This window comes from Callionymus lyra, chromosome 14 (genome assembly GCF_982586985.1).
Source record: "Callionymus lyra chromosome 14, fCalLyr1.hap1.1, whole genome shotgun sequence".
Classification (NCBI taxonomy): Eukaryota; Metazoa; Chordata; class Actinopteri; order Syngnathiformes; family Callionymidae; genus Callionymus; species Callionymus lyra.
In genome coordinates this window covers 15,804,095-16,361,547 of record NC_141831.1, presented here as the reverse complement: position 1 = coordinate 16,361,547, position 557,453 = coordinate 15,804,095, and the positions used below count along the sequence as shown (strand labels likewise).

Genomic DNA, 557,453 nt, shown 5'->3' with positions numbered 1-557,453 from the left:
CAACAAGCTAAATAGAAAGTCAATAATCTCTTTATGACGTGTAAACAAATTTAATAAACATATTTGGTTTTAAAAAGGCAAAAATATGTGATAAAATGCGATTTATTTTATGCTGTGATTTGTTTCCATTTTAAGTTTTGTCATCCTTTAAATAAATATATTGTTTTGTTTACTGGAAACATGATCATCTCTGACTAAGAGATTCAAGTAAGAGAAACTGTATCTGTGACGTTGAGTCACTTCAACGCTGATGAGTTTTGTCTTCTGGCTCAGCTCTTGAACAGGACACCATCAGCTGAAGCTGCTGTAGACACACACGTGGAAACAGTGAAGCTTAAAAGCTCTCGGTTCATTTCAGAAATGTGACACTGAGTGATTGTGTTGTGAAACGTAGCGCGTTGGACGTGGGCGAGGGGGGGGGGGTCAGGGTCCTCGTCGCACAACGAAACTAAAACCAGAATCTACTGATTTATTATGAGAATAAACAGGAGCGACAAACAACTCTCACCTCTGGCTGCTGAGCGCCCGACAATTATCCTCCTCATCAGCGCGGTGTCAGTGGAAATGCCGTTAATGGACGCCGACCACTCTGCCATGTGAAAATGGGATCTCTGACTCTCATCAGCCGACGCCGCGTGCCAACGGGAAACTGGAGATGAAATGATTATTAAACAAGAGGGAACGGAGGATGGTTGGTGTGGCGTCGGAGGTGGGATGTTATGTAAGTTTTACAAGTGTCTCCTTTGAGCTTCGTTCTCCTCAATGAGGAACATTTCTTCACCTGTGACTTTCTAGGAATTTCAACGTCAATCCTTTTTCTTATCGTCGTCTGTAGCTTCCGAGCTCAACACACTTTAGGAAGATTCAGTCTCTGTTAACTTTTGGGTCATAATATCATTTATATACATATTTTATATTCATTTACTGATAAAAATGCACAAATAATTAACTATAATAAGAATAAACAAACCAGCATGTGCTTTAAAAAGTAAATAAGGAACACGGTTACTAGAAAACAAAAATAAATGACAAATAATATTAATGCTTAACCCTTGATCTTTAAAATATATACTTTATTGAATATTGTTTTGATTGTTTAAGCGCTTTGTGACCCTGGTCTGGAAAAGCGCTATACAAATAAAAATTACTTACTTACTTACTTGTGTTATATCTGGGTCAAAGTAACCCGAATGCCCAAAAAAACAAATTGTACATATCATTTGTCTTTTCGGGCCTTTGGGTCACCGTGACCCTGAGATAACACAAGGGTTAACAAATCATAATATTATTTTAAGTAAGCATGGGGAATTGTTAATCATACGGAATTAATTAATAACAACAACAATAATAATAATAATAATAAACAAATCAGCATATTTAAAAAAAAGTAAATATATAAAAATAAAATGGAAAATAGTTACTAACACAACATGAATAGTGACAACACAAATATATATTTCTATAATGTGTCATATATTTTTAAATATAGAAATTGTGGTGTTTATATTTAAATAAAGTGTGTTTAAAATAAAATAATTAGATATTTTATTTACAAATATTTCTGTCTTTTTGTTTTCTTTCCCATTTTGGCGTTGCAATTACACTTCTGGCCGCTAGATGGCACCAATGATTACATCCTTCCTTGCTAAAAGAACAATGGAATCTCGCGAGATCCCTGAGATGACTGAGGACGAGAGGATACAGCAGGCTGCAGCTGCTTTAAGCAATGTTTTTGGGGTAAATATTCGTCTTAGAATTGGAATATAGTTTGAAGTTGTTTGTGAAAATGTTACCCATTTAAAATTAAAACGTCATTTTATTTGTATTTTGAATTTTTAAATTTAATTTTCATTCTTCTTCATTCATGTTTATTGGTTTATTAATACAAAAAAAACAAAAAAAAAACCTTTTGGACTTTTCTATTTAAGTTCAACAAAGCGGCAGTAAATAAGTTGAAGATGTTATTTTATCGACCACGACTGCTCCTGCAGCATAACCAAGTATTTTCTTTGACGTATCGACTACAAAAACCGACTCGCTCGCTCTGATCCGGCACGTCAAGCGTGAGTCGTCTAATTCGGTTCAGAGTGAAAAAAATCCATTAGATCTGGTTATTGTTGGCTGTCTGTGTTTTCCCTCCGTGCTCCTGCGCTCTTGAACAAACCTCATCAATCTCACAACAACAGTTTGGCTCTTCGGAGACGCTCGACTGAACTTCACACACTCCAGCCTGCAGCCCAGACAGGGCAGCAGATCTGTTGTGTTGTTTAGAGAACAGAAAGACTCACAATTAGGCAACAAAAAGACACTTTTTTTGGTTAAAGCTGCAGCCTCGAGAAGGTGCGTGAGCCTCCCAGTTCAAAAGAGTGTTTTATTGATTTATTTAATTGTGCTTGTCATTGCTTTATGTTAAAAACATACATTTCAGTTCAAACTTTCGAGAATGTTCTCACTATATGTCCTATACTTTACTCGTATGTCAACATTTTATTTGTTTTTGATGTTTTAACGCATATTTTATGGCACTTTTTATTATTGCTTTATTTAGTTGTGTTTTTCCTTTTTTCTGTTAAAATAAACAATTTTTACATTAAATATTTAAAAATCTTCTCACTATATTTCCTATACTTTACTCTCATATCAACTTTTAATTGACTTTGATGTTTTGTTTGTTTTTTAAAATGTATTTAATCGTGTTTTTCCTTTCTTTCTGCTCAAAACACAATATTTGGATTAAATATTTTCATATTTTCACACTATATGTCCTACACTTCACTTCTATATCAACCCTTTATTTGACTTTGATGTTTTAGCGCATATGTTATGGCATTTTTTGTGTGTTTTATTGCTTTAATAAATTGTAATTTCCCTTTCTTTCTGTTAAAACATAATTTTAAGATTAAATATTTGAAAATGTTCTCACTATATTTCCTCTACTTTACTCTCATATCAACTTTTAATTGACTTTGATGATTTAAAGCATAATTGTTGTCACTTTTTGTGTGTTTTATTGCATTATTTAGTTGTGTTTGTCCTTTCTTTCTTAAAAAAACAAACATAATTTTCAGATTAAATATTTGAAAATGTTCTCACTATATTTTCTTAACTTCACCCTCATATCAACCTTTTATTTGACTTTGATGTTTAAACACATATTTTATGGCACTTTTTGGTTGTTTTTAAAATGTATTTAATCGTGTTTTTCCTTTCTTTCTGCTCAAAACACAATATTTGGATTAAATATTTTCACATTTTCACACTATATGTCCTACACTTCACTTCTATATCAACCCTTTATTTGACTTTGATGTTTTAGCGCATATGTTATGGCATTTTTTGTGTGTTTTATTGCTTTAATAAATTGTAATTTCCCTTTCTTTCTGTTAAAACATAATTTTAAGATTAAATATTTGAAAATGTTCTCACTATATTTCCTCTACTTTACTCTCATATCAACTTTTAATTGACTTTGATGTTTTAAAGCATAATTGTTGTCACTTTTTGTGTGTTTTATTGCATTATTTAGTTGTGTTTGTCCTTTCTTTCTTAAAAAAACAAACATAATTTTCAGATTAAATATTTGAAAATGTTCTCACTATATTTTCTTAACTTCACCCTCATATCAACCTTTTATTTGACTTTGATGTTTAAACACATATTTTATGGCACTTTTTGGTTGTTTTTAAAATGTATTTAATCGTGTTTTTCCTTTCTTTCTGCTCAAAACACAATATTTGGATTAAATATTTTCACATTTTCACACTATATGTCCTATACTTCACTTCTATGTCAACCCTTTATTTGACTTTGATGTTTTAGCGCATATGTTATGGCATTTTTTGTGTGTTTTATTGCTTTAATAAATTGTAATTTCCCTTTCTTTCTGTTAAAACATAATTTTAAGATTAAATATTTGAAGATGTTCTCACTATATTTCCTCTACTTTACTCTCATATCAACCTTAAATTGACTTTGATGTTTTAAAGCATAATTGTTGTCACTTTTTGTGTGTTTTATTGCATTATTTAATTGTGTTTGTCCTTTCTTTCTTGAAAAAACAAACATAATTTTCAGATTAAATATTTGAAAATGTTCTCACTATATTTTCTTAACTTCACCCTCATATCAACCTTTTATTTGACTTTGATGTTTAAACACATATTTTATGGCACTTTTTGGTTGTTTTTTAAAATGTATTTAATCGTGTTTTTCCTTTCTTTCTGCTCAAAACACAATATTTGGATTAAATATTTTCATATTTTCACACTATATGTCCTATACTTCACTTCTATGTCAACCCTTTATTTGACTTTGATGTTTTAGCGCATATGTTATGGAATTTTTTGTGTGTTTTATTGCTTTAATAAATTGTAATTTCCCTTTCTTTCTGTTAAAACATAATTTTAAGATTAAATATTTGAAAATGTTCTCACTATATTTCCTCTACTTTACTCTCATATCAACTTTTAATTGACTTTGATGTTTTAAAGCATAATTGTTGTCACTTTTTGTGTGTTTTATTGCATTATTTAGTTGTGTTTGTCCTTTCTTTCTTAAAAAAACAAACATAATTTTCAGATTAAATATTTGAAAATGTTCTCACTATATTTTCTTAACTTCACCCTCATATCAACCTTTTATTTGACTTTGATGTTTAAACACATATTTTATGGCACTTTTTGGTTGTTTTTAAAATGTATTTAATCGTGTTTTTCCTTTCTTTCTGCTCAAAACACAATATTTGGATTAAATATTTTCACATTTTCACACTATATGTCCTATACTTCACTTCTATGTCAACCCTTTATTTGACTTTGATGTTTTAGCGCATATGTTATGGCATTTTTTGTGTGTTTTATTGCTTTAATAAATTGTAATTTCCCTTTCTTTCTGTTAAAACATAATTTTAAGATTAAATATTTGAAGATGTTCTCACTATATTTCCTCTACTTTACTCTCATATCAACCTTAAATTGACTTTGATGTTTTAAAGCATAATTGTTGTCACTTTTTGTGTGTTTTATTGCATTATTTAATTGTGTTTGTCCTTTCTTTCTTGAAAAAACAAACATAATTTTCAGATTAAATATTTGAAAATGTTCTCACTATATTTTCTTAACTTCACCCTCATATCAACCTTTTATTTGACTTTGATGTTTAAACACATATTTTATGGCACTTTTTGGTTGTTTTTTAAAATGTATTTAATCGTGTTTTTCCTTTCTTTCTGCTCAAAACACAATATTTGGATTAAATATTTTCATATTTTCACACTATATGTCCTATACTTCACTTCTATGTCAACCCTTTATTTGACTTTGATGTTTTAGCGCATATGTTATGGAATTTTTTGTGTGTTTTATTGCTTTAATAAATTGTAATTTCCCTTTCTTTCTGTTAAAACATAATTTTAAGATTAAATATTTGAAAATGTTCTCACTATATTTCCTCTACTTTACTCTCATATCAACTTTTAATTGACTTTGATGTTTTAAAGCATAATTGTTGTCACTTTTTGTGTGTTTTATTGCATTATTTAGTTGTGTTTGTCCTTTCTTTCTTAAAAAAACAAACATAATTTTCAGATTAAATATTTGAAAATGTTCTCACTATATTTTCTTAACTTCACCCTCATATCAACCTTTTATTTGACTTTGATGTTTAAACACATATTTTATGGCACTTTTTGGTTGTTTTTAAAATGTATTTAATCGTGTTTTTCCTTTCTTTCTGCTCAAAACACAATATTTGGATTAAATATTTTCACATTTTCACACTATATGTCCTATACTTCACTTCTATGTCAACCCTTTATTTGACTTTGATGTTTTAGCGCATATGTTATGGCATTTTTTGTGTGTTTTATTGCTTTAATAAATTGTAATTTCCCTTTCTTTCTGTTAAAACATAATTTTAAGATTAAATATTTGAAGATGTTCTCACTATATTTCCTCTACTTTACTCTCATATCAACCTTAAATTGACTTTGATGTTTTAAAGCATAATTGTTGTCACTTTTTGTGTGTTTTATTGCATTATTTAATTGTGTTTGTCCTTTCTTTCTTGAAAAAACAAACATAATTTTCAGATTAAATATTTGAAAATGTTCTCACTATATTTTCTTAACTTCACCCTCATATCAACCTTTTATTTGACTTTGATGTTTAAACACATATTTTATGGCACTTTTTGGTTGTTTTTTAAAATGTATTTAATCGTGTTTTTCCTTTCTTTCTGCTCAAAACACAATATTTGGATTAAATATTTTCATATTTTCACACTATATGTCCTATACTTCACTTCTATGTCAACCCTTTATTTGACTTTGATGTTTTAGCGCATATGTTATGGAATTTTTTGTGTGTTTTATTGCTTTAATAAATTGTAATTTCCCTTTCTTTCTGTTAAAACATAATTTTAAGATTAAATATTTGAAAATGTTCTCACTATATTTCCTCTACTTTACTCTCATATCAACCTTAAATTGACTTTGATGTTTTAAAGCATAATTGTTGTCACTTTTTGTGTGTTTTATTGCATTATTTAGTTGTGTTTGTCCTTTCTTTCTTAAAAAAACAAACATCATTTTCAGATTAAATATTTGAAAATGTTCTCACTATATTTTCTTAACTTCACCCTCATATCAACCTTTTATTTGACTTTGATGTTTAAACACATATTTTATGGCACTTTTTGGTTGTTTTTTAAAATGTATTTAATCGTGTTTTTCCTTTCTTTCTGCTCAAAACACAATATTTGGATTAAATATTTTCACATTTTCACACTATATGTCCTATACTTCACTTCTATGTCAACCTTTTATTTGACTTTGATGTTTTTGCGCATATGTTATGGAATGTTTTATTGCTTTAATAAATTGTAATTTCCCTTTCTTTCTGTTAAAACATAATTTTAAGATTAAATATTTGAAAATGTTCTCACTATATTTCCTATACTTCAATTTCATATCAATTCTCTTTTGAATTTGATGTTTCAACACATATTTCCCAAACATTTTTGTGTGTTTTATTGTTTTTTTAAATTGTAATCACCCTTTCTTTCGGTTAAAACACAATTTTCACATTAAACTTTTGAGAATGTTCACACTATGTTTCTTGAACTTCACTCTTAAATCACCTTTTTTACTTGACTTTGCTGTACAAGTTGATTTGAATCTCAATGTTTGATCAGATCACTTGTGATTTAGTCCATCTTATCTGACTCTCCGTCTCATCCTCTGCCAATATTCTCTGCGACATGTGTGTGTGTGTGAGTGTGTGAGTGTGTGTGTGTGAGTGTGTGTTCTCGATCAGATCAGAGACTCAGCTGTCAGGAAAGTTGCTCTCACAGAAAGCTCTCTAAATCCTCCAGCAGGGAACAGAACCCTCCACCTTGCCTACAATCAGAGCGGCTGTAAATTACTTTTCAAGTGAAGGTCACAAATGGAAGTCTGGTCAGCTGCAGAGCGGAGATGAACGCGGCTCCCCACATGGACTACTTGAAAGGGAGAAGTGAAGTCAGATTTTGCTGTTTTGCTTTCTATTTTCTGTAGATTTCTAGTGTCCATGCTGGAGATGAGATCTTCCCCAGGAGGAGGAGTTTGGGTATCTCTGGGTTTTGTTCACTAGTGATGTACGGATGGTGATGGTCAGACAAATAAGTTAAATTTTTTTTTAAAAAAGTATTAATAAATGGTTATACACAGTCATTATTTTAAACATTTATAAAAATGTAAATGTGCTTCTTATGCTACTTCCATTTATTATATTTTCTTTTAAATCATGTTTTTAATTCAACCAAAATTATTTTATATCTACTTAGGAAGAGATTTTTGTTGACTTTTAATAGATAAACAATAATATATAAGTATATATTTTGATTCCTTTTTCTTTAGGTTAATTGGTGTGTATTTTAAATCTTTAAACTACATTAGATCAATATCATTATTATTAGGTCGTTTTTACTCTTTTAGTCAGAAGTAGAATTGAAGAAAAAAATCTGTTAAAATAAGAAATAAAAGACTGAAATATATCTTAAATCATTAGATTAAATAGCAGTTTTTCCGTTAAATTTGATAATAAATATGGACATATTATGACGCTGTTAATTTATAAAATACACATTTATCATACATTAAAAGAAGGTTATTATTGAAAATCATTTTGAAAATATGTAGAAAAAAAAGGAAAAAACACAGCAAATTATCATTAGTAAAATAGGAAATGGGTAAAAAGACAAAAACGTGGCAAGAAGAGAATTGTGGCCTAGAAAAATGATGGCAAAAAAACACCAAAAAAACTTCTTGGAATATGCTAAGGAAGCCAAAAAAACTGAAATGATTTTAAGTGAGAAAAGAGAAAAGATTTATATTTATTTATCATAATTCTTGAATGGATTTTTGTTCTTCAAGTTTTATCCTTCATTGTTGTTTCTCTCTCTTGATGTTCTCATCTAGACTTGGCTGCCACTCGTCGCCGTGGAGATATCGGCGGCCATCAATTTATATATATATATATATATATTTTTTTTTTTTACAAAAAAGCCTCGGCCGCCGGAGCAGAGTGACATTTCTTGTCTCGGTAATCACTCGCTCAAATCTGGCCCCTCGACTCGGGCGTTCTCGGGAGGATTAACGCTGACAGCTCGACGTGAGGCTGGAAAACAGAGTGCCACTGCTCTTACGGTTGCCACGGTAACAGACTCATGCTGCAATTAATCTTCATCAGGACCGCACGGTTCTGTCACAATTCCATCCTCGTCCTCTACAATTCCCCTTTCACGGCGCACCTGTGACGGGCAGGTGAGCGACGTGACAGGTGGACCAGGATTCAGATAAAACTCCAGTCTGTGTTGACAACAGTACTTTTCATATTCTTTGTGATTCACTGAACTCTGGCGAGGGAATCACTTTTGTTGTACATGTGACTCAATTTTTATGAGTCAGTCGTACTTCCTGTCTGAAGTCACATGGGGATAACTTGTGGTGTGTCCCACAAGTGCACTTCTGCACTTACACTTAATGTTTTGAGTACACAAGTGCGTCCAAACAGAGAGTGTCCGAAAATGTAGTGTGTACTCAAGTGTTTGATTTGAGACAGTACTACCCTGTCGATATTTGCGCACTGCGTAAGTAAGTACATTGTCTTACAGTGTACTGTAAATCAGTGCACATAGTGCGCGATTTAAGACACAGCATTGGTCTGTGATTCACTCCCACTTCCTGTCTAGCAATCAAACTTCTTGTCTGATCACATGACTCCTTTCTTGTCTAACAATTCGAAGGGTTTATTTAAAAAATGTCTTAGTCATACATGTGTGTTTTAGTAAGTTTATTTTTATTAATAAGTAATGGTTGAAATATAGTAAAAAATGAGGAGGAAAATATATTTCAAATTACATTGTTGGCATTAAGATTTGAAATATAAACTAATAAACATGAATGAAGAAGAATGAAAATGAAATTTAAAAATAAAAATTAAATTACGTTTTAATTTTAAATGGGTAAAATTTTCCCAAACCACTCTAAACTATATTCCAATTTTAGACAAATATTTGTTTTACCCAGAATAACCCAAAAAACATTGCTTGAAGCAGCTGGAGTCTGCTGTGTCCTCTCGTGTGTGTTTCTTTGTGTTATTATTGTTGTTGTAAGTAAGTAAGTCATTTTTATTTATATAGCGCTTTTCCAGACCAGGGTCACAAAGCGCTTAAACAAAGGTCAAGGTTAAAGGTCAAGATAAAACTGAGAACACAACAGGAGTTCCAGAAAATCAAGGAAAAGCCTGAACAAATAGAAACGTCTTAAGATGTTTCTTAAAGGAGTCAGTAGACTCCATTGTGTTGTTTTGCGGTAAAATTAGTATTTTCTCAAGATATTTACGCCGGTATCTGCTCCGAAAACGTGGCGCCCTCGTCCGTTTAGCGACGTAGCTCTAGACGTAGCGTCATCTACGTCACTAAGATGGCAACCGTTGAGGATGGAAAGTGTCCATCGATCCATACTCAATTTCTTTGGCCGTTTGAGTGCACCGACTTAGTGCGCATAGCACACTGCTCAGTGTGAATGCACTTGTGTACTCATCATAGATTCGACTTCCTGTCTACAAGGATGCAACTGTTTTTATGCAACTTTTTTTTTATCCACCGCAGGAATCTAAAGTTTGTCCAAGAAGTCCGGCTCAATAGTTTCACACTTCCAACACTCTGTCGGATTCTAATGGAGGTTCTGGGGAAAAGCGGCCGGACCGTCGGTTACGTGAGATTAGATCGGCAGAGGAGCAGACAGAGGAGCTCGACTTCTCACCTCGATAAGGCTTCGACTGCCGAGGAGAAATTATAACCGGGTCTGATCAGCAAGATGTCGACGTGTGCGCTGCCGAGATAAGAGCCGCGAGGTCGGGTTCCATCCTGGACTCTCTCCTGCTGGTCCAGAAAACAACCTTTAACCAAATTAAGGTTGCTTGTCATAACAGTTGAATAATACAACAGTTTAATTTAACTGAGTGTACTGAGAGAGAAAAAACAGAACAAAGAAATATATATATTTTTAAAGGATAATAGGATAAAGGAGTAAAATTAAATAAAATAAACATGGTAAAAATAAGTATTTTGTCAAAAATCATTAAACATGAGTTATTTTTTAATTTTAATAAAAAGCCCCAAATGAATTATTTTTATACGTTTTCAAAAATCAGAGATCTCATGAAATCCTATAAAAGTATAATATTTGATCTTTTTTTTATTGTGAGGCAAAATTATACGTATGATATAAATGAAAATGTTTTTAAAAGCAAAGGAAAAAAAAGCTAAACATATGCAAAATACACAGTTTTTTTTGGTTTACAATATAATAAAATTAAAAATGTGAGAAAATACATAAATCTGAAAGTATAATTGTAAAAGTAAAATAAAAGCAAATAGTGGATTTTAAAATAATAAAGAAAAAAAAGAGCTGAAACAAATAAACATAAACATATTCAGTCATAAAAAAAGCCATGAAGAAGAAGCAGAAAAAAATAAGAAACAAAAAGTAGAAACAAATAAAAATGAAAACTGAAATGAGTGAATATCTCTGTAAAACAAAAAATAAATGTATATATGGCGTAATAAAAAAGTTGGCTACTGTTATAAAAAAGACAATAAAGCACAGATGAAAGTTGTCTAGCGAGCAACACGTAAAAGTTTGAGCTCCACAGAGTTATCGTGGAAAGGGACGTAGAACTCTGCTGGGATCCATAAATCACAGCGAGTCGGAGCTGGTTTGTCAGCGTTTGAGTCGTTAGAACGGGTCGGGAGAGCAACGGCGGCGCTGGGAGACTTTAAATGGGAAGTAAATCTGTGGTGCTGGCAGCACGTGGCCCTGGTGGAGTAAATATTGGCCGGTGAATGAATCAACCATGACCCGAGAACGGGGCGAAGAGGGGGTCTGTGTGGATCCACCATGTTAATCAGACGCCGCTGTGACGACGAGCGAGCTCAGAGATTCAGACCTGAGCCTCCATTGGGCGGAACGACGGGTCAGACGCGCGATTCCTCCCCCTTCTCATCATTTATTCATGTGAGTCCTGCAGGTGCAGCTCGTCCTTGAGCGTTATTTCGTCATCACCAGGTCGACCAGGTTAGCCGGGGCAACAGAGAGATCCTCCAACATCTGGTCTTTGTCTCACTGCGAGATTTAAATCTGTCCAGATGGGTTTGAACAACAATAGACAGAATATTGACGTGTTGAAAAAACCTTTTTTTCTAATGTTACTTTACAATATTTCAGTAACCTGGAAAGTATATTAGTATCTTCAGATATTGTATCTCCAGATATTTGTATCTTATGACATGTGTTATTCAGATATCGGTAGCTCATTGCATATTAGTATCTCCAGATATTAGTATCTCTAGATGTTTGTATCTCCGGACATTTGTATTTACAGATATTTATGTATCTAGAAATTTGTATCACAAGATATCAGTATCTCCAGATATTATTGTATCCAGATATTTGTATCTTTAGATATTTGTATCTTTAGATATTTGTATCTCAAGATATTAGTATCCCCAGATATTTCTATCTCCAGATATTTGTATCTTTAGATGTTTGTATCTCCAGACATTTTTATCTCCTGATATAAGTATCTCCAGATATTTCCATCTCCAGATATTAGTGTCTCCAGATATTAGTATCTTCACATATTTGTATCTCCAGATATTAGTGTCTCCAGATATTTGTATCTCCAGATATTGGTGTCTTTAGATATTTGTATCTCAAGATATTTGTATTTCCAGATATTACTGTCTCCAGATATTTGTATCTCCAGATATTAGTGTCTCCATATAGTAGTATCGCCAGATATTTGTATCTCCAGGTAATTGTATGTCCAGATATTAGTGTCTTCAGATATTTGTATCTCCAGATATTAGTATCTCCATATATTTGTATCAGCAGCTATTTTTATATACAGATATTAGTGTCTCCAGATTTTTCTATCTCAAGATAGTAGTATCTCAATATATTAGTATCTCCAGAAATGTGTATCTCCAGGTAATTGTATGTCCAGATATTAGTGTCATCAGATGTTTGTATCTCCAGATATTAGTATCTTCAGGTATCTGTATCCCAAATATATGTATCTCCAGATAATAGTGTCTTCAGATATTTGTATCTCCAGATATTAGTATCTCCAGATATTTGTATCTCCAGATATTAGTGTCTCCAGATATTTGGATCTCCAGATATTAGTGTCTCCATATAGTAGTATCGCCAGATATTTGTATCTCCAGGTAATTGTATGTCCAGATATTAGTGTCTTCAGATATTTGTATCTCCAGATATTAGTATCTCCATACATTTGTATCAGCAGCTATTTTTATATACAGATATTAGTGTCTCCAGATTTTTCTATCTCAAGATAGTAGTATCTCCATATATTAGTATCTCCAGGTAATTGTATGTCCAGATATTAGTGTCATCAGATTTTTGTATCTCCAGATATTAGTATCTTCAGGTATCTGTATCCCCAGATATTTGTATCTCCAGATAATAGTGTCTTCAGATATTTGTATCTCCAGAAATTAGTGTCTTTAGATATTTGTATCTCCAGAAATTAGTGTCTACAGATATTTGTATCTCCAGATATTAGTATCTCCAGATATTAGTATCTTCAGATATCTGTTTCCCCAGATATTTGTATCTCCAGATATTAGTGTCTTCAGATAATAGTGTCTTCAGATATTTGTATCTCCATATATTAGTATCTCAACATATTACTATCTCCAGATATTCATATATCCAGATATAAGTATCTCTAGATATTTGTATCTCCAGATATTTGTATTTCCAGATATTAGTGTCTCTACATAGTTGCATCTTAATATATAAGTATCTCCAGATATTAGCATCTCAACACATACGTATATCCAGATATTCATAAACCATATATTAGAATCTCTAAATATTGGTATCTCCAGATTTTTGTATATCCAGTTTGTGAAGCTATGAGTGTCTTGACATATTAGTATCTCAACATATTAGTATCTCCAGATATTTGTTTGTAAATATATGAGTATCTTGATGTATTCTTATCTCCAGATACTCATTACTAATTTAGGTTAGTTATATATTAGTATCTCGAGATATTGATGTCAAAATATTACCAGTGAATCCATTTTCTTACTTACTTTTCACCAGGTGCTAGAGCTGGTTAAAGCTACTCCCAGCTCTCCGGGGCATAAAGCAGGGGAACACACTGAACAGCCAGGGAACTCAAATTGATGAACAACCATTCACACACACTCACTAAAGTATTTCATGTAGTTTTGAAAGATCAGTGAAACTTTTTTGAGGACGAAACCTTTAGTCGGAATCGTATTCGCAACCGTCTTGCTCCGAGGTTATGGCAGCAACCCCCCTCTAAACAACCCCGCCACTCTTAGTGTCAGGCACGGCTGGAGTTCGCGACCCCGCCCGGCGCCCGTGCGCGCCCACAGATGCGCACGCCTGGCGCGGAAAAGGTCACTTCTATAATTAAAGGTTGTTTTTTCCCGTCAGCTCGACTTTATTAGATTAAGAATGCAGAGTGCGACAGTGGCGCGTGACAAAGTTCACTTCTGTCCGCCCGTCGGTGTTCCCGGTGGGAGCGCGACCCCGGGCGCCCCGACACCTCCATAATAGATGTCGACTAAATGGCAACAGGAAGACGCGGGGCAACCTTAAGCTCGCCCCCGGGGGAGGGAGGAGAGAGAGGCCGCCGTTGTTCGGAGAATTATTATGGATGGCGGCGGAATATTTCCATGATGGATGACTCGCTGGAGACGGACGACTATCCTGCCGCTGTTGTGCGCTCGCTAATTAAATGACAAATCGTCGCGCTGGAAATGTGTGTTTGTCCCCAGAGTCGCTCCCCAAAACCTTTTCTCTCCTCCATTTGTTACTTGTCTCTCCAGCTCAGGAAGGAGCTGAAGCACCGCCCGTTTAACCCGACGTCGTCTTCATCCATTTTTTATCCATTTTGACGTCTGTTTTCATCCAGCTGTGACGCGTCACACGATTCTCTCAATTAAGAACTCAAGGGATTGAAGACAGGAAATACAGTCCTGTGTGTGTTAAACCTGGTTAATAATGTGAGCGAATCATACCTGCCTTTGAGAATTAGTATTAACTTTAAATTCTTTGACTTGACTAGTTTTCCAGGTGTTCTATACTTCCCCGCGCCCTGTACGTGTCATGTCTACACAAAATTAAAAATACACATATTTTAAGGTGATAAAAAAACGTATGTATTTCCAGACTTTCTGATTCTTTTTTTTTTTAAATAGCCTTCGAAATACAAGTCATTAATTGGGATATTAAACTTCTGAATTTCATAAACTAATCGTTATTAATTGAGAAAATAAATACAATTATTAGAAGAAAAAAAGAAAGAAGAAAATACAAAACCTATTCTGAAGTTTTTTACCCTTGTGTCATCTCAGGGTCAAGGTGACCCAGAGTCTTGAAAATAAATGTGTTTGAGGTATCCCTTGCATTGTCTCTGGATCAAGGTCAGCAAAACAGTTGATATATATATATATATATATATAAATATATACACAAATTAAATAAATAAATACAAATAAAATGACGAACAAAACTTTAATTAATTAATGAGAATATTGAATAGAAAACAAAAAGTATTTCTATTTGGAATATATTTGGCCAAAGACAAAAACTTGAACCGCATGATCGCCTCATTTTTTTCAGCACTAACAATGTCTACTCAGAGTCACAGCAACAAGGTTATTGGTTCAATTCCAGATTTCAAACATACAGAGGTAATTGATGATCTTGGTGAGTCTAAGATCTGTCCTTGCCCCGAGTAGCTGGGACAGATTGCAGCCTCCAAATAAGCAGATAAAAACAGGGACAGTTTAGTGACCAAGGTTCCCATCCTTGGTGGTGGAAGATCTATGTGCTCTGATGGGGACTTGATGGACTTTTAAATGGACTTGATTTCAGATTTATCCTCCGACCTCCGACCTGATTTAAATCTACAGCCTCCCCGGACGGGAACACTTGTTGTCTGGAGGACACGTTGAGAGTGATTCTCCCGAACGAGGCAGCCGTCCCACAATAACTCCGGCCGGTTAACCCGCCGTGATGAATGGCTGGAGAGGAAGAGACGGCGAAGAGTCGCCGCCGCAGGGACACAAATCAACTCCTCGCAAGGACATTAGACGGTCAAGAGGGTCGGATTTATTTCCGACATACATCAGGATTACCAGCAGCCGGACGTGAGCTCACTCGAGCTAATGTGATTGAACTTTATTCACGTGTGGAGCCCCGGACTTTAGAAGGAGCCGTGAGAGTTCTGTTTAAGTCCTTGAGGGCAACAAAAAGCAAGAGTTTCTCAAAGTGCTGCTGATTCCTCTGACCTTGTGAGCGACTCTGGTTAATCATTTAGTCACTTGGCATTTGCTTTCCACACAAGCTATGAGTTTACACCAAAAAAGGAAAGCAAAACATGTTTTTTTTGGTTCTCTATGATACTTAGAACACATGAACAAAGCCACAATTTAGAAATGCCAAAGCCCAGAGTTGGCAGAAATTTTCATATGTTTTTATTTCGCTTTGGAACAGACCTTTTAATGTGAACTACAGTGTTTCCTCGTTTATCACTAGGGTCACAGGATTACCTGCGAAAAGTGAAACCACAAAGTAGCTGCACTAAATTAATTTTGCAATTTACGAATTTACTTTTTCTATAAATTCAATTGTTCTATTCACTATTGAAGACTTTATGTGCAGTAATGATGATGATGATGAGGATGAGGATGTTTGTCATTTGATGATGGTGATGGTGTCGTTTCACGAGGCACTCGGTCAGGTGGTGTAAATTCTATGGTATGGAACCCCAGGAAAACATCCAGTGGAAAGAAATAATAATATCTATTAACAATATCATTAAATGGCTATGGGGGAAATGAATGAACGGAAAATGTTGTATATTAACGTTTACTTACGTATATACTTAAATACTTATAAATGTATATTTCCAAATAGTGAAATTAACTTAAACTCTTTTACCGAATGGTCCATTTTTTTTCTTTTACCTCCTAGTTGTTTCCTTTCACCTAGTTGTCATCCTTCCATGTACTATATATGTAGATCAGTGCCTTCAGAATAAAAAGGTTGAATTCGTTTTTTTATGGATTAAATCAGGGGTAGGGAACCTGGTCCAGAAAGAGCCGCAGTGGGTGCAGGTTTTTGTTCCAACCGATCAAGCATGTACAGTTTAACCAATGAGGTTTCAGCTGAACAAGCAACACCAGACTGACAATCAACTGATTATGGTTTGAACGAAAACCTGCACCCACTGCGGCTCTTTCTGGACCAGGTTCCCTACCCCTGGATTAAATGATACAATAATGCTATCTTTTGAATATGTAAATGTATTTTTTACATTTATAGTTTGATATTCTAATTCCAAAGTTTTTATTTTGATTTATTGTAGCCCTTGAAATTTAATACAAAATGTTGGTATAATAGTCAATACCGATCGGATACAGAGCGACTTGATGGAACTTTCAGCCAATCATGTAACACGTTGGTGATCATGTGATGACTGTGTTTTATTGACGTAGAAAAAACAGCTAGCATTTTGAGACCCCAGACGTCAAAAAACATCTTGAAATTATACATATTGTCTGGAAAATACCTTAATCGACACGCCTGTGCTTCATGTTGTCATTATCCCAGCATTATTTATTACACTGTAATATCTTATTGTTGATGGTTATTAAGGCCAGAGAATCCTACAATAAAATAAAACAATATCTGATAAAATTACCTAATTTATATATATGCAAAGAAATTCCCACGCATGTCAGGTTCCCTTGAAACTGGTGGGGTCGACTAGTGCTGGTGCTACTTAAATAGGGAATGAAGTCAAGAGGTTCTGTTTAAAACACTCGATTGAACACAAATATCTGTCTAAAATATGCAAAAGTTTGTTCCGGTGGACGACTGGAACTAGTAGAGACTTCGCTAGCGTGAGATTTCCAGTTTCCTTGAACACACCTTTTGACGCTGGAAGCCTAGGAGTTAAAGATGTTCACCTTTGTGTCATCTCAGGGTCAAGGTGACCCAAAAGCCCTGGAAAAAAAATGTGCTTGTGTGATCCCTTGTGTTGTCTCTGGCCCTGAGATAACACCTGAGATAAGTGTTGCAACAATGTAGCACAAGATATCTTTCAAAAGTTTTGACGTCCCTTTAGCAACTGTGTGTCCTACAACTCTCGGTCGCCTGGTTTCCACCTTCATTTCATCCCCTAGTGGCCACTTTTGAGCAGCATTTGACACGACTCTACACTGGACTCCACACCCCTGTCAGTTCCGGTGAGTGGCGGCACTGTTGTTCCCGAATTCTCGCTCCATCCGAGTGACAATTGTCTGGATGGAATCCAAGTACAAGTGTTTTTCAGCCGCGGCCCCTCTGGGGAAATTTCGCTCTCAGCACCCACCAATTCCCGCTCCGGCTGAGTGAAATGGCTTTCCGGCGATAGTGGGAGAGTAAATTGGCCACCCGGAGCTGAGAAAGCTGTAAATGCTGTTATCGACTTGATCGCACCCTTGTGATGGTGGAGGAGTGGAATTACTTGTTTTTTTATTGTGGATTGCACCTCCGGTCGCCGGGTTGGGGAGGTGCTTTGATTTGGGTCTGAGGTGATTAGCGACGTCTTCTCTGGATAACAGAGTTAAGTGATCATCAGTTCAGGGGCCACTCCGTGAATATATCTGCACTCGTGTGGAGCCTCTCAGCGTGAGCATGAGTGCGTGTCAAGTGGAGGTTTTTGATGGTTGCAGCAGGGCTCCGTGGTGACGTCGATGACCTTCGTAGCGACAAGTTCAATTTCATTTTTCCGGTGACTCATATGTACTGCGAGCTACAGATCATTCCGTCATCACTCAGATCAGTTCCAATCAAGTTTCCTCATGTTTCCGACTTACAATCAATCTGTACATTTGTATGTTCATGTCGTCTGCAACGAGTCCCCCAGTTCTGTTACGGAATTAACCATCCATTTATCATCACTAGAAAAGTTTTATTCACAGCTAATTAACAACCTTTTATGAAAGTTTTGTGCACTTTACAATTCCTCCTGGACCTTTTTAAATGTTTAATTTGATGTATTGTAATAAATAATAATCTACAGCAGGGGTCCCCAACCCCCAGTCCGGGTACCGGTACCAGTCTGTAAGACATTTGTCATCGGGCCCCACAGATAGAAAAAAAAATGTATTCATTATTACTGCCTAAAAATGTATTTAGAAAAGGACAAAAAAAATGTTCTCACAAGTTTTATAAACAAAACTTCTGTTTCAGAGTCTTCATTCCATATAAATTATGTCACAACAAGATCTGGAGCTTGTAATCCATGCTTTGGTGTCTTCTCGTTTGGACTATCGTAACAGTTTATTTTGGTGTCTAAACAAGAAGGAGTTGTCTCGCCTGCAGTTCATACAAAACTCTGCAGCGAGAATTCTGACCCGCTCTAGTAGAAGAACTCACATTTCCCCAATCTTTAAAACTCTTCACAGGCTGCCAGTTTCTGCCAGGATCAATTTTAAAATTCTGGTTCTTACTTTCAGATCTATTCATGGTCAGGCTCCTCCTTACATCACTGATCTGATCCGGACCAGAGGAGAGAAATCCTTCCAGGCTGTTGCTCCTAAGCTTTGGAACGATCTTCCTCTCCCTCTGTGTTCGATGGATCTACTGACTCCTTCAAGAAACATCTTAAGACATTTTTATTAGTCCAGGCTTCTCCTTGATTTTCTGGGACTTCCGTGTTTGTCTTATGTGTCTTGGCCTTTTAAGTATATATTTTAACTGTGTATTTTTTGTGATTGTTAAAGTTCTTTGTGACCCTGGTCTAGAAACGCGCTCTAGGTCCTGTACTTTGTCTCAACAGGGTAGTACAGTCCCAAATCAGACACTTACCGAAAATGACTCGACAGCTTCTTCTTCTACTACTTTTTAACGCTGATTGCAAACAGCCTCTGGAACCCTAGCGCTGACACTAGACAGCGATTTTCACCGATTGAAACAAGTTATTAAATTGTGTTTCACTTTGTTATTACTGTTGTTGTGTTGTTTTGTGGTAAAATGAGTGTTTTCTCGAGACATTTACGCCGGTACCAGCTCCAATAGCGCGTCATCAGTGACGTAGCTTCCGTTTAGCGTCATCTACATCACTAAGATGGCGGCCGTTAAGGGTTTCACACTCAATTTTATTGCCATTTTAGTGTGCCAATTGAGTGCTCATAGTACACTATATTTTCGCACTCACTGCTCATCGGGACGCACTTAGATTTCCGGCAGCCATGTGCCATAAGCAGGTCCAGGAAAACACTGTTAACTGCAATCAAACAAGGAGTGTAGCAGGAAATGACATGTCAAAATAAAATGTTTCCAAAATGAAATCGTTACTCTAACCATGACGACCAGAGTAAGGTTAACCAGAGCTCCCACAACTACTATGATATGTGGATCTAGAAAGTTATTTTGAACTGCCAAGAAATGTACCCAGTATCTGTTCTTTGTGCCATTATTAACAATTCTTTATTTCAGCTTTACTCTGGTAAGTGTGTGTTTTGAATAATCAGTAAAGCTAAACAACCACTTGTTATAACGTACCAACTACTCTAGGGACTAGTTGGATTCGAACCTTGAACCCAGGTATGTGGAGGAGCCGACGCCACAAGTGCTTCTTATCATCAACAGAAAATATGGGAATTTGTCGATTTCACATTGAAGATTCACTTTGAAAATTAAAAACCAGACTTCACTAATTACCGAAACGTTCTATTTCGAGAGCCGGCGCTGCTGTGCTCCCCCGACGCCCCGTTGAGGGTTCGACGGCTTTTTCGGCGAGTTCTATTCGCCCGAAGGATAAACGCACGCGTCCACGTTTCTATTCTGAGGTTTGTAATCTGGAGCGGGAATAAGATGAGGGAGCCCGGAGCCCGAGGCGGAACGGTTCCTCCTCCTCGTCCACCCGAAGGCCTCCAAACACTGGCGGGGGGGGAACACGGCTGAGGAACCAACTGAGGCTCCTGCACTGATTCTCACCACAGCATCTATTTTTCAGTGCCGACGCGGTCATGTGGATCCTCAGGCAGAAGGTTAGGAAGGTTGTGTAGCGAGATATGAATCATTTATCTTGGAACCAACAAATCTTTTGTTTCTTGATTTGTTCATCTCAGCCTGATTTCGAGACTGAAGAAGTTCATCATAAGCTTTTTCTAATTGAGGATGGACGGATGGATGGATGGATGGATGGATGGATGGATGGATGGATGGATGGACGGACGGACGGACGGACGGACGGACGGACGGACGGACGGACGGACGGATGGATGGATGGATGGATGGATGGATGGATGGAAGTATAATGTAAGATTTAGTAGATATAGAAATTGGTATAATAGTTTTAATTTTAGCTTTACTTTCTTTTTATTATGCAGGAAGTGACAAATGTAATGTACATTGGCGTTAGGGGAAGGGGAGGTAGAATGGTAGTTTTGAATTAGCGTTAGTACACAAAGGAAATTGAATTCCAGTTTGTGTAAACAGTTTTCAGTGGACAGGGGAAGTTGAATGTTGGCTTTTGAAATGAGCTTTACTTAATATTTAGTTGACAGAAGAAGTAGAAAGTTAGCTTCAACATTAGGTTTGCCTACTTTAATGCTTGCTTTACTTAATTTTCAGTCGAAGGATGAACTTTAGCTTTAATGCTAGCTTTACAACAGCTTTAGTGGACGGATCACATACAATGTTAGCAATACTTAATCTCTAGTAGAAAGATTAAGTAGAAGGTAAAGTATATACTTTATTGAATATTGCTTTGATTGTTTAAGCGCTTTGTGACCCTGGTCTGGAAAAGCGCTATATAAATAAAAATTACTTACTAACTTACATTTACTTGATCATTAGTTTACAGATGAAGTAGAACGTTAGCTTTAATGCTAGCTTTACATTAGCTTTAGTGGACGGATGAAGTAGAAGTTACCTTTAATGCTATCTTAACATTAGCTTTAATGGACAGATGAAGTAGAACATTAACTTTAGCTTTACTTAATCTTTAATGGACAGATGATGTTTTACTTTAGCTTTAATGCTAGCGTTAAATCTGCTTTAGTAGACAGATAAAGTAGTATGTTAACTTAAACATGAGCTTGCCTTAGTCTTTACTGGATAGATAAAATATAATTTTACCTTTAATGCTAGCTTTAAATATGCTTCAGTAGACAGATGAAGTAGAATGTTAGCTTAATTTAATATTCAATTGGCAGATGAAGTAGAACCTTAGATTTTATGCTAGCCTTGCATTAGCATGGGTGGACAGACGAAGTAGAACGTTAGCTCTAACATTAACCTTACTTAATCTATAATGGAAATATAAAGTAGGCTTCAGTTCAGCTCCAATGTTATCTTCACATCAGCAAAACATTAGCATTTTCATTAGCTTTACGTTAGCCTCAACTTCAACCTTACTTGATATTTAGTGGAAAGATCAAGTAGAACTTTAGCTTCAACAATAGCTTGACATTTAGCTCTAATGCTAGCTTAACGTCAGCTTCAGTGTACAGAGGAAGTAGAACGTTATCCCAGTAAACATAAAGAATCCAGCAGTCAATCCTAACATGAATCAGTGATATTATCAGTGACTTAAATCCAGCAAACATGACATATTTTCTACAATAAAAAAACACGTTTCTTCCTGAATCTTCCAAAAAAACTCAAGTTGCTGAAATATTTATCTGCTTTCCCCTCAGATGTCACCGCAGAGACTCACCAGAACAGGAAGTCGTACACGCAAAATCAAGCGAGTTAAAAAGGACGTTGTTTTTCTCCTTTAATGTTCAAACGTTTCTGTCAGTACCTGGAGAGCTCACAGCTGCTGTGATTGTGTTTGTGCGTCTATATGTGTGTGTGTGTGTGTGTGTGTGTCTCTGTTTGTGTGTCAGGATCAATACTCGTCCTGCAGGGGGCTCCACAGGGGAGGGTTTGAAGAGCACCGCTGTGTCCTCCTCTTGCTGAGGGAGGTAAGACACCTCCAGCTCGCACATCAAACGCCGTTTCCCTCAACTTTTATCAAGTTTGGACTCGCACCAACAAAGTGAACAACAACAAGCTCCAGCGAATCCTTCGGAGAGTTTAATATGGAACTCAGAAGCAAAAACGCAGGATGAGTTTCTCGGCAGAGAAACCTCCTCTTCAGATAGTGACGCGAATGAGTGAGTCCTTGTAGGAGTCTCGGATGATTCAGAACCAGAGTTTCAAAGATTGACAAATGTGCGATTCAGTGAGTAATGGGTAAGTTTAGTTGGTTCCTACCCAGCAGTCCCTCCTGAATCGATCGGAGCCGCCGACGCTCCGACAGGAGGATCTCACGGCGCGACCGCCGAGCGCCGTCGGGCTCGCATTAAATTTTAAAGCGCTGGGAGGTATTCTGCACCCGAGGTGTTTCTCAGCTTCTGGCAAACCAGGTGACCCGGGGGCCGACCGAGAACACGCCGGAGGGATCCCGCGACTCATCTCGCATGAAACGCCTCCGGGTCCACCACGGGCGGACGATGTGAAGTCGGCCATCTTGTCCCCGTGTCACCTTCTCTCAGGAGAAAAGAGAAACTCTGGCTGAAGTCCGGTTACTGTCACGGTCCTGCTGATGAGGTTTTTTCCTTCTGGGTAGGACAGAAATCAAACATTCCTCACTCTGGATCTGCTTCATGTTTTGAATCCTATAGGAGTCATTTGACTTTTCAGTGGGCGGGGCTTAAGCACATTTTTCTAATGTAAATATTTCAATGAAAAGAGAGTTTTAGAGAGACTTAAATCAATTCATTAGTTACCCTTTAAGTAAACCTTAAGTTACTGGGCAGAAGGTCCGAGTTAAATCATATATTTTAATATTTTAAATTAAAATAATTTACAAGTCAGATACATTATTTCCAAGTAATAGAAAGAGAGTTTTAGAGAGACTTAAATCAATGCATTGGTTGCCCTTTAAGGTAATCTTAAGTTACTGGGCAGAAAGTCTGAGTTAAATCATATATTTTAATATTTTAAAGTCAAATAATTTACAAGTCAGATACATTATTTCCAAGTAATAAAAAGCAAATGAGCAAGGGAGTACTGTGGCCCTAAAGTGCATTGCATAAATATATATATATATATATTTTATTTTCTCCAACAATATCTTATATCTCATGAAAACTAAACGAAAAAGGTGAATAAACCAGGAACAAAACAAGGAACAAAATAATTGAATCCAAGGGGAAACATGGAATATTACCATAAGAAACCAATTAGCAAACACATGAAATTCTTTGATCTGACCCAGCGGTCTGTAGATATGCTGCAGGTGGTTGAACTCAGCTCCATCCGTGTGACTTTCGACAAGTTCTCGCTAAAGAGAAAGTGAAATATGAGAAAATAAAACCAAAATTAAAGGGAAGCTTGACAGAAATGGTTAAAATTCCCTTTAATTGCATGTTGAAAATTAGGTTTTAAGTAAAGTTGGCTTGATGTTGACAGATTGGATCCTTAAACGTTTGTAAATGTGTTCATATTGTTAATGCCAATGCTTAAACTTACTACACTCTTATTTTCACAGATAAGATTGCTCTTGAGGAGCGTCAATTAAGGGACCGTCAAGGAATAATTTGGATGGAAGAAAAAGTGAAATGGACTATTAATGGGCAAACAAGGTGGTGACCACAACTTTTGAATGTTATTTTTTATTAAAACAGGTGTATTTGAAAGTATTATTACCATATTTTCCACACTATTAGGTGCACTGGATTATAAGGCACACCTTCAATGAATGGCCTATTTCAGAACCATTTTAATACATAGGGCGCACCAAATTATAAGGTGCATAAAACAGAAGATACTGCAGTCAAACGTTTGACTGGGGTTGCGTTATGTATCCACTAGATAAAGCTATGATAAAGCATGGTAACGATGTTCAAATGATGTTCAAAAGGCTTCAAGCAGCAGGTCTTTGATTGGCTGTCTTCGTGGCAGACATCTATCTTGCGTTTAAGTTTTATCTACCATCCATCCATCCATCCATCCATCCATCCATCCATCCATCCATCCATCCATCCATCCATCCATCCATCCATCCATCCATCCATCCATCCATCCATCCATCCATCCATCCATCCATCCATCCATCCATCCATCCATCCATCCATCCATCCATCCATCCATCCATCCATCCATCCATCCATCCATCCATCCATCCATCCATCCATCCATCCATCCATCCATCCATCCATCCATCCATCCATCCATCCCTCCATCCATCCATCCATCCATCCATCCATCCATCCATCCATCCATCCATCCATCCATCCATCCATCCATCCATCTCGAGCGCGTGAGACTGGTATTGTGAGCAGACAAATGTCGAGCGAGCAGCAGTGAAGTTGAGCGCGTCTATGACAGCTAGAGCGTGCGTGTCTGACATGTAAAACGCACGTGTATGAATGGTTGAGCGCGCAGCAGAGTGATTTTGAGTGTACAACAACCAAGACACACTCGCTCAAACCGGTGGCAGTAATTTTACTCCATAGCCGTCTGCCATCATGTCACGTGCGTGGTAAATCCCACCCCGTGATGACGCAATGACTTAATCCCGCCCACTGTGTGTAAACAAGTCACCCACCAGGTAATGTTCATATATAAGGCACTCCGGATTATAAGGCGCACTGTCGTTTTTTGAGAAATTTAAAGGCTTTTAAGTGCGCCTTATAGTGCGGAAAATACGGTATATCTGTAAAATGTTACAAAAAATCTTTTCAGATCATTGGGATTGTTTGTTTATTCAGGGACCATCAGTGTTGCTTTTCAAGGTTTTTTTTCACATCCAAACACCGGGGGTTCAGCAGGAACAGCTGTGGTTCTCCTCACCTCTGATGCCGCTTCTGTTCTCCATCTCATCTGTGATTCTGAAGTTGCCATCCGTGTGGAATCCATGGGAGGGTAATTTGGCGGGTTAATGTGCTGACATGCTCTTATCTCTGCTACATAGAACCTTCTGATGTTCTCAAAAGGCAGATTTCACGCCGCGGCAGATAAGCTAACAAGATTCGGCTTTTGTTGTTGCCTCACTCGCGGCCACCAGACTCTGATCCTGACGCGCTGACGGCTCTCGTGTTCTCCCAGCGAGGTGTGACGAGTTTGTCCCCAATCTTCCGCCGGGGCCCGGGAGCTGCTTGCCGAGCTGCTAAACGGATTCGTTCTGGTGACAACTTTTCACTTCAGGGAGAAAAAAAAAAGAAAAAAAAAAGGCGAGAAAACGATCAAACAAATCTATGTTTTAAAAAGAAAAGCCTGAAGGTCATGTGCTCTGTAGGAATCAAACGCAGCGTATTCTCTGCTCCGAGTCTCAAAGTAGTCTTTGAGTGGTTGAACGTAGACTGTCGTTTTGTCGAGTAGTTCTGGGAGCTTTGGATGACGCAGCCGTCGTGTCCTCGCCAGGAACCGTCTGAACCACGACATCCTCCCACACCTGCTGCCTGGAGTCCTCCGAGACTTCCAGAAAGTCTTCCGGAATCTTATCCCATCTAATCACATCGGAGAAGCAGTGAAACAGAAATAAACTCTTTCTTTTCAGGAGCACTACATCTCGACTTCAAGGACTACAGGTGATTTTTTTCCGTGACACTAAAACTCGCAGAAAAGTGAAAGTGCGGAGCACGAGTAAAACTTATTTACTAGAAATGTTTCCAAAAAAAAAGTCCAAACTGTTGTTTATTTTCAACTTCAATTTTGTATTTTTTTTTTCCTTTTAATGATTTCAATTTTAATGACAACTTAAAAACTCTTACAAAGTCCCAAGAAATTAGTTTTGAAACCCAGATTCCTCAATGACGGTTTGGTGTCTCCCTAGGATGCGATTTGGAAATGAAACCCTGAGACTTAAAACACTGTGGCTCGACCTCAAACCAAAAAAATAAAACGTTAAAAGCAGCTCTATGAGATTTGTAGTCGAGCGACGCCAGTGAACTCAAGTGGCAGTGTTTGGCCTGACAGGAGACCACATTTCCCATGAGCACTCGCTAAATGTCGCAAAAGTTGCCATGTCCCGGTTTGAATTTAAAAAGATGTTTGTCCTGTGAGATGATGACGAAGTTTTTGTATTTCAGTATTTTATATATTCTTTTCCCGTCAAAGCTCTAAAACATGAATCAACCTAAGAAAACAAAAGTATAACTATTTTCCAAAAGTCCTCCTATTTATTTTCTATTTATCAACAACTTTTTGTTTCAAAACCACACTCTGTCAATTCTCTTTTTCCTTATAAAATGTACAATAAAATTAAAGTTAGCTTAAAATGTAATAAAAAAAAAAGTTCTTCTTCAGAATTTTTGGAAAGTTTTCTTTTCGGCATGGATTTACTAAAGTATTTATGCATTAAATAGAAAGTCATAATACATTTAAATTTATTGATCACTGATTAAATGTATCAAAGTTTTCGGGTTCCAAGTTTCATGGGGCGAGAGGCGGGGGACACCCTGGACAGGACTCCAGTCTGTCGCAGGACACACGAAAAAAAGACATGCAACCATTCTTACACTCATACCTAGGGACTCATAGCTATTAAAATTAAAAATGAAATCTTCTTTTGTGTCAATCACTCCGTCCTGCTCTCACCTTGCTTCCAGGAATAATTAAAACACTTTTGCGAAGGTCGTCGGAAAAAAAAAAGTTTCCTCTCCCCACGTCTGCCGGGACTAGACTCTGATTTCCTCCCTCTGGTGTTGGCAGGACGAGGCAGAGAAGTTTGATAAACTCTCGTCACGTCAGCGCGAGACAGCGGCGGCTGATGGAAGTGACGCGGCGACTCAAGTCGTTGGACAGAATGAGGACGACGACGACTGAGAAGAAGACGACGAAAAAACACACGTCGACAGTCGATCTCCTGGAATTTCAAGAACTTCAAGACATCCGGCAGAAAAGGAGCTTTTTATATCTTCACCAAAAGGTCATTGAGGACACTTCAGTTAATTTTCTCATTTTCTTTTTTTGACTCAGTTCGAGTCTTTTCAAATTATTTTCAAGGTCGATTTCACAGGTCGCAGTTTTTTTTTGTTGTTGCACGTTTTTGGATTAAAGATGATTGGATGGTTTCAAATGTGAGTTTGTTTGACGGACAGATGATGAGACGACCATCAGGTCTGACCCCTGAGGAATCGATTGTTTCGCCACCTTCTTCTTCTTCACCGAAACGACTAATCCTGCAGGAGCATCGAGCGAAGCTTCGGGGAGCAATACCAGCGCCGGCCCGTCCTGCAGTTGACCTCACCCCGCGGCGCCGCTGCCCTCTGCTCCGCCGCTTCCAGCTGAGTCATGCTCCGTGTCCAGACAACAGCCCGTGGTCAGTTCAGGGAGCCAGATGGCTGCTGCGGCTCCGGTGCATCATTTATACGTTCGACCTTCAACTGTCTCTTCGGTTGATCGAGGGTTCAGTGAACAATTGTGGGGTAAAGATGTGACTAGAAAGCAACAAGACGAGACTTCACAAGTTGATATCACTTGTTTTTATAAATCAAAGAAAACTATAGAATAATAATTGAATGATTACGGAATTGTTTAGGCTGAAGGTCTACATTTTTGTATTCTGGTCAACTGCGCACATCATTCATTCAGTTATCAAGACTAACTAGTCTAGTTTAACACGACAAAAACTGATTATAGTTTAGTATGGGTCAAGTGTTTTAGTGTCAATATAGTTTTGAAATTGCATATATATCAAATACATTTTGATTAAGGGCGTACGGTAAGCGTGGTTGCCTTACAGCAAGAAGGTTGCCAGTTCGCTTCCGGGTCGAAAGGAAGACAACGAAATAAACAGAGGTAATTTGGAACTTTGGGAAATGGGAGGATGAGTGTGTGTGTGTTAATGGTTGTGTGTCTTCGTGTGCCCAGCGAAAGACTGGCGTCCTGTCCATGATGCCCCCTGCCTCTCCCTTTGGGGTTTTTCAGTGACGTCAGTTTTTTTTGTCAATATTATGCATTATATAATAATCGTTTCTTTTCGTTACATTTATGATGCATCTTCCCTATTTTCCTCAAATGATAAATGTTGATAAAAGGATGCAGGATGTTCCAAAAAATTTAATTATTTTGGCAGTTCTTGTTGAAATAACCTCAAGTATTCACCGTATGTATAGAAACAGATCAATATTTTATTTTAAATCTTTTATTTTTGTATGTTTTCAGGTTGACTAAAGACTAAAAAAAAATCACTATCTGGCAAATAAATGTGGACTTGGGGAAGGCTGGTTATTTAGGGTTAAAGTATCTGGAATATCAGAAAAGAAAGTCCAACAAGTTTGGAAAAAACTCTTGCTAACCTCCAAGAAGCCTGTGAGTTTGAAAACTCTGATTCCTCGAATGACGGTTCGGTATATCCAGAGGAATCGATTGGAAACCCATGCAGCTCATTCAGGCTTTAAAAACAGAGGTCAGTGAAACATCAAGAATTCTACCACAAAAAGACAAGTTCTAGAAAAACATCCAACTATTCATATTCCAAGACTCAATGTTTTTCTACACATTCTGATACAATTTGAGGTTATTGTAACAACATTTATCCAAATAATTGCCTTGCAAGATGATGTTAAAAGTCTTTGGACATCCTGTATTTCAGGAATGCTCTCAGAATTGTAAGTAAGTAAGTAAGTAAGTAATATTTATTTATATAGCGCTTTTCGAGACCAGGGTCACAAAGCGCTTAAACAATCAAAACAATACTCAAAAAAGTACATACTTTAAAGATCAAGATAATACTGAGAACAACACAGGAGTTCCAGAAAATCAAGGAAAAGCCTGAACAAATAGAAAGAATTGTGCCTATCAAAGCTCAAAAATAGATTAGATTAGATAGACTTTACTAATCCGTCTGGAGATCCCCATGTTGTGGGGTGAAGAACTTAATTTGTCACCACAGCCACGAGAAAATGAATTTGTTTTAACGATTTTTTTCTTATCTTTTTTTTGCTTGCTTTAAAAGCAACAATACACAAGTTTAATAATTTTGATTCTGGCGACCCAACGTGCCAGAAAAGTGTGACTGTAAAACCATCAATGCTCTGGTGCGCCATTAAATGAAGCAATTGTAAGAATAAGAGTTTAAATGAAACTACTTATCAGAGGGAAGGAAATAAATAGTGGCGAGAATCGAAACTGATCTAAGAGCTGGAAAAACAAAAGGCACGTGGAGAAGAAAGTTTAAACGTCCTTGTCTGGGAGCAGACTGACTGATCGCTGCGAAAACCACAAATCTAAAGCGACTATTGATCGCTTCATCAGTCAGAGCTCCGGCTCCAACGATTCATTCCAATGAAGAACAATCGCTCTCCTATTAACCGCATTGATAGACGTTTAATTTCGCAGAGTCTGTTGCTGCCGCGGAACCAACGGCCGAGCAACGTGAGTGACTGGTCAAAGAAAACCAGGAAAAAGAGTAAAGAAAATAGAGAAAATACATTTAAAGTAAGTGGTGGACTTAGGTGTTGAAAGGGTTAGAAGGCAGGTTGGAGAAAATTGTGACAAAGGAGTTGTAATAAAGACCCATTAAAACGAAATGTTCGGTGTATGGGAGACAGCTTTAGGGCATTGATGTGTTTATCGAAACATATTTTCAAAAATATCAAAAACTTGCAGTTTTGCTACTGAACTGCATGACACTCTAACCATTAAGAGCCCAGATTGAATTGAATGATACAGATTATATAGAGATTTAACAGGGTATATGTTACAGGTAGTGGTGGTCTGATGAAGCTTCATGAAGCAGTGTCATTATTTTCAGAGACCACTAGATGGTGGTCTCTGCAATTTTCCCTTGTTTTGAACAACTGTTGTGATTGAAAATACATCGTTTTTTAAACTGATGGCGCCACCTACTGACCTCTAAACAACATGACACTGCTTTATGAAGCTTCATCAGTCCTTCACTAGTTACAGGGTATATCAAAGTGTCACAGGGTATATATACTGTATATGTTACAGGGTATATCAAAGTGTTACAAAGTGTTACAAAGTGTTACAGGTTATATGGAGTCAAGTCAATGTGAAACAGTTCTGATTTGGTGACCACCTGGCCCGCATCCTGCCCACAACATTCCCACAACACATGTAATACACAAACACGTTTTTTGCTAGGTGAACCAATATTGACTGATGGAAAATCTTTCCATAGCCTTTCTTCAAGTGTTGGATCCTTGCACCGTGTCCCTCTGGTGCTAACTGAAGATATTCTGGACACGCAGACCAGGCTATCCTGTCTCTGGTGACGGTGAAACCTAACAGGTTATAGAAAACTGCAACAGGGTATATAGAAGTGCTACAGGGTATATAGAAGTGCTACATGGTATACAGATGTGTTACATGGTATATGAAAGTGTTACAGAGTATATGGAGTCGATACTGGGTATATAGAGATGTTAAAGGTTATATAAAAGTGTAACATGGGTATATAGAAGTGGCAAAGCTGGGAGAGGGCTACAATATTTGTGTTTCCAACTGTTGCACAGGGGTGTAATAGTATCACAAAACCTAATATGTTTCTAATAAAGAGGTGTTCTTAAAGTCAGATGTTGAAGACGAGACAGCGGGTAGTTGTACTTGGTCATGTAGTTTGGCTGTGTTTATTAAGTACAGTAGTTTCTGCACTTTGATTTCAAACTGACTGTCATTAAGCCAATAAACACAGTTGTACACATCAACATGTCGACTTCTTACTCCTTGCAACTAAAAGTTGAATTGATTTCATGTTATAAAAGACGACATTTAACTCTCACTTGTTACTATTCTGAAGGATAAGACTGAGCGTAATTTCTGGTAAAAAACAAAACAACGCCCCAAGAGAGTCTGCCGTCAGTAGACACATTCAAATGGTTTGGATAGTGCCAAACTCAAGGCCCAGGGGTCCAAAAACCAGGCAGCTAAAACATTTTACACGGCCAAAAGAAATCTATTAATATTTGAGGCATATCAAAAACAAGTTTATTAGAGAAGGTTAATAAAAGGTTGAAGGACAGAGAATGTTGGATATATTAGGAACACAGAAGAGGATGATAATTGACCACTTTTCTTTGCAAAAATTCCGCCTGCAAATGATAGCTGGTCATAATGTTACTGCCAATTGTATACGGGAGAAAAGCTGAGATGTTGTTTTGTTTCAGCGACGGCACAGATTTGAATCCCTCCAAGTGAATGAAAGTCTGACAAAACAACAATGGGGAATAAAGTTCGGAGCTCAGGTGGACAGAAAAACACCCAGAAAACATAATAAACAATAGGCTTTGTGACGGGGGAACGAGGCTCAGTGGTGCACAAGTGTCTTTCTGAGATAGACGCGTCAATCTCTTATTTCAGTTTTCAATACCTGAGCAGAACTACAGTGAGGGCTTGATAAGGTCAGAGGTCAGGTTACAGTGTTAGCTTGTTAAACATGCAGTGTGTGTGTGTGTTTGTGTGTAGGTGTTTTCATTTACATATTTAGCTTCACATGCGTAGGCAGGAAAGTGTATTTCGGAAACACAGCCCACATGTAGGCTGAGAGAATAAATCCCCAAGAGAGTTTTTTGAGTTAGTTTAGATGACTCGTGAAGCATCTGTTTGATCACATGACCACATTGTAAAGACTCATTAAAGAGTGAGTCATCTTCAAAAAACCCTGCACAAATAGGAATGTCTTAAGATGCTTCTTGAAGGAGTCAGTAGATCCATCAAACACCGAGGGAGAGGGAGATCTTTCCAAAGCTTAGGAGCAACAGCCTGGAAGAAGCGTGTTCAGGAACCATCAGTAGATTCTGATCCTCAGACCTCAGAGCCCGAGCTGGGGTGTAAGGCTGGATCAGATCACTGATGTAAGGCGGAGCCTGGCCATGAATAGCTCTGAAAGTAAGAACCAGAATTTAAAAATTGATCCTGAAAGAAACTGGCAGCCAATGCAGATGGATCGGAGAAATGTGAGTTCTTCTACTGGAGTGCACTTTCCCGAGTCAGCCGACAACATGATGTCACTGACACTTTCAGTACCACCTTCTCCAAGATCTTGTAACAAAGGTCACAAGCATCTTAAAATACGAACAGCCAATTTTACACTTCATCTAATGTCATGAGCATCTTACTTTAAGAGCAACTTAGCTTACGAGCATCTTGCATAAAGAGCTTGAGTGTCTGTTCAGGAACAGACTATGTGTCGCTGGAGAGTCACAGCAGTTTAAAACGCGTGATGTAGAAACAAAGACATATATCAGTCGTACTATACTCAGGGGAAATGTATTATTAAATCCAAAAACAAGACCAAAACATATGTTTCATCATAAAAGACAAGTTATTGTCATAGAAAAATTCAGTTTCAGTTATTCCAGCCATTCTAGATCGTGACACTTTCTCATTGAGGTCAATGCGTAGGCGATCCATACAATGACTTTCAGGGAAGTTGCATTGTGCATCCTCCTGGTTTCCACGAAGGTATGTGGAGCTACCTTGTACCTCTGGTTCACCAAGATCTCCCCCAATGACTGAGTACTTTGGTTAATCTTGAAGATCAAGAAGCCATCTGGGTGATTAGTTTAATCAAAACTTCATAGACAGCACCACTGGGATATGGGAATTCTCATGACCGGTTGTAACTATATTCAAAGTCTTTTGCCCCCTTTCTTTGCGACACATCGGGCCCTTGGATACGCCAAATTTGAGGAGGACCTTGTCCATGTTATTAATATGATCCGGTGTCACGTTTTGTTTAATGACTTCTTTCGTCAACATACAAAAGGCAACTGTCAGGCTTGGATTGGAAGTCTGCTGGCAGGTTTTCCAAACATCGTTACCCATGCTCCGATTGAGAGGCGTTGCGTGAAGTGGTGAAAGCAAGAATCATCTTGTTGGCAACTACGTGAGCGTGGAGATGCAACCTCAACAAGCATTTATTTGCGCAGCACGTTGTATAATCTCAACGTTTGGGAACTTGTTCTTCCGGCTGCTACGGTTCGAAAAACACGGTATTCTTGTAAACTCCAGTAACTCCTTTATTGTGATATAACAGTATTTTTCAAACAATGGTTCCTTAAAGATTTCCTCACATGGATAGAGAACGTTCCCATATGTAATTTGTTCATTCATCATGTTTATTAGCCCAGTGACTCGCCGACACTTCCTGCCAATACATTCTGGCTCGCCGCTCCTCCGAACAATCAGAGAAGAAATGAATAATGAGCACAAAGCAAAGACAAAGAGGCTTTTAACAAAAGAAGATTAGAACAAAATGACGTCGGAGGGGTTTGAGAGGGTGGCGTGAAGAGGGGGGTGCGTACGGAGAAGGAGATAACGGCGCCTGGAGAAGGTTCTGGTGGCGGCACCATCGGGCCGGCCGAGCCTCTTGATATGTAAATGCGCTGCCGCTGTGCGAGCGTTTGAAGACGGCTGAGGAATGTCGTGCAGCGAACGGCCAACAAAGCATGAAATATACATTACAACTTCAGGCATTGTGGTGGCGGAGGAAGGTGTCAGGCGAGCACACTCTGACGCACGGATGTGTGTCGAGCCTCTCCATCTGTCACGCCAACAAGTCGTCTGAAGGACAAACAGATCCAGAGAGAAGAAGCAGCGAGATTTGACAACCCTACACGCCTGAACCAGACTCGCTCGCTAGCTTAACCAACACAAACATTGTGTTTACTCAAAGCCCGAATAGCTGTGATGCTGACGACTACACAAAAAAAAGAAAGCTGTGGGTGGAGTAAATAAATAAAAATTGGATTCTGTAGGTCGTAAGTCAGTATAAAAGTTCAGTAGTTAAATTTTATCTCGACAATTATAAACACTTACAAAACTTCAGTCGTCCATAGATCTACTTCCGTGGTGTTCCACAAGGCTCCGTTCTTCTCTCCCGCCACATTCGCCCACTCAGGTCAGGTTTTAGGAGAAGAAAACACCAGCTGTCACGCCCACCTCAAACAAGACTCACAGAAATGATCCAGAACTGGTCGGCTGGTTCAGGAAGTACTCGTGCGTGGGCGGAGTTGATGTGGCGGCACCGGCGGTGACTCTACACCCGTCTTCTCTGCGCAAACTCTTGACTATTGCACTTGTTGGTCATCGGACGTTCCTCTTCGGCTCTCACTGGTTATAATGTGTCTTCTGATTGTTAATCTTCTGTTACTTAATCCATCCTTTTATCTTTATTTCTTTCAATCCTATCTCACTCACTTGATCCACCCATCTATCCTCCAACCTTCCATTTCTCATCCCTTCCTTTCCTTTCATCATTTAATCAATCTTTTTATCCTCCACTCATTCAACAATCCATCATTATATCCATCCATCGACCCTCCTATGTTTTCCTCCATCCTCATTTCCATTCACCCTTTTATCAATTTTATTTCATTCCATCCATCATTCTATCAATAATTCTATCATTTTGACATCATTCCATTATTTCATCGATTCTGATATCCTTCCTTCCATCCTTCTATCCCTCCATCCCCCCTTCTTCCATTCCATCTATTCTTTTTTCTTCCCATCCACTTATCTATTCTTCTGCCTGTCTATCCTTCTATCCTTCTATTGATTATTTTATATTCCATCCACCCTTATTAATCCTTTTATTATTACATCCATCCTGCTTTCTTAAATTTTTTCCTTTTCCCTTTCATCCATCCTTCCATTCATCCTTCTAAACTTTCATCGATAATTTTATATGTTATCCTCTATTCTTTCCTTCATCGATCTTTCTCTCCTCCGTCCACACTGCTACCTTTAGACCATCCCTCCGTACTTTCGTCCTTCCTAGCCTTTATCCATCCTTCCATCCATCATGCTATCTTTCCACCCATCAGTCTTATATTTCATACATCTATTATCATCATCCATCCTTTCCCTCCATCCTTGTGTCCTTTAATCCATCTACCCACACTTCTATCCTTCATCCATCTTTCTGTCTTCCCATCCATCTCATTCTTCCTCTTTCCATTTCTCCACCTTTCAATCCACCTAGTTACCCATCAAACTTTCCTACCCTCCCACCATATAATCCTCCTATGAACCGTTAATACAGCTATATCTTCCTTGCTCCCTTCTTCTTTCTATACGTCACGCCATTGAATGTTTTTCATCAGTTCATAAGTGAAAGAATTCAAGAGACCAAAACACAGACAACCTTAACTTCCTCCAGACATGTGTCGCCACTGCTTCTTTTTCACAACATATATAAAAGTTTCAACATGAAAATGTCTGTGGTTTATTATCTCCTCGTATTTTAGTGAAGACCAGATCCACGGCGTCAGCACTTTTCCACATTTTTAAGATACCATCTTCATCAAGACTCTGAATCCATCTCATTATTCACCACCTTAGGAGAACGTTCCGTTGATGAAAGTAAAGGGAAGAAAGCAGAAGAAGAAAAGCTTCACAATTATCGCAGATTTATTTTTAAATAACCTCATTAGCTGCTTGTGACGCACAAAGAAGATTTCTCAATGCATCATACCTGGAAGAAAAAATGACTTTTGTTACTAGCTCAGCAGAGAAAAATATATCACTTAAGCACATGGTGACATAATGTGTCAGTATTGTTCAACATTGTTGGATCAAAAGGTTTTCAAAACAACTCAGGAGAACTCACCAGTTGTCACTGGTGGCCTTTCAACACATTAAAGTCGCTATTCCAACTATTCCAACTCCCCATGGTGAGGACGAGCACTCAACTACTCGGAGTGACACTAATAAATAGGAAATAATTCTTGTTTATAAGAAAGTACTGTCTTTTTTATCTTCATTTTGCCTTCTATTTTGCTCCATTTTCCACACAGCTTATGTTATATTATAAGTGATATCAACCTATATCTACTTATTTATTTATTTGGAATTTTTTTATTTTCTATATTTGCTATTGTGTGTGTTAAAAAAAAAAAAAAGGCAAGCAAAACTCTGTTTAGCCAAAAAATGAACTGATTAAACAAATCACAGTAAAACCCTGCTTCAATGTTTTTAAATACATTTGTATTTTGCAGTTTTAACTTTTTCCCAGTACTTTAAAATCGTGTATGTTATGTACTCAGTGTTGCGCAAATTGCATCTTGGCCCTTGAAAAAAATGATCTACTGATATTAAAAAGACTTTTCGGGTGGAGCGAGAGAGCATTCTGTGATTCTTTTTTTTTTTATTTTAGACGGACAGTAAAATGACATCAACATTAAATAAGACACCAAAATGTTTTTCTTTTCGGATTGGTTACTACTGTTGTGTCATTATAGTAGTGTGTACCCATCCCTAACTTTAAACTCAACTTTATTTAAAATACAAAGGTATAACTCCCCATCATGTACTAAAACAGTGTACAGTAAATCAGGCGCAGTGGCGTGAACGAGTAAACACTGTTTCTGGATTAACCAGAAAAAGAAAATATGTCATCTGTATTCTCCTGGGAATTGTAAAAAGGAGACAAGGACATGAGCACCTTCACTTGTTGCTGTGAAAAATGATGTCTCACTCTCAGCTCTCAGGAGGAAACAACTGAGAAAGTAGGCTGGAGGAAAAAGTAGCCGTCGAGAACCAAGTCAGCTGTGGGTTTAGTTGCAAAGATGGCGTCGACTTTTATCGTAATGAACGACAGCAGTCGCATTAAGATGTCTCTCCGCGGCTTCGCCCTGTAATTCAATCTGTCCATGTGAGGCAGGAAAGTGCCTCCGAGTAATTACGGCGTGACAAATAACAAGCCGGCCCGACTTGATGTGCTTTTAGCTGCTTATTTTCCAGCACTGCAAATTAGCGCTTGTGTTCAATCGACCTTTGAGTTTAATGGTGCGAACACAAGCCTGCGGGGTTGACTCCTCCCCCCAAAACTGACTACCCGAGACTTTGATAAACTCCTCGATTACAGTCGAGTTTCACAAAAGTCGTCCGTCAGTTTTCTTCAGGCTAAGACTTATGAAGTGAACTGATTTGCCCGGGAAAGAATGAATCCAGGAGCCTGTGTCGATTTAAAAACATTGCTAACATTAGTTTCTGAAACATTGTGCATATGACATACAGAAAAGTAGGTAAAATAGATACACACAAAAATAATACACTCATTGCGAAGTATGTTGAAAGTGTTAAAGTGTAAATTTAATAAAGTTATTACTTAATAAAGTTCTCTCCCGTCGGAAATCTCGCCACACAAGATCACGGTTTAAACTATACATTCTGACATCACTCTGGTGGAGGTGTCCTCCCCTAAAAGCCCTAAATCAGTTAAGTACCTACATTTTTAGCCTGAAACAAAATAAATATTTATGTAAACATGGTGAGAGTTACTTCTGCTTTAGGTGTTTTTGTAATGTGCACATTCAGCAGCAAACCTTATTTTTGTTATTCATTTTTAATGTACAAAACAGGAGTTTTAGGGGTAAGTTTGAAATTTACGTGAGTCCTTGAATGCAACTTGTGTTTTTGTGACCAATCAGAGCAGAGTGGGCGTGGTTGCTTGACCGAGACTTCTTCTCAGTTTCTAATGTAAATATCTTTATTAAATGAGAGTTTGGTGCAAAAAGAAACATACTGATGAGTATAATCGAGGTCCTAGAACAATTTAAGAGACACTTCAGCACATTAGGTGCCCTTTATTTAGAGTTGGACCCGTTATTTGTGAGCCGGTTCCACAATAATAACAGCATGGACAGTGACGATCTTGAGACCTTTTCGGACTCCTCGTTGCTGGCCCACTCAGACGAAGATTTACCTACAGAATGGCATCACGCACTACCAAACGCATTTCAGTTCTAAAGTGTCCATGAGAAAAAAATCTGCAAACCCACCTCCTGTCTGTTCTCCATTACCTCAGATTTACTAGGCACCTTCAGCTCTTGCTGCAACTTTGTTGATGGGTCGTGTTTGACAACTTTTTACAGATTTTTGTCCGTTGTAAGCTTGAAAAAGGCTAAAGGCATCCGTCCTCTTGTTTGAGCAATATGCTGCGCAACAGTAGCTGGGTTTGTTATTTCCGTAAGAATAAAAGGAGTGAAAACTTGTACGACAATGTCCACAAAAAAATTGGAAAACAGGAACCAACTCCCATAACAAGTGTGACCTCTGCCCGGGAACTTTTGAATTATTAGATTACAGGAGAAAACAGGCAAGCTCTCCCAGCGGGACACCCAGGGGAATCAGAAAACTTGAAAGAACAATTTGGCCGGAAGACCCGACCCCCTGGGCGGGGAAATGGATTTAAATATCGCAAGCTTTCTACAGCTCGAAGGCTATTCTGTCATGGACTGTCAATTTGTTGAGTCGCTGGAAGAAGGAGCCCGGTCGATCGTGAAGGAAGCTTTTATTTCTTTTGCTTGGAAGTGGTAAATAAACGACCGGAACATACTCTGGATCGTTCCTTTTTCTCCAAAAATTCATCAACCAGACGTCTAGTTTGACCTTTTTTTTTAATAGTAAAACTATTTTTACATATATGAGACTATGTTGTCTGGGTATGTTCAGACTGTAAAGAAGAAAAACATAATCATTTTGACTTATTTGACTTTTATTTTTGTGTTATTCATTAAAGAAACAAAAGATGTGTGAATGCATTTTCAAGCATAGTTTGATCATCTGTCCGAATCTTGACAATGAATCTGGACAGGAAGTTTTTCGGACTCACTGAGTCACAAGAACCTCATATTTGAGTCAGTTGGTTTGAGTCGAGGCGCTAACAGGAAGTTGTTTGTCACATTTATAAAGAAAACTTGGAAAAATTGTGTTTATTCATTTCAATGTAATCACCAATTTGTATAATAAACCAATAAATTCCCTGAACATTTTATTTTGAGTTTATTTGAATGCGAAAGACAGGAGACAAAAAAACTAAAATGATATAATAAATTCATTCAATAATGTAAAAACAGTTTTTGATCAAATGCAAAGAACACATGTCGTTGCAGGGATGAAAATAGAAATATTTCAGTGAGATAAACGCGAGTTGCATCCAACCGTCGGGCGTGAATCACATGTTTGTGTCGAACAGCTTCTGTCAGCAGAGACGTCGAGCTCCTTATCAGCTGCTGCAGCTTCGACATGTGCACCGGCCGAGATTCAGTCACAGATGAGGAGATTAAAAAAAACTGTCTCAGGGAAGACGAGAGAGAATTCTTCTCCTGGGGGTTGAGGGTCGAAGGTCAAACATTATCAGTCAGTCATAGATAAACACATTTGGTAAATCGCCGACACACTCAACAAATAAAAACACGTTGTTACGTCAAAGTATGATCATGAAAAAAATGGTTCTATTGCATTCAAAAATGTACTTAGTATTTATCATTAATTTACATTTTCACATAGCACTTATTTACTTTTCCCCTCCTTTCTTGTGTGTAATTTTTCGGGTACATATTAATCCCTCAAAACATTTTTTTTAAGTTAGTAGAAGAAATGTTAAAAAAAAAAAAACCTCATATATACAAGAATAAATTTGTAGTTTATTTAGCTTAATAAAGGTCACGGCCTAATAACGAATGTCCTTGTTTTTTTTTTATCCTCTTTCTTTTTGCTTGACGGCCCCTAACAACATTCACAGAATTTAATGTGGCCCTTGAAGAATTATAATTGACCAACCCTGCTCTGTAGTGATGATTGAAGGATTCTGACTTAAACCGTTTTTGAATAAGACAAGGGTAAATGACTTCAATATTTGAAAATACGAGTCACACTTTTGCGTCTTGCTTTAGTTTCTCTCCTTCAAAATAAAAGCATAAATATACACCTTCCAATCAGGGAGCACAGAAAAAAAAAAAAAAAAACGTCCCTCAAAGTTTTCTTCCGAGCAAAAGGGAAGAAACTTTATTTTAAGGTGTGAACCTGCTCGGCAACAGTCCACTTCCTTTCCAGAATAATTACCCAGTGTTTGCCGTGGGAGTGACGCGCACGTCTTCGCGCCGCAGTGGTGCAGATGGCAACGTATGCATAAGTAAACAGCACCTTGCACCCCCGGGGCCCCCCCCTAAAAAAAACACAATGCTGAGCTAAGAAGTGCGCGCCGTAATGAGCGAGCAGACGGCGGCGGAACAGACATAATCAAGGTGGAGGTAATGATGCTAAACACTCGCCCACGTCGCCTCCGACAATAACTAATTGTCACAAACGGCGACAAAGGCAGGAGAGGGAGACCACAATTAGTTCACACACCAGCAGCCAGAGATGATTACAGCTGTGTGTGTGTGTGTGTGTGTGTGTGTGTGTGTGTGTGTGTGTGTGTGTGTGTGTGTGTGTGTGTGAGATTCCAGAATCAATCAAGTGACGCAAGTCATTCGAGTCAGTTTGATAAGAGTATGGCTTAGTTATGAATCATTATAATGACCTTGATAGGAACAAGGTATAAGCAATGACATCACTTCCTGTTTCTCTATTCCAGAATAATAGCTTTTGTAAAAACTAATTTGCTCACCGAACCGGAAATGACTTTTATTGTGGTGTATCGATGCTGATGCGTCATTTCGGTGGTTAAACCTGGTCAACAATCCGAGAGAATCGGGCCCACGTAGATTTACTCTGTGCTGAGTCACCATGACTCACCAAGATTCAGGACCACTTCCGGTACAAACGTTCTGAGATAATGGAGAGTCAATGCTACTTCCTGTCTGTGAGTTTGAAAACCTTAAACTACTCCTGTTGATTATTTGCAACTATTTGGATGTTTGAGTCAAGAGGATTTCCTGATTCAGAGCCACTTCCTATGGGTTAGTTTAGGAAAAAAGTTGTAGGTCTACTAGGACTGCAGATTTCTGACTCACAGGTTAAATTGGAGAGAATAAAGATGCAGTCAACTGTGACAGCAGATGTTTGAGGGTTAATTCAGAAACACAGTTCTAGTCCTTTGGGACTGCAGATTTGTGAATCATGGGTTAGTTAAAAACACTCATGGGTTATTTAGAAAAAAGAAGTAGTCTAATGGGACTTCAGATTTGTGACTCAAGGGTTAATTAAGAAAATAGACATAGTCTACTGGGACTGCAAACGTGTGACTCAAGGGTTCATTTAGAAAATAGACATAGTCTACTGGGACTGCAAATGTGTGATTCAAGGGTTAATTTAGAAAATAGACATAATCTACTGGGACTGCAAACGTGTGACTCAAGGGTTCATTTAGAAAATAGACATAATCTACTGGGACTGCAAACGTGTGACTCAAGGGTTCATTTAGAAAATAGACATAATCTACTGGGACTGCAAACGTGTGACTCAAGGGTTCATTTAGAAAATAGACATAATCTACTGGGACTGCAAACGTGTGACTCAAGGGTTAATCTAGAAAATAGACATAGACTACTGGGACTGCAAACCTGTGACTCAAGGGTTAATTTAGTAAATAGACATAGACTACTGGGACTGCAAATGTGTGACTCAAGGGTTAATTTAGAAAATAAACATAGTCTACTGGGACTGCAAATGTGTGACTCAAGGGTTAATTTAGAAAATAGACATAATCTACTGGGACTGCAAATGTGTGACTCAAGGGTTAATCTAGAAAATAGACATAGTCTACTGGGACTGCAAACCTGTGACTCATGGGTTAATCTAGAAAATAGACATAGACTACTGGGACTGCAAACCTGTGACTCAAGGGTTCATTTAGTAAATAGACATAGACTACTGGGACTGCAAACCTGTGACTCATGGGTTAATCTAGAAAATAGACATAGACTACTGGGACTGCAAACCTGTGACTCAAGGGTTCATTTAGTAAATAGACATAGACTACTGGGACTGCAAATGTGTGACTCAAGGGTTAATTTAGAAAAAACACTTCATGAGTCCAACTATCATCGTGTCAAAACTAAGATCTCAAAGTCCCTCTTCTGTGGATCTCACTCATCTACAGTCGGACCTGCACTCGTCTGCTCCGTCAGTCACTCACGGCCTGTAATATTTACGACCTCACCGGAGTGTTGGAGGACATTATTCGTCTCTGACTGTTCTCCGCCTCCTGCTCTCGCTGCTTAAGTGAGACTTTACATCACCGGCGAGGAGACGTGAGGAGCTCCATCATTCGGATCCACCTGCAGAGTCCGGTCTTCTGTCGGCTTCACCGACCATCTTTGACGGATCTTGCTGTTTTTTTTTACTTAATAATGCAAAAAAAATGAATTTTGAGACGACGCTTTTCACAAAAATGTTAATCATTACAAATAAATATTTGATAAATTCTAGTTAAATAACTAAAATATGCAACAAATTATTGTATTTACTTAGATTATCTGTTTCTCACAGCTCTCATTTTTTGTTCGGTGGGAAAAAGTGAAGTTATTCTCCAGTTGTTAAATAATGTAACAGTGTGTTTCTGAGTGTGTTAGCGTGTGTGTGTGTGTTTGCCCCTCGGCTATAACTGTTTGCTTCATGGCAGTTTATTGTTTGTGTGTGTGTGTGTGTATAACAGGTGAACAGCACACACACACACACAAACACACAGTGATGTATCTGGATAATAAAAATCTGTCTCTTGGATCGTTTCTAGTGTTTTATCAGTTTATGAGTCTAAAGCGCTGAGAGGAAACAACACACCGCTTACACCTTCTTTCGTGAACAGCGCCCCCGCAGGTGAACCGAGTTACTGCTGCATCAATTGAACTTGACCTACGGTGGCCCCGAAGAGCAAACCACAGTTCAAAAACAAAACACAACATCATTAGAGTACATTTTTCACAACTTTTTGGATGAATTATCGGTTAAAAATATATCAAATATACTTATATCATTCAAATATGCGCAATATGAATGAACTTTTAAACCATCTGAATTGCATATAAAGTAAGGGGAGATTTTTAAATAACAAAACCTTTATCATTTATTGTGAGGGGGTGAAAAAAAGGGTGAAGAAGAAACCCATATATTTTTTAGATTAGCTGATAGACTGCTGACCTTTGAGTTAAGCTGAAATTAAAGACATTTTTAGCTTTTTTCGTGTCATTGTAAGGGGGCGCAAAATACGTACAATTTTCCTCCTGGAATGTCAAGGTCTGCCGAAAGAAGCAACTTCTCAAAAAGAAAAGATTTCACGTTAATATTTTTAGACATAATACAATGATGCAGAAAGCTAATACATCACTGATGAAGACAAAGAAGAATTTTGAAACAATTCTCAAGACTCAAAAATGTATACGACAAGTCAAACTCCACTAAAAACGATTCATTTTAAGTCAAAGAATATTTTTTGGAAATAGATATAGAGATTTCTAATTATGAGGGAAAGTAGATGAAATTGTGTTTTATAAAAAGGAAACTTTATTAGGTACAGATTCAACAATCGTTAGAATAATGGTTTGATTTTAACATGATTTTCTTTAGAAAAATAGCTGAGACAACGGGATTTAAAAGACAAAATGATAAGAATTCAAATTAAATAAAGATTAGAAAATTGATTATGAAATGATTACATAAACAAATGCAAACATGCAGTTTTTAAAACCAAAATGTCAAAACTAAGTTTCCCATTTTCCACATTAGATGTGCATCCATTCTATTTATACACAAAAAAACGTTAAATTGATTTAAAATTCATGTTATTACTTGATACCCAGTACAAACTCGCCAACACATCCCTGTGTGATGTTCAAAACAACATGTTTTCTAATTTTTACCAATTAAATCTAATAGTCCTTCTTCTAAATGGGCGGAGCCTACAACAAAGAAAGCAGCCTATTGGTTCCTTTTCTAACTAGTGGTGTGGCTGGTCCAATCAGCTGGACTTACACAAACTTTCTTTTCTGTCACCGTGTAGTATCAATAAAGATGTAAATTCAAAAATGATTCAGTCCATCATGTCGCTAACCTGAGTCACACGTAGGTCCTCGACGTGTTCCCAGCCAGAGCGTCGCACCAGAGTGAACCCAGTAAGATGCAATTTCATCGACAGTCGACCTCATCAAGACGACAGCATCTCGAGAGTCTTGTTATCGCCTCCTCTGATTGGCCGGCCGTCGTCTGAGACCTCGTGTGAGTCGGAACCGATCGCACATGAACCCTCGCGTCCGGAAAAACGAGCAGCAAACATACCCGGGTGAGTCATCTACTGACAAGATCCACACGCTGATAATGTCTTTTATTATAATGAACATAAGAAGTCATGTGACCAAGACAACTCTACGGTTCAATCAATCTTTATTTAAACCTTTTCATTGACACTAAGAAAAAAAAGAGCAAGTTTATATATAAAATATACTATACTATTATATAAATATATACTAATATATATACAATATATATAAATATAAATATGGGTACTATCCCAAAGTTTTGTTATAAATCGTGGATGCTAACTCTAGCAAAACCACCTAAGTTTTTCCTATCATATCAATATTCACCTTCATTTTGATCTAAATCCCTCTAAAAAAAATTCTATTTTAACTGCCGACATCAACAAAATTTTGTTTGTTGTATCCCTTGACCAAGAGAAAAACAAATTTTCCTTCGGGCCTTTGGGTCACCTTGACACTGAGATAACACAAGGGATTGAACCCTTGAGTTAATATGCTTCAATGTTATTAAAATACATTTTTATTTTTAAAGTTTTTACTTTTGCAATTTTTAAAAAATTTTTTTTAAGGTGTATGAAATGATCTCAGTGGTGTGTAAATTTGGGACTTCGGGTCACATTGACCCAGAGGTAACGCAAGTCATTATATTAAAATGAACACTAATTTTCAAGTAAAACGGTTAAAATTGGAGTCCGTTTCCGTCGCTCCAACACGACGTCACGTCCGGGTCTTAATACTTTGCTTTATGGAGAAAAAAGGTCAAATGCAGAGTGTACAGGTCGTTTATTCGCCGCAAACAAAGATACAAACTTTTACGATCGATCGGACACGCTCTTTGTCGGCAGCTTTTCACCTGGTCTCGAAAAGCGCTATATAAATAAATATTACTTACTTACTTACTTTACAGGTCAATAGCTCCGGGAAAGATGGTCCAGAATGATAGAAATATCTCTATATTTAAGGCAAATTTGCTGACCGAGAGGTCCTCCCCCCTATCGCCCTATTGGTTCCCTCAAACTCCTCCCACTTTGCTTCCTTTTCCAATCATGCAAATGCTCTTCGGTGGAGGTAACTGTCGCCTAGCCCCCCCGTCACGGTCGTGTCCCTGCTTCGTTCTTTTGATCCACGACCCAAGGTGTGAAAAGGGCAGAAATACACGTTTGAATAACCGTTGTCGTTGACTACGTCTGTTCCAAGCTTGCCCCGAAAACAGTGTGTCAGTCTGGAGTGAAATGTTGACTGTGAATGTGTATTCAAACGTCCAAGCTCCTGGATGAAGCCAGTAACCTATACTTTATATTTTGATTATCTTTAAGCATTAATTTAAGTTTGGCGCATACGTATAGTGTATAATAATTTCCAATCCAACACAAGGAAAGACAATGTCCTACTTATAGGCCGTCAGAAAAATACAATTGTAATATAACATGGGCTTTAAAATCACATATTAGAAATGTTCATATTTATAGAAAATGTCCAAACAAATCTTTGTTTATTTAAATTTCAGACACAGAACATCTTGAAAACTTCCCGTAACGTTTGTCTCGTGTTCCTCCTCCTGATTTTCCGGAACATCGTACTGAAGCGTCGAATCACTTCAGAGTCATTAACACATGTTACGACTCATCATCTCACAGACACAAGTTCCTTTCAAGTGCGTGGAACCTTCACGGCTCCACTCCTGCTCTCTGCTCCGCTCCTCAGCGATTCTTCTCTTAAGTGGCTCATCTGGATGCAAAGCCAGGCGCTTTGGTCCAATTACACACTTGCACTGGAGCAGAGTTAAGCCGGGGAAGGGTTTAAGAAATTACAGTTATTAGATTACCACGAGCAAAGTTCAGTTGAAAGGCTTAAGCCGACACAGTTCACATGAGAAAAGAAGTTCTCCACGTGGCTCTCACCGCGCACTCCAGCCTCGACCTCCTCTAATCCCTGTGAAGAATTCACTTTCCACATTTTTAATCAGCAGCTCTGCAGCACGACCAGACCTATTATCTCATGATAGCTGCTGTTGGTGGGAGTCCTACATCCAGGGCTGACCCGGAAAAAACGGAGTCTTGACTCAGGCTGAGACGAAAGCTCGGTCACGACGGAGGAACCTGGAGTCGGGCGGGGCCTCACGACTGGCTTCTCTTGTATGAGCAGATGTTCTACGATGAGCTTCTCGTCATGATGTGACCTGGAGTAGTATTTTTGTATTTTGTATTTATTATTTTATCAAACTCAAATATGACTCACTTAAGTTTTTTATTTTTTAGGTAAATTTTCTTCAACAAAAAAGAAAAAAAACGAGATCATATTTAGAAAAAAAACGTTATTTCATAAATCTCTATGTTTTATGAAAGGTTAATACGTATTTCATTGGCATACTAAAGTTAATTTAATGTTTTTAACAATATCTTTTTTCTCTTCGCTCCTTTATTTTTTGCTTGACGGCCCCTAACAGCAGTCACAGTTTATATGTGGCCCCTGAGGAAATCTACCTTGTGACCCTGGTCTAGAAAGGAGCTTTAGAAAAAAACATTACTTACTTACTTGCTTACTTACTTACTTACTTACTTACTTACTTATTAACTTACTTACTAGCTTGCTTGCTTGCTTACTTACTTACTTACTTAATTACTTACTTACTTAGTTACTAACTTACTTACTTACTTACTTACTTGCTTACTTACTTACTTACTTACTTACTTACTTAGTTACTAACTTAGTTACTTACTTAGTTACTTACTTGCTTACTTACTTACTTACTTACTTACTTACTTATTAACTTACTTACTAGCTTGCTTGCTTGCTTACTTACTTACTTACTTAATTACTTACTTACTTAGTTACTAACTTAGTTACTTAGTTACTTACTTACTTACTTGTTTACTTACTTACTTAATTACTTACTTACTTAGTTACTAACTTAGTTACTTACTTAGTTACTTACTTGCTTACTTACTTACTTACTTACTTACTTACTTATTAACTTACTTACTAGCTTGCTTGCTTGCTTACTTACTTACTTACTTAATTACTTACTTACTTACTTACTTACTTGATTACTTACTTACTTACTTAATTACATAAGTCAGTAGAGAGAGAGAGAGAGAAAGAGAGAGTAGAACATATACATTTTTTCCGACAGCAAACTATTTTGTTTGGTGTTTATTATCGTATTAACTGTAAATAAAATGTATTACGTTTTTTGTTTACTTCCATTTGTAACTTTTGTAAAAAAATCTTGCCCCTCGAAATAAATGGAGAAAATATTTAAAGGAAAAGGTTATTTTACACAAAAGTGTTATAAATATGCCATTGAAAGGTTTATTTTAGTATTTAGGGTTTAATCTGGAAAATACGGTAAACAGAGAAAAAATATAAAATACAAAATTAATATTTATTGGTTATTGTTGACATAAAAAAATATATATTCTATTCTATATTTTTTTCAGGGTAATTGTTATTTTATTCCAAAAAAAACATTTTAAAATATGGAAATTTAAAAAAATCAACAACATCTTCCGTTTCTAAATACATCGCCAAATACTCTGAAATAATATAATACAAATTCATGAATTGTTTTCATTTTTGGTTGAATTCCCAATGAGAAAGTAATTAAAAGCAGCTTCTTCCTGATAACACGATGAGGAGCAAAGCTCAGAAGAAATGACCATCAGAGAGAAACTAAAAGAGACGAGTGCAAAATAGAGGAAAGTCAAGTCTCTCTGCCTATCTTCTTCTTCTTCTTCTTCTTCTACTTCAGCCTCCTCAAAACTCTTCGGAGGAACGTTGACGCCTGATTAGAGCCAGAAATGAGACGGAGCAGCAGGAAACCTTGAGGTTCCTGCCGGTCTGCTGGCGGTGATGAACACTCACCTGCTCGCCTGTCAAGCTCAAGAGCACTTTGTCTTCTCAACTGTTAAAGTGAAGGAAACGCTCCAGCGACGGAGTCAGCGAGTGAAACTGTGGATACCATAAAAGTTGGATTCCACAGCGAAGGTCATTTCTGGGACTTTTTCTGTGGCGGTGATTAAGGAATGGATTGAGTTTGTTTTCAGGCCCTTGGGTCACCTTGACCCTGAGATGTCACAAGGGTTAAAGGAAATGAAAATAGAACCAATGAAATAATTATCTCCTCAGACATATAAAAATGAGTTTTACATTTTCATAGAGCAGATTTATTTATTCCTTCCACTAAACAACAGCCTTTAGGCTGTTGAGACTGATAACACATATTTAATTCAAAAAGTATATGTAGACAGATGTAAACTCAATACCAGGGGTGTGTATTGGAAAGAATATGACGATACTTTGCAGGGGCAACGGCACGATGTATTGCAATATATTGTGATACTGTAACAACGAAGATATATTGGTAGTATTGTCGAGTACTTGACTTTGGGGTTGCAGAATTTACAGACCAAAATATGTCCAAACATCAGCTTTAAAAGCAGCCACCGTCGACTGTATCCGCTCGTCCTCAGTCATCGTCACGATATTGCGGGATTTCAATGTTCCTTAAGCTGTGGAGAATGTAAGGACTGCTGCCATCTAGTGACCGGAAGTTTAATTGCAACACAAATACACACAATCTGGATCTACAATCGATAACAACTATCTACAATGTATGAACCAAAAAGGAGGTATGGTAACACAAAACGTGGTTTTCAAGGCGGAAATTAACATTTTCTTTACATTCTTATCTTATATACACGTTACAAAGATTTATGGGTGGCAAGGATAAGTCAATTCTGTGGAGACCTCGGCTCCTGCAAGGGTTTGAGCGATATCACCTGCTGTCAGCCATCTCGCTCAAAGTGACAGTTCGTCCAAAATTCAAACGTCACTCGTTTGCTACTCAACCCTCATGTCGACTTAAATATTCGGCCATTTACATCTTCGTCCAAAAAACAACAAACTGAGAAACATGGTGTTCGTCTGTAACGTCCATCTTGTATTGAAACATCAACATGAATTGTTCTGTAAAAACTCAAACAAGTCTGTATTTTAAGCTTGTTTTTTAGGGGAAGCTGCTACACCATTAGCCCACACGGGTAGGAAGTACAATGGGATAATATAGCGAGTCTACAGTCTACACAGGCATTGTGATGTTTACCCAGAATACTTCCTGTCTGTGTGGGATGATGGTCTAGCACACATGTGTCAAACCGGTCCAGTAAAGGGCCGGGGTGGTGTAGGTTTTTGTTCCAACCAGTCAAGCACACATGAGTTAACCAATCAGGTGTCTGAAGACAGTAATCAATTAATTGTCAGTCAGGTGTTGCTTGTTTAAGCCGACACCTGATTGGTTAACTCATGTGTGCTTGACTGGTTGGAACAAAAACCTGCACCGTCTCGGCCCTTTTCTGGACCAGTTTCCTAGCAGCTAGCCTAGCAGCATCTAATAACAAGCTAATAACAAGCGTAACATATAGACTTGTTTCAGTTACAGACGAGCAGTACGGTGGTTTTTGTATATTTTTAAGTGTCTTTTTGGACGAAGATAAGCCGAAGACAATTGAGCTCCAGTCGCTTCATTAAATATGATAATACTTTCGGCCAATATACTTCTAAAGGGAACAGATTACTTTGAAAATAATCCGATAACAGAATAATAACAGAACCTGTAGTGTTACCGAATAGTACGTAAAACTGACATAAAAATGAACATATAGTGTAGTATAAAATGATAAAGTTTGTTCAAGATAATATTCTAGTAAAACTGAGTAAAATATTTATACCGACATCAATTGATCTCAAAGAGCAAATCTTTCTCACATCCCTGAAAACTCTTGGACGTGTTTTGACATATATTTTTAGATCTTCCACAGCGAATGCAATGGAGTGGACACAATGGTTCCACCGACTCTTCTGACATCTTCTCTCCGGAGCCACGCCGGGCGTTTAATTACAGCGACCCGCGGAGGAGGAGGAGGAGGAGGAGGAGGAGGGCCGAGACTCTGGAGTGTCTTTGACCCGGCGCTCCACATGAACCAGCGTCTCTTTACAAAAGGAAAGAGGTATAAATATTTCAAGTCCAATAGAGAGCTCTATAGGATCGGCGCTCATCTTTAATTCATCAAAGAAGATGAAGATTCTCTTGCTTGCAGTGCTCTAGGCTCGCAGGGGTCCCTCGGCTGCAACCTGTTTCGTTCCACCTGGTTTTCCTGATCCCAGGACGGACGCTAACATTAGCCACATGTTCAGCAGGACTCGTCCCGCCCAAGTGCCGGACTCGGAACCCTGGACCAAGAGCATCTTCCTTGAGATCCGGGAGGATTCTTCAGAGAGTCTTCAACAAGCCGTGGTAAAAGATGGACGAACCAACTCAGATCAACAGGAGCTCCTTCGTCCTTTTCTCGACAGATTTCTTGACTCGAGTGAAAACTCCGATAGATGGAGGATCAGTGCGTCGTCATAGAAACAGAGGCGCTCGCTGCTCTTTGGTACCTCCCTGGAGTCCCGTCTGCACTTTCCTGCCACAATATAAAAGGCCAGCGGACAACTAATGATATCACTAACCATCCTGCTTCCTTGGCGTTCGGCTGCTCGCAAATAAAATCCCCCGAGTGGCTCCGCCGCTGTAAACTGCTTTCATGAGATATGAACCAGCGCGAGGGGGGAAATAAGCATAAAATGAATTCATGAATAAGTTATTCTCCAGGACTTAGTGGAAGTTAAGAGTGATGTGGCTAAGTCGCTGCTTTGACTCCTTTTTTTAAAACTTTTTTTGAGGCGAGTATCAAAATGTAATGGAAGTTTTTCAATGGATGTTGTTGAGCAGAAGCTGGTTTGAGTCTCAAGTTAACCCTTGAGTCATGGCTCGTCTTGTTACCCATTGATGCAGATAAATGACCTCTTGTGTGTCGAGGGGCAAAAATCTGAGAAACTAGATTTTCTCGTTTCATAAAATAATATAAATGATGAAATACTGATGAAATGAATGAATATTTTATTATAAGATGTTGTGTTTTATATATGATCAGAACATTGTCAATTTAAATTACTTTAAGCATGAAAAAACTAAACATGCAGAAATATACCCTTGTTAACAAAAACACATATTAAATGAGAAAAAACAAATTTACAGTTTGTGCGAAAAAGTCTGGGAACCCTTATCTAAAATCCATGACCTTTTTGGCTTATTGTTTTTTTTTCTTGGTCAGCCACATATTTATTTATGTTCCTCACACATAACTTAAAGCTTTGAGATCTATTATATATATATATATATATTCTCCTGAAATATATACATATCTTTGATTTGACAAGCAAAAAACGGCGTTTGTGATTTTTGTTGTTGTCTAGGCTGGTCAAACCTTTGCAAAACATATAATAATTGATCATAAAAAAAACGTTTAATTGAAAAAGATTATACATAAGAGTAAAATAAAACAAATATACTTGATAAAAAAGGTAAATTTGTAGAAAGGGAAATGTAACGAAAAAAAAAGTTAAGTTTAACTGGTTTAATATTATTATATGGCTGTTGAATGATTAACCAGTACTAATAGTAGACAATTTAGTCCTTTTTTACAGGCAACATTTTTACTTTATGCAATTATCAGTTTGACTTTTTGATGTAGTCTAGTGGAAACATAATTCCAGTGTAGTTTTCAACATTATATTACAACAAGTGTAAACAGACACGAATTATTAAACTAAAATCATGAATTTTAAATATTTAACATTTTAACAATAACCAATTTTTCCCTCCTAGACCAGTTTAAAAAGTCAATATTTAGGTTTTTAAGTTTGTAGCTGCTATGGTAGGACTTCAAAACTTGAAACTAATATTTCTTCATGCGAGTCAAAGACTTATTACTCTGTCCAACTGAATTAAAATCACTTTACTTTAAACCCTGGCACTAAAAGCATCTGATTCCTTGCAACTCCATGTACACTCCTTGTCCCACCCCCTCTCAGTGAACTTGGAACATATTTTCTTGGTAGATTTTTACTTCAGACCATTGAGGGGATTGGAAACTTTTAGGAGACTCAGACTCTTAGAGTTCAGTATATCTGTTTCAAGGGAGGGAATGTATACCTTGTGTTATATCAGGGTCAAGGTGACCAGAAGGCCTTAAAACATCTTGATCCAAAAGCAACACAAGGGATGAAACAATTAAACTTGTTTTTGGGACTTCGATCACCTTAGATAATAAAAGGACTTAAAATAAACTATCATTTTTTTCAACCTCCTGTTGCCGCATATACAAACCTCCACGATAAGCAGCTCTCAAACATCATAGGCTGCTTCGTGACTCACGGGTTAATGCACAGACGTGAGTCAGACGTGAGTCAGCAGTGGTCAGTAGCATTCGCGATGAGTCAGCAGAACAGAGAAAAGTATAAATACCAACTCTCTCACCGAAACCCCGCACGGGCTCGAGATGAGTCGAAGCTTTTCATCCCACATTCTCTCAAAAACAAGCAAACAGACTTCAGCACAAACTTCCCGACTCAAGAGTCGCCTAACAAGAGTGAAGCGCTCGAAGACGGGGGATTGGGTTGAAAAAAAAAAAAAAGGTTCCCGCGACTGATCTCCCACTGAGCTGGAGGTGGACGACGGCGGGGGAAGCTGCACGCGCCGGTGTCGGCTTCGGTTGGAGCTAATGAGGAAGACTTCCTGACAGGCTCCTGCGCCACCGCTCATACATATTCAGCAGGGTGTTGGTTTGTGGAGCATTAACCCGTCTTCACCCGACGCCGCCGCTCAGAGAACAGCGTGCGAGGAGGTTAAACCCGAAGATGCTCCACATTTGTTTCCCCTCGCCTGCTGTGGCACGAGTGTCTCACGGCGGAACCGGTGACTTATGACCCCATAAGAGCCCCGACGGAGCCTGAATGAATATTTGTTCTAGGCCTGAAAACAAATGTGTTTGAGGTATCACCTTGACCCAGAGACAACACAAAGGATACAACAAACACGTTTGTTTTCGACCCTCGGGTCACCTTGACCCTAAGATTACATGGTTAAAGGAATGGCAGGGTGTCCATCTTTAAATAATGATAATAATAAAAGAAAGTAATTCGTTTTTTTTAACTTTTAAACTCAGATTAATCTTTATTTTCTTCGACCAAGACGAGTCAAGATGCTTCATGAAGCAGTGTCATTATTTTTAGAGCCCACTAGATGGCGGTCTCTGCGCTATTTTCACTTGTTTTGAAGAACTGTTGTGATTGAAACCACATCCTTTTTTAAACTGTTGGCGCCACCTACTGACCTCTAAAAAAATGACACTGCTTCATGAAGCTTCATCAGTCCATCACTAGTCCTACCAGACCATCTTAGTTACACCTGATGAAGAGCCAAAAACAGATATATCAGGGTTTTCAAGCAACCATCTTTTTTTTCCACCTCTTTTGAGACAGATGAACACTTTATGAAAAGGAAAATGAAAAATGTGGAAAGTGCTGAAATGAAAAACCTAACCAGTATTCAGAAATATACTCCAGTGAAATATAAATAACCTCAAAGACCATGAAGCATCAAACCACAAACATAATATCCTCATTTAATATAATAATAATAATAATAATGTACACAATGGATGGTTTTAAATGAAACTGATGAAAATACATTGTTAGCATTCAATATAATTGATGATAAATAAACAACATTACATGAATTTAAGAAGAATTGTTTAGGAATAATAGGATAATAGGAAAAATATAAAAGGATTGTTCTCTCTGCTGCATTTCAATCTCTTAGTTTACAAGTATTATTACAGTTGAAAATGTTTGACTATAGTTAAAAAATGGTTTGACCAGTCGATAGTGGATTAATTACAATTGAAAATGATTTGACAATATCAAAAAAAAAGTGGTGTATCAGTGGAAAAGGTTTAATTACAGTTGAAAAATTAAATTTAAAACATGTTTGTCTATTAAAAATGTATAATTTATGTTTAATTCACATTAAAAATATGAATCTTTTTCATTGATATTATTATTGTATTAATGAAATGTATGACATTTATTTAATAAATTAGTTGATTGTTTATTTATAAATGAAGAAAAATGATAAAAGATCAAGAAAAATTGGCTTATAAATCAAACTGGAATTTTTCTAGTGAGTCTTATTAAAGTGTCAAATAAGTCATTTTGTTTTTAAATGTTACATTTTCTATTAGAGACTTATTTGTGTAGTGATGTTCGTTTACCATGTTTGAGTGACGGTCAAGTGTTGGTTATGATGTCAGAGGCGCAGCGAGGGGTTCCTGCCTCACCTGCAGCATCACAAACCGAGCGGCGGCGAGGAGAGAGTTCTCAGCAGCACGCTCAGCAGCGTTTATTTAAAAATGGATGAAAGAGTGCGGGACGACCTGAATTTGGAGCCATCATTCATGTGAGCGCCACATTTGTCAGGTTACCAAAACATTTGTCAGATCCGCGCGCTACAGCGAGCCGCTAATTTGGTGCTCCATCAAAATTTGAAGATGGATGTCAGGAGCTGCGGGGGTCTGGCTCCTCCATCCCGGCAGAACAATGTGCGTGCGGAGGCCCCGGAGGTGCTCGCTGACATGTTAACTAGGACTGTCACATCCAAAATTACCACTTTTTTTCTCTCTTATTCATTTGAGTCATGAGGTCATTTGTTCAGCTGCTAACATGGTTTAACGATGCAATGATCTGATAAGCTTTTTTTCAGGAAGAAAAGGATTGATATAAATCACTAATCAGCAAAACAAAAAAAAAGTTTTAACTTTTACCTTTAAGGTGTCCCTGAAAAAGTGAGAACAATAGTCGCTAATAAAACCCCAAAAACAGCTTTACTGCCCTCGGCCTGCACAGATGTCGACTCATAAATAAAAGCGAGGACAGAATGGAAACTTGAAAAAGTGTTCACAGGGAGCAGCTCTGTTGAGGGTCAGAGATAAAATTGACCTCTTTGATGACCTTGGCTAGAAGACTTGTCCTTGGTACCTGGGTTACCTTCAGCAGATACGCTGCACCTGTCGGGTACATGAAACGGTAGAATACGCTCAGAAAGTCAGGAAAAATACAATAGAAATTGGACGTAATCAATGAGAAAAATAATCAATTATTAAAAGAATAATTAATTTTCCCAAACAAACTCCATTGTATCATCAGTTTGTGCCTGTTGGTACAAAACTCTCTTTCTATTGAAATATTTACATTATAAAATGATCTTAAGACCCGCCCACTGAAAAATGCTTGTTTTTTCTCAAGCTAAAATCTTGAAGATGCATCAAAGATAAAGACAAAAACTGTTCTTTGTCTTTATCTTTAAGACTGTGTAATTGTGTTCTTTCTCTTTATTTCTCTTGTTCTTATTTTATCTTGATTTATTTTTGATTTTTTATAAAAAAAAATTGCTGTATGTATTGGCTATTGGAAAAAAACAATTTCCCGAAGGAGACCTCCTGAGGGATCAATAAAGTTTTACCTTACCTTACCTTACCACGCCCACTCTGCTGTGACTGTTCAAACATCTATGTTTGTCACGCAGCATCATTAACCCAGGAAGTCTCCACCTCCAAGGGACTCGTTGTATAAACAAAGCAGGACGTGATGAGAGCTGGATAGAGGAGGAGTGAAGCCATTATTATGCCATAATAGGCTCTGCTCTCGTAACCTCTCGTTCGTTGGGATTTTAGAAGGGGGAGAACTTCATAAAGTATTAAGTTAAAACATGGTCATGATGAGGGACTTACTGCATCTTGGAGAAGAATACTTTGAAACATGAGAGTGAGTCAAGAGAGTTGGGTTTTCGCATTAGTTGACCATATAATTCCGAAAATCCAAAGCAAAGGGAGGAAAAAATATATAATTTAGCTCAACTAAAAGCAACAAAATTGGCAACTATAAAGAAAAATGTTCAATAAAACAATTAAAACATTCAACCATGAAAGATGTGAATGGACACAATAACCTGCTGTTCTTCGAAGTCAAATAAAAAATTAAAGTACAGATTAATTTTATCACAGGTGGAAACCAGAGAGCAAGATACATAAGCAGACCATTTAGATTGAGAATAAAAATGACAATTGGTTGAATAAATTAAATAAAACTTGATTTGTGTTAAAATCATCTTCCTTTCTCTGGAATTTATTCCATCCAGAATTTTGCAGACGACACTACAGAGTCACCCAGACGTCAAACTCTCAATGAGACTGTTCACCTCTCGTGACTCTTCTAGGAAGTCACTCTGCACTTATAAATAAAGAGTCTGAGTCAACAACATTAATATCATTTCGGAAGCGGCACGGGTCGACTGCAGGGTCTCGGAGGCGGCCCACGTCCCCGCCGCTGTCGGCTCCAATCAGCACCAGATCCATTACGTGACGCCGACTGCCGCTTATCCTCATGAGCAGATGCTTTTTGGCTGCGGGGAGATTCTGCCGAGACACAAACAACGTGGGAGTCGGAAGCATTTGGACACTGAATCGATAACGTGAGATTCTTCTGCACGTCTCCGTCTAGCATGTTGCACATCAGCGTCAACGAGACTGAGTCGGTGGGAACCAGCTTCCGCATGAAAAAAAACCATCTCCGCGTGGACTCGCCTGTCAGAGCGGATAAACCGAAGCGACCGCAGAATATTCCCGCCGTCGTTCCATTATGATCTCCTTTCACTGCTGTGGTGATGTTTCCGATCCTGGGACGTTCCGCTCCAACATGTTCGTGGAAGGATCAGAACGACATCCATTCGGCACGTTGTCGGCCCACGACGATCCCGAAGGCCTTGAAGGAAGTCTTCTTTGAAGGTCGCGTAATCTCGAATTTTGAAAGCTTGTCTAGTAGGTCTTCACTTGTCACTCAACATCGTTTCCAAGATCATCAGATGTTAAAGCCAGTGACATTTAAAAAATCCTATGTACCTACAAAAAACATCATACCTACATCAACCTCTCTACTTAATGTGTATGTATGTCTATTTGCCATGAAAATTTCTAAATGTTAATCTTGAAACAACATTTTTGTTATTTTATTGTAAATTTACGTAATTTAAATGCTAATCTTCAAGGTATACAAAGAAACCAAGGGTTCCAGAAGCTAGCACTGTTAGCCACTAGCTAAGCTAACAAGTCCACCATTAAAATGTCCTTTTAGTTGAAATAATGCAATATTATTGTGTGTTTTTTTGTGCGTTATACGAGTTAAGTTAACTTCTAACTATATTTTATTATAACTATATTTAAGTTTCTTAGTCGAGCAAATAAATTAAAGTGTGTGGTGTGTGCTTCAGACCTTGGCTCATACAAGGGTTTGTTTAATTTGAGGTGGTTAGGTTCAGCTTAAAATATGGTATTTAACCCCGTTGTTATCTCTGGATCAAGGTGCCCCGGTGGCCAGAAAACAAATGTGTTTGTGGTAACCCTTGTGTTGTCTCTGGGTCAAGATGAATGACCTCCACCACTGCATGTGTATTTCTGGAAGCAAGGGATGTTATTTCATCTTGACCCAGAGACAACACAAGGGATACCACAAACACATTTAGGATCAAGAGAATCCTTTTAATCATGAAAAGATCATGTTAAATGAATGAGCTCAGTGTTAATTCTAGCATAAATGTTTTTTGAAGAAATGGAACAAAAACCCCTTTTCTAAGGCTCATGGGAGCAACGCATTAAGGATCATGGAACCACCATGAGATGTTTGACTGCACCCTGACACTTCCAGTGCTGTTCCGCTGGTAGATAAAGGATAGAAACGACTCAGATGGTCGCTGCCATCATCTGAACCTCTTAACTCCTAAATGGATCTCAGAAGCAAATCTCTGAACGCCCGACGTGATCGATAAACACTTGCCGCAATAATCTGCCAACCTTTCGGCCGCGGCAGAGCACCACCTGCGGTGATAATCCCGCTTTTCTATCTCGCCGTGTTTGAGTCTCAAATCCATTTAACGGCTCCACTTTGATGCAGCGCGGCGCCAAGGCCTTCGCCAGAGTGACGGATGAAAGGGATTCCTGGAGTCACTCGCTCTCATGCTGTCCCTGAGTTTCTAAGCGCAAAGATTGTCACAGTTACACGTCCTGCGAACGAGAAGACAGTGACTTCTCGCTGCTCCTGGTTGAGACAAAAGACCGAAAATCCCGGCTCTACCAGTTCAGTTTTACAGCAGGAAGAGTTTCATCAAACTGTCTTTAAGTTCCTTAAGAGTAAATTAAAAGAAAATGGAAGAAAATAGACCAATTGGTTGAAACACCAGTTCCACCACACACAGTTCCATTGCCTCTATTTTTAACCAGTGCGAACGTTGCATCAAGACAATCCGACCAACAAGAAGCAGCTGCGGCTGATTCTCCAGCTGCAGCTGCTGCAGTCGGAAGTCAAGAGTTTGAAGATCGTCTTTTCATCGCATTACATTTAGGAGATGCTGCTTATTCAATTTTGTCTCTCTGAGTGGAGTCTCTTTCAATTCTATGTCGGGTCACACTGTAAGAAACGCAGATGGTTCGGCTTTTCTCAGCTGATTCATGGTGATACGTTTTAATCAAACATCTCTCTCACCTCCTCACGCAGTTAGTAGTCACATTTAAAAAAGACACAAAATAAAAGTTTGGATGACTTCAGTGTTAGCGGTTCCATTAGTCTAATGTAAAACGTTCGAAAACGCAACCGTTTAGCAACCATATGCTACGGTAACTCCACTCCAGTCTCTGGGCTGCGAAACACAAACACATAAATTCAGCTCAGTGCTGCACAAGCAAGTAGTAAAATAAAAGCAACTAGTTTAAAAAATAATCTATTTTTTGGACTTATTCTACAAGTCCATATTCTGCCACATATTACCTTATAAGGGTAGCGGGGGGCCCTAGAGTTGGGGGAGACCCTGGACAAGACACCAATCTGTCGCAGGACACACAAGACATACAACCATTCATACACAAATTCATACCTATAATTTCCCCAAATTCCCATTCAATCTGTGTGTTTTTGGACTGTGGGAGGAACCTGGAGTGCCCCAGAGTAAACCCATGCAACACATGGAGAAAAAAACCCTCAATATATTACGCCTTGGGAGTGAGACTGTGTTGGGAGAACATACCAACAGACACAGAAAGGCTCTGAGTGTAGAAGCAGAGCGCATAGTTGGCTTGTACTTTTACTTGAGAAGACTCTATTTTAGATTCTTTACCACTGGTAACTGAAAGTATACCAGAAATACTGACATTGCATATTAGGTTTAAGATGGATGGTGTTTGGTTACAGTAAGAAAGTGTCTGTGGGTTTACAGATGAAGTGAGGAAGTTGTGGTCTGGGTTGGGTTAAGAGATAGTGCTGGAGTTTAGGGGTTATGTAGGCTCAAAATAGTGTATTTAACCCTGTTGTCATCTCTGGGTCAAGTCGCCCAGAAAACCCAAAAATGTGTTTTGTGGTATCCCTTTTGTTGTCTCTGGGTCAGGGTGAACGACCTCTACCACTCCATATGTATTTCTGGAAGCCAGGGACGTTGTTCACCTTGACCCAGAGACAACACAAGGGGTACTACAAACACATTTGATTTTGGGTCTTTGGGTCTCCTTTACTTAGAGAAAACTTGGCTTGGTTAGGTTAGGGTTTTGATTTAGGGTGAGGAAGGTAAGAGTTGGAGATAAGGGTAGGATTTAGGAATACTGTTAGAGCAGGGTTATGGCGGTTTGGTTACACTAAGGCGTCTAGGGATAGGGTAGTGGTTCAGGGTGACAGAATGCGTCAAGAGACAGGTTAAGGGCATTAGGGTGCAGTTAGGGGTTAAAATGTAAAAAGAAACAATTTCTTTAAACTTTTATGACCTTGTGCATTTTAGTTATTATCCAAAAAATCTCCTGTTGGTTCTCCAGTATAGTTTTGGATCTTAAACCTGGTCAAAAGAACGATGAACAAATATAATCTCATGAGTTATAGATGAAAAGATTCTCAGTTCAAATCTCACCAGTGTCCTGTGCACAAGCAGACTGTTTTTGCTCACACAAACACACACCGCCTGCCGATTATCCGGCATAAATAATCGACCAGCGTAAATGTAAACAGGCCACCAGTTTTGCTCCATTTGAAAGGCAACTACACGCGGGGAGGAAAGCGGTGAATAATAGATGAGAATGAGCTGCTTGTTTATCATCGCGAGAATCCTTCTAGAAATGTTCGTGGAAACACATGCAGGGAGAAAAAAAGACACTGCAACCTTCTCTTTAAACATCATAAAACCGGTAGTTGAAATGCTTGGTGATGTTAGGGTGACATCTGCCACATTCACAAAAAAACGAAGATGCCTGAAGCTAAAATAGTTTCTTCATTCAGACCTCAGAACGACCCCCCACCTTGTGTCGAAAGTTTGAACAGAACTTTCTGTCAGGTCTGATCAGCGCCACAGCGACAGGATGATTATCAGTAGAGCCAAGTAGAATTGAAGGTTTTTAACATTCTGCAAAGATCCGAGGACCCGGCACGGTGCCCCAGGGTTGTGGCGGCTGTCACACTCGTCGATCCACAAAAACATCAAAATGCAGACCCGGACGTTCTGCCAAGTTTTTCTCGCTCGCGGGGCTTTCGGTCCTGGCGCGAGGAAGAGTCGGTTTTGTTTTACAGTCAATGATGCCAAGTTAACGTTGTTTTATGTAATCAGTAGTTCAACCTTTTCAAGTTCAAAAGATCTGGGATTCAAATGGAACTGGTTCAGTTCTGGCATCAGAGCCAACACGTCCAATTCTTATCGAATTTCTTTTTATTGCAAGTTGAAGACTTCCTTTCAGATTACGATCCAGACACCGACACATCTAAGCTCTCACGACTGCACGGATCCAACTAGACTCATTATAGAGAACTTTGTTACTTTTATTTATTGTTGATTTTAATACTTGAGGGTACATTTGTTTGGGCAGAAATAGCTCATCAGAGCTTGACATAAGTACTGATATTTAAACATTTATTTTTTATAAAAACCAAACTTACTTTTCTACATTCATAGAAAACAATTGAATTAAAACACTTGTTAAACAATAAAAGGTTGATCTATACTTTTGGTTTGTATCATCAATCACTCCTTTCGCTTCCTTATTACTTTATTTTCTCCTACGTCTTTAAATCTCAACAAACGAGTGGTTACGAGAGCATACTCTGTTATGATGCAATCACGGCTTCACTCCTCCTGCAACCAGCTGTAATAAACCCGCTTTGTTTATACAATGAGTCCCTTGATGGTGGAGACTTCCAGGATTGAAGGCGCGTGGTGACACACCCTGATACTTGACCAATCACTGCAGTGGTTACAATAAACAAGATTTAATCTACAGAAAGTGTTCAGTGTTTTCAGTGGGCGGGGCTAGACGGATACAGTGAGAGAACATTTTTTTTGCGGTTTTGTTATTCAGATGTTTCTTCTTTTTCTTTCTTTATTTGTTTTCGTCTTTTCTTTACCACGATACTCAAAAACATATTCAAGTACTAGTATTTGAATATTTGAAAGTTGGAAACATTTTTTTTTTTTAACAACATGATAAACTTTATATTCATATACTATATGGATGGATGGACCTTGAGGGTACATTTAATGTTTTATTTCGGATTCTCCGGCAGCAATAACACACACCCATCCAAACAAACAATCAAAATAAATCAATGAATAAAATAAAATAAATACAATCAACACATACAAAAGATATAAAAAAAACATAAATGAATAATAAAGAAAGTAAAAGTGCATGTTAAGCATGAGAGAGATCTATTTAAGCATCTTATGGCAGAAGGTTCTGCAGTGCATGGAGAGGAGTCTGTTGCTATGGTTACTCTATCATAATAGTTTTATTATTATTATTACTATATATCTACTATTATTCGGCTACTACTACTTCTGCCACTATAAATTCTCATACTTTAACCGACGAAGCAGACTTCAGTTAAAAGCGTCTCTACATCTTCCTTGACAGAAGTGGAGCATCTAGAGCGCTCGTCGCCACCAAAGCCCGCCCGTCTCGCCGCTCCATTCTTCAGGGTTAATATGCGTCGCTGACTGAAGCTGCCGGCGGAGAGAATCGATAACCTGATGGAAAGTGTTCAGGACACCGCGGGGCGTCCTCTCCAGCCAGGATGATCGAGTCTGATGGGTTTTTATTATATTTCCGGTGTGCCGCGGCGTGCTTTCGCAGCAATTAAGGCCACCAGGCTTTTACCTCGCAACCTGCGGACGACAACATGTGTCCTACACTCTGCGTGAGCCACATCTGAAGCAGCCGCAGGGGTGGTTACATGTGAGTCGTTTACCTGGAGTCAGAACTACAGGTTGAGGTCAGTCCCAGTATAAGCAGATGTTGTATCGAGTCGTTTGGATCTGACAGTTCAGAGGCTTCACAGACAAAACCTTTCCTGCTCTTGCTTGTGTTTATTATTTCTAGTAAGGGGTCTTGTTCCTTAGTGAGGGAAGAATGAGGTGGTAGTTTGGACCTAAACAAAGTGCAGCCCTTTGACTGTATTTCTGTGGCCATTATGAGGTCAAAGATCATGTAAAAACGAGAAAAACATTTGTATTTATTTCTACTGTTCATATCTAGGCTCTAAACATGACTTTAGGTCTTTTGTTTTAAGAATTTTGGCTTTTGCTTTTGTCAGAAGATTTACTCTTGTGCTATCTTAGGGTCAAGGTGACCCAAAAACAAATGTGTTTGGGGTGTCCCTTGTGTTGATGAACGACCTCAGCTACTGCATATGTATTTATGGAAGCCAGGCATTGTTTTTGGGCCTTCGGGTTTCCTTGACCCTGAGAAAAGACAAGGGTTAAATAGATTTGAGTAAATATAAAATAATGTTTGAAAAAAAAAGTGCTTTGATTTTGCAGATGTAATTAACAATAAAATCAATTAAATCATACTTTCTGCATATTAGTCTTGATTTTATAGTTTTTCTCCCTCATTTCATTCTTGACGGCCCCTTACAACAACCACTGTTTCAAATGTGGCCCCTGAGGAAATAAAATTGCACCCCCACTGTGGTAGATGGACAGATGCAGCATCTTGTTCCTAACTCTCACCTGTAGGGGTTGACAGGTAACGTCTTCTTTCCGTAATTTGCAGAACATCATCAAAGCCAACACTTGTTCGTTCATCAACCAGTTCTAATTGACACTACAACCACTAGATGGTGGCAGAGACACCAATAACACCATCAACCGAGATCATTCCCAGGTGGTTTATAACTGTGATGTAATTGTATCTTCAGGTTACATCACTCCTGCTGAATGACTCTCGATCACTCCCCCCTTGGGTCGATGCTAACGCAACTTCAAAGACCTGGTTAAGGGTCTCCTGGGGTTCTCCACCTGGTCCAACTCTGAATGAACCTCCTCATCTGCAACATCTCAGGATCTAAACCAACACACAGTGAAACCTGCGACGAGGAACAGAATTAGATAATCCGGGACGGCGCTCCGGAGGGAAATCCGTCTTCTATCGGTGCGACTGCAGGCTCAGGTTGATCAAATTATCTTCTCCTACATTGTCTGCCGCTCTGTAGTTCTCTGATATCGCCGGAAATATTGAAATTCGTGGAAAACATCTTCTGAGCTGAGCGGGTCCTCTGAGAGTTTCCTTATCGGGGAAAGAAATACTTGGAAGGCGGTTTTGGTATGCTGAACATGGCTGCCTAAAAACACATTATTTTTTTTCTTTTTCCTCTTCAACGATTGAGGTGAACGTTCCAGCACAAGGATTATCCTGGAGGAATCTGATCCCGTTTTTTATTTTTTATTTTTAGTATTTGACTACTTTATTTTTGTTGAAGAACCTCGTCGAGACGTCGACTGAATTCTTTGATTTGGGAGTCACTCTTAGGTCGGTGGAGGAATATTTTTCCACACTTTATTTTTATGGTGTTTATTTTTCCAAGGTCAATCTTTTTTTGCCCTTAAGTACTTTTATTTCCCCCTAGCGATGGTGACCTATTAATGTTTTTTCCATCAAGTTTTCTTTCTTAACTTTCTGAACATTGTATCTTCAAAGGTGTATGTTTGGCTTTTATTTATTTTTTCGCATTTACTTTCGAAGGTTCTTGTTTTGTGCAGTCGGCAAAACATTTAATTCAGTAATTATGTTGGTTAGATTTGAAGCTGATCTCTTCCATTTTCTCTACTTTTAAATATGATTTTACAAAATGTTGCTATGGTGACCTCTTTATTTCGTGATTCTCTTTTTTCAGGCTCTTTCGTTTACTGTTATTTTACCTTCAGATCAAACATCTTTTATTTAATAATGAAACATGTTTGACTCTTTCCTTTCCTTTCCTTGTTATCTCGGGTCACCTTTAAACAGAGACAACACAAGGGATACCACAAATGCATTTGTTTTCGGGCTTTCGTGCCACCTTGACCCAGAGAAAATAGAAGAGTTTAATTTTATTTTTTTAAATTTCTTATTAGTTGTTACTGCATTTACAGTACATTACATTTTTTCATCAACTAATCCATCTTAGATTTAGCAACAATAAAATATATTAAACAGTATTTTTTTGCCTCTTTTTGGAAATAGAAGATTCAAAACGTGTGTCAATGAAGCAAAAATAATAACCGAGTCTGTGTCTAAACGACTTTGAGTAGAAATAAAAGGGTCAATATTTGTTCACAGGAAAATCATCTTTTCACCATCAAGCCTCACTACGTCTGACCCTGGCTCCGACAGAAGACAAATGTGCAACTAAAAGCCGAGCTTGTTCACCGCGGCAGCATCAAGGTCCTCGGAGGCAAGAGCTGGAAAACATCTCTGCGGGACCGATGTCCAAGGCCGACCTTGCAGGTACATTGAACGTTTAATCTCAGACGGATTCCAGCTGATGGAACGAACAGGACTCAAAGGGATTTTTATTATCGTCGTCATGGAGGAAGCACTTCTGCACCAACAGGGGGTGGAAGCTCCGCTGTGTTCAGAGATATATGTAACATTATGAACATCCTGGATCTGCGATTTCATTGTTAAATGTGACCTAAAAAAACATGTTTATTTTGTTGACGTCGCTATAAGTTAATGGTTCAAGGGGCTCAGGTTGAGTCAAAATGATAATAATAAAAGTGAACTTTAAAGTGATTATTTTGAAATGGTGTGTTAATTTAACAACTGGATGTTTGATCCTGAACTGTTCTTTGACACTGAACAAATAAAAAGTTTGGTTTAATTAAATGCATTATAGAATGTTTTCAGGTCTGACGAAGCTTCATGAAGCAGTGTCATTATTTTCAGAGCCCACTAGATTGCGGTCTCTGGACTATTTTCATTCATTTTGAACAACTGCTCTAATAAAAAATATGTTTTTAAACTGATGGCGCCACCTACTGACCTCTAAACAACATGACACTGCTTCATGAAGCGCCATCAGCCCATCACCAGTATTAGAATAGTTAAGTGTAAAAATATTACTTCAATGTATATCCTAATTAATTTTACTACACTTTACTAACCCAATACAATTATTTACAACAATATGTTTTCAGTATATTAATATAATTATGACATTTAAGGTTATGTGTTCTTTCTATTGTCTAGAGTCTAGACTACTGTCTACTAGAAGTGCCAACGATATTTTGAGAAATTCCTGTTTGTGCCGCATGTTAGCCTGTTAAAAACAAACTTAAAACAAGTTTTCGCAAACAATTTTCATGTCGAGGCTTCAATACAAGATGGACGTTTGGACGAGCATTTGGATGTTTTTAAGTTTTTCCTTTTGGACGAAGATGAAGCAAACCTATCAGCTAGCCTAGCATCATCCGCTAAAACAATCTCAAATATATACTTGTTTAATGTTTTTTTGGAACAATTCCTTATGTCAAGGCTTCAATACAAGATGGACGTTACAGACGAGCAGTATGGATGTATTTGGATGTTTTTAAGTTTGTTTTTTTTGGATAAAGGTGAACCTGAGCTTTATTAGCACATTAAAATGAACAAACATTTTTGTCTATAACTCTGAAACGGAACTGATTACTGTAAACAAATATAACCAACCCTTAAGACATGAGGGCGAGTGACTTTTATTTGTGCTTAAACAACTTATTAATTCTCCACCCTGGGCTCAATACAAAAATGATATTGTACATCCTTATGCCTGAATAAAAAAAACGAAAATGAAGGTTCGTTGTTTAGGTCAGATTTTCCATCAATAAAAAAATGAATATGTAAAATCTAGACCCTTGACAAGTTGGAGAGACTATAGTTCCCTCATTTGGAAATACTCAGTATTTCCCTGAAGAGCTAGAAATGGTTTCATGGGAGAGAAGCGTCTGGACCTCTTTGCTCTGGCTGCTCCTCACTCGACTTGACCTTGGAGAAGCGATAGCAGATGGACAGATAAACATCGGCAGAAGTCGGACTTCGGGGCCTAATCGAGTCGTCGCCCGAGTCCAAATATTGTGAAACTCTGATTCCACTTTATTTAGACTTTGACGGATTTTTTTCGTATTTTAATTCCAGAGCAACTTTCTAAAACGGCCATCAGCCATTTTGTGATGGTGTCAGGACAAGAAAACTCTTCAGTCCTGAAGGAGCTGATATCTCTATATCTGCTGACCTCATGTTTCCACAGGGAAGCTCCGCCGGTTAAAAAAAAAAAAGCACGGACTCCATTATGCTGCTAAAGTAAACGCCGTCTCGTTTCCAGCTGGCATTTTTACGTCTCCCTCGCTCAGCAGTTGATGAAGAGTCGCTTGGCTGTGGTTCCGGAGCCGCTGTTGGACCGGCGCCTGGCCCGGGGAGCCAGAATGGAATCACAGCCCGCTGAATAAATCTGTTCAAAGATGGAGGTGACAGACGCTCGTATCATCCGCAAACCAGCGAGGAGCTGACGGCAGCACAATCAGTTTCGCCACAGTTGGCGTCGTTTGCCCTGGCAGGATGGAGTGTGTTTATCAACAAGAACAACAGCAATAACAGGTATTTAATGGCATCAGAGAGAGGAGGCCCACGACAGGTGATAATGAAAGTGTAGATCTTAATTCCACAGTATGGAGGGATAAATATCGCGCACACAACTTCCTGGGCAAATGCGTGAAAACCTCTCGACCAGGGGTGAAAATCCGAGTCACACATGGAGACCATTTCTTTTTAACAGTTTTAGTCAAAAGCCGAACAATATCTTTATTAAAAAACTGTCTTTTCATTTTCTGAGGCTCAACCTATGTTTAAGGAATTTGATGATAGTGTCAGTTGAAGAAGGACAAATGTATATTATAAACATCATTTTTGATCAATATTTTAATGGAATAAAATGGTTTGTTGTTTGACAAAAATAAAGATTTTTTAATGACAAATATAAAAAACATTGGCCATGCCGCAAAATTGATTTGAAAATTTGGGAAGAATAAAAAAAAGAATACATGAAAATTAATAAATATATATATAATAAAAGGTTAAACATTGGAGAAAACCGATTAGATCATAGAAAAGGTCACCATGGCAAATACAATTATATAATAAATAAATAAAAGTAGCTGAAAAAATAGAAGAATAGAAAATCTTACAGTAAAGTCACTTCCTTCTTCCTCCTCTTTTTCTTTTTGTTCAGGCATTAATTATATATTTGTATTATCCATTACAGATGAAGCTTCATGAAGCAGTGTCATTATTTTCAGAGTCCACTAGATGGCAGTTTTTTCCTTTGTTTTGAGCACATTTTCTCATTGAAAATACATAATTTGTACACTTATGGCGCCACCTACTGACCTCTAAACATCTTGACACTGTTTCAAGACGCTTCATCAGCCCATCACTACTATCCATCACCCGCCTGGTCTCGCCTGAGGGTTCTTCAGTGTGGGATCTCAACTAATAGCACAAATGCTTAATAAAATGTACGTATAAAAGTATGTCGCACACAGACAACCCTCTCTCCTGCACAAGTGATAACCTCTCAAACCTCTCAAATCTATTAGACACACAACAACCTCTGGTCCACAGAGGAAAAATATACGACACTCTTTTAGAAAAACGATCCGTTGTTGAACAGCTTCTCATCCTTGGGTTTCGACAAAAGACACCAGACTTTTTAACGTGAATCGCACTCGTTTTTTCTTTCGACTCCTTCAGTCAAAGGGAACCTTTTAAGATCGTATTTAGTTAATTGAAGGGAAAGTAAAAGCCTCGGAGCGGTTTCGGCTTCCTGGAGTTTATTTTCCGTCTGAATGAGCTTCAAAACACTCAGCAGAGATTGAAAACGCCGCCACACTCGCCCCCCGACCGCTGGGATCCGATCACGCGCTCGTGGAACGGCGCCGGGCTGCCCTTTTTTAAACAGCACGTTAAAGGATTTGACCCGAAAACGTCCACACGAGGTCCCCGGTGACCCAGCAGCCGTCGTGTCGGCGACAGCGGGGACGTCGAGTCGCGGGTTAGATGTAATTATTCAGTCGGAAAGGTTGCGAGTGGCAAAGTCGCAGGACCCCCCGGGGGGACCCCGAGCAGACATAAGCCCTCAAGTCTGCGGCAGTTTCCTGGTTTGGCGTCGGATCATTAACGCAGAAGATAGGATCCTGAGACGAGGATGGTATCCAGGGGAGCGTCACGGTTTCTGTTGTGAACCTTCAACCAACGACGGCGGTCGGGGGAGGTGAAGCTTCAAGACGAAAAATGGCCATTTTAGCTTTTTTTCGGGAATGGTGCAGTTCACTATATCGCCTGAGTGGCAGTGTTGAGCGAATGATTATCAATTATTTTTTATAATCATCTCATTAATATAGTTTCGTGTTCAACTCTTCTAGCTTCAAAATAATGTTCCACGCATAGATTTGGACGTACTCACGATTGGGATTTTCCCCCGAAAGAAAAGAAGAACCAGAGAAAGAATACATCGACTTTATTAAATATAAAATATACTTCTAGTAGAAAAAACAGCTTCAAGTTTGTTTTTTTTTGAAGTGCAGGAATCAAAAGAATATCTTAGAATCCTCGGCGTGAAAATGTGCTTCTTTAAAGTTCTCTGTGAAAAAAATACAAAAAAAAGATTCCTCCAGTATTTTTTTTAAGGCAGTTCAGAGTTCAGCCGTGCAAGTTTGACAGAAGGAGAAAAAGAATCTGATCCTTCTGGTCCCAAAACAAGTCGGTGAGCTCGCAGTCCTGCAGACGAAAGAGAGGACGGAGTCAGACGGTGAACGAGTCATGCTTCTCTTTCTTTATTGGAAATACACGGTTTTTGAGCATCTTAAAAAGTTCTTTATTCACCATATTTTACTGGAGCACCAGATTATATGCGCTCTTTGATCAAGTATTTTACGCGTTCCTTTTATCAAATACGTAAAAAAGCGAAAGCATAGACAACATTATTAAACTTTAAAAAAGAATATTGCAACAGAAAATGTAAAAAAAAATGTGAATTAATAAATAATGACTGGAGAAAAATTCATGATTCTATAAGTGTAGGAACAGTGTAAAAAAAAGCAATTCAGAATTATAATTTTTTTTAATTGTCTCCAACAAAATCTTTGTAAATATGTTTTAAAAATGAGGATTAAGGAAAAAAAATTGTATAAGGAAATAATATGTCAGATATTAAATATATATAGTTTTCTTGTGTTTAGTTTTTTTATATATATATATATTTTTACAAATTGTGTTTTCATTTTAAAATAAAAATTCAAAAAGCATTTTGCATATTGATGCAACAAACAATTTAAAAAAATTAATTACGAGACAAAAATCCAATTAAACGTTAATTTTAGTGGAACTATTTAGCAAAAATCTCAATTTGCTGAAAAATAAATCTACGAGAAGTCGTACCTGTTCTCCGTCACTAGGTCCCGCGGTACGATCGGACTCTGGATGTGGAGGTTCTTTCTCTGACTCGATATTTGGGAGGGGAGCTGAGTGCTGCCCCCACATGGTCACATGATCGCTGAGTTTTCACCATCCAATCAAAACATCTAGAAACACAAAATCACGTTAATTAAAGACAAAATTTGACAGTGTTTTTCAGGGTGAGACTCGCCTGCAGGTGCCATCAGTCGCTGCCTCGGTTGAAGCGCTCCAGCACGGTGGCGTTGGTTCTCTCGAACAGCCACTGCTGATTCAGCGAAGACGCGTCGCACGTGTTCATGAAGACTCGCCGCTCGCTCGGGGTCGCGTCGATGCAGCTGTTGCTCACCGGGTGGTACAAACTCTTGTCCTGCAGAAAAACGTTAGTCCCGTCAGATGACGTACTCACTCTCGCTAGCACGTTAGCCACACGTGCTTTAGCCAACGCGGCGTGACATGAATCCATTTTCAATGTCGTGTCACGACGTCGTTTTGAAAAAGAAAACCGTTTCGCCGACAGGTTCACTAAACCGGATCGCAGCTGTGATGAAAGACAACAGGCTGTTCTTCACCGTCGCTCTCCTGACGCTCGGCAGCTGGCAACGTTCGCTCGTAACAATTAATGATTTGATCGTTAAGAAGAAGAACTCACCTTCCTGTACCTCCACAGCTGGTTCCCCTTCATGCCGTGGCAGTCGTACAGAGTCACGGGGCTGCTGTGGGACACGGCGTCGAAGCAGACCTTCCTGGTGTGCATGGGGTCGCCCACACGGATGTCCTCGCGCCAGCCCAAGGTCAACACCTGCGGACGATCAGAGTTCATGGACGGTTCCTATAATATCCTAATAGGAACTGCTCCACCATCTTGATTTTTTTTATTTGTTTTTCCTTTAATTTTTTTCATTTCAAGTACATTGGTGCCTTCCTAATTTTAATGGTTTAATTTAACATTTAAAATGTTGAACCTTTACGTTTTTTAATAATTTAATTCATATTTTCCTTATTGAAATAATTAAATGTGTTGTTATTGAATATTTAATTCAATCATATGTCATGGTTTTTGTTTTATTAAAACAGAAAAACATGTTGTAAATTCAACATAAAATTGTTGAAAGTTCGATCAAGTAGCTCTGTATTGACTATAAGCATATCTATCAGCTATCATACCAACTTTTTTTATATTAAATTCAAAAGGCCAGGAACTGAACTACTTCATTTTTGATTTATTGGAATTACAATTCCAAACTCTATGTGTAAAAACATTATTTTGTACTGAAAGTATTCAAGTTTTTATTTAATTATTAAAAAAACAAACAAATCCAACCTTTCAATATAGAAATAATTGAAGTTAATTGTTGCAAAAAAACAAATAAATGAGTAAAATGTTCTTTATCTTTAGACTTAGATTGTATCATCTTGTTCTCTTTATTTCTCTTTGTTCTTTTTCTTATTTTTATTTTCATTTTTATGAATAATTGCTGTATTTCTGTGTCTAATTGGGAAAAACTATTTCTCGAAGGAGACCTCCTGAGGGATCAATAAAGTTCTACCTAAGGTTTCAACATTTGAAAAGTTAAATTCAACCATTCAGTATTCTAATGGTGCTGAGATACTATTATTTTGTTTATTCATTTATTATTTTTTTCTCCGTTTCATATTTTTGTCACTTTTTCCACCAATTATGTCAATCTACATACGAGTTGGAGGACTTTCCAGGGTGTCCCTCCCCCCGCCCTGATTAGCTAGGACAGCTCTGAGCCCGACACTAGAGGAACGATGACGTGTATCGACGAGTGAAACTCACCTGCCCGTGACTCCAGCTCACCTCCCCTCGTCCCCTCACACAGTTCTCCATGCGGATCGGACTCCCCGACACAAAGTGTTTAATCTCCATGCACATGCCACTGCCCACATTCCGGATCTGCAAGACAGAGACCGGATCACGGAGGTGAATATGATACGGCCTGATCCTTAATGACACAACCGTGGGAGGATCGAATGAACGGAGAAGCAACATTTGACATCGTGAGCCTTAAAATCTCCGCAATCCACCTTCAATGAAACGGACTCTGTTGCCATGGTTACAACACATTTACATGGTAATGAAGACCTCGTTAAGAAAGCATAAACCCGGTATCTCGTCCACGGATTCAAGAAGAAAAAAAAAAAGTGTGGAATATGAAGGCGAAGATTTGATTGAATCCATTGATTTTTTATTGACATCCACATGTCACTCAGTACCACACGGCTAATGAAGGATCGAGTTACTTCCTGTTCTGCGAATTCATAGTTTTCACGACTGGAATTGGACTTTTATTGTGTTATTGTTAATGTGTTGGTGAAGGAAGTTTAGAGTTTAAAAAAAAGACTTAAAACCTCACAGAAAATAATTTACATTATAGAGTAAAGGGAAATGAAAAGTATTTTATGAAATGTTAAGAAGGAACAGTGATAAGAAAAAGTCAATAAAAAGTAAATTTTACGAGAAGAAAAATGAATAAAAATAGAAATTTCACCTTATAGGGTAAATAAATCCCCTCCTCCCCGTCTACTTTTTTTTGTGAAATGCTTAATTAAAAAATAAAAACACTGGGTTTTGAATCAAAAATGCTACAAAAAATACATTAAAATTAAACGGATAAGAAAAAAAAGATCCTTAAAGTAATAATTTACATTGATGTTTAAAGGGAAATAAATAAATAGGTAATGAAGTTTTACGAAGGTACACTGTAAAAATTGATAAGAAAAACAACAAAAAAAACAAATGAATAACCAGACTTGTATATTGTTAGTGCTGCTGTGTATGTGAATGAAGTTAAACCTGGTCAACATTGTGAGAGACTTTGGTCTGTTCCGATTGTCATCAAATAATAGTTTTAAATGACAATTTTCTGCTCATGCTAGTGATAAGAAAAGTTAAGATAAGGTCACTAGCGCGACTGTACGTAAAGGATAAAAAGTCACTGGATAGCCAAGAAACAAACTGCACCTCTCCCCAGGCGGCAGCAGGGGGCTCCACTGGCGGGTAGTGCTTGGGCAGGTCCCAGGCCACCTCGCTCATGAACCACTTGAAGTTCTTGCAGTTGAGTCGAGTCCTCAGCTCCTTCTGGGCCGTCATGTCTCCGGCCGACAGGTGCCGGTACTCGGGCCGGCGCTGGTACACGTACTCGGCGTACTCGTCCATCCACACCTCGGCGACCCGCTTCAGGTTCTGAGCGAGGAGACAAGAGAGAGAACAAGACGAGTGATACCAGCTCTCTTGTAAGACTCGGGTTTGCACTCAGAGGGATGCGTTTGCTCGAAGACTTCCTGGATCTCAAGTCGACTTGTGACACGACTCCCCGACATCTTTGTGTGTTACAATGAAAACAACATCGGACGGTTGTGTTGACCGAGACTGTTTGTGTGTTTTCTGCATATTATCCGTCTATGTAAATGTAGTTTGTGCACATTTAAAATGAAAACTAATGTAAAGATTACACAAAACAACAAAAAAATTACACAAAAAATATTTACAGTAAAACATTTGCCGGAAAATATATTAGAAAACATTAGAAATAAAAGATATAATGAAATTGTAGTTTATTTTCATTATATATTTACTACTTAAAATAGTAGAAAAGTATAAAGTACAATTGGAGAAAATGATTGACTAAAGAAAATTAAATAGTATTTAAGGATATATATTAAAAAATAAAAATATAATCTGATTTTTAGGAAAAATTAATAAAATACATTAACAATTAGAAGAATAAGAAAAAAAACATAATGTGTTAAAATATAAAAACTCATTTAAAAAAAATATGAAGGTAAGATAAGTGAAAGTAAGCAAAATGAAAATATGTTTCGTGTGAGCATTTCTAGACGTGCTTTTAGAAGCGTGTCTTTTCTTCTATGCATCTCGGACACGCCTGCAAATACTTGTGCGAGTGTTTGTTGTGCACAGATCCCTTCAAACATCTTTTGCACTTATCACAGCGTGTGTTTTCTGTGTTTGTTCTGAACATAGATTTATGTGTGTTCACTGTTGCCTTGGCGACCTTGTCCGGCGCAGAAAGACGGTGGATAACGAATCGAAAACATCTCTATATATATTTAAATGTCCATTTTCTAAAGGGAAACGGCGACGGTGACAGAACAGGAAGCTCTTGTGTTTCGTCGCACGGGAACATAAAACAGAGCACATCTTTCTTCAGACTGTCATTTTCACAAACAGGAAGCAGCATCCTGACACGGCTCCCACAAACACAGGGCCCGTGGGTGAGCGAGTCTTTAATCACGACTTTCCCTCGGCAGCAGAGCCGAGCGCTCGCCGTCATCAGTATTCCTGCTGCGGCGGTGAAAACTGTTGATCAGGGCGAAATGGTGCCAACGCCACACTGAGCCAACTTGAGTCCAAATCCAGAGCGGCCGCCCCGAGACTCTCCGCCGCGTCCCAGATGATTAAGCTCCAAAGACAAAATTCTCATTTGTTCTCTGAAGAATGGAGGGAACAATGCGGCTTAAGCGACAAGAAAGAAAGAAAAAAAACCACTGCCTTTTTGTTCTCAGAGGAGCCCGAGAGAGAGAAACTCTGACTAAGATCGAGTGGTTTGACGAACATCTATCATCTATAGTTGGATGACTTGAGTTTGGGAGATTCCCATTAAATGAAAGAATAATTTAACAATTAAATATTAGGAAAATAAATATAATTTATTTAAAATGTTTCATACTTTTAATACAAAAATTAAAAAAAAAGTTAAATTACTCTCAGTTTAAAAAAAAAGTGGGCCCCAACTCAGTACCAGTCCCTGAGGCATTTGATACCGGGCCGCACAAAATCATTGTGGATATTCTATTGATTATAACCCTCTGAAATAATTTTTAAAAAAGGACAAAATTGTCTTTAAAGTATAGTTATCGTGCGGCTCTTAGCTTCAAAACGCTTGTTTGAGTCGAGTTTAATACAAAATAAAACCTGTTAACTAGTAAAAAATAGTAAAACATAAACTCTTAAGAACTAAATTGTCCAGTGAGACTCCTCTTTTCTTTATCACATTGTTAAAACAAGACACATTCAGACACAATGGCACCAAGTTAAAGCGAGGAGACACACACATACAGAACACCATCGTCGGCATACAATCAAACACACATGAATGCAAACACACAATCGTATTGTTGTAGCCGGTCATGGGCTCTTGCGAGATGCACAATTTGTTTTTCTCCTGATCAAGCTGATATACTGAGGTCCAGGTAAGCGTCACTACAGTTCGTATTAGATCGGTCAGATATGAGGCACAGTTCTCCGATGCCTCTCCCAGGATTTAAGCTTGATCAAGAAATACTCAAAATGTCAGATTTTTTACTTCATAAGATGTTGAAAAAGGGTAAGGAAAGTTCACTTTCTATGTGAACCAATTTTAAAATGAACAAGTCCAGTTCATGGTTCTTCTTTTTCAAAATCAAATCGAAATCAAATTATACATCAAAGTCCTCAATTATTACGTCTGTTTAAACGTTAAAAATATTCATCAGATTTAAAATAAGATGAATAAAATATAAGGAAATAAGTGACTCTGACATTTAAGTGGGCATATAAAAATTAAATAGCCCTTTACGTTAACTTTTAGGTTTATTTCGTCTATTCAGTTTAAAAAAGGGTGTGTTTTGTTCAAGCAGAAATCCCAGGGGAGGCACTGGAAACTGTGCCTCATACATGTTTGATCTACCATTAAAAAAACAAACCCTAACCCCTCCCCCATGAAGTCAACCATTTCTTTTTATCCTTAAATAAGTAAATTAAAGCAGTTTTTTTTTTGATCAGATTCAGTTAATTCTTCCTCACTCGCAGAAAAAAACATTTCTTCTGTGTTTCATCAGTTTCATCAAAGTCTCACCTTCGCCAGGCTGATTCCGCCGGGGATTTTGTAGGGGACGTACTTCCTGTAGATGTGTCCTACCCTGGAGCACGGGATGTCCTCCATCCGCCCACCACACATCCACACCTGCAGAGAGAAAACACAAGTGCATGACTTCCTACAGAACAGAAGTGAGGACGGAAAGTCTGACTTCGAAGAGAGACGAACTAGTCATAGGTGGACTTATTGGTCTGTGGAAGTCATGGTCTTTGAAAATCAGCCATACTTTTCTCTCTTTCCCAGTTAGCCTGGAACCTCGGTTACCTGAGATATGAGACCATCCATCAAAGTCTGGTTCTCTGCTGCAACTAGCCATGGGACAGTTGTATCCGAAGATAACAATTGTCAATATCTATCATTACACACATTCAGAATGTAGACTTTAACGTAACCTCGGAAAACATTATGGAAACTGTTCTCTCAACATCAAACTGAGCGGAGAATTCAATCAAAATAGTTGTCTTGCTAACGGCTAACAGCGCTAGCTGCACTTCGCCGAATGTAACCATCACGAAAAAACGGTATATTTTGATGATACGACATCAATTCTGTTTAATAAATACTATAATTTGTAATAGCAAGTCAACTTGTTTTATGCTGGGAAAACATTGAATGTTGGGAAATAGATGTAAACATTTATGTCTTCTTTATCAAATATAAGGCACTTGGTCACAGTTATAATATAATATTCGGGGGAATTTAATGACCCTTAAATTCCATGTCCTAACACGGACCTCCACTCCGCTATAGAGATAATTAATGTACCCATTAGCACAACGATGCGAATGGGTATTCAATTTTGATTGTTGCGAAACGATAAACCAGTTTAGAGTATGGCTGCTCAGCACCTAAAAAAGGTGATGGTGCAAGTCCAACATCATGGTATTTCATCACGTGTAGTCCAGGTTCTCCGCTGCCAACTGAAGGATAAATATCATCAATAAAACAAGGTGAACTCACGGCGGTTTAGAGACGCGGCTCACACTGAAGTGACTGTTGAGGTTTGAGACGCGTCTTGACCAGTTCAGGTGCAGCAGACTTCACTCCAGAGCCATGAATAAAACAGCAGCCGGGCTCCGAAGGCTGTAGTTTATTTATTTAATAAACCTGACGTGTCTTTCCATAAATAAAAGATGGAGACAGAGTAAAGATTCGCAGCACGTCAGTGTTTTTTATGAATAATGAGACCAGAGTGACGCCTCCTCAGACTGACGGTTCTAGAGAACGGGCCTGTTTGACCATTTAATAATTTTAATTGAGGATTAAAACAGTGGATTTAAATATAATAAAAATAAATACATTAAAAAAAATGAGGCTAGAAGAAAAATGTACTCTTAATAACCTTTGTTTCTGAAGAAAGAAATCAAGAAATCCAGGGAAAAGAAAACATAAAAACGTAAAGATGAGAGGATAAATTACAAAATACAACAATTTGAGTTATATATAATTAAGTAAGGAAGACAGAAAAACAAAAAATAATAATTTTTAAAACTAAAATTGAAAAGATCTTATGAAAAATATGTCTACAAAAAGGGTTTGAAAATTATGACGTACAAATGTAAAAGAAGTGTGCTCAAATTGCCAAAAATATAAAAACCCTTTTACATGAGGGAATAAATATAAAATAAATAAAGTAAGAAAAATAAATAAATTTGACGTGCTGTCAGGTATGACCATAAAGAAATGTGAAGATTAAATTAAATGTTTACAACAATAAATAAATATTTAAAGTGATTGTACAACAATGAAAACATATAGAATATAATATAATAGAAAATGTTTATTCATCCCCAGAGGGGAAACACACTTTTACAACAGCACAGTTGAAAAAAATAAAGTGCAAGGAAAAAATAAATAATAAAAGAGATAAAAAAAAAAAAAACGATCTTAAAGATATACAAATTATTTAAAATATTTGAAATGTAACACTATTAACAAAATAAAATAAAAATAAAATACAATAAAATTAAATAAAATTAAATAAAATTAAATACAATAAAATAAAATAAAATAAAATAAAATAAAATAAAATAAAAAAAATAAAAAAATAAAACACACAAGAAGAAAAACACACTACGGATTAGCATCAGGATATTTAAAGTAGAGAGTTAAATATCCTGACACCAGTTGGGATGAAGGACCTTCTATAACGCTCCGTCCTACGTATGAAATAAAATAACATATATTTGTACTTAATTCTTAATTATTTGTAAAGACAAAAAACAAACATTGACATGAAAGTACCAAAAAATATATCTCACGATCCAATGTGACCAACAAGCCAGGATTTCCCAGATTTGGATATTCATTGAAGTCATCATTAACAAAAACTACCAGAGGATAATGATGGTCTGATGAAGCTTCATGAAGCAGTGCAATTATTTCTAGAGCCCACTAGATGGCGTTCTCTGCACTATTTCTATTTATTTTGAACACCTGTTCTAATTAAAAATACATTGTTTTTAAACAAATTGCGCCACCTACTGACCTCTAAACAACTTGGCACTGCTTCATGAAGCTTCATCAGCCCAGCACTACCAAATAAAGAACTTCCTCATTCATACATTGAGATCTAAACTATGCTGAAAGAAACTTGCACCAAAGTTCGTAGAAGATTTGATCGTTTTATGCGTTCTTGTTTTCCAGCTGGCAGAAGATTACCAGCAAACTTTCTTGGCACTTCTCAGGAGCTGTAATTACTTCTGCCCCACAGTCTGGAGAAGTTGGTGGAGCCGTTTCAATAATAATCCTGGGCCACGTGTGTTTGCTCGCACGCCTCGCTCCTCGCCGTGCGAGCGCGCAAAACTGCACGTTCCCACACTGGCGCGTTGGCGACACGGCTTCAGATTAAAGTATCAGTAGATGAAGTGTTCTACACCCGACGAGGTCCTGGCAGCGGTTTGTGGTGAGGATTAGCAGAAGAGCTCGCTAATCTTCTCACCTCAGGAGACCATGCGGCCGCCTTCGTTGGCTGATGGGAATCTGGCTGGAAAGTAAATTGAATATCTGAGCGAGTAAATGAGTCCTCCGCCTCCGCCGAGCCCAGTAGAAGAAGCAGCCGCCTGTTAATCTGGGCGGAAATAATAACCTCTTAATGATGTCGGCTAAATTATTTGGGAGCTTCAAAGCAGGATTTGGAAAACTTTAAGTTTCGGCAGTTAGAGATTTGAATCTTCTTAGAGGGTTTCTCTATCTGGTGACTCGAGTTAATGACTCGCTTAGACGGATACACATTCGTGCTGAAAAGATCAGACTGGACGATATTGAAGCAATAAGTACTTCCATTCATTTCTTATTAAAAAAAAGGAGCGTTTCAGTGTGAAGATCCATTTCAATAGAGTCCAGATGGAAAAATAATTCAACTGGATATTTAAACTTCACAACATGATAAAAACTCTGAAAAAAAATGAGTGAATTAATCAAATACAGATTAAATATCTGACATTGAACTGAACTAATATTTATTAATGTCCAAAATAGGTTCTACCTCGAGTCTCAATCAAGTCTATGGGAACTAAAATTAAAATGCATTTTTAGACTCATATTATCCCTCAATTACTTGTTTTGACTTCTTTTTCTACACCCAATTCTTTGCTCACTCCCTCTCAGTAAACTCATCGTCATGTTAAACAGATTGATACCGTCGTGTTCACTTTTTAAACCCGTTTAAATTGGAGCAGAATCTGATCCAAGCCGATGTTCTCAGGTTTAGATTTTCTAGATGGACAAAATCTTTGAGGAGCAGCGGTAATTCAAAATTTGTCTTCTTCCGTTAAATCAATTTTCCATATCAGTCATTCTTCACTGCTTGTGCAGCATTAATGACGTGTTTAAATGTTAAAAAATTCGATTTAGCATGACTCACCTTGAATGAGATCTCGTACTGTTCTCCGCCCCAGATCTCCAGCCCTGTGTCGTATCCTCCGAGCTCCCAGAACCACTTCCTGTCCACGGCGAACAGTCCGCCGGCCATCACCGGAGACCTGCGAGACACCAGAGAGCTCTTTAACATTCTTACATTTCAAAATGTGTTAGATGAGTCAGATATGAGAAACAGGTCTCCAGTGCCTCTCCCAGGACTTGTGCTTGATCAAGAAACCCTCAGATTCTGAAAATTCATCTTGTACAAAGATCAGTGGAGAATTATGTACTTTTAGCATTTCGATATAGAAACATATATTTATATACATTAAAAGGGGGCCTAGAATATCAGCTCTTGCACTTCAATCAGCTCTTATTAGAAAAAACAGTAGCTGCCGTATTTTCCCCAGAAGAGCCTCTGAGGGGTGAAATCAGAGAGAGATGTTTATCTGGGTGACACACTTCCTGTCGGCGTAACGGAGACGCCAGGAACAGCGGAACCAATTAACCTCCTGCGGGGAATGGCGGCTTCTGTCGAACTCGCGGCTCGTTAGCTCTTCCACCTGATCGTAGCAGCTGAGCAGCCGAAAAACCAGGTCAACAGGTGGCGACGTTGAACACACGCACCTCCTCTCCCTACATCTGATCTTGACCTGGAATGTCTCCCTTTGTTCCCCTGACAGCGAAGACTACAGTGAGTGTGAACATTTGCTTATCAATCGATGAACCAAAAACATTTAATTTCACCCCGAAAAATTTGAACTACAGATCTGTTGTCTTTAAATTGCGATAAATAACATACATAGTATACATACAAAGGAAATACTTTAAAGTATAAATATAACTGTTCAAGGTCTTTTTATTAAACTTTTTAATTTTTTGTTTATTTTCTTTCCCTCACCAATCTTATCTATTGAGCCTGTATGACTGAAAAGATTTTTCCAACGCCTTTGATCTTTCAGTCACATTTAGAATTTTTCAGAGGTCAACTGGTTTATTTTCTTTTCGTGGACATGTTAAAAAAGGTGCTATGACTAAATTAATCTATCCTTTTTTCAAAATATGTTATTAGAAATTACTGATTTTAGGGTTCAAATGTATTAATATACTTTATTGTATTGTATTGTATTGTATCCTTTGTCTTTGTTATTTTTCTTTGATCCATGTTCTTTATCTTTAGATTTAGATTGTATCATCTTGTTCTTTCTCTTAATTTCTCTTTATTCTTGTTCTTATTTTATTTTGATTTATTTTTTTTATGAAAAATTGCTGTATTTTCTGTGGCTATTGGAAAAAAGCAATTCTAATCAATAAAGTTTTACCTTACCTTACCTTATTGAATATTATTTTGATTGTTTAAGCGCTTTGTGACCTTGGTCTGGAAAAGCGCTATACAAATAAAAATGACTTACTTGCCATCGTTTTTCCTGCCAGTCTAACACAACAAACACTTTCCATCACTCCCTCCCTTTGTCTCACACCCTCTCAATGAACTCAGTGCCGCGGCTACTTGTGTTTATCCGCTTTCCAATAAGACCGAACAATCAGGACCAGGCGAGTCTGATCTCGTTGCCACTACTCACACAAAATGACTTCCTTTTGTCTCACTGGGGGGGGTCTAAAGTTAGTGTAAGGTCAAAAAGGGGGATCGAAGAGGGATAGTTGTACCCTTATGTAACGTGGCATTATAAGAAAATAAATTAGGTGCAGTCTAAATTAAAATCGAGTGAGTCATCAGTGCCGCAGTGAACTATTTGTCCTTCGTTGATTGAATGTATGCTTTTAAAATGGCAGCCACGCCAAAAAAAAAGGAGGTTCATTAATCTCTCCCTCCTGCAGTGCCCTTCTGTTGAGGCCATGATTGCTTTGTTTCAAACTTTTTGTGCGCTTCAAATAGCTATTTTTAAGAGAGGTGATTGATGGCAGCGGCTTCATAATAAAAGTGTCTGCTCCGCGGGCGACTGGGACTCCGACTGCACTCAGACGTCCGTCATGTGTTGCTAAAGAGTCTGCCGTTGTTGTCTCGCGCAGACAACTGAGAATTCGAAAAAAAGGATTTGATGTTTCTCTGACTCGGCGCTGAACTCATCCGTCGTCACTCCTCCCCTTTGCTAGATGCCGTTTTTTTCCTGAAATAGATGACTCGAATCAAACTGTCAGGAAGCGCTCGGTTCAAATCTGACGTTTCACTTGAGAAAACATTTTTGGTTTTCAACCTCTCGGGGTGTTGCTTGTTTGCTGCCGTTGTAGTGTCCTAGCTTAGCGTTGATGACAGAAGAGCCCCAGTTCTATCATAGTTGTCCAACCAGAAATGATCAATTATATCAGGGGCAGAAATGTTTAACCCATGGGAAAATTGCTTTTATTGAACAGGAAGTGTAGACAGAAAGCTATGTTTGTATCTCATATCATTCCTGAAAGCTAATTCTGTTGTTGTTCCCTCCTTTAAAACCGACCTGACCTCTGATATTCTGGTTGGTTTTCCTCAAAAACCTGATCTATCGTCCCATCTTTCATTGACTTCTCCTCCAACCGAATCGGATTTCCAGCTGGTGCGCAAGCTAGCGCGAGAGAAAGTAGAGCACAAACCACCTGTACAGTAGAATCGGACTCTTGCTGTCCAGGTTTGTTGCTACTTTTCGTTACAGTGACAAAACAACAATAAAAAAAACTCATTACTTGTCGTCTACTTCTCTTTACTTCTTGGCTAGCATGCGCCTCCATGAACACGCCCACTAATGACTTAAGGTAAGGTAAGGTAAAACTGTATTGAAATTGTTTTTTACCACTAGCCAGCAGTTTTTCATAAACAATAAAAAATGATACATAAAAAATAAAATAAGAAGAAGAACATAAAGAGAAAGAACAAGATGACACAAAAAAGTCTAAAGATAAAGACAAAGAACATAGGTCAAAGAAAAACAACAAAGACAAAGGATACAAAGACTAACATAGAACAGAACATCCAGATACTCTCACTCCACTCCTGCCCCCGAACTCAGAATTGTACAATTTATTAGCCCGAGGAATGAATGAGTCCCTGAGTCTATTTGTTTTGCACCTGGGTAACTTCAAGTCTGACAAAGTTTTTGGACTTTGAGGTTAAAGAATTGTTCTATTAAATTTGACGTCCAACTTTTGAAGTGAGTTTTTAACATGCAGAGACTCCATATATGGTCATCCAAGAGATACTCACACCGAACCCTCCCTTTTCTCGTACAAGTTTTATTCCGCGTAGTGTTAAAGAACTTGACAGACTTCAGAGCTGCAGAAGGTTCTGAGCCCTGCTTACAGAATATGGACCCAAAAAGTAAAAACAGAATCCTAAATGTGTGTTCGTCTTTGATTTTCCCAGTTTCGCTGAGAAAGCACAAACGTGTTGGAGAAGTCGCGTGTTGACAAACTCTCTAGGATCCGAGTGGTGAAGTGGCGGCTCCAGAAGGTTCTACTGAAGCTCATGGCAGTGCGAGCTCTTCACTCCCCCCTGCAGCTTCCAGCAAGAAGAAGTTAAAAAGTAATGAGACTTTGCCTGTCAGCCTCTTTTCACCTCCCACACACAGCAGTGGGGTGTGGAGTGTGTGTGTGTGTGTGTGTGTGTGTGTGTGTGTGTGTGTGTGTGTGTGTGTGTGTGTGTGTGTGTGTGTGTGTGTGTGTGTGTGTGTGTGTGTGTGTGTGTGTGTGTGTGCCGCAGTCACTTTCAATCCATAAACCTTCCACCAGATGTGGGCGGAATATTCCTCACGAATTGAGATAAAATGATTCCGAAAATCTTCAAGTCTTGGATTCATTAAAAAAAATAACACGCCACGTGCTCGTACCGAAGTTTGTTCGTGGCAACAGAACAACTTCCTGCTGTCTCTTAGGGTTTCATCAAATAGGTAGGTTGGGGGTCTGAAGTTAGTGTAAGGTCAAAATCAAATCATACTTTTACTTGATGTAGAAGTATTAAAGTAAGGAAGGTAAATTAATTTATGTGGGCACAAGGTGGCGCAGTGGTAAGCGGAAACCTATTCAGGGTGTCCCCTGCCTCTCGCTAGGGGTACACAAGGATAGGTTGTGACCCCCATAAGGTAATAGGCAGCAGAAAATGAATAAATCCATGTTTTTCTGGGCTCTAATTGGAAGGCAGTGCTGCAAATTGTTGCCGAAGGTCAAAATGTTTTAGTGTTTGACTCTAAAAAAGTCTCAACAAACTTGTCTCTTGAAACAAATTAGTGCTTCTGCCCAAAAAACTTGTCGCATCGCCCGCCCAAATATTGCGGCGCATCAGTAGCTTCCAACCTATAAATTGCACTGGTGGGTGCTGCATTAGCTTTTGCTCGAAAATAGAAAGTCATGGAGAGAGCGGGGGCCAGGGGAGCCAACACAATATTACACACTAGTGAGCTGGAACACTCACTCAAACGGTTGACTCGGGTCGTCTCGGTGCATCTCCGGCGGGATGGGGATCCTCTTGTAGTACATCTCCCAGTCGAAGGCTCCCCTCATGGCGTCGCCCGCCTGCGTGTCGTAGCCGAAATTGTCGTGGTCGATGACGTCGATCATCGGACACACGATGGTCTTCCTGTTCTGGACGATCCGGTCTGAGGAGACAAAGAAAAATAAATCTCGTTTTTGACTATTAGAATATAAATACATTATTTAATCTAGATTTTATTAAGTAAAATGTAATTTTTAACCCTCGTGTAACCTCAGGGTCAAGGTGACCCGAAGGCCCGAAAATAAATGTGTTTGAGGTATCCCTTGCGTTGTCCCTGGGTCCAGGTGAACGACCTCCACTACTGCATATGTGTTTATGAAAGCCAGGGAGGTCGTTCACCTGGACCCAGAGACAACATAAAAGCAAGTCTGGTCATGTGGATTTAATTTTATTTATTACAGTTTTTTAAAATACAAATCACTATCTCAAGTTAAACTTGTTTTCTAAGAATTAATTTTAACATTTGTGCCCAGTCGGTTTCTTTTCGTTTTATCACACAGCATTTTTCTTTCTGAGTAGTTATTTTCCCTTCAAATAAAGAAATGTATTTTGACCTCCCCTATCTTAGTGAGGTCATATCCTTACTGCCGCTTCTGAAATGAGTATTTAATGTAATTTTGTTGGCCTCATAATAGACTGTTTTTAACCCACCTTGGCATTTTGTTTAACTATTTGGATTTGAGGCTTCCAAGGCTAAGCTTAAATTCACATCTGAGTTCTATGAGAGGGATGAGCCGTGAAGTCGCTGGGCATGATGCGACATCAATGCGACAGTAAAGCGTCTCACCCAGCAGGGGGGGCAGCCAGTTGGCGTTGGCCTCGCAGTGAGAGTCCAGGAAGGTGATGACTTCTCCTGTGGCTGCCTTGGCCCCGAGCAGGCGGGTCCGGATCAGACCCTCCCTCTTCCTGGTCCTCAGGATTTTGACTTTGGGAAGCCGCTGCATGTACTCCTCCAGCGCCCCCTTCAGGTGCTCTGTGGACAAAGACACACAAAGACTTAACTTTTCCTGAACTGAAATATTCTGAAGAAGAATCAGATGATAGTCAAGTGATGGAAACAGGGAGTGAATTGTCGTAAGTTGTGTATGTGTAGTCGTGCGTGTGTTTTTTTGATGCTAATTTTGCGTGTTTTAAGTATGTTTTTTGTTATGCAAGTAAAATGTTGCATGTTTATGTGTTCACGTTTCTCAAATGTGCTAATGTCTTTTGAGATTGTTTGTGTACTAGTTCGTGCCTATTTGGGCATTCTCTCTCTCCCTGAGGGTGTGTTTCAGCTTTGTGTATTTGTGAGTGAGTGATTTCAGCATTGGGTTTTAAGGATGCGTGAAAAAATGTTGCGTTTGTAGCAGTGGTAGTAGTAGCAGTGTGTTTAAAGCAGTTTGTGTGTACGTGCGGGCCTGTTTTTTAGGACTTTTTTTTTACTTGTATACCAGTTTGGTGCAGGTGTGTTTTGATTTTCTTTGTGTGTTCCAGGATGAATGTTTGTGTGTTTCTGCTCCTGCTGTGCCAACAAAGAGGACTAAACGTGACTTTTGGGAAAAAGCTTTGTGTGTATCCGCAGGTTCCTAAAATAGTTGCTGCTGGAGTCGGCAGCCTTAAAAGATAATTTGGGTTATTTCTGTGCTCTCATGTGTGCGTGATGCAAACACAACTCGATTTCGGGTCTTGCTAACTCGTATCTTTGATGCAGCAAATCGTGTTTTAGCTCAAAACTACAGGAAAGTCTACTTCTGGGAATCGTGGATCGATCGGCTAGGATGTCAGCGTGTGTCGAAATCACTCCTCGGATCCGTCAGTGGAAAAAAAGAAAAAAGGTTTTTACTCTGACTGCCTTTCCAAAAAAAAACGCTTGTCAGCCCAGAAACAGAAAGAATGTGAAATAGCGACCTTTTGACCTCCGTTTCTGGAAGGAAAAGTGTGAGGGATATGACAGGGAGCAGCAGGAGTCTCTGGCAAACTCAATGATAAAACAAAATTCAAACCAATTTTGATTTTATCGTTATTAAATGTCTTTATCCGTCTAGATTGGTCACCACCAGTTTTTGCTGCGTCTCTGATCCGTCTCAGCAACAGCGAGCTCCACAGTGCATTTGTGAGGCGTAAGTATTGCCATAACTGGACCACAAATACATAAATCCAGCTCAAGGAAAAGAGGAATTAACAAAATAAAAGCCCCTTGTTAAAATTCAACAGTTTGGAAAATGATCGCATTTCATTGAAGAAAAAAAATATTTAAGTATGTTTCTCTTCCTACATTTTTATTTTAGGTCCCAAAATACAATTTGGGGTCATTTGAAAAAACGCAACACGGTGAAAACACACTGCAACACAAAAGCAGTTTAACACAAGTGCAATTCTTAGGCGACACAATGGAAAAAGGACACAAAACCAGGGCAAATACAAAGCGATAGAAGCGTTAACACAACACAATGCAATATAAATACAACTCAAAGCAAATGCAAATATACGCAAACACAATAGAATACAACACAAATGTGATGCAAACAGTAAAAGAAAAGCAGAAGTAAATGAATGCAGCAAAAAGATAAACAACGCAATATAAATGCAACACAAAGAAAATGCAAAACAACAGAATCACAATGCAATGCAAGAACACAAAAAAGCTAATGTATAAGCAATAGCAATACAAACACAACACAATTTTCCCGCAACACAAGGCCAACGAAACATAAAAGAAAGTCAACTTAACGCAAATGTAATTTAAAGGCAACAAAACAAAAACAAAACAGACATGCAACACAAATGCTGAATGCTTCACTCTTAATTTGGAAACCAATTTCCACTCAACCAAAGCATGAAGATCAGAGCCAGTCAACACTACTGACCTACAGTTGTTAAAGGGAAATTAAACCTCAGTAACACAGCAATCGATAGAGTCCACATCTAAAAACGTTTCAATCTCAGCCCCTCTTTGTTAATCCATCATAGCATCCGCGACCTTGATGAAGCCATAAACGTGACCTTGCTACAAGGACAAAAGGTTCTCCTCTAGGTTGCTGTCAAACTGCAAATAAAAAGCCGAGCCCTCCTCCACGCGTGCGATAAATCAAACCTATGAGAAAACGACCACTTGAACAGACTCTTCTCAACGGCCCGCCGCTGCCGCTGCGCCCACGGGACTAATGAATCCTGGAGAGAGAAGATTTGAAGGTGACGGAGGAAGATCTCAGGTTTTTAATTAAGATCAGATCATTTTCTCTGAATAAATTGGAACACGGCTCAGACTGTTTACCGAAATCGAGGAGGCAATTAATCACGCTAATGAGAGGCGGCCGATGTCGGCAAACACATTAGTCTTTATTAGAATGTGAGGCGGGGGGTACTGGGGGGCTACTGGGGATGTCGGGGTCACTTAACGGTGACGAACGGAAGGATGGGGAAGGAAATCAACAATGTTAACAAGACAGACATCGGCCTCCTTTTGTGAACGGACTTCGGCATCAGCTGGAGGTTTGTGGAAGTCTTTTAAAGGTCAAGCATTGTTTATCCTGGAACCTCCTCTAGTGATCCCTCGATTCCTCTCCCCGTCTTTTATTTGTCGAACAATCAACGTATCTCCTTATCTAACATCCCCTTCTGTGTATTCCATCTTATTCATCTACTTTCCTCCGACATTTAATCTCTCCAGGGCTTTGAATTGGCAAGAATCTGGCGATACGATACGTATAGCAATACAGGGTCCACGATAAAATATATTGATGTACTGTAGTAATAAGGATATATTTGTAGTATTGTCAAGTACTTGACTCTGACGTTGCAGAATTTACAGACCACATGACTCTTGACAAAGACGTATCTCCTACTTTTGTTTTAAAACCAAAATATTTCCAAACATCAGTTTTAAAAGCTGCTGGAGTTGACAGTATCCTCTTGTCCTCAGTCATCTCCGGGATCCTCCTTTGTTCCTTTAGCTACGGAGGAAGTATTGACTCCTGCCATCTAGCTGCCATAGTTGAAATTTCAACAGAAAAATTAACAAATGTTGTTAATATAAATATGATAATTTTTTTTCTTTCTATTTATGTATAATGAAATATGAACATTAAAATAACTCTTCTAAAATTAACATGTGATATGAAATCTAAAAGAATATAATAATAAGAATCCTTTGGTTATGCCCCTACATTTCTCATCTTTTCCTCTCCTGAACCTTTTCACTCATCTCCTTAATCTCCTAACTTATCTGCTCCTCCTCTAACTGTCACCCTTTTCCGTCTCCTTATCTCCTCTAGACCCTCCACTTGTGCCTCCTAAACCCTCATCTCCTAAAGGGTTGTTCTCAACATGTCTTCCACTCAAACACCCTTGGTTTATCTTCAGTTCAACATCCTCATCTCTTATCTTAACTTATCTTATCATGCCTCCTAAACCCCCGACCCTTCTCCCAAACCTGCTCACTCTTATCTCATCTCTTTATCATATCTCTTTAAGTCCTGGGTCTCCAAAAACCCATCAACTTATCTCCTCATCTTAAGAAGTTTCCAAATATAGAAGCATTATCCTAAAGACATCTCCTGAACTCCTGCGACCGACATTATCTCTTCATCTAGTCAACTGTGGATTTATCTTTATGTGACCTGAACCATAGTCTCATTATCTCCTAAACTCATCTTCCCGTGAATAAAAGGAGAAAATAAGAAAAAAAAAATGGAGAGTGTATAGACGCGAGGACCAAGCAGCGGGGGTCTATTTTTAGTCGTGCAGATTAATCCCGCGGCTCTCTGGCGAGCCACCGAGCGCTGGCTCATTTCTTCTCTGGAAATATTGCACTGGCCTTGTGAACTCCGTCACATGCTGTCAGTCTCCGTCTCAATATTCCCTGCTTTTCTCCGAAAAATAATCAAAAAATGCTGGAAGGGCAGGTATGACGTGGATGGTCACAGGAGCGGACAAGACTCATCCGTGTGGATTTCTTCATTGAATACGAACCTTGTTTGAGAGCGAACGGGCGGTTTCGGGCCGAACTGAAAATCCACAGGATGTGGATAGAGGACGACATGGATGGTGTCCGAGGTGGGAGGGGATGTAGGAGGTACGACAATGGTCACGCACTTAAAAATGAACATATTTTTGGAATAAATGGAGAATTTGTGAACTACAAGAAATAGAGCGAAGACTTCTGTGTTTCCTCCTCACTAACTCTTCGACTGAGCCGGGGCTCTCTCTCCATTTATTCTCTTCATCACTCTAACCCGCTGACTGTCGAGTTTAAATCTGTGTCACCTGCTGTAAGTCGATCTTGCAGACGGGCAACACATCACTCCTTCTCCCCATGCACCTCCAAGTCTTTGTGGATCAAGCTCCAATCCTCATCTCTACAGTCATCTTCAAGCCCCACGATAGGCCCACCGGATTCATGATATCTTCTCTAACCATCTAGACTTCTACTCTGCTCCCTACTGTTCTCTCTCTCGTCTCTCTCTTCTTCCATTCTCCTCCTTCTGTCCCAGCCAATAGGAGGGGAGATAAGGGGGATCTGATGTCACTGAGGAAGGTATTTGAGTATTTGTAATTTGAGGTCATGATAAAAAGTGTTTTAGGAATCTGAGTACTTGAAGAATTTCACTTTAAATAGTTGGCGATTTCTTTCCTGAAAATTAAAAAAAAAGAAGAAGCTAAAGGTTCTCTAAATAAATATTTTCGCAAGGGCACAAATTCACTGCTGCGACTACACAAATCACAAACTTTCTCGCATTTTCTCCTCCTTGACAAGACTTGCTCAAAAAAACTTACTTTAACAACACTAATGTAAGTAATAACAGCTCCTTGCAGCTCACAAGAGCAACAGTCAAAAGTACAAACTGCCTCAGAGGCAGAAACCTCAACCAGAACCAGACTCTTAAAAGAAAATAGTATATTTGAGGAGCTGGTAATCGAAGGTATATCAGTTCTGAACCCTCATGTAACCATAATGAAAATGAAAAACATTCGAAGACAGTGAAGACGTGCGAGTCCTGCAGCTCCGCAAGATTGACGAGAGATCTTTAGCGAACGCCTCGTTTAGCTACAAACCCTGACGCTGCTCTTGTGTTTACTTTTATGTCGGAGAATAAAAAACAAAAACGCAAGTGAGTTAAACACTCCAGTTTCGACGCCGAGCACGCCACGCACGACTGAACACGCAAGCTGGCAGCAAATAACAAGACAGTGAGTGTTGTTTACGCGATCCGCCGCCGCCGCCACCAGCACGCGGGAGCCGCCGCCGCCGCTCATCGACTGGCAACATTCAATTAGCTTCTTTTGTCCTCCGCCGTCTCTCAATCTATCCGCACTCGTCTTTCCGTCACACTTCGCTGAGAGCCATTAGCTCTTTATGCCACGCGGTGCATGAATAAACATGACTCATGCACGTGCTCAGTGCGACTCGTCGCTCTCACTTCCTGTCCGCCACGTGACACATGACACGGGCTATTCAAAAAAAGCTAGACCAGAAACCTTATTATGACCACGGTTTTAAAAAGATTTTCTTTAAGAGATCTTTTTTTCGCTCCATATATGCAAACATAAGTCAAAAAACTTCTTCCAAGAAGATAAGAGGCAACAAACTTTCCCAACAGACCTTTTGGCTCCAACTATTTGATTTTTCTTTAAGTTTTGAAGATTCGGTCAAAAGCCTGACAGCACAAGTCCCCGCGGTGACTGAAGATGACGCCGGCTGTGACAGATTTAGGACTTCTGTGAAGCAGCAATCGCTAACTAGACATGTCACCCCCCCCTCCTCTGAGCCGCCGCCATGTTTGCTTTTCCCAAACTCGTTTTCTTATTCTACTTCTTTTTCTCTAGCGTGTAACAAGTCACCGCTGATTCTCGCCGCCTCTTCTGGCCATAAATCCGTGAAATGAGTCGAGGTCCAGAGGCTGAACTCATCACTCACGCTCATCCAGTGCAGCGAAGCATCCAGACGCTCGCCCGCGGCGTCGCGCCCGCAAACAGGCCGACAATCTCCCGTCGTGATTGTTGGACAATGAAAAAACGTGACATTCATCATCTTTGTGACACATCAATGACCTCCTGAAGCCTTTTTATTGCTCCAGAAATGTTAATACGATTTGATGTTTCTGGATAATAATGGTCCGCAATGTTGCCCTTTCTTAATGTTGAACACACACAGATGTCTACAGGTTTAGTTTGAATCAAATAAAATGGTAGGCTGAGAACAGGTCTGCCCCCTAATGGTTTGGAGTTCAATTCCTTTTGATTATAACCTCGACTTTTAAGGTTATAATGAATTAACTTTGGACGTTTCAAAATAGAATTTAATATTTTAAACATAATATTACCAAACGCAATAGGGATTATGATCAATTAAAAAAAATATGATTTGTATTTATAATTTGCATTAAAATATATAAGGATTTGAAGTGATAAATAAAAGGATTTACAAATAAAGAGAAATAAATAAAATTAGGGATTTTAGCAACAAAAAAACAAACACATAATAGGGTTAAAAAAGAACATTATCACCCCCAAAACTACGTAAAAAATTATATATATTCAAGGTAAAAACATACAAAATAAACTAAATATAGGGATGAAGGCAGAAACGTACGGAGCCCAGGACATGACATAGGAAAAAATTGATTTGTTGATTATTTTGTGGCCACGAATTAAACTTTTATGGCCACTATTATTATTTCTTTCTTTACTATGTAATATCTGGGGTTCCGTAGAAATTAAATGTTATGTAAAACAAACAAACAAACAAATCTTTATCTAATCTAATCTGTAACTATAAGAAGTTATTTGTGAAAATGTATAAAGACAGAAAAAATAACTATTTATCCTGCAATAATATAAATTAAATTTAAAAAATGTAAGTTAAAAAAAATGAGGGAAATAAGATATACCCACACACATGATTGACAAGGACGACCACATAAATCGAAGGTCACTGCATTTCCACAACACTGTCCTTGCTCTATAAAAGTTTGACGCAGGTGGTCATAATGCAGGGTTCGGCGAAGAGCTTCATTTAGATAAGTAGATAAGTAAACGCGGGGTCGTCGCTAGATAAGTAGATTAAAAAGGATAACGGGATAAAAGGTGGCATTAAATAATTGGATAAGAAAAGACAGAGTTTTAATCCGACGCGAGGATGAACAGAGACAAGAATCTCATTTTTAGATGGGCGGAGATGAAGAGATAAGTCGAGGGAGAGGGAGCAGATTGAAGAACGAGAAGGGACATTCGCTTAAATTCACTGCTAAGGTCTCAGCACCGTTGAAGAATCCGACTGCGAGTCTGAGAATGTACAGAACAGATCAGAGGAATGAAAAAGGACGGGTGACCGCGCCGTGGAGCTGCTGCCGGTCACTTGTAGTTACGAAGGGAAGCGAAGAGATCGGCTGTCAGGGAACTCCAGCTCGGCTGGTGGAGGCTGACACTGTTCCTGCAGTCCTGAGGAAGACTTTGAAGCTTCCAACATCTTGCCAGTCCCAGCAGCTCGTCTTCTACCGCGACTCCTTGGATCCAGTAGGAGCAGGTTCTTGTAAAAAGTATGTGCTTCGACGTACCGTGCTGGTGGAAACGCAACTCAAACCGGGTAGAGTTGAGTCGAGTAAAGTATGGTTAAGGCGAGGGAGTTGAAAAACGGGCCATAACATGTAATGGATACGGACGAATACCATGGCTGGGTTGGATTATTACATACTAGGGATTCTACCCAGAGAAAGATTCTCTCCAATCTGGCAACACCAGCCACTACGCACACTTATGTCGTCAAACAAAGAGAAGCAGGTAAAGCTTCAGCCGAGACACTCGACAAAGTATCTCAAGGACTCCTTCTAAAAACATTCAAACTAATTTAATGACAAAGTCGATATTTCATATAAACCTTGTCCTTTAGGGTTTGGAATTGGATGTCCGGATCAAGGAAACTTGATATATTTAATCATATATACAGTACATATACACTTAATGTCACTTAATTCATTGTATTTTATTCATCTCGTTTTATTTAACAACACAACATCACATAAAACATCTGACGATAAGTGTTAAATTGTTGCTGATATGACGATGAAATATGACACAGATGTTTAACTGATATAATAATTGCCGTCTGTGGTTATATATGGGCTGTTGCAATAATCGAAAAGAAGAGATTTTAGCAACGCACTATGAAAAAAACCGAACTATGAACTAGTTTAATCATGGAGCAGTGAACTTTACAAAAATTTGAACTAGAAAGTGAACTTTCCCCAACACTGACATTCAGTTGCCAATGACAAAGTATAGAGAGACACTAGTGGGAAGCAGACTGACTGACTTCTGTCAGAACAAACACTCTTCACATCAACTCTGATAACTGTAGGAGTCAATTTTTCGCAAGAGGTCGAGGGAACTCTAAGAACTGTTGCAGCATGTCGGAATATCCACGTTCCACTTTTCTCTCAGCGGCAGTGCGACGTGATCGGGAAGTTAACCGACACACAGCTCCGAAGCTAAACGGCAGAAATGAGTTTTTACCCGCCGGCGAGACGCGGGGTCTACCAGCTATCTCCCTGAAACTCCCCCAGGCCGCCCAACGGAGCTGCAGGCAGCCGCTCGTCTGGCTTCTGTCTCTGGGTGTTTGGAGCCTGGCAGTGACGCTAATGCTCTTCTTGATCTTCCTGTTGTGCAGTCGTGTCTTTAAAAACATCAGCGATTACCCCCGACTGTCAGTTCAGAGTCCACGTGTCTTGATCAGGCCGAGGCTACTTGAGCTAGATCCTGGAACACTGAATCCATACTAGCCTCTCTTTTGAACCAAAACATCCAAATGAAGCTTAATGAAGCCTCCAGAATAGCTAGCAGTGTGTATCCCATTCTCTACCTTTGTCGCTGAAGTCGTCCACCAGGATGATCTCGGCGATGAGCTGCGGCGGCGAGCGGTTGAGGACGCTGTGGACGGTCCGGAGCAGAGACGACCAGCCCTCGTTGTGGAAGGGGATGATGATGCTGGTGTTGGGGAGCTTCTCGGCGTAAAGCTTCTCTCTACAGCTGCAAGAGAAACAACCCAGTCAGACTCAAATGAAAACCAAATGTTTTTTTTTCTCAAAAACGACTTCTCTCTGGTCTCAATCTTGTTCAATCTTTAGCTTCTAGCTTCTTCTTTTTTATAACTTCACCTGGATTTCAAATTATGAATCAAATGATGTTGTTGTGGCAGTGGGCGCTGTTTGAAGAGCAACTAATGCATTTCCTAAATTGATTTTCGGAGCTCTACTCCACTCATCTCGAAACTTCTTGTTTGCCTAGATTTAAGACCGAGGAGAAATTTAAAAAGGAGTTACTTCAAAAATACACTTTCTTTATCTTGGAGAGAAAGAGTTCAACATTTGAAACATGTGAGTGAGCCCGAATGCCTAATGTTCTTACTTTTGTTTATTTTTTTAAGAAAAGATGATACACATTCTTATGTAAAGTTAGTGTAGTTTATTTTGTTATTGGCGATTTTAGCGAGTATCAGACTTTTCTTTATATCTTTGGAGTTTTTATTTATTTAAAATAGCTTCATTTTTTTTTTTTTCCAATTGATTTCCAAAATAATCACCGATAACATTTTATTTCGTCTCTCAACGTTTTTTTCCCAGATATTTGTTGCATTTACTGTAGTTTTTCTAGTGATGGTCTGATGAAGCTTCACGAAGCAGTGTCATTATTTTCGGAACCCACTAGATGGCGGCCTCTGCACTATTTTCCTTCGTTTTTGAACAACTGTTCCAAGTACAAACACATCGTTTGTTTTTAAACTGATGGCGCCACCTGCTGACCTCTAAACAACATGACACTGTTACATGAAGCTTCCTCAGCACATCACTATCCCCCATAGTTACACTTAGTTTTTTCCCTTATTTTTATTTATCTTTGCCCAAATTGTTTTCAAATGTTTACTTTCCATTCTGTGCTACTGGAGATTTAATCGTTTATATTTTGAAACGAACAATCCGCTCTATCGTTTTTTCCTTTTCTTGTCGTCTACTCGACACTTCAGTGCTAAGATGTTTGAAAAACTAATTTTGCTTCATTTGGTTTGTGCGGCGCAGGAGAATCAGTAGACGAGCAGGAGAGAGGGACTAACAAGAGGAGGAGGCGGTGCTGAGCAGCAAATCAAATAAGGAAGACTGTGGAGGAGAAAGTGGGTCAAACAGAACCTGGGTCTGAATGTCAAACTGTAAGTGGAGCACGGATGCAAACGAACACACCGGGGTTGTAATCAGATTCTCCTCCGACGGGCTTCTACACGCCTCACCTTGTACGCCATCATCGCGCCTCGATCCCTCGGGAAGCTAATCAGGAGAGGAGAGTCATGTTCCGACGGCGGGAGAGTGAAGTGTCAGTCGATCAACGTCCGACATCTACTCAGATATAAGGGGTGAGGGGGGGGTGACTCCCCAGAATTCCAGCACAGATGTTTAACTGAAGACGGTGTCAACGGCAGACGCTGTTGTCAGGGCGATAATAGTGAATCTCCTACACCTTAGAATTTTTCATTTAAACTCAAACCCAAGTGGTCCATAGAAAAGAAAATCAGAAATATATAAGTATATTAAAAAATGAACTTTCTTTTATGTCTTGATTTATGTCTTATTTAACCCTTCTATTATCTCAGGGTCAAGGTGGCCAAAAGGCCCAGAAGCAAACATGTTTGTGGTATCCCTTGTGTTGTCTCTGGGTCAAGGTGAATGACCTCTGTCACTGCGAAAGCCTCAAGTCATTGACCTTGACCCAGAGTAACACAAGGGATACCACTAACACATTTGTTTTTTGGGCCTTCCCTAAAATAAATCATTTTATTTCGAAATGTTCATTTTAAAAATATATATATTTCTCCATTTTATCTAAGAGAATATATGATAAAATGAAACAAATAAAACACCTGTAATCTTTTAATTTAAAATAAAAATAAATATTTCTACAATATATATATATATTTTCAAATCATAAATATTTAACTTCAATTAAATATAAATATTTTAATTTTCATTAAATAATGGCTCATTTATTAAAAACTATTTCATTAAAAATATTCAATATTACACTGTTTGAAACAAGTTTCAAACAAGATACCTTTCGAGTCAGGAGATAAAAAAAAAAAGGTAAACTTTATCTGCAACTATATCCGACACCCTTGAGTTGTCGTTCCTGCTATTATATCTTATTTATGTTATTTTCTCCATCTCCCGCAGTAATGGTCACGGCAGCCAGAGGTCAAGGAAGGTCGGCTGTTATACTAGCGGATGAAAAGAAACGAGGCGTTTAGGGACGACGAAGGAAGGAGCTGCTTTCCGGTCAAGAGTCAAGGCAGAGGACTCGACTGATTCAAGGTTTTGTGTGCGAGCGAAAACGACGCGAGACTCTGAGCTTTTCTGATGTTCCTGTGTGACAGTATCACTCTCTCCAGCTCTGGTTGTCATGGAGACTGCTGCGTCCATTGATACCGTCCCCCCCCCGTCCCCCCCGAGAGGGCTTCTCAACAGATGACACGTCCTCTTCAACCATCATCCAGAACATGCGGGGCACCGGTTCAGACCTGTCGCACAATCACTTCAACTGATCGCATTTCAAGCAAGTCCAGGGTTGTGAGCGGTTTTCTGTCTGAACTGTAAATATGAAAAAAAAAGGTTCTTGTCTCACTTGTGCTAGCAAAACTCCCATGATGCCTTTCTACACCCTGCTCTATTTCGTGACGGCTAATTAGTCGCTACAATACTGTGATTCAATTCTTTGTTGCTGGGTCAAAAGCGCTCAACGGATGTGATTGGTTGGCTGGGCGGCAAAGCCTCATCAGATCCCCATTACTGAGAAGGTATTTGTGACCTAGTAACTGGTTACTTTGAAAGTCACAAGTAACTTAAAGAAACTAAGGTACTTTCCCTAGTAACTAGTTACCTTGAAAGACACAAGTAACTTAAACTAACTAAGGTACTTTCCCTAGTAACTAGTTACTTTGAAAGTCACAAGTAACTTAAAGTAACTAAGGTACTTTCCCTAGTAACTAGTTACTTTGAAAGTCACAAGTAACTTAAAGTAACTAAGGCACTTTTCCAAGTAACTTTGAAAGCCACAAGTAACCTAAACTAACTAAGGTCATTTTCCTAGTAACTGGTTACTTTGAAAGTCACAAGTATCTTAAAGAAACTAAGGTACTTTTTCTAGTAACACAATCTCAATCACTTCAACTGATCGCATTTCAAGCAAGTCATGGGTTGTGAGCGGATTTCTGTCTGAACTGTAAATATGAAAAAAAAAAAAAAGGTTATTGTCTCACTTGTGCTAGCAAAACTCCAACGATGCCTTTCTACACCCTGCTCTATTTCGTGACGGCTTATTAGTCGCTACAATAATGTGATTAAATTCTTTGTTGCTGGGTCAAAAGCGCTCAACGGATGTGATTGGTTGGCTGGGCGGCAAAGCCTGGGGGGAGCTCATCAGATCCCCATTACTGAGAAGGTACAGGTATTTGTGACCAAATACTAAAAGGTACTTTTCCTAGTAACTAGTTACTTTGAAAGTCACAAGTAACTTAAAGAAACTAAGGTACTTTCCCTAGTAACTAGTTACCTTGAAAGACACAAGTAACTTAAAGAAACTAAGGTACTTTCCCTAGTAACTAGTTACCTTGAAAGACACAAGTAACCTAAACTAACTAAGGTACTTTTCCTAGTAACTAATTACTTTGAAAGTCATAAGTAACTTAAAGTAACTAAGGTACCTTCCCTAGTAACTAGTTACTTTGAAAGTCACAAGTAACTTAAAGTAACTAAGGTACTTTCCCTAGTAACTAGTTACTTTGAAAGTCACAAGTAACTTAAAGTAACTAAGGCACTTTTCCAAGTAACTTTGAAAGCCACAAGTAACCTAAACTAACTAAGGTACTTTTCCTAGTAACAAGTAACTTTGAAAGCCACAAGTAACCTAAACTAAGTAAGGTACTTTTCCTAGTAACTAGTTACTTTGAAACCACAAGTAACCTAAACTAACTAAGGTACTTTTCCTAGTAACAAGTTACTTTGAAACCACAAGTAACATAAACTAACTAAGGTACTTTTCCTAGTAACTTTGAAAGCCACAAGTAACCTAAACTAAGTAAGGTACTTTTCCTAGTAACTAGTTACTTTGAAACCACAAGTAACTTAAACTAACTAAGGTAATTTTACTAGTAACTGGTTACTTTGAAAGTCACAAGTAACTTAAAGAAACTAAGGTACTTTTTCTAGTAACTAGTTACCTTGAAAGTAATGACTAACTTCAAATTAGTAACTTTTTAAACTTTTTAATCTATTAATGTAACTTACCCATCACTGGACATAAATAACACAAATGAAATATTTAGTAGTTTCTACACACTGTACTTTCCCGACAAACATAACATCTGGAAGGTCTTGAAACAGATTGAAGGTCGAATCCCATAGGACCTGTTTTCAAAGTAACCGACTCACTTTGCGTGTCTGATGTCCGGCAGCGAGCGGTTGAGGGAGATCCGGTCGCTGATGTAAATGTTGAAGCCGTTCTCTCTGTAGGCCTGATCCACCTGGTCGGCCTCGGTCAAGGGGTACGGCTTCCCCTGCTCCCCGTTACCTGCACACACACACACACACACACACACACACACCACACATCAATTATCAAGCACAGTTAATAGTTTCAATTACACATTGGGAATAAAATACTGAGAATATATTTGTGATACATTAAATAAAAGGCTCATTTTACACAATCAGGAAGCGTTAAACTCTCTCCGACTCGTCTGCAGGAAGAGACACGATCTCTCCCACATCGATAATCCCACAATTATTGTTCAACTGCCAAACTCAGAGTTTAGGTCTCGGAATGACGCGGCTAAACTCCGATTACAAGGCACGGAGGGGAGGTTTGTGAGTCGGGCCGCGATGACGTGAAGAGTTGCTTCTCACCCACTCGAGCCGCGTCCCTCCTCATGGCCTCGTAGTCGTGCCAGTCGTTCCTGCGGACGCCGTCCAGCCCGACCTGAGTGACCTTCCTCATCTGGTTCCAGCCCTGATGGACGAAAGCAAGACGACACTTAAATCACTGACACACACTTGTCTCTTTTCCTCGTTGTGTCGATCACCCTGTTAGTCTTGTGTGTGTACCATTTGTGTAGTTGTTGGTCTTTGTCGCAACTATTGTCTGCTTTTTATTATTATTATATATAAGTATTTGGTTTTATATTGGTTTTGGTTTTTAGTGCATTCTTACTATTTTTTTGTTGTTTATCTTCAGGTGTGTGTCCTGTTTTGTGCTGCTGTTTGTTACTGTTTTGTTGTTTTTGGAAGATGATTCTATTGTTTTTTTGGGATTTGTTCGTTTTGTCCAACAAAATTGGATTTTTTGTCATTTATTTTTTTTATTTCTATATCTTGGATTATTGTTTTTTTTTTTTTTTAAATCTTTATTAACTTGTCGTTCATTTTTAAGTCAAGAAAATATAACGTTTTTTGTTGAAAAGCAGTTTTTAGCCTCCCATTCTTCTAAAGAAAGTTGCATGAACTTTAAGTTCAGACTAATTCACAGTCAACAAAAAGGTGAAAGCTGCAAACAAAAAGGAACATCGTCAGTAAAAAATAAATTTAAAAAATGAAAGAAAAGGGGGACAGTAGTCTTGAAATCAAAATGTATTTGAAAAAGAAATATTTGTATTATTATTATTATTGGTTGATTTCATTTGTTTCACAGAACACATTTTATTCTTCGGTTATGTTATTTGAAAAACGCATTCATGGAGAAAAAAAACTCACTTTTCTTTCAGTCAATGAGTCTCACAGAGGAAATAAATCAACTTCACTGCGACTCTCACCGCTAACGACGAGCTCGTACTTAAAGTGCATCCGTTTGTGAAATTCTCCCCATTTACAAATTACATCCAGTGACTCAAGCGGTCGTCGGATCAGCGAACAATTAATGCGCCGCGCAGGAGGAGGGCAGCCAATTAGCGAGACCCCGTTAATGATGCAGGAAACTTTTTGTTTCTTCTTTTAACCTACGATTCACTCGCTTGGTTACTTTGTTTGGTTCATTTCTTCTTTCGGCCTTTGATGCGCCTTAATATGAACATGTTTCTCACATCACTTAACAGCATTTTGAAGGTCATTTCAGAGACAATCACAGCAGAGTTTCAGATCTGACTCGGTTTTAATTGAGTCAGTTTTATGAATTAAGGCTTATGATATTTTTACCTACTTCTGGTTAAAGATAGTTTGGTAAATACACATTTTGTCCGACATAAAACCTTGTTTGGCCCCTTGAATGTTTCACAAATCCTTATATACTGATTTCTCTTTTTAATGTTCATAAAGAATATGTTTTCCGTGGCAAAAATGTTTTGTTCATATATTCATTGTTTTAATATATACAACTTTAATTAATAAAGTAATAAACAATTGAGCTTTTTTGCATTTTTTTTTAATATATATACATAAATAAAACCTCTACAGTTCGAGTTTAAATAAATCAATTTGCAACTTACTAGGGTCAGATAAGATAAGAACCTCACCCTCATACATACATCATACTTGGATATGTTTTTTACTTTACTTTATCAGCTTTCACTGTATCTTATTTTAGATATTAAAATACATTTTTGGGGCTTTTTTAAAATCGTAGTTATTTTATGCTTAATATTTCAATAAAAAAAATATGTGTAAAATATATGTTTAAAATGCCTTTGTTCATGTTGGTGTAGCAAAGTCTGAGGACGAGAGGATACCGTCTATTCCAGCTGATTTTAAAGGCGGACTTTTGGAAATATTGTGATTAGAAAATTATAAGTAAATCTCAGTGTCTCATAAACAGTTCAAGATTTTTTTTCATCAAAATATATTCGTAAGATGAATCTATCAACTAGTATTGTGAGATAATTATATCATCAGAGCCGTAACCCTTAGCAACACATTTGTTTTCTCTTCGGGGGAGCGGTGCTTATGAATCTCTCTGGTCTGAACAAAACTCTCATCCATCTCTTATTAATTATTTCTATTCCTGGGTCACAAAACAGGCCAATACAGAACCTCCAACATTCTGTTCACTCCAACTTCCTCTCAGGCAAAACTCGTAAAGCGTCCATGTTTACAATTGGAAGTTTTGTCGAACATCAGGCAACGTGTTGGAGCGAGCGTCGGCTTCTCTGGCTGGTCATCTCGTAAATGTGGACGACGGGAATGAAAAAAAAAAAAAACGTTGGCAGCAGCTTTGGTTTCAACAGCTGCCAGTCTTTCTCAGCCAAAACAACGACGACATAAAAATCAAATGTGCTCCAGCTGTTGAGCGGCTCTGCAAGTCAATATTTGCTCAGATATTCTTTGATGAATGCCCAGATCTAACCCAAACACAAATAAAATTGTGTGGCCCTGGGGCCCATACAGTCGTCTGGCTTTATTGAGTTGGCCCTCAAATGAGAAAAAAAAATAAAAACCCACATAGTTCAAGTCTACAGTTAGACGACTTTATTATTTTTATTTGCATTACTCACAATTAAAACTTCATCAAGTCTTATTTGCTATTGTCTATAGAATTATTTTGCATTTGTTAAAGATTGAAGTGTGCCAATTAATCACATTTATTCAGATTTCTTTCGCTTTTAAACCAACTAATATTCACTTATTTACAATTTTCCACTGTTATTTTCGTTTTTTTGTATATTATGTATAAACTTTTATATGCAAAAAGTAGCATAACTAATGATAAACCATTTTCTGATGCATTGTATTTGAATAATAATAATTACATGGACAATGTAATGTACAAATTTTGTGACCACATTGGAAATATATTCTCTCACCACTGATCTAAAGGAAGTTGAACCAAAACAGATGAAATAAGAAGAAAGTGAGTGACAGTAAGCAAATATCACTAATTGACATCATAATGAATAGAAATGAAGAGATAAGAAGTGAAATGAATGCGGGATCGTTCATTATGTTTTCTCACAGATTTCCCATCTAACCTTCTGTTTCATTTTACGTGCGTGTGTCTAAACAGGCGAAGACAATATTTGTGTGAGAAACAGATTGAGATTCAGAGAGAAGATAAGATTTGATCGCGGCTCACAAAAGAAATTGAGCACATTTGCCTGCGAGCTCCATCTGTCTGCTGCGCACACACACACACACATATACACACACACACACACACACACACGGGAGAGAGAGGGAGGACAGAAAGGTGTGAGACTGTCCACAGATATAAAGAGTTTCTTCACTTCTGTTAACAGTTACGTTTAATTTCCATCACACCTAAAATTATTAGCGTTAGAACAATGAAGTCAAAGGAAACTGAAAGAAAAGAAGGTAAAAACTACAATCAAATTGTAGATTAAACGTTGAAAAAAGCACATGTTGGTTAACTAACTACTACACAAACAATATAAATATATATATATATATTAAAATACACATTTTATGCATGTTTATTCCTCCTTTATTATTGTTTAGTGATGATTATGTTTAGTTATCCTTGACTCTTGCCATTTTTCATCAACTAGAAAAGCTTTGTTCATGTTTAATAAACACAACCTAATACTGATTAATCTTAAGTTATTTCCTAACTAATCTTATCTAATTTTGTTTTTGTCAAATTTCGAAGTGGGTTAAATGTTTTTTTTTCTAGTTAATTTATGTATTTTATTGATCAAACAGATCAATGTCAAAATCTCAGTGAGATATTAAGTGTAGACCAAAAACTAAATCACACAAGTGGCCAAAACCTTTTACCAGTGAAGGATCGTGTGTTGAACTAAATATATATTTATTCGTCTGTAATGTCAAGCCTGAATTTAATATGGTATTTGCATTTTTTGGAGGCTCAAATATTTTTGACTTACTCTGGGTTTTACAAAACACGTCCACTAGTTAGAACCGTCATTGAAATCTCTGTATAATTGTTAATCAATAATCTCTGTCCAGTATCTTATCCTAATCACTGGCATCTTTATGGGTCACCATAGCAACGTTAAAATTAAAATACTTCGATTTAATTATCCGATGGTCCTGAAGAAAAATTACTTGGCGGGAAGGAATATGAGTAATCATTTTTGAATCACAAAACTATGTTGATTCTGTATTCGACAGAACTGCACCGATTTTGTATCTATTCTTTGTTTGTCTTTCACTTAATTTTATTTTTAGCATTATTATGGTTTATATTCCTAAACATTGTGTGTAGAATCAAAATATCAATATATATTTTTTCATACATTTATAATTAACATGCAAATATTCAAAACATTTTTTGTGTTGCAATTTAACTTCTGTCCGCAAGATCCTGGCAGTGACTGAGAACGAGAGGATACGGCCGAACCCAGGGGCTTTAAAATCTGATGTTGACATATTTTGATTTCAAAACAAATGAAAACATTTAAGACTTCAGTTTCCTTCTGGAATCCAAAGTCAATCAGAGGAGAGTCATTTAGTCCTCTACAGCTAATAGAACAAAGAAATACAGCAAGATCCAAGTCATGACTGAGGACAAGAGGATACAGCAGCTTTTAATTCTGATGTTTGGACATATTTTGGTTTGTAAACAAATAAAAGCAGTTACGACTTTGTTAAGAGTCATGTGGTCTGTAAATTCTGCAACGCCAGAGTCAAGTACTCTGGCAATACTACAAATATATCCTTGTTCCTACAGTATCACAATATATCGTATCGTTCCCCCTGTATCGTGATAAACCACTGGCCAGATTTGGCCTTGAGTTGAACATGTGAAAAACTTGTGCTTGTATCTGTGGTGCCACATGTTGTTCCACTGTAAGCTTCTGTGGATACAAGCATCTGCTAAATGACTGGTTAGACTTGAGCGAGGACGCTGATGCTTTAGCTGAAGATATTTTGAGCTAAAACTTCCATCCTTGTTCTCTGCAGGCACCTGGCTCCTCACCAGCTGCTTTCTCACCAAACAAAGCCCCGGCAGGGTCGCCCGCCTCGTCCACACCCCTCGAAAAAGATCCAATTCAGGCGGCACAGCAGGGGGGAGCAGGTTCAAATAAACCCAGCGAATGGAAGGCACGCTGCAGGTTTGTGTTGTGAAGCGTCGACGGCGTTCCTCCTCTACGCCGTTAAAGTGTCTTTTTTTGTTTTTATTCTACCGCGGAACAAAAAGAAAGACGACAGCGAGTTGCTGACGCCCCGCTGTGGCCCGCGCCGTGACCTTTCTAATGACGAACATCTCGGGAATCTACGATTCACGCTGGCAGGAACACGCTTCCGCTCAGGGCGCTTATTTTTTTTTTTGCATCTATAGTCAAGGTGTGACGGCGTAAACAAGCTAAAACCAGCCGCCGCCGCCCTGAGCCCGCGCTTTATCTCCTTCACCTGCTTAATCATTAATTACCAAACATTGCATCAGAACACACTTGCCCGACGAGGGAACGATGAAAAGTGGCGACTTTCGCCGGCGTGGAGGATCCATTAGGTCTCACGCGGGCCTTTTAACGCTCCATTCAGCTTCTCCTCTGATGTTTACTAAGTGCATGTCCCCAGGTGAGGATAAAGATTATGAATGAGTCTCACTTTGAAGTCGCAGTATGGATCCATGCATGTGTGTGTGTGTGTGTGTGTGTGTGTGTGTGTAAGTGTGTGTGTGTGTGTGTGAGGTGACAGATTGCTGCAGCGAGAGCGATAAGAGATTCACAAACACGCCACAGTCGGAGTTTGAGGGATCTGCTCTCACAACAACATCGGCAGGTTGCTGAACTCCTCTGCGAGAATCGATGGAAGGTCAAGCGCTGTTTTGGGACGTGAAGATGTTTGAGATGTCTGGACCTGGAGAAATCGCTCATGACGAAATGACTGCGTGCTGTGTGTGTGTGTGTGTTTGTCAGTATTTTCAATGCTTGAGTTTTATGGTTTCTGCAAAAGGTATCAACAAAATACAAGTTATTTATTCATTGCTAATTCCGCTAACAGGAAGGTTACCGTATTTCCCGGACTATAAGGCACACTTGGAAGCATTTAATTTTCGAAAGAAACGACAGAGCGCATTAAATTCAAGAGATCGTTATATATTTATTAAGTTGGGTTGTGCTTAATGACCTAGAAGTATTTTTGTGTGGTACCCAACGTTAGTGATGTTGTTTAGATGTCAGTAGGTGGCAAGTATAAAAACAATGTATTTTTATTTAAAACCATTGATCAAAACAAAAAGGAAAATACTGCGCTCAACAAGCTCTGTCAGAATGTTTTTATTCGACTGAACACTATGACACTGAAGATGAAGAATTTGTGGACAAGGAATGAACTGAAAAAATGTGTGTATTGGGTTGTATTTTACGCTTTATAACGATACAACTTTGAGTGTTATTATGATTTTACGCTAACATACGATTTAGTGATATCAAAGAGTGTTACAAATAAACGAAATTGTTGTTGTGAACGCGTCTAAAAAAGTTTGACTGACCTATCAGACTTTTCTTGTAATCTGGTGCATTTTGCCAGCTGCTATTAAGAGGATTCAAAAAACCTCTGATTGTTTTTGGATTTCAGAAGGAAACTGAGGTCTTAAATGCTTTTTATGTGTTTTGAAATTAAAATATGTCCAAACATCAGCTTTTAAAGCCCCTGGAGTCGACTGTATCCTCTCATTCTCAGTCATCGCCAGGATCTTTGGTCAGAAGTCTAATTGCAACACGAAGACACTCAATTTTAAAAGAAAAATACACACTTCTTTAAATATAAACCATAAAAGAACTGTAATGAAAATAAAATAAGATTTAAAATGTAATTTAAAATTTTTAAAAGTAAAAAATTCTGTGCTGTTGAATACGGTTAAAAAAAGCAAGTAAAAGTAAGTGTTCCGATATTTAAGCTAGAACATTGTTTTGTAAGAACCAATCTTGAAGCAAAGGCATATAACTAGGATTCATAGTAATAAACACTCAATATAATCACCAAGAACTGATCTTTGTCTGGATTAAACCGGATTTATTTTGTTTTGGGACTTTTTCATAAAGGCCAATAAAGCCAAACATGGTTGAGCGCCATCAATCAAACAACTTTATTTATATAGCACTTTAAAAACAACAAACAGTCGATACAAAGTGCTGTACAATGACATGAAAGTGCTAAGAAAGCACAGTTAAAACACACAAAGATTAAACAATATCAAATAAAACAAGTAAAAAGCACAAAAAACAGCTCCATGTTTCATTCTCTGTTAAAAGCCAGAGAATAAAACTGTTGTTCAAGACGATATTTAAACTAAATTACAGCTCTGTAGCTCAAATATTAAGTAACAGCCTTTGAATACTTTTATCCATTAGTCGCTTTTGTGGCTGAACAATGAAACTTTTCCCAAATCAATTCATTTTGTGAACAACTTTTCAAAAGCCAATCTTTTTCTTAAGAGTTTACATTATATTTTATTTATTCGAAGAATACATGACGATGACAGGGTTGAGTAAAGTGGACTTTCTTAAGCTTGCGCCAGCAGAGCAGATTTTAAAATAAAAAATGTAAGAAAGCTTGTTTTGTTTTCGCCATGTTTGCTTTATAGTCAATGCATAAATAAAGATTTATTGAACATTAATATTTTGAACACGAGAGGTTTTTCTGTGCTGGAGTCTTGGGAAAAGTCTTGTAGCAACCTCTTAAAATTAACTGGTCATGTGACCTGGTGCACCAAGAGTTTCTATGCAACTTTTAATAAGGTCTGAAAAAACTCTCAAAGAAGGAAAGTGTGTCAGTGATATTCAAGGTTTTTTTTATAAACCTTTTAAAGTTGATGGAAGATCAGCTAGCACCGGACCAGTGTTGATCACCACCTCTCACTGTAAGGAACCGGCTGCAGCAGAATGAAACTTTTTTTTTTTTCCTTTTGTTCAGATCCTCCACAGATGAATCCACTACATCCCCCAGAGAAGCAATTATCGGCCTTCACCGCTCTCTGCTCCACCTTCAGCCAATCGGAGCAGAACATCTGTAACTGCTGTAGAAAGCTTCAGTCCAGTGAAAAGATCCAGACGGTTTTAGGTTCTCTAGAGATGTGATCGAGGAGGCACATGTAGTCAACATGGGCCTTTGATGAGAGGCAGCATCTTTCATGATGTTCTTCTTCAGTAATAAAACAGAATATAAGTAAAAAGAGCTGAGCCAAAATACTAAAATTAAACACTCAAAATAATAAGATCTCTCGTATTTTCCGCACTATAAGGCGCACTTTAAATCGCCTTTAAATTTCTCAAAAAACAACAGTGCGCCTCGTAATCTGGAGCGCCTCATATATGAACATTACCTTGTGGGTGACTTGTTTACAAACACTTTCACGACTCTGCGCCGACTAAGCTGACACGCCGTGGGCGGAATTACGTCATTGCTATATCACAGGGTGGGATTAACGACACACGTCACATCATGGCGAACGTCTATGGAGTGAGATTACTGCCACCGTTTTGGGCGAGTATGTCTCGGTTGTTGAACACTCAAAATCACACTGCCGTGCGTTCAACCAGTCATACACACGCGTGCAACATGTCATACACACGCACTCTAGCTGTCATAAACGCGCTCAACTTCATTGCTGCGCACTCAACATTTGTCTGCTCACAACGCCAGTCTCACACGCTGCTGTTTTGAAGCCTTTTAAACATCATTTGAACATTGTTAACATGGGAGTGAACAGAGTTGTCAATCAGATAAAGTCAAACTTTATAAGCGTTCTGTTTTGTTGACATTCCCTTTGGCACAGCTTTATCTAGTGGATGTATAAGCAACTCCAGTCATAGTTTGACTGTATCTTTTATTCAATGCCCCTTAATATCCGGTGCGCCCTATTTAAGAAAACAGTTTTAAAAAAGGCCATTCATTGAAGCTGCGCCTTATTCCGATGCGCCTAATAGTGGGGAAAATACGGTAGTTTGACAATAACCTAGAAAAGGAAACTCAGTCGTCATTCAGAAGAGATTCCGAGCACATCCACTGCTCCTGCAGGAGAAAGCAGTCGAGCACCTCGTACCCTAGATCAGGTAGATGAAGTACTATAAGGAAGTAGAACTAGAAAGTTTTATTCCTTTAGTTGTCTCCGGGTCAAGGGGAACGACCTCCCTGGTTTCCAGAAATATACATGCAGTGGTGGAGGTTGTTCGTCTGGACCTAGAGACAACACAAGGAATACAACTTTCCAGTTCTACTTCCTTATAGTACTTCATCTTATTCCTGAGCACCTTCTGTCTTCGACCTTCATCCTCAAAACTTCTTTCGGTTCATTCATCTTCTAACCTCAAACTTTTCTTCCAGTTGTTGACTTTCAAACTTCCACTTCTCGTCAGCAGTTTCGGCAGCAGATTCGAAAAAAAAAAAAAAAGGCTCTCTCACTTTATTCTTTCTTTATAACGAGGACACACATTTGTCAAACAGTAGCTGAGTTTTTCCTTTGTTCATTTGTTAGCCAGATTTTTTTCACTGAGCAACAAACAGACAGATTTCCTTATATGATTCTCTACAGGGTGAACATGTGCAGGTGGCTCTCGGCAACACTGCAAAAGTGCAGCTACCGCAGACCAACGTCTCCCTGAAGAAGTCATTATCAGAGTCCAGAAAGGACGGACGCTCCACCTGCTCCCACTTATGAGCTCCATTCAAACATCCACAGACAGCAACCACTTCTTCAAACACCCACAGAGAGCATCGGAATGTTTTCTATCCCAGTGGTGAGAGAATCAATTGAAGTCGAGTTCCTTTTCCACATGACTTATGGACTGGAGGAAATATATTTTGGTCTTTTAAAAATAACAAAATGTGAACAATTGTCAAAATGTATTCAACCAAATACATGATGTGACTTACCTATAGTTTAAATATACATAATATTTTCTCATTCTCATGTTTTACAACAATTTCACCATTAAATTATCACATATTAGTTAAAAAAAAAAAAGAATTAAAATGATGCTCTAAACCTTTTGATTTAAAAAAAGTTAAGTGTCCATCCTGCAGTTTTAAACGACTCCACCCAACACTGACATGTTCTGTTACAAAGACACTTTTTTTTTAGTGACATCACAGCCCTAAGATGACATGAATCAAATATTGGCAGGAGCCAAGATCACAAGCAGACAACTTCTCACACAATATGATTTCATTGCTTTAACAACTTTGAGGTTAAACTAGTGGCTAACAGTGGAGGTTTGTTTGAGGTCAAATTTGATACCGCGTTATATTGTATTTTTTTGGAAGAATAGAAGGTAAATTATATTGTTAAATTAATATAAAGTGTGTGTATGGGTGACCTGCGACGGACAGGTGTCCTGTTCCGGGTGTCAGGAGGCTGGGAAAAGGCTCCAACACTCCCGCGACCCACATAAGGGAACACCGCAAAACATGAATGTATGGATGTCAAATTTCACACGGAAAAAGAAGAAACAATGTTAATTGTTAATTAATCAATAACATAATAAATGTCACATTCAGGATCTGTGTCGGGTACAGGGGGATATCCCAACAGGTGCTAAACTAGTTGCAGGAAAGAAAAATTAGAAACTGAAGACGAATGTAGATGTGGAATATACTATAGGTTGAAAATTAAGATTTTTTTGGAGCAATTGTGTCAGTCAAAGGAAAAAATTCGGATTGTGACGTTCCAAAGATCCCTTATCAGACACAAGGGGGGGCTTTAGAAGAACTGCCACAACCAGCCAATAATTCCAGAGGAGTACCGAAACACTGGCTCATCCTTCGCTCCATCCCTCCCCGGTTTCAAAGTCTCGCCTCCGCCGCCTCCTCCTGAACCACCAGGAAGTCAGGAGGGAGCTCTTCTAGTCCTGGTCGGTGTTATCACCTGTGAACAGCCCACAGCAGCTTAAAGCTTATTAATAAACTGCTTTGAAGGATGTTGGGAGTATAAACTCTGCGGAACATTTGGCAAACCTGGCCGGCTGACAGAAGGTTGTTTGGTTCTGTGGAAGGAGAGTCGGATCGTGACATTTAAAGTATCCAGGTAAAGTTCAGACGGTCTGTTTGGACGTGCGGCGTCAGATCATTCTGAATCAACATCCGAGAAGGAGACACAGCCCTTTCTGAAGTTTTCTCTTGGAGACTTCCAGTGCAGGTATTTCATTCATTCATTTTTTTAGCAGCAGCTTAACCATCTTATGGAGGTCATGGTGGAGCCTTTCCCAGTTCCTTTGGGGGAGAGGCGGGGGACACCCTGGACAGGACGCCAGGGAACACAAAGACACACAAACATTCAACCACACACACTCATACCTATAGACAACTCCCCTTGGTTCCCAATTAACCTGTGGTTTCCTCTCACAGTCCGAACACAAACAGAGTGCCCGGAGTAAACCGACAAAACACTCCACGCAGAAAGGTAACAAATTGGCTCCCTCGATGATGCAGGTAAGAAATATATATCATTATTATTGACCAGGGTTACATGACTGCTCAGTAAACTGATTATTTCATTAAAAGTTTATATTTTAAAGTCATTGATCAAAGAAAATAAACACAGTAATTCAACTTCTCTGATTTATTTATTTATAAAATAACAAATTCAATAAAAGGATCTTTGTTTATTTATTACAATGGAAATCACTGAATTGTATATAATCCTTGAAATTCTAGATTACATGTGACAAACATGTTGCCTGGGCGTAAAATCCAGCCCCCCTAAATTATTTAACATGGCACGCCAGATACTTGTCTCAAAATCAAAGTATATTGATTCATGTTGATATGGGGGACCTAGACATATGGATTATGGATGTAATCAATAAGAGTTAAAACGATGTTAAAATTATTATTTTTTAAATAAAAAAGGTCAAAAACAGAGAGAATTAAGATTATCTGAGCATCATAGAATCAACATTTTCTATCAAAATCAGAATCATACGAACTGCTGTGAGGTTGCAATTTTTTTGGGCCCCTTGTCTCATTGAGTTTGAAACCCCTGATCTAGATCAATAAAGGATGTTGGTCTTCGAAAACAAATTCATTAAAATGTCTGACACCGTCATGTCCAAAGTCCGACAGATGAGCATTCGCAGCCCCTTATAGACGAACTAATGTGGCCTCTGTATTACCAATTAAGAGAATGCAAAATGCAGAACTATTCTTTTATTATGGAAAATGTCATTTGAAAAATTGCAAGAGCTTTTTATGACATAAAAACACAACATTAAGTCAAGCTGCTAAATCTAAAAACTCCTAAATAAAGATTTTTTTCCTCAATATTGTGTTGAACTAGTTAATTATAAAGCTATAAATGATAGTGATTTAATGGTAATATGTCAATTAAACTCATTTTCAATTTGTCTTTATCTTTTCTCTCTCTCTCAGTCTCTCTGCCGTCGACTGTTCTCGCAGTTTAACTTCTCAGATAAGTGGCACACAGAACTTGAAGCATCAATGGTATGCGTTGCTACGATCACTGCCGATACATCAGATCCCTCGCTATGAACTTTCCAGCAGTTCCTGAAAGTAACGAGGCCAGTCGTTCTCTGCTGGAGAGCAAATCAATATTTAACAAACAATCTGTCGAGATGATGTTCGTTTAGATTCCATTTCATCTGCACCAGAACTCGCCTGGTTTTCGCTTTGTGTTTAATCCGCTGTGATCTCTCTCCGACACTTCTGTCGGCTTCATTCCACGACGACAGACTGGCGCCGACCGAGAACAATCCCTTTTACAAGCCGGACCGATGAGGGGAAAGCCGGCGCGGGATTAGAGCATCGATTGTACAGCGTCTCCAATGAAGCTGTAATGAGCCACCGGGAGAAAAAACCCAAATCACAGACACCATTTGTGCTGATTCACGGAGAGTCACGGAGGAGAGACGCTCGGAAATGAATTAAAAATGGAACAAACAGCTCTTGAATTTTAAAGTCCTGTATAAATGTTTCATGATTGAATCAAACGTTGATTAGATTAGATGGCAATCAAATAAAGAAACATTTAAATGTAATTTGTGTTGAGGTTAAAGCTGGAAATATTGCTGTAAGAGAGCGATACTCTCCATGTTAGACATCTATATCGTAAAAGGTAGTTTTTCCCCGAGACACAGTGAGGTCTGCAATCATGCACCACCAAAATCGAACCGGCAAAAGTTTGCCAGTAAAAACTTCCATTTCGGATTTTGTGGCAGGTATTAATGTATAGCTAAAAGGTGCTTGCTCACTTCTTTATTGACCATAACCTAACTAGCTAACTAGCTTCAACTATGACGGTGCTCCAAGTTGCGGAACTGGCATCACTACTTGCAAAAGAGCATTTGAACATTTATTTCTGACTAAATGTTACGTTTACATCTCTTCTTAAAGTTTAAGGCCTAATCAGTGGTATTTTAAAAATTGTGCCATTTTGTAACTGTCCAAAATTCTCAGTTTTCTACAGGTATACCAAACTAGAGAAGACCTCTCGTTATGCCGATTTCTCATTTTGTCTTCCTGGTGATTTAAAAAAGTCTCTGCTTTTTTCACGGTCAAATTGTTGGCTTAAATATGAGTGTGTAAGAGTGATTGTGTTCGAATCTTCTGCTCTGGACCTGAATAACTATTTAGTTTGAAGTGTCCTTCATATATTTTTAGGGACTGGAATAGCATCTCATCTCAAGAGCATCTTAAGTTAGAAACACAATCTTTTCAGGACAAGTAATGCTCACCAAACCCAAATTCTTGCGTGTCTATTCATCATCTGCCATGAAGAAATCTACCAAGCGAATGATCAGCGCTCCAATATTATTGCACGCATTTCAAAAGCTAAGCTTTGATCAACAACTTCACATCCAACAACTCAAAATATTGAATCAGGAAATCAAAATGAAACAGATAAAACTTCCTATTGAAAGCACCTTTACGCATCAGCACCTTTGGGTGTTTTGCTCTCAGAAGAGACGTTCTGCAAGTGAAAAACTGATGCTTCAGATCAAAAGGCGTGAAGCACGCACACAGGGAACAGTCAAAATGCTGTTGTCTTCAAACTCAGAGACATTTCTCCCTAAATGTGTAGCATTTCAGAAGTGGAAGGAAACCTGCAAAAACGAGTCTCCAGTGGGTGATGCGTTAGCGGCAAAACATCTTGCAAGTGAAAAATTAAAACTTGAGTCATTTTCTAATCACCCTCATGTCGTCAAAGGATTATTTTCAAAGTAATCTGTTCCTTTTTAGAGTTATAGGCGAAAACATTTATTCATTTTGATGTAGAAACTGAAGCCGAGATGCGTTTTTGTCTTCATCTTCGTCCAAAAAGACACTGAAAGACATCTAAATACCTCCATGGTGCTCATCTTGTATTGAAGTATTTAAAGTCTATATTTAAGGCTCATTTTCAGCAGAAGCCCATCAGTGTAAATCTTGAACATGCACACTGACACTTACAATGGGTTTCAATGAGGAATAACTTGTAGCTGGAGCCCAAAGACTACAAAGACAACCGAGCTCCCGTTGCTAAATTAAAATGACATACATTATTTCTAAAACTCTAAAAGGGAACAGATTACTCTGAAAATAATTCCAACCCTCAGATGACATGAGGGTGAGTAGAAAAGGAGAATTTTAGGTGAGCTATTGCTTCAACTCTCATTCCCGACGCTGTCCAAGGTGCTGAACTCCACCCAATACATTCTTAGAGAAACAACCTTTGAAAAAAATCCTCGTGCTGACAACAGCAACAATTCCCAGTCGCTGAAATTAATCATGTTCATTTGACGCACTGGCAAATATCTATTAAAAAGCTGGAAACGATTAATATTGACTCACGAAGAAGTAGAATAATTTCATCTGACTACAGGCGTCGGAGCTCTCCGCGGTGCTGAACATGACTAGTTTTGAGTCACAACCCTGAGAGATAATGATTTTTGAATCTGCTTCAGAGAATATAATTATGTTTGCCTTGGTTTTAAGATGCTTTTTTTCCATCTCACGTTTTAGTGAAATTAGCAAATCAATATCTTTCTCAAGGACATTGAACCAATTGTGTTTTTTTCTAATGAAGAGTACAATTCAAAACAAAATAAGAGCTGGAACAAACACTCACACATTTCAACCTCTGGATATTTTTGGAACTGTGGGAGGAAACCAGAGTTCAATGCAAACACTGTGAAAACATATAAGGATCGAACAGAAAGGAGAACACATAACTTAGTGAATGTATTGTATAATGTATATTAATAACAATAAATGTGCTAATGATATTGATTCTATTATTAATCATTAAAATTACATCTTTAAATTATTTTGATTTCTTTTATATAATTAATACATATGTTTAGACATAGTTCGCCCTTAATTATGATTATTTTATGATGAAGCTTCGCAAACGATGATTTAAATTAATTGAATTTAGTAAAGTACATTTTTTAGTTATAGCTCTACAACCCGAATACAATCCTTGTTTAATGTTCTTTCCTTTTTGTTAATTATGTTAATATTAAAGTTATTCGAAATGTCATTTAAACTTCCATTACAATAATCGTTTTTACCTAAATAAGTAGTTAAAATTGTTTTTTTAAATAGCTTAATTTCTTGACTTAAACAAGTGGTTCTTCATCATTATTGTAGCTCCAGTGGTTCTGAACTCTCACCATCTTGGACTTGGAATCATCAGAATCATCTGATTTGATTCAAGTGAATCCTCTGTGTGAGATACTGTGTCGATCAGGGAGTTAATTCTGAGGTTTCCATGAGAAGAATCTGCCGTCGAGCCAGGTGTGGAATCCAACTCAGACTCTGAGCCAGAGAACCGTTGCACGAAAGGAATACTTAACTTAAAAGAAAACAAGGATTCAAAAGTCACACCGATGTATTGTATTTGTGTGTTTGCATAAACCATTCATTTTAATTATTATTTGTTATTTACCACTTTTTTTTCTATTGTTATTTTGATATTTTAGTTGAAAATAATATTTCTAAATCAAGTGATAATGTTTCTTCCTATATAAAGTGTTGATGTTTTAATCTCATTAATAGCTGTATTCATGGTTATCAAGTATCCAATAACGATTCTTGTTCCATAAAAACTGTTAAAAAATACAAATACATTATTAGATAGGATGAATCTGAGACCATCATCATCATCATTTATAACCATTTTTCTAATGTTCAAGCTCAAGATTTCAGGCTCCTCTGAGTCCAACAGAACCATCCGACCAACACAGCCGAACCAAACCAACGGAGACACCGAACAGAACCGAGCCTGTCTCACCTGCAGCGTCGATATTCCTCCGGAACCGTCCGATACATCCTGCGAGTTGTCAAAGACCCGGTCCCGGTACAAAGACCACAGTCCCACGTTCGGGAGGAAAAGCAGAACCGCCACCAGGAGCCCCGCGAACTGGAGCAGCCGCTTCTCTTTCCGCCTCATCGTGTCCGGGGGGGAAAGTGATCGAACCGACGGCGAGCGAGAACCGAACCTCTGCTCACACCAGCCGACTCAAGTTTCTGGCTGACCAGAGGCTCCAGCTTTTAAAGGAGAGGGGGGCGGGGGGAGATGTCCGTGACGTAGTTTCCGAGTTTCCCCTTCAAAATAAGATGGTGTTGCGTGACATGTTTATGTTTGTATATTGTATTTTATTTCCATTTTAAATGCAAATACCCTTATAGCCAAACAATAAATATACTGTAAGTATATTGTTGTACATTATTATTGAATTGGTGAAAAAAAAGCAGTTTCTGATTTTGATGAGTGTAAACTACTTCCTGTGGAGTCATCTTAGTTTGACTCAGCAGTTATCAGTGATCATTTTACATCTATAATGATTTGCTTGCATCTGTGGGACTCAAGCTCTTTCTTAGAGCGTGATTCATTATCAGTCTTTGTGACTCAGTTCAGAGATGCTGCTGACATCCTGTGTAGAATCATTTAATGCCTGGAAACACGAGGGATTCGCTCAGATCTGTATGACTCAGAAAGCCTTGATGTCAGCCTTGATGCAGTTCACCGATCCCATCGATTCACTCGCATCCTGTTGAGTTTACAGTGGGATTCACGTTTATTTTAGCACAAAATGAAGACTCATCAAAACAAACTGAATCACTTGGCTCTGAATTACAAAATCGCTCGATAAATGTTCGTAAATGTGGCAAAACCATTTAAAAATCCGCACTTTTCATCTACACCGAATGTCTTTTTAATGCTTTTCTTTGCTTTTAATAATTCAGCAATATCTTAATTTCCCATAATGCCTTCTGTTTTATGCCCTGGCAGCTGCTTGATGCTGGTTTAAACGTTTTTACGACGCTCTTCCGTGCTAGCGGCGCTGAATAAATAATCACCGTGGACACTTCAGGAACACATCAGGAGGACGGCTCTTCCATCGCGTGTTCTTCTCTCTTGGAAAGTTTTTCAAGCTTTAACGAAACGTGAGAGGAGGCGAGAGTGATGTCTGGAGCTGAACTACTGAACTCTCGGATCACTTTAAATTTTAACAAAGTGTTATTTTTATACATTTAACTCTTGAACTGATGATTTATTTCAACGTGGAGGTGGAGAAACTTGAGTTGTCGGCTGTCTCGCATCAATATTTGTCCACCTACCTCGACTGCGGTTATCGTCCCCGTCATGACCCGTTCGCTCAGAACCGACTCGGCTAAACACCTTTTCAACAGGCGGATAATACAGTCTGGGTTTGATGCTGTGAAAATGACCTTGATCCCTTTTTCCTGCTCCTCTGTAAAGCCTGTGACGAGTCGGCGACACGAACGGTACCAAGTTATGAAGCTGGAATCTGCCGAGCGATGAGTCGCGGTCCGATTCATCCATAATTCATGCCGCAGGACGCTGAACAGATTGAAGTGTCACAACACTGGAAGTCTCTGCTCTCTGGGTGTCCAACAACTCAGGACTAACCGAGTGGTCCTGCTGCGACACGACCCACTGACTTAACAGATGTCACATCGTAATCCACCCTTCCACCATCTGAACAAAACCTTATCTGTACATTAGCTCGACAGCCATGACTTTGTGAATTTGTTGAAAAGTTCCATACACCTGTTGGTTCTGAGGCTGTTGACCATGTTTAACGATTCAAGAACAGAATTTTTTTTTAAGGAGGGTACAGAGCGTGCAGGAACCAAAATTTCCAATTAGTCACAAAAACTAATGATGAGTGACCAGATGCAATACTAATAGAGTCAGGGACTTCCTTCCTCATTCTATAAGACTCCATAATTTTTAACTTGGGGCAGGAGCGAAGTGAAAAGATTATGGCATTCTATGTAAATCTTCTATCCTTTTCTTTGCATTATTTCCTATGATCTATATTCTTTATATTTCTAAGTTATTTTGTTTATACTTTTTTCTTGTTCTTGTTTTTATGAAACGAGCGATTTAATAAAATCCATTTGTCTATCCCTCCGTCCGTCCATCCGTCCATCCATCCATCCATCCATCCATCCATCCATCCATCCATCCATCCATCCATCCATCCATCCATCCATCCATCCATCCATCCATATCCATCCATATCCATCCATCCATCCATCCATCCATCCATCCATCCATCCATCCATCCATCCATCCATCCATCCATCCATCCATCCATCCATCCATCCATCCATCCATCCATCCATCCATCCATCCATCCATCCATCCATCTATCTATCTATCTATCTACCTATCTATCTACCTATCCATCCATCTAAGTAGTGCCAAATTACCCGCATGGGAACACAATGACCCTGGTCTGGAAAAGCACTCTACAAATATAAATTACTTACTGACTTACTTATCATTGTTCTACCTCATGATGCTGGAACGTTGGAGCTATCATGACCTGTGGGGCAGCAGCGATTGCAGAATGAGTTGCAGCAGCCTGATGATCATAGTAGGCACAAAGAACACAAAAAGAACATTCTGCTTCCCTCTTGTTCTTTAACTGTGTTGTGGATCCTTTGATCCTAGAGCACAAAGAGTGCTCAATTTACCCTCAAGAATTTATTCAAGGTCACTCAACGATGGTGACTAGAAGAATCGATAGCGCGGCGCTGGTTTTTAGCATAGTAACTCAATTCGGGTTTGTTTTATGACCCTGCATGTGAGAGAGGAGGGGATTATTGGAAGTTGACCTATTGCAAACATGAACACAAACATGAAGCCAAAGAAGCCTACAGAGCTACTTTAGACAGACAGACAGACAGACAGACAGACAGAAAGACAGACAGACAGACAGACAGACAGACAGACGGACAGACAGACAGACGGACAGACGTATTAAATACAGTATTGTATACAACACAGGAACATAATCTGGTGTTGTGGAATACATTCATTCATTCATTCATTGACAACCGTTTTATCCCGGGGTCGGGGTCGCGGGGAGACTGAAGCCTATCCTAGAATCATAGGGCGAGAGGCAGGGGACACCCTGGACAGGACGCCAGTCTGTCGCAGTGCACACGAAGACATACAACCCTTCACACACGCTTTCAAACCTAAAGACAACTTCACAAAGATAAGAGTCAATCAACCTCTGTATGTTTTGAGACTGTGGGAGGAAACCGGAGTGCCCGGAGTAAACCCACGCCACACGGGGAGAACATACGAACTCAGAAAGGTTGCCTCGGCCTGGAATCTAACCAGCAACCTTCTTGCTGTAAGACGATACAGTATAGAATAAAATAAATAAAATATAGAAAGATAGATAGATTGACTTTATTAATCCCTTTGGAGATCTCCTTCAGGGAAATTGTGTTTCCAGTTTCGGTACAGCAAGTTTCATATAAACAAGAACAAGAATAAAGTGCAAGTATAAAGAACAAAGTGGAAGTGGTGACAAATTGAACAAGGATCAAAAGAAATGGCGCAAAGAAAAGGATGAAAAGATTTTATATGTCATGCCATATGATATATGTCAATACAATGAAATAAATTGTGACTTTTATTTTGAAGGAAGACGAGTAAAGTCTGCACATAAATGTTAGATTCGTAGTTTGGTTTGATCATTCCTGCTTCGTGATCTCGATGTTCTATTGTGTTGTTTCTTTGCTCCAAATGTTTGATATATGCAGTTTGACTTATAGCATTGCTGGATTAATGGCTACGTTTCAAAGATTAGTTTTCATAATTAACCTTGTTAATGTTAGCCTTTAGTAAGACGTTTATCACTTCAGACCCACAGACGGTAAAACTGGTTCAAAGGAAGTTCATCAGGTATCGATATGTGTGTTGCATCATGATTCTCATTAGAGCAGCAGCTTGTTAAATGCCCCGCAGAGGCAGAAGTCTCTTCTGGCAACTTTTGTTGAGACTAAACAGATAAATGTGAGCAATTAGTTCTTTTTCAGCTTCTATATGTGAGCCGATCGCCCGCAGGAGGAATTAGGAAGATCTTATGCTGCGTGTTTCCATAAATTTCCATAATAATCGCTGACTGGAGATTTTCACACCAGTGACTGCAGGACGGTCGACCTCGTTTAATCCGGGTCTGGCGTTCCGTCTTCGCTTTCTGTTTGGGATTTCGCTGAGATGATGACATCGGTCAGATTGTGACTGGGATTCATCGCCATGTCAGTGGAAGGTGTCACATTACAAGTGCTGCACTGGGGCCACTTCACTAATCTAAGACATGTTTTGACCTTTTTTATTCTCAATTTTAGTTTTTCAAACAGGCAGATTATGAGGTTTAAACATGACCATAAACCCATCAGTACTGTATAGTTCAGCGAACTCATTGAACCAAAACAATACTAAGTTTTAAGTTTCTTTTAGCTTGATCAGGAACCAACAATTATGTGAGATGTCTGCCTTTGTGTTATTAAAGATGAACCCATTCCTTTTCGTCCTCTGACATTGATGAAACGATCAATACTTGTGTGAGACGAGCATCTGAGTTTGAATTCAACTGTGACGTCGTAATCTCCGTCATTGGAGGAGCACTTTGTATTCAATCACCGATATCCACCATGCGACTTAAAAGTCTCCTGATGAAGCTCCTCGGGCTTCGGCGCTTTGTTTCTGTCACTGGAGGACGACTCGATACACAATTCATGTGTGCCCCTACTTAATGCCACCAAATGTCAAGAAGTCGTAATTCACCAGAGAAATTCCCGCCGCAAAATAAAATTAGGCGTGACTGGTGAGCCGCGTGGAAAAGTGGTTGAGAAAAAAAATAAATAAGAAAAGGCCTTTTTATATTTTCACTTTACTCTTCTCATCTGATGCTTTCTACGTAATTGCTCTGCTTTTCTGGCTAAATCTGCAACGAGACGATCGATCATGTGGCGTCGAGCGTTCACAGCAGCAGATTTGTCAGAGAGGACGCTCAGCAGCTCTCAATATCCCGTGAGAAAAGAGAGGTTTTTTTGTATAAATTACGAGAGTGTTTTTCATGAAAGGCTTTATAATCTCGAAGCTTTCTAAAGGTTTTAAAAGAGTTTAGAAAGTGTTGTAAATAATCACTATCATTGTAAATATAAATCCTTTTAATTATTTGAATTAACAATTTATGGAACGACCTACATAAAATACCACCTCAGGTATTGATACAAAATCCAAATACTTTTTGCCTTATGCTTCTAATACCACAAAACAAGCAGGGTTTTCTATTATATATAAAAAGGAGTGATGGTCTGATGAAGCTTCATGAGAAATTGTCATTATTTTTAGAGTCCACTAGATGGCGGTCTCTCCACTATTTTCCTTTGTTTTGAACAACTGTTATAATGTATTTTTAAACTGATGGCGCCACCTGCTGACCTATAAACATATGATACTGTTTCACAAAGATTCATCGGCCCATCACTATTTCAAAGTAACCTCGCATAAGATTGTATATTTATTTAATGATATGGTAGGCTATATTTTTAAAGAGAAGCTAAGAGAAGTCATTTTTTGTAGATTGGAAGTCCAGGTTGCAATCGTTTACTGTTTTTGTTTTAATTAATGTTACTTATTATTTATAATTATTATTATTTTCTTTAGGTGATGTGATGACAATTTCTTAATCCAGTTGAATTTGAAATATTTTGGGAACATTGGCATGTTTGTGTTATAGGGGTTTAGGACTTTAACCCTTGTGTTGTCTATGGGTCGAGGTGGACGACCTCCACCACTACAGATGTGTTTCTGGAAGCCAGGGAGGTCGTTCACAAGGGTTGACCTTGGATTAAAGTCAAAAGTAAATCTTAAATTTACTTGATTTAATCTTGTAATAATATGTGTTTTTTATAGGTTAAGGCATTACCACACAATATGTCTATCCCTTTATAATAATACGTTTCATCTATCATGTTAAATCTCTTTCTTTGTGTGTCTCTAATACTCTTATCAAACAACAGAAAAATGCTAAGATGAAATGTAGTTAACATGCAATTCTTTTTTAAGCATTTTCTTTGCCTTGTGACTGTGCACACATGCACACCTCCACATCTCTCACTTTTGACATCCTACAGAAAACATTAAACTCACCGAAAAAATATAACCACAGCAGCCTTTGTCAGCACGAGGTTCTTCCGAGATACGAAACCACAACTCTTCCCATACCTACTCCCACCACCCACCCCCCCCACATCCCTCTCTCCCTGTCCTCCCCCGTGCAGCTCCATAATCCACCTCACCCACATAACGATGAGGAATTGCAGCCGCTGTGTATTTTTTGGCAGCGGTTGTTGTTTGTGTGCATAAAAGTGAGTTCCCAAAGTCATTTTTCTTGAGTTTGTGTCGTCTTTTATGAGCGCCAGAGGATCGGTCCGTCTCCCTGATGTGTGCCGAGTCATAAAACCTGCCAGAGAAAAAGATGCAATGGTGTTCCCAAATGTTTTTTTTCCCAGAAATTCTATCTCAGCAAGTTCTATGTAGAATTCATACTCATGACCCGCCGAGGTGAGAGCTCCACCGCGCCCGAGACGATGCGCTGATTGTCTCTCTTTTGCTTCCGCTCCATCTATCATGGCAAATAACCAATTTCCTGACCTTCCGATGCCAATTTTTCTCCTAATTTCCATTCAATCAAAACTCCTTCATTACCCGCCTCTTTCCGTCCCGTCCCCTGCACTCCGTTCTAACTTATTTGCCGCGAACAAACATCGGCCTTGATGAGTTTTGGCAGACGGAGCAGCAATTTTGTGGACTTGATGAAATGAAGAGATGGAAAACAGAGATGATGGTTCACAGCAGAATGGCCTTGAAGATGCAGGAGACAGAAGCACTTTAGCTTGTTTCCTTAAAAGTGTCCTGGATGACTTCCAGACGGTTCCGTCTGACTTTACACTCGAGCAATCAAAAACGCAGATGGATTATCCCGTGAAGGCGCTTGTGTCCAGTCCGTTTCCTAAGCTCTCCAAATTGTAGCATGTATTTAAAAGTTATGTATATGTAAATAAAATTGTAATGAATGACTTAATAATGTTTTAAAAGCAAAAACTAGTACATTTCTGTTTGTTTGTTTACACCAAATTGCTACATTCACTCCAGAGTGTTTCGTTGTGTCCCAGTTAAAAAGACTTCCTGTCTTCTCTTAAATGACGTTAAAAATGGAGGTCAATTATTAGAACTCCCATGATGCCTTTGGCCGGATCAGATTTGTTGGCTGGGTGGCAAAGGATTATGGGAGCTGCTTAGGTCAACGTTTCTGAGAGGATTGTTGATTGAAGGATGGCACATCACATGTAACGTTGAGATGGAAAAGTTTAAAATAAATGTGTTCAATAATACGGGAAAAAATAAAACGTCAACAAGGGACCCTGGTCTAGAAAAGCGCTATACAAATAAAAATTACTTACTTACTTAATTACTTACTGTATGTACTATTAATGTATACTTTTAAGTCATTTGAAAAATATATCAATCATATAATCGACTTTACAACATTGAGTATTATTGTCTGTTAAGCTACAATAAAATGTCCAGAGTTATTGGTTAGTACACAAGAGTACAACACAAGGGCTTGTTATTACATGATACCAAGCAGTTAATTGGCTCATACAATGGTGTAATATCTGTTACATTCACTCCAACAGTCAGCGTCAGCTGTCTCTATAATATCCAACGTTCTTAATCCCCAAGTGGAACTGAACGTTCAAGCAGCTCTGCAGGTATATACAGTCTATATAAGATCCAATTAGGTGCTATGTGCTCAAATTTAATTCAGTTTTTTTTCTCCTCTTCCACATCCTGACTGCATGCGTTTCTCCTGGGATCTCATCCACGTGAAAGGAGAGCAAAGCGATCGTTTCCGTGTTGACGGAGAAATATAGACGGATCTGAGGTTCAACTGCTCCTTCCACTGGAATATTTGTGCATTTCATTATTCCTCAATCTCCCAGCAGCCGGAGATTTTATCAAAGAGTAGCTTCTATATCCTGCCTGTGCGCGTGTGCGTGTGCGTGTGCGTGTGTGTGTGTGTGTGTGTGTGTGTGTGTGTGCACTTGAAGAGAGTTACTCGCTTCGTTGCTGCCATCTGTGCAATGACATTTGAAGGAAAGAGGCACTTTGAGCAATAATACTGTCTATATTTAAAGTGCTGGGTGAGATCCACATCTTCTCAGGCTGCTAATAACATACACGACATCCAGATAGTCAACAGAGGATTAGTTAAGATAACATGCTGTATGATATGGTACAGAAAATAAATGCAAATGAATTGTTTGATCATCATGTTGTCATATTATCAAAGGGGGACATTATTGCTAAATGAGTCTCGCAGTAGTACGTGAGGAATCTTATTATAGTAAAATAAGACTCACACTGTAGTTTAGTCTAATGAAGTTAGTTTGAAACATTACTTTTACAAAACAAGTGGCATGATAATACATCATGAGTCTGACGATAGTACATGAGTCTCACTATAGTACATGAGTCTCACTATAGTACATACTGTAAGTCTCATTATAGTACATGAGTCTCATTATAATACAGGAGTCTCACTATAGTACATGAGTCTCATTATAATACAGGAGTCTCACTATAGCACATGAGTCTCACGATAGTACACGAGTCTCACTATAGTACAGGAGTCTCACTATAGTACATACTGTAAGTCTCATTATAGTACATGAGTCTCATTATAATACAGGAGTCTCACTATAGTACATGAGTCTCATTATAATACAGGAGTCTCACTATAGTACATGAGTCTCACTATAGAACAAGAGTCTCACTACAGTACATGAGTCTCACTATAGTACATGAGTCTCACTATAGTACATGAGTCTCACTATAGTACATGAGTCTCACTATAGTACATGAGTCTCACTACAGTACATGAGTCTCACTATAGTACATGAGTCTCACTATAGTACATGAGTCTCACTATAGTACATGAGTCTCACTATAGTACATGAGTCTCACTATAGTACATGAGTCTCACTATAGTATATGAGTCTCACTATAGTACATGAGTCTCACTATAGTATATGAGTCTCACTATAGTACATAAGTGTCACTATAGTACATGAGTCTCACTATAGTTCATGAGTCTCACTATAGTACATAAGTGTCACTATAGTACATGAGTCTCACTATAGTACATGAGTCTCACTATAGTTCATGAGTCTCACTATAGTACATGAGTCTCACTATAGTACATACAGTAAGTCTCATTATAGTACATGAGTCTCATTATAATACAGGAGTCTCACTATAGTACATGAGTCTCATTATAATACAGGAGTCTCACTATAGTACATGAGTCTCACTATAGAACAAGAGTCTCACTACAGTACATGAGTCTCACTATAGTACATGAGTCTCACTATAGTACATGAGTCTCACTATAGTACATGAGTCTCACTATAGTACATGAGTCTCACTACAGTACATGAGTCTCACTATAGTACATGAGTCTCACTATAGTACATGAGTCTCACTATAGTACATGAGTCTCACTATAGAACAAGAGTCTCACTACAGTACATGAGTCTCACTATAGTACATGAGTCTCACTATAGTACATGAGTCTCACTATAGTACATAAGTGTCACTATAGTACATGAGTCTCACTATAGTATATGAGTCTCACTATAGTACATAAGTGTCACTATAGTACATGAGTCTCACTATAGTACATGAGTCTCACTATAGTACATAAGTGTCACTATAGTACATGAGTCTCACTATAGTACATAAGTGTCACTATAGTACATGAGTCTCACTATAGTACATAAGTGTCACTATAGTACATGAGTCTCACTATAGTTCATGAGTCTCACTACAGTACATGAGTCTCACTATAGTACATGAGTCTGACTATAGTACATAAGTGTCACTATAGTACATGAGTCTCACTATAGTACATAAGTGTCACTATAGTACATGAGTCTCACTATAGTACATAAGTGTCACTATAGTACATGAGTCTCACTATAGTACATAAGTGTCACTATAGTACATGAGTCTCACTATAGTTCATGAGTCTCACCATAGTACATAAGTGTCACTATAGTACATGAGTCTCACTATAGTACATGAGTCTCACTATAGTTCATGAGTCTCACTATAGTACATGAGTCTCACTATAGTACATACAGTAAGTGTCACTATAGTACATGAGTCGCACTATAGTACATGAGTCTCACTATAGTACATGAGTCTGACTATAGTACATAAGTGTCACTATAGTACATGAGTCTCACTATAGTTCATGAGTCTCACTATAGTACATGAGTCTCACTATAGTACATAAGTGTCACTATAGTACATGAGTCTCACTATAGTACATGAGTCTCACTATAGTACATGAGTCTCACTATAGTACATGAGTCTCACTACAGTACATGAGTCTCACTATAGTACATGAGTCTCACTATAGTACATGAGTCTCACTATAGAACAAGAGTCTCACTACAGTACATGAGTCTCACTATAGTACATGAGTCTCACTATAGAACATGAGTCTCACTATAGTACATAAGTGTCACTATAGTACATGAGTCTCACTATAGTATATGAGTCTCACTATAGTACATAAGTGTCACTATAGTACATGAGTCTCACTATAGTATATGAGTCTCACTATAGTACATGAGTCTCACTATAGTATATGAGTCTCACTATAGTACATAAGTGTCACTATAGTACATGAGTCTCACTATAGTTCATGAGTCTCACTATAGTACATAAGTGTCACTATAGTACATGAGTCTCACTATAGTACATGAGTCTCACTATAGTTCATGAGTCTCACTATAGTACATGAGTCTCACTATAGTACATACAGTAAGTCTCATTATAGTACATGAGTCTCATTATAATACAGGAGTCTCACTATAGTACATGAGTCTCATTATAATACAGGAGTCTCACTATAGTACATGAGTCTCACTATAGAACAAGAGTCTCACTACAGTACATGAGTCTCACTATAGTACATGAGTCTCACTATAGTACATGAGTCTCACTATAGTACATGAGTCTCACTATAGTACATGAGTCTCACTACAGTACATGAGTCTCACTATAGTACATGAGTCTCACTATAGTACATGAGTCTCACTATAGTACATGAGTCTCACTATAGAACAAGAGTCTCACTACAGTACATGAGTCTCACTATAGTACATGAGTCTCACTATAGTACATGAGTCTCACTATAGTACATAAGTGTCACTATAGTACATGAGTCTCACTATAGTATATGAGTCTCACTATAGTACATAAGTGTCACTATAGTACATGAGTCTCACTATAGTACATGAGTCTCACTATAGTACATAAGTGTCACTATAGTACATGAGTCTCACTATAGTACATAAGTGTCACTATAGTACATGAGTCTCACTATAGTACATAAGTGTCACTATAGTACATGAGTCTCACTATAGTTCATGAGTCTCACTACAGTACATGAGTCTCACTATAGTACATGAGTCTGACTATAGTACATAAGTGTCACTATAGTACATGAGTCTCACTATAGTACATAAGTGTCACTATAGTACATGAGTCTCACTATAGTACATAAGTGTCACTATAGTACATGAGTCTCACTATAGTACATAAGTGTCACTATAGTACATGAGTCTCACTATAGTTCATGAGTCTCACCATAGTACATAAGTGTCACTATAGTACATGAGTCTCACTATAGTACATGAGTCTCACTATAGTTCATGAGTCTCACTATAGTACATGAGTCTCACTATAGTACATACAGTAAGTGTCACTATAGTACATGAGTCTCACTATAGTACATGAGTCTCACTATAGTACATGAGTCTGACTATAGTACATAAGTGTCACTATAGTACATGAGTCTCACTATAGTTCATGAGTCTCACTATAGTACATGAGTCTCACTATAGTACATAAGTGTCACTATAGTACATGAGTCTCACTATAGTACATGAGTCTCACTATAGTACATAAGTGTCACTATAGTACATGAGTCTCACTATAGTACATAAGTGTCACTATAGTACATGAGTCTCACTATAGTTCATGAGTCTCACTATATTACACAAGTCTCACTAGAGTACATGAGTCTCACTATAGTTCACGAGTCTCACTAGAGTACATGAGTCTAACTATAGTACACGAGTCTCACTAGAGTACATGAGTCTGACTATATTATGAGTACATAAGTGTCACTCATCGAGGATCAACTGGACGACCACGAGGAAAGCGCTCTCAGCCAACATGGCCGCTAATGAAGAGAAGTGGTGATGAAGACGGACGAGTGGCTCACAGGTGCACTGATGGAGAGTCCTCCGTCACACATAAACAAACTCACATTAAAGCAGCTCGTGTGAAGCGTAGCGCCGCCGGGCATGAATCAACGTATTGATACGATATTGGAGCTTCTTAATGAGGCGCTCCTTGTCTTCGGTCCTGACTCACCACATTCATTACGAAGATTAGTGAAGCCTCCACTCGGCTCTATTGACGTGCGGGACAATGGACCTTTCACTGCCCGGCCACACTGTATCAACGCAGCTGACCGGGGCCGGGCCGCAAATTGTAATTGATAAAGCATTAGAGCGCCGGATGATTCAGCTTCTGTCCCATCCATTACACAAAGTAATCAGAGTAACAGGCCCGGACAGGCCCGATTCATGGCCCACTAAAGATGGAGCGTCTCTGGATTCAAGAGTCCGATGGGGCGAACCTCTGGAGTTTTTGATGAGACAAATGCTTTTGTGAAAAGGAATATTTTTTAATAACCTTCACAGATGTCTTCTCTTGTTGCCATGGTGATGTTGTTGCCTCATCTTTGCCTGATTAAAAAGACAAACATGTGCGAGTGTGAGTTCTCGGTCCGAATCCTCGCCCCTCACCCATCAAAGCTTCTCTCCCTGCAGCTGCTGGACATCCGGACTCATCAGGGCTTCTTGGAGCTTTGATGCGGACCGAGGCGGCGTCCTTTGCATCTCAGTCAGAGGTCAAGTTTCCTGGAACGTCTACGCCGGCGTTGAATCATGATTATGTCATGAATCTGGAGCCTTAAAGCTGAAGAGACGTTCCGGGGAGCGGTTATGAAGTTTCCTTCAAGGATGGGCTTCAAAGTGGAGAAGGGTGGACGTCTCAGGGTTTTGTTCTTGAGTGATGTGACTTATTCATCTGATCTGTTTGCATTATAGATTTATATTTATAGACATCTGGATGAGGTAGAAGTCATTAATAGTCAGCTAAGTTTTTGAAGGTTAACTTTCAATTTTCATTGAAGAATGAGGATTAGCTCAATATTGAGCGGCCCGAGGGCCAAATGTGGTACTTTGAATGGAATCCTTGGATTGGTTTGTCTCCCTTCACTGGTAAGATATTTAAAGCAATTTTAAAATGATTTATCTTGATATTACAATTTGATCAGGGTTAGGGTTTGATTCGATCGTTCCAAAGCTTAGGAGCAACAGTTGCAACTAAGAACCTGAGCCGGGGTGTAAGTCTGGATCAGATCACTGATGTAAGGAGGAGTCTGACCATGAATATCTCTGAAAGTAAGAACCAGAATTTTAAAATGAATCCCGAAAGAAAATGGCAGCCAGTAAAGAGTTTAAAGGATCGGGGAAAATGTGAGTTCTTCTACTAGAGCGGGTCAGAATTCAAAAACATCAGAATGTCCACAGGATGGCAACAAGGTCCAAAACAGTATATTCCAAAAATAGCAATCAAGTCCAGAGTCCATTCTCTCAAAAAAGGTTGGAACAGCAAGCAGGTAGAACGTAGCAGAGTTACAAATTTACCAGGTGGGAATGGAAACGAGCTGACAACTGCTGGCTGGAGATCAGCCCCTTATATCCTTAAAGGCTGATTGGTTGATCAACAGCAGCTCTGCAACTATACCAACCACTGTCAGGAACCGGGCCCGTCAACTGTCAAAGAAAAAGAAAATGGCAAAGCAGGAAGTACCTTGATAAAATAAAACAAAACAGAAGTGGATCGTGACATAGGAGGTCGTTCATCTTGACCCAGAAGCTACATAAGGAATACAATGTTTTCGGGCATTCGGGTTGACCCTGAGACAACAGAAAGGTTAATATAAACATTTTTATTTACCTGAGGTTTTGCAAGATCTTGTTAACATTTAACATAATATAATGAATAATAACTTCATTTAAATATTAATAATAATAACCCTTTTTTTAAATTTTCACTTTTTTTAAGTATCTTATTTTGCCTCAGTTATACTTTTTTGCTGCAATATGTATAAATAAAATATGTTTGATAGAAATATAATAACAGCTCGAAGACAATGGGACTCATAATGACAAGAAAATTCAACAATCAAAATTAAGTTGAGGATATTCACCAAAAAAAGAAAATATAATCGAATGAAAGAGTAAGAAATTCAGGCTGTTAACTCATGAATCACTTTTCTGATTTGTTCTCAAAACAAAGTTAGGGTCGTTTTCGGATGTCAAGATCCCAGCCCGGGTCTCCGTAGAGTCCCTGGATCATGGGTCGAGCAGTAGCTCGCCTCTGACTCAACATGAAAGATTCATGAAGCAGAAAAGTTCCTCTCTCAGGAAAACGAATTTTCTCCTCTGTTTGTTTTTAATCTGCTGCTGGTTTTCTCTGCTTGAGTAAATTTGGACTGAAGGTCGCCGTGTTTGTTCTCCTGCTCGATATTCAAAGATCTATTAGAGTTTCTGTACAGTAGCCGTAGACTCTGTGTGTGCTGAGTAATGAAGGTCAGCTCCTCGGGTGGAAACGCGAGGGTTTATCTCGGAATTGCAAATTTACCTGAGGCAGGTCGGAGGTCAGCGGAGTTAGTGAACTTCAGTGCAGGGGACTTAAGAGCAGTCACTCAGGAGTCAAACATTTTGACTTTTTTTTTTATTTTCGTCAAAATAGATGCCCTTTGATATAGCCATCATTCTTTCCCCTTGTGGATTAGGAAAAATAATTTGCTCTAAATCTCACTCATATTCTACTGACCCTCATGTCGACTAAGGGTTGGGAGAATTTTTTGGATTAATATTTTTGTAGTTATTAAAATGTATATATGACGGTTGCAAACAACACATATTTTAATTGTCTTCATCTTCTTCCCAAAAGACTCACTTAACAAAATCCAAATACCTCCATAATGCTCATTGGTTACATCCATCTTGTATTGAAGTCTTGACGAGAGAAATTGATCCGAAAAAAACCATATAAGCCTGTATTTTATATTGTTTGTAGCAGAAGCTAGCATGCTACATAGACAGGAAACACAGAAGAGCAGTGTGGAGGTATTTGTATGTTTTTAAGCTTGTTTTTTTGGATGAAGAAGTTCAGATCTGATCGCAATCGTCACATTTTACTCACCAAGATTTTTATGTTAACATTAGCTGTCAAAGGTCAACTAATGTGAAAACCCAACTCTCCTGACTCACATGTTTCAAATGTTGTAGTCTTCCTCTCCAAGATGCAGTAAGTCCCTCATCATGACCATGTTTTGAACTTCGGCCGTCTGAAATCTTGGCGAAAGAGAGGTTTCGAGAGCGGATGCGCTTCACTCCTCCTCTAAACAGCTGTAATAACGCCCCGCTTGGTTTATACAACGAGTCCCTTGAATGTGGAGGCTTCCGGGATTGATGATGCATGGTGATAAACCTTGATGTTTGACCAATCACAGCAGAGTGGGCGTGATTATGGTAAACAAGATTTCATCTCCAGAAAAAGTGGACGAGGCTGAAGCATATTTTCTAATATAAATATTTCAATGAAAAGAGAGTTTTGTACAAACAGACACATACAGTACAAAAGAGTCCAAGATCTATTTAAAAGACACTTAAATCAACGCAATAGTTCTTCTATCTCTTGAATTATATTAAAGGTAAAAAGTAGGTATTTTATTTGTTTTTATCACAATATGTGTATAAATATGCTTGTGACAAGTCTGTTTTATTTACTTCCTTAATGAACGTGTGGATAATAAGCAAATCACACTCGGGTCCTGAAATATAATCCCATGATTAACGGGATTTGTATATTTTTCCGTTTTGGTTCAGATTGTTTTCTCTGGAGAAAGTTCCTTAATTTGTTCTTATTTTTAGATGAAAGGACTTTACTTTAATGTATAATTAATGCAAAGCGAAGATTTGTTAAAGAATATTTCTGCTGCTATTTTTGTCTTTCGGACTTTTCTGGAACCAAAGCGAACAAAATCTGCTGCATAATGAAAAACACTGAGTCTCCCCATAATCCTCCAGAGTGTCTGACGCTGAGATGCTAATTGGTCCCGGTCCAATCCAGTGTGTGTAGGTGTGTGTGTGTGTGGGTGTGTGTGTGGGTGTGTGTGTGTCATGATGATGAAGCTCTCTGGGACCTGAAACTAAATGAGCACATAATTAAAGCTGAAAGTTCAAGTTCAATATTTTACTTCAGAGTTTAGAACTGTTTAAAAATATATATATTTGAAGTGAAAGTCATTTTTTAAAGCTTATATAAATGTAATATATTATTTTCTTGAAGTTAATTGGATCATCTTTCATAGCGACCTGTGATTGGAAGCATTTGTATCATCGCCAGTGCTCGGATCTTTATGTGCAGCAGGACAGTGGAACCGCTGAATATGAAACGCCGAATCCGTCTCATTGTTCCTTTGATGGATTTCAGCATTAATTAACAATAAAGCTTCTCTTTCTTCCTCAAACATGGAACCTGCAGACATTATTCACCGAGACAAGCCTGCAAAAGCGGTTTGAAAGTGTCTAATATTTCTCTCTGAGGACACCAGAGGTGATTTGTTGTGGCTCGTCAATATTAATGACTCGGCTTCTGTTGTTCCCGCGCTCCTTTATTAACTCATTTAAATTGCACTTTCAGATGTAGAACTGATCAGCGTGGATAATAAATTCCGACGGCGGCCACTTAATATGCTGATAGATTACGGTCCGGGATAATGGATGGAGCCCTCGTGTGAGGATCCACTGCAAAGATCACCGGGAAAGTTTTGCATCAATCAAGCGCCCCTGAGTTTTCCTCCGACCTCGGCTTTCCTGTCTTCCTGGGATCAGCGATCGGGACGTTTAGTGGCTGCGGTCTGATCTGATCAGCATTATGCTAATCCCCCCGTCAATGCCAAAGTCCAGAGTAATGCTTTTAGTCGAAATAGAGGAAAGAAGGCCAAGTCTGAGAGGAGGAAACACAAACTCTTCTTTCACCTTTTGTTAGTTAATGTGCCGCTGACATTGACGAAGAACTAAGGTGGAACCTTCAGACTTCCGAAGACAGATCGGTGACAGCATGTGATCAGCTTCGTGGTCTCTCCTGAGTCTGGGATTATACCAAGTAACTTCTTTACAAGGTGCTGAGATGAAGAACAAGTAAAAAGATCTGAGCAAAAGCACACCAAAAATAAGAAGAAAAAAAAAACGCTCAAGTGAATCTTCCCATAGATCAGGGACTCGGACTAACTTACTGACTTGGGTTAACAGGTGAGCCAAGTTAGAGGTGACCTTGGACAACTAGTAACTCGTATGAAAAGTAACTCAAATTTTGAGGGACTCATTTAACAATTGAGTCTGTTTAACAACTGACTCAAGTAAATAGGTAACTCATAATAAAAGAGGACTTAAGTAAAGATATCAGGTTTACAAGTTACCCTGATAAACACCTGACTCAAGTTAACAAGATATCAGGTTAACAAGTGACCTCGGTAAACATGTGACTCAAGTTAACAAGATATCAGGTTAACAAGTGACCCTGGTAAACACGTGACTCAAGTTAACAAGATATCAGGTTAACAAGTGACCTCGGTAAACATGTGACTCAAGTTAACAAGATATCAGGTTAACAAGTGACCCTGGTAAACACATGACTCAAGTTAACAAGATATCAGGTTAACAACTGACCCCGGTAAACACGTGACTCAAGTTAACAAGATATCAGGTTAACAAGTGACCTCGGTAAACATGTGACTCAAGTTAACAAGATATCAGGTTAACAAGTGACCCTGGTAAACACGTGACTCAAGTTAACAAGAATCAGGTTAACAAGTGACCCTGGTAAACACGTGACTCAAGTTAACAAGATGTCAGGTTAACAAGTGACCCTAGTAAACATGTAACTCAAGTTAACAAGATATCAGGTTAACAAGTGACCCTGGTAAACACGTGACTCATTAACAAGATGTCAGGTTAACAAGTGACCCCGGTAAACACGTGACTCAAGTTAACAAGATAGCAGGTTAACAAGTGACCCTAGTAAACACGTGACTCAAGTTAACAAGCTATCAGGTTAACAAGTGACCCCGGTAAACACGTGACTTAAGTTAACAAGATATCAGGTTAACAAGTGACCCCGGTAAACACGTGACTCAAGTTAACAAGCTATCAGGTTAACAAGTGACCCCGGTAAACATGTGACTCAAGTTAACAAGATATCAGGTTAACAAGTGACCCTGGTAAACACGTGACTCAAGTTAACAAGAATCAGGTTAACAAGTGACCCTGGTAAACACGTGACTCAAGTTAACAAGATGTCAGGTTAACAAGTGACCCTAGTAAACATGTAACTCAAGTTAACAAGATATCAGGTTAACAAGTGACCCTGGTAAACACGTGACTCATTAACAAGATGTCAGGTTAACAAGTGACCCCGGTAAACACGTGACTCAAGTTAACAAGATAGCAGGTTAACAAGTGACCCTAGTAAACACGTGACTCAAGTTAACAAGCTATCAGGTTAACAAGTGACCCCGGTAAACACGTGACTTAAGTTAACAAGATATCAGGTTAACAAGTGACCCCGGTAAACACGTGACTCAAGTTAACAAGCTATCAGGTTAACAAGTGACCCCGGTAAACACGTGACTCAAGTTAACAAGCTATCAGGTTAACAAGTGACCCCGGTAAACACGTGACTCAAGTTAACAAGATATCAGGTTAACAAGTGACCCCGGTAAACACGTGACTCAAGATAACAAGCTATCAGGTTAACAAGTGACCCCGGTAAACACGTGACTCAAGTTAACAAGCTACCAGGTTAACAAGTGACCCCTGTAAACACGTGACTTAAGTTAACAAGCTATCAGGTTAACAAGTGACCCCGGTAAACACGTGACTCAAGTTAACAAGATATCAGGTTAACAAGTGACCCCGGTAAACACGTGACTCAAGTTAACAAGCTATCAGGTTAACAAGTGACCCCGGTAAACACGTGACTCAAGTTAACAAGCTATCAGGTTAACAAGTGACCCCGGTAAACACGTGACTCAAGTTAACAAGCTATCAAGTTAACAAGTGACCCTGGTAAACACGTGACTCAAGTTAACAAGCTATCAGGTTAACAAGTGACCTCGGTAAACATGTGACTCAAGTTAACAAGATATCAGGTTAACAAGTGACCTCAGTAAACACGTGTCTCAAGTTAACAAGATATCAGGTTAACAAGTGACCCTAGTAAACACGTGACTCAAGTTAACAAGATATCAGGTTAACAAGTGACCTCGGTAAACATGTGACTCAAGTTAACAAGATATCAGGTTAACAAGTGACCCTAGTAAACACGTGACTCAAGTTAACAAGATATCAGGTTAACAACTGACCCTGGTAAACACGTGACTCAAGTTAACAAGATATCAGGTTAACAAGTGACCTCAGTAAACACGTGTCTCAAGTTAACAAGATATCAGGTTAACAACTGACCCTGGTAAACACGTGACTCAAGTTAACAAGATATCAGGTTAACAAGTGATCCTGGTAAACACGTGACTCAAGTTAACAAGATATCAAGTTAACAAGTGACCCTAGTAAACACGTGACTCAAGTTAACAAGCTATCAGGTTAACAAGTGACCCCTGTAAACACGTGACTCAAGTTAACAAGCTATCAGGTTAACAAGTGACCCCGGTAAACATGTGACTCAAGTTAACAAGATATCAGGTTAACAAGTGACCCCGGTAAACACGTGACTCAAGTTAACAAACTATCAGGTTAACAAGTGACCCCGGTAAACACGTGACTCAAGTTAACAAGATATCAGGTTAACAAGTGACCCCGGTAAACACGTGACTCAAGTTAACAAACTATCAGGTTAACAAGTGACCCCGGTAAACACGTGACTCAAGTTAACAAGATATCAGGTTAACAAGTGACCCCGGTAAACACGTGACTCAAGTTAACAAACTATCAGGTTAACAAGTGACCCCGGTAAACACGTGACTCAAGTTAACAAGCTATCAGGTTAACAAGTGACCCCGGTAAACACGTGACTCAAGTTAACAAGATATCAGGTTAACAAGTGACCCCGGTAAACACGTGACTCAAGTTAACAAACTATCAGGTTAACAAGTGACCCCGGTAAACACGTGACTCAAGTTAACAAGATATCAGGTTAACAAGTGACCCCGGTAAACACGTGACTCAAGTTAACAAACTATCAGGTTAACAAGTGACCCCGGTAAACACGTGACTCAAGTTAACAAGATATCAGGTTAACAAGTGACCCCGGTAAACACGTGACTCAAGTTAACAAACTATCAGGTTAACAAGTGACCCCGGTAAACACGTGACTCAAGTTAACAAGATATCAGGTTAACAAGTGACCCCGGTAAACACGTGACTCAAGTTAACAAACTATCAGGTTAACAAGTGACCCCGGTAAACACGTGACTCAAGTTAACAAGCTATCAGGTTAACAAGTGACCCCGGTAAACACGTGACTCAAGTTAACAAGCTATCAGGTTAACAAGTGACCCCGGTAAACACGTGACTCAAGTTAACAAGATATCAGGTTAACAAGTGACCCCGGTAAACACGTGACTCAAGTTAACAAGCTATCAGGTTAACAAGTGACCCCGGTAAACACGTGACTCAAGTTAACAAGCTATCAGGTTAACAAGTGACCCCTGTAAACACGTGACTCAAGTTAACAAGCTATCAGGTTAACAAGTGACCCCGGTAAACACGTGACTCAAGTTAACAAGATATCAGGTTAACAAGTGACCCCGGTAAACACGTGACTCAAGTTAACAAGCTATCAGGTTAACAAGTGACCCCGGTAAACACGTGACTCAAGTTAACAAGCTATCAGGTTAACAAGTGACCTCGGTAAACATGTGACTCTAGTTAACAAGATATCAGGTTAACAAGTGACCTCAGTAAACACGTGTCTCAAGTTAACAAGATATCAGGTTAACAGGTGACCCTGGTAAACACGTGACTCAAGTTAACAAGATATCAGGTTAACAAGTGATCCTGGTAAACACGTGACTCAAGTTAACAAGATATCAGGTTAACAAGTGACCCTAGTAAACACGTGACTCAAGTTAACAAGATATCACGTTAACAAAATGACTCTGGTCAAAAGTTAATCTGAAATTCTGACCTTGGCGACATCAAATTTCCATCCGTCTAAAAGGTGAGCTCAGAGTTTTTTGAATTAGCAGGTTCTTCTGCGTGAGTCAAATGAAAAAGCACAGGTGGAATAAAAGCACTTCATCAGTTGAAGTCATTTGATTTCCCTCACATCAGGAAGTGACAGGAGCGTAACCTTGTCTAATTTGACGGTTTCTTCTTCTGATGTGAAACAGAGTCTCTGTTGTTGTTGTTGCTGCTCTTGTCTCACTCTGGACGAGCTCATTGCTAAGTGGCTCGCCGAGGGAACATTAAATCACGGCAACATTCATCACCATAGTTACGCGAGTCGACGGAGAATCAATCACCCTAATGGGAACGTGAAAGCTGCGACTGCACGCGTGATTAAACAGGCGGGATCTTCGCGTCACTCCGCGGGTGGTCTTCACCGGACCTGTTGTCTTCATCCTTCAGCCACCGAGTAGTGACGCTAACAGCTAACAGACATTGGAATTGAGGGTAATATTGTTGAATCCCACACACCTGATTGAGTCCCTGAGCTGGACAGGAATCAATGAAATACCCTGGGCCCTGGGCCGAAACTCGACTTAGGTTGTGGATTTTGAACATTGCTTTTGTTGTTTTAGTTGCAGGGAAGTCTCAGTGGGAACATCTTTAATAGTTAAAAAAGCAGCTACATTTTTTCGACTAACATCTCTTGACCCATCCTCGGAGCACGGCTGCCTTCCCGAAAAACGTCTCTTTCCACATTTCCCTGGCCTCGGGAGGCGAACGAGTGTGGGAGGAAAACTGACACACAGGCGGTAATTTCGTCTTGTGAGGCTGAATGTTTGATTTCACAGCAAGGGTGTCAAGCAGAGCAGTCAAAATCTCATGTTCTGCTGAAGTGAATGAGGCGTTCAGGTGCATCTGGGCCGCTGCGGGCGTCCAGCTGTGGGAACCCTTGGATCAGGATTCTCTTTATTACTGATGAAATATCACAGGAGCTGCACACTGAGTCCAGGGTCAAGTTACTGTCACTGGTGATTAAAAATCAGGAAGTTTAATATTAACCATGAAAATAACAGTCATCCCCATTCAGGGGCCTCAGAGGGGCTTCAGAGAGCAGACATCCATCCATCCATCCATCCATCCATCCATCCATCCATCCATCCATCCATCCATCCATCCATCCATCCATCCATCCATCCATCCATCCATCCATCCATCCATCCATCCATCCATCCATCCATCCATCCATCCATCCATCCATCCATCCATCCATCCATCCATCCATCCATCCATCCATCCATCCATCCATCCATCATCCATCCATCCATCCATCCATCCATCCATCCATCAAATCCATCCATCCATCCATCCATCCATCCATCCATCCATCCATCCATCCATCCATCCATCCATCCATCCATCCATCCATCCATCCATCCATCCATCCATACATCCATCCATCCATCCATCCATCCATCCATCCATCCATCCATCCAATATACGTTGTTCTTGTTCTTGTTTTTATGAAACTTGCTCTGAACTGGAACCTCTTTTCCCGAAGGATTTCTCCAGAGCGATTAATAGAGTCCATCCATCCATCCATCAAATCCATCCATCAAATCCATCCATCCATCCAATATACTTTGTTCTTGTTTTTATGAAACTTGCTCTGAACTGGAAACTCTTTTCCCGAAGGATTTCTCCAGAGCGATTAATAGAGTCCATCCATCCATCTATCCATCCATCCATCCATCCATCCATTCATCCATCAAATCCATCCATCCATCCATCCATCCATCCATCCATCCATCCATCCATCCATCCATCCATCCATCCATCCATCCATCCATCCATCCATCCATCCATCCATCCATCCATCCATCCATCCATCCATCCATCCATCCATCCATCCATCCATCCATCCATCCATCCATCCATCCATCCATCCATCCATCCATCCATTCATCCATCCATCCATCCATCCATCCAATCCATCCACCCATCCATCAAATCCATCCATCCATCCAATATGCTTTGTTCTTGTTTTTATGAAACTTGCTCTGAACTGGAAACTCTTTTCCCAAAGGATTTCTCCAGAGCGATTAATAGAGTCCATCCATCCATCCATCCATCCATCCATCCATCCATCCATCCATCCATCCATCCATCCATCCATCCATCCATCCATCCATCCATCCATCCATCCATCCATCCATCCATCCATCCATCCATCCATCCATCCATCCATCCATCCATCCATCCATCCATCCATCCATCCATCCATCCATCAGGGTATGAAAATAAATTGGGGTCAAATGTTCCTAAAACAAAATTTGAATTGTAAAACAATCCAAAGCATGCTAACTATTGGCCGTTACAGAAAATACAGATTTGTAAAAAAAACACCACAGAACTTTATTTCAGTATTTAGTTGTTGCTCACACCTGCTGCCTCTGTGCCTGGTTCCTGTTGCTGTTGTTGTCCATCAGGTCGTCGCACCATGTGGCTAATTTCTCCGCTAATTTGGTTTCCTAGGATGAAAAAAAAAAGGGAGAGTCGCCTTTGATTTAGTGAGCGATGTGTGAAATGATGCGACTGTGACCCATGTGTAGGTGAGGATGTTCGCGGCGGTGTGTGTGAGTCAGCGCCAGCGGGAGAGTGTGTATAAAACCCTCACAGCTGTGTCACTCGGCTGCACACACACACACACACACACACACACACACACTGGCGGAGTAAACAACAGCCAGCGGACCATATGTCTCCCTCTCACTCCCTCACATCATCCAGATGTCACCTCGCCAAGGTTCGCCCCAATCGTAACCCGGCATGACGGATCGAAACTTCTGGAGGGGAAATATTGGTACTTAATGTTCCACAACAGGTCGTCGATCAGAACAGGACGTTTCCCATCAGACGACTGGTGGTTGAACTCATCCTGGTGAACATTTCGGGAAGTCAGTCTGAGCAGGTGAGTGAGAGCATGAATCACTGTGAAGAAGTAACTTGGTGGTGCAGGATTAAACCTATAGGAAGATGATGATGAATCAAATCATCCATCCATCTCTCCAAAGGTCCATTCATCTATCCATATATCTACCTATCCCTAAACCCGTCAAAACCAATTCATCCATCCATCCGTCCATCTGTTCATCCACCTATACCTAAACCTATCTGATCCATCATCCATCCATCCATCCATCCATCCATCCATCTCTCTAACACTCCATTTATCCATCTATACCTAAACCCATCCAACCCATTCAACGATTCAGCCATTTATCCATCTATCCATATATACACCTATCCCTAAACCTATCTAACAATCCATCACGCCATCCATCCATCATCCAACAATGTATCCATCCAACCATCCTTCCATCCATGCAATTATCCATCCATCCAACCATCCATCCATCTGTCCAACCATCCATTCATCCATCCATCCATCCATCATCCACCAATCAAACCCATTCATTGTCTCATCCTTCCATCCTCCACCCAACCAAAGCATCTATCCATTCATCCATCTATCCCACCATCCATCCATTTATTCATTCCTCCATCCATCCATCATCCAACAATGTATCCATCCAACCGTCCATACACGCATCCATCCATCCATCCATCCATCCATCCATCCATCCATCCATCCATCCATCCATCCATCCATCCATCCATCAATCCATCCATCCATCCATCCATCCATCCATCCATCCATCCATCCATCCATCCATCCATCCATCCATCCATCCATCCATCCATCCATCCATCCATCCATCCATCCATCCATCCATCCATCCATCCATCCATCCATCCATCCATCCATCCATCCATCCATCCATCCATCCATCCATCCATCCATCCACACATCAAAACATACATCCATCCGTCCATCCATCATCCAACCAATGTCTATAATCAGCTCAGGGGGGGTAGATCGTCGGTCTGTCGTAGGATCTATACAGACAAACAATTTTTACTACACTTACAGTTATTATGTAACCTGTGCATGTATTGACAAGTGTGAGTAATGATGGTTTTTGTAAGATACAGATTCAAGAAGAAAACCGATGAGATGATTGATGAGAGAGTAACAGTCGATGTGACAGAATTGAAAAGGATGTACATCACCCGGATGTTCAATGGTGTCAACTGCTGCACAGGGGTCGAGCAGGAGCGCCACCGTGATGTCACCAGCAGCGATTACACACCACCGCGAGCGGTAAAATCACATCGTTGGCACTATAAAAGAGCAATTTATGACAATTGTTCTTTTGTATTCCTCCTCATTCTCAAGTCTTTATCGCTCTGAAGAAATTGCTGTCATTTATCGTTCTTTGCTATCCAGTCATTGTGCTGCGCCAGTCGTTTCTCCCGAAATCTCCGGCTACATAAAAGCTGCTTTAGCTGAGACGGAGTATTACATCTCCTCTTGAAGTCCAATCTTCCCGCAGCGCTAAAAGCGGAGACGCAACATCAGTAATGTGTGTGTTATCTGGCTCGGCGTCGTCATCATCTTCCTCCCGCTGAGCTGATTTACAACAACGCCGGCGGCTGCAGGAGGCTTTGAGGGATCAATGGCATCTTACGGAGCATTTACATTAATATTTACGTCCACATTTACATTTATATTGCACAGTCCAGATGAGATGTGGAAAATTATTGTTTACAAATGATTCCTGCAGTTTCCAGACGCTGTCAGAGACCAACTCAGAGTGATGAGTTGTTTTAACGGTTATTAACACAAATCTGTTTGTGGATGGACGTCATGCAAACATTGCCTCAAAAAAAGAAGAGACAACAATATTATTTTTAAGAAATATGTCAATAAATCGTCCAGTGGTGATGATGATTGTTTTTCCAAGTGTTCCTCTCATTATTGGTGTACTCTGTGTTCTTCTTCTTGTGCTTTTTCTTCTTCTAACCGAGAACACATACTGAATACAGTTGTGTTATGGACCAAGGTTATTTTTTCTACGCAGTGCGGGAAGTAGAATACATGCATATTGATCAGAGGATTCACAATGAGTAAAAAAAAAAAAAACATCACATTTGCAGAATGATACTAAAATACAATTTGTTTTTTATTTTTGTTGTGTTGTCCGGTCAATAGGAACGTTTTAGGCAGCCATCTTGAATCTTCATTTCTTCTTGAGTTTCAAAAATAAACAATATTTTCTAACTTTAGTAGCCTTTAACTGAACTGAGGAATAAACATATACCTGTGAATATCCACCAAAACTATCTATGGAAGTATATCAGTCACATTAGAATATTAAATAGTTGAATTTGAAATTTAAAATGTTTCAATTGTCTATTTTAGTTTAATCATTGCAATTTTGCAAAGCTCGGATTCCTTTTTATTGAGGAAATAAATTACATAATTAGCTTTTTTTCAAAATGAATTATACAACGTAAGAATGATGGTATAATAGTGCCACCAGACAATACCAAAAGAGTACCGAGCTTTTTGATTGAACTTTTGGCCAATCAAGCGTCAAGAAAATGATCAGGTGACGCCATTGGAGTTCAATTCATGTATCGTCCTGGGTTCTCAAAAAGTTTCCGCATTTGACTCTTTTCCACAGTTTTCATGTCTTAATTTGCTTTGGGAAAATAGTGAATGTTTTTTGCAGACAACTTAAGTCACAGAGGAAGAATTTATTTTTCTAAATATTCAAACTTTTTAATTCAAATATATACATATATACAGAATTTATTTTTAAATATACAAATTAAATTATTCAATACAGAAATCCACAAAATAAAAATAAATATTTAATAAATATTTAAAATAATGTAATACTTAAAAAAAAAAGAATCAACATTTAATTAATAATAAAAAAAGAACAGGTAACTGGTTACTAGTATGCCCGGTTGATGTAATTAGCACATTCCATCTATTTAATCCAGCGAACTTCAGAACACCAAATCTTCTTTTCTTTTCTTTCCTTTGAGAACTGCTACACATTTATCAGACATTTTTGTGAAAAGTGGGCACAGAGGTTCATTTACTAGTAGATTTCTGGTGGGAATACATGGAGCTACACATATGGCTTCCAGGAAAATGGCAACAAAGTGCAACCAAATAATTGTAAATTTAGGGTACTAATGACGCCGTGGTACGTAACATGGTACGTAACATGGTCCAGAACTGGCATAAAAATGGCAAAAAGATTTTGTGTGACTCCGGGATTAGTCTTCGTCTTTGTCCGGAAGTCTCCCTCTCATTCACTTGTCAAACTCACCAGCCTCCTATCCTCCGCATACTCTCTCTTCAAATCACTATATCATCAGCAAACATCAAAATCCAGATTTTACAAATTCCCAAACGTGACGAAAACCCAATGAGTTAATGTAAACCTACATTTAAATCCCTGTTTTTACCACTGGAGCTCACCTCACCACACATGTGCTTCACCAACCTCATGTTCTTCTCTGGTGGTTACCTTTTCTGTTCTCTTTAAAATATTACGATCTGGCAAATTGAGGATTAAAAACCTCCACGACAATATCAACATGCAGACAACGTGACTGGGAGAGAAAAGTTTCCTTAAAAACTCTGAGGTTCTGCATATTCAGGCTCTGTGAGCAGGCACCCGGGTGGCTGTGAATCAAGAACAAATCCAATCCGAGCAATTCTAATCCCTGACACGTGAAGTCATGAGTCACATTCAGGAGATGCTTTCGGGGTCTAGGTGCAGAAACCAGCTGCCGGACTCTCTGACTGATGTTTCAATCTTTGCAGAGTCACCGGTGTGTTCAGGAGAAGCAGACATCTGCACAGCTCATCGGTATTCAGATGGTGAACCTCCCTCCGGCTGCATTTATAAATATTTAATGATCCGGGGCCGCCACCACTGCACTGTCCGGTGCTGATAGATATTCAGGGTGAAGAAGGTTCTGGTGAGAGCCGAGCGGGCCACGGTTAGCGATGCACCATTAACCCACTCCTCAGGACGCTGGAGGACTAGGAAGAGGAGGAAACCCGAGTGACCAGGAAATCAATGAAACACACATTAGCGCGTAAGAGTCCAGGAAGGAGGATGTCCACAAGGCACAACAGGTCGAGACCCAAAATTGAATGGATTCACCCTGTTATGCAGAAAGGCTGAATGAAAATGCACAAAGAGTTTCAAGAGTTTGGTTTTTCACCAGTTTATTTAATTCAACTTTTAAACTGATCATAGGTTGGCTTTTATTGAAAACACATGGATCATCCGTTTATCATCAAAGAGTTTATTTTATTTTTATTTTTATTTTGTTTATACTGTCGTTATATTCAGTTACTGTTTTGTTATTTAATGCTACCGTCCTCTTCTGTGTGCTTTTTGGTTTTTCTCTATTCCTTCTGTGCTACTGGAAAACAGAAATTTCCCTGAGAGTGTCATCTCAAAGGGATCAATAAAGTGCAGTCTAAGTCTAAGTCTAAGTCTAAGTCTATAAGCACAACCAGAATCATAGTTATTTCAAATTGTATCCCTTTTTTTCATTTACAGTGGGCTGTGATTTCCTGGAAATGAAGGGCTCAATTCACGCCATAAATCCGGATGTTCGGCCTCTTGGTGCTCCAAACTTTACAGAAAAAAAATTCAAACTTAGCTCACTTCTCTCTTTTAGAGGCAAAAACTGGTCATTCCATGTCAAAGTGACCCAGCTAAAAGTTCAGCATGAACTTGGAAAACCTATCATCTGGTCAAATATCCGCACACTCAAACAGATAGTGACAGAAATGTCAAAAGGGCAGCTAGTTACAGCTAATGGGTTGTAGTCGAGTGATGCTTAAAGAGCCCCCCCCCCCCTTAAAACAGGAAGTAGCCAAATATCACCAAATAGAAAGTAGGCCAGTGTCAAAGAGGAGGAAGTAGCTGTGTGTGCCCCCAGCAGAAAGTATTGACTAAGCAGGATGGAGCTGAGTACCGACAGAACAGGTAGTAACCAAATGTCACCTGAGCAGGGAACAGCTCAGAGTCACCTAACCTTAGGGCATAGTCGTATATATAGCTGAAAGAGGGAGTCCCTATAATTGAGTTTTGCCTGGCCAAGGTGCCTGGAGCAGGGGTCGGCCAACCTGCGGCTCCGGAACCACATGCGGCTCTTTCCGCCGTATAATGTGGATATTTCATATAAATGTTTCGTAGAGTTGCTCCAGTGATGCGTGAAAAACTGAGCAGCACTCTCATTCACTTTACCTTTTATTTGACAACAAAGGTGTTACGGTACATGAAATTACTTCACCTGTCTCAGTCTTAAAAGAACAGTAACACGCAAAACGCACACAAAAATATTATTTTAATTTGATCAGAAATGTAATAAAATGATTAAGATAACTTCTACTACTCTGTCTTACATCAGGGAATAAATGGAACTGTATTAAATGATGCATGTAAACATCACATCAAAGCAGGTTACAGTCTAATTGTATTTATACTGGATTAAAAACAGATTTTTTTTACCAGGAAAATCCACCTTGCCCCAAACTTTAGGGTCCTGAGCCAGCAGTTGAGAATCAAATGGAGTAGTTGACAATTTTCAATGCCGCAAATTAAACATATTGTAAATGTATGGTTTAAATACAAAAACGACATTTGCTTTCAGAGGTAAGATATCTAAGCTTGACATTATCACTATTTACATCATCTTATTAAAGTCAAAATATTAATATGTGTACAGCAAAGAAAAGATGTGGTTAAAATGTAAAATATATCCTCTTAGAGTCACAAAATACAAAAAAGAACATACATCAAAACAAACGTGATTCAGTTCAATAGGACACAATGCGGTGAAAATACAGTACAAAACATTGTGAATGCTTAAAATAATATTCAATATGTCGTACCATAAGGAACTAGCCCAGTTTTGAAGAAAATTGAGGTAACCAAGTGTTTCCAAAACGAGAAGTAGACGAGTGTCAGAAACATGTCACCTGAGAACAGGAAGTTGATCATCGTTACGCGAACTGGAAGTAGCCCAACAAAGTGAGAAGTTCAATTCAAGAAAATAACTTTTTTAAACTATGTGTTATATTTGATATCAGCTTCTCGGTGCGTTGGTAGTGAGTCAACGCGCCCTCGCATCGTTCACACTTGTAGCGTATGTCGGCTCGCGTCGCTCTGTTGTTATTATAGTTTTTCCACGGAAGATTTTATTGGAGCCGAGACGACACATGGGAACAGCAGATTGTGTGAACAAAAACTGAAGCCCAAACCACCCACCTGTGAAACAGCACGGCTCTGTTCGCCTCCCGCCACCTACGGCTGCTCAGAAAACACTTTCCGTCGTGTTCCAGAAGCTCTCGGCTCGCCGTGGGCCGCTGTCTCACGCTGAGCTGTGAGATTCAATTAGTGCAGTTTTAATTGAGCTTCTCTCTTTGGAACAACAACAACTGATCTGGTTTACACAGCAGGGGTCCGGTCACGTGACCGGGCGACGTCCACTGAAAGTGGAGGTTTTCACAAACGCCCCCTGCTGGTCCACGAGAAAAAAGGAAGCATAAACGAGGAAAAACAAAATCTCCCCGCAGGAGATTAACAGGAAGTTAAAAAAAAAAAATGTAAATGGTGTTGCGTAAAGCTCCGAGGGGTCGCTGTTGTTGTCGGGATCCCACAGGTGTCTTCAAATTAAGATGTTTCATGAATCATCAGTGAGCTAATGAGACGATCGGAAAGCAGAGGAGAGGATGTTGAAGACCATCAAATGGAGATGCATAAAGACGGGAAGAGGGAGGATCTAAAAAAACTTTTTTTTCCCTTTCACACTAGAAACCTCTGAGGCTCTCGGAGGCTCCCGTCTGATGCTTCACTTAATTACAGCTACAAAGATGATTATTTCTCCCTCTGGAAGCAAAAAGGAAGAAAAGTATCTTTACATGAAATGTTCACTTCATGTGGGGAATGGAAAAGGCTGATTAGAATTTGATGGAGTCCTAGATTATAATCTGGATCGTTTGTGAGTGCGACCAATGTTTCTTTTCTGCGTTGCCTTTAGTTCCTCTGGTCTCATTTTCAACTAGATGATGATATCAACGTAATTAAATTACATGATAATTAATGTAGAGAAATTATGAAGGGAAATGAGCTGCTTGGCTCTTTGGTGATTGGCGTCCAACCTTACCTTACTTTTAGCTTGTTTTATCTTGTCTTTTAACTGCTTTATTTCTTGTTTTTGATTTCGAAAACCAAATAAATGATGTGACATTTTTAGATTTTTTTTAACTTTAATCACTAATTTTGTCTTTTTCTAGGAAATAATTATACATATATTAAATAAATTAATATTTATTTACGTTTAGTTTTTATTGTTAAAACTGGTGATTAAATGATCTTTAAAGTTGCTCTGTGTTGCCATTCTGTTCATTTGTGTTGTTGTCTAGCTCTGTTGTTATTGATAATACTATTGTTCACTATCTTCTCTTTTTTAACTGTGGATGATTTAACAGATTGATTATTATGCTGTTGCCCTAAAGTAGATCTCATTATGACGTCTTCCGTGTCTTCAGCAATTCCCGAAAAACACTGAGTCATCTTTCACCCCTTTCCTGTGACTAACACATCTTTATTAGGAAATAATTGAGAGTAGTACAAAGTAGTACAAATAATGTTTTGACTTTTAGTTACTTTACTTGCAATCATCAGGGATTCACTGGATACCAATAATGGGAGTAACACTTTACATTGATAAATGAAGCAAAGCCTCTTAAATAACTTGATTACTTTTAAAAAACAACTTTTATTCTGATCATTTTTATTTACTCATAATTAAATGATACTGCTCAGTCGTCTCTGAGTGACTCAAAGTATAAACACAACTGACACTACCATAGTGTTTATGCTGCTTAGTGGGTCAAGTCTTGGAGGTTCAAGTACTGGAGGAGGGGTTTGGTTTCTGAAGATACTTTCAGGAAGTCTTAGTGTCTCTAACTTCAATTTGACATTTTGACCACGAAGAAAGATGTTGCTGCTTCTGCTGTTGCTGCAGGGACTCATCAGCTGCTATGCTCAAGGTACTCAAAATAAGATTTGTCTAGTATTGTTATTGGTAAGCCACAATATATAAAATATTAAATGAATAGTAAATAAAATAAGTTATGATAAATCACTTCCTAATGTTTCCTATTTTGCTCTTTTTGTAATTATTTGTGTGATAACCACTTGTACTGGTATTTATCTTTAATATTAGTTTTAATTTTGACATTAAATCCTGCTTGAAAAAATAAGAATAAAAAAATCAGATTATCAATATCTTACTTATAATTGTTTCAACATAAAGAGTGTAACATTTAATCGTAATTTCTTTTTTTTTAAAAACATTATTAAAAAAATATAATTTGCTGTCCTTTATCTCATAAGTGATGGGGTTAAAAAAAAATCAAAGTTCAGCTGCATCGGAATGAGAGACATTTGTTTTGTTGTCACAGGTTCAAATAAATCTGGGTCAATTTAAGACACAACTTTTGATGAACAACTTCAAAAACTAAAAAGAAGCTCACCACCTAATGTAAAAAAAATAAACATTTTTACAAGGAAGTGGGAGACTAGATCCCTGTTTGTGTGTACACGCAAGCGTGTGTGTGTGTGTGTGCGCGTGTGTGCACGTGTTTGTGTGTGTGTGGTCTAGTAGACAATGTGTTTCCTGACTTTTTGAGGTTTAAACGGTAATGTGGAGAACTTATAACTGCACGTTTCTGAGTTGAAAAACACCACACAGAAACACACACACACACACACACATGTACACACATCCACACCTGCACTCATCAGGTACCGCTTGTAACTGCTGTTTCTCTCAGGTTCAACGAAATAGAAGACATCTCACACACGCTTTAGACAAATAGTTTCTTTAATACTGTATGTGTAACCTATTTAAGATTTCCCTTTAGTACTTGATGGATTTTTACGCGCATTTTTTAAATATTTATATAACAAGTCTGAAAAGAAATGTAAAAAACAAAAAAAAACACAATTTGCCTTTGTTATTATCATAAGTGTTGCTGTGTCACTAGAGACATGAATTCTGAGTTTGTTTTTTCTAAATATATTTATTTCTATGACAGGACATAAACACCTCATAAGTAGTTTAGATTTCTAAGGCATTAACGTAACTTACTGGGGGAGGGATTTTTTTTTCTTTAGGGTAGTATATACAATATAAAAAAAAATAAAAATACATCTCAAGAAAATGGAAGTTTTATCTCCTGAGGAACCTTTCCAGTACCTGCTTTATTTATTGACAGACCTCAGTCATCTTTCAGAGACTCAGACTAGAAGCAAAAGCATTTTTTTACTATTAGAATTTTAATGGAATATTTGTCCATACGTGGATCATCCTGTAGGTCAAACAATGTCAATATCAAATTGATGATTTGAAAGTTTTGCGCCTGCGACTGAAGCAGAAGTGAATCCGAGTCCTGATCCTTACGAAGCTCCAGCTTCTGTTTATTTCTAGAAAAACTGCTGATGAAGTCCGTCGCTAACAAACACGGTTTCACTTCTCGTTTCGCTCCGAACAGAAATGCTCTGATTGTGAAACGCAAATCTAAACTGTCACATGAGCGGTTAAAATCTGGTGAGCCAAGCGTCACTCATCCTCAGGGATACATGAGTTTTTAACTTGGATAAAGTCCTTCTAGAAACTGAAGTTTTTCACTTCAGTCGTCTTCACTACAGGTAGCCGGGATGACAACCTGCCTGTTTCAATGACAATGGGCGCCGCCCGAACCCCCGATATTGCTGACTTGACCAAGGATGAACAGCCAGAGACACAGTGGAGGAAGGAGGTTCTGACACTGCTGACACAGCTGGTCCAGGCCCAGAAGGATGAGGCCACCAGACACACCGAGTTGGCCGAACTGCTCCGCACAGTGGGAACTCAGGTGTGTTCAAACCACTTGACTCGCTTCCTATTTCGGTTTTCAACCAAAAAAAAAATATTTTCTCTTAGGTTTCAAAACAGAAACATCAGAAAGTATTGGTACTGCATTGTTAGCTCTGGTTTGTACAGTACCTCAAGACACCTTTTTAAGTTTACAGCTCAAGGGTTCAGTTCAGTACCATTAGGCCGTGACTCTATCAGTGGCTGATGATTGTTAAGCATTGAGAAAACTAAGTTTTAGCAAAGAAGCTAAGTCAGGGTTAAAAAGCATTTTGACCCTCAAAAACTTTCTCAAGTTACTGTAAAATATCTCTGTCCTAGCATCTGACGTGTTGTTTGGGTCTCCAGGGTGCCAAGCAGGTCCAGAGCCTGCAGAGTATTTCCCGTCACCAGAGTCTCCTGGTTGAAAACCACCAGGCTCTGCTGCTGCAGACGTCTCGCATTGCCACTCACCTGCAGGACCTGAACAAGAAACCCGCAGCACCTACCGACATCCACCAGTGAAAAACGCAACAGCGTTCATCACAATCCGTTAATCAATATATCGCCAGTGATTCAGTTCTCAGATGCTAAAATTGGCCTGACATTAGAATCAGCTGATTCTTGTTGTTCTGTGCTTAATCAACTTTCCTATTCAATAAAGTCATTTCTGATAACTCCTTTGTTTGGTTATTGATCCTTTTCAACCTTTTGACTTAACATTTCAACAGTTCAACTTCTCAACCGTGTAGGCAATCTTTAAAACTGTAAACGTTATCTTTTGGTCGACAACTGGAGGTTTATTCACACCTGGACACAGAGCAGAATCACCTGCACATAACTGTAGACCTACAGAAGGTTGTCAGTGAAATCATTTCCTAACAATGTGTGTGATTGGATAAAAATCAAGGGTTTTTGAAGGCAGTAAATGAAAGCTATCTGAGGATGTCTGTCAGTGCGTGCATGACAACTAAACAGATCCATCAATCGTTGGATTTATTGGCAAGTGTACTCAGCTGGTATTCTTCTGCTTCCCCTGTCGGTTTCAGGTCCCCCCATCATCCACGTGAACTTCCACCTGCTCCAAAACCAGACCGAGTTGGTCCTGAGAAGCGGGTCTACCGTCATCATCATGTGTCATGGCAATGAATCCATTGCCTGGTCGTCCACAGCCATCATCCCTCTTTACCTGTCCGAGCATCAGAGCGCCGCTGTGGTTTCAAGGTCACAACCGAAACACACAGGGACATACAGCTGTCGGTACACCAACCGGAGCTTACCTCACCTGACCACCTGGATACACCTGTATATCAGCGATGGAGGTGAGTTGAAATTGTGTGTCAATTATTGAACCCCTGGGGTTCTCTCAGGGTGACCCAAAAGCTCGAAAACAAATGTGTTTGTGGTATCCTTCGTTTTGTCTCTGGGTCAAGGTGACCTTGACCCTCAGATAACACATTTTCACAAGACACTGACACTACCTCATCTTATGTCTCATGTCTCTTTCATACGTCCTTCAAACTGTTCAAGAGCATAAACTCGAACCATGCCAGAAGTTCCTCAGGTATGATTTATCATCCATTTATAGACATCTTGACTTTTTCTCCTAGATGTTTCCTCCGTGCTTGTGACACCTTTAGCTGCCATCTCTGTCAAAGAGGACAGTGACGCTCTACTGCGATGCCTGGTCACAGACCCAACAGTGAAGAACGTGACCCTCCACTATGGGAGTGTCACGCATGAGGAGAGTCTTCCTCCAGGCATGAACGTTACCATCGATCCCAGGAGAGGCGCTCTGATTCGTCACGTTCAAATGAGGTTCAAAGGGCACTACTTTTGCTCTGGATGGAAAGACGGGAATCGTTTCACATCTAAAGCTCTGGAGCTCCGGGTGAAATCTAGTAGGAGTGAATTAGCCTTTCTGACCGTTGCTACATGTAATGACTAAGCGTCTGTCCGCAGGGCTGTGTCTTCTCCCCACACTCTCCGTCTCTCAGGACACGTTTGTTCATCTTGAAGGCGAAAGATTTGAAGTCACCTGTCGGACGGATCACCCTTTACATTCTTACACAGTCGCTTGGAAGTACCCAAACTCTGAGGTGCGTCGTTGCGGCCAAAAACCTTGAGTTAGGGGTTTTTATTTAAAAGAAGGGTCTAACGCTGTGAAATCTAGGGCCCTTTTATAACACCATATAAGACACAGAGACCCGGCAACCATCATTTCTCTCACCTTTACTGATATCTTTTAGATAAAGATTAATAGGTGTAGGTAATTGGAGCTCCATTTGACACATTCCTGGCAGGTAGGGTGGTGTTGTGCCTATCTCATTTCTTAATTATCTTTCTTATCTTGTTGGAGGAAATCGGAGGGCTTAGAATAAACCCACCCCATGCATTTCTCTAATATATTCAGACTTAAACAGTAAAGTGTCCTGAGATAACTTAGTTATGATGACAGACTTTAAATAAAAATGAATTGAATTGAATTGAAATTGAATCGATAACTTTAAAACTTACAGAAAGAATGCGGGGTGCATTGTAGGTGAATATAATTTACTCTCCTAATTTCAATACATCAAAAAAATGCAGATGTTAATGTTAAACATAAGCCAAGCTACCATTCTGTATAACTAATAACTCCTTGTTTTCCTCAGGCACTTGTAACCACCAGGAGCCAGCAGTATAGCGGCCATTTGTACATCAATGACACTCTGACTGTGACATCTGTCACTACCCTGCACAGTGGAAAGTACATTTGCGCCGCTGAAAACGAGTGCGGGGTAGCTACTTCAACTGTACACCTGAAAGTCATAGGTAAGTACCCACAGTACAGTAGTTATTGAAGGGTGGCTGACATGAGGTTTCAATGATCCATTCATTCTCAGAATTGTCTTTATTCATCAACAAAGTTGGTCATGTTGTATTCAATTGATGAATAAGTGTAATTACTTCTGTAACTATCTGTAATTATTTAAAAAGGAATACTAATGTATTGCCTTGTTGCACTATGCGGTATCCAGAGACGTAACATGCAGACTTTCTCTTTGCTGATTCCATATCAGCATAGAATGATGGACACATTACACAGTATATTGTTGTTCCATACGTTCCTTAGTCTTATCTCATTTAAAAAACATGCCAATCATTCTAAAAAATATGAATACAGCTAGAGAAGAAGGGACAAAGGGAACTATGGATTGTACTCTGCAATCCAACATTTCACTGCACACATTTTGTTAGGAGTTGCTATAGAGGAATATTTCCACTTGAAAGTACACAAAAGTAGGTGCTGAAGCCAATGGCCACAGCTCAAAAATGATCACAACATAGCAGCTACAAAACAGCACTGAGTATCAACAATGTCAACATTTTGGTGGGAGGACTAAGCTAATAAAATGTGTATAGATTTTTGTTGTTGGTAGCTTTGCTCAGTTATTTGGGCCCTGCCTGTTTTTGTTTGTAGTTTTGCCCATTTTGTCACAAGAACAGTAATTATTCCTTCTAATGCCATCTTGGTTGAAAATCATGTTACAGTGTTTTTAGCTATTTCTCATTAACAGCGTTTCCTGTTCCTACTAGCTCACCCGTATCTGCGGATGTACCTGCAGCAGCGCAACACTAGGACGACTGCAGCTAATGAAGTTAAGAAGGACACTGATCCGTATGAGATGAAGGTGCAACCCGAGGTGAACTCCAGCAGTGACGGGGAAGAATGGATTTTAAACGTTAACACAAGCAGCCTGTATACCAATGCTAGCATGAACGGCAGCAGCAGGGTTGAAGTGTTTGAAGACAGTGATTTGACGATTACGTTCGTGATGGAAGCGTATCCACTTATCACAACGCACCGTTGGATGACACCCAACCACGTCACCAACAACAAGAGCGATGTCTACCAGCAGACCTACACTGATGGCTACAGGTCAGTATCCTTCAGTGTATTTTAATTTGTATGTTTATCCGGAAGTGCTTGTACAACCGCAGGTCGGAGGCGAGTCTGGTGCTGCGGCGGGTCCGCTCAGAGGAAAGAGGTCGATACTCGTTCCACTTCTCGAACGCTTTCTTCAGCGGAGTGCATCACATCGACCTACGAATTTATCGTGAGAATATTAGAATCTAGCCATTCTTTCTAATCTAGATTTGGTCCAAATGTTCCAGATATTATTCATGTGAAATTCAACAACACAAACATTCTGTCCAGGTTCACCAAATACAGAAATTACTTTGGAAAATGACACGTTGACTTGCAGCATCTTTGGATATCCATCACCCACAGTTTTCTGGTTCACCTGCACTGGAGTTGAGGAAACGTATGTACCAAATTCTGCCCCCTATTGGCCAAAGGAACTTCAGTCAAAAAAATATGCATGTTGTTTTTTTTATTAAAAGGTGCAAAGATGTTCCTGAGCATGAAGTGTACTGGACTGATGTGACCTCGAATGACCAGGATGTCGTGATGACTCAACTATCACTACCAACTGCTGATGATGTCATCGTGAAGTGTGTAGGAAACAATTCAATGGGAGAGTCTCGGGGTGTCTTTGTACCGCGTGAGTTTGATGAAGAATGAATCGGTAGCTCATGCCTATCCTACAGTTGGTCATAATATATTTCCCACAGGAAAAACAGCCACTCTCTTCACACCTGTCCTTTTGACGGCCGTGAGCTTGGCTGCCATCCTCCTCCTGCTGCTGTTGGTCGTGTCCTACAAGTGGAAGCAGGTAATTATTTTAGAAAATCTTCCTTTTGGCTGTTCACTTGACTCCTTGGACCTTTTCTTTTTTCAGAAACCCAGATATGAAATCCGGTGGAAGATCATCGAACAAAATGATGGCAACAACTACACATTCGTGGATCCCACTCAGCTGCCGTACAACCAGAAGTGGGAGTTTCCTCGAGACAAACTCAGACTGGGTACGATGGTAGTTCCCAGAGTCTACTTAACAGACTGACTGCTTTGGATATGTCAGCACACAGTCTACTTCAAGCTCAGACCAGATGACATAGCTACTCACTGAGAACAATGAAACCAGTCAGAAATATGCTGATAACGAAAGAAGAATCATCTTAATAAATGACAACTATTTTCATTTTACACCGTTTGAACCTTTGAACCTTTACAATTACAGTGTTATAAGTATAAAAGGTACCATCATTTCAAAAAGTAGACATCATAGCGATTCAATTCATAAGCTTCATGTAGCAGCAGCAACAATTTCATAACCCACTAGATGGCACTATCTTCCTCACTAGAAGTTGTAGCTACAAAAAGTAGTATTGAAAATGTATTGTGAGTTAGTACCGTAGTAAATGGTTTTTGATGGTGAGGAGAAGTATTAATCAATCAAGTCGTAGAATAAGTATTCGTAACAATTGTATTATATGTAGTATGTTGGAAATAAATATAGCAATAGTTAATAAAAATAAGCAGTAACGGATAAACAGAAATGGTGGTAATGCAGTAGTAATATTTAAGTAATACTGAAGTATAGTAGTAGCAACTGAAGTAGAGAAAATATTTGCAGCAGTTATTTGATTATTTAGCACAAACAAAATAAGCAGAAGTATCAGTATTATTTGATGAGGTTATATATGTGCTCATAGTATAAGCATATAATTAAAAAAAGAAGAAGTATTGGCTCACTAGTACAGCAAAACAAGTATTATTTGGTTCATAGCAGTGAGTTTAATGACAGCAATAGTAGTATGTGTATCAGTATTAGTGTTGTCATAGTAGAATTGTGTTTGGTAAACCTCATGTTGATGTTCATCCTCCCTTAGGTCCTGTTTTAGGATCTGGAGCTTTCGGGAAAGTTGTTGAGGCGACGGCGTACGGACTTGGCACCAGCACAGCAACTCGAGTAGCTGTGAAGATGCTGAAACGTAAGACAGCGTTTTTACCTTCATCGTCATCATCTTCATCATCTTCTGCTTTATCATCATCTTCAACATTATTATCTACTTCAAAATTTCCATCATCCTAATTATTATCTTCTTCATCATCTTCATCATCTTCACCTTCATCTTCACCTTCACCTTCACCTTCACCTTCACCTTCATTTTCTTCTTCATCCTCCTCATAATCTTCATAACCTTTTATCATCTTCATCATTCTGATCCTCATCTTTATCATCTTCATCATCATCTTCAACACCATCATCATCATCATCATCATCATCATCTTCTACTTCTTCTTATAGTCATATTCTTATTCTTCATTATCATGTTCTTCTTCTTCAGCACCTTATTCATCTTTATCTAAATCTTAATCTTCCTCTTCATTATTTTTTTAAACTTCATCCTTTTTTTCTTCATCTTTATCTTCTTCTTCATCACCTACTTATTCTTCATCATCATGTTCTTCGTCTTCTTCATCACCTTATAATTCTTCATCTGCAACTTCTTCTTCATCATCATCTTCAGTAATATAATATTTTTGTTTGATTTCTGTTTTCGTGTATTCATGAACAGCTAGCGCTCACTCAGAGGAGCGTGAAGCTCTGATGTCAGAACTGAAGATACTCAGTCATCTTGGTTACCACGACAACATAGTCAACCTGCTTGGCGCCTGCACACAAGGAGGTAACACTGTTGTTAGCACTGTGACACGGCTGCATTTACACCTGCCCTATGTCAGGACCCATGTTGATGATCACCGAGTACTGCAGCCACGGTGACCTCCTCAACTTCCTGCGAGGTCGTGCACGAGACTTTGTGGCCTCGTTCTTAAGTGTTGATGAAGGGGAGGAGCCGACGGGTTACAAAAACATGGCCGTCCAGCTGATCCGACTGAGAAGGTTTTTTTGGGGGATTGTGTTAAAATCCAGCATTCTTGTGTGTGACATCCCTGCGCCTCTGTTTCAGCGACAGCGGGATCTCCTGCTGCTCTGAGTATCAGGAGATGCAGCCCATGATGGGTCCATCGCTGAAACAATCATGTGAGTCAGGTTGATTTTCTGTCAATCTCTATTTAGTTGTAAAGGCTGATGAAGCTTCATGAAACAGTGTCATGTTGTTTAGAGGCCAGTAAGTGGCGCCATTAGTTTAAAAAAATGTATTTTTAATAAGAAGAGCTGTTTAAAACAAAAGTAAAATAGTGCAGAGACCGCCATCTAGTGGACTCTGAATATAAAGACACTGCTTCATGAAGCTTCATCAGACCATCGCTACTATTTAGCAGTAAGCTTGTTGGCTATTTTACTCTGTTTATATCTAGATTTATATCTTAAAAGTATATTAATGATATGCACATATGCACCATATTGAACTGTTTGTTTGGTTTTTTTTTGTCCTTTTTTCCTTGAAATAAGAAAGACATATACGACTGAGAAGGTGGAATGTTAAACTGCGGAAAAATATATAATTATATATGAATTAATGGAAGCTGAGTTGATAAAATGAACCAGACACAAAAAGTACCTGTTAGTGTGTCACAGTCAGTTAGCGATAGCGTCATAGATCACATTTCTTGATTCACAATTGAACTGTTATAACCTCGCTCTAAAGACAACCATTTTTTTGTTTCAGGTCGTCGTAAAGATTGTCTTTCCGTCATTGACCTCATGAGATTCTCCCTCCAAGTTGCTCAGGGTCTCGACTTTCTCTCCAATCAAAACGTGAGCACGTTCACATGTACCTCACCCAAGTGTTGCGACAGTCGACTGACTCTTTTTGTCGCCCAGTGTATCCACAGAGACGTCGCGGCGAGAAACGTCCTCTTGACGGATCGCCACGTTGCAAAGATCTGCGACTTTGGTCTGGCGAGGGACATCCGTGATGACGACAGCTACATCGTTCAGGGCAACGTGAGTGCGAAGGTTTGTTTGTTGAACCAAGGCTTTAGCTTCACTGATGGTTTCACGTTTATGGTGATAGTCTCGTCTCCCGGTGAAGTGGATGGCGCCTGAGAGCATCTTCCAGTGCATCTACACTGTCCAGAGTGACGTCTGGTCTTACGGCGTCTTGCTGTGGGAGATTTTCTCTCTTGGTAACCATGGTTACGGTTCAAAAACCATGAATTTTTGTTCACACTGCTTCTTCCCGCTCAGGTAAGAGCCCGTACCCGAACATGGCCGTGGACACCAACTTCTACAAGATGATCAAAGATGGCCGCCACATGGCGCAACCAGACTTCGCACCGGCTGAAATGTGAATGTTCTTCAACATTCCCGCTGCAGATTTTTACAAGAACTAAAATAATTTTTTTGGTCAGGTACCAGTTGATGACCCTCTGCTGGAATCCGGAGCCCACTGAAAGACCCACGTTCAAAAGGATTGGTCAGCTCATCGACCAGCTCCTCCCCTCCAACAATGACACGTCGCCAAGCCAACGACACCAGGTGGAATTCCGAAATTTCAAATTTACTTGAAAAGTTTTGACAGACGTAGGAACTCAGTTTTAGAAAGTTGAACATAAGCTCATCTAAGTCTGGGTCTGAATCTTTTCTTTACCGTATAATTGAATGTCGAATTGGAGAACTTACTTTGACTTCTTCCTGTAAAATTACAAAGTAGTTATCGTATATGTCCAATAAAATGTTGTTTTTTCACATGTACTATGGAGTTCTGGGAAAGTTTTTTCCCTTTTAACTGAAATTCAAGGCTTTTTTATTGTTGGATTATTAACTCTACAATAATATTTAAAACATGTTTTCGAATAGATAAATACACTTAAAATGTATAAAGCAAAATATAAAATCTTTAAAAATGTAGACAAAAATAAACTTAATAACGTGAAGTATGGGGAAATGTATGTAATAATACCTTTTTTTTCTCAGGCAACTTACAAAAACATCGATGAGTGCAGAGAAGAAGAAGAGCAGGAAGAGGTCGAAGGTCAGGAACCCCTCAAAGGTAAAACTATGAAGATGATGTAAATCCTCCCGACTGACCAGCTCTGATCCTCCAGACTGTCACGATGAAGATGAGCCAGAGGAGCAGGAAAGAAAGGAAAGAACGACCAGCAGGAAGAACATCTACCAGCTGTCATGATGGAATGGATGGAAACCTTCTAAACCATGTTTAGTTTAGTACTAACAACACAAGAATCACAGGACAGATCGTCCTGCTCGGTCAGTTCAGCCACTGCTGTCTGTCCATCAGGAGCTGGACTCCGACAGAGCTCTTTAACATGTTGTCAAATGTTATGAGTTCAGGTTCTCCTACTTTCCAATCAGGTCTACATCAACTGAGACTTGGTTTCTCAAAGGAAAATAGAATTATTTTTAATGTTTTAAATACATTAAATACAAGTTTTTGTTGCATTGTCATGACATCAGCCATTATATGGACATTCAATCTTTATCATTTTACTTTGTTTATTATATAACTGTATGACATACCACTCCTACATATCATTTTATAACATTTTTTTTATTTGATTTTCGACTTTTTATCGGTTTGATCTCATTTATTTGTTTATTGATGACAACATTTGATCTCTTGATTTGTTTAAGCTATTTCATTATGACCTTTGATCTCAGAATTGTAACATTGTATAATCGTTTTCTTTTTTTGAATTACTGGGATAGTAGGAAAAAAATGTGAAAAGATCTGGAAAGTTCTTCAGCAGTTCATTGTGAATTCTAAACAGGGATGAAGATTCATTCAGCAGGGGGCAGTATATGTGTTGTTAATGATGTGTCATATATTTGATTGTGTGTGCCATTTTTTTTAGTTTTCATATCAGTCTTAAGCAAAGGAGTTTAAATAAAACAGTGTTGTTGTTTTTTTTTTGTTTTTTTTTTAATGAAATATGTATCTTTATGATGTTTTGTTCAGCCAAAGTCCAAATCGGGAGCAGTCGTGGTCCTGTCACTTAATGAAGATTAACAAACTAATAATTACGAGATAAGACGTTGTTAGAGATACAAAAATCTTTTATCATTACATGTCAATTCAGCATTTACACACATATTGCTCTTTTTCCTTTAGATTCTTTCACATTTTAGTTGTTGATTCAAATGTATTTACTTATAGGTTCAAAAGTTCAAAACAGTCTATCAGAAACTTGTGTTTTTACTACATAACTTTTGTTTATGGCCATTCAACATGTTAAAGTATTAGGGGAAGTAAAATAAAAAACATCCTACAGTAAATCAGATTAAGCAGCAATCCAACTTTACAATCCTGTCTAGTTTAGTTATTCTGCAAAAAGAAGTATCGCTTCCTTCATCCATATTCATCTCTGATTTATGAAATCGTAGCCATTAGCAAGGCATTGGTACTCAATGGATATATACATACAAACATACATATATATATATATATACGCTGGTTTGTGCAGTATTGACACGTAAAAGAGCACATATCTCTTTAAGAACGAGGTGTAATTGAAGGAGAATGTTAATAATTTCTCATCAGATATAGGTTATCTTGTTGATAAATACTTTCTTCTCTATAAAAGCTCCTGAAGTGCAGGAGAACTAAAGTCTCTTGAGTCACTCCGACGACAGCAGCAGGTAACATTTCTTCCTCTAGCACAGTTTTGACAGGAAACCAGAATCAAAGTTTTTTTCTTAATCAGATTAAAGGTTGAAACAAAGAAGTAGCAAGCTATCTTTTGACGATGAGAAGATGTCGACTTAATAATTAGATTTTTCTTAAACTGTGTAATAAAATGAGATAACTTCAGCAGAATGAGCCGTAAGAGTCGTTTGTCGACGCTGGAGATCCTCCTCTCCGTCGTGTCCTTGCTTCTCCTGGTTTCTTGCATCAGTCTCATTGTGGTGACCTGGTTCAGCCTCAATCCTCCTGGTGAGTTTTTACTTCCATGTCCACTTCACCACGAGCTCATCCTTACGTCTGACTTGTCCTCATAAGCTGCATACAACGCGATGGTGCTTGAAGGCACCCTAGTGATCACCGATGGAGCCAAAATCTCAGAGGAGCTGAAGAACTCCAGCAGTTCAGAGTTCAAATCCCTTGCTTTCGATGTGGAGCACTTGGTGAGAGTAGACGGACTACAGCGATTGGTGGACCGTCATTTCTAGCTGACATGTGATTGGTCCATTGGTCTCACGCTTGACTCGTCAACAGGTGAGAGCGGCGTTCAGCAGAAGCAACGACTTCACCTCGAGCTTCCTGTTTTGTCAGGTGTTGTTATTCAGGGAGTCTACATCCTTCACAACGAATCCCAGGTCAGACATTTAAGATCGACGTCTAAAGATTCTAAACGTCATCTCATCTTGTTTATTATAAATCCAATCATTTCACAAGTTTATTTTTCATATTAAGTTTTAGAGAAGGAATGTGCTTGACTTTGTTGATATTTGCTGAACTTTGTATCAAATATAGTTGTGTTATATTTATCAATGACGAGAGACGTATTCATAGTCTGTATTGATCAAGAAAATAAAAGAGCGTGAAAAGGTACGTAGTAATTTAAAGGCTAGTTTTTTGAAAATATTGCTGAGTCACACTGTTGGGGGCGGAGTGATGTGTTGGTAAACAGGTCAAGTTGAATGTTAATGCTGTAATGTTGAAGTACACTCAATAAACACGGAGCAAAGCTTGTGAATTGAGTCGGGAATTTAACGTTCTTAGAAGACGTTACATCATTAAAAACTGATTATTCAGTCAGGAAGTCAGTCAATAAAAATCCAAGTTGATCCGGATAGTCGAAATAAAACGCTGGGGCATTTCAATTATATCCCATCTTCACATGGTTGGTCCTCATTAGTTACTAATTTGAAGTTTTATTATTGTTGAATTTAATCTAAAGAAGTTTCTAAAAAAAAGCCCCTGATAGTCAATTATTTGTGTAAATAACCCCGTATGTGAAATAGGTTTCTCTGATGTTGTGTTCAGGGTGGCCGGCGTGAAGGTCAATTTCAATCTAGGGTTCAACGAAGGGGTAGACGATGAGAAAGTGGAGCAACAGCTGAGAGAAGGCTTTCAGGACGGGAAGGGACTGGTGGTCAACACAGACAGCATAAGGCTAACAGGTAAAACTAGTAGGTGGGTAACCTGGGGACTCATCAAACATCAAGGTTGCACTTTTTGTTTCAGGGAATTCGGGAGCAACGACAACAGCGGTAGCGACCACAACAGCGAGAACGACAACAAGTACTACTAAAGGTTGATCAGATACTCTCGGTTTTTATAGCCAAGACATTTCTGCAGGCAGAATAGATTTTTGTTCGCTTGCATCCCAAATCTTGATTTTTGTACCAAAAAAACTAACAAAAAAGTGATCATAAATATGGAGAATAATCGTAACTAGATTGTCTAATATTGTTTTTCACGTCAGTGGTTGATCTTATTACCGGAAAAAATGAAAGGATATTGACTTACGGTCTCTGTGTCCAGGCCCCTGCCTTCCTCATCAGACGTTCTGTGCTGATCGGTCAGAATGCATTGATACCGAACGTCTTTGTGACGGGATCCTGGACTGCACCGACGGGTCAGATGAGACCACGTCCCGCTGTGGTAGGTGGTCATTACTGACAATCCAACACTGTGCTATAATGAAGAATCATTTGTCTTTCATTTTTAGCAATAACCTGAACCTAACTTCATCGTTCTTACTTTTCACATCTATCTTCTTCATGGACCTCATCAGTTGTCTTTCTCTTCTTAATCTCCAACTCTAAAGCAGTAATTGTGTACTATGTTTGTCTCAAAACTTTCCAACGTGTCTCATCTCTGATCCATTCTTTTCATTATACAGGAATTTTTCGTTTATTCCCAGACATGAGAACTAAAGGAAAAAGCTAATCAAAAATTAAACATGACTTATTTTGCAGTTTGGTCAGTTGAAGTCTTCTACCATCTTTACTTCCATAGCAACAGCATGTGATGGTCAGTTCCTGCTGCTCGGGCCAAGCGGCTCTTTCGCTTCTTCCCATCAGTCCGAGGAATACAACGTCAGCGTCTTCTGTCGTTGGATCATCAGGTTCAGACTTTTTTCCACAGTTTTCTCTGTAACATGAAAAGCAACAAACAGCGATACATTTACAGGGTTGAGAGAGGATTTTCCATTCAGATAAATTTCCTGACCTTTGAAACGGAAGAACTCTACGATGTTCTAAGTTTTTATGACGGAGTCGGGGAAGAAAAGCAGCTGAATGGTGAGAAAAACTCACCTTTCACGTATACCTCTCACACACTGAGGTTGGTTGTCTCTCAGTCGAGCTCTCAGGCTCCGCCCATCCCGGTACCGTATGGCTCCTGGCCAATGAGTCCACTGTGGAGTTTTTGTCCGATGACTTCAACAGTCTATCTGGATTTAACGCCACATTCATCGCCACTGACCTCTCCGGCCTCACAGGTGAGTGTCCACTACAGAGTCTAACAGAGACAAGTGTGGTCTTTCCTGCCTTTTTATAAAGATTCAGAAAAGTATTAAATAATAGCAGAAGATAAACAATGAATGCAAACGGAACAGTACTAGATAAAAGTATGTTTTGGTTTTCAGATGAACAGAAAGTCAGCTGCACCTATGAAGACGGTTTCTGTTTCTGGCGGCAACAGCAAGACGATGATGGAGACTGGATAAGAACACGTGGAGCAACATTCCCACCACTGACTGGTCCAAGCGGTGACCACACATTGGTTAATAAGTCAGGTATGTAGGACTTTACAGGCGGTTGTTTTGAATGGATTGATTAATTTAGTATTTTCTCAATCCCAGGTTTCTATATTGTCACTCCACCCAGTCCCGGCCAATGGCAAAAGAGCTTTAGGATCCAAAGTCCACCGCTGACTCCATCGCTTAACCCTATGTGTTTGAAATTTTGGTACAGTATATACTTTTTTATTTGTAACCACAAGTCTAGAATACACACTATACAACTGTTTTTTCAGGTACCATATGTATGGGAAGGAAGTCCACCAGCTTAAAGTCCTGCTTGTTCAAAGGTCCTCCACGAGTGTTTTGTTCCAGAAGGACGGCAACTACGGTGACAACTGGAACTACGGTCAAGTGGCGTTGAATCTAACCGACGAGGCTTCGGTCCGTGACTTCATATAGATCTCAACTTGCTCCAGACATGGCATAGTAAGCGATGCACTTTGTTTGACAGGTGGTGTTTGAAGCTTTGAAGAATGGAGGAAGGTTGAACGACATTGCCCTCGATGACATTGTATTGACCGCTGAACCGTGCGGCCCCGCCCCGCCGGAACCAACCAATGTGCCAATCCCACCCACCATGGCACCGATTCCACGTAAGAACTACATTTCCTGGATCTCACAAAGTCTTTATAAAAGTTGAGGTGGACTTAATCACTTCCAACAGAGTTTCTTAGAAGCATTGTGGCACGATGCCGTAATGATCTTGGATAATGGGAGTTTTGTGGTAATTTTTCCTTAAAAAGTGGTATCCAATGCCTTTTTCTAGCCAGGTTTGCATTAACCTTGGAAATATGCAGCTAACAACTTTTTTAATGGACCTGAATAAAGAAAAGTATTTTTTTTCTTGCAATCATGCAGTCACAGTTAAAGCAACATTAACTCACTTTTCAGGTATAGCTGGATCTGAAGTAAATAACAAATTGAAGGTGGTGTTTGTAATTTTGAAATTCTTAACCAATAGCTCTTTGTATAATCCTTGATTACTACATTTTTCCAGAAATACCTAATAGGTAGCCTTCGCCATATACACCGAATATGTCTTCTGTCCAAAGCTGGCAACCCGCGTTTGTGGCGTTCCTCTGAAAGCAGATTCAAATTCGAAAATATTTAGAATAACTTTAATTTTGCCAAAAACTGTCCAACCTAACTTTTTGAATAAAAAGTAAACTCTAACATTTGACTTGACGTGGCCCAGTGACTGGTCTTAAAGGCCTATTTTACCAAGGATTAATAGCTGAATACCAGTTATTGAAAGGTGGGGTTTAAAGAGCCTCCCTTTTAAAACAAAAAATGTTTCACATTCAAACATTTGTAAACTTAACTGCTGTTTTCCGACTCTACAGCAGACTGTGGCGGACCGTTTGATCTTTGGGAGCCGAACTCGACATTCAGCTCACCGAATTATCCGACATCTTACGGTCACAACGCCCAATGTGAGTAGTTTTTACAGGCAATCTTGGAAAAATGTATTTAAAATATAATTGGTTGAACTGAATCCTCGGTTCCTGCAGGTGTGTGGACGCTGCACGCACAGCCGGGTCGCAACATACATCTAGAATTTCTGGATTTTGACATCGAGACCAATTATGATGCAGTGGAGGTGCGAGATGGAGCAGGGCCACAGTCGACTTTAATGGGTATGTTTTTTGAGGGTTCCTGTTCCTAATCCTATTGTTCCTTTTCATTGCATAATCTGTAACCTTCTTCTGTATCTGTTCCTCAAATATACTCATTTGTCTTCCTCCAGCGGTTCTGACAGGAAGTGACCTTCCTTCCCCTGATTTGTTTTCGACAACCAATCGTATGACAGTTCTGCTCTTTACGGACAAGTCAGGTTTCAAAAAAGGATTCAGAGCAAACTTTACTTCCGGGTTCAACTTGGGGTCTCCAGGTGAGCTGGGACATCAGACATTGAAGTGTTAATGTTGCTGATGGGACATCTGGTGTCGTCAGCTCCATGTGCCACCGGTCAGTTCCAGTGTCGGACCGGAGAATGTATCCATGGTAACAGCGAGTGCGACGGGCAAATCGACTGTTCTGATGCTTCAGATGAAGCCGACTGTGGTAAGGGTCGTCCGATAACTACATATATGTTGGTTACAATATTGTCTTTGATTTGGGGCCAGCATGTGAAGGAACGTTGAAAGTGAGCCTTGGAAATGTCATCTATGAGGAACGGCTGCTGTTTCTTAAATCAACACTGCAGACACTTGCCTCATCCGACTGTTAGATGCAACGGTGTAAATGTTCATTAAAACTAAAGGGACCCCATCAAATCAGAATCTCATATGCATCTATTTATAAAATAAGAGAAAGAATCCTTTGTGTTTTTTTTCTTGTCCTGGAAATAGCCTTAGTGGAAAATTCCAGGTTAAAGTTTGCCCTATATGAAAGCCAGCGGGTCACACAGTACGTAAGTAAGTAAGTCATAGTTATTTATATTTATAGTTATTTATATCTCTAGACCAGAGTCAAAAAGCGTTTGACATAGTTACAAATTTAAAAACTCTAAAAGTCCAAGACATAAGACAAAAACGTGGTAAAGTTATGTAGTGAAGCAACATTATAGTAGCTAACAAAATTAAACCATCGTAAAAAAGTTACGTTGTGCCACTAATAGAAACTTAAACTTTAATACTATTAACTTTGTTGTGTAAAAATGCTGTTTTCAGGATACATTTCTTTTTTTGCAAGTGTTTTTCCAGATTTGTTTTTGTGGTGTCTGTCAAGAATAATAATAAAAAAACTGACACACACAAAATAATCAATAGAAAAAAAGCACCATGGCAGCCATTTTACGGATCATAGTTTATAGTTTTCTTGTATTTACATAGAGGAAATTAAACTAGTATATGACGTTTATTTTATTACAGAGTACTCTTAAGCTTTAACGATAAAATGTTTAAAAAAAAAGTTAATGATGTTAAAACACGTTTCAATTTTAAAATAATCAACCATGTGTCCTTTAATGGTTTCATGTTACGTCCACTTGACGGTCTTTTCTTTTCTTTTCAGTTGAGCTACGACCTGAAGGCTCGGACCGTCTCAAATTTCAGCTCGTCTCATCGTTACTTCCTGTCTGTGCTGACAACTGGAGCCAAGAGTTGTCCAACTTCACCTGCCAGTACCTGGGATACAGGTAATCGTTACCGAACGTGGCAAGATTACAATCATGTGTGTCAATATGACTTTTAACAAAGTTGACAGAAAATTGTATTTTGCCCATTTGGCAAATGAAATACTTTTGACTAACATATGAAAATATATCACTAGTTAGAAAATAACATAAGAATTATTGTAATGTATCTCGGACACATCGCAAGAAAACAAAAAATGTGTAATTTTTGAAAGAGAGTAAATTGAAACAATTTCATTTTCCTGAATCCGAAGCTGAGTCATGAAACATGGAGAAGGGGTGAAGCTTCTTGGAATATAAGGTCACTGGTTTCATTTTGGGTCGTGCCAGATGAAACTAGAAAGAGAAAGCTAACATTGAGTCATCTTAGAATCCGAGATTATCTGATAAATAGCCAGTGAAATAACACATAACTGCAGCTTTACTGAAATCACTGGTGGATGATCGTCATCCTTGACGCTTCACTTGCATCGCATGTCCCCACTCAGGTCAGGAGAAGCTACTTCGCTCCCGGCTCGTCCTGAAGATCCTCCTTTCACGATCGTCACGGTCAACAAGAACGGGAGCTTGGATGCCAGTGCCAGGTACTGAGCACCATGAAAACCAGAGGACGTGATTAAAAACCTTCTTTTTCTTTTATAAACAGCAAAACGTGCAGCAGTGAGAAAGTGATATCTTTGACCTGTGGCAACAAACGTGAGTATTTTTTTTAAAATCTATTTTCAATTTATAGTTTAGTTAAGATGTATTAATTTAAGGAAAGACTAAAAAATAAGTAAAACCTTCAAATTAGTATTTGTTTATTGTAGAATAATAAAATATCAACAATAAAGTTTTTATAATTCCATGGAATGATAACACCTTAATATCAAAATCCTAATGTTATTTATACATAGTACATATTTTTTTCATCATATGAAGCCTTGAATTTTCTATATTTTGATTTGAGAAATTTTATTGCACACCTCTGACAAAATCATATGTTAAGTCCAGCTGATAAACAAATGTAAATCAAATTAAAAGAGAAATATTAGTATGGGAGAAAAAGAAGTCTCAATATTTATAAAGGTATATTTGTTTCTTTAGTATTCCAAAGAAAAAAGCTTCTGCAAAATAAAAAATAGTCACTTCAATAAAAACACATTATGAATCAAAGAAAAAAAAAAGTTTGTCTCTTAATTATTCAACCATTTTTCATATGTATCCATTATTCAAAGAAATGTTCAATCAATTTTTTATTGGGATAATAAAGAAACAAAATGTACCAAAATCAATTTATTAATAACATGAAAGATTTTCTTCGTTTCAGCGTGTGGTGTGAGTTTTGTAAAGAAGCCCACAAGGACAGTTGACCAGTCAGAAGACGGTAAGATAAAGGAGTCACATAATCGGCTTCTGGGTTAACTTGAAGTTCCTGATCAGGTGAAAGAGTGGTGGGCGGAGTGGATGCCCTGAAGGGGGCGTGGCCATGGGCCGTCTCGCTGCACTGGAGGGGTCGCCACGTCTGCGGCGCCTCGTTGATTGACAACGAATGGCTGCTGACCGCCGCACACTGTGTCTACGGGTGAGCGTTACCATGACGACCAAAAAGCTTCCAAGTCAGTAACAGGTGAGGTCGTTGTCACAGGAAGAACCTGCACCCGCAGCTGTGGTCCGCAAAGTTGGGTCTCCACTCTCAAGTGAATGAGTTGGAAGCTCAGACGCGACAGATCGACCAAATCGTCATCCACCATCTGTACAACCGACTAACCAAGCAGGCCGACGCCGCCATGATGCACCTGAAGACGCCGGTCAACTTCACTGGTCAGCAGCAAGACTTAGTGAGACAGTCAGAAACTAAAAAACAGTGTGTTGTTTATGTGTGTGTTCAGAGTTGGTGCAGCCAGTGTGTTTGCCAGAAGAAGGTGAAGACTTCCCTGCGGGACAGAAATGTTTCATCGCTGGATGGGGACGCGACACAACAGGTAAGACATCCCATCTGTCTACTCGTCAATCACCTCTGAAGCTTCTATATCTGTCTCTCTGAATTTTGCTACCTTGTCTGTCCATTTCAGGTTCTACTGCAAACATCCTCCAGGAGGCCCAGGTTCCTCTGGTGGCTCAGGATCAGTGTCAACTCCAGTTACCGGAGTACAACATCACCTCCATGATGATGTGTGCAGGGTACCCAGAGGGCGGCGTCGACTCTTGTCAGGTATCAAAGTGAATAGACTCGAGCGATAGCTAGCTAGCTAGCAGAGAAACACTCTTTCAAGGTAGCAGAGTAAATAGATTTAGAGCTAGTTAGCTACCTAGCAGAGAAATACTCTTGAAAGTCAGCAAAGAGAGTAGACTCAGCACAAGCTAGCAAAGAAATACTCTTGCAAGTTATCAAAGTGAATAGACACCCCGTTAGTTAGCCACCTAGCAGAAGAATACCGTAGCAAGGTAGCAAAGTGAATTGACGCAATGCTAGATAAATTTAAACTAAATAGACTGAAATAGTCAATAAACTGAATATACTAAGCGCTAGTTAGTTAGCTAGCAAAGAAATACTCTTGCAAGTTAGCAATGTGAATAGACTTAGTGCTAGTTAGCAGAGAAATACTCTTACAAGCTAGCAATGTGAATAGACTTAGTGTTAGTTAGCAGAGAAATATTCTTACAAGCTAGCAATGTCAATAGACTTAGTGTTAGTTAGCAGAGAAATATTCTTACAAGGTAGCAAAGTGAATACTCTGCGTTAGTTAGCTAGCTAGCAAGCTAGCCGAGAAATGAGGTAGCAAGGTAGCAAAGTGAAGTAAGCTAGCAAGCTAGCAAAGACATCTTTAGTTTTACCTGCATATGTCCTAATGGAAGCCACTGTTTCAGGGCGACTCTGGGGGTCCTCTGATGACGGTGGTTGATGGTTACTGGAGCCTGATTGGTCAGTTTTCCCATTTCTTAACATCAAAAATCCACCTCAAAACATGCTGACCTCTTATTGGCTCCTGGTAGGTGTGACATCATTCGGCAAGGGCTGCGGACTCCCCGGGAAACCTGGGGTTTACGCCCGAGTTTCATCCTTCGTCTCCTGGGTTGCAGACACTCGACGCTCCCTCTCCTCATTGACTCTCCTTTGACCATAATTCTTACTTCTGATTGGTCCATCCAGAATGAACCCACGAATCAAACAGACGAATGCTATCAAATGTAAATAACATCGACACAAAAACATTTTTGATTATTGATTCATTATACAGTTATTTCATTATTAGCATCAGCGCTAGTTGGTATTAGCATGGCAGTGTGTTTTTATTATACATATTTTTTCATGTAAAATAAACTTAGGTACTGAGTTGTTTTTTTTTAAATGATATAAAATGTCATTTTCGAAAAGCGAGTGGCATAGATGTATAAAATAATGTGAAATCAGACGTTTTTTTTGTTGTTTTTTTTATAATATTGCTTGAATTTTACTTAAAAAATTGAATTTAACACGAAATAAACAGAAAGTACTTTTTTCCCGGAGTGTGATATCGACATTATTTATTTAACATGGCCGAGAAGACAAGAATAATATGTTTTGTTTTTTTTATTTATTAAAGAGCTGTATTAAGTTTCATCCAGAGGGGGGAGACAAAATACCTATTTTAAGTCACAGGTTTTTTGAAGCGTGACTCTAAAGTTCTAGGTGAATCTAAAAATATATCGAATAAAATGTGTTATTAGTTTATTTTATTCTTGTAATTGCTTGACATGGTGACATCAACCCTTTGATATAAATTGTATATTATAATATTGCTAATTTTGTTGATAAAATTACATCCGAAATAACAACCGCGTGGAAGCAATTTTTATAAACCATCTCGTCAAATGTCCTCCACCCGACAACAACTTATCTAGAAGAAAATGTGTAGAAGAAAATGGAAGATAGCAGTAGAAAGTGTTCATAACTGCCCTGATCCTGCTCCCACCCTCTTTCTTTATCTGCCTCAAACACCTTTGACCTCATGCCATCACACTCACTAGTGTGTCACCATGGTAACCATCCAGATAGGTCGAGTGTTTTATCATTAAATGATGAAGGTTTCACCAGTTTCTCTTCTGTGTTACTTGTTGCCTGTTGATCAATGACCTAAGTGACGATGAGTCAGAAAAAAAACAACAAAAAAACATGACCATTATTCGCATGGTTGATGAAGATATTCTGGAAGGCATCTCGGTTTACTAGACCTCAATGAAGCTTTTCTTGGACATCATTTAGTTACAATATATGTAATTATAGTTTAATATCCATTATTATTTCCGTAGGTATCTTGCCTTTTTTATTCATGACTGCATGTATAGAGGAGCTTAGGAAGATGCCAGGATGTTTTCTGGTATGGAAACTCAAAGATATCACCCAACAACTTAATTTAGGATTTTATTGTTGAGGATCTTAGAATCTTTGGAGCTGCTGTTGTCATTAGTGTAATTATTTGTTTTCTTATTCATGTCATTATTTATGTTGTGCTCAATGTTGATGCTGTTATTTTGTTTTTATGTCCATGTATAAGATGTCGTTTTAGTTATACTATTGAAGTCTAGAAAAACAAATGTGTTTCAGGTTCACCTCTTTGTCCCAGGGGCAACACAAGGGATACCTTAAACAAATTTTGTTTTCAGGCCACCCAGAGTGGCACAAGGGTTAATTGTGTTTTGTACTCTAAGCGTTTACAAGCCAGTAGTATTTTAAGTCTTCACTCTTTGGAGTACTCTCGATGTCTTGTAATTCATGTATTTGATGAGTCTCCTATGAGTTAGATATTTCCACATTTACTGCTGTAGTGTAGTTTAAATAAATGGCTGGTGGAAATTATTTCTCAGTTTTGCTCTACGTAAGTAAGTAGATAACATTTGTAGATGCTAAGTTAACACTTTGTAACACAACCACTTTTTTTATACAACGAGTCGCATTGAGGTGTAGACTTCTGGGATTAATGACCGTGCGGTGACAAACCTTTATGTTTGACCAATCGCAGATGAGTGGGCGGGGGCTTAAGTACATTTTGCAATGTACATAATGTACAATATATATGTATATATATATATATTGTATTTAAATGAAGAGAGTTTTGTACAAACAGACATACTGATGATACAATAAAGGTCCAAGATCAATTTAAGAGACACTTAAATGAACACATTTGTTACCCTTACAAAATAACTTCCACATATGAATAATCAATATATATTTCATGCCACTTTAGATTCATTACTACATACGTACCCTTTCCATGTGTTTTAATCATTTATAATGAAGCCACAAAAATCTTCATCCAGTGTATTACTACCTAACATCTGGAGGAAAATGTAGGAGCACTTAACCAGTTTCGTAACAGACCCAGGAGAGAAGCGGCATATCCACGAGACCAAAACATGGACAATGTTTTTTGAAAATCTGACTAATTTAAAAACCCTATCAAAAGGACCATAAGAATTACACAAAAAGACAATGCATGTGGTTTGACACACAGATTCAACTGCTCAAAACTTTCAGTGCTTAGTAAGAGCTTCAACAATGACTATGATGCGGCAACACTTAAGAAACATCCACTGTTCAAATTGTATCGCAACAGCCAAATTATATATCCGTCAGTTTATTTCTGCTGCTGGTGAGATTACTCCCTCATGTCGTCACCTGCACCAACAGCCTTTTTACAAAGTTACTTAACTAACGTCAGAGTAGAGATTGTGACCGAATGTTCAAATATGGTTTGTGTTCAATTACCCTCATCCCACATTTAATATTACAATAAACACATTGTCATGCTTTAACGACCACTCAACTTTTCTCAATCCATATTTGTTATTGTTAAACGGAAAACTATTTTGGAAAGAATTAAATAAAGGTTGTTTATGTCAAACTGCTATATTAACACAATAAAATTGAATTATAAATAATCAATATATATATATATATATATTTAATGTAATTTTACTTGGTTTGTTTTTGATTGTTCAAGCGCTTTGTGGCCCTGGTCTGAGAAAAGCTTTTACAAATAATTATTCATATATATATATATATATATATATATATAGTGAGTATATATATATATATGAGATGGATTTTATTTAATTCCTTAAAATGTCTAAAGCCAATTTCATAACACCAGTATAATGACTATAAACTTGATTATCATTGAACAATCTGTATGAAACACATATGTGAACTTTCAACTTGGGAAAAAAAGCTATAGACGCCCGAAAAAAATGTTGACCTAATTTTCCCGTTGAGGAAAGCTCATCATTTCTTTAAATGTATTTTTTATTTTGGTTTTTCCTGGGTTACATTTCAACGACTTAATCATCGACGTGCTCCTCGTCAATAAAACCGCCACTTAACTCTCACAGGAGTCGTGACTAGCAGTGGACCATCCTTGTGGGTGTGAGGAGGGTGTGACCCGACCGTGGACAGGGGCGAGCAGATAAGAGGCTCCGGCCCAGATACCATCACATTATGCTAATGAACAGGCGACAAGCCCATAAAACAGTCGTGAGGCTGCGTGGACTTGAGAGAAGACAACGGCGAGTACACGGACACGGAGGGTCTGCGGATCCTGAATTAAATGCAGTTCAGCTCCTCGGGTCACAGAAGGCAAGGAGAGGCTGTCGGACACAACATCTTGAGTTCTGGACAGGATATCATCTTATACTGTAAGTTCATTGATGAGACACTACAGTATAGATGATGTACTATCCAGGGTCTCATCCACCCTGCGGCGTGGAGCGACTCGGCGGCAGCAGCAGCGGACGACTGAGAGAAGGGCCGTCAAACCGTTACCATTACTGAGTTTTTAGTAATGGTAAGGGTTCTACGGCTCTCACTCGATATCTTCAGGAACAGGACCAAAGAGAGCGAAAAATGATTCTTTTCTTTCTGAGCTTATTATCATGGTCAGAAACATGTGAAAGATATTCTGTAAATAACTACTGTGTTACTGTGAATGCATACATCAATAAAACATTTGATAAAGCTGGATGTCTCTTGGTATATTATTTTTAACACGTTATCACTTTTATGGTTACATTATTTAGAACAGAAATTGATAATCGGTAACAAAAAAAGGGTAGTTTTTGTTTTCATCCCCCGTATCTTGATGTTCTTGCTCTGACTGGAGTTCACTCAGGCTTCACCAGGCTTCACCAGCATTACCGCGATCTTCATCGTCACTGGTCTCTGAAAAATGTGACTCAGATCGTCACAGGCCTCTGTAGCTATCCGTGACACGATCGCACCCCTGGGGCCGATCACCATTCTCTGGAGAGAGAGCAACAAACACATCAGAGAGGGTCACAAATTCAATATTTCTAACACAGCAAGTAAAACAAAAAGTGAAAAAAAACTTGTACAAAATAACATAATATGTTGCGTTTATTACCTGATAAAAGCTACTTATTTCAGCAACTTGTTTAAAATGGCTATAAATACCTGGTTTAGCTAGAACTAATTCTAGAGATAATAATTGTGACTCAAGCTACAACTCCAGTGAAGAGTTGATACAGTATGTCAGAGGTTCAGTTCTTGACATATGATCATTTTGCACCTTTTAAATACTTTCGTTTGGTCAACAATGGTTATTCTGCAAAGTAAGAAAACACGTTAAAACATGCATGCGAACTTAAGTAACGTTTGAGATCACGTTATTAAAAATGTCAAGAATAACATTAAAAAAAAACATGGTTTAAGACTTTGGAAGAATTATTTGACTCTTTGGGAAAAATTACACTTTTGACAGCAGAGGGAGCCAGAAACAAATATCTTCAATCTAAGGCTGTGCCACCCACTGATTCAATGAAATTCTCTCATATCTGAATGTTTGTTTAATTTCCACAAACACATAAGTGAGACAGAAAATGCTGGTGACAAGAAATAATATTAACATTAGTGCCAAAATTTCTTTCAACGATTCTTGTTCTTTATTTGTCCTGTATTTCTATTGACACAGAATTCAGTTTAATTAATTTTCTTTTTAGATTTTTTATTTACCCAAATTTAGTTTTATCCCCTTTTAACTGTGCACAAACCCCTTGATTCAATGAAGTTAACTTGTTTTCTTCTCGTTTATTCTTATTATGATTATCTTATTTCTTCTCAATGAAACAACCAGACTTTAGTAGTAGGTGTGGCAAATGTCAACACTAAATAAATCCCACACAAACCATAGTTGAGCCTTCCATATAGATCAGTAGTAATTTACTTACTGTGTGGCTTTCCTTCTTTGTCTGAATTTTGACCCAAATTTCCAGCTCGCCCTTATCATTTTCCCTCCAGTAATCCACGGCCTGGCAAAACAGGAGTAGTAAAAAAAACATCATGTTGATGAACAAACAACTTGATAAATGTAATTTCATGACTATAATCTGCAACTTCTTAATTCCCTTCCAATTTTGCGTCTAATAAAACCATGTAGCTTGTCTATATACTTAAGAGTTAAGGGCCTCCAGGGGGCGAGAGCGAGGCAAAAAGACAGGTGGATGATAATCAAAGAATAAGAAGAAATACAGAGACGCTGCAAGATTAGTATCAATAAATCGATGGTAAGTGGTTGGAGACGGCAGCGTAAAGACTGACTAACTCAATGCAAAAATACAACATGAACTTTCAGTGGAAATAAAAACAGAAGGCCACCATTTGAAAATGACTGGTCGGCTAAATATATCTTTTTAATCTAGTTGCATAACTCTTTTACTGCCGTGCACTGCTTTTGATCGAAGTAAAAAATAAATTACAATCTTTCACCTGACACACCTGCTTCTTATAAACTGCACTAATTGTTTTTTCTTTTCAATTTAAGTTAGCATGGCTTGAGTCGAGAAGTAATGAAAATCATCCAATCAAATTGAGTGTAATAGATTTAAAAATAAATATCACTGTATCAAACATGTATTATTCACATGGTGAATCATTTTTTTAAATTTTTTTTAACTTTTTTTTTTCATGTTGTATATTATTTTAAATGATAGTAAAAGTTTCATTTGAATACTTGAAAATAACTGATGTAAAGTATATATTTTTCAGGGTCAAGTTTTGACCATAAATATTGAACAAACTTTCTAATCATTATATGTGTGAGCCCTCCCCATGTACCGAGATCTGATGAGATAAGTACTGTAGGGGTGAACCGAGTGTATGACGGAGGCTATACTGCCCTCTGTTGGGTGGGTGGTTAATCGTATAGCCTTGCACATGCTCTAAAAATTATAGTTACCTAAAGGTCAAATGACACTGTAAAAACATTTAAAATAATTCTAAAACTATTATTTCTTGGTTAAGTTTTGTTCCCATTTTCTTGTACAGACAACATGTCCAGGAATCTTAAATCATTAATACAAATTAGGGACTCAAATTTAGAATCTTTCCCAATGAAATAAAAATATATAAACACAATAATATTCAATTAAAAGAACAAACAAATCATTTGGGCACATGTTTTAGTTTAAACTAGGGGTTCAAAAATAATAAAATACATTGGAAAAAAAAATTAAATACATACTGTAAATAAAAGCAGACCAGAGAAACTTTTCAAGTTAAGTTAAGAACCAATAATATATTTAATTTAAGTACATGATAATATATATATATATATATATATATATATATATATATATACATATATATATATATATATACATATATATATATATATACATTATGTACGTTTAATTGACTTATCAGATCAGAAATCCAATTATCCAAACTCAAAAGACTCACGTAAGTTACAGAATAAGGAACTTCCAGTGGCAGGAACTCAAGCAGCTTCCCCCATATCGTGTTGAAACACACTTGCTGTGGAGTCTGGTCGGTCAGAACCTCACTGTGGTACTCCCAGGGTGCAGGTTTGGCTGCCAACAATAAGTAATTCTAAAAGAATACAAAATAAGATCACAATGATTTCCAAAGTACTGACTCTATTTAACCGTGTGACAACTTAGCAAGGCAGACATTTTTTTAAAAATTTAAATTAAATAGATAAAAAGTTGATAAAAGTGTAACAAGTAAAATTTGCCTTGAGGGTCTGCACGTCTTCCTGGTTCAGTGAAGACAACATGAAGACTTCTTTGAAGTGAGGCCAGCCACTCTGATTCTCCGCATCCAGCGGCTCTTTAGTAAAACCAGAATCGCTCAGACCCGAGTCATCCAGTGAAAGCACCTCCTGCGGCTTCCTTCCTGGTTTGTTTCTGGCCAACGGAGGCTTGATCGCCGGCCGTATTCGCAGTTTCTTGTTGTCCACAAACCCACAAGTCAACTCAGCCGTGATGTCCAACAGTTGGCTCTTAGACTTCACCAGGTCGACCTGAAATGCAGATTAATGGGTGAAGAAAAACTCTTTTTTAACTATTTTATTACTTGTTATGTGCACCAGCCCCTCATGAGATACCTTGTTTAGAACGAGTATTGCTGGGATCTTATTGTTCTGAGTGAGACACTTGAGCAACTCCGAGTGCAGCTTGCTGCGCGTCCATTTTTCAGCTACATCCACTATGGCGACAACTGAGAAAAAAAAGTCAACGTTGTTTTTAACAGCTTTCGATTAGATGACAGAAAAAAAGAGGATCCTACTAAGATCAGCTTCTTTAACCGTGTTCCATGGATCCACAAGCAGCGATTTCTCCAACTGGTGTCTGTCAAGACAAATGTTTGACTAAATAAAATCATAATAATCCTCTCATATTCAAGCATTTAAATGAAAGCTAGACAGAACCTTTTGGCTTTAACATCTGTAGTCAGACCTGGTGTATCCAGTAAAACCTTCACAAAAAATAAAAAAGGAAATTAAAGCAAGGTCATACATAAATTCTTCCCGGAAAAATAACAATCAAAGCAAGTATTAATTCCTTACGATCTGAGTTGCGTTCTCTGTCAGAACCCCAGCAGCTTTAGATCTGGTTGTGTGGGCTTTTTTTGACACAGCAAACACCTTAAAACAATAACGGCCAATTAAACACAGAAAATGTTGAATACAAACAGTAAAACAAAACTTCACAATCAATTAAGTTTAGAAATACTAAGAAATTATCGATTATTTATCTGCAATTTGAACCTCTTAGAGAAAACATATAATGTAATAACACAAATGAATTCAAAGATGTGGCACTAAAGTATTAATCATTTAAAGATAACCTTAAATCTCGCAATTGTGTCAAAGATCATGATTAGTGTGTTTGTTGGTGATGGATATAGAAGAACAGGAAGAGTAAATAATCATACTGTGGTTTTAAAAAATGTACAAATGTAAAAGCCCTGATAGAGCATAACAGAGGACTTGAATTCTTGGCCCACAATAAAGGCTACATATCATGTGTTAAACTACACAGTAAATAGTGAAAAAAGGATCATTTTAAATTAAAAATACTTTGCAAGAGTGCACCCAAAAAAGCTGTCAATTTTAAAACATTAAAAAACATCAATGAATTGGAAACCTGTTTGCCAAGTATCTGGTTGGACAAGGTGGACTTTCCAGCATTTGGAGATCCTATTAAAGCGACTCTCAACAGTTTTGAATGTTCAGGCTGGTCAGGTGTTTTCCCTAACAAAGACAACTGTTCACCTGTAAACAAACAGAAGAGTTAAGGAGCACGATCGTTTCTGATGATACATGGATAGAATGTCAAATTTGTATTACTGGTGTCAGTAGGAAGGATGGACGGCAGATCATTGTTGAGGATTCTGTCCTGAATAACTTTGCTTTTGGACAGTCGGTTTAGTAACGTCTCAGACGAAATGAAGCAGACTGGATAGATGACAAATGAACTTGGACAGCAGAGGGAGTTTTCTGTAAAACAACAACAAAAAAAAGGAAATATTGTAAATATGGCTGATGGAGTTTACGGTGAACTAATAAGTCCATTAATTCACAAAAACATATTTTCTAAATTGCATAAAAATCATAAGTTTATTTAAGGGAACGTATTTATAAAATTAACAAAATAGATGGTTAATATACTGCATTTTAATGGATTACTTTAATAATTAAAATACTTAAACAAAAGTTGACTTTAAATATACAATACATATATCACATATACATAGTATAAATCTACACTGAACATCAACAATTAAATGACAGAAGGAACAGAAAAAAGAATCAGACCTGAAAGTAAACATGATCCAGGGACACGTTTTGACACGACATGACGGGAGGAAATATACGAGTTTCTGAGAAACCGGTTACAAACACGGAACGCCATTAAATGGGAAACACGTCACTGGATTAAATAGATATATGACCTATGCTGGTTTAATTGCTAACATTCACGTTCACGTTCCTCACTGAGCGACACCATGTTTGTTTGAACAACGAGATTCGATTTCCGGTTTCAAGTCAATCATGAACTGAGTTTCAGCGCCCCCTAGCGATCTGGAGGCAACAACGAGGTTCGATGTATTTAAGAAAATGTCAACAGCAGACATACTGGAACATTTTACTTTAGTCAATATTGAAAAACTCTTTCACAACACTTAATATAAAAGTCGAGTGCAACTCAAGAACAAAAAGTATGTGTTGTATTCATTGCAATGGTGTGGTTATGATGACATATTTCTCCATTACTGGTTAATTCAAATAAGTTTTATTGATACATCTTAAACGTGGCTGCAAAGCATAAATAAAGCATGTGACTTGAAATCAATAAAACCTCCCTTTGAAACAGCATTAAAACATTTCTAATTGACATCTTATTTGGATTATAGAACCACCTTTTTGACCTTGTTTGACCTTTTTTTAATTAATGACACTAACCATGTGTTTCACTTCACTTGAGTATATAAGAAAATAATATAAATTCAGAAAACAAATACAATAAAATGCAAAATCAGAATCTAATACAATACACAGTTCCATACAAAAAGGGGAATAAATAAATAAACACACATATATTATATGTATTTCCATGTATGTGTTCGCTTTTATTTAGTGATGGGCTGATGAAGTGTCATGAAGCAGTGTAATGATTTTAGAGGTCAGTAGGGGGCACCATCAGTTTCTAAATTTCTAAAACAATGTATTATGGCTGTCAAAGCGCTTTGTGACCCTGGTCTAGAAAGGCACTATATAAATAGAGATTATTATTATTATAAAGTAGAACAGGTGTTCAAAGGAAATTATTGAAGAGACCGCCATTTAGTGGACTTTGAAAATAATGACACTGCTTCACAAAGCTTCATCAGACCATCACTACTTGTATTCCCTTCCTTCTTTACAAATTATGTTATCATATAATAACTGATAATCTATAAGAATATCTCATTTAGTTTATTTTTACCTAACCGGATCCAACCGAGGAGATTACTTCAATTTTACTATAATATTGTATATTTTACTATTATTATATTACATTGAAAATGAGGAAGCGTTTGTTCCATTATAAACTCTTATTTTTATTTAAGTCTTATATTTTATCTATTAAGACTAAATCTTAATAAATAAATCTTAAGACTTAATAAACAAAGAAGCTTCATCAGCCAAACACTAAATAAAAGCGAACACATACAGGGAAAAACATATAATTCTTATTTTTATTTTCTACTGACTCCTTCAAGAAACATCTTAAGACTTTCTTATTCGTGCAGGCTTTTCCCTGATTTTCTGGGACACCTGTGTTTTTCTCGGTGTTATATTGATCTTTTTAGTATATATACATATATATATATATGTATATATATATATATATATTTATATATTCTCTTTTCTTTTTGATTGTTTAAGCGCTTTGTGACCCTGGTCTAGAAAAGCGTTAGATACATATAAATTACTTAACATTTTTCAAGCATTTTGAAATGGTCTATAATAGTTGTTTTGTGTTCATATGGCGTTGATGTGGCTTTTTTTGTCCAGTGTAAATTTAAAAAGCTATGTTCAGTTTTATCCAGAAGGGGGAGACAAAGTACACGCTATAAGTCACATGTCATGTGGGGTTTTTTTTGTATTGTTAAATCTGAACTTATGATTCCGCGCATTCTCAATGTCACGTGATGAAGCAACGTTGCTCATAGAGCAATAAACGTTTGCTTGGTTTAGTTGACTTTGGTTTTCCGATCGTGGTGGTTCTGTTGCAGGTTCAAGTCTCGAGTGGGAGGACAGACAGACAGACACCGAGGGAGGAGAGACGCAGACAGATCGTAGGAGGCTCTGAGAGTTCAGTCTGTTGACAGTTCAGTCCAGTTCGTCCACCTGTCCCCGGTTCTCATTGTCAACATGGACAAGCTTCTGTGTGGATTTCTATTCGTTCTCCTGCAGATCGTCTGTTTGCACTCAGTGTATATCTCTGACAACACAGGTGAGTGCAAACTTGATCCAACATCTCTTCTTGATGCCACAGCTTTTGTGGTTGATATTCTTGCACAGCAGCTTTTATGCATATTCCTGCCAAACATGGTAGTATATGTTGGGTTGTTTTCTGGCTAGTGGAGGTTTTAAAGCAACAATACGTAACATTTTTTTTAACTTATTTAAAATGTGTATTTACTGTATAGATTGATTGTATGATTGTTTTAAGACATTGTTTTTATATTAACTTCTGGGACACTTTTTACTTCAACAGGAAGATAAAAGGAAAAACCAACACAACAAGAGTCTATATCTTGAGCGTTTCCACTCTTTATTTAGGGTCAACCTAATCCTGAACGCCAAAACTTTTTTTTTAATAATCGACCTGTCCTGGAGTCAGGGATGAAGTAGTGAAAAAAACTATAAAAAATATATTTCAATCTTTATACCACTGACTGTGCAGTAACTCCTAAACCATCATTTAAAACGCAGTTTTCTAAGTCATTCCACTGATGTAAACACCAGCTGAGTTCACTGAGAGTGAGTAAGACAAAGGGAGAGCCAGTTGTAAAGTGAGTTATATATTAATATTTAAGGTGTATTCGATTTGAGTCTGTCATTTTTAAACGGATGGCGCCACCTACTGACCTCTACACAACATGACACTGCTTCTGAAGCTTCATCAGGCAATCATTAGTTTAAGGCTTTGCATAGTAAATAAATGATAATAAATGTTAGTTTCAGTTCAGCGACTGTTGCAGGTCCTACCACTGCAGCTAAAAACAACTGATGAAGACAGTGACTTGTCAACTGTCTTAAATCTGAAAAGTCCCAGAGTGAAAGTTTCTTCTTAAAATGTTTTTTTTTTCTTCTTTATTTTTATATTATATATATAATTAGAGTTAAAAAATGCTTTTTAACCATTTATTTTTCTACTTAAAATGTGATTGAGCTTGAAAAAACGTCAGTAGTATAAGTGGAAGTCAGAAAAAGAGTCAACCAGGTTAACAAGCCACATTGCTAAAACTGCATATACATTTCTTGAAAGCATCTCTCCATCTGCTCCAGCGTCTCCTCCCAGCCTGCAACACCAGATGACATCTTCACATGAGGCTTGAACTGACCTTCTTCTTGGTCATGACCATGAGTGAGAATGGAAAAAAATGTGGCTGACTCAGATTAATTCTGTATCATCACCAAGATAACAGAACCATCCTCCGCTTGTTAGACTTCGTACTAACCACCAACTGCCACTTGTGTGCAGCTATTTTTTTTGTTGTTGTCTGGAATGCTCAGTACTAAGTTCACTAGTGCCTCTCGCTGTCCATTAAACACGTCTTAGTGATTCACAGCTTGCGCTACAAACGTTTGTGGTTGGTTTGTGTCACAAGTTCTCACTTTTCCTGACACTTAAATATGTCATCAGCTCACCGCCTGCCAGTGTGCTCTAGTAGCAGAAGGAAACTTTTCTTACCCATACATCTCTTTGTTTATGCCTCCAGTGTTTAGGAATGTTGAGGATTCAGATCATATTTCCTATCTAGCGTCCCGGTGCAAGCGGGTCTGTGTTTCAAGCGTGTGTCTTCTTGTGTGTAATTCATCTGGGATGATGGTTTGTTAGCGGAAATATTAACCGAAGCCTCCGTGCGGTGATGCTAACGTCTTTCAGAATTTTCCAGACGTGTGTTTCCATCATCGTGTTTGACCATGTGTGACCTTTGACCTGCATGTGTCGCCTCTGTGAATTGAAACAGACAGGACGTTTGGATAAAATCAATAAAAAGAAAAGTAAAACTGGACAGAGGACAGAGAGTTGTGGAAGAGAACTCTGGTTTCAACATAGTTGCGGAGCCGCTCAGACCTCAAACACACCCTGACTTGTTGTTACAGAAGTGCTGCTGACCACCAGTGCAGGAGATGCCAAAATGGACATTATATTGGACATATTTTGTGAAATTAACTTAGATGAGGACTTTGAAACAAAAAGACACAGGTTACAGAGACTGAAATAAATAAATAAACCCACAGAATATTTTAAATAAATAAAACAAATCACATGCATGTATGAAGCAACACAAAAATAGATGCACCCTAAATAATAATTGAGTTATTATTAGATAATATTAGAACCAAACTACTAGGTTGGTGTCTTGAAGTGCGATGTCGATATTAATTAATTATTAATTATCGAACATGTTCTCGATATGCATATCGCAAGTGCCAACATCGCGATATCGATATTTTTTTAATATATCGTGCAGCCCTACACACTACTGATATTAACTATATTATATTATTATTAAATTATCATATTTTCATTCATATTTTCAAGAAAAAGTAGAAAAAGTCAATAGCATATTTGGCCTTTCGAAACAAGTATAATTTAATATAACAGAAAATAATGGTAAAAAAAATATTCTGGAAATAAAATAATATTGAATGTTTGTCAAATAAACCAGATAAAAGTTTGAAAAATATTTGTGCTGATGACGCTTCATGAAGAAGTGTCATGTTGTTTAGAGGTCAGCAGGTGGCGCCATCAGTTTAAAAATTGCGTGATGTTTCATTAAAACAGTTGTTCAAAACAAGTGAAAATAGCAACAGCTTCATCCGACCATCACTATTTAATACAACTCGGACATGTTCTGCTGTTTTATTGATTAAGTCTTAATATTTTTATACTTATACTTTATACTTTTTTTTTTTACAGACTCGCTCCATCAAGTTCTCTCTGAATTCCATATTGTACGCCCAGTCAGGACCAACTCAGCAGGTCACTTCCTTTCTGCTTCTCTCACCTCAAAACACCTGGAACGCCGGAAAAGAAATGCACTCCCCCCGGAGGAAACCCACGGTACTGCACATTATGATGAAGAAACATTGCGGAGGGAAACCAAAGAGGTTTTCTACAACGTGACGGTGTTCGGTCAGGAGCTCCACCTGAGGCTCCGGCCGAACATGCGTCTCGTCTCGCCGACGGCCACCATGGAGTGGTGGGAGGAGTCTGGGGATAAAAACTCTCAGCCAATAGAAGAAGCCGGATGTTTCTACACGGGGGAAGTTTCCAATATGGCCGACACATCGGTCGCCATTAGCAACTGCGACGGACTGGTAGGTAGACTTAGATTTTAACCTTTAAAGAATGTCAAATGATGAGATAGTATTTTGTGTTGAACACAATTTCAGGAACTTAAGAATTATAGAATTTTTGTGTTTACAAGATCTTCGCCTTGATGTTCACATACAGTTCTACTCACAAACAGCTTAAAATATTCAAGCATTGAACTAAATGTTTGAATCTTGCAGCGATAAGATCCAGATGGTGTTTTTTTTATTCTTAACCAAGAACAATGAGTGCCAGAGAAAAAAACACCAACCTTCGGTTTTTATCTCCATCTGGAAATGGTGCTTGTTCGTTTTAAGTTCGGTTTTTATAAGTGCATTTTTCAGTTTTTAAACATGGCTCATCGTGTGCGACGGCGACAATAAACCGAGCTATAAAATTTCACACAATGCTATTGGATGTTTTTCGTCTAAGATCTTAAAAAAGTGGGAGGTCAATGTACTCCAATGAAGGTTTACATTCCTTCTCAAAATTTAAACTGGAGAAAAAAAAACTGGAAAAAAGTTGCATTTCGAAAACCTGGAAAAATGACCACGTAATGACTTACGTCTCAGATGTTTCCATATCACAGTGGAAATACTTTTTTGGTCTACTAGAATCATGATGAACAAAAATCATTGGTATTATGTTCAACCTTTGTGTTATCTCAGTGTCAAGGTGACCTGAAGTCCCAAAAATGAATGTGTTTGTAGTATTCCTTGTGTTGTCTCTTGGTCCAGGTGAACGACCTCTGCCTCTGCTTATGTATTTATAGAACCCAGGGAGGCTGTCACAAGGGTTAGGAATAATATACTGCCAATGAAATGATGCTTTTTAATATAACAAAAACACTATATAATGTATTATAATTTTTAGTGGATATGGATCTGGAAATATTCCTAAAGCTAATGCAAATTCTTTGTGGGTCTTTGGATGAACAAATGTTCCATGAGTTTGTAAAAATGACAAAAAAAAGTCACATTTACATTGAAACGTTATGTCATTCTGGTCACTTTAGTTTACATTTTGGAACTTTTTACGTACAGTTTGACATATATTTACATTTTCCAGAGCTCCAAAAATTAGAATGAGCATAACAGCGATACTTTAAGGGTTCATGGTTTTTGAATTAATCTCTTCTTCTGTGAAAAACTTTGGATGAAAGTTCACAGCTGTCTTCGCTGTGACGTTAACTGGCCCTGGTCGTCCCAGTGGGCCGGTGTCTGTGAGCTCTGCACAGTGTTGCCAAAACCTTATCTGGTCCGTTCCCCTAAAATGCCTCTCGCACTGCATCATCCCAGAAGGGGTTGTCTCTGCATTGCAACAGGCGAAGTAAGAGTTGGTCGGGGTCTTTTTTTTTTTCCGATCCCTCTGTGGATCTGACAGCAGCCACGAGTCAGATTTATGAAGAAGCAGTTCGGAGGATGGAAAAGTCCACCAGACTGCAGTTTCCATTCTATTCTCACATGTGTTAATCATCTTTACATAAGCTGACGTCACATCACTTAAACTCTCCACCACAAGCTCGAACTCACCAACAGTTCTGAACGACAAAATAAGCAAAATATATCCATAAACACAGGCTGAAGGCATAATTGAGAAGACAAAGCATTGAGGGAGTCGGTGTCGTGTCCTCGAGTTCCCCCTTTCAAACTAGAGGAGGAGGTGAGAGAGGCTTAAAATGAATCCCCTTTTTTCTTGATTTCTATTTTGTTTTCATAAGACACGTGTGTCTGGAAGAACACGGGGACTGTCGTGACTGTTTGATCTCACAAATGGATTTGATTTTTCAACAACAGAAGAAGAAGCTTAGAGAATCTTTTATGACGCACAATTGTTTTAACTAAACATTATTGTCTGAAATTCCATGGCCTATGACGATTACCTTGAGTAACTGAATTGTTTTTATTTTCCGATACAGTCATTTTAGTTCATGTCCGGCCTGATTACGATTTGCAATATTTGATCAAACCTTCCCGAATGCCAATATTCTGTTGCTCCTTTTACTGATCTTTGAAGTCAGTTCTCTGCTCCAGTTTTGGGGTTATACCATCTGTTTCTGGTGAAAAAAAGGAAGAAAGTCTGGACTTGATTTATCCGTGGTACACGTTGTGTGCCCTAACACATGTTGGCACATTTTCATTTTTATAATATTTTCTTAAATGATGGCTTCATTTTAAACTCACTCATTTTGGTTATGTTTACATTGTGGGTTTGATTAGTTCACTGTTGTCTTCTCTCCCTTATTTTAGTTATTTGTTTTATTTAACACTTTTGGTTTTTAATAGCTTTTATTGTTGTTATTGTAAAGGTTTCTGTGATCAATAGTAAAAAAAAGGTGACTTTTGTCCATGTTTTGCCTTTATCCCTCTCTTACAAAAAGTTACTTTATTGTTACTTTAAAGTAACTAATTCAACTAAGTATTTCTCTTGTTTTGTAAAGAGAAATTCACAAGCTGTATTTGACAATTTTGCATCATAGATTTCAGTCAACCCTTTCATGACTCACGTAGTCACCAGAAACAACTTGGCGATTTAACTATTTTTTCTTAACCAACCGGCAGTTTCAGTGAAATCCCAACAATGAACAACTTTTCTTCTTTTTTTTTTATCCTCAAAAACGAATCTTTATTCAAGAAATGTTTGAAAAGGTTCTAGTCAAACAAAACCTATTTCTAGTTCTATTCAACTATTCAATGTAATCTACATTACACAACATTGTTTAATTAGTGTAATATGTGCAAAATATATAATGCCAACGTTAATAATAAATCACCTTAACCCTATATGAACTATAATGAAAGAGCGTCTTGTATAAATATTCTTTTGCCCATCTGTGTATCTGCTCAATTGTTTTCAAGTGTTCCACTTTTCTTTTAAACACATGCAGCCGTTCTGTATTCGTAATAATTTAAGCTGTCTTTCAGTAAAGTGCAGGTCCGGCCTCACCCTGTTGATGAAATTAAATAAACTTGTAATAAACTCATGACCAAAGAAATAACAAAATCCTAACATCATCATCTTCGGATTCAAATATTTGGACAGATGCTTTTTTGCACACGAGCAGCTGAAAGCAATAAAGAACTCTGTCCACCTAGTATAAAGAAATGTGTCACAATATCGGGGCGCCTTGAAGACATTACGGCCATCTTCAAACGGACCCCGACGAGAGGCGCAGCCGTTACCTCTTGTACACTGTCGCGATGCTGATGGAATCCAGATGTGAAGGAAAGACGAGAAGTGCAAAGAGAAACAGGAGAATTTTCCAGCAGCTGATGAAACAGAGTCTGATTCCAGGTGGACACAAAAACAGCAACAGTAGAGGGGGGCAGAGTCGCTGAGCCATGCCTCAGAAATGCTGAGTCATCTCAATGTTTGAGAGGTTTAAAACCGGCTTATTTAAAGTCTCTAATAATTTCCTGATTGTCACGTTTCTTGTGGCGAAATTTTTAAAGTGTTAGGATAGTTTGCATATATTTTAGAGCAACATTATACCTTTTTGCTTTGTAATTTTAGATTTGATGCAGAAATTCAGGTCAATTGAATGGCGGTTTTCATCATCAAGTATTACTCATTCATATGGGTTAGTACGACCCTACTGTGTGTCCTAGTTGGTAAATAATGCTGTGATCACCCTTTTCTGTGTCGCTTTAAGTGAAAATAAAAAAATTAATTGAAGTCCAAAAATGTGACCCTAATTCTAACCTAATTTTTTTACTGATTACTTAAAAAAAATCTTAATATGATATTTTACTTTTAAATCTTTATAAGAACAACAGTGTCTAAACTTTTTTCACGAAAGGCCCCCTTTGATAAAAGGAACGGTAGCGGGACCTAGATGTGAAAGGTGACATCACACCAAGAGTTATCGAAATCCATCCTTTTTGTTTTTACAGTATTTGGTCGTTTTGGTTTAAATAATAATACTTATAATAATAATAACAACAACAACACATTTGAACCTTTTAAAAGACTGTAACACTAATTTAGCATTCATTATTAGGGAGTAGTGAATGCACCACTGTTTTCTGCCTATTCAGAAGAATAAGAATAGTAGTGTTCCAGATCTCAAGACCACTTATTCAAGGTCTCAAGGCCTTGTTTTGGTCTTGATAGTCTTTGATCTTGTCCTCTATGATTCTCTCCAACCTGGGCTTCGGTTATTTTCCCACTCATTTTTTGATGGCACTGGACTCATGTTGGCAGATGGATGTGAGAGGAGAAAACTGTGTGGAGGACTTCAGTATTCTATCCCTAGACAAACTAAAGATAACAGCGGAAATGTTTTAGTTGGTGTAAATCCAGTAGCTTCTCTGTGTTGCAGGCAGGAATCATCCGGACAGACCAGGACGAGTTTTTCATTGAGCCGTTGCATCAACAGACGACAGAAGCTGATGATGAAGAAGGACGAAGGCATATAGTTTATCGATCCTCAGCCATTATCACCAAGAAACAAGCCGTCAACTTTACCAACGACCACACGCTGTTGGGTGAGAAGAGTTGATTCAATTGCACTTTAAAGTCTGCCTGCTCGATTCTTCTTATGTTAGAAACACAGACACGCTCTGTATTACTTTAAATGTATGTGTCTTTAAAAAAATTACTCCATAACCCTGTTGTAGGTGAGAGTCTATAATAGTTTCTTAGGAGCTAAAAAGGTTTGTCTATTGATTTAAATTTGTCTAGTTCAATGATTCCATCTTGTTTGTAAACTTCCACAATCAAGTCCAGAGAATGTGTCTCCTGTGTTCCTGCAAAATTCCAGAGAATAAAATGAAAACAGAAAAATTCCACTGCAAAACTTGGCACACGCTCACAGCGACGTGGCAGTTGATCACAGTTGAGAATCAGTTTGTCCGCAACAAAAACATTTCCACACGTTTGACAGGTCCGCGTGACTCGTTGGCGTCGGTCCCTCAGCTGCGGATTGATGCGATCGCAGCACATGTTGGATGAGATCAGTGTTTGAGGAGAGCGGTCGGACATCTTGAGCGAGTCTTCGTGTTCTTTCCTTTGGATTGTTAAATGAAAACTCACAGCTCACATCTGAACTCTGGCGGGAACTGAGCAAATGTTTTTCTGCTCACAAAATATTAAGGTCAAGGGAAGATAAATACTACAATTATGGATGACAAAATGTTGACAGTTATAGCTTTTCTGCGTTAATGAGGGCAACTCAATCGAGTTATGTCAAATCATTTGCAACTGGAAAACAGTAGCATTTATCTCTTACGGATTACTGCGCTAATAGCTTCATTCAAGAATCATTCAAGAAATTAGACTGAATGTGTTATGACTGGAGAAAGTAAGAAATCAAAAAGACAATAATTGACAAGTTTATTTTAACAATTTCATGCAAAAATGCCAAGGATAGGAAAGGTTTTTGCCTATTTGCGGGTTTTTTTTTTACAATCCAGGATCTTCTAGATTACCGTAGATGGATTTGGAAAAAAGTCTCCCCCTTATATATTCATTTGGCTTTTGACCATTGAAGTTTTTTTCATGCTTAGGACGCAGAAGTAAAGTGGAGACAGGAAATGTAGATACAAAATGAAGCTAAAGTCACTAAATTAGAAAACACATTTTTCGTTTAATTTTCATGTCCAAACTTTTTTTCTAGGAGAAGCCGTTTAATGAAGTGACATCTCGTTCAGAAGTTCAAATTATGAAGCATCTCTAGCTTTAATTCAGCACTAAATTCTGAACGTTTACACGTACAGACTGTAAAGTCATTCAATAGTTAATAGCTTCCCTTTTCTGTGTTTTCATTTTACTTCTAGTCTTGTCATCAACGGTTTGTTCGAGGTTTAAACTTCTTTAAATGTTGTGTAATCTTTGTTCAATAGTATACATGAGCGGGCCACATAACATCTGCTGCAGACACTCACGATCTATACTGAAGACAGTTGAAATGTATGCAGATTTCCCAACACACTTGAACTTAAGGTCAACATCTGAACTCCTCATTTGTCTTCATTGAATGTTTTCATTACCCTGACACGTGTGTGCGAGCGTTTCTACAACAGCAACAGTTGAAAACAGATCAACACAGCTCACAGGATGTCCCAGTTGAGAAATGAAGTCCCAGATCTGAGCTCAGTGGCGGCAGCATGACGACCTCATATGGAAACACTAGAGGCAGCCGGGGAAAAGTTCCAAGCAGATTTCCTGCACAAGTTTTGTAGAACAAGACAAAGTGTTGTTGCGTTTCAGTTCCTCTGTGTCAAAACAGTGTGTTCAGGCAAGATTTGCTTTCAAAACTTAAAACATTTGAGCATCGTTTTTTGTTTGAAGACTAACAATGATCTATCATTTGTTAGCAAGCATGACAAACTTAATCAGCACCTGCTAAAAAATAGGAGATTCTCTTCATGTTGTGCCCATGATGACAAGATAAGAGTGTGAAGAAAAACAGTGTGGACATTTGTTCTGGTCTTTTATTTGAAACTAAAATGAAAGCACTATAGTTCCAGGCGTGACAAGTCTGTCTGCTCTGCTCAGGTTCTCTGGTCGGTTCAGTCCAAAATCAAAACCTCTCAGGTCCTGGAATCAGATCAACTAGAAGGAAACGTTACATCGAAGCAGCAGAACTGTTTAACATCGAGGTGAGAGAAGCAAACGATGGGACTGAAAATGTTTGATGAGTGATGACCTGTTGCCTCCTGCTGCAGGTTCTACTCGCCGTGGATTATTCTGTTCTTCTATTCCACGGACGAGATCACATGCAGAAGTATCTTCTGACGCTGATGAACATCGTAAGAGAATTTTGTTTATAACTTTTCAAAAATATTGACAATAGAACCAGGAACAAACATCTAAAGTTCAGTTGTACTTCACCTTCTGTCCAAATCAGTTAATTTGAACCTGCTGTTATGACATCATCAATATTTCAAATGCTAAAAAAAAGTATCTAATTACTTAGCCAGTGAAACAAGTCTTAAAAAGCTCGGAAGTCGGAGGGTTTACATAAAAATTGAGGCAAATACAAACAAAAGAATTTTTCACTTAATTGTGGAGATTGTGTTTTTTCATCAGGTTGACATGACAAGCACAATGCTAATAATGCTAATTTTCCCATTGAAGACATTAACATTTAAAGAAGAGAAGTGAAAACGGTCTTCAACAAAAGAGCACAATCTGAGTGAAAACAAAAACTAAAATTTTAAATAGTTCCTTTTTTCAAATATTAACCGAAAACTTTTATTAAATATTAGTATGTTAGGTAATAGAGACACTAAAATAAAAACATTATAGAAATCAAGTGAAAGGTTTAGAAAAATAGGGGAAAATCGAAATGTTTGAACTTAAAGTAAATCGTTTTAATAAATGGTTATTCGTTTTTTAAATCAGAAGACAAACATACATAAACAAATTGATGTCCTGTGTTGCAGGTGAATGAGATCTACCAGCATCAATCTCTCGGCGCAAATATCAACATTGTTCTGGTCAGAATCATCATGTTGTCTCCTTCCAAGGTAATGCAATTCAACCATGTTTTAACTGTTGAAGAGGTCTGTGATTAGATGTTATATTGTCCACCTGAAAGCCGTGTGTTGCAATAGCTTTTGTGATATACTTGTGTCTTTCCCAAAGGTTCAAGATCTGTTTATCCTTTTCACTCGTCAGCGATCATTTAACAGATGGAGTCGCCTGCGTACAAGAATATTTTCAGAGAGAAATAACAACTTTTTTTTCTCTGACATCTTTTTTTTCTTTTGTTTATGTTCTTGAACTTTCGAGTTTTCCTCTTTAATTAATTTTATCTTTACTCCCATCTAGAACCTTCCTGTCCTTTTCTTATTGATCACATCTAAGAACCCCAAAAGATTCTCGCCCTCTTCTTCATCGCTAACATGCTTTGTCCACCTCTCTTTCTCCTCTCCGTGTGTCCGGCATCTGACCTCACTTACTCCAAACTCTTTGTAAATGCTCAGCCAAGTTTTCTTGAAACTTCTACAGTCTCTGGAGCTGATCTCTGTGGGCGACCCTCAGATGAGTTTGAAGAATGTCTGCGGCTGGTCGTACCTGCAACAGAGAGAGCAGAGCCTGGAGGAGCAGCACGACCACACCATCTACCTGACCAGGCAGGAGTTCGGCCCATCTGGCATGCAGGGTATTCACTGCTACTGTTATACTAGCAACGATACATGAGGTTGACACTTGATGCTGGTGCTCAACGATTTTTAAAAGCCAGAAATTGGATAAAGGAAAAAGACTTCTCACTGAGCTTCACTTTTTATCCCACAGGCTATGCTCCCGTGACAGGAATGTGTCAACTGCATCGGAGCTGCGTCCTGGTCTTCGAGGACGGCTTCATGTCGGCCTTCGTTGCCGCTCATGAAACGGGACATGTGTAAGACTCACTTGTCTTCGCATCGCCATCTTGTTTTAGAGGAACTCACAAGCACGCTGTGTCTCTCAGATTAGGAATGGAGCACGACGGCGAGGTCAACGACTGCGAGGACGACGTGTCTCTCGGGAGCATCATGTCCCCGCAAGTTCAAGCCACTTTCCATCGCTACCACTGGTCGCGCTGCAGCTGGAGGGAGTTACACAAGTATCTGGAGTGAGTTGAATCGATAACTCGACATTTCTTTACGTCATTTTAAACCGGATGCTAAACTTTCTAGCTTCAGTCATTCTGACTTGAAGGTCATAGTATAATGCAACCTTTGTGAATCTCAAAATAAATAACAATACTTAGTTGTTTTTTTTTAATATCAAATTAAGTGTGAAAGGAAAATATATTTTTCAGTTATATGTTATTCAACAATTATACCTGAGTCAAAATAAAAGAAAAAAGAAAAACATATGAGGGATGCACCAAAAAGAAAGTAGAAATTAATTAATAAATGAGAATGAGATCAACAAGGCAGGAAAAAAACACCTGAAAAGTACCATTGGATTTATGGGTGTAGATGTGTATTTAAAACTGACATTTATCATTATAATTCCACTACTACTGTTAGAATTATATACATTTATTTTTATTATCTTACTATTATCATTATTTATTTTGATCTTTAAGTTTAATATTTTTCTACTGTGAACTTGCTTTTGTCCGAATCCCTCTTTGACTCCTATAGATCTGAAAGGTGCTTTATAAATGAATAAAATACAAATAATATTGTCTAACCCAGGCCTGTTACTTGCCTGTTAAGAAATATCACAATATATTCTCTGTATGCCGTCCAAAAAAACAAAGAGTCATTTTCTTACTTTCAAAAATGCGTTTTCGAGTCTGGGTCAAGGTGACCCAGTGGCCCATAGACAAATATGTTTGAGGTAACCCTTGTGTTGCCTCTCGGTCAAGGTGAACGACCTCCACCACTGCATATCTATTTCTGGAAGCCAGGGAGTTTGTTCACCTTGACCCAGAGGCAACACAAGGGTTACCACAAACACATTTAATTTCCGGCCACTGGGTCACTTTGACCTAGTGATAACACAAGGTTTAAGCTCAAATAGACTTTTGTCATCTCAGCACATATGACTGTCTCCGTGACGACCCGTTCCACCATGAGTGGCCGGCCCAGGCTCCCCTCCCCGGCTTTCAATATACCATGGACCAGCAGTGCCGCTTTGACTTCGGTCCGGGGTACAGTCTCTGCACAGCGGTAGGTGAATGAGTGATAATGAGGTCAGTTTATATACCTTTACATCTTAATTTTCAACTCCCAACAGTATACAAACATAGACCCCTGTAAGCAGCTGTGGTGTAGCGAGTATTACAACCATTTCTACTGCAAAACCAAAAAAGGTCCGCCCCTGGATGGGACCAAGTGTGCTCCTGGGAAGGTGAGGTCACAGAGATGTCCGCAATGATATAACGATGCCGTGTTTCCATGGTGACAGCCTCTCTTTCTCAGCACTGCTACAAGGGTTACTGCATGAAAGTGACCCCCGAGCTCTACAGACACGATGGCAGTTGGGGCGCCTGGGGTCCATACGGTAAATGCTCACGGACGTGTGGAAGCGGAGTGAGGTTTCGGGCCCGACGCTGCGACAACCCGGCGTGAGTGAGCGGTCGACCATGTGCTAGGGTAGAAGATAATAACCTGTTGCTGTTCTCAGTCCGGCCAACGGTGGGCGCACTTGCTTCGGCTACAGCTTTGAGTTCGAACTCTGCAGCCAGGAGGCGTGTCCACCACTCACAGACTTCAGGTGACCACTGGTTCAATGTATTTCAGTTCTATGGTCAACTGGCTCTAAACAGGCATAATCTTTACATCTTCAATTTCTAGTAAATCTAATTAATTAAGGCTGTAAAGTTGTTAGACAATGAGATATGGAGTTCTCCCCGTGTTGCATTGGTTTACTCCGGGCACTCTGGTTTCCTCCCACAGTCTAAAAACATAGAGTTTGATTAGGAACTTTGTGAAATTGTCCATAGGTGTGTGTGTGAATGGTGGTTTGTCTTTGTGTGCCCTGCGACAGACTGGCGTACGAAGTACATTTTGGACATCGTCAGGTCTTAGTGAAAGGTGTCTGCTTTCAGGAAAACTATTACATTGTATTTTGCTTAAAAAATGGAATATTTATAAACAACTATTACAGACCCTATTGCTGAGTTAGAGTATATGCTGATAATTTTGTAGTGAAATACTTCAGATAAATGCATGTATTGTTTATAATATAATTTATACTGGGCAGGCTTAGGTTGCCGTTTCTAGTGAAGGTGTTTTTCTTTTGCTTACCCAGCTGTTCAGAAAAGGTATTACGTGCGCACAAAATGCCTACATTTAGGCTGACCATTTTCTGAATCTCACAAAAGAGGTCACTGCTATATGAATTTGACCTGTGGCACAAGTGTTTTCTATGCGCCTCCAACTCAGTTTAATGCATATTCTGAATTCCTAAAAAAAAGACTCTTAACCAGAACTCAAAAACATAATGTTTTGTAACAGTTTAGAGATATTCAGATCCAGAAAAATAGTAAGTGTGAATTAGATTCCGTGGCAACGCATATTTTTTTTTTATCTTGTCATGTCCTGGGCTCTGTTCTCTGTGTAAAAGACCGTCATTTTGTCTTGAGACTTTTATTTTAAAGCCTGAGGACGTTCCATCTGACAAAGGTTTTTCTGAGGCCGATGTTCTGACAAATGACAGAGGTTTTCCTGAAACTGACACCTTACTATGAGACCTGATATCTCACTATGAGACCTAACGACATCCTTAAATATATACCACACTGGCGAGAAAATGAATGAGATAAGACAAATGTATGTCTACTAGTTTTTTAGTTTACAAGTGTGAAACAATTCCACTCGTCTCACACCCTCTACGTGAACTCAACACTAAAGTTGTGTGTGCTCAGCTGAATTATTTGGATGCAAGTTACAATCATCACTGTAAACCACTCTACTGAACCTACCATTTCAGAGTACTTTTTCTGAGAAAACATGCATCCCTACTATTTCATACTTTTGTGCTTTGTGAAATGACGTCAATTTGAAATTCACTTTGACTTGTGTTCTCCAGGGCTGAACAATGCAAAGCCTGGAACGACTTCTTTGAACATGAAGGGAAGAAACATCACTGGCTGCCGGTCGAACACGCTGATCGTAACTGCACACAATCTCAGACACCAGACGACCGGCATCAAACTGACGGGCCATATTGTCATATTTATCCACAGATGACGAACGCTGTCGTCTGTTCTGTCGATCAAAGGAAACAGATGAGGTTGTGTCGCTTAACAGGATGGTGCACGACGGGACGCCGTGTTCCTACAGTGATGCCTACAGCGTCTGCGTCCGTGGAGAGTGTGAGGTCTTTATTTACTTTAGATTTTTAGATTCAAAATGTTTCATGATGGGTTTGTTTAATGTGACTGTGGAATTATGTATTTGTGTTTCCATCTCATGAAAGAGTAAGTCTAAAAGAGCGGAAAATGGGTTTGTTGTAATTAAAGGAAAATTTCCAAAACTTTCTACTGACTCTCATGTCAAGGATTGGGATTATTTTCAGAATAGACCGTTCATTTTTAGAGTTATATGCAAAATTAAAGTTAATTTTAACATCAAGACTGGAGTTCAGGGTCAACTTCTTCAAAAAAGACACTTAAAAACATCCAAATACCTCCATACTGCTCGTCTATAACTTCCGTCTTGTATTGAAGCATCGACATAAAGAGTGGTGTCTGAAAAGATTGAACAAATCTACATTTTAAGCTTGTTTTTTAGCAGGCGTTGCTAAGCTAGCTGCTATAGCCAGCTTCATCTTCGTCCAAAAATGATGATCTTAAAAACATTCCAAAAAACGTCACCGTTTTTAACATCCATCTTGTATTGAAGCTTTGACATGAGAAATTGTTCCTGAAAAACTTTAAAAAGTCTATATTTTAAGCTTGTTTTTAGCGGACACTGCTAGGATAGCAGGCTTAATGTTTTTAAATGTGTTTCAATGATGAAAGACGTCAGACAGTAACTGAGAGACTGATCACTTCAGCTACAAACAAACTTTAAATATAGACTTATTTAACTTTCTTCAGAACAGTTCACCATGGTGAGGCTTGAATACAAGATAGATGTCACAGGCGAGCAGTATCAACTCATAGTCGGCATGAGTAGAAAATGAGTGAAGTTTTAATTTTGGGTGAACTATATCTTAAGGTTCAGTAGTCTTAAGGAAGGGTAGGTGAAACTCATAGTGGTGTGGAAAGCATATTGACTTCAAACTTTGTGCTTTCCACAGCTGACTAAAATGTTCAAGTTTGTATTAAAACCTTTTGGTTATTTGACAAAAATGGAGCTGGTTTTCTGGAGTGATGGTCTGATATTTTAACCTGTAACTTAAATGTGTCTTCTGTGTATGTCTTATGTCTCATGGGAATACCAGCATGTGGGCTGTGACAGACAGATAGCTTCAGACAAGCAGGAAGACCGCTGCGGTGTGTGCGGAGGAGACAATTCCAGCTGCAGGATCGTGAAAGGAAACTTCACACGGAGCAGCAGGAAACCAGGTCACGGCCCGGAACCTCACGGATTATTGCAACTGAAGAACTTCTGCCCTGACGGTCCTTTCTGTTCCTCAGGTTACCTGAAGATCCTGGAGATCCCAAAAGGAGTGCGACACCTGATAGTGCAGGAGTTTAAGGGGACGCCTCACATCCTGGGTATGATTCGTTTGGCAGATGAAGGGGGCGTTGGTAGTGACGAACGTATCGTACTGTTGCAGCGGTGAAGAACGCCGAGACAGGTCGCCTGTTCCTGAACGACGAAGATGATTTCCCAGAAACCAGGACCGTGATAGAGAAGGGGGTGGCCTGGGAGTACTTGAACAGTGAAGAGCAAGAATACATCAAGACCACAGGACCGCTCACCCACAGTGTGCTGCTCATGGTGAGTCATGGTATTCATTTAAAACAAGTTTTATTGTCGGTTGTACTAATCAGTGGTTCAGATATTGACCATAAAGGAACCATGTATGCTAACAGCATGGCCTAAATCTAAACATGGCATTTTTGTTTCCCATATCCTTCCAATTTACTAGGGGTGTGTATTGGAAAGAATCTGGCGATACGATACGTATCACGATACAGGGGCGACAACTCGATATACGGTATTGCGTAACTGTATGAACAAGGGTATTTTGGGTTTCTATTAAATAACTTAATCAACTGTAATAGCATAGTTAACACACAAAGTTGTTACATGTGCTTAACATTAGCTAACTGAATTCAAACAGGGATTTATATTTGTGTTTCATAAGAGAAGGAATATAAGTAAATATCTGCATGTTAATTGATCATTTACAAAAATCCATACAGTGTTGAAAACCGATACGAAGATGAAACTTATTGGCCAAGAATGAGGTAACCAAGGCTGTAACAGCATGTTTAATGTTAAAGTTCAACCAATGTGTTGATTTAAGTGTAAAGTGTGTCTTAAATGTATCTTGGACCTCTATTGTACTCATCAGTATGTGAACAAAACTTTCTTTTCATTGAAGTATTTACATTAGAAAATGATCTTATGCCCCGCCCACTGAGAACACATTGTTTTTCTGGAGATAAAGTCTTGTTTGCCATAACCACGCCCACTCTGCTGTTATTGGTCAAGCATCAATGTTCGTCACGGTGCGTCATCAACACAAGAAGTCACCACCTACAAGGGACTCGTTCTATAAACAAAGCAGGGTGTGATTACAACTGGCTGGAGTCCACTCTCTTCACTTTAGTTGTTTTTAAAGTTTTTTTTTTTTTTAGTGCAACTTATTTGTGGGAAATACAGTTTTATCGTATTGTGTCCAGGTGCGTCCTCACGGTGACACCAAGGTGACATTGTCTTACCGCTACGTCATCGAGAACCAGCTTCGGTTCTCCTTGGAGTCCAACCTGGTTCAGGAGGACGGCATCTTTTACGAGTGGGCTCTGAAGAAGTGGTCTCAGTGCTCAAAGCCTTGCGGAGGAGGTAACTGGACTAGAGTTCTGTCATAGAGGTGTTTAAGATGGGATGTAGCTCACTTTGTGTTTGATTGCGCTGCCAGGGAAACAGTTCACACGATTTGGCTGCAGGAGAAAAGCAGATGGAAAGATGGTGCAGAGAACGTTCTGTTCTAACATCAACAAGCCAAGAGCGATTGGACGCATGTGCAACACTGACACTTGCAGCGTAGCAAGGTAACAAAAGTTCAAACGTTAATCATGTGGCTTCGTCGTCACGTGATAAACTGTGGGTCACGTGATTGGTTGAAAGTTAAAACGTACTCTTTTGGTATCGTCTGGAAGCACTGGTAGACTGAATTCTATATTTTCAAAAAGGCTTACTAAAAAGCTCATTCAAACATATATATATGTTTTTTTTTTTTATTAGAATTAGAATATCAAACACTGTGTGTAAATATAATCATTCATTAAAACATATTCCTTTTTTTAATTTAGTCATTACTACATTTAAAGAATTAAACCTTTCAATTAATAAATTAATACATTAGTAAATTAATAAATTAATAAATTAATAAATTAATAAATTATCCATAAAACACATTTGACTTTTATAGATAAAAATGATTGAGTTAAATTATTAAAATATATATATTAAGTGCCTAAACGCAACAAAACTTAAATAAAAAAAATAAAATAAAAAAATTATTCGTTCATAATTCAACCATTATACTTCCATATTAACGCATCTATGAATAAAATGATAAACACATGACCTGGTTCACATTAATGACATGAAACAAAAAAAATGTTTATCCCTCTAATCTATTTCTTAATTGAAAAAAGTCAAACCTGAGATAAGTTAAATATTTTATCATTTGACATATTTACTACAAAAAAATGTTCCCGCCAGGACATTACTCCTTTGCAGGTGAATCCGGTCTATGTCTAGACGGATGTACTGGGGCTGCTGTAATGACTGAGTTATATGAGCGCCCACTCTGGTTCTCTGCTCCTTGATGCCTTTTGAATTTTGACATCAAATGCTGAGGGGGGATTTGAAATGTGCTTGTGGCTTGAAAATGAAACGGTGTCTGTTCTCAGCTGGATCAGCGGTCCATGGGAGAGCTGCACTTCCTCCTGTGGTCAGAGTGGCTGGCAGCGTCGCTGGGTGAGCTGCCAGCAGAACGCCAGTCCCGGGCAGCCAAGACGCTCTGTGCCCAGCAAACTCTGCACGACCCAGCGTCCGGAAACAAAGCAGCCCTGCAACCGCGTCCCCTGCCCACCATCTTGGCGTGCTGGACCCTGGACTCCCGTAGGGAATTGTGCCATCAACTTCTGATTCTTTTGTTTTCTCTGCTGACTTAGCTGTAATTCTAGTGTTCCGTTAGCTGTGGGAACGGCACCCAGGAGAGGCAGGTGGCCTGTTACACACCTGAGGGTTCGGATGGGAACTGCAGCCAGACTCCTCCTATTTTCAACCGTACTTGCAGAGCGCCACCTTGTGGAGGTATTATTTTAATGAGGATTGAGTTTTTTTAAGGGCAAGAAAGTTAAGCTTCTAACACTGGTATCGGATCTGTACCGGTGTTGGTCGATACTCAAAGCCCAAGTATCAGTATCGGTATTTGAATCATAGAAGTCAGGTCGGTGCATACCTACTTACAGCCCTAGAGAAATCCATGTATTTGTTAAAATACTTGTCAAATAAAGCTGTTTCTTCCTTATCCATGAGTCTGTCTCGCCCTGCAGGAGACCCAAAGAACTTCATGGTCCAGTGGCTGTCCAGATCCAGCACAGACACCCCAGTTGCAGCGCCCTCCTCTGCCAGTAACTTAAGGAAGTCATTTTCTTTTCTTAATGACCAGCGCTGACAGAAGACACTGATGTATGTTCCAGAGCAGCGTTGCCGGGGTGATCGCTCCGTGTTTTGCCGGATGGAGGCCCTGAGTCGCTACTGTTCCATCGCCAGCTTCAGACAGATGTGCTGCAAGTCCTGCAGCAGCAGGTGAGCCCTGGATCGTCCAGTTCTCCAACAAACTTTTGTAAAATGAATTTGTATTTTTCTAGATCACGCTCGATGGCAAAGATGACGACTCAGGTGTCACCCACGGACGTCACCGCCGCCATGACTGTGCCGACGACGTTACGGACCAGCACCGATTTCGTTTATGTGGACTACGACGATTACGACGAGTATTCTTCTTATGAAGACAAATCGGCGTCTGTATCAGTAACGACTGAAGCGACTTCCTCGACCATAACTATACCCGTTGATTTGGTTTCTATGGTAACTACCAGCAGTACGACATCAGCACCAGTGAGGACTTTTGCCACAACAGACGTTCTCACGACACTCAGGACTGAAAACATGATCGTAAATGTCACATCGTCACCTGACAGGACATTTGTTGGGCGGGACATGAATGTAAAGTCGGAAGATTCAAAGCCCGCCATGGCTGGTGTGTCATCGTCCAACAATAACTCTGTGGATGAGGTTTCCTACAGGGTCTTAGGACTGGACAGCAGTAGCACAAAAGGGCAGCAGAGCTTTTTCGTCCCTCGAATGCCTCTGACCCGCGAGAGGACGCAGAATAAACGAATCCAGGAACTGCTGAACGAAAAGCGCAGACAGGGACGTTTGAGGAGAACCAGCCGAGACTTCTGAGACACTTCAGAAGATGTGCTTCTCAGCATTTGTAAATCACTCTGTTACCTGCTTGAGAACTCATATTGAGACCTGAACCTCTTCCGCTTCAACTTGCTTATCGATACTCAAACCAGACCGGATCCTGGTTTCCGGCTCTGGGTGTTTGGAGATTCCGATCACATTCCAGAATGTCTAGTTCATGTTGTAAACCAAATAAAGCAAAATCTCAACCAGATGTGAATGTTGTAAAAGGAAAACACAGCCAGAATTGAACATGTTGAACAATGAAGTAAATAAGTACTCATTAATGAATGCTCCTTCCTGGTCAAGTTGTTATTCCAGAGGAATTTGTTTCATTTCACCTTCATTGCTACAGTTAAAGTAAAAAAACAGACGTGGAAATCAATTGTTGTAAATAAGGATATTATAAAGTGATTCACCATGGCATTAAAACATTGGTTGTTTAATTAGATATGTGTCTATATTTTTAATGGAAGCTTTTTTTCGTTACTATTTTCATGTTTCCAACCAGAGAGGATGTATTTATTTACCATCAAATACAACAACCAATCTTAAACAGAACACTTGTGTCTGGAGTACGGTGCTTATATTTATAAAGTTATTGCATAAATTTAAATAAAACATTTTAAAAAAGTTTTTCTATTTAAATATATACATATACATATATATAAATATATATATATACACAAAAAATCATCATCTTTTCTTTAAAACAACTGTTGAGAATTTTGCATTCTTTTTTAGAAAAATAATTTGATTTCACCTTCTAAAGCAAATATTGACCCAAATAATAATGTATTTTTAATAATCACTTTTGTAATAGTTTTTCATATTTTCAATATCTATCCATCCATCCATCCATTTCAATATTTAAATACCATTTGGTTTGGTTTTACTGGCTTTCTTAAATACATGTTAGAAATATGATAAATATTAATACCATCCTTATATATTTTTTAAATTTAAATTGTGTTTTGCTTGACAAATTAAAATAAATGAAGTGATATGTATACTGACGTCACCTATGTGGACCGTAATTTGTCCCGCCGAACTGCTGGGGACCAAAGAACATCGAGGGCACCTGACAGCCTGGAATGTCCAGTAGGACCTGGTGAGCAACGCAAACAGGAAGTAGACATACAAAATAATAATAATTCTTGTTGACAGGAATGATACACAAATTTAAAAAAAATGTAGTTTAGTTTATTGGTCTAAAAAGAAAGAAAGAAAGAAAGAAAGAAAGAAAGAAAGAAAGAAAGAAAGAAAGAAAGAAAGAAAGAAAGAAAGAAAGAAAGAAAGAAAGAAAGAAAGAAAGAAAGAAAGAAAGAAAGAAAGAAAGAAAGAAAGAAAGAAAGAAAGAAAGAAAGAAAGAAAGAAAGAAAGAAAATACATTTCGTTTTAAATTGTTCAATTTGAAAAACAAACCAAACAGAAATAGCACGATAAAATGTAGACTTTCTTTGAAATGGTATTCAGTGTTACCTCAAGAAACATTAAAAAAAAAAAAAGAGATCTTGAAGTGAATGTTATAATTAATTCAGTAGGATTTTAGCCTGTCAGGTCAAACTCGGGGCGTCAGTTACGCAAAGTCGCGTTGAGTGAACGTAACAAAAATGGCGACCGCCGTAGTTCGAGGTCTTGGCTCTACTCTGGGTAGAAATCTTCGAGAAATCCGCGTTCATCTCTGCCAGACGTCTGCGGCCAGTCAGGGGGCCAGGTGAGGACTTAACCTGGACTGGAAACCGATCTGAAGAGCTTAATTTAATATGGTTATTCTTTTAAATGGAAACGTCTCAATGACCCGCTAGCTGTTAGCTGCCACAGGAAACTAGCATCACAATGACAACTAGCTTAGAACTGAAATGATTGTTAAATGTATTGATGGTTATTTGCTTACGTCATAATGAGGCGTTTATGACTTATTTTATTTTTTATTTTAAGTACTCCTAATACAATATGCAACGATTGTGAATGTTTAATGATTATTAGCATTTGAATGTGTCGAGACAAGCTGCTGGTGTATAAATAAACCCATGTATATGGATCTTTTTTTAATTTACTACTACTACTATTTTTTTTTTTTCAACCAAATCAAATATTGTGTCTGTTGTGACAGAGAATTTGTGGAGCAGCACTATGTTACCTTGAAACGGGCCAATCCAGAATTCCCATTCCTGGTCAGGGAATGCTCCGGGGTCCAGGCCCGGGTGTGGGCACGATACGGTGAGTGGCATCACACTTGGAAGATTCTTTTTAGGGCTGTTTTCTCACTCATTCAACCATTTTGTGTTCACAGGCCATGGGAAAGAGCAAAGTGTCTCTGTGGAGAACATGTCCGCTGACCAAGTGGCCGCCAGTCTGCAGTCTCTGGTCCAATCCAAACCTTGAACTTGGCTCCTGAGTTGTTGTCCCTCACAGCTCTCTTGTTGGTTTATCTTGTAAATGTGTCGATGTTAATAAAGTAAATATGATCTACTCTACTGGTTCCCTCTATATTATCCATGTTACCTCTTCATTTACCGCATTCATCATCCATTTTAAAGTGGTTGCAGACATTTGAACTGGGCTGTGAATATTTGTAGTAAGATCTGATGCTTCGTGTCTTTTACATTTATGGAACCCTGCTAGATGTTCTTTATTAAGAAGGTTTCATACTTGCGCTATCACTCAATTCTACCTTCCTTGGAATGCCTAGAAATCCCCATTTGAGCTGCAATCAAATGGAGGAAATTTAGTTTTTTCCTGTTTTATTTCCTTTTCAGCAGATTTTTTAAAATAATCGATTAAAAAAAAAGAATCATGCAACGTTATTGTTCACCATTTGGTCCTGGAGAGCCTAACGTGGTTATACAACTGACCATGGGGTGGCAGCAGAGATACATCTATGTGCCATTTATTTATAGTTATACATTTTGAATAGGCTTTTCTTCAAAAAACAACAATACTATTGTTTGCCTTTCTGTGTTGCAATGTTTTTAATAAATAAGGGGAAATCCAATTAGTTAAATTAAGTATATTTATCGTCATCGGGAAAATTCTATAAAACATTAGTTAAAAGAACAACGCTCCTATAACAAATGTGTAATAAAAGAGTAATAAATTCGAACTCACTACGATCTACGTTCTATTCTAAGTGTTTTCTGCACCCGTTATTTAAGGCAACAACTCAGTATTTATTATCAAAGACGATAAGTTAGAATACATTTATATTCATTTAGATTTGACTGTTTGAATAAAATGCTTTTTTAAATAAAATAATAATTAACTTGAATCAGTTTGTCCTTTTCTGGAACCAAGATGATTTCAGTCATTTGAACGACACGATTAATATTGTTTAGTTTTGCGTGTGGTTGATGTTTCTTAATCATCCAGTTGGTGGCAGTCGCGTCTTGTGAAATTCGTTATGAACTGTAAACGCAAACGAAGAAGAAGGAAGCAGCAACCAGGCTAATAGCGAATAAGAGTATTCGCTCATTTCCGAGTCGTTTCGGAATATAATTTCTACTGGAATAAAACAAGGAAATCCACAAGATGCCGGAGAGTAAGTCGAAATTTGTTTTGCAATGTTTTTTCGACGCGTTAGGCTACACAACATTAGCTTGTTGTGGTTCTGTTGAAAAAGAACAGAATCTCCGGTTAAAACACCAAAACCACAACCATACACATGATATAAAGCGTTATCAATACATTTAATTTAACTTGTGACATTTAATTACTTTAGGTTGCTTTGATATGTAGAGATGTTGGTGGTTGTTTACCGAGCTAAGCTATCCTGGTCGTTGAAGCTAACTCTACACACTCCACAAGTTTTTTTTTTATACCCTTTTTAAGCTTCTTGTATCCTAAAAAAAATGATTGTCCTGATCTATTCTTCAATTAGTCTGATGAAAGATGCTGAACTACAGCTCACGTTTAAAATTCATCTTGTAGGAATTATTTATCTGAAAGATTAAGTAGCTATAGTAATGTTGACCTCATTGTTTACGATTTTACTTTTGCAGCTGAGAGTTACTCCAACCCTCTCGCTCCTGAGGGTCATGAAGTCGACGACCATCGATCGGCAGCTCAGTAAGTGTCATGTTTTACGAAATAATGAATTGATTTGCATATACACGTGTGTTATTATATCTGTACACTTTTCCAATATTTCCAGATCCAAGCTGACCAACGATGACTTCAGGAAACTGCTTATGACCCCGAGGGCAACACCATCGTCAGCGCCGCCATCCAAGTCAAGACATCATGAGTGAGTGATCAGCTATTATAGGTGTACGTCTGTAGTAGGACTTGGATTTATTTTCATACTGATGGTGATATTTTCTTTACTAGGATGCCCAGGGACTACAATGAAGATGAGGATCCAGCAGCGAGGAGGCGGAAGAAGAAGAGGTAGGAAACTAGTGAAGCCCTTGAAAAAGATGTAAATGTCTTTTAATACAACACAATTTTCCTTCAGCTACTATGCCAAGCTCCGTCAGCAGGAGATGGAGCGAGAGCGTGAGCTGGCTGAGAAATATCGAGATCGAGCCCGGGAGCGACGAGACGGCGTCAACAAGGACTACGAGGAGACGGAGCTGATAAGCACAACTGCCAATTACAGAGCCGTGGGACCAACCGCTGAGGCGTAAGCACCTTGAACACCACGTTTGGATGAATTGAAGTCCTGAAGTCGTTGCTGGTGTTTGATGTAGGGACAAGTCTGCAGCAGAGAAGCGTCGTCAGTTGATCCAGGAGTCTAAGTTCTTGGGTGGTGACATGGAGCATACTCACTTGGTGAAAGGTCTGGATTTTGCGCTGTTGCAGAAGGTAGGATGATGGTTTTCTCCAGGGTTCCTGCAGATCCTCGAAAATACAAAAGGCATAAAAATGGTGTATTAAGAAAAAGGCCTTAATAAGCCATTAAATCGCTTTAAACTATGACCACATTATAAGTAGGATTTTATGTTACTTAAAAATCTGCAAATGTTTATTTTTGGACAGGGGCGCATCATAGAGAAGTTTAAATCTAATGAGAATTGGCTGATCAAGCAACATTTTTCGTGCAGGAAACCTTTCAAAATCAGCACAATGGGAATCAACAGTTTTTTTCAGTTGAATAAAAACTTGTTTATTTAAGTCAATATTTGGGTAAAATTGTCTCTAAACCTATGTAATTAATGTGGTGTTTTTTTTATTTTTAAATTTTGGTTTCTTGTCGAGTTATTATTAATTTTAAGTTTAATTTTTTTCCAAGTCTTAATATTTCCTTTAATATTTCTTGCCTTAGGCTCAAGGAACTCTCTTCTCGGTGGAAAGTGTGTAGATATCGTCTGCTTTTTCTTTAGGTGCGAGCAGAAATCACCAGCAAGGAGAAAGAAGAGGAAGACATGATGGAGAAAGTCCAGAAGGAAACAAAGTATGACTGCATATCTCCGTCATTAATGACACTTCTGAAAAGTCTTGACAACTTTGTGCGTCTGACTCTCGCAGGAAAGATGTGGAGCCGGAGGAGAAGATTGAGTTCAAGACTCGGCTGGGTGAGTCAAAAGTCAAACTGGCTAATGGCACAAAGACGCAATCGTTGACGGGGTCAATTTTCTGTCTCACCCAGGAAGGAACATTTACAGAACCGTGTTCAGGTCCGGTCCAATTGAAAGGAACGAGCTGTTCCTGCCCGGCAGGATGGCTTACGTGGTGGATCTGGAGGACGAGTTCATCGACACAGACATTCCAACAACGTTGATTCGCAGCAAAGCTGACTGTCCCAGCATGGAGGTAAGAGTTCATCCTGCTCTCAACTTTTTTCAACACAATTGCTTGGATTTTAAGTCAAAGATCGGCAAAACTCAACAGTCATTCTTTGTATCTCAGAGTTATTACTGACACTCACACCAGATTTGACATATATTTGGTTTAAAGTCTTAATTGCTTCTGATTCTCATGTCTTTCTCACGTTCAGGCTCAGACGACGCTCACCACCAACGACATTGTCATCTCCAAACTGACCCAGATCTTGTCGTACCTCCGACAAGGCACTCGTCACAAGAAGTTGAAGAAAAAGGACAAAGGTTTTAGAGTTTGATTTTATGTTTGAAATGCTTAAAAAAGGCTTGTTTCAATATTTTGTTTTGGTTTTCTTAAAGGGAAACTGGATGAGAAACGAGCTCCTGAAGCTGATATAAGGTTGGTTGATGAGATAAATACAAAACCATTTTGCTATTGTATATTCTTAAAGGTCAAAACTAATAAAAGGCATAAAACCAAGCTATGGTGGCCAGTAACATCCTTTTTATCCAATTGTTTACATCGTCACACCTTCTCATGTCTTCTTCTTGAAGCATCTTTGACGACATCGGCGACTACATCCCGTCTGCGTCCTCGTCCTCCAAACCCTCCAAAGACAAGGAGCGACACAGAGAGCGAGACCGGGAGAGAGAGAGGGAGAGAGAGAGACGCGCAGAGAGAGAGGAGGAGAAGAGCCGGAGACACGAGTACTTCGAGAAGCCGCGAGCAGAAGAACTCAAGGTTCTGCTCTTGGTTCCTTCATGTTGCATTTAACAACAGCTAGTGAGGTAACCGTTTTTCCTCTTGTCTGCAGGTGATAGAGGTGGACGCAGGTGAGTTAAATCAAATGTTTTAGCAGATCCATGAGCAACGCAAACAAAACCTGCAGAAACTAAAGTGGTCCGATTGTGTCTCAGGTCCTGCTTCTGTCCGAGAGCAGATCAAGATGATCAACGAGAAGTTTGCAGGACAGGGTGGTAGCGAGTGGCAGGAGGCATATCCTTTTATCGGTCTTTCTGTGTGTGTGTTGCTGTTTGTGTTTACGCTTTAAGTCCTTAACTTCTTTGAACAACCCGGAGAGATGGAAAAGAACATTTGGGGGATTTCTTTGGAGGATCCAACTCGTATGCCGAGTGTTACCCTGCAACGTAAGACTAAAAAACATTCACACGTCTGAGAGTCGAACATGTACCGAGACTGTGACTGTGTGTCCAGGATGGATGATCTGGCGGTGGACAGTGATGAAGAAGTCGACTACAGCAAGATGGACCAGGTATTAAAATAAATCTATTTCAATACGATAATATTTCACATTAACATAATAAATTCATATATATATATTGTTTTTGCTGTTCAATTTAATTTATTTGGTTTATTTCTTAGTATTTTTTTTTTTTACATTAGTACATCATAGAAAATCAAATTAAATAATTGTGTGCACATTTATATTAAAGTAATGCTATTGTAATTTTACAATAAGACTATACATCATTTTAATCAAAATAATTTATAGTATTTAGACTATCTGGTTTATCATTATTTATTTTTCCTTTAATCACAAGTACCTTCAACTATTCAGCAGTTTGTTGAATGTTTATGTAAATATTTCGCATTGTCATTTACTCTTTCTATATCGATTTTCTTTGGTTTCGCGACTCAAAAACTGTTTGTTTCAGGGCAACAAGAAAGGCCCCCTGGGTCGCTGGGACTTCGACACTCAGGAGGAATACTCTGACTACATGAACAATAAGGAGGCGCTGCCCAAGTACGGCCACTTTTGTCTATTAAGCTCTTATTCAACGTGACCCACACTTACTCCGTTTGTCCTGCAGGGCGGCGTTCCAGTACGGCATCAAGATGTCCGAAGGCAGGAAGACCCGTCGATTCAAGGAGAAGAATGAGAAGGCAGAGCTGGACCGACAGTGGAACAAAATCAGCGCGGTAAGAGACAGTGATGGATGTTCTGGATGTTTAAGCGTTTATAGAGTCTTAATTAACAGTGTTGATTCTGTACTTTAAAATGACATCTTGAATCACTTCATTATTCAGATCCTGGAAAAGAGGAAGAAGGCGGAAGCTGACGGGTGAGTTCACACAATAAGAAGTAACAATAAACAAACACTAAAAACATGTTTTTCTTGCAGGGTTGATGTGAAACGACCAAAATATTAAAGTCTTCAATCAAGGAAACTCATGACCGTACAAGTGTTGTTTATTTTAGCATGTGAAATGATGAGTTGATTTTTTTGTTAGTTTAGTGACCCACAATAAAATTTACAATGTCACATTGAGACTCTTTTTCTTTTTTTTTCTTTTTTAAACAAATTCCTTACCAAAAAGAGGACTTGTATTAAAGGGGTAGGTGAATTTAACGGTTTGAGTGAAGGAGAGGGGAGAGGGCTGAACAAATGACAGTTTGATTGACATGTACCCATTGGATTATTTTGAAGTAACGGTCTTTAAGTGTTTTTGTGTCTGCAAGATTTGAGGGAGATTTTAAGAAAAATATTGAAATATTTATAATCTACCTTTTAAAGAAATGTCTTTAAAGCCTTTTTTTTAATACACCTTTGGTCAAATATTGATCTAAAAAAAGGTCAATCTGCAGGGGGGTCTGAAGCTAAAGTGTTGAAATGGACAATCAGACATTACCCAACGTCAAGGTTTTTCTTTTTAAACTTGATCAATACATTTCTATCCATCACATTCTTGTCAGAGCAGCTTGGAAAGCAGAGTTTGATCTCGTTACCTCCAACTTAATTCATTTTAAAACTCCTGAATTAATCCCGGCTTACTTTCAAATACTCTGCCCTTAAACAACAAAATGTAAATGTTCAAAGTTTCCTCTTTCATGTTGAGATTTGAATAAGTGGGCGGGGTTTAGACTCCTTCATTAGCATCTTATTAGCGTCTGAAATCCTCCTGGTGCTCTTGTTTATCAGTCCAGCCGTCCGTCCTCTCCCCCTCTCTTTCCCCCTCTCTCTCTCGCTAATTACCTGACTCGTGTTGGTCCGGTGGATAAACAGTCGTAGGTGTTGTTGATGGTTTTTGGGGGATTAATTAATTATCAACTTATTCCTATAATTAGCTCAAGCAAACATTCTCCGTTTGATACATGAACAGGCTTAATGACGGAGGGATGTTAACGAGATCAACAAACGGTAATTGAATACACTTGATTTCCTCTGTGGAGGTGGTCGTAGCTGGCTTCCTTTGTACACGGTGACCTAAAAAGTCAGTTTCCTGGTTGGGTTTTGCTCGAGGGTGAACAACAACTTATTGGACGTGAATGTTGGGAGTCCCCTCTGACCATCTTCAGAAAAGATGAAGGCTGGTGAACGTTCTTTTCTCTGCAGAAACAAAGAAAATAATTAAAACATTTTATTAAGTTTACTTTTGTTTAACCTTTATTAGGGATCATGTGAATGCAGACAATATTGGACATTACAAACCGCCTTCAATTAACTTTAAATATTGCATCAAGTTACATAGGCTTCTCACTAAAATAACTTCTTGACAATCAGTGGGATAAAAAATGTAATTAAAATCTCTAAAAACTAGCCTGGAGTGAGTCATAGGATTTTCATTGATCTAGAAAGTATGGATGGTCTAATAAGTTTAATGAAGCATTGTCATTATTTTCAAAATCCACTAAATCACTGTACTATTTTACTTACGTTGAACAATTGTTTTAATTAAAATGACATCATTTTTTAAACTGATGGCGCCACCTACTGACCTCTTAACCACATGACACTGTTTCAAGAAGCTTCATCAGTTAGAAAGTTAATTTTTATCAGCAGACTAGTTGGACAGTGTTGATTCTTACTTGAAACCATGCATTATGAAATAGAAGTTTCATTTGTTGAATCCAAATTATTCATCATTCTTGTATTTGTATAACTCTAAACACATTATAAAGCTTTAAAATAAACCTTTTTTAAATCCCTTTATTTTCGATTAAAAATGTTATCACAGTCAAATATGCACCGTGATTTGAACAAGACTTTGTTTTTGTTCCTACCTTTATATTTGTTTATATTTTCTTGAAACAAACACACAATTCGGAAGCTAAATACAAAAAATAAAGAAAAAAAACCCGTAAAGCAGTGGTAAACCGCAGGAATAGTGGGACAGAACATTTAGAATTACTAATATGCGATTTATTTCATGTGACATGCTGTCTGATTTCAAAGATTTTTTTCTTCTCTGTAGCCTGTCTCGACACTATGGTGAGTCATCCAGAAGTGACTAAGAGTAGACCTGCTGCTCCTCCATATTGAGGAAAAGCAGTTAAGATTGCTCCTGGGACTTGACAGAACATTTCCTTAACGTCTTACTTTGTGTGGAGCTAGGAGGACGCCCTGGGGGGACCCAGGACATGCTTGTGTTTTCAGGGGAGAAAACGAGGCCTCTTGACATGCGTATCAGTGTTTTTAGTATTGTTCATTTGCCACTAAATAACATTAAAAATCTTCAACTCTAATTTGTTTTTTTTGTCACCTTGAGGTGCAGAGTTCTCCTGTTGGTTGTTCTCCAGCTCACTCTCTGTAATCACTCCATCTGTTCAGATGAGAACAAGTTTTCAAGATCCATCGAACATATCAAAGCTTCTCGAGTTTCGTTTTTTGTCATCACCTGACAGAAAGTGTTCGATCGCTCGCTCACGATTCTTCGACTCCTGGTCCAGCGCCTCCTGCAGCCTCCGTGAGGCTCTTTTGACTTTCTTCAGCCTCCGCTGTGTTGACACTGAAGACAAATGTCTTCATGACTTGATCTAATGAGTCGACCGGCAGATGGATATCACCTCGTGTGTGGATCTCTGTAGTCAGTTGTCTCTGCAGCGCCTCCCTGGTGTCTCTGGCTCTCTCCAGCTCCACCTTCAACTCCGACCTCTCCAGCTGGCTGCTCTTGTCCTGAGAGCGGACCGTCTCCACCGCCACCTGCAGGAGACCCTGACACGAGGCAGCCCAGCGTGAGCTCTCAGGATGATGCATGACAGCGGAAAAGTCTTTGCTGATACCTGCACGTTATTCAGCAGTGATTCCAGGGAGGACAGACCCTCGGACAGCAAGGAAGGGTCCAGGGTGAAATTGGGGTGAGTGGCTGTTGGTAGTTGGGAGGTCATGGGAAGCTTCTCGCAGGCGGGTTTGAGAAGGTGGCAGGACTTTTGAACACCTGGGAACAGAACCAACAATTTAAGTTTTCTACTCGGGACAACATTAACTAGGAAAGGAAACCAAGACTTATTTCAAGAAGGGCCAGGTTAAGAATATGTGCCAAAACCAAGTAAATGTGAATCCCAAAACAGCAAACACAACTTGACTACCTAATATTAGAGGGTAAGTCTGATACTTCAATTATCTTTCTTTTATTCAAGGTACAACTATTTCTATTTTTTCTCCTCCGTCCCTAACGATTCTTGTAAAATTACTTTTCTTTGATGTCAGTTTAACTCATATTATAAGTCTCTGGATAACAAATGACATACTAAATGATCTGTTCATTTGCTTATCTTAATCACTGACATCTATATGTTTTAAAATCCACATTATCATCAATGTAATTTGGAGGTAACCATTCACACTCACCATATAAAATAACTTAGATGTGCTTTATATTTCTATCTTTTTTGGGGGGTTGTTGTTTTTTTTTAATAATTGGGGCAAGGTAAATGTAAATAACTGATCTTGTCAGTTGCTTTTCAGTTGAATATGCTTTTAAAGTTGTAACTTTACAAATGTACATGTGCTCAGGAGAGACAAAGACTTTGGAATTCATGCCTGAATCCTCAACTTAACTCCTAACAATAAATACATATATTTTTAATATTTAATGTAATTATTTATTTTATGAATAAAGTGTTAAACACAAATATTATATTAGATTAATAGGCAAAGGTTCTAATTTTGTCAACTCAGGGTCAAGCTGTCCCAACGGCCCAAAACAACACAAGGGATACCTCAAACACATTTGTTCAAGGGTTGAAAAGGTTGGAAAAAGAAAAGCATTGAAAAAGCTTAGGGAGAAATAAATTTAGAAATTAAGAATCAAATAATTTGTCATAATAATAAAGAGTAAAAGGCCTCATAGAATTTATTATGAATATATGTGTGTATAGTTGTATATGTGTATAAATGAATGTATATGTATATATACAGTATGTAAATATTTGTATATGCATACGTGTATATGTGTGCACGTGTATATGTGTGTGTGTGCTGACCAAGGTCCAGAGTGCACGCAGGTGAGGAAGATGAAGTTGACGACAGCTTTGACGGAGAATGGCTGGTAGAGTCAGTCGGGTGCAGGTCAAGCTGGTCTGGGGAAGGGCAGCCAGGATGGAACTCCTTGAGTGAATCAACAGAGAGATTTATCTGACAAACCCTGGCTTACTGGGACAGTGAGTCAAGTGAGCAAACCTTTTCGTCTTCGCTTTGCTGAATCAATGCTGCAACGTTGGTCAGACTGGTCAGTTGACTCATCTGGTTCATGGCCATCGCTACACCAGCAGGGGGCAGTCCCACAGGAAAGAAGGATTGTGGCATTACCATGAACGGAACCTCGGCTAAACCTGCAGATTTGGAATTGTAAGTCAAGCTCAGACTCCCCTGTTTAAGATTAAACGTTTTTGTTTTCTTCTTACGGTTAGCAAGCAGGGATAAGGGTTGCTTGACCCTGTGGTGCTGAGACAAAGCAGCAGGGGGCGCTAAAACTGAGGACGACGGGGAGAGGAGGCGCTCTTCCCTGTCCCACGATGCTTCACTCACACCTGCCGGACAAAGAGTGTTAAAACTTGACCAGCTGAATCCGGGGAAAACATTCGTCACACCCGTCTCGTCGTTCTCGGACTCCAGGCTGTTGTGTTGCCGACCTCCGTTGCCGTGGAAACCCATAACCATCCTCAACTTGTGAAGCTTCATGGCTTCTGCCATCAGACCTGTGAGAAACACTAATTACAGTCGGGAATCAATCGATAATTAATGAGATGAATTCCTGTTGTTGTTCCTCTCTAAATGTTCTTTATGATACATTATTAATGACTCCCTCCATCGTTCCAAATTATGATCGTCTAATTAATGAAATAGACGCCATCTTGGGATTCCTAATCCCCCGAGATCAACCGAGGTGCTGTACTTCAGCGGTTCGTAACGACACAGTGACACGCTGGGAGGAAGTGTTGCCGAACCACAGTACTAAGTTAGTTCACACCAAAGGCTCGACTTTAAAGTGTTTCAAGCGACATTTTTTTAAGAAGTCATCTGGAGTATCAGAGCAATTGTGTGAGTTGTGGCGCATTAATAAAACAGAGCCCAGATTGTATCGTGACTCACGCAGAGAGGGAAAATGTATCAGCAACAAGGACAAGTATGAAACTCTGATACATCCTCGGAAGGATTTGATGGACCCAGAATCAGATTTGACATTTATGGTCTGCCTCGCTGATCTGCCATCAACCTTTGACCTCCCCCAAGACATAACAAACACATTGAATAAACGTTGAAACGTTGTCATGCATACATTGGTATCTGATCTTGAAACAACATTTAAAGCTTTCGGTTTGATCAATTTAAAAACAAGCTTTGATTTTCAAATAATTATAATAGTGAATCAAAGTGTATTTAACTATACATGCATTGAATTATACATAAAGACCCCACTCTGTTCTAACTGGCATCAGATTCCCGACATGAATGTTGATCTAAAATCGGATTTCCAATGTTTCAAATTGTAACTCTAAGGAAATCGCGCACTTCACAATTAATATTTTGAGTGCACAAGTGTGTCCCAAAGAGCAGTATGCAAAAATGTAGTGCACACTCAATTGGATCGATTGACACTTTTCACCCTTAATGGCCGCCATCTTGGTGACGTAGATGACGCTAAACAAAAAAATAACGTCACTGACGTATCTTCGAGCAGATACCAGTGTTAATGTCTCGAGAAAACACTAAATTTACCACAAAACAACACAACAACAGTAATAAGAAAATGGAAACACAACTTAATAACTGTAAAAAATGCTGTGAAGAGTCAACGATTTCAACAGCTGGTTGCAATCAGCGTTTAAAAGTAGCAGAAGAAGAAGCTGTCGCGTAATTTCCGATTTGAGACAGTACTACACTGTGCAAGTATGTGCACTGTCATAAAGTGTACTGTAAACCGGTGCCCATGGAGAAGAGTGCGATTTGGTACACGGCAAAATTCAACCATTCCAACCATTGTAGTAAAGACTAACCTCTGCAACGTCCACTTCTAGTTGAGCATATGCGATAAATTATTTTTCTTATTAAAGCATGCCGTAAGCCTTTAGGTTTTTGTGTCTGAATTCCGATAGCTGATACAAGGCCTCCAGTAAAAAGCCCAGACAATAGCCGTACAACGCAGAAGAAAAGCTTATTGCTGCACAAAGGAGGTCATAAAGAAATGTCTTATGTGTGTACATGTTCTTGACCCTCAGGAGAACCAACGCCGTCTGTGGACTTCACTTTCCTAAAATGTTTTAATTATGTTCCTTATATGTCAGTGAGGGTTCTTTCATCTGTCCGTCTCTGACCTCGGTCGCCCAAAGTGTGCGTCTGTTTTTAATAAAGTTGTGTGTGGGTTTTATTAAGCTGTCAGATCTGTCAGGAGGTGAAAGGTTTGGAATGCAGCCCGTCGTCACGTTGACCACCGGAGCGTCTCGGCGGGATCTGAATCTCAAAACTAAGCAGGATCTTTGTTCGCATTCCGATCTGCGCCAGTGGACGCGAGAGTGCAGATGCACACGATCAAGACCAACAATCACCGGCCGCTATTGAACACTTAATACAATTTATTTTTAATGAGAAAAATATCATCTTAAGATTTCAACTGTTGTACATTCATTTAAAAATCACTTATTTATACAGTCACATATATATGAATGTATTTGTAAGAAATATATATTTTAAAATATATTTTAGTCATCAAAGCTGAAACCAAATCATACACCTCAGAATATTTGGTAATAATGTGTACATTTTAAATGAAAGTAAATATTTTATTTATTCGTAGTTTATTTTTCTTATTTATGTATACCGTAAGCCTTTAGGTTTTTGTGTCTGAATTCCGATAGCTGATACAAGGCCTCCAGTAAAAAAAAATGTTTTTTTAATAAATACAGAATAATTAAAACATATTATAGAATAGTTTGGCTCTGTTGTGGATTGCTGGTATTTGAAGAGTGTTTGCCTACAGACTTGAATTAAGAGGCTTTTCAGAGCGGAGATTAATAATAAGAAAAAAATGTGTTTTACCTGCAGGCACACACACACACACACACACACACACACTTGAGTGTGAGACTCAATCTGTCACTCATTTTGACATCTGCTAATTAAGCAGCTAATTATACCACTAATCACCGAGTAACTACACAATAATCTCAGACAGGTTGATCACGATTTGTCTCTGACAGACTCCTGCAGTGTTCTTTATTAATACACCCATTTACGGATAAGTCCTCATTTTTAAAATGTCGCCTGAGTTTTTCCTCTGAATGTTTGGCAGATTACTAGTGATGGGCTGATGAAGCTTCATGAAGCAGTGTCATGTTGTTGAGAGGTCAGTAGGTGGCGCCATTATTTTAAATACAATGTATTTTTTTGCAGAGACAGCCATTTAGTGGGCTCTAAAAAATAATGGCACTGCTTCATGAAGCTTCATCAGACCATCACCAATACTGCCGGTTACTGACCTGGCTGTGGCAGAAGGGCGGGGTTTAGCAAGCTGTGTGGGAGGAGTCTGGAGCCGTCACTCAACGTGGTCACGGCCAAGGTGCGTTTAGGAGGACGACCAGGGCGCGAGCTAGAAGAGATGAATGCAAATTGACCAAAAAATATTTTGAAATCAATTTTTTTTATGCGTGTGAAAAACATTTTATTTTTCCGCCACCGTTGCCTCATTAAAAATGTAAAAGCCCCAAAAACTGTCACACAATGGGGGAAACATTATAACACACATTGATGTCAAGGGACGTAACACACACACTAAATCCGATTTAACACTTTGTCGCACATCAACACCCTCCAGGTAGTAATTCGTTGAGCTCATCAAATTTAAGATTACCCACTTAATTGGCTTTATTTAAATTGTATTATTTCACCCTTTATTGCGTTAAAATGTTGTTGTTTTAAATAGTTTCTTATAATAGTTTATCAATAATTGTTGATTTTGTTTAAATAAATGAACATAAATTATGTTTTCAAATCATAATTGCAAATATTATTCTTTGAATATTCTATTAATTAAAATTTTTTTTATATAAAAGTTAGTAGTTAGATTTGTTCCGGCTCACCTGGCGTTGGTGCAGTCCCGGTACAGGGCGTTGAAGTCGGCTCGGGTGATGAGCTTGCAGCGGTTGACGCCCGGCTGGATGGCTCCGAGCCCCCGCAGGACGCGCACCTGCTCCACGGTGCAGACCACCGGGCTGATGTGCAGCCGCTTCAGCTTGGTGTAGACGGTGTGGAGCCCCCCCACCAGGTGCTTCAGGAACAGCTCGAACACCTGCGGGAGGCAGATGAGCTCCACGCCGTTGACGGTGAAAGACGCCACTTTGACGCCGTGAACTTCCACCATCCTGCACTCGGAGAGCGGCGGCGGCGCGGCGCTGCCGCTCGACACCGCGCCGCTGCCGCTCGCCACCTTCAGACACACAGAGACTCCGCCGCTCGACACCGCGCCGCTCAGGAACGCAGCGTCCAGGCGCGCACTCGCCGGATGAGAGGCGCCGTAGAGCGGATCCGAGAGAAACGGAGAGTCGGGGGTCGAGCCGGAGTCCATGTTGAAAGTGAAAACTCTCTTCCACAGTCACTTTGCTTTTTAAATGGATATCTGCTGCCCTGTTTTTGAGCTCGGACGTGATGCAGCCAATCACAAGAAAGTTGAACACAGAAGGTGTGTGATAGGCTGAGGGCGTGTCTCTGATATCTATTTGTTATTGAGTTCATTATTTCATTTTTTTTTCAACCTTTTCACCCTAACCATAAGAGTGTTTATGTTCCGCCCCGTTCTACCTCGCCTGCACTCTCTTCTTTACTCTTCTTCACCTTTGTCTGTTACTCTGGATAAATGAGCCTAAATAAACATTGATTTCCCTTATCTTTCACTTCTTCAAGCTTTTTTTTGTGTATTCTCATAAGCTCACAATAGGAAAAAAACAAACTTTATTAACTACATTTACACATCAAATCAAGCTGAAAAGCTTTAATTCAAAGGACTACTAATGTAAGTAATAGTTTTAAAAACCCAACTGACTCACTCACATGTTTCAAATGTCTTCTTCTCCAAGATGCAGTAAGTCCCTCATCATGACCATGTTTTGAACTTATTACTTCATAAAGATTACCTGCCTCATAAATCTTAACGAACGAGAGGTTACGAAAGTGAAGTCCATTATGACGTAACAATGGCTTCACTCCTCCTCCAGCCAGCTGTAATCACGTGACACTTTGTTAACAAAATGAGTCGCTTGGAGGTGGGGAGACGTCCTGGATTGATGATGCGCGGTGACAAACCTTGATTACCAATCATAGCAGAGTGGGCGGGTTTATGATAAACAAGATTTTCTCTCTAAAAAGTATGAATATTTAATTATAAGAGACGTTTGTACAAACACATACTGATCATTACAAACAATAGAGATCCAATATATATTTAAGAGACACTCAAATCAACACATTAGTTGACCTTTTAAACATATATTTTATTGTTTTGTTTCAGCGCCAAAAAGGCATACATTTCAGAGAATGCTTGGGTCGCTCACCAGTTTTCATGAACGACCTGCACATGTTTTATTTCAGTGTCAGCCTGGTTACTGCTCGATAAATAAAGCTGATGGCTTTTTAGAACTGAAGCTCCATCACATTCATCAGCAGACGTTTAAATGAAAACCACAGATTAACCTTTACATGGCAAATTAAAACCAGCTAAATGCATCACATCGTGGAACTGCGGAGCGTCGCTGGCTCAATTCCAGTGGCTCATAAACATTTACACTGCCGATGATCAGACGATAACACACATCTACGGAGTTGGGCATGGATATTCTGGACTTCATATCTTCTTCTTGACGCTTTCTGTGGTTATTAACAAAAAAGGGAACAGTTTGGCAGCGGATCACAGTGTCCAATCAGCTCTCAGTTCTCATTAACACTTCATACCCGTCCGTTACAAAAAACAACTCTGTCAGAAAAGGCTCCAGCAAATGACCAAAGCATGTTTATCTTTAAACACACTTCAGAGACACAAACAGGAAAGACAGATTAAACAGCTATTTTGCAGTGGTCAAGCTTTTCATCCTTATTTTTTTTACAACGACCTAGACGTAATACTTCATCTCAACTATTTGGATTTTTTTCATCACATCAATGAATGAACTATTTTAACCAGCTGTTCAGCAACATCTGAAGATCAGTGAGGGAGAAACAGGAGAAACAATCTGTACACTTGGCGCCGCATCACACCCGGTGTGTTCCCTTGTCATGTTTTTAGAAACCATGTCTCACAAGGTCACCCTGAAGGAAATGTTTGAAGTTTGGAAACCAGACTTTGTTGAAAGAGAGTTTTGTTTTTTATAAACTTTGTGGAGAGATTTGTGTGTTGTTTCATGTTGGGTGCAATGGAACTCACCAGGGATGTCTAATATAGAAATACATTTGGAATTTTTTTTATCCAAAATAAAATCTTCACTCATTTTTTAATCATGCCGACTATGAGTTGGGATTAGTTTCAGAGTAATCTGTTCCTTTTTAGGGTTAAAGGCCTAAATGTATGTTTATTTTAATGTAGCTACTGGAGCCCAGAGGTCTGCATCTTTACTTCCGTTTTATAACGCTTGATATTCTTTAAACGTCTGCCAGAAACAAGTGAAAAATATAGTTGTTTTTTTTTTTTCTTCATTTTTTAAACTAAAGTTGGAAGCATAGTAGGATTAAAAATGTATCAAAATAAAAAAATAAATAAATGCAAATGGCACTGCTGATGTTATATTTTAAGCACAAGAAAACATTTAATTCCAATACTTTTTTAATTAAAAAATATGATAAAATATGATAAAACAACAGTACAACATATAGTAGGGATAACCCACAAGACAAAGGTTTGCAGATAGTGTGCGAAATATTTGGATTATAAAATGTAGATATAAATAAGATCGTTTTTAGCTCAATGAAATAAAAACGTTTGAGTAATGAAGCAAAAGTTCCGTGTTCAAGATACATTTTTATTTTCATTTCAGTTTCTCTGTGATGAAGCAGGAAGAGGCTGATCGTCACGTGATGCGACGTATTCAGAAGCTAACAACAACATGGCTGCCGAGGATCTACCTTCCGAGTTCGACGTCGTCATCCTGGGAACAGGTTTGTTTATCTACACCCTCAGTAGCAGCACTGACCCCAAATCATGTCGTTTTAATCTCTCTTTCGCGTTCCAACGGCGAAACTGTGCTAAAATCATCTAAATTAGGGCAAAAGCTACGATGATGTTCGTGTTAGCTCAATGCTCACACTCAATTCATTTCCTAGCTGGGCGGCTAGTAGCTAAAACTGATGTCTATTCTCGACTTGAAAATCCTTTTTTATTTCGGTATTGTGGCTTAACAAGCCATAACATCCAATTAATAATGTGACTGTGGTAACTTAAGTTGAAATGTCTCAGTCTTTTTGTTCCTTATTCACAATGTGACAGCTGCTTGATCACAGTGAAATGATGGAAAGTGTTAAATAAAGATGATTTAGCTTCTATTTAAAACGTTTCTGTCTTTGCTTGAAAATTACTTTCGCTCTACAGGTCTGGCTGAGTCTGTGGTGGGAGCTGCCTGCTCAAGAGTCGGACAGAAAGTTCTCCACCTGGACAGGTTTGGACTCTTAATCTGTCAATAGAGTGTTTCAAGTTAAAGTAATAAACAAACGTTGTTTATGTTTGTATTTCATTTATGCTTGCAGGAAGAGTTATTATGCATCAAACTGGGCTAGCTTCACTTTCAATGGCCTTCTCACCTGGATACAGCAACAACAGGTGAGTCTACCTAGTTGACTGACACGTGTACGGCCGCACAACATGTACACTGCTTTGACAGTGGTGTCTTTTCTGATGTGATTCAGGAAAACCCCCATCCAGAGGAGGTCCAGGATTTGTCTGGACTTTTAGAGGACGGCGAGGAGCTGATCAACTTGAACAACTCCGACTCACCTTCCGTCACTAACTTGCAGGTGTTCTGCTTTGCCAGGTGAGTAAGACGCTGTGTTTGAAAAGCTGTTTGAATTGTCAATATGAGGATTTTTTTTCATGCTGTTATCAGTGAAGAAGATGAAGAGGAGGAAGAGGAAGAGGAGGTACCAAAAACAGCAGAACAAACAGGAGGAGGAGGAGAAGAAGGAAGACAATTGGAATGCGGTGATGCAGGTAAGACTCTGCATCCAAATCTTCTATAATGACCCTGGTTCAGCTGACACTGTTAAATTTCACTTTTTGTTTTAGTTGCCGTTACCAAAGAAGAAGAAGAAGAGATAATAGAGAAGGTGGAAGAAGTTGGTGACATACAAGATCAAGTCAGTAACCATTTGTTAAAGAGTCAGTCATAAAAGTTCAGACTTCGCTTAAAAGGTTCCAAATGTATGAGGTGAAGATGCCAAAGGCACAAAGTTTTCTTCTGTGAATTATTTAACCATAAAACTCACCTAAACTATTAGTGAAAATATTGTAGATAAAACACATGTGTCATTAAACTTCATTCTCATGATTTTAATTTCAATTATTTAATATTATTTAATTCGTAGCATTTTGAATTCAATATTAAAAAATTCGAAGCATTTTAAATTCAATATAAAAAAAACAGCGAAAACCAAACGAGTACTGAGTTACTTAATCATACTTACATGCATAAACGATCAGGTGACGTCATCACTGGCGCATCATTTTAGATATTTTCATGACAAAGTATCAACTTTGTTTTAATGTCTGGAGTTTAAACATCTTACACTACATCTCCAGGTGATCTATAGACGTAATGCACTGTACCAAGATGGCCGCCCTGTGTACACACCGCTCTAGTGGGCGGCAGCAGTTGATGCGGCGTCTATGTATATACTGTAGATGTCTATGGATGCATCAGTGATGACGTCGCCTGATCATTTATTCATGCAAGTATGATCAAGTAACTCGATACTGGTTTGGTTTTGTCTGGTGGCACTGTTTAAAAACTTTGTATTTTTTTTTTTTATATTGAATTTAAAACGCTTTGAATTAAAAGGTATTGAAATTAAAATATAACAAATATTGAATAATTGAAATATAACAAATATTGAATAATTTAAATGAATTCAACCTTTTAATATAAAAAAATCAACCATTCAATATTCTGATGGCATTGATTTACATCCATACAAGAGGACTCAATTGTGGTTCAACGTCAATAGTTAAAGGTAAAAACAATATTGCATCAAATGTTACAATTTCTATAGCTTTGATTATAGAGTTGGGTTGGGACATATTTCTGAAACAAAATACCATGTAAAACTTGGCAAGAATATAAAAAATTCACAGTAAACCAAACCCCTCTGCCAGTTGCTCTCACAGGAGTAATCATCTAAAAATACATTGTGTTTACGCTTATTTTAAGATGTATATTTTATAATCTGTGGTGGATGCTGAGTGTAATGTGGAATTTGATCATGGGATCAATACTCCAGTAGATTCAGTTGATAACGAGACTTCTTGTCCAGACCACTGGAGAAGAGCCAGAACCTCTCAAGCAGCCTGAGCTTCCAAAGAAGAAGAAGAAAGTGAGCTACGCTCAGCTGGTGAAGGAAGGTCGCAGGTTCAACATCGATCTGGTTTCCAAGGTAACTGATGCGTTCCTGCTCGGCAAGTGCGCAAGGTTTTCCAACTCATTTACTGGTTGTTCTGTGCAGCTGATGTTCTCTCGTGGAGCCCTAGTGGACCTGCTCATCAAGTCAAACGTCAGCCGCTACGCGGAATTCAAGAATGTCACGCGGATTCTCACCTTTCGGAATGGGAAGGTGGAGCAGGTATGTGCACACGCTCCTCAGGAACACGGATCCACTTTAACTTCCACTCATCTCTCGTCAGGTTCCCTGCAGCAGGGCCGACGTGTTCGGCAGCCGTCAGCTGTCCATGGTGGAGAAGAGAAAGCTGATGCGCTTCCTGACTTCCTGTATGGACGACACCGAGGAACAGCAGGGTGAGCGGATCCAGGTTATCACACCATGTGTGCAAGTCACTCACAAGGGCATCGTGAGAAAAACATTTCTGCTGCTCGTCCCTCAGCCTACAGTGGTCGGCCGTATGTGGAGTTTCTACGTGACCAGCAGCTGGGTGACAACCTGGTGCACTTCCTGCTTTATACTATCGCCATGGCGACAGACGACACATCCACCGAGAGCGGACTTGCATCTACACGCCACTTCCTGCGCTGCCTTGGTCGCTACGGCAACACACCCTTTCTGTTTCCGGTCTACGGCCTGGGAGAGATACCGCAATGTTTCTGCAGGTGAGACACAAAGTTCTGTCCTTAATCTCTTTTCATCCGTCCTCCTCATCTGTTATTGCAATATATTTTGATACTGTAGTAACAAGGATATATTTGTAGTATTGTTGAGTACTTGACTCAGGTGTTGCAGTATTTACAGACCACATGACCATTGATGAAGTCGTAACTGCTTTCATTGGTTTTTAAACCAAAATATATCCAAACATTAAAAGCTGCTGGAGTTGACTGTATCCTCTTGTCCTCAGTCATTGGTGGTATCTTGTGGGAATTAATTAAGCTGTCATATAGCGGCTGAACGTTTATTTGCAACACAGGGTAGTAAATATTTGCCTGTTAATATTAAATCGTTTTTAATAATTTATTTGCTACCTCCCACAAGGAGATCATGCCTTCGCCAGCGTCGGCTGAAAAGTTTCTGAATGTTTCGTCATCCAGTCGTATGGCCTCACATATGGAAGTAAATCAATTCCACCAGAATATTGAATGGTTGAATTTTTTTTTCTTTCAAAAATTGAATGCTTGAATTCATTTTAATTATTCAATATTTGTTATATTTTAATTTCAATTATTCAATATTTGTTGTAATTAATTTCGATTATTCAATATTTGTTATATTTTAATTTCAATTATTTAATATTTTTGATTGGAAGCGTTTCAAATTCAATATAAAATGTTTTGAAGAATTTCAATTCAGCATAACGGTGCCACCAGACAATCCAAACTAGTACCGAGTTACTGGATCATACTTGCATGTATCAACGATCAGGTGACGTCATCACTGCTGCATCAGTTTAGATATTTTCTATATTATAGAATATTATATATATTCTGTTTAAATCCTTTGACATCAGAATCTACTGATTTGATTGTGAGATGTAGTGTAAGATGTTTAAACTCCAGACGTTAAAACAAAGTTGATACTTTGTCATGAAAATATCTAAACTGATGCGGCAGTGATGACGTCACCTGATCGTTTATGCATGCAAGTATAATTAAGTAACTCGGTACTCGTTTGGCTGGTGTTTTTTTTTAAATTTTTATATTGAATTTAAAATGCTTAAATGTTTTAATATTGAATTTAAAAGGCTACAAATTAAAAAATATTGAATAATTGAAATTAAAATGTAAAAAATATTGAATATTTGAAATTATTGTAACCTGTCAATATTTGAAACAATAAATTCAACCATTCAATATTCTGATGGCACTGATGTACTTCCATAGATTTACATCTTTTCCTCTATGGAATCATCAGACCAGCGCCTCCCTTGGGCTCTTGTCAGTATTACTGATTAATCACACAACCCCCCCCCTTGGTTTTTTTTAGAGATGGAGCTGGTCGTTATGGCAACGGTGGCTGTCGACACACATTTGTCAATATTAATGAGCAGAAGTCGCTCAAGGCCAGTTTAAATATCACATGATCAACACTTTTTTGTTTCTAGACTTTTCAAAGTAAAACACTTTAGTTTCCCAACAAGGAGAATAAATTTCACCTCGGTGTCTGTTGTGTGTTTCAGGATGTGCGCCGTGTTCGGAGGAATCTATTGTCTGAGACACTCGGTCCAGAGCCTGGTGGTGGACAAGAACCTGAACAGGTCAGTTGTTCTTGCCTCCGTTACGTTGTTGCCTCGCTGGCTAATTTTTTTCAGCCGGTGTCCCCGCTCTTTTACTTTGTAGAAGGAAGCTTTTTTAAACTCATCCTTGTGCGATTCAGGCGTCTTTGGATAATTTATGATGTGTAAAATATTCAATTTATGGAGGGGAAATGAACATCATAATTTAACCTTTGCAGCTCTTCATCACGTTGACTCTCCTCCTCCTCCTCCTGCTCTTCTCTTTTCTTTCCCTCGTCTTTTCATCATTATTTGCTGCCTCGTCTGCTGCGTGAGGTCTTGACGGATTGACTTCTCCACGCGTGTAGATTCAGTCTTCATATGTCGCCGGCTGTCACGGTGACTTCAGCCCTGAGCGTTGTCTCTTCATTGTTCCTCCGGAATCGGAATCTTTGACCTCTCGGTCACGTGGGCGCTCGCGTCTTGAAAAATGACGCAGCGGACTAGTCAGCCGTCATTTACAATGGTTAGTTGGGACGAGGCGAGTGCAGACTCTCTGCCGTTTGACCTTCTGCTGCTGAACTCTGGTGTCAGAGGTTATTGATGATCCTCACGCGCATCATTATCCCCAATAATAGCCTTCGTCTGTGTTTGTGTGTCAACCTTGAGAAGATTTATTGTTTCTGCTTACAACTGCACCCAAGAAGTTGAACGACATGATGATTTTATTAACCCTGGAAGTGCCAGTGATGAAAGCCACACAGATAATTCATCGTTTTCCAGGTTTCTTTTGTGGAGGTAGATCAGTGCCATCAGAATATTACATGATTAAATTAAACAACAAAACATTTTTAAATGTTGAAACTTTTCAGTTCTTTACTAAAATGTTTTTTTAAGCATTTCATTGTGGAATAATAATTTTAACATGTGCATATTGAAAGATTGATATTGCTTTTATTTAATAATTAAATTCAATAATGTCTAAATTTAATTAATATTGATACATTTATTTATTTTATTAAATAATTGGAAAATAATTTAATTTATTTCAAAACGCATGTATTGTCTGCTGGTACCATTTTACCAACATTAATACATTGACTTTAAAAGGCTACTAATATAAAATAAAAATATTGAATTTCGAATTTTATATATATTTTTAATTATTGCAATTGGAATATCAAACTCTTTTTACTTTTTACTATGTACAATTAAAAAAAAAGTGTTACTTATTTAAAAAAAAAAACTATTCAATAATTAAAAACAAGATAAACCTTTTAATATAGAAAATATTGAATTCAATTATTCAAACAAAATGATTAATGCTTACAAATAATTAAATTAACAAAACCCTAAAAGTTCAATTCAATCATTCAATATTCAGGTGGAAATGATATGCGTCCGTAGTATTCATCTGCCTTTGTTTCTCTGATTTTCTCATTATATTAAATTTCATTATTAAGGGCACTTCTTGTCTTTCCTTGTCTCAACCTATTGAACTGAAGAAGCTTCTCACTCTCTACCCAATAGACTAATGTATGAAACTTTCACCAGCAGTTTACACCAATGAGGCTTCATGAAGCTTCATCCATACTCCATAACAAGAGCATCTCCTTTTTTCATGAAACATCTGCTTCGTCATTCTGTCACTCTTTAGGTGCAAAGCTGTGATTGACAGCCGTGGGCAGCGAATCAGCTGCAGTCATTTCATAGCGGAGGACAGTTACGTGCCTGCGGAGAAGAAGCCGACGACGAACACCAGGTAAGGATCACAGATGAGTCTGTGACGACCACGTTCTGATCAAAGCCATATTTCCAGGTCTCTTTCACGTGCAGTTCTGATCACGGACGCCTCAGTTCTGCCCAGCGACTCGGAGCAGCAGGTAACGAAGCCTCAGCGATACATTTTCTATTCAAAAAAACCTGACATTTGTTTCTGCATCAGGTTTCCATGGTGACGGTTCCTCCAGAGGAAGCGGGTCGTCCCGCGGTCCACATGGTGGAGCTGTGTTCGTCCACCATGACATGCATGCCGGGAACATGTGAGATTCAAAGTTCTTTGTCACCCTGTTATAGCTTCTTTTGACAATGTAAACGTGTCCTTGAAGGTGTCAGAGATCGATGTTTCCTGCTGACGCCGCTCTCTGATTGGCGAGTCGGTGGAGCTTGAACGCTGTTAAAACATCATTCATCTGAATAACAATATTGATGAGCTCACAAAATCTCCTCAGATTTGGTCCATCTCACCTGTCAGTCCACCGGCTCCGCCCACGAGGACCTGTCGCCACTTGTCACCCAGATGTTCCGGACACCCGAGTCACTCGACAGAGGTAGTCCTCACCAGTCAAACCGTCCTTTTCACTTGGTTCCTCAGCTTCAATCCACTTTACTCATCCAACTACTGATTGAATTCTTTGATCGCTGCAGAAGCTCCGTCCGTCCTGTGGTGTCTCTACTTCAACATGGCTGACGGTTCATCAGTAGATGTTCAAGGTCATGACCTGCCGTCAAACATCTACCTGTGCACTGGCCCTGATGGAGCCCTGGGACATGAACACGCCATTGGACAGGTGAGGACACATGCATAGTATCCTGTGCAGATTTTAATCTCATGTTGATCTTCAGGCCGAGTTCATCTTCAAGAAGATTCTCCCTGATGAAGAGTTCTGTCCCCCGGCGCCTAATCCAGAAGACATAATCTATGATGGGGAGAACGGATCTACGACGGAGGAGGAAGGAGGGGAGCACAAACAGGAGGAAGAAGCGGAGTGCAAACAGGTGGAGGAAGTAGGGGAGTGCAAAGAAGAGAAGGCGGAGGAAGGAGAGCACAAACAGGAGGAGGAAGAGTCGGAGCAGCGCATGTTTCCAGTTGAAGAATGAATTTAACATAAGAGCCAAACTTGACAATGATGCCTTCGTTTATTTAACTTTTTATTTTTCTATGTTTTATCTGATCTCTGTAAAAGATTAAAATCATGAAAGATCCCTCAACTTGGGAGTGAAAACGTAATTCAAATTTGCATTCACATGACCTACTTAAAATTAAAAAAATTCCTGATCTAGAAAAGTGCTCCGAAAACTTTAAAAGCAATCTGGCATTTTTGAAAACTTCAGGTGGATTTTGTCTTTTGTTCAGTGTCCATACAAAAAACATGGGTCTGGGTTACTTTAAATGCAAAAATGTCCCATTACAGTTCTTTAAAGGCAGGAAATCAGAAACGTAATGGATCAAATCATGCTCTTGGGGAAGTGTTGCAACAATGAGTTATGATCTGATGTTAGAATGAGCTTCTGAGTGCTTTTGTCAAGCAACCAGCGTAGCTTAGCAGTCGCACACATACCCTCACTTAGCGTTGCTGTCAGTGGTGGTAGACTACCCCGTACAGGGGTCTCAAACCCATCCAGGAAAGGGCCAAGATGGTGCCAGTCAAGCACACAAGTTAACCAGGCATTGACTGACACAAGCAGCAACTGACTTATAATCTTCAGACAATGTTATAGTTCAACTGTGAGCTTGACTAGTGATCCAAAAACTGCACCATTTTCTGGATGGGTTTGACACCCATGAGGTAGATCAAGTAAATCCTAATTTTAAACTAAATTAACCTCAATGTCCACACAAATAACCCTAACTTAAACCAAATATTACTAATCAATCACTGCCCTCTGGTGGATTAAAATGTTCTGTACTTGCGAGAATCTTGTGACTTTTCCAAAAAAAGTAATCAAAGAAAGACCAACACAGAACGACAACTGAATGTGTTTATTTTGAGAAAATCTTGCTGCAGTTTACAGACGGCGACCGCGACGACCACCCTTCCTCCTGGTCGAGTCTGACGGGATCGGAGTCACGTCCTCTGTAACCGCAAGAGATTCACGTTAAGAGTCAAGTGTCACCATTGCTTCACATTCACTTTAATCAAGGCTTAATATTCTTATTTTCACACTGAAATACAGTTATACATAGAAAGTAATCAGAGCCTCTTTGAAATTAAACTGTAGTTTGAACCACTTTGAAAGAAAAAAAATCCAGTTTAGGGTTCGACTTACCAATGCGTCCGATCTTCATGCCGGAACGAGCCAGAGCTCTGAGAGCAGACTGAGCTCCTGGACCAGGAGTCTTTGTCCTGAAACATGAATATTTGTTTTAAAATTCCATTAAACCATCGTTTCCAGAGAGACAATTTCATGACATCTCTATTGCATGGTATTCAAGGAAAACTTAAAAATCACTCAACATTTGACTGGTTTATGCCTAAGAAAATGGCAAATTAAAAAAAAGATAATTCACCATGAAAAACAATTTAACAGCTACTCAACAAATGCCTCTGAAACATTTAAGTGGAAAGAAAACGCTGATTTTAAAGAAGCCAACATTAGTTTCATTCATTCTACTTAAAAACTACAGTTACTGCCTGAAAAAAAACACTTAATCGGAAAGAGATTTTGGGACGATTGTATAACATGACCGTACCTGTTTCCACCGGTGGCTCTCAGCTTGATGTGCAGAGCTGTAATACCCAGTTCTTTGCAGCGCTGGGCGACGTCCTGAGCTGCCAACATGGCGGCGTATGGAGAAGACTCATCTCTGTCGGCCTTCACCTTCATCCCACCGGTCACACGGCAGATTGTCTCCCTGGATACGAAGATTTAAGCATGAGGCACATTCATTGTGGTCTAAAACCTAAAAATAAAGGCTGCCAGATCTGACCAGGTTTAACTAGAAAATTGAAGACTACAAATCTGACCTGAATAACTATCAAGGATGGAAAACAAATGCATGTAGAATTTTTGGGAGATAAGTTGAGACAAGACAGACCATTTTAATATCACTTTAAATGAGCTCATCGAGAGGATTTCCATTTTACCGATAGAATAGTTTTAAAAACCTATACTCATTGAACATTTCAGATAGTTTTACACATACAATCGACCGAATCATCAACTCCTCACAACTTGCATGATAGACATTCCATTTTACATTTTGTAAAAGTGCATGACTTACTTTCCGGAAAGATCGGTGACATGGACGAAGGTGTCGTTGAAGGAGGCAAAGATGTGGCACACGCCAAAGACGTTCTCTCCATCAGCCACCTGAGGTCCCAAACTGATGACCTGCTCCTCCTTCTTTTCTTTACCTTTGCGGGGAGCCATCGTCTAGAAAAAAACACAATAAAGCAAATAAGACTTAGTGTTGACAATCACAGCAGCTGTTAATGCACATTACTGGGGAGAAAAGTGGTGCAGCAGCTACATTAGCTTCAAGGCTATCAATCTAGTGACACTACCTAGTGACACTGTGATTCGAGGCATCACTACTACAAGAGTGTTTGGAAACGCATCACAAGAAACTACTACACGACAGATCAAATTAAACAGTTATATTGCCAACATCTGAAACATTGGGTGTGAAGACATACTCCACACGTTGTGTAGCATTTGGGATGACGGTCACATGGTGTCAAACTCCTTACATTTAAGACGCTACAACTACATTATTGGAACGTTTGCCTCGCCAAAACTAAATGTAACATTACATTGATGTTAGCTTAGTTTAGTGCTGGATTAACCCTGACTTAGCCTTTAGCTACGAAGAGCTAGCTACAGCATGTTAGCGTACGGAATGTACTTCCGTCGCAATGATGTTTTACGAACATACCGACCACGCTTTAACATTCGAGTGTGTTTTACACACATGGAGACATTGTTCAACACACTTCAGTCACGATAAAACACGTTTAAATTACCGAAACCCTCCGTCAATACGTTAAAAAAAAAAGTAAAATGGCGACGTGTAGCAGCAAATACGCAAACCCAACAAAATCCAACTGCTATATCAAAATATCACATACATTTTTAGTTCAGGCAGCAAACTAAACTTCACTTTTCGAAGTGGCGTGTTATTTGCGTTGAGGATGAGCACATTAACACGGATGATTATGGATAAAACCTGCGAGATCTACCTACCTCTGTGTGTCTTTTAGCAAGCAGAAACTAGAAAGGAACGAGTTTCCGCTTCCGGGGCTAAAGTTGAGGCGATCCTGGGCGGGAAAGTAGAGCTGCTGCCATCGTGTGGTAGGACTAATTATACCTTTTTTCCTAATTATTTTTTTAACTGATAAAACACAACTTAATTTTTTTTTTTAAAACAATTTGCATTGAGGTTTATTTTTATTTGATCGATTCACAATTATAGCATTCAGTACAGCTACGTAGTACAACTTACAACGAGACACTTTAAACGCGTGTATGTTAAAATTACGGCTTCAATGACCTTCACGGTGAACACGTTAATCGTTATTTAAATCGTAAATTTGCATTTTCATTATGTGATGTCCAACATATCCAGAGTAAACTAATGGCGCAAAGTATGATGAAAAATAAATACACATTATTTATATTACACTTTACACACAGTAAAGTGTCCACACAAACAGTGACAAATGTATGTGTTCATAAGGTTTATGAGAGAAGAACTGAAAACATTAATTAAAATTAAACATATTTAATTAAATGATTCCATATGAACTAAAAAGGCCCTAATATTCTTTTCTGAGACTCTTGTGTTTGTCTCTGTGTTGTCTTGACCTTTTAAGTATTTTTTTCATTGGGTATTTTTTTTGATTGTTTAAGCGTTTTGTGACCCTGGTCTTGAAAATACTAATTAGTTACTTACTTACTAATATGGTAAAAGTAAATCAGATAATGAGGACTAAGGTTACCATGACTTTAATAAACCAAAAATAAGTCATTTTAATATATTCTGAAACCAACGTGGTTTAATAAAACAAACACAACTTCATCATTCGACCACCTCAGTTTATTTACAGAATCACTTTGAACATAATGCAGAAGGAGATTAGTGAATAAAAATAAAGGTATCAGTAATACTCAATCCCTCTCTCTCACACATACACAAACAGTTACACACGAGCATGCAGCAGATTATACATAACAATATTCATCATAATAGAAGAGCGGCAGTTGATTGTTGATCATTGATCTGGCAGTGTGTAAACATGGGGATAAAGATCTTTGATGCTTTTTTTTCAGCTGAATCAAGTTTGCGATACAAAAATGTGACTTTAGAGTAGCTTAACTTGTGAGATGACAATAATGAAACAAGTTTGTATATAAAATTTCATTATACATTTTTATTCACCACTATATAGTAAATCTTTTTAATAAATATATTCTGTAATATCAAGTCTTTGTGTTTTATTTTAAATGAATCATGAGTGAATCTCAGGTTAGGATGGATGATGGTGAAATAAGTTAGGATGCTGCGTCGAGCATCATGAATGCTAAATGAAGCATATATATTCTGAATTATTGCTAACAGTGTTGCTCTTCTCTGCAACTTTGTTTGAGGATGTTTTAATCAATGTTTTCCTGTGGATGATTTATTTATTTTTTTTAGAAAAAAAGACATCATTGGTATTTCCTGTATTTTACAGATTGACATTTCATCTGCTGAAGTAACCTGCACTTTTCAGACACCAGTCAGATTCCAAAGCCTGTCTGAATAAACTCCAGAATAATTCTTATACAATATAATTTCCTTACACTAAAGGTGTCAGAAGTCGCGTACATTTGAGTGAGATCTTACTAAATTCATTTGGAGATCCTGGTTTAGTTTGTGTGCAGGGTTGGTGACAGGGTAAGGACAGAGTGGGGAGAAGCATCATTAAATAGTTTTTAAAAAAAATACTGGCTCAAAGTACATAAATAACTGCCTGGTTATTGCTGTAGTTATTTCATGTGCACAGTCTCTATGACTCAGGGGAACCAAGCAGTGATATATACTGGCATTTATTTCATTAAAAATGATTTAATATTTTTTTAAACGTATTAATGTAACTTTCTTATCATATTATGCATTACATTATGTGTACATTTAATTAAACCGCTATCTTAGATTAAATTGGGGAAAAGTTGAAAATCAAGTGCTCATTTAAGTGTTACTTATACGCCAACTATCAAATCACAAAGTTTAAAGACTTCATATCACACACCCGAGATCACAAAAATGAGTCACACCCCTGGTGTTGCTGTTTTGTTATATAAATTGAGAACATTCATAATTTTCTCGCTCAATATCGTTTCAAACTAACAAATACGTTTTAAGTAAGCCTATAATGCACAATGTGTTTTTCTAAAAGCGATGCTAGCACTGGAAGTCTTATGGGAACATTCAGAAGCGTGTGAATATACAATTGCTGTAATAACATCGTCATAGTAACGATCTGATTTTGCAAAGTTTTACATTCTCTCGACGGTAAAAAGCTGCTTGAAGCCTTCAAGACCAAACACGAGTCAAAAGTTGCAGAATATCAAAGTCATAGCATTCGGGATACTCGCGGCTAGCAGCAGCCTTCGCTCCAAAGTGAGGAGGGCCAACAAAGCGAACGAGTGCAAGTGGAGTCTCAGGAAGAGCGAGACTCTTAACGTAGCGAACGTTTAACATAAAACACAAATTCAAGTCTGGCATGCAGTTAATCACTTGTCCGTACAGAATAACACCGTCACTGAGGAGGAAGAATCACAAACAACTATTTTTTTTTTTTTAAACGCTGTCGTTCCCGCAGGAATCTCAGACTTCCTGATTTACAGCGCCCTGATAAACCGAGGAAACTTTAGCGGAATATTGATTAACTTCAAGATGCACTTTAAATAAATGATCGTTAAGGCTCCAAACAGAACAAGCAAGTAAAATGACAACACCCTTTTCGGACTGCGCCTCGTTTCGTCAACCATTAGCACTTAGAGAACCGCAAACGTTTTCCACGGAGACCATTCTAGACTCTTCTCTTTAGGAGCCATGACAGGGTGGGATGGGTGGTCCGAGCTGAAGGTGTGGCACATGGAAGAGTGAATGTCACAGCTCAGAGGGAAGCTTCTGGAACTCTCTGACAGTGAAGGTAATTTGGGGGAAGAATTGGACATTCAAGGATTTTTCAGAGTGAATAATGAAATTGTCCAAGACAACTTTTAGAAAAACTCAAGTTGATGGAAACTGCTTTGTGTGGATCTATGTCATGAACTTAACATCTAAATGTACTCATGGTTTTATTGCGGTGATGCCTGTGTATTCAGTTAGTGAGCCTTCTGTCGAATGAAACTGAATAGGCCATGGTTTATATTTTTGTACGGAAACGTGTGCTTTCAAAGGAGATTAGTTCAACAAAGAAAAACTTTTTTTTTTTTAAAACATTAGTTAAATCAAGCAATTTGCCCCTGGAGAACACTGTGATGATATTACATACTAGAATGTTGAAGAAAAGCAGATATAAATTTCCCAATGAAAAGAAGTTTGTGCTCTAGCTTATTGGCTAACCAGGTGGGGGCGGGGTTAAAGTCTGAAGGTGTTGAAAGGATGAAGTATTGGTGGAATTGTGCTGCAGTTCTTCAGGGATGCCCGTCAGGCTCCGCCTTCATCAGCGACTTGGATTGCTCTCTCTATAACTCAAAGGATTCCCATATAGTTGGTGTTGCTTGACCTGCTGTCAATCAATCGGTTGTCAAGGCGGCGGTGAGCCCAACAAAGGAGTGACTTCGATAGAAGTTAGCTGCAAGAAGAAGGAAGACTTTTATTCACACATCATATTCAGATGGTTTTGTCTGGAAGAGAACAAGACTTTATTATACTGTTAAGGGCAACAAGGGGTCTAGGGATTTTCTGAATGGAATGTTAGTTTACTAGTTCCAAAAAGACATCATATTATAATTATAAAACTAAAAATGAAAGTTAAGAATTGACTTAAAGCAACATATAAAGCATCTGTCCTCAATGTCACTTACTGGGTTTTCATTGGAGTTAAAAAAAAGAAGAAAACATAAAGTCTATTTATATTATTTTACATGGTCAGCATTTATGTTTTGTATGGAGAAAAATAGAGCTTGGCCAAGTTCTAAATTACTTAAAAAGTGACTTAAAAGTTTAGCTCATACATTTTTCCAGCACTCACTCTGGCCAGAAGGGGGCAACATATACAGAACTGTTGTTAGATTCATCTAAACTCACATGTTTCCTTGCCATGAATTATTTTTGACAGTTATTTAATTGCCTGCATCTAGTCTGGATTTGTCATGGGCAAAATATCACACCCATCAACACAATCATACCTGTCAACATATGAACTTACATTTCTTTGTCCAGATTTGGGTTATTTTTTGTTCATTTATAAGCATGGCAGACTTTAATTATCGTTAGAAACACCCATAAGAGAACAACAATGATACAATGCTCATGTCAAAGTTTACAGAGCCTTACAAGGCTCAAGCAATGTTATAGCCATTTTTTTTTAGAAAACAAAAAAATGGTTCAAAATCAAAAGTGGAAATCGTTTAAATTTATAGTTCACCTGATTCCACATGGGAATTGTGGTTCATAATAGAACATCTATTTTTTCCTATAACAGAATCAAAACACAAAAATTCCCTTTGCCTGGAATACAGTCTGATTGGACAATCCATCACTCAAAAAACACAGAAGCATTTTTTCCACCTTTTTTCTTTACCTGTTTCGTGCTAAAATGAATCCTTAATACTGGTTATCATAATGACAGGATGGAAGGTCGTTGCTTTCGTACTTGCTAAGCGTGGATGGCGATCCCGAACGGTGGAAATGCACGATCTGCCACTTTCCGTCCCTACGGTGCCACACCCTCGTCTCCTCTGATTGGACGGTACGAGGCGTCCCGTTTGAGTCGATGTACTGCGTCACTCTGATGTAGGCGATGCACGCCGCCTCCTCTCCCACCAGGTGGATGTGCGGGTTCAAGATGGTGGTGTGGACAGGTTTGCTGTTCTTAGACCACACTGAGGAGGGACATAGTCAGTCAGCAGATGGAGGGGCCACACGAGGAACTCCTCAGGGTTTACACTCACGGTTTTCAAAGTAGAAGCGGTGGAAGTCCAGACCTTCAACTAGATTACCCAAAGCCTCGGGCTCGAAGGCTGTTACTGCCGGGTCACACATTTTACTGAAAGATAGACATTTGTCTAGTCAGGTGAGTTGCCTTTCTATTTGGGATTTATACTTTACTGTATTACAGTTTTGTCAAAAAATAAACCTCCCAATGGACACAATTGTACTCAGAGATCTTGATCAACTGGAGACATATGGAAAAAAAAGATTCTCTTTAATGAGAAAAATTGGACAAAATGACTTTTTTAGGCACAGCTTATGACACTTGGCAATAAAAGTTTCTGATTCTGAACATAGAGATTGAATGCAGTAATTAACAATACAATTTATTTAATGATGTCATTGATTAAAACAACTTTACAATTTATCTAGTTAAAAATCAATTTGTTTTTCTAATATATTTTATTCAAATATTCTTACTGCAAATACATTTACTTTCACTTTTTATAATGATGAACTTACTTAATTATACAAAAATAATTTAGCCCTAAATGAACCACCTGAACTCTATGAATTTAAAAGACAATTTTCCATCATACTTACATACAAAGTTTTCTTCTCACCTCTCGATGTTCACAAAAATACATGAACAGGTCTGCTTTATAAAGCTTGACTTGTCTATTCTCGTTCCACCCTGCCTTCACCCTCGTCCTCGCTTCCTTCTACTCTATCCATTATTGACCCCATAAACTGCCTTACATTGCTTAAGGTACATACACAATCGTTTGCAGGAATCCAAGTCGACAGGCTTCGAAAAGATCCCACATTAATTGCATTTAAAATAATCGATAATAAACTCTGTGTCACTTACGTGTAGCTCTCAAAGTCTCCATTGCTGATAGCCTCTATGAGCATCTCCGTCACTTTGATGATGTCTTGTTTCCTCACTTTTGACCCGACACGAGAAGACCAGAATCACATTTTAAACATTTGTTAAGGCTTTAATGTACATCGCTGGCTGTCGTTTACCTCTGGTGTCTTCATCCTCGATGGTCGTGTTTGTACTCTCAGAAGATTCCTAATACAAGACAGATAATGTTATATTTTCAGCTGTAAGAACCTGAAGACATCTTTAAGAGATCAGTGGTTACTTTGTATTTCTTTAGATCGGGGACATGGTTAAGGAGTTTTTTTTAATGGGAATTTAAGAAGGATTAAAGTAGAAGTAGTCACCTTCACTCCATCGGCTTTCTTGTTGCTTCCACTTTTCCCCCCTGATCGAGGAGCGACGACGAAAAGAGCAAGAAGGAGAAGAGTGAGAAAGAAAGGAACAAACGCCAGGAAGAGCAGTGACGGCATTGTACTGACGACCTAAACTCAAACCCTCACTAAACAGAGCCCCCCAGCTCGGACCCTGGCGTAAACAGACCCAGGACTGCTGGTCCAGGCTCCTCAGAGCCAGGCCAAATTTAGGATCCACTCGAGATAGTCTGGGAGATGGAACATTCCGCAGGAGCGACAACCGCCGGAGTGCGTTTGTCTCCAGGGGTCCGATCTAATGTCTTCAACGACAACACTGGTAGTTTCCACGTCTGAGCTTCATCAGTGAGAACCACTGACAGCTGAACGTCTCTAAATATAGAACATCAACTTGGTTAGAAATCCTGAAGAGTTCCAGACGCAATATATGTCCTGAGTTAGCTCATCGCGGCAAAAAGGTATACAGTTAGCTCTTATACATCTTAATTATATATTAAAAATAAGAAAATAATAAATAATCATCTATTGATTCATTCTTCATAACATTAATAAAACTGTTGGTTTATCACATTTGAGCTATAATTTGCTGTTTTAATTGCTAATTAATTTGCTTTTACAATAAAAAAAATAAACATGTATGTATGTATATATATATATATATATATATATATATATATATATATAACTTCACTATTACACTTCTTTATTTATTTATCTATGTATGTATGTCTCAGCAAGCTAACATTAGACATAAATTAAAAAATGAATCTTAAATTGAGTTTAAACATAGTCATAGCTTATTTTAATTTTCTTTTTTTTAAGAACACACTTTGAGGTTTAAACTGACATCCAGGTCCAGACAATGGCGAAAGGTCAGGGTATGCCTCATCTTCACATAACAACTGGAAACACTTTTGGATCCCTATGATCACTGCTATCAATAGTTCTGCAGTCTTTCAGAGTGTGTGTGTGTGTGTGTGTGTGCGCATTTGTGCGTGTGAGAGAGAGTTTGACACGCTGAAACAGCTGCACCCACACACACTCCAGTATCGAGGTACACACACAAATGTGTTAACTTGATAACAACGTGGAAGCCTGTAGCTGATTGGTTAGCTCCTTCAGAAGTCTGCTTATGTGAACTTCTGCACTCAACACTATTTTAGAGGTCAGAGGTAAAAGTGGTGGAATCCCGCAGATGCCATGTGACACGGAAATAGCCAATAGGAAACAGACAGATTATCACGAAAGAGTGAATTATCAACGTTGTTAATGCACTTCAAAAACTGTGATGTATTTCAAATCTTGTGTTCAGTTAAGTTTTGATTCTTGAATGGAAAATATTAATAAGTTTATGTTATACTGTTGTAGATTATTGGTCACTTATTGTTGAAGTAATCTTGTGCAAAATTTTTATAATTAAGGTACGTAAAAATTACTTTCTGTAACGACCTGTGTTGGGAATTTACCAAAGACTTGGAAGGATTTCAACAATTCAATGATTCTGTTTTTTAATGCAGGAAGTGTGCCATGAGAAAACTAGGGTAAACCATTAGCATACAGCTAATAGCATGACCGTATCATGGCTTCGGGCATCATTTAGATTGGTTCACATTTTCTGCCAGAAAAAGGGGGCGTCAATCCTTTTTTTTAAAGAGAAATGAGAAATACACACATCTCAAAACTCAGGGCAGATATTGGACGATTTCAGAAACTGATTGTTAAATGAAAGTGAAATATTTAAGTTTGAGTGAATCATTTTAAGGCTGGAGATTCACAATAGAGAGTGAGTGATGCAGAGACAAGACGATTTTTCCGTTTCTCGTTTCTTGAAAACACATTTGAATGGATCTTTTGTGTTCATATTGTTCAGACTGAGAGAGAATGAGTCATGACTTAAACGACTAAAGACGAACAACGTAGTCAATGAGAGGTTTGAGCTGTTGAATGAACAAAGGCTGTTTCGTTTCATGTTTTTTGTGTCTTTAAAGTTCCGGATTAACTCACCGGAGAAATTCCTGGTGGCCAGCATGGTTGTCAAAATGGCTCCCTGGAGGGAGAAAGGGATGTAAGAGACACAGAAGCGAATAAATTGAGGAAAATTGGAGTAGAAAGATACAGTCATGTGACAGTAGAGAGAGAGAGTCGGGAGAGGGGGAACTGAATATTGAAATGATAAATGAAGAGAGATATGACTTGTACTCTGACCTAAGGGTTGTTTTGTGAAGGTCAACTTACCTTCAGTTTTCTCCGGGCGTTGAACTTCTTTAAGCATTCAACGGTTTCCTGTCTATGCATACAAGAGGCCACGGTGGAACGATGCTGGAACAGAATACAGGTCATCATCATTATCATCATCATCATTACATTTTTTTTATTCTCATGGATACAAACCATTCTTGATAACACCATCCTAATACATTTAACCCTTGTGTTGTCTCTGGGTCAAGGTGAACAACCTCAACCATTTTATATGTATTTCTGGAAGCTAGGGAGGTCGTTCACATTGAACCAGAAACAACACAAGGGATAAAACAATTACAATTGTATTCGGGCCTTTGGGTCACCTTGACCCGAAGATAACACAAGGTTGTAAGTTGTAACGGGTTAAAACCTTGTTACAACTGTGAATCTCAATTCCCTGTTAAACAACACCTTTATATTTTCTTTATGATCCTTCATTAAGATTAAACTTCTCAATACAATCATATAGTACACTTATAAGTAGCTATGATTTAGGTTTTATACAACTTACTTTTGTGGTGCTTAAAATATTGAACATTCACCCATTTTATTTATCTTTATTTAGATAATCTAACATAAGTATTTGCTATAATATTGTAAACCTTCTTCAGATAAAGAGGAATGAAATTAAAGTAATGACCCAAAAAATCTACCATTTGTAATGCTATAAAGTGCATTGAATACATGTTCTATCCTCTACTTTCTTAAAGGGTATATTGATTTAAGTGACTCTTAAATAGATTTTGGACCTCTATTTTACTTATTAGTATGTGTCTAGTTGTACAAAACTCTCTTGTCATTGAAATATTTACAGTAGAAAATGTACTTAAGCCCCGCCCACTGAAAACTCTTGTTTTTTCTCAAGCTAACATCATGTTTACTGTAATCGAACCGACTCATAATGGACTCAACCTCTCGTAACCTCTCGTTCGCCAAAATTTAAGACGTGGAGAACTTTATAAAGTAATAACTTCTAAACATGGTCATGATGAGGGACCTACCGCATCTTGGAGAGGAAGACTTTAACATTTTAAACAAGTGAGAATTGTGTTTTTACAGTAGTTGCCCTTGAGTAAAAGCCAATACTAATTGGATAACATCAAGATAGTTACCAAAATCTGACAACATGTTACTGATGTTTCCTCCACCACAGAGCTCATTGCCGCTACCTTCATAACAAACCCATCACAACGTGAACACTTACAGATATCCAGGGGTGTTTCAGAGCTTCAGCAGCAGTGATGCGTTTAGCAGGATTGATGGTCAGCATCTTGTTGATAAGATCCTTGGCTTCAGGGGTGACTGTGTCCCACTCAGGTGAAGGGAACTAAGACACAATGGAAACAGAAAGTGAGCACTGAAACTAACTGTCGCTGGAAACATGTGTTGCTTACGTCGTACGCTCCAGCTTTGATCTGCTGGTAGAGACGGTGCTGATCTTCATCCCAAAATGGAGGGTAACCCACCAGCAGGATGTAGAGGATGACACCTAAAGGGGAAAAGATTCAAACTAGGAAAACACTTCTACCCCCTTAACACCTAAATTGTGTATTTATTTGGTCAGCCACTATCATTGATCTGGATTTGTTGCGGCAGACATCATGTTTTTGGTAGGGTTTGTTTTTGTAGTCAAACAGTTGAGGATACATTTTCATGAAATTGTCTGGATCTTTAGTTACACCAGGATTCAGGAAGATTTTAATCGCCCCCTCTTTCACTTGTATGGCTTTTCTCCATTTCTACCCATGAGCTTAGCTCTTTGGTACATAAAAAACCCCTTAGAAAACAGAGTATAATATTAATCCACTTAAATTAATCCCCTTTAATGTGTCGTTATTGTATATTCAACCTTTATGAGACAAAGCAAATTATCAACAACTTTGGAATGCTGTAGAGCAGGCCTCCCCAACGTATTTTGAACCTCTGACCAGTATTATGTCGGCATTATATTCACTGACTGACATTCAGATAAACCAGTCAAAATAAATTGTATAGAGTTTGTTTCATTCATTTTCACTAGTTTACAGGTTCATTTTTTTAATTAACTTGACTTAAACAAGTGTCTTTACGTGTCAAGTAACAATCTAATTTTAACTTTTTGTCAAAATCAACATTTCAGACAATAATAATCAATATCACAAATTGTTATTCTTTCTGTGCGGCCCGGTAAAAAGTTCCTCATGGACCGGTACCGGTCCTCGAACTATGAGTTTTAGACCACTGCTGTAGAGCCAATGTCACTGGTGGAGCAAGACACGGATTTGGTTTGAAAATATTTATATATTTATTAGTTATAGTGATGAAGTCTAATGGAGCTTCATGAAGCATTGCCGTTATTTTCAGAGGCCACTAGATGGCGGTCTCAGCAGTACTTTTCTTTGTTTTAAACAAGTGTTCTCATTAGAAATACATCAATTTAAAACTGCTGGCATCACCTAATGACCTCTAAAAACGTGACACTGTTTCATGAAGCTTCATTATCCCATCCCTTAGGAGTCAAAATATTTGGTCCTCATTTTTTGGTCTATTTTTTTTTTATAGTTATAATATATTAATTTTATTGTATACTTTGTTTTAGAAAGTCCTGTGAAATAAGGGCCTTTATTCAACTGCTAAACAATTCAACAACTCAAAAATAAAAAAAATGTTATCATTAGTTTCCTCAACATCTCCTGAAATTCTTATTGAAATTCAATCATAGGCATCAATTATCAAGTAACCTCTTCGGGAAAAACAGTTAAGGATTGAAATAGGCGAGATTAAGTCAATTATTTTTTTAATAGCATCTCACCACAGGCCCAGAGGTCGACTGCTTTGCCATAGGGATCCTTCCTCAACACCTCAGGAGACAGATAACCAGGGGTTCCAGCAAACCCTGTAAATACACACTTGTATTAGTACCGTTGCAGTTTCCAGAACAGCCCAGTGGGGGGGAACATGGATCAGGTGATTGATCTCAGGAGGTGTCTGACACACTGTGGTGACTGAAACTGATCAAACTTTGATCAAACACACTGGTGGGACTCAACACTCCCTCTCGAGTGCCAACAGCTAATACGTTGCCATGGCAACTGGAGTTATGACTGATATCTTGAATGTGGATTTTTGAGGTGAAACAGCCGGTGGTTTCTTACCAAACCATGCCTGCTGTTCTCCCTCAACCTCGATGGCGAGTCCGAAGTCGGCAAGCTTGACGGCAGCTCCTTTTGACTTGGAAGCCAGGAGCAGGTTCTCAGGCTGAGATAGAGAATATTCACATGACAATACGATCTTGTACGTGTTAAGGAATGTGCAGTGAGAAACAGAAAAGGATTACCTTGAGGTCACGGTGGACAACCCCCATCTGGTGACAGTGTAGAACCGCCTCTAAAATCTGCTGGATACAATGACTGTTCACAGAGGCAGAATACACATGTTAAAAAAAGCATTTAATTATAAAAGCATTTTATCATTTTATCATTGAGCCACAAATATGTTGGTTATGCATTTTGTGTTACAAGTGTGAAACCAAAAGACAGAAAATGATTAACTAAAGCATCGATATTAAAAAATAATTAACTGACTTTTTTTTTTTTTAAAAGCCCAGAAAATATATATATTTACTGACAAAAAACTGTTATTTTAACTTATATTAAATTTAAATTAAGAAAAAGGGGAGATTTCTTTTTTACTCAAAAATAAATTATTAAACATTTGTTTATTTTGTGCAACACATTTTTATGTTTATTCTCACGTTGTTTAGAGGTCAGTAGGTGGCGCCATCAGTTAAAAAAATGATGTCATGTTTCATTAGAAAAATTGTCCGAAACAAAGGAAAATAGTGCAGAGACCGACATCTACTGGACTCTAAAAATAATGACACTGCTTCATGAAGCTTCACCAGACCATCACTATGTTTATATATGCATAATTATTTACCTATAACAAGCAAAATATGTGATCACTTATGTAATTTCATGAGGGCACATGGCTGGTCTACAAGCTTAAAAGAAAAGCACATTGTTGTTTTTGTGTTTATCCATATAAATACTCAAGGAGCAGAGTCACTGACTTTTGCAATGAACACTGGGAGATGTGAAACGCTGAGAGATCGTAGAGCTCGAGGCCACATAGCCGGCCAGGAAACGTTGGTTCTGCCCACATACTGGCTGTGAGAACCCAGAAGGACTGACTCTCAAAGAACACCTCCACAGCAGCTAAAGGAAGAGAGGAACTAGAGTGCTTGAAGTACAGCCACATACTTCTGGGGCTCCACATCCACCCTCCGAGGATGTGCTTGATAAGACCCAAGAAACGGTGATTTTGATTTCGAAGTTGCACATTCTCTGGCACCATCGTGTGTCACATGGAAAAAAACAACGTTCTGACTTTGAACATATGAGCCCAATTATATTTACGCTTGAATGAGCAGCCGTTTCCAACATCCCAACCTCTTTTTGCAATATGCAATACATCCTAGAGGGTAATTCATTTATAGTTTTTCTTATTGCAATCCACAGCTACATCACAGTGCCTCACCTTGCATCTGCTTCGCTGTAATATTCTCTGGCTACGATGTCCTCAAACAACTCTCCTCCAGTGACCCTGAATTAAACACATCAGGATTAAAAACCTTTTAAATATTTGGCAACTGAGGGCGAGTTAACACTTACAGTCATAAATCACAAAAGAAAACACAATAGCGTGATGATTGCAAAGGTTCCTCTTTGTCCAACATTGCTACCATGTGTCAATCAAACTAGGTGGGGAATTGAATTTTAGAAATTACGAGTGATATGTGCTTATTTTACACGCATTTAAAGGTCATTTTAACAAAACAAAAAGATCAACCGATGTCTCTTTGCCCTGGTGATGGACAGATTATGGAGGAGTCTCGATGGACAATGCTTCTGATTTATTGAGTTGTAGGGATAGTACGGAGGAAGTGGAGGAAAAGATGGTGATAGAAATGTTTTTGTAAAATCAGGAGCAATAGACATAGAGACAACTTGACATAAGATGAGTGGCAAGAATGATAGCAATAAAGGATGTATCATGTGTTATGTATGACAGATGTAGAAGTGTCAGCACCTGAGTTTCCATTACCTTTGAAATACACAAACACTTAACTGAAAACTGTTAAATACTTTGACAAAATAAAAAAGAATGACACTAAATATTACTTACATATGTGTACCACTAGAACATCCATCTTCCTGTTGTTGATTTACAATATTGACGCCCAAAACAACTATTGATAAAAAATATCTCTTGTATACTCTTTTACTGGAAAAACTATCAAGAGATGAAGATTTTGGGGCTTCATTGGGAGAAGAAAAAAACTAGAGCCAACGTCTGACAAGATCCGAAATTAGTCCAGAGACGGCTCATGAAGTTTGGAGTGAAAGTTAGAGAGGACAGATGGTCTGGACATGCGGAGCGGAAAGACAGAGAATGTTGGAGATGAAGAAGAGGAAGACAATAACGATGATGGCGATGATGGAGATTAAATCGGATCTTTATACTCACAGGTCAAAGATGAGGTAATGATGTGCCTCTTCTGAAATACTGTCATGTAGCCTGACTGGAAGAGAGAAGTTGTTTTTTGTTTAGTATCAATGTCTGACCACAATGAGGTTCTTGAAACTGTTCATCTGAAGTTTACTTTCACGGATTGGAGAAATGTTTAGGATGAAACTTGTCAAACAAATTATGGTGCAACAGGAGATTGAAATCTCAGTCATCCAGACTAAAAGTATTTAATGAGCTCGTCTGGAGGCGTCTGATGTTCTGCAGCCACAACTCTGAAAGTGAAAACTGCATTTATTGTATAATGGGATGTATAACAGAGGAAATAGAAGAAGATGCTGCCCACACACACACAAATACACACAATGCTAACACACACTGATCCCACTGCTGTACTGTGTAGGAGTGTTCGAGAATCCTGATTATTTCTTTCTGAGTGCCTCAACACAGGTGTGTGTGTGTGCGTGCACGTGTGTGTAGGAGGACGAGAGAGGGTTTTGATGCCTTCACCTAAGGACACTGTTGCTTAGCAACACATACACACGTGCACACAAGCGTGCATGCCTACACACACTCACACAACCTCGCACGCACACGCACGAACACATAGTTATGTAACACTCCTCTGTATCTGTAGAGCATCACCTGCCCACACAGCGCTCACATTGGATGCTCAGTTCAGCTGCTGCCTCCTGATTGGTGCCTTCGGTCCATGTGAGGTCACTTATGAACACCTGACTGACTCCACATCACTTTGTTTGTGCTTCAGTTTGTTCTCGGGTGGATTTTCTTTCGGCACCTTCAGTCTGAGGAGGTTTGACTGCAAACAATTCTGGAGTCGCGAAATCGCTGGGGAGTTGGGAAAATTTTGAATCCGCACGTGGCTGCAGACGATGCCGTGTTTGAGATTCTAGTTCATGCAGCTCAGGGACTAGAATAGTTGTCACAACGATTTTATGGTAATCTTTGAAAACCCTATGCTCTCTGTCAGTTAATTTCACAAACCTTAAGAATGTCAAAATGTATTAAAAAAATAACAAATATGCAATAAAATAAGGAGATGGATCAAATAAAATAAAAAAGACATATTTATTGAAAATAAAAAAAAAGTGTGATCATTTATTTAATAAAACAATGTCTTTGATATTATGGAATATATGTATATATATATATATATATATATATATATATATTACAAGTATAATTTCTAGTATTTAAAGTTGAAAAGTTAAAGTTGAAATCACAAAAAGAAAGAAGCTCTTACAATTTCTTTCGCTCTTTTTGGTTACTATATATTGGTTTTCTACCTTCTACCGTATGACAAAATGACACCTGCTTACAAGAAATAGTTGATACTTATAAGGATTTGTCTGAGGTCAGAAAATAGTTGAATGTTGGTCATATGTTTAAATATATTTTAGAAATGTTTTTTGTTAATTCATCATAGAGACTGAACAATTGTCACAACATGGACTGTGAGTAGCTCAGAGACATTCTGACAGTTGTGGTGACAGATGGTCACTTCACTTACATTAGATACAATAGAAGGAATGTAATCTCCTCTGGCCAATCTTAGTTTTAAACCTTTTTATATTTTTTGCAATTACAACTGCTGACCAGTAGGCAGCAGTGTATGGCGTGATAAACGGGTGGCTCCACTACCTTGACATTGAGCCCTTTAAATGGAGGAGAAAACATCGTTTAAATACGCAGACAAGGGTGACATTTTTCCTTCAATACATTCCGTCAATCAAAAAAAGAAAACAACAGGAGCGATCGTTAATCAGGATAATTAAAGTTGACCTTTTTCATCAAAACTAACATTCATTAACTTGTGTATCGTTTTAAAATCAGTTGTGTTCCATCAACAAACCTTCTCAGACGTCATCGGATTGTCTATTTCACATTAATAATAAATCCACTGGTTTTCCCGTCAAACCCACAGTCGTTTAGATGAATTCTCCGAACTGAGAGCATCAGAACGACCAATAAATAGAATACTGTCAGCCACTTCGAGTACTTCCAAATAGTACACAACATGTAGAAAAACAACCCTTGTCTCTGTGGTGATAATATCTGCAGATGAATTAGTGATTATGCCCTTGTTGCAGTGAGTAACGCCAACAGCTCCATAATTCATCTTCATTCATTTTTAATAAGAATTTGATCCAGAAAAAAATATGTCTGGATGCAATAAGCTATAACTTGTTTATTTTTGTGCAAGCTTAGTAGTTGAACACTCGTTCCTGTCACACTGTCTCCTTGACAAGTTTGGAGTTGTACACTCAACTCATACTAGTCCATCACACAATTCACTAGAATACACTTGTCATTTAAAGTAGGGATCATAGACATACTTCTAGACGTCTACAACGCACAAAAGAACCATCCATAATCTGCCAGATCATTTTTCTAGACAAGAACAAACAAGCTTTCCCTGATAGACAGATTCAACATGGCAGTTAAACCCTCATAAGGAAAACCAACTCGTAAATAATGATTTAGAATATTGTCAGATATCAAAGAACTATCATGGTAAGTATTCAATCAAGATTGACATTCTTTTGAACCAGATGGTCTCCTGTTTCATTATTAAAATAATGGCCTTAAGTAATATATAGTTTAAAATGATGATTCCTGAAGATCTAAATACAGCCCAGTTACATCTACATGTTATTTGTAAAAGTAAGACAGTGTTTCTTTCAATGACATCACATACATCGAAAGACATTAGACAAACACTTGAAGGTGCCAAGGTCTCCAGCAGATACCAAGAAAGTACCCACTTGTTTGGATTGATTTGCTTACTTAGTTAGACAGTTGTTAACTTAACCTTGTAACACATGATAAATAGAAATATTAAAAATGATTATATTTTTTTTTTATACAAATGCATTGTGACTTTCACAGTGAATTTGGGACATTTTTATCTGATTTTATTTGATCAATCTTAACTATATTATCAAAGCTATACAAACAATAACATTTGAGGAAGTGATCTGGTTTCCTTGACATTAAATATATCGGACCTTGTCATACATTTTCAGGGGCTGCAGTGAATAAATGGTTAATTTGTTAGCTTAACTAGTGTCTAACAGTGCAGGTGTGGAAAAATATACCACTATACCAAATTGTAACTTCTTATACTTTTGAATGTAAAGTCTCTGAATCGAAATTATAATATTAAATGGAAGAATATTTTTTATTTTTGTCTCTGGGTCGAGCTGAGCAACCACCACTGCAAATGTATTTTCTGGAAGCAAGAGAGGTCGTCCACCTTGATAACCCAGATATAACACAAGGGTTAACAGGAAAACTTAAATCTATGCAGTTGGAGAGCATCTTTTCTGTTACTGGGTGGTAAAGATGAATCGATCGACTCTAGTGGGAAATTGGCAATAGAACCAGTTTTAGAAAAAAAAAACACGTTAAACTCACAAAAGTGCACTATAAACGATGCTGTCCAATTTTAGTTCATGCTTGAGTTTTTGGCTCACCAATATTGGGGTGCTTGAGTAGACGACAGATTCGAGCCTCGCGGTCCAACTTCTGGTGATCTGAAAACAAAGATATGACTTAGTTAATCGATCTGATTTGGATCCAGATAATAAACATATCTGATTCCAAACACATGCACTCAGTAGTTCTAAATAGTGTAAAATGAAAGATTCATGACACTGAAATCAAAGAGGTGGTCTTCTGCTCGGAACCCTCCACAGTGGACTGAGGCTGAGCTGCAGGCGACTGATCCAGTCAGTGAAGTGAACAGAAGGACAATAAGAATCCAAGAGAAAGTTTGCCAACTGAATATTCTGATGATAGTGAACACACCATGTCGCTTAGAGAAGACTCACGCAGGGAAAACAAACGTAAGAAATCAGCAATCAGCTTTTAATGACAATCAGGTTTAAGGTCAAGATATGAGAAAATCATTACTTCACGCACTGTAATAATACTATTTTTCAGCTTGTTTGATTGTTGAATGTTTATAGTTGCTACTTAAAGGCTTATTTCCTGCTATGCTGGAACATTTTGGTTTAAATGTCCGGAACAACTTTTTATGATGCGTCTAATCCGTGTCTAGACATTGTTTTCTCTCATTTTGGGAAAGTTATAAATACTGATTCATCAGCTGATCGTGGCTAACATAAATCTTTTGCAGCCGTTTGATTCATTGTGCACACCAGTATGTTCACACACACACACCCGCATTCTTTATCAACTTTCCAAGGTGTTGCTAGGCAACCGTAGGAAATCTCAAAACCCAGAACTGTGAATATAAAAAAAGCAATCATCAGAGATGATTCTCGGTTTTTGTGTTGGATGTTTCTGACTGTTTGTCAGAGGTCAAGGTCTGCATTGCAACACACTGGGGCGCCGGTTTGACTGCTATTGAGTCATCATGGCTGTTTGAATTCACCCGGTTTATTCTTCAGAGGTCTTCCAATGAGTGTTCTCAGTGGAGCTTTACAAAAAAAGTTCTTGTTACCATCATCCACTATACCTAGAGTTAAGAAGGAAAGTCAAGGAGCTCAGTCATTTGACAGTGGCTCATGGAAGAGCAGCTGGTTGTTGACTCAATTTAAGGGGGCTTGGGAACCAGCATGCTCGCTTACAGAATGTCCCTTGGCATCAAATCAAAATGTTGTTTATAAGGCAGCACCTACTGAAAACACTTTCAGAGATGAAATGTCGTAACTGTAACCAGACCTACTGTGCTGTGATTGGTTAAAGAGTCAAGGTTTGTCATTGTGCGTAATCAATCCCTGAAGTCTCCACCTACAAAGGACTCATTGTATAAACAAAGCAGGGTGTGATTACACCTGGCTGGGGGAGGAGTGAAGCACATTATTACAGATAATGGTCACAGCTATCGTTACCTCTCGTTCACTGGGATTTCAGACGGGGGAGAACTTAGTAAGTAATAACTTCAAAACATGGTCATGATGAGGGACTTACTGCATCCTGGAGAGGAAGACTTCAACATTTGAAACATGCGAGTGAGTCAGGAGAGTTGGGTTTTGATATTAGATGTCTGAACTTTAGTTAAAGAATGAAATACAAGCAAAGAAATCACCCTTTGAAGGCAACTGAAACGTCTCCGCAAACCCTACAGAGTCCAGTTGACTAGCTTTGGATTGTTAGTATTCTTCTAAATTTCCATTTCAGTTGGGCTGATCATTTTTTATTATAGCCCGGATTACTAGTCATGTCCGTGTCCATTATAAACTCCACTATCTAATCACAATTTGGTTTTGGATTTAAGGGCAAAATATTGTTTGTAGATCTAGTGCTGGTGGGTGAATATTGCACCAAATAAAGCCTCAATCTCTATTTGAAAATTATAATTAAAGTTGGATCTGCGACCAACAGAAGCATCAATCTCGTTGTAATAGAGTGTATTAAAAAATCCTTACCACAGAGGGAAACTCCTCATCAGCTTTTTCATATCTCAGCGGGGAGTTAAATTTTAGAAGCTCTTGACAGAGATTTAACGGTGAGAAATTCACAACTTTGGTCGTGTGAGAAATAACATTGGTTCCTCCCACTTCCCTCTGCTCTTGTTTGTTATTTTGGATGGTTGAATAAACTGTTAAAAAGGAAATTACAGTGTTGTTGTGGGGAAAACTTTGGTATTTATAGATGATCCTAAAAACATGATAGCGTCAAATGAGGTTTTGATATACAGTATGTCGTAGAACGGGTAGAATAAAATATGACTGACAGGTCGTCTCACCTCTGGCTGACAGCTTCTTGGTGTTGATGATCTTGGCGGCATACTCCTGACCTGACAGGACCTTCACACAACGCCGCACCACAGAGAACGCTCCCCTGGAAACACAATCATTGCTGTAGTACACTTTTTAATATTTTTTCTGCAAGAGCGTTGTCTTCAACCAGGAGGACTCCGGATCAGGGTGAATAAAGAGCTGAACCAACTGTTAAACATGTCCATTGATGGTAATTAAGTAAGTAAGCAATTGCCTGCACGAAGAAAAATGCCTTAAGATGTTTCTTGAAGCAGTCAGTAGATCCATCAAGCGCAGAGGGAGAGAAGATCGTTCCAAAGCTTAGGAGCAACAGCCTGGAAGGATTTCTCTCCTCTGTCCCTAAACCGTGTATGTGGAACCATCAGAAGATTCTAATACACAGACCTCAGAGCCCGAGCTGGGGCGTAAATTTGCTAATCTTACCTGTGTTTAGCAGCTTTTTAGAAACGGATGGACATATACTAGGTTTTCCATATGCAGTCTGACACACATACAGGAGAGACTTCAGGAGTAGAACCAGTTCTCTTCTAGAAGAAGACAACTGAGGTGGCTAGAGCATGTTGGAGCTATTTCTACAAGAGTTCTTTTATCGATACTATTGTTCTACAAGAGTTCTTTTATCGATAAGATTGTTCTAAAAGAGTTCTTTTATCGATACTATTGCTACCATCGGGCTAATAGTTGGTGGTTGTAGGTTCAAAGATACAGTAAGAGCCCCGATACGTGTACATCTTTAAGAGACAATACACCTTTGTTTCAGCTACAATGTAAAAGGTATTTTGATTACTACATAAAAGCTTGTGATATTCATGTTGCTTCATGAACATATGTCATTATGCACTGGAGTCGTACATGAGATGCTTGTCTCAAGATTCTTGGAGCCGAGTCGCCATGGTATAACCAGGTGGTTAATGATGGCCTGAATGAATGTCAACCATGGTAAAGAACATGGTTATTACCCCACATGTACCGAAATGGATACATTTGTGGACCGGTAGGAAATATCTTTCTATTGTATAAGGCATCAGTCGTCCATTTTTTTTTTAATTTAACCATCTCGATTAAACCAATATCATTTTGGCCCCGGATCGAGACAATTGCTTTTAGTGTCTTAAATGGTATTCATTTTAGTTTTAACCATTCTCAGAGGGCCTTGAGGAAATTCATGCAAGGAAGAGTTGCCTCAAGATCGTTGCTGTGAGCCTGCATTGCTAATCACGATACCACAGAGCTTCAAAGAACAAGGCTTCTGGAGAAGAAGGACTGGGTAGATCTGGTTTCGTCATCTTATATTTTGTGATCATCTGAACAAAATACCTGGACTACAAAAACCAACTCAACGCTGCTTCTATTACACCGTAGGATGGACGATCCTTTCATAAGGAATCAGTTCAGCAATTTTTGAACAATACTGGCGAGCGTTCTGGCGCTGTAGCTTGGATGTCTCAAGGGAGGGGGGGTTTGAACGGAAGCTTGGAAGTAAAACCTGCAGGATTGAGTCGAGAAGTCCTTGAGTGAGAACTATTTAAATGAGCCAGATATTGAGTAAGCCTAAAACTTCAAGTCCATATCTCGTCTTGGGAAATTGTGGATTTAGGTTCTGAGCTCAAAACCCGATGCCGTTGCTCCCTTTTATCTGGAATTGAATCAGCAGCTGGATGAATATTGAAAATGGTGTTACATAATCTACATAAAACCTACAGGTCTGGGAAAACCTGAGACGCCCTGGTGCATTGTGGGAAAAAGCAAGCTTGGGAGTGAAGCATTTTTTTCTTAATATCTCAACATCTTTTTTTTTTTTAATCTTAAGATTATCAGGAATCATTTCTGTTTCTTATGAAAGATGAATTCCACCACCCACCCGCTTGTTATGTAAGAGACATAGCAGTGTGTGTGTGTGTGTGTGGGTGGGCAGTGAGTGGGATGAGGTCAGAAAGGTGTTACACTTCTATCCATCAAACCATTACAGTCATGAATCCATTATTACATAGAAAGGAAGACATGGATATTTTCACCATTATCTTTACATTCATGTAAATTACATATCGGCAATTAGCTGTTTAAAACAATACATTTAATTAAATCAATTACTTAAAGTGGCTTCCAGTGGTAAGACAGAAATATCATTGTTTTATAAATAGATGTTAAAAATGGGTTTCGTAAAACATGAGCGACATTTTACACAATTTAATTTACAAAACGTCCTACTTAATCAACTTTATGACTTTTGTTACTTACTTGCCCAGCTCTTCATAAAGCTGATACTCTTCGGTGAAGCGAGTGCAGATGACCGTTGCCATGATGACCCGGGTGGGCGAGGGTCAGGTGGGCGACCTGTCCGTCTTCTCCTCTGAGGTCTATGATGAGGATGTGTGCCGGGAGTTTTTTTTTGGGCGAAAGACAGGTGAGGCGGTGATTGGAGGCAGGTGTGGAGAAGAAACCAGAGTTTTGAGAAAAAGTGTGATATCAGTGAGATACCTCAGCGAAGAAGTGAAAGAAGATGGGAGAAGATCATAGAGAAGAAGTGAAAAAAGGCAAGCAGAGAGTAGAAGTGAGTCTCTGTCGCTCCGGTCTCAATCGTGGATGCCCAACCTACCCGCCCACTCCCCCACCAACCAATCCGACGCCAAGACACACACACACGGTCACCATGGTAACTGCATCCCCTCATTGGAGCTGGAAAGTAAAACTGGAAGAAGCAGTCGAGAAGATAAAATGTAATAATGCTGTCAAAATTGCATAAACTAGCTTCAGCACAATGCAAATGCTGCTCAGTGTTTTCTCCAGGGGGCTTCCGTCATCAAGACCTCATAACGTCAGCAGAACAGTGGCAGGTGTGTGGGTGTTTTAGTGTGACACCTGAGATTAAACCACCTCTGGACTGGAACACATATGATGGCCACTGCACTTGACAGAAGGGAGGATTCCAGTCACAATTATTTTTTGATGAATGAAAATCACTTCCATTGTTGGATGATTTTCGACTGCAGACTATCACTATGTCACAATGATTCTCATCATCTAATTTTAATTGGTTTAGTTGCAGATATGCAGTACTGAAGTGCCTCCGGTTCCCCCTGCTGGTCAGAAGTGGCTACTGAAAATGATATCTAATTACATCACACTTGTTCATTTATCCCGATTAGATTTATATTTTATCTCTTCTCAAAAAGGCTCATTCGACATAAGCGGGCTTATTTAAACTACCTACCGATTCTTTTGGTTAACATTTTTACTACCGTTAAAGCTCCAGTTTTCACAACATCATGTCTGTTTGTGTGTATACAGCGTATGTGTGTATATATATATATATATATATATATATATACTGTATATATAAACACTAAATAACTTTTTATATTTAAATACAAGTATAATTTCCAGCCATTATATATAACATTTTTGAAATCATTGTTAATGTTGTACTGTATATGAAGTACACAAAACAATAATCGTGTATGATTCGACTGCTGTTGTAAAACTGATAATAAGGGTGCATCACCTATTAAACCGTAAAATAGGCCTTCCCAAAATTCCACAATCCTCAGCAACTTTGTAGTGACTCTGGTGTTTTAACCACAAAAACAAGCTTTCAACTAACCGTTTAGTTAAAACAAAACTAAGAATTTTGGTAAGATGTTTAAGCTTAAAATCCCCTAAATTTTGAATAACATGAAACTAATTTCATTGACAGCGATCTACGATGGTTTAACAAAGATTATATTTTGGTTTATTTTTTCCAAAATGGGAAAGGCATGGTCGGGCTGTACATTTTTTGGTAAAAACCTGTGACGTACCATGGTGTGTCCTCTGTCTGCTTTGAAATGTCCAATAACAATCAGAAATGTTCTGATGTCCTGCTCCTTTTTACTGTGTACCATTAACATTCACCCAAGCAGTAGATTCATCTTAATACACTCATGTTTTATTAAAAACCCCATTTCAAGCTCTCACTGCACATCCATGTTTACCGAGTTTATTTTGGTGTTACAGATGCTGCACCGTCACTTTACATGATTATAGTAGTAATCCTTTCATTATTATGTTGAATACCCTCACAAAGAATATCACACACATGGGCTTCCTTGTTGTTTTACCACACTTAAGTTGAGAATTCAAACACTAAACAAAAAGGAGGAAAATAAGAAGTTGTTACCTACGGTAAATAATCCCTGCTCTTTAAAATATAGAAACCCTTATAAAAACAAGAGAAGGAAACTGAATCCTCAAACAAGAGGTAAACTCAATCGAGTCTTCTTTTTAAGAAATGTGTGGGAACACTCACAACCGAGCTCTGATGAGTGGAAATGTGTGATTAACACTGTGGGCTATGGAGTTGTTCCCACAGGTTTGGTGTCAAAGCCACCACCAGAGTTAATTATTTTTCAATTACTAGTCAAGTTTCAAAAGTGATGAAAACCCTCAGGAGACGGAGACTGAATCCTCGACCAGGTCTGAAACCTCCTGGGCTTCTTCTGGAGGAGCCTTCTTGTCCTTGAGCAATACCAAGAGTTCTGGGTCAAGTTTCCGTGTTTCAGCGATCAGTCGTTTCACGCCCACCATCCACTGGCTGACTTCCGTCACATGATCGACCATGAGTGAGCGATGGATGTCATCAGCCAAGTCCCAGTTACAAGACTGCAACTCTGGAGAGAGACACAAGAGTTTCTCTTAGCTTCATTAGTTTATATGCAGAGAACCATCACACTTAAATACAATTCAACTTTCTTTTATGTTGCCTTTACCATGACCATGTCCCATAAGGGTCAAAGCGGCAGTTGGCGAGCAGGGACATTCTTACACTCATGGAACATACTGGGACTTAATGAATTCAAGATAGATCAGGTTATATCCTTGAGCAGTCAAAACTGGAACCTGTAACTAAAATAAATAAGTCTTGTCTCAATTTATTTTGAAATTAGGTTATAACTTTACTTTTGTAGTTTCGAAATTGAATAATTCATAGGTTGTCATCATCACTCATTTGTCCGTTTTCTACATATTGCGCTAATGATGACAAATCTTTAAGTATTTTTACCGCTGCCAAGTTTTTTAGGCTGTCAGATTGAAATAGACTGATGCAAAAAATGGAAGAAAAGAGAACGCGTAGAAGCTACTTGTCCATGTTTTTATGGTGAACTGATTAAGACCAAAACTATGGTACATCAGTAGTGTAGTACATAATATAGAAATATCAGCAGCCAGCACACGTGGGTTGCATTCAAAAACACAATCTTATTTGTATACCCGATTATGTAATGTCACTTCAGGTCTCATTCAATTTTATGTGGGATGAACAGTAAATGAATGATTGACTGTATGACATTTGGTGGTTGAAGAATCACGATTTCCCTGATCCTGGACTGACAGGGACAAAGATGTATACGAGGGTTTACCAAGAGACAGGCTCCTCATTCGTCTCTTCACAGGGAGACTCAGTCGTCCTGACTGCCAGCTGTCCTGCAGGAGGCGTAGTCTCTTCCCCATGTCGTTACACACCTGGTCCTGCATGGTAGATAAATAGGTTCTGAAAGTCGCTCATTACAAGTCATTAAAGATGTTCAACACAAACTCACTGAGACACTCCTTCTGCAGGCAGCAAGAGCACACTCTAAAACCTTCATCACACTCTCTACATCAGGCTCAGGCTCCGATTGGCTATTGTCCTCTTCCTTCCGACTCCTCATGGAGGCAGGTGGGGGTGTAGCATGGCAGCTTGGCGGTGGCCCATCTAGTCATGAAATGACATCGTCATAGCAACACAGGCCTTTTTAATAAAGCCGTTGGTACATTTCTTCTGCTCTAATTGTTTGCTCTTACCTGTTGAAGGTGCAGTCTTGATGCCTGGGGGTGGAGCGAGGGGGTTAAACATTGTAGGTGGGGTCATCATGGGTGGGGCACCGGCACCTAAAAATCACAAATGTTAATAACATTTTGACAAATGTTATATCAGATTTAAGGGTTGAAACTAAAATAAAAGTTTTAAAAGTGAATCAAACATTAGTCTCACCAGGTGGAGGTGCTCTTTTGTTCAAGAGGTTTTTCTGTGTTCCGTGACTCTTCTGCAGGCTGTAGGAGAACTGAGGTGGGTCGTTCCATCCTCGCTCCTGGTTACCTAGAAGAGGGAGGGGATGATCATCAACAAGCCAAATTATATTGTGAAATTTCATTTACATTTTAAGCACATTAGTTATTTAATCAGAAATCTCAAACACAATGTAGATGCAAACAGGTTCTCAAGCCCCCAGGTGGACTACTTTGATAACATTTTTCACATAATATAAGTAAGTAAGTAAGTCATTTTTATTTATATAGCGCTTTTCCAGACCAGGGTCACAAAGCGCTTAAACAATCAAAACAATATTCAATAAAGTATATACTTTAAAGGTCAAGATAAAACTGAAAACGCAACAGGAGTTCCAGAAAATCAAGGAAAAGCCTGAACAAATAGAAACGTCTTAAGGTGTTTCTTAAAGGAGTCAGTAGACTCCATCAAGTGCAAAGAGAGAGGAAGATCGTTCCAAAGCTTAGGAGCAACAGCCTGAAAAGATTTCTCTCCTCTGGTCCTGAGCCGTGTGCGTGGAACCATAAGTAGATTCTGATCCACAGACCTCAGAGCCCGAGCTAGGGTGTAAGGTTGGATCAGATCAGTGATGTAAGGAGGAGCCTGACCATGAATAGCTCTGAAAGAAACATCTCTTTTCAGGGCAAACCCACTCTGTTAGCTGCAATAAACAGTATTTCAACAACAACATGCCTGACTTAAACCAGATCAGTGGTCTCTTCCGGCTCAGTCCTACTTTAGGGGCAACACCCATTATAATGGTTTTACTTATGTTTTATACTGTTTTATGTCCAGTCGTATCGCTGCCATTTACGGGCACCGGAACCTAATTTTGGTGTGGTCCTAAAAATACAGAGAAGCAGATGTGATGTTGGAAAATCTATTTATTATTCCCATTTATACATGTATTGAATTTTACAGTCATGATGGGACACGTGGAATCCGATTACATAGTAAGTGAGATCGTCCCTGAAATCCCTTTCGTGCATGCCTGCTTTAAATAGACATGAGAATAGGTGAAAAGGCAATAAAACGTTGGTAAACAGCAGTATCAAAACTGTCCAAAAGCTAAACTTGTAACTGCTGTATGACCGTCACTATTTTTTCAAGTATTTATTTTGCTTTTCATCTTGGAAATTGTGTGATCCAAGATATCTATTTTTAAGTTAAGTATTGCTTTATATATATATATATATATATATAGCATGTGTATGCATAGGTATATTGAACAAACAAATTATTAGCCAGTTTCCTTAGAACAGAACAAAAGTCTTTCTTGCTCAGACTAAATGGACGTACTCGATAACCGTAGATTTACAGTAGAGATGTTAGTTTCTTACCTGGTTTGACAAACATATCCTCCATACTGTGCCGGTGTTATTTTAACTTAGCTGAAGGTAAACAGACAAAGCTAACTAAAAAGCTAACAGCGGATCTGACGACACCTCATACAACAAAAGAACAAAATGTAATGTAAACCTTTAGACTTTATACTTAATAAATATCTTAAATGTACTTTCTAACCGAGTTTGTTTTTAAAATAAAGTGACTACAGTCTCGACTTCGTATTATTGTATTAAACATGTAACAATCATTTCCGGACTTATTTCAAAACAAGAGGGTATACATTTGAAATAAACGCTGTACGACACTTGTTTGATATCAATTTTCTATTTAAAATAATTTTGATATACTATGCACAGTTTTACGGTATATTCATGAATGTTCCAGGTCCTTCCTCAAAAAATGATTTAATCAAAAATGCTCTTATTATTTTGAGGTAAAATGTTGTACTTCCGTTTACAGCACTGGGTCGTTGCGTCATTTCCGGGACACGTGGCTACCTGACGCAAAGGCGATCGAAAAAATAGAAAATAAAGGGGAAAATAATAATCTAAATAATTGCTTTAAAAAGGCGATATTTAAGGTACCTGTTAACATTTAATATGCGAATTTGTAAACCCCTTTTAATAGTACAAAACAAAAAAGTTAGACCTGCAACAATTATTTTAATAAGAATATTGATATCAATTAGAAACAAGAGAATATAACACGTTATTTTGTATATGAAAAGTCTGATGAAAATATGAAAATAATACTGATCAGGATTGAATGTCGTTAACAAAGGGGGTCGTGGGGACATTGCGGACGTTCTCGCAGACAGACATGCGCTTGAACACCTTTACTTGCACATTGAAGGGCGAGCGTCAGATCGTCAGCAGGGCAGGGAGTTATGACGTCAGTGGTAAGTCGAAAGGGGGTGGGGAGGCGGGGAGGGATGCTGCCTCCGTTCCAGGAGAGGAGGAGAGAAGAGTAGGAGGAAAATAGCATCCTTTCGTGCACAGAGAGGAGATAAAGCGGACGGTGGGACGAAAAGGAAGTGAAGAGGAGGACTGATGGTCCCATTACAGCGACAGACAGGACATCTGGAGACAGAAGGCGGGATAGATAGAGGGGTTAGACTTTCTCACCTGGGCCTTTAAGAAGACAGTGTGTGTATGTGTGTTTTTAGTGTGTGATCAGCTGTTTGGAAATAACACATATTGCAGGGTGGAGCTATGATGGGCAAAGATTACATGCTAGCCATCATCATTGTCAACTATGACGGTAAGAAAACACTTTTAAAGCTTGATCGGTTCAGTCGTCACCCTCAAACTGTTCCTACTTTCACAGTTTCCACTGTACAGTATACTTGTATAACTTGTTGTGGTATTACTTTCCATCAATGTGTTGATGATCTAAACCAAACTTCAGGATAGATTAGTCTTATGTTTGCTGACACGCTCTGATGAAAGAGCGAGAGGAGGAGATCTGGACGTTTGAATAAAAGTCTGACCCTATTCCAGGATGTTGGTCATTTGTAGCTGGACGCTGCACATGACCTGGTTTTTAAATAAGGTCAAACAACGCACTCATGGATGGACACAGAGAAATTGCAGTGGGATGAAGGTCATTGGATAGAGAGGGGTCATGAAATCCACCTTCAGACAGTAGACATCAGTAGTAGGATATTTATCAATTGAACCCTGAATCATGATTAACAGATTGAATTGTACAAATACTTTATAAACATGTAAATATTTCTTCTAATAGCCGAGGTTTGGGTTGCCATGTACATAACATTTCCAGACAAACTGAATACCTTTGAAAACTCGGATAATAATTCTATAATGATAATTTATCATATTTTATTTTATTTATTTTCCTCAAATATCCCAGCTACCTTGGAAAGATGATGTGAGGCAGGCTTGAAAGAGAACCAGTCTCTCACAGAACACACACAAATACACCCAAAGACAAGCATGTTTTCAGTCTGACTGAAACAGTCAGCAATACTATGCTGGCCCATAATCTTAACATACATGTTTTACATTTCAACTGTCTCAAAAACTGTGGAAATAATTCAATATATTGTTCACAATTTCCATTATAACCTGTAACTGCTTAATTATTTTAAATGTATTTATATATTTCAATTTATGTCAATCTTATCTTGTACTTTACGTCAGTTTACAGTACATTTGTAAGTTTATATAATTGTACACCTTCAATCATACACAATTCTACTTCAACTACATTTAATTTATATTTATATTGATATTTATAAGAAAAATATGCAAACTCTTTATGTAAGTAAGCTTTATTAGAATGTATTCATTTAAAAAAAAAAAATTGTAATAAAGAAAGAAATAAACAGTTATATGTACCAGAGAACTTGATGATCCGCTATAGTCTGACCCAGGGAGTGACAGTTGAAGCATATAACCACTATTTATGGTGGAATTGACAACACACTGTACCAACTGCAAGTTGCAGGATGTGTTTTGGCAGGAAGAAAACGAGTAGAGATTGGTTTTCAATACTCAGTACCATGATGACCTTAATAATACTGGCGGAATACAAACTGTTACAATGACAATGTGTAAAGTACAATTGTATTTGTGAGGTGCTTGATTCACAAAAAGTTTATTTAAGCACAGCTTTTACTCTATGATAGTATGCTCTATTCATCCCTAGAAAAGAAGAGTGTTTCAACAAACAAAAGCGCTGTCGCTCTTGTCATTTACAATACAATAAATTAGAACTATTGCAATTAGATCTGATGCCAACCAGGGGTATAGTTCAATACCGTTTCAGGTTCAACTTAGTTTGGTTCAGTTTATATGGCGGTCACCTATTGAAATAGTACCCTTAAGAAACACGATACTGTAACATTAAATGGTAATAACTATGATTGAGAAAATCTCCTAAAAGCTCATTGTTTGTTACCATCATGCTAATCTTTTGTTCTGAACTGTGATGAAGAAGTGACGGCCAACAGACAAAATTGATTATAAAAATGAAACCCCACAGCTGATGAGTTTTTCTTCTGGCCCTGCTGATTGAGCTTTTCCGATCTCACAGGCTTCATTCATTATTCAGATCCTCTTCAGTTTCAATGCAGTCTTCCCATCAGGACTGTAGCTGACATCATGTAGATCCAATAACGATTCAAAGAGTATTTTTCTAGTCGTAATAAAATCAGGATTTATGGTTAATAAAAGTATCACAACCAAGAAGGAACTATGTCACCTTTCTTTGGATATTGCGCACCATGCTTTTGCTGAGAACATTTTCACGTGTCCGCCCAGACTGGTGTCACCTTGGCCGTAAATGTCGAGTCAGAGAACATCGATTGATGAAACCGTAATCCGATCGTCACCTCTTTTCTTAAAATCAATATTAATTTATTTTTATCAGCGATGACTCTGATATGATGACTCTGCAGACAACATCTGGACAGACCAGAACTTGCTTATGGACCCCGATCTTCCCACTGGGTGGAGAACCATCAAAGACTCCACCGGAACCTACTACTGGCATGTTCCTACCGGAGCCACCCAATGGCAGCATCCTAAACTTGGCGCGGCACAACTGCAGCTCGAGGCAAAGGTGCAAGGATCTTCTGTATTGATCTGTTGTGTTGAAGAAAAAAAGTGTAACCATTCACAACCATTCTCCACATGAAGAGAAGCCAGTTCAGAATTTCTCCTGGTTGCTTCTCTTTGTAGGTGTTGCAGGGATGTCCAACTGGGCATTGACTATGGGTAATACCCCATAAATGTTGGAGAAAGTATGTCTCCCATGCTCATGGGAAGAAAATCAGATGAAAGTTGATGAAGTGTTTCCAGTCTAAGGGAGTAGAGTTCAAGGATGTCCTGATTTGTTTTTTGTCTGACAAGCAATAGTGCATTTTAGTTTTACTTTGAATTTAAAATGTAGATTTTGAATGACCCATGATGTACCCTCAGTATTCACCCGAATGTGAATGTGGGGTCCAGATGTTTTTCTTTTTCTGTTGCCTCGAGTGAGAACTGTGAAGCTTCAAGTCATCATCTAGAGGTTAAAACTTAAATATTGGGGCCATCCGGAGATAAAACTATACTGCGGGTGAACTGTTACCTCACAATATTTCTTCAGCAGGAAGAAGTTGGTGATCAAACTCCAGTCAAGCAACTTGACAGCACTCCACAGGAAAGGTAATAAAAACAATGCATGCGTTTTATCCGTGCATTTCAAATAATTTCCCTTCTAATAGGACTTCCTGGAATGAGGAATTTCTCAGCAGCCAAGATCGTGATTCCAAGGTATGAATGATAATGATTCTGCAGCGATCATAAATTCCTTTTGATTTCTTGTTCAGCATTCAGAGCTTAATCTTTTTTGACGTACAAAATAAATGCTGATACTTGGGAGAATGTAGCACGCTATAGTTTTAAACGTCTAGTCAGAGCAGCCTGTCTTCTGCTCCAGAGTATTAATCTACTCTAATCTCTCCTTTTTCCGAGTCCACCTCTCTATACCAGTTTTATGCAGCATTAATCTCATTTAATCTGTTTTAATCTTTCACTGTGTCCTGTTTTTTTTTTCTTTGTCACCCACGAACCCTCCTCTGTCTGTCTCCAGTGCTTTGCAGTCCGCTCTCTGGGGTGGTTGCAAGTAGAGGAGGAGGATCTGTCGCCAGGTCGCAGCAGTCTTGCCGTCAGTAACGTCATCCAGCAGTTGTCTCACAGCAACAGCCCTGAGCAGAGAGACAGGCTGGGAGCGTGGGGGGAGGTGAGACATCTGCCACACGCCGGGTTTTATTTCCTGCTTCTTTAACTTTCTTGTCTGCTTTAGGGTCGTGAGATGATGATGGTTTTGAAGAAAGACACTTTGTCACTCTTGGACCCGTTAGACCACACCCCTCTCCACTCTCAGCCAATCATTAACATCCGGGTTTGGGGCGTTGGTTGCAATAATGGCAGGTGAGCCCCCTCTGATTCTGTCCCCAAGACTCCTTGGGACCCAAAAATAATGAATAAAAAACTGTAACTTAGTCACATGAACTAAAAAAAAAAAAAAAAAATTGTAGTTGAGTTATAGTGTAGTTGAGTTTCAACTCTACCCTTAAGTGCTTTTCCATACAAAAAGCATCTTTATATATCTGATCTTTTCTCTGCCATTTTCCAAAAAAGTGCTTCGTTAAAGGGCAACTAATGTGAAAACCCAACTCTCCTGACTCACTTACATGTTTCAAACGTTGAAGTCTTCTTCTCCAAGATGCAGTAAGTCACTCATCATGACCATGTTTTGAAGTTATTTCTTCACAAAGTTCTCCCCTGTTTAAAATTTTGGAGAATAAGAGCTTATGAGAGCGGAGTCAATTATGATGTAATAATGGCTTCACTCCTCCTCCAGCCAGCTGTTATCATGCCTGCTTTGTATATATAACGAGTCCCTTGGAGGTGGAGACTTCCACGATAGATGAAACGCAGTGACAAGCCTTGGTGTTTGATCAATCACAACGGAGTGGGCGTGGTTATGATAAAAAAGCTTTAATCTCCAAAAAAGTGGGCAGGGCTGGAGTACATTTTCTAATGTAACTATTTAAAAGAAAGTTTCTACAAACAGATACATACTGATGAGTTCAACAGAGGTCCTATATTAATCCAAGAAAAACTTAAAGTGACATACCAGTTTAACACAGGCCTTCTGGGGTGTCGACAAAAAAAATTAAAAAAAAATCAATGCAGTAAAGCAGGCCGGTATGTGTCATTGCTATAACGCTGCACAGTCGACATGAAAAAACATTATAAGTAGTACATATAAATAACAACAACACAAAAATATAGATGAAAATAATACCTATATTGGTAGATGTCATTGTGGACCTATTACTTCACGTCAAGGGACAGCGTTAACTTCTGTTGAGCTACTCAACTGTTTTATTTGCAGTACAACCAAGAGCATGTTGTCTCTGTTCATACTTTTCTGTTCATTATAATTAAAGAATAGACCTAGATTTGCTTTTTCGTTGCTTAATAGCTGTTGAAGAACATGCACTACTCTGGAGTCCACCTTTACTGCTGTTTCAAATCCATTGTCCAACCCCTGTTTTCCAAAAGTTGGATTTCCAAAGACTGAAAATGTTCGTTGCTTAACTTTGTTCCATCTTGTTCTCATCACGAGGGCTTTTTTTCACACGCTGGCCAAATGTGCACGGCTCGATGTTTTTGCATGACCAAGATTTTTATACAAACGCACGTTTGCACTAATGCTTGCACTTTCTGTGTTTTCCAACGCAACCTCACTGCTCTGCTTTCACAGAGACAGGTAATCACTCTCCCCTTACCTCCCCATTATAACACAATAGTACGACCTCATTGGCTTCCAGAAATACATATGCAGTGGTATTTGTTTTAGGGCCTTCGGATCACCTTGACCCTGAGATAACAGGGTCAAGATGTTCTAACAATGGGATTAAGAAAAAATGAACTGTCAATCAAATGAAGTACAATCATTGTTTCTAATTATATTTATTTAACTTAGATATTCTTAATATAAATGCTATTATATTTTAAATTATTTTGTTTACAGTAGATAAATGCATTTAATTATTACATATTTTGAGTTATAAAAAAAATGTATTGAATATTAACTATGGAATTAAATACATGACATTTTAAAACCAAATATTTCCTTTACAATTACACAGTTACACAAACTGGGGAATAAAAAACGAAATCAATGCAAGATAGAATTAAACCCTAAAATAACTTAATTGAATTATATATTTATATGTATAAATCACTTTGAGGGATTATCTTTAGAAATTAAATAGTAATGAAAAGAAGGATTTTAAAGATAGCTTTGATACTTTTTATGCCAATGAAAGTTTTTTTCTGAAGAATAGGTTAAAATAAAAAAGTTTTGTTTATAAAATGTCAACACTGACTCAACCTCGATCTATTGACCATCACTTCTGTTTAGGGACTTTGCTTTCGTGGCGGGTGATAAAGACAGCTGCATGTTGAAGTGTCATGTGTTCCGCTGTGACGCTCCAGCCAAGACCATCGCCTCTGCGCTGCACGGAATGTGCTCCAAGGTCTAATTCCTGATTTGTTTTAAGTAAATAAAGTCTTTCTTCATTTTCCATAACCAAGAAAAATATGTTTTCAACAGATGATGTCAGATAAGTCACTGGTAAGGCCTTCCCGCTCTCTCACCATGGAAAGTATCTCACCCGAAGACCTTCCAAGACAAGGTGACTCTCTTGCTTTTTTGACAATCTCGCACTCCATGATTCACTCTTGAAAACAATTTCTGTTTTGTTCTAGTTGAATTTCTGGAAGCAGTGCGGAAGAAGGTCCAGAAGTTTGAGGTGCAATACATCGGAAACTTGCCGGTGTCCAGAGCCATGGGTGAGACAGAGCTGAATTGAAACTTAAAATGGACCCTTTTCCAAGGCAACAAGTTCAATACGTTTATTTGAGCACGATACAATAGAAACTAAATTTGTGTGTGTGTACTGAGGGCAAAGTATTCTTTTGTTCAGCCACTAAATAGAGAATGAAAATGTATATTTTATGTTGTTAGGATTTGAAAAGTTTCCTGGATTTTGATTAAAGCAGCAGTTTTGGGTACCTTAATATTTTTTTACTAAAATAACTTGTGATGACACAACAACTTAAAACTAGTTGAATGACTTGAGGTGTTATGTGTGATTTTTATTTTCACTGTAAAATTTCTTGGGGATGGTGTGAACATGCTACATATCGCGCTGGTTTACCGAATTACGGTAAAAAAAACAAATTTAAAGTTATTTTATATACAAAGCCGTCGTAACGCATATCAAATTTCATTATCCACAATCTGATTCATTACCTCATTGATATCCATCCTTCATTCAGACAATGGAAGTCTGGAAACAGGAAAATTCGTCCAACTGCTACAAACCGGGACATGGCAACTTTTGCAACGTTTAGTGCATTGACGTTGCTCGACTAAAAATCGCACAGCGCTGCTTTAAATTAAATACAAAATTGAAGTGTTAAACCAAGACGCACCACTAAAACCGATGTTTTCGTGTGACCCTCTGCAGGGATGGAGGTGTTGAACAGAGCCATTGAAAGCATCATGAACTCAACAGACAAAGACGACTGGGAGCCGGCCGTCATCCACGTGACTGATAAGGTCTTGTCTCTGTGGAAGGGTGAGGTAAGGTCCTATATGACAGATTTCCATATCCTAACCAGCAATGACCCTAACTACTGTTTTAAGGATGGCGACGAGCCGCTTTGGGAGTCTCAGGTGCGCTTCCTTACCTTCCTGGGGGTGGGCCATGACAACCACACGTTTGCCGTGATCGTGGACAGTGGCACCCAACGTTTTGAATGTCACGTGTTTTGGTGCGAACCGGACGCTGGATTCCTCTCAGAGGCGGTTCAAGCTGCATGTATGGTAGGAAACTATCTTGTTGAATTACTTTGCTAGACTCTTAAGATGTCAGGAAACGTTTGTAATGGAGTGTAACTATGTAAATGCTTATCTACAAATGTTTCGGTTCAAGATAAAGACACAAACTAATGCAGATTTGTGATAATTCAAAAAATATTTCAAAATTGAATTGAAGCTTATTTTTAATGAAAGAATATGAAAGACTTATGAAAGAATTGGTCATGGATGCTGCTTTACAGGGAGACTCAACATTTTATATCAAAGAATTGTTATTTTTAGCACTATGTGCTATTAGAAATGAAGGAAATACCAACAAATTAAATATATAGATAGTCCAGCATGGCCAATAACACCAGGTATCAAAAAGTGATCCTGATTTATTCAGCCACATCCTGGTTAAAACTGATTGATTTATGTTTTTCCTCATGTCTCAGGTTCAGTATCAGAAGTGCTTGGTCGCCCAGACTCCTCCTCCAAGGTCCAAGTTGTGGCACGAGTCCTCGTCAAAGATCAAAAGGGCAAACTCCATGGACGCCGCTGCCTTTCCACCTCTAACATCTCAGTACCAGGGCAGCAGTGGTGCGACCGTGATGCCAAGGATATCCAAAGGGAACAACACCAGCGTTAGGAAGGGCATGTTGGCTTTCTTTGAAACTTTCCGCAAGCAGACCACAACTTCCTAATGATGGTGGCAGGGCCATCAGTCTGTGTCTGGGTTGAACAATGTTGGTGAGTCTCTGATGGCCCAACCTGCAACTTCACCTCATCAGCAATGCACAAGACAAGACAACCTCAAATCTAGAGTGACACTTATCTGTCAGGTTGGTCACGATGAGATTTTTCATTGTTACCTGAAAAAAACCTAAATACCTGTCTGGGGGTCAATGGAATAAGCCCTACAGTATAATAAAGACGACGCACTTGCCCCACCCAGTGGCTGTAGAACACACAACAACCAGAATGTATCCTGATGAAATCAAGGTTGATATAAACTAATGTTATGAAGTCTTGTAGGTATAAAATGCTTTAGGAGCTGCATGTCATGCAACTGAAATGCTGCGTTTGAGTTTTTAGAGATAAGCGGATACAATATACTTTCTTTAAGTAATTATTTATTTTTTAAATTCCAATGATTTACTTTATCATGTTCTGAGATGTACTATAACAATGAATAATTGTCTTGCATAATCCGATATATTCTGTAGCCTACATTTATTTTTGGTGGCAGATGCTGTCTGGCTCAGCTCTCGCCCTTCATGCTTCGACGCTTCCATATCTATCATATCATGTAAATCAAAGAAACCTACTATCTTTCTGATGTTTAGATTTGTTTCCTAGTTTTTGTCCTTTCCACTGATTATGTAGTCCTCTATTAGAAGTAACCAAAGATGTCGTAAGGTCCTCGTGTTTAAGTACATAGTTGGGAAAATAAAAAATAACTAAAGAAATCAGGCCATCCCTCAGAATTTCTAAATAAATTAAGAAGTTGAACATAGAAAGCTGAAATAAACCAGGAAAATGTTGAAAACATTGTCGCTACATTAAATGTGATTTATCAAAAAGCACAAAAAAGTTTTTGTCTTTTAAAGTAACAATCAAAATATGCATGGCTGTGTGTATTTGTATCAACGAATATAGAAATTGCCACATTTATGCAGAATGTAGTCAACTTAAAATGGAATAATGTTGTTCCAAACACCCCCAATGGACAAAATTTAGTAAGAGGTCCAGATTTGTTTGAAATAGCTCACACAATAATTAGGAATCATACGCAAATTGTGGTTAAGCAGGTGGTGTGAAATTCCATACAACATTTCTGTGGCATTTAAGTCCCTACGAAAAAAATAATACGTTATTTGTAATCAATTTCATAAAAATGCTGTTTTTTATTCATAAGGAGCCCTTGTAAATCTGAAAGGAGACTTAACGTAAACATTTCAGGATATATTCTCCAAATCATTTTGTTCTACATGTACCGTTCATTCTTTTAAAAAATGACATGTGTTTTAATCAATAAGAAGAATGAAATCAAATTTCACTATCACTAGATTTTCTTTTACAAAACATTTACTCTTTCAATATATGAAGCCTGAAATTGTATTGCTTGTGAAAAAAAAAGAAGTTCAGAACTAAAATAAATGAAGATTCGTTATTTAAAATCAATTATAAAATGACGGTATAATGAGCTTGGAGATGTATTTTGAATGCCAATTCGATGTTCTACATAAGTCAGCACTTCCTGTAGTTTTATATTGATTCCAATATCGAATATCAGCAGAAATAAAGATGTCATGTACAAACTAACCTAATAAAAAATGTTTTGTCTGTTTGAAAGTTTGATGATTATTTAAAAAAACAGAAAAGTGGCAGCAAGTGGTCACTGACACGATGGTTCAGAAACACAGTCAGAAGAGACGACGACGAAGATGTTAAACATCTCTGCTTGAAGTTTATCTTATTTTGATGCAAAACATTTTAAGTTCAAACACGCCTGGAGAACTGTACTTTATTTGGCTTTTCACATCCTTTTCCATTCAAATTAGCATCAAATTTAAAACAAAGTAAAAAAAGCCAGCATAAATAACACCATAAATGTATGTGTGAATGTATCTACTGATTTAATAAAGTATCTATCTATCTCCAAATGAGCAGAATATAGTTATATATTAGGACAACATCGTTCACAAGTAAAATGACCAATTATGACCAATTAAATTGAAAAAATACATGGCATAATTATTAATAACGAATAAAAAGATCTAAACTGTCACATTTAACACAGTTAATGTTAACATGACACAAACAATGATCAAATGTAACCATCATTCAGTTACACTAATACAAATATAAAACTACATGAACAAAGTAGGAAAGACATGTTTTACTCAGGGTAATAGAAAAGTATCAAAAAAGCATCAGACATTTCAACTGTTCTTAATTCACATTTATAACATTTGTGTTATCTCAGGGTCAAGGTGACCCGTTGACCCTGACCCTTGACCCTGAGATAACAGAAGGGATACCGTAAACAAACACATTTGTTTTCGGGCCAACGGGTCACCTTGACCCAGAGGCCTAAGAAGGTTAATCTCTAAATACTTTTTGTTTGATGACAGTTGACCAGTGATTCAAGTGTTAAATTATACTGGGGTTTGTGGAAGATGAATACAAAACAAAAGATGTGTATGATTTCTTTGGGTTTCTTTGTCGGTAGAACAAATGTCGGTGAAAACAAAACACCCTATGTAGATCTAAAAGTAAAACTGGTTTGTGTTCAAATGCTGCAGGCCAAATATTTATCTTAAACTATTTATATTCAGCAGAAGACAAGCAGAAAGAAAGTAGGAAGGACTTACAGAGGAGGGAAGGGTGAAAGGGAGGAAGTGAAGGAGGAAGGTCCAGAGGATTTGGAAGGTCACAGTTGCACCCATCTTTATGGAAGAAGACCGTCTGCGCTGAGTTGATACTACTGAGCAAAACAACACAAAGAATAGTGAATATTCATCTCTGTCATTCAATTGAGAAGCGAGGTAAGTCACTCTTTCCACTCTATTATTCAGATGACGTGATAAAACAAACATCTACACCTTAAAATACAGATAATTTTAAAAATGCATCAAACTCTGATTTTTAAGATCATTCTGTGGCGTTTATTTAGCAATGTCATTTTTTTCCCCACACATTTTGTTCATGAATGATAAATCAACAGATTTTTTTCTGGATCTCGGGGTCAAAACAAACACTGTGTCCACGAGAGGCACGAGATGAGTCAACAATGCAACTCTCAGTGGCTGTCCACGTCTGTGCCGGGGTAACCATGGAAACATGCATATAGGATTAGTGCTGGAATGTCAGGACACAGATGGATCATCTGATTTGGAAAACTGAGTGATTATTGTTCGGTAAAGATGATTAACAGACTTGCTGATCAGCAAATTGTTTCACTTAATATTCTGTTGCCAGGTTGACTTTAATGACGCACAAAACAATTCGCTTTATTTGGATTGTGTCATGTCAGTTGATATATATATATCCAGCCAGACTTTGTAAGTTGTAAGTGTATTTAATGTTAGTTGAAATGAATGTAGAACTTATTAAAGTAAAAAAATGACTTACATATAGTATCATGATTAAGACATCAGAGGCGGGAGAAGAAGAGCAGAGGTAAGAGACAAAAAAAGAGATAACAGAAAATGAAACATAATCCAGAAAATATATATTTTTAAATTACTTATAATGGAGAAGACTGTGTAAAGCGACAGTTAATAAGAACTACAAAAACTCTTATTACAAAAAGATAAAAAAATGACTAGAGATCAAATTAAAATTATGTGTTATTAATTGAAGCTCATTTCTAAGCCGAACCATCAATTCCACATGAATTTCGACCAACTAAAACATTTTGTAGAGACTGAATGCATGATTTAAAATTGAATTCAATGTTAAATTCGAGCTTTCCAAAACCAGGATCAGTTCCTTTTAGTTTCATATGAATATTGTGATCCACAATAGTAATTAAGTAGTAGTAGTAGTTGTAACAGTTAGTAATAATGTTCATAAAATGATATTAGTGTGAAATAAAATAAGGAAAGTAAATACATATAAGTGAATGAATCTGCTACCAATGACAGACTGATTTTTACTCAAAACTAATTTGAATGTTTTTCAGCTCACAACTTATAATGTGTTCACAATTTTTGACCCCTAATCTATTCCTTCAGATGAGTGGAGATCAACCACCTCCATATGGTCCTCCTCAGCCCGGCGGACCTTCTGCACCAGGCTTCACTTCAGGTTTGTTTGAATTGACAGATAAAAGTTGCACTATGAGATTTCCTGCTTCGACTTGGCTTGTTTTGGTTGCATGAGACGACAAACATTTCAATCACTACTTTCATTTAAATTACAGGCTGTTACACATTATTACTATTACTTATTAATCATTTAATCCCTTTTCTATTATACCACTAAATGTTATTCAAGTAATTTCACATACAATACAATATTTTAAATAAATAAAAACTAGTAAAGAAATATAAATATTTATGTATTTAACACTGCCTTGTGTCTTCACAGTTTTTAACTCTGCTGCATTTCCTGGATCACCTTATCAGGTATTCTCCACTCGACAAGTGACCTGATATGTTGTCGCTCTTTTATGGAGCATGGAATAATCAAAGCTTTCTTCCCCCCCCCACAGAGTTATCCCACTCAGACATTCCCCGGTGGAGGACAACCCCCCTCAGTGTACCACGTGCAGCCCTCCACTGCTTCAGGTCCATTTATGAACCAGCAAGGGTACCAGGGTTACCAGACTGAGCCCCAAGGCGCGTCTTACCCGTGGGAAGACATAAAGCCATACGGAGAGCAACCCAAACACACAGGTTTGCCGAACATGCAATATCTCTCTGACTAAACATTAGAAATGATACAATCATGTACACTTATATCACAAATCATCATCGTTTGTACTAATCCATTAAATACAAATTTATGTTAAAGATGATCAATATCAATCATTAATATGATTTGATCAAGATCCTAAAACAAATATATTTATTTTTTTAAACTTCAAAATAAATAAATAAACAACGTCCCCAACTTTTTTCACACAACCGACCAGTTTTATGTCGGCACAATATTCACGGACCGACCTTCAGGTATAAAGAGATAATATAATTTGTGTTTCATTCATTTTCAAGAGTTTACAGGTTCCTTTTTCTTTTTTTTAAAAAATAAACTTGACTTAAACGAGCGGACATGTCAAGAACCACAAGCTAAATTTACTTTGGAGAAAATACCATCTTTTTTGTCAAAACAATACACGTTTCAGACAGAAATGATGAATAATACAAGTTGTTATTCTTTCTGTGCGTCCCGGTAAAAAATGCCTTACGGACTTGTACCGGTTTCCGGACCAGAGCTTTAGAAGAAACATTCATCGTCAATGAAAATATATATAGCATTGTTCAGAATGACATGAAGTGTAACCATTTTATTTTTTCAGTGTTTCTTCTGGATAAGAACCGTGGTGGCTCCGGCATGGGAGGAGGTACCCCCGGAGCGATGAAGTCATGCATCTCGGCTTGTTCCGCTGCTCTGTGCTGTTGTTGCTTGTGGGATTTGTTGACCAAACATTTCTGTTGATATCTCAATCCCCCCAAATTGTTCTGCTTCTGGGATAATCTGTTTTAACATGATTTAATAAATATAAAATGTATGCATTAATCTATCCTTCATGTTAATATATTCCTCCGCTGTGTTATTGTCAGCTATTTCTGTTTTGCAAATAAAAAAACAATTGTTACAACGTTGCCATCCATCGACTCACACATTCATTCTGCGGTTAGTCATTTAAAAAATATCTCTGAAAAATTCCAAATAATGAATTGCTTCATAAGACAACTAATGTGTTGATTTAAGTGTGTCTTAAATACACGTTGGTCCTCTATTGTACTCAAGATTATAATTTTAAACATTGAGCATAACTGCAATATTATTTCTGTTTCTCCACTGAGGCTGCAAATCACTCTTTCTGAAAGATGATCAGAATGAAACAATTGTATCCATAATTACCCGATACATTCTGAAAATATAAAGTAAACTAACGATCAAACAACGTGTTATCAAAATATATATCTTAATATTAAATATAAAAACGATGGTTCCCCTGCATTTACTGTAAATGTGACTTATTCTCATTGGCCGGAGGTTTACATGTATAATAACGAAAGCAGGTAAATCGTCATTTATGTATTTACAAACTTGTTTTTTCATTAAATATAAATTATTATTCATTCATGACAAAACGAATGTGCACCGTTAAGACAACGCATGAACTATCATCAACCGTCATTGAAAATCAAATCAGCCCGCCACTTTTTAAATCAGCCAATCAGAAGAAGGGAACCACACACTCGCCTCAGCAGCGGCAGGCTATAAGAATGTCCGCCGAGCTGACAGGAGATATTCGGTATCGACCATTGTCAACATGCCTGAACCAAAACCCGCGCCCAAGAAGGGCTCCAAAAAAGCCGTCACCAAGACCGCCGCTAAGAGCGGCAAGAAGAGGAGGAAGTCCAGGAAGGAGAGCTACGCCATCTACGTGTACAAGGTGCTGAAGCAGGTCCACCCCGACACCGGCATCTCCTCCAAGGCCATGGGCATCATGAACTCGTTCGTCAACGACATCTTCGAGCGCATCGCTGGAGAAGCCTCTCGTCTCGCTCACTACAACAAACGCTCCACCATCTCTTCCCGGGAGATCCAGACCGCTGTGCGTCTGCTCCTCCCCGGTGAACTGGCCAAGCACGCCGTGTCTGAAGGCACCAAGGCTGTTACCAAGTACACCAGCTCCAAGTAAACCTCTTTCAAACAACCCAACGGCTCTTTTCAGAGCCACCACTACCTCTGTTGAGCTTGTCATGCAATCATTCTTATTTGATAATCAATCACATTTACAAAGACAATGAAACTAGTGTCTAAATATCCGAGTGACATTTATTTTCTTCACTACTTAAACGAGTAGTGAGTGTAATGTGTAAATAACTTGAGATGGCAATAATTTTGATTGGTGGTTCTTCTACACATTGTTCTGAAGTGACAGCAAAAATATTCCACGACTGTATTTTTCTATTGAGCAACACTGTTAGAAATTAACAGAAACACAAATCGTGTAGCGAGTAGATATTCTGTAAATGCATAAAGTATTAAAAGTGGCATTTAACGAAGACCGTTCTCTTTTCCATTTCAAGTTTTACTTAATGACCAGCAGAAAACTATATAACACTTTATATAAAGGATATTAGGAGTTTTGAACAAATAAAACGATTCATTTATTTTAACTCATTACATTCGCAATATCACAACTGTTTTTAAAACTCACCAAAACCAAATACTTTTTAAACTTGCACTGTAACGCTTGTTTTTTTTTTGTTTTTTTTTTAACGTTTTATAATTCAATTTAAACTTATCTTTGAAACATCTATTTTACTTTTGTATTTTTCTAATCTGTTTGTATGGTGTTCTGACAGGTGCCTTTTTGAATAAAATGAATTGTTATATTTTCAATTGTGGAAAAATAAAAAACGAACAACTTTTTTCTACACTAGGAAGGACAAAACAGGGCGGTTGCTTACATTGGCTCCACCCCCGAATAGACATGGTTTCATTCGCGTCCGCGTAGTCTAGATATAGACTAAGGTCACTGTCGAATGGACATTAGTTTCGTCTTGAGCTTGACTAACTACATCTGAAAAATGTCTGGACGAGGAAAGGGAGGAAAAGGACTCGGTAAAGGAGGCGCCAAGCGTCATCGCAAGGTTCTCCGCGATAACATCCAGGGAATCACCAAACCCGCCATCCGCCGTCTGGCTCGCCGTGGTGGAGTGAAGCGTATCTCCGGCTTGATCTACGAGGAGACTCGTGGTGTGTTGAAGGTGTTCCTGGAGAACGTCATCCGTGACGCTGTCACCTACACCGAGCACGCTAAGAGGAAGACCGTGACCGCCATGGATGTGGTCTACGCTCTGAAGAGACAGGGACGCACTCTGTACGGATTCGGAGGTTAAACGGTCTCTTTCACAACAACAACAACAACAAACGGCTCTTTTCAGAGCCACCCACATTTTTATAAAGAGCTGACTCATCCTGAAACTGTAATGCTCAGAAGTGATAACTTATTACAAACCGTTATAACACCACTGATCTGTGGTCACGTCATGAGATAATATTTGAGATTTTTCCCCATTTTAATAAAATGCTTTGTAACCGTGATATTAAACACTGTTGTTGGCATGTGTTTCGACACTGCAGTAGTAAAAACACACGTGCTCATTGCATAATATCGTCTGATATACGAACCTTCTCTGCTGGATAAATTAATCTAATATCTCGGGTTGTTTGTGTGTTAATGCATCGAATTCACGTTACTTTGGTCATTCAATTTTTACTCTTTAAGAGCGAGTTAAACTTTATATTAGATCCACTCCTTTTCAGACGCTGCTGCAGGGAAGGAGTGTGCGCTTTACTATGCAGGCTTTAACAAACAGTATGATTTACACCATCAACCCTAAATACATTCTTCATATTTGTTACACTATAACTACTGATTTATTACAAAACACACGACTATTAAAACATGTGTATGTTGACAATTATTATTAATAAAGAATCAACTTATTATTCATCACATTCTGGCGCACTTTTTGAAATCTGGTTCCTCCATTGAGCGACGGACATCCCCTGTAGGAGGAGTTAAACTAGAGTTGACCAATCAGGACCCGAGATGTGAAGTCGCGTCAGAATGACGAACAACACCAAACTGTTTAAATGAGGAGCCGTAGTTTCTTCTGCATTCGTTTCTGACTCAGTCAAACTTCTGTCGCCATGGCAAGAACCAAGCAAACCGCCCGTAAATCCACCGGAGGAAAAGCTCCCAGGAAGCAGCTGGCTACCAAGGCCGCTCGTAAGAGCGCACCGGCGACCGGCGGCGTCAAGAAGCCTCATCGCTACAGGCCTGGTACCGTGGCTCTCCGTGAGATCCGTCGCTACCAGAAGTCCACCGAGCTGCTGATCCGCAAGCTCCCCTTCCAGCGTCTGGTCCGTGAGATCGCTCAGGACTTCAAGACCGACCTGCGCTTCCAGAGCTCCGCCGTCATGGCTCTACAGGAGTCCAGCGAGGCTTACCTGGTGGGTCTGTTCGAGGACACCAACCTGTGCGCCATCCACGCCAAGAGAGTCACCATCATGCCCAAAGACATCCAGCTGGCCCGTCGCATCCGTGGAGAGAGAGCTTAAACTCCCTCAACATCTACAAAGGCTCTTTTAAGAGCCACACACATCAGTCTGTCGAGTCTCCTGACAAACCTCACATACTCATAAATCATTATCGTGAATATAGTTCAATGTAATGTCGGGTATTTGAAAGGGAAGCTACTCAATATTGTTAGTTACAATTTAACTAATTAAGTTAACTTGTTGCATTCAAATCTCCCCATAGGAGGGAGATCAATACATGATCTCGATTCCTAAATACTTGTAGAGAACCTATGAGAACGTTATGTACGGATAAGGCGGAATGAAGTGTTATTCAAAATAGTTGTTCGGTGTTTATTACAAAGTCATGTGATTATGTGTTTATTGCGCACATATGACAACGTTTGTTATTGTATTTACCACTGTGTGGAAGAAGTTGTTTTGGTATCTTGCCAAAGGATGACGCTGTGGGATAAGTTTGGTGTTTTGCAATAATATAAAGTGAGAGCAATGAGTCTCAGAAAAGACAGCAATGGTTTCGCGTGTTCTGTCTCCAGATAAGTTCCAAGTAAGGACTATTTCCTGGTTCATCTCACTGAAGTTGCTGTGGCGCAAGATGCAACACTCGATAATATTCAATAGATACTAGAACAACATGGTGGACTCCATCAATGTTCTGAGTCACAATGCTATTTATTTGCAGGCTCTTTGTGTATTTTAATATACCACAACGATTCAGTTCACTGGTGTTTGAAATACTCGTAATGGACGCAAACTATACGAATCAACTAAATAAATAAGCAATCAATTATTTATTTAAAAAAATACCTTAAAAAATAAACGGGTGATTATTTTAATTATATCATCAGTTTGTTTGATTATTTCGGCCAGAATGTTTATACTGTACATCAGTAACGTTGTGTGTGTTTCCCTCGTTTTCAACGTAAATTTATTCAAAACTAGTTCTCGATAAAGGAGCTGTTTACATTGGAAGTCCATAAGAAACATGTTTGTTAGTATACAATGTGATTTCGTGCAGGCAGAGTTATATATTTGTCCTTTTATAAGATAAAAACCGTAAAATATTTTCGAGAAGCAGCTCTGATGACGACTACGAAGTGGGTTCTAGAGGCTTTAACAGCTAAATTGCGACACAAATGATAGAATCAATGACTTGAGAGTGAAAACACAAGTGTGAAGATGAACTTATGATTAAAACCGTTCATGGTGTTTGTTACATGTCGTTGTTATTATCGTTGAAAGAAGGAGAGAAAACACAAGTGGTTTGAAAGTTTCACTTCCTAGAAGAGCAGCAGTCGCTTCACTCTCTACGGTTCTCATGGTGCGTTCAAGTACGGCTCCTTCAGAAATTACGGGCAGACTAGTCAGTCAAGTGAAAATCGTCAACATGGCAGAAGAGAAAGTTCCAGCTCAAGCCGCCCCGGCTAAAGCCGCCAAGAAGAAGAAGACCAGCAAGACGGTCAAGGCTGGACCCAGCCTCCGGGATCTCATCAGAAACGCCGTGTCTGCCTCCAAAGAGCGCAATGGTGTTTCTCTCGCAGGAATCAAGAAGGATCTGAAAGCCGCCGGATACGATGCTGATAAGAACAAAAGCCGAGTCAGGACCGCCATCATTCGAATGGTCGAAGATGGAATTCTGACCCGGACTAAAGGAATCGGAGCGTCTGGATCCTTCAAGATAACCAAGAAAGAAGCTCCCAAAGCAAAGAAAGCTGCGCCTAAAGCCAAAAGTGCCGCAATCAAGAAACCTGCAGCAGCCAAGAAGCCCAGGACTGTAGCGAAGAAAGCTGTCTCCAAAAAGTCTCCTAAGAAGGTGACAAAGAAGCCCGCTGCTAAGAAAGCTGCAGCAAAGAAACCTGCAGCCAAGAGCCCCAGGAAGGCTGTGAAGACAACTGCAGCCAAGAGCCCCAGGAAGGCGGCGAAGAAGCCCGCAGCAAAGAAATCACCAGCCAAGAAAGTTGTTAAACCTAAAGCTAAGAAAGCTACACCTAAGAAGAAGTAAACTCGTGTTTTCTTTTTCCACCAAAGGCTCTTTTCAGAGCCAACCACCTCCTCTACTGAGTTTCCTGGTTTGAACGTGTTCATGCACAAGTGAGGGTATATTTTAATAGATTGATAAATAAACTGTCATAGCATGTAAGAACAAAATAGTAATTTTGCCATGTCACACATAATAATACACTTAACCCCTGCACAAAACAATTTATTAAACCTATAAATAAAACCTGTAAATAATGAATAAAAAATATATTACTTAATAAAATAAAATGTATAATGATTTTAATTTCAAATCCATTTAATACACGTGAAAAATAACCTAATATACACAGTATATAGAAAACGTCGTTTCTACATATTTAATTTTAGTTGTCGAGTTATCCCCGCCTCCAACACAAAAAACACGCTTTTCATTGGAGGAAACCTTTAAGAGTATTTTAGACAAATCATCGACTCTCCCGCTCTTTTCTTCAAGCTCAACCACCTTCACTCGCATATATAAAGAGATTCACTCTCAGCCTCGAGCATATCTCGAGTGTTCTCCAGATAACTATCAACCATGAGTGGACGAGGCAAAACCGGCGGCAAGACTCGCGCAAAGGCAAAGACCCGCTCTTCTCGTGCTGGACTCCAGTTCCCCGTGGGTCGTGTCCACAGGCTGCTCAGAAAGGGACACTATGCCCAGAGAGTCGGCGCCGGAGCTCCCGTCTACCTGGCGGCAGTGCTGGAGTATCTGACCGCTGAGATCCTGGAGTTGGCTGGAAACGCCGCCCGCGACAACAAGAAGACCAGAATCATCCCGCGTCACCTGCAGCTGGCTGTCCGCAACGACGAGGAGCTGAACAAGCTGCTCGGAGGAGTGACCATCGCCCAGGGTGGAGTGTTGCCCAACATCCAGGCTGTTCTTCTGCCCAAGAAGACCGAGAAGGCTTCCAAGAAATAAGATACTTGTAACAACAAACTTTAACTCAACGGCTCTTTTCAGAGCCACTCACATCCAACTATAGAGTTCAGTCATTATTCTCGTAAAACCGCTTGCGGGGATTGGATTGTCCAAGACAAATTGTGGTCCAATTTTTCAGTTCCATGAGAAAACCGACTGATGGATCAAATTGGTCCTATGGACAAGGTTTCATATGTCAACTATATGCAGAACAAACATGTGTTGTGTAAACGAAACGTCAAATGATAACGTCATGTAAAGCTAAAAGTAATTCTGGAGGCTGTGATGTATATTACATTTCATTTTGTGCATAACATCCTCTGACCCTGGTCTGGAAAAGCGCTCTATTAATATAAATTACTTACTTGGTGGAGACTCTAAACTGAATGTCGTTTCTTTGGTTTCCTAGATTTCCATTATCTTGTGTTATTAAAGATGATCTATCATTACTATATTTAAGTGCTGATAGTTAAAAATAAAGGGATAAATGTTTAGATTTAAACTGCAGAAACTGTTGGTATTTTTCTGGTAACTACTACATCTTAATTATTACACATGTCAACAGAGAGTATATTTGCTAACTATAGTGCTTGTGATTCCAAATCTTCGTGTTTCTTAGTTGTCCAATTGTGTATTTGTTCCTGTATATATACGTATATATTTTTTGCATTCTGAATAGCCTATCTTACCTTTCTTCTATTCAAACGTGTTTGCCAATTTTATTCAATTATTTCCATATGTTTTGTTTTATTCCATATTAAGTAAGGATTTATTAAATCGGCAAGTAGTACAACTCACTGCCTGATCAGATCGATCATAGGGGAAGAAATCATATTTTACATATTAACAGAACAAGGTAAACGTATTTGGCATGTTTTGCTTATTGATTTTCTAAAGTTATAAATGCAAAAATGTTGTGTTTTGTACGTGGTTTATTTGTTTTAAGTGCATTATCTGAAAAGCGTTTCAAGTGAATTACTAGCTGATTAATGTGAAGGTGTGTTATGTTTTGTATGTTGGTTAGTAATTAAAACAAAGTGATTTAACTGAAAAACGCTCCAACTAAAAAAAGATCATGGTTATATTCAATAATAAATCCTCTAAGCTGTCAAATGTAATCATGCTTTTAAAAGCATCAAACATTTATTTAACTTATGAAAGCATCATAGTTACAAATTAGCAACTTCTGTGAAGGTGGATCTTCTTTTATTATTTATATTGGTGCGATCTTTGGGGACCACCGACCTAAAAAAAAAAAGAAAACAAAGAAACAAACCCCAGACCGCCACTTTTCAAACTAACCAATCAAAACTAGGCAACGACGGACGTACTGCGCCTGATTTTTACAAGCTTTCCCTCTATTAAACTGCAAAATGGCTTTTTTCACTTCATGTATAGCGATTTCAGAGTTGTATCGGAAGTTTGGTATTTCTTTGTCTTTTAGAAAATATTTAATTTGTGCTTCTGACATTTCATTTTCTTCACAAAGTGCTAAGATCGTTTCCCTTTTTATTTTGTGATCTGTTACCCTTTTTATTATTTATTTTTGAAATGTATTGGTTATTTAAGTTAATTCTGTACTTTGAAGGTATCCTATCTACGGCTACTCTCAACCAAGAGATATTCATGTATTCAAGTACATGGGCATTCTTTATTTCAGGCTTAATTTAATTTGTTCTCTTAAAAAATCTTTTTTTTTTACTATATTGTTGACATCTTTATGTCACCAAAATGTATCTACTTTTTTTTACGGACATGAAATAACTTTGCGGCTGGATTTGAGTAGGAAGGAATTATACAAAGTATAGTGCTGGAAGTGATGTCTGCGCAATTAACGAGGACATATGAGATAGGTAATATAAACTAAACTAACAATCAAAAAACGTGTTATTAACATATATATCTCAATTCCATATAAAAACGATGGTTTCCCTACATTTACATGCGACTTATTCACATTGGCCTGGGGTTTCCCGAAATAAGCATGTGTAATCATGAAAGCAGGTAAACAAATCGTCAATCGTGTATTTACATGCATTATTATTCACTCATGTTGTTTAAACTAAACTAACGTGCACCGTTAAGACAACTCGTTAACTCTAACAATAACAGAGAAGCAAGTCCGCCACTTTTTAAATCAGCCAATCAGAATAAGGAAACCACACACTCGCCTCAGCAGCAGCACGACTATAAATATGTCTGCTGAGCTGATAGGAGACACCCGGTTTAGATCATCGTGAACATGCCTGAACCAAAGTCCGCGCCCAAGAAGGGCTCCAAGAAAGCCGTCACCAAGACCGCCGTTAAGGGTGGCAAGAAGAGGAGGAAGTCCAGGAAGGAGAGCTACGCCATCTACGTGTACAAGGTGCTGAAGCAGGTCCACCCCGACACCGGCATCTCCTCCAAGGCCATGGGCATCATGAACTCGTTCGTCAACGACATCTTCGAGCGCATCGCCGGTGAAGCTTCTCGTCTCGCTCACTACAACAAACGCTCCACCATCTCTTCCCGGGAGATCCAGACCGCTGTGCGTCTGCTCCTCCCCGGTGAACTGGCCAAGCACGCCGTGTCTGAAGGCACCAAGGCTGTTACCAAGTACACCAGCTCCAAGTAAACCTCGTTCAAACAACTCAACGGCTCTTTTCAGAGCCACCACTACCTCTAACGAGCCTCACTGTAACACATGAATTATTTTGAATCTCAAATGGTTGTAGAATATCCCCTAAATTCCGGTAAGCGGAACCAAATGTGTAAGACGTCAACAATCGAACATCTACAAGCATTACCAATAAAGTAACACATATCTTGTGTTAGAATTCTGCTCCCAAGCATTTTTACCAATGCAATCTACTAGAATAATTGACCAACTATTTAATTAATTTTGCGCTTTGTCACTCGCAAAGTGCAAATGTCTGAGAACAATGACCTTAGTAGCTGTAAAATGCAGATGTTCATGTTTGAGAATAATTTAAATGGGTTCCACATTATTTTCACGATATTTTTTTATTTAAATATTATCAACTGATGATAAAGCACGCAAGAGTAAGTGATGTGTGTCCATTTTAGGATCACAAAGTTCATTTCCTTGTCATAGACGTATTATCCACAATTATTACGAATGTGAATTAAATGATTCATCTCGTAAATAAATAAATGTGAGGCTGAAGTTGTTATAATGTAAAAACCATCTAAAAAAACGGTTCCGGCTGATAGGCTGAAGCAAGTGACGTCATCTTTTTTTTTTTTTAAACCGCTGCCCCTGTCTTCGCAAACGTCCGCCCAGTTGAGCTATAAGCCGCGGCTTCACTGTCGCTGAACACTCAAAGTTTTAACTCTCGAACTACTACGATGTCTGGACGAGGAAAAGGTGGCAAAGGACTCGGAAAAGGAGGCGCCAAGCGTCATCGCAAGGTTCTCCGCGATAACATCCAGGGAATCACCAAACCCGCCATCCGCCGTCTGGCTCGCCGTGGTGGAGTGAAGCGTATCTCCGGCTTGATCTACGAGGAGACTCGTGGTGTGTTGAAGGTGTTCCTGGAGAACGTCATCCGTGACGCTGTCACCTACACCGAGCACGCCAAGAGGAAGACCGTGACCGCCATGGATGTGGTCTACGCTCTGAAGAGACAGGGACGCACTCTGTACGGATTCGGAGGTTAAAAATCACCAACAACTAAACGACACAAAGGTTCTTTTAAGAGCCACACACTTCCCTTTTAATGAGCTTTATTCATGTTCGCCAATTTGTGTTATATTTGACCATAACTAAAGTGTGGGATCATACAATTTAACTATCTTGATGAAACTGTCTCGTACTTTTTTTTTTTTTATTAACTTTGGAATGATTCATGTAAAATTATAAATTTGATAAACAATTACCATTAAATTTTGATTTAAATCACTAAATAAAAACACACTTTTACGCAACACATCTTAACCCTGAGCAGGGATTTGATTGAAACTAACCAACCTCTAGTATATGCTTGTAATGTGACCTAGACCTTTATTTAAAATGAACAATAACATCACTAGCTTTATTCATAACTACTGCAAGAATAGTATATATACTTTTACAAGTATGCCTCTACAACAATGACATTGATTTATTTATACTTTTTTTTTTTTTTTTCCTTTTACGATGTCCAACTTATTTTTATACATTACAATATTTTGAGAAAAAATAAATTAGTACCTTTTAGAACTTGGAGTAGTCTGGTTTTGAGTGTTTTGAATTCTTGTGTTAATACATTTGGCTGATTGACCGTAATATATACTTTACATGGATCAGAACATGAGAAATGTGTTTTTATATCAGTTCATATGGAATAAAAGTGTGTATGACCAACAGGATGAGACGTGGACCTCATGCTGACCCTTCACTATTACCTACTTGTACTTGATGCACAAACTCTTCCTGGAAACCTGCAGTAGGTGTATTAAAATGAATGACTAAGCAGAATTTATGTTATTTATGGTAGAACACCAACGCCACGACTCCACATAAAACACCTCTAAATATTACTTACTTACTCACTATAAAGTCATGTTTGAAAGGTTAGGAAAGGGTTAGGGGGAAAAACAAGCCAAGCTAGAAACATCACCCTTTGTAAAGTCATGAAGTTCAACTGATGCAGCTCTGCATTGGCAAGCACCTGGCATTTTTCCTGCCTACAACATTCTCACAAACCAAGGTCAGCCCTGAAGGTTACAAGAAATATCCAACATCTTGAATCAAACTTTAATTTCTTCTTAATTTATTGTATTTTAATAATTATGTTCAGTGGTTTAAGATCACATTTGAGGACATTTAACTATCGAAATAAAATAGGCTTAAAACACTTAAGGCACCATAGAATGTCTGCCTTCGTGCTTGGTTCTGTTTTTCTATTGTTTATTTTGTGTGTTGACATGACATCAGGCAGCGCCTGAAAGTGTCTGTTTGCTACAAAATGTCAAATGCTGTCAATAACACATTATTCAGTTACATGTGTGAAGACATGAGTCATGTTTAGACCCAAGTTCGTCGCCTCTATTTTCACCTGTATTCACGATAGAACTGATCATTAAATATCAAATCTTTAAAAAAATACATGTTTTTAATAAAAATCATATGTATTTATTACCCAAATGGTGGATTAAAATATCTTAATTTGCAAATTGAATTTAGTGAAGGGTGAAGGAGAAAGATAATGAACAGTGTTTCAGGGCAGACAGAAAAAACAAAACTTCTTATAACGTTATTTATTATCGATTAGATTTATTTTGTGTTTGGAAAACATAATGTTACGTGTAGTCGAGCAGCAGATAGAGATTCAAGTGACGCCTGTTAGTGTGTGTTTGCTACTCGAATCAAACGTCAAATGTTTCCACATAAGTCGAGAAAAGTAAACTTAAAGACATTTAGATGCAAGACAAGAAGACACATCTACATTAACAACATGGTTTAAAGATGTTTTCACGCATTTGACAACTTTTATAGGAGAATAACGAGGAAGATATCTGCGAGAACGAGCGCTGACGACAGCAAAGAGGTGAAGTTATGACGATTCACAGCAAATATTGCGAATCCAGTTAAAGTTTTGGTGTTTTAAAGGGGAAAATAAACATGTCCGCTTTCACACATGTTCGTTAACATGATTATTTATTTCACAAATGTTGTTGTTTCTCGGTTTGAAAGACGAAGAGAAAACACAAGAGTGGAGCTGCAGCCGCCTTCACTCTCCACGGTTCTCATGGTGAGTTTAAATCCATCCCCTTCCCGGAGTATGTCAGTCTAGTCTGACACCCGTTCGATTGAGAATCTGAGATCATGGCAGAAGCCGCTCCAGCTCTCGCCGCCGCTCCGGCCAAAGCCGTTACTAAGAAGAAGAAGACGACGAGCAGGCCTGCGAAGTCTGGACCCAGCGTCAGCGAGCTGGTCGTGGAAGCTGTGTCCGCCTCCAAGGAGCGGAGCGGAGCCTCTCTGGCCGCCATCAAGAAGTATCTCGCCGCCGCTGGATACGATGTGGAGAAGAACAACGTCCGCGTCAAGACCGCTATTAAGAAGCAGGTCCTCGCAGGAACTCTCGTCCAGACCAAGGGCACCGGAGCTTCCGGCTCCTTCAAGGTGAGCAAGAAAGAAGCTCCCAAAGCCAAGAAACCCGCGGCAGCCAAGAAACCTGCAGCAGCCAAGAAACCAGCAGCAGCCAGGAAGGCCAAGGCCGCCGTGAAGAAGACAGCAACCGCCAAGAAGTCACCGAAGAAGGCGCTAAAGAAGCCAGCAGCGAAGAGAGCAGCAGCCAAGAGTCCCAAGAAGGTCTCAAAGAAGGTGGTAGCCAAGAGTCCCAAGAAGGTGGCGGCCAAGAAGAAGCCAGCAGTGAAGAAATCTCCTGCCAAGAAAGTCGCGAAACCCAAGGTCAAGAAAGCAGCTCCTAAGAAGAAGTAAATGTTCAAATCTCCCCAATTAACGGCTCTTTTCAGAGCCACACAACTTCTCTACAGAGCAACTGTCACTGCAACATACATGTCACACGCTGTGAAGTCATGTTAAGACACAGGTTCACCATTCGCATCTAATTTTACACCTGTATTGGCGATAGAACTGAAAACATTGATCATAAAGTTTATCAATTTAACTGTTAAATATCATCATATATATATTTTTAAATATAAAAATATATTCGCTAATTGCTGGATAAGAACATATTTACAGGTCAAATATGGTGATATGCAGTTGTATAATTTGACCAAAAGATGGAGCCATTAACAAGGGTTGTTCATTCCCATCAGTACTGTTAGAATAATGTTTATTCGTTTGTCATCAGTAAGACATATTTTAAAGGTTATTTTTATAATATATATATTTTTTTAAAAACAATTACCTACATAAATATTCTAATGTGTTAAGAAATCAAACCTATGTATATTGTTTGAAAATGCATTTGTTTCAAAAAAGGTGTTTATTGAGATAAAGGAGGATAGTTTCAGGAGATTAATTTATATCCGTTGGTAAAATAAACATGACAACATAAAACCTATTAAAAAAAACAAATCAGAAATCACCATGAACATAAACTGTCACATCATCAAGTTAAATATTACACGTTATTGGTTTGTGAATAGTATGATGTATTTTAATGCTGCATTTATCGTAGTATCCTCTTAACACGATCATTGATGTCTATATTCTATATAAGCAGCTGCAAAAAACAGCATGTGATCAATAAAAACAGTTCCCGCTAACGTGTGACCCCGCCTCAAACTCGCCCTTTCATTGGAGGAAACGTTTAAGAGCGAGCGCTTGCTGTGACTGAGAAAGAACCGCCTCCACACGGATATATAGAGAGACTGTTGAACTGTCACACTCAGATCTCGAGCTTTCTAAGACGTTATCTTCAACCATGAGTGGACGAGGCAAAACCGGCGGTAAGGCTCGCGCTAAGGCCAAGTCCCGCTCTTCTCGTGCTGGACTCCAGTTCCCCGTGGGTCGTGTCCACAGGCTGCTCAGAAAGGGCAACTATGCCCAGAGAGTCGGCGCCGGAGCTCCCGTCTACCTGGCGGCAGTGCTGGAGTATCTGACCGCTGAGATCCTGGAGTTGGCTGGAAACGCCGCCCGCGACAACAAGAAGACCAGAATCATCCCGCGTCACCTGCAGCTGGCTGTCCGCAACGACGAGGAGCTGAACAAGCTGCTCGGAGGAGTGACCATCGCCCAGGGTGGAGTGTTGCCCAACATCCAGGCGGTTCTTCTGCCCAAGAAGACCGAGAAGGCTTCCAAGAAATAAGATGCTTGAACATCCTTTGACTCAACGGCTCTTTTCAGAGCCACTCACCTCCAACTATAGAGCTCAGTCGTTGTTCTACTAAAACTGCTTGCGTGGATTGTCTAAAACAAAGTCCAAAAAATGTGTCTGAAACAAAATGTGGTCCAATTTTATTTCGTATAAATATCACGTGGTGAACTTTTAATAGATCTGCTGCAACTTTAACTTGAGGTCATTGTTTGGAGGGATTTTTTTTTTGTTTTTAATAAATGGAATCATTTTAGTTTATTATGCAGTCTCTATTGTCACTATAAATCAGTTATGAACTTTCGTTTTAATATAGTGGACATGTTTCTATTTTGGATAGATGTGCTTTTTTTCATTAGCCTACTACTGTAAGATTAATCTGATTTAGGAAAATAATTCTTCAATTTGTTTCAAAAGAAAAACCAAATTGACAGAGATAAACCTTATTTAATCAGAATGTCTGAGTAGGAAAAAACATGTCACCTGTTTAATCATTCCTCCTGTTTTAACAGGTATAACTTTAAATTACTTTATGTAATATGAAATTAAATCCAATAGTCATAACGAACACGGCAAGGTCATAAAACTACATATTTGACATGCCCAAAACACACCAAAGATCCTAAACAAATACACAATTCAGTAAATACATTTCTAAAACACTAATGTAACACTGAATTATAAAAAGTTAAAATAGTCCACTGTCTACACTTGTTCTTATTCATGCATACTTTTTTTTTTAAAGTGAAGTGATTTGGCACTGCCTTATTGTGAATCATCCTCACAAGTCTGTTCTTGTTCTTCTGGTGCCAGGAAAATTAACCCCAGATTAACCTCCAGCAAGACCAAGGAGCTGGTTGTGGATTTCTGGCGCTGTCCCACCAAGAACTGCACCAGATGCTAACAGGGACTTTTGTAAATATTGTACATTTTTTGTATTTTTGTATATACTTTATATTTGTGAAATAAGTTTTTCAAATTTAGAAATTTATTTCTATTGTATTCTTATTTAAATGTTTGGTCTAATAAAGAAAAAATCTATCTATAAAATATCCAAGTCCTGTCGACATTGATCAACAGGACACTGTTTAGTCTTGATGAAGCAATTCCATCTGACAACGGCACGGACGGCGAGTCTATAGAGCGAAACCAGCCACATCACGTCTCTAGTGCTCTCAGATAAATCCTTAGAGAAAACATTTCTAAAACTGCATTGCAGCTGCTTGTAATCACGAAATCCACAGTGGCACATGGAATATCTTGCAGTACCGGATGGTTCGGAAAAACAAAGTGTGTCAGAATGTTCATTTCCAGATAATGTGTACCCGGCGAGCCTTAATCTTAATAATCACTTAAATGAGCACAGAGGCATCCAGGTGTCTTGTCTTTTTAGATGTGTCCCAAGTTTCGGTTGATGTACCAGAGATTCATATAATCTATTTTTTGGTCAATACACTAATATCGCCGATTCCAGACTACTTTTTCCTCGTCAAAGACACATTTCCTTCATTCAGACAAAGAACCTGATCTACCTCTCAACCGAGAGATGTTCATGTATTAAAGTACATGGGCATTCTTTATTTCAGGCTTAATTTAATTTGCTCTCTTAAAAATTTGTTTACATTTTTTTTACTATATTGCTGACATCTTTATTTTGTTTTACGGACATGAAATAACTTGGCGGCTGGATTTTAGTAGGAAGTAATTATACACAGAAGCAAGTTTAATATGTAGCACCCCGCCAAGTCATTGTTACTGTGGCTCACAGAATTTTAAACATCGATTATTATAGCAATAATAAGACTGCAGCTATGCGTGTGTGATGTCTGCACAATTAACAAAAACATATGAAATAGGTAATATAAACTAAACTAACAATCAAATAACGTGTTATTAACATATATATCTCAATTCCATATTTAATTTTTATTTACATGCGACTTATTCTCATTGGCCTGGGGTTTCCCGATATAAGCATGTGTAATCATGGAAGCAGGTAAACAAATCGTCAATCATGTATTTACATGCTTTATTATTCACTCATGTTGTTTAAACTAAACTAACGTGCACTGTTAAGACAACTCGTTAACGCTTACAATCATGGAGAAGCAAGCCCGCCACTTTTTAAATCAGCCAATCAGAAGAAGGAAACCACACACTCGCCTCAGCAGCAGCACGACTATAAGAATGTCTGCTGAGCTGATGTGTGACATTCGGTCAACATGCCTGAACCAAAAGCCGCGCCCAAGAAGGGCTCCAAGAAAGCCGTCACCAAGACCGCCGCTAAGAGCGGCAAGAAGAGGAGGAAGTCCAGGAAGGAGAGCTACGCCATCTACGTGTACAAGGTGCTGAAGCAGGTCCACCCCGACACCGGCATCTCCTCCAAGGCCATGGGCATCATGAACTCGTTCGTCAACGACATCTTCGAGCGCATCGCTGGAGAAGCTTCTCGTCTCGCTCATTACAACAAGCGCTCCACCATCTCTTCCCGGGAGATCCAGACCGCTGTGCGTCTGCTCCTCCCCGGTGAACTGGCCAAGCACGCCGTGTCTGAAGGCACCAAGGCTGTTACCAAGTACACCAGCTCCAAGTAAACCTCGTTCAAACAACCCAACGGCTCTTTTCAGAGCCACCACTACCTCTAACGAGCCTCACCGCAATTTTTATTTCTCGTGTTAGCATTATGTTTCCAAACATGTTCGTTTCTATTCAATAATGCACTCTAGTGAAACAAACGTTTTAATATTGTGCGTTGAAATGTGATTACATTTGAACAAAAACATTTTGACACTGGTATGTTTAAAATTCAAATGTTCACGATTGTAAATTATATATTTTAATATCACATTCATAAATGATATAAGTTAATTAAAAAATATAATTTAACTGATGGCACCCAATGAGTGTCCCTTTTTTTTTCTTTTCTTTTTTTTTTATTTAAACCGCTTGCGGGGATTGTCGGAAACCAAGGCATAAATTGTGGTCCAATTTTTATATGTATGAATATCGTGTGGTGAACTTTAGATCTGATGCTACTTTAACTTGAGGTCATTGTTGGGAGGGAAAATTTGGATAGCTCCATAGAATCATTATTTTAAAATGTAGTTTATTATGCCGTAGCCGATTGATGTGGAGCTTTTCTATTTGGAGCCACTCTTCAAATTAACGTCAGATGTAATGGACGCTCAGAATCATTGTTTAACTATTAATAAATATACAAGTCATCAAGTATTTATTGAATCCTGCAAATGGTACAACTGACTGCTGGATCAAATTGATCCGATGGAGAAGGCTTCATATGTCAACTGTATACAGAACAAACATGTTTTCATGTAAACGAAAAGTCCAAATGTCTTGTCTTGTAAAGCTAAACGTGATTCTGGAGGCTGTGATGTACTGTATATATTACATTTCTTTTGGCGTATTACATCCTAGGTGTGGAGACACTAAACTGAATGTCATGTGTAGTTGGTTTCCTAGATTTCCATTATCTCGTATCATTGACGATTATCTATTAATTATTACAATATTTCAGCGCCGATAGTTTCTGCAGTTTATATCTGAACATTCATCCCTTTATTTTTAACCATGTTGTATTTTTTTGGGAGCTACTACATCTTAATTATTACACCACATGTCAACAGAGTATCTTTGCTAACTATAGTGCTTGTGATTCCGAATCTTAACCTTGATGTAATTGTTTCTTGTTTCTTAATTGTGTTTTTTTATTCCGAATAGCCATCTACCTTTTCTTCTATCAAAACATTTTCTTCGATTAATTCCACAAGTTTTGTTTTATTCCATTTTTAGTAAGGATTTATGAAATCGGCCAGTAGTACAAATAAGAAAGAAAACTTCATAATCATATGTCAGTATGTATTAATCGCACATAGTTGTTGAATATTCTTTTAAGGCGAAACAAAATGGCCTAGTCGCAACAATCAAACATCTACAAGCATACATCAATCATAAAGTACCATCTATCTTGTGTTAGAATTACTCCCTAGCATGATGGTATTGATTCAAGAATGCACTAAAATTAAGTAACAAATTTATGAAATGCGCGCATTTTGGAAAAAAAACGACAGTTTTAAATTCATTATGTTCATGATTGTGAATATTTAAATTGACTCTTTCTATAAGATAAATGTTTATTTAATAAGTTATTTGACTGATAAAGCACATAATGTACGAGTTAGTGATATTTCCATTTTAGGATCTAAATAATTTATATTTATATAGTGCTTTTCCTGACCAGGGTCACAAAGCGCTTAAACAATCAAAACAATACTCAATAAAATATATACTTTAAAGGTCAAGATAATACTGAGAACAACAAAGGAGTTCATTTTCTTCTTGTAGAAGTCTAATCCAAAATAAATGTGAATTGAATGATTCATCCCGTATAAATAAATGTGAGGCTGAAGTTGATATAATGGAAAACCATCTAAAAAAACGGTTCCGGCTGAAGCAAGTGACGTCATCTTTTTCTTTTTAAACCGCTGCCCCTGTCTTCGCAAACGTCCGCCCAGTTGAGCTATAAGCCGCGGCTTCACTGTCTCTGAACACTCAAAGTTTGAACACTCGAACTACTACGATGTCTGGACGAGGAAAAGGCGGCAAAGGACTCGGAAAAGGAGGCGCCAAGCGTCATCGCAAGGTTCTCCGCGATAACATCCAGGGAATCACCAAACCCGCGATCCGCCGTCTGGCTCGCCGTGGTGGAGTGAAGCGTATCTCCGGCTTGATCTACGAGGAGACTCGTGGTGTGTTGAAGGTGTTCCTGGAGAACGTCATCCGTGACGCTGTCACCTACACCGAGCACGCTAAGAGGAAGACCGTGACCGCCATGGATGTGGTCTATGCTCTGAAGAGACAGGGACGCACTCTGTACGGATTCGGAGGTTAAACGGTCTTTTTCACAAAACAAACGGCTCTTTTCAGAGCCACTCACATCTGTATAAAGAGCTGACTCATCCTTAGACGCACACGGACTAACATACTTAAGTTAAAGATGTATTAAACCAGTTATCTGGTCACGGTATTGTTTGTGATAACATGCAGTTATGACCCAGCTGTCTTTACTAATGAAATACTCTGTAACAGTGACATATCAAACGCTGTCGCAAGCATATGTTTAAACGCTGCAGTAGAGCAGTAAGTGTGCACTCAAGCTGCTCATGCTTTTCTGCATAATGTCTGATACATTTTTCACTGCTGGACGAATTAGCGCTTTTGTGCGTTAATCTGTATGATAACTTAACACATTTTCTGTACTGTTTTAGAGAGCGATCCATTTATTATATTAGAAATGTACACCACGCTGCTGCAGGGAAGGAGTGTGTCATCACTCTACTAGGCTGGCTTGAACAAACTATGATTTACACTGAATACATTCTTTGTAATATGTGTTACGCTGTAACTACTGATTTATTACAAAACTCACGATTTTTAACAAAACATGTGTATGTTGACAATTAAGAAATCAACTTATTCATCACATTTTGGCGCACCTTTTGAAATCTGGTCCCGCCATTAAGCAACGGACATTCCCTGTAGGAGGAGTTAATCAGAGAGTTGACCAATCAGAACCCGAGATGTGTAGACGCGTCAGAATGACGAACACCACCAAATTGTATAAATGAGGAGCCGCAGGTTCCACTGCAATAGTTTCTGACTCAGTCAAACTACCCTCATCATGGCAAGAACCAAGCAGACCGCTCGTAAATCCACCGGAGGAAAAGCTCCCAGGAAGCAGCTGGCTACCAAGGCCGCTCGTAAGAGCGCACCGGCGACCGGAGGCGTCAAGAAGCCTCATCGCTACAGGCCTGGTACCGTGGCTCTCCGTGAGATCCGTCGCTACCAGAAGTCCACCGAGCTGCTGATCCGCAAACTCCCCTTCCAGCGTCTGGTCCGTGAGATCGCTCAGGACTTCAAGACCGACCTGCGCTTCCAGAGCTCCGCCGTCATGGCTCTGCAGGAGTCCAGCGAGGCTTACCTGGTGGGTCTGTTCGAGGACACCAACCTGTGCGCCATCCACGCCAAGAGAGTCACCATCATGCCCAAAGACATCCAGCTGGCCCGTCGCATCCGTGGAGAGAGAGCTTAAAGTTCCTCAACATCTACAAAGGCTCTTTTAAGAGCCACACACATCAGTCTATCGAGTCTCCTGACAAACCATTAGTTCTTTAACTACAGCTACGTACAGAATTATAGCAGTCCAGCATGACTATCTAGATAAATCACCGTTTTGCTTTAAAATATAATAAATAGTAAATTTCCCAGCAGATGTAAAGTCAGAGGAACCAACAGACTTAACTTTAATGATATGAATACTCCTGGGTCTGGGTAATTGACTTATTTAAAAGGGTGTGTTCAAAAAAAATAGCAGTGTGGAGTTCAATCAGCGAGATCATTCATTATGTGAAAGAAACGGGTTTCAATCAGGTGGCCCTAATTTAAGGATGAAGCCAGAACATGTTGTGCATGCAATTCTCTGTGAAAACTAATGAAAGATGGGTCGTGCCAAACATTGTTCAGAAGAAATGCGTGCTTTGACTAAAGTTTATTGGAGAGGGGAAACCGTATAAAAAAAGTGCAGGAAATTATCGGCTGCTCAGCTAAAATGATCTCCAATGCTTTAAAATGGAAAGACAAACCAGAGAGACGTGGAAGAAAACATAAGACTACCATTCGAATGGACCGAAGGATGGTCAGAATGGAATGGCTATGCCAAGGGTCTGCTCCAGGGAGATCAGAGACGGTCTGAAGGTACCTGTTAGTGCTGTGACAATTAGAAGACACTTATGTGAGGCTAATCTACCAGCAAGAAGCCCCCGCAGAGTCCCACGGTTGCAAAAAAGACATGTGCTGAAGAGGATTGCATTTGCCAAACATGTCAACTGGCCTCTGGAGAAATGGAGAAACATTTTGTGGACTGATGAAAGTAAGATTGTTCTTTTTGCATCCAAGGGCCGCAGACAGTTTGTCAGACGACCCCCAAACACTGAATACAAGCCAGAGCACGCTCTGAAGACCGTGAAGCATCATGATATGGGGCTGTTTCTCTTACTATGGTGTCGGGCCTTTATATCGCATACCAGGGATCATAGATCTATTTGGATGCATCACAATACTTGAGGGGGTCATGCTGCCTTATGCCGAATGGGAAATGCCCCTGAAATGGGTGTTTCAACAGAACAATGACCCCAAAAATACCAGTAAGCGAGCCAAATCTTGGTTCCAGACCAACAAAATTGAGGTTATGGAGTGGCCAGCCCAATCCCCAGACCCTAATCCAATTGAGCACTTGTGGTGTGACATACAATTTGCTGTTTCTGAGGCAAAACCCAAAAATGCAGAGGAATTGTGGAAGGTTGTCCAATCTTCCTGGGCTGGCGTACCTGTTCAGAGGTGCCAGAGGTTGGTTGACTCCATGCAGCACAGATGTGCAGCAGTTATCAAAACAGGGGTTAATCAATCAAATATTAGTTCACTAATTGACAGGATTGCTAAATGTTAATATTTGTTCTGTTTATTTAGTAAATATTTGAGTTTGTAATGAGAAATGCCGACACTGCTATTTTTTTGAACACATATCACCTTTTCCTTAATATTCTGTAAAGTAATTAAATATTGATACTTTTTTCTTTATGATTTGTTGTACAATACCATGTGCAGCGTTCCTAATGAGATAAAATAAAAAGCTTTTTGAGCTTTATTCACTTTTTAAAAAACTGCTATTATTTTGAACATAGCTGTACAATTGGCAAAAATATGAAGCTACTCAACATTATTCAGCTTTGACCATTTGACAGTGTTAAGGACTGGTTAGTGATGCAAAATGTAAATCTGTAAAATAAGTAAGAAGAAAAATATATATCGGGTATTTTATGTAATTAAAAAGGTTTTGTCATCCAGAATTTATTTTTTTTGGCGTCAAAAAATGATTCTTAATAGACTTGATGAGAACAAGTTATGTACGGATAAGAAGGAATTGAGTGTGATTCAAATTAGTTATGTGCGCAATAAACACCTTATCTGACTCTGATAAACACATATGACAAGGTTTGTTTTTGTATTTACCACTGTGATGAAGATGTTGTGTGGGAATCTGGCCAAGGGAGGACGCTGTGGGATAAGTTTTGTGTTTGGTGTTCTGCACTAGTATAAATAAAGTGCGAGAGAAATCAGTCTCTAAGAAAAAGACAGCGATGGTTTCGCGTGTTCTGTCTCCAGAAAAGCTCCACCAAGCTTGAATTAGCCATCTATGAAAACTTGATGGACAATGATACCTCACCACAGGATGAACACAATACTATTATACCCTGTATTTGTTGTTTTTCTTATATCTGTTTGTGACTGGTAAAGGTATGCTACTAATTAAAAAAAAGAAAAGCTCCATCAATGTTCTAAAACACAATACTATTTTATTTTATAAAATACTATTTTATTTTTTATTAATGTAGGAATCAACTAAATATATTGTTTTTATATATATCACGTGATTATTGAAGTTGTACTTTCAACAGTTTGTTTGACTAATGCATCCAGAATGTTTATACGTCAGTTACCTTGTGTGTGTTTACCTCGTTTTCAACGTTAATTTATTCAAAACCCGATTTCGATAAAGGAACTGTTCACATTGGAAGTCCATTAGAAACATGTTTGTTAATATAAAATGTGATTTCGGGCAGGCAGAGTTGTATATTTGTCATTTTATAAGAGAAAAACGGTTAAATATTTCCGAGAAGCAGCTCTACTGACGACTAAGAAATGAGTTTCAGAGACTTTAACAGGTAAATTGCGACACAAATGAACGAATCAATGACTTGAGAGTGAAAACACAAGTGTGAAGATGAACTTGTGATTAAAACCGTTCATGGTGTTTGTTACATGTCGTTGTAATTATCGTTGAAAGAAGGAGAGAAAACACAAGTGGTTTGAAAGTTTCACTTCCTAGCAGAGCAGCAGTCGCTTCACTCTCTACGGTTCTCATGGTGCGTTCAAGTACGGCTCCGTCAGAAATTACGGGCAGACTAGTCAGTCAAGTGAAAATCGTCAACATGGCAGTAGAAGAAGCTCCAGCTCAAGCCGCCCCGGCGAAAGTGGCCAAGAAGAAGAAGACCAGCAAGACGGTCAAGGCTGGACCCAGCCTCCGTGATCTCATCAAAAACGCCGTGTCTGCCTCCAAAGAGCGCAGCGGTGTTTCTCTCGCAGCAATCAAGAAGGATCTGAAAGCCGCCGGATACGATGCTGATAAGAACAAGAGCCGAGTCAGGACCGCCATCATTCGAATGGTCGAAGATGGAGTTCTGACCCAGGTTAAAGGATCCGGAGCGTCTGGATCCTTCAAGATAACCAAGAAAGAAGCTCCCAAAGCAAAGAAAGCTGCGCCTAAAGCGAAAAGTGCCGCAATCAAGAAACCTGCAGCAGCCAAGAAGACCAAGACTGCAGCGAAGGCAGCTGTCGCCAAAAAGTCTCCTAAGAGGGTGACAAAGAAGCCCGCTGCTAAGAAAGCTGCAGCAAAGAAACCTGCAGCCAAGAGCCCCAGGAAGGGTGCGAAGACGACTGCAGCCAAGAGCCCCAGGAAGGCGGCGAAGAAGCCCGCAGCAAAGAAATCACCAGCCAAGAAAGTTGTTAAACCTAAAGCTAAGAAAGCTACACCTAAGAAGAAGTAAACTCGTGTTTTCTTTTTCCACCAAAGGCTCTTTTCAGAGCCAACCACCTCCTCTACTGAGTTTCCTGGTTTGAACGTGATGCAAAAGTGAGGGTGCACTATAGGAATAGATAGAAATAAAATATAATTGTTTACCAGTTGTAATATTGCAAAAAGTGTCTAACGCATTTAAAGGCACCTAAATATATATATATATAAAAAAATTTTAACAGATTTTTTGTTTTTGCCTTTTAATATGAACACAAACTATAGAGTAAGTGTATTATTTGAAAGGCGCTTCAAGTGAATTACTTGTTGATTAATGCAAAGGCGTGTTATGTTGCGTATGTTGATCAGACCGCCACTTTTCAAACTAGCCAATCAAAACTAGGCAACGACAGATGCACTGCAGCACTTAAATATGGTCGCTCGGCCTATGTCTGACATTCGCTCCCGTCTCGCATCAACATGCCTGAACCAAAACCCGCGCCCAAGAAGGGCTCCAAGAAAGCCGTCACCAAGACCGCCGCCAAGAGCGGCAAGAAGAGGAGGAAGTCCAGGAAGGAGAGCTACGCCATCTACGTGTACAAGGTGCTGAAGCAGGTCCACCCCGACACCGGCATCTCCTCCAAGGCCATGGGCATCATGAACTCGTTCGTCAACGACATCTTCGAGCGCATCGGCGGTGAAGCTGCGCGTCTCACTCTCTACAACAAACGCTCCACCATCTCTTCCCGGGAGATCCAGACCGCTGTGCGTCTGCTCCTCCCCGGTGAACTGGCCAAGCACGCCGTGTCTGAAGGCACCAAGGCTGTTACCAAGTACACCAGCTCCAAGTAGATCTTTTCAACACAACAACCAAAGGCTCTTTTAAGAGCCACCACTACCTCTAACGAGCCTCACCGCAACACATGAAATATTTTTAAATTATTTTTTAAATCGTAGAATATCCCCTAATTCTTCCGGTAAGCGGTACCTAATGTGTCTAGAACGTCAACAGCATCCACCAATATTAAAGTAGCACCTATCTTGTGTTAGAATTATGATCCCAAGCCTGTTCATTTTGTATTAATTAATCTTGCCCTTTAAAATATATACTATATATAATATTTAGATTGTTTAAGCTCTCTGTGATCCTGGTCTGGAAAAGCGCTATATGAATAAAAATTACTTGCCAATGTAACAAACGTTTTAATGCGCGTTGAAATGAACACACTGCAAATGCATTTGACCAAAAACATTTTTGTTGACATTAGTAGGTTTAAAATTCAGATGTTCACGTTTGTAAATTATATATTTAAATATCACATTTATAAACTAAATGTTAATTAAAAATATTATTTAACTGATGATATGGCACGCAATTTAAGAGTGTCCATTTTAGGATCACAAAGTTCATTTTCTCATAGACTTGTAATCCACAATTAATATGAATGTGGACTTAATGATTCATTTCGTTCAAATACATGTGAGCCTGAAGTTGATATAATGTAAAACTATCTTAAAAATGGTTCCAGCTGACGCCTGAATCAAGTGACGTCACCACTTTTTTTTTTAAACCCCTGCCCCTGTCTTCGCAAACGTCCGCTCATTTGATATAAATCCGACAGCTTCACTGTTGCTGATCACTCACAGTTTGAACACTTGAACTACCACAATGTCTGGTCGAGGAAAAGGCGGCAAAGGACTCGGAAAAGGAGGCGCCAAGCGTCATCGCAAGGTTCTCCGCGATAACATCCAGGGAATCACCAAACCCGCCATCCGCCGTCTGGCTCGCCGTGGTGGAGTGAAGCGTATCTCCGGCTTGATCTACGAGGAGACTCGTGGTGTGTTGAAGGTGTTCCTGGAGAACGTCATCCGTGACGCTGTCACCTACACCGAGCACGCTAAGAGGAAGACCGTGACCGCCATGGATGTGGTCTACGCTCTGAAGAGACAGGGACGCACTCTGTACGGATTCGGAGGTTAAACGGTCTCTTTCACCACAACGACAACAAACGGCTCTTTTCAGAGCCACACAAATCTGTATAAAGAGCTGACTCATCCTGCAACTTGATGTACACATAGATGGTCATAATTGTTTGTGCACAATTTAATCCTCCGCAGAAGTGCACTCTTGTAACCAATTTGTCTTTAATGAAATTACATGTTATACAAAATATTGTAAAAGTTGCACAGATGTGTGTCGTTCCTGCTCTATATGAAATTGATTCTTTCCCCCTTCTAGTTTAGCCTTAAATAAAATTTAATTTCACTTAATGTATCGAATTTATTATTCGAAGTTATTTTTTCTTAAACCCCTTTTTTTTTTTTTTTAGATTTGTTTTAATGGTGCACAAGTTGCAGCAGCACAAAGGTGTCATCACTTTACTTGGCTGGCTTGAACAAACGATACACGAATATCAACCCTGAATATATTTGTTACACTTAAACCATGTTTCTGGTGGACATAATTACTACTAATGAAGAATAAAAATGGAAATAAAAAATTTTGGCACACATTTTGAAAACAGACTTCCAATGAGCGATCAACTAGAGAATTAAACCATTCAGGAAACGAGATATGAAGATGCGTCAAAATGAACAACATCAGACGGTTCAAGAGCCGAAGGTTTCTGCTCTGTAGTGATGGGATTCAGCAGTTTTGTTGACTGTACTAAATCACTAGAATCAGTTCATTAAAATAATGATTCGTTCAACGAATGACTCAGTGCTTATGGAGCCCTGACTGCACAGTTCATTATTCTCCAACTTCCTGAACACAGCCAAACAATCCGTTACTAGGTCATGATTCAGCCCTGAGGTTCACATTCACTGCCCTTGAGGGACAATGCAAAAAAAAAAAAAGGACCAGTAAACTTGGAGTGTGCACTCACTGCAGTAGGTTTGCGAGTGAGTAGCAGCCTAACGTGAATCACGGTTCGGTTCGCAGATCACTAGCACCCTAATGTGAATCACCGTCCGTTCAGTTCGCAAATCAGTAGCACCTATTGGAAGTACAGTTTCCTACTGTATGTCACGCGCATTCGTTGTTTCGACCTCAAAGAGAACCAGAAGGCAAACCGTTAAAAGAACTTGTGTTTATTCTAACAACAGAAGGAGATTAAGGCACAGAATTCTGAGTCAGCGACTGTTACCTGAGGAACTCTCAGATACAGCCTACCAGCTGACGACAGAAACACAGAAACAGACATTTCTTATACAATTGAGTTTGGGCGAGGACGCTTCGGATCGGCTCGATGGACCCGGACCTCGTTTTGGGTTGGTACACGTCAGGTTGCTGGGCAGATTAGGGTGTTGTAGCAGTGTCCCCAGACGTAGACCTTTGACCCAGACATGGACCGTCATCAGACCAGTTGTGCGGTTGGAGAATGGCACGTTCGGTTCCTCTTCACAGCACTGATGGTTCCTGTTCTTTCACTCGTCAGCATTTCACACTTTTAATTCTCACTTCACACTTACATCGTGGCCTAGTACTTTCCATGGTCTCGGGGTTAAATTCAGGTTCGATTTCTTACCTGGTTAGATTGTACTCTGTGGAATGTTCAGTTTATTCTTTATTGGTTAATACATTGTATATTTTATCTATATTCTATACCACCGTCCGTTCTGTTCCCGAATTAGTAGCAGCCTAATGTGAATCACCATCCAAGTGAATTAAAGAAAATGAACTCTGTGATCCTAAAATGGACACAAATCACTTACTCTTACATTGCGTGCTTCATCTTCAGTTTATTATTTAAAATAAACATGTATCGTGTAGGAAGACTGTGGAATCTATTTAAATATATAATTCACAATCATGAACATATTTAAACATCCCAATGTCAATTAAATGTTCTTTTTATTGTATTGTACTTACTTTTTTTTTTTTTACTTAACATACTGGGGAGCAGAATTCTAACAAGATGGGTGCTTCTTAAATATTGACAATGACGTCCAACATATTTGGTTCCTCTTAAGTTTCATGTATGAGAGCCACTGGATTTAGTGGATATTCTACAACGATCAATTTACAATTTATGGCACGAATTGAAACGAAAATAAGTTATTTTCCCCAGATCAATCTTACTGTAGTCGGCTAATGAAAAAAATTGCACATTTATCCAGAAGGAAACAAACAAACCAACATGTTGACTATAGTCAAATGGATAAACCATCCACAACTGATAATAGTGTACAGGAAACAGCGCACTCCCTTAAACGGCTACTGCATAAACTATGGACTTTAAAAGAATGACTTTAGATTTTCCATCTAAATTTTCGTTCCCAACAATAACCCCAACTTAAAATACCAGATCTAATCACAACATACATTTATATGAAATAACAAAAATTGGAGCAGATGTCAAACACATGTGATTCTTGGTTTTCCCACAAGCAGTTTAACGCAAAAAATGAAAAGCTCTATTGTTGGTATGTTGATTGTGTTGAGTAAAAGGATGTTAATCAAGTATTTAATTTCTTTGGCAACCTTCTTGGTCTGAAGTGAAGTAAAGAAATGTTTCTGATAGACATTATAGTATTTGACAACTATAAAATAGCATGACAAGCTCAACAGAGGTAGTGGTGGCTCTGAAAAGAGCCGTTGGGTTGTTTGAACGAGGTTTACTTGGAGCTGGTGTACTTGGTAACAGCCTTGGTACCTTCAGACACGGCGTGCTTGGCCAGTTCACCGGGGAGGAGCAGACGCACAGCGGTCTGGATCTCCCGGGAAGAGATGGTGGAGCGTTTGTTGTAGTGAGCGAGACGAGAAGATTCACCGGCGATGCGCTCGAAGATGTCGTTGACGAACGAGTTCATGATGCCCATGGCCTTGGAGGAGATGCCGGTGTCGGGGTGGACCTGCTTCAGCACCTTGTACACGTAGATGGCGTAGCTCTCCTTCCTGGACTTCCTCCTCTTCTTGCCGCTCTTGGCGGCGGTCTTGGTGACGGCTTTCTTGGAGCCCTTCTTGGGCGCGGGTTTTGGTTCAGGCATGTTGATGCGAGACGGGAACGAATGGTTGACATGGGCCGAGCAACCCCTTTTAAATGCTGCAGTGCAGCTCTCGTAGCTTTGTTTTGATTGGCTAGTTTGAAAAGTGGCGGTCTGGGTTTTTTTTTACTGTCAGTTGTCCACAAAGTCGCATAGATATAAATAATAAAAGAAGATCCACCTTCACAGAAGTTGCTCATTTGTAACTATGATGCTTTCATAAGTTAAATACATGTTTATGATGCTTTAAAAGCACGATTGCATTTTTGACAGCTTAGAGGATTTTTTATTGAATATAACCATAACCTTTTTTTAGTTGTAGCGTTTTCAGTTAAATCACTTTGTTTTAATTACTAATCAAGATGCAAAACACGCCTTCACATAACCAACAAGTATTTTATTGAAACGCTTTTCAAATAATGCACTTTAAACAAATAAACCACTTACAAAAAACGAAATATTTGCATTTATAACTTTAACAATCAATAAGCAAAACATACCAAATATGTTTACCTTGTTCTGTTAAAAGGTGACATATGATTATGGAGCTTTCTCCCCCTATTTGTACTACTTGCCGATTTAATATACCCTTACGAAATATGGAATAAAAACAAAACTTGCCGAAATAATTAAAGAAAATTGGCAAAAACGTTTGGATAGAAGAAAAGGAAGATGGCTATTCAGGATAAAAAATAAAAAAAACACAATTAAGAAACAATTACATCAAGGTTAAGATTTGGAATCACAAACACTATAGTTAGCAAAGATACTCTGTTGACATGTATGATGTAATAATTAAGATGTAGTAGTTACCAGAAAAATACTAATAAGTAATAATAGATCAATAATGATATGAGATCATGCAAATCTAGGAAACCAATGACAAGCAGTTTAGTGTCTCCATACCAAGGAGTAATACACCAAATGAAATCCAATATATACATCACAGCCTCCAGAACCACTTTTAGCTTTACAAGACAATAGAAATTTTGACTTTTCGTTTACATGAAAACAAAACATGTTTGTTCTGTATATAGTTGACATATGAAGCCTTCTCATCAGATCAATTTGATCCAGCAGTCAGTTGTAAATGTGCAGGATTCAATAATTACATGATTGATGACTTTTATAATTATTAATAGTTGGACAATAATATTGAGCGTCCATTACACGTGTGATAACTAGCATCTGACGTTCATTTGTAAACAATATATTCTAATGGAACTGGTCTCTCTATTTAGTGGTGAGTGGCTCTGAAAAGAGCCGTTGAGTTAAAGGATGTTGTTCCAGTAACTTATTTCTTGGAAGCCTTCTCGGTCTTCTTGGGCAGAAGAACAGCCTGGATGTTGGGCAACACTCCACCCTGGGCGATGGTCACTCCTCCGAGCAGCTTGTTCAGCTCCTCGTCGTTGCGGACAGCCAGCTGCAGGTGACGCGGGATGATTCTGGTCTTCTTGTTGTCGCGGGCGGCGTTTCCAGCCAACTCCAGGATCTCAGCGGTCAGATACTCCAGCACTGCCGCCAGGTAGACGGGAGCTCCGGCGCCGACTCTCTGGGCATAGTTGCCCTTTCTGAGCAGCCTGTGGACACGACCCACGGGGAACTGGAGTCCAGCACGAGAAGAGCGGGACTTGGCCTTAGCGCGAGCCTTACCACCGGTTTTGCCTCGTCCACTCATGGTTGATAGTTATCTGGAGGAAATTCGAGTTATGATCGGGGCTGTGAGTGAATCTCTTTATATATGCGAGGAAGGTGGTTGAGCTCGAAGAAAAGAGCGGGAGAGTCGATGATTCGACCAGAATACTCTTAAAGGTTTCCTCCAATGAAATGTGATGTTTTGCTGTTGTAGGCGGGGCTAACTCACCAACTAAAATTGAATATGTAGAAACGACGTTTTTCACATGTATTAAATGGATATTACTTTAAATAATTATACAACTTTAAGATTCTATAAATAAATGCTTTTTATTTATTGATTATTTACAGGTCGATAATAGGTTTAATAAATGGTTGTGTGCAAGGGTTAAGTGTACCTACTAGTATGTGTCAGGTGGCAAAATAAGTATGTTGTTCTAACATGACTGGCAGTAAAACTGTTTATTTATCCATTTGTTAAAAAACAAAACAACGATATAAGTGCCTTTAAAGGGGCGTTAGATCACTTTTTGCAATATTACACAACTAGTAAGAAATATATATTTTATCTCTATCTATTTCTATAGTGCACCCTAACATGTGCATGAACACGTTCAAACCAGGAAACTCAGTAGAGGAGGTGGTTGGCTCTGAAAAGAGCCTTTGGTGGAAAAAGAAAACACGAGTTTACTTCTTCTTAGGTGTAGCTTTCTTAGCTTTAGGTTTAACAACTTTCTTGGCTGGTGATTTCTTTGCTGCGGGCTTCTTCGCCGCCTTCCTGGGGCTCTTGGCTGCAGTCGTCTTCGCAGCCTTCCTGGGGCTCTTGGCTGCAGGTTTCTTTGCTGCAGCTTTCTTAGCAGCGGGCTTCTTTGTCACCTTCTTAGGAGACTTTTTGGCGACAGCTGCCTTCGCTGCAGTCTTGGTCTTCTTGGCTGCTGCAGGTTTCTTGATTGCGGCACTTTTGGCTTTAGGCGCAGCTTTCTTTGCTTTGGGAGCTTCTTTCTTGGTTATCTTGAAGGATCCAGACGCTCCGGATCCTTTAACCTGGGTCAGAACTCCATCTGCGACCATTCGAATGATGGCGGTCCTGACTCGGCTCTTGTTCTTATCAGCATCGTATCCGGCGGCTTTCAGATCCTTCTTGATGCCTGCGAGAGAAACACCGCTGCGCTCTTTGGAGGCAGACACGGCGTTTTTGATGAGATCCCGGAGGCTGGGTCCAGCCTTGACCGTCTTGCTGGTCTTCTTCTTCTTGGCCACTTTCGCCGGGGCGACTTGAGCTGGAGCTTCTTCTACTGCCATGTTGACGATTTTCACTTGACTGACTAGTCTGCCCGTAATTTCTGACGGAGCCGTACTTGAACGCACCATGAGAACCGTAGAGAGTGAAGCGACTGCTGCTCTTCTAGGAAGTGAGACTTTCAAACCACTTGTGTTTTCTCTCCTTCTTTCAACGATAATAACAACGACATGTAACAAACACCATGAACGGTTTTAATCACAAGTTCATCATCACACTTGTGTTTTCACTCTCAAGTCATTGATTCTATCATTTGTGTCGTAATTTAGCTGTTGAAGTCTCTGAAACTCACTTCGTAGTCGTCATCAGAGCTGCTTCTCGGAAATATTTTACCGTTTTTCTCTTATAAAATGACAAATATACAACTCTGCCTGCACGAAATCACATTTTATATTAACAAACATGTTTCTAATGGACTTCCAATGTGAACAGTTCCTTTATCGAGAACGGGTTTTGAATAAATGAACGTTGAAAACGAGGGAAACACACACAAGGAAGCTGTTTGACTAATTCATCCAGAATGTTTATACATCAAGATGTTGAAAGTATAACTTCAATAATCACGTGATATATTAAATATATATTTCTTTAGCTGATTCATACATTTACCATTACGATTATTTCAAGCGTCAGTGAAATCAAGTATGTTGTGGTGTATTTTTAATACACAGACATGGATCGATCGTCACGTCAATAGTATTGTGTTTTAGAAAAAATTGATGGAGCTCATCTTTTATTTGTAATTAGTAGCATACCTTCACCAGTTACAAACGTATTTAAGAAAAACAAAAATGACAAATACAGGGTATAATAGTATTGTGTTCATCATGTGGTGAAGTATCATTGTCCAACAGTTTTCATAGATGGATAATTTAAGCTTGGAGCTTTTCTGGAGACTGATTTCTCTCGCACTTTATTTATACTATTGCAAAACACCAAACTTATCCCACAGCGTCCTCCCATGGCCAGTTTCCCACACAACATCAAGACAGGTAAATACAAAAACATAAACCAACCTTGTCATAGATGTTTATTACAAAGTCAGATAAGGTGTTTATTGCGCACATCAAGTCTATTTATAATCATTTGACGCTAAAAAGAAAATATTCTGGATAACAACATTTTTAATTACATAAAATACCCGATATACATTTTTCTTACAGATTTACATTTTGCACCACTAACCAGTCCATTACATTGTGTAAAAAGGTCAAAGCTGAAAATGTTGAGTAGCTTCGTATTTGAGCAGGTGATGGTTTGTCAGGAGACTCGATAGACTGATGTGTGTGGCTCTTAAAAGAGCCTTTGTAGATGTTGAGGAACTTTAAGCTCTCTCTCCACGGATGCGACGGGCCAGCTGGATGTCTTTGGGCATGATGGTGACTCTCTTGGCGTGGATGGCGCACAGGTTGGTGTCCTCGAACAGACCCACCAGGTAAGCCTCGCTGGACTCCTGTAGAGCCATGACGGCGGAGCTCTGGAAGCGCAGGTCGGTCTTGAAGTCCTGAGCGATCTCACGGACCAGACGCTGGAAGGGGAGCTTGCGGATCAGCAGCTCGGTGGACTTCTGGTAGCGACGGATCTCACGGAGAGCCACGGTACCAGGCCTGTAGCGATGAGGCTTCTTGACGCCTCCGGTCGCCGGTGCGCTCTTACGAGCGGCCTTGGTAGCCAGCTGCTTCCTGGGAGCTTTTCCTCCGGTGGATTTACGAGCGGTTTGCTTGGTTCTTGCCATGGCGACAGAAGTTTGACTGAGTCAGAAACTAATGCAGAAGAACCTGCGGCTCCTTATTTAAACAGTTTGGTGTTGTTCGTCATTCTGACGCGTCTTCACATATCGGCTCCTGATTAGTCATCTCTCTAGTTTAACTCCTCCTACAGGGAATGTCCGCCGCTCAATGGAGGAACACGATTTCAAAAAGTGCGCCAAAATGTGATGAATAATAAGTTGATTCTTTATTAATAATTGTCAACATACACATGTTTTGTTAATAGTCGTGTTTTGTAATAAATCAGTAGTTACAGTGTAACAAATATTACAAAGAATGTATTCAGGGTTGATAGTGTAAATCATAGTTTATTCAAGCCAGCCTTGTAGAGCGACGACACACTCCTTCCCTGCAGCAGCGACTGAAATAAAGTTTAACTAAATAAGGAAATGCACACACGTGTCTCTTTACTTCTGCAGCGTGCACATGTTAGCAACTTTGTACATCAACATTAGTATATCATTAATAAAGACAGCAACCGCATGTTATCTCATGATCCACATGAACATAACAGATTAGTCCCATTTTAATGAATGTCGTTTTCATTTAAAGTTGAGTAGGTTAGTCCGTGTGCATCAACCAGTCTAAGGATGAGTCAGCTCTTTATACAGGTGTGAGTGGCTCTGAAAAGAGCCGTTTGTTGTTGTTGTGAAAGAGACCGTTTAACCTCCGAATCCGTACAGAGTGCGTCCCTGTCTCTTCAGAGCGTAGACCACATCCATGGCGGTCACGGTCTTCCTCTTAGCGTGCTCGGTGTAGGTGACAGCGTCACGGATGACGTTCTCCAGGAACACCTTCAACACACCACGAGTCTCCTCGTAGATCAAGCCGGAGATACGCTTCACTCCACCACGGCGAGCCAGACGGCGGATGGCGGGTTTGGTGATTCCCTGGATGTTATCGCGGAGAACCTTGCGATGACGCTTGGCGCCTCCTTTTCCGAGTCCTTTGCCGCCTTTTCCTCGACCAGACATTGTGGTAGTTCAAGTGTTCAAACTGTGAGTGACCAGCGACAGTGAAGCCGCCGGCTTTATTTCAACTGAGCGGACGTTATTGAAGACAGAGGCAGTGGTTTAAAAAAAAAAAAAAGAAATGATGACGTCACTTGTTTTCAGCCTATCAGCCGGAATTTATTTTTTTTAGATGGTCTCACATTTATTTATACGAGTTGAATCAATCAAATCACTTATTTATTTTGGATTAGACTTCTAAGAGAAGAAAATGAACTCCTTTGTTGTTCTCATTATCTTTACGTTTGAAGTATATATTTTATGGAGTATTGTATAGATTGTTTAAGCGCTTTGTGACCCTTGTTTGGAAAAGCGCTATATTAATACAAATTACTTAAATCCTAAAATGGACATCAATAGCTCGTACATTGCGTGCTTTATCAGTTAAATAACTTAAACATTAATCTAATATAAATAATTTTGAGTCAAATTAAATATTCACAATCATGAATATAATGAATTCAAAACTATCAATTTTCTTTTCCAATACATTGTGCGCATTTCTTACATATATTTATGAGTTAATTCTTACGCGGCTTATAAAAATATTCAACAACTTTGTGCTATTAAAAATAATTCATGTGTTGCGGTGAGGCTCGTTAGAGGTAGTGGTGGCTCTGAAAAGAGCCGTTGGGTTGTTTGAACGAGGTTTACTTGGAGCTGGTGTACTTGGTAACAGCCTTGGTGCCTTCAGACACGGCGTGCTTGGCCAGTTCACCGGGGAGGAGCAGACGCACAGCGGTCTGGATCTCCCGGGAAGAGATGGTGGAGCGCTTGTTGTAATGAGCGAGACGAGAAGCTTCTCCAGCGATGCGCTCGAAGATGTCGTTGACGAACGAGTTCATGATGCCCATGGCCTTGGAGGAGATGCCGGTGTCGGGGTGGACCTGCTTCAGCACCTTGTACACGTAGATGGCGTAGCTCTCCTTCCTGGACTTCCTCCTCTTCTTGCCGCTCTTAGCGGCGGTCTTGGTGACGGCTTTCTTGGAGCCCTTCTTGGGCGCGGCTTTTGGTTCAGGCATGTTGACCGAATGTCACACATCAGCTCAGCAGACATTCTTATAGTCGTGCTGCTGCTGAGGCGAGTGTGTGGTTTCCTTCTTCTGATTGGCTGATTTAAAAAGTGGCGGGCTTGCTTCTCCATGATTGTAAGCGTTAACGAGTTGTCTTAACAGTGCACGTTAGTTTAGTTTAAACAACATGAGTGAATAATAAAGCATGTAAATACATGATTGACGATTTGTTTACCTGCTTCCATGATTACACATGCTTATATCGGGAAACCCCAGGCCAATGAGAATAAGTCGCATGTAAATAAAAATTAAATATGGAATTGAGATATATATGTTAATAACACGTTATTTGATTGTTAGTTTAGTTTATATTACCTATTTCATATGTTTTTGTTAATTGTGCAGACATCACACACGCATAGCTGCAGTCTTATTATTGCTATAATAATCGATGTTTAAAATTCTGTGAGCCACAGTAACAATGACTTGGCGGGGTGCTACATATTAAACTTGCTTCTGTGTATAATTACTTCCTACTAAAATCCAGCCGCCAAGTTATTTCATGTCCGTAAAACAAAATAAAGATGTCAGCAATATAGTAAAAAAAATGTAAACAAATTTTTAAGAGAGCAAATTAAATTAAGCCTGAAATAAAGAATGCCCATGTACTTTAATACATGAACATCTCTCGGTTGAGAGGTAGATCAGGTTCTTTGTCTGAATGAAGGAAATGTGTCTTTGACGAGGAAAAAGTAGTCTGGAATCGGCGATATTAGTGTATTGACCAAAAAATAGATTATATGAATCTCTGGTACATCAACCGAAACTTGGGACACATCTAAAAAGACAAGACACCTGGATGCCTCTGTGCTCATTTAAGTGATTATTAAGATTAAGGCTCGCCGGGTACACATTATCTGGAAATGAACATTCTGACACACTTTGTTTTTCCGAACCATCCGGTACTGCAAGATATTCCATGTGCCACTGTGGATTTCGTGATTACAAGCAGCTGCAATGCAGTTTTAGAAATGTTTTCTCTAAGGATTTATCTGAGAGCACTAGAGACGTGATGTGGCTGGTTTCGCTCTATAGACTCGCCGTCCGTGCCGTTGTCAGATGGAATTGCTTCATCAAGACTAAACAGTGTCCTGTTGATCAATGTCGACAGGACTTGGATATTTTATAGATAGATTTTTTCTTTATTAGACCAAACATTTAAATAAGAATACAATAGAAATAAATTTCTAAATTTGAAAAACTTATTTCACAAATATAAAGTATATACAAAAATACAAAAAATGTACAATATTTACAAAAGTCCCTGTTAGCATCTGGTGCAGTTCTTGGTGGGACAGCGCCAGAAATCCACAACCAGCTCCTTGGTCTTGCTGGAGGTTAATCTGGGGTTAATTTTCCTGGCACCAGAAGAACAAGAACAGACTTGTGAGGATGATTCACAATAAGGCAGTGCCAAATCACTTCACTTTAAAAAAAAAAGTATGCATGAATAAGAACAAGTGTAGACAGTGGACTATTTTAACTTTTTATAATTCAGTGTTACATTAGTGTTTTAGAAATGTATTTACTGAATTGTGTATTTGTTTAGGATCTTTGGTGTGTTTTGGGCATGTCAAATATGTAGTTTTATGACCTTGCCGTGTTCGTTATGACTATTGGATTTAATTTCATATTACATAAAGTAATTTAAAGTTATACCTGTTAAAACAGGAGGAATGATTAAACAGGTGACATGTTTTTTCCTACTCAGACATTCTGATTAAATAAGGTTTATCTCTGTCAATTTGGTTTTTCTTTTGAAACAAATTGAAGAATTATTTTCCTAAATCAGATTAATCTTACAGTAGTAGGCTAATGAAAAAAAGCACATCTATCCAGAATAGAAACATGTCCACTATATTAAAACAGATAAACAGTTCACAACTGATATACAAGGACAATAGAGTCCAGGAAACAGTGCCACATCAATCAGCTACGGCATAATAAACTACATTTTAAAAGAATGATTCCATCTATTTAAAAAAAAAAAAAATCCCTCCAAACAATGACCTCAAGTTAAATTTGCAGCAGATCTATTAAAAGTTCACCACACGATATTTTATCGAAATAACATTAAATTGAATACATTTTGTTTCAGACACATTTTTTGGTCTTTGTTTTGGACAATCCACGCAAGCAGTTTTAGGAGAACAACGACTGAGCTCTATAGTTGGATGTGGGTGGCTCTGAAAAGAGCCGTTGAGTTAAAGGATGTTGTTCAAGCATCTTATTTCTTGGAAGCCTTCTCGGTCTTCTTGGGCAGAAGAACAGCCTGGATGTTGGGCAACACTCCACCCTGGGCGATGGTCACTCCTCCGAGCAGCTTGTTCAGCTCCTCGTCGTTGCGGACAGCCAGCTGCAGGTGACGCGGGATGATTCTGGTCTTCTTGTTGTCGCGGGCGGCGTTTCCAGCCAACTCCAGGATCTCAGCGGTCAGATACTCCAGCACTGCCGCCAGGTAGACGGGAGCTCCGGCGCCGACTCTCTGGGCATAGTTGCCCTTTCTGAGCAGCCTGTGGACACGACCCACGGGGAACTGGAGTCCAGCACGAGAAGAGCGGGACTTGGCCTTAGCGCGAGCCTTACCGCCGGTTTTGCCTCGTCCACTCATGGTTGTAGATAATGACGTAGAAACCTCGAGATTTGAGTGTGAAAGTTCAACAGTCTCTCTCTATATATCCGCGGTTCTTTCTCAGTCACAGCAAGCGCTCGCTCTTAAACGTTTCCTCCAATGAAAAGACGAGTTTGAGGCGGGGTCACACGTTAGCAGGAACTGAACGTTAGTATGTTTTTATTGATCACATGCAGCTGCTTATATAGAATCAAGATATCAATCAATATCGTATTATGAGGATATTCCGATAAATGTGGCATTAAAATACATCAAACCATTCACAAACCAATAACGTGTAATATTTAACTTGATGATGTGGCAGTTTATGTTCATGGTGATTTGTTTAGTTTTTTAAATAAGTTTTATCTTGTCATGTTTATTTTACCAACGGATATAAATTAATCTCCTGAAACTATCCTCCTGTATCTCAATAAACACATTTTTTTGAAATGTATGCATTTTCAAACAATATACATAGGTATGATTTATTAACACATTAATAAAAACATTGCAATATTTATGTAGATAATATTTTTTTTAATAAACATTATAAAAATAACCTGTAAAATATGTCTTACTGATAAAAAACGAAAAAACATTCCAACAGTACTGATCGGAATGAACAACCCTTGTTAATGGCTCCATCTTTTGGGCAAATTATACAACTGCGTATAATCATATTTGACGCGTAAAGATGTTTTTATCCAGCAATTAGCGAATATATTTCTATATTTAAAAAATATATAATTTTATATTTAAGTTAGATTGATAAGGATATGATCAATGTATTCAGTTCTATCGCCAATACAGGTGTAAAAACAGACGCTACTGAAGGTGAACCTGTATCTTAACATGACTTCACAGCGTGTGACATGTATGTTGCAGTGACAGTTGCTCTGTAGAGAAGTTGTGTGGCTCTGAAAAGAGCCGTTAATTGGGGAGATTTGAGCATTTACTTCTTCTTAGGAGCTGCTTTCTTGACCTTGGGTTTCACGACTTTCTTGGCAGGAGATTTCTTCACAGCTGGCTTCTTCTTGGCCGCCACCTTCTTGGGACTCTTGGCTACCACCTTCTTTGAGACCTTCTTGGGGCTCTTGGCTACCACCTTCTTTGAGACCTTCTTGGGACTCTTGGCTGCTGCTCTCTTCGCTGCTGGCTTCTTTAGCGCCTTCTTCGGTGACTTCTTGGCGGTTGCTGTCTTCTTCACGGCGGCCTTGGCCTTCCTGGCTGCTGCTGGTTTCTTGGCTTTGGGAGCTTCTTTCTTGCTCACCTTGAAGGAGCCGGAAGCTCCGGTGCCCTTGGTCTGGACGAGAGTTCCTGCGAGGACCTGCTTCTTAATAACGGTCTTGACGCGGACGTTGTTCTTCTCCACATCGTATCCAGCGGCGGCGAGATACTTTTTGATGGCGGCCAGAGAGACTCCGCTGCGCTCCTTGGAGGCGGACACAACTTTCAAGATGAGCTCACCGACGCTGGGTCCAGACTTGGCGGGCCTGCTCGTCGTCTTCTTCTTCTTGGCGGCTTTGGCCGGAGCGGCGGCGGGAGCAGGAGCGACTTCTCCCATGATCTCGGATTCTCAATCGAACGGGTGTCAGACTAGACTGACATACTCCGGGAAGGGGATGGATTTAAACTCACCATGAGAACCGTGGAGAGTGAAGGCGGCTGCAGCTCCACTCTTGTTTTCTCTTCGTCTTTCAAACCGAGAAACAACAACAATAATGAAATAAATAATCATGTTTACGAACATGTGTGAAAGCGGACATGTTTATTTTCCACTTTAAAACACCAAAACTTTAACTGGATTCGCAATATTTGCTGTGAATCGTCATAACCCCTGAGTTATCTATTATAACCTCAGGTTCTGCGAGTTGGTGCGAAGCCCTCCAACGGCTTCGCTATGGGTTTACCCCGAGGCACCGCCTCGTCTCTGAGAAAGCTTAATGAACTCGCCACCCAGCAGGGGGCAGTACCTTCCTATAAAGGCGGGCAGCACCCGCCGCACTTTCTCCAACTGAAAACTCAGCGAGAAGGGCGGCCGCTGGGCGACGAGGTTGGAGGGCTTCGCACCAACTCGCAGAACCTGAGGTTATAATAGATAACTCAGGGGTTCTGCTTCATTGGTGCTCCGCCCTCCAACGGCTTCGCTATGGGTTTACCCAAAAGGCGAAGCCTGACGGGATAAATGTACCCCCAGCTGGACGCCGCTCCTGGAGCAGCATCACTAGGGCCCCGCCGGCCCAGGGTCCAATCCCACTTGAGCCGTGGGCCCTGAGGGGGGCACAACAGCGCTCAAGACAGTATGAGCTACTGATCCCGCCGTTACGTCGAGGAGATAGGCCTTAGCGAAGGTAGACGTGGACGCCCAAGAGGCAGCAGAGCAGATATCCTCTGCTGCCACACCCCGCAAAAGAGCCACTGAGGCTGCCACGCCACGGGTGGAATGTGCCCTCAGACCGCTAGGAGCGGATCCACCCGCTGCTCGGTAGGCACGGATAATGGCCGATCTCACCCAATGAGAGAACCTCTGGGGGGAGAGAGCCTCTCCCCGCCGGCATCTACCGTGGCAGACAAAAAGGGCATCAGAGCGCCTAAACTCGGCCACCCTCCGCAAGTAACAGGCCAACGCCCTCACTGGACACAACAGGTGGAGACGCTCCTGACCCGGGTCCGAGTGAGGCGGCGGGTGAAAGGCCCGCAGCGTGAAGGTCGTCGCCCGGAACAAGGAACTCAGAATCTTCGGGCGGAACGCTGGGTTAGGACGCAAAGACACCGAAGACTCCTCGACGCCAAAGGAAAGACACTCAGGGCTAATGGAGAGGGCACAAAGCTCACTTGCTCTCTTCGTGGTTGTTAGTGCCAGAAGGAGCGATACCTTGAAAGACAAGATATCCAATGGGACTTGGTCAAGAGGCTCGAAGGTCGGCCCTGTGAGAGAGTCCAGTACCAACTGGAGATCCCACTGAGGGCTGGAAGGCCTTGCAGGAGGTCGAAGCCTGCAGGCACCCCGCAGGAAACGCGCCACCAAAGGGTGGGCGCGAACCGAAGCACCCTCAAAACCGACATGCCTCGTCGCTATGGCTGATGCGAACACTCTCAGTGTCGCCACAGTCCGCCCGTTATCCAGCAAATGTTGCAGGAAAGACAGGATAGCGGAGACCAAACAAGAGCTGGGGTCCAAGGACCTGTCTGAACACCAGCGGGAGAATATCCCCCACTTTGAGGCATAAAGCCTACGTGTTGATGGGGCCCGGGCGTTCTCCAGCGTGTGGAGAACGTCCGGGTCCAGGGTCCCGATCAGCTCGTCCCGTGCAGGAGCCACACCTTGAGAGGCCGGCCCAGCACCGGGGGCGCTGTCAGTGTCCCCCCCCGCCTGACACAGGGCAGCGGGGCCCCAAGGGATGGCCCACGGGGCCCCGACCGCCATGCGCACCAGCTCTGGGAACCAGAGCGCCCCAGGGGAGTCTGGTGCCACTAGAATTAACCTCAGCCCCCCCCGCCTCGTCCTCCGAATCAGGGGGAGAAGGAGCCGCGGAGGAGGGAAGGCGAACAGCAGACCGACCGGCCACCTCGAATGGGCTAAAGCGTCCACGCCTAGTGGGGGGCGGTCCGAAGCCCTGAGGGAGAACCAAAGAGGGCATTTGAAGTTCTCCTTGCTGGCGAAGAGGTCTGCAACCGGGTGACCGAATCGAGACCAGATCTCGCTTGCCACTGCCTCGGACAGACCCCATTCGTCCTGGACGGCCCCCCTCGACAGTCTGTCCGCTACTGCATTCAGCTCGCCCGGGACGTGCTGGGCTCTGAGCGAAAGCAGGTGACAGTCCGCCCACAGCCAAATCTTCCTTGCCACACACAGAAGGGCTGGGGATCTGACTCCACCTTGGCGATTTACGTACGCCACGGCGGTGGAGCTGTCTGAAAATACTAGGACGTTGGACTGTGACAGTTGGGGAGAGAGGTGAAGCAGGACATTGTGAATTGCCTTCAGCTCTAGCCAGTTTATGTGTCTGAGCACCGGACTGCTCCAGACCCCACTGGCATAGGCCTGACCCGAGGTGCCTCCCCAACCTGTCAGGGAAGCGTCTGTGAACACTTGAGTGTAACGAAGGACGCAACCCAATGGAACTCTCCGCCTGAGGTTGGCGTGAGAGTTCCAGAACTGGATGTCCTGCAAAACCCGAGCGGGAAGGCGCACTTTCCGACCTCTTTCCCGCTTGAGGTCTAGCTTGAGACGACCAAACCATCTCTGAAGCTCCCTCATGTGCAGCAAGCCCAGCCGAACAACCGTGTGGGCTGCCGCCATGAGCCCCAGGAGGGACATAACAGTGCCTGCTGTTGTCACGTGACACCGAGCTTCCAGCAACTGTGTTGTCAGTCGGAGAATGGGCTGGATACGCACGTCCGGGAGGCGCGCGTATCCTTCCTCCGAGTTCAACAGTACCCCCAGGTAAACTAACTGTTGAGCTGGAGTCAGAGCGCTCTTGCTGAGGTTCACTGTGAACCCCAGGGTGGCAATATGGCTCAACACCTTCTGTGTGTGAGCGTAACTTTCTGCCTCTGACCTGGCAAGAATCAACCAGTCGTCCAGATAGGTCAAGATCCTTACCCCACTCACTCTCAAAGGCTCCACTGCCGCTTCCACACACTTGGTGAAGGTCCTGGGTGCCAGAGAGTAGCCGAACGGAAGTCGAGTGTACTGAAACACCCGACCCTCGAGGGCGAAACGCAAGTACTTTCGATGTCTCTTGACTATCGGTATGTGAAAGTACGCGTCGGTCAGGTTGATAGATGTCATCCAATCTCCTGGACATACACCTGAAAGCAGTTTCTTGACCGTCAACATGCGAAACGGGCGGGTAGCTATGAACTTGTTCAAATAGCTGAGGTCCAGAATGGGCCTCCAACCCCCGGTCTTCTTCGCCACGAGGAAGTACCGGGAGTAAAACCCTGACATCATCTCGGCTGCAGGGACCAGTTCTACGACCTCCTTCTGCAGCAGAGTAGACACCTCGTTTCTCAGACAGGATAGTTTCTCCTGCTCCACCATACGCGTCCAGAGAATCCCTGAAAAACGCGGGGGTTGACGGGCAAACTGTAGCGCATAGCCCCGCCTGATTACTCCCCCCAGCCAAGTGGGTCCTAGAAGTAAAACCAGGCGACTCCAAGCCGAATAATGTTCTGTCAGAACCGCAGCCCTGGCGAACCTTGGGTAGTCCTCCGGCCCGCCCCCCATGGACGGGCCGTAGACGAAAGGGCATCACACAAGCCGCGTCTCTATCTCTTGAATCCACAGAGCATGTACTCGAGTTGGATTCACTAGAACCCCCACTCTCATACATAAAAGCCGGCTCTGTGGGAGAAGCGCGCAAGTGCGCGTGAGACACCTCAGATGCGCGTCGTGCGTGTTTCCTTCCCCCCCCGGAAGTCTTCCCAACTCCCTGAGCACTTCTTAGTGTCACCGGAGCTGACAAAACCCGCGATGTGGAGGAAAGCGCTGGAGAATTAACCCGGAGCTGAAGTGAGTTAGGTCGCGCGCGCGTCGGCACCGCATCACTCACCCGGTCCCGTACATTCTCCAGCCCCGCTGGCGGTCCCGATCTGTTCGTCACTCGTGAGATCCGACCGCCACGCACCTCTCCAGTTGATCGACCAGACGGGACGGAAGTTCCTCGCCCTCGCCTGGTCTCAGAACGGCGAAAAAAACTCGCGCGTAAAAACACCAGGTTGCGTCAGTTCCATGGCGCTTCTCCGCCGCCAAACGTGACGTCCTCCACGGTGCCAGTGTTTGTAGACAGCGCTGTGGGGGAAGGAACAACCTCCGGTTAACATAGACATGTCCGGACAAGTTCCACTCACCTCATCAGCTGTCACGCTCTGTCGGGCACGAGCGCTGGTCGACGCGGAAGTAAACACAGCTGATTCAGCAGGTCTCGCGGACCTCTGCTCGTCTGTAAACAAAACACATGTGGTTGGAGTCTGCCCCTCATTCGTGTGGACAGACTCCGTTATTGCAGTCTCGGTATGACCCGGACGAAGGGGTTTAAAACCTCCTTCGGACTGTGTTATGAGAGGAAAATCACGCCGTCTATGAACGGCGGAGCATGTTAGCTTAGCATTAGCGGCGAAAGTTTCTAATGACGCCTGTGAATACGTCACACTCACAGGCGGAAACACATGCACGCTACCAACATCTCTCTCAGAACGAACCACAGAAAACGTCATACGTTCTCTTGTTTTATTCCCGACACATTCCCTTGAATGAATAGGGTGGAGGAGCCCTCGGCCGTCGACTCTGCTGCGGCTGCTGGCTCCCCGGCTCGCGCTGCGGATCTTGGCGACGCTCACTCGTCGCACGCCGCCGCTGTTGCCGATGTTGTTGGTGCTGCTGGGGTGGCTGGTCTCTGGTGACGCTTCCCCCCAGCACCAGATGATGATGCCGACGAACGGGATCTCCGTCTCCGCGTATCCCCGTCGCGCATCGTCATCACGCCAAACGTGACGTCATCCATGACGTTTCTCCGCCAAACGTGACGTCATCCATGGCGCCGGGATTTTCTTGACAACGCTCATCGGCGGTCAAACCCCGTCAGCGCATGTCAACACGGAAGTAAACACAGCTGATCAAGCCGGTCTCGTGGACATTTGCTTATCAGGCCGACGAACGGGATCTTCTCCGCGTATCCTCGTCGCGCCTCGTCATCACGCCCATGCAGGTGATGGCGGAGCTGCGCCGCCTCCTGCCGGGCCATTCCTCTCAATGGTGCGTCCGTTCCATGGCGTTTCTCCGCCAAACGTGACGTCATCCATGACGTTTCTCCGCCAAACGTGACGTCATCCATGGCGCCGGGATTTTTTTGACAACGCTCATCGGCGGTCAAACCCCGTCAGCGCATGTCAACACGGAAGTGAAGTAAACACAGCTGATCAAGCCGGTCTCGTGGACATTTGCTTATCTGGAAACAAAGCACATGGTTGGAGTCTGCCCTTCATTCGTGTGGACAGACTCCGTTATTACAGTCTCGGTATGACCCGGACGAAGGGGTTTAAAACCTCCTCCGAACTGTGTTCTGAGAGGAAACTCTCGCCGTCTATGAACGGCGGAGCATGTTAGCTTAGCATTAGCGGCGAAAGTCTCTAATGACGCCTGTGAATACGTCACACTCACAGGCGGAGCCACATGCACACTAATACCTCTCAAGTGAACCCGTCGAGTGCGCTGCAGGAGGGCCATGAGACCTGCAAGAGATACTCACCTGATCGCTCTCGCATACCCCATGGTCGACTCCATGCAGCGAGCCAGTCGTCCTCCTCGTCGACATCTGTTCATGACCGATGGACGACTCAGCTCGACTCATCAGGGCCCAACACGTTGGAACGTGAGCTTGTCGAGTGCAGCGCACAGGACTGCCGTGTTGTTATTTTAAACAACACGGCAGTCCTGTGTTGATCATAATCATGATCTGAGGCGGCGTGGGTCGACAAGCCTCGAACGCTTCCCAACACTGTCAAAAGCCGTGGGAAGCGCTCGGAAGGCCACATAATCATCCCGTGTGATTTGGGCCTCTAGGCAAACGAAGCAGACATGTGTGTCTCCTCTTCAGGGAGTCTTCGTGCACACATGGTTCACTTCAATATTCATTCGCCATCATTACATTCCACTGTCAGGAGCTTTCTCGCTGAGTTGAAAAAGGAGAAAGTGCGGCGGGTGCTGCCCGCCTTTATAGGAAGGTACTGCCCCCTGCTGGGTGGCGAGTTCATTAAGCTTTCTCAGAGACGAGGCGGTGCCTCGGGGTAAACCCATAGCGAAGCCGTTGGAGGGCGGAGCACCAATGAAGCAGAACTTCACCTCTTTGTTGTCGTCAGCGCTCGTTCTCGCAGATATCTTCCTCGTTTTTCTCCTATAAAAGTTGTCAAATGCATGAAAACATCTTTAAACCATGTTGTTAATGTAGATGTGTCTTCTCGTCTTGCATCTAAATGTATTTAAAATGACTTTTCTTGACTTATGTGGAAACATTTGACGTTTGATTAAAGTAGCAAACACACACTAACAGGCTTCACTTGAATCTCTACCTGCTGCTCGACTACACTTAACATTGTTTTCCAAACATAAAATAAATCTAATCGCTAATTAATAACGATATAAGAAGTTATGTTTTTTCTGTCTGCCCTGAAACACTGTTCATTATCTTTCTCCTTTACCTTTTACTAAATTCAATTTGCAAATAAAGATATTTTAATCCACCATTTCGGTAATAATTACATATATTATTTAAAAGATGTATTTTTTAAGATTTGATATTAATGATAAGTCCTATCGTGAATACAGGTGAAAATAGATGCGACTGAAAGTGAACTTGGATCTAAACATGACTCATGTCTTCATACATGTAACTGAATAATGAGTGTGTTATTGACAGCGTTTGTTTGATACTTTATTTTCACTACAACATGTCACACACTTTCAGGTGCTGCCTGATGTCATGTTCGGTTTTTAACAAGACAAAAAAACTTGTCTGGATGTCAACACCTGAAGGTCTAGGGGTTTAACCTTCAAATAGTTCAACATCGAGTAGCTTTGAAAACAACATGGGAAATGATTTGTCTCGTCACTACAGAATACAATAATGAAACAAGATAACACACGAAATAAACCATAGAAAAACAGAACCAAGCTCGAAGGCAGACATTCTCTGGTGCCTTAAGTGTTTTAAGCCACTTTTATTTAGATAGTTGATACTCAGCTCCCTCTTTCAGGGCTCTTTCAGAGCTCCCTCTTTCTACCTACTTTTTATCACACTTTTTCCATTTTTCTGGCGTCTTTTTAATTTTTTCTTTAGAATGGTCGGATCTTGTTGCCGTTGTGCACAAAACGAGACCACTTTTACAACTTTTGCCTTCGGTTTTCTACTACTTTCGTCACTTTTTGGAACTCCGTCGGCAGACACGCTCAGCGGGTCTATTGTTTACACCAGGGATCAGCTGTTGGGGTTGCGCAACACCGCTCTCTCTCTTCCCGTGGAAATCAAGAGAAAAAGACGCGGATGCAGAGCAGGTCGGATGAAACAAGAGAAGAAGCGTAAGTTCCGTCCCTTTATTCCATCGATCATCATGGGAAATGTACGTTCGATCGTGAATAAAACGGACGAGCTCGCTGCGCTGACCCGGCATCAGAGAGACTTCCGGGAGAGCAGCCTTCTATGTTTCACGGAGACCTGGCTGACGGAGAAGATCCCAGACTCTGTTGTTTCCCTGGAGGGGTTCAAGATGGTGCGTGCGGACCGGGACATGGACGGAAAGAGGAGAGGAGGAGGAGTGGCGGTGTTTATTAATGAGAGATGGAGCGATCCCGCGCATGTCTCCATTAAAGAACAAGTGTGCACTAAGGACATAGAGTGTGTTGCGGTGGGCATCCGCCCGTATTACATCCCGAGGGAGTTCTCACATGTGATTGTGTTCACTGTTTACATTCCTCCCTCTGCGGACGCAGCCGCAGCGAGCGAGAGGCTGAGCGCCTCAGTGTCGGACCTGCAGCTCAAACACCCGAACTCTCTCCTGCTCATTAACGGGGATTTCAACCATGCCTCACTCTCCTCCATTCTTCCCACCTTCACACAATACGTGAAGTGCCACACCCGGGAGGACAAGACTCTGGACCTTTTATGGGCGCAGTTTTAGTGTATCTGCCAATCAAATGAGGTCTGAATCGGCAGATCTGTTGTGTGGAGTCCCTCAAGGTTCTGTTCTGGGTCCTTTATTGTTTTTGCTGTACTTGATTCCCCTTGGTAAAATCATTCAGAGATTTCCAGATGTTTCTTATCACATTTTTGCTGATGACATCCAGCTCTACTGCTCTTTTGACCCAACTGAGCCCCAAAGGCTGAACAGCTTAGTCAATTGTTTGCTAGAAATCAAACAATAGCTGAGTGAAAACACTTTACAGCTTAATGTGGACAAAACTGAAACTCTGGTGATTGCTCCTGATGATAAGATTCCAGGGTTGAGTCAGTACTTGGGTGACTTAGGTCAGTCTGTCAAACTGAGCCTGAGAAACCTGGGTGTTGTATTTGATAAAGACATGTCTCTTGTTCAACACTGCAGAAAACTGACCAGAAACTGTTTCCTTCCACTGAGAAAAATCTCTAAACTTAGGAAAATGTTGTCACAACATGATCTGGAGCTTGTAATCCATGCGTTTGTTTCTTCTCGTCTATTGTAACAGTTTGTTTTCATGTCTTAACAAGAAGGAGCTGTCTCGTCTGCAGTTGATTCAGAACTCTGCAGCGAGAATTCTGACCCGCTCAAGTAGGAGAACTCACATTTCTCCGATCCTTAAAACTCTTCACTGGCTTCCAGTTTCTTTCAGGCTCCTCCTTACATCACTGATCTGATCCAGCCTTACACCCCAGCTCGGTCTCTGAGGTCTGTGGATCAGAATCTACTTATGGTTCCACGCACACGGCTCAGGACCAGAGGAGAGAAATCTTTTCAGGCTGTTGCTCCTAAGCTTTGGAACAATCTTCCTCTCTCTTTGCGCTTGATGGAGTCTACTGACTCCTTTAAGAAACACCTTAAGACGTTTCTATTTGTTCAGGCTTTTCCTTGAATTTCTCGAACTCCTGTGTTGTTCTCGGTGTTGTCTTGATCTTTGAAGTATGTACTGTTTTGAGTATTGTTTTGATTGTTAAAGCGCTTTGTGACCCTGGTCTCGAAAAGCGCTATATAAATAAATATTAATTACTTACTTACTTACTTTTATATGCAAATGTAAAAGGTGCCTACACCTCCATCCCCCTACCCCCCCTCGGCCGCTCTGATCACAACCTGATACGTCTGCGACCTGAATACACTCCCATGGTGAGGAGACAGCCTGCACAGAAAAGAACTGTTAAGATGTGGAATGATGAAGCCAAGGAGAGGCTGAGAGACTGCTTTGAGTCTTTTGGACTGGAGCGTGTTCTCTCATGGTGATGACATCGACACCTTCAATGACCATTCCACGGATTACATAAAGTTCTGTGAGGGCAACGTCACGCCGACCCGCAAGGTGCGGTGCTTTGCCAACACCAAGCCATGGGTGACCCCTCAACTTCAAGTTCTGCTGAACAAGAAGAAGAGGGTGTTTGCTTCAGGGAGCAGAGAGGAGCCTAAGGAGGTCCAGCGTGAACTCAAGAAGGCGATCAGGATGGCCAAGGACGAATACAAGAGGAAACTGGAGGAGCAACTGGCGCAGGGCAACACAAGGGATGTGGAAAGGCCTGAAGAACATCTCAGGTCATGGCCAGAGTGGAGCCAGAGCCACAGCAGGGGGAGACCAAAGATGGGCCACTGAACTGAACCAGTATTTCAACCGGTTTGATCAGGGCCCCCCTCCCCCCTCCACCTCTCCCCCTCATTCTTCACAAAGCTGTTTTTCCCCTGCTTCAGCCCCCTCCCCCCAACTGTTCTCACCTCCAAGCCACCTTTCTCCCCCCCAACACGCCCTACTGCCTCAGCTGCCCAACCCCCCACAGCCACCTCTCTCTGTTACATCTGAACAGGTGAGGAGAGAATTAAGGCGACTGAAGATCAGGAAAGCTTGTTAGGGGTTTTTGTGTTTCCATGAACCGACCCCTCCCCAGCCTCGTACGTGGTGATGGAATGAAGGACAGACACATGGATGAGTTTAAGAAAAATGCTCGTTTAGTGAATTATGCAAAAGTCAGAGACAAACTTACGTGAACACGGGCGCTAGCAAGCAGAGAGATCTATCGCAGACGTCTTCGAATGCCAGAACGCAAAGATCAGACAAAATGGTGGATCTTTATAGTAGAATATTCAGGTTAACGCCTCTAGTCAAATGTGAATGTAGGATTGGTCAGTAAGTGTAAACATTTGATTCTAAGATGGCCGGTCGCACGTGATCGTAGTGGAAATTTACCAAAAGTTGTTGTTTTCAAGAATCTGTTCCCAGCGACTTGTGTCCTTCAGAGTGAATTCTCAAACAGGTGTCCAGACGTCCTGGAATCTGGGATTGTTTAATCTTTCTGTGTGTGCAAGGCTTTGTGACCTCGGCCTTTGAGTTGTGAACCTGAGTTTAGTTTAAGTGAATGCAATGCAAGAATAGGATTATTTAATATGAATTAAATATGTAAGATTATCAGTTAATCAAGTGACTATTTGAAATGTGTGTTAAATCTAGGTGATTGATTACAGTAAAGTTGTCATTTCCTTACAAGCTGCTGGACCAGATGGACTCAGCCCCAGACTGCTCAGGGACTGTGCTGATCAACTTTGTGAGTTGGTCACACACATCTTCAACCTGAGCCTCAAACTGGAGAAGGTCCAGTGGAAGACCTCCTGTGTGGTTCCGGTTCCCAAGGCGGTACACGCGAAGGAGCCGAGCCACTTCAGACCAGTCGCCCTGACCTCCCATCTGATGAAGACCTTGGAGAGGCTGGTACTCCGCGAGCTACGCACGACGGTGAGCTCTGCGTTGGATCCGCTGCAGTTCGCCTACAGGCCAAAGATGGGGGTGGACGACGCCGTCATCTACCTGCAGCACCGGGCACTTACTCATCTGGAAGCCGCCGGTAGCACTGTGAGAGTCATGTTTTTTGACTTCTCAAGTGCTTTCAACACCATCCAGCCGGCGCTGCTAAGGAAGAAGATGGAGGACGCAGGAGTTGGGACACAGCTGGCAGCATGGACGATGGACTACCTCACCAACAGGCCGCAGTATGTGAGGCTGCAGGACTGCAGGTCTGAGGTGACCATCTGCAGCACCGGGGTGCCTCAAGGGACAGTGCTGTCACCTTTCCTTTTTTCCCTCTACACGGCGGACTTTACCTATGACTCCAGCAGCTGTCACCTCCAGAAGTTTTCCGACGACTCGGCCATTGTGGGCTGCGTGTCTGGGGGGGCGAGCTGGAGTACAGGTCAGTCATCAAGGACTTTGTTGACTGGTGTGAGAGCAACTACCTTTGCTTAAACACCGGTAAGACAAGGGAGATGGTGATTGACTTCAGGAAAAAGTCTCCACCACATCAACCGGTGAGTATCCAGGGCTCGGACATTGAGCTAGTGGACAGCTTCAAATACCTGGGTGTTCACCTCAACAATAAACTGAACTGGTCCACACACATCAACGCCGTGTATAAGAAGGGCCGAAGTCGCCTCCACCTCCTGGGGAGACTGAGGTCCTTCGGAGTGTGCAGACCACTTTTAAGGACCTTTTATGACTCTGTGGTAGCCTCTGCTATCCACTACGCTGTGGTCTGCTGGGGAGCAGGCAGCACAAACCGGGACAGGAAGAGATTGAACAGGCTGGTCACGAAGGCCGGCTCTGTCCTGGGCCGCTCGCTGGACTCGGTGGAGGAGGTGGGAGAGAGGAGGACACTCTCCAGACTATCCTCCATCAGGGACAACGCTCTTCACCCACTGCACCTGACCGTGGAGGAGCTGGCCAGCTCCTTCAGTGGCAGGCTCAGGCACCCCCAGTGTAGGACGGAGCGTTATAGAAGGTCCTTCATCCCAACTGGTGTCAGGATATTTAACTCTCTACTTTAAATATCCTGATGCTAATCCGTAGTGTGTTTTTCTTCTGCTTTTTATTTTATTTTTTTTCCGTTTTTTATTTCTATTTTATTTTATTTTTATTCTATTTTATTTTGTTAATAGTGTCAAATTTCTAATTTTGTAAATAATTTGTATATTCTTATGATTGTTTTATTTTGTATTATCTCTTTTATTATTTATTTTTTCCTTGCACTTTATTTTTTTCAACTGCGCTGTTGTGAAAGTGTGTTTCCCCTCTGGGGATGAATAAAGCTTTTCTATTCAAATGTGATCTTAAACCAACATAATTGTTAAAATAAAATAAATTAAGATTCTGACAAGAAATGAAAGTTTGATTCAAGATGTTGGATATTTCTTGTTACCTTCAGGGCTGACCTTGGTTGTGAGAAGGTTGTAGGCAGGACAAATGCCAGGTGCTTGCCAATGCAGAGCTGCATCAGTTGGACTTAACAAAAGTTGATGTTTGTAGCTCTGTCTTGGCTCGTTTTTCGCCCTAACCCTTTCAATAGATTTAAACATTTGACTTTATAGTTGCATTTTGTGGAGTCATGGTGTTCGTGTTCTATTGTTGCAACAGAAAATTCTGCTTAGTCATTCATTTTAATCCACCTACTGCAGGTTCTAAAATGTATGCTTTGTACTTTTTTTTGACAAATGTCACGTATGAAACAAGTTGGTCATCGTAAAAACTTAATGCAATGACATTGTGATGATGGAATGTGGAGGCATAAATGTAAAAGCATGTATACCATTATTGCAAATATCAAAATCATTTTACATGCATCTTTCTAAATTGAAAACATGCTTTGCAAATACAATGTATAAGGGTTTCATCAAGACAGTTATATTGCATGATCCCTACTTTTACTTATGGTCAAATATAACAAATTTGCGAACAAGAATAAAGCTTAGTAAAGGAAGTGTGTGGCTCTTAAAAGAACCTTTGGGTCAGTTTTTGTTGATGATATTTAACCTCCGAATCCGTACAGAGTGCGTCCCTGTCTCTTCAGAGCGTAGACCACATCCATGGCGGTCACGGTCTTCCTCTTAGCGTGCTCGGTGTAGGTGACAGCGTCACGGATGACGTTCTCCAGGAACACCTTGAGAACTCCGCGGGTCTCCTCGTAGATCAAGCCGGAGATACGCTTCACTCCACCACGGCGAGCCAGACGGCGGATGGCGGGTTTGGTGATTCCCTGGATGTTATCGCGGAGAACCTTGCGATGACGCTTGGCGCCTCCTTTTCCGAGTCCTTTGCCGCCTTTTCCTCGACCAGACATTGTAGTAGTTCGAGTGTTCAAACTGTGAGTGTTCAGCGAGAGTGAAGTCGCATCATTTATATCAACTAGGCGGACGTTTTCGAAGACAGGGGCAGTGCCCTTAAAAAAAAAAATGTGGTGACGTCACTTGCTTCAGGCATCAGCTGGAACCGTTTTAAAGATGGTTTTACTTTATATCAAATTCAGGCTCACATTTATTTATAAAAATGAATTCTTTTAATTCACATTCGTAATAATTTTGGATAATATGTCTATGACAAGAAAATGAACTTTGTGATCCTAAAATGGACGTCACTTACTCTTGCGTGCTTTATCATCAGTTTAATATTTAAATAAAAATGTTGTGAAAATAATGTGGAATCCATTTAAATTATTCTCAATCATGAACATCTGCATTTAACACCTAATGTCTTTTTTTTTCCCCAAATATATTTGCACTTTGCGAGTTACAAAGCGCAAAATTAATTAAATGGTTGGTCAATTATTAGAGTAGATTGAATTGATAAAACATGCTTGGGAGGTGAATTCTAACAAAAGATAGGAGTTACTTTAAAGGTGAATACTTGTAGATGTTAGATTGTTGATGTCTTACACACATTTGTTTCCACTTACAGGAATTTAGTGGATATTCTACAACCATTGTGATTAAAATTATTGCGTTGCGGTGAGGCTCGTTAGAGGTAGTGGTGGCTCTGAAAAGAGCCGTTGGGTTGTTTGAAAGAGGTTTACTTGGAGCTGGTGTACTTGGTAACAGCCTTGGTGCCTTCAGACACGGCGTGCTTGGCCAGTTCACCGGGGAGGAGCAGACGCACAGCGGTCTGGATCTCCCGGGAAGAGATGGTGGAGCGTTTGTTGTAGTGAGCGAGACGAGAAGCTTCACCGGCGATGCGCTCGAAGATGTCGTTGACGAACGAGTTCATGATGCCCATGGCCTTGGAGGAGATGCCGGTGTCGGGGTGGACCTGCTTCAGCACCTTGTACACGTAGATGGCGTAGCTCTCCTTCCTGGACTTCCTCCTCTTCTTGCCGCCCTTAACGGCGGTCTTGGTGACGGCTTTCTTGGAGCCCTTCTTAGGTGCGGGTTTTGGTTCAGGCATGTTGATGCGAGACGGGATCTAATGTTTGACATGGGCCGAGCAACCATTTTATATGCTGCAGTGCAGCTGTCGTAGCTTTGTTTTGATTGGCTAGTTTGAAAAATGGCGGTTGGGGGTTGGTTTTTTTACTGTCAATGGTCCACAAAGTCGCACAAATATAAATAATAAAAGAAGATCCACCTTCACAGAAGTTGCTCATATGTAACAATGATGCTTTCATAAGTTAAATACATGTTTCTGATGCTTTAAAAGCATGATTGCATTTTTGACAGCTTAGAGGATTTTTTATTTCATATAACCATGATCTTTTTTTAGTTGGAGCGTTTTCAGTTAAATCACTTTGTTTTAAATATTAATCGAGATGCAAAACATAACACGGCTTCACATAATCAACAAGTAATTCACTTGAAACGCTTTTTAAATAATGCACTAAAAAAAATAAACTACACAAAACACGAAATATTTGCATTTATAACTTTAACAATCAATAAGCAAAACATACCAAATATGTTTACCTTGTTCTGTTAATAGGTGACATATGATTATGAAACTTTCTCCCCCTATTTGTACTACTTGCCCATTTAATAAATCCTTACTTAATATGGAATAAAAACAAAACTTGCGGAAATAATTGAAGAAAATTGGCAAAAACGTTTGGATAGAAGAAAAGGTAGATGGCTATTCAGGATAAAAAACAAAAGAAAACAATTAAGAAACAATAACATCAAGGTTAAGATTTGGAATCACAAACACTATAGTTAGCAAAGATACTCTTTTGACATGTGATGTAATAATTAAGATGTAGTAGTTACCAGAAAAATACTAATAAGTAATAATAGATCAATGATTATACGAGATCATGGAAATCTAGGAAACCAACGACACGCAGTCTAGTGTCTCATACACCAAATTAAATTTAATATATACATCACAGCCTCCAGAAACACTTTTAGCATTATAAGACTAGACATGACTTTTCGTTTACATGAAAAGAAAACATGTTTGTTCTGTATATAGTTGACATATGAAGCCTTCTCATCAGATCAATTTGATCCAGCAGTCAGTTGTAAGTGTGCAGGATGCAGGAATTTGTATAATTATTAATAGTTCAACAATGATTTTGAGCGTACATTGCATGTGTGATAACTAGCATTTGACGTTAATTTGAAAACAATATATTCTCGTTGAACTGGTCTCTCTATTTAGTAGTGAGTGGCTCTGAAAAGAGCCGTTGAGTCAAAGGATGTTCAAGTATCTTATTTCTTGGAAGCCTTCTCGGTCTTCTTGGGCAGAAGAACAGCCTGGATGTTGGGCAACACTCCACCCTGGGCGATGGTCACTCCTCCGAGCAGCTTGTTCAGCTCCTCGTCGTTGCGGACAGCCAGCTGCAGGTGACGCGGGATGATTCTGGTCTTCTTGTTGTCGCGGGCGGCGTTTCCAGCCAACTCCAGGATCTCAGCGGTCAGATACTCCAGCACTGCCGCCAGGTAGACGGGAGCTCCGGCGCCGACTCTCTGGGCATAGTTGCCCTTTCTGAGCAGCCTGTGGACACGACCCACGGGGAACTGGAGTCCAGCACGAGAAGAGCGGGACTTGGCCTTAGCGCGAGCCTTTCCGCCGGTTTTGCCTCGTCCACTCATGGTTGATAGTTATCTGGAGGAAACTCGAGATATGATTGAAACTGCGAGTGAACCTCTTTATATATGCGAGTGAAGGTGGTTGAGCTCGAAGAAAAGAGCGGGAGAGTCGATGATTTGACCAGAATACTCTTAAAGGTTTCCTCCAATGAAAGGTGATGTTTTGCTGTTGTAGGCGGAGCTAACTCACCAACTAAAATTGAATATGTAGAAACGACGTTTTTCACATGTATTAAATGGATATTATTTTAAATTATTATACAATTTTCAGATTCTATAAATAAATGTTTTTTTTATTCATTGATTACAGGTCGATAATAGGTTTAATAAATGGTTGTGTGCAAGGGTTAAGTGTACCTACTAGTATGTGTCAGGTGGCAAAATAAGTATGTTGTTCTAACATGACTGGCAGTAAAACTGTATATTTATCCATCTGTTAAAAACCAAACAACGATATAAGTGCCTTTAAAGGGGCGTTAGATCACTTTTTGCAATATTACACAACTAGTAAGAAATATATATTTTATCTCTATCTATTTCTATAGTGCACCCTAACATGTGCATGAACACGTTCAAACCAGGAAACTCAGTAGAGGAGGTGGTTGGCTCTGAAAAGAGCCTTTGGTGGAAAAAGAAAACACGAGTTTACTTCTTCTTAGGTGTAGCTTTCTTAGCTTTAGGTTTAACAACTTTCTTGGCTGGTGATTTCTTTGCTGCGGGCTTCTTCGCCGCCTTCCTGGGGCTCTTGGCTGCAGTCGTCTTCGCAGCCTTCCTGGGGCTCTTGGGTGCAGCTTTCTTAGCAGCGGGCTTCTTTGTCACCTTCTTAGGAGACTTTTTGGCGACAGCTGCCTTCGCTGCAGTCTTGGTCTTCTTGGCTGCTGCAGGTTTCTTGATTGCGGCACTTTTGGCTTTAGGCGCAGCTTTCTTTGCTTTGGGAGCTTCTTTCTTGGTTATCTTGAAGGACCCAGACGCTCCGGATCCTTTAACCTGGGTCAGAACTCCATCTGCGACCATTCGAATGATGGCGGTCCTGACTCGGCTCTTGTTCTTATCAGCATCGTATCCGGCGGCTTTCAGATCCTTCTTGATGCCTGCGAGAGAAACACCGCTGCGCTCTTTGGAGGCAGACACGGCGTTTTTGATGAGATCCCGGAGGCTGGGTCCAGCCTTGACCGTCTTGCTGGTCTTCTTCTTCTTGGCCACTTTCGCCGGGGCGACTTGAGTTGGTGCTTCTTCTTCTGCCATGTTGACGATTTTCACTTGACTGACTAGTCTGGCCGTTATTGCTGACGGAGCCGTACTTGAACGCACCATGAGAACCGTAGAGAGTGAAGCGACTGCTGCTCTGCTAGGAAGAGAAAATGTCAAACCACTTGTGTTTTCTCTCCTTCTTTCAACGATAATAACAACGACATGTAACAAACACCATGAACGGTTTTAATCACAAGTTCATCTTCACACTTGTGTCTTCACTCTCAAGTCATTGATTCTATCATTTGTGTCGCAATTTAGCTGTTAAAGTCTCTGAAACTCACTTCGTAGTCGTCAGAGCTACTTCTCAGAAATATTTTACCGTTTTTCTCTTATAAAATGACAAATATATTAAGTCTACCTGCCCGAAATCACATTTTATATTAACAAACATGTTTCTAATGGACTTCCAATGTGAACAGTTCCTTTATCGAGAACGGGTTTTGAATAAATTAACGTTGAAAACGAGGGAAACACACACAAGGTAACTGACGTATAAACATTCTGGCCGAATTAGTCAAACACTTTTAAACAAACTGTTAATGGTATAATTTAAATGATCACATGATTTATTTTTTAAGGTATTTTTTTCTAGATTATTTATTTATTTATTTAGTTGATTCGTATATTTTGCGCCCATTTGCGAGTATTTCAAACACCAGTAAACTGAATCATTGTTGTATATTAAAATACAAAAAGTGCCTGCAATAATTTTTGTTGAAAAATAAATAGCATTGTGACTCAGAAAATCGATGGAACCCACCATGTTATTCTAGTATCTATTGAATATTATCGAGTGTTGCTTCTTGCGCCACAGCAACTTCAGTGAGATGAACCAGGAAATAGTCCTTACTTGGAGCTTCTCTGGAGACAAAACACGCGAAACCATGGCTGCCTTTTTCTGAGACTGATTGCTCTCACTTTAGTTATATTATTGCAAAACACCAAACACAAAACTTATCCCTCAGCCAGATTCCCACACAGTGTGAAATACAATAACAAACTGTTATGTGCGTAATAAATATATCACATTACTTTGTAATAAACAGATAACTATTGAGTCACACTCCATTCCCCCTACTTTGTATATCCCTCCTATATGGAGATTTGAACGCAACAAGTTAATATTCTGGATAACATTATTTTTACATAAAATACCCGTTGTCATATGTAGTTATTTTTTACTTATTTTTCCTTCGATATTTTACATTGTCCCTCTCTAAAATCACGAACGAGTCTTTAATAGTGATTTGTATATCAAATGGCCAACGCTAAATGTTGAATGGATTTTAATTCCAATACCCCAGACTCAACCCACGGAAGACGGAGGGAAAAAAGAAAATTGTAGTTAATTTACTATAATAACTTGAGCAGGTGATGGTTTGTCAGGAGACTCGATAGACTGATGTGTGTGGCTCTTAAAAGAGCCTTTGTAGATGTTGAGGGAGTTTAAGCTCTCTCTCCACGGATGCGACGGGCCAGCTGGATGTCTTTGGGCATGATGGTGACTCTCTTGGCGTGGATGGCGCACAGGTTGGTGTCCTCGAACAGACCCACCAGGTAAGCCTCGCTGGACTCCTGCAGAGCCATGACGGCGGAGCTCTGGAAGCGCAGGTCGGTCTTGAAGTCCTGAGCGATCTCACGGACCAGACGCTGGAAGGGGAGCTTGCGGATCAGCAGCTCGGTGGACTTCTGGTAGCGACGGATCTCACGGAGAGCCACGGTACCAGGTCTGTAGCGATGAGGCTTCTTGACGCCGCCGGTCGCCGGTGCGCTCTTACGAGCGGCCTTGGTAGCCAGCTGCTTCCTGGGAGCTTTTCCTCCGGTGGACTTACGAGCGGTTTGCTTGGTTCTTGCCATGGCGAGAGAAGTTTGACTGAGTCAGAAACTAATGCAGAAGAACCTGCGGCTCCTTATTTAAACAGTTTGGTGTTGTTCGTCATTCTGACGCGTCTTCACATCTCGGCTCCTGATTGGTCAACTCTCTAGTTTAACTCCTCCTACAGGGAACGTCCGTTGCTCAACGGAGGAACCAGATTTCAAAAAGTGCGCCAAAATGTGTCTTGAATGAATAATATCACCATTTGATTCTTTATTAATAGTCATCGTGTCGACATACACATGATTTGTTAATAGTACGTGTTTCGTAATAAATCAGTAGTTACAATGAATGTATTCAGGGTTGATAGTGTAAATCAAATAGTTTGTGCAGGACAGCCTAGTAAAGCGTGCAGCAGCGTGGTGTACATTTCTCTAATATAATAAATGTATGTTTAACTCGCTCTTCAAAACAGTATAGAAAGTGCTGAAAAGAAGTTATCATACAAATTAACGTAAATTTCAAATTAATTATGAGCAGGTGCACACACACTTGTCCCTTTACTACTGCAACATATGCTAGCAACAGAGTTTGATATATAACGGTTACAAAGCATTTCATTAGTAAAGACAGCTGGGCTACAACCGCATGTTAACTCATGATCCACATGAACATAACCGTGACCAGTTAATAAATGTTTAACTAAAGTTGAGTAGGTTAGTCCGTGTGCATCAACCAGTCTAAGGATGAGTCAGCTCTTTATACAGATGTGAGTGGCTCTGAAAAGAGCCGTTTGTTGTTGTTGTGAAAGAGACCGTTTAACCTCCGAATCCGTACAGAGTGCGTCCCTGTCTCTTCAGAGCGTAGACCACATCCATGGCGGTCACGGTCTTCCTCTTAGCGTGCTCGGTGTAGGTGACAGCGTCACGGATGACGTTCTCCAGGAACACCTTGAGAACTCCGCGGGTCTCCTCGTAGATCAAGCCGGAGATACGCTTCACTCCACCACGGCGAGCCAGACGGCGGATGGCGGGTTTGGTGATTCCCTGGATGTTATCGCGGAGAACCTTGCGATGACGCTTGGCGCCTCCTTTACCGAGTCCTTTTCCTCCCTTTCCTCGTCCAGACATTTTTTAGCTCTAGTTAGTCAAGATTATGACGAAACTGATGTTCTCTCGACAGTGTCCTCAGTCTATATGTAGTGTACGCGGACGCGATTGAAGCCATGTTCATTCGGAGGTGGAGCCAATATGAGCAACCGCCCTGTTATTTTTCAAAGTATGTCTTCCTCGTGTGGAATAATAATAATCTCTATTTATATAGCGCCTTTCTAGACCAGTGTTGTTCGTTTTTATTTTTCCACAATTGAAAATATGATATAACAATTACTAAGGCGCCGTTCAGAACGCACAAGGACACCATACACAAAGATTTGAAAACGGTGAAAAAGACAACAGTATAACAGATGTAAGATAAATAAAAATGTTATTAAATTGAATTATAAAACGTGTAGATAAAAATAAACACGCGTTACAGTGCATAAGCAAGTTGAAAAAGAGTCTTAAAGAATTGTGATATACCAACTAAAATTGAATATGTAGAAACGACGTTTTTCACATGTATTAAATGGATATTACTTTAAATAATTATACAATTTTAAGATTCTATAATAGTATGTTTTTTTTATTTATTGATTAAAGGTTAATAGTCTTAAATAGTTGTGATATTGCGAATGTAATAAATTAAAATTGTCCTTGTTCAAAACTCCCACTAATGCCCTTCATATAGTGTTATATAGTTTTCAGTTGATTAAGTAAATATTGAAAAGAGAGAACAGTCTTTGTTTATAGCACTTTTAATAATTTATGCATTTAACGAATATTTGTGTGTCACGTTATTTGTTCTTCTGTCAATATAACAAAATAAAATGTACTGATATTTAGACAGATTAATAGTCTTTGTAAATATCAAGATTCATACAAATGAATAATAGCATGACAAGCTCAACAGAGGTAGTGGTGGCTCTGAAAAGAGCCGTTGGGTTGTTTGAACGAGGTTTACTTGGAGCTGGTGTACTTGGTAACAGCCTTGGTACCTTCAGACACGGCGTGCTTGGCCAGTTCACCGGGGAGGAGCAGACGCACAGCGGTCTGGATCTCCCGGGAAGAGATGGTGGAGCGTTTGTTGTAATGAGCGAGACGAGAAGCTTCTCCAGCGATGCGCTCGAAGATGTCGTTGACGAACGAGTTCATGATGCCCATGGCCTTGGAGGAGATGCCGGTGTCGGGGTGGACCTGCTTCAGCACCTTGTACACGTAGATGGCGTAGCTCTCCTTCCTGGACTTCCTCCTCTTCTTGCCGCCCTTAACGGCGGTCTTGGTGACGGCTTTCTTGGAGCCCTTCTTGGGTGCGGGTTTTGGTTCAGGCATGTTGATGCGAGTGAATAACAAACGCGGTGCGAGCAACCCTTAATAAGCGCTGCAGTGCAGCTGTCGTAGCCTCAATTTGATTGGCTAGTTTGAAAAGTGGCGGTCCTGCTCGTTTCTTTCTTTCTTTTTTTTTTTCTTTTATTTTATAGTCAGTTGTCCACAAAGATCGCACAAATATAAATAATAAAATGATATCTATTATTGAATATATCCGTGATCTTTATTTAGTTATAGCGTTTTTTAGTTATTTACTAAGCGATAGACAACATTACATTAAATCACAGCATGTCCTCACATTTTAAATGAATAGGTAAAACATATATAAAAAAGGTTTGATCTGTAAATATGTGTCATGTGAAGAAGCTTTCTCCTCTATCTAAAAACATATATTATTATTATTATTATTATTTACAACTAGAAATTAATTGCTTAGATAAGATGTAAAAAAAATGTATATATATTTTACTGAAGTACGTTCTTTACTATACATGTCCATGTATTGTTATACTATATTAGGTCATTACATCTCCTTATGAGGTCATGTAATCGTCATCATGCATTTGTCTGTTGTCAAAAAAACAGTGACATTCTGTAAAAGTGCAATGAAACTACCATTTCACTGAGATCACCAATTACATTTAACAACCAATAGTTATGGGTATTTATGTGTCGTCTGTGGACAAGTGGTTTTCAGTAGGTGTCTGTTGGTACGAACATGTCTTTTCATTGAAATATTTACAAAAGAAATATGTGCTTAAGCATGCACCACCCACTGAAAACACTTTGTTTTTCTGGAGATTAAATCGTTGTATAAACAAAGCGGGGGTGATTGGAGTGAATCCATTGTTACACCATAATGGAACCTGATCTTGTAACCACTCGTTTGCTGAGATTTCAGATGCAGGAGGACTTTATAAAGGAATAAGTTCAAAACATGGTCCTGATGATGGACTTACTGCATCTTGTAGAGGCAGACTTTAACATATGAAACATGTTAGTGAGTCAGGAGAGTTGTGTTTTTACATTAGTTGCTCTTTAAATTCTGAAACCTTCATACCTTTCATTCCTTTTAAGTCCCAGACAGTAAACACAAAAAAATAATAATAATCTTATATGAAAATATTAAGTAATCAATTCATTTTTTTTTATTAAGCAAATTGTTGAGTTAAAACCACACATATAACACAACAAGTTATTTTAAAAGCATTTAATTTTTTTGTTAGCAACAACAAATATTCACAAATAAAATGAAAGTAAATTCCCAAAACAAAGACCTTAAGCAAGTGATATTCAAGTCTTAACTCGTGGTGAATAATAATCATTTAAGAATAAGAATAATAAGAGTTTGTGATGATCGTTTGCCCAGTTCTGGCCACGGTCACGTGACAGTTAAAAACAAGACAATAGCAACGAGGTTGATGTGATAATTAGAGGGCGGTGCTCGAGCTCAGCAGATTATTCGCGCATGCCTGCTCTTCAAGTTCATCATCCCCATTATCTCGCTGTTGCACCTCAAACATGGAGCTCCGTGGTCTTCTCTGGAGCCTGAGTGTGTGTCTGTGCGCGCTGAAGACTGGTGAGTGTGTCCTCGGATACAGTTGTGTGAACTTAAAGGTCTGAACTTTGAATCAGAGTTTGTATGTCGATGAAGTTCAGGATGGAAGTAGGTCAGTATCTGGAGACTCATTGTCCCACATTCCGTTTGTGTGTAGAGGTGAACGTGTGTAAGTGTGAGTGAATGATTGTGTCGTTTCTTGTGTTTTATAATAGTATACACGTCGTAATGCAGTACCAGTCCCATAATTACACATTATATTTTGAAAGCGACAAATATATAATTATTGGAATTGGGTGGAAATTAATATATTAATTAATAATTAATTAAATACATTTACCCTTTTAAAAAAAATGTTGTAAATGATGGTAAATATATGGACATTATGTTTAAAATACCCTATATAGCTATATAAAGTATATGGTTGGTATATTTCGCTTTTAAACAAAAGCTACATCTGTTAGTGATTTTCTTACATTTTTCTTAACATTTGAACACCTTTTTTAGCATTTGAAATGGAACAGTTTGTAGTGTTGAGGAACTTGCTCGCACAACAAACAGGAGCTTATGCAGCAACTAAGCAATGACAAAAACATTCAGTTTAGTTATTTATGGAGGCAGAAGAAAAGTAAAATATTAGTGATATAGAAATAAATAAATGCACGATATGTTTAGGCTCAGATAACATTGTGTTTATACCTGAATATATTTTGTGTATTTTCTCAATATGGCTTGAGTGAGTTCTTAACTTTGATCTCAGTGTTTCTGAGTAAAAGCTTTTGTTTGTTCTCCACATTAATTAATAAATAAACTTGTACGAGCGACATTAATAAGTCGTGTGTTGAACTACAACTTCATGTGTGATTTCAACCACACAGTGTGGATTATTTATTGTCACCAGATGAGATGAATAAAATGGTTTCTCTTCATGGAGATGCAATAGAAACTAGTGTTGCTGCTTCAAACTGTGTTGAAGGTGGTTGTGAAAGAATACAATGTTTGATGCCTGATGGTTTTGACCAGAGATTCTGTGAGTGTTTTCATTTGTGTTTTCATGAGTGTATTCATGAGTGTTTTCATGAGTGTTTTCATGAGTGCTCTCGTTGTTGTCTCTCCAGCCCAGATATGTTTGGCTTCACTTCAAAACTGTCAAGTTCAATCAGTTTCATCATGTGCACACATACACACAATGAAACACATACACACAAAATCACACACACACACACACAGGCACGCTGACACACATACACGTACATATGTGCAGACACTTGGACACAAACATGGCCCACAATTTGACACACTTGCACACAGAAACACACACACACACACAAATAAAAACATGTGCATACACACTTGTGCACACACACATGGACACATACGGACACACACAGACACACACATGTATCCACAAACAAATGGCCACACAGACTCTGACACACACACACATGTGCACACCGACAAGGACACACATAAACACACACATGCACACACACACATGTACACATGATGACATAAGGACTCACGCACAAATGTGCACATGCTGACATAAGGACTTACTCACAGACACACACATATGCATATGCTGACGCACAGACTCACAAGCGGACACACACACGTGCACACAGACACACAAATGTTCACATGCCTACATAAGGACTCACACATAGATAAACACATGTGCACACAGACACACAAATGTGCACATGCCTACATAAGGACTCACACACTGACACACAAATGTGCACACACATACAGTAACACAAATGTGCACATGCCTGCATAAAAACTCACACCCAGACACACAAATGAGCACACAGACACACAAATGTGCACATGCCTACACAGATACACAAATGTGCACACAAAAAAAAGACACACAAATCGGCACATGTCCACATAAAGTCTCACACATGAGCCACATTGAACAGTTTGTTGATAAAAAACTTCTAAAACTGTGTTTAAACAGTGACATCATCTCCTTGTTGTGCTTCTGTGTCCAGACGCTCTCAGAGTGACCGTGAGCGACTCCAGTCTGGAGGTCATTCGGGGAGAGTCGGTGGTCCTGCCCTGTTCCTTCGACACCTCTAGTCCACTATCGAGACTCAACGTCATCTGGACTGTCGCCCCTTCCAGCAGCCCAGAGACCCCCTCACAGGTAGACTCTTATTGTGTGGTCACTTCCCAACGTCTCTCAATCTCCTACTTTCTTCATCCTGCACTGACTCTACTTCTAAGTTAGATTTGACTAATTTATTTGTATCATATATTTTTTTATTTTCTTTGGAGTCTTTTTAAAAAAAAAATCTTTCAAAGTTGCATTTGACTATAATCAAATCATTTTTAATAAATGTTGAACATTATGTTAAAATCAAATCTATTTTTTATTTTATTTGATCTTTTAGTCAAAGTTGCATTTGGCTATTTTTAAGCAACATATTTAAAATACATTTATTAATTAATTAAATATAATTCTTAGATGTTTCTACTTTTTGTGGTTTTCTTTTGAGGTTGCAATTTATTAAACATATTTTATATTAAATCTATGATCTTTAAAACTTAAACTTTATATAACTTAACTAAAAAAATCATTACTTTAAACTTTTAAATATATTTTTAATAGTTATCATTATTTTTGATTTTCAACAGTTTGATTTTTCTATTGTTCACCCTTTACAAGGTTAATAAAAAGAAAAAAAAGGTTTTGTAATATTAAAATTATGAGATGAGGGACTTAGTATGTATTATTTTATTTCAGAATTGTTTAAATAAGTTAAGTCTTAACATTGATTTATTGACTTTTACAGTTTTATTTACCCATTTTTTGCCACACAACCTAAAATATATTTTTTATTTCTACTTTTTTAAATTGTATTAATTTGCACATTGGACATAAAAACTACATGTAAACGCATGTGATGCAGGTGATCGGCTACGACCACGGAGAGGTGATCGAAGACCCCTCCCTCACAGGCCGGGTGACTTTCGCAGGTGAGTGGTGTGAAGTGTAATGTTCAGAGTTGGCAGCTAGAGGGCGCTCTGATGTGTCCTCAGGGATCCCCTGGAGCGCAGATATTGTCCTGAACGACACCCGCGTGTCGGACGCCGGAGTCTACCGTTGCATGGTCAACAATCCTCCCGAAACTGCCGATCCTGGGATCGGAGAGTTGGAGCTCAGTGTGTTGGGTGAGTGAGAGGTTTATTGTGTATTATCTTCAGGTCACTGGAACCATCACTAACACAACTCCCATATGAACTGAGAGCGCCCCCTACTGAGCTCTGAAAACTATGCAACTGTTTCACAAAACACCCATTGGTGCGTGTGTGTTGTCGTGCATGTCCGTGTGTGCGTGCATGCGTTTGTGTGTATGTTTGTCTGTGTGTTTTCATTTGTCTTTGTGTGTGTGCGTTTATGTGTGTGTGGTTGTATCATTGTGTGTGTGGCTGTGTGTCGTGTGTGTCTTCATAAGTGTACGTGTGTGTTTGTGTGATTTTTGCCTCCATGTGTGTGTGTGTGTGTGTGTGTGTGTGTGTGTGTGTGTGTACGTACGTGTTTGTCCATGTGTGTGTGTGTGGTGTCTTCTTTTACATGCGTATGTGTATGTGCCTGTATCTGATTGAATGTGTGTTTGTGTGCATGGGTCTGTGCATTTTTTGCATGTTTGTGTGTCCATCTGTGTGTGTCTGTGTATGTGTATGTCCATGTGTGTTTGTGTGTGTGTGTCTGTGCGGTGTCTTTTTGCATGCGTATGTGTGTCTGCCTGTATCTGCGTGAATGTATGCGTGTGTGTGCATGAATCTGTGCATGTGTGTGTTCGTGTCTGTGCATGTATACGGTGTTTGTGTGTGTTTCTGTGTCCATCTGTGTTTGCGTGTGTGTGTATATTTGTGTGTGTGTGTGTGTGTGCAGCACCACCCTCTCTGCCCATGTGTCAGTGGGCTGGAGATATCGACGTGGGGGGAAGTGTGACACTGTCCTGCTCGGTGGCCGAGGGCGTCCCCACACCAGAGATCCACTGGGACAAACTGAATCCAGAGGAGATTTCACTTCCCATCAACATGGAAGGTCAGACAAGTGTCGCATGAATATTGAAGCATATGAATCTGTGTCAAACATCTTCCTGCAGCAGGAGTCAGTCCAATTCCAAACCAGGTTGTGAAGCAAATGTTCGAAAAATAATCTTGAACGTAATGTTTTAAAGGGGATTCAAAATAAATTAAAGGGGAATTATTGCATTTATAAAAGCCTGATTACAAATTATTTAAATGTATCATTACACCTAAATTAGATTAACTGGTTTAAAGTTTTCTAAATATATTGATGTAGTACCTGGATCATTTTTGCTAACAATTTCCATTTTTGGTTAAATAAATAAAAATAATATTTCTCATTTTCATATAAGCATTTTGACAACTGCTAACAATTGATCTTATACATATATAATGTATAATATAAATTTAACTTGGGATTATTTTCAAGAAATATTTCTCAAGTAATATAAAATGCATAGTATGTTATATGTATGTATAAAATGTTTCAAACTGATATATATAAAATGAGTGTCATACTGTTTGTAAAATTACTAGTTTTTTTCGTCTTCTTTTATTATTATTAGAATATTAGAAACGTTATAAATCTACAATGTTTCATGCTTTAAAACAAAAACAAATACAACAATAAAATGGTCCCTTACTCCTGTTGTGTTATCAGTTGTATCTTGACCTTTAAAGTATACACTTTATTGAATATTGTCTTGATTGTTTAAGCGCTTTGTGACCCTGATCTGGAAAAGCGCTATACAAATAAAAATTACTTACTTACTTACTTATATTGATTTAAAGAAAATGCTGGGTCATCACATTTTTAAATATTTTAAGTTTAAGTAAAACATTTTTTTTTTAGAATTGATCATTTCCGTACACGTGACTTGTCGAGACGCTGTCAATAAAATTTCGATTTGTCTCCTCAGATGAATTTTCTGGTTCCGTCCAAATAGTCAACGTGTCGTCTCAGACTTCTGGCCTGTATCGCTGCTCCGCCACAAACCTGCTGGGGACAGAGAACTGCTACACGAACTTGTCCATCTTTGAAGGTTCAAATCCCAAAATAATAGGAAGAGAAAAAAAAAGGTGTTAACCTGACGTGCGCATGTCTGTAGCTCCAGACAGTTCCTCCGGGATCCTGCAGGCGGTGCTGTTGACCCTGACGATGAGCGCTCTGCTCCTGGCGCTGCTGGTTCTGGTTCTGTGGCTTCACCGGACCGGGCAGACGGGCCGCCGGAAGGAGGTGAAGGAAGAGGACGAGGATTACAACGAAATCAACTATTCTTCGTCTTTGATGAAAAGATCGTTCGTTTGAATATTTGTGCAGCTTTTTTTTTTAAATAAATTAATGAATATTCTATGCATTTATTTTCACGTGTCAACTAAATAAATGTACATTTTATACCAAATAAATCTTGAAATTATGATTAATAAAATGTCCAGCTTGCTTAGGTGACACATATTAGCAACCAAAGCTAAGATAATTGAGTAACAGCACATTATCCATTATAGTTTTCAAAGCATCCACAAGAACACATTTTATATTAATAACATTTTAAGATGATATATTTAAGCAATAACCCCATGAGATGCCAACAATTACAACAAGTACGTCCCTCTACTTAATGCTGAATTACATTTCATAAAAATGCAAGTGTAAATTGGCAAAATAAAAATATTAAATGTTAAGAAGTCTCTTTATACCTCTAATAAAACACTACTTTCGAGTTGGTGTTTGAAGCTATGAAACATTTGGTTAATTCTATATTCTTTAGCACATTCAAAAACCTCACATTTATATAATCGTATTTAGTGTAAATAAAGTAAGTCATTTATATTTATAAAACACTTTTTCAGATCAAAAAGCACTTAAACAATCAAAACAATACTGAAAATATATACTAAAAAGGTCAAAGAGTCAATAGCTTAAATCTTATCTTTATTTTTCATTATTTCACGTATTTATTTTTGCATTAAAACTTGACTTACAAAATTACAATATTAATTTCAATAAACCAAGGTCCCTTCAATCCACACGTTGCATTATTTATGTCCTAAAGTAAACAAAACACACCAAATTTCAAACAAAGACACAAAAACCTTTAATTTAAATAGAAGGGGGGAGAAAAAAAACATGTAAAAAAAAAAAAAAAAAACTGTACATAACATTTAACATGGACAAAGTTTATAAATTAAAAGACCCCTGTTCCAGGATAGCTGAAATAAAAAAAAGCTCACGTGGGATGGCGTATGTGATACATTTGTGCAAACCACAAACTGCTTCATCAAAACCCCAAAAACTGCACGAGTCAGTCTCCGCTCTTCCTCCTACAGTGTTCCTCGTCTTCATCAAGTTAGTGTCCTGTATGTTCCAATAATCCAAAATAGATTTATATTTTAAATATAAATTCATTTGTACATCATCAGCGAGATCAAATAAATCCCTTTTTTTTTTAGTGCGACCCCAGTGTGACCTTGTGCTGAATAATAACCTCCAAAATAAAAGGATATTCAGACATTCCCTGGAATTCTGAGTGCGGAGGAAAAGGCCTGATCGGAGATTCGACAGAATCACTTTTGTCCCTTTTAGTTAAAACACTTACAGCAGCTCAAACTTAACTTGAGATATTTTTCCTCCGTTTTCTGACCCTTCAGTTCCTCCCTTAAAGCAAAAAATGTAAAAAGTTGGCAGGTCAGTTTCATTCCCAGTGACCGGACCCTGAGAGCACAAAGATGTTTTTGGGGCGAAAAATGTATTTCCTAATCGTGACGGCGCCACAAGATTTGTAATTTTCTAAATGTCTTTCCGTGGTCATGAGGGAGAGAAAGCGCCTCCTGTGACCTGCAGGAGAACTTCCAGTTACTCAGGTGAGATGATGGCGTGACAGAGAAACCTCTGGTGAGGAAGGAAGGTGCGGTGACGGTGAACACCATATGAACAAACCCACTTAAAGATATATGTAAGACGATCGTCAAATAAATATTTGCCTCCAATATGTCGGTCCAACTAAAACGCTGGACCGTACGGAGCAGCAGCAGCAGGGTCGAGGGTTAGCAGTAGCAGGAGGTGCAGAAGCAGTCGTCGGACCAGGAGTGATGGAGGAACAAACATTCGGGATTTACTGATGGTCCACGGTGGAGGTTTTGGTGAGGTCGGCCAAGGCTTCACAATCACCCACACATTCACAACGCTATTGTGGAGGGTTTAAAAAAAAAAAAAAAAAAAGCTGCTGCAAAAGTCTCTTTAGTCTCGCTCTGGATCCCAGAATATAAAAATAAGCGACATTTTGGACAAAAAAAAAAAATCCCTTTTCATCGCACCTCGAGTGCAACAATAGCAGGTTCCAGGAACGAACAACTCTTGGCTTCCTGCGACGGCCGCGTCAGGTTGACGTGCAACATGCAACCAGTTGACTCCGGTGATGAAGTTCAGAGCGGACCAGCTGCTGCCGTGTGCTTCTGGAGGACACGGGCCGGAGGTTTGATAGTGCAGACTCAGCGCAGGTGCTCGAGTAAAGGCAGCTCTGTGGATTCGTCTCTTGGGGCGGGGGGCTGCCCCGCGGGGGGGAGGGCGGACTCTGCCGTCTGAGTGACCCCGAGGGGATCCTGCGACAAGCTGGTCTCTGGCAGGGGTGGCGGGGGGACCAGCTGGAAAGAAGACAGACGACCATCAGCACCAACAACAGCTCAGACTGAAGTCAGCCGTCACGAGCCGACAGGGCTTAATGAGAATAGACAAATCTCTCTGCTTTGAACTAGTCTTGTAAGAAAATATCAATACACTTAAATATTGTGGTATTTTTTGTCACACAACTGTATCGATATTTAACAGCACTGCACTGATTTGCTTGAAAATCATTTAATTGTTTAATCATACGTTCTTTTAAGGTTTGGATTTGAATCAAGTGTGTGTTTTATAATTTCCTTTTTTTTTTAATTTACATTTAAGGTACAAATATTCACAGCTTTGTGTTGCAATTCAACTTCCTTTAGCTGCCAATTTAATGCTGCCATCTAGTGGATGGAACATTAAAACCTCACAAGATCCCCACTGGATGACTAAGGACAAGAGGATACAGTCAACACCAGCAGCTTTTAAAGTTGATGCTCCAACATCTTTATACGAAATAAAGCAGTTACGACTTCGTCAAGAGATCATGTGGTCTGTAAATTCTACAACACCAAAGTCAAGTACTAGACAATACTAGAAATATATCCTTGTTAGTAAAGTATTACAATATACTGTATTGTTGCCCCTGTATCGTGATATGCGTGGCAAGTACACACCCCTACTCCGAATCACAAATAACCTCACATCACTTTTAAACTGACAGCGCCACCTTGTGAGTTCTGAAAATTACGAACACCGTTTCTTTAAGGGTCATCGAGTTGGCAGAAAGCAAAAAAAGTGGATTTTGAATAACAGCAGCAGGAGACACTGCTGGTTACCATGTCTGCTCCGAATAAGAGATTTTTCCAAACACTAGCGAGACACGAAGCCTGATTTGTTGCCAAGTGTGTTGAAAATAAACACATTTTTAAGTGAAAGCTTGTATTTAAGAAAGAGCTTCGTGCCTTTATAATAATGGCTGCTGCCTCTGCTCTTACTTTTTTGTAGAGCAATAAAACAAGTAAATATTAGGGTTAATGATAAATAGGGGAGTAAGAAAATATGGATTCACCTAAATATCGCAATATTTTTTTTCATGATACTGGATTGATATACAACAACACATTGTCGATTGGTTTTTGTTGATATATCGTATTTTTAAAAAACTTTTTTGTCCTAGTTATTTTATGTTTTCTGTGCATTTCCTTTTTCTAAATATGTTCATTTTTGTGATGCAAATAAACCTCAGGCTGCTAGATAAATAAACAATGAAATCCTGCAAGATCCCAGCAATGACTAAGGATGAGAGGATACAGTCAAGCAGCTTTTAAAGCTGATCTTTGGGCATATTTGGTCTCAAAACAAATAAAAGTTGTTGAAATTAATTGAGTCAATGATAGGTGTGTACTATTGTACGAGAACTTAACATATCCGCAAGATAATTGCAAATACACAACTCTTAATATAATAAAATAACAACAATGATAAAAAATAGAATGGTTTGTTAAAGCTGGCACATAAAAGGAGACGGTAGATTTATCAATCCTTCTGTACATTCATTCATTTTCAATTTCAAACCACATAAACAAATGCAATCAAAATTATAAATCAATTTCTTTGTGATAAACTCGTCTCACCTGGGTCCGTATGGTCTGGACTGGTGCTCCCTCTTCAACCGAGGCCGGTCCATTAAAGCCCTTTCTGCCCGAAAAACTCCACTTGCCAAAATGGCTTTCAAAGTGCAGTCCGCCACCCGGGCCGAGGCCAGCCCGCTGGCCCACTCTGAGTCCCGAGCTCTCCAGGAGGCTCGCCGAACAGAACCGCTCCGGGCCCAGCAGAGGCAGTGGCGCCACAGAGCCACTAAAAGAGAGCTGGGAGTTTGAGAGCTGCTGGCCTAGTAAGCCCTGGATGGAGGAAGTCCGCTGCAGTGAAGTGAGCAGCCCCGCCTCCATCCTGCCTTCCGATTGGCTGAACAGGGCGAGGGGGAGGGGTTGAGGATGGTGAGGCCAGTTGTGAGTTGGACCGACTGGATTATCTGTACCTGAAACATCAAATGGATTCAGTAAAGGATAAAATAGAACTTGTCAAAAATAAATCACAAAAGAAGATCAAACATGCGTCTACATTATACTAAGACATACATCACACACAAAAAGAACAAAAACAATGATAATAGATAATTATTAAAAAAAATACCAACACCACAAAATATTCCCGAAATGTTCTCAAGCGTACTACAGTTTTATGTCGTTGATCAGAATCAGAAACTTTTATTGCCACTCTACCGATATATACAAATGTTGGGGGGATTATAAACCATGGATAAAAAAAGTCTGGCACAAGTTAATTTTATTGTATAATAATTATTGAGAAGAAAACAAATGGGATTCATTTATGAGCAAGTTTTTTAGCTGAATAAGTTTGAAAGTGTTCCCACAGAACACTGAAAGTTACATCTGCATGATGATCTTCAAAGGGATCAATAAAGTTTATCTATCCATCTATCTATCTATAAATGTCTTTGCTGGTGTTGGGAGTGTGTCGTCTCACCCATGGGAGGCTGGACGGTGGAGATATGTGGCTGTGGGAGGCTGGAGGCCGGCGTGCTGTGACACGTGTAGACACCGGGGTTGGCAGAGACGGACGTCGATCCGCCGCCGCAGTCCGAGTCCTCGATGTTTCCTCCGCTGTTGCAACCAGCGCCGCAACCTTTCTGCAACCTTTAGAGACACAAATGTTCACAGACGTTTCTTATGTGGGACCAACGCAGAACACACACCTGTCCCAGCTGCTGATGAGCCAGTGGTAGATGTTGTGTGGGCTCACGGGTCCGCCCCAGACGGAGCGCAGCTGGTTGTGCCCCCCGGCGTAGGAGGTGGTCAGCGGGGAGACGTAGATGGGGTACCCGATAGGCTGGTCGCACGAGGAGTTGATCATGTTTCTCAGAGCCTGCTTGGCGTTCTGAATGCTTCCTCGCTCTGGATTGCGGTTGCGCAGAAAGACCAGCTCCTGCTGTTGCCCCGCCCAGAGCCCCCGAACACATTCCCGATTCACCTGCAGGGGGAAGCAGCAGATCGTCAAGCAAAATCTTTGTCATAGTTCAGAAAATGACACATTAATTCTACCACCTGGTAGACTTCCACACACTTAAATCTGTCATTTTTAATTGTTTTTTCATTTAAAGTTATTAAATTATTTGTTTATTTAACTTGTATACATGAGCTTCAAAAATGGTTGTTATATGCATTAGAAATAAATTAAAACCACATCTAGGAGCAGCTTCAAATACAGAAACATTGGGGATTGAAATTCTTCTTTTTTTTTTTTTTTTTTTTATATGAATCACTGAGCGTGAGAAACGTAATGAAGGCGAAGAGCAGTGACCTTGATGACTCTGAAACTGAGAAATCTCTTATTCAGCATGATGATCTTGTACTCGTCGCTGCCGTCATCCATGATGTGACGCAGTGCCAGGAGCGAGGGCATGTTAGCCAGAATGGCGCTGCGCCAAACGGGGTCACCTTCGTGCGATATTAGCATCTTCTCCTCGTTGGCAGTGATAGCGTCATAGAGGACCATCGGGTCTTCGTATTCATCCGGAGAAGTAAAGTGGTCCTACGCAAAAGATTTGTTTCAAGTCAGTCACATTAAACAGGAAGCTTTTATTTTTTTTTTTTAATGTACAGTTCAACAATTGCTACCTGGTGTAGTTTGAGGGACATCCGCACACCAGGTGCAACCACACGGTTTAACAAGTCCATGTCTGCGAATACCCACTCGTCCCTTGGTGATGTGATACGAAAGTCTCCTTTGAAGAGAGCATGGAGGCCGTAGAGAAACGGCTCCAAGCTGAAAAAAGAAGGACATGTGAACCTTTAACTTGTAAATATAAAAGCAAAAAATAAATAAATAGAAATAGGGGACGACTTACCTCGCAGACATACTGTGAGAAATGGTCCCCAGAGCTCTTCGTCCCAAGATACACAATCCAAAACACAGGCTGACGAGTGGAGAGTCTCTTTCCCCGGTTACAGGCTGCACAACATTCAGAAGATTATTAAGATAAGAGTAAATTAATAATGAAAACATAACTCTCATTAGGGCTGAATGATTAAGTGCATTCGCGATAATCCCAATGGGGAAAAAATGCAATTCAAAGTTGTGATTAGACTTTCAGCCCGTTCTATAGTCATGTGACTTACAACCAGAACCAACAGAACAAGCGGAGAGTGAAAGCTTTGGCAGAACTTTTGTGGCAAATAGGCAAAAACAGCATTACAGTCATTTTGGCTGCTACCAGTGCCACAACTTCATCGATGCCGAATCCCAGCCGCCAGGGATCAAAACCAAACTCTTCAAAAGCTCCGTATGAACACAACTCAAAACAACAAGCAGACGTGTTGTTCGTGCTCGTTATTTCTAATACAATTCGCCTCCAGCCGGAAGAAAAAGGCAGCCATGACTGAGTATTTGCCTAATTGTTGTTATCTGCACCTAAGTTTGTGTAATTTGTTGTGTGTACCAAATGAAAAATACAAATTACAACACAATTTTAGCAAGGTTTTGAAAGAGTTTTTGCAGTGAATGTTTACAATATTATTATGGTCACTCCCAGGGTACACACAGTCTACCATCTACACCGGAAGCACTCGCAATATTACCCCTACTCCGGAGTACTTCTGGTATATATGGCTTGCTATTATTTTATTCTATTTCTCGTTTTTATTTCTGGGTGTTTTTATTTCTCTTGCTGCTGTTAAACCGAATTTCCCCTCGCGGGACTAATAAAGGTTTCTGATTCTGATTCTGATTGCTATGGTTTGAATGTCTTCCAGATACGAGCGTAAAATATAGACTTGTTGAATTTTTTCTAGAACAATTATTCTTCTCGAGTAATCAATACAAAAGAGATGTTACAGACAAGCAGTATTGCGGTATTTGAATGATAAGGAGGAAGATAAACCTGAGCTCAAGTTCTAAATTAAAATGAACATGCATTGTTGTGTAAAACTCTAAAAAGGAACTAGTTACCCTAAAAAATAATCCTATCCCTTAGTCAACATGAGGGCGAGTAGAAAATGAGTTGTGAACTTTAATGATGTCTTTTGTTCGAGAAGAAATTTTAAAAAAAAGGACAATGCTAAATAATGGAATATAATCCCAGTTAGATCATTTTCCAGAATCTCATATCCGATTCTCACATCAAAAAAAGGTTCTTACCGTTTGACGCCGACTGTTGCAATATTGAATCCAGTCCAGATAGATCAGGCAGAATGAGGAAGGAGTGATGCCAGAGGCTCTGTGGTCGTAATCCTCATCTATGTTGAGGTTGAAGATGGGGTCACTGTCCACATAGTTGGCTCCGAGACACGGCCGAAGGGCCTCTTGGATGGTTTCGTTTGTCAGCCACTCTTCCAACTTTGGCGATCGGGTCACATAGTAAATGATGCTCTGTTGACGGAAACAAATGCTTCAGCTCATTTTGTATATATAAAAGATCAGTCTCTTGTAGGGAAGTATATCAGTGCTATCATACTATTTAATTATCTATTTAATATTTTATTAATCGATTTTTTTTTTTTTCAATTACTAAATTAAATATTGAAAGCTTTCATTTGGTTTTTATTAAATGTAATATTGTTCTTGCAATAAACCAAAAATAAAATGAATAAATTCAATTTTTTTTAAAATTCTTAGTCTTGTAAAAATCAACATAAAAAATGGCATAACATTATTATGATTATTTTATATATTATAACATAACATATATTTAAATATTCAAACAATTAAAAGATGAATGTTCTACGGATGAACATTAGAAATTTAAAATTCAAAAATTCAATATTCTGATGGCTCCGATATTCTCCGATACACTTGAATTAAACCGACAAACAGCATCATTGTGAACCCTCACCTTGACATAGTAAGTGATGAGGATCTTGCGGAGGTCGAACACCTGGAGCATGGAGGCAGCGTTGTTGTCACTGATGCTGTAGCCCTCAAGAACATATTTCGTTGCGGCCACCTCCCAGGCCAACCAGCGCTGCCCGAAGGCAGCATTGAACGACAACATGTGGGGCAGGTGACCCGGCTCACAGCAGCAGCAGCCCTCATCCTCCTCCACACCTTCTGTGATGGCTTCCACCTCCCGCTGTTGACAGTACGTACCTGCACAGATAAATAATTTCATTTCTGAATCTGAAAAAGTAAATTTGGCAAAAAACTGGGAATTTTAATTGGTTAGAGCAGTAAAATGATACCCTATGTCCGTCCATTTTTAGAGTTAGATGGTTGAGGAAAAAAGATCGTCACATCAAATGTTATCAATAATATCAAGATTGGTTCCATCTTGACTATAAATCTATAAGACTTAAAATTAGAGAAATCGCACAAAATACATAGCAAAACCACACAGAAATCTAAGTCAAGTCAAAGTCTCCATATATAATGTACCTCTGGTAGCCCCCCAGCCTGTTGAGTCTTAGACCCCTCGGCCACAATATTTGACTATTGTTTAGTTCCACCATTACAAAAATAAAGTTGTTTTTTTTATTACATTTATATCCAATCCTAAGAAACCAAACCAAATCTGAAGGCTTAGCCAATAACAACTCATTAAAATATAATCCACTTGTATCCTTTATTACAACTTCTCCAAATTCTCAAAACTATAAAACTGACCTCTGAACTCGAGACCCCTCAACTGGAAGGTGACAAGGCCATTGCCGATCTCAATGATGTGCACGAGTGCGTTCAGGTAGTCGGAGGCGAGGATGAAGCAGTCGCCCGTGTTATAGTTGCCCCAACGGCCGAGCAACAGATCCCCGCACAAACTGTGCTGCAGGGAGCGAGTCAGATGCTCGTAGAAAATGGAGTTCAAGTTGTTATCATCAGCACCTGAAGGGAGGAATAAAAAGAATTAAAAATATAGTCAGAATATTGTTTCTTAAATAAATAAAAACATCATCTTACCTGGATTTCGGTCTAACTGAGTAGCAAGTCTGGTGTTTGAGTGATCAACCCTTTTGGTGCTTCGAGTAGAAATAAAATTAATATTAATCATTAATAAAAACAAAACGAAAAATGTTTCATTATATGAATATGTTTTTTACTTGTAATCTCGCTCCCAGAATTTAACCGGCCTTGTATACGAGGTGACAAACACTGCACTGCCAAGGACGGGATTGAGGGGGGTGGAGAAGATAGCAGAGAAGATGGCCTGGACAAACAGCACAGCAGAGTCTGAAGAGGTCGTGGGTCAAGGAACTGAACACATTTGTCTTTCTGTTGCTGTTCTTACCCATTTTCTACATAATACGTTTCTAACAGAAGACTTTACTTAACAATACTTCTAGTAAAAACTCTTAAAAAATCTTTGTGAAACAGTGCACACTCTAGACAACCTTAATCATTGCTTACATAGTTCTTTTTTTACTCATTTGTCAATAAAAAAAAATCATAAAACTTAGGATAAATACAGAGGAAAGGATACGAGGCACGGCAAAAGGTTGAGCAAAGGCATGGAAGGCGGATCCCCAGGTGATCTGCCAGGGTGCGATGTAGGTCAACACAAAGCGCAGCTTGTAGAGCAAGTCCCACATCTGAGAAGTGACAAATTGAACGCATTGGAGTGAAAAATAATTCATTGCCTATCACTCTAAGGGACATTTTCGAAATGTGCCGTGTGCAGTTTTACCTTGCTAAAGAGGATGGACATGAAGTAGTAGTCGATGAGAAACGTCTCTGAAAAGTGGGGGTAGTCGAAGTGGAAGAAGAGGGTGGTGAAGCACAGTGTAACGTACTGATGTGACGGCGCACAGAAGGACGAGCGCAGCAACTTCATGCCCGCCACAGAGATGAAGAGAGCTCTGCTGCTAGAGCAGTGAAGAAAAAAAACATCAATTAGTGAAATTGCTCGCGGTTATATTTAAAAATAGTGTGTGTGCATGTCCTTTTATCCACAAATGAAAGACTGAAGAGAAGAACGTCTTACTAGATGTCCAGATCTTTATGGTGTTGGCCCACAGTTCGAGCTTCTGTTGTAAGCGAGTTGAGCACCACAGCTGGGTATATAAAGTACTTTTCCACACACTGAAGCCAGGCGTACAACTTTTCAAACCACATTAGCTGTGCAGCATCTGGGGGCAAAAAAAAGAAAGTGATGAACTTGTTGAGATCATTTTAAAGGTGATGCTTGATTTGCCTTCAAGACCTCTTCAGTCCCCCCCATTGCATTTTAACATGATCAGTTACCCTCTTTCTTTCCCCATTAAAAGAAAACCCTAAGATGCTCACCTCTGACTTCAAACTGACTGTACTCTCTGGACCGGAGTACAGGGTGAGCCAGGCAGAACCACGGCAGCTGCTTGCGAAGCTGAGGCAGTAGATAGTGTGTAATAAAGCCAACGACTCCGGCCAGGATGTACAAAACAAAACTGAGAGCAGGCTGTCGAACGAGATTAGCATAAAACATGTCAGTCAATTACATGAACAGGTATAATACTGGAGAGAGAGAGAGAAAGAAATAGAAAGAGACAGAACTTGGCATCGACTCACTTGTAGTGCAATGAATACCGTGCTGGCACTGATTGCAAATGTTATGACAGCCATGAGTGGACACATGACCAGGTCGGAATGAAGAATCTCTTTCTACACACGGGGAAATGAAAGAGCTCAGCTTCAAACATTGTCTCATAAAAAAAAAAAAAAAAAAAAAATGTCAACTGATAGATAAGAGATGTTGTACCACAGAGTTGTGCAGCTTCTCTGGGAGCGGGTCCTTGATCTCAACAGGAGGTTCTTCTGGCACTCGACTTTCAAGCTCCGGGAATAATTTGGAGCGTACAAGTGACCTGGAGAACATCGTGAAAAAAATTCAATACATCTCCAACATCATTTAACTTGAAACAACTACAGACCATAAGATGGTGGGGTCACTGCTTTGACGACTCAAGTGGTAGGACAAGGCAAGGAGCAGGCCACAGAATACAGAAAACAGTACTGGGACGTGTGCATCACCCCATGGTGCCTGCAGTTAAGATGTTTAAATCACACAATGTAGAAGGTAGCAGACAAATATTTTACAATTTGGCCCTTAAATTAAATGGCACAAATCACTCATTAAATGTCGATGTTAGGAGGGACGATGATATATTGATGAAATGAGATTGAAACTGAAGCCAAAATTTTGATTGATATGCTTTAAATATTCTATTAAGTCCATCAATAAACAACAAAAACCTATAAAGATTTATTTTTGCGCCATTGTGAAGGTTCTACTTACATTGATCGCTCCCAGGCAAAATCCATAAAGTAAAGCTGCCACCAAAACACTGCGAATGAGGCTAAATAGGGACGAAAGTGGACTGGTAGTGGCTGCAGAGAAAGAAATATGATATCAACAACAAGGCATAACACGTTGATGTTTGCTTCTAGAACTTGTATTTACCAGTTCCTCCAAAAACATGCATGTCAATCTGCTCCAGCAGACACATAATAAAGGTATTGACCTGAGGTAGCAACCCAAACAGGAAAATGACAGGGAAACACAAGGCAAATACTGTGAAGAGAAAAAAAGAGAGAGAAATATTAAAATACATTACATATAAAAAGAAATGCTTTTGGAAAAGCAATGACCTCCATAGATAAATACATTATTTACATAAGAACCCTGTTCAAATATTGTTCCAGTATTTAAAACATGTTCTGTTTACAATGTAAACGAAGAATCAAAAAGGCAACACTAACCAAGAAGCACATCCCTGACACAGATCAAGAAGTGTCCGGAGAAGAAAGTCACCCCGTAGAGTGAAAATGGCTGCAAACTGCCCGAACGACCCGACAGGTCAAAGATCCAGATCATCACGCAACATAAGCAAAAGTAAACTGGCCGACTGTACACAATGATCCAGTTGTGACCCTATTTAACACAATAAAAAACAAAGTTTAATACATTTAACAAAATAAATGCATTTCATATCAAGAAGCAGCTCATTTAAAACCTACATGCATTGGAGAGGCTGCATCGGGTTGAACACTCTGGAACATAAAACTTGAGTTATTGTCTATATTTGCTTTTTGACATTTGGTAATTTACCATTTTTATTAGCAGCCATTTCATATTTTACACTTGAACAGTAAATTGGTACCTTAAGTAAGGAGTACTGGCAGCTGGCGATGACCAGGCAGAACTGAAACACCCAAATATCTCTGAAGAAACCTTGGAGTAGAAGCTGAAAGCCAAGAAAAGCCACAAGGCTGGCCAGCACGACAGCAAATATGTTTTCTCCCACACGCCGGTTTCTATATATAAAAAAAAAAAAAAAAAGTACAAGGAATGAATTCAATAAGCAATGACTTAACCTTAAGACAATGGTCATTACAATTAATACAATATTTTAAATAAATGACACAAGTAGGTTCAGATTGATCCTTACCTATCGAGCAGAGCCAATAGAGCCAGTCGATCATATCTGACCCGTAGCCACTTCCCAGGCAACAACCAAAAGCGATAATACTGTTTGGGTTTTGCCTTCTCCTCTATCATCAGTGTGTTTTCTTGGGACTCTTGCAAAGACTCGTGATCAAGATCAAACTGGAAGTAAAGCAGACAAAAATAAAACATGAAATGACAACTGAAGCCTTGAGCACAATCTAAACAGGAAGCCATCTAAAGTGATCCCAGCCTTGTCACGAGGCATGCATCCTCCAGTATTCTGCCTGGACTAAACAAAGACTGCTAACCTCGGGCATTTCCAAAGGCACTCTGCGCACCTGCATGCCCTGTAAGTCCACAGGTCTGGGCTGGAGCATGGACAACACCGGTGCCCCTTCTTGGACTTCCGTGGATGTAAAGCTTGACGACTGAGATTGTCTTTCCCTTTCCCTATGAACAAAAAGTGATGGCAAAATCGAGACGAAAAAAATATAAGAAAATTAGTTTATCATCAGCACGAAAACTTACTGCGCGACTGGATCCTCATACCCTCCCCCAGCAGGTCCAAATGTGTATGATCTTTTTACACCTGTAGACAGACAAGAGCACAAATATAGATGCATGTTTAATACTATATAGGATAGTTGTTTCTACTACTGTACTCTTTGGAGTAAAAAGTTTGAATATATACTACTATACGCCCTTCAAAATACTCACCACTCTCATCAAAAAAATAGTGCACTGCACCCTCGGTTGTATCATCGAATGTGGACGCCTCATGGATACCACTGCGCGGTGAAAGAAGCGACGAGGCAAACTGCAAGGCAGAAGGGAGTGTGCGTGTCCGTGAGTGGGAGGACGTCCGAGCCCTTTGGAGGTCCTGAAGGCTGCAACGCAAAAACAAGAATTCCATTAATTTATTAAACATCTTGTTTCTGCCAACACCCCAGATGAGAGATGATCCTCTTGAACCCTGTTCTGGTATTTATTTCTAAATGTAGTATGTTTGTTAGGAAAAATGTTTTTGTGAATAAGCTACTTGAAAAGCAAGAATTACTGACCTTGGAGGTGATCCCATGGTGGATGGAGGTGGTGTTGGGTTGGTCCCTGCATTGTGTCTCCTTCTTATCGCTTGTGTCCTCTTGACACTGCTGACTGAGTCGTGTTTTCCTCCATCTTCTCCTGTCAAGGCTGAAATAAAAAGTACCAAATAGTTACTACAAATAACTTAAATTTAATTAAAGGGTAACTAATGTCAAAACCCAATTCTCCTGACTTCCTCACTAAGTTAATAAGTCACTTATGACCATGTTTTGAAGTTATTACTCTATAAAGTTCTTGCCCATCTGAAATCTCGGCGAACGAGCGGTTAACAGAGCGGAGTCCATTATGATGTTATAATGGCCTCCTCCAGCCAGCTGTAATCACGCCCCGCTTTTTTTATCCAACAAGTCCCTTGGAGGTGGAGACTTCCGGGATTGATGACGTGCGGTGGCAAACCTTGATGACCAATCACAGAATAGTGGTATTTGTTGTGATAAAAAAAAATGTAATTTCCAGAAAAACTAATTTTAAAAACCTATCTGTAAATATTTAAATGAAAAAAGAGTTTTGTACAAAGAGAAAAATACTGACGAGTACAATAAAGGGCCAAGATCAATCCTAGAGGCACTTAGAACACACACATTAGTTGCCCTTTAAGAAAAAATTGGCTTCCAAATTGACCACTAGCAGTCGACTACAATGCATTTCTCACCTCCTCCAACTGCTCCCTCTTCGAGCAGTTCTCCTGCCCTCCATCCCATCTGGTTGCCAGTCCAAGAACCACTGAGAGACTCCAACCGATGAGTTCCAAGAAAGCAATCAGACTGAACAGTGCGTGCCTCCAAATCAGACTTGGAGATTGTAAGAGTGCGTGGTGCTGGGGTAGATGTTGATGCTATATTGAGTAGTGTGTTAGGTAGCTGTGCTGTGTTACTCTGGTTTCCACCTGCTCCATCCATACTAAGCACCCTTGCGTGGGTCTTGGCACTGGCTGTGCTGGAGGAGCGCTGGGCAGCACGGGCGTGCGACTGGCTGGCGGGATCGGGAGGGTCTCCTTCTCTAGAAGTGGATAGTTGAGGAGCCGTGGGATGTGGTAACGTGACACCCGTGTTAGCTAGGTCTGGGGAATAACACGAGGTAGAGGAACTTGAATCATCGTCATCTTCGTCGTCGTCTGAGCTATATCGCCGTTGAGAGCCGATGCTGGAGCCGGCGCTCATGTCGCTGCCGTCGTCTTCGTCGCTGGAATCCTCGAACAAACTCTCACTGTAAGCCTTGGTGCCCAGTCTGTTCCTGACTGGAATATAATCTCTGTGTTGTCTGTGATTGTGGTGACGCCGATATGATCCGCAGTCGAAACTGCTGCTCCCTGCACCAGCACGCCTCCGCGGGGCTTTCCTTCGGCCTGGTCTGTGTCCCACACTACTGCCGCTGGCCCGCAGCAGCTTCAAGTCTTTTGGGCGCACCACCTGTTGGGCCTGCAATGTTGACTGGTCCGACAGTAGAAAGGGAGTTGAAGATATGGGCAAGGCAGGCTCAGAACACACAAGACCCAGGGCCAGCCCAGAGGGTACCGAGTTGGCCTGCCGTGGAGGTGGTAAGGGGGGAACAGGGGCACTCCTGTCTAAATCGCACACCTCTGAGTGGCCACTACTAGAAGGGGAAGAGTTGTGAAAAACGGTAGGCGCAGATGGCAAATCGTCTCCCTCCACTAGGGTTCTGTCCAGGCCCTGGCTGTGGGAGAACTCTTTGGAAGGAGACCGAAGCAACACACTGTCCGACAGGTTGTCTGTGTCACTACCATCCTCTCCTCCTGGATCCTGCACATGATTGGGTTTGTTGGAGCCTCTTTCAGGCGGGGAGGCCGAAGCTGGTCCATTTGCCGGCCGCGACAAGCTCAAGGAAGGACTTTCAAGTTGTGTAGAATCCGTTTTCTCACTACGATAGCTACTTACAGTGCTCAGTGTCTCACGGTCAGTGGTGGCTCCACCTGCGCTAAAACAACTGTCAGTAGATCCAGCAGCTAAAGCTACTCCACTCCGGCAGCCTGGATGCTCCGTACCAGGTGCAAACACTACCGGGTCAAGGCCCAAACCAAGCAGATTTTCACTCAGCTCCTCGCTTAAGCTACTTTTAATAAGAGGACTAAGAGGAGTATCTCCAATACTCCCGGATTCAGCAGATGGGCCGAGGGGAGAATAAGTCCCTAACCCAATGTCATTTGAGCTTTGTAAAGACAGTTTTTCTGGCAACTCTTCCACCTGATTAAACTGTTCTTTGTCTCCACCATCTTCTTGACTCGAGGGCGATGGGGGTATTGACAAGGATTCCGACGCATCTTTGAATGCATTCACTCGAATGAGGCCGGGAAAGTCACTTCCAAGAGCAGCAGCGATGCATGTCTGGACCATACTAGGAGCCCCTGATATAAAAGAAGCACAACTTAGTTAAATCGAGTTCATCAAAATCTGATAAAAACAGAATACTTACTGATGACATCTTGAGAGCTTTGTCTCAGGACCTCACGGTGTGCTGATGTAACAATCACATTATTGCTACCTTGTTCCCTCATCAGCTCTCTGATATCTGTGGTCAAAACCAAACGTTTTAATGACTATGATTATGGAGACCACAACATTCTGAGGTAATCTTTTTACGTCAACTCTTTAATACAACAACAAAATAATCCTCTAATTTTAGATAAATGGATGATGAATACAAACTATATCTACCTTTTGTGCCTCCAGTGTCTTCAAGCTGTGGCAAGAAATCCTGTTTAAAGACAAATTCGAAATCATCATCCGATCGTAGTAATTGACAATAATACAAACGTCTGCTTCAATAAATATTCTCACCGATACTTGATTCAGCCCAAAAAGGGAGTGCTGGGAACTGCATCGTACTGGTGGGGTTGAGTTGACCTTCCTAAATACAGTCATCTCCACACCAACATGACTATCCCTGTTAAATGTAATCAAGGGAATTAGTGAATTACATTTTTTTTTTATTTCCCTTAAAGATCTACCCACCTGTGCTGGTTTCCATCGTGACCACCTGAGCCATCATCTCCCTCTTCCGCCCTCGGAGCATCAGCTGTGAGTGAAGCCTGCTTCTTCTCCACAATCTCACCAAGGTCAAACATTGAATGTAGTCGATAGTTGACCACTTTGATGGCCGTGAAGAAGACTGCCACCACAGCCGAGTACACACCTGCTACCACCAAACTAGGTGGCAGAGCCTGCGAGGAAAAATAAATAATTTAGATTGGCAATGTAGCTATGAATCTTTTTTTCTTTTTTTTTTTTTTACAAACAATTTTCAAAATGTTTTAGCTGTGAAATATTTATTCATTCAGTCAGCACACAGGACTCAATTAAAGATTAATTGTAAACTATGCAGTGATTTTGGTAAGATTATTTTTAAACTCCTGATTTAATTATGAATGGTAAAATCAAATGATCCAAAATATGAATAACTCAATTAGTCAAACATATCAAACAAAACTATGCTTAAAACCAAGACAGAACAATTATATTTTCCCAATTTGGCACCATTTCGGATTCATATTTAATAAAACGGAGTGCACTGAATTATACGACAGAAATTAGAGTCCTCATCCATGCATTTATTAAATATAGCACAACAAAGAGGATTTTAACCACATTCTTATTGGACTAATCTGAACTATGATATTCATGGTATAGTAAAGTGTGTTCAAACATTACAAGATATACTGCAGTATCAAGTTCATATTGTTTAAGTTTGTTTCAAGGCGTTGCGTGGCTTCATTTTTGGGGGAATTAAATAGACGATGATGGGGAAATTTAAATGACATTCCATTTTTATTTAACCGACACATTAATTAAAACAGTTTGGGTTTTTAGATAAAAAATAATTTGTTAAAGTACATGTTTTAACAGTTTCTTCCTGGTGAAGCCCGTCATTTTTCATAACTTGGCTTGCTTAAATGTTGTATTCCATTTGTTTATAAAGTTCTGAGAACTAGAGAAAATCTGAAAGTTATAACTTACCATGTACAGTAGGAAGGGGAAGGCGAGGAGAAATATCCATAGGTAGAGATGGAAGCAGTTGGAGAAGGTGCTCTGATGAGGGTCAACATACCACCCGCCACTAAGAGACGCCCACACGCCCTGGCGTAATATCTGAAGAGCTTGGGAACCCATCTCCACCTTCCTTGTACGTCAATCCACCGCTGGAATTCCTTCTCTAAGGCACAAGAAACTGTGCCGTTTTAGCCACGGTGTCTTGCGTTTAGGATGGCACTTCCAATGGCTGCGTAACCGAGACTGTCTCATCAATGACAAAAGTTCGAGGAAAGGTCTTGAGATGTGTTGAGTTCATAAAAGGTCACGAGTCCTTGCATATTCTTGTGACAGCATCTGCTCACCGTCCGCACAGACAATGCCACTCTCTACCCTAATCCTCGGTGAGTGATTATGTGAGGGGCTTTTTGGCACATTGGTTTCCCGCTGCATGTGTAAGGTTACTCTCATCTGCAAAACACAAACGTCAGAACAATACTTATTTTGATGGCATTTAAAAGCTTAAGATAAACTTAATTTAAAATACATAGTTGATTTCACATGTACCTCCAAACAATACACATACGTAAACCAGTGTTTCTACGCCAAAAAAAGCTATACATTAATAAACATTAGTTTTAATTATTTTTATTTATAAATGTCAATGCCAACAGCAAACTTGGGCTGTTTAACTGGTTTTATTCTACTTCTCCTGAAAGATACCAGGCCTCCGGTCACAATCGACGTCAACTATCAGCCACTACCTGAGTGAATAATCCATATATTTTGTGACTCGATACCAACAATACTCAGCTTGTAGCTACTTGCAAGCTAGTGCTAGGCCCATAGTGAGCAATGTAGCCTGGCTGCTCTCACCATTAGCTGGCTCAATAAGAAGCCGATAGCTCTCAAGTTAGCTTAACCGCCAAGCAGCGAGTCCATTATGGGATGTATTGGACAAATATGCTTACAGTGTTTCCCCACATTTGGATCCGGACACAGCTAACAACGAGCCTTAGCTGTCCAGCTAGCCACAATATCTTCCTTCCGCATCCAGTCCTTGCAAAAAAAAAATCTCAGGATGCTAGCGAGCCTCCCCAAAAAACTGTCGCCCTACACCGACTTTTCCGTCCGCTAACTTATCATCTTTGCCTCCGTTCGCCGTGTCTTTCTTCGGTGTCAGAGAGGGAGGGACTCGCGCCGGGGGAGCGGGGCTTCTCTCATGGTGAGCGGCGGCGGTTCACGGCTGAAACACGGCGCCTGGGCTCGAATGTTTGGAGATGCTAGCTAACCTGGAAGCTAATGCTAACCAACAACTAGTTGACGCACACGCACGCGCCCGCGCCCGCGCACGCAAAGAGAGCGAGGGAGGGAGAGAGAGATTCCCATGGCGACGATTGGATGGACACGCTGACGTCATCGATGACGCTGTTTTCCCCGTTAATGAAAAAACATTATTTATTATTATTATTTATTTATTCTACTGGACCTCATTATTTTATGATTTATAAATATTCACGATGATAATTTAATTTTGTAACTGAAATTGTTTTATTATTGACTGTAAATGTTGAACAACTCTCTGATATTTATTTGTTGAGTTAATTTGCATATTAATTTCCCTCTTGCTAATCTTAATCTTTTTGTGGAAACAAACAGGCAATAAAATTAAATATTTCAAAGTATTATATTGGTTTCATTTGTTGGGAATCAAATATAAGATGATGGGGAACCAAAGTGCCTGTTATTCATATTTGATTTAATTAACAAGGGTTAAAACATTTTAATATTTATTTTCTTTAAACCCTTAAAGTAGATGTATAAACACTTTTTGGTGGAGCATATCATTTTTTTCAGATCATGGCATCTCTTCAATAATCAATTATCTATAATATAGACAAACTGTTTTGAAAAAGTTCCAAACCAACATGATGATTCCTGATTCGCCAACTTATTTTAATTATTTGCGGCTATTTTTCATCATTGCTAATTATTCTATTGTATGTTTTTTGAATTAAATAAAAAAAATGAAAGCAAACAAAGTGTTTCAAAGTATTATATTGTTTCATTTATTTGTATGAATCAAAAAGATGATTTTATAAATCTTTCCTTAATATTTTACTGCTAAATTTCAAATATCTTGGGTGGATGACAGTAAAATTCCTGATCTAACAACTTGAATTATTTAGTCATTTGTAATCTTTGCTAATTCCTGTACAATTTATGGAATTAGACAATAAACATAAAAAACTGTTAAAGCAAGTGTTTTAAAGTGCAATTACATATATTGGTTAAATGATTTGGGTAATCAGATAAGTGATGATGAGAAAAACAGAATCACAAATATTCACATTTTTGTTTAACTTAAATATTCATTTACAAAGGTGCAATATAATCTTTTTTTATAATTAAATGGAAATCATAAATGCAGAAAACAAACACTTTTTTTCTGGTGGAACCTATCATTTTTCAGTATTTTATTATTATTAAATATTATATTATGTATTACATGTATAAAAAAGTTGCAACATTTTCCAAGCAACTACACAGACATGTCCAAGCAATGTGACACAATTTTGTTTGTTTTCTTTCTGACCGAGTTTTCCCCTTGTATACTGCAGTTCTCTTGGATGGCTAAACTTCCTAATTCAAAAATGTACTTCAATAATGTAGTTGCAAACAAATTATCTTTAAACTACTTCCTCAAAGCAGCGATAAGTAAGATTGAAAGGCTTCCTACAGTGTCAGAACAGCATAACTACAATGTCGTGACACCTCTATTGCGCTGTTGTCACATTGGCATTTGTTAAATGAAAGGCTCTTGTTAAGCTGTTTCCTCCATTTTATCTTTCTTAAGATCTGCCTGGTACTTCAGACATAAATGAAACCAATCACTTCAGAAAATCTGTTCAGTGAAAATGTTAGGTGGAGGGTGTGGACCCCCTGGACAGGTCGCCAGCCTGTCACGGACAGAAAACAAACCCTTAGCGACGTGGCAGAGTTAAAGAAAAACAAGTGTGGCGTGAAGATTGACCGATGAAGAGAATAATAAATAAATAAACGACATCACATCTGTCTGGTTGTCTCAAGCTGTTCGTTCGGATAGAGGTTGTGACATCTGAAAAACACGCGTGGTCGCTCATCACATCTCTTCTCCACCTTCCTTGATGGCCAGCGTCAGCTCACATCAGCGCTCCGACTCCCTGGATCTGCTCTGGCACCAGACTTCTCCAGGCTCGCAGGCCGGGTCATGAACCCGTCAATCACGGCAGGAATCAGGCAAACAGAGTCTGGCTCGCCATGCCAGCGCAATTAATTTCTGCCCTCAATCGGGGTGAGCAGACAAAAGGAGGGGATGCATGCTGCACATTAATAGTTTGTGCAAGTCTTCTGTTCAGTTCTTCATCTCTTCAGCAGAGGGTAGTCAAGCAACACTAATGTCGGGACAGCAGCACGCTCACAAACAAAATGGTTGGAGTTTGGAATAAAGCAGACATGCGACATGTCACAGTGTTGTTCTACATTTAAGCCTTTTTGCTCGGATTATTGTTGCCACCATGATTATTATTAATGTATATTCAAACTTTGTGCTTTGTTCTGTTTTTCTATTGCTTATTTGGTGTGTTGTATTATTTAATAAATTTCACAACATTGGCAATAAAAGTTTCTGATTCAGATTTAAATGTTTATAATTTCCAAGTGTGTTTTTATCCTAGTGATGAAATTAATTTTTATTTTAAGGGGTGTGAGAAAATGTCGATACACTGTTATATGGAGATATTTTTTCACAATACTTTATCGATAGTTTACAGCTCTGTATCTAAATGTACTTTTTTTTTTTGATATAGTTATTTTATGGGTTTATTTCAATAAAGTGTGTGTAATTTAAAATATATTTTTTTTCCCCCATAATAACAATGAACATATTTACAACATTTCTTCATTGTTGTTTTGCAATTGAACTTCTGACCGCCAGATGGCAGCACTAATTATATCCTCCACAGCTAAAGGATCAATGAAATCCCATGAGATACCGGTGATGACTGAGGGTGAGAGGATACAGTCGACTCCAGCTGCTTTTAGAGCTGATGTTTGGACATATTTTGGTTTCAAAACAAATGAAAGCCGTTATGGCTTCGTCAAGAGTCATGTGGTTTGTAAATCCTGCAACACCAGAGTCAAGTACTTGACAATACTACAAATATATCCTGGTTCCTGTAGTCTCACAATATATTGTATCTTTGCTTCTGTATCTGTCTTATGTATCGTATCACCAGATTCTAAAATTAAATCCTAACAAAATAAAGGGTTTAAAAAAGATATATATAAAAAAGATATATATTAAAAATAAAAAAAGTATAAAACACAGTTTAACTCTTGTGTTAACATGTTGTTGTATCCCTCGTGTTGCTTTTGGGTCAAGATGACCGATCTCCACCACTGCATATGTATATCTGGAAACCAGGAAAGTAGTTCAACTTGACCCAGAGACAACACAAGGGATACCTCAAACACATTTTTTATGGGCTTCTGAGCAACATGACTGAGATTACAAAAAAATAAGTATAGATTTCCTACAACCTAAATATGCCAAATACAAAAAAGGCTGGCTATTGATGTAAAAATGAACATGTAGCAAATGCATCAAAAGATAATGATTTAATTCATATATGTTCCAACGCATTTGAAAATATATTTGATTGCAATGAATTATATGAGACACCAGGCGGGAGTAGTGTTCTAGGAAATCACTCGCACAACAAACAACGTGAAGTTGATGAGAAGAAAGCACTGCATTACTCCACAAACAAATCCTTAAAAAGGTTGTGGAGCCAGATGGTAATTAAGAACGCAATCAAAAAAAAGAAGCGCAGAAGGTTCATATAAAAGTGAAGAAAAAGAAAAAAATACATGGCTTCTTTCAAATTACACATTTTGAAGAAACAAAACAAAATGTATTTAAATATAAAGCATTAGTTAAGAATTGTCAAATTACTGTTCAGCACAAATGTGTTAAGTGCTTTTTATAATTTCAGGTGGTGCGCACTAAAAACCTGCAGATATATGCTGAATTAATTTAAAATAAAATAATAAATAGGGGACATAGACATCATCCCAAAAGAGAGGAAGAGAGACGGCGAGTGCAGATGATGAAACTAGAGTGTAAGAGTCAGGGTTTAAAAAAATATATCTGGTACCAGTCCAAAATGTTATTGCCGTTTCTCCATGTTATACATCTTATCCTGTTAACACAATTGAATTGCTCTGAATCCAGACTCGTGTTAACACGTTTTTGGAAATGTCACATGGAATTTTACAAAACATACAAATGCCGTTATCATTGTCATTTCAACACCAACTCAAGTGTTTTTAATTCCTCTGGATTATTTTTGCCTGGCCAGAGTTCTGATTATGAAACAGAAAACATAGATTTAAGAAGACCTACCCACCTTTTTTCAGGTTTTTCTCCTGTCCAGTTCGGGCCAGCACCAGTAGGATTGATCTTTTTTGAAAAAAAAAAAACATGTCAAAAATTTATAATTACCTTAATTAAAAACAAACTACATGTTTGTCTTTAATGACTATCAACAAATCCAGATTGAAGGAATGCTGCATTCAAGTTCTGAGAAGAAGGATAATTTCCCTCCTGGACAACATTACAATTCGGTCAGAAATTAACTGTTCTATTCTTGCCTTCGATTTATGCCAACTATTGAATGCAAGGGTTGCCATAATTTGGAACTTTAAATGAAAATGCATGTGGAGTAAATAGTATCCTCAAAAATGACATCATTTCATGACCCAATAATGTATTTTCTAAAAAACAATTCTAACCATATTTTTGTTTTCTGCTTACAGGTTTAGCAAATAAAAAATGAAAATAAATAAATTGAATAGCAGATTGTCATTTGTTGTAACAAAACAAACATAAGACAAACATAAGTCTGTTTTTTTATTTGAATCCCTAATAAATGTTTCTTTCTACTGCATGAAACTGAGGGCTTAATGTAAAGGGATTATTTGTTTTCTCCATGACTAATTGAAACCAATTTCACTTGCTTCGATTCTCCCATGAATCCTAAATCCCAGCTGCCCGGGAACTACCAGATAGCAGATGTTTCTAATCGGGGCGAAGACCTGTTCACTGAACATGATTAACGTTATTGAATTATGTCAGTTGTTTAGTCAGGAACTCATGTTCTATTGACAACCTTTGACTTTACGTTATTGATGGATTGGTGAGCCTTCACCAAACAGCTGATGAGGCGTCATGATACATTATCATAATTTCTCAGAGCTTGGTAGGTGGCGCTCTCATTTTGTAAAAGGCCTTTATATTTTATAATAAATCTATACAAATCAAGCTTAATCCTTAACTTATATTAAAAGAAGTCTCTTGAATCTTTATGAGGGACTATAATGACTCCCAAAAAGAACAAAAATAGGGGCCGTAACCCTTAAAAGAGTCACATGTTAAGACTAGTATTGAATACTATAACTAAATACAAAATAAAGTAGTTAATCTACTCATTTGGGCCACAAAAATAGAGTAAAGGGTCACGTCTGAATTAGTGGTTCAGAGCCAAATATTACAGAGCACATTTAGAGACCTTTGAAAATGACTAAAACAAAAAAAAACAACAGCCGTTTCATGAAACCTCATGAACTCATGATGAAAAAGTCACATATCATTAAATTGCCCTGAATCATGTTCTTAAACAGGGGTGCTCAAACACGCGGGCCACAGGCCATTTGCAGTTGTGGGGTGATATTCTGTGGTCCCGCCTTTATGCCAAAGTTTGGTATGCGTCTTTCTACCATGTCAGAAAAATATCACAATAAAATGTAAATACAATTTTGACAAACCCCTCCGGCTTGTGGCAAAGTCTCGCCCATAACTGACCAATTAAGTTTGTGACTCCTCTCCTTAGACCACCACTGTCCTCCTTAAAAAATCTGGAGACAAAACGCTGCAGAAAACAAATATTGTGCAACAGTTCACACACTTTAAGCAACAAATCCACCTTCCCTCCTAAATATCAAAGAATCCACACACAACACAGTGTGTACAAAGTATATAATCAAGTGTATTTTCATCTTTATCCACGTTCTGTACACATATTAATCCATTTCACATGAACACTATACAATAGCAATGAGTGAGGAATGGAATATTTTCTGAGCACCGAGCAGCTCATTTTGAATGGCACTTTTATAAAATAAAAAATAAATCACAGAGAGGAATAAGTAAATGTAGACTCAACAGAGAAACATGGCTTTATATTTTAGATCAAATGTGTAGTACATATAAAATGCACATCCAGCGTCATGTTTTCTTTGAGTGACGAGAAATTATATTCCTGCGTTTATCGGAGAAAAGTGTGCTTTTGTCTGGATTGACGTTAAAGGCGATCTAAACTGTAACATGTCAAGGAGTGGTAACAACATACATCGAAATATCATCACAATTCACAAATCTTCAATAGTTAATCTCATAGAATAGTCTTTTAGTAAATTATAAAAAAAAACAATACATGTTTGGCTGCTTTACAAGTAATACCTATCATCTCGAAGATATGTTTACATGTGCTTTTTCAATCGTGAAAGGATCAGGAGAGGAGGCGTGTCCCTCCTCCGAAAGTGTTTCTAAATATTTCTTTTGAAGGTTTCCCCGCAACGTTTTGGATGACGGGCTGAAGGTGGGAGCATTTTTCTGACTTGAATCCATGTCCTTGCACACACACACACACACACACACAGACACACACACGAAGGCTCTTCGCTCAGCTCATCACAATATGTACATACAAGTTTACAGAGGTACCTCAACTGCTAGACTGGCCTTTCACAATCAACCCTACTTGGAATGGCGTGGTACACTTACGGGTAATATCACACGAAAAACAGTTTCTGCTCCATTGTTATTGAAGGTTGACTGGCTGGAATATGTGGAAATGAATCCTTTATTTTTCAGCAGGGCATCCAAATATCATGCGTCCTCGATGCTCCAGCAGTGGACCGCCTTCCCGTGGACAGAGGCAGAGTGACTGGGGCGCTATAAACCCATATTACATAACATGGAAGCTGAAAATGTCTTATCTAAATAAAGGCTGTCGTTCCCGAGTGTACTCAGATTACCAGGCTGCTTCTCTGCTCATTTACCATAAAATCTTCAATAACTGAAGCGTTCCGCTTTGTTTGTCGGAATGGTGACACTGAGACTTGAGAAAGAACATTACAAAGGAGTACAAATTAAACATTTAGGCAAGTCTGTCGGGACGTTGTTTCCGCTCTCCCCACTGCACCATGCTATATACACAAAGTCTTGATGGCTATAACATAAGAATGAGACAAAGGAGTGAGTGTGTGTCGAGTCTTGTGAGTCTGTATCACTTTTCGGAGCTGGGCAGCCAGATACTGAACATGTAGCTGTTTAAAGCAAAAATGCTGCTGCTTTGTACAGTTTCAAGACGAAAAAAAAAAAAAGAGAGAGTGAACACACAAGCGACCGCTCGTCTTCCCTTTAGACGTAATACTCTTTGTCCTTGTTCTTTTTGCCCTTTGTGATTGCCTTGGCCACCGAGGCCGTCGCTGTGCTTTTGTCTTTCACCATAGTCCCGTTTCCATCCACTGTGGAGTTGTTGGCAAAGTTGTGGCTCGGATCGGCTTGGTATGAGCCCTCGTCCCGGTTGCGGTACTTGTACATCGCATAGAGGAGTATAAGGATGCAGAGAGCAGCAGCAGCCACGATGCCGACCACCATTCCGGTGGTGCTGCTGGACTCCCTGATCACCTCCACGGCGCCCGGTGGGTTCTTTTCGTCAGAGGCTGTGGGGTTGGCTGTGGGCACATGGGGAAAATTGGGTGGGTAAGTTAGTCCTGGTGTGTTTCGGGATGATGGAGGAGCAGGGGGCAGAAGCACCTGGTCACGGGTGTTCATTTTGCCTGCGGGGATGTGGAGCTGGTCGGGATTGGTAGTGGGAACATAGGGAGGAATGGGGCGGGGTTTGTGGACTCCACCGTCGCCGGCTGCGGGAGGTGGAGGAAGGACTGTCCTGTCAGTGACCAAGGGGGAGTTATTATTGTAAAAGTCCTCATCATCTGATTCAGTCATCTCCCCGGAACCAAAGGCAGAGACCTCCACTGGGTCACCGCAGTCCTCCTGGTCCGGAGGGCAGGAAGGGTGAGGAGGCAGGATCAGGGACTCTTTGGTGGTCTCGAGTGGGGAAAGGAGGGTTGGGGGAGGAGGGATGAAGGGATAACGGGTAGCGATGGATGGGGGCTCAAGGGAATCCACTGTTATAATAGGCAAGACTAATTCACCTCCTATAAAGAAAAAAGAGAAGGCAGGGGATTCTAGTTAGAACAGCTGAAATCTAGGCTGGACATGTTTTTTGTGACAGTTGAACTGAGTGCTGGGCGGTCCTGCAACTACTAAGATTACCGTCTATCTTCTGTATGACAGGAACTTTCAGCAGAGCTGCTGCTAGGAAGAAGCGCCATGGCAGGATTGAACTAGGGGCCACCATATACATGCTTAACTGAAAAACAGTTCTACACAGACTAAATAGAATTAAGCAATTGATGCAATGCCAATGCCATCTCGTTGATTTAATACTTGAGAATACCATGGTCTACTAAGGAAAATAAATGAAATGTCTGCCTCTAACCCAGTTTCTTTTGAGATAAACAGGCGATTGACAGTTTTTCCTAACATTGTTCTTCGCTTGTTCTCCGTTATTTTCCGACATTTTCAGAAGGTTACTCTTTGTGGGGCTTTAAGGTCGTTACTAGCTATTGCTGCTAAAACAGATGCACGATGGTGGTTCTCTATAGTTGAGTTCAACAAAAGGAGCCCACATGAATATTTGAAAAATAGATCTTGTAATGTTTCATTTTATGTTTACAATTTGGTGGAATTATAATGCAATTTTAGTTAAGATCCAATAACGTGATAGAGTCTTTGATGCTAATTATAAATCGACAATATTTTAACGTATGAAACTTTTGTTGCTTCTGAAGGGAATTTTCAAAGGGTCAATCAGTGACCTCAAAATAGCTTGAATTTGACTTTGAATTATAAGTTGCAAATATACAAATGCCCATGGTTTCTCTTTCTTGGATAACATCGCATTCAAGAGAGAAATCTTAATGATTACAATAAGCATAAAAACATGTTCATATAAAAAGCTCGATGAAAAATAAGTACAAATTAAATTTTAGTCATACCGTCCAGCACTAGTTCAACTGAAATATGACTGATATAGAACACTTGAATGAGCATTGAATTAAAGATCTAGTTTGTGAGTAGTAATTAAAAAAAAAAAAAAATCAGCAGTTTCTTGAATGTGATGTATGCAGCTCTTGATTCCTATCTGTATATGTGGGTGGAAATATGAAATCTTGTCAAACAAATACATCACAGACATAAAAGAGCTCACATGAAGACACAAATATACAAGATGACCTGTGAAAGGCGGCAGCCGAACGAAGAGCAAATAGCAAACAGAGAGCACATAACAAACACAATTAAATTGGCATGCTTTTGTTTGCACATCTGTGGGCAGGGGTGAGAGGTGACAAGAGAAATCGCAGACAATTTATTTTCCGCAGGAACCAATTTAATTTCATGAATTTTAAATCAGTATTTCTGTGGCTCACAAACCATATATGAATATATATTTCACCAATATACATATCAATAAATAAATGGAAATTTAGGTTTGTTGGTGGCCTAAGGAACTCTCTTGGCAGCATAAAGCCCTTCTTATCACATGACCCATTCACAGCCGGGCATAAAGTGGCCGGGACGAGGATTATGGTGTGAGAAGGTTTGAAATGAGATGGAATTAATTAAATATCCTGGAATCTTGTTAGCAGTGTTGCAGGATGGAGAATAGCGTTGGCTGGTTAGTGAATTGAATTTATGGATCAAGCTATTTCCCAAAAATTCACCTCAAGATTGTTGAGTGTTTTTTTTTTCAGAGGTTCCACACTTCCATAGTACGTCACAAAAAATGGGACGTAGCATTGAACTGAGGCGTTTCAGAGCAGAGAGTGCCATTTGAAGAAGCCTTTAACGGTTTTGTGAAACCTCATCAGATGTTTTATGAAACCTCATCCCATAGCTAGTGGCTTAACTATTTATTTTATATGATGAAAAATGTAGGAAAACAGTTGAGGAAGTAGCTCATCCAAATAACATTGGGAATAACAGAAATTCCCAAGGTTTATGTATCAGTAATACTTTCTTAGATATTGATTTAGTTCCACTAATACTGCCCGTTATAGATTACAAGTCTGCTCTAAATATACACATTCTTATACAGTGAGAGAATCTAACACTTTAACTTCAATATGAGGTTCGATTTTAAATTAGGGCAATATGTATTTATAGTTCCTCTTTTGTAACTCCAGATACTATTGCATTTAAATATGAAATTCATATCAACTAAAAAATATTTTCTATTATTTTGTACAAAAAAAAAACATTGACAATTAAAGTTTACGATTCAGAGTCTGATATACTATTATCATTATTATTATTATTATTGTTTTAAGAGAAACCTAAAAACATGAAGACGACATAAAAACAAATTAAATGATTTGCCTACATTGATGCGGCCCTGATGGGGTAAAAAGAAAAACTTTAAAATCGAACATGTAGAAATGTGTCTGAAAGACGTCCAACAAATTAACTGTATCATTATAACTTTTATAGCTCAACTTACTTATTTATATTTCTTACTATCCAACTTTTAACATATAATTGTCCACATTAAAATAATGCCATTTTTCTTTTTCCTTTAATTTTAACCCTAAAAAAAACTGTCCCGTCACTATTTCTAACCCAAAAATGTTCTTCTGTATGTAATGTAATTCTGCTTCTACCTGAATCTCCAGTGAGTCAAGAGAATACAGTATGTGTTCAGATCCACTTAAAATATCTATTTCTTGTCAGTGATTTCCTGCTGTGAACATCCATCGCTTTATTTAAAGCTCTTGGACCTTTCATCATTATAGCAGCCACACTCTTCCATAGCAGTCAACGTTTCCGATAAGGTCATATCAATAATTAATCGCGGTAGAACAACCCCAGACGTCTTATGTTCCCTCAGAGTCGGATCTGGCGACATCCGCTCGTAGTGATTGCAGCACTCGTGGACCTTTTCCTTATTTTATTGTGTCGGAGACATGACATAAGAGCTAATGATGAAATGTTCGTCTGCGTCGTAAAGAGTTTGAAATCAGAGGCGAAGTAATGACCACAAGTCGGCATTAAAATCACTGTAATGACGGCGAATGAAGCTTCTTCATTGGTGGGTTCCGACGGTTCTGCCGATTGTGACTCACCTGTGCCCGGCTCACACTCCTCCAGGTCTTCATCGTCACTCGGACATTCGGCCGACGCCACCAAAATGTCATCAGAATTCTGCGGCTGTGCAGAAAAATAACAAGACGCTCCGTGAGGACATTTTCTTTTTTAATATTGATGTGCACACAAACAAACAAGAGGAGAGCATTGTTGACTCGTTCTTTTGCCCTCACGGCTGATTCGTGTTTATCACACAAACTAAGAGAAAAGCTGATGGGGGGGGGGGATCTTCACTTCAAAATTTTTAGGTCAGTGAGGTACAGCCAATTATCTTTTCACAAAATAATAAAAATTGATCTAATAAAGAAAAAAAGAAGGTTCAGTAGAAGCACCATGACAAGACAATTTTAATAGAAATGGAGCTTAGATAAATCCAGCATATATTCACAAAGAAATATATATTTGTAAAAACAAGTAGACAAAAGAAAAATGATAAAGAACTGAAGATCTATTTTGAAAAAGTGCAGCCATCACAGGTTGTGTAAACAGATCACCGATTAATGTTTTGCAACCATTACAATGATGTCGAAGCAGCGGACACGAAAAGAGGAAAATAACTAAATAAATAAAGTGACACAAAAGTTTTGATCAGAAATATGTAGAAAAAAAAATGGAACTGCCTACAATTATAAAGTTTCTGATCGACCAACTTCTAGCCCACTCTCGACAAGAGTTGACCTCTGGTGGTCCCCCAGGTAGTTGAGTTAGAAGCTCTTGATTTAACCCTTGTGCCATCTCTGGGTCAAGGTGACCCGGTGGCCTGAAAACAAATGAGGTATCCCTTGTGTTGCCTCTGGGTCAAGGTGAAGGACAGGCTTCCAGAAATACATTTTAATTGGTTTAGCTTGTTCATCTTGACCCAGAGACAACACAAGAGATACCACAAACTCATTTGATTGGGCCACCGGGTCACATTGACCCAGAGGCAACGCAAAGGTATCAGGGAGCATAGATATTACTAGAGAACTTGGTTTCACAGACGTCCTTCAGATATTCGCTCACCTTCGAGATGCTCTCTCTCAAGCTGGGCGAGCGCTGCCTGCGGGTGGTGGTGGTCGCCATGGTGGTGGTGGTCTCCATTATAGTGGTGGACATGTCGGAGACCGCCAGCGGGGTGGCGGCAGTAGTATCGGTGGTCAACACCGACAGCGAGTCCCCGACCAGACGCAGGTTCCCTTCCACCTGAACACTGGGATCATTCTCCGCCGCCAGCTTGAGAACTTGGAGCCCGTTGTAGTAGAGCCCTGAAATCTGACCCTGGAAGGGCCGACCTTTGTCTTGACCTCCAATTTTAATGGCCGCCTGGCTGTTAAAGATGGTCAACTGTCTCCCTACAGTCAGACATAGAGGTGTAGAAGAAGAGACAGGAAATAGTATTGTAGACACGATGATGAGATTCGTACAGCAATACAAGAACCACGAGGGAATTTGAAATAGTTAACACTTTCGCTATTTAAAGCTTACTTTTATGGGGTGTTAAAGGGGTGTTAGATTTTTAAACATGCAAGTTCGGGAGGGGAGGTTAACAGGTTTTATTTACGCACCTATTTACTCGATTTTAAGCGGCTAAACTTGAACACAGGCGCTTTATTCATTAGCATATTTAGAATGCGTGTTACGGGGGAATGATGGTCGGACATCCCTCCTTCCTCTGGCTTCATTATAACAAGCTTTGTTCGGGGTCCCGTCGGTCCAATTGTTCTGAAGGGGCCAATGAATCAAACAGCCCCGACGTCAGTAACTTCACTGATAAGCAAAGTCAGATCAGAGGGAGGACCGCGGTAATGGGCTCGAGAGAATACTTATTAGACAAGTTAATGGCTGCAAACTGGGATCAGCAGGAACGGCCTGTCAGGACCGCTTTGTTTGCAGTCGGAGGAAAAGAAAAAAGAAGTGTGGCGGCCTGATCCGGTCACTTCAACAACAGTACATGGGTCAACGCTGCAGGGGACAAGACAAGGAGGGAGCTCCGACAGAGGGTTAGCTTAGTTTAGAAGTGTCAAGATTATAGGGGTGTCATATATTTTAAAAGACATGTGTTTTTAGTTAAGCCGTAATTAAAGGTGCAATTCTCCACAAGGTGCAAGGGTGACAAAGAACGGTGTCAAGAATCGAATTGAGTGTTCTAAAATACTGCGGTTAAATTCAATTTTCAAAATCCCCAATCGACGGCTGTTATTCATTTGGGCACTTGATCCTTTGTCACACTTGTCTTCTGGAGCCGCACACGTGGGGAAGGTTATTTAGTGTTTATTTAAAGGATTAGTTAAGTTTTACCTTTATCGAGTAGCCACTCGTCAACTACCCGACCAAGTCTGTATGGGATTCTTTGTCTAGCAATAGCCAGTCGTTCACTATCATAGTGTCCTTCAAAGAATTTGGAGAGACAGATTAAAGGTTAAAGTCAGCAAGTTAAAAGATAACAGAGTTAGAAACAGTCCTTAAACACTTTTAACAAGTTAGAAATTTTAACCCTAGATGAGTTAAACGAAACTTGATTTGGGTTATCTTATTATCTATAACAGTGTTAGTGCTAATTAAAGGTCATGTTTAGGCTATTTATAAAACTACACTAGTTAGAATCATTCTTATGTTTCTTCTTTTTTTTTTCTTTTTTTTTTTAGCAAATGACAATCTTAAAAAATGATTTTAAATACTTTCATAATCAAACAGCAAATAAAAATCATTCTTTTCACAATCCAGAATAACAAGAGCCAAACTCTTGCCACACTCCTTTATTCACCGTTAAAATGAAGTGCAAAGTGTGTGCACACAAACAAGTTTGATTATATTCTGTGAGCTGTTGCTGGACAGAATCTTCTCGTGCAGCAGGACTTTGGCTTTGTTCAGCACATGCAAAGACTAACAGAGGCAGTGATACACGATCTGTACAAAGAAGTTTCTGGACCACAGAGAGCTCTGTCACATTTTTTTTTTTTTTTTGCGTTAACTTTGTGAACATTAGAAAACTAAAAGAATATTATTATTTTAAAAGGTGGGTTTAATTAATTAACATAAATTATACTTAAGTATGATGATAATTAACCTTCTGAAAAAAAAGAATAAACATTTATCAAGAAAATAACATCCTTCTTAATTATGAGGAAGATAGCGGTCTGACCTCAGGTGATTTCAGGGAGAGAAATCTGACATTGTAAGATACCCATGTAATATAAAAATAATCCTAAATTTAAAGACAATAATCAAGACTAAACCTGGTTAATGTATGGCCTGAGTAAGTAAGTAAAGAGCTTTTCCAGACCAGGGTCACAAAGCGCTTAAACAATGAAAACAATACTCAATAAAATATATACTTTAAAGGTCAAGATAATACTGAGAACAACACAGGAGTGTCAGAAAATCAAGGAAAAGCCTGCACAAATAAAAATGTTTCTTAAAGGAGTCAGTAGACTCCATCAAGCGCAAAGAGAGAGGAAGATCGTTTCAAAGCTTAGGAGCAAAAGCCTGGAAGGATTTCTCTCCTCTAGTCCTGAACTGTGTGCGAGGAACCATCAGCAGATTCTGATCCACAGACCTCAGAGCCTGAGCTGGGTTTTAAGGCTGGATCAGATCACTGATATAAGGAGGAGCCTGACCATGAATAGATCTGAAAGTAAGAACCAGAATTTTAAAGTTGATCCTGAAAGAAACTGGAAGCCAGTGAAGAGTTTTAAGGATCGGAGAAATGTGAGTTCTTCTACTAGAGCGGGTCAGAATTCTCGCTGCAGAGTTCTGAATCAACTGCAGACGAGACAGCTCCTTCTTGTTAAGACATGAAAACAAACTGTTGCAGTAATCCAGGCGAGAAGACACAAACGCATGGATTAGAAGCTCCAGATCATGTTGTGACAACATTTTTTTGAGTTTAGAGTTTTCTCAGTTGAAGGAAACAGTTTCTGGTCAGTGTTAAACGGGTCCTTTATCTCACCTTATCATGGCCAGTAATTATTATTTGTTTTCAATCTCATCTTGTCCTTCACATCAGTTTACAGTATTATATAGTTTATTCAAGGTCTTATACCATCGTACACTTCAAAATACACACAACTTTTGTTGCTGGTTTTAAGAGATTGGAAAGGAGCAGAGAGAAGGACAGTTTTTATTATTTCCTCCCCTTATTCATAGTGTAATATTTCACTAAAAATAATATTTACGTCATCCATAATATTTTATATTTTGTTTATTTATGACTAAAGCTACAGAATTCTGCATGTGATCATGAGAACATTTATATGTGTCACATATTCTTGTCCTTAAGTTACTTAAATATATTTTATTTGTGGTATTAGTAATTAGATAAAGCACTCTTACTTCAATTTGAATTAATTGTTCCCGGTAACTTAGTGAACATTAGCAAACATTACTTTTTATTTTGATCAGCGGGTTTAACCAATTAGTTATTTCGTAAGCCTTTCTAAATATGGTGATAAGTAACCTAAGTTAAGACATAAAATGTATAGACCATAAAATCCTATATAATTATAGGACACTGGGCTGAATTTAAGAGAACCATTGATTTCCGGAGGAGACAAAAAAACGACTTAATTGAAAGCATCATGAAATAAAAAAAATAAATAAAAAAAAACTATATTGAAGACAACAACCAAGACATTCTCTTCAATATCATCTTGTCCTTCAGATTGGTTTACAGTATATTTTAGTTTTATACATACACAATACATACACAATTTTGGTGTGTGTACATTATACAGTACAACTTTACAAATTTAAACTACAATTAAACTTTTACTGTAACCTAACAAGCTTTTTTGAAAATGAGCAGAGAGAAGAACAGCTTTTATTATTTATAATACACTGAACCAAATATTTATTTCATAAGAAAACGTTGTTTCATAGTTTAGTTTGTTTGTGATCATGTGAGCATAATGTGTGTCATGTATTCTTGTATGGTGTTACATATATTATTTATATATATAGTATTACTAATTTTATTCTTCACATATTTTAGCTGAAGTATCAAACATATCAGATACTTTAGTCGGTTCAGTTTGTTATTCATGATATTACAATTTTAATTACCCATAGGTCCTTATTCATTCCTTTTAAAAGAGCTTTATTATTATTATGCATTTACAAAGCGTCGACCTTTTGATGTATTTAATGTACCCATGTATCATAATCAACATCATTCCTAAAACATCACATTCATACTTCTAACCACCCACGGCTGACCCCGTCCGTTGTCAGCGATAAATGTTGAAGGCTGTCGCCGGCTTTTATTAACCATTTTACTTTGTTATTAATACGAATGGACGGCGCTGTAATGGTTGAATGAACTAGAAGGTCGTGTGTGTGTTAGATCAGTAGGCAGATTATTTTAATTCAAGTCCAGAGGTTTTGAAAACCAAATGCCCCGTTGCCTCATGCAGCTCTTTTTAATAAATAGCGTAGCGATGACGATTGTTTTTCCTTCAATGCACTGAAATAATAGTTTTTATTCTCTGAATAACAATTAAATAAACATTTACTTCCACTGAATGTAAAAGTAGGAAAAGTTTTAATTATGATTATTTGATGGTGGGCTGCTTGAGCACCTATTACCAGAACCAGCACTTTTATACGTTCTGGTTTTTATTCTTGGAGCGACAGCTGGAGGAAGAGAGAGAGACGCCACTGCTCCAGCTGCTGCACCTGCCTCCGTATGATTCACGTTACCGGGTTGATCGACTGGCTCAGAAGGGGTTCATCACCACCATGAAACGCAGAAATCCAAAATGTTTTTTTCACGTTCCTTTTCGACTCGTGTCTGTTGACCTGAAGATGTTCAGAACCATCTCCTTCAACTTTTATTAAAACATGCTTTGTATTCAGCCCACACTTCCAATTTCACAATCCTGTAAGCAGATCATTACTCTTGAAAAACTCTGTGTCCGTCTCCTATTGAGGCAGAATGAATTAGGAGAAGATTCTATCTTTGAGTGTTGCGAAAAATGCTTTTTAAAATGTGATGCAAACAGCAACCTTTTACTTAAGAGGGCTCAGTGAAAAGACTGCATTTTTATTTTTCTGCCAAACTCCCATTTCATCTGAGCTGTTTTGAATTTGAAGAAAAATACTTTTTGATTTCTTTTTTGGTTTATTGAGCAAGACACTACTCTTGGGCAGGAATGAATCATCAACATCACCCCTTGATAATTCAACTTTAATTTACATTTATTTCCCTGAATAACAAGACATTAATTGGGTCGTTAAATTTTAAACCAACTGCGCCACGTTCCAGAGGTCAGTCCCGAAGACGCTTTAATTTATGAGCAAAAGTAAAGAAATCTGTAAATAAACTTCCATTTCCTCCCTTCACCTTTTCGTCATGAAAAACATGACGGCAGCTGATGAAATTTCTTTCAGATGCTTCTGCCCGAGGCGAGGCTGTGATTTTGAGTTTATTAGATTATTAATGCAACACGCCGCGTCTGCTCATGCGTGTGTGACAGCTCTGGAGATAAACATTGATTAAACACGCAAATATTGACGCGGTGTATAGATTAAGAACTCACTCATACAGATGTGTAGACAACTCTCTGTGGTCCAGATGCTATTACAGAGTCATTTCTGTACACAAACTCGTTCATCCGTGGTCTTACCTGGAGGGTAGCGCTCTATTACGGGATGGTTGTCCACCTGGAGGGTGGCGTTGCCGCCACTGCGTGTGAAGCGAACTACGTGGTACTTGCCATCATTGACCATGACAGCCGGTTCATCGATTGAGATGTCGTCAGTTCCCACGTTGAAGATAACGCCGATTTTCCCTTCGTCCTGAAAGTGAAAGGGAAACAAATTGTCACGAGTGGTCACGAGCGATGGAGCGGCGTGATTGTTTTCTGGTTCAAGCAGTGAGAGGAGATGTTCTGTGACATCTGCAGTATGTCCGGCTCTTTCTGTTGGGTTCCCGGCGCTGTTTTGCTCAGCGGAAGCCAGCTCAGGTTAGCTGATGCACATCGCTCTTGACAGGACCCTGCTGTCTCTCCTTTGGTCGACCAGCTTATCTCCCTGTCAGCCTCCTTGCTCCTGCCAACCTGCCTCAAAGGTCAGAGCTGATACCCCAGTCAGCCTTTGGGTGGCACTAACAAGTGAGCAGACCGTGTGTGTGGTCCATGACCCGGTCTAACCTCGGTGAGGTCGCTGTCTGTTTGAGGCAAGATGAGGAAAACACACGTTTCCAACATCGTTTTTTACAAAAAAATGAATGAATGATCTCATTATAGATTTTTACAATTATCTCATTGCATTAGCCGAGAGAAGGAAATTAACTGCTATTGTTATACTCTTGAGAGATTCAATCCCTGCTCTATACTCTCCTCTTTTCTCTCACTTCATCCCCCACTTACATTTTTTTTTCAATCCATCTTTCTACTTCAGCCCCCCTCCCAGCCGGTCACAGGCTGTCAACACTGAGTCTGGTTCTGCTCAAGTTTTCAATAGCCACTTTCACTGTGATTCACTCATCGTTGATTTACTTTTCTTTTCTTAAATAAAGTCCTACTTAAACTGCAAAGCGTTTTCAGATAACTTTGTTATCATATATATTGAAATCTGCGAATAAAACAGTTATCCAACAAGTAGAATAAAAAAAAAACGCAGCAAAATAAGATGTATATGTAAACTACACAAATAAGCCTCAAATTATCGTTTTATTATAGATAAAATTGGATATACATTCCATTTAAATATAAATAGTAAACTAACTATAGATAAAACACTTGATAATGTTATTTAAAGACACTTTTTTTATTTAAACAAATATTTTTTTGATTGATAAAATTCCTAAAACAGAGAAACTTTAAATTAGAATAAACACATAGTGAGTAATATAAATACAATTTTATGAGGTCAGCGTAAAACTATATTCATGATTTTGACAGCAAATTTTATTTTGTACTTATTTTACATAATTTTCATTATTTATATACAGTATATACATGTTTACATCTAGTTCAACTAGCAATGATATGTTTTCAATGTTGGACTTGAAAAATAAATATATATATAATGTAATATTTTAACAACTCTTAAGTAAATCAATGTTAAATAAAATCGTTTCGGCTAATTCAACTCACATCCTTTGATCTGATTCCATTTTATTTTGCATATATTGTATATATATTATATTAGCTACTATGAGTGAACCACTAAATAAACCCACATGAATATACAAGCATGTATGTATATTTGATCTTTTTTTTGCTAGGAATGACTTAAGTATATGCAAATGGTTCTTGACATTTATGTCAGCCATGACATTCAATGATGTCAGACTCATGAATGACAAATCCCATTTCTGTGATTACGTCTTAAAATAACAAGCATTTCATATATTTGCAAATCCTTCTGTGATTCTTGCTCGGCGCTTCCGTGCAGTCTCAAAAATGTTGCAGGCTTGCATTCATCCTTGTGCAGATCATCAAACCCCTATGTCTCCCAGCAGTAAGATGGAAAGATTGTTTGGCTTAGTGTTTTATTGAAATAAAAGGCTGCTGGTCCTCTGAGGCTCGCAAAGCAAGCGTTATTGCACAAGTAGGGTAAATATCTCAGACAGGAGAAATCTTATAGAGCTTGGATGAACTGAATTGACCGATAAACAGGTTTGATGGTAGTTCGATTATTTTCTTAATTTAACACAAACTACATATTTATAGATATATATAGATTATATAAAACATACATATAACCCTGAAGATTAAAAAAAAGAAATAAAAAAAGAAGCATTTGCCAGTGAAGTCATTTTTCTTCCTTCAATTTACATCATAAAATTTGATCAAAATGAAAAGAAAGTGAAGGTTTCATTTTCTCCTTTTACTTACTACTATTGGCAAAAGCCTTCCAATTAAAGTTATAGTGTACTATACTATACATACATGAATGTAATTGAAAAAAAATATAATCACTTTGAAAATGAAAATTAACAATAAAAATGTGATGTGAAACTTAATAGATGGTTTGGCAAAAATTTAAAATTAGCAACAACTCACACATGAACTGAATCCTACTTCTGACGCAGAAGTAGGAGCAGATGCCGATAAGATAAAATTAAAGGGCGATTTAAAACTCTAGATAGTAAGTGCTGTAAAAGATTGTAGAACATAGTCAAATGACATTGTATTCAGGATCAAGACAGCAAGTTAAAGCACCAACATGTAGACTTCATATAAAATGTATAGATCATTTATAAGGAAGTGTCTGTGAATTTGTTATTTTTAAAAATAGAATGGTACCAGATGTGGTAAGTGGAGATAACACAACATAGGGTCCCCCACATTGTTGTGTAAAATTGTGTAAACTGCTCAGAGTAGACCTTCTTGTTCTAAGATCATTACTAAGAGTATATTAAGCAAAGGTTTTAAATATACTCTTCTAAAAAGCACAGGTCTTAATATCACAGGCCTTTCAAAAAGCTAAATTCCACGTGTCGCCTTTGCCCTTATGGGATCAAACCTTTCAACGACGACGGAAATTCTCCACGTGAGTCACATTGTCGCTCACGTTGGCTCAACAGAAGACGTGTCATGATGACTGAGAACGAAACCAGTATAGAGGTGAGTGGGAGAAAAAAAACTATAATTGCTTTCATTATTTCTGGATTTTGACGGGTTGTTGAAGTGGAGTACTTCTGCACAAGTGAGTTGGAGACCTGTCTTCAGCATCGTTCTAAACGTTGACAAGATTGCATTAAATCAGTCTCACTTAAGGCTCAGAATATCAATTTATTTGATCATTTGTTTATGCTTGGCCTGGTATAAAGCACCCATAATGCACCCATAATGCACTTGAAAAACATCTCTGTTGTGCTCGTCTGTAACGTTCATCTTGTGCTGAAGCCTCGACAGGAGGAATTGTTCCAAAAAAAGAACAAAGCAGTCTATATTTGAAGCTTGTTTTTAGCGGTTGTTGCTAGGCTAGCTGCTAGGACTTTTGTCCAAAAATCACATACTTAAAAACATCCATATCCTTCCATACTGCTCGTCTGTTACGTCCATCTTGTATTGAAGCCTCGACAAGAGGAATGCCTGAAAAAATTAAACAAGTCAACATTTAAAGCTAGTTTGTAGCGGATGCCGATAGGCTAGCCGCCTTGCAAAGTGTTTCAATGAGAAAAGATGTAAGGCAGGAACTGAGAGACTGATAACTTCGGCTACAAACAAACCTAAAATATACAGAAATATTTCCTTTTCTTTGGAACAAATCCTCATGTTGATACTTGAATAGGATATGGACGTCACAGACGAGCGCCACGGAGGTAATTGGATGTTTTTAAGTGTCATTTTGGATGAAGATGAACTGAAAAAAGACAACCTAGCATCTGTCGCTACATTAAAATGAAAATACATGTTCGTCTATAACTCTAAAAGGGAATAGATTACTACGAAAATAATCCTAACCCTTAGTAGACATGAGGGTAAGTAGAAAATGCGTTTGAATTTTGGGTGAACTACCACTTTAAGGTGGTGATTAATTTAAATTGTAAACAAGTTGAGTTAGACACCTCTTATGTGCAGGAAAAGGAGACAATTGAGGTTGCTTAGACATAAGGTAAGGATGCAAACTAGTACTCTTCCATTATAGGCCTTTAGTTCTACTACAAGGGGAGCAAGTAAAGAGATTTAATTTTCAACTTTTAATTCTTTGAATTCCTTCATCAAAGCCAGCAAAATCAGCTTGGCAGGATGAGACGCATTGAAATGGCAGATGGAAATCACTGTGATGTATATTGAATATAGTTAGAAAGTCGATGATGAACTTGATTTTTCCATTAAAAATCCCCCCCCCCCCAAAGTATTTATCAGAATACATATTAAATTCCTCTGCATTAATTAAAGCTTCCCAAGCTGTGCTATTCTGCCAGTGTCATCAAAACATTCCTTTGCTTTACGCAGTCATACCCGGGCCATCCCGGGAGACGTAGGCGAACATCTATTTTATATGAAAGTGAAAGTCTCTCGTATCTGTTAAGTCTCCACCTGGTTGTTTTGACAAGGATATCAGCTCTGGAGCAGAAAGAATCTCTCCTGGGAATTAGATGCTCCTTCGGTAACGCTCTAGCTTCACTGACTGGAATTAAAAACGTATAGTTATAAATGCAAAAATAACTTTTATTGATTCAAGATAGTCTGTATGCATGTCTGGTCTCTACATTTTTAAATTACAAATATAATGATCGACACATTACCACACGCTGAGATAACACTAACATCGCTAACATCCCAACAGTATTAGTAAAAGTTACTATGGACACAACCAGCTGAAGAAAAATACTTTCATTTTACTCTAACCTCTAAACGACTTGCAATAAAAAATAAAAAAATCATAATGGTGTTATTTGTCTTTTAAAAAGTGGCCTTTTAAATGATTAAAGATCCATTTAGTATCTGATGTAATTACACATATCAACCTAAATGTGCACATAACACTTTTTATTGCTCCCCTATCACCTCATTTTTGTCTGTACATTAAAGACCTGCACTAGCAGGAATGCATTTTTACAGCTCTCCTTTTCTTCTGTTGATTCTCAAAATATTGAAAAAGCAGACAATTTTCAGAGCAGGTCAAGGTAGAAGCCATTAAATCTGAGGGCACTCAGCACCGGAGAAATAGTTCCCTTGAGCTCTGATGGAGAAAATACCCTCGGAGTCTTAAATTATTTTGCTAAATAAATATTGAAGCATGTCCCTTTTAAAACATTATTCATCCTTACTCCACTTTAATAATTTATTTAAACTTATTTCCTAGAGATATCTTGGTAGTGTGTCTGTAGCAGACATTTATGTTTTAATTTCCTGCGTTCAAGTGCATTTGCAGAAATGTATTTATTCATACAAAACTAAGTGATAAATACTCTTCCTTAATTAATGCGTTCATGTATTATTTGTTTTATGGGTTGATCGTGATCACACAGACTAATTCTTCTGTCTCCCTAGAAAATGTTTTGTTGCCTTGCAGATTGATGTAAAGAGGTTTCCAGGCCGATCATGAGGTATACTCAGCAGCCTCGAGTGGGTTTGTAATCCCAAAATAAGCCCATACTAGTCAGGCTGCCATAATATGAGCCTTTTACAAAGGAAACACTCATTTTTTTGTAAATTAAAATAACTATATTCAAGAACATTTGGCTTTGGCATTGAATGACTAGATTGCTCTGATAGAAAGCCAGGAAGTATAATTTATGATCAAAATTGAGGAAAATGTTGGTGGATAGTTCTGAAAATGTACCTTTTGGCTCAGTTTAATCTCCACGATGAGCTTTGATCAATTCAACATTGTACTGGGCAGCTTGTCTTACCATCTAATACATGGTCAACCAGTTCCATGTGTTGATGAGGTTTCATGAAACGGTGTCGTCATTTTCAGAGCTCAGAAGGCGGCAATGTCAATTAAAAAATATACATATTTAGACAAAGATTAATGAGTGCACAGCACCATCTAGTGGCCTCTGAAAATGAGGACACTGTTTCATGAAACTTTAATCAGCTGTTTAATGAAACCCTACCAACCCATCACTATCAGGTTCTACACCACTGTTATGCTGAGTAAACTACAACAAATAAAAAAAAACATAACATAGAGTTTTCAAATTTGTGAAACTTTTAATAACTAGAATAAGTACTGTGATAAGTTTGGAAGAGGGAAAAGGGGGGCTTCCTAGATACTGGCTTATTAATATTTGTAAAAAATAAATAGACAAAGATGGAACCAGTCAACGTTGATTTTGTTCACAGATGTGACACCTCTAAAAATAGGTGTCGAGTCATTTGTCACCCACAGCCGACATAAGGCACGAGTAGCCGTCATCCTGAAATCAACAATGTGCTGTAGAAGAAATAGTCAGATATTTTTGTGTTATGATTCAGTCACTCATTAAAAGTGTGAACACCTAACAGCAGTGCTTTGTTAATGGTCTCCCTAGTTTGTTTTGAAACGTTGTATTTATTTCTAAAAATCTTTTGTTAAAGCTTCGCTATGCCTCAAAGTTGTAGACCTGCATTTTAAGAGATTTGAAAAAAATAAAAATAATAAATTGTAGCGGTCAATTTGATCATGCCCACTGTTGTTTGGTAATTGGAAAGATCAAAGGTACACATTCAAAGGAAATTGTTAAACCCATAGGTGACAACCTCCATTATTAAGGGACTAAATTGTGAAACAAAAACGGACATAGAAAATAAGGGTCTAAGGTGATATAAGCTTCCCTTTTAATAACTAAAGTATATTTAAAAGTGCTTTTGTGGTAAGTTATATCTTGTGTAAATCATAACGCAAGTTACACTGGTATTAAGCTTGATATTTCAACAAGAATGTACGGTACAATACAATAGGTAGGTATCTCAAAGATAAATATGTTTAAAACAAAAATTATCCGATAATAAAATAAAATAAAATACGATGTATGTTACAATACGATATGTACCACAAGACCAGGGCAACGATATGATACATTGCGATGCTGTAAGAAAAACTATATATTTGTAGTTTTTATATTATTATAATTATTGTAAAACAAAGTTGTAATTTATTCCATTTTTTTTAAACCAAAATATGTCCAAACATCAGCTTTAAAAGCTGCTGGAGTTCACTGTATCCTCTCGTCCTCAGTCACTGTCACACAAATAATGCAACACAAAGATAAATGTGTTTAAAACAAAAGTTTTCACTTGTACAAAACTTTAAAAAGCAATATTTCGATGCCTTAAATCAGGTGTACGATGTACGATACAAAACGATACGTACCACATATTTATTGTAGTATTTATAGTATTGCCTCTGGTGTTGCATAATTTATAGACGACATGACTCTGAGAATCACAACGTGACAGCGATATTCTTTTGCAATGTACCCAGAAATGTAGAAAGTAATGATCTGTCTGGCCGTGCTCAAAGGAGACATAAAGTATGTGATGTACAATTGAAAAAACACCTAAGAAAAACATCCAGCTGTCATTCAATGCACATAAAACACAATAGAAAATGACTGTTCTCAACGAAAAAAGGGCATGTAAGGCAGCACCTACTCACTGTTTCTGTTTTTCTGGGTTGTTGTAAGCTGTCAACATATGCAATCCGTCAGGATTCTTGATCTTGGCAGAAAAAAAAACTTTCCACTCGATCAGCAGTGTTTGTGTCAGGCCCTCCGTTGCCAAGAATGACAAGTGTCATATGCTGTGCATATTGTAACACCTATATTTTATTGAATTTTATAAATATTTCCTGGATTTCACTGAGAAGTGACACTTCCTGCAAATGCAGGAAGATCCACCTAACGACCAATGACATCAAATGTCCTGATTTGACCTGATAATAGGTTTAGTTTGTTAATGTATGGAAGAAAAATTGTCAGACAAATAATCCAACACTAAGATAAATATGTTTTAAAACAAAAGTTTGCACTTGTACAGAATTTTAAAAAGCATCATTCCGATGCTTTAGATTAGCATTGCAGGGGTGCCTTAACTTAAAAACATGTATTGTTATTCAGAAAGCCTAACAAAACCAAATAACCCTTGTCGGGTTCTTCTTCACATTCGTTTTTCCTAAGTCACATATGCTTCTTTAGGTTCTCCTCCTCCCGATGAAAGTTTCCTACAAAAACTACTATGGTCTGTCTATATGTGATGAGCTGACGACCTGCCCAGGGCATCGTACAGTAGCTTGGATTAGCTCCAGGCCCAGCGACCCTGAAACTCTGGAAATGAGCTGAGGAAAATGGATGGATGGATGGATGTATCATAGAAAGCTAATCCTGCTTTAGTGTGTGGGCAATCCAAGCATGTGACTCTGGGCCTGGCAGGATACATCTGTGATAGCGGAATTTTCCCCAGGGCTGCTTTAAAAATACTTAAAAGTCTGAATGAAGTACATACAAAAAGGAATCTGCTTATAAATGTGTCATTTTATTGGTTGATGTTCTCTATTCAGAGATGTTCTAGTATTAAAGAAAATGTACAGATCTACTGATCGTTCGTCCCCAGATAATAATAATGTATATCATTTAATTATGTAACAACGATTGCCTACTTAACCCTTGTGTTATCTCAACGCAAGGGATAACTCTAACACATTTGCCTCCGGGACTTTTGGTTTGTTCATTACATTGTACTTTATTGCTTAAAATTAACAAAATACCTTTATTTTAACACAAAAATGAAACATATTAGTCACATTTAAAGCACATGATACTGTAGAAAAACTACCAAATGATGACGAAAGTCAAATGTCAATCAAACTCAACTGCAATCCGTCCCTTTCTCGTACCTTCCCCTCTATGTACAGGGGCCATTTTAAATTCAAAATGCAGCTTATTTAAACTCACTATTTGAACTCACCTAACCAACCTAAACAATGTTTCTTTAACCCAGCACTTCATTTTGAAACATAATTATTAGTATAATTTATTGTGGTCATTTAAAATGAAAATTAGACCATGCATTTCAATCTCTATATAATTGAAACATTGAATACACCATAAAGTATTAACATAAATGCTTTCCTTAGTTATTTAAATGGCTTTTCTTATAATGGATGTAACTATAAATCAGTATTTTCTGTTTTAAAGATTAAAAAAAATGTATTAAGTAAGTTATCTCTATCGCTTTTTTATTTTTACTTCCTATTAATTAGTCTTTTCAATAGGATTAGACAGATAAGCAAGTTTCCGATAAACAATTGAAAAAAACTAAGCCTAACGTTGCTTAATATTCTTGTCTGGTGCTTTGACAACAGGTGTGATTTTAATTATTAGACCGGTCTCAAGCGTTTGACAGATCCCCCCTCAGGTTTTCACTGTTGCACATCTGTCTCGTGGCTTCGTGCTAAAAAGCTGATTTCCCTGTAGAAAAGCCAGTCGCTGGCAGCTGCCGAGGAAGACACTGTTCCGTCAGCAGGCGCAAGTGTTTATCACCAGGAATCTGCTCCCATTGACTCTAAACTGTTGTTTATCCCGGAATTTTAAGACACGAGTGTTTATCTCGTGAATCACACAGAAGGGCTGGTCATGTGCTCAGGAATTATAACAGGTGTTCGACCTTTAAAGCTGTGGCAGCGCAGTTTTGATGCAGTAGTTTTGTAGATGTTACAGTATATTACGAGTGAATATGACACATATTTAAAACAGGTTAAAAGTCACTTCCTGCTAACATGGAAACAGAGAGAAACAACTCGTTAATGTGACTCGCTGAGTTGCTTTCTTCCTGCATTATCATCACGAGGATGAGTTATCTTGTCTTTGCAGAGCGAGTGAACTCGTTTACTCTCGGAAAAGTTTGCAGCCATTTCACGTCACAGTGTCCCAGTTTTCAAAATGTTTGCAAGGATCCACATGCTGCTTTGATAATGATGAAAGTAAATATTCATATTCTCTCATGTTGCATATTGTTTTGTTATTTTTACAGATCAAATAGATCCTTGTGATACACATATGGATGCCAATAGAAATCAAAACAGATTTTATTGGTAAATTATAGAAAATTACACGAGTATTATTGTAATTATTATAATATATTTTTTAATTAAATTCAATGTTTCGCTCATAGCAAACTATTTATTGTTTAAATTCCCTTTTAATTCACATTTTAATTATCATGAATTAAACAGAAGACAATCCTACTCCTGACACCACAAGGCCCTTTTCATAGCGAAGTACTAGAAAGAAGAAAATCAGTAAACGGTGGATCGATTGATAAAAGAAAATACCTTCGTAAAGTCTGTTAATAAAGGCTTCCACTTTATCTTCAATCAAAACTCACATTGTCCTGAATTAACCTGGTCAGTTTCAGACAATTCAGTCAATGATAAACAACATAACATTGATTTGAATTTGAATTGCTTTGTCACCTCTTTATAATAGAGTCTGAACCCATTACAAAGGCAAACAGAAACCCTAAGGCTCAAAAAGTTTCGGAGAACACAAATGACGTTAACCTTAAACCAGACATAACGTTTTGTTGTTTTATGGTACAAAGATTTTCAAAGGTAATTTAAGGATTAGTGGAGACTCATTGGAGACACAAGTGCTTTTAAATAGTGAAGAGTCAAATGTATCTTAATGAAATGCTACATATCGCAAGGTTTTATTTGATCAGAAAAGTCTTTAAAGCAGGTTTCCCCAACAATTTTTGTAACCTGGACTGGTTAAATGTCAGGATTATATTCAGGGGCAGACGTTCAGGAAGAAAAAAGGAAAAATACAATAGCATTACCTGCAAAAAACATTAACAAAAACACTTATGAGCAGAAGAGTTTCTGTAATTGCATCTATGTATATTTCATTGTATGCAGACGACAGTGTGCTGTATGCGTGTGTCTCCTAGCTTTTTGTGTGAGCATGTTTGTGTCAAAGCATTATTTATAAGGAATGAAGACGTTTTGTCTCTGAAAAAGGTGTTTGTGTTACTCCTAGACAAGCGTGATTAGTCACAAGCGGAAAATAAAACACCTTTAAGACAGTTATAATTAGTAAGATGTAAGATTAGTAGATCTTGATTGATAGTTTAACGTGATTTAGACTTTTTTAAGGCATTGTTTCAAATTGAATATGACCTTTTTGTGAGTAATCAATTTGGTAAAATTGCTATCCCAGCATATTGTGTGTAATACATGACTCAGTAACCAGCTTCAAATAATAACAAACAAATACATCTGGACTCACTATGTGCAGCTGAAGATAGTCTCCGAGGCCGTGTGTGCTCTCCACGCGCACCAGGATGGCTTCCTTCTGCTGACTGCTGAAGCCCACGGCCAATCTGTCGGCCCGGGTGCTCGGCCGCTCGTTCGGGGCCCAGGTAAAAGTGATGAGGGCGCCTCCTTTCCCGAAGATGTACGTGGTTCCAGCTGGAGACAGACACACAATCATGAGGACCGTAAAGCCGCCGCCCGACTCGTTTACACTTCTGTCCGATCCCATTTCTGCTGAGCCGAGCGCAAAACACAACAGACGGATGGCCTTTTCAGGTATTCCCGTCAATTAATGGTGATGAAAAATGCCCGTGGACGTTATTGCTGTGATCTATGTTGGCTTTAAAAACAACAAGCACGTCCATTATCCTATAATTGTTTCCTGTCCAACTGTAAAGGACTTACAAGCATTCAGCCATTAACTTCTGCTTATAACCTTAATAGGCTGATCCCGGCGAGGAGAGAGGTGGAGGACAGATCGCCAGTCCATCACAGGCGCACACACACTCTCACGGACACACACACTCTCACACACACAGGTCTAGAGACAATCTAGAGCAGGAGTGGGAAATGCGATTTCTTAAGTGGCCAAACCAAATACAGTGACTGCTATAAGGGGCCGTCAAGCATTGGAAAAAAAAAACCCAGACAGAAGATAAATGGACTTAATATGGTGGGATAATTAAAAAAAAAATAGAAAATAAAAAACATATAATTATATAAACTGTAGTTCGTTTTTTTAGAAAAGTGTAATTATGCCATAATTTTAAAAAAGGGAAAAAAAATGTAATAATTGTACAACATATTATTGCATGAAGAAAAAGTTTTATATTTATTTCAAGGTACAACAAAATATCACAAAAAGGACAAAAGAAGAGGACAAAAAGAAACAACGTAGTCATACACCAAATAACTTGAACAAGGAATATCTAAAATGTATCTAGTCAGGATAGTAAATTAAGAGCAAAAAAAATATGAACAACGGCCACATCAATTCATTAAAAGGGCCGTACTTTGCCTGATTCTTATCAAGATTAATCTGTAACCTTTAATTTCTGCAATTTTTAAGGGAGATTATAATGAAATACATTGAAAACCAAACATATTTTCTTCCCTTAAAACCCTACAGGCCCTTTAAAATACAGTATTTGTTAAAAGTGTATCAATCTTAAATCGTAAGAATCTCGACACCGATCTTAAACAACACTGTGAATTTTAAGAAATGTCTCTGAAAACAAAAGCTCTACCTACCAAAGACACTAATGCACTTCAGTAAAAAATACAACTTTACTGCATAAATATTTCAAGAGAGTTTACAGACGCAGGAAATGTAAAATATTGAATAATTCTGAATTCAAGCAGCTGCTTGACATGCATGAGTTCTCATGGAGCCAATTTATCTTTGGCTGAAATCTCTGGAAGTCCCAGAGAACCTCTTTTAACGATCAGCTTTGTAAGTAAGACGCCGGTATGAAGGAATATTTATAAAGATTCCATTGCAAACATGATATTTTCACTGAAAGCATCAATACGTGATTATCTAATTCAAAGTATGACTTGAAATATTAGTTGTCTAATTGTGTTAGTGTCTCACAATAAAAAGGTCACAGGTTAGATTCCGGTTTAAGGCAACTCTGGCCTTAAAACATATTGGGTAATGAAACTAGTGGCTCAACTGGTAGGAGGGTTGGCAGTTTGAGTCCCGCTCTATCCCAATTGCATTTGCAGTAATCCGTGTGATGATCCCTGCATGTTACCCCATGTAGCTGGGATACATAACTTAAATGACGACACAAAATAACATGTAAAATTACAAGAATATACAGTATATATATATATATATATATATATATATATATATATATATATATATATATATACTGTATATATATATATATATAAGTATGTATATTTTTTTAGTGAAAATGTTATTGAAAAAACACACAAATACTGCAATATCTTTAAAATAACCACATTCTAGAAATTTGAAATAACAAATGGGGCATGTTTAGGCAATTTCCTGGAAGAAAAATCCATTCTGCTTTCATATTTATTCATTAATAAAACAATATAAATCGATCAAACGATGACACTGTTTTCTTTAGAAAGAAAGAAACAAAAAATAAATTAAATTACACAAAAACACTGACGTCAAATTAGAGGATTGTGAAAATATAAACATAGAAAAAAAAAATGTTGTAGCAACATAATAGGGCTAGACAGTTACAATCGTGAACCACCATTTAAAAAAGCACTTATTCTTTAACTGAATTGAAACGGTGCAGCCACTATAATTTAAAACACAAACCTCTATTTTCTGAATCCTCTCCTGACTGAATGGGAAGTTAAACAAAAAAATGATTATTTTGATTCTTAAATCACTCTTTTCTCCTCTGGGGAAGAACACTCGTGAGATATGAGACGCAGGAGGCAAACGAGAAGAGACACCACCGTCTATGGACCAAAAATATTTCTCCACAATTTCCGAGCGCTGGAGCCGACAATTTTCTTTGATAGCGTATCAGAAGCCCTTGTTACTCTGAGCTTGTTTGAGTGTTTTGAGTTGTGGTTATGACTGACTTTTTTGGACCTGAATCTTTTGAGCGAAGGATACAGAAACACTTGAGGCCAAATTGCAGCCCCGGCCTCATCCTTGTTCAACTTGAGCACTCTTGTGTTCTTGATAATGGGCTCTCACTGGGAACGTTGTTTTATTTACTCCATTGGCTGATATCTCCTTCACTTTTTTTTTTTACATTTTAGAGTATTTTGTGGTGTTATTGGAATAGAGAAGTAAAAGAGAGGACCAATTAACTGAAACATCTTTCATGTCTATTTTGATATTTTTTGATGGGATTTCAAACTAATATTGGTTTTAATAATGGATTTGTTTTAAAGCTATGATACTGCTGAAACACTTGCATTTTGAAAACAAATCTGTGCAAAGTAAAGTTTAACTATACAGCATATGGACTGATGACGGAAGTTTTGAAAAATGACAAATAATATGACTTCAGAATCGGATATTGAAAAATTGTTGCACGAAAAAAACCAAGATATTATTCCAAAGTCGATGAACAAAATATAAATTAAATGAAAATAGAGTTCGATATAAAAAAATGGCTAGCTAATATTAAAAAATATGAATTTAAAATCATACATGAATTACATGAAATAGATTTAAAAATTGAAAATTATTATTCAAAATAGGTACATAAATCAAATACATATATATAAAAAATGGAAATAAAATAAGAAAATAATAGAAATGAAATAAATCAAGAATAGAAATTAAATAAAACCAGAATAGAAATGGCCAGCTAATATTAAAACTGTACATAAATAAATGAAATAGAATATAAAATATAGCATTATCATTAAAAATAGGCACATAAATCAAATCAAATAGAAATTAAAATAGAAAAATGAATATAAATAAATTGAATAAAGAATATATATTGAAATGAAATAAATCAAGAATAGAAATTAAATAAAAGAAGAATAGAAAGCCAGCTAATATCTAAAATACTAAGTAAAAACCATACATGAATAAAATTAAAAGAAAAAAATGTTAATTTATTATTCAAAATAGTTAAATAAATGAAAAAGAAATGTGATCAAATAAAAATAAATCAAGAACATCAATTCAATAACATAAATATGTAATAACAAATGTAAAAATGTAAAATAAAAAAAAAATGAAGAAGTAATGTATTATGCAGTTTTCTGTCCAGAGTGTGTGTGTGGGGGGGGGGGTCTTTCTTTTGGAGTCGACTCGTGTAAATGTCTGTAAATGTTGAAGCATCAATGTGTGAACCTACTTACAGTGAGCGGATGTTGGTGAATGAATCACACTGACGTCAAAAGATAAACCGTAGAAATCATCTTTATGGTGGAAAAAAATTATTCCTGGTTTAAATAAACTCATCAGTTGCTGATTATACAACGTTGAAAGAGTAAAACGCTGTCGATCAAACCCTAATGAGAGTCACAGCCAGAGCAAGCAGGGAGCTTTAAAACTGACAAAATTCCTCCGAATGTCACTTAGAAACCTCCATCAACCCTCTCAAGGTTAAAAGAAACACTTCAATGAATATGAACGTTTACTATCAATAGATGCTGCACCTGTCAGCAGACTGAGAATTGAAGGCGTGTGAAGAATGTGACGACACATTCCTCCGCATATGAACAGATCGGTTTATTATATTTCTATAATCCCATAAATAAGTTCTATAAATATGTATATCACGTTATTGACGGGGTGATCGTTTCGTTTCCATCAGGCACCACTCACAACTTACTTATGCGTAATTTTACATATATATGCTATAAAAGTGAATTCTACGGATAAAACAAAAGACAATAATATTTGATCAAAATCGATAGAGATGAGCAGCTTGGCAGAGGTCTGCGCTCCCTCGTGTGCTTTTCCAGTTCCCGGTGATGACCTACTTAGAAAATGTAATTTGGATTTACGGAAGTCCAGTTAAAGAGAGAGACTTTCACCAAAACTGTTAAATATAAATGAACACAGACAAAATGGCCGCCAGATCAAGAGAGGAAATTGGGCCATATGGACAAAAATGACGCGTGAAGGATAATTTGAGGGTTTAAAATCAAATCATTCAAACTTCTACTCGACAAGGTCGAACACAACCAACAAGCGAGAGGGATTAAAACCGAGTTTATCATTAGAAGTAGCGGCAAAATGTTTTTATTTATTCATAAGAAGCCAAAAGAAAAGCAGTTCTGCATCTTTGACGTTGAAAAAAAGTGAAATATTGACCTTGGTTTGAGCTTATGTGCTTGATTCTCACCATGAAAACCCATTTTCTGTCAGACGCACTTGCAGAAACATTCCGTCGACGAGAATTCCTCCTTTTGCAGGAGGAAAAAAAAAAAGAAAAAAAAAAAGACGGCAACTGAAATAGAAACTGCAGTGTTTTCACTTTGCGCAGCGGAAATTTAGCTGGAGGTGGAATTGTTGATGACATGTAGCATGAAATCTGGAATCCTAACACACCTGCAGGAACACATCTGTCTATTGAAATCAGCGATGCGGCATTAGTCACAACTCCCCCTCCCGCCCCCGTCCCCGTCCCCGTCTTAGCATTTCATCACATCCCACTGTCTGGTTTTCCCGTCTGCAGTCCTTCTGTCTCTGCTTGACCTGTATACACCGTAGCCAGCAGTAAATCAGTCTTGTTAAGATTATTAGGCTAAGAGACGCTGATCCACCTCCCCCCGCCTCGCTCTAGCTCTCCTGGATATTGCTGGAAGCATCTCTGTTCTGCTCTCCTCCGACGATGATCTCCGGGGAGATTGCTGTTTTTTTCTCTCAAGGCCATGTGATGCATCTGCGCTTCGGTGATACAGCTCCCTCGGAGATCCTGCACCGGGTACTGTACTCGCTGTCATTATCAGGAAGGATCCTTGGCAACTAATGATTCCCCACGCCGTCAATGTTACAGACATGCCATTGATTTAGTTCATCTTCTCTTAAACACATATTTACACGCCAATTAAAGGTGTTTGTTGGTACCACTAACTAATGAATTCACTTGTTTGCTATGTGCAGAAAATAAACAGCTTTTTATTCATATGGATGAACAGTAAATTATTATACAATACATCTTTTATAATCATGTATAATCAGTATATGGGGAAATGTAATAATTGATGTTATTTTTAACATGTTTTAATGAGCAAAATTAAGAGCAGATAAGTAGCCAGCAGGCAGCCCTCATGGTGTTGTGTCGCCCTGTTGTGAACATTAATTGAAGTGAACAATCACTAATTGACCCCAAGTGTTACAGTTCTTTTTTTATATATAACTAGTATATACTAGTGCATGCCTTTGCCAAGAAGCTATTTTACAGAATAAAGATGCAACAATAGAACATTTAGATTTAAGAGTTTAGTGTAGCTGGCTCATGGTAGGCCTGAAAACAAATGTGTTCGTGAACGACCTCCTTGGCTTCAAGAAATACATAAGCAGTGGTGGAGGTTGTTCATCTTGACCCAGAGACAACACAAGGGATACCACAAACACATTGGTTTTCGGGGCCACCGGGTCACCTTGACCCTGATATACCAGAAGGGGTTAAGTGAAAGCTGTTTGGTTACCACTAAGCAAAAGGGAGCACTATTTATCTCGGCCGCATCCTGGAAACCTGTGCCTATTCTTAGCTAGCAACCCAAACATATACATACATAGCGCTCTAGTAGAAGAACTCACATTTCCCCGATCCCTAAAACTCTGGATTGGCTGCCAGTTTCTTTCAGGATCAAATTCTGATTCTTACTTTCAGAGCTATTCATGGTCAGACTCCTCCTTACATCAGTGATCTGATCCAGCTTTACATCGCAGCTCAGACTCTTAGGTCTGTGGATCAGAATCTTCGCCTCTGCCCGGAAGCGCCCGGAGGCGAAAAATCCTTCCAGGCTGTTGCTCCTAAGCTTTGGCAAATCTTCTTCTCCCTATGAATTGATGGAATCTACTGACTCCTTCAAGAAACATCTTAAGACCTTTCCATTCTGCAGGCTTTTTTCTTTTTTCTGCTCCTGTGTTTGTCTTATGTGTCTTGGCCTTTTAGAGTTTAAAATCTATAGGTATTTTTAACTGTGTATTGCTTTTGATTGTTTAAGCACTTTGTGACCCAGGTCTAGAAAGGCTCTTTAAAAATAACTGTAACTTACTTACTTACATCGTAGAAAAGGGTATAAAAAAGTTAAGTTATTTTGCAATTCGATTGTATTTTGTGTTGTATAAAATATCTCAGGTTAGTTCATAATTGAGTTTGACACAAAAAACATGTCAAATCTAGGTTAGTCTGAAATATGTAGACATTGTTTTAGGATAATTACCAGATTCTTTCAAATATACAGTCAGAGATCACACATATCACAGAATGGTTGGTGACTCCCAGACTATGGTAGAAGGTGTCACAAAAGAAGACAAAACAATAATTGTTGGATGAGGATTAGGTATCTGGGTTCTTCAACAAGAATTAAACTCTTCCTGTTTCCAACCTCCTGAACTGTAGCATTGATTGTTCACAATCCGAAGCCATTTTATAATATAATTTCTTTGAAAGAAAACTTAATTTTTACTTATCTACAATAAATCAATTGCCAATACTGTTTCGGATCCCATTACAAACTCAATATTCATTAGGCAATGGTGGAACACTGCTATCTGGTTGAGCATGAGAGGCAATTTGAGTTTCAAGTTTAAGTGTCTGATTTCTCCGCCTATTTTGGATTCAGGGCTTAACTCAGCGACCCTGTAATTGCAGCGAGCTCATATCACCCACCCCAGATGAACAAATCCATCCGTAACATCATGCTCGAAGGGTCACATTATTCCTGGTTGAAAATAAATGCAGAGAATAAAAGTTCAAGGTGGAGTTTAAGGATCACACTGTCTGCTAAGTTTGTTTAAAATGACTTCATGAAGTCCGATATATTTACTTTCAGAATAAACTATACTTTATCAAAGGCAGAATACGGGTCATTGTAGAACATTTTTGCTGTAATTCTAGATGGATTAGTGACAAAAAGAATGTCAAATTATGATTTTAGAAAACCAAAAGTGCTATTGATGACCGTGGCCGATGCTCGAGGAGCGAACATGTGTAATGACACAGCTCATTGGTGTAATAAAACCAAGTCCGTGAGAAATTTGACCAAGAGGTAGAATTTATGGAGACCCATTAAGTCTGGATTTGTCGACAGACTTATGGCATCTGAAACTCACTGCTTCCACGGTCTATTAAATTTAGCTGGGCCAACTGACAGAAATGAATAGAGTAGCCCGAAGCATGACGGCGCGGACATATGGTTCTCAAGTTTAAAAAATGATTCTCAAATGATAAATCCTAAGCTTCGGCGAAGAGAGCAAACAAGCCTTTTTATCGAATAAAAGGTGTGACAGATTTATGGGTCAATATCGAAATCATTAATCCAACTCTCGCCTTGAGCGGGAAACCTTATCTATTGTTAGCAAGATGGACTGATTAGGGGTTAAAAACTGCCGAGCCCGAAGGGAAGGTTCTTTATCATCCAATAGATATAGTTTTCTCCTGCAGTAATTCGATGAAAGCTCAAATAACAGAATCACAGAGAAGCGATCGAAGAAATGCTGTCACATTCACGTTTGGAAGTTTCCTAGCCTCGTCCCACTGGGATGAGAGGACAGGAAAGAGCCTGGACCAGATGGATATCTTGAGAGGATACTACAGTTTTGAAGTACCATGGTGTTGATAACTGAAAGAATAATGATTTATCTCAAGTCAATTTGACTTTTAAAATCAAATATTATTACAGAGTCTTGGAAAATGTTCCAGTTAAATCTTAAAAATAAATTATTAAAATTAAAAGTGTATTTCTTAAAACGATAACATGAATAAAATAACATTTATATTCAAGTATAAAGGAAAAAGTCTAGTCTAAGCGTTCCTGGCCTCTTGTGTTTGGTCTTATACATTATGAACATAAGAACTTATATAAAAATATATATAAAACGTATAAAGATATCCCATGGCATCTCTAGTCCTTTGTTTTTTTTTTTCCTAAACATTGTCAGAGCTGTTGCATTTCTCTGTTTTTCCAAGACTTCGGGAGGTTAATGACAAGTCATCAGGACCTCTCCTCTGTGTGTATCTCCTGGGTCAGGCGCCATTGGGCATGAAATGCCTCTTCTGGGGTTTTGTAGATTTGGAGTTCACCATTTTGGAACTGAACCCGCGGCTGTCCTGGGAATATATTCTGTGAAGCTGACATCAATTCTGAGATATCTTTTCGTATTGTCTTTGTAGACTTTTGGTGAATAATCATGACCGAATATGATTTTTTTTAAATGTAATTTATTTGGAGCCGAGCTGCGCCAAGAATCTTGATTATGCCAAAAAATAATAAAAGTAAAACCAGCTCCTTTAAAGGGCAACTAAGGGGTATATTTAAGTGTGTCTTAAATTGATCTTGTATCTCTATTGTACTCATCGGTATGTGTCTGTTTGTACAAAATTCCATTTACATTTAAATATTTACATGAGAAAATGTGCTGAAGCCCCGCCCAATGAATACACAGTTTTCCCCATAACCACACCCACTCTGCTGCAATTGGTCAAGCATCAGGGTTTGTCACCCCACGTCATTAATCAAGAAAGTCTCCACCTACAAGGGGCATGTATAAAGAAAGAAGCAGGGCGTTCTTTGCTGCTGCAGTAGAAGTGAAGCCATTATTACATCATGGACTCCGCTCTCGTAACCTCTCGTTCGCTGAGATCTCAGACGGGGGACAACTTTATAAAAAAAGATAATTAGGGTTAATTTCTTCCAAAATACATCATCATATTCTTCGCCTCTAATCTTGAGAGTGTGTCCTCTCATTTTTGACAATCATTTTTTATCTCTCCCACACTTTTCTTTGACGCTACCTCCAGCTGTGAGGGAAACAAGATTCACTGATCAGGTTTCCTGTTGATTTTTCCAGGCATCGTTCAGGAGAACTGTGTGCCTTTGATCCTTTCCTGTCTTAATCTCATGTTTGTACGTTGAACAGTTTACTCTAAGAAAAGAAGAGATTAATCTGACTAGCAAGAGTAATTAGCCGTCCGTCAATCACAGAGAGGGGGGCGGAGAAACGGGCTTCATAATTGAACCGGCACGACAGAAGGAATCTCACTGGCAAACCTAATGGAAAAAACACTCGACACAGACATCACCCGCAGGTATGTGTGTGTGCTTGATATGTACGGCTTTGCATGTAAATGTATGTAATTGTCACGTACATGACTGTGCAGACAAAACACTGGCGTCTTCTCTGGAGACGCGAGGGTGACAGCTGCTAATCCTCTAGGATTTGATTCCCCATATTACACCCGCTTCCAATTAAAAACCTCTAGTCCAGAGCAAGTGTGCAGACACAGTCTTGCATAATTACTTCTCTGCAGCTCTCGACACTAAGTGGTTTTTGGAAAGCAGTATTTTGGGACACATCGTTTTAGGGTTCCAGATTTGTCTCAGATGTATTAATGTATCAAACAAATCAGTATAAATGTATATCTTTCTTATTGGTTAAACATATGAAATCACTGATTCAAGAATTCGTTTTTTTTGTTGAGTTAAAACCAAAGGTTTGGCTTGTATTATATTGCTAAAAAGGGGTTAAGATGTGGAGTAAAACACACAAAAAAAATATTTATTCATATTGATGATATTTTAATCAATCTTTAGCTTGTTCTAAGTTTCTTCCACTGTTCCCTTTAGTTGCGCAGTTGTAAGTACAATTTCAGTCCGTCCTACTATTTCAGTTTGTTTAAACAACACTGGAAACAAGTTATAGTTCTCCAGCGTCTAAAATCCTGGTGAACGAGAGGTTACAAGTCTATTATGATGTGGTAATGGCTTCACTCCTCCTCCAGCCAGCTGTAATCACGGCCTGCTTTATTTATACTATTCAGTTTATTTAGTCCCATGGAGGTGGAGATTTCCAGGGTTCATGAGGCGTAGTGACAAACCTCGATGTTTGACCAGTCACAACAGAGTCAGTCTGGTTATGGTAAACAAGACTTAATCTCCAGAATAACAAAGTGTTTTCACTGGGCGGGGCTTACGCACATTTTCTAATGTTCAAATCAACACATTGGTTGCCCTTTAAGTTTTGTTCAATCATAAACTTTGCTTTTTAAAAGATGTTTGTATTTGCAGTGTTCGTCATCATCATGTAACAAGTGCCGGGATCGTAATATAGTACTTGCATCTTAGTGGGATAATTACTATCCAACCACTTCAGTGGTTTAGGGACACCCTGGACAGATAACCAGACCATGATAGAACACATCAAGCAATCACAAACACACAACCTGCTAAGAAATGTGTTGGGTACATTTTAGGCTGGTGTTGTGTTTTAAAAGAATTTCAATTTAAATCAAAACATATTTTTATATTCCCTTGTTGAATAATACAGTTTATAAGGGAGACGACAGGCTGATGAAATCAGCTAAAGGGTCCAGACAGTGACTGTGCTTTACACAGAAACCAACCAAAAAAAAAAATGGACCCCTGAAGCAAGGCTCAAATTAAAAACCTTATATTAACTATTTTATGAAACAAAACATGTATAATACCTGTAAAAAGGGTAATGATTTTGAACTCAAAATCAATTGTTTCCTCTTTTAAATTTCCATTTCTGTGGAGTCAAGACGGCGCACGTCTGATAAGCTTTTAGTTGAAGCACCACAAAGGCCAATTTTGATTTAATTTTGATTTTTAAATGGAATTGCTCCACTACTGACCTCAATCTCTTTGCTTTCTCATTTAGCAACTCGTGTTAACAGTGGTTCAATTACACTACAGTGCCATGACTCACAAACACTGTTGTTCTAATGCCTGCTACCAGTGGGACCGACACTTGATGTGAAGCTCAAATTCTACTGACGAGAAATATAAATGAATAAAAACATTACTTTCCATTTTCAGACTTGGCTTCAGAGGCTCAACGTCACCGACACTGGGAGCATAAGAACGCCAAGAGCTCCAGATGTGTGTGAAGCATGGCCGTAATGGAAGGTCATGTAAGGGTCGGCCGCTCAAAAATGCTAATTCAGCTGCGAGTTTGAACTTTCTCGGGCCTTGAATGTTTAAAACGGAGACACAATAGATTCTAGTCAAGAAAGGCATAGGAGAAGAAATAGTTTTTTTTTTATATAGTAAACATAGCATCATGAGGTTTCCTGATACCCGTTAAATAATTAATTTGCAGCTCTTAATCATTAATAGATGCTTTCAACCCTTTATCTCACCATGTGGGAGTAAATTTTGCTTCATGACTTCATAACAAACTAATGGAAGGAAGAAAATGTCAAACGTTTAAGCACTTGGTCGTTCAGAACCACTTCATCTTCGTAACCTTGATCAGGAAATACTCAACATGGACTGTGAACATAATATTTACATTATGCCAGTATCTTGTTTTTTTTTGTTTTTCTTTTTAATCAAAAAAAACCCCCACAACTTAAATTTCCTTCATGCTTTATTCATTTGTTTTCTACCGATTATTTGAGTCAGAATCAATTTTTGTACTGTTGTATGATGTAGTATCATTGGATCTTTAATTGTGTGTCTACGAGTATTTCTCGAAACAGATCAGCCCTCAGACCACTTTGCATGGTCTTGGTTTTGTCTAGTGGTCTATGGTCAATGGTTAGAAACCAGGTTCTTTCAGTCTCGAGCCAACATCACAGTCCCAGAAATTCTGTTTCTTTTGCCTAAATAATACAATGTAACATTAATAGAGTGCAGTTGAACCCACTATGAAGCTGAATAAAGTTATGTTTTTTCTTTCAGTTCTGCCTTGAAAAGGTCCGGTTTTGGTCTCAGCAGTTTTGTCTACAATTCCACTTTCATTCAATCATTTCTTAAAATAGTTGCTGGTAATTAATATGCTGGGAATAGCTTGTTCCTCAAAAAAGATTCCAGGGAGGAAAATAATTGCTCTTATATATATATATATATACCATCACGCACATTTGCTGCTTCCAACCCCAATGTTTTGGATTGACTTCATACATCATATTTTTTTCCCAATTGTATTGCTGCAGACATTATTAAAGTATTCAGAGGCTCTATATATGAACATTTAAATGGCTGGTAATCATCCACCGACTACATTCTACGGATTGTTTCCTCCATAATGATTCCTCCTAATGATACATGCTAATTGAGTTTTAGGTCACTTGAAATTAAGTGACAACGATCACAGAAAACATGACCATCATTAACAGTTGATTTAAAGGAGGAAATCCACTTTTAAATCCATCCCGACTGCGTCCTAACAGGACCTATGGAAGACATTTTAAAGGACAAGCTCTGCACTTGTATTAGAAATCGCACTCATTCTCAACTGGAACGTTCCTAATCTTATTTGAGCAAGGCTAATTCAGTGGTGATGCGTTCTGCACTTTCACTGAGTTATCCCTGTTTTTTTTTTTTCTCTGTGACCTGGATAGCCGAGAGTCTCAACACATCATTTTGTTTTCATTATGGGAACCATGGGAGCGTGTGCGTGTGAGCTTCGCACATTTAATCCAGACGGTACAGTGCGACAATACAGGCAATAACATGTGTTTATCTGAGAGTGTGGGCAGCAGGGTAGGTGGCCTATATATAGATGTGTCCCTTGGGTGGAAGTATTTAGGTAGCCATGACATACAACACACACAGACTCAAACACAACTATATAACTACTCTGTGTAATAATCTTTTGACTCTTCAATGAAATATCTGTTTCAGAAGGTAGCAGAGAATTATGCGCGAGCACACACTTATTCAACGGTACGAATCTTCAATAACAGTAATTGAAATCGTATCAGAGTTCTTTGAAGTGTGTTTTTTGTTAAAATAACTCATACTAATCACGAGCTGTGCTGCATTTCCAAAAAATCCGAGTCCAGAATGATCTTTCTATCGTCGCGCTGATGTAATTTATCAGTCTAAGCTACTTCTCACAACTCTTAAAAAAGTGCTGTGGCGAATAAAAGACGGTAACGACAATTCCACCCAGTCTTGACATAAAAGTGAGTCTTAGGGACAGAAATTTCTAACCGCAATTTAAAGGAAGCGATGACTCTTGTGTCAGCACTTTGAGGAACCATTTCAAGGAGCGAAAGCCAGTTTGATGTAGATTGTTGAAGACGGGTCATTATTTTATATCCTTCAGCTGAAGAAAAGTCACAATTTGCATTGCTGAACAGTTCATGGCAAAGAGTTATAAGTTGTAGTGTGCTCAACCTAACCCTTATAAAAGTTCAAATGGCTGTTTTAATATAGAAGATTCCTTTTTTTTATGTAATGCAAGCTGTTTTAATATACATACAAGTTAAATTATCAATACATGTGCTTCCTCTGCACTAACTCTAAGTGCTGCAACCATGTCTTACTGCCAGTATTGAAAGAGTTCAATCTGATGTCAAGATAAAATCCAAAAAAATGTTCCAGAGAAGATATTTTGTGTGTCTGTTGGTATAAGAGTCATAAGTTATAATAACTTAAGGAAACTGAACTTCTCATCTTATGATGCTAACAGTGCTACTTTTGAGTATTTATTAGTATAAACTCTTTATCCATAACTCTTAGCTTAATGGTTCTCTTGACTTGCTTGTTCAGGTTATTTTTGTTTGGCCTACTTTAAATGGTTTAAGATTTAAGTTTAAGAACCTTTAAAAATGTATAACGCAAATGTTTACACATCTGTATTTTTTTCTGATTTTGGAAGCATACATCTTTGTCTGCTTTATTTCACGTTTAAAAATGGGTAATGTTATAACTAATCAGGCAAAGATATGCCCAGGATTTTAAATGATTGTTTTATTTTTGGTAGCAGTCACAGAAAATGCTGTGTGATTTTTTGCAAAAAATTGCAGTTATCTGGCAATTTTTTTAAAATATAAATATGAAGACAAAACTAGAATTAGCTGGGTTGTTTTTTAAATGTACAAAGCTCTCACATGACTTTGTGAATACAAATTCTAAATGCTAATCATAATCAAACAAAACACAGACACAAAAACACACTATAAAATGTCTTATATATTTTAAAATGTATTCCTTCAATAAATACATAATCCTATGCTTAATGTAACTGGCAGTGCAGATAAGATTCCCTCCACTTTTGTATAAAACATTTGGAAACTGTTCTGTATGTTGTTTTGCAGTCATGATAGTAAGCTAGTGGTAGCTAGTCCAATGTTACATGTTACTGTATCACTTCCATTATTTCCATGTCTGGATTTTTATGAAGAAAAACAGTTTGTGACTAAGGCTAAGAACCTCAGATTTATTGGTAACTTGTAAGCAAGTGTTTTTTGCACCTTTTTTCGTTCCTAAAATTTTAATATGTGTACCGTGTGGAATCTTATTAACATTTTGTTAGAATTAATTTTGTATAATTCATATTATATATTAGTATGTGTTGACATAGTGAATTTAACATGATCAGTAATGGACTGACCTTAAAGAATAAAACAGTAAAGATCATTGTGTTTCAATCATTTCCACTAGTTTACAGGTTCATCCTTTAAATACTCGACTTAAGTGAAAGTCTTGACATGTCAAGCACCTCAAGCACCTAATTTTACTTTGGAGAAAATACCATATTTTTGTCAAAACAAAACACATTTCACATAAAACATTTAGTAATCAATATTACAAATTGGTATTCTTTCTGTGCGGCCGGGTAACGAATGCCTCACGGGCCGGTACTAGTTCCCTCTACCGGGGGTTGGGGACCACTTAAGATGAGAGTAAAAAGAAAAAGATGCTTCTTTTGTTCCAAGTTGAATAGTTCTAATACAACTCGATTGAATGGAAAACATTCATTCCCAGTAGAACCACTGACATTCACGAATTCCCAGTGACAATTCTGATGGATGAACGTAGAACTAATCAACTGTTATATGAGCCAGTTACACTTCGCAGCACAGTGAAGAGGTAACCACTTACTTTAGGCCTGATAAGAGCTTTAATGATGCACGAGCTGCAGCAGCATCGGAAGGAGGACTTTATAAATAGAGTACGTCCTACTAGTAATATGTAGCATCAGGTATGCAAGAACGTGAAAGCATGCTCACGAATAATTTATTCACAAGCAAGTATCAGGATCTTCTTACCATGGCCGCCTCTGGTGAGGAAAGGCATTCTGTTGATGGCAATAGGAACCGTGCCATGCTTGTTGTGGAAATGGTGGACATGGTGTGTTGTGCTGAGACTGGACGAGACTCGGGCTGTTCCGGTTTGGATGGGAAGAAGTGTGACCAAGGTGAACCAGAAAATGAGTTTGGAACAATAACTCAGGCCCATGCCGATGCTGACGCCCGACCAGCAGCTCAGCGGCTGGAGATCCGGGGTTGACACAAAGAGTCGACCCATGTGTACTAGTTCCACACGTGCTCGTGACCAAGCCTTGGCCCTTGAGAGTCCAACTAGAAGACCACAGCACATCTCAGTGCCCGTGCATTTTAATGATATTCCATCAGTCCAACTGGCAAACGCACCTTGGATTTTGGATTAGAAGCAACAAATAAAGAAGATCCACTGATCAGTGGTAGGAACTAACTCGAAGTGCCGTAGCTCTATTGCATTCTAATGCCAACATTTTACTCAAAAATCAAGTGTATCTTAAGAAAAAAGGGAGTCAAGTATCAAGTATCCAAAAATGCTGGCAGATTGGAAACATCCAAACAAAAGAAATAAGGATTAATCCAATTTAATCTTAAATTAATAAAGCTAGGCATGGAAGGTGGCAAGAGGGAGCATCATGTGACAAGAATTCTGATAAAAGTCTCCATCGCCCACAGGTAGAGCTGGAGGGCAGCTGAGCCTGCCCACTAAGATGAGAGAAGCCACTCCACCGCAGCAGAATACAGAACATGCATCCAGGAGAAGCTGGACCATTTCATTCAGCCCAAATGACAGAAGAAGAAGAAAAAAAAAAAAAACTGGTTCACGGTCCGGAGCTTTTGTTCCCCTTTTTTCTGGCGGGGGGAAGAGCAGAGGACGGATCGAGAATGAGGGTGGGATAGAGGAGTGAGACCGAGGGAGACAGAGAAAGAGAGAGGGAGCCGTATATCTGCAGCGGCGCGGTAAAGGAGAAAATCCAGAAAATAAATAAATAATCTCTCGGTTCGCTCTCTCTCTGATGCAGCAAATCCAGCGACCGTTGGAATCGGTGATGGAGAATCACTGGGAACCAGTTTCTTTCTTCAAAGTGCGATCCCCCTTCCTCCACCTGCTCAAGCAGCACGCAGCAAACATCAGCACCGCATCCACATCGCCCGCCGATCAGCTCCTATTACATCGCCCCTTCTGACCGAGGACGGTTACCGCGACAGCAGATTGTGTCCGTCTCTCGAGGACGCCAGGTGTTTCTCCTGAGAAAGATATGGATCGGACGGTCGCGGCGTTGCCTTGAACTGCGCCAAAAAAAACAAAACAAAAAAAAAAAAAGACGGACAAAAAATGCTAATTGAAATCGCCGGCGTCTCCTAATGAATCCCAGGTGGACGAGGGTAACCTTGGCTCGGAGATGCGCTCTAATAAGCAGGGGGAGCTCTTCTGAAGGCTACTGTAGAGGCTGTGATCCAGTGAAGGCACAGCATGTGCCTCTGTGTGTGTGTTTGTGTGTGTGTGTGTGTCTGAGAAATAGCGTCTGTGAGCAAATGAGTGAGGGAGGGAGGGAGGAAGAGGAGGATGAGGAGGGGTTGGTGAGCGATTGCAAGAGGGAATGAGAGACAGGAGGTGGCGGCGAGAAAAGAGAATACGCGCAGAACAGCGCAAACACGGAACGTCGAGGCAAGATAATGGCTTGCGCGAATAAACACACGCTCCAGATTCGACTGCACACTGGCTCGCAGGTCCTGGTAGTCAAGCGCAGGGAATCATGGTGCAGAGGAGGAGCCTTGTTTAGGTGAGCTGTCAGAGCTGCTACAGCAGCAACACAAGGGTATCGGTATGGACAAGCTCCTGAAAGCAGCGCCTGGACAGGCGACAATGGCCATAAACGATCTGTCAGCTTTGTAACAACCGAGCTTTTCAAGGCTAAAGAAACGCTCAAGTATTTCCCCTTCCTGAGATCTGTTCGGTGCTGCGAATCAATTCTGTAAAACCTCAGCCCCACGAGTTCACCTCATATCTGTATACAAGTCACCATTCTCGCTGTAAGGGAGCTCAGCAGCTTCTGCTCTCATGCTGCTCAACCATGCAGAACTTATTCCTCGCAATGACTGATCTGGGTTCGGAGGTATTCTGACAGTTCCAGAGCTTCTTCTTTTTTTTTTAAGGATCCGGAATTTTGATAAGGAAATACATCTCAGGAGGAGCACTTTTTTAAGGGGGGGAAAAAAAACATATATTGAAGTATATAAGGATCTAAAGACGGAGCCAAATAGGAGAGTGGGTGGGAGGGAGAGAGAGAGATTGCAAAAGGAGACTGCAGAGATATCAGCTAAATCACGGTCGATAGAGATATCAGCTGGGATTGCCTGGTCGGTTGAAAGGACACGCGTGGTAACAGGAGGACAGAGACGAACCATGCAGCACCACCTCTCTTAGTGACAAGGAGGCGACGCAGGCCATTACTCAAACAGAGTAGAGGGAGGGGCGGCGGGGCAGAGGGGGTACGCTGGTATGATTGAACAAAAAGAACAGGTTCGTCACACATACAGAATGGCAAGTGCCCAACAATATTTCATCCATCTATATGTGGGTGTGACAGCTATAAATAATTCCTTTTGTCGCTGCCAGACAATCGAAGCTACTAGTTAGCTTTATTTAACAAACTGTATCAAGCCGACACATGGGGTTTTTGGATGAATTAGAATCAGGATCAATTCATCTGGAAATGGACAAGAAAAGTACATTTTGGGATGAGGTTAAGGGCTATGTTTTAGTGCTCTGTTTGCACTTTAGGTTCAGGTAATGGGTTATTATCCGATTGAGTAGCAATCAATAATCAATAAAAGCCAGACGGCAGCAGAGGACGACACGCCCTATTGCAGTTTTGATCTGCTCGTCATGAGTCCAAAACTTTTAATCGCTTTTGTTCAGCGTTTTCTTTTCTGTGATATTTCATATAATCATTGGTGTTAAATGATTAGTTCACCCAAAATTCAAACTTCACTCATTTTTTACTCACCCTCATGTCGACTAATGGTTGAGATTTTTTTCAGAGTAATTTGATCCTTTTAAGAGTTATAGGCAGAAATGTATGTTCATTTTAATGTAGTGACTGGAGCTCATTTGTGGTCTTCTTTGTGTTGATGTTATTGTTTGAATAAGGATACATTTGCAAACACATTACAAGTGTCAGATTTAAGATTGTAAGTAATAGAAAGTGATCAATCGTCCCACTGTGCCATCATTATATATTTATGTTCCTCCATATCTCTAAGAGGTTGTTAGAGTTTTTTTTTATAGAGATTAAGTATTAGAGAGCGCAAAACAAAACAGTAATCATTTTTAATAATAAGCTTTCTATAGTTTACAAATCTGGTTAAATGATTAAAAATAGAAATGACTGAAATGTTGTTGTAATAAACTATACTTATTTGCTGTATTTTATTGTCAATGTATCAACACAAACCTGGTATCAGATAAAACCAAAACAATAACTATACCTAGGATTTTATTATTTTTTACTTAAAGCACAGTTACTTTATGAAGTAAACATGTTGATGTTGTTGACTAGGTTTTATAAAAAACATCGAATAGAAACCAGAAATCACAGAAGAACATCAACAACATTGATTAAATGCAATAAGTGGAGAATAAATGAGATGAAATGGTGTTCACACTACAAAATGTCCTTGAGATTCTTTGTTCTTCTTTTCCAGGAATATTTAGGATTTTCCTCACATTCACTCACTCTCTGAGCTCATGTTTTTTATACTGCAATAAAAAACCTGACCTTCATTTAACTGTATTTTCAGCACGTAAAAACACACATCAATAATGACCAAGAATAAACAACTTCACGTCAAATAAGTAGACCATGGTTTGAGTTGTAATGACTTTTGGCCGTGCTTGAAATAGTTGTCAAAGTGTTGATTAATAAAACTGACAGGGTAAGTGATAGTGTCATTATGCTAGAGTTATCTATCTTGGACTGTCATTTTCCTAATTGGATTTTATCCATCGTCCTTCAACATGTGCGCAGCCTTGTATAATCTTGAAAAAATACTTATATTTCGGCCGTTTTATTCTCATTATTCATAAGTTAAACAAGAAGATAAAAAATGTCTACAAAAGTAAGAAATAACCCTCTTGGAAAAGGTCACTTATATTTCTGTTGAGGTGCCACTCATCCTTTCGCAATTATTTCCCCTGGACTGCCAAAATAAACCAACAAGTGTGAGAACTGGCATGAAGTTGGATGATTTAAACCAAGTAACATCAACAGTCGGCCCTCCGGCAGACGAGCGTCTTTAGAGGCGGTGATGATATCTCGCTGAGAGCTGTCCAGAATGAAAGGCTTGCATTAATCCATTTACGTGCTTCAGGGTTGTGTAACATGATGAAAGCGCCGCTATCTGGACAACAAAATGGGAGAAAGTGGGATTCTAAGTGGTGAGGATTTTAACCTTACACCGACCTTGGCTATCGGCACAAACAGAAGACAGATTTGATGAAGTGTGGATAGAAACACGACTCTATAAGGGAACTAGTCGACGACAACCCAGCTTGTTAGTTTGAATTTTTTTTTCCATTGAGTATTTCTACATTGTGAGTCATGAGAGCATAAATTGAAAGCTGAATTATACATCCATTTCATGTGTTAAATATTCGCTGGTAAGTCGGTACGGGGGAGGTCTGTCTTATGACATGACACTCCATCTGGTACACCTGCTAATTCACAAAATCCCAATGACGAATCTAAACACTCCGAGAGCGAAGGACAAGAAACATATGTACACTTGGTTTAGGAGGCTGGTGGGTTATGTCAGGTTCACAGAGTGGTTAAAACATCCACTAATAACCAACAAATAACAACAATATCAATGGAATAACATGGAATTTGTTTAAAATAAGATGGAAAACAAAAGTTATTCTTGAGCTTCTTTTTTGAAAAATATCGAGTTTGTGGCTAAAATTATAATACATGTGAATTTGAAGGGAGTTTTAACCTCGTCTGCCCCCTTTTCTTAGTTGTGGATGCTTTTTTTTATGGATTTGATTGTGTTTTTACATTGTATTTTATAATAAGAACATAGCTCATAGGTGGAGGCATGTGCTGTCTCGATGCTTAACTAGTCATATATTATTTTCTACATTCAAGCCACTATGCTAAAACACTGGTTAGTATGCCAAAAAATAAGGCTAAGATGTTGGTAGAGTTTTATATACGTTTATTGTGCTGTTAAATTATGTGGATTTAATCTTATGAGGGTTCAAATATGGCCCACCTGAGGTCTGAATAAAACTTAGTCCACACTTTGTCTATAGTATTATTATTAGATGACAAATCTTTAATAAATAAAGAATATGTATTAAATTAAACAAAATGCAATACCATCCTTGATCTAGAAGATGCTCAAGAATTATGATATATTTTAACAGAAATATATAATAAGCTACAACTGACCATATTTAGAAGCTGTAGAAAATGTGCGTCTCACCTCGAACATTAAATCTGTGTCGTGAACGACACATTTCGGATTGAAAATTGTTTTAATGAATTAAAAAAGAAAACGATGTAGAGCAAGACTTGAGAAATCCAGCGAGGATTTGCAAGACTCCTTTTTCACAGACATCAAATCTCAGGCTCGCCCGGAGGGGGGTAAAGTAGCAGGATTAATCATAGCACTTTCAGATTAATTACTCATAATGCGTGCCTCCTCTGAAAGGCATGGCCTGCAGTTGTGATGTTTGTTTGATTTCATTAGGCTCAAAGCGACAACACCTAAAATAAGCCTGGCTTAGACCAAATAGGGAAAAGAGTGCGAAACATGGGGAACATAAAAGGCTCTAAAATGCAAATCAGCTTCACCAACTGGGCCAAACGTTTTATGTGTGGTTAAGAACAGAAGGTTAACAAGCTAATCATTCGTATTTCTTATCAGGAAATATTACCAGTGAGGTCAAAGATACTTTCTAATGTTACATTTCTATTTGGCCACATACTCTCACTTCATGACAGGTTCACAGACTGAACACATCCTTGCAGAGCACAATCCGAACACTTTTGGTGCCCAAGTAGATTTCCTGCACTTCCCCTCTGAAAAGACTCTGCATGTGACAGGAGACTGCACATTGTTGGCTGCACACGGAGTCGAGCAAAAATAGAATCCATTTGCTTGTTTAGCTGAGCTCCCTATCCTCAGCATGTCCCTTGGAAAGAAAGAGAAGAAGCAATGCCTACGATGCAGAGAAAAGCCTTTCAACAATAGGAGAACTGAACCCTCGTCTCCATTTAGAACAATTCCTAAATATTGTCAAATCGAGCAACACAAAACCTTGAATTTACCTGCTCCCCTTTCTGCTCGTGGCCTTGTTATACAATCGTTTTATTGGCTTTTTTCCAGTATTTAAGGATAGTTTGTGACATAAAGAAAGGGACTCGGGGCTATTTTAACAGTCAGATCAGAGAAGACAATAACATTAGTACCTTTGTTCAGCAGCTTATTTACACATCATGTCAAGTCGTTGTACGTGGAAAGGTTTAAGCGAGGGAACTCGGCTTATCCTCGCTTCTTGAAAAGGTTTTATTTTTCGAAAGGCTGCTACATTCGCGGAGGACAGGAAAAACACTTAACAATTGTTTGTAAGTGGGTCATTCCCATTCAACTAGACCACAAAGAGATTCTTACTGGATCTATAAGCTTTTTCCTTATTCCACTGGCGCTCCCTGGACAGGTGGGCCAGTCGATATATGGAAGATGAAAACACACTCGGAACAACAAACAACCAAGAGGTACAATATCTGCCAGCGAATATGTTGTGACTTCCTAATGAGAAACATAATCTCTGCAATTTGAAATGATCCGTAACAGCACTATGAACTTATTTTTAGAGTTGGGCTGATGTGGTTTCATGAAACAGTTGATGAGGTTTCACAAATTACTTACAGCCATTTAATAATTCATGATAACCATAAATGTGTTAGTCTTAAAGCTTCTTTTTCCCCCCCAGAAAGCCAGAAGCATGAACTCAGAGACAAGAATACAATTATCTCATAAGTGTTATCCTGTATAAAACTGATTTAATATTCGTGCCAGATTAATTCCTTATGACGTGATATCTCGGTAATCCCAACACTGAGGTGAGACGCAGGTGGTGAGCGTACAGCAAGGGGTAAATCTAATTGTAGATGTCAAAGGTAGTTTGCGAGAAATTAAAAAACACAGATATACAATAAAATGCTTATTATGATTTTGGAATCTACCATCTACTACTGTCATTGAATAAAAACCGTGTTTAAAAACCAGGTTGGATCAGATGTGCTGTACCGGAAATGATGGATGAGGTATAAACTTTGGCCATTTTTGTGGACTTTTTCATATTTTCCACCTGCTAACATAGTCGTCTTTTAGTTCTAAAACTTTATCCCAACACATAGATAGATAAAACTTTATTGATCCCTCTGGAGGTCTCGTTCGGGAATTTTTTTAATAAAAGTGGTGACTTTTCACTGACTCGGACGTCGACCGTGAGGGCATTATTTTTGTCTAGTTCCCCAGACAACATCAGCTGTTGTTTGCCTCTGAAGCAAATTCAGAAAACAAATTTTCTACTCATCCTCATATCAACCAAGGGTAACTCCTTTTAAGAGTTATAGGCAAATATGTTTGTTAATTTTAATGTAGCGACTGAAGCCCAGTTGTCTTCATCTTCCTCCCAAAAGTCACACTTAAATCCTCCAAATACCTCCATACTGCTCGTCTGTAACGTCCCTTTGAAATAAAACCTCATCATTAGGAATTTGGATCTTCCGCTACAAACAATCACTGAACCATGGAGGTATTTGGATGTTTTTAACTTTCTTTTTGGATGAAGATAAAGATGAAGAAGACTGAGTTCCAGTCCCTACATTAAAATGAAATATACCCAACCCTGTCGACATGAGGGTGAGTAGTGAAATTTTGAATTTGGGTGACATATCGCTTTAACTTTTTTGTTCTCTGGTCGTAATGTAAATTGGAGTGTTTCTTGCTGAATCGAGATTTATCTCTCATGTTGATAATGAGGAATGTGAGTTTAAAAGAATGAAAAAAAAAGAGTCAATAAATAGTATTATTTAATAATTGGGACTAAAACAAATTCCTAGTTTCTCTCCTGTTTCCCAGCAAGAAATCTATAATGTTGAGGACTACCTTCCACCACTTCATTGTGTTTACCAGTTATAATGACAAGCCAATTACCAACCCTTGATTGATGAACCGTGTTGACTCTTCAGAGGGTCAAAAGTGGTTATTATGAGATTACATTTTCAACCCCGGAATCAATTGTTTTACAAGACAAACAAGTGTCAATAATCTCGAACTGGCTTAGAAATTGATCCGTTTGCTTTGTACTCATCAGGCAAGGATTGACAGATGGGAAAGTATAGATTGTATAGAGCAACACTGTGATCAAATCCACGTGGAATGTTGCAATATCAACCTCTAAAACGTAATACTTTTAAGCCTATGAGTTTATCCTTATTGTCAGGCCAAAGGGGTTTATTACACAAACCAAAACTTCCCTTTCACCTGCCAGCAAAATCCCCTCTGAATGAAGGATTTCAAGTTCTCCCCAAGCCTGAGAGGAGAGGAAATCTCTCCACTTGGCCTGGCTAACCGTCGCCCAGCTGCATGTGGCTGGAATACCTCCAAGAGAAAGGCTCCAGATTCATGAAATATACCATGATAGCTTCATTATTTTTCCTGGGAAGAGAAATAAAATACATTTCATGATTTAAACATGAACATCGATTTTGGCTTTGATTCGACCTTCGACCAATGAAGCTATTTGTTTGGCCACATAGCAGAAGCAGATGGTGTCTGGAACAACACAATATCTCTAATTTAGTTTCTATTTAGTGGCACGTAGAGCCTTTCCACAGGGGAGCACCTCTCCAGATTATCAACCTTTCTTCAGAGGTCTCCTAATAGTTTCAGGAGAGCGTTGCATCATTCGGTTTTAGTTCTAATGGTTTGAAAATATCTGGGGATTCTATTCAGCTAAACTATTCTTTTAATATTACAAAAGAAAGAAAGAGATCTAACAGAGTCTAATGTTTCTTTTATTGTCGTATTCAAGCGTTTTCCAACATTAAGTTGTTCACTTGAGCTTGTTCCAGTTAATGACCCAGTTGTAGCGAAATTCAACCAAAAGAAACGACTATTACAGGAAACAGTGTTGAGTGAATATCAAAAAGGATATTGTATGGCGAATTACATCAGGAATGTCAGCCATTAACAGACATGTGTACAATATTTGGTGGGAAAGGCATTTATAATCGATATACTAATATAAAATATTTAATTCATGTAATAAACTCTACCTATAGAACTAAAACACTTTTTTAAAATGTTGTCACAGTTTGAAACTTTTACTGCAATGTTTTCCATGATATGATTCTGTTGGTATGCTTTTTGTTTTTCTTGTCTTGACAGGCGCAGACAGGCGTGCATGAATGGGAATGATTGAGTGGCGTGTTCAACCGATTGATAAGAAGCATCGCGACCCGGAAGAATCTGCCAGAGTATTGCATTTCCTGACCAGGTTCAGATTATTATGTGTTGTCAACGTTTTTATTTACTCATGTGAGACCTTTTGTCTTTCTCTATAGTTGCTGGTAAGACCCCGTTCTGCGCCCCCGCCTCCTGTCTGAGTTCCTTCTTTTTCTTTTCTTCGCCATTACCTTTTGGATTTTGGGAGTAATAATTGCTTTTTTACTTCCATATTCAGCTTAGTAATAACAATAAATCTTGATGCCACAAATCTACTCTTGATTTTGTCTTTTAATAATAATCATTGTTTATAATTATACATAAATAATACGTAAATTATCCATTATATCTTGTGCTTTTGTTAAAAAAGCTATTGATTTTATTCTGCTTACAATTTTCTGGTAATTAATCATGTAGAAAAAATTGATAAAGTCTCTCTTTACTTTCCAATTAAATCGCAAATGAAACAAACATTTAAAAGCTGGCAATTGTTATGAGGCTATTGAAAATGGGACTCCTGTTGTGATACAACTTCTTTATGGAATTGAACTCTAAAGCTTTATTTGAACAGTCCTAGATGACAATGATCTAAAAAAAAGTCTTGTTTATTGGCTTTGTGACTGAATTAATTCTAGTAAGTAATTGCTTAATGTTTATTTCACTTTAAAATGGGCACCCAGACGAAGTTCTGTTTATGGAAAATTGTGGATTGAAGTATTTTTGGAGAGATTTCAAATCCAAGGAGAAAAAGACTAAAATCTTCCTTCTTTAAGGTTAACAGTTGCCATTTAAACATCTCATGCTACATGAGTCATGCCATTGTCTCAATCAACATCAAGGCTATTTTTCTATTGGGGGAGACATTTGAAAATCAAAAGGGACATGAATATATACATGTCATGAATACATCAATACTACCTGCTCTCATCCATTCGAAAGGAATGTATATGTGACAGTCGGTTCGGTGTTTCTGTTTCACTTTGTGAGCAGAACTTAACTTATCTTTTTATTATTCATTGAACATAGCAGAGAGTGAGCGAACAATGCATCAGAATGACATGTGAGCAAAGACAGGATTGTAAAGGTTTTCTTTTGCTGATCATGCAGAGACTGCTGCTTTGTTGAGCGGAGAGTGAGCCAGCGGTGGCGATGAAGCGACAAAGTGAAGGTGGAGGTGGAGAGGAAGAAGAAACAAGAGAGAAACGTGTGCACGGGGGAGATACAGGTACAGAGGAATCGTCAGAGAGTCGGCAGGTCGTAAGATGAATTCAAAGTAGTGGAATTCGGGAAATTAAATCAAAACCTTCTTATGGGTGCGGAAATAAAAATAGGTTAGCGAGGCCAGACAGGTTTGCACATGTGGCATTTAGAAACCGTGTCAGATGAAGCTGAAGATACCAGGAAGAAAAGTGAGAGAACTAATAAGGTCTACCTATGTTTAAACGAGGACATGGAGAGGATAAATATAACTAGAGAGGATGAACAAGACTGGTAAGGATGGAAGAAGCTTACTTCCTGTGGCAACCCCAGATGGAAAATGCTAGAGAACGATATGTATCACGATACAGTTGCAAAAATAAGATATATTGTGATACTGTAGTAACAAGGATATATTTGTAGTATTATCAAGTACTTGACTCTGGTGTTGCAGAATTTACAGACCACATGACTCTTGACGAAGTTGTAACTGCTTTCATTTGTTTTGAAACCAAAATGTGTTAAAAAATCAGCTTTAAAAGCTGCTGGAGTCGACTGTATCCTCTCGTCCTCAGTCATTTTTCGGGATCTCGCAGGATTTCATTGTTTCTTTCAGCTGCATAGAATATGACTGCTGCCATCTACCGGAATTTTGATTGCGACACAAAAAGGAATAAACACTGTTTATATTTGTAAATAAAATATATATATTTTTTATTTCAAACACACTTTATTGAACAGTAAACCATAAAATACATGATAGAATCATAAGATATGATCTGAAAGCCAAAAACAAATATATATATGTCGGATATCAATATAGTATTGTGAAAAAATATGTATATATTGTGATTTATAATTTTTTTTCCAACATCCCAATTAGTAGTCTCTAAATATGTCTAGGGTTCTGTTTGAGGACTTTTGTCCTGCACTTTCTTTAGTATTTATTTCCCCTCAAGTCAATACAAAAACATATTTGGAAACTGCTTTGAAAGGAGGTTAAAAAAAGTTAAATAAAATACAGAAAAATAATCATTTCATTATTATTATTACTATTATTATATTATTATTCATGTATTTTAGATTCCAAACAAACAAAAGAAATGCTATATATTGTCTTTCTCTCAATGATGCTCTAAGGAGGTCTTACATGTGGTATAACATCTTTTTCTAATCTCCACACAACAGCAGTTCATTTCCATTTTTGTCATTTATTTCACTGCTACTATCGTTTACATCAAGAGCTACAATAAATTTGCAATGCTGCTTTGATTCATGCGACCTAAAACTCTGCAAGACGGTTTTCATATTTTCTGTCAGGTATCTGTTTACTTATTTATCGTGATGTGGTGGTGCTGCTTTATTTATTCGATGGAGGCCTGAGCTCACGTTCTGTTCTTTTCAAGTTTCAAGGCAAGAATGACAGCAGTGAATGATATACAGACGTGTTACTGACGATGCACGGATCTTTGGATTCTGAAATGAAAAAACAATCAAAGGGTCAAACCTGGACCACCAGACGTGGTGTAAGGCCCGGTGGCACCAGCCAAATTAGTGGGCTTCATCAAGATTCACTGGCTGAGTGCAGCAAGGGCAGGTGTGTCTACAAAGCAACAACTGCTGAATTCACAATTTAAACCCACACGCAAAGAACTGACCACGGACAAGTTGTATCCATTATTTGAATATTTCAAATGTTTAACTAGGGTAGTCCTTGTTTCTAGTTATGATACCAAAATAACACATTGATATAGCTCTGAATAGATTGGACTGTTGCAAAGCATTGTTGGAATTGGTTAGTTTTTTAAGGCGATCCATTAGCAGTAGACTATTGTTAAATAGTTTGCTGGTCAATCATTTTATGTGATATATAGTTTTACATGCCTGTGTTATAACCTGTAGGTCATTCAGTGGTGATTGGGTGCTGAGCTCAGTAGGTGGCGCTCACAGCTTATAAAATGTGTGTTTTGCTTGTTAAATGAGTGGTTCAGACCACACGATTATGGAAGATATTTATCATCTAGTAGTCTTTGAAAATTAAAATACTGTTTCATAAAACCTCATCAGCAGTTTCATGAAACCCCATCAGCGGTTTCATGTAACCTCACTCATCAGCTGTTTCATGAAACCTCATCAGCTGTTTCATATAACATCACTCATCAGCTGTTTCATGAAACCTTATCAGCTGTTTCATGTAACGTCACTCATCAGCTGTTTCATGAAATCTCATCAGCTGTTTCATGTAAGATCACTCATCAGCTGTTTCATGAAACCTCATCAGCTGTTTCATGTAATGTCACTCATCAGCTGTTTCATGAAACCTCATCAGCTGTTTAATGTAACCTCACTCATCAGCTGTTTCATGTAACCCCACTCATCAGCTGTTTCGTGAAACCTCATCAGCTCTTTCATGGAACCTCACTCATCAGCTGTTCTAATGAAACCTCATCAGCTGTTTCATGAAACCTCATCAGCTGTTTCATGAAACCTTATCAGCTGTTTCATGTAACCTTTCTCATCAGCTGTTTCAAGAAACCTCATCAGCTGTTAGATGTAACCTCACTCATCAGCTGTTTCATGAAACCTCATCAGCTGTTAGATATAACCTCACTCATCAGCTGTTTCAAGAAATCTCATCAGCTGTTAGATGTAACCTCAATCATCAGCTGTTTCAAGAAAACGCATCAGCTGTTAGATGTAACCTCACTCATCAGCTGTTTCATGAAACCTCATCAACAATCACTGAGACACCATTCTTAAACACAAAACCAAAAATGGAGATTATTCCATACATTAATTCAAAAAGTTCTATTACCTTTGACAAGTTTCCATTTTTACAAAGATCTTAAAAGTTTTTTTCTCAGAACCAGCACTTTTGAGTTTACTTCAATCAATAATTAAATTGCTAAAAAGTAGAACTATGTTGATGTATTGTCAGAAGTAAAACATGTAGGAAGTTCCACAGCAAGAACAGAGAAGTTGTCCTTCTATCTTATTCTGCGATGTGATATTTTCACTGCAAGGCTACCCAACAACGAGGTAAGATCGATTAGGCCGGTTGAGACAAAACAAAAGCACAAATATTCAAGATCAAAAAAGTCTTCTTGCAATTCCTGCAAGGATGTTTAAAGTTTAATAGAAGTTTAAAGGTCAAACCTTAGCACTGAACTCCACACAAATGTGGAGCAAGCCACTATTTTACATCATGACGTCATTTTTAAGGAGCTTTTTAGTTTGACAGGGGAACCGAAACCGAAGCTTTGACTTTGCAGAGAGAAAATTATCAATTTCCACGAGTACGTCACTGCGTCGGTAAGTCCGAGCTTAAGTGACAGAAAGACGTGGAAAAAAAAAAAGGAGCAGGATATATGCAGATTCTGACACTGAAGACTGCCTCTGTGTGCGCCTCGTTCCTCATGACGTCAACTGAATGTAACCTTTATCTTCTGGTCTCTTCGAAGCCCCAGGCCCACTCTCACCCGGAGCCAGTATAGACTGCCATTCATCTGAGGGTGTGCTGCTGCGTGGCCAGGGTGTCAAGTGAAGCCCACCGTCTTCCCAATGCAGAGGGAGACACAGAGGCACACTCAGAGGAAGGAGGGAACAGGCCATCAGCGCCTGCATAATGATGGACCCGGGAAACAGGACGGCAGCTTAAAGGCACTCATTTTGGAAAATTCATTTTGGAAATAATGAACAGAGGCAATAACCGCAAATGTGAGACAACTTACACTTCATGCTAGCATCCCCCCCGACCCCACAGCAGTAATTTTAAAAAACAGACTTTTTCCAGATTACACCATTTATTGACATAATTATCTGCGCCTGCGGTTACACCTGCAGAAATGTTATTGTTATTTGGTGGAGGTCATAGAAGAGCCAATTCCAGAAGGCATTAGCTCTAGTTATAAACATTATTTCTTAATATCCCATTTAACAAACCGCTTGTTAGCATGAAGAAGAAACCCGAGACCTCGTTCTCGTGGAGAGAAATCACACACAGAGAATGGAACCTGCTGATTAGCTCTTATCTCGGTTGTAACTGCACGCGAAACTATCAATGGCTCTTTGAATCAGTCATCGCACAAGGCAATTCCAGGCTGATGTATAGCCTTCATTCCCCACTGCTAAATGGAAACATATCTTTTTATTGTTTGCGGGGACTAAAGATGACAAACAATCAACAAATACACTAAGATGATTTGATTCTCAAAGAGTTGCTGAGACGAGAATATCTAAACCGTTTCATTCCTTTAATAACCATTTTGTGTCGTGTGTTTTCGTAAATGCTCTAGACAAAGCAAGGCGTGGCATTCTGAGAGCGTCTGTTTCTGTTTTCCATCCAAAAACCTGGCAATAGTCCAGAAAGGCGAAAAATCTATAAGTTCCAACCAACCATTCCCTTTTATTTCACATTATCTCTGCGGACAGAAGGAATACAGTTTTGTTTTTTAATAGAAACTATAGTGAATGTAAGACTTGATAACACAAGTTTGTTTCAGGAAACTAATAAAATGCCATTTTGATAGTACTTTCATCAACCTTTTGGTTATATAGTGGCAAAAGATAAAAAAGTGAAAAGGTGTATTTGATACATCAGGGGACAGCTGTTTTAAATTCATCTTATGATGTGCTCAGCATTAAAATGGGGAATGATTTATAATCTTTAGAATGTATTGCCATTTGCTTATTCAAACCAGGAGGAAGTCATGACGGAAATAAGGAAGGTTTGAAAAAAAGGGATCGCTTTTGATTTTTTTTTTGTATACAATTTGAATGGATGCTACCCACTAATAGATTATTCATCAAAGTTTAAAAATCTGTCTGAATGAAAAATACACAAGTTACTTAATTGAACTGGCAAGAAGCCTTTGACGCAACCTTTGATTGAATTTAGAGAAATAATTTTAACATCTCAAAGTTTTTATTCCAGATTAGATTGGTGCAGTCATTACATATGTTCAAAGCAAACTTCACTTTAAGCCACAACTCTCACTTGTGACCATGAAATGAAGCATGAAAATTAAGGCGAGCCTATCTATTTGTGGGGCAGAACCTTTGGTTCAAGGGTCTCCACACCGGTCCTCAAAGGGTCGGCGTTGTGCAGGCTTTTGTTCCAACCGATCCAGCAATTACAGTTTAACCAAATGAGACACATTTGTTCTGAAACCAATATATGTCCAAACATCAGCTTTAAAAGCTATTGGAGTTCTCTGTATCCTCTCGCCCTCAGTCATCGCCAGGATCGTGCTTGATTTTATTCTTCCTTTAGCCTCTGACCACGCCATCTATTGGCCTAAAGTATCATTGCCACACAAAAAAGAGCAAACACAGTGGATATTTTCATGTTAATTGGAAATAAAAGAACAGTATTATTTTATTTTAAAAACTGTAATTAAACTGTAAACCATTTAAGAACTATCTTTTAAAAATATTTATACAGTGCTGTCAAATATTTATACAGTATTGTGAAAATAAATATTACAATGTATGACAGTTAAACCCCTAATGAATACATTGGTGAAAATGAATGTACAGAGCAAGATGATGAATGTTCAAAGAATAGACTTCATTAACACAAATGAATTTTAAATGATAAATACTTCATAAAAAGAGAACGTTATCAAGTAATTGGCTCTTATATGGTAATACAATCACATATTATGCGCTATATTTGCAAAATAACAACATAATTAATAATTAAATCAGCAAAATGTGCTGAAAGAGATAACATTATTTTGTCTTATCGTATGTCAACATAAACTTTTAAACCACAGCCCTCATAAGAAGATGAAGCAGAAGCGTAAAGTAATTTCTTGCTCCAGTGAATGAGCCCAAGAAGGAGACACGAATCTGACAGGAAACAGAGTTTAAACAGTCATTTTGTTTTAACTGAAAAACTGCATCCAGAAGGGTGGACCGTCTTGCAGCTCTCGTTTGCATGTTTTCTCACCGCCACTGTGAACAGCAATTAAACAAATGGCGATACACGGCCAAGTTTCACAGGCTGAAACGCTGATTCGCAAATTTAGTTTTGCACTCAGACGCAACAGCAGGAAGAGGCTTTTGTGACTTCCACTGATACAGGGATAAAAACTCGGGCCAAAAAAGAAATTAGTTTTAGTACATGGTGGAATTAGATTTGTCATTTTTAAAGTTTAAGAAGACTTGTGCAAATATATTTAAAAAAAAAATGACAAAAAAAATGGCCTCAATACAAAATTCAATTTAAATAGCTTGCTGTATAAAAGCACAAATCATAAGTCTAAAATAGCATCACGGCGAAGTCAGTTCGAGAAGAATCAAAAGGGAAAAGTGAGTAGTTGTTAAAACGTATCGAGAGATTGGCGAAGAGAAATTGTAAAATCATCAAATCAAAGCTATACCATGTCAGGTAACTCTCATCATGTCCTACATTATTAATTCAAATATTCCAACCAAGGAAATTGCGAAAACTTCCATCACGACAGGCTTTTTTTTTTTTTTTTTTCTGGGACACCCCTGTGCCGGTAGCTGAAATTGCCTCGTTAAAAAAAAAAAAAAAAAAAACTTGCTGTTGCTCACAAAATTAATTAAAAAGCTCTTTTAATGTGAAATGTAATCCTGTCGCCCCCAATCCTCATCTCACTCTCTTCAACGGCCGCCGTGTCAGCAGAAGGCGGCTTCGACGGCTTCCTAACTGAAGTTCGCTGAAATGATCCGAGACCGATGTGGTGAATAAATCACCCACTTGAAAATGACTGGCCTTACTGGTCGCAGCGATTTGACAAGTAGGAGGTGCTCAGTGGGATGCAAAATTATTAAGTGTTTCAAAGGCTCAGCGAACGTTGAGGGGGATCAAAGAAGTATTGTTGAGACATACTACTCCTTTAGATATGAAACCATATCCAGAGATATGTTATTTTTAATCACCGTTTCATCTGTTTTGTGATAACCAATAGTGTTCATCAGAGACCTTCTTTACACATGAGCACGTCCAACAATCATGTAGCAAACCATTATTGTATCTTAAAGTTAAAAGTAAGGAGAATATCTGTGGCACGTTATCAAGCAGCCATGGCCTTCATAAGACAGAGCCCCTGAAAGGATGTCAGGGACTCGAATGAGTCACAAATCAGAACATATTTGCTTTTTAAAAATATATATAAAAAGGAATGACACATAAGTGAGGAGTATTTTAAAATAGCTGTCAATTTATATTGCTATGTTGCAGCTGCTTCCAACCAGAGATCCAATTTTCGCAGTCATTTTCGCATGAGGTTTCTTGAAATGATGAGGTTACACGTCATCTCCATAAAACATCGATCAATTATTCAATCAGCACTTTGTGTGCAACTTATAAGGCAGGAATTAGACTCAATGTCTCTACCAAGACAAGTACTTACAGTAGAAAACCAATGACATGCAACCAAAATGAACAATATACAAATCTAATATCAAAGGAAATAACTAAGTTTGGCATCTCTTTGCACTTTGTTATTTTTATTTGCACTTTGTTATTAAGTTTTTTACCCATCTGTTTGTCTGTTTGCAAAAAAAACAACTCATAAATGGATGAACGGATTTCAATTACAGGACAAGGAAGAGCTGATGATTGTGCGAGTGTATTCCAGAATTCTATCACCACCCGCTGTGCCAATGGGCTCGTCTCCTTTTCCTATCGATATCAATCATTTCACCGGTGGTAAAATAAAATGAAAAGATGACAGTAATACTGTTTGAAAATCGTAGCAGGTAAACATAAATAAAAAATACACTATTTACACGGTGAAGATCAAGAATGTACAGTGTGTGTCACTACAATAGTTATTGTGGGTTAGGGGGGGGAGGAGGTTCACAATATATGTTTTAATGTAAACTAAATATATATTAGTTAAATACCACCCACCACCTCATTTCTTTTTGATGTTATACCACACACTAGGAAAATGTTGTCGGAACATGATCTGGAGCTTGTAATCCATGCGTTTGTTTCTTCTCGTCTGGACTATTGTAACAGTTTGTTTTCATGTACAAACAAGAAGGATCTGTCTCGCCTGCAGTTGATTCAGAACTCTGCAGCGAGAATTCTGACCCGCTCAAGTAGAAGAACTCACATTTCTCCGATCCTTAAAACTCCTCACTGGCTTCCAGTTTCTTTCAGGATCAACTTTAAAATTCTGGTTCTTACTTTCAGAGCTATTCATGGTCAGTCTCCTCCTTACATCACTGATCTGATCCAGCCTTACACCCCAGCTCGGGCTCTGAGGTCTGTGGATCAGAATCTACTTATGGTTCCACGCACACGGCTCAGGACCAGAGGAGAGAAATCTTTTCAGGCTGTTGCTCCTAAGCTTTGGAACGATCTTCCTCTCTCTTTGCGCTTGATGGATCTACTGACTCCTTTAAGAAACATCTTAAGACGTTTCTATTTGTTCATGCTTTTCCTTGATTTTCTGGAACTCCTGTGTTGTTCTCAGTATTATCTTGATCTTTAAAGTATGTCCTTTTTTGAGTATTATTTTGATTGTCTAAGTGCTTTGTGACCCTGGTCTCGAAAAGCGCTATATAAATAAATATTACTTACTTACTTACTTACTTACTTACTTACACTAGCCTACCCATGTTTGTGCTACAACACAACACGTGTACGCACAGATAATAACAAAAAACCATCTGCGCTTTTTTTCTACACACCACACAACTCACACACAGAGTGAGATGTTACACACTAAAACATTTTTCCCCCGACCAAGAGCACATTATTAGTGATAACAGAACGTTTATCAAAAGGCTTCTCTAGCTGGTGTCAAGAGATCGTCGAGGGATTGAACCGCTGTGTTCACAGGGTGAGTCATGAGAGGCTGTGAAAAATCATGAATAACCTGTTACATGGTTTAGTGAAGATGACACACTGCATCGTGTTTTCTCATCTTTGTCTGCTCGCTTTCTAATGAACCATCAGCTTGGATTTAATTACCCAGCCCGACCGTTGCCAGAGGTCAGACGAGCAACATCCCACTTCTTTACATACATTGTTATTTACTGATACCAGCATATTTGGGGCGAAATTAAATCGACATAAAGCAGATTTAGCATTGATCGGAAAATATACACGATTACCCAGAAGCCTTTGCAGTTTGTGGCCGTGGAGCGTTGATTCAACATTACTTCACTCAAAACATAGCTTAGAGGAGAAGTCCTGGTTCCAGTCTTGGATGACTCACAGGAGCCAGGAATCCGTTAAAGAAAGTTCAAGCCAGAGGACATTGACTGGTGTGTCCTCTGGCACTTCCTTTCCTGGCTCACTGTCAATGTTTCCTCACATGCTAAGACACGGCATCAAGCCAACCTGGAAGGCAGGTGTTTTTTTTGTTTTTTTTTGCACCCACACCATCAAATCAGATACGGGCAAACACCTGATGGAGAAGCAGCAGTTAGACATGTTGTGTGTACGACCAGGCAACGACGGCGCTTCTTCTTTTAGCATTTCCTGTCAAGGTTTCCCGAAACAAGTCAGCCTCCTACACCTTATACCAGAGGCTGGCAGTTAAATGAGAGAGTCATATATATGTTTGCTGATAAAATAAGGGGAAAAAAAGCTTTAATTCAACTTGATCAATTTAGTCATTTGATGATAACTTTATTCAGTAGGATTTGGAGTTAAAATCAATGCAAAACATACGCATTAAAAGAAGGAATATAAGAGAAAATGTATTTATGTAAGTTTAACAAATTATATTAATTGTAGAACTTAAGGTAGATGATATAAAAATTCATGGGCGGGGTTGTAGAAATGAAGTCAAATGGCCACTTTTGATGATGTTAATGAGTGTGTAAACAAGAGACTATCTACTTTGTACAATGTCGGATGGATAAGAAATGAAGGTCATCACATCATATTCTATCATATCATTTATACACCTTAAAACATTTTTATTCTTGCAGGCTTTTCCTTGGTTTTCTGAGACTCCTGCGTTTGTCTCGGTGGTGTTTTGACCTTTTAAGTATATACTTTATTGAGTACTGTTTTGATTGTTTAAGTGCTTTGTGACCCTGGTCTGAAAAAGCGCTCTACAAATATAAATAATTACTTACTTACTTAACTTGCCGTGACCGCCCTTGGCTTTTAATGTGTCAATAAATACTGGTAAGTGTTGCTTCGAATAAATATAATAAAATCGTCCAGACTTGACTCTTATTTACCTTTTTCAACTGTTCAATATCTAACGGTAAAAGGTAATCAACATGGACGTAGCCATTTTGGAAGCTTGTGTCAAAGGTTAACTGACGCTTGAAACAGCCGAGCAGTTCCCAGTGATACACTCACAGGCAGCCAACTTTTAAAATGCAGAGCAAGGAAAGGTTGAAAAAAAGGAAAGACAAGGTATTACAGGGTGTTGGGAAACAATGTAGCAAAATACACAACTTTTTTAGGTAAGTTTATTTCATTGTTTAAATGCATTGGTAGAAGTATTTAGTGGTTTGTTTGCCCTCGAAACTTGCCAGTTCCTAAACCTGGCGATATAATCCAGTCCTTTATTATCATGTTCTTATAATTCTCATTACTTAAACATGTATGCCAGGTGCTTATTTATTCAAAGCCTTTTATTTAAGTTTGTGAATATAATAGATATTTGTTAAAAATGAATGAATGAATGAAGTCAAATTAATGAACGAAAATATATATTGAAGTTGTCATCTTACTTTTCTTTTATATATAATAATTATATGTATATATATATATACATTTGCTTTGGTGCCCTTATTTCAAAATAAATGTTTGCCTTGGTGCCCTTCCAACCTGCCTTGGTGCCCTAAAATGTATTCTCTTCTTTAAGGCAAAACTTGCTTTGACCTTAAAAAGTTTAAATTCCAAGCTTGCAAGCTGACTCACATGCCCTTTATACATATAACGCAAATAAGATAATGATATAGTTATAAGGTTTAACATATTTCTAAGAAGAAATACATTAATAACATTACTTTAAATAATTCAAAAAATTCAAAAATTTAAGAACAAAATTAAACTGTGGATTAAGATGTGGAGAAAAGCCAAGTCTTAAAACAAACCGACCACTTTAGTTTGAGACCCCTGAACTAACCACTCCGATCCTTCCTATGTTTTCTCACATCTCCTCTGTACAATGTTGAATCTCTAGTCAAATAATTTAGATTATCTCATAAAACCGACTGAGAAATAGGACAGTGATTAGGGCGATGACTCAGAGAATAAAAGAAAACAATCCAACTCTATTCTGTGTCGTCGATTCTAAACCAATTACAAACCCATCTTGAGACGATGAATTGGCAGAGAAATGAAAATGAAGGCTTATGATTCAGGTTGAAGAATACTCACGGTGATGGAAAGAAGAAAGAAAACGTGTCATTTATTCATCAAGTGCGAATCAACACATTAATTGCAATCAATCGAGGAGGGGGAAACAAATTAGTTCTGCCGAGAACGTCAGCTGTGCTTCTTGGTTTTTCTGCCAATTTTCTGTGATTGTTTAGCAAAACACTGCAAATGTTGATAAGATAAAAATTAAACATCAGCTGGAAAGATCTAAATAGATAATCTATTGTGAAAGTAACGTTTAATAATAGTTTCGGTACCTGCACAGTAAATGGATGACACCAAGAAGACGCCAAACACATAAGACAAGAAATTCAAATGTGTGAAACAAGAAAAACAGAAGCAAAAATAAGTAAGAGGGGCCATTCTACCCTCAGGGGTCCAACTTCTTTTCACATTTGTGTAAATGTCAGAGATTTTCCCACACGTGCCGGAGGGCTAAAGAGCTGTGAGGATGCCGTCACTGGTTATGCCTTGACCTGTTGTGTGTTCTGTTTCATGGACGGGTTAACATGATCTTTGTTTTGGCAAAGAAAGACAAGGATTTTAATCTCCTTGTCAGCAGGATAACCCATCCTAACCTTTTAGATCCCGCTCGACGATCGAGAATTCTTACCTTGGTAATGAGGATGGGGGAGGGGGACTGCAGTTTATTTATGACTCATGCAGAGCAGATTCATCAGAACCTACAAGGCTGTTCCAGAACAGAACACCTACATAAGAACACTATCATATATTTTATTGATTTATAAAGCTATTCGCAGCCATCATCTCTGCTGTTTGTCAGACAACTCACCCGTAATGCTAGACCTTGACAGGTAACATGTCTGGAGGGTTGGTAATGTCGGTTGGTGTTCAGCGCTTCTATAATCCAGATGAGTCCAAGATAGATGAAGACAATGAATAAATGAATTCACAACAAGTCCAGGCATGTCATCCAAATCCCTTAACTCGTAGGAATATGAATAAAACATGAATTTAAAAAGAAAAAACAATCTGACTGTTCGGTCTAGTGCCAGACCAGGATGGACCCACAGGTCGCCAGGGTCATTTGTCACAAGCTTCACTTGGCTTGAACTGACTTAAACAAAGACTCATTTAAAGTAGTAGTTCACCCAAAGTTTTAAATCCACTCATTTTCTACTCGCCCTCATGTCGACAAAGGGTTGGGATTATTTTTCAGTGTTATCCTTTTCTTTTTTAATTTGTGTGAACCAACCCTATAATTTCTGAAAGAGATTACTGGGACCATTTAATACCAAAATCACATTCTTCCATAACTCACGTTTGTAGCACCTTGACTGCATTTATGTGGCCCTCTTAATGTAGATATGCTTCTGACAGTTAAAAACATTTTTAGTTTGCAGGTTTTAATCATTTTTATTTACTACTTAACCTCTATAAATACATTTTTTAAATTATTGTCCTTCCTGGAAAGAAAATTGAATTTTTTTTATATATATATATCTTTTTTAATGTGATATTTACATATTTTGTCCATTGTTTTTTATTAAGAATCTTTCTTTAAGGTTATACCAAACGTAGTGCAGTTTGTAATTTTTTTTAAAAAATCTGATTTACAGTTTTTTTAAATAATAGAAATCAGATTTGGTTTCGAGTCAAGCATTTTACTTTTTTACAAATGAAAGAGTAGAACAGCACAGAGTTTACATGTTTATCTGAATTATTTCTGAAGCACAGAGCTGTTAGTTCGCTTTTATATCTTCATCCTAGTTTCACAATCCGTTAAATACTTTTACTCAAAAGGTTTTCAGACTAAAACTTGAATGAGCTACTATCCTCAAGGTTGGAAGTGGTGTTTATTCCTTATGAGACCAGTTCATGGCTCGAATACATCACTAATCCTCACATTCCTTTGCCACACAAGCAGTGATGAAAACACCAGCAGTGATTGTAAAATTGAATATATTTGATAATATAAAGCCTTTCATCTTATTCAATCAAATACATTTATCACAGATATATATTGTTCTCGCCATTGCATTAATTCATTGGCTGAAGCCGTTAGATAAGAAGGTTGTAGCGCCTGTCGAATTCCAATTACACGTGTGAAAGCCAAGCCCTGTTCCTTTCAACAATATCTTGTGAGACCCAAAGTCCCAATGAAACAATGCCAGAAAGGAATCAAACACAAGTCTGAGTGTGTTGGCCGGCGTCCAGGCCACACAGGAATACAGCGCACCAAGAGGTTCCATGACAGAACGCCCGATCATTGTTTCTTTGGTCAAGCTCATGGGAGAAACCATTCCCCCTCTTGTGAGGTCGGGCCTCGTGCTGACCTCTGCCTCATAGAACAAGTGCTGACACAAGCAGAACCTCGTCATGATTATGAGTGATGAAAACAAACATGGAAAGCTTTTAAACTTCCGTCTTATGTCAAAGCTATCTTCTCCTTCAAAGTTTGTTCCCTATACAAGCCCTGGATGTTTATAGAAAGGATTTCTACCAGACATATGGTACAAGATAGAGAATAAACTTAATTCACTTATGTGAGCAATAGACGTCACTGCATCCTTTGTATGCTGTCTTGGTATAGAGCCGCACCACTGAGTAGGTACAGTATGTTCTAAAAGGAGGTTGAGAAGAATCAATATGTGAGTTCGTCTAGGCTATTATAAAGAAAATTCTAACAAGATTTTCAGTAAGAAACTTAAATCTGCCATATGTACATTAAAGTTTACACTTTTTATTTGATAACAACACTTGACAATAATAGTCATTTTAAAAAACAATTTATGATAAATAGTTATTTATAATTTTTTTGAATTCAATTAAAAATAGCCATTTGGGACCTTTTAAACTCACCCAGATCAGCAAAATATTGACTGACAAAGCAACCCTAATGAAAAAAAAACACAAAGCAAAAACAACAAAACAAATCGAAAACATTACTATTTTGTGGAAATAAAATATGATATAGGTTTGTTGTGTGGAGGAACGAACTGAACTCATAAAGCAAAAACTGAACTCACAGTTACTTAATCAAAGAGGAAGATTAATATAAATAAATGGATATCGTTTGTTCACATCTTCATTATTTTTCTACAAATTGGTCCTCACTTAACGGAGTCGCATCATGGCCTATTTTCTTCAATGAAGTCTCCAGAAATTAAATCAAATCACATATCTCAGAAGATGTAGTTATTAATTAGTCAAAATAGACTGTTTTTTCAATTTAAAATGCCATTGTTGAGAAGTGCAAATTCAATAGCGGAAACACATAACCTGATTGAAACACATTTAAATGTATTAGGAAGAACACAATGGTTTCCTACCCTCGGTGACTGACATGTTAAACGGAGGGAAAAGACAGTGTCTGTCCCCCCGCTTTGTACGGGTTTCTTGTCGACACGTCTGGAGGCTACGAGAACAATTTACAGTTGACTCCACATCCCAGGAAATGAAAAAGTCCAGAGGAAATTATGAGGTAGAAATAAATTACAACATTGTCTTTCGCTACAGTTTTCATGTCATGTCAGATCGCGGTCGCATTAGGGTTGTCAAATGTGCAGGTTTTCTCACATGTGCAGCAAAAGGTACAGGATGTTCAGAGAGAGATAATACACAAATGGAAAGACGTTTGATAATGAGTTTTCTTTCATGTTAGCATAGTATAAAAGTGAATAAGTCAGTATCATGCTGATTTTCTGTAGCAAAATAGCAGGTAGCGGTAATTTGCATTGAAGTACCCGACCTTTTTTTTTAGTTCATTGATTCGGGAAAATAAGACCACAACTGATTTAAAACCGCTTGATTCAACTCTCTTCGTGTAAATCTTAATGATCTTCAATTCCTTTGATGTTCAACATCAGAATGAACGGGTTCAAAGGTGAGACAAGTATTTGGATTTCATCCTTGAATAGTGATGGTGTCTTAGCAACGGAACATTTATTCCGATCTTCCCGACTCTCGCACAACTTGTCATTTCCTACCACTGAACAAATGCGTTGTTTTGTTTTGATCGCTCTCATATTCACTGGAAGAAATCTAAAAAATTGTACTTATTTTTCTGTGTTTATGAATGGATTTGTTCGTTTCATCTTAAACGCATGCTTTTTAATATGAAAAGTTCAAGGTTTGTGTAATTAGAATAAAAAATGTTTTTATGTTTAATGTATTTTCCATGAGACGATTCCATTTTCTCTGAAGCTACTTTACGGAAAATGTCACTTTTACTGCAAAGGTTAGGTAAAATTTCTGGGGAAAAAAAGCTAGGTGATGATGAGAGAAACATTTAATTTTCGGATCCATAAAACACAACATCAGTAAAGTAAGATCTGAACATTATTTCTCCAATTAAATCTTAGTAAAAAAGGGTAATATTAGAGTAAAATTTGGGCTCGTTCTTAATAAAATTTTCTAGGTATGACTAGTTGTGTGCCGACTTGTTTGAGACGTCCCCCACCTCTTGCTCAAAATAGCTGGGATTTGCCCCACATTAAGGAAATGACTTGAATAAAGGTATTCTGTTATTGCAAATGGTTCCTCTTATTTTTGCACATCACATGAACCTCAAGAATTTATTTTCTTCAGTCTGTTTAATGAACATGTCGGCGACTCCCACTGACACTAAATATCGCACTTTCAAAACAGCTTTTCGGTTTTCACTCCACACTTTTTTTTTTTTTCAAGACATCTTTCATCTTCTGACATCCGTCCATTAAAAAATAAAAGACGCTTTGATGTTGCGTGAGCCTGATTTTTTGGGGGGCTTTTTTTTTTTACTCTTATATTGGCAAAAACATTTCCCTGGTAAAATAAACAGATCGAAGTTATTGACAGAAATATTAAACTTAAAAAGAAAAAAATGGTATTTTTTGTATGTTTCTATAAGAAATTAAAACACTGTCAGGATGGGTTGGTTAATACCTCGTGGACATTCTTAGAGTTTGCCGCCTCCAGTTAACTTTCTGGACAGTAGTAGGGCCACAACCGACTTAATCTTACCTCACAACCAATCAGATTGCTCTCTGCTGCTCTGGCATAGGAACATTAATGTAAATACATTCATGTCGGCAACACTTGCATGCGAGAATTCTGCGATAGTTTTGCCGCAGGCAGCTGTTTGATATTCAGGCTTTAGATGATGGCTGGCTTTTTAGAGCAACGATTAGAAAATAGAGAAGTATGAAGTGAAAATCACTTGAAGCTGATAAGAGGTCCAATCGACATTTGTTCAGCTCCAGTGTTTTCATTTGGATTTGGCTGAAATGTCTAGTTGCAGATGGATTAGTCAATAGGAGTGTGTATCGACAAGGACCTGGTGATGCGATACGCATCACAATACAGGGAACACGCTACGATATATTGTGATAGTGTAAGAAAAAAAGATATATTTGCAGTATTGTCGAGTACTTGAATCTACTGTAACATGATTTAAAGACCACATGAGTCTTGATGTCGCTTTCACGACTTTTTAAAAACAAAATATGTCCAAATATCAGAAAAAAAGCTTTGAAAGCTGCATTTTCTTTATACTTTGGCTCTACTATTTTAATTCTGCGCAAACTGTTGAAATCTTGTTGTACTTGTTGAAATGACAATAAAGGATGGAACTGAACTGTTCCTTTAGCTCTGGAGGACAAAATGACAGCCAGCAATTTAATCTCAAAACAAAAAAGAAAAAGATCAGTGGACATTTAAACGTTAATTGTAAGTAAAAAGCTTGTTAAAAAAAGAGGTCTTCAAGGCCAGCTAATTTAGATTCAGGATGTTGTTTTGTTTGAAAATTGCACATTCTTGCAAGAAAAGTTATAATTGATTAATAATTAAAAGAAAGTAGTGGAAAATACATGATTTAGAATCCTAAAACTTTGTTTATCAGTGTTTGAAACAAAATGCTTCATGCATAAAGCATTACTAACAAAACAACACGTCTTAAATACAGGGTTACCAATTTACAAGATTGTTCTATCGGAGTAGAGAAGAGGAAGATATTAATATTCTGGGACACGATTCTCAAGACACGATTTATGTTGATTTCAAGAGGATAAAGAACAGCGAGCACAATTAGACATACTAAAATAAAAGAAGCATTTTAAAGATAATTCCAATGATTGTAATCTAGTAAGATGTTGTCGTTGTCTTAAAAATTCCCCCAAATTGTGGAATTATCCTTAAAGAGCCCCGGACACAATGTGAAGTATAATGACCTTCTCTCTCTTAAAACAGTATCAGCGTAACAGCACATTTCAATAATGATTACCACAATTCTTGCAGTCATTCTAAATGACTCTGCAGCAAATGAAGCTTAACGTGCCATGACCACTGGACCAATAAGCTTAATGCTAATCTCTTGCTATTATAAGTATGAAAAGCTTCGGGTAAAAGTCGCCGGGGTCTATTATTTTCGGACATGGAGGACTCCTCAAAGTGGCAGTGAAGTGGCTGTTGAACACGAGCGCCCCAACGTTCTAATAATACCGACCTTATATTGGCTTCACTTCACAGACTTGGACAATGGAAATGCAAATTGACAGTGATACACGACAGCTCCCGAGCTAAACAAATTACGTGTGTTAATTAAAAGTTATGATGGGGTGAGTGTTACAATGTGTCATTCAAATCTGCCATTGTCTTGTACATCATTTTGGAAAAATAATCAATGTGTACGCCTGTGTAAATAAGTGCTTTAGCTGACAGTCGAGTCACTTAAATGGAATCAATTACACGGAGCGTTTAAGAGCTTGATATGTAGGAGGTGCTAAGAGGAAATGAGCTTGAGTTTCCAGTAAAAACTGGATTCCACCAGGGCTATGGTTGTGTCAACTCTCCTGACTCATTGACATGTTTCAAATGTTGAAGTTTTCCTCTCCAGGATGCAGTAAAAAGCCCCCATAATGACGATGTGTTTAAGGTATTACTTTTTAAAGTACTCCCCTGTCTGAAATCTCGGCGAACGAGAGGTTACAGGAGTGGAGTCCATTATGACATAATAATGGTTTCACTCTTCCTACAGCCAGCAGTAATCATGCTCCGCTTTGTTCATACAATGTGTCCCTTGGAGTTGGAGACTTCTGGGATTGATGACACGTGCTGAAAAAACTTGACCAATCACAGCTGAGTGGGCGTGGTTATGGTAAATTAAATTCCATCTCCCTATTCCCTAAAATTAAAGCATAAATGAGGTAAATCAGAGGATTCTGATTACTTCTGTAAACGTCATTATTGTTTAAGAAATACAAACACATTATTGTAGTTTACATGCAACACAGAATATCAAGCAAATGATCCTATTAATGAGGATGGACTTTCACAAACTTGACACTCAGCAGAAAGACATCAGTATACTTCATTCAAGTTTAAAAGTCAGAGGGAAAACATCAATGTTTCCAAAGTAAACTTCATTGTTACTGTTTAGACTGTGAATGTAAATGTTGATGTATTGATAATAATGCAGTTGATATTTGCTGCATTTGCACCGTGGAAACTCATTTCATTCCACAAACCTTTTTTTAGAAATTGAAGTTGAAGTAAATTAAATACTTCCTAGATCATTTTTAAATAATAGTCTTTTGCACTGCGCAGATGCAAGCACTTAAAAAAGGCAGAGAAATTAATAAATGGCTTATTGTTTTATGGTAACAATTTTAAAAACATTTTAACACAATACACTTTCAATAAAGATATTCAAGACAATGTTTGTTTTTTAAGAGTGTTTTGAAACGTATTGTATTGTAGGCTTTTGACTTAATTTAGTGTTTCTCAGGCATACATTCTAAATGTACTTAAAATGTGTATTTTGAGTCAGATTTAATCCAAAATGCATGTAAATAAATGTTACCAATGTATCTGGAGTTCACTTTCACAGACAAGAAAAAAGCAATCTCTTTGTCCCTATACTCATTTAAGCCATTGCTATATACAGGTTACCTTGATATATTTAGATTATATCACTTTACAATTGCTTAAAATGTGCTATATTAATGTTTATATACCAACATTAATACAAATTTCAGTGTCAGATAAATCAATTTTACCGTGACTAATAATCTGAAAAGTTCCTAAACTCTTACTAATTTGTCCTTTTGCATGATTTTCTAACTAAAATATATCATATAACAAACATGTTTTTTTTTCATTGAACACATATAACTGCAGCTGTGTGTGTTTAGCAGACACTGTATTTCAGATGTATCTTTTGTGTCCTGTGTTCAGTGGGTGTGTGATAAATTAAACTTTTCGGGAACGAATCAACTGAAGGTGACTTGACTCACGGTCGCTGCAGAACGGCCCTCCGTAGGTGGTCATGGTGCAGTCACAGGAGAAGCCTTCCCAGAGCTGAAGACAAACTCCCTGATGGTAGCAAGAGTCCTCTGTACAGGTGGTGCTGGGACCTGCAATGATAGCAAATGGACTCCTTATTTCCACCTTTTACTGGAATTTGACTTAAAATCTCAATCCAACTGTACACTTTTAATGTCCCTACCTGACTACTTATTTAACAAAGTGGTTTCTGCTATATACAGGTAGGCGGTAAGTGTTGAAGCCAGAAGGTTTATTCTCGAATGTGTACACATTAAACACCTTGAACTCAAAACTGAAAGAAGCAGGAAAAATCTGCTTTCTTCATCAAGGACGTGTTTAAATGGTTCTTTTGTAACGTCAGGAAGGAGGAACAAAGTGCACAAGCGTTTCCAAAACACGAAATTATTAATTTTTGCTCTCAGTGAACAAGTTAAAATGTCCCACGTTTTAGATATAACTTCGCTTATTACCTCCCCCAAGGAGGTTATATATGTGTTGTCTACTTGTATCTGTGAGAAATTCCCAATTCATTTCATTTAATTGGTAGAACATTTTCATGAGATGATTAAGGATGTTGATGGATTTAGGAAGATTTTGATGTGTCTGTCATTCAAACTGCTACAAACAAACAGTATTTAATAACACACAGCATGACAATAACAACACTTAAATCAACTTCTATGTTCATACACCATTGTTTTTTGGTTGATAGATAACTAGCTGAAGGACCAGGTATTGAACAGGGATTTTCTTAGTGCACCGAGTGTATAAGGAGAGAACTGACATCTTGAGAAAGGGTGATAGCTTCATTTTTCAGCCGAAAGCATGGATTCAGATGATGCGGGTGCTTTCGATTTTTAAAAAGGCTGTAACTTGTTTAATATTTGAACTACAGAGCTATAAAATGGCTCAAAACCTCCTTAAAATGACACAAAGAAAATGAGCCTTTTCATATTTATAATAAGGAAGTATTTTACAAACTACCATTACGGCCGTTTTTGCCATTTGCGGACCAATAATTTAGAAACAAAAAAAAAAGGATTAGCCCAGACACAGACCAATTCATGGCGGCCATTTTAAGGCAAAGAAGAGCTTTGTAGCATCCGTGACAGGGTAAGAAATGTTTCATTTTTTAACGCCGTTATCTTGAATGTTGAAAGGTATGCGCAATCTTCAAGTGCTTTACTAGTCTTAGATCCATAATTTATTTCCTAAAGGAACCCTGGGATGCTCAAACCTTTCCAAAGTTCACTGCCTCTTGTGGATTTTTCTTTAGCAATTCCTTTAACCAAGTTCTGCAAATTAAGGAGACATCTCAATTAAATTTGGAGTGTGAAGCTCAAGGCAGTTTTAGGCGTCTTATGTAACGGGGAAACGTTATCTGTCCTGCCGTCAACACGGATTAGCAGCTAATACACGACTGCTTGCCTGAGTAAGTGCACATGCTAACAAGGTATTATTTACAATTATTCATGAATGAGAAAGAAATAACGTTAGATTTTTAGAAATATTCTATTGCATTATAGCATCTCAACTACTTGCAGACAAAAAGTAGTTGGAAAAAAAAATCTCTTGCCATTTAAACAGCAAGATTTTATATTCTTTTAGACTTCATGACCTTTGCCCAAATGAACCCTCAGAGCATAACTTTTGGGACGCTTATATAACCAGCCAGTCAGAAACCAGTGCATTCTGCAGGAGAAGCTGTTGTATCGAAGCCTATTAAGACGAAGATTGTGCTCGAACCCTTTCAGACGAGAGCTCACCAGACACGGCCGAAGTCCTGACAAATAACATCAACGTGTATAATCAGAAATAATCAAACCACAGAATGCTTTCACCAGCTAATCATAATGGGAGATTGAACAAAGCTTTTAAATGGCAGGCATAGCCATGACAAATGTAGTTTGATTGGTTTCCAGGGAGAAGTCACTCTGAATTTTTCACTTTGCCGAATGGGCAGAAAAGGGGGAAAACATGTTTGGGAAGATAATGCCTCACCTCCGCAGCCACGTTCCACGTCCCCCACCTTGTGGAGGGCGTCCATCAGCAGGTCAGGGAGTCGTCCGTTCAGGTCCACCGAGGCCAGGCAGCCTTTGTAGCCTTCTCTTGATGCAATTAATCGAGGTAAGCTGCCGTACATGCTCTTCCCAACACCGCCAACATAGAGCTCTCCTGTGGATTGAAAGGAGCTGAATAAGCTGAATATCTGACTTATGATGAATTCTTTATTGTTTCAGCATTCACCTTAAGCCAGGAAGGATGTATTGTTTAGAATTTGGAAGACAAAAGTGAGGATCCGTGAACATTTCACGTTCTATTTCTTTGTATTTTCTACTTTCATTGTTGAATAAAATCAAGTGTTTCCTCATGCATCGTCATATACATAATTCTTTGTTGGTTTTTGACAAGACTGTTTATTTGAGCCAGGGAAGGAGGTAAGACTGCTAAGCCAGATTACTCTGCATTATCATTTTTATGTAGAGGAGTCACAAAGGCAGATGTTTTATAACATTGCTGACAACATTCCTCAGTTGTCGTGTGGAAGTAAACAGCACGACAATGTCCCCTGCAACGCCTTCTTTGTTGCATTGGGTCAAAGCTTGAGCCTGCTGCGTTTTAGCGCCGAAGAGTCGAAAACAATACAAAAATTGAATATTATATTAAATCGCCTAAGAATGCAGTGACGACTGACAGATATTGACTTGGACACTCCTGTTTCACGCCCATACAGAAAACTAGTGCGGGAATGTACACACAATTGGTCTGTATTTATGCGGCTAACTAACCATTATTTTTACCCCCTATTTTATACTTTATTTCATATTTATGAAACTAACAATTGTATCCAATTGTGTAGCTCTCTCTCTGATATATCTTTTCTTTTTTTACATTTGGTTCCTTCTTTCTGAAGAAAATATATTTTCCTGCAGGATTATTGATAGATATTTGTATTTTGAAGTCAAATTTATTTGATACTTATTGTTGATAGATTATGTCAACTAAGCAAACACTGGTTTAAACTTGTTTTACTGTTTAATGCAAGAACACCTTATGACCAACAGTGTATTAGTTAGTAGTTTTTAATGTAGTCGCTTATAATCAACTTTGACATAAACACTCAAACATGTGGAACAAAAAAACGACTCTTTTTTTTTTTGCATTTTCCATTGTAGAGATTGTTTTTTTCTGTTGTTTTATTGTTTTTTGTTAGCAATTTCAGACCCAACAATATATAGACAGCCGACAAATACACTCACTCACTCAAGTCTGTGAAGCACAATCCACAAACATGCTAGCTGCTATTTAAATCAAACAAAGCCCATTGAGCAATAAATCTCTCTTCAGTCCAATAATCCAGAATGTTTTAGACAAATACTAAAGCAAATAATGATCATCGATCAAGATACAAATAACAGTCTAATAAATGAACATTTACCTTTTAAATCCAAGTTGCGTGCTCCGTTGGCGTGCTGGGTGACGGTACGAGCATCAATCTTGAGGATGTGCACGTTGTTGTTGTCACGAGAGATCACCACGTTGTGCCACTGGTTGTCATTGAGTGGCTTGTCGGAGTTTCCTTTCATTAGTGACGGCCCATTTCCCAAGTCAAAAACATAATGGATGTACCTACGAGACAATGCAGATGTTTGTTGACATTTACTACGTCTCATCTATCATTATTTCTCCAGATAGCAAAACACCATTTACCAAATGACAGTTTTATGTGATGATCTAAATAATTTGTTGGTGATTAGAGCATTGGCGACAATGACACGCAGCAGTGAGTACTCGCGCTCGGTGTTTTGAGACTCCATCATGGGCCTGCTGGGGGTGATGCTGATGTCTTTTTGGACTATTAAACCAAACTATTTCTAATATAAAAAGCACATTTTCTGTCTTTTATCCTTTCATAATTCAATTTAAAGAAACTCTGAGGCAACATTAACAGGCCAGGAGAGAAATATATATTCACAAAAACTGAAAAAAAAAACACAAACAATGATTAATAAGTCTTACAAGTTATTTTTATGGAAAACGTATAATTATCTTAAAACTTTTATTAATAATATACAGTATATTGTGTTATATGGACATTATTCTTGCATAGATGATTAATATTATTGAGTTTCCTTTCTTTTATATTAGTGTATTGCCCTTTTAAGACTTTTTGGCTAACATTTGTAAAATAAAGGTCACGCAAGCACGTCCAGCGGCTGTCGGTTCATTGACCTATCTTGTTTACAAACATTCACCTAAATGTCTAACACAATGAGCGGATAACTCACAAAAAGGGCATCGAACAAACATTGACAAAATAACAAATACAACTTTGAATCTTTATTTTGTCAAAATTAAGTGTTTTTGCACATATGTTATTTATTTTATAGTTTCATCCTGTTGTTCCATTAAAAATGAAAATCAACTTATGATAAAAAAACATTAATATTAAATGAAAGCAAAGATATTACTGCCATGTTGTTGCTTAATGTACTCATGTTCAATTTTTTTTTTACTTGTAAAAGGAATCCTAGAATAGAAAGTATCCACAGTACACTGCATTAAAAATAGTTAGGTTAGTTTAGGTAGAACTTTATTGATCCCTTTGGGAAATTGTTTTTCCAATTAGACACAGCAATACAGACGATTATTCATAAAAATAAAAATAAGAACAAGAACAAAGAGAAATATCCATGGTACACTGCATTAAGGAAAGTATCCATGGTACACTGCATTAAAGAAAGTATCCATGGTACACTGCATTAATGAAAGTATCCGTGGTACACTGCATTAAAGAAAGTATCCACGGTACACTTCATTAATGAAAGTATTCATGGTACACTGCATTAAAGAAAGTATCCACGGTACACTTCATTAATGAAAGTATCCATGGTACACTGCATTAAAGAAAGTATCCATGGTACACTGCATTAAAGAAAGTATCCGTGGTACACTGCATTAAAGAAAGTATCCACGGTACACTTCATTAATGAAAGTATCCATGGTACACTGCATTAAAGAAAGTATCCACGGTACACTTCATTAATGAAAGTATCCATGGTACACTGCATTAAAGAAAGTATCCGTGGTACACTGCATTAAAGAAAGTATCCATGGTAAACTGCATTAATGAAAGTATCCATGGTACACTGCATTAAAGAAAGTATCCGTGGTACACTGCATTAAAGAAAGTATCCACGGTACACTTCATTAATGAAAGTATCCATGGTACACTGCATTAAAGAAAATATCCACGGTACACTACATCAAAGAAAGTATCCGTGGTAAACTGCATTGAAGAAAGTATCTACTGTACACTGCATTAAAGAAAGTATCCACGGTACACTTCATTAATGAAAGTATCCATGGTACACTGCATTAAAGAAAGTATCCACGGTACACTTCATTAATGAAAGTATCCATGGTACACTGCATTAATGAAAGTATCCATGGTACACTGCATTAAAGAAAGTATCCGTGGTACACTGCATTAAAGAAAGTATCCATGGTACACTGCATTAATGAAAGTATCCATGGTACACTGCATTAAAGAAAGTATCCGTGGTACACTGCATTAAAGAAAGTATCCACGGTACACTTCATTAATGAAAGTATCCATGGTACACTGTATTAAAGAAAGTATCCACGGTACACTACATCAAAGAAAGTATCCGTGGTAAACTGCATTAAAGAAAGTATCTACTGTACACTGCATTAAAGAAAGTATCCGTGGTACACTGCATTAAAGAAAGTATCTACTGTACACTGCATTAAAGAAAGTATCCACTGTACACTAAAGGGTTAATATTTTAATTGGACATGAAGTAACTAAAAAACAATTCAACGTCAACTAGACTGAATCCGTTGAAGAAGGAGATGTGGCATCTATGACAAGCTGCTACACTTGACAGGAAATGTTCGGAGCTGACCAGCTAGTGTGACAGAAGGCTTGAAGGCCAAATCTTCAGTATGTGTTTTCCATGTGAGCGTCTGTTGAAGGAGGCCTCCTGCTGACTAATGACTGCAATGTATGAGATTGTCAGCTTCCAGTTTCCTGTCCATTTCTTTTCTTTGTTTTTAATTAAGCAAGGATGAGACGAAGGGATGGAGCTCGAACAACTGGCAAAAGTCTTATAAAGAAATTGAAAATATGTTGTTTAAAATATTTTTCAACTCAATTATATTATTCTTATTATTAAATGAATATGAAGCAACAGAAAGTACTGTGTACAGCTAAGATTAAGCTTAAACACTTACCCTTTAACCAGCTCCACCACGATGAAATCACTTCCATCGCCAGAGTTGTACAGGATGAGACCGTCCGGACTGGTGGTCTTGAACTGGAAAAAGAGATGCATGGAGGCGTAGGCCTGCAGCGTGGAAAAGGCCAGGTAGCTTGCTTGGGTCAGGAATGTCACTGGATTGGCCACGATGTGCCTCATGCCGAACCGTGCGTTCAGCTCGCAGTACGAGATGTCGCCGTTCTTGCACTGGTCCAGGTAGAGGATGCCGTTGAAGGACAGCGACTGCAGATGCCCGATGAAGTTCGAGGGCATCACGGAGATGAACCGTCGCTCCGTCATGATTCCCGTCTCAATGTTGTTGAACTCTAGGCGGGTGTGGGCTCCGGTCATGTGACCTAGAGACAGTTGATGTTGAACATAATGTGTTTATGAAGGATCTTAACTTCCTCAAACATCAATTCAAACTATAATAACATAAATTGAGAAGGAGGTGAATACTATTTTCATTGAAAAAAGTATAAACAAGGCAGATTTAATATAAACTGTTCTTCCTGCAAATCCTTTTAAAAAAGTTAAAATATTGTTTAATTTCAGTACAAAACATTTGAATAACAGTTGAAAATGGTTAGATTACAGTTAATTGTTGTTTGATTGCAGTTGAAATTGAGATTTTATGTGCAGGATTTTTATAAAACTAGAATTTACTATTGTTTAAGATTTACAGATAAAATAAATGTATAGGACAAGATGAGATTTAAGTTAAAAATACATTTAAAAAATCCCTTTTTTTTGTTGAATTGTCATGATACGTAAACATTTTTTTTATTTTAAATGAATGTCATCAATTGTAGTACAATTTCCAGACCTATCTAAATATCATAGACCTTAGGGATAATTGTCGATCTTGTTAAAATACCATTAAAAAATGAAAAAAATTAATGGTAAACACAATCTTGGTCAATCATTCACAATCTGTGGTTTGGCCTCTTCCCGAATTGTTTATACAGAACTCACTGTTAAGTATTTATGTATTAGTAAATCAATCATCCAGAATAGTTTACTGTAACTCATTTCCAAACCGGTAAAAAAGTAATACTTTTATTTGTTTAAAATGTAATGGGTCATTTTAAAATAAATACAAGTATATGTATTTTGAGCAAAGTTGCAAGACACTAATGCATGACCTCAATAAAATAATCCTTATGTAGGTCCTACATTTTAGACTCGTTGACTAGTTCAGCCATGCACAGTATATTATATTCTTAAATCACCATAGAATTGTAAATTGTTAAACATGTTACGATAGCGTTTTGTATCCCTTTTTTTTTACCTTCCACTGTCACGTTGTCGACCGAGAGCTGCAGGTTCTTCCCGCGCCGCACAACCTTCACCGTGTGCCACTCGTTGTCGTTCAGCTTATCGCCAACCATGAGTACCTCGGGTCCTTTGCCTGAGAGGTGGGGAGCAGCAAGTAACAATCACAACACTTCATGTGCACGGTTCACACTCTCAAGAGGAGACACACTCATTCCATCGCTACACAAACTCATACCAGGCTAAAGGAAACCACAATTTGCTCAATTTAGCAACTCAAGTCGACATTTTTCGCTGGTTTAAGTAAAGGATATATTTAAGTATTCCAAGTGTAGTAGATATGTAATCTATATATTCTGCCTTTTATCTATCAAGTAAGGTCCAAGCTAGACGCAGCTGGAAAACGGGCCCAAAATAGATGATTGAGCATCTACTATAATCTCTAAGGAGGATACCAACCACCCAACTTGGAACATTTGGGTCACCAGCATCCAGAACCTTTCAGTCGTGTATAAAACGTCCTTATAAAATGTCCTTGAATTATTCACTACCCTGATGTTTAGCACATTTATTTGATGCTCTTTTTTGTCATCATTATTCCCTTAAAGCATTGGGTCCCCAAACCTTTTTGTTTGTTTCGTTCCATTACAGTTTGTCAGTCATAATATATAATAACTTTATTTATTTATGGAATAAATAATAACCAAATAAAAATGTGGGTTCTTCACAACAAAAAAAAAGTCTGAAAACATAACTATGGGAGTAGAATATAACGACAGAAAGCATGCAGTCTTGATTTTTATTTAGCTATTTTTATAAACCCCCTAAAAATGGGTGGTCATATATTTTTGCCACAAAAATGCATCTCTGGAATTTTTAAAAGGCCGAGCCAAATGTGTAGGCGGGCAGTATCCGGCCCACAGGCCATAGCACTACTACTGCCTTAAAAGGGTTCTGAACTTCACTCTTGCTGACCAAACACAAAACACACATTTTGCACAAAAAAAACAAAAATAGAATACAGCTTTACCGCACAATTAAGTTACTCCATATAGTGGTGAGGCCTGGGGGCCAAATATTTTACATGGTCCTTATAAATTCAACTTCAATTTAAGTAATTGCTTTTTATTTAAAAAGGTTTAATTTTCAGCTAAACATTTCAATAATTGACTCTACAGTAATAAGGACGTTGGAACATAAATAAAATATTTAGTTTCAATAAAAACAACTAAGCCTCGGAATCCATTTTCCTTAAAAGCATCCACTTATTTTCTTCCATAACTCTCCATCTTGAAAGAAACACGCAGCCTTGCATTCCATAAATCGAGAACAATCAAGTCTTTTTTTTTTTTCCGAGCAATCGAGATTGAAAATAGGTCACAGTGCAGCGTCTTGCCACTGCAGCACCGTCATCCCGCATCAGCACCGATGCAACAGGCCGACACGCCAGTTCAAAGGAGTTCTGACATCGCTTGGGAAACTAATTGGCCATGCCTAAGCTGAGTGTGCCTGTGGGGGTTTGTCTGTCTAATTGATCTCTGGGCACAGGAGAATTACTGGGGACGTACAGGGGGCAATAAATGGAAAACATCAACTGGTTTTCCAAACACTTCAGTGTTTCATCCTCCAGGGAAATAATACAGTGACTGTTGCTTCAGAGTCCCGAGCTTCTCTCCCCGCCCCCCCCCCCCATGATAGCATCCCCCTGCTGGATATCGACGACGGACACCAGAAGGATCAATCGCTCCAAACCATTCTACCTCTCTATTCCATGGATTTCTTGAGTAATGAAAAAAACACACTGCTTGAGGGAATTTATCGGAGCAGAAAGCAAACACGTTTACTCTCCAAATCTCCGTCATGAACACAGAGATGTTGGGAAGACTCTCTGTAATGAAACAAGTAAAAGTGAAGAGGCTTTTCTTATCTGTGTTTCCCACTGGGGGGGGGGGGGTCTGTGGTGCCTGAAAACAAATCCTGATAAGAGAAGGAAATATACAGAGACACACATATTACTGGTCTTCTTGGTGAAGTCAAGATTCCTTACCATAAACTGCTATTAAATTAGTATTTTATTTGACGTAAGTCATGTCGCCACATAGTGGCCACTGGACATAAATGTCAGTTAAATGCCAGCAAATGTCATTGTTTTATTGAAGCCGTCTATAGGTTCCTGTTCTCCAAAGATTATTTGTGTTGCCATGAATGTATGTTCCTAAAATCATTATGTGGATGACACGCTGATGTATTTACATCGTTTAAAGTCAAGTTAGAACTCAATCAAGAGACAAATTTTTGTTTAATTGAAACAGAAATGTACAAAGATAATATGTAAGCTTAAAATCTGAACAGAAGACAAAATCAAAAGACCTCATTAAAGAGAAAAAGATTTGTATAAAGCTTAAATATTGCTGGGTCTGTTTGAATCTTCAATAAATGTTTCCTATTGAGAAAGTTTAAATATGGAATCTCTAGAAACAAACAAAAGAAAAATCAGGTTTCAGCATATGAACTTATTACACTAGTAGACAATAAACTACTAATTTAAAAAGTTAAATACTATAATGTTAATATTGTAAAAATGTCAACATGGATGTGGACAGATTTATTACTCATGGCTACTTATATTTATCTATATCTATGGCCGGAAATACTAAGTAAATGGGATTTGAATTCTGGACTGTAGACAGAAACTCAATTTACTTTGCAAAACAGAGGGCAGGTGCAAACTTTCATTTTGCGAAAATAGTGTTTGACTAGTTGTTATTTAAGTAGCCAAGTTTGAGCAACATTATGTTGAACACAATGAGCTTCTGTTGGTTTTTCAATGCAGCCTGTGCTAATATTATTTAAGTGGCTCAACAAAGTTGCATTGATACTTAATTGAGTGTGAAATACATTTCCAATTTAAATGCATAACTTCATCAAAGTGTCATATTTATATGGCTTAATAATACGCTGAAAATAGGACAGACTGCTGATAACAATGTAACCATTCACAATGAAGCAACAAAATACAAATCAGAATTTGCTTATTTTTCTGATTAAATTATATACTAAGTTAAAGCAAATGCTTTTTTGTATTCACAACAGTGTTAAATGTAGATGCAACATTATCAACGTCTAACTGCAGACAAGGACAAGATAAATCGAATGAATGAAATAACTCTAATCCGCTTTTTTCTGTTTCTCTGCAAGGCAACAGTAAACCAGACAGTCTTGTATCACCACTCAGACGTCTGCTGCGAGAATTAAGAAAAAGTCTTTATAAAAGACAAGAGATCATAAGAGCCTTTTTTTATTTTTCCTCCTTCCTAAAATACATTTCTGAACGCATGTAAAGAAGTAAACCTGCTCACAATTCCTTCTTCCGTCCAGAGTCATCTATCGCTCAAACTAAACCTGATGATTAAACAAGAAGGACTTCAAAAGCTTCTGTTCTACGGATCAGCACTAACATTGAGGCCGAGGACAACGAGTGAATCAACTGATTTCACAGCAGAGCATTTCTGATTTCATTATTTTGTATACACAAACTGCTACAATGAAAAATAATTCAGTCTTTGAATGCATTATTTTAGGGCTTCCTATTATTAAAATTCCTATGTAGTGGATGTTGACGAAAGATGACATCACATCACGTGCTTGCAGAAGTGCTGTGGCATGCTTCATATTACATTACATGGCTTAGAATATTTAAGAAATGATACACAGCGCCCTCTCCTGGAGAAAACACGATCAACGTTTCTGCTTTAAATATGATTGAATATAGAATTGTTTAAAAGAAAATAAGGGTTAATTTGCAGTGAAAACCAGTTGTTACTGATGTTGGTCCAACAGCTTATTATAGTGTATTAAGAGCAAAAGAATGTTCTCAAGTTCTCCAGCTGAGTTTGACCTATTTAACATCATAACAGGATTGGCTGGGTAAAAGCTTATTTTCCATGACATTTAACTGACTCTGTAAAGGGTTTACAAGAGTGATCCATGATTTTCTCACAAGAAATACTATTTTCGTGATGAATAAAGACGTATTTAAAGTTTACCACTCATGTATGTAACATGACAATATTGAAAAATAAACATTTGTTTTTCTTCATGTCATCTTCTATAACCAATATTACAGACCAAGCATTCACACTCAGAAACATTCTCGCAAAACTTACCATGAGAGCAGAAGCAGCGTTTTTACACTTTTTATTTGCCAATATTTGACCTTAATGTTAGTCCATCTCCAACAACGCGGCGCCAGAGTTTTGCTAAAGGGCAGTCATGACTTCCTACTAAGCCATTTAACCCCTGTCACCTGCTTGTTTAGCCAGCTCTCGACTCCACTGGCGCGTTTGTGTTAAAATAAAAGATTTAAAAAAGCAACACAGGGGATATAAAATGAGCTGACAGCTTCAACTTAAGCGTTATAGCATATATATATGCATATATATATATATATATGTATATATATATATATATATTTATTAAACTTTGATTAAAACAGTATTTTATGTTTCCTCAGAGATTGTTTTACTGAAATCAAATTAATTTTATCTATGAAAAAGAAAAAAAAACTTGAATCTGTTTAACTTAATAAAGCTGCATTAAAGTGGATATCATTGTTTTGTGACTCATCGTGTCGGAACAAAGAGTCGCTCATTAATTATAATCAGACGATTTCGAATGAGCAGATTATCTTGAGAAACTCTCCTATAAATTAATTTCACATCTACAAATCTACGGAGGGTTTCAGGTTACTAATTCATCTGAACAGAGGCAGCCACCTCCGAGCAAAGAAAAATCAATTTGTTATTTTAAAGCTGCGGCATCATGCTGCAGAGATGAAACGATTGTGTTGATCCTGATACACAAAGCAGAAATAAATTCATTTTTAAACAAATTCCCGGGTCTCAGAAGCATGTATTATACTCGACCGCTTGTTCTAATCTCTGTAATATTGTGCTTGATCAGGACAGGAAGCGATAAAAGAATGAATCCATTCATTTTTCTTGGAGATAAGGCTACAGAAGGTATACGATACTATCACATGTAAGTCACTAGACAGTATATAATGTGAGGAGACACTTACTGAGATTACAGTCTATCCTGATACAATCTGGTGAGAGAGAGAGTGAGATGGTGAGATTAAAAGAAAAAAACAGCACAAAAGAGGAGAATATTTCACATCCTTCAAGGTAATTTCTGCAGACAGTTCAGTGCTTTTCAGAGCCCACCATCCGGGGACAGCGCAGAGAGTCGAAACCGCCACTTTCCTCCCCTGTTGTGCTCGCAGCATTACGGAGAGGAAGCAAAAGCTCAGTGTGAGTCTGACACAGTTGGAAACATGAGTAGTCGCAATCAAAGCGGGGATCAATAAGGCTTGTATTTGCAGTAATAGTAGAGGTGCCGCACTTTCTTCTGAGAATTGGCAGCTTTTGTATGTCAACTAACATTTTGTATCAGCAGACTTGACATCCATGTTCTTCTCATTGTCATGAAGAAAACGTTGTTTTGATCATTTATCGACTCCGGTTAACCTCTAATTGTGTCTGGTATTTAAAGCAGACGAGGGGAAAAGTGCAACACAGGGATCACATGTGGCCCTACGACTGTATTTACGTGGCCCTCATGAAGTCAAAGATCATGTAGAAACTAAAATAAAATATATTTTTTTCTATAATTCATTACTGGTCTCTTAACATGAATATAAGGTTTTTGTTTTTAACTAGGAGAAACAATATATATATATATGAGACTTAAAACAAAATAAAAATGAATATAAAATACAATAAAATTATATTTTTAGGAATATTTAACTCGAGTCCACAACTTTTTTTTAATACTTTTCTCTCGTGGCTCCGAAGGGTATATATTTGCACTAATTTAAAAGGAAACATTGAAGCTCTGGTTGTGCCATTTTTAATATATAATTGACTTACAAATAACAAAATGCAATACATAACTGTAATATAAATACTATTGTTCATATTTGTCATGTTTTATATGTAGTAAAAGTCGATAAAAAGACATGTTATTTAGAGAAAAAAAAGGCCATTTCAGTCAGAAAGAAATGGCATTTGTGATGCAAAGTGTTCTATATGGGACAGTTTCTATATTTAATTGCAGTGAAGCACCTCCACTCAGAAACGGGAGTAAGAATAGTTTTAGCTGAAAGCCTCTTGTCTGCTCCTGGGGTCACTCGGTAATGCATTTTAGCACATTAAACAAAGAGGAACGTGGCAATTTGCACGACCTGCAGCCACAAACGAAACTTACACTCAGAGGAAAAAAAAAAAGAAAAAGAAAAATGCTTTGTTAGCATTTTGGCAACTTCTAATAGGCCATATTTTACTTAAAATGTATTTTTTTTAAACAGCATGTTTGAATATGTTGCATTAATGCGACTGAGAAGTCATGAATATTGAGTGCAAGTCATGTGGCTGCGGCGTGCTCTCAAGCTGTCAACCATCACAGAGCAGTGGAAGCAGACAGCCAGAGACCAGTGTGTGTGTGTGTGTGTCTGTGTGTGTGTGTGTGTCCATCACTGGCACTTTGTGCCCAGTGGAGCGGCGCTAAACTGGACAGGCCAGTAAATGTGCAGGGATGGGAGACTACATTGGTTCCATCCTTAGCACGAGCAGTTTAAGTGGTAATATCTGAGCGAGTCATGATAGATCTGGTCTCTGCCTGCCTTCTCCTTGAACTGCAGACGAGGCCATTGAAGGGCTGAAAGAGCAGAGATGGTCAGACGGGGCCTGACCAGAGGGTGAACTGAAAGAGAGAGAATGACCGAGAAAAGAGAGAGAGCTGAAGAGGGTGATGCGAGGACAGACATACCTAGACACCACAGTTGCTTAATTAAAAGCTATCAACACCTTCAATTTCTTCCCCTAATCCTCCCATTTATAGCTTCCCTCTCGTTTAATTTAACATTCGCAACTTAATTAGCAGTTTTCTTCATGACTGACCGTTAATTCAAGCTTCGCTTACCTAAAACAAACCTTTTCTAACTGGTGTTACCAAACAGATTATGTAATTACAAAATAATATATATATAAATATATTAAATTAGGATCTCCCCCCATTTTAGTATATTTGTAGTGTGTGTACTTTTACTTCTGTTAATTGTTTGTTGATATATTTGTCATTATTCTATTTATAATTGTGTTCATTTGATGATTTTATTATTATTCAATTATCATTATTCTATTTTTGTTTTTAATGTTATGCATTTATATTATATTTTATATTATTATTTTTATTAATTTGTGAACTGTTTGTCTTAATATAATGTTTACTTAAGTTAAATGTTTTTTTGTGAACTGCTGTGACTACCCAAATTCAGCCAATGTATGACAAATAATCAATCAATCAATATACCCTTATTTTTTCTTATAATCGGGAAATTTAAGTTGTCACAGCACTTCACAAAAAATACAATCGTTTTTATTGAGTATTGTTTTGATTGTTTAAGCGCTTTGTGACCCTGGTCTGGAAAAGCGCTCAATAAATAATTACTTACTTTACTTACTTAATTACAAAAACAAACATACAGATTATAATAAGAAATACAGTACAAATATTAAAATATATATTAAAAACAAAAAAACAACAACAATAGGAATATATATAAGATAAATAAAAAATAAAAGTTATTAAAAAATAATAATAAAATACAATTTTTAGATAGTAGAATAGTAGAATAAAAATAATATATACATATAAGTTAATTCATAGCTGTATCTTAGCTACCCTCTTAAACTATATTTATTTTATGGGCTTGGGCACATTTTAAGTTAAACTGAAATAATTTGTCACTATTTAAAATAAATATTTGTACAATTACTATTTATATTACATTACACTACTAGGCTTAAAAAATGTAATTAAACATTTTAAAATGAAAGTAAAAAATTTACCAAAATGTTCTTTGTTGATTAATGAAATTGTGGCTTAGTGTTGAAATTTTGCATCAATATCTAAAACCATCTCCTCCTATTAACCCTCCTTTCATCTTGTATTAAAGTGATCAAGCAACCGTGGTGACGGTATCGTCGCGTAGAAGCTCGTGTATGAAGATGAGAACAAAGGGATCCTGAGACAGAGTCAGGTGGTTAATTTAGTTTCGCCCGCGTTCGCCACAGCAGCAGCTTTTTTTTTTTTACCCAGGTTGACAGTGAGCTTGACTCGGCCTCCGTCCAGCTCCAGACGCAGGGTGTCGGCCGACTGCTGGGACGTGGTGGCCATCAGCAGGCCGAAAGCCCTCTGGGACATGAAGCGCAGGGACACGTCCTCGGCCTCCGTGTGGAACGTCCTCGGCAGCTGCACCTTCAGATACATGCTGCCGTCGTAGCTCACCGTGGTGGCATCTGACAGGAGTCCAGAGAGAGCAGACGTTAAAAAAACATCTATAGACAGAGAGTATTTCTAAACTGCACTCTTGAGCATCCAGACTGCAGTTCCCTTCAGCTACAGCAGATGGCAGAAAAAGCCCAGGGCATGTCCACACAACATCTAACTGCTGCAATATAGAAGGCTTTAGAGCACAACACAAGCAAGGATTTAATACTATCCCACACTTATTAGCTGCCAATACATCTGTGTAATTTCTCCGTGATGAGAAAACCATCTGCACGGATTCAAGCCGATGAACTAATGAAACCTCTGCCACCTTGTGACGTTTCATTAATGGATCGGCTTCCAATCGCTTGTACAAGGAAGACAAATATTACACACATTGTTAACCTGCACTGTGGCGTTGCTGGGGTTTCGGTGTTTGCTTGCGAGTCGATTCAAAGTATCTCATTTGCAACGCGAGATGCTATTAGCCCGTTTACTGTATTAGCATGAGATAAGATATGCCAAATTAATAATGTGTCAACATCACAGCAGCAAATAAAAGGATTTCATGACGCGAAGATTATCATTAACAATCTTAATGAGATAAAATGGAAGCTAAATGGGAAATAAAACCTTTTTTTTTTAATATATTTAGACACTGAAATACATATTGTATCTTCATTCCCTTCCCTGGTTTTAAATGTGTCACTGAACCCTCTAAGAAAATATCCATACACTTAATATTTGCAACATTTTGTATCACTTTTTAAATTTGGGGTTTTTCAAATCATATCTTATTGGTGTATCTTAATGTATTTGATTCTTATGTGTACAAAACAAAACTATTCAATTTTTCTTTTTTTACATTTTCAATTAACATGCAAATATTCACTATGTTTGTTAAATGATGTGTCGCATAAATCTTCCAGCTTTAAGATCCTGGTGATGACTGAGGATGAGAGGATACCGTCGACTCCAGGAGTTTTTAAGGCTGGTGTTTAGGCATATTTGACTGCGTACTAGAAATATTCTACAGTATCACAATATATTGCACATTAACGTTTTTTTTATTTTTTATATGTAATTTGATATCTGAGAATTCTTGTCAATACACACAGTCAATAAAATAAATAAAAAACATTTTAAAACTGTTGGTTGTTATACTTTGAGGAGTACTTTTGTGGCTTTATTCTACTGTATTTATCTTTCTTTTTGGAAAAATTAGGAGGTTTAAGAGGAATAAGTAATTATTATGCAGCTCAAATTTAAGGCACAACAATTTCAGACAAACCATTTTACATGCACGGATGTAGCAATACAATATTCCGACAAGACTATTCGATACAGTATATTTCGATTCACTTTCATAATTTAGAAAACAGTTTTAGGGGACACTAAATATCTTGGAATTATTCCACCGGTTTAATTATTATAAATGAAAGCCAAAATATCTCCAAACATCAGATTCAGAAGCTGCTGGAGTCGACTGTATCCTCTCGTCCTCAGTCGTTACTGGGCTCTTGCAGGATTTCATTGTTCTTTGGCATAGAGGACGTAATGAATACATCCAGAGGTTTATTTGGCAACACAAAAATTGACAAACACTTTCAACAATTGCATGTTTTCAATGCTGTTTAATATCTATAAAATATCAATACTCTTAAATATTGCGATATTTAAGTGTATCGCTATTTTCCAAAACTCCTTCTACATAACAGGTTTTGTATAATAATAAATTAATTAATTGAGAATAAATAGTATTAAAACATGAAAAAAAAACATGTTCAATGTGAAGTTTACAAAACATAATTTGTGAAAAATCATTGTAGTTCAAAATCTTTTCCTTATTTTAAACTACTTTAAAAAAAAAAAAATACATTAGGTGTTTTTCTTTGTACTTGTTGTATACAAATGAATATTCACTGGTATGTAACAGTCTTTTTCATTTACTTATGTGAGCGGTAATGTCATACTTGTCCAGAACAACAATCAAGCAAAACATATATTTACTGCTGGGAGGACAAAGCAAACCTCAGATTGGTTCCACTCAATCAGGAGCGGGTTGTCACATGGTTTCATGTTCATGTTTTGAATAATAACACAGTAACTTCTTTTTAAAAATAGCATTTTTTCCAAGAGAAATGGTGAAGGAGGTGGTCATTCAATCATGTTTCATTAACTGAAGGTTCACTAACAGTACCTTTTACTGAGCTTATTTCTTAGAAATGGTTTGTATAAGCAAGAATATGTCAATACTCAATACTCTCCAGGCAACAATAGCACATATTGTGATACTGTAGGAACAAGGATATATGTTTAGTATTGTGGAGTACTTGACTCTACTGTTTTCATTTGTTTTGAAACCAAAATAGGTCCAAATATCAGCTTTAAAAGCTACAGTATCCTCTCATCCTCAGTTATCGCTGGGATGTCACAGGATTTTTTTGTCGCTGCAAAAAACGTAATGACTGCTCCATCTAGTGGGCAGAAGTTGAATTGCAACACAGAAATGAACAAGCACTGTGAATATGTTATTTGTGAATAAAACGTTAACATTAATTTATTTTATCAACACTTTACTTAAATAAAAACCATAAAGAAAAAATATTAAAAAAAAATAAAAGCTAAAGTTTTCGAGGTTTCAGTGACATGTTATAAAACCAGGGCATGTGAATAAAGATACAATCATGACTGACACATTTAAGGATTTGCTTGATGCAAAGGACGCAATGACAAGTGGCAATTGAATATTAACATGTTAATTGTGAATTTTATTTTTTTTATTTTAGACGCACTTTATTAAACTATAAACGATAAAAGAATCCTGGTCACCGAAAGCTATGATTTGAAAATCGATACAGTGCTGGAAAATATTGATGCAGTACCGTGGAAAAGAATATTGCGATACATCGTCAAATCGATATTTTCTAACCACCCTATGTTTTAGAAAGAGATCCTGTTCTAGTGACTCAAAATTGATGACAAAAAACTCAGTATAATCATGAGTAGGTTTCAATATTTTAACCAAAAGAAACACTTTCAATTCTCTTAATAAAACATTTGGCCGGCATGTGTGAAAAGCGCGGAACCACTCACCCTTCTCACAGCTCGGCCCGAGGTAGCCGGTTCCATTACAGTCACAAATGTGACGGTTCCAACCTTCCCTGCACAATCCCCCGTTGGCACAGGTTTCCCTGCTGCACCTGACGTGAGTCTCCCTGGTGCAGAAGCTGCTGACACCGACCGCACTCTGGACCTCGGCCAGCCTCCACAGGTTCCGGCTCTGGCCGTCTATGAAGAGATCCCGAACGCAGCCCACGTAGCCGAGGCCCAGGGAGGCGGTCCACACCTCTGGGGGCAGCACGAGTGCTTGGCGGTCGTCCGGCAGACCTCCGAGATACATGTCCCCGTCCAGGTCAAGGATCTCGCTGCCTTCATTAGCGGAGAAAGGGATGCTCTGGCTGTTCACGGAAATAAAGCCTGCAGGGAAGCATTAACAGTGAGTCAACTCGTACTTGTTAGAGAAAACGGAGACAGGTGTGAGTGGGCTGTGTGAAGTGAGCACAAACTGTGAGTGGACTTCATTGAAACTCTGCATTAAACAGGAGCAGAAATAATAATGTCACTTCCTGTGGAGGGACAACCATAGTCAGAGGTCCATATAGAACATTTGAATGGTGTGTTTTCCAAGATTGACAATTTATGGAATATATTCTTAGAGTGTCGATTGAAAAGAACCGCCATGTGAATTATGGCTATTAAGAGCTGTCAGTTGAAGGTAGTTATTAACAAAATAAAGCTTTACTGTGACATTTACATTTGAAAACTGTACAAATACTGACAAAACACTTTGACCTGTAAATACTGTAATACTGACGTGTTTGATATAACAATGGAATAAATGGTCACCTGTGGCGTTGCTAAGGTTTGAAACGTAAATCCACTGTAAAGCTAGCATGTATTTGACACTTGCAACGCCTTAAACACCATACAGTCAAGTCAAGACGAGAACAATAAAAATCGACATATTTCCTGAAATGTTGGTCTTCTTATATACCTGCGTCGCCATTTGAAAGGAGAAACTTTTTACTCGTTCTGGTTAAAATTTCTCCTAAAAGTTTCGCCAAACCGGAATAACTCGTGCAAAATAAAGGCTCTCAGAAGTAGAAGTAGAAGTTTATATGATATATGTCAGTGTTGTATTAGTTTAAACAACAATAAACCATGAATACTTTAAAATAAATAATAAAACATTTACTGTAATTTAGAGAGGAAGGTTTTATTCGTACTGATTAAAATCTCTCCTCTTAAAACCAATTAAATAAGTGTCTTAAAAGTTTGCTAAACCGGAAGTTGCCCGTATCTGCCAGTTTAACTAATAATAGATCATGAATACGTTAGAACAAAAGGGTCAATGTAATTCGATTTTTAATATAATATTTTTAAATGTATTTTGATAGTGAAAGATTTAATATTCATCATTTTCAATACATTTAAGCCCTGATTAATGAAGCATTAAAAAGGTGTCAGATGTAAACCTTCAGTTCGAACTTAATTTACAAATATCCGGACCAATTTCTTCCCATTAAGAATAAGCCGCTAATTCATTCCAAAAAAACGAAACAAAAACCATGTAAATAAAATAATAAATGTGTGCTGTTTGAATGGACTGAATCCTGTCTGTTATGTTGCAAATATATTTAATAATAATAAAATAAATAATAATGATTTGTTCAAGATGTATTGTATATTATGTTATATTATGTTGTACTACTAGTTGACAGTGTTATATTTCCAGTTGTCTTGACTGAGAAATGCCTCACAGACCAGGACAAGTGGTTGTGAACCACTGCTCTACACAACCTATAACATCTTATTGTTTTTAGTTATTTTAAGGTCATTTATAACTGAATTATGCTGTCAGTTATTTTAATATTGTTGCAGTGATTTTCTCAAATATCAAGGTTACCATTTCGGCCTTTCCTCTGGAAGTCCACATGGCACCAATTGCCGTCGTCCAGCCTCTTATTGCTGGCCTTCATTTTGATGCTTCCAGAACCCATGTCCATGACCAGGTAGAGGAATCCGTCCAGCAGCTCAAGGGCAAAATAGTCAGCCCTGGGCTTCTTATCAGGCTGAGCCCCCTGCAGACTACCGTGGCTAAACAGCAACAGGCCGCTGGGTTCAACGGTTCGGAAATCAAACGATATGGCTCCGGTCTTCTTGGTGTTCCACCTCGGCAGTGTCAGGTAGGCAGACGGTGTGTCGAAGGTGACCGGCTCCAGAGCCTCCACGTTCTTGCAGCTGAACACCAGGTCGCCATGGATACTTATCCTGGGGTCTCTCTGCTCAGCCAGGCGAGACAGCTCCAGTCTAAACTCATTATTCTTGTAGACCACCTGATCAACGACAGAGATGTCACAGTGAGATGACAGCGAAGGTAAAATATCACTCATCAATAAACACCAGGCGTCGGTGTGACACCGCCGCATCACAAGGGCACGACGCTGAACCAATCTTTCCTTTCACACAGAGTGAGAAATGTCCTGAGGATTACACACTCGGAACTGTGTCAAGTGCACGTCAAGTATACGTCGAGGAGCCATCAGTTTTTATGCTTCTCCGTGCATTCATAAGATAGCGCTTTTGTCTCACAGAAAGTGTTTTTCCGTCTCAAACTGTGACTCCATGCAGAGAGCGAGGCGAGCGAGTGGAACCTTTCATGCTCTCTCAATGTAGCCTGACTGTTTTCAAATAATTAGATTCATCGTCTTGCTTCACTGCCGGCTTTAATTCATGCTTTCTAACACACAACCATCAAGTGGAAGACACCAGGAAATAAATCATATGCATTATCAATTATGTAGCTTAAAGAGGCACACACTGTTTTTACTTTAACAAGTTGTGGTGATTATTGTCGAGCATTTTTACCTCTTTTTTGTTCTGAAAATTAAAATGACACCTCGGAGATATAATATATATATATATATGACACCTCGGAGATATAATATATATATATACGACACCTCGGAGATATAATATATATATATTATATCTCCGAGGTGTCATTTTAATTTTCAGAACAAAAAAGAGGTAAAAATGCTCGACAATAATCACCACAACTATATATATATATATATATTCTTAATCTACGTTCTGTTTACAATTCTGAAAGTCATCTATTTTTGTTGTTGTTGCTTTAGTCTATGCAACACTAATAGACTCAGGGACTCATTCATTCCTCATGATATTGGGCTGTATAATTCCGAGTTTGGTGGCAGGATCCTTTCGATCCTTGTTCTTTATATTTGCACTTTGTCATGCCTTGCACTTTGTTCTTGTTCTTGTTTTTATGAAACTTGCTGTACCGAACTGGAAACCAAATTTACATATATATATTTCAGCATTTTTTAAGACAATACATTTCATTATACAAAATATTTAATTAAATTATATAAATATAAAATAAAATAAATATAAATATATACTTTTTTCCAAAGTAAAATTGAATTGATTTTTACACCAACAGTAATTCCAATAAAAAAATGTTTTATCCCAAAATCCTAATTTTTATAATTTGCAGCATTTAAAATTAAATGTGAAAACTTTAGTAATATTGCCAACATGTTTTTTTTTTTACACATAGAGTTTGATAATCTAATTCCAATAATTTCAAAATTAATTTTCTAAATACAATTTTTTTAATTTGTAGCATTTTAAATTTAATGATAATGTGTTATAATGGTGCCAATTCTATTTTAAAACTGTATATCGAATTTAAAACGCTAAGAATTCATGAAATATACACCATTTTTAATTTAAAAAATGTAATCATTGAAATCATAATATCAAACTTTACTATGTGCAAGAAAAATCCTACATTTTTTAATTAAATTACTCTAAAAATAAAACAAAACAAACCTTTCCATATAGAAACAATTGAATTAAATTGTTCAAAAACAATGAAATAATAGCAAAACAATTAAACTAATTTCTTTTAAATTCAACCATTCAAATTCCAATGGAATTACTTCCATATTAAAAGGCTATTGGATTATATAGATAAAATAATATGTAGGGACAAAATATTTGTTAAATAAAAATTATCCAAATAAGCAGCTTTATTTTCTTAATGTGTTGTTTTTTTCATGTTTTTATTTTGCTGTAATTCCCTTATAATTCTTAGAAACATCCTCCTTAAAGAAAGTATTAACACATCACTTTTTAGGCAATATCCAGAAATAACAATTCCAAAACAACTTAATGAAACCTTGCTTTCTATTCTTTCTCAAATGTATTCCCACCTTTGCAACTGCCTCTGAAGAGACCCATCATCTTACCTTTCTAAAAATAATTGGGCATTCCTGAATTTGTGTGTGTGTGTATAAATCCCCAAAAGATGTGAACAAATGTGTTTGTAGCTTTCAAACTGGACAAGGAAATGAAAAATAATATATGTTTCAATTTACATTCCTGTTATTAAAGCGTTGACAAAATATAAAAAAGTCCAAATCCCGACAGGCAGAAAAAAAGAAATCACATTATAATGGGGCTGCTTGTGAATTCCTTTGTGTTCCCTTTATCTGGTGTTGTGCCTTCATTGCTATGCAAGTCAGGGCGCAGCCCTCCTTGTCTCATTCTGCATCAGTTGTAAGTCACCTGGAGCCCTCTGTTATCCGTCACATCCGTCTGCAGCCGGTCGCAGTGTGAGGCGACACACCACACTGCACACCAGACTAACTGTGGGGCGGAATGGAAATGGGAGCCAATATCACACCTCGCTCTGCCTCACTGTGACTAATTAAGCAGCAAAATCAGATGGTGAAACTGATGAAGGTGAAACGGGTGTAATAGGCAATTTTGTAAATGGGGGGACCTTCACTCATACAAAGTGGAAGTAGCACATTAGCACTTATGGACAGCCATTGTTCATCACCGCCGGCGCTCACGGAAATGCACGACCCAGAGGACTATTTTTTGTTTTTTTTTGTTTTTGAAAGGTCAACAATGGATGTTTTAGCTCGGAATACAAAAATAAATATCCTTACATGTCTTCTGACGCAGCCTACTGTTCTTTTGTGAGCCACACAACATAATGGTCTGGTTTTGACGAGAGCTTGAAGTACAGATTCTTCGCTCGACACTCGCTTTTTTTTTATTTTCAAGGCGATGACATATAGCAGGAGTCGTAAGGACGCCACAAAGAGAAATTCATCTTGTTCACGACGAGGTGTTTTTTCTGGGGAGACGCCATTATTTCCATGTATCTGATGAACCTGATGGTCTCCTCTCGACACCTCTAACATGTACTATCTTGTCCCGGGTGATTCATCACAGCCCCTACAATCTTCGTCCTTTAGAACTTACATTATATTTCATGGTTCTTGAAGTAAAACTACCACGTCAATAATATTTATATATTTTTTTAAAACATAGAAAAGCCCCTTTAGTTTATCAATAGAGTTAGATACATTTTTAGCCTCTAATTTATATAATTTTTATTATAGATCTACAGTCGGATTATACGCCTTTTTCCACATTTCCTGTACGGAGATTTTTGTTTATATTTTTGAACTGAAACTACCACTTCAATAGTATTCACCCTTTCCACACCTCATTTATCTATATAGTTAAATACTTTTTTAGCATTTCAAATTTAATTATATTATCTACAGTCAAATTAAAACCATTGTCCACATATCCTGTACAATGATGTTTATTGAAACAGTTATTATAGTTTATTGAGTCATTAAATCGAATTTGGGATTTTTTAAATAACTGTAATTTGTTTTCTTTTTTTTTTACTCATTGAGTCTGATGCTCTCATTCTAATAAATCAAATTTTCAAATATTTATTTTACTTTTTTGCCTTTTAAAGTCAATGTAAAAAATTGGATATGTTATTTAAATTATATATAGATATTTTCACATTTTATATTCAATTTAAAAGGCAATGAATTGAAAAATATTCCATTTTGAATAATTGCTTTTTAATCATTGAAATTATAAATTCAACTTTAATATGTGTAAGAAAAATCATTAATTTGGAAACTTTCGATTTTTTTTTAATTCAATCACTCAAAAAACGAAACTAAATAAACCTTGCAATATGAAAACTATTAAATCCCATTAAATGCTTGAAAACAAGTCAATAAATCAAAGTTTATATATTGTCCTGTTTTTATTCTCCAAAATTCAACCTTTATTCAACCTTTCCTTTAAATATTTTTATATAAATTGCCGATCTTAATACTTTTTTTTTAGCATTTTAAATTTAAATTATATAAATCCACAGTCAAGTTAACAAAATTGTCCGAATTTATTTTACAAAACAATTTACCAACATTTTCTTAAAACTGTTTTATTATCAATTGCAAAACTTAAACCCGTATTTCAGTGATTTCAACTCTGACATCAGTCATTATAGTCATATTCAAACCATAATCAGCTAAAGTATACGTTCAGTTGTCGGCTTTCTTTTCCACCGCCTCACGTGTCATGCATGAAACGCTTTCCAATAACTTGCCACGATTGCTATAAATACGCTCTTTGAAAACGAGATGTGAAGATTCTCGCTGGAGACAACTGAAGCCATCTGGCGGAAACAAAATCACGGTGAAATGATCAATTCTTATCAATTCCTCTGCTGCTTACGACTAGAAGCAGGGATCGAGCGTTGCCTAAAATTTGATCGGACTCCAGAGCTGGATGTTTATTTAGTGTTGCTGTAATTGGCTGAAAATAAATGGGGGTAAAAAAAATAAAAGCGGTCCACCCGGGGGATAACACTGAAAAGACAAAACATTCCAAGTAATTTATACTAATTCGGATCACTGCTGTTGTTCAGCGGAGCGTCCTTGGTATTTTTATTTTATTATTTCTTAAAATAATTATAATAAGCAGCTACAGTATATCTTAAGCTCCAAATATTTCCTCGTGTTGATATTTTCTGCATCAAAAACAAAACAAAAAATCGTAATCTGAGGATAGTTATGGCAGAAATGTTGTGAATAATTGTCACCTTTCAGAGTCAAGAAAATACTTGTTTTTTCTTGGTATTGCTTCTCATTCTAACTGATGGCTGCTTTTAAGCATCAGATTAATTGCCCAGTTGATATTTCTTGGAACCTAATCAAGGACAATGAGACGATTCTGTGGAAAGAGTAAAGGACCAAACGTCTAAAAGACTGGCTTTTACATTACGTGGTATTTAGCAAATGCTTTTCTTTGAAATAACTGGATGGAAGGTTTAAAGTGCCAATGTACTTGCCCGAGGGCTGATAATGGTAACTTCAGCAGGATAATAGGCTTCGACTTCATCTTTTCTTCATCTTCTGAGATTACCTTGAATTTTTTTTTTTTCTTTGGCACAAGTGGGCTTTTGCGTCAGCCCTGAAAGGTCATATATGTTCTATAGACGACGACTAAGGGTTGCATGAACATTATTTGGTGACATGATTGTGATGAACTGTGTGTTGATGGAATAAAATAAGTCTGGGTCACGTTTTCCACTATTTTTTCGCTGCATGTCTTTGAACCAAATTTGATTTATATTTATTTTTCTTATGGTTTGTGGATTTTCTAAATTTCTAAATTTTATTTTATTTATCTTCACTTTATAATCTAAACTATAAATTGTACAATTGTCAGATAATTAAGGAGTCAATTAAAAAAATCATATCAATGCTATCAATTATACAGCTTAGATTACAAATTTAAGATGAATCAAAACAAGTCTTTACATTTTAAAGTGAAAACTTAAATCCACAAAATTGTAAAATTAAATATAAATCAAATTTGGTTCAAAGACTTAAAAGCATAAAAAGCATAAAAATGTAAAATTTTACATTTGTATTTTTATTTCGACCTTTATAAACTGACACACTTATGATCCTTTGAAGACGTGAAGCAAAAAATACAATCTTTAGGAAAGTCATCACTTATAATTCAAAAGTATTTTCGTGCATTTAATATAAACTCTTTATATTTTCTTTTGTAAAGCAACAAGTGTTGAAAGTTAGTTCCAATAATCTTCCATCCTGGGATATAAATAAAAAGTTGTTCCTCAAGATGATGCAGAAGTTATTTTTCAAAAGATAGAGAAGCAGCCCATCTTTCATTTTTCTGCAGCTCTGTCTCAGCTGACAGCTACCAACTGTGCTCGCCTCTCGAATATAATGCTTTAGGTGAATATCTTATGTGCCAACATCAGAGCGAAGCTTGTTGAACACTGAGCAACACATTAACGTTAGGGAGACTGTTAAATATGTTAAATAAAAGAGTAATATTTAAAACAAAATAGCGAAAAAATTAAAAACATTACATTTTCAATGTGTTTTATTTTTGATTGTTGTATTTTTTAAATAGAAACATTAAAAAAAACTGAGAATAATAGATTATATTAAAAAAGAAATAAGGCAGAGTAAAACTAATCATATTCAATCATATTAATTAATTTTTTAAAGAATTTAATTGTTTGTATGTTCTCCCCATGTTGCGTGGGTTTACTCCGGGTAGTCTGGTTTCCTCCCACAGTCCAAAAACATACAGCGAACTTTGGGAAATTGTCCATAGGTATGAGAGCTTGTGTGAATGGTTGTCTGTCTTTGTGTGTCCCCTGCCTCTCGCCCTATGATACTGGGATAGGCTCCAGTCTCCCCGCGACCCCAGTAAGGGATAAAGCGTTAGACAATGAATGAATGAATGAAGAATTGAATTGAGGAAAGTGGAGAAAATATAATTTTCCATGTAATGGAAATGGATGTAATATTCTTAGTAGAAATTTCAATATTCTCTCACATTTTTGCCCCAACCTTTTTAAATAATTCAGCTCTAAGTGGGTAATGTTTCCATCTTCATCTAGGACATAATGCGTGGTGAAAGCAGGAGGAACTCCAAAGGTTGACCATTTATTTCTCATCCTCATCCCGTGGCCGCCTTCCTCCTTCCTCGACTTCCAACTGACATTTCAGCTCCCTGCGAGCTGCCTCACCACCTACTACGCGGAGGTTGCGGATTTGGCAACAGCGTGAGGACAATAACCCGTCCATAAATAAAACATGTCTTTTTCATATCAGCTTATTCACGGTGCAGGATAATTGGGAAGGTACACAATTCAAAATGACTCAGGCGACCTGTCTTCCAAGATGTGAATAGACAAATGGCAAAGGAGCGTTTGAGCAGTGATGCTCGAAATAGAAATAATCTCATACGGAGGCCTCGTTCAAATTAAGTATTACTACACTCAGATGCGCACATCTGTTAGTGTTTGGATGTGCTAACCAACGTCTAAATAGAACTCATGTTGGAGTGTTATTAGTTGTTAGCGGAGGTGAATAGATTTTATAAGAAATCATTTTATGAAATGTTGATGTATCGTAGAGAAGGTTAACGGATGCACAGATATAGTGTTGTCGATAAAGTTTTAAGACTTTGAAAAATGAGTAAGTAAAACAATTAAATTAATTAATTAATACATACTTTTTTTTTGTTATGAATGGTGTATTACTGTGGAGCTTACCAAAGTCGTATAAAATCATTCTGACTTGGATTTAGAACACAGCAAATCAGTTTGATGTCAGTTAGAACAACCATAATTACTACAAGAGAAAATGAATGCATTTTTACTCTGCCTAATTGTTTGTAAAAATACAGAAAATTAAGTTTTGTGATGCATCTGTTGTATTTTGCCGTTAATCTAGTACTTACTTGAAGTGAGTCTACAAGAATATGTTTTTGTTAGATAACTTTTTGACCTTGGACTTTGATGAAATAGGATTAGAAAGTATTTTTGAATTTCAACTGCGATAGAATGATCATAAATCTCCTTGTAACCGGTTACACAACGGTCAGAAGCTTCGACTACACATGTATAAACGTCTAAACCACATGTGTCAAACCGGTCCAGTAAAGGGCCGGGGTGGTGTAGGTTTTTGTTCCAACCAGTCAAGCACATAAAGTTGAACCAATCAGGCGTCTGAAGACAGTAATCAATTAATTGTCAGTCAGGTGTTGCTTGTTTAAGCCGACACCTGATTGGTTAACTCATGTGTGCTTGACTGGTTGGAACAAAAACTTGCACCGTCTCGGCCCTTTTCTGGACCAGTTTGACACCCCTGTAAAACGTTGACACCCCTGGTATAGAGTATATATTGACAATTTGAAATTTCATCTCTTTCCACTTATTAAAAAGCAGCAAACATTCTGGAAATCGTCCTTACTTAGTAGTATATGAATAAACACATGCAAAAGTATGTACTGATTACTTTTAGTATTATTTATATGACCTTCAAAATATAGTCACCTGAAATGGTTTTTACTTCATAGGTGTGTCTTTTTTAGGGTTACTTAGTGGGATTTATTTTCCTTATTAATGTGGTTGTGTTGTGCAACCAGTCAGCTAAGTAAATAGAAATAAGTGGACATATTTACTTTAAGACATACACAGAAATATATATTGTATATATAACCTTTGTTATTCTTTTCAGAGACAGTTTCTGAATGACGTTTCATTGTCTTATTCCCGGAGGGATCCGAGCAGGAATCTATAAACGCACATACTATACAAGATTCGAATAGAAATAAGTGGACATCTTTACTTTAAGACATACACAGAAATATATATTGTATATATAACCTTTGTTTTTCTTTTTAGAGACAGTTTCTGAATGACGTTTCATTGTCTTATTCTCGGAGGGATCCGAACAGGAATCTATAAACGCACATACTGTACAAGATTCTTGTATTGTTTCTCCTTCAAACACCCGATAACGGGAAAATCAATCTCAACGCGAGAGATGATTTTCTACATGCAGAACGCATGCCTCCTCCAGCAGGGAGATCTGAAGAGGGTCAGATTGTGTTTCCGTCCCTCGATGATGGAGGTCAAAGCCTGTACTCACATCTTTCAGACAGCCCATGAAGTTGTTGCTGACCGGGGACCCCGGCAGGTCGGCCGTGTTGTGGCTGCCTCCGATGTAAAAAAGATCATCGGAGCCGAGCATGGTGTAGTCTTCCTGCGTGTAGCCGGTGGTGGTGAGAATCCCATCAACCAAGATGGTGACCTGGAGGAAGTCGAAAAGACGGGTCAAGTACAAAGAAACAATAAAAGTTTTTTCTCAGAGGTCAATCAAGTCGATAACTCTCGAAATAAATGAGTTGCTGTGCGGGTTAGTTTTTTACCCATCCATTCATTTTTCATCTTTTTCTTTGAGCGAAGTACAAGAAGGTTCCTGTTGCCTTATTTACTTGTTTTCTTCTGCTCATCCACTTTTCATAGAGCCACAGATACATTACTACAAAAACATGCAATGCCTAAAATCCCAATAGAACGATGTCGTAGCTATTGACGTAAGACCGTAAGGGGTTACCATCTAAATAGTAAATTGCCGAGATATCCACTGTTTTCTCAAAAACTCTATGTTATCATCATAAATGACTACCCAGTTGAACCCCTTTCACAATCACAGGGACGACTCTAAACAAGCTCTAAATATACAATATCCAGGTGCATTTCAAAAATTGCCTCAGGCTGGAATTGAACCTTTGATCTTCTTGCAATGAGGCTGCAACCACTGCTCCACCACGTTGAATAAAAAGGCAACACCACTATTGCACCGAAGGTCTTATAAATATGTCCCATTTCTAGCTTAATTAGGCTTACTACCTCTGTGGTAGAGTCACATTGTGTGAGCCAAGGAACAGAGTACTGTTCTGACAAGGCACTTTGAGTATACTGGATCATTGGGGTCGCAAACTTTTTCCAGTCAGATTCCATGATGTAAAATGTATCAACAAACAAAACATATTAGGAAAGTTGATGAGGTTTCATGACACATTGCCGCCATGTTAAGAGCTCAATAGGTGGCGCTGTTAGTCTCAAAATGAACTAGGAATTATATTCATTGCCATTGTTAGTGAAGGGTTCCACCGACTACCAATCTTCATCAGTCGTGCAAACATGAAAAAAAAATGTTTTCCTAAACATAAATGAAAATGCAATTTTACTATTGACTTAGTGCAGAAAGTGTGTAAAAGGGAAAGTGTGGACAGTGAAAATAATTTTGTGTTCATGAGTCCTATTGTTGTGTAATATAGAGTGGGGGGCATCAGCTTTCGGAGGAGCACCCAAGAAGTAGCCTAATGGCTGGTTCCAAAAAGTATTTTTCATTCACCTTGTATACAATATAATTATACTTTATTGAAGAATCAATAATTTAATCAGTGTATTAGTGGAATATCATCTATCATCTATAATAATATATATAAAGTAATTTCTAAGTGTCTAAAAAACTAAAGATAGCTCTTCAGGTCACACATTTCCCTTGGAGTGACTCATAGTTGCAAAAAGGTTGGAGACCACTTACATGGAGCATAGAGTGCCATCTAGTGGTCTTTAAAAATGGGGAAACTGTTTCATGAAACATGGTGGGATAGTATGTAGAACTACTGCCTCAAGTTGCAGCGTCATTTTTGTTTGTATGTTCTCTCTGGACATACTGTGAGGACTCCGGGTTACTCCTACTGTCCGGAGTGTCCCCTGCCTCTCCCCCTAAGCAGCTGGGAGAGGATCCAACCTCTCTGCAACCCATGATAAGGGACTAGAATCGATATTTTAAATGTATACATGATTATTTAATGGAATTTCAACCAATGACCTTCAAGAAACCTGAAGATTGAGTTTCAATCACTTGGAAAATTCAGGGTAATTAACTTAATACCAACCCTTCAAACCAGCAAGAACAAAAAAACTATTTGACCCTCATTACTCAAGATACTCACTTTTTGTTTTCTCTGTTTTACCAACTTACTCTAACCCAAGAGACTAATTAAATATTTCCTATCTCATCGCGTTGAAACCATCTTTCACTGGGTTTACATTTGTATTCATGTACATAAAGACACATAAAAGTACTTGATCAGAGGAAATATTACATGAACAGGAAATAACTGTAAGGTTAAAAAAGGACAGAGCCGTAGGTGTTTAGGTGCTCGAAACATAAGCCATCATCAAGTTTTCGTTCAACATTTTTTCGATGATCTACCAGCAGGTCAATCGTGAGAGCAGTACAAGCTGTTTATTAGCGATATTGGCAGAAGCTTCTAAACGGTTCATCCAGTTCAGTTTCCACTCAAATCAGGGGGTGTATGTAAATGCTGAGATGCACCTGACTGGTTCCATCAAGACAGAACCAAACACTATTTTCGTAGACGTTTTTGGACACAATTCCTGAAAAAAGAGAGAATAAAATACCCAAATATATATATAAATATATAAAAAGGTTTTCCAAAATCCCCAAAGTGAGTTTGTGTAATGTGGATTCATATTATGGTGTATCAGGTGAAACAAATCTTGATCGTTCTGGTAACAACCACATCCATCCCACACATCAGTCAGAGCAACTGCTGAGACGCTATTGAGGAGGAAAAGAAAAAAAAAAATTGATGCCTGTTGCCATGACAACAAGCCAACAGTAAAAGTGTATACTTCCTCAGATATAAAAGCTCTCGATCTGGGGTAAGAAATGTAGACAATTGGATTTTGCGTGAAGGAAAAGGCTCGGTGTGACTTTTTGATAAACTGTGTACATAGCACTGGACTTAATATGGATGGGAAAAATACTATATATGGTGATATTACAGTAGATGTTTAATGTATTATCACATGTTTACACAATTCTACAGTATTGACTTTTACATATAGATTCTCCTCATCTCAGATTACACTTCCAATATTGCAGTCGTAACAGAATACGGTTGTAAAAGCAGTGAAAATTGAGTTTTTTCGAGTATATTGATGAGCTGTCACCAGCCCGATTCACGTTAATAGCAACATAACCACCAGCGCCACGTTTAACAGTTTTCAACATTAGAGCGCCAGCAATAAACCGGCGCAGCCTTAATCACAAAGGATCGATCGATATCGCAGAGCTGAGCCCTCAGGATGGTAAGGAAAACTCTGCATTTGAGAATTTGCTGTTGCAGTCGCTGTCTATTCCACTGGCTTATCAAAAAGAAAGAGGACAAAAGATAACCTCAGATTGTATGTTCGGATGTCAGGGATCACAGACGAGCTACAGGATCGCCATTCACCGCCGACAGGTATTGATCAGCACGTATCTGGTGGTCAGATCTTCAATGCATTCCTATTCAACTCTGTGAACTCGACTGCAGTGCCGAGATTCATGAGATCGCACTTTTGTGTACATCATCGCTTTTACAGCTGACATTTGAAGACGCTTAAAAGAAACGGCTGAGATGGTTTTCCTCAACACTTAGCAGCATTAACTGCATCTGTCTCTACAAAAGGCATGAATGTGGAAATGTAGGCAACAAATCTTAAAATATAAACATTTTTGTCTGGGAAAACACTATTAAATATATATGGAGATTAAAAGGAAGGAAAAAGAGAAAGAAGGACATGGTAATGAATATACATAGATACTAAATAAATGGAAATACATAAATATACAAGTGTAAATACTTCTTCAAAAAATAGGGAATACAATATTATCTGCTATTTTTCATTTAGTTAGTGGAGATGTCTTCGTTATATGAAATGTTTTCCAGCTAAACGATCTCCGCAGACTTTTCTATTCGAAAAGACACGCAAATGTAGAATGTTTAGCCGATATATGTCACCTCTTATAAGTAGGACAAAAAAAGGGAGCACTCTACGTCGTTCCCGATTTGTCTGTGTGAACATGCGGCATCAAAAAAAAATGCTTTCATGCCAAACCTTTTCAGCTCTTCAAGCATTTTTCACAGGAATGAGGACTCAAGTTAAATTTAACAACTGAAACATGAATTTAAGATGATGACTATCCTTCCACCAAACGAATTGAATTAATAATTTAACTTTTTTATTATAAAAAAAAAACGACAACAGTGAAATGCTTCTAATCTTCAATAACTTTTTTTCATACTGCACTTTGTATCACTTAGAAATATTCATATGTTGTTTATATATATATAAACAATCTGTTTCTGCACTATTTTGTTATATTTATTTTATATTATTGTAGTTTATCCCGTTTTATTTATATGTATATATTTTTTATTTTATTTCTATTCATTATTCCAAAACGCTAATCCCCTAAAAGACACAAAAAATAAACAGTGTATATTGTCATTTATTCTTGGCCAATAAAAAAAAAAAAAAAAAATCCGGTTCTGATTATTGATTTTTTTCTTTTCTTTTTTTTCCTATATTGTTACATATTCACAGTTAATAAATCCAGGTGGCGACTGTCTATTTGGACTCAAATTCAAATACACTGAAATGTTAACCTTCATTTTTTTGTTGGCATAAATGATTATTCATGAATGATTCTGCTGCTTTTTGCCTGAAAAGTCATCACAAAAAGTACTCATGAATAACACAAGTTCTTATAAAATAGAAATTCTAAAATTAATTTTTTAAATAATTGATAGATGGTAAGAAAGATCCTCTTCGAAAAGACACAATTTTTGCTTCGTAAAATAATCATACTGCAGCTTTTCAATCACCGGAGGAACTCACAATTGGGTTCAATCCCACTTCTGACACCATTTCTGTCCTGATTTTACTCTCACAGTCCACCAGGGGCAACAAAATCAAAACCTAGACGACTGTTAACAGCCAAACGTATCTTTGTTGATTCCTTTTTTTTTGGCTCACCCACGGTCCCAACTGCGCGGCAATCGCTCAACCACTGATTCATATATGTGCAATTAAGCTGCATAAATTTGGAAATCAAGCGACCATCAGATGAAGACGTGCTCGAGTAATTATCGAATGAGACGAGATTATCGTCCAGCTGCAGGCCTGTTGGAACAGACTTTTCATTATAATATATTCATACTTCGTCTGTTTATGTCGGTTCTGTGGCTCAATGCAAACACTGGTGAGAGAATGGAACACACTGGCTGGGAAAAGCAAATATAGAGAGCCATAAATAAGAGGATGCATCATTAATAAGGGTCAGGGGAAGAGGCAGAATGAACTGGAATCAGCTTGCCTGAGACAAGATGGAGCGGGGAGGGGGTGGCAGCAATAGAGGGAATTGTAGCCTGAAAAGCTCCACCGGATCTAATAAAATGTTTCCACCAGCGCTCTCTTGGGAGTTTAAGTTCCCCCTATCTACATGTCAGCGAGGTAACTTATCTGAGAGGAAAGCAATTTGCACAGGGATCAAATGCACGACTGAAAGCAAAAGTGACGTCGGGAGCATCGGATTGCCGCTTTCCCCCCCGAAAACCGGAGTAAGGAAATTGATGTGGAGGAGGAGGGAAGTATATGCACTGATGAATGTGACAGGATCAGAACGTACCGTCGATGATGAGATACTTAGATTCATATGAAGTCCCGCCTCAGCAAATAAATATGACACTACACTCAAATAAATCCTTTACACTTGATTTATTGTTCTTGAGGATCCAGATCGAAAGATAATCTCATTGAAGCTTCTGAGCAAGATTGCTTTCACTTGTTATTGAAAAGAAAAACTCCACAAAAGAATGAAGCGATCCAAATGTTGCAACGGGATCTTGATGAAACATTGTTTGATTTTTATTTAACTGGCTCTACAAAGGATGTGAGCCGTCTGTATATGGAAGAAAAAAAACCCAACATGTGCTTGTTGAGAAAAAAGTTTTAAGAAAAAATATATTATTTTGATGCTGTCGTAATGACAATCTGGATCCACAAATCCTTTGAAGGATTTCTAACAATGTGTAAAGACACAGCTCGGAAGTGTTTTTTTTGGGAGATCTAGAACAGATCTAGTTTGCCGGTTGATCCAAATTATGGAAAAACTACTAATGAAGGGCGTTCCACATTATTAAGCAGATGACTGATTCCAAGCAACATGGGAAAGGAAAAGGATCTGTTGCCGAAAAGCGTGAAATAGTTCAATGCCTTAGGGAAGGTATGAAAACCTTACATATTTCACGAAAACTTAAGCAGGATCATCGTACTGTTAAGAGTTTTGTGGCTGACTCAGAGCAGACACAGGTTCCTGCAGATGAAGGTAAGACGAGGAAGGTTTCTTCCAGACAAATACATCGGATTAAGAGAGCAGCTGCTAAAATGCCAATACAAAGTATCAAACAGATATTTGAAGCTGCTGGTGCCTCTGGTTTGTGCCTCACGAACATCAAGGTGTCGGGTCCTCCAGAGGTTTGCAGTTGTTCGTAAACCTTCTATTCGCCGGCGGAGTCATGTTTTGGGGCAGAATCATGGGGATGGAACTCACAAGGTCAAATGCCAGAATTGTGAAGCTATTATCACATAAGGGGTCCTATTTTCAAATGTAACTTCACCTGTTAAGATGATTTTGATTGAAATAGCTTTTGATTTCAGTAACCTTGACCTCCTTATGCTGCAAATTAAACAAAAGAGCATTTTCAGTTTTTAACAACCTATAAAATGTTATAAAACTCTGTTGTACGTAGTAATTTGGAACAGTACATTTTAAGTTTTTAAGTCTTAAAAAATATACAGTTATCGTTTGGAGGTTTGTTCAATAACATTCAAATTCATTAAATAACAGTTAACGATTTGAAAATTATGATGACTGTCGTGGATCGACTATTTAGGAAAATCCGAGAAAAATATAATTTGCGTAATAATTTGGAACACAGTTTTTAAACTCATTTCTACTGATGAGTTTTATAAATAAAACAAATGGAGGGTGAAAATACTGCTCTGCCAAACAAAACTGCAGTTTCGACAAAGTCCTAGCTGGCATGGAATACTTTGCAATCTTTACTTTTGTTTCCTAGGCAATTTAGTATTTAATTTTTATCTGTAGAAACTATGTTGTTTGCTAGTTGAAATGCTATGTAGTTAAATAATCTACTGAGGGATTGTGTCAACGTGAAGTTGTTTCTTCATCTCACTACAATCACTGCAGCCAGAGGAGCAAAATTACACACACTGTATGCACTGGCATATAATCACACAAAAATAGATAGTTCCCCCTATCTTTTAGCTCATAATAAGGATTGTGCGTGGTGAACCATTTACATTTTTCCTTCTACGACCTAGCTTGCGTATTGATTTGAGCTGGTATGCTAACAAGGCCACCTTTGTTCCCATGTGTGCAATTAGTTTGCGTGTGTTTTAGTACTGAGTAAATCATCAAAGAATTCTTCTCACTAATGCTGAAATAAACACAGACAAGGACAATGAACCCTGAACTATAGCAACAAATGAATTCATTAATGATCATCAAGTCAAAGATGCAGTTATAAATGTTTTCTTTCCTAAAAAAGAGGAGGGTTTGCTCGGTTGACCATGTCCATTATTGTAACAAAAGGACATATTTGGACCAAACAATTCTGATTTAGTGTAAAGTCATTTTATAGATCACTGCCTTGGAAGAAAATTGTTATCAAATTTTTTAGCTCTAATTAAGACAAACTTTGACTATGAACTTTAAATCGTTTTTACGTCCTTTATACTCATTTTTTTAGAGCAGATTTACTGAAACATTAACTGCAGCAATTATAAGTGAGATGCTCTGCTTTTTATGCAGATTGTCATAGTTTATCCTTTAAAAAAAAATCGACTGAAATGACTCATCTGAGCTAAGCTGTGCATCTGCCAGACATAAAAGTTGACCTTGTGACTCACATTAAAACACAACCCACTTGGTGTATTATAAAACGCGATGACACCGACTCACGACATGAAACGAATGGAAATTATATTAATTTAATATAAAAATACAATATGGGAGACATTTGAAAAGAAAAGGGTGCACTCTTACGATGTATTTGATCCATTGACAAATGGATATCAATTAAGAGGTTAAGACTTAAAGAAGTCAATCTTTTTGGGGACACAATTAGAGCTCGCAGTCGGCTGGGAGTCTGGGAGTGTGTCGTGTCCGGTGAACGCTGTTAATGAATGTGAAACCTCGGGGCTCAGTTGTACTTGGCTGCAGTAAAAGTGCAATAAGTTCACAACTCCGGCGATTCATTATACAAGTGTGTTCGCCGCGTGACCTCCGTGGTTCTTCTGCAACGTCTGCGGCCGCGTTTTATCGGCAAGAACGACGCTAAAGAAAATCTATATCACGATCATTGAACGGTAGAGAAAAAAAAAACAGCTGTCGCGAGGGAGGAAATGGTGAGTATGATTTGCTTAGTGGGATGAAAAGGAAAAAAAAAAAAAGGCCTTGCAGCAAATCTGTGGCGCGGAAAAAAAGGAAAATCGCTGTCAGTCATTTTTAATAAAACAATCTGTTTCATCTGAGGGAGGCCAGGCGTCATCATCTAATCTCAGCTGGAACATAAAACTCTTTTATGGATTCAGCAGGAGCAAATGTTCACTCTTTTTTTTAAAGGACTGTGCATACATGTTTCCTTAAAGCTAGCTTAACGGAAACAAACAAGAGCCTCTTGAAGCTTTAACTGCTAAATAAATAATACAGGTTTCTGGCCGTCACTACTTTACGTCGGAGCCCATTATTCCTCCAGAGGTCTCGGAGTGTCATCCAGAACATTCTTCATATTGAAGAGGATCACTGGTGGGCTGCTAATCCCTGCTGAGCGCTGATATTCACCACAGCAACACAATGGCCTAGAATTCACACATTCGGGAAACAACCAATTATATTGAGAGTCATGACAGCGTGCCGTGCTAATGTCGCATACAGGATGCTGGTTAGGATTATATAAATGGAGTGGAAAGCGTCTGGGGTCTTGGATAAAGCGAGATGGACTCTAATGAGCGGTGGCTCGCCCGGCATCTCAATGCCAATTCTCGCATGATTCTGCGCCATAATCTCCTCATCCTTCCTGCGCGCCGCGCCAGGTAATCCAGCTATTCTCGGTCGCGTCGTTCCAAGATGACAATCATCATTGTTTTTTTTTAATTCCACACTATCATCATTATATGCTAATCCTTTGACTCGTAGAGTCGGGTGATAGTTAAATTATGGATTTCCAGACGGCAATCCTACTCACAGGCCAAGATGTAATCTCTCCATTTGCTTCTGTCCTTTGATCTCCACCCAACAGGCAGTGAAAGTAATCTTTGATCCTGCTGATCATCTTACTTTCCTACACAAGGCTGTAGATGCAGTCTGTAGCTCAGGGGTCCTCACCCTTTTTTTTTTGGAACCGCAGACCCATTTAATGGTGGCATTATATCCACGGACCAACCTTCGGCTCAAAAATAAATCATATCAAGTTTGTATTTCACTTGTTTACAGGTTTATTTTTTCAGTAAACTTGACTGAAACAGGTTTATGGAGGTGTCAAGACTCACAGACTTATGTTGCTTCAGAGAAAATACAATCTTTTTTCAAAAGAATAATCAATTGAATAGAAGTTTCATAAAATGTTTTTTATTTTTTATTTCTGTCCAGACCAGTACGGGTCCCCGGACCAGGGTTGCGGATCACTGTACTAGGGGACGATTGATCTAAGGCAAATATTAAAGTATGTGGTTCGATAAGGCCTCATAAACAGCTCTGTAGTGAAGACACAGTATCATGATACCAGACCTTTATTTGGAAAGACCATTAGATGGCACTCTCTGCTTTATAATATTTGCTTCTGATCTACTAATATAATTAATCATTAAATGTTTTTCAAACTTGGAGTGTAAACTGTATCATGATACAGTTTCTTCACTACAGAGCTGTTTCATGAGGCCTCTGGAACCAATCACTATTTAGAATCTATAGGGCATTTACATTTTCCGGGCCACATGTTGACTCATCACTAGGGGCCAGCAAGCCGAAAACTGGAAAGGACGAAGAAACAAAACTATAAAAATAGTAGAAAAAATATTGTGAATAATAAAGGGAACTCTGCAAAAAACATTTGGATTTATATATAAACACAAATATGTTTGTCTCTGACCTAAAGAGGGCTGCATTAATAAATGCAGAAAAAGGGCCACATTGGCATTTTGACCAGGTCTGTGCTCCGTTCTTAGGCTGGGCTATTCAAATACCTCAGGGGCCACTTCTATACTGTCTATACATCTATTTCTTTAGGGGGCAAACCCAAAGAGAAACGCAAAGATCCAAAATATGTTGGAAAAACATAAGAAAAGGGAAAAAAGGAAATATAAAAATAAATTAAATTAATATAATATCATATTATGGTGCATTAGAATGGCTGCCTAGGTACTCGGTTCTGTTTTTTATATTACCTATTTTGTACTGAAACCACAAAATAATCCTATAATCTGTTTACAACACTGGCATCAAAAGTTTCTGAATCTGATACAGTATTCATTCAAATTCTTTTGAGGAGCTGAAGATATTCACAAAAACGACGATGAGAAAATTTCTAAACAAAGAACTACAGCAAGAAGTATTAGATCTATTATTTGTAATAAATACAAAATAAAAGGGTTTGCTGTCACCTTCCAAAACATTTTATATATGTTCAGATCAGTTCTACTCTGCTATCATGAGCATATTAAGTTTCATTTTTAAGCTTTAAACCTCTTGTGCTCAGTATGGTCGTGACCCAGATTCTGAGAATGCTTGCTTAAGTTGCCCAGATATTGACCCTGGATTGCAAAGAGACACCAAAATTAATCGTTTGACGATCACACCAGTTCGAGCGAGAAGCGAAGATCAGTTTTTGTAACATTGAATGAAGAAAAAGAGAAAATGTTGAGGATGTGTGTAATAGGAGTACAAGAGTAGTAACACTCAGTGGAAGTGCTATTCAACCACAACCCTGCTTTAGATGCGGACAAACATTATTATTAACTTTTCACCGCGGAATTCATCTGTGAAAGCTTTTGAACATCACAGCCTGTCACGAAAATTACACAGCAAGCGTAATACTGACCTGTCGAAGGTTGCGTGTCACTCTCACGTCGTGCCAGGCATTGTCATTAAACTTCCCGCTGGCAGGTTCCACCAGGGCCTCGAAGGCTCCCGAGCCCAGATTGATGACCAGCCACAGACCCCCGTTCCTCAGGGAGAGGTTGACATAGTCGGCCGACTTCCCTGTGTGAAGCAGCAGGCCGTTTCGCTGCAGCGTTCGGAAAGAAAGGGTGATCTCATCCAAGCTGCTCTGAATCGGGGTCTGTGACAGGTTGTAGCTGAAGTACTCGTTTCCTTTGAAGGTACCAAGGGACTCCTCTTGTCCTAAAATTAAAAAGAAAAATGTTAAAAAGGTGAAGGTGAAGATGATATATTCTGCTTTAAGATTGAGCTCACATCCTTTCACTCAGCCACCACGAGTCAAACAGATATTTAAAAGTACAAATATAAGATGTTCGTATGCATTTATTTTCAGCATTTTTAAATAAAACAAACAGAAGGGGAATAATATTAAGTAAATAAAACTCCCACAATATTGATTCCATGCTTCTATATTGTTGAAACAGAAAATGTAACTCTGAATTTGCCGAATAAAACTAGATATAGTAGGTAGAACAAAGACAGCAAATGCACCAGAAATGTACTTGACTGAATTCCAGCTTGTGTGGAATACTTTGCAATCTTAATTCATGTTTTTGGCGATTTAGTATGGCCTTCTTTGCTAGTCGAAACACTATGTAGTTTCACTGACGGCTTGTGTAAACTGAAGTTGATTTAAAAATGTATGCGACATTCTCCGTACAATCACTGCAGCCACAAGAGCACAATTACACACACAAAGTCACTTGAGTCAAACGGAAATATTTGGATAGTTTAGTTATTATAGAGTATTTTTCATTTCTTTCCAACACATTGCAAACATTCCATTTTATTTTTGTATACATATTAACAATTGATTTTCTTATTAACACTTATGTTATCTAAGGGTCAAGGTGACCCGGAGGACTGAAAAAAAAGGAAAGTGTATGAGGTATCGCTTGTGTTGTTTCTTGGTCAAGGTAAACGATCGCCATATGCGATGGTGGATGTTGTTCATCTTGACAAATAGACAACACAAGGGATACAACAAACACATTTGTTTAGTGGCCACCTTGACCCAGAGACAATAAAAGGGTTAAAATATATACTTTTTTTTTTAATTTTCTAAACTACTTTACACAAGATATGAAAAGCCAATTCCTGACAAACTGAATGTTTAACACAAAACTGCAAATGAACACAAACATATCTTGCGTTAACTCGGAATAAATTAAGCACATTAAAAATACGTATTCGTCAAACATGACAACAGATATTTTAATTTGTCTCTTGCAAAAACTTTCGAAAGCTCTGCAGAGGCGAGTGGAAAAGATTTAACAGTTTCTGCAACACATCACACGTGCACACACTGACAGTATCCTGTGAGCATATTTCAAGGGTTGTAATTTCCGTTATTAAGCAATATTGCGAGTAGGGAGAAAAAACACAACCCTTGCTTGGCGTGTGTTTGATACACAGCCTCAGGACTACTGAGCAAGTTGTTTCAAGCTGCAGGGATAAGCTGTCCCTTAAGCCCATGTTTATTTGCACAGTAAATGTCGGCTTCTGAACTCCGGGGTCAACGAAAGACAGCAGGATCCGCTCTCTCAGGAGTCGCTTTTGTTTGTGCGGCGTCCACAGTCGACTGGTGAGAAGATTGCGTGGTTTTTGCGCCTCAGAGAGTATTTTTTTTTTTCGACTGATGACTGTGGTTGGGATCAATTTTCAAACAGGCCTCTACGGTGACTCATGTAATTGAAGATTTCAACCATGAGCTTATGTGAAAATTAAACGGAGAATGAATAATGCTACATTTTCAGAAGGTCGGAAATATGAAGATGGCTGCTTTCACAGGGCGCATGGAGACGGACGCACTCACACCCACTGACAATCTAGTCATCAAAGCACCTGTTTTTGACTGTTGGCGAAAACCGAAGTGCACAGAGGTAAAAGGGAAACATTCAGAAAGGAAGTGAAGAAGTCTTGTAGTACTAACTAGTTCTGGGTTGATGAGGTTTCATGAAACAGTGTCATCAATCTCAAAACTCAGTTTAAAAATAACAGATTACAGAGCAGTGCCATCTAGTGGCCTTTGAAAATGTGAACACTGTTTCATGAAACCTCATCAGCGCTTCGCTAGTATTAACTAAAATACCCTGCTGCCCAGTTTCTAGAGTGAATTCATTACTTGTTATTAATTCATATTCTACATTTTAATTCTGTATCGTTAAGATCGCAAAAGTCAAATATTAGTTTATATAGTCAGCAGTCAAACTCTCTGTTGTCTAAGTATATCTACCTAGCAAGGAAACTTGATAAACGGATTTAAATGAGATTTTCAGGAAATTTTGATAGGTTGCTTAATTATTCAAACTCTTAGTGGTGCAGTAGAATATGTAACACAAGCTTATGCGTTTGGGATCGCTACTGCCCCCTGCTGTCATATTAAAATTTTCGGCCAATGAAACATTTTTGGGATAAAATGGACCAAAATTGCATTTTCTGCTTTGGCCCGTAACACGATGTTGCGATGACGCATAACTGCTAACGGTATGGCTGTGAAACATGGATAAAGTTCGGAATCTGATTTATTCCTGTTGTCTTCTTGTAAATACAAATGTTTTTTAATCTATATTGTACCATAAAGTGATAGAAAGACTCAAAGAAAGATATAATTTGCTGCGCCACAAATTATGCACTCCATGATGATGCGATTCCTATGGTGCGTTTAAGAGTTTAGAATATATTGCAACTACATTCAACACTCATAACTGAGTGTAATTAACCTATATTGACAAACAAAACCCACTACATTTTAATGATTAATATGTCAGCAGTTCCACTAAATGCAGTTTGTTTGTTGTAATCCTACAAATAAATGTTAAAATCCGCTTTGCTTTTCTAAGAAATGCCTTGATTTTTTTGAGCTAAGCATGAATAAATAGCCAAAAGTGGAATGGAAGCAATAATTAGCATTTTTATTGATTTAAATGTTTTGGTTTTCCTTTTTTTTTTTTCTTTTTCAATGTTTTATATCAGTGCATCCTCACTCATCACTTTCTTGATGTTTCAAAACACTAAGAAAACTACCATATGGCATCTTTCAAATCAATCATATACAGTTAATGAATAAATAAATGGGTGTAAAAAAGCTGCTTAAGAAAGATAACTGCTGTGAATTGTACCATTCGATAGAGTCTTTCGTGGCTGGGCTTGGGTTGTAAATCATTCCCTTAAACAACAGACCTGACCGACATGTGGCAGAGCGACGCTGGCACCACCACCAGACAGCCAGACGTCGAGGGTGCACTCGACTCCATGAACCTAAGTGATGTTGATGGGGCAATTCACAGCCTTAAGTAAGACTAAAGGCTGTTTTTTTGTTTGGCCAGGAACAGTGAGAGCATAACAACAGAAGGGCGTCTTGGGGGTAAGCAATAAACCAACTGGCCCAGTATACACGCACACAGGGACTTATAAAGCTGAGAACTTTTCTGCTCTTGTTAAGGGAAGTAAATGTGGCCAAATGTGCAGAAAATTAAGAAAATATAATGGTTTAATGTGACATCATTACATAATGCACAATAACCAGGGAAACACCTGCTGAATAAAAAGAGGGTCAGTTGCTGATTTTATAATTATTTGTGATTAGATCCTCTAATGCTTTCTATCACATTAACAACTTCAAACCTCGAAATAAGGATCAGATTTTATTTTTTTTTCTATATTGGTGGTCAAATTTAGCAGCATTTACAATGAGATTAAAAACAGTCAAAAACATGACATTTTTAACATATATTTGTAACACAAAGCTGAACTGATGATGGATTTTAAAAAAATATTATAAATTAAAACTGTCATCAGAGCGGAAGCAGATTAGCGGCTAAAGCTAATTCCGTGCTTTAAATGCTAGCTAGCTAAAACATAGCATTAACTGTTTGCAACAACGTAGGCTGTGCTTTTTAAATGTTTTTTCTTTTTAAATTATCTACCTTTTTTGTAAAATCTCAGCACCCTAAATAAGCAGGTAAATTAATAAATACATTTCCTTTAGATGTGGTTCTACCAACTTTTACCTTTTATATTTTTAAGAGCTTTATTTATATTTACTTCATCTGTTAATTAAAACTTCGATATCTATGTTATGTTCATTTGCTCGTCCATTGACATAAAACCTGTCCGTAGACATTGGTTTCCTCCTTTAAGTCCAGAATGAGACTCGCCGTGACTCCATATTACAGGCACCCTCTGGCCCCGGCTAGGTGGGACGATAACGAATAACTATGAATAAAACAGCGCAGCCTTCTCAAGGGTAACATCGGCGCTCCTCTTGATTTTCCGGATATGTGACGGATTACACCTTGCCGGCGTGTCATGTAGCTATACGCTGCTTTTTCTTGGTCGTCCTGCACTTGCCTAACATGAAACGCACGTGTTCACAGCGCGAGCACCTGCGGAGATAACCAGGAGTATCAGGAGGGATCACCTGCAATTACTCCCCATTAGCCAACACGTTCCAATCCGTTACAGCTACATGCCGCGCGGCTTCTCGACACAATGAAATGTCAACATGCAGTTTCCTCATTAATAGTCGGTTATACAGCTGATTAATTTCAAAATGCTTTTTCTTTGCAGATTTGCTGACTATGTCAGGGTAGCTGCCGGGCAGAAGGAGGGTTCATCTCGACTGGATGAACCCCCCGACTAAAGCGAGGTGGTGTGGGCATGTGGACGGCAGGGGCGGGCGATTGTCCCGGGTCCGCGGGCATGAGAAGCAGAAGCGGAGAATAACGCCTGAATAAATACGCTATTTACTCGACAGCTCTGAGTCTTGGAATGAGATTTGTAAAACTGGGCACACAGACAATTTCCTGCAGCGTCCTGTTAACTCATTTATATGGCTTTTTCCTCCCCAAAGAGTGACAAACGCGGTGTGTATATTTCATTTGACATCATTTGTGGCCAAATACAGATCAAATCAAAGTTCTCCAGAGACGCTCTCGCGGCTAGAAGCTGAATCGTCGTTGTCGAAACACATGTCTGGGTAATTTCATTAAACAGCGTTCTGAAAGTTTTATAACGCTGATGCAGTGGGATGAACTGTGGCTCATTAGCCAGACTTGGCTCTTTTTCTTCCTTTTAGCCACAATAAATCCATCAATATTTCTCAACCTAGGTAAGCATAACATGATTTATGGACTCAATCTGGTTTTGTTTTTAAGATTACAACAAAATCAATTTGGAAAAACAAAATGTTTAAATTATTTTGCAACAGTGACCAAGCATTTTCGTTTTTTAGCAAAATCATTTAAATGTTTACGTCAATGTTAATTCCCATTAAAGGTTGGATATTTGTGTCTTATTTTCTGGATGTATTTAGGTTCCAAATCCTTTATATTAAGCTGTATAATTTAATAATATACATGGTTAAATCAGTAGTATAATGCAGGGGTCCCCAAAATCATTTCTCTTTTGCACGACAGATCGGTTTAATGTCAACCATTATTTTCATGGACTTACTTTCAGGTAAAAACAGCCAAAACAAAATACCATTCTGGCCAAAAACTAATGGAAGTGCATGAAAAATGCATCTCATTCGAACGCTGAATCAGCACTGGGTTAGTTTCTCTGCAATAAGATAGTCTTATATGTATACATTGCAAGTGTGTGTCTTGTAATACCTGTCAAGAGTCAAAAGCTAATGTAACTTAGTAGAGAAACAAGGGGCGTCATGTACTAAGGGGTCGTACGCACCAAAAAACATGCGGACATACTTTTCCGCGTCAAAGTTCATACGTATCAATAATGAAGAGAACGTTAAAAAGTTCCCAATTAACGATCAATATTGATCAAAAATGAAGTGTTTGTAGTTACACGAGTGGATATTCAATCATTAACAAACTTATAAATATGTTTGCATTCTCCTAACGGATTATCTTTGTTTATTAAGACAACATCGATCGTTTTATACTGAATATCTTAATCCAGTATTTCACTTTTTTTAAGAGTTGTAATCAGTATAACAGAAATTTAGGACTGGGGATCAAACTACGGTTCTTGTGGCACCAACGGTAATGCTTTGGTAGTACATGCTTCGTCTTTCGGTGCCAATATCCAGTACCCATAAGTGATCAACACTTGATAAGGTATGGGTTTTTCTGAAGAAAATCTGATATGACAAAGATATTGAACGTCGGATTAATTTGTTACTTTGTTAGCGAGTGTTATTTTGCATCAAAAATAATTTCTTATTTCTGTTTTCTCTAAGAAAACTGATTCAGGTGTAAATTTACAAAATCTTAGAAAATGTTAAGTCGAGATTTGTATTGTCATTTTTTTATCCGTTAGAATTGATCTCATGAAATTGATACCGTTAAAAGTACCGATCAGGAACCGGTATCGAAGTTAAAGTATCGGTATCAGTACTGGTATCCAAATTTTTTCGATCAATACCCAGCTACCCTTGCTCAGTAACAAATGCCAGGCCACTGATATATGGTATCAAAATGTTTAAGAGACCGGCTTATAGATAACAAGAAAAAGAACAACACATTTTTGATGTGTAATTATAGACATGAGATGTTCACGATCTACTTTGTATCTGACTCACAAACTATCATACATGCTAGAGTTGCTTCAAAGCAGGAATTAACGCTAATCTCTGTACGCCCATTGTTCTGTCGTATTACTCAACAGAGCTTAAATTGAGCATTATCTCCGAGCCTCTTGAAGGCCGATAACTGATTTGAAAGACATTTGTCCTAAAGCGAGTCACCACAGAACATATGATGTCACGCAATCAGACGCAGCCTTGAGCTGCTCCACTTAAAGTGGCGGAGAAAAAAGAAAGTTGGATAGAGAGTCAGAGAAGTATTCACTTCAGCCTTTTCATCTGCTGTGACATTAGTGTAATCAATTTTACGGCATGAAGTGTTAAGGAGAACACCCAATTGGATAATTCCACACTCTTACACACACCAGGGATTATATCCTTCTGCCCCCATTTTCAACCAGTTCGTTTCCAGGAAGTGGAAAGAATGTAATTCACAGAGGGCATACAGAGTTACTTTCAACCGATTCAGTGAAACAAGGGATGGGAATGTATTTTTAAAACCCTCCCAAAACATTTCTATCGTTTTCCCTATGGTATGTTCTCTAGTATCCAACAGGCTTTAGTTTTTTTTGTTTCTTTATAAATAGAATCCATTTTATTTGAATTTTTTGCTATCACAATGTTGACTAATTATGAATTTAAACTGTTGCAGAGTAATTGGTATTTGGTGCGTTAAATAAACCTCACAAAGGCAAATTTCAACCCATTATTTCTTTTTTACAAAACACCTTCACCTCAAACAAAGGATGAGATTTTGCTTTGTATTGTTCAGTAATAGATTGTTATGAACTTGTTAGTGAGGTAGCTCATCTTAAAATACATTTCTTTTACAATGTGAAAGTATCACCTTCATTATAACCTTTATTATTTTTAATAATGTAATGATTAATTAAATGTAGTGTTTTGCATATTCAAACTTAAAATGATAGTTCACCCAAAATTCTACTGACCCTTCGTGTTGACTAAGGGTTGGGATTATTTTCGGTGTAATCCATTACTTCATTATATTAGTTATAGGCAGAAATGTAAGTCCATTTGACTGTCGAGATAATGGCTTACTCTTCTTTGTCCATAAAGACAAACAAAAACATCAATATGACTCTGTGTTCCTCGGCTGTAAAGTCCATCTTGTATTCGGAAAATAATTAAACAAGTTGATATTTTATTCTTGTTTGTAGCTGAAGCTCAAAGGATAAAATGCAACTCAGAGACCTCGTAGTGTCTACCGTTTACCGACAAACACAACAACCCTTAGTAGACATGAGGGTGACTAGAAAATGAGTGTAATATGAATGTTTTTGGGGAGTATTAATAATTATCTAAATACAATATATTTAACTAAATTGGAAAAGTTTGTGTAAAGAAACTGTGGACCTCAATGACAGTAGTCAGACGATATTGTATTAACTTGTTAAAATTTGAATGATTTGCCGACAATCAATAATGGGATAATTTGTTTTAAAAAAAAGACTTGTTGAATAAAAGCTGAATAAAAGGCACTCCAATACAACACTGACAATTTAGTTTATCTTGTTGTTGTAGAAAGAAAAAGAAAAAAAAGAGAAAGAAAACCATTCCTCAAAAACACGTTGCTGTGACAGGCCGACTCAACATTTCACATTAATGATCGTGTATCATCAATAATATTGTCAACCGCGGATAAATAACAAATGCTGCAGCGGGTCATTAAAGCCTGGCGTTCACAGAAAGCTGAGAAGACAGAACAGTGACTTCACTTGACGGAGGGGGAAAAGTGGCCAAAAAAGCACAAATACACATAAAACCATTGCGGAAATCTTTTTTTTGCAAACATGCGTGTCATGTATCTTTGTCATGAAAAGAGTTATTGCTAAGATCGTGAAAACAGATGTATGCCTGCGCTAGCATACATCAAAACCTCACAGTGAAATGTTCCTACTTCAATCAAAACTACTGGAAAGATGGTTATTTTTGGTGAAATAAGGAGGCGTAAAAGTTTAGTCAAAAATATGCTGCTAAAAGAAAGGCTAATAAACATTAAATGATTTTTTATAGATCTAATATGGACCTTGTTGCATACCGTTCTCCATTTGTAAATACCTTGAAGATGCTTTGAGCAAAGGTGCATTACCTTGGCGGAAAACTGTAGAGGTCAAAGGTGATGTTCCAGTAGATCAGTCAGTGGTCAGGACAAAGGATTGATGGACATAAATTGAGTGAGTAGTGAGCACAACATGACAGGAAGCCAAAATGAAGAGGCAAGTATATGAGAAAAGAGGAGAGGAGATATTAGTGCAGCACAGTTAACTTAAATGATACCACGGGAAGGGAAAATGTTGTGATCAGGTGGCTGGGAAGGAAAAGCAAACCAATAGACCCCATACCTTGGCGGTTTAACATCAGGTGCGCCAGACCTTGAGGGAAAGAACAGAAAAAAGGATACGAAAACAGGAAGTTCATAAAGAGGATCGGGAAAACAAAAGCATTGTCACAATGTTGGACTGCAGTTTGTGACAGACATCCTTGGGGGAGGTACGGATGTCAAAGTTCAAAGTAAAACAGAAACAGGGTATCAAACTCAAAACAGACAAACATCTCAAGGGAAGAAAGGGAAGGCAAGGATAGAAAAAAAACATCTTGATTAGCGCAACCCGTTCAAGTGGTTGCTTCACGAAGATGCTTTTTTCTGAATGGAACACATATTGTATGTTTACTTGATGCAGACAGTGTTTGAGATGTGTCGGATTCTCATGTCTAATCTGTTTTCTCCTGCAAACGCTCCATTTGCACACAGGTCCGATGAGAGCCAGCACTTCCTTTTTTCAAAAGGCACTGATATTTCCAAGCGAGAGCGTTCAGCCAAAATGAATATTTAACCTTCTGTGTAGCAGCATTTGAGAAAAGGGCAGCAGTGACAACACTCCTTATCCATTGAATCTTGAGCCTCTCGGAACGTTTGGCAAAAAACCCTGATGAAGTTCAACAGGTTCTCAGCAGGATTTCTTAGGTCCCTCTAAGCAATTCATCGCAAAAACATGTTTTCGCAATCATATAAAATATCCATCATGCAGCATCGAGATAGAAGAATAAGTTAGCGAAATGGTTAGCGTGATGGTTGGAGTCATGAGGATCCATACATCTATGACACTATTTATCTATCTTTAAGTTCAAGGGGCCAATGCACAGAGCCCAGACTTCTCTCTCTGAAAATACCCGTTCTAGGGTCCTCTGTGGGATTACAGAGGTCTTCCCAAATGTACTTTTTAGCCTATTCCGTATCTGCCCTGGTCCTCCACTCATATCCTGTTCTCTCATCTCAAATACATCTTTCTCTGACACTGACATTTGACCACCAATCCCTCATAAAAAATCACTCTGAGCCCCTTAGCAAACAAGCACCACGACTTCTTGACCCCTGAAGATACACCTCCTTTTCAGTTAATTTACCATTTCAAACCTCTGGTTTCCGACAATCTCTTCTTGTCTTTTCCATTGTCACTAGCCTCACGTAAAAAGCTCTGGGGGAAGAAAATAAAAGCTTGTATGATTTAATCAATCTCAATTTTTTGGTACGATTTTGTTTACTTTGACACAAACCTGAGGTGCTGTTTTAAGCAGTTGACCATCGTACCACTCCATCATCCTGCAAACACCCCCTCCTTTATTTCAACCAACCTCTACACCCTGTCAAACAACATCAATCCAGCTGCCAGAAACCTATCATCTTGAATCACTCTTGTCTCTCGACAATTACAGGTCCCTCAGAATTGGCTATTATTTCAGACTATAATTATAAAACACGTCCAAACCTTGTCGTTACCTGAGGGCTGTTCCAATGGTAATTAAGAGAGACAAACCTTTCTCCACTCCAGAGTCTTGACTTTGAAAATGCCTGGGCCACTGAGATAAGGCCCATTTTAAAATATCATCATTAGCAGAATGGCTTTCGATTAATGTTGTCCATTGCTTTCAATGTTATTTTCTCTATAATCTCCTCAATGTATAGGTGTTACATTTAAATTCCTGTTTTTTTTTCAAAGACTAACCACAATCTATCCATTCATTTAATCACAACCCTCCTAAAAAACATACGCTTTAAAAAAAACAACAACTTGTCTTTTATGGTATTAAATGGCGAGAGGTTGAGCCTAACTCGAACCTCAACCACCCTACTGGTCCTGAACCACTCATAGTTCTTTTTTAAACCTTTTAAGTCATCCAGCTGGGGGTTCGCTCACGCTAATGCTAGGGCTTATATGTGCAACAATCTGTTGCGCTACAATATGGGATTAAGGGACATTTATAGCCACAAGTTTATGACTGAGGTTGTAAACTAAGCAAATAAGCTCCTGCCTGTTAAATAATCAGAGTCAATATTTTACTGTGATTTAAACACGGTAAATTAGTTTCATTACAAACGTTACGAAACTCACTAAGCTCAGGGTGCCTCTACAGCAGGTTTGTCAAACCCAACCCCATTTTGATTTTTCATTCTCTGAGTGTTCATTTGTCTCTGTGTTTTCCTTCTTTACCAAACAAATTCATAATGTGTCATTTATAGGATCTACTTTAATTTTTAACTTACAATCCAGCGGGCTGCATAGAATGATCTGGCGGGCCAAATTTGGCCCCCAGGCCATGAGTTTGTGATGAGAAAATGGTTAGTTAATTACTATGTTTTCATATTAACCAAACACTTAAATTATAAATTAAAAATGTTGGTCTTTTTATCACTGCTTGTATGAGAAAGCACAGAGGGAAGTAGGGATAACTTTGTCTGAGGTGTGGACCTGAGGTGAACACTGACCCCAACCTTTAAGTAAGTAAGTAAGTAAGTAATTTCTATTTATATAGCGCTTTTCCAGACCAGGGTCAAGTGTGTTTGTAATACCAATAATTAACTTTTTGCGTAAATGTGATATTATATAACATAGCAACACAACAGCTCTTTGCTTTAGAAAAAAATTCACAGACATGTAAACTCTGTGTATTTCTCACTTGTACAAGTAAAACTTTAAACTAATCCTGTGTCTGTTTCTTTGAGTTTTCAGCAGTTACCTAACCTGACAGTTTGACACATGTGCTCTACATGAACTCATGGAAACCCAGAGAGAGCAGCCAGAAAAGAACAATCAATAACGTAAGATGAGCATCACAAGAATAAGAACGTTTATCTTAACAGCATCCTCTTGTGTACTTTAGTAACAAAGTAGTTTCTATCAAGCAAGCATTGGATCAATAAAACTTCTGTTTTCTGGCCTATAATCACACGCCAATCGGTTTTCATCGATGTTCATGAATAGTGGTCCAGGTGGTTGACTCGTGCGAGGCGATCAAACACTCTATTGATTCATTCGCACCTGCCATAATCCTTCCCTCCTACATGTTCAACAGAGACTTGGTTTAAAGCAAACAGATATATATCTTGACAATCGGGCCTGCCAGGAAGTACGTGGCACTCCTCACCTGCTCCTCCTGCCAACAACAACGCGCAGGGATGGCACCACGCAGCAAACATTTCGCTGAGCGCACCAGCCTTCGGGGCGCCAAGCCAACAGAACCACTTCCCAATCGGTGAATCAAGGACTCCATCCTCCTCTCCGCTCACTTATCTGTAATTAGTCTCCGAGAGGCAGGTCACCGCTGCGTCATTCTTCCTTGAGATTGCGCTTCATGTCGCGGAGAGCTTAGTTATCTCGGATGAATGTTGTCAAGACTTCCGTGTTCTACATCCAATTTACAACCATCTCAGATAAACAGCTGGCGAACGCCCCTCCTCCTCCCCCCGCACCCCCCTCCCACCGTAGCTTATCGCCACCCGAGCCAATAAATTCAAAAACCATAAACAACGCCAACATCTGTCCTCCGCCCCCGATGATCTTCTTCTTCTTCTTCTTTTTTTTTTAGTTGCCATGTCCTCCCGGTGCTCTTACCATCGTTCAGCTATGAACTATTTAGCTCGGCACAGCTGGGACATGATGTTGAGCAACACCATTAACTCTGACGACGGGAACCAGCTCTGAGGCAGGAAAACCTTCTATACACATACAAAATTGATCTCATGAAAAGTCTTTCTTTTTCTTTTGACAAAAAGATACTTGTTTTGGCTGTTGGGCTTAAATAGGAAAAGAAAATGATGCCAACATTGAATCTTGACCTCTGAATTGATCAAGACTAAATGCATTTTTGTTACACTGCACATTATTGATTCTCAGTGTAAACAACCGTTTAAAAAAGTAGGAATTTGGAAATAACTATATAGTGGGCCGTATATGGCGTTAGGCCTTTTGACAACACCTTCCTGGTCCTTTTATCAACATATTTGAACCATAGTAATGCCATTTACATTCAAATGTAATATAAGAAGAGAAGATATTAAATTGTAAAATTATGTTTTTATATTGTATGCATGTATTTAGGTTTCATTGCATTTTTTAAATCAGTTAAAGTTCAAGGCATAACAGAAAAAAACAAACGTTAATTCATGGCACTGAAATACTAGTGGTAATACTACTAAGTAGTGGCCTTGAAATCATTTCAATTGTTTAAATAATATCTTACAGTGTACTTCTGTTTCGCTACTAATCCAAATAACTCAATTGGCAGCTCACAGCTTCTTTTTTTTTTTAATCTTATTGTGTTGCGACTGCAGAAGCACTTCCTTCTTTTTGTTTGATCTTGAGGCATCACTTATGTTCTCACATCATTGATACCAGAAAGGTTATTCAGCAGAATGTATTACCTTAGAGTAGAAGAGATATTGTGCAATGTAATTTTAGGATTACAAGCAAATAACGGAAAATTAATTTAAAATGAATCCATTAAATAAATTAAGTGTCATGTTAACATACGCACAAAACAAAGTTGAATAATGGAAGTTGTTATAAATATTTAATTGTTTATGTGTTTTTATGAAGTCCTTGGCAGTGGTATTCATTCCATAAGTGCTTTTTTTGTCATTTTCTTTATTTAACTTTGTTAATTCATACAAATTTAAGGATTTAGGAAATAAAATGTTCAATACATTTCTTCACAACAAATATTATTCTCATTATATTGTGTTTTTTTTTTTAACAAAATGTATTTATTTAATTATTTTCTACAGACACTTAAACTTGTGTCCAGATCATGAATATTGTTTAGTTAAATTTTTTAATTAACATTTTCTCACCATTTATCTATTTGCCATGTTAAGGTTATGTCTCTTATTTTATTTTAATTAATTGTGTTTTAATTTATTTTTAATATGAATCCCTTTCTTTTGTCGCATAAACAAATAAACGTTTTTCTGATACCGATTATTATTTCAAGCAATTAAATAAATGAAAAATAAAATAGGCATTGTTAAAACATATTCTCAAATTAAAAAAAAAACCCCACTGGTGTTGACTCTCATCCATATTCCACAACAGTAGCTACAACAGCAGAATCCTTCTGTGTCTGGTCTAATCCACACATTCAAACCATTTGTCTTGCTCATGGCGTGTAAATCCCAAATCTGGTTAAACATGTTTTGAGCACAAACAATATCAATTCCGGCCTGAAATGACTCGTTCACCAACAGTCGAACCCAAGACGGCACTTGACCGCGAGCCTGAGGAATAATCTTTGTCAACTCCATGCATTAATCCGAAGGAGTTGAAGAAAAAAGCGAGGAGTGTTGTCATTCCTGCTCCCGAATAATATCATTTTGGGGCAGCCACCCATTCAATATGCTGATCCTACTTGGCCAAGCCTTACACCCGAAATCTCAGCGCGTGGAAGTGCGAAGATAAGTGGCTCGAAAAGTCCCAGCGGCCTGTGTGGAAAATAAACTGCCTTTTGCTACCAACACTTTTTTTTTTTTTACTAGTTTTCTATTTTTAAATTAAAGGGAAGCAGCAGACGATGGAAGTTAAAAAATTGTTTCCATTCCAGAAAAACGTTTGATTCTGCTTCCGGCCTCATTAGCGCGCTACCAATGTGTTCTTATCGCTTGATGTAAATAGAAATAAATACCTTCCATTGCTAGCAGGGATGTTTGGAAAATGAAAACAGACGTTGATCGGTTGATCATTCTGTCGTGACACCACCAAAAGAGATTGTGAACACAGCGATCAGAGTCCCCGAAAATGAAAATAAAATCAGTGCCTAAAAAAAATCCGCTGCTCAAAGACTTGTTTTCTCTTCAAGGATTCAAATATTATTCGGTTCAATCATATTTGAAAGACGGAGAGTGTTAAGATAAAAGCCGGAGCGAGTATCACTTCAACATAATTGCTGGTATCCCAGCAGCACTTGTTGTTTCTCCCTTTTTTTTTTTGATTTCGCAAATCTTTCAAGTCTTGAAAGTACTTCAAATGAGACAAAATATCTTTGGATGTTTAATTAACCGCAGACATTTTAAGGGGGGCATCGGGGGGTGGGAGAAGACGAACTGAAGGACCTTTGAGCCAATAACGTGACTTCAATTAAAACCATCTGGGAACTGGAATTTTATTTAATTTTTTTAAATGGAAAACACAATTGTGACGATCGTCTTCCTAGTTTAGTTCATGGCTCGCGGGAAATCTTTCGAGGGGGTGAAAGAAATGACAATCTGTTTGTTCCTGGAATGATTTCGGTACATGTTTGAGAGATTTCTTTCTGGTCCGTGTACGCCCGGTGAGCTGTTCTTATCTGCTGTCACCAGACCTGTTTTTTGCCCTCAAAACATCTGTGGATGTTGCACTCGCGTGGCGTTTGAGCCGCCCTCCCCCCCACACCACCCCCCAAAACCCCTCTCCACGGCCTCTTTGTCCAGCGAGGAGCTGCTGCTGCTGCTGCTGCTGCAGTGCGTCGACGAACACCTCTGGAGATCCACCTGCTGTGCGAAGGTTCTTCCCTTTTCCCTCTCATCAGTCAAATAAGAGATCATTTCATGTTCAATCCCGCCGCCGAGGCATATAATTGCATACGGGTGACTGTCAGACGCGGGGGAAGGAGGTGAGATTCTCAGCTTCTAACAAAGACCGATCGACAAAGAGGTGTGTGAAGAGAAAGGAACGTTATTTTCTGGAGTTTCTTTTTTTTTTTTTTTCTTTCTTTCTTGGCATTAGCGATTGTCTCGGTGTCGAGCTCTAATCCAATAAACATTGTCAGGAGCCTTCTTTCGCAGCTAAACGTTTGAGAGCAGAGGACGCCGTCTTTTTTCTGGCATTTAGCTGTGATTAATACAGGGTTTTTGCAAATGAGCTCTAAGTTGACAACTTCTACCTGCCAGTGAAGCGAGTAAGCCGTTAACATAGTGACATCTGCTAATACATGTGCTAAGTATTGCACTTTTTTTTAACAACCAGCCCACCTTATTAATATTGTGTTTCATCATTCTTTCAACAGCTTTACACTCCCAAGATGAAGCTTTCAATGCGTTTTTATAACAAAGAAATGGAAGTATTTTGTCCTCTCCTTAAACCCAATGGAGTCCTCGGGGAGAAGGATTCATCTGAGGGGGCGTGGTCAGAGATCTCGGTTCCATCTTGCCAAGTTGCAACAGGTGCCACCGAGACCGAGCCGACCTGGTCCATATGTTTCTGGACGGCTTTTGATGGAGATTTCACACTTCTTGTCAGGAGTCCTGGCAAGTTTTTCATTTCGTTTTTTTTCAAACATTTTAACTTCTCATTCACTCGTACTTGACTGTACTTTCATTTTAGATAATATCCCTTTAAGTTATTTTATTAGGGTTCAATATATTTAGGTTTGTATGATTTCATATCTTCATTTTAAAACCATATGGCAGGTGAAATGGTAATAAATGGGATTTGATTTGACAGAAAAAAGTATAGAATAATAATAATAATATATTTATTATTTTTAAGGTATTGTGGTTGTTTATCTATTTAAATTTGTATGTATTATTTTTTCTCATTCATCAACAAAGATTTAACTAAGCTTCTTTTGAAATGTATCTCAACAAATAATTTTAGTGACAAAAAAATAGCTATTACTGCGTAATAAAAATTAAGCATTTGAGAAGTTTATATTGATTTACAAAGCACCAGTACAATACAAAGTTTAAGCACAATCCATCTAAAAATATATTTCTATAAAACTTCTTTATAGATAATCAGAATTGAATTCATATACCATTTTCAATGTTTAATTTCAGGAAATAAATAGTACATGAATAAAATGTTACAACAATATGTTTGGAAAGTAAACAATATATTATTATATATTATTATAAATGTTTTAATGAAAAAAACACAAAAACAATTTAACACAACGAAAATGATAAATACATGATTTTCCAATTTTTTTCAGCAAACAACATGTTTTGAAATGTCGGGGATTTTTTTTATTTCTAGAAAGATATCAATGTCAAATTTAGGTAAACATATTGAATCATACTTGGGCCAAACTGCAAGAAATCCTTTTAATTAGAGCTGTCAATTTAAACTGCAGTTGCAGTGCATTATGGGACTTTAATGGTAACATTTGACTACCATTAGTTGTCAATATTGCAAGAAAGGTTATTTCATGGATTGGAATTATTTTGGCTGCTTTTATTTTAAAAAGCATCTTTTAAAAAACGGTGTAAAGCAGGGATAAGGTGTGTTCAGGCTAATGTTCGCTGCCCTTTCACCATCCCAGCCTTCATCACTGAATACTTTCACTCCATTTTGTGTACCTCATTAAAAAAAAAAACATCATGTAAATGTTGCTGATAATTAGCCCGAGCGTCACCAAAAAGACAATCTGTTCCTCCCATCAGAACCCACTTTTTGTAAGAGCACCTACCAAAATGCCGCCATTAAGCGAGTCACATTATGAAAATAATGGCGGCGGTTGATGAATGTCAAGGCTGAGCTAATCAGCCGCAGGATTGATGGCAGCGTATTTAAATCTGCATTAGACGAGTGCACGAGGGTGTCGAGGGCTCATAATTAACGGCGGGGAACAGCTGAGGATGTGGCAGTTTCGAGTGAGAAAAGGAACGCGGAAGATACATTTAAAAATAAATTAGGAAAAAGAAAAAAAAAAAAAGCGTCTCCTGTTTCCTGTGATGCATCCTCGGTGAGTTGTGCACCACCCACACACTCCAGAGACCTCCTCAGTCACCTTGAGCACACCATTATGAATACACAATAAGCGCTCTTGCACATTATACGTCTCATCGCGTGTGACCGCGTGACCAATGATAGTGTTTTCTCCCATCAGCCTAATTTGTTGGATGTCAGAACTGCAGTCCAAACTGACAATAACAAGCGGATAATAGCGGACACACTCGCACAGAGCGATGCTGCGGTAAGAGTCTCCGGCATCAAGAGGGAGGCTCATTGTCAGTATCATGATGCTCGTTATATGTAGTGGTTCGTCTTACCTTGCACTTCCTGCTGGACACCTGCTGCAACGCAAGAACAAACACAGTTATTCAGACGAGCACCGGGTCGATTCTAGACCAGAGTCATTGAGATCTTATCTTTGGTGTTGAAACAGGCAATTCGTGGCAAGACGACAACATTTCACACACAACTTAGATCATTCTATCGGCTAGTTTGCTTGATATACACAGTTTTATATAAAATATATATTATATCAAACTGAAAAATAATATTAAAGTAAAGAAAACCTTTTGTGGCTCCTCTGGGGGAATTCAAAGGAGGTACAATATACATAGTTGCTTTAATAAGGTAAGGTAAGGTAAATATACCCTGAGGCTTCCACCTGGATCACACAAAATAGTTCTTAAATGGTCCTTTAAAAAAATATATATATTTTTGGTTTTAGCTTAATATTGTATAATATTTGTTTTACACTTAAACAGAACTTTTTATTGTATTTTATTTATATGATAGACTTCAATGCAAAATCTATCCTTTTACAGTTTTTCATATTATATATATATTTATCTTATACATTTACAAAATTTAAAATAATTCTAAGAATTTTTTTTTCGTTTTTTTTTCCAAATAATAATTTATTTTTAAATCTTTTTAACTTGTTGCATTTATTTCAACATTATCATTGTAGCATTGAAAATTTCAAAGATCAAATTGTCACTAATTAATATCATTTGATTTCATATTATATATATTTAATAAACATTAGATTTTATATATTTTGTCTGATTTCCGACGTATGACTCTTGTTTATTCGCTCATATTTTACTGTATTATCTGACAACAACAACACACAACTATACAAAAAATAAAGGTCCATGATGGCCCCTCATGGCAGTGCCAGTATTTAATGTGGCCCCACTGGGAATTTACCCGCCAACCTCTTAATTAATTCCCAGAAAAACCCTCACCATCCCTGGCAGAGCAGCCGTACAGTTTCTCCTCTTTAACTTCTCCTCACAGTTTTTCTTTACTTTCCATTGATGACCATAGTTAGGGGTCAGAAAATAGATTGAGCAGTGAATCAAAACTCCCACCGATCGTTGAGTCGGACGCACATAAACTCCAAATACTTAAAACTCCTCCACTCACGGCAGGAACTCATCTTCTTTATGATCTCATGATGAACACATTAGTCGTTCAAATCGCCTCAATATGGCTCCACAAAATGAAGCGAGAGCCCGGAGGTAAAAATGGGTTTAGATTCATAAACAATCATAAATAATGTTATGAATTTTATTATTGTCGAGTTATTACTGGATGTACAGCCAGGCTCAAGTGTGAGTAACTTATGTTGAAGGTTCCCACCAGAATTGACTTCCTATTTGCTTTTATTAATCCTTTTTTTTGTGTTAATTTTAAGCAAGAAATCTGTTTTCTGCTGTGTTTATTTGCCCGCCTACTATTAAAGATGCATTTAAGTGGGGCCCTCCTACATTTATATCAACATTGAAACATCATCTTTACATATTTATTATTATTATTACAACATATTCTTTACAGATAATTGACAGCTGCAAACTGTACATTCAAGGATGACGTGTGGGGAGTTGATTTAGCTTAATCTCAGCTTCACGGTAAATCTGAAGTCTGTTCGTATTTGGACAGGCTTACTTTCAAGTCATGTTGAATATGAGAATCACACAGACCCACAGTGACGATGGCAGGAAAATAAGCGAAACAGATCCACTTTAATGAAGCGCTTTGCGTTTGATAAGTAACAAGTAGCAACACATGAAGACGCCTCGCTCGCTCCTGACAATGTTTTGTAAGAGAAGGACATGAAACAGGTTGTCACATCGGAAGTCTTTTATCCTCTTTGACTGGAGGAGATAACTGTCAGCGGCGCCGAGTGAGCCGGACTCTCGGGCTCAGCTGGTGCTGAGAATACAAGCCGAGCTGTGCTTCATTGATTATTCTCCACAGCTCGATGACGGTATATAGACTCTTCACTGGGTTATTTAAGGAACATGTTAACGCTTTAAGTGGCAAATCTTTAACACATTAGGGCAGTTACGAGGCTTTCTTTGTAGCCTCACTTTCGCCCCTTTTTTCCTCGACAAGTCAATCACACAAGGGGGCCGAAACCTTTTCGCAGTTATGGTCTTGGGGCCAAACATAATGTATTTTTAATAAACTCTCAATAATGTTGTCTTTTCATTCTGGATCTGTTCTGATTATTTACCTGTTTCTTCAGATTGTTCCAGATTTATTCATCCACGCTGCAGGAAGGAGAGATTCGGTCGCTACTTTCCGCCGCCATGCTTTTTAATAGTTTTATTTTTTACAGTTTGTATTTTGTTTTTATAACCCCCCCACCCCCCACATACACTTCTGTACTTGCAGAAGTAAATATTTTTGTTTGTTGATGATACATTTATATTTTTACGTCATTATTGTATTTAGTATTATTATTGTAGTATTTAGTATTATTATTTTATAGTCGTCTTATTATAATGCCTTTGTATTGTTAATATTTTTTAACTGTAACTACCTAAGTTGTCCACGATGAGGGAAAAAATAAAGATCGACTCAATCCCCAATCTGAGATCAATAATCTACTTTGATTTTGAGCCCACTGTCCAGGGGGCCACATAAAAGGATTTGGCTCCCGGCCTTGAATATTATCAAGGCGATTTAAAAATCTTACCATCTGAATTTAAATACTTGCACAGCCATGAGATTAGAATTATCCATTGAGCATTCCAATCATTGTTATTGTTGTCATTACATACTGTTAATAGTGGAGATCTTGTATAAGGAAAAAAAAAGTTAATATGAGGTAAAAGGTAAAAGATAAAACAATTTATTTTAAATAACCAAAAAGGAGCTTAAATCATGTAAATCTGTACTTTTAATATGTATTAAAGATGGTATACATTTCATTGAAATTGGAATTTTCATCATATAATGAAAGAGAGGATTCTATTAATACAAGATTGTAATTTTAAACTCTTTACAAATAACTCTGCCTGACTGTATTTTTACTTTATTTCTGTGTTGTTGTTGTGTTTTTTTGTTTTTTGTTTCTTTTGTATTAGTTTTCGTTCTTTCTGTCTGTGTGGATACTTCAAAAATGTTAAATAAAGAGTGATAAAAAAAGGGATATTTTGGGCCACTTATCTCCAACTTTGCATGTAACGCATATCTTTTAAATTCCTTTGATATTGGATATATTTTAAATTTCAGGGGGGTCTTCTGCCCCCCTTTCTGCTCATTTAAATTGACAAAAAGAAGCTGAAATTTGATATATCTCCCTGGACAATGTTCATTTTCAGAAGGGGTCTCTTTCCCTCAGTCCGCCCCCTTACAATTAAAAAGTTGAACTAAGATCCTGGAAATCTCCCTTACTTTGTATGTAAAACTGATGTTTAATCAGATTTCATCAAATTAGACGTATTTAGAATTTCCCTGGAGGTTTTCTGCCTCTCTCCGGCCCTCCAAGTTCTTGTGTCTACTTAGACTGAAGTACAGTTTCATCTATTTAACAGGGATTTTTGAGATAAAAACATCATCTTCACAGGTCTGATCACTTGAAAGCGAAAAGAGAGTTCTTACCTTCATGGCAGTACCTCCCCCTGTAGCTGCTGTTTACACAGTCACAGAGGACTTCTCCTTGGCTGACGGAGCACAGGCCTTTGTTGCAGGGAGGGTGCGACACGCACAGGTACTCCAGGTCGCTGTGGACCGCCTGGCCGTCGAGCAGCAGCGGCAGAGCCTCGCCGAATTTCAAATTGACCACGAAACCCTGGAACGGCTGCTCGTATTTAACGGTGCTGGAGGTCAGCGCCGACAGACGCACGTCCGGCGAGATGCCTCCCACGTAGAGGTCCGAGACGGCCACCATCTCTTTCCTCTTGGACCGCACCTCGGCCGACTTCTCCTCGTTGTCGACCACCAGCCGGGTCTCTCTGAAATTGCGCAAGAGCGCGACCTGGTGCCAGCGCAGGTCGTTGACGCGGGTCTCGGTGTGTATGGAGGCCGGCTCGGCGCAGTGGATGGTGAAGCGCAGCTGCAGCCTCCCGTCGGCGATCAGGAGCTCCAGGAAATCGCAGTTCCCGCCGTCGTCCTGATAGAGCACCAGGGCTTTGCTGATGTTGGTCTTCAGGATGAAGCTGAGCTCGCCCGTCGTCTCCACGTCCCACTGGCTGTAACGAGTCCACTGACCCGGGACGCCCTCGTACTCCAAAGCCATTCCCGTTATCGCCAACCGAGCTAAGAGTAACAACCAGAGTGCCTTGCTATCAATCCGGCCCATCATGGCTACTCTTGACTTGATCTCCTGTGGGTTCTTATATGTCCACCGCAGCAGTGAAGAGAGATTACCACACAGTACCTCCTTTTTTTTCGCTTTTTTTTTTAACAAATACCCACACACGCTGACTAGAGTTGAGCGAGCCCTGACTGTCTATTCTCTATGCCATTGTTCCAGAAGTGACGCATGACAGACGGGCGGAAACCAGGCACATCGCGGAATACTTTGCATCTACTTTGGCTCGGCGGGGAGAGAGAAATAAAGCACAAAAGCGATCCACAATACGGTGCGCTCCCTCGTCTTCGCCCATCCAGTGTCTTGGCCTCCATCCAGAGCTGCTCCCGTCAGTTCTCCATGGCGCGGCGCCCAAGGTGCAGCCTCCACTCTCCTCAGCCTCCCAGCATCCTGAGACATAAAAAAAAAAAGAAGAACGTGCGGTGAGGAGCTGGACCCTTTTCAAACACTTGTACCGAAATGTCACGCTGGATAGCACTAAAAAAAAAAGAATCTAACGGAGAACAGAGAAGGATTTGGTGGATGAGTGTGTAATGGATCTGTGATCACTCCTGGTTCCACTAACTTGTTGATATTTTTTATTATTATTTAAAAAAAATAGCCTGAAGACTCCACCGTCACATTAAAAGGTATTCCACTGGAAAGCGCCTTCAAACAAAAAAAAACGAGCGATATCTCGCTACCTTTTTAGAAAGACTCGGCTTGATATCTTCCATGTACCCCCGTGGATGTTTGTTGCCGACTTCAGACAAGATCCTTTCCCCCCGAAATCCCGACGCACGAGTCCCGCTGCAGGCTTGCGAGAAAGCACAGAGCGATAAGAACGTTTTTCCAGATGAATTGTCGAATTGTCGACGAGTCATAAGGGCCGAGGAAGCCATCGGTATTTCGGACGCCTTCAAAGTTTGGGACTTCTATGAAGCAGAAAAGGCCACATAACGCTTTCATTTGTCGTCTCACTGCGGCAATTATTCATGTCTCCATCGCTACAAGCGACGACTCGGTTATGATGGAACAAACAATACAAGGAGGCAGACGGTGCAAAATGAACCACAGTGAACCATATCATGCTTCTGTTTTTTTTCCATACAGTACTGCATATTTATATATAGTTAAATGATATGCATTGGATTCGGCGTCTGAATCCTACTGGATGAATCGCCCACTGTGTATTGTCTCTTGATTGGCTTAGCCGACATCAAAGCATCGACTGTCCATGAGTCGGAATATAAAAAAGGAGGAAAAACGTTTTCCAGGGAAAACAGTTACAGACGAGGCAGAGCAATCAAAGCAGATGTACAATATTGCAGCGTTCTACGCTATGAGACGGTCTGTGGAGAGCAGAGCCAAAGGCAAAAACAAAGATGCTGTTCAACAACCAAAACAACACACACTCTTTCCCCTTTAACCCGGAAAAACAACACACACACACTCAGGGTTGGGATTATATTCAGAGTTTTTAGAGTTATAGACAAAAATGTTGGTGTTTATTTTAATGTAGCGACTGGAGCTCAGTTATATTTGTCCAAAAAGACACCTAAAAACATCCAAATACCTCCATACTGCTCGTCTGTAACGTCCCTCTGGTATTGAAGCCTCGACAACAGGAATTGTTCCGAAAAGACTTAAATCTGTATATTTTAAGTTTGTTTGTAGCTCAAGTCTTCAGTCTCTCACGTCATTCAAAGACATTGCGAGTGTCAGTGCACACGATTTAGGCAGCTAGCCTAGTAGCGTCCGCTAAAAACACGCTTTAAATTTAGACTTGTTTTTATTTTTTTTCAGAACAATTTCTCACACCATGGCTTCGATACAAGAGGGGCGTTACAGATGAGCAGTATGCATGTTTTTAAGTTTATTTTTGGACAAAGATGAAAATGAGCTCGAGTCATTATGTTACAATGGACTAACATTTTTACCTATAACTCTAAAAAGGAACAGATTACTCTGAAAATAATCTTAACCCTAACTTGACACGAGGGTGAGTAGAAAATCAGTGTAATTTTTAATTTTTAATCACTTTAAAACTATTTATATAACTATAAATACCACTGTTATGCTTTTTATTATATTATGTTTTGAGAGTATATTAACTGTGTGAGAACGTATAAGATATTATTATCAGTTTGTAAAAGGTTTTTAAAGTGCACAAGAAGGAATTCTGAGGCCTTAACATATGTTTAATTAGTGAAAATGTAACGGTTACTCGCCAATTTAGTTTATTGAAGTGTTTTTTCAGAACGTATTATGAAGCTTCATGAAACCCCAATGTGTGGAGCTTCACTAGAGGGACATGTCTGCAGTATTTATCTAATTAATTACCCACATTTGAACAGCTTAAATATAAAATAAAGTAAAATAAAGTAAAGCCTTAACCCCAGACTCAACAGTCTGAACCTCAGAGCCACCGTACAAATGTTTTTAAACCAAAAAAGCAAAGGCAAGAATGCCGTTTTATAGCTACCAAATGGGAAAACATCATATTTTAGAATAGATGTACGCCTACGCTTGACTATTTAAACAGACACACATCGTCCTGTAAACACGGATAAATTGTTTGTCTCTCTTTTGATTCGGCAGTAAGCAAAGAGATAATTTGTATGAAAGCAAAAGAGCTTATCCGCTTTTAAAAAGGTGTTCCTCCGCAGGGAGCAGACACATGTTTGGCCCAATTTCATCTCCACCACGTGAGTCTTCGGGGAGTTGCGGCTTCCACCGAGGCTCCTGCTGCTGATGCAGGACCACCGAGGTTGGCTTTTATTTGGGGCGAGAAGGTAGATGTTTTGCAGCCGTGCACCCGAAGAGTCTCACAGTTTAATCGGAGACGGGACCATCCCCGGGAATAAGCGTGTCTCGGAAGGTCATGAAATATTGACAGCCGGGATGAATTGCAATTTAACAAGTCGGTTTTGGTGTGCGAAATGTTTCCCGGCAACTCTCCCGTCTGAAGAGACGTAAACATGTTTTGACAGAAGAAAAGGACACAGGACTGTTTCAGGCTCGGATACGAGGACTTTGAAGAGAAAAAAACAGATAAAAAAATTGCAATTAAAGTCTAAATTTAAGTTGACAAAAAAAAAACATATATATACAAATAAACAAATTATTATAAAAGAAAAAAGAACGAATTGGCAACAATTGGTAAATAAGTGAATCCGACAAAACTTAATTAAATGATCCATTTGGTCAAGTTTTCTTTTTCATCATATGTTTCCAGGAACTAACCAATGTGACTAACGTATAGTTAACATTAGCATTCTAGATACGAAACATATCTAACAAGTTCATTTTTGAATTACTTTTAGGTGAACGTGCAACTGATCACTTTATTATGTGTTGTCCAAAATCAAACCTAAATACAAATGTTTAAATTGCTCGACACTGAAAAACACCAGCTGCTACACAGAGAGCCACTAGTTAGCATTCTAGCTAACTGCTATTTCTTAAAGTTAAAAGAGGAGACGATTCCCGAAATGTATAAAATGAAACATTTATTTTGTCCCAGCATGACAATCCACTACATAGAATTCGTCTTGGTTGAATAAATACATCTTTAAAAAGTAAAAATCTTTAATATTTAATCAACCATAGCTTAACTTCTATACCGATAATAAAACTTATAACTTAAAACTTAAAAACTTATATATAATAAAAGTTATTCAAACATGTGAAAAAGGACTAAAAGTCAGACAAAATGAAAGTACGAGTCATATATTTTTACTTTATTTTGATCTAGAGATTTTACATTTTTTACTTTAGGCTTTTTTCAAAGACATTTTTTTTATTAGCTCGATTGCACCAGCAGAGATGTAGAGCCCTGCGAGGATTCGTCTTGGGATCTGAAGTGCTGACACATTTATTGACTGATAAATCTGTCATTTTAACGCGTATTTAGTGCCACGTAAGAGTCCCTCACTGCTAACTCTGCCGCAGCTGCAGAGTCGCCCTTGTCAAATTAAATGCCATGAAATCTGCAAGTGAAACCTTGGTACAGCTCAATTTGGCAAAACGTATAATTGAATATTATGACACTTGGAAAAAGAAAAAAAAAAAGAAGGGCCTGAAAGCGTTGTCTGAATCACGCTGAAGGTCAGTGCTCATTAATTAGTTTGCCTCCGGGGCCAAAATAGGTCGAGCATGTCAGGCTCTCTCTTTAGCGGCAAAGGTTCTTTCATGGGAAGATATTTTTCTGGGAGTTAAAGCGTTTTTTAAAAATAACTGTATGTTTGAAACGAGGTGTGGTTCAGCGTTTGCTTCCATCTACGAACCCTCGGGAACAACAGCGAGGAGTTGTATTTTTTTGTTGTGAGCTATTGTTGATGCGGCGACTTCTTCTACATTTTAATGTGTGTTGTATCTCAAGGACAGTGTGATTTTCAAAGCGTTCTTAGCCTCAGTTGTACTTCTGCTGAACTCTGTTTCTCACATTAATTCCAGGTTTTTAATGAACCTTATAGGAATGAAGTTTTACTGCAGCATAATTTTAATTTCCAGGATGATTTGAAGTCTCTCGGCATTTACGTATCGGGTTCACCTCCCAAGGCGGGACAGTAGGATCTTATTTAACGGTTGCATGAATATATATTATAGGAATCCAATTTTAACATACTAATATATCACAGTGTGATTATAATTGAAGTCAAACCTTTTTTTGCAAATATATGTTATTCATTTGAATAGAAAGATAATGCTGTCTTTATAGACATTATTGTTGTATTATATTGACTTAATTCCACGAATATGTAATTAATTCTCCGTAGTGTTTATCATTTATTGTACATGAGGTCATGTTTTTTCAATATATTTATATACATTTTACAACTAGAACATTTTTAAAGATACACAATTAGACGTTAGATGTTTTAAAATAACTGATTGATTCTTAAATATTAATTATTATATTTACCTAATTCCACGTTTGTAACCAAATAAATGTTTTGATTTTCAATTTTCCTTAGTGTGTAAAATTGATACCATATATAGATGAACCTATGCATTTCCATATATATATATATATATATATATATATAAACATTCCCAATTAAAAACATGTTTTAAAATCATTGAAATAATCCTTAAAACATTGGAATTGCCAACATATTATTTGCACATTTATTACAGAATGTAATGTAATGCCTTTCTATCCTTTACTTATTTATTATTATAGTTTCATATCTGTACATTTCTTTTTCACTTATTTACACATTACATATATTTCTTTAACAGTTTCTCTTCTATATTTTATGTTATTTCCCTGATTCCCAAATCGATCCAACCATTATAAGATGTATACATTTCCATAATATATATATATTTTTTTATATAATTAGCAATTTCCATCCCGGGGAATTGGGGTGAGGGACAATAAATATTGTATTAAAGGGAAGGACGTGGAGGATATTGGAACAGAAAAACATGCTCAGTTTTGTGTGTGTGTGTATGTGTGTGTGTGCCAAATCTTAAGGGAGAAAAGCTGAGCAGAAAACAAATATTAATACTAATAAGGAATTAATGGGCTACTTATTTACACTTGGGATAATCCAAATTAACTCATGACTCGTGGACTGTTGTTCTCATATCACAGCGACTGATTCTTGAGGGACAGATTGTTTTTGACAAGCTCAGCAAAAATGTTTAAAAAAAACCTGTTAAAAATACACATTTTTCTGTGATTCTGTTCAATGCAAATTCAATAGTGATACATTTGAGCACTGAAGGTTAAAAAAGGGAGATTTGTTTTAGGTATATTTAATTCCTCGTCTTGCAGGGCGAGCTTGTTTTCCTCTTCATCGATTAAGAAAAAGCCAATTAAAAGCAGAGCTCGATAAAATGACAGACTCTAAAAATCGCTAAATTAATCAGGGGAGTTCATTTTATCCTTCAGGTTTGCTCCTCGCATGTGTCCGTAAAGAAAAAAAGCGAATTGTGTCTGGTTTTAAAAGTGAAATGAATCAGCATTGTAAAAAATAAAAACTCCATCTAGTATCATTACTTCAGTGATCATCAAACCGATCCGAGAGTCTGTTTTGAGTTTCTTTGTTCAAGCAGATACTGATTGTTATAAAAGCCTTTGTACATCGACCAAACACACAATAAGACCAAAGTAGTCGCTGCTAAAAAAATATTTATCAAATATTTGGGCTTTCCTGAAAGAGCTACTTAATCTTCTAGATCAGGGGCCGGCAATTATTTTTCTCAGGAGCCACAGTGAGGCTTGTAAGGGAGCGTGAAACATAAAGTATGATAAAACCCATCCATTTTCAGGGAAAAATACATACTCATAATGGTAATACATGATATAGGAGCAACAATAAGAGAAATTATGATATATTTTGATACTGTAGGAAAGGAAGGAAGGATATACTTGTAGTACTTCCAGCCTTACACCCCAGCTCGGGCTCTGAGGTCTGTGGATCAGAATCTACTTATGGTTCCACGCACAAAGTTCAGGACCAGAGGAGAGAAATCTTTTCAGGCTGTTGCTCCTAAGCTTTGGAACGATCTTCCTCTCTCTTTGCGCTTGATGATCTACTGACTCCTTCAAGAAACATCTTAAGACGTTTCTATTTGTTCAGGCTTTTCCTTGATTTTCTGGAACTCCTGTGTTGTTCTCAGTATTATCTTGATCTTTAAAGTATGTACTTTTTTGAGTATTGTTTTGATTGTTTAAGCGCTTTGTGACCCTGGTCTCGAAAAGCGCTATATAAATAAATATTACTTACTTATTTACTTACTTAGTATTGTCAAGTACTTGACTCTGGTGTTTCAGAATTTATTGACCACATGACTCTTGAAGAAGTCGTAACTGCTTTCATTTGTTTTGAAAAAAAAACATGTCCAAATATCAGCTTTTAAAGCTGCTGGAGTCGAATGTATCCTTTTGTCCTCAGTCATCCACTGGATTTCATGTACCATTAGTCACGAGGGACATAATAACTGCTGCCATCTAGCAGCAGGAGGTTTAATTGCAACACAAAAATAACTGTGACTGACATGTTTGAACAAAGCCAAATAAGACTTTAATTTACTTCAAATATCATTTGAGGAAAAATAAATACTGACCAAAATGTGAAAAAAGGAAAACAGTCCCTCAAGAAAACATGGGATGATGTTATATGTTAAAAAGAATCATAAAAATACATTCAAAATACAATTTTTTTAGATAGCTATAAGATGCATTCATACTTTGACTGTATTCATGCGACACTCAAGAGGTCAAAGGGCCACCTCCTCCCTCCTTGGCTGCAACTTTCCCCATGTCACTTTTACTTTCACTTCATTTTCACTTTCACAGGACACACAAGAAAGGTCCGATCTAGAGGTTTTAATATATTTATTTTCTAAAAACAGAAGAGAATTATGTGAGGGTAGCTCAGGACGTGTTTGCGGACGATGGACTGTAGCTAGAAAGTTAAAAAAGGTGAGTCTCTGAGATTTAAAGTGGTCAAAGGAGGTGAAGAAGAGAGTGCAGATAGGGTGGAACAGGTAGAGAGGACAGAGGAGTTCAAGACAAGTTTGATAGGAAGGTTTTGATAACGATGATAAGTTTTGGTCGGTTTAAAAACTCTTAAAAAGATAGAGACTGGAGTCAGAAGAATGTAGACTTCGCCAGAAAAGAAGGAGAGACAACCGTGACATTGATGGATGCTTTAAAGGAGGACATGACAAAAGGTTAAACCAGAGGAGGCTGACTTGCTGTGGCAACCCTCGATGGGAAATGGCAAAGACTTTGACAGAGTATTCACAACACGTCGATACCGGCTAACCTTGAAGCACCGTCTTCTCTCACATCGATTTCTTCACCATTCTTCAGCCACTGGTGGGAGCAGCGACCCCGTTCTCTCCACTAACTGGTGTCGAACATCAATGTGGCGAAACACACTTTTACACACATGTTTTCTACAGCTCCAGTTTAAAGGCTCATGTCTCTCATCGGTATGGGTTTGTATTGGCAAGAATCAATGAGATAAATATCATGATACAGCGCAAACAATACGATTTATTACGATACTGTTGGAACAAGGATATATTTGTAGTATTGTCGAGTACTTGACTCTGGTGTTGCAGAATTTACAGACGAAGTCGTGATATATTTTCATTTGTTTCAAAACATAATATGTCCAAATATTAGCTTTAAAAGCTGCTGTAGTCGACTGTATCCTCTTGTCCTGAGTAATCGCCCAGGAACTCATTGTTTCAGAGAATTTAATAACTGAGAGATAGAGCTGTGAATATTTGCATGTTAATCACAAAATAAAATAGAAATATTTAATTGTATACTCTATTTATTGAAAGACAAAAATAATAGTGATCATTTTGAAAAAATGGCTAAAAGCCATCACGATATTTGAAGGTATGGTTTGCCCAAAATTTAAATTCCACTCGTTTTCAACTGATCTACATGTTGACTAAGGGCGGGGGTCCTTACCCTTTTTGTGTCCGGATCAGTTTATTGTCGGCATTATATTCACGGACCAAACATCAAATAAAAACATATTTTCACTTGATTACCAGTTTTTTTCTATAGTAAACTTGACTGAAACAAACATCTTGATGTGTTAAAAGTCACAAGCTAATGTTACTTTGAAGAGGAAAAAAATATACATCTTTTTAAAATAAAAGTCTTTGAGACAGGATAACAGAAGGTATATAAATTGTGTTTTCTTTCTGTAAGGCCTGGTAACAAATTCCTCACGGACCGGTATTGGTCCCCAAACCAGGGATTAGGAACCACTAAACCATCTCAGAATAGTTCCTTTTCGGATTTATATGGAGAAAAGTACGTCCATATGTGAACGTCGCCCACTTTTTTTCGTCCTTCTTGTCCAATAAAACAGTGTCTACTGTCTACACTGGGAACTCTCAAGTGTTTCCTGTCTGTGTAGCACGTTAGCATTTTAGCTTCTGCTACAAACAATCTTAAAAATACACAGACTTAATAAAAAAACATTTTAAAAAAAATTCTTATGTTGAGGTTTCATTACAAAAGGGACATTATGAAGATGGACTAGAAGTATGGAGGTATTTGGATGTTTTTAACAAGTCTTTTTGTTGTCTTTTTGGACAAGGATGAACAATAGTGGTCGTTGTATCTACAAAAATAACAGGATTACTCCTAATCCCAACCTGTAATCGAAATTAGGGTGAGTAAAAAAATGAGCGAATTATATAAGTACTATAACTTTAAGACCAGCATTTTTTTTTTTTTACAGTTTAAAGAATCTCCGATACAGACGAAGAGTCGCTCTCGTCCTCCATGATTTTCTTTCTCTTAACGCTCCAGCGAGCTTAAAGCCTTCGTGCCTCTTATCTACAGTTCACCCGAGCAGGTTTCTCGGGGTTACATTGTAGGAGAACACGGCGATTGTAGCCAATGTTCCACACCGTTATTGGTCCCCGCTCGACTCCTTTACTCTCATTAATTTTCCTTTTAAAAGGACTAGTCGAGGAGCTATCACTTCTTTTTTTTTTTTTGATTAAGCCTGCGGACCATGAAGTCTATGGACAAACACAATTACCGCGGCCGGGATGTACACGTCTTACCTCCCGAGTCCTGATAACAAAAATAGACAATGGGATTCATCTTCCTATACATTACAGAGTTCTGCTGGTTTTCCTCCCACTTGGAAGTGGTTTTTACGACCCTAGATTTGGGTTATTGTTGAAAATATATATCTTTTTGGTGGCTTTTTTTCTTAACGTTCTTTAGGGACTCACTTCATTCCGAGCACACACATGCACTCTCTCTCACACACACACACACTCACAATGCATTTCACGGTCTTTGTTTTCGGCATTATATTAACATCACTTTTATTGCCTCCTGAGGCTTTCAGGCCTTCAGAGGTGAAGAATTCAAGGCTGTGGAATAATAGATACTTTTTGATCATTTATCTTTTCAGCAGGTTCGTTCGTGACATCAAGGTGTGACATCAATCACATGTCGGCTAATTATCTTCAGAAAAACGTTATTTTATTTTAATTTATGGGGGGACTTTTAAAGAATAATCATCAATTAGGTTAAATATTAATTTGAATTATTTTATAACAATATTATAAATTACAATAATTTAAACATGGATTATAAGCAATTATTAGTAATAACAGTATTCCTATGTTTGTAAACGACATCACCCTGATTGTCTTCCTTTTTCAGTTTAGAATTGTTCAGAAGGTGTGTGTATAAAAAATAAATTGCTATAAATGAGCAATACAATTTAAAATGTGGCACAAAACCACTCCCCTGGCATTCCAATAAAAATAAAATCACCTTTATTTTAAACATAATAAACACTATCACTCTCCAAGACTGATTTCTTTTCACCTCACTCCCTCTCAGTGAACTCATTATGCATGTAATTTAATTTAATTTTTGAAAATTCCATGTTATTTTCTATCTTACCCGTGTATGCAAAATAAAAAAAAACTCCCCGAAAGACACTAACAGTAAAAAATTCCATACACTGTATATTGTGAATATACTTGTCAAAATTTCAGATTTTATTGTTTTCCGTATCCAGAAGTGTAAGAAGTTTTCTAGAAGTGAATTGTACTGAGGAGTCTGTGTAGCTCTTGACTCGCGTTGAATTTGCTCTATGTTTAGGTGGATCTGCAGCGAAAGATTTTCAGTAAAATGCTGAAAACGTTTTGAAAGTTGCAAAAAACATTTTTTGAAGCTCCTTTTATTGAACATTTAATGGTGTATATATGCAATGTCCAGAATGTCCAGAATAAAGTGCACAAACTGTGAAAGGCTTTTCTGCAGGTGCTAACTTAAAACACTTTCTTTTAAATCTGTATAGTCTTCTACTAAGCTCTACTTATTTTTACTACGCAATTTGTTTTGAAACCAAAATATGTCCAAACATGAGCTATACAACCTGCTGCAGAAAAACTGTATCCTCTTGTCCCCAGTCATTGCCATAATCTCACAGCAGTTGTTACTTGTAGTACAAGTAAGTACTTACATAATCATGGTCAAGAAAGTGATCTAAGGGTGTAAAATATGAAATTCTGTTGATAGAGAATCAGTAGATAAATATATCAAGAGAGCTGAACTTGTAATAGTATTATTATTATGTTATTATACAGCTTTTTTTGAGAAAAATACATTTTTTGAATCAATTTATTGATAATACTGACATTTGCTCTGTGAAAATGAATGTAAATTTGAAGTGTTGGCGATTTTTGTCCTGTACTTAGACTTTTTTATATATTATAGGAGCAAATAATATAAATAATTATAGGAATCATTTCTCATAAATAATTTTCTCACTCACGTTGCAGACCCCGCGGCTCCCGCAGATATCCGTGTCATGTATATATGCAGCTCAGAGTTCAATATGGGATACCAGGCATTTAAAAGTTGCTGACTCGGCAGGGAAGATAAGTTCAACAGCTAATGCTATCAGAAAGCGATTCCAAAACGTCACAGAAGTAAGAAGCCATTTGAAGCCTCATGAATGACCTAAAATAGGGCCACAATAAAACATTTAGGGCGGCAGAGTTGTTATTCACAGGTAGCATGATGGGTGAGTCATGCTTTTAGTCCTCCTGCTAGAATAGATAAGTGACGAGATGAGACGTGAACGGCCATTTAAACTGACTTTACAAGCTAGAGTTAGATAAATCACATGACCGAGGCGATCAAGTAAAAGCCCTGGTCGAGTTTTACAGCATTTTCAACCTCGAGTCTTAAATTGAGGATATTTATCATGTTATGTTTAAAAGAATTGGCCATTTAGGGCTTTTTATATGACGTTTTTTTTCAATCCTTTTATTATATTCTGCACGTTCTTGTTTTCAATTGTATTGTACAGAACAATATATTTTCCACTCCCTTGTTTTTAACACCTAAGAAAATACAATATACGCCAAATGTGAAGAACAACTATTAATATATCCGTCTTATATTTATTATTCCATATTGAATATATCCTTCAATTAAGATATTTGTGTACACATTAAAATTTAAAATACATGAAAATAAAGAGGCAAAAAGGTCGTTTTAAAATCAGTATTTTATGATTTAATAAATATCTATACTTGTGTAAATTTTAAAAATATGTTTTTTTATATGATAAATCACGAAAAATAATAATAACCCCCCCCACACACTATGTATCACCAACACATCTAGAGGCACAAAACACATTTAATTAGTTAGGACTATTTTAGTTTTTAAATAAAAATGATGCTATGGATTTAATTTTATAGTAAAAAAAAAAAGGTATTTAAAAGATATAAAGATCAGACCTTGACTTTGAATAAACACTTATATTTATTGTTTGTTATATTTTAACTCATTGCATGTGTATGTTTTTGCAAACAGTGTCCAACATCTTATAATATTCCTGAATACTTTATGGACACATTTTTCCTTTTTTCTCACACAGTGAACCTTTTTTTCATATCTGTACCAGCAGCATTAGTTGTAAATCCCCGAAAAAAAACAGTTACTAACAGAAAAAGATTGATGTCAAACAACGTTTGCAAGAACGAAGAGCATAAATAATGAATGGAAGCAACGACTACGATAATTATATACACTTCTGATTACACGTCTGAAATATTTATCACTTTTCTTTTGCATGAAACAAGAGAATAATTTGACCCAGTTACCCATTCGGGCCTCTTTTCATCGCTTACTGTCGTTTATTTCAACTAATGTGAGAAAGTGTTGGGCTCGAGCAGCTGTTGATTAATCATTTACACGCCTGTCTCACTGCATGGTTTAGTAACTAATACTATTTGATTCAAGTTCTGAGAAACAATTGAAAAGCTCAGGTCACAGAGTTGAAAGTTCAAGTATTAAGGTTGAGGTGGAGGAGAGAAAGAAGAGTTTTGTTGATTAAGTGGATAATTCATGATTAATATAGTCATATTAATGAAATTATTAACAGGTAGAAACATTTTATTTTGCCAGCTCAATGATCTAAAGAAAAACTATCCAAGTAAATAAAGATGTGCGTATTAAGTGGACTTTCTTACAAAAAATTAATATTAAATTGTAATCAACTTAAGAATCTTAAAGTTAAACCATTTTACACCAATACATTTGTATTTTCGTTATTATTTCCCCCTTTTTTTTCTTCCATGTTTTACATTGTTGAGAATTCTGACCCGCTCTAGTAGAAGAACTCACATTTCTCCGATCCTTAAAACTCTTCACTGGCTGCCAGTTTCTTTCAGCATCAACTTTAAAATTCTGGTTCTTACTTTCAGATCTATTCATAGTCAGGCTCCTCCTTACATCAGTGATCTGACCCAGCCTTATACCCCAGCTCGGGCTCTGAGGTCTGTGCTTACATACTAATAATTTAGTTTTTTTGTATTATGTATAAAAAATTAGTATTTTCTTTTAATGTTCTATGGAATTTCATATTTCCTGTCATTATTAATATATATTTTAATCATGTTTACTTTAGAATTACATATTTAAAAGTATTTAAATTAATCATTTAACTCTTTATTTCTATCTTTTAAATCATTGTTTTGTTTTTTCTTCATTATTCGTTTTTTAATTCAGATCTGTGTCTAAGAAAAGAAATACACATGTGTAAATATGTAATATTATATCAATACACTATTAACATTATCCTATAAAATAAACACTATATTATTATTATTATGTTGTCTACAATATCTACCCCATTGATTATTTAACTGCCTTCGGTCTGGCTTTTAAAATATTGTCGCTTGTTTGTGAACAGCATTTTAACAATTTGGAAAATAATCTTCCAGACTTCACAAAGAGATCAATCCGGACGGCCGCTGACAAACACTAGTATTATAGTTCTTTATGCATAACTCACAGAAACAAAGACTTTCATTATTGTCGTCAGGCTGTAATTACTCGGTACCGTCTTGATGTCGTTCCGCCAGAGTGTTTTTTAGTTCCACACAAAAGGACATAATTACACACAAGTTGAAGAAGAGTGGCCGAAGGGCTTCAGAAGCTCCGAGGACACAATATGTCAGAGAAACAGTCAGTTTACACGAATCGAAAAAAAAAAACAACACATTTTGTCGAGGACATGAAAGTGAAACGGCAGCCCAGATATCCTCGGTGGTCTTTGGGAAGAGGCGAGGTGTTGTTTTTGTCACGGCGTCCTGCACACGTTCGGAAATTTTTTGAAACAGCAGGAGAAGGATTAGAGCTCATCATCACGGTGTCCTTCACAAATGTTCTTCAATGGGTTCCTACATTTGCCGTGTGTGAATTGAATAAAACACGTCACATATTCTCTCTCCACTCAGTCGGGAATCTTCAACAGCAGCTTTAAACAAAGCAACATCACCACTAAGAACTATACGAGCCCTGCGGGACAGATACGTGAGGATTTAAAGCAACAGCCAGCAGAAGCCGGCGCTTGTGTTAGCATTGGTGCTAGTCGTTAGCATCCTCCTTTTTAGTACGTTGGAAAACTGCATTTTTAAAAATTACAAGATGAATATATTGAGATAACAAAGTGTTTGACACATGTTTTAAAAAAAATAATATGGTGGAGTGAAAGGAAAGTATGTACTGTAGACATTAGCTCAGCTGTTAGCGGTATCTAGACATTAGCTGATCCTTCTTTACGGCCTTTCATTGAGCATAGAATTACATCTAAATCGTCTATGAAAAGCGTACATCCACTAAGCATCTCTTCATACACAAATTATTAAAATAAATAAAAAACTATTTCCACGATTTAAGTTGACTTTAAGTCGGAAAAAAAGAGTTACTGTAACCAACTATGATGTTTTAATGAGGTGTCATGGATGTTATTTAGCATCCCTAAAACGATAGAATAGAAGGACTACGACAGTGCATACCTCTGCCAAGGGTAGAGATGGAACCAACGTAGTACTGTGTATAATAAGATGCCTCTCCTCGCAAGTTTCAGTAGCCACGCGTGATCAAAACTAGATAATGTGTTGATATATATGTTTGAGGCAGTCGACATCAGATTGATTCGTTACTTTTTAGCAAGTGTTCTTTTGCACTCAAAAATATTTGTTTTTTGGGGGGGGGGTTTATGAAAGAAAAAAAATACCCTAGCTGAGATTTCAACCCTTATTTTGGAATATTTGTAATTTTATTTTCATTTTACAAATATGTTTGTCAGAGATTGGTTGTCACGGTAGCAGTAACCTCCAGACTTTTGATGATCCAAGGACAACCAATAACAAAAATACTTATAATCTGCTTCTAGGTCTGCCCCTGGGTCTCCACCCATTTTTTGCAACACCTCACTAGACCAGTAAATCAAAAGGTATTTCACAACAGGACTGAGCTTCTGAGAAGTTTTAAGCGAAATGACAAAAATATTTTGAGGGAAAATTTAGGATGTGCCTTTATTTCGATTTTTCAAGAAAAACAATGACGTCCAATGAAAATCTAGGAATCCAGAGTTAATGTTTGCGTGATCTCTTTGTGGGTTCAGTTCAAGTCAAAAATAATTAAGCAGGAACTCTTTCACAGGGCGGGAATATAAATAGTATATTCATGCAAATGAAGGGAGGCGGGGGGCAGTGGGTGGTTGTCACTCAGGCCCTGACAGTGCCGGGGGAGCTACAGCAGTGTTACAAGGACAGAACCCGTCCTCCACCCTGCAGCGTCCGGGACGCGGCCACAGAAGGCTGCTCAGCTGTGTGAGATCCTCTAACAAGCTGCTACCCCACTCTGGCCCAGCTGAAGCTCCTCGCACTGTTTACCCGCCGCTCGTGAAAAGCCGCCACTCTCTGAGCCGTTTTTTGCTGCGTTTTTTTTTTTTTTTTTTTGCGTCAGAATACATTTGGTCTCTGTTCTCCATGCCAGCGGATCCTCAGCGAATCCCTCCAAGTCCAAGATGAGCTTCCTTTTCTACCTAATTCAATTGAATAGAACGTTGAGCGTCCCATTTCCACTTTAGCATTTAGATGACGTAATTACTCTTGCGGTTCCCTTCTGGATATTGAGCCCGGAAACAGGGCTGCAATCACATATATGATTGAGGAAATTTTGTTTTCCCGCTGTCATTATGATGCCTATTAATTCACATTCCAAGGTTATATAGGGCAACTATCACTCAGCATATGGATGGTCGCTAGTAAACGGGCTACAGATAGCTTTAGCCTTCAAGTTCCCTAATTTAGCATACTTCACATGGTTTGATAATAAAAAAAAAATATATATATATAGTTGTTGCCACATCTAACAACTACTACATCAACCCTAAATATTTTATTAAAATCCTTATTTTAACTAAGAAAATAACATATAATGGCATTACGGTAGCAATTGGCTATCTCTTTTGTTGACAAATGAACATAGTGAGGCTGAGCAAATGCAATATTTCAATAGAAACAAACCTGAATTATGCTAGTAGTGGTTCAAGAAACATCTTAAGACGTTTTTATTTGTTCAGGCTTTTCCTTGATTTTGGAAAAGCTCCTGTTGTGTTCTCAGTTTTATCTTGATCTTTAAAGTATATACTTTATTGAATATTGTTTTGATTGTTTAAGCGCTTTGTGACTCTGGTCTAGAAAAGCGCTATACAAATAAAAATGACTTACTTACTTACTATGCTAGTAGTAAGCTAGCTAGTTAGATTCACCCTTCATCACACATTTGTTTATCATATATAATATATAAAATAATATAATAAAATTGTTACGGGAAAGGCCTGAGCTAAATTATGTTTATCAAATTTACTTAATAGCATATTCCCTCACTGAATGTCTGAATGTGTGGGGGAAGGAATGTGGAGAGTACAGCTTACTTTGTTTCAGAGTAAACTGTCGCTGTGATCTTGAGCGATAATAACTCAATGAAGTGTATCTTTGGTTGAAACTTTTGGAGCAAGATTAATGGCTGGTGAAACCGCAACGAAAATATTACAGGCTTCTAAAATATGTGTGCGTCAGAAAGGAATAAGACAGGCATGTAAACTCTGTACTTTTCTTTCTGACTTGCAAGTAAAATATGTGACTTTAACCCAAATCTGATTTCTATTCTTTGTTTAAGTCGAAGGCGAAATCACTGATACTTGACCATGATGTTCATCTCCTGGAGCGATCACTGGTCCTGGTTATAAAACAGTGCAATGTGGTCCAGGATGGAGATAATAATCTAGACTTGTAGTATTTGAGGGCAGTTTGATCCCCAGGCTAGATTGACAGGTGTAGCATGTCAGAGTCATTACAGGCATTTCTTGGTAGAAAAAAGAGCTGAGCAAAAAGGCAATTAGGGACTGAGAATGAAAAAACAAGTTTGCTGATGCAACCAGACCGATTATGGACTTTGCCTGAGGGAAGCTAGGTCGAGTCGGGACAAAATGTACCTGCTGATTGTTAAACCATATTTCTCCCTTGCAACCTATTTATTAAAAAGGAATTACATGTGACATTTAAAAATTGCATAAACAAAACTAAAACATAAAAGATGTGTATGTGATTTGACATAAACTAAACAAGAAAAAAATTACATTGAGTTCCTAAAATACCTTTATGTTGTTGCCAAAAATCAACAAAAATCGAATTATTATTGAATGATGATTATTCTTGCAGGATCGGCCATAGCTACTTCCTGTTTGGGTAACAACATAATTTAGAAAACAATACCCACAAATGTACTGTCTAAAAAAACGAAAAAACCTGGCGTGTAGCAACAGCTTGACTTTTTTCCAATTCCGTTCTTACTGTACGTTTTGTTTTAGTCAAACAGCCATGCTAGTTTAGCATTTGATCTCAAAAGCTAGCTTTAGCTGTGGTATTATTGCACGGGGAGTTGGTGACGCAAAACCAGCTCACACTTCCAATAATGGAGCATCACATTTTCTATTTTTTTTTTTCTGATTTCCTTTAGTTCCAGTACAAAGACGTCCTTTTGTAATTTCATGATGTTTGTTGGCATATAGCTGGAAGCATAAATCCAATTATATCGAATCACAAAACAGACAAACTCGCAGGCCTCTAGTAAACACACACCAAATCAATTCTCTCATGCCTGGGTGTGTTTTGTTGGACTTGTTTACCTTCATACTAATCCTGCGCCAGATTTCCATAAATATTTGGTTTGATTGACGGCCACACTGTGTCAAATAGATGTAATAATCTGGCCCAGAACATCAAGTTTGAAGTGCATGCGGCGTTCTTGACAGGTGCTAAAGTGGCTTAAAAGCAAATCCATATACATGTCATCAGTGATGGTTTTATTGTCATACTGGTTGCTATGGAAACATAAACACAATAATTCACCAGTTGTTATGCTGCTGAGGTTGCTCCCCAAGATAATATGAATTTCTTGTAAAATTTCTTGTCAATTTAAGCAGTTTTTAATACCATTGAAGCCCAAAAACATTCAGTTAGTCCTCGGATCGTGAGACTTTCATCTCAAATATCAAGACCGGATCAGACGATCTCGAGATAATAAAGTTTCAAACTCAGAGACCCGTCAGTTTCTACGGCTTAACTTAAATCTTCTCTGATTCATTTAATAACTTCCGAGTTCTTTGAGGGGCCACAGTATAATCGTAACAGACTCACCTTTAAGCGAGGGGTCAACGGTTCACATAGAAAAAAACCTGATGCTGCACTTTCTCGCTCATGCAGCTCTGAAGATGAAAAGAAAAAATATCTCATTTTATCTCCACACATCTGAAGAGTCGAAGAGCATCACTGCAACAATACCAAATAGAGACTGTAAACCCTGGACACCTCAAAAGGCTTTCAAATCAAAAAAACGAAATGAAGAAAGTGGATCTTCAATCTTTCATTAATCCATGTACAAGTGTTGTAGTGCATTATAGAACAGGAAGTTGTTGATAAGAACAAACAAAAAAGTGATTCATGTCTCCTTAAAAAATAATGTTGTCATGTTGTCAAAAGTAGAACCACAGAGTCTAACTCAATACCACTATACCTAGACCTAACCCTAATCATAACCCCAAAACTGTGATGCTAATCCCAATATGATGTGATAAACTTTACCCCAATCATACCCCTGTAACTGTAATCCGAATCCTGACTGTAACCTAAATCCTCACCACATAATCCAAAAGATAACTCAAATACATATCGTAAAACCTTTCCACTGACTCTAAAATCCCTGCCCTAATCCTAACTTTAAAACTAATAAAAACCCATCAATCGTAATCCTAATCTTAATTTGAACCCAAATCCTTAACCAATACCTTAATCCTAATAATAACCACCAAATCGTGGGTATAACCCATACCTTCAACCTTACCCTAACCATTATCCCCAAACCATAATCCTAAACCAAATCTTAAACTTATTCCTTGAACCTAATCCTAATCATCACTCCGTAACATTCATCCGAGCCCGAACTAAAACGTAGATCCTAACCCCATAATTCCGAAATCCAACCTAAATCCAAATCGTAAAAACCCTTCCACTGACTCCCTACCCATAATCCTAACTGTAATACTAATAATAATCGATTTATCATAATCCTAATCTTAATTTTAACCCGAAACCCTTATCCTAACCCAAATCCCAAACCCCTTCCCTAAAGCGAACAGAACCCACACTATCATGTTGGAAGGGCTATTTCTTGAGGGGCAGTCACTGACATCATGGAAACAGGTCATAATGGGCCAAATATGTAATGTCATGACCTGCGTGAATCCTTAAGGGCCCCGAGTCTGAAACTAGCATCACTAAATAAAACATTTCATTCAGCATCTTTTATCCACTGCAGCTGTAAAAATCTGTGGGTATTTTGAAGTGTCATCCAAACCACAAGGTTGATCTAAGAAGTTGTCCTACAAAAACCAGCTCAGTCTGGTCCGTGTGCATCGCTGCACTGTTAAACTGGGGGAGGGGAAGAGGTAGGGGAACGCTGCATGATGTTGTGTGCTGCAGTGATGGCGGGGCTTCACTCTGCAGCCAGGACCAGGGAGTCTTCTCCAAAGTGACTGGTGGGAACACTGAGTCCTCCGGAACTTTGATGACGATAGGACACGCGCCAATGTTACAATGCAGCAGGGGGATTTTTTTTTTTTTTGGCAGGCTCGGGCACTTATTGTAGCGTGTCGCTGGGAGACAAATGTAGATTGGAAATCCAATTTGAGTAAAGTGTAATGCAGCTAAAACAAACCACAAGAGCTCAACTTCAACATGGTGTTAGCTCGATGCAGACTTGAACTGCACAAGCGAGAAAAGCTGTGGGTTTAAACAGGGACTCTTTGAAGCTCTGCGGATAATTGACCATGCGATCAGCCTACACATGTTGACTTTGACGTAACCCACACTTTGATTGATGTTATATTTGGATAAATGTGTTTTTCCTGTGATGCCCTGAGTATCAATCTGACGTCAGACAGATTTTTGTTAAGAGTGGTTATATGATACAGATTGCCAACGGCTAGTTTTGCGTTAAAGAGATTCTTTCCAATTTGAAAATATATTTGGTCTGTTAAACACATGTATGAAGGTAGTAATTTATCAAAGGATAAATAATGTATTCATTTGATCTCTATTGTACTCATCAGTATGTGGCTGTTTGCACAAAACTGTCTTTTAATGAAGATATTTACATTAGGAAATGTGCTTGTTAACATAAACATACAAACATAGATATAATATATATGTATATATATATATATATATATTATAGATCTAAGTATATGAGACAGTTCATACTGCCACCAAGGATCTCATTTATTAACACAGCAAATAATCAATTTTTTTTTTTAAATGATGATTATTGATTTATTTGCTGATGGCCATTTAACTTCTGCCACTTACAACCAAATATTTTTGCTTCCAAACTTGTACGGATTGATTTTACCAGCTCTTTTTTTTTTAAATCAAATACAATTTAAACAGTTGTATTGACTATGTGCAAGTTGATCTCTTTGGTGTATGTCGTGTCATATTCTAGTATAGTAGTTTTTAAACAGAGATAGCAAACTTGCAGCCTTAGGTCATTTTTGGCTTTGTTAGATGATTTTCTGAAGAACCTTTATTTGATGTTGGATTGTTTAAGTGTTAAGCGCATTACAATTTTATCAGTGTCAGATGGTTAAGGAATAAAGATATTCACATCAAATGTTATAATTGATAAATCCTTATCCTAATCCCCTCATCAAACACAGAAGTACAAATAAACAAATAAAAAATAATACATTAAAAAAATACACATTAGACGTAAATTCAAAGTGAAACCACAAAAATCCATAAACCAACAAACATTTTGATCAAAGTTGTTCCCAGTCTTGACCAAGAATTGACCTACGGTGGTCTCCCAGCCAGTTGAATTTGACACCTCTGTTAAAAAAATAAACTGGGGCACCTCAAGAGAAGCAGTGAGAGGCCATACAAGTGAACAAAGAAACCTTCAAAATGTTGGTACGTCCGGATGAAATGACATTTTACCACCAAGATCTCACCACTGATTTTCTTGTATCATTATCAAAATCAACTGATGGATAAACTGACATTTGTTCATCCATCTTTGAGTTATTTTGCTAAAAGAAGAATGAAATATACTTACCTGCAACAGATACCAAACACCCCAAAACTATAAATCCGAATTCTTAATTCAAGATATCTTTTAAAGTCTATGAAATATTTATGAGTCAAGATAATTTAATCTCAAACAAGCTGGAGCTCTTATCGTTAAATCGACCAGATAGTCTCTGTGTTTGACCTTGTGCTGTTGTAAGAGTGTAAATCCCTTGACTTTTATTCCCGTTTCCATCAAAGTCTTATCCATGAGATGGTTTATAGAATCAGCCTCACGTGTATTTCCTCCCTCTTTTTTCCCTCTGAACAATGCGGGTCACATTCGATGCATCACTATGGAAACAGACTTTCTAGGCAAAATCCTGTGTATTGACAAAAACAGTCTTTACTGTTCTAGTTTCTTGTTTGACGCCACAGCGCTTCTTTTCTTCATCTTTGCAGCGTGAAATGTTGATCCTCCTCTCGTGTCACCTTCCCTTATTTCTCGAATAAACTCTGTTTGCCGTGTGTTGTGAGTAAACAATGGCGGCTCCGCAGCCTACATGCAGGACAGAGGGATTATTTGTTAGCAGGAATAATTGGAACATGCGGATGTTGTTTCATGCTCCGTCCTGTGGGTATCTACTGTGCAGCTGCAGTGTTTTTGAGGGAAGATGGATCATTTCCTGCAGCACGCGACTCGCGTCTTAGCGTGGCGGTGCGACGTCAATCTCTTTTCTTCAGACGTATAAATAAGTTCTTCATGCAAAGGCGACGTGAATGTTATAATTAATTTCGAAGACTGCAGGGTGATCGTCCACACTGGCGCGGAGTGAGAGACTCGAAACCTAAACGATGTGGGTTTTTTTAATTCAACTTCTAATTAGTCTTCCATTTCAGGCCTGTTTTTCTTTTCAAACAATTTTTTCGGCCAAGATTAATGGAAGCTAGATGTACTCGGGCAAAGTGTGGAGACACAACCACAACATTTCTATAAGTACCAAAAACAATGTTTGTTGTTCATTTCAAGGGTACTAAGAAGCTTGTGTCGTTTCCATTTCATTATTTTTGGTTTACACTTGAATAAATGCTGCCTTAGACTGAAAGGGTTTTATGAGATTTTTTGTATAACCTAAAAAGGTTGTTTGTCAAGGTTTTATTTTAAGTTCAAAAAGATTAAAAGTTTAAAAAATAATGTTAATAATTGAGGTCATTGAACATAATTATAGAAGATAATTAATTTAAGCGTTGATGTCGTTTTTTTGGTTTTATTTGTCAATTTATGAAAGTGTAATATATGGGCTTACACTTTATTACATTTATCTAGATAAAAGGCATTGAGTTCACTTGTTGGACTCAAAATGGCCGCCATAAACCACTCTGTGTCTGGACTAAGCCTGACTGGTCATTTTTGGCGTTATTAGTCCTCAAAGGCCAAAAAGGCTTGAAAACAATTGTGTGCCACTACCCTTTATCAGTGCTAGAGTAAAGTACAGCTAGGTGTCTCAATTATTTTTAGCATTTTAAAAGTCCCGAGTGACTTCTTATAGCCCTTAGCAGCTACCGCATATTTGTTTTAAATCGACCGGAAAATGATGCTAGGAACCCTTTAAAGTCCATGCAAGCATATTAAAGGGACAATAAAACTAACTAATAAACTAACTAAACTAATAAAATATCTAAAACTAAATTACATGGTCTTTTAATTTTTTCATTTAAATATTTCAGTTGGTTTTGTAAATAAAATCAATGGGCATCACCGGGTACTTCAGCTACAACACATTGATATATATATATATATATATATATATAATTTTGTTAGCGCTCAGAATGTGATCAACCAACATTGCAACATTACTAAAGTCTCTTTTGAACACTATGAATTTACTCGTCCTTGTGTAGCTCAACGACTGAAATGCTTTCAAAGTACCTAGCATCATAACATTGACTTTTGGTATCTAGTTTCGGTACCCAAGTTTGATCCAAATGTGATAATGTACTGATTTTTTGGGAAGGCAAATAAATAAGTGACAAATGCAGTGAATTGTCACTTGAAATTTTGCATAGAAATTATTTAATTTTTCTGAATAAAAACAAAAAAATATTGATCAGGAACTGGTATCGAAGTGGAGGTATAGCTATCAGTACCATTTTTGATCAATACCCAACTGAAGTGAAGTTGAAAGCATCGGAATACAGGGTTTCCTGGTTAATCGTAGGTTCCAGGACTAGCAGAAATAGCAGCTGAAAATCCAAAAAAGTAGTGACACTATATTTACTTTGTAATTTACGAACATTTCAAACCCCGTATAAGTACAATAAACACGTATGAAAGAATACAATTGTTGTACATTACGATGAGGAATTCGCTTTATGATGGTAACAAGGATGATGATGATGATGTTGTTTACTTCACAGTGAATTACCTCATCTGACTTTGCCGTTTCATGAGGCTTCAGGTGTATCTTCAGTACTCCACAAAACTTTCAACATATTCCACAATAGCACGCCATGTTGTATGTACATTTCACATCCTATTGTCAAGTTGTGAAGCTACTCTTAATTATTCTCGATATAGGGAGGGAACAGTGTAACTAAAGCTGGGTATTGGCATTGAAAAGGAACTAGACAATTCCCCGCCGCTGTTCGTTTTGCCCTGTGACGTAAAATCTATGAAAACTACAAAAAGTCAAATCCCACGTGGATAACTTGGATTTTTATCTACATTTTAAAGTTAGAATTTTGACCTCGTCCCATTCATTCATTAAGGGAATTTAATCAAAGCAGTTTTTCGTGACATACAAATAATAAGAAAAGGCGCGGGGGAATAACCACCAACTACTATTATTGAATGACTACAAGACTAAACTGCATGAACATTGAGATATTAAATTAAAAAAACATAAATATGTCACGTGTACTAGCAAAAGTATCGACGACTGCAGCCTAGGACTAGTGACTTAATCACCAACCACCATGGGTGAGAATATCAAAATAGCTTCTCTTCCCTAAAAGATCTCTCCTCCAGATACATCATCATCTAACACGTGTAATCCTCTCATCTTACTTCCCTAAAAAAAAAAACCACATTTCTGCACCAACATCTTTAATGAGCGCTGCAGCACAGTTGTCTCTTCCAAATTGAAAATATTCAGCAACCCCTGGGTTCCATTTCTTAGTCACAGACAAGCTGCCTGCGCTCCCGGCCAATATTTTTTCCTTGACAAAGTACCAATTCCTCTTGAGCGGGGAGACGCCGTATTTGCTGCACCTGTAGATTTAACTGTGATAAATACGAGAAGAAGAGACGCAGGAGCATCAACCACGGCCAGGCACAACAACCCGTCCACGGGGGCGCCGGAGTACGTGGCCCATACATCCAGCCTGTGTCGGAAAAAGAAGGGCCTTCACTTTGTCAGGGGGCAAATGGAACAGCCGACATTTTCACAAACCAGCAAGCCAGGTAATTAGATTAGGTGGCTAACTGCCTAGCGATAGCGGGACACATAAACATGCTACAGCAGCTCATTAAGTCAATGTAAATGTTCTGTAGGCGTAGGGAAGAATAAATGCATGAACATCTGCTCGCCGCGTTCCTACAACTTTAATAGCATCTGAGGTGCGTTCGTAGATGTCGTTCGGTGCGAGGAAATATGTACATCACATGCTAGCTCACCCAAACTCCACTCATTTTCTTCTCACCCTCATGTCGACTAAAGGGGGTTGGGATTATTTAGCAATTTGTTCCTTTTTAGAGAAAAATGTACAAGTATGTCCATGCAACGTAGCAACTGGAGCTCAGTTTTCATCCAAAACAAGTCTGTATATTTTAGTTTGTTTGTAGCGGAGATATCAGTCTCTCAGTTTCCGCCTGGCATCTTTCCTCATTAAAACACATTGTTGCTAGCTTGGCAGTGTCTGCCAAAAAACAAACGTAGATAAATATAGACTTCTTTAGTTTTTTTTTCAGGAACAATTCCCTCATGTCAAGGCTTCAATACAAGATGGACATTAAAGATGAGCACTATAGAGATATTTGGATGTTTTTAAGTGCGTGTTTTTTGAAAAAAAGATGAATGTGGCCTAGCAGCTAGCATAGCAACGACCGCTAAAACAAGCTTAAATATAAAACTTCTTTCATTTTTCAGGAACAATTCCCTCATGTCAAGGCTCCAATACAAGATGGTCATTAAAGATGAGCACTATAGAGATATTTGGATGTTTTTAAGTGCGTGTTTTTTGAAAAAAGATGAATGTGGCCTAGCAGCTAGCATAGCAACGACCGCTAAAACAAGCTTAAATATAAAACTTCTTTCATTTTTCAGGAACAATTCCCTCATGTCAAGGCTTCAATACAAGATGGACAATAAAAATGAGCACTATAGGGGTATATGGATGTTTTTAAGTGCGTGTTTTTTGAACAAAGATTAACGTGGCCTAGCAGCTAGCATAGCAACGACCGCTAAAACAAGCCTAAATATAAAACTTCTTTCATTTTTCAGGAACAATTCCCTCATGTCAAGGCTTCAATACAAGATGGACATTAAAGATGAGCACTATAGGGGTATATGGATGTTTTTAAGTGCGTGTTTTTTGAACAAAGATTAACGTGGCCTAGCAGCTAGCATAGCAACGACCGCTAAAACAAGCCTAAATATAAAACTTCTTTCATTTTTCAGGAACAATTCCCTCATGTCAAGGCTTCAATACAAGATGGACATTAAAGATGAGCACCATAGAGATATTTGGATGTTTTTAAGTGCGTGTTTTTTGAACAAAGATTAACGTGGCCTAGCAGCTAGCATAGCAACGACCGCTAAAACAAGCCTAAATATAAAACTTCTTTCATTTTTCAGGAACGTTTCCTCTTGTCAAGGCAGAAGTTACAGACGAGCACCTTGGAGATATTTGGATGTTTTTTAAGCATGTCGTTTTTTTGGAAGAAGATTAATCTGAGCTCAAGTCGCTACGTTAGCAAGGACGTACATATCTACTTTTAAAAGGGACAGATTACTCTGAAAATAATCCCAACCCTTAGTCGACATGAGAGTAGAAAATAAGCGAAGTTTGAATTTTCTACCACTTTAAGGTAATAATCATCTGTAATCAGATCCATTAATAAGCGTTGGCCGAGCCACTTGTCTCCACTAATTCATTTTTAAAGACTGATTTTCTCGGCTTGATACCTGCCTCGGCTCCGTTTTTGCACATTATGATACTGACGATGTGGGTGGGTGAGTACAAGATGGCAAGCCTCGACAATAAATCACGCACTGTCAATCTACCTCCTCGGTGGGAAAACGAGTGGGAAATATCTTTTAGTATCGTCTAATATTCAAAAAAGATGGAGATAACCGCCTCCTGCTCCGTCCTAGTAGCACATTCTGACACTGATTGGAGCTCATTTTCATCTATTGAAGTTACTAACATCTGCTGGAAAAACACTTGGGGAGGAGATACGTTTTAATAGCGTCCTAGGAGACAGGTGAAGAACGACGTACCAGAAATGAGCAGTTATTTCCCCTATTATTATCCAAAATTTGGATAAATATTTAAAGGTAAGAGAGAAATATCATGTATTGTGTGAGTTATAAAAGTTCCCTTTACGAGGATCAAGAACGAATCATGAAAAAGGCATCACAACACCTCGGGCCCGGCATCACTGCAGAATTAATCTCTTATTACAATGTTAATGAGCCACAAAACTCTTCAGCAACCCTGATTTAAAACCTTCTGCTTTCAATTTACTGCACCACAGGTGAGTTGTCATCTATATTTGATAGAATAGCCTGGGAACAGAAAACGATCGATCAGAAAATAGTCGACTATTTCGGACATTTTTCTCTCACTCAAATAGATGACCGTATATGAAGCCTTTATTCCAAAAGCACGTGTCAGTTATTAACATTTGACTGGAATCTTTGCAGATCAGACTTTAGCCTTCGTCAGTCCGGGAATCATGGAAGAAGCTTATTAAAGTGTGTCGAGAGTGAATGTAGGCAATTTATAGAAATGTATAGCTTATCTAAAATCCTATTATGGGTTTGTTAATGTCCAGATTATACGAAAAAAAATGTTGCTTCTGGACTTTTCATGAATCAATATATTTGTAATTATACGTCATTTTTATTTATTGTGTCTTTTAAAGGTCTCAAATATAGTCAGAAAACCAATACAATTTGTGTATTCACTTTCATCAAACATTTATAATATATAATGATTTCTACGCTTTAATATGTATTTTTTTTATTTACAACTCAAAACATACAATTTATACTAAAACGACATATTCATTTCTAGAAATTAATTATTGTTAAAATGTCTGTCGTTCTTCTTCAGGGGTGTAGTTTCACTCTAAACTAGACCACCTATAATGTACGTTAACTTCAGGACCCTTGATACCACGTCGCTGCCTAGAGTCAGGGTTGAAAGACTAAGTCTTTAATATAGATTTCTGGACAAGAATAAGTATGCCACAAATAACCATTGACAGTACAAACTGGGACTGAAATGGGTTTTAATTTCACAATTTAATTTAATAATTTAGCCCTTGCATGCTAAATGCTAAAAGGGTAACTGGATCTTTCTTGGGTTTTTTTCAAATATATTCTTGTTCCTATTGCATTACATCGTATCTTAACCATACTATCGTGATACGCATCATATCGCCAATACAAACCTCTAATATAAAACATAGGAACCAATATAATTGCACGTGTTCCGAGTAGGTTTTGAGTTTACTAACCAGAACAAAATTCAACCCAGATTTTGTTGCCTAATTTCTTTGCGTTTCATTTTTCTGTCGAAAACACAGATATTTAACGTTTAATAAGTATGCCACAAATAACCATTGACAGTACAAACTGGGACTGAAATGGGTTTTAATTTCACAATTTAATTGAAGATTTGGCCCCCATTGCATGCTAAATGCTAAAAGGGTAACTGGATCTTTCTTGGGTTTTTTTCAGCACCAAAAGTACTTTACACCAAGTTAAGCATTCACCCATTCACACGCATTAATGGGAGTAGGCTGCAATGCAGGTTGCCAGCTCAACCATCAGGAGCAGGTGTCTTGCTCATTGACACAAAAAAATTCTTCATTGAATAGTCTAAAAGAAAGAAATGGTTTATTCAGCAAAGATTAGATCAGAATTAAATTGGATTTTTAAGAGCTTCTCAAGAACAAAGAAACTGACCTAGTGTGCCGGACTTGGCCCAATAAACCCCACAAGTTTAACACTTATTATATCTATAATCATATTTATATTAATTTACTATTGTTATATTTTCAATTAAGATGTTGAGGATGAATCTTTGAAGGTGGAGATTAAATCACCCCCACCCTTTATAAAGGTGCATGTGATGACCTTGAAACCCAGCAAGGTTAAGGGGGTTCGCACGGAGTAGCTCGAGAGGCCCCAAAGGCAAGGTCTTTTGTTCTCACTCCGAGTCGCTGTGTCAGCTTAAAAAAAACATGTCATTGTGCAGAAATGTAAGAACAGGCTTTATTGTACACTTACACACTATTTATTGTCGTCCAAATTGAATCGAGTGTGACGTTAATTATGCTTAATCTCTGATAAAATTGGATCCACTTTACAATGGGGACAATGAAAATCCCTAAGACAAATGTTCGTCTCATCTTTGCTTACGCAACTACACCGAAGCATTCCCAGTGTTTGCCGTGTGTGCGTCACCAGAGGACAGCCGGCGTTGTTAACTCAGTCACACTTGTTTATCCTCCATGTGGCTGCCACAGTGGGACGTCTGAGAATCAGGTTAATGTGGTCCTCTGGGGGGCACGGGTTGACTCTTTGCAAACGGCATGACAATCACGTTAAAAGGCTCATAAAGTATTATAATAATTAAATAATTCATTAAATATTCTGTGGTTCAAGTGTTTAGAAGTGTACATTTGGGGAGCGAGGACGCTGGACCTTCAAAAGACAGAAACCGCAAATATCATAAAACATATTTGCATTCAAAGAATCAAGTGTTGCAACAGTTAAACCAAGAAAAAAAAAAAACCTGTCTCTTTGTGATTTGGCTGATACTTTAATACCTCGACACGACGGTGCGATGTTCTTTAACAGAACTATTTGATTGGATCTGTCAAAACACAACGATGCGAAAGATACTCAGAGGAAATAGACTGTCAGCAAAGAACGTGTAGCTGCCGGTGATCAATGTTTCATCTGTTTAGAGGTGTTTACAACTTCCACATCAGATCTTTAGAAACTACATTTACTGGGAATAGATACATCTTACACGCAGATCTCCTGCAGAGTCCCATCTTACTCTTATCAACTGAGGCAGACAGACATGTTTGTTGACTTAATTTGTGTTTACACCGAAGCAAAGGTGTCGAACCAATATTACATATAATCCGTACAAATAGGAAGGAAAATGTCAGAAAATATCAACATGGCAATATATTTGATACTGTATCTTGACATTCTTTTATGGTTTAAAGTACAATAAAGTGAGTTTTAAATAAAAATAATTACATGTTTTAAATTAACAATTCACATGCAAATGTTTACTCTGGTCTTTTTTGTGTTGCAATTAAACTTCCTATCCTTACGTCCTCCGAAGCTAAAGCAACAATGAAGTACCGCAAGATTCTGGCCATGACTGAGGACAAGAGGATACAGCCAGATACACTCTGATACACCGTTAATGCTGCAACACTAGAGTCAAGAACCTGGAAAATTCTACAAATATATCCTTGTTCCTATTGCATTACATCGTATCTTAACCATTCTATCGTGATACGCATCATATCACCAATACAAACCTCTAATATAAAACATAGGAACCAATATAATTGCACGTGTTCCGAGTAGGTTTTGAGTTTACTAACCAGAACAAAATTCAACGCAGATTTTGTTGCCTTATTTCTTTGCGTTTAATTTTTCCTTCTAAAATACAGATATTTAACGTGTATTTGAAAACCACAAATCCACCAGTCCTCACATATACGCAATTAAGCCACAAAATCGTAACGTCCAAAAGTAACCTTTTCTGTCGCATTTGACAAAATGTGACCCACCAAATAATACTGACAGAAACTAACTCATGCACGGTTTAAATATTTGTATTTTTAAGTTATTAAAATGTTTCTTAGGAATAACAAAAATTACACTTTAATTAAGAATTTCTGACACATGTAGCGTTGATTTTAAAAGCTCTGTTTTTTGGGCACCTCTATCAGAAAGAAAACAACGGAATAAAACCAATCCTCACCCATTAGGATACCCATACTTTGTAAGTCAAAACCTAAGGTTGCTAGAAAAAATATGCTTAAACATTAATATATATTCACAGTTTCTACGAACTTAATTTACAGTTTTATTTTAAGCCGTATACACATGTATAACTCTCTTGTGCCAGACAAAATAAAGCATCCAGTGACACGTGTTTTAACCATTTCATTTTTTTTTTGTAGTTCTGATCATCTCAGCTACACTAGAAATGTTTTTCTTCCAACAGCAAAACATGCCACGCCCACCTCGCAGTGGCAAACAATCTTCTGTGCATAAATTTGGATGCATCACTAAAACCTCTCGTCTCCGTCACATCATTATCACAACCTTGACAAAGCTCTGTTGTCATGCTGCTGTTTCTGTTTCCTCGAGTCACTCTCACTGAAAAAAAACACTTTAGAAACACAAACTTGACAGACGTCAAACTCCAGAGAAAAAATAACAAAAGTCTGGGACCAAAAAAAAAAAAGTATCCGTAAGTTTGAATCGGAAATACATTCACTTACCTGTCTGAATCACTTCTCCTACATTTATTTGCAGAAAAAAAAAACTCTTTATTCCTGGTGGCATAAGGGTATTAAATTCACATTTTAAAGCTCTTTCTGGTCACCTTAGGTGACATGGCGAGACAGATTATCAGCCCCTACCTACCCTATGTAGCTGGGATCAAGCCCCTCATTACCTTACGAAGAAAGGGTAGACGAAGGAAATGGAATTTTCCTTTTTTTTTTTCAATGTATTTCTTAAAAAGCAACGATCCTGTTTATGTCTCTTTTAGAAACGGTTATTTTAATGTAATTTTTTCTTTTGAATTTAACTTTTTTATCTCTTAATTATGCTTTGAAATTAATAAAAAGTGCCCCCCAAAAGAAATATGGTTCTTTTTAATTTACAATAAACACCTGAAATAAACAATTTATTGTAAATATTATTGGAATCGAAGGCTTGGTTAACGTGGAAGATTCTGAACAAAGAAACGCAGCTTGCTCACAACATTTTGAGGCCCCTACCCCTCCTTTAAGAGTACCAATTTGTCCATAAAATGTAATAATACAGTGGTAGTTGCACGCACACATCTGTCAACACAACAAGGGGACGGTCGATAATGTGGATGACAGAAATCAGCACACGCACCATTTCATCAATTCACACAACCTTTGAGTGGAAAAAAAAAGAGAATTCCCAGTGTCTCTGGTTCGTTTTAAAATTAGCTCCTCATCGTGTCACACTTCCAAAAAAAAAACAAGGACCAGAGGAGATTAGAGCAGACAGGTAGTCCCTCACATGCTGCATTGGCATTATCATAAGCCATCAGCGACTCCCTCACGTCGCTCTTTGTTTCTGGAGTCTGACGACGGAAATGTTTGCCCTTGAAATCTACCGTTAATAAGCAGCTATGCCATGACATCCCCGATTAGATCATCCGACGCTGTCACATCTCATCCAGACGAGGATGCCACCAGACGGAGCTGAGAGTCGAGGGGGGGTCGGGTACGCAAAACCATCCCACTCCCTCAATCCTTCTCCCTTCATGCACAAAAACACACAGTGGATCCACCACTTCAGCAACAAAGGCGGTTGCAGGTTAATCTTGTCCAAAAGCTCCTCGGTCCAGGATCACAGAGCCCCGGCTAAGACTCCGCCGAGTGCTGACACTGATCCAGCTCAGAGTCTCCAACACACAGGTATGACACACGACACACAAACACCTCTAAGGATAACGCAGCCTCGGGGGCCAAGAGCGCCAGCGATCGCGCCGCCACGGATAAGATCAGACTTTCAAAACATACTGAGTGCATTTGCATGAGTCGTCTTTGTCCTCCGGGGGGAGACGACGAACACGAGGTGAATTGAAACAAATGACCGCGGAGGGGTTTGATGCTCCGGGTTCTTAGTGGCTATTAATCTCCAATAAGCCCTTTTCAACCCACCAATGCCACGACGAAAGAGTGTTAAATTTATATTATTCATGAGAAAATGATGATCTACAATTTCAATTGAAAAAAAAAATGTTTACCAAACTAGAACGGCACTATTTTAGGGCATACCTCTGCCAAAGGCTTCATTTCAAAGATTAAAATGAATAAAAACAGAAGTAAACTATTGAAGTAAACGACAAAAATAAGCAAAAAAATAATAAATAAATCGACAAATAAGTAGATAGAAGTCCTTGGATGAACAATAACAATCTTTTTTTGTCATCATGAAAGTCGAATTATTTAACTTTTTCATTGTATCATGTGTTTTACAAAGACAAGTTTTTTTTTTTACCCTCAAAGCCACCGTACTTCTTACCAGCCCCTGTTGAAAAAATACAGTCAAACTAAAACCTTTAATAGATTCAAGTCCTTAAATTAACTACTGAACTCCTTAAACTTCATTTTATTAGAATATCTTAAGAACATATTATTGTGCGAGCAGAGAGATCAATGCTGACGATAATAAAACCGCCTACACAGAAGTTGCGGATCTATATCTGGTCTCTAAGACAACAGATCTCAGCACAATAATGAAGAGAAATCAAGAATATAAGGAAATAAATGGACCAAATTGAAACATTGACCATTTCATCCGGCGGCTTTTGGTAGAATCGTAAAACACGGCAAAGTTAGTGTTCGCATCTGTGTGATTCATTATCTCAGACGAGCACTTTAAGTATAATTAACATTGTAAAACGGACTAAAATAGAAACGTCTCGTTAAATGCTGGAATCCCTGAAAACCAATTAAAAACACATTTACTTCAGGCACGGCGACAGTTTGTATCGTTTTTTTTTCTTATGTTTAGAAGATTCAACTTGACAAGAAGGCACTTCATAAATATGACAAAACCCCCGGTTTATTTTACACGCCCCGATCTTCGTGAAAGTGATGTTTACCACGGAGAAGGAGAGTCTGACTTCCTGTCCGCCCTTCCCCCAGCTCTTGGTTTTTTTTTTCGGCAGCCAGTTGGCCGTCTAATTGTGACAGGACTGGTTCCGACACACACTCGCGTGATGGATGGACGGGCAGGCAGCTGCTAAAACTCTCCTGATCCAGGCCAGGTCTGATATGTCACTCAGTGATCAATGGCACCCACGTAAAGCTGCCACCTCGACGCGATAAGGACGAAGAAAAAAAGCTCTGAAGGACATTCATAATAAGTCTTTCACGACGTGCGGCGACGTGGATTTTAACCTCCTAATTCTCTCTCGACGATGGCGTCTCTGCTCTGAGTCTCTTAGTCATCAGAGGGTTTTTTAAGGGTTTTAAAAATGTACTACGTTTGAAATGAAACATGGTGGTTTTTATCTGAAGGTGACCAGACGGTAGCTAACAATGCATAAGTGACCTGAAGCTAATGACACCTACTTCACCATTGAGCTAATTGCAATCAAGTTCACGTCACTTCAAATGTATGTAATTATGAATATAAAGTGTTTGAAATTATATTAGGTTAAAGAAAAGAGCAGCTTGGGGGAGGTCTACGCACTCCTGGGTGCCTTTCTAGTTATAAATATACTATAAATATGTAATCTCTGAAGATGATTACATTTTTTTAAATGTTATTGTTTTATGAAAATTCACAACTAAGCCAATTGAGGGTTAATAATTTGAAAAAGAAAACTTGTTTTCAAACAAATAGTATTGACAGTAAGTATTACCTTATAATACTATCGTATTGTAACAGAAGCACCGTGATGGTAATCGCATTGAGATGTTTATCGTATTGTGATATGTATCGATCGTGAGGTTTATCATATTGCAATTTTTCATAGCGTCATGGTGTTTATCATATCGTGATGTTTTTTGATATTGTGATGTCTATCGTATCGCGATGTTTATAGTATCGCGATGTTCATCATATCGTGATGTTTTCATACTGTGATGTCTATCGTATCTAGATATTTATAGTATCGCGATGTTTATCATATCGTGATGTTTTCATACTGTGATGTCTATCGTATCTAGATATTTATAGTATCGCGATGTTTATCATATCGTGATGTTTTCATACTGTGATGTCTATTGTATCTAGATATTTATAGTATCGCAGTGTTTATCATATCGTGATGTTTTCATACTGTGATGTCTATCGTATCTAGATATTTATAGTATCGCGATGTTTATCATATCGTGATGTTTTTCATACTGTGATGTTTATCGTATCGCGATGTTCATCATATCGCGAAGTTCATCATATTGTGATGTTTATCGTATTGCAATGTTGATAAATTGCAATGTTTAGCAGATCGTGATGTTTTTCATACTCTGATGTTTATCGTAACGCAATGTTTATTGTATCGCGATGTTTATAGTATCGCAATGTTTATGGTATCACGATGTTTGTCATAACTTGATGTTTTTAATGTAGTGATTTTTATGGTATTGCGATGTTTACAATATCGTGATGTTAATCGTATTAATATGGTGACAGTATTGCAATGCTTGTGATTTTGTGATGTTTATCGTATCATGGTCTTTACTGTATTGCTATGTTAATAATATCGTGATTTTCATTTTGTGATTTTTATTGCATCTTGATGTTTATCATATTGCGATGTTTACAGTATTGCGATATTTATCACATCGTGACATTTTTCATATCTCAATGTTCATTGTTTTATATTGTTTATTGCATCGTGATGTACATCATATTACGATGTTTATCGTATTGCTGTTTTTATCGTATCGTGATGTTGAAAAACGAACGTGATATAACCCACCATCATAAGTAGTAAAATCATGAAACATAAAAGGCTTTTATTAGACGTCTTACGTCTTACGCTAGTGTTTTTATCTCTTTAGCTTTTATGTCTCTTGATACACTGCGAGATAACCGTCTTCCCATGAGGCACCACTGCTCTAAACTGTGTGTCGGTCAGAGAGTCGGAAATAGACCTTGCGACCTGTCTGGGGTATCGCTCCGTCTTTTCGTCAGGATGTGAAACGTTCTGACCCCTGGACGACCCTGGACTACTGGGAATAAGCAGGAGAAGATGGACAATGATGGCGTCTATAAAACTGTTATCCTTGAAGTTGAGGGTTAACCAGCGACACCCGGAGCGCTTGACAGACGACCACTTGAACTTATGAAGCTCTTTGGTTTTTTTTAGCGTGTAGAGGAATCCAGGGAGCCCTGGAGGAAACGAGATTAGACTAAACCTACAAGTGCCTGAAGCTGGATTCAAACCCAAGACCTTCTTTTGATTATAACGAATGTGAAGCTATATTTCAGATTTAACCGGGAGCTTCACAGTCAACTTATCTCACCCTATTAACTCGCGATTACTGTTTAACGATCGGGAAAACAAAGATTCCCTCAGATTGCCACTGGTTCCCCAAAAACCTCATTGTTATGCCGGTCTTTAAATAAAAATGCTGATTACAAGCCATGGTTCAACAGCAGTAGATATCCTGCTTTGAGTGCAGTATAGTAGATTTGGGCCTGGTGTTGGCGTCTCCTGAGCGCTGTAACTGCATAATGTATACCCTGACAGCCTGATATTGTGCTTTATATCTCGGAGGGCGCCGTTTATGCTGCCTGTGCACATTTTCGGTTAACAGTGCGGTTTCAGCTTCCTTCCCTTCACACTGTCACACGCGTAAACGACAATGGATGAGCCGGAAAACAAAAGGTGGGAAATGTAATGCAAGGATTCCAAGCTGATACAAGAAGTGCAGATGCATAAACACAGCAGTTTTATTTTTATCCAAAATGTTTTCACATTCCAGGATTTCTCTTGGAATACAGTGCAAAGAACTGAAGTCATCATATACGGTATATTCTAGCCGAGGTATGCGTTTGCTCAAAGGTTTTATATTCATTATTTTTACGTTTTTTTTATTTTTCACTTTGTTTGAAATTCAACATCCAAATATATATATATATATATATATATATATATATATATATGTTTTAATGACACAGATTTTTTATATTTTATCAAAATGTATGTGTCAGATATTGGATTTTTCTACCATATAGCTGTCTAACAGGTAATTCAAATATTAAATATTTGTTATACTTATACATTAAAGTTTAAAAAAAATTATCATGACATTTTTCTAATAGATTGTACAACTGTTGTGGCTGTTTTTCCAATTTTTACCAATACTTAACGTTTAATATTAAGTATATCACACAAATTGTTGCTTTTTTAAAATCAGAAATTTTGTTTTGTTTATTTTATTTTTTTTACCAAATTGTTTTCTAATAATTTAAATTAAGTATAGTTTAATGTTATTATAATCAAATACTTCCAGTATTTTAATTTATAAAAAGCAGTTATATAATATGATTATAGTTTGTTTAAATATGGACGGGTTTATTTAAAAAACCTGAAGAAAATGTGTTATTATTACATCATAATAGTTCGTAAACATTTTTTTCATCAAAAATGTGCGTTTAATATATTTTTAATTGTCAAACAATGTGTATTTATTGATTATTATTATAATTTTTGTATTCATAACAACAACTATTAATATTAATATGATGAATATTAACATTTTCTGTAATGCTTTTTTACAAAACGAAATGATTTTATTCACATTTAAACTCCATTAAACAAAGTACTAATACTATAATAATAAATCATCCATTAGTTCGGTCCTGCAGTGTAATGGCGACCCTGCGTCTTACCCTGTGTAGCTGGGGACAGGCTCCACCTCGAGGCGACCTCATAATAAGAAGAACTGGCAGATAATAAAATAATGCTTTACCGGACTGCCTTTCTGCAGGAGCGTTATTACCCGTCTCAGCTGTGTGTTACCAATTACAGGGTCAGTAATTGGAAGAGTGCAACAGTGGAGGCGTGTTTATCAGACGTGTTCGGCGACTGAAGAATTGAGCAACGAAGCTCTTTAAATCTTCAACAGCATCCATTTAATCAGCATTTCAGCACCTTTTCATTGCGCCTCGACGCCCTCTACCCCGGGGGGTCAAGACCGGGCGACTGTAATGACATCACACCCACAAAAGTTCAATTTCCTGCCGCGTCGCAATCACAGTTATTCAGAGAGTCGTGTTGGTTTCCCACTTAATAATAAACCTACACACGACACGGCGTAACAGAGCCAATCAACGCGAGCGATATCAGGCGGCCATAATTATATGCAAATTAGCTTTTTTTTTTCCCCGGCAGGTGAGACCATTTTGGAATTAACTCGACTTGAAAATGTATTTGTATTAAAGACAAAGAAACGTGAAAATAAAGCCAATTACTGAAATATAGCGGATCAAATAATTATAGAATTAGGTCATCTACATCTGCTGCACTCTACTCTTCGCCTCCCTAAATCGACTTCTATTCACCTTAACCAATAGATAATTTAAATATTTTCAGAAAATAAGCATTTTACTAAAACATTTTAGATAGATGGATAGTAGACTTCATTCACTAATTGGGTTTCCAGTTTATACAAGACAATAGAAGGTAGGGCAAGTTCCATAAAAACAAGAACAAGAACAAAGTGCAAAGAACGAACAAACTTCAAGTATAAAGAGCGTAGATCAAAGGAAATAACGCAAAAAAAAGGATAGAAAGGAAAAAGGAAAGAAGCACAGGAACAGATTTTGATGAATTAATAAGATTATTTACGTTATTATACATCAATAGGTTCATTTGTTTATTACTAAAATACTGAATATATATTTTAAATAAGCCTGAAGAATGATTACCAGTTTTCCTCCTTCGGATACTTTTTTATCATAACATCAAATGTTAACCTTCTTATTTCTTCCATTTTATAGTTAAATCTAGTTGAAGTTCCCGATGTTGCCCGCTGTATTTTCTAAGCTACAAAACCAAATGTAATGCCATTTAGTTTTAAATATGTTATTGTCCTGTTAACATGCTCGCTTCAACTTAAAAGGGTGGTACCAAGTGAGTAAACTAAATTGTTTTAAATGTGGTTTATACGTCAGATTAATTCGTTTTGATACACGTTAAGAAATAAATATTTATTCAATGTTTAATTAATGTTACCATATCATCGTCATATCAGAATCATAAAACATTTATGGCCAATATTGTAAAAACAACAGTCATTTTTGGTGGTGTTGTGGAATACAATCTAAAATACAATGACATATGTTGATACACAATAATACTGGCATATAAAAATTAAATAAGGTAAGTATTCATGATCCAAGAATCTGAGGTTTGTATATGGGCAGCATTTCTGTCTATTCAGTCCACAGTAGCAGTGATGCGTTCACGGACCTGACCTGCAAATTTTCTTTTTGAAAGTTGGCGACTAAGGTCTGCACAGAAATGTACAATTTTTCCATCCTCAACGACCTTGTCATAAACTTGTTCTGCTTTACATTAAGTGCCTGGAGTTTTCACAGTCAGGCTCTGTAAGAAAAATGGGAACCTATTGAATTAAGATAAACTCAGAGAGTGTGATGTTCATGGACAGCAGAATAAACCCCTTCAAAGTAGCATTTATGAGGTACAATACAAGCTGTTCAAGGAACCGGTTCCTGAACCATCATCCGATGGACCGGTTCCTGAACCATCATCCGATGGACCAGTTCCTGAATCATCGTCCGATGGACCGGTTCCTGAACCAATTGTCCGATGTACCGGTTCCTGAACCAATCGTCCGATGTACCGGTTCCTGAACCAATCGTCCGATGTACCGGTTCCTGAACCATACGTCCGATGAACCGGTTCCTGAACCATTATCCGATGAACCGGTTCCTGACCTATCGTTCGATGTACCGGTTCCTGACCTATCGACCGATGTACCGGTTCCTGAACCATCATCCGATGAACCGGTTCCTGAACCATCATCCGATGAACCGGTTCCTGACCTATCGTCCGATGAACCGGTTCCTGACCTATCGTCCGATGAACCGGTTCCTGACCTATCGTCCGATGTACCTGTTCCTGACCTATCGTCCGATGTACCTGTTCCTGACCTATCGTCCGATGTACCTGTTCCTGAACCATCGTCCGATGTACTGGTTCCTGACCTATTGTCCGATGTACCGGTTCCTGAACCAATCGTCCGATGTACCGGTTCCTGAACCAATCGTCCGATGTACCGGTTCCTGAACCAATCGTCCGATGAACCGGTTCCTGAGCCAATCGTCTGATGAACCGGTTCCTGACCTATCGTTCGATGTACCGGTTCCTGACCTATCGACCGATGTACCGGTTCCTGAACCATCATCCGATGAACCGGTTCCTGAACCATCATCCGATGAACCGGTTCCTGACCTATCGTCCGATGAACCGGTTCCTGACCTATCGTCCGATGTACCTGTTCCTGACCTATCGTCCGATGTACCTGTTCCTGAACCATCGTCCGATGTACTGGTTCCTGACCTATCGTCTGATATACCGGTTCCTGACCTATCTTCCGATGTAACCAGCTCCTTGACAATGAACTTGTTTAGGCACGACACTGAATCCGGCACAAAAAAATAAGGGAGTAGTTCTCTGTCTTTGACAAATACGGCCAAAAATGAAAAGCCTGGTTCAGTCCAGAGAGGGAGCAGTTCCTGGCGGCCCTTTTGAGCCCAAGAAGGGCTGGTCTATGTGGGACCCCTCTATCACCCTTAAGAGGGTCACCAAGCTGTTTTTAGTGCCCTTTTTAGATATAGGTAGAACATATTAATGTAACTGTTGTGTTGTCTCAGGGTCAAGGTGACCCAGAGGCTGATAAACAAATGTGTTAAATGTACCTCTTGTATTGTCTCCTGTTCAAGGTGACCCGGAGGCTGAAAAGTAAATGTGTTTGACGTACCCCTTTGTGTTGTCTCTGGGTCAAGGTGAACTCAAACACATTTGTTTTTCGGCCTGACCCTGAGATAACACAAGGGTTTTCTTGCAACCTCCAAATCCATGGTTCTCAGTCAGAAAAAGGTGGGGAGGCTTCTCCGGGTTAGGGATGAAATTTTGTCCCAAGTGTAGGAGTTTAAGTACCTTGAGGTTTTGTTCACGAGTGAGGGACCGATCCGATCCGTGGTGGTAAAAAGAGAGCTAAGCTAAGAGGCTCTGTGTATTCCTGCCTTACCTACGTTCAAGGATAAGTGGTTCATGACCTTGTCCATAGGGTGGCTGGACTCTCATAGAGATAGGGTTATAAGCCAGGTTATCCAGAGTAGTCAGTTGAGGTGGCCGTTGAGATGAAAGACCCCCCCAGCATGTGGCCCACACTCCATCAGAGTCTGAGACCCCTGCCATAGAGGCGTTGCCATATTAGTTTAGCAACAGCGAACTTTTCATTAATCACATTTGTTTACTTGGTGATTAAGAGAGGAGGAGAGAAAAAAAAGTGACCTATATAAATGGCGCCTCTGATGCTTCTCAAAATGCTGTTAACGGTGTTTGCACACGGGGCTGAATCAAGATCACAACCTGATTAAACACCGCGGCGTCAACACGAGGAGGCCATCTGCTTGTAAAGCTCCTGGTGCTGCATCACACTGGTTTCAACAGCACCAAATGAGCTTCTTCATCTCGCCGCCGTCAGTGAAGCAGCGGCGAGTCGACCAATATCCCCGACAGGAGAACAAAGACTCTGGATGTGCTTCGTCTCTCTGGGTGGCTGTAATTATATGCGAAGCCAAATCTAGACAAGGCGATATCACAAGTTCAAGTATTCATTCTTGTCCTCGTTCTAGTTTCCCAGATGCTCGACAAAGTTTTCGAGCAGAAGTGCAATTTCTCCTCGCGGGGCGAAGAAAACGAGCGCATTTTCATTTACGCCTCATATTTGCCAGAGTGTCTCAAACAGGGGGGGGAAAGTGACTGTGTGCATTGTTTTCGGGAGAACATTAAAATGGGCCACAGCTGTGACGAGGGCGAGCGTTCCTGTCATCAGCGCGACTACAATAGCTATCATACGCCGACCTGTGGCGCCGCCGCACAAAAGAGTCGTGCGCTCGCTTCCACCTGTGGGGAAGATCAGGTGCCATGCTTCTTCCTCCATTATGATTATGAGGAATGAAATGCTTTCTATGAATAATGAGCGATAAAATATGAACCATTTTACCTTTTTTTTACTGTATGTTCATGACTTGAAAATATGTATTTTACACTTTAGGTAAATAATTCCATGTAGATAAACAAATAATGACAGTAAAAATCATTGATTTTTTTGGGGGGTGATTTGGTTCTAGAATTTTCGATCATAGTCTACTACAGTGGTCCCCCAACCCCGTTCTGAGGCATTCATTACCAGGCCTAACAGAATTTTTTTTAAATTACTGCCTAAAAGTTGTTTTATTTTGAAAAAGAATGAAAAAGATGCTATTTTATGAGTGAGTCATAAGACGTCAGGACCCTTTTTTAGTCAAACTAACTAGAAAAAAATTAGTGACGCACAAACTCAACAAAAAAATATGATTCATTTTTTACTGTTTTCATCTGAATGTTGGTACGTGAATACAAACTCTTTTTCTTGTCGTTTATCTAAGATATGTTCTGTGGTAAAAATCACAGTCTTGCGGTAAGCCAAGTAGTGTATGGAATAATAAATATAAATTATATGAATTGTATTTGAGATCATTTAAAAATAATAAAGTAAATTTAAGTAATATAGTTAAAATAATAATAATAGTTAAAATTTAAAATAAATGAACTTTTGTTCCAAACTAAAGGTAAATAACCTTTATAATGTAGTTATTATTAAAATGTATGAAATATAAAACTTGAAATATATTTATAAATTATTTTTTGATAATTATTTTAGTTGACCTATGTATTGAGCTGGCGCTACAAAAATAAAATAATAGTTAAGAGCTGAAGCATCTCTGAGATTCCTGTAAAAAAAAATAGAAACCGTTATTTTCAACTCCACATGTTTTCTTGTTGTATGAAAACTTCCACTTCTTTTTGGACAATTCGGGAAAATCTTCTACAGTAATTATAATCTTCAACACTTCTTAGTACCTACACAACTATCATGTTTATTTGAATTTATTTTGGGTCACTAATGATGTCAACCATTTTATGCTTTTACGCTTTTATTACTTCAAAAAAAAGCAATAAAACTAATATTGAAATAAAGACATTGGTGGGTAATGATGAGGACAAACTCAGAGATAATTAAGATATAACATTAAAAGTATTATATTGCACTACGACTCACACACGTTTATTTGAGTTCGACACCTGTGGGAAGGTATTTTCCTTCATATTTTAGTAGTGGAAATAAAAATGTGTGTTACGGTTGTTGAGATTAAGCAATAATTTACATTATAATAAAACCTTTTTTTTTTTTAAAAACAGTGCTTGAAGTGTTTGAACAGAAAAAAAGTTATGGGATTCAACCTCTCACCAGTAACGGCCACCGCAGGACAGTCGACAACAACACATCGGCAATATAAAGTCAATCGCAAACACAATCATAAAAAAGCCCAAATAATCACAAAGGCAGAAGCAACTCCAAACAAACACCCGTGATTTATTCACACCAGCTGGCAGCCATCATTTCTTTGGGGGAAAACAAATGTTTTGTGTTGCATTGTCGCCGACGGAGCCTTTAAAACAGGATATCATTCTGTCCAACGAACTCATAAAGAAACTCCTGTTTATGTCGACACATCGCTCTTATTAATAATACAACGATTCACCGCTTTACACGTGGAATCATTACGTTGAGATTATTTTCTACTTTCTTTTATTGTGATTGTAGCTCTTATGTCATGATCATCAACACTATCATCATCATAATAGTTTCTTCAGTCTTTGGGGAGAAGAACGCTCGTCAACATTTTGATTAATACCAACATTAAAACAAGCGTTTGTAATTCAGTTGAGGTTTCAGATGACACTCGTGCGTCCAGGAATGCATCATCAGGATGTATTTTATACATTATGAAATAGACGCACATTTGGAAACGCTCCATGTCAAACAGGAGGTTTATCTTTATCTTTTTATACAGTTTTTTTTACATCATAAAAAAAAAAGGTGAAAGAATTATTAGAGATTGTAGGGTATTTTCCAGACCAAAATGAATAGTATCATGCTACACATGCATTTTTGTTGTATAAACCCGACATTTTTGACCAATAAAAAAAGAAAAACTACGCTCAATGTAGTAAAAAGACAGCCCTGGACTGGTTGGTAGTAATATAGTCTAGTTCTTAACTTGAACAGTTAACCTTGGAGCCTTATCCTTGTAAAAACAACCTTTCAGAAATGAATAATAAATTATTTATTTTTTCTTTCATTCCAGCCTAATAACAAATGCCTCATGAACCAGTACTGGGCGCAGAACTGCTAGTTGGTGACTAGTGGTACGTATGGTATTGCTTAGTTGTTTCATCAGGTGATATCATAAATTATTAAATTTTCACATGGGTTTGTGGTTGTAATTTCAAATAAATATTTAAAAAACCCTCCTTGTCATTATCATATTACATAAAATGCAGCAAATATTCAAATACTTGGGAGTTATTTACGTTCTGGATCTCCACACACCAATCATAATTCACAAAAAAAATGGATTAAAATGACGCTGGGCTCTTCCTCATAGACATTGTAAGAAGTTTGGTCATCCAGTTAAGACTTCTCTTGGCACCTCCTTTGTGAGGTGCTAGGGGGAGGCCCTGGGGCAGACCCATGACACCCTAATGATACTCAGTTGATCTGGGGAAATGGCTGCATAGTCAGATGACAGTAATAAAAAAAATGGACCGGCTGAAATGGAAAAGACAAAAACAATATTGCTTAATATACAAATGAATTACGGCGACAGAGCCGTAATTGCCAGCCAGCTTTAAGACCTCAAAACACTAATGATATAAATGTGATAATCATCCATCTGCGAAGGGGAGGAAATAAGGGAACCTTCGGTATCGCCTCTGAGAAGACGATGTCAGAGTCGCTTCACGATGAATCAAAAGTTGACATTGAAAATCTCCATAATATGTTTCTTCTCAAGGAGTCCAAAGATGGTTCTGACAAATGTGGATTAAAAGCTGCTCCAGTTCTTTTAATTGCGTGAAGGATGAGCTGTAGTGCTGACAGGGACGATACATTAATCACAATACGAGGATAATGACTGTAATCATAACTGGACTTTGACTCCTTTTTCTTTTTTTTTTTAACAACCTTAAAGTGACTATCAAAGAGACATAATCAGGACGTCTTATTTGAGCTTCATTTTAATGAACAATAGAAATATCTCGCCAAAAGGTGTAGCGAGACAACACTTGAGTTTATTTTTATTTTTATTATTATTATTATTTCTGTCTTCGCCATCCAGCGACATAATCCCGTGTTGGGCTGTGCAGCTGGCATGCTATTGAGTCACGCGTCAGCCCTGATTAGAAGCAGCAGTCGACCGCGGGCCCCGATCCTCTGCCAGCGGAGCCAGGAGAGGGAAAAGGCCAGGGCCACCACTTTCAGTCTGCGGAGATGACCTTGATGGGCTATGATAGAGAGGAAGCGACACAATTTGCAATGCCACACAATATCTGTAACCTTCTCCTTCCTCACTATGCATGCTGCAGCCATTGAGCCGTGACACACACACACACACACACACACACACACACAAACAGTCACCATGTTGCCCTCGTTCAGAACACCCTTCTCCTTCATCATCCATCTACTCCCGCCGTCTTATTCGGGCACCCTTTTTTTTTTGGGTAGATAGCTTAATTCACAATATTATTCCCATTTCATGCCGAGTAGTTCTTATGCTAATGCGAAGAGTCGCATAAGTGCAGCTTTTAATGATAATGGCTTAGAGAAGTTCAAATATTGAAACCATCTACTTTGCTGCCGGATTCTATTCTGAAATTGTGCCAAACATGAGTCATAATATTGTTTTTTTATATCCGTTTAATTAGTAGTTGTACGGTTAAAGACCTTCTATTGTCATTGTAAAATTGAAAATGAGAGTCAACCTATCCTTTGGGCCATTTCACATCCATGACTGTAAGTGATTGATCCATAAAAATAAAAATGTTGCTTATTTTCTACTTGTTAAAGGCGAAAATGTATGTCCATTTAATAATAATAATAAAACATTTTATTGGATGTCGCCATTCAAGACTCATGCCTTACAAAAGGATAAAAGCAGCACAATAAAAACATTGAAAATAGACAGTAAAATACAACTAAAATATTAGAGAATTTGACAGTCATGACTGGAGACCACTTTTCTTTGTCCAAAACACTCCAAAAAACATCTAAATACCTTCATACTGCTCGTCTGTAACCTTCATCTTGTATTGAAGCCGCAACAAGAGAAATTGTTTGTAGAAAACAATTAAACAAGTCTATATTTTAAGTTTGTTTGGAGCAGAAGCTAAAAGGCTAACATGCTAATATGCAACACAAGCAACGTCTCTTGGGATTAGAAGAGGGACAGTACAGACATCAATATGGGTTGTATGGATGTATTTGGATGTGTCTTTTGTGTGTCTTTTTGGACACTTTTTGTGTCTTTCGTGGATCGTGACCATCATTTATCTTAAACAATAACATCTGGATAGGTCACCATATCAACATGGAGATAAATGTATTTTAACTTTGAGAGCACTGTGCATGCAGGCCTCGTTCAATTACTTGGCCGGCCGAATTTGGCCCCCGGGCCATGACAATTGTGGCTGACACTTAAATAATAAGAACATTATCCACCTTCTAAAACGGCTTGCGATGGTATGCGTCTGTGAATGTAACGAAAATAGCAGCAAACTAATCAATAAATGAACACTATAAGTTATAGGGAATCTATACAACATTCATTTAATTTATAAATATTATCTTATCAAACTATTGAGCAGCTGTACAGAAAAAAAGTTCATATTTTTTGTGGAATATGAAGGTGCAAACATCAAACTATGGCAAAAATAAATAAATCGCTCTTGTTTTTTAATGCGATGTTTTCCAACTTACTAAAATTGCTGCTAAATAACACACTTTACTTTCAGTGTGTGTGTCTTTAGTGGACGTGATGCCACAGTGACAAATGTTGCAGTGAGATAGAATGATTGTCAGGCATGTGTAATGTTTGACAGACAGCGGAGACAACCAGGAGCTTTATTTCCCATGACATTCCAAGACATTTCGTGGATGCGAAAATGAAAAAAAAAACAGCAGCATTCATTGTTGTTTTTGTGACTCAAGCATTGTTTTGTAGTTTCCGAAAGTCTTTCTCAAGGTCCTGCTTTTAAGTTTACCAAGTTGTCGCAGCACTTGCAAACAAACAAAGAGACGCACAGAATGTGTGTTTGACACTTCTGTCGTATAAGATCCCACCTTATCTTTGTAGAGAAAAATAAATAAATTGTAAATTTAGCTCATTTCTATCTTTCTTTGCGGTGAATTAAATTGGATACTAAACACGCTCAACCAAAGAAAAAAAAGAATCTAACAACCTCCAAATGTCAAAGATCATCAACCCTATTCAAAATTACTTCCCATTTATAGGATACATTTTGAATAAAAACTTGTTTTTTAAATTAACAAATAGATTTTGACTCAAGTCAATCTGTGGTCTCCAACCTGTGTCATGTTATTTATACGCGCAACATTTCCAGGAGGTCGGTTTGTTCTCCACGGCTGACAATGACTTGCATCATTCGCTGGTATGGAAACAGCAGCTTCAGGTATTGCTCAAGAGACTCGGGCTGTTTATTTATTTATTGTTATTCAGTTCACTTAAGGAATGTGCCTTAAATACAAATGTGATCAAATTAATAGGTTTAAATTGTCAATCATGTCGTGCGTCGAGCTGCTGTTACCGTTTAGGGATTTCTTTGAGAGAGTATTAATGTATATTAAACAAAGTAATGATATTTCTAGCCAATTACAGTGATTACTTTATTTAAATTAATCTGGGTTTGAATATTAAAGCAAGTAACTCTTCTTTTTTTTTACTGTATCATACGTTTATTTGTGGCATAGTATTCATAAGTCAGGAATTAAACTCCAACACATACTACAGAGCTAAATTAACAAACTAAATTACTATTCTATTCTATTCTACTATTCTGTGATTTATTAAAAGGTAGAGGTAAAAAAGGTAAAGAGTATAAATGCCGAAGAGAAGAGTCATATTGTTTCTGTTGTTTGGTGCATGAAGGTAGAAAAAAAAATGAATGATGGAACCTTTTTTAATTGGTTAACACGAGAAGATCACGCAACCAGGAGAGCTGAATGATGCTAACCCAGGCTTAGCCATGTGTTTCCCCGACAGAGACGTCATTATCGAGCGCAATTCAAGTATAAGCTACTTTTTAAATTGCCTTATATACTGTATTAATGACCTTTTCCTGGGTCGACTTACTCACTTGGTGTGTGAGTGTGGATGGGTGGGTGAGTGTGTGAGTGTATAGATAGATGGATGAGTGTATGAGTACAGATGGATCAGTGTATAGATGGATGGATGGATGGAAGGAAGGACGAGTGTATGGATGGATGGATGAAAGGACGAGTGTATGGATGGATGGATGGAAGGACGAGTGTATGGATGGATGGATGGAAGGACGAGTGTATGGATGGATGGATGGAAGGACGAGTGTATGGATGGAAGGACGAGTGTATGGATGGATGGATGGAAGGACGAGTGTATGGATGGATGGATGGAAGGACGAGTGTATGGATGGATGGATGGAAGGACGAGTGTATGGATGGATGGATGGATGGAAGGACGAGTGTATGGATGGATGGATGGATGGAAGGACGAGTGTATGGATGGATGGATGGATGGATGGACGGACGGACGGGTGTATAGATGGATGGATGGATGAGTGTATAGACAGATTGAAAGATGGATGGATGGATGGAAGGATGAGTGTATAGATGGATGGATGGATGGATGAGTGTATGGATGCATGGATGAGTGTATAGACAGATTGATAGATGGATGGACGGATGGATGGATGGATGGATGAGTGTATGGATGGATGGATGAGTGGGTGGATGAGTGGATGGATGGATAAATGGATGTATAGATGGATGGATGGATGGATGGATGGATGGATGGATGGATGAGTGTATAGACTGATGATAGATGGATGGATGGATGAGTGGCTGGATGGATGGATGAGTGGATGTATAGATGGATGAGTGTGTAGCGGGATGGATGCTTGGTCAGATGGACGGGTGATTCGGCCGACAGATGAAAGGATGGATTCGTGGGTCGTATTCGGTTTGGTTATTGGGCAGATGATGGTTGTTCAGACCGATGGACGGTAATTCGGACAGATGGATGTACAGTTGACTAATCCAACAGATGGGTCATTGAACGGATGTATGGATGGAAGGACGGCTGGGCGGTCGATTGGAGATCTGGATGGATGGATTGATCCTTGTAATCTAAAATCTTATTTAAGTTGATGAATTCAGAACAGATTTAAAGTTTTTATCACTTCAAATGCTGTCATTCAAAGACGACTCAGCTATATTAGTGATTATTTTACACTTCAGAAACCGAACATCTGCCGGTGTCTTCTGAAGAAGAAGAAAGTGAAAAGGCAGCAGAACCGATATTCGTGTGTTCTGTGTCTTTGTAAACCCTTCAGAACTCGGAACATGTCTGGGCTCTGAGCAGGAAAATAAACTGTGCCCGGACCATCACTGGAGGCATCGAGGATGACAGATGTCGAATCACAGCAGCGACACGAGTCGGTTAAGATGACACAAGATGGCGAGTCCGTGGCATTTGAATATCTTGCATTAAATTAAAGCCGATAGGAATAAAAATAAACACGACAATGGTGGTGAAGCATGACGACGAAGGGGGGGCGCAGAGCAACAGCGTAAAAGCCGAGACGACGACACGCCCTGCTGACTCGAGTGTATCGCCTAAACAACAACAATATGAGATGAAAGTCACAGCGTTCACATCCGTCTCATCTCTGACAGCTTCATCAGGCCGGATCAGAAGACGGTGACGGGGGAACCGAGATCGGGGGGCGCGATGAGAAGCCAAACGCGACTCGGGCTGCTTTAAAAAACATTGACCGTCGCAAAAAAAAAAGAAAATCGCTAACAGTGAGACTTGAAGGATTAAAGTTGAAGCCGCGGCTGCGAGGCGTAGGAAGACGTCGCGGCTCTCGCTGTAGCTCAAGTAGCGCACTTCTCCGAGTGCACTGGTTTATAGTACAACTTAAGACAGTGCACGTACTTGCGCAGTGCGCCCAATTTTCGACAGGGAAGTACCGTCTCAAATCTAACACTTACCGAAAATGACTCGACAGCTCGACCGTTGGAACCTTATCGCTGACACTTGACAGCACTTTTCACCAATTAAAACATGTAATTAAATTGAGTCGATCCACACTCAATTTTCACACACTGTTCATTGGGGTGCACTCAAAATATTAAGTGTAAGAGCAGAAGTACGCGATTTTAGACACAGCCAAAGTCTAAAGTCAATGACTTTGTTCTTCATAGTTATGGTAATACTTTCAGTTGAGTTATATACCTTTCGTTATTTGTACACTAGGTGGCGCAATCCTACTTGCTGAGAAGATATTTAAGGTGGTAATGAGGTGTGTGTTAGTGAACCACGACAAGCTCACAGTTTTGTATCGTGGGCGGCAATGTCAATATTCCTTTTGGTTATTGGAACTGCTCATTGGAAAGTATGTTATTGATTAGACAACGGAAATATAAACAATTCATCAACGTGTTGGATCATGTATGTTTCAGACATTGATGCATGAAAAATAAATGAAGAAACATTTGACCCGACCTGGGAAATACATGGGTCAGGGGCCACTTGCGGCCATCATGAGGTCAAATTATGTAGAAATTCCTTTTATAGCTTTTATTATTCAATTCAACATATAGAAACCCTATAAAAATGTTGATTCTACAATAATTCCATTTTATTTATTTTTTTAAATTAAAATCAGCATGTTTTATTATATAAATTGTATATTTTTATTTATCTTTATTAAAAAACATCATGGCATAAAAGCAACTATTATTAGCATCATCGATTTTTTTTTCGTATTTGTTTTTCTTCTCTCCTGGCTTGACGGCCCCTAACAACAGTCACAGTATATAATGTGGCCCCTTTAATTGCTGCCTCCGTGTACGTCGCTACAGTAATGGTTACACCTAAATTGATTTTAATAGCGTTGAAAGATTAAAAAGGGGGTCACTCTTGAGTCAAATGGAAGTAGAAAAATATCTAAAGAAAGATATTTCTACAGTAGAACATACATGCGGAATTTGTGTTTATTTTAATATTAAAAAATTAGTCAAATAAAACAAAATAAAACAACAATAGGCTGCAAATTTCCACTACAAAACTTATCATGTTAATCAAACTAATGTAAGATTACTTTCACATAGATTTAATTTTATTTTTTGATGTATTTATAATTAACAAAATAACTTTTCGAAGTATATAAAAATAAATAAATAAATTATGTTGCGTTTCCTGATAGCAAATGTGCAAAACAAGATGGTGGTCTTTGACCTCACCTTTTAATTTTTAATCTTTAATCCTTCTTTCTTACATTTTATTTTTAGAGTCAAGGGCCCCGAACTAACGCCGTCTCTTTATTGGTTTAATTCTGAATCAACCACAAGGCAATTCTGAGTTAACTGTCAATTTACGGTTTGCGTTTTTTGTGCGAAATACAGAGATTGACTTTCCAGGGTGTCCCCTATGTGGTTCCCTATGTTTCCCTGATGCAACTTTATAAAAGTTATAGGTGAAAATAAAAGCCAACGAATGACTAGTTATGTGTAACAGAAATTAAGAAAATAAATAAATATAGAGTGTTGAAAAACCTGTTATTTTCTTATATGTGTTTGAATAAAACCTTTCTTTTATTTTTACAAAATCAGTCTTATTCATGTCGCTCCGTTGATGTCGACTTGGAGGGGGGTTGATTTCATTTGCGGTCAAAACTCACCAAAGCTTTTTCATACATGCACAATACACGAGTGTGAAGCCCTTAGCAGACGTGACTCAAGCACTTACTTAATCAGCAGTGCAGTACACAACAAAATACTTACTGAGATTATAGACTTGGCTGAATAGAATCGTAGGTAACACTTAATCGCAGGTATATTTATGACGTCTTTTTGAGTGTATTTCTTTGTAGTTAGAGTCACAAACTGGGCTTTACATGTTTGAATTTAAAAAATGATATCAATCGAGGTAACGTATCTAGACATAGTTTACAGGATGTTGGATGTAGATGGGAAAGAGTGGGAAGATTGTTGGAGATAAAAGAAAGACTGCTGTAGTAAACAAGGGGTGTAAAGGGGATCACGGTGAAGGGTCTTGCAACCCCTGATGGGAAACATCTTCCGAAAGACTGACCTGTTTTTTCAAGAGTCAACATTCGACAAACTTCATAATTATTCCCTCCAACTCGTAAGCCAACGTTGGCTCTTCAATGGGTTTTCTTTTATTTATTTATTTATTTTGCGGGTTTATAAATAAAATAAACGGAATTGAAATTTATACTTTCTGCTGTTTCCAGAGCAGCCCCATAAGCCTCTCGACTGAGCAAACTCTGACAAAAGAGTTGGGATGAGCAGGGAGATGAAGCTTAAATAATCCAATTATTCTGTTTAATATAAGGCTCCAGGCCCCCACAAAACAGCTTTTCAGAGTGTCATCAATATAAGAATAAACATTCATAATTAAAATGCTGGTTAAAAAAAACAAACAAACGTCTAATCGATCTCGTCGTTTATGATATCAAGTCCAGACTTCCTGACATTTTTATTTGAGTCGTCTCCGTGGACTCGCCATTTCCATCCCATCTTTTAAACCGGCCACAGAACATGAAGTGACGCTCAATAATAAATAGGCAACCTCAAGCATCCCAGAGAGGAGAGACTCGCATGCAGAAACTTTTTTTTGAATAAATGCCAAACGCTTTAACCAAAATACCACAAATACTCACATGTCTTGTAATGAAAGGTTGATAATTAAATGTATTTTTTTTCGGGGACTGGGGAGGAAAGTGGGGTTTTCTTAAGGACAGGGAATCAAACTACATGAAGGTTTGCTTAAAAACCTGGGGTCGCGCCAGTTAGACTCGACCTTCTGACCTTCCTGCTAAACACTATGGAATCTTTTATCAATATATTTTTAAAATATACATGGTCAGAAAACATGAAGGGTTAAAAAAGGCTAAATTTGCTCAATTTTATTGTCAGTAAAAAATAAATTGTTATAGAAAATATTATTTAAATGTATATTTTTAGTCAATTTATGGATTTTTTCAAACTGCTTTTTATTCACTTCAGGTTTCCCCCCTTTATATTCTTGACTATAAAACAAAAGAAATGGCCGAAATACGACGATACAAAGTGATAAAACAAGCAAATAAAACAATCGTTATCAAGCAGACGACCAGATGGATTCTACGAGCACCGAGACATTCGCTCATAAATCCGCTACTTCCAGACTAAAAATATAAAAAATAAAAGGGGGCCCTAGATGCAGCAACTTTACTTTTACAGATCGTTTTTAAAAAGGAAGGGATATTTGCTCAGTGTTTTCCGTGAAGGCTGCAGGGATCCAAACACAGACACCTCTGGATCTGATGCTCCACAATAAACCGACCCTGATCCGCATCCCACATTGAATCCGGACCGTGCAGCCCTCCTACACCCAACTTCATCCAACCATCGCACACAAATCCAACCAAAATCTGCTTCAAAATCTCCATCTATAGCTTCTACTTTAAGAGGAAAAAAACAAACAAACAAACACCTCCAGGTTTTCCCCCAAAAAATAAATAAAAAAAAGTCTCCTTAGTTGCGCGTTTGCAGACAAACAAAGCAGGTTGACATTGAGAACGCAATTCTAAGGATTGTGTCGAAAGGTGTGCGGAGTCATTTACCTGTGCATCTTCATCATCATCATCCTCATCATCCGGCGAGCCGACACATGCACGCGGCGGCGACGGTCTGGTTATTCCTGCCGAGAAGACGCGACAAAATCCGAGTCGGAACCGAAAGGCGATCGGATGAGAGACTATGACCTCTATCTCTTGGACAAGGATGGTGGTCTGGGGTGGTTAGAATTTTAGGAGGAGGGTTTTTTTTCTTTCTTTTTTTTTTTTTTTAAAGCAGGAAGGGAAGCCCCGAGCTTCTCCGTGCTCAGACAAAGATGCTCTCTCTCCTCTTCATCCTCCTCCTCCTCCTCCTCCTCCGCAGCGCCGTCATCACACTTGATGGTGATAGTTTGGTAGGTAGAGGCTTATTTTCGGGGTGGAGGGCGCGGTCAGACGCCGGCTGACCAATCCTGCTCCACATCAAACTCACCACACGGTTACCATGGAGGATTGGATGACCCTGCGTGGCACAACCATTACCGAACGATCACATTTCAAACGAGGGTCTGGAAAGGAGCGTTTACCTTTGAAAACAATCCAACCATCATCATCATGTCCTTGAGCAAGGCACAAGGCGAGACAACAAGAAAGGGGAACTAAAGAACAGATGATAGAATAGTTTAAAAAATAACTTGAAAATAAAATAAAACTGAACTAAATTGTGTCTAACTTGGCAGTTTCCATCAAAAGCTGCTACAGTAAGTAGTAAATAAAAACAGAAACATATCAAAAGTGTCTTAAAAGCTCCATATGAAAATAAAAATAAATTAAAAAAAATGTTTTCCAGATAAAACTGTAATTTTAGTGGCGATCGCATTTGAAAAAAAGTGTTCACAAATTCACAATGTTATGCTTTTTTTAATTTTATTTTCCCCGCCCAAGGATAAGAGTCATTTTGTCTCACATATTCATTACAAATTTAATTTAATTTAATTTTGATCTATGTTCTTTATCTTTATCTTTAGACTTAGATTGTATCATCTTGTTCTTTCTCTTTATTTCTCTTTGTTCTTGTCCTTTTTTTATTTTGATTATTTTATGAAAATTGCTGTATTTGCTGTGGATAATTTGGAAAAAAAACGATTTCCTCCTGAGGGATCAATAAAGTTCTACCTAACCTAACCTAAAGAATAATAATAATAAAATGATGGAGATTCAATGTAGCAATAAACTGTAACTGACCCAAAAAAATCCAAATCGAAATATCTCTTTCGACAGTTTCCATCAAAAGCTACTAGATATAATCAGGGAACAATAGAAGAACAGATCACACGTATCTTCAAACTTCCATATGATGATTAAGATTATTATCTTATAACATATAAATATGTTTTTCAGATCAAACTGTAACTGAAGTGTAAGTTGCATTTTTAAGTGGATAAAATGTCACAATTTAATGCTTTTATAAGCTTGGATAGGGACAAGATTATTTTTTTCATGACAGATAAATAATTAAAAAAAACAGTTGATAAAAATTGAAATGTTATGCTTTTTTAATGTTATTTTCCCCCAAAATATAATAATCATTATGTCCCACAAAGGATAAGCAAATATCATATTAATTACAAATTAAATAAAATGAATTGACAAGAATTAAAGAATAACAATTTCACAAACTGACCTTTGAAATGCATAAATAAAAAAAGATGATAATGTTGAGTATTTAGTTTACGATGTCACATGTAGACGAGAGAGGGATGAAGACTGGATGATGCAAAAGAAAACTTAAAATAACTAATAACTATAACTGACCCAAAAAAAAATCTAAATCTAAATATCTCACTTGACAGTTTCTATCAAAAGCTACTAGATATAATCAGGAAACAAAAGAAAAACAGATCACAAGTGTCTTCAAACATCCATATGATGATTAAGAAGATTATCTTATAACATATAAAAATGTTTTTCAGAGCAAACTGTAACCTAAGTGTAAGTTGCATTTTTTAAGTGGATAAAATGTCACAATTGAATACGTTTATAAAGCTTGGACAGGGACAAGATTATTTTTTTCATTACAAATAAATTATAAAAAAAAAAAACATTTGATAAAAATTGAAATGTTATTTGTGTCAATTTATTTAGTTTTTTATCTAAATATAACCCAATATTGTTCCTCGCCGACAGGTTCGCTGCCTTGTAACCCCAGAAGCAGAATATAGCATATTGTGGTGTTGTTGCTGACGTGTGAGGCTGCCGAGGAAGCAGTCAGCAGTCTGGGCAGTGATTCAGGACTCACCGGAGGGCCATTATTTTGTCATTTAGCCAGATATAAAACACTTAGTAACGTACACAATGTGGAATTTTGTCGCGAACAGCAAGAAACCATAACAGTGAATTCAAGTAAGTAGAGTCTCTGGAGACATTCTTATTATCTTTAAAATACTGATCACAACTACCTGCGCATATTAAAGCAAACTATTTCTCATATCCTAGCGAAGAAAGGAGGCAGCGGACTGACAATGGAGCGAACGTCTTGAAGAATAGACTCCTGATGTCGAAAGGAGTCGCTTTGTGTACAAAGAAATGTGAAATGAAAAATGACTTAAAACCCTTTTTTGATCATCAGTTAAGAGAGTGAATGGATTGAGAAGGTTGCCAAATTTAAAAAAGAAATATCACATATAAAAAGAAAAATGTTTTATTATATAGTATATTATTTATACCTAAATTGTACATTTACTTCCAAGATTACTTTAGACAGCATATACTTTTTATCAACAATTATCATCAACTATCAACTATTCTAGACACTGTATTTTGAAATTAATGCACTACTTTTCTCAGTCATTTCCACATAAGTTTCTCCAATTAACTCTGACATTTATTTCCCAATCATGGCACGTATCTAATCCAACAAAATGTACAAAGTAATTTGTGAAACCATCACCTGTACCATTCTCTGGCTTTAATAGCACGGCTAACACCTTCTGCATTAACCTACGTTTAATGACCCTGTCAAAACCTTCGGCAAATGGCATTTTAATCAACTTAATATTCAATTTACAAAAACACACAAAAAAAGAAGCTAGTTTGTAAAAGCTGTGGGTGCAAACGCTCAATTAATTATTGTTGAAATATGTAAACGCATGATCCAACAACCAAAGTACAGGTATCGCACTTGCCCTCACGGGGGGAATTCTTACTCACACCCCTAAAAAAAAGCCACAGGACATTAACGTCGGCACTTCATCACAATCAGAGCGGAAGTTGTCTCGTACATGCAAACATTGCCACACAACATCATGTTTGCTTTCCTAAAACAAGGCAGTGAAGCGTCTACTTTCGGAATCCTCTCAGCTCATGGACCCCTGAACCATCCTCACGACTTGCACTTTAGCTTGTTGACATTGAATAAACTTGACTGGATTTATTCATTACATCAAGAGTTACTCATGATTTATGCACCCAACCATCCTGGGATTTTTTAAAAGTAGAACAGGACCCGAAATAACCTTAAAGGCGTGGTAATTCTCGTACTTGGAATTCTCTGCCGGCGGTGTCTTTAGGGAGAATTTGGGGTATTCTCCGCGGTGGCATACGCAACCAGTCATCTAGACTCGACTTCAACCCACATTCTAGGTATCGCAATCTCCTGATGGTGTTGCACATGAACCTACACTTCACACAGCTCTTATCGTCTCCCAGTAGTGACTGCCTTAGACGCATCGTGGCCAAGCTTCCATTAAGGGAAAGGTTAACCTCACACCGCTATCCATCTGCTTTGCTATTCCTCGGTCAGCTACCCAGCGCTCTCTTGTTGGGTTATCTAGGAACCTTACGCAGTCCCAAATGTATGTTGGGCAGATTTTTTCTTTTTTAATTGTCTACTCATATGATGGACTTACTTTAAAGACATTAGAGTCCCAGAAAAAGGAAAGGAGTCACGAACCGACAAAGAAGTTAATTTAAAAAAGTCACTATGTTTCTATGTTTAGCACAGCAAGGAAGATATCGGGAGACCACCATAGGATTGTCAACCGGACCGCATTAAGCAGAAAATCGAGGTTTAGGTCTCCCACCAGTGGGAGATCATAGAGGAGGAACCTACTCCTTCAAGAAACATCTTAAGACATTTTTACTTGTTCAAGCTTGATTTTCTGGAACTCCTGTGTTGTTCTCAGTGTTATCTTGACATTTTAAGTATATATTTTATTGAGTATTGTTTTGATTGTTTAAGTGCTTTGTGACCCTGGTCTGGAAAAGCGCTCTATAAATATAAATAACTTACTTACTTACTTACCCTGACACGACTCTTTATCCCCCCTGAAAGGGATGATGTAGCTGGGGAGAGGAACGACTGGGCCTCCCTTCTAAAAGCTGCTTCCCTTCCATACCCAACTTTGCATAAGCGAAAGATAGGAAAAGACTTGTTGTTAATTTCATTTTGAAAAAAATCTCTTGACGCATCATGATACTCTTTTCGGACGATCTTACTCAAGAAATAAGCTTTAAATAATATAGACTATGCATTAAACATTGGCCGTCTTACAGCTAATGCTATCTGTCTGTAAAGGATATTCCTGTCCATAAAAATAAAGAATAATCTAGAGAAGAATGAAGTCCAGAGACCAATTTTGAGTCCACTTTAACATAATATATTTTGGTTTACAAAAAACCTATTGAGGCCATTATGAAGTCCCCGAGCTGTAATATCGTTTGCCCATCGTTGACTCCATGAGGCATCCTCACACAAAAATCAGCGTAAATCTCTTTAAATCTACTTAAATGACAAGGATTTAAAAGCTTCCACCAACAGGTTAATTAGATCTCAAGGAGTGAAGCCACTGATAAAACGCAATCGATTCCTGTATCGACCCGTTTGCAGATACACCAGTTTTCTGTGGCACAACTCCTCAAAAACAAGGAGGAAAAAATAGAAAGAAATAAAGCTTTTCCTCCTGCTCACTTGCCTTGTGCTGCAATATTTATCGACTGCACAAAGTTCCAGCCTGTCTGACCTACAACTGGGAAGATATTTCTGTTGGCGTTTTCACTTATTTATTCACAGGGATTGTATAAAAGAATAAATCCTTATCTACTCAGTGTGGCTGTATCACGAATGAAATCCCTTTTCGGATATTGTCCACCACATAAAAATTATTTGGAAACCTGCCTTGCTAAGAGGCACTTCAGTTGTCACTTGACCGGGGTGGAACCATTAACCCTTTCTTTACAATTTTTTTTTTCTGACATGTATGAGGCAGAAGTCAGTGAATAATTGAATGGATTCTGAGTGAAACTCTACGTGTTGTACCAGAAATAAGTTAAAAAAAACGATTCTAAAACAAAAACTGAAACCACTTTGTCTCCAGTGGTCAGTTTATCCTTTTATTTCCTTCTTTTTTTCCCTAGACTTCAAAGCAACAAAGTTCCATACGCCATGTGACAACTTTCTCATAAGACCAACATTAACCTTTTGCTTTGAAGCCGGACCGGACCGCATAGAACCGCCGCCTGTCTAGATAAGCATCAGTGAGCTTTGGATATACACGATCCCGTCACAAATACTCTTATCATCCCTTTCTTCCTTAAAAAGTATCCAAGATACTGCAGAACATGGATAGAATCAGTATATATCTGAGTGTCTTTCTCTGGGTGTGTGTCTTTGTGTGTGTCTGATATTAATGTCTTATACATTTCCAAACCGCTCGACAAAAATAACATGTATAGCATATCACCGACCTCTCAGTGAAGGTTTAGGGGGGCAAAATCGGTTAGGGGTACAGGGGGGGCAGAAGCCCTCCATGAAAATTAAAATGCATTACATTTTAATTACATTTAAACAAGATATATTGCATTAAAATGACTCCCATGAAGACAATTAACCAAACACGTCTTATTCTGATGAAATTTAAATTTAATTTACTAAATACTAACTAGGAAATATTTCCATAATTTAAGCTCCTCTCACCAATTGTAAGGGGATTTCAAAAGGGGGGCAGAAGACCCTCCTGAAAAAATGTAATTACATTCATACCATGTTTAATACACATTAAATAAGGTTGATTATTTTACACAGGTAACGCCAGGTTCTTTAGCTAGTATGATTAAAATAATAATAATCATACAAATACAAGTTCATTAATTGTCTACTGAATTATGCCGGGGTCAGGGTCGGGGTCGGGGGGAGACTGGAGCTTATCCCAGTATCATAGGGCGAGAGGCAGGGGACAAGTTTATATCTCAAAATAA

The 557,453-nt window shown here is 38.5% G+C and overlaps 46 protein-coding genes, 1 long non-coding RNA gene and 1 pseudogene across 60 annotated transcripts; 24 read left to right on the top strand and 24 right to left on the bottom strand.

Annotated features, from left to right (window-relative positions):
* Positions 1 to 69,300: 69,300 nt before the first annotated feature.
* LOC148066184 (uncharacterized) lies at positions 69,301 to 70,378 on the bottom strand. Its single transcript, XR_015713300.1, has 2 exons — positions 70,236 to 70,378; positions 69,301 to 69,575 (listed from the first exon to the last, which is right to left on the bottom strand). It is a non-coding gene; the product is annotated as an uncharacterized LOC148066184 (long non-coding RNA).
* Positions 70,379 to 70,449: 71 nt separating this feature from the next.
* Positions 70,450 to 115,848, bottom strand: LOC148066183 (polypeptide N-acetylgalactosaminyltransferase 10-like). The gene is made up of 12 exons (XM_087807867.1): positions 115,647 to 115,848; positions 99,413 to 99,515; positions 98,939 to 99,077; positions 94,330 to 94,496; positions 85,282 to 85,467; positions 84,414 to 84,597; positions 80,019 to 80,136; positions 76,133 to 76,240; positions 73,240 to 73,461; positions 72,055 to 72,171; positions 70,903 to 71,052; positions 70,450 to 70,620 (listed from the first exon to the last, which is right to left on the bottom strand). Exons 1-12 carry the CDS (start codon positions 115,803 to 115,805, stop codon positions 70,456 to 70,458), a joined length of 1,818 nt encoding a protein of 605 aa, XP_087663993.1. The 5' UTR covers positions 115,806 to 115,848; the 3' UTR covers positions 70,450 to 70,455.
* Positions 115,849 to 148,057: 32,209 nt separating this feature from the next.
* csf1rb (colony stimulating factor 1 receptor, b) lies at positions 148,058 to 159,692 on the top strand. 2 transcript variants are annotated; one of them, XM_087807860.1, is made up of 22 exons: positions 148,058 to 148,115; positions 151,012 to 151,284; positions 151,573 to 151,863; positions 151,925 to 152,061; positions 152,617 to 152,776; positions 153,542 to 153,884; positions 153,947 to 154,062; positions 154,164 to 154,272; positions 154,352 to 154,512; positions 154,583 to 154,683; positions 154,750 to 154,876; positions 155,744 to 155,845; positions 156,434 to 156,544; positions 156,600 to 156,759; positions 156,827 to 156,900; positions 157,490 to 157,578; positions 157,645 to 157,767; positions 157,838 to 157,949; positions 158,011 to 158,110; positions 158,175 to 158,301; positions 158,740 to 158,797; positions 158,871 to 159,692. In XM_087807860.1, exons 1-22 carry the CDS (start codon positions 148,064 to 148,066, stop codon positions 158,951 to 158,953), a joined length of 3,009 nt encoding a protein of 1,002 aa, XP_087663986.1. In that variant the 5' UTR covers positions 148,058 to 148,063; the 3' UTR covers positions 158,954 to 159,692. The 2 variants fall into 2 exon arrangements, with proteins under 2 accessions (XP_087663986.1, XP_087663985.1); XM_087807859.1 differs by having other exon boundaries at positions 158,740 to 158,815.
* A 907-nt stretch (positions 159,693 to 160,599) lies between these two features.
* Positions 160,600 to 169,814, top strand: tmprss15 (transmembrane serine protease 15). Its single transcript, XM_087808129.1, has 27 exons — positions 160,600 to 160,717; positions 160,784 to 160,908; positions 161,000 to 161,100; positions 161,771 to 161,907; positions 161,972 to 162,040; positions 162,272 to 162,391; positions 162,749 to 162,857; positions 162,923 to 163,032; positions 163,092 to 163,232; positions 163,380 to 163,529; positions 163,596 to 163,701; positions 163,769 to 163,916; positions 163,987 to 164,128; positions 164,879 to 164,968; positions 165,047 to 165,172; positions 165,283 to 165,426; positions 165,489 to 165,599; positions 166,551 to 166,674; positions 167,160 to 167,255; positions 167,318 to 167,367; positions 167,981 to 168,037; positions 168,094 to 168,235; positions 168,299 to 168,474; positions 168,543 to 168,635; positions 168,726 to 168,865; positions 169,522 to 169,576; positions 169,648 to 169,814. The coding sequence occupies exons 1-27, from the start codon at positions 160,600 to 160,602 to the stop codon at positions 169,770 to 169,772; spliced, it is 3,105 nt and encodes a 1,034-aa protein (XP_087664255.1). The 3' UTR covers positions 169,773 to 169,814.
* A 3,107-nt stretch (positions 169,815 to 172,921) lies between these two features.
* eral1 (Era-like 12S mitochondrial rRNA chaperone 1) lies at positions 172,922 to 178,950 on the bottom strand. Its single transcript, XM_087807156.1, has 11 exons — positions 178,767 to 178,950; positions 178,299 to 178,448; positions 178,096 to 178,223; positions 177,516 to 177,593; positions 177,378 to 177,424; positions 177,236 to 177,297; positions 177,054 to 177,166; positions 176,682 to 176,969; positions 176,387 to 176,536; positions 174,877 to 174,957; positions 172,922 to 173,932 (listed from the first exon to the last, which is right to left on the bottom strand). Exons 1-11 carry the CDS (start codon positions 178,861 to 178,863, stop codon positions 173,798 to 173,800), a joined length of 1,329 nt encoding a protein of 442 aa, XP_087663282.1. The 5' UTR covers positions 178,864 to 178,950; the 3' UTR covers positions 172,922 to 173,797.
* Positions 178,951 to 180,865: 1,915 nt separating this feature from the next.
* Positions 180,866 to 201,552, top strand: LOC148066179 (A disintegrin and metalloproteinase with thrombospondin motifs 2-like). Of its 2 annotated transcripts, XM_087807858.1 has the most exons (25): positions 180,866 to 180,951; positions 183,652 to 184,052; positions 188,369 to 188,534; positions 190,546 to 190,649; positions 190,716 to 190,799; positions 191,436 to 191,519; positions 192,004 to 192,157; positions 192,292 to 192,397; positions 192,467 to 192,610; positions 193,529 to 193,661; positions 193,729 to 193,842; positions 193,914 to 194,059; positions 194,119 to 194,208; positions 195,526 to 195,608; positions 195,683 to 195,816; positions 196,885 to 197,008; positions 197,081 to 197,161; positions 197,224 to 197,387; positions 198,299 to 198,458; positions 198,535 to 198,667; positions 199,535 to 199,745; positions 199,811 to 199,940; positions 200,183 to 200,260; positions 200,330 to 200,438; positions 200,501 to 201,552. In XM_087807858.1, exons 1-25 carry the CDS (start codon positions 180,870 to 180,872, stop codon positions 201,096 to 201,098), a joined length of 3,813 nt encoding a protein of 1,270 aa, XP_087663984.1. In that variant the 5' UTR covers positions 180,866 to 180,869; the 3' UTR covers positions 201,099 to 201,552. The 2 variants fall into 2 exon arrangements, with proteins under 2 accessions (XP_087663984.1, XP_087663983.1); XM_087807857.1 differs by having other exon boundaries at positions 196,885 to 197,161.
* Positions 201,553 to 202,709: 1,157 nt separating this feature from the next.
* On the top strand, positions 202,710 to 203,581 carry ndufa2 (NADH:ubiquinone oxidoreductase subunit A2). The gene is made up of 3 exons (XM_087807465.1): positions 202,710 to 202,818; positions 203,218 to 203,324; positions 203,398 to 203,581. Exons 1-3 carry the CDS (start codon positions 202,715 to 202,717, stop codon positions 203,487 to 203,489), a joined length of 303 nt encoding a protein of 100 aa, XP_087663591.1. The 5' UTR covers positions 202,710 to 202,714; the 3' UTR covers positions 203,490 to 203,581.
* A 925-nt stretch (positions 203,582 to 204,506) lies between these two features.
* Positions 204,507 to 209,149, top strand: ik (IK cytokine). Of its 2 annotated transcripts, XM_087807456.1 has the most exons (20): positions 204,507 to 204,642; positions 205,103 to 205,169; positions 205,255 to 205,347; positions 205,431 to 205,490; positions 205,558 to 205,725; positions 205,793 to 205,907; positions 206,426 to 206,496; positions 206,571 to 206,617; positions 206,692 to 206,855; positions 207,040 to 207,148; positions 207,224 to 207,263; positions 207,419 to 207,605; positions 207,679 to 207,697; positions 207,782 to 207,861; positions 207,936 to 208,012; positions 208,080 to 208,137; positions 208,541 to 208,629; positions 208,697 to 208,805; positions 208,914 to 208,948; positions 209,009 to 209,149. In XM_087807456.1, the coding sequence occupies exons 1-20, from the start codon at positions 204,633 to 204,635 to the stop codon at positions 209,034 to 209,036; spliced, it is 1,626 nt and encodes a 541-aa protein (XP_087663582.1). In that variant the 5' UTR covers positions 204,507 to 204,632; the 3' UTR covers positions 209,037 to 209,149. The 2 variants fall into 2 exon arrangements, with proteins under 2 accessions (XP_087663582.1, XP_087663583.1); XM_087807457.1 differs by lacking the exon at positions 207,679 to 207,697 and having other exon boundaries at positions 207,763 to 207,861.
* Positions 209,150 to 209,238: 89 nt separating this feature from the next.
* Positions 209,239 to 217,667, bottom strand: dacha (dachshund a). Its single transcript, XM_087808128.1, has 11 exons — positions 217,183 to 217,667; positions 216,583 to 216,692; positions 213,697 to 213,804; positions 213,511 to 213,636; positions 213,287 to 213,438; positions 213,091 to 213,214; positions 211,888 to 212,042; positions 211,672 to 211,819; positions 211,503 to 211,613; positions 211,368 to 211,427; positions 209,239 to 210,214 (listed from the first exon to the last, which is right to left on the bottom strand). The coding sequence occupies exons 1-11, from the start codon at positions 217,665 to 217,667 to the stop codon at positions 210,180 to 210,182; spliced, it is 1,614 nt and encodes a 537-aa protein (XP_087664254.1). The 3' UTR covers positions 209,239 to 210,179.
* Positions 217,668 to 220,183: 2,516 nt separating this feature from the next.
* Positions 220,184 to 228,045, top strand: chm (CHM Rab escort protein). Its single transcript, XM_087807791.1, has 17 exons — positions 220,184 to 220,243; positions 220,674 to 220,740; positions 220,829 to 220,901; positions 220,988 to 221,112; positions 221,185 to 221,288; positions 221,364 to 221,434; positions 222,608 to 222,727; positions 222,797 to 222,913; positions 222,975 to 223,086; positions 223,173 to 223,395; positions 224,916 to 224,993; positions 226,609 to 226,713; positions 226,771 to 226,834; positions 226,897 to 226,993; positions 227,183 to 227,281; positions 227,379 to 227,521; positions 227,577 to 228,045. Exons 1-17 carry the CDS (start codon positions 220,192 to 220,194, stop codon positions 227,829 to 227,831), a joined length of 1,905 nt encoding a protein of 634 aa, XP_087663917.1. The 5' UTR covers positions 220,184 to 220,191; the 3' UTR covers positions 227,832 to 228,045.
* Positions 228,046 to 228,699: 654 nt separating this feature from the next.
* On the bottom strand, positions 228,700 to 230,995 carry rps14 (ribosomal protein S14). Its single transcript, XM_087807764.1, has 5 exons — positions 230,919 to 230,995; positions 229,957 to 230,108; positions 229,426 to 229,587; positions 229,002 to 229,078; positions 228,700 to 228,808 (listed from the first exon to the last, which is right to left on the bottom strand). Exons 2-5 carry the CDS (start codon positions 230,103 to 230,105, stop codon positions 228,741 to 228,743), a joined length of 456 nt encoding a protein of 151 aa, XP_087663890.1. The 5' UTR covers positions 230,106 to 230,108; positions 230,919 to 230,995; the 3' UTR covers positions 228,700 to 228,740.
* A 754-nt stretch (positions 230,996 to 231,749) lies between these two features.
* On the bottom strand, positions 231,750 to 253,157 carry camk2a (calcium/calmodulin-dependent protein kinase II alpha). Of its 2 annotated transcripts, none has more exons than XM_087806799.1 (18): positions 252,840 to 253,157; positions 250,568 to 250,662; positions 248,328 to 248,387; positions 244,831 to 244,885; positions 243,841 to 243,906; positions 242,639 to 242,711; positions 242,457 to 242,559; positions 242,114 to 242,197; positions 240,717 to 240,811; positions 240,527 to 240,649; positions 239,317 to 239,400; positions 239,086 to 239,128; positions 237,055 to 237,095; positions 236,851 to 236,899; positions 236,693 to 236,768; positions 235,842 to 235,936; positions 235,472 to 235,772; positions 231,750 to 234,520 (listed from the first exon to the last, which is right to left on the bottom strand). In XM_087806799.1, exons 1-17 carry the CDS (start codon positions 252,899 to 252,901, stop codon positions 235,495 to 235,497), a joined length of 1,482 nt encoding a protein of 493 aa, XP_087662925.1. In that variant the 5' UTR covers positions 252,902 to 253,157; the 3' UTR covers positions 231,750 to 234,520; positions 235,472 to 235,494. The 2 variants fall into 2 exon arrangements, with proteins under 2 accessions (XP_087662925.1, XP_087662926.1); XM_087806800.1 differs by having other exon boundaries at positions 235,544 to 235,772.
* A 1,404-nt stretch (positions 253,158 to 254,561) lies between these two features.
* sra1 (steroid receptor RNA activator 1) lies at positions 254,562 to 258,400 on the bottom strand. The gene is made up of 6 exons (XM_087807263.1): positions 258,006 to 258,400; positions 256,612 to 256,716; positions 256,422 to 256,508; positions 256,178 to 256,332; positions 255,998 to 256,106; positions 254,562 to 255,247 (listed from the first exon to the last, which is right to left on the bottom strand). Exons 1-6 carry the CDS (start codon positions 258,028 to 258,030, stop codon positions 255,024 to 255,026), a joined length of 705 nt encoding a protein of 234 aa, XP_087663389.1. The 5' UTR covers positions 258,031 to 258,400; the 3' UTR covers positions 254,562 to 255,023.
* Positions 258,401 to 258,962: 562 nt separating this feature from the next.
* Positions 258,963 to 268,696, top strand: apbb3 (amyloid beta precursor protein binding family B member 3). Of its 3 annotated transcripts, XM_087807754.1 has the most exons (12): positions 258,963 to 259,272; positions 261,434 to 261,597; positions 262,126 to 262,184; positions 262,244 to 262,292; positions 262,612 to 262,761; positions 262,825 to 262,952; positions 264,958 to 265,072; positions 265,150 to 265,231; positions 265,305 to 265,388; positions 266,069 to 266,184; positions 266,248 to 266,427; positions 266,859 to 268,696. In XM_087807754.1, the coding sequence occupies exons 1-12, from the start codon at positions 259,224 to 259,226 to the stop codon at positions 267,105 to 267,107; spliced, it is 1,425 nt and encodes a 474-aa protein (XP_087663880.1). In that variant the 5' UTR covers positions 258,963 to 259,223; the 3' UTR covers positions 267,108 to 268,696. The 3 variants fall into 3 exon arrangements, with proteins under 3 accessions (XP_087663880.1, XP_087663879.1, XP_087663878.1); XM_087807753.1 differs by having other exon boundaries at positions 262,129 to 262,184; positions 266,069 to 266,427; XM_087807752.1 differs by having other exon boundaries at positions 266,069 to 266,427.
* Positions 268,697 to 269,853: 1,157 nt separating this feature from the next.
* On the top strand, positions 269,854 to 272,617 carry LOC148066170 (cysteine-rich transmembrane module-containing protein 1-like). The gene is made up of 5 exons (XM_087807918.1): positions 269,854 to 269,954; positions 271,146 to 271,218; positions 271,501 to 271,538; positions 271,625 to 271,808; positions 272,432 to 272,617. Exons 2-5 carry the CDS (start codon positions 271,146 to 271,148, stop codon positions 272,569 to 272,571), a joined length of 435 nt encoding a protein of 144 aa, XP_087664044.1. The 5' UTR covers positions 269,854 to 269,954; the 3' UTR covers positions 272,572 to 272,617.
* Positions 272,618 to 273,415: 798 nt separating this feature from the next.
* On the top strand, positions 273,416 to 273,787 carry LOC148066169 (histone H2B.2-like). Its single transcript, XM_087807137.1, has one exon. It carries the CDS (start codon positions 273,416 to 273,418, stop codon positions 273,785 to 273,787), a length of 372 nt encoding a protein of 123 aa, XP_087663263.1.
* An 894-nt stretch (positions 273,788 to 274,681) lies between these two features.
* LOC148066168 (histone H4) lies at positions 274,682 to 275,003 on the top strand. Its single transcript, XM_087807406.1, has one exon. It carries the CDS (start codon positions 274,683 to 274,685, stop codon positions 274,992 to 274,994), a length of 312 nt encoding a protein of 103 aa, XP_087663532.1. The 5' UTR covers position 274,682; the 3' UTR covers positions 274,995 to 275,003.
* Positions 275,004 to 275,811: 808 nt separating this feature from the next.
* On the top strand, positions 275,812 to 276,249 carry LOC148066167 (histone H3). Its single transcript, XM_087807100.1, has one exon. It carries the CDS (start codon positions 275,812 to 275,814, stop codon positions 276,220 to 276,222), a length of 411 nt encoding a protein of 136 aa, XP_087663226.1. The 3' UTR covers positions 276,223 to 276,249.
* A 1,339-nt stretch (positions 276,250 to 277,588) lies between these two features.
* LOC148066166 (uncharacterized) lies at positions 277,589 to 278,203 on the top strand. Its single transcript, XM_087807493.1, has one exon. The coding sequence runs from the start codon at positions 277,589 to 277,591 to the stop codon at positions 278,201 to 278,203; it is 615 nt and encodes a 204-aa protein (XP_087663619.1).
* Positions 278,204 to 278,758: 555 nt separating this feature from the next.
* Positions 278,759 to 279,157, top strand: LOC148066165 (histone H2A-like). The gene has a single exon (XM_087808281.1). The coding sequence runs from the start codon at positions 278,759 to 278,761 to the stop codon at positions 279,140 to 279,142; it is 384 nt and encodes a 127-aa protein (XP_087664407.1). The 3' UTR covers positions 279,143 to 279,157.
* Positions 279,158 to 281,384: 2,227 nt separating this feature from the next.
* On the top strand, positions 281,385 to 281,756 carry LOC148066164 (histone H2B-like). Its single transcript, XM_087808282.1, has one exon. It carries the CDS (start codon positions 281,385 to 281,387, stop codon positions 281,754 to 281,756), a length of 372 nt encoding a protein of 123 aa, XP_087664408.1.
* Positions 281,757 to 282,485: 729 nt separating this feature from the next.
* On the top strand, positions 282,486 to 282,826 carry LOC148066163 (histone H4). Its single transcript, XM_087807391.1, has one exon. The coding sequence runs from the start codon at positions 282,491 to 282,493 to the stop codon at positions 282,800 to 282,802; it is 312 nt and encodes a 103-aa protein (XP_087663517.1). The 5' UTR covers positions 282,486 to 282,490; the 3' UTR covers positions 282,803 to 282,826.
* A 2,125-nt stretch (positions 282,827 to 284,951) lies between these two features.
* On the top strand, positions 284,952 to 285,566 carry LOC148066162 (histone H1 pseudogene; annotated as a pseudogene).
* Positions 285,567 to 286,521: 955 nt separating this feature from the next.
* LOC148066161 (histone H2A) lies at positions 286,522 to 286,922 on the top strand. Its single transcript, XM_087808280.1, has one exon. The coding sequence runs from the start codon at positions 286,522 to 286,524 to the stop codon at positions 286,903 to 286,905; it is 384 nt and encodes a 127-aa protein (XP_087664406.1). The 3' UTR covers positions 286,906 to 286,922.
* A 2,211-nt stretch (positions 286,923 to 289,133) lies between these two features.
* LOC148066160 (histone H2B 1/2-like) lies at positions 289,134 to 289,512 on the top strand. The gene has a single exon (XM_087808283.1). The coding sequence runs from the start codon at positions 289,134 to 289,136 to the stop codon at positions 289,503 to 289,505; it is 372 nt and encodes a 123-aa protein (XP_087664409.1). The 3' UTR covers positions 289,506 to 289,512.
* A 1,991-nt stretch (positions 289,513 to 291,503) lies between these two features.
* LOC148066159 (histone H4) lies at positions 291,504 to 291,858 on the top strand. Its single transcript, XM_087807432.1, has one exon. The coding sequence runs from the start codon at positions 291,509 to 291,511 to the stop codon at positions 291,818 to 291,820; it is 312 nt and encodes a 103-aa protein (XP_087663558.1). The 5' UTR covers positions 291,504 to 291,508; the 3' UTR covers positions 291,821 to 291,858.
* A 751-nt stretch (positions 291,859 to 292,609) lies between these two features.
* LOC148066158 (histone H3) lies at positions 292,610 to 293,057 on the top strand. The gene has a single exon (XM_087807098.1). The coding sequence runs from the start codon at positions 292,610 to 292,612 to the stop codon at positions 293,018 to 293,020; it is 411 nt and encodes a 136-aa protein (XP_087663224.1). The 3' UTR covers positions 293,021 to 293,057.
* Positions 293,058 to 295,976: 2,919 nt separating this feature from the next.
* On the top strand, positions 295,977 to 296,591 carry LOC148066157 (histone H1-like). The gene has a single exon (XM_087807477.1). It carries the CDS (start codon positions 295,977 to 295,979, stop codon positions 296,589 to 296,591), a length of 615 nt encoding a protein of 204 aa, XP_087663603.1.
* A 446-nt stretch (positions 296,592 to 297,037) lies between these two features.
* On the top strand, positions 297,038 to 297,409 carry LOC148066156 (histone H2B.2-like). The gene has a single exon (XM_087807631.1). The coding sequence runs from the start codon at positions 297,038 to 297,040 to the stop codon at positions 297,407 to 297,409; it is 372 nt and encodes a 123-aa protein (XP_087663757.1).
* An 810-nt stretch (positions 297,410 to 298,219) lies between these two features.
* On the top strand, positions 298,220 to 298,780 carry LOC148066155 (histone H4). The gene has a single exon (XM_087807871.1). It carries the CDS (start codon positions 298,227 to 298,229, stop codon positions 298,536 to 298,538), a length of 312 nt encoding a protein of 103 aa, XP_087663997.1. The 5' UTR covers positions 298,220 to 298,226; the 3' UTR covers positions 298,539 to 298,780.
* Positions 298,781 to 301,143: 2,363 nt separating this feature from the next.
* LOC148066154 (histone H2B-like) lies at positions 301,144 to 301,549 on the bottom strand. Its single transcript, XM_087807214.1, has one exon. The coding sequence runs from the start codon at positions 301,547 to 301,549 to the stop codon at positions 301,178 to 301,180; it is 372 nt and encodes a 123-aa protein (XP_087663340.1). The 3' UTR covers positions 301,144 to 301,177.
* A 1,291-nt stretch (positions 301,550 to 302,840) lies between these two features.
* Positions 302,841 to 303,224, bottom strand: LOC148066153 (histone H2A). The gene has a single exon (XM_087807869.1). It carries the CDS (start codon positions 303,222 to 303,224, stop codon positions 302,841 to 302,843), a length of 384 nt encoding a protein of 127 aa, XP_087663995.1.
* A 549-nt stretch (positions 303,225 to 303,773) lies between these two features.
* On the bottom strand, positions 303,774 to 304,483 carry LOC148066152 (histone H1-like). Its single transcript, XM_087808127.1, has one exon. It carries the CDS (start codon positions 304,481 to 304,483, stop codon positions 303,869 to 303,871), a length of 615 nt encoding a protein of 204 aa, XP_087664253.1. The 3' UTR covers positions 303,774 to 303,868.
* Positions 304,484 to 305,768: 1,285 nt separating this feature from the next.
* On the bottom strand, positions 305,769 to 306,216 carry LOC148066151 (histone H3). The gene has a single exon (XM_087807115.1). It carries the CDS (start codon positions 306,214 to 306,216, stop codon positions 305,806 to 305,808), a length of 411 nt encoding a protein of 136 aa, XP_087663241.1. The 3' UTR covers positions 305,769 to 305,805.
* Positions 306,217 to 306,661: 445 nt separating this feature from the next.
* Positions 306,662 to 307,287, bottom strand: LOC148066150 (histone H4). Its single transcript, XM_087807376.1, has one exon. The coding sequence runs from the start codon at positions 307,222 to 307,224 to the stop codon at positions 306,913 to 306,915; it is 312 nt and encodes a 103-aa protein (XP_087663502.1). The 5' UTR covers positions 307,225 to 307,287; the 3' UTR covers positions 306,662 to 306,912.
* A 616-nt stretch (positions 307,288 to 307,903) lies between these two features.
* On the bottom strand, positions 307,904 to 308,282 carry LOC148066149 (histone H2B 1/2-like). The gene has a single exon (XM_087808188.1). The coding sequence runs from the start codon at positions 308,280 to 308,282 to the stop codon at positions 307,911 to 307,913; it is 372 nt and encodes a 123-aa protein (XP_087664314.1). The 3' UTR covers positions 307,904 to 307,910.
* A 2,278-nt stretch (positions 308,283 to 310,560) lies between these two features.
* LOC148066148 (histone H2A) lies at positions 310,561 to 310,944 on the bottom strand. The gene has a single exon (XM_087808187.1). It carries the CDS (start codon positions 310,942 to 310,944, stop codon positions 310,561 to 310,563), a length of 384 nt encoding a protein of 127 aa, XP_087664313.1.
* Positions 310,945 to 311,899: 955 nt separating this feature from the next.
* On the bottom strand, positions 311,900 to 312,511 carry LOC148066147 (histone H1-like). 2 transcript variants are annotated; one of them, XM_087808184.1, is made up of 2 exons: positions 312,017 to 312,511; positions 311,900 to 311,974 (listed from the first exon to the last, which is right to left on the bottom strand). In XM_087808184.1, exons 1-2 carry the CDS (start codon positions 312,509 to 312,511, stop codon positions 311,900 to 311,902), a joined length of 570 nt encoding a protein of 189 aa, XP_087664310.1. The 2 variants fall into 2 exon arrangements, with proteins under 2 accessions (XP_087664310.1, XP_087664309.1); XM_087808183.1 differs by having other exon boundaries at positions 311,900 to 312,511.
* Positions 312,512 to 325,454: 12,943 nt separating this feature from the next.
* On the bottom strand, positions 325,455 to 325,796 carry LOC148066146 (histone H4). Its single transcript, XM_087807374.1, has one exon. It carries the CDS (start codon positions 325,782 to 325,784, stop codon positions 325,473 to 325,475), a length of 312 nt encoding a protein of 103 aa, XP_087663500.1. The 5' UTR covers positions 325,785 to 325,796; the 3' UTR covers positions 325,455 to 325,472.
* Positions 325,797 to 326,497: 701 nt separating this feature from the next.
* LOC148066145 (histone H2B.2-like) lies at positions 326,498 to 326,881 on the bottom strand. The gene has a single exon (XM_087807082.1). The coding sequence runs from the start codon at positions 326,879 to 326,881 to the stop codon at positions 326,510 to 326,512; it is 372 nt and encodes a 123-aa protein (XP_087663208.1). The 3' UTR covers positions 326,498 to 326,509.
* A 1,256-nt stretch (positions 326,882 to 328,137) lies between these two features.
* On the bottom strand, positions 328,138 to 328,521 carry LOC148066144 (histone H2A). The gene has a single exon (XM_087808185.1). The coding sequence runs from the start codon at positions 328,519 to 328,521 to the stop codon at positions 328,138 to 328,140; it is 384 nt and encodes a 127-aa protein (XP_087664311.1).
* Positions 328,522 to 329,068: 547 nt separating this feature from the next.
* On the bottom strand, positions 329,069 to 329,763 carry LOC148066143 (histone H1-like). Its single transcript, XM_087808126.1, has one exon. It carries the CDS (start codon positions 329,761 to 329,763, stop codon positions 329,164 to 329,166), a length of 600 nt encoding a protein of 199 aa, XP_087664252.1. The 3' UTR covers positions 329,069 to 329,163.
* A 1,278-nt stretch (positions 329,764 to 331,041) lies between these two features.
* On the bottom strand, positions 331,042 to 331,629 carry LOC148066142 (histone H3). Its single transcript, XM_087806936.1, has one exon. It carries the CDS (start codon positions 331,627 to 331,629, stop codon positions 331,219 to 331,221), a length of 411 nt encoding a protein of 136 aa, XP_087663062.1. The 3' UTR covers positions 331,042 to 331,218.
* Positions 331,630 to 332,374: 745 nt separating this feature from the next.
* On the bottom strand, positions 332,375 to 332,721 carry LOC148066141 (histone H4). The gene has a single exon (XM_087806938.1). It carries the CDS (start codon positions 332,716 to 332,718, stop codon positions 332,407 to 332,409), a length of 312 nt encoding a protein of 103 aa, XP_087663064.1. The 5' UTR covers positions 332,719 to 332,721; the 3' UTR covers positions 332,375 to 332,406.
* A 924-nt stretch (positions 332,722 to 333,645) lies between these two features.
* On the bottom strand, positions 333,646 to 334,219 carry LOC148066140 (histone H2B.2-like). Its single transcript, XM_087806937.1, has one exon. It carries the CDS (start codon positions 334,015 to 334,017, stop codon positions 333,646 to 333,648), a length of 372 nt encoding a protein of 123 aa, XP_087663063.1. The 5' UTR covers positions 334,018 to 334,219.
* Positions 334,220 to 335,535: 1,316 nt separating this feature from the next.
* Positions 335,536 to 340,945, top strand: LOC148066139 (immunoglobulin superfamily member 11). The gene is made up of 7 exons (XM_087808125.1): positions 335,536 to 335,593; positions 337,573 to 337,727; positions 338,494 to 338,560; positions 338,624 to 338,755; positions 339,480 to 339,635; positions 340,540 to 340,662; positions 340,729 to 340,945. Exons 1-7 carry the CDS (start codon positions 335,536 to 335,538, stop codon positions 340,926 to 340,928), a joined length of 891 nt encoding a protein of 296 aa, XP_087664251.1. The 3' UTR covers positions 340,929 to 340,945.
* A 586-nt stretch (positions 340,946 to 341,531) lies between these two features.
* Positions 341,532 to 360,050, bottom strand: LOC148066138 (pecanex-like protein 3). Of its 3 annotated transcripts, none has more exons than XM_087806670.1 (36): positions 359,717 to 360,050; positions 358,734 to 359,216; positions 357,732 to 357,940; positions 357,558 to 357,663; positions 357,435 to 357,474; positions 357,193 to 357,288; positions 355,415 to 357,124; positions 354,720 to 354,849; positions 354,376 to 354,545; positions 354,187 to 354,247; positions 353,967 to 354,108; positions 353,660 to 353,817; positions 353,372 to 353,525; positions 353,229 to 353,261; positions 352,971 to 353,142; positions 352,672 to 352,782; positions 352,507 to 352,598; positions 352,142 to 352,251; positions 351,970 to 352,075; positions 351,780 to 351,872; positions 351,519 to 351,669; positions 351,217 to 351,361; positions 350,920 to 351,097; positions 350,716 to 350,824; positions 350,336 to 350,465; positions 350,196 to 350,254; positions 349,905 to 350,120; positions 349,138 to 349,391; positions 348,444 to 348,674; positions 347,155 to 347,258; positions 346,925 to 347,072; positions 346,608 to 346,838; positions 346,003 to 346,277; positions 345,774 to 345,943; positions 344,861 to 345,264; positions 341,532 to 343,261 (listed from the first exon to the last, which is right to left on the bottom strand). In XM_087806670.1, exons 2-36 carry the CDS (start codon positions 358,884 to 358,886, stop codon positions 343,109 to 343,111), a joined length of 6,804 nt encoding a protein of 2,267 aa, XP_087662796.1. In that variant the 5' UTR covers positions 358,887 to 359,216; positions 359,717 to 360,050; the 3' UTR covers positions 341,532 to 343,108. The 3 variants fall into 3 exon arrangements, with proteins under 3 accessions (XP_087662796.1, XP_087662797.1, XP_087662798.1); XM_087806671.1 differs by having other exon boundaries at positions 350,920 to 351,094; XM_087806672.1 differs by having other exon boundaries at positions 353,997 to 354,108.
* Positions 360,051 to 365,813: 5,763 nt separating this feature from the next.
* On the bottom strand, positions 365,814 to 551,649 carry nrxn2a (neurexin 2a). 5 transcript variants are annotated; one of them, XM_087807851.1, is made up of 22 exons: positions 551,268 to 551,649; positions 497,069 to 498,170; positions 493,492 to 493,515; positions 484,532 to 484,561; positions 484,279 to 484,290; positions 475,500 to 475,801; positions 464,597 to 464,758; positions 455,665 to 456,094; positions 453,792 to 454,175; positions 450,521 to 450,724; positions 447,445 to 447,471; positions 442,381 to 442,500; positions 441,064 to 441,445; positions 438,245 to 438,435; positions 436,807 to 436,980; positions 434,775 to 434,894; positions 388,772 to 388,953; positions 377,724 to 377,895; positions 373,399 to 373,488; positions 372,124 to 372,452; positions 371,100 to 371,184; positions 365,814 to 368,072 (listed from the first exon to the last, which is right to left on the bottom strand). In XM_087807851.1, the coding sequence occupies exons 2-22, from the start codon at positions 497,769 to 497,771 to the stop codon at positions 367,270 to 367,272; spliced, it is 4,926 nt and encodes a 1,641-aa protein (XP_087663977.1). In that variant the 5' UTR covers positions 497,772 to 498,170; positions 551,268 to 551,649; the 3' UTR covers positions 365,814 to 367,269. The 5 variants fall into 5 exon arrangements, with proteins under 5 accessions (XP_087663977.1, XP_087663979.1, XP_087663982.1 ...); XM_087807853.1 differs by lacking the exon at positions 447,445 to 447,471; XM_087807856.1 differs by lacking the exon at positions 373,399 to 373,488 and having other exon boundaries at positions 551,268 to 551,648.
* Between the last annotated feature and the right edge of the window lie 5,804 nt (positions 551,650 to 557,453).

Coding starts and splice junctions, on each gene's coding strand:
- LOC148066183 (XM_087807867.1), bottom strand. CDS start 115,805: ATGAGGCGGAAAGAGAAGCGGCTGCTCCAGTTCGCGGGGCTCCTGGTG. Junction 85,468..94,329: donor GGACGACTTCAGCGACAAAG/GTAGAGAATGGG, acceptor CTTTGTCCACAG/AGCACCTGAAGGGGGCGCTG. Junction 70,621..70,902: donor AGCTGTGGAGGTACAGGAAG/GTGAGTTCTTCT, acceptor GTTTTTCTGCAG/GACAAGAGTTTGTACCACCC.
- csf1rb (XM_087807859.1), top strand. CDS start 148,064: ATGTTGCTGCTTCTGCTGTTGCTGCAGGGACTCATCAGCTGCTATGCT. Junction 155,846..156,433: donor AGCTGTGAAGATGCTGAAAC/GTAAGACAGCGT, acceptor ATTCATGAACAG/CTAGCGCTCACTCAGAGGAG. Junction 157,579..157,644: donor ACTTTCTCTCCAATCAAAAC/GTGAGCACGTTC, acceptor TTTGTCGCCCAG/TGTATCCACAGAGACGTCGC.
- tmprss15 (XM_087808129.1), top strand. CDS start 160,600: ATGAGCCGTAAGAGTCGTTTGTCGACGCTGGAGATCCTCCTCTCCGTC. Junction 163,702..163,768: donor CCTATGTGTTTGAAATTTTG/GTACAGTATATA, acceptor CTGTTTTTTCAG/GTACCATATGTATGGGAAGG. Junction 165,173..165,282: donor GCCACAGTCGACTTTAATGG/GTATGTTTTTTG, acceptor GTCTTCCTCCAG/CGGTTCTGACAGGAAGTGAC.
- eral1 (XM_087807156.1), bottom strand. CDS start 178,863: ATGGCGTTCCGTGTTTGTAACCGGTTTCTCAGAAACTCGTATATTTCC. Junction 177,298..177,377: donor ACAGATGTTAAAGCCAAAAG/GTTCTGTCTAGC, acceptor TTGTCTTGACAG/ACACCAGTTGGAGAAATCGC. Junction 174,958..176,386: donor TTCCTTATTCTGTAACTTAC/GTGAGTCTTTTG, acceptor CTGTTTTGCCAG/GCCGTGGATTACTGGAGGGA.
- LOC148066179 (XM_087807857.1), top strand. CDS start 180,870: ATGGACAAGCTTCTGTGTGGATTTCTATTCGTTCTCCTGCAGATCGTC. Junction 184,053..188,368: donor TTAGCAACTGCGACGGACTG/GTAGGTAGACTT, acceptor TCTGTGTTGCAG/GCAGGAATCATCCGGACAGA. Junction 200,439..200,500: donor TGCAAGTCCTGCAGCAGCAG/GTGAGCCCTGGA, acceptor GTATTTTTCTAG/ATCACGCTCGATGGCAAAGA.
- ndufa2 (XM_087807465.1), top strand. CDS start 202,715: ATGGCGACCGCCGTAGTTCGAGGTCTTGGCTCTACTCTGGGTAGAAAT. Junction 202,819..203,217: donor GCGGCCAGTCAGGGGGCCAG/GTGAGGACTTAA, acceptor CTGTTGTGACAG/AGAATTTGTGGAGCAGCACT. Junction 203,325..203,397: donor CCGGGTGTGGGCACGATACG/GTGAGTGGCATC, acceptor TTGTGTTCACAG/GCCATGGGAAAGAGCAAAGT.
- ik (XM_087807457.1), top strand. Junction 205,908..206,425: donor ATTTTGCGCTGTTGCAGAAG/GTAGGATGATGG, acceptor CTTTTTCTTTAG/GTGCGAGCAGAAATCACCAG. Junction 207,149..207,223: donor GTTGAAGAAAAAGGACAAAG/GTTTTAGAGTTT, acceptor GTTTTCTTAAAG/GGAAACTGGATGAGAAACGA.
- dacha (XM_087808128.1), bottom strand. CDS start 217,667: ATGGACTCCGGCTCGACCCCCGACTCTCCGTTTCTCTCGGATCCGCTC. Junction 213,439..213,510: donor CTTATCCCTGCTTGCTAACC/GTAAGAAGAAAA, acceptor CCAAATCTGCAG/GTTTAGCCGAGGTTCCGTTC. Junction 213,215..213,286: donor AGCAAAGCGAAGACGAAAAG/GTTTGCTCACTT, acceptor GATTCACTCAAG/GAGTTCCATCCTGGCTGCCC.
- chm (XM_087807791.1), top strand. CDS start 220,192: ATGGCTGCCGAGGATCTACCTTCCGAGTTCGACGTCGTCATCCTGGGA. Junction 220,244..220,673: donor CGTCGTCATCCTGGGAACAG/GTTTGTTTATCT, acceptor TTCGCTCTACAG/GTCTGGCTGAGTCTGTGGTG. Junction 227,522..227,576: donor ATGAACACGCCATTGGACAG/GTGAGGACACAT, acceptor GTTGATCTTCAG/GCCGAGTTCATCTTCAAGAA.
- rps14 (XM_087807764.1), bottom strand. CDS start 230,105: ATGGCTCCCCGCAAAGGTAAAGAAAAGAAGGAGGAGCAGGTCATCAGT. Junction 229,079..229,425: donor AGAGCCACCGGTGGAAACAG/GTACGGTCATGT, acceptor TTCATGTTTCAG/GACAAAGACTCCTGGTCCAG. Junction 228,809..229,001: donor CATGAAGATCGGACGCATTG/GTAAGTCGAACC, acceptor TTGCGGTTACAG/AGGACGTGACTCCGATCCCG.
- camk2a (XM_087806799.1), bottom strand. CDS start 252,901: ATGGCAACGGTCATCTGCACTCGCTTCACCGAAGAGTATCAGCTTTAT. Junction 242,712..243,840: donor TACAGCGAAGCAGATGCAAG/GTGAGGCACTGT, acceptor CTCTGTGAACAG/TCATTGTATCCAGCAGATTT. Junction 242,198..242,456: donor AGAACAGCAGGCATGGTTTG/GTAAGAAACCAC, acceptor GTGTATTTACAG/GGTTTGCTGGAACCCCTGGT.
- sra1 (XM_087807263.1), bottom strand. CDS start 258,030: ATGGAGGATATGTTTGTCAAACCAG. Junction 256,717..258,005: donor GGATATGTTTGTCAAACCAG/GTAAGAAACTAA, acceptor TCCCTCTTCTAG/GTAACCAGGAGCGAGGATGG. Junction 256,333..256,421: donor CAAGACTGCACCTTCAACAG/GTAAGAGCAAAC, acceptor TTTCATGACTAG/ATGGGCCACCGCCAAGCTGC.
- apbb3 (XM_087807752.1), top strand. CDS start 259,224: ATGATGGGCAAAGATTACATGCTAGCCATCATCATTGTCAACTATGAC. Junction 262,293..262,611: donor GCCAAGATCGTGATTCCAAG/GTATGAATGATA, acceptor GTCTGTCTCCAG/TGCTTTGCAGTCCGCTCTCT. Junction 262,762..262,824: donor GGCTGGGAGCGTGGGGGGAG/GTGAGACATCTG, acceptor TGTCTGCTTTAG/GGTCGTGAGATGATGATGGT.
- LOC148066170 (XM_087807918.1), top strand. CDS start 271,146: ATGAGTGGAGATCAACCACCTCCATATGGTCCTCCTCAGCCCGGCGGA. Junction 271,219..271,500: donor TGCACCAGGCTTCACTTCAG/GTTTGTTTGAAT, acceptor GTGTCTTCACAG/TTTTTAACTCTGCTGCATTT. Junction 271,809..272,431: donor AGAGCAACCCAAACACACAG/GTTTGCCGAACA, acceptor TTATTTTTTCAG/TGTTTCTTCTGGATAAGAAC.
- LOC148066169 (XM_087807137.1), top strand. CDS start 273,416: ATGCCTGAACCAAAACCCGCGCCCAAGAAGGGCTCCAAAAAAGCCGTC.
- LOC148066168 (XM_087807406.1), top strand. CDS start 274,683: ATGTCTGGACGAGGAAAGGGAGGAAAAGGACTCGGTAAAGGAGGCGCC.
- LOC148066167 (XM_087807100.1), top strand. CDS start 275,812: ATGGCAAGAACCAAGCAAACCGCCCGTAAATCCACCGGAGGAAAAGCT.
- LOC148066166 (XM_087807493.1), top strand. CDS start 277,589: ATGGCAGAAGAGAAAGTTCCAGCTCAAGCCGCCCCGGCTAAAGCCGCC.
- LOC148066165 (XM_087808281.1), top strand. CDS start 278,759: ATGAGTGGACGAGGCAAAACCGGCGGCAAGACTCGCGCAAAGGCAAAG.
- LOC148066164 (XM_087808282.1), top strand. CDS start 281,385: ATGCCTGAACCAAAGTCCGCGCCCAAGAAGGGCTCCAAGAAAGCCGTC.
- LOC148066163 (XM_087807391.1), top strand. CDS start 282,491: ATGTCTGGACGAGGAAAAGGTGGCAAAGGACTCGGAAAAGGAGGCGCC.
- LOC148066161 (XM_087808280.1), top strand. CDS start 286,522: ATGAGTGGACGAGGCAAAACCGGCGGTAAGGCTCGCGCTAAGGCCAAG.
- LOC148066160 (XM_087808283.1), top strand. CDS start 289,134: ATGCCTGAACCAAAAGCCGCGCCCAAGAAGGGCTCCAAGAAAGCCGTC.
- LOC148066159 (XM_087807432.1), top strand. CDS start 291,509: ATGTCTGGACGAGGAAAAGGCGGCAAAGGACTCGGAAAAGGAGGCGCC.
- LOC148066158 (XM_087807098.1), top strand. CDS start 292,610: ATGGCAAGAACCAAGCAGACCGCTCGTAAATCCACCGGAGGAAAAGCT.
- LOC148066157 (XM_087807477.1), top strand. CDS start 295,977: ATGGCAGTAGAAGAAGCTCCAGCTCAAGCCGCCCCGGCGAAAGTGGCC.
- LOC148066156 (XM_087807631.1), top strand. CDS start 297,038: ATGCCTGAACCAAAACCCGCGCCCAAGAAGGGCTCCAAGAAAGCCGTC.
- LOC148066155 (XM_087807871.1), top strand. CDS start 298,227: ATGTCTGGTCGAGGAAAAGGCGGCAAAGGACTCGGAAAAGGAGGCGCC.
- LOC148066154 (XM_087807214.1), bottom strand. CDS start 301,549: ATGCCTGAACCAAAACCCGCGCCCAAGAAGGGCTCCAAGAAAGCCGTC.
- LOC148066153 (XM_087807869.1), bottom strand. CDS start 303,224: ATGAGTGGACGAGGCAAAACCGGTGGTAAGGCTCGCGCTAAGGCCAAG.
- LOC148066152 (XM_087808127.1), bottom strand. CDS start 304,483: ATGGCAGTAGAAGAAGCTCCAGCTCAAGTCGCCCCGGCGAAAGTGGCC.
- LOC148066151 (XM_087807115.1), bottom strand. CDS start 306,216: ATGGCAAGAACCAAGCAAACCGCTCGTAAATCCACCGGAGGAAAAGCT.
- LOC148066150 (XM_087807376.1), bottom strand. CDS start 307,224: ATGTCTGGTCGAGGAAAAGGCGGCAAAGGACTCGGAAAAGGAGGCGCC.
- LOC148066149 (XM_087808188.1), bottom strand. CDS start 308,282: ATGCCTGAACCAAAAGCCGCGCCCAAGAAGGGCTCCAAGAAAGCCGTC.
- LOC148066148 (XM_087808187.1), bottom strand. CDS start 310,944: ATGAGTGGACGAGGCAAAACCGGCGGTAAGGCTCGCGCTAAGGCCAAG.
- LOC148066147 (XM_087808183.1), bottom strand. CDS start 312,511: ATGGGAGAAGTCGCTCCTGCTCCCGCCGCCGCTCCGGCCAAAGCCGCC.
- LOC148066146 (XM_087807374.1), bottom strand. CDS start 325,784: ATGTCTGGTCGAGGAAAAGGCGGCAAAGGACTCGGAAAAGGAGGCGCC.
- LOC148066145 (XM_087807082.1), bottom strand. CDS start 326,881: ATGCCTGAACCAAAACCCGCACCTAAGAAGGGCTCCAAGAAAGCCGTC.
- LOC148066144 (XM_087808185.1), bottom strand. CDS start 328,521: ATGAGTGGACGAGGCAAAACCGGCGGAAAGGCTCGCGCTAAGGCCAAG.
- LOC148066143 (XM_087808126.1), bottom strand. CDS start 329,763: ATGGCAGAAGAAGAAGCACCAACTCAAGTCGCCCCGGCGAAAGTGGCC.
- LOC148066142 (XM_087806936.1), bottom strand. CDS start 331,629: ATGGCAAGAACCAAGCAAACCGCTCGTAAGTCCACCGGAGGAAAAGCT.
- LOC148066141 (XM_087806938.1), bottom strand. CDS start 332,718: ATGTCTGGACGAGGAAAGGGAGGAAAAGGACTCGGTAAAGGAGGCGCC.
- LOC148066140 (XM_087806937.1), bottom strand. CDS start 334,017: ATGCCTGAACCAAAACCCGCACCCAAGAAGGGCTCCAAGAAAGCCGTC.
- LOC148066139 (XM_087808125.1), top strand. CDS start 335,536: ATGGAGCTCCGTGGTCTTCTCTGGAGCCTGAGTGTGTGTCTGTGCGCG. Junction 337,728..338,493: donor GCCCAGAGACCCCCTCACAG/GTAGACTCTTAT, acceptor CATGTGATGCAG/GTGATCGGCTACGACCACGG. Junction 338,756..339,479: donor GTTGGAGCTCAGTGTGTTGG/GTGAGTGAGAGG, acceptor GTGTGTGTGCAG/CACCACCCTCTCTGCCCATG.
- LOC148066138 (XM_087806670.1), bottom strand. CDS start 358,886: ATGGGTTCCCAAGCTCTTCAGATATTACGCCAGGGCGTGTGGGCGTCT. Junction 351,873..351,969: donor AGAAGCTGCACAACTCTGTG/GTACAACATCTC, acceptor CCCCGTGTGTAG/AAAGAGATTCTTCATTCCGA. Junction 347,259..348,443: donor GCAACAGTCGGCGTCAAACG/GTAAGAACCTTT, acceptor AATGTTGTGCAG/CCTGTAACCGGGGAAAGAGA.
- nrxn2a (XM_087807851.1), bottom strand. CDS start 497,771: ATGATGGGCCGGATTGATAGCAAGGCACTCTGGTTGTTACTCTTAGCT. Junction 436,981..438,244: donor ACGCAACTTGGATTTAAAAG/GTAAATGTTCAT, acceptor TTCAATCCACAG/GAGAGCTCTATGTTGGCGGT. Junction 373,489..377,723: donor AATAGAGCGCTACCCTCCAG/GTAAGACCACGG, acceptor AATTCTTTGAAG/GACACTATGATAGTGAACGA.